At 36.1% G+C, this 576,716-nt stretch overlaps 4 protein-coding genes across 4 annotated transcripts; 1 reads left to right on the top strand and 3 right to left on the bottom strand.

The window, feature by feature from the left end:
- Positions 1–20,979: 20,979 nt before the first annotated feature.
- On the bottom strand, positions 20,980–36,235 carry LOC145671010 (uncharacterized). The gene is made up of 3 exons (XM_081739652.1): positions 35,866–36,235; positions 28,094–28,388; positions 20,980–22,024 (listed from the first exon to the last, which is right to left on the bottom strand). Exons 1-3 carry the CDS (start codon positions 36,047–36,049, stop codon positions 21,916–21,918), a joined length of 588 nt encoding a protein of 195 aa, XP_081595778.1. The 5' UTR covers positions 36,050–36,235; the 3' UTR covers positions 20,980–21,915.
- A 28,103-nt stretch (positions 36,236–64,338) lies between these two features.
- Positions 64,339–65,091, bottom strand: LOC145671474 (uncharacterized). The gene has a single exon (XM_081740668.1). It carries the CDS (start codon positions 65,089–65,091, stop codon positions 64,339–64,341), a length of 753 nt encoding a protein of 250 aa, XP_081596794.1.
- Positions 65,092–104,138: 39,047 nt separating this feature from the next.
- LOC145671473 (uncharacterized) lies at positions 104,139–104,891 on the bottom strand. Its single transcript, XM_081740667.1, has one exon. The coding sequence runs from the start codon at positions 104,889–104,891 to the stop codon at positions 104,139–104,141; it is 753 nt and encodes a 250-aa protein (XP_081596793.1).
- Positions 104,892–455,865: 350,974 nt separating this feature from the next.
- Positions 455,866–456,342, top strand: LOC145671472 (uncharacterized). The gene has a single exon (XM_081740665.1). It carries the CDS (start codon positions 455,866–455,868, stop codon positions 456,340–456,342), a length of 477 nt encoding a protein of 158 aa, XP_081596791.1.
- Positions 456,343–576,716: the final 120,374 nt, after the last annotated feature.

Raw genomic sequence — 576,716 nt, 5'->3', positions numbered from 1 at the left:
AGATCGACCACAGTTGATAGCGGCGGAAGCAGATGTGTGGTAATACAACAACTTGGTTAAATTGATAATTGGTTCTTTATTCTGTAGTAGATCGTATCACAACTTTACAGGAGAGCAAAGAAAGACTTACTAACGCTGTCATATTATAAGCTTTAGTAACACGATCATATAGACACAAATGGATGTAACTGTGAGTACTACAACTTGGATTTAACGAAAGCCGTTTAGATATTCAGTGGTTTGCAGGGTTGTATAAGACACAAAAAGATAAGACACAATACAATTCTTCATACCTCAGCTTCCAGTAACTATATACATACAATTTCTGGATAGATACTGAAACTGCTGTCGGATTTTAATACATGACGTATTGCAGGATACAAAATGCTTTGCATTACTTGTTTGTTTGTAGACAGCTACTAGCTTAGTGTTCTGAAAGGTTGTGTATAAACTAGAGATAGCCAATTCCGAAATTATTACTTTTCGGACTCCCGAAGATAAAACCGGACAAATTCCGGAATTCGGAAAATTCCGATTTTGGAATAATTCCGGAATTCGGAAAAATTCGGAATTTAGAAATTTCTGATTTCGTTAACATTCCGGAATTCAGAACAATCCGATTTTTTCGAAATCCAGAGCTTTTCTCAATTCCGGAATTTTCTGAATTCCGGATACTTCCCGAGTTCTTCTAAATTAGGGAGTTTAACTGAATTCCATAATTTTCCGAAATCCGGAAAGTGAAAGTTCCGTTTCCAAAAAATGAATTTATTTTGGTTAATATGAATCGTGGCGGAAATAAGTCTTTAACCAGGTAATGGCGACTGCTTTGAAAGAAATGGGGTGTATGAGAATTCAATGTCATATTTGTAGTTTCGTGTGGAGAAAAAACAAACTTGTGAACCATGTTTTAAGAAAAACTCAAGTTATTAATGTAAACTTTGCCGACATCATAAAAGAAATACGAAAGACATTTTGAATCGAAGAAATATAACATACAAGTTTGCAAGCGAAGACAAAGAAACCTAACGTAACCAGACTAAAGACGAATCGTTTACCGCGTAACGATCAATGTCAAGCTGTTTTCGAGGGCGAGTTTCGAGTTGAGTCGAGTTTCATAACAGCTCGCTCGCTCGTTCAGCTCGTTTTAACTCGTTTTGACATAATGGCCTGATTAGACTGGAAAGCGAAAGCCATGAGAAATGTAAGCATTAATGTGGAATGCTTTTAGTGTTACTCACGACAGCGGTGCGTCTCGTCTCGTAATTTTAGTGCATCTCGTGGGGCAATTTTAGTGTATCTCGTCTCGTCTAGATAACGAGAAGACAAGATTTTTTTTATTATTACGAGACAGCCTCAAATGTCGTAATCACCAATAGAAGTATATACTGTAGTTCTTAAAATCAAGGCTGAGACCTGCACTGTCGAATTCTTGAGCCCAAGCAGAAGACCAACTCGGGTAGTGATATCAACCGGCTCGGCTCGTATCAACTGAGCGAACAGCTCGAGTCAGCTCGGTTGGGATGAGCCGATGACCCGAGCCGGCTCAGTTGGAACGAGCCATCGACTCAGCTCAATTGAGCCGATGGTTCGAGCTTTCTCGGTTGGGATGGGTCCCCTACTCGGCTCATGTGAACCGGTTCAAGCCAGCTAAGTTGAAACTAGTCCATTGGCACGTTTCGATTCAGCTCAACTAAGCCGATGGCTCAAATCGGCTCGGTTGGGTGAGCTGTTGGCTCGGCTCAGTTATCGGTTCGGTTCGATAGTGAATGAGCTGTAAGCCGAGCCGCTCGAGCCGTTGAGAAGCCTAAACCCGGTCCCAGCTGTTTTGAACATGTTTGGCTGAAGCCTATATGGCTCAAGCCCAAATACTTGTCCCTTCGGAACTCAAACCAAGAACGTGAAAGATGTCTTTCCCTCCTGAAGACTTCTCGACGACCGAGATCGACAGTCAATTAGCTTTTACTATTCAGATACAAACCGTATATCTTTTAAAGATTATACACGGTGTTGATATAATAATAATAATAATAATAATAATAATAATAATAATAATAATAATAATAATAATAAAAGTTTTAACCTTGCCGTTGAAATTTGGCAAAACTTACTTAAAAGTAGAGATTTCGGGGAAAGGGTTCCGTACCTTCAAGACACACCTCTGCAACTACCAAAATTTTAAACTAGAGCGTTCGAATGAAGTTTCATGTAGAAAGTATTCTACTGTATGTTTTAACGAATATAACTGTTATAAAAATAACTGAATATCACGCAACAGTAAGGCATATAATAAACTAATTTGTAGGATATGCAGAGGTAAATATAAAAGCTTTGCTACAAAATACCCACACAGAGCATAATTCAATGAGCTATGAAATATAATGTAAGGAAATAGCCTATGAGATTCAGTCTACAGAGCAATTGTTACTTAAAGAATGGACATACACTATTTCGAGAATCGAGAGAAGACGGGAAATGTTTACCATACTTTTCGTCTCGTCTCGATTCTCATCTCCAAAGAGAGACGAAAATTTTGAGTTAGCCTTGAACCGTCTCGAAATTAAAATGTTAATTCTCATGTTATTTTATTTGTTTTAGAAACGAGATGAGAAACTCCTCTTCACGTGAGCAACATTAAACCAAACCTAGATATTCTTTCCAAATGTCACGTTTCTGCTTGTAATAGTATGACCTGAGCGATAATTAGCTTCTAGCTTTTAATCTTCTACGAGATAATAATTATTATTATTAGTTTATTATTATTACTATTATTATTCCTGAAGATTTGATAGTTTAAGTATTGAAACATCCGAGTACTCAAATATCTGAATATAATAAAACGTATGTTATCGCCGATCAATCGCCATCAAAAATCCTAAAGTAAAAAAAAAAAAAAAAAAAAAAATTACAATATGCATTCGCACAAGCACCTTCACCACTGAACCGCGATCGCTACGCGGTAAAAGATTCGTTTTTAGTCTGGTTACGTTGGGTTTCTTTGTGTCCGTTTGCAAACTTGTATATTTCTTCGATTCAAAATGTCTTTCGTATTTCTTTTATGAAGTCGGAAAAGTTTACATTGATAACTTGAGTTTTTCTTAAAACATGGTTCACAAGTTTGTTTTTTCTCCACACGAAACTACAAATATGATAGATTGAATTCTCATACACCCCATTTCTTTCAAAGCAGTCGCCAATGCCTGATCAAAGACTTATTTCCGCCACGATTCATATTAACCAAAATAAAATCATTTTTCGGAAGCGGAACTTTCACTTTCCGGATTTCGGAAAATTATGGAATTCAGTTAAACTCCGGAATTCAGAAGAATTTCGGAACTCGGAAACAATCCGGAATTTAGAAAATTCCAGAATTGAGAAAAACTCCGGATTTCGAAAAAAATCGGATTTTTTCGAATTCCGGAATGTTAACGAGATCGGAAATTTTTAAATTCCGGATTTTTCCGAATTCCGGAATTCTTCAAAAATCGGAATTTTCCGAATTCCGGAATTTGTCCACTTTTACTTTCGGGAGTCCGAAAAGTAATAATTCCGGAATTGACTATCCCTAGTTTATACACAACCTTTCAGAACACTAAGCTAGTAGCTGTCTACAAACAAACAAGTAATGCAAAGCATTTTTATCCTGCAATACGTCATGTATTAAAATCCGACAGCAGTTTCAGTGTCTATCCAGAAATTGTATGTATCTAGTTACTGGAAGCTGAGGTATGAAGAATTGTATTGTGTCTTATCTTTTTGTGTCTTATACAACCCTGCAAACCACTGAATATCTAAACGGCTTTCGTTAAATCCAAGTTGTAGTACTCACAGTTACATCCATTTGTGTCTATATGATCGTGTTACTAAAGCTTACAATATGACAGCGTTAATAAGTCTTTCTCTGTTCTCCCGTAAAGTTGTGATACGATCTACTACAGAATAAAGAACCAATTATCAATTTAACCAAGTTGTTGTATTACTACACATCTGTTTCCGCCTCTGTCAACTGTGGTCGATCTCGTTGACGCGACATATTTGCTTTTTTATACCCCTTTCTTCGTTTACTGAACTAAACAGTAACTATTCTGAAATATACTACTGCGCATGCCTCCTAGATAAATATTTCTGATGCCAATAGTTTCCGTTTTGTCCAAGAAATGTTCTTTTTCTTATTCCCAGCATGACCCTTTTATTACATTATATGAAGAGCATGTAGGTCTAAATACCTCATGTATTACATAGAATGTAGGTTAAACTCTTCCAGCAAAGAAGAAACATGTGATCATAGTATACAACCCACAGAAGTGATAGCTGGCAATACAGTGGTCGTAATCCCTATCAACACAGAGAGTGCGCGGTGCCCTCCCGCTGGTCTAGTGGCTAGCCCGTGCGCCTTTGGTGTATGGTGTCCCGGGTTCGATTCCCGGCGGGATAGCATCTATGATTTTTAACTGTCCTCGATATTTCTGCGTTCGTGTCCCTGTTGTTATAAGTTATTAGAAAAAGCAAGTTCAACAGGTAAAGCAAGTAAAATTAGCAATAAGTAAGTTACTAAAACACGTTCGGTGAGTCAGTTTTAAAAAAAAGTGGACAAAGCACTGACTTTTCGCACCGTTCATGCGAGTTCGAATCTATCTAGTCTTTAAAGTAACTGACAATTCTTATTCTTTCTACGAATGATAGATCTTCTCTTTGGCTTCATGTCAAACATGCACACGTAATGAAAAGACGCTGTCGATAATAATAAAACTTAAAATAATAATAATAATAATAATAATAATAATAATAATAATAATAATAATATGAATTATTACTAGCTAACTCGTGTGTGTATTTCGACAATATAATTTTATTTTATTATGAGGAAATAAGTAAGGCTGGCTGGCGCCCGCCCCCCTAATTTTTTCGATGCGCCTTATGGGTCCACGGTGTCCAACGTTGGTCCCATCTCACTAACACCTCCTGTTCTCTCGATATAAGTTATCGACATTTTGCCTAAAGAGGGCTCTGCCGTGGTCCATGACTACCCATGACAATGACTCTTCGTTCATTTTGCATTGAAATCGCTTATTTTTCTGAGTACTATGAGTGCATACTGTGCAACGTTGCTCCCATCACTCAACAGTTTCCCGTTCTTTCGATATAAATTGCTAATATTTTGTTTGTAAGGGAGATATGGCGTTACAATTATTACGTTTGAAGAAGAATTGAGGAAGATATTGCCTTGCCACAAACAACACCTATTATTATTATTATTATTATTATTATTATTATTATTATTATTATTATTATTATTATTATTATTATTATTATTATTATTATTATTATTATTATTTTATTATTATTATTATTATTATTAAGCACTAATGGTGCCTACCTTTATTTGCAATCAATGTGTTACTAAAAGCAAATCAAAAACCACTCCTCGCAATTCACGCTCCCGAACATGAAATACATGATTTACAGTTCTCTGTGTTAGGGGTAAGCACATTTATTATATTATTCTTTCAAATAACACGTTTCACAAGTTACTTCACTTTCAATGTGTAATTTCATATCATTACTAACAATCATCTTGTTCCGATAGGAAAATAACCCCCCTCCTGCAAAAAAAAAAAAAAAAAAAAAAAAAAAAAAAAAACTGACCGTAGCGAAAGGGCGTGAACCTTCTTTATGCGATTAATCGAGTCCAATATTTCAATAAGTCCCTGCACACAAATATTTCAGTAAAAGAGGAAAGTTATTCAAACTTTTTGAATACCTATTTATGGGCGAAATTTGGATCCCTTGGAAGTTTTTAAGAGTTTGAAGGGCTGCCATTTTGAACATTTTCGTCTGATTATTCTGGTTAACGACCTCTTCAAGATATTTCAACTATTAATGTTTGTGCCAAGTTTCGTCTCAATCCGCTGAAAATTAGGGTGGTTATGGCATTCACAAATAGCGTTATATATATACAGATATATAGATAAATAGACACACAGAGGGAGAGAGAAAAAGTGTTTTGCTCCCTTCTCGCATCTGTGGTGCGTCAGAGCTAAACCGGACCCCTTTGCAAAACGTATTGACCAGCCAAACCTAAACACAAACCTTTTACTTGCTAACGTAGAAACGTGGTCGGGAGGTGTAAGGCATGTAGAAATTGTATTTTTAATAACCATGAGTATGGTCCACTTCCATGTTTTTTTTTCTTTTACTTTTTGCACCTACATCGGAACGTTCAATTTTTATTCTTTACTAATTGCAAATGGCGTTTACATTCAAAATATGAGGAATTTTAGTGGCATTTGTTCGGATATTCTCCTCTTTTGAAATGAAGAAAAGAATAAAAGCAATACGCAAAGACAAAAAGTATTATCAGTACTAAACATTACCAATAATAATTGCTACGAAAAAGTAAATACGACCTTTTTTACCATCTCTCATGAGCTGTATGTATTATTAACAAAATTTTTTAAAGACGTCCTTGACGGGGATTCGAACTGGCGTCCTTTGCCTTTGTAAGCCAGCACCTTAACCACTACACCAAGATCATGGCGTGGTGAACGTTTAGATGTCGGCGTATTTGTTGTATTTGTGTTTTATGTTCCCACTTCGACAATTTTTACTGTTTTTTCTAAGTTTAATAGCTGTTTCTGGGTTTCTCTTTCGGTGTCGTCCTTTATTTACACTATGCACTATTCGTATTCAAAGCTTGTGCCCTTCTGCAATGTCTTATTCAGATTAATCTTTTCTCTTTGCCTCTCAGTAAACATTTGATTGATTTAATTCTCATACTCTCCACGGATGGAGCGCAGGAATGCCAGACTCGAAAAATAGGTGTACATTTACTTTCCTGACAGATCATACATACGAAACCGAACCTATGACCTGAACTATAAAGAGAACATATTAGATAAAATATAAACGCAGTACTATTTATTCTGATATCCTTTATAATTTTTATAAATGACGCCTTTATTGTTTATATTCCGCCTTATGCAGAGTCGTTTTGAAGTATGATTAGCGGAGTACTAAAAGCCTGACTACTGTAGGAAACATAAGTTAGTCGAACTCTTTAGTATGGCACTAATCACGCGTCAGAACAACTCTGCATAAGGCCCATTATGTTCTCTTTATAGGTCAGGTCATAGTTTCGGTTTTCTATACACAGAGCGTATTGGTATACAACCTTTCCTCTCATACCTATTCTATCTATCAAAACGAAACTTGGTTCATTCATTTCTTATCCTCTATAATATTTTTCGAGATACATTTGGGTTGTGTGTTTTTACCGAGTTACTTCAGAAGGGGCGAAAGTTGATGAGAGGGAATTTTCCCGACATTATTCCAAATTTCCTGTTCAGGTACGTTAGGGCGCCAATACATAGCACCTCTGGAAAGTTTGTTCAAACCATGACTTTCCAATGAACATTATTGATACAATATATATTTCACTGCGAGTCTAGGTTAATGGACCCCAAGGACTTACCCTGTTGTCCATAGCACCTAATTTTTTGTGCATATATCTTTGTGAATAAATCTTTGTTATGTTTAAAGAATGGACTAGGTTTGATTCGGATGTCCGAATGACACGTTCATGTCTGTTCCTTGTGAGTAAAATGGTCATACATTTGTTGTCTTATCTCATCTAGAATTTCATTGATAGTGCGCTTCACTTTGGCCTGTGTAGTCAGGGGTTCATTCTTTGCTTCTCCAGGCATGCATCTCCTCCTACTGTGTGTACCCAGTTATGTTCCATGCTCTGCAATTTCCTTCAGCTATTATACATATATGATTTCCTTGACCAGCTTATGTCTCCAGGTGTCAATGTGTCAACCAGGCTCTGTAGCGGAATAAGAGTATTGATTTAAACTCATATCCTGAGACTGAAGTCATTTGGATCCGATCAATATACGAGAGAAGTTCAAACTTGAAATACAGTAAAGCGATAAATTTAAATAACTGGATGCTTGCAAGAAAAAGACCAGCATCTCCTTGAGTATCAAGCGTTTCAGTCGGGCTGTCAAGCAGTTGCTCCACCACATCAATTACTTCATCCAATTGAATAGAAAGTGCCTTCACAGCTTCTACTCTCGAACTCCATCTGATGTCACTTTCACGTATCTACCAATCTTTACGTGCTTTTGCAGCACATTCCATCGGTGAGTAGATCTAGAAAAGAATACAAACAAACGTTCCATTGCTCCCAAGAAAGTGACCGCCAGAATGTTAATGTACATCGCAAGATTCAATGGATTTACAAGGAACAAAAATAGCCAAAGGAATTATATTTCGTATCAAAGTTTTAACTGGAAAATATTGCCCGGCCATTGTAGTCTGATTATCATAAGACTGACCTCTGCAATCTTAATATCAAGCCTATCACATTGAAGTTTCTTCAGCAGGAATACTCTCAGCAGTCTTTCCTTCGACAGAGATGAAATCAATAAATATTTCCAGAACTTGAACACATGGGCGTCATTTCAGACTTCGCTTGGGGGGGGGGGGCCAAGAGCACTTCCGACATAAGATTTTCACGTTTTGTAGTAGTATATTATTAGACAATCGATTAAAGTATATGTATTCTTCAAACTCTTGGGGGGGCAATGGCCCCCTCCTGCCCCCCCTAAATGACGCTCCTGCTTGAACAGAATCACGTTGTATCAGGAGTTGAATCAAATATAATGCTGAAGTATTTTGAATATTTAAGTATTTGAAGACTTTTCTTATTGAATAACGTCAAAAAGCAAGAGCAAAATTGGGTAAACCAGCTAAGCCAACTGGATTTGCTCGCTGAAAATTCGACTTCTAAAGGATAAAAGAAAAAAAGACAGAAGGAGAATAAGTGAATCGGAGACAATAGCGTGTGCACCAAAGGGCTTTTAGTTAGCAACAGAATCCTAAAGCATTATGTACGTCGATTCCTTCTCCGTGCCCTTCTCTTGAACTGATAAATAAATAAATAATAATATTTTGGGAAACAGCTTAGCAGACGGGGCCCCATTACTTGCATCATAAGATCTTAGAATGTAAACAACACAATATATTTCGACTTTTCTTTTATTACTTTAATCTACACTCAGTTTTTTACGTTAAATTTCTCTGAGGTTATTGTAGAGAGTGAAACATTTATTTTATTCATATTTAATCCACATACATTTTTTCCTATACACTTCTTTGAGACCCCAAGATAATGAAACTTTTATTTTTCACCTACATTGTTTTTTTCTTTAATTTTGTGGGGGGGGGGGCAAAAGAGTGAAACGTTTGTTTTATTTTTTCACCTACATGCAGCCTTTTCCTTTAAATTTCTTAGGGGGTCCCAAGAGCGTGAAACGTTTACTTTATCTATTTTTCACCTGTATTCGGAGCTCTTTCCTTTAAATTTCTATGGGAGCCCCCAAGATATGAAATTTTTATTTTATTTATTTTTAATCTACATCCAGTTTTTCTCTAAATGTCTTTGCGAGTCCCCAAGAGAGTGAGGTCCGAAGCTATAGCTTGTTTAGCTTATAAAGAAATCCGACACTGATTAGTTTTATTAGACAGATACTTGTTGTTTCATATGATATTTGGTGTAATATTTGCGTTTACTTTTAGGGAAAATGTGAATTATAAACCTTGATAGCCCTTGTACTGCTTATCCTAAGTTATTTTGTATTATCTTTTACCTACCGTTCGGGGGCCCCCGCAAAGTGGGGCTCGGGGCGGCAGCACCGCTTGTCCCGCCCTTACGCCGCCACTGACATAAACAACGCAGCCTTGCGGCTTTCCCGACGAGGCCACATTTCATCTCAATGGAACTGTTAACAGACATAACTATGTATATTGGGCAAGCAGCAACGCTCATGTTTCAGAAGTGATCCATAATCAAGTTGACCCTTGTATAAATGTGTAGTGTGTAATTCACGGTAATGTTCTGGTGGTTACTCTCCTAGATGGGAGATTAACAGGTAAAACTTATCAAAACCTGCTGCAAGCATTACTGGAACCATATTTGGACAACTTACCTCTCGCAAATCTACTTTTTACTGCCAACATGATGGTGCGCCGCCGCACTTCAGTATCAATGTTCGACAATGGCTGGATGCAGCAGTTCGTGGATATCGGATTGGGCATCCTGCTCTGGTGGAATGGCCACCGAGATCGTCTGATTTAACACTGCTTGATCTTTTCTGTAGGGTCACTTAAAATCTGTTGTTTACAGGGATCGCCCACGTACAATTGCTGCTCTACAATACAATAGTCGCGAGGCCTGGGCTGCTATTACCACTGAAAGTCTGCAACGGTTTAGGGCCAGTTTGCGACATTATATGGCAACTTGTGAACAACAAAATGGACATCACTTCGAACATCTATGCAGAGCACACTTGCAACATTGTTTTACCTTTATCAGGATTTTTCAACAGGTAGGTGACTTGAAGTGAATGAGTTACGTTACGTGCGGTATCCCATGCGTGAGTGTCGCAGTCCTTTCTCCTCATGTCATTCATTTGTCAAAGGAACAAAGATGATATATACCATTATCTTCCATCAGACGAATGCTGGGGTGGTATAACTCAAATAGCTAGTTCTATATTTCTAATCCCTTTCCAATGACATAAGCAGTATTGCTCACGAGACCAAAACATTCTTGTGTCTCGACTTATTTCGAACGCATACACGACACTAGACAATCCTTCAGCGAAATGAGATGAGACAAGTTTACGAGCCGAGACGAGAACAGCAAATGAATAATGAAACTCACCAGCCAAGAAACTATTTATTTGTTTGTTCAAGGAAATGACACAAGGAGAGATTGGGCCTCCACTCCAAGGTCACATCGGCACTTTAGGTGATTCTAGGACTGGAGAAGGAAGCGGCCCTGGCCTGAGAGAAGGGACTATCCTGGCATGCACCCGTGAAGGTCTGAGGAAAAATAGGAAAAACCTTAGTTATGATGTCCCATCGAAGCAGGATTCGTGTCCACGCTTCGCCCACCCAAATACCGTGTGGCAGGCAGGCACACTACCCGTACACCAGCGGCTGGATACGAGATAATTAATCTATCTCGTTTGAACTCGTCTGGAAATGTGACGATATTGGCGCTTCTGTTTCTAGATGAGACAACAATTGAATATAAGACAGGATCTAAGTGCTGCAATAAGTAGAATAGAATTGTATGGTTCAAAGTTGTCTTAGCACAAAACAGAATATATTTCTAGGGAGTTTATAGTTTAAAAGTTGTTGCTTGTTTTAAGGCACTTGCGTGGCCACAGTACCCGTTTAACTTGTATTGCGATAACTGATATTTATCGACTCTTCTCTGGTTTTTGAGTTTTGGCACTTAGACCCTTTCTAATTTTATTCAATTGTCTTCTTGTCTCATCTCGTTGACATCACTAACCAATTTTTCGTAGCTGTCCCCTCCTCTTTGATGGTGACGCCACTGCCTTGAATTGACGTTGCATGTAATCCTTCTTCATATCCTTCATTGTTACCGTTCCTTCTATTCAACTTGGTCCAGGATACTTCAAACTACACGCACTTACCTTAATTGTTGTTCAAGGATGACGTGGCAACATTGCATTTTTCTTTACCATTGGGCGCTATACCAGTGTAGAGCCCAAACGGTTGATCCAATCTCAAAAATTCCAACATTTTGGATTGAAAACATACTTTCCAACAACATTGCTCTCTTATCATTTTTTCGTATCTTCAATAGTTACCGAGATGGCCTATGTAAACGGACCCTGTATTTCCCTGGATCTTTTCTTAGATATGACAATAAAACAAACAAACCGGAAGCCCCCTCCCCCCCAGAAAAATATGCACAAATCAGCGCTACTGTTAGTTCTAATAGACTATCTAAGGCTTACAATAACGTTTCCCAGCGGAGAACGAAATATAATACCAAAACAAAAATGTTTTTTGTATCTTTTTCTTGGTTGAGGATATTTTTTCTTGCCTGCCAGTTGGATTTAGTCAACCCGTATAACATATATCTCAAGTTGTATAGCTTTCAGGCACTTGATAAGGTAATTAGGCAACCCAAATTGACATATGTGATATGTCAGGCTGAATAACTTACACTCGCTGGCAACCTAAATATGTTTGAAAGCTAATCAAGATATCCAGTCCCGAACCAAACATACGACTCACAAGTAGTAAATCTTGTGAAAGCACTCTTCTGGTTGTAGAACCCATTACAGTATAATAAAGTCGGTACTGAAGAAGAAAATTAAAAAAAAAAAAAAAAAAAAAAAAGCGAAAATTTAAATTTCTTTTTTAAAAATAGAACTGCTTTTGGGAAACAAAATAAGGAAGTTTTTTTGTATCTTTATTCGTTTATTACTGGTATCTAGACAAACATCTTTCAATAATCTGGCTTTTTGGTTGTATTAATCTTATATCAGATGAATATTAATGGACTTTGCAAGTAAACATTGTTTAATGAAGCCAAAGCCATGAATACTAAGTTCTTCGTGTAGCAGAAAAAAAAAAAGAAAAGCTCCCTGATTTGGGAGGGGGTATAGCTTCGGGTGGGGAGCGTGTCAGCTAAGAGGGATGGTGTACGTGCCATTTTCGGTGGACGGGAGAATATAGTCGTGGCTTTATTATTGATCATCTTTGTTTTTTTAAATTTATTAATTTTCCAAATAAGGGTATTCTTCGTGTCACACACTGTACAAATGTTTACCAAGGAACTTCAAAAATATTTTGAAATAATCGCTTTCATAATTTATCTTTATTCTTAAATAAATTTTATTTCAGATACTACAAATTCTATAGCACAGTAGTAATCCGACTTCTCATTCATTAGTAAGACTATTCATGGCTTTGGATTGATTATTTTAACAAAAGAGACACTGACTAAAGCTTAAAACCCACTTTATTTTAAATTATATTTAAATTATAATGGTCAGTGTCTCTTTTGTTAAAATTCTCATTCATGTCACCATCTAAATCAAAAACCAATGTTATTTCACTCATCATCTATAGAACGTACTCCAAGAGAAAAAAATTGAGAAGGAAATTTAAATTCACGTTCACTTTTATTGTAAATTATGCTCAATTTCTTTTGAAATTTAAATCAGTTACTTTGTAAAACGAGATTTTTTTTTTTAAGTTCAATTTAATATCCATTTAAAAAAATCATGTATGCTATTTTAATGCTGTGTCAGGTTCAACAAGTATGAGTATAAAACAGAATGGGAAGAGCAAAACGAATGATTTGAAACTTATTTTTTAAAAAAATGTCTCGCATGCATATTTTTGCTTTTGTAAAATAGTACACAAAGTGCGTTTGTTGTAAGTACAAAATGAAAGTGAAGAACAAACCTGCATTTTTCACTAACTGGCGAAACAGTAAGGACAGCCATTTCATACTTTACAGAACAGAAATCGACAATGAATGGTTATTGGTTCAATTACGATTCTTGTATAATAGGTAAAACCTTCCACATATTCAGATAAATGTAGATTTTTAATAAATAACGTTTCTAAAAAGTAAGCGTGATTTTAAGATTAAAATCCATTATGATATTTTGAGCGAAACTTTTTTTGTTTTTTGGGGGGAGGGGGGGGGGCACTCACAGATAAGCTTATAAAATCTTGTCATTTTTCATAAAGTTTTTGAGTAAAAATATGTTTTATAAAGATCACACACAACACCGGTTCTAAATATACTACTAATTTAAAAATTACTTATTAAACAAATTTTATAAGGAACTTAATTTTTATCTCAATATAATTGTATATATATATATATATATATATATATACAACTGAACACATTATAAAAAACGGAAGAAAGTTTAACCAGTATCTTTCTACCAAAATATTCCACAATCTATGCACAACGAGTACATTTCTGACAGTAGAAAAGCAAATCGAATTTCAGAAACTGCAAACTTATCTATATATATAAAAGAGAACGCACAAATCCTTTGTGAACTCATCACGCTAATACGGCTGAACCAATTTCTTTCATTTTTGGGGGGTTATTATGATTTGGACCCTAGATGGTTTTTATCATATCACTTTAATTTTTAATTACCAGTGTCTTGAGATAATTGACCATTCAAGTGTCCATACGTACAAATCCTTTGTTATTAGTTCATCATAGGTAAAAATAAACGTATTTATATGCAACCCGCATGACCATGTGACTCGGCGGGTTAACATAAATGACAGGCGCTATAATGTTAACATTTACTGCAATTTGAAAGCGAAAAAGTAAAAATTATCTAAGTAACAAAGTTTATTGCGTTCCGGGGTGACCGCAGCGAAGCGGGGTGAACGCTGCTAGTAGTCAATAAAGAAAAACTGAAACTACTGAAATTACATTGTGAAAATTTCTATTAAATAAAACGTATTTCAAATCGTTTCCATACATTTATGTACTATATTGTATACAACGCCAATCTGACACTTTACATAATTATATCACATTTAGAAGCTAAAAAATCACAGAATTATGCATGATACTTTTTCTCAACTTTCTCACACGAAGTTCAGTAAGGCATCGAACAGGAATTCCGTTTTGATTCACACGCGATAGCATTTTCAAGGTGAATTACACAACAAAATACAATATTTAAAACTATGAAATTTTTTCAGACTGAAATTTACAATATAAATCATATACAACTAAAATATAAACGGGATTTATGATGAACACATATATAAACCATATAAGATATGCATATAATTATTTCAACAACTTTAGTGTATTGATTACTTCTATAATAATATTTCACAACTAAAAATAAAATCGTTAATATGACTAGTTCTACTGGAATGTTAAATATCTGTACTTACATTTACTAATAATACAGCATTATTATGCTAATAATTAGTATTACATTATGCAGAAGCTTGTTAAGGCAACCAAGACGTACACAATTACTGAGACCGATCCGATTCTCAACTTACTGTCAGTCGATCTGACGATACATATCGGAAATCCTACTTTTCCCTTTTGTCAATAAGACGATTCGCGATCATTCGTTCAAAAACAAAAGGAAGGAAACTCTATCTCCAAAGCTCTCAAGAGTTTTACATTCTTCTTCAACTCTTGGTTGCAGAATTAGACTATTTAATACTATAAAAATAAAGAAATAAAATTGTAAAGGTAACTATTTCATGTTGTACACTTCAAACAGAAAAATAAAAGCTATATTTAATTTTCACGTAGTTATTTACAAATAATAACGCATTTATCTCGCACAATGCTTACAGCATTACTGTCTACTTTCAATAATTCACATCTTAATCATCTTACAAAATCATTAAAAACATATTCCCTGGGACCTGTTTCACAAAACTTATAACTTTTCGAAGTGTTTCTTAGAACTCGTAAAATACACTGTGAACTCCAAAAGAATAGCAACAATCATTTGTCTCTACTAGTAACATTTATGTTGTATAAATGTTACAATATACACATTTGTCAAATTTTTATTTTGATTGCTAATAATATACCTAGCATTGCAAGATTTCTACCTCTCATTTGTGAAACAGGCCTTTGGTGAACTTTTCCCTTTTATCAATTAAGTTTCATCACCTTCTGACGAACAACTATGTCACATGCAATATTACAAATACCTGTGTATACTCAATTGCTGGTTTCCAGGAGAGGAGTAGGATAACGTTCCGCAACCGGTGTGCCTCGGCAAAGTGAATAGTTTGACCAAACTTTTACCTATTATAAGAAATTAATTGTTCAGTTTTATATTATGTTTTATTACTTCTACTCCAGGTACAGTTTCATAATGCTTGTACAGTATTTTATACTATGTCCCAGATTTAAAAGCCGGCAGAATATTGAAATTAAAACTTCTGAAAATTTCTCTGGATATATTTTGCTGGAAATATGGATATCCAGCTTTCTTAGAGATGGCAGTTAATGTGTTATTGCCATGTTCAGCTACATATGTGTGAACTGATCTTCTCGACCTTGAGTCGATAATGAAAACTGACTTTCATTGAAAACGACTCCTCCAGGGATTATTATCCCGTGTTCAGTTAAGCAGGCACGAGTATCACATTAAAGATATGAGTAAAATTATTTTCTTTGATAGTACCGGAAAAACGAATTTTTTTACAGTAGGATAACTTCACTTATGAAGTATAAATCCACTTATCTACCATAATATATTTTTAATTCATGATCATAATTACAATTAAATACACGGTTCGGTATGTTCAATGATAATAAAACTAGGTTAATTATAATATGAATTTCGACTAATGGTGTCTGTTCGAGCCCGTATATAGCCAGTTTTTATTATTTATTTATTTTTTTCTCCTTTTGCCGTTGAGTGAGTTTGAGAAAGCTTACTTTTTGTAAACAGTTGGCCCATGCCTGATGTGCGTCCGCTCCCCTTCTTGGGATTGTTAGCGTCCACTATCTGCTGCGTGAGAGGAATAGTGCCCAGAGTCGCGCAAAAAAGTGTTTTGTGTGTTTCTCATTCAGTGCGTGGAGAAATTATTCATTTAAAAACATTAAGAAACTTGCAAAGAGTGAAAAATAGAACATATCAAACCAATTCAGTTTTACATATTCATTTCATATTTTTCTTTAGTTTTATATATTTTCTTCTCTTTAAAATGAAAGACTTTCAAATGACAAACCGTCGTTCGCTGAGAAGTTTCAACAGTGTCCATTAACAGAAACACATTCTGGAACAGTGTAGTAGGATATGGTCAAGCGCTCTAGCTGTGCTTTCTTACCGATTTTCGTGAGATCTATGAAGTGAAGCTGCTCGTTCTTGTCAATACTTTATGACTGATCCTAGGAGAAATCCAAAAGGTGTTGACAGTTGAGTGTTTACACAGTTTCGTGAAGACAACTGGGAGGAAGAAGAAATAGCTAGCGGACTTCCCTTAAGAAACCCCGCCTTAACGAAAAGATAAGCTTATGTGCAGACTACACCACATTATCAAGTCAAAGACCTATCGTTAGGCTCCAGCACTTGTAGGCTGTGGCACAAATTTCAATTTCAAGAGGAAGACACTAATGGGAAGTGAAAAAAAAAAAAAAAAAAAAAAAAAAAAAAAAAAAAACGGAAACAAGGTGCTACTGCCTGACGATTTGTGAAAACAATGAAAATTTTCATCTCATTCTTTGTATCTTTACCCTACTTTTCCTGTAACATAAAAGTAGTCCTCTCCTGGTAGTGAAAAATAATGGACTTACTTTTGCAATATTGTATGTGCTGTTCGTCATAAGTTGCTATAGCCTTTGGCTGTGGATCTACACAAGGCACGATCTTTATCACACTGGACATCATTTCAAGCATGTTATCCTTTCGTAGGTACAGTCCAAATGCTCTACCACCTATAGGCAGCGACAGATAACTTGCTATTTCTTCACGAAACTTTTCTCTTTTAGTTCTACTCCAATAATCAAACAAAAGTAGTTACAAAAATAGCTGATTTATATAACTAACGGTAATGTGAACACAATATATGATATTTGGTATTTGTTGCATAAAACTATGAAAAAAAAAAAAAAAAAAGTTACAGATTACAATTTAAAAACGCTTATGGCTCAGTTTACAATTGACGAAACTTAATCTAGAAACAAACTTCTTTGGTAAACATGAATTACTTCAGTTAGTGTATTTTCCAACACTAATGTATCAGTTAAAATGTCCAGTTAGAATAAGAAGAATTACAGATAACTAATAATAGACAAATTATGCGAGAATAAAACAAATATTAGAATTAATGTTATATAATATTTATATAAAGATTGTCTAGACAAATAGTTATGCCTAGGTATATTTTACCTCTTAGGCCTACTTTAAACGGACGCAGTTAGCATTAATTGTTGAATATATGTTAATACCGTACGCTGTTATGCAAAACAGCAAATGCTATAATCCCATTTGGAAACAGAATATCGATTGCAGTCTTCAACAATGGAGGGGAAAAAGAAACTGAAAGTAAATTAATTAAATCAATGAACAGGAGTACAAAGGAAGTTCAGAAATTCCTTTTCCTTCCTTAAGAATTTTCTTTGTACTATACGATCTCACTCTTTTGAAGTTTCGTGAATAACTGACAATGGACATAATGTAGAGAGTGAATCACGTATTATCTGCAAAATCTACTAAATAAACTTTTTTTTTTTTTTTTTGGTCTTACCGTATACTATAGAATTTGAGCGCCAGCCAATTATGAGCCATGAACTGCGCATTCAGATTTTTGACCTATAATAATTAAAGGACTTGTTTAGCAGTTATTAGTTTAACCCTGGAATATATACCCAATTTGTGCATCTTTTAACCCATATCTGGGGTGCTGGAGAATCCGAAAGAGTTCGTATTTTGAAAACTATATTCACCAGAAATGTCCTTATTTCAATATTAACATGACGTTTGGAAATGTCTGAGACTGTTACTACAGCACAATTGATGACACTATTTAACTAGACTATTATTTTAAAAATGAAATGTAACTACAGAATACTGCATTTATTCTGAACTGAATTTCGAATATTGACGTGATTACCAATATTATTTAGGTCTTCAAAACTGGCAGTCACTTCACGAGTAACATTTAGAATGGCATCTCCGAAGTCACTAGCAGTTGTGGCCAAGCGGTCTACAGTATTTACTTTAAAGAAAAAAATAAACAATTATTGAAGTTACAGAATAAAAAAACACACTCAGCAATATACTGTGTAGCGCCACGGCACATCAAGGCAAATATATGCCTTGAAAACCAAGAAAAATTCAATCAAACAAAAGCAGACCACGCCAGATAATGCAGTGCACCATTTGCAGGTAAACAAAAATTCGGTGGTGTGCCACAGCACCCATGTACTCAAGGGTTAATAGCATTTTGCAGATACTATTATAGCTCACTTTCCACTTTTGATATTCTTCATGTAGTTAATTCATCAAAATATTAAAAAGTACTAACTGACACAACAATCTTTTAAAGAATAATTCATTTCAACGGTCTAAGCAATATCTCGGATATACTTCTATTATTAATCATATTTAATCACTTACTTAATAACGTTCAAAGATTTACTACACGACATTAAAAAAAAAAAAAAAAAAAAAAAAAAAAAATCCTCGGGATGCATGCTAACACAACGCATCCGTGTAAAGCTTCCAGCCTGTTACCTGGGAGAGAATTATCATTTAACATATCTAATATACATATTAAAACCTTCAAAAATTAACCAAGCCAAATTTAGTATACTGCATACAACTAAAAAGTGGCGTTAAACTTATTAATGAACAATAATAATTGAAACGAAGGAAGACATTAAAAATATCACTATTTAATTGTGACCTATAAAATGTCCCTCAAGATTTGGAAGACATCAAGTCAAATACTATTAGGTTTTAATTATAGTCACTTTCTCCTACAATTATCCATATTTAAATTTTTCACCTATCTGTATTTACTTTAACGTGTTTGAGGCAGCAAAGGAACATGCATTTATATAACAATAGTTAGATAATCGAGCGAGTTATCATCCACATACGGAAACCTTAGAAAGTTGAAAAATTAAAAGTTACAAATAAATTGTAACATAAACAAAATACCGGGAAAATTTGCGAATCGCACTTAGCAGATTATAAGTGTTAACAACACTGTTGATTTAATTTTATCCAGATATTAATTCACACATAAGAAATACATCCTGTTAAAAAATAAATAAAAAATTTCTTTGTATCGTATTAAGCAATAGTAATTGTAATGCAATAGAATATTAATATAATACTGAAGCTGCTTACTATTTTATGTAAATTTCAGTTTTCGTAACAAAGTAAGCAATTTGCAATATATTTTCCATATTTACTACGATTTTATCTCACTTGCATGGTTAAAACTTATATAAATCACTGGGTGGCCAAAACCACAGTTTAAAATATTTGTATACCGAATACTCAATAATTACATTAATTTCTATAAACATAAATGTCATATTTGTGACTAGGTTTGCTACTACTATACTACTAGTACTAATTTTAATTTCAACATTTTCATCCATTTTGAAATTTACGTCTTGTGGTAATAAAAAACCACACTTGTACTAATACAATAATAATAATAATTTACATTACTACAAAATATCATAGAGTTAGTTTTGTATAAGATTAATTATCAAAATTACATTATCCTCTGCATCCAAGATAACTGAAGGAAGTGCCCTCACCATTCATTTACTTTTATACTGACAAACATTTGATAATAGGTGAATGTTTGCAAATAGTGCATTCTATATAGACTTGACAAAAAAAAAAAAAAAAAAAAAAAAAAAAAAAAAAAAAAAAAAAAAAAAAAAAACAACACTGCTCATTATAGTACACCTAATTACTATTATCTGGATAATTATTTCGCCAACACGCTATTGCTTTCTTCAGATCCAAATAGTTACACAAACAGAAAGAAATGATTCCTCGTTTTTTGCTCTTAAAAGTGATATGTACACTCGCAGGGGTGCCCACAAGGGGGGGGCTATGACGCAAACTGCGTCATTGAAATATTGGGGGGGGGGGTAAAAATCTATATAAATATGTTTGAGAGGGTGTAAAAATTAATCGAAAAGATTTTTTTTCATGGAAGAACACCTACGGATAGGCAATTGAGGGGGGGTGGGCACCACTGCACTCGTGTCCAAAATTATTGTCGCGTGTCTATAAATATGTTGTTGTCGGAATATAATTTGATAACGAATTCGCCCGGTATTTCTTATAATGTTACTATGTGTATAATCGCCAAAGACAGGTATGTGGCAAATTTCATGTCAAAAGAGCAGTAAATAAGAACAATAAAACGAAAATAAAACTTTCTTGCCCATTTAGCAACATTTTGTTTTACTCATTCTAATCATCGTATTTATAATTCTTTTCCTATGAAATTTACCATAAATATACATTTCCCGATTATACACATAGTATCAGTATTAAAAGTACCCTGCAAAATCGTTATCGAATTATATTCTTATAAGAAGACAGTTATAAATATACGACAATCATTTTGGACATGAGTGTACATTTGATGAACTTCACGACTACTTGTAACTTGTATGTAACTCTGTTGTATGCAATTATTTACGACTTCATCGTACAATGTCGATGGCTCTTGTAAAAGATGAATTATTTTTGTATGCAACAGTTTTAGTGTACGATTTGTACATGTTGCTATCAACGGGCCCCAACAAGGTTATATACAAATCACAAGTGATCGGAAAGTCCATTAAATTTAACATTATGTTTAACACGTAACGCGAAATCCACTTCTGTTCAGCAATTATTTAATCTAAAGAAAGCAACACACAGTGCTACTGTTAAATACCCATCCAGGTAACAATTACTAGGTTTAGTGGTGAGTACTGTTTTCATTTTTAAGAAATATTTCATAGTTGTATTAGACAAATAAGAAAAATTTAAGTTAGTTGTAACGTAATGATCTCAGAAGGACATCTTAAAAGAACCGTACTTTCATTACTACTATTATTTTTGTCTTTCCCTCTAACGATCCTTATAAAAACGATCTTCAGTTTCCCATGAATGTATGCCAATCTCGTGGTAATACAAAACAATTTTCAGCCGACTAAGTAAAATTACTTAACTGAAAGTAATACCGTACAACGGACTACCTCCTTTTCTACTTTTATCATTAATTCACAGCCATTTTATTCTAATAAGTTATTTGCAGAAAATTCAAAGGTAATGGGCACTCCTTCAAGAATCTTGTTGGTTTTAACCGTAAGGAAACTCAGTCTTATGGGGAAGCTTTAATCTTAGCCTCTAATAGTCAATATACAATTGAATAATACAGTGCACTCTATATTTGAAGTATCTTTCTTTTCAGTTAAATCTTGTCTCCTGTTTTCAAAGCAGCAAAACGTCCATGGAAGCGTCATTAATGAAGATTACGCAAATTTTAACTGGAAGAACATTCAATGAGGATAATTCCTTATCAATTCAGGAGAATGTCATTCCAATTTATCATCAAAAGGAGGAACACCAGAAGGCCATTAACAATCGCTAATATATACCCTGAGTGATATGTATGACCAGACTGAGACCTGAAACAACAACGAAAACAATTATATATAGCACTTTTAAACTTATCTTGTCATTACACACAGAGAGAGAGAGAGAGAGAGATTAAATGTAACACGTCAATGATTTATTTCGATTCAAAAATTAAGATTACACTGTACACACATAGTTTCCCTTTGTGGCTAACTTTCTGCATATGGTCTCTATATTTTCAGCTCTACGGTTTACCTCCAGTGATTGCTATATAGCTCACAGTGGATTGATCTTTACTGTTGAGAACCTAAAGGGTACCTAAATGGACTGCATTGGATTTTCGAGAAGACATACTGCGGTTATGCTACGTGTTATTTATGATTTACAAAAAATGGGACGTCCGCGAGAGGATTATAGCGATAACCAATGCTTTTAGAGATTTAGACATTGATAATTTTGTACACCAATATTTCATGAAAACTTATTTTTTTTATTGAAATGAAAGAATAGGATTTCGTGGGGGAATGTTTTAAATGTGTGTGGTGGTTAGTTTACTTGTGTCTATTTGAAATTTCCCATGCACTGACTCATGACTAGGCACTGACAAATATGAAACAGGTACATACCTTTAGATTATTGATGATTGATGTAATACTTTACTAGTAATAATTAGCTTTGATAAGATTTTTTTTTATATTAAGTTTTTGTTGCTACTACTATGACTGGAAAAGCCAAGTGGTTTTGATCTTTGACTTGAGTTAAGATTATGGAACTATTTGTATTTGTGGTGAAATTGTCACCTTTGAGTTTATTTCCTTTATCATATGTGTCAATGCATGATCTTACACTTTGACTTGTGAAAGTTAGCTGACTTCAATGTTTAACGATTTTAAAGTGGGAATTACATAGCAGTTTTACAGATAAAAAATTCATTAATTAATTACAATTTAGTTTTGACCTTTTTTCTGTTTGTTCAACTTTTTTTTGAAGAATAATGAACTAAAAGTATAATCACGGACAAAAGTTCAACAATGATATTGATGAGCGTCGGTAACAATACTTCGCTGAACTTTTTTTTCTTCTTATTTTTCTTGTTCCGAAAATTATTCACTTCAGTAACAATTCAATTTATCGCATTTTGATATCCAAGTTTTTATTGGCATCGATCTGTTTCAAGTATATTAATTAACTCTCTGCAAATATGACAACAACGGAACGGCTAGACGATGGTTATTTCAGGTTCACAGACTCTTGAAATTTCGCATTTGTATCTTTTTGGAGCAATCTCAGTAACAGTCGAAATATTCATAATGGACGCATTCCTGTTTCTCCATACGAAAGAGAAATTAGCAGAAATTTACATAGGAAATTGTGAATAACTGAAAATGGGGAATTTGGGACTTGTTTCACTTTTTCCACATTTCACTTTTAAACTAATAGATAATTATGTGAAAATTTGTACCATGCAAATATCGACTGGGACACACTGTTTGACATGCTACGCAATACCACCCGATTAATAGTGTTGCCAATCCAAACAACACCGACAACGTTTGGGAGGTGATTCCTGACGCCAAGATAAGACGAAAGACCAACCTGGGTGCACAAATGATGCCTTTCGGAGTTATAGGCTGCCGAAAACTTAAAAAAAAAAAAAAAAGAAAAATAAATAAATAAATAAAAAAAAAATAAAAGGTTTAAGACTCCATAGCTTCAATATTATGGGACCTACCGTAGTCGGGTCAAGACTTTATTTAGGAACTAGTATGTGCCCTATCCAAATATCCATGTTTCAGAATCCTGCAGTACTTTCGCAGCAATTTTTATAGAAGTAATTGGTGAGTACTTCAAATTATATGCCAGTAGCCAAACTGCCTCTATAAAAATTGTTGCGGAAGTACTGCAGGATTCTGAAACATGGATATTTGGATAGGGCACATACTAGTTCCTAAGTGAAGTCTTGACTACGGTTGGTCATATAGTATTGGAGCTATGGGCCTTTAAAGTTTTTTATTTATTTATTTTTATGTTTACAGCAGGCTGTAACTCTGAAAGGAAACATTTGTGCACCCAAGTTGGTCTATTATTTTCGTCTTATCTTGGTGTCAGGAATCACCTCCCAAACGTTGTCGGTATTGTTTTGAAACACCCTATATATATATATATATATAACTACGGACGCTACATTATCACAAATATTCGTAAAATTCCAAGACTTGGGGGCCTCTACAACAGTGTTAACGCAAATAAGACAAACGTCTACATGCACGTCGGAAGTATCTTAGTGTCAAATACTATGACCATGATATGATGTACTTCTAACAAGTAGGAACAAAATTCAACGGACTGAAAAATTGTATTTTCTTCAATACATTTTATTTTGAAGAAATACTTAGATGAATATCACATCTAATCACAGATGGTTTACAATACATGTAAAGATAATCACGCTGTGAACATTGTTAAAGTCTGTTACTTTGCTTAAATTTACGGAACTGCAAGAATTACGGAATTTGTAATTACACCTATCAGAAAATATTGTTGTAATGTTACAGAAACAGAAGAAAGGAAAAATTTTTAAAACAATTTCCCACAACTACGTCATTCTAAGCAGTATCTCTAACTATGTTCCTCGTATCTCCAGAACGGGCTGAGATATCGACGGTGTTAAGGTAAAACATCGTAAGCCTCATTTCCAACTTTTCTTCACGAGAGTAAAAAACTTCCATTTACACCTTGCAAGATACAAGTATAAAAAATGGTTTATTTGCCTTAATAATACACACAAGCTTAACACTATTTTTCTCACCTATGGCCTGACCTATAGTGAGCTGAATAAGATAAAGATCCACATTTTCAATTTTTTGAGGGTTACGACCTTTTGCCTTAACACCGTCGAATCAAACTGCTGCAAACGGCATTAGCACCTTTACGTTTATTAGAAACCATCTGTGTGATTAAATGTGAAAGTCATCTAACAAGGAACCCTAGGTAACAATCAGAGCCCGATGTTTATGAAACTTTGTATATAGAGAGAGTACCTCGGGAAACTCCCACAGTCAAAATTGTAGCTGCAGTGTCCAAGACGTTGGAGCACTAGAGATCGAGAAATATCAAAAGTGGAACGTCAGCACATTAAGGACATGGTGAGAAAATTAACGTTTTTCTTTTAAACTGGTCATTGAAACGACACGAAATAAGCATTTATGGATACTAGATGGCAGATATGATCTGTTAGAAGTGATAAAAAGAATATCCGCCATCTTGAAAGAGGCCATGTTGAAGCTGGTTCGATTGGTGCAAATGAGAAGAGGGTCATGTGATGCATCAATTTGAACGTAAATAGACGAAAAAACCTGCTGGTAAAATCTATTGTGGGATTACATTATTCCTGTGCTTCTGGTAGAGTGGTTTAGGTACAAGATGAGCAAAGTATATCTCATGACGCTCAAGCAGATGAAGGGTATGGAGTGCCATAAGTGGGATCTGTGTAACTAGAAAAACAGCGAAACAGCACTACGTGATTTGTGTCAGAGACAACATGTAATTGGTGTGTATGTATGTATACGTGTTCAATCTTCACAATAATACCATGGTTGGCATACACTTGTAACTATTTATTATATTTCCATTAATTCGAACCGAAATCAGAAACAGAATTGTTTTACAAGAAAATACAAGAGAATGTTCTTTACAAAATATATTTGCTAATGACAAATTTATACTTCAAATATATACATTATAGTATGAGAAGTATATAGGAAAACTGAAAGGTGATGAGTCTAGTTTATTAAGGAATTACAATTGTTCTCATATTGATTACCCAAAGATATTCCCCTTCAAGGGAGCACTCATTACTAGAGAAGGTTTAATGATTGAACATCACATCACAAAATGTTTATGATGCACCTGAAGTGCCTGCAACTTCTTCGTCCTGTTCTTTTTTGTGATAATGGTATGCAACAAAAAATGTTCAAAACATAAGTCATTGAACAATAACTGCACCTGATAAAGTGTCACATCCCATTACTACATTGCACAATTCCATCTTCTGTCGAAAACATTCCATCTTCTATTTAAAAATCTCTCTCTTGACAACGGTATAAAAATCATACTGGTACTTTTGAAGAGTTACACGAATGGACATAATACGAATAGTTGTTTTTTTACGTCCGATCAACGATCTTTTGTTCCAAAGTGTGGATGTCTTTGCTTTATCCCCAGCAACTCCTTTGCGACCTGCCACATGTTGTCTTAAGGATGAAGTGCGACGTTGCCAAATGTATCAGTGTCAGAGATTAATCTTTCACACCGAAACGTACTCGCTTCATTCATTCGATATTCTACGTTTTCCTCCCGCCATATTATTGTGATTTACGAATACAATTCACTTCACTGTCAGTTCATTGACCAATCAAAACCAATTCGACCCAGGCACGTGGTACAAATGAAATGTTTGAGATTAACAGTAGCAAAGCAATAATTTCACGTTCGCAAAGCACAACTACCTGTAGTAACAATGTAGTTTGGTTATACCGGTTTATTAGATTTGTATATACATACTATCCATTATATCAACCATGGTATTATTATGAAGATTGAATACGTCATATCGCCCCATACACACCAATTACAAGTTGTGTCTGACACAAATCACGTAGTGCTACAATTTATTTCGCTGTTTTTCTAGTTACATTGATCCCACACATGGCTTCCATACCCTCCGCCTGCTCGAGCGTCATGAGATATACTTATCTCATCTTGTACCTAAACCACTCTACCAGAAGCACAGGAATAATGTAATCCCACAACAGACTTTACCAGCAGGTTTTTGCGTCTAATTACGTTTCAAATTGATGCATCACATGACCCTCTTCTCATTTGCACCAATCGAACCAGCTTCAACATGGCGGACATTCTTTTTATCACTTTTAACAGATCATATCTACCATCTCGTATCCATATATGCTCATTTCGTGTCGTTACAATGACCAATTTTAAAGAAAAACGTTAATTTTCTCACCGTATTCTTAATATACTGACGTTCCACTTTTGATCTTTCTCGAGCTCTTGTGCCCCAACGACTTGGACACTGCAGCTACAATTCTGACTGTGGGAGTTTCCCGAGGTACTCTCTCAATATACAAAGTTTCATTAACATCAGGCTCTGATAGATATCTAGGGTTCCTTGTAAGCACATTTTTGAAATAACACACCTTTTAGGTAACTCCAATTTTCAATATCAATTAACTTTGTTTTTAATTGTTAGAAGTATGCCATATTACAGTCAAAGTATTTGACTAAGGTTCTTTTGATGTGCATTGACGTTATTTACGAATATCTGTGTTACTGTAGCGTTCTTAGTTTGTAACACTGTATACTAAACACGAAGCTGCAGTGGTGTTTCTAGCCACGAAACAGGTCATAAATGGTAACACACTCTTCGCCAGCAGGACAAACTATAAGGTAATATTAAACCTTTCTCTTGATCTAGTGGCTAACGCGTGCCTTTGGTGCACGTGGTCCTGGGTTCGATTCCCAGGTGAAGAACACAGAAAATTTAATCTGAAACTATATAATATATAGGCCTATTATAGTCAACTCACAAAAATGTTAGAATAACATGAGTAGCTATTTCCACTTTCTTTCTTACTTATTTTCTTGCCAAATATTTGCATATCTTTAAGTAATAAACACAAAATAACGAAGACTTGTTAGTCTCACAATTGGATTCCATCATACCTCAATATTACATACAGAAAGGTGGGGCAACAGGTGTCTCATAAATTAACCTTTTGGAGGGAAATTATGAGACAGCGCAAATTTGACATTTTCTCATCAACTTATGAGATGACAAGAAATTTCTTGGCAGCAAATTGTTACTCTATTTGCACCATAAACTGCTGCCTAGGTTAACTGCTTTCAAAACTAATGTAAGCTGAGTAACGTGGAAAAGTTGTGAAATCTATCCCATAATTACCCTCACTGGCCCTACCTTTCTTTCACACTGTACTTATAACATGAAAACTCCTTAAATATGCTTTCTTATAAATGTATAGACTGTTACTATAACACTACTTCTAACACTGCTTTCTCATAAATCTATAGACAGTTGTTACCTTATTTTCGACGGTGAAAATGGAGTTGGAGGTCGAACGCCTGGAACACTGCTATCAATATATATAATCATCCAAGTAAACCATGTCATACCAGACCCTGCCAACAGAGGTATCAATAACCAACTAAACTCCTGTATTTTAGCTGAAGTTGTGTTGTACACAGAGTACAAATTTTTATTCATTGTTTCCAAGGAAAGTTGTTGTGAACTCCCGTTGTACTTGGACCATTCATGTTCCGTTAACAGCGACGGAATGGAAAAATTCATAATAGGAATCTTGCTGGTAATGACCTCCCCTAAAAGAAGAGAAAAAACCCAATGATTGAGAATCACATAAATGTAGTAAGAGTTAAAAATAATAATGTAGTAGTAGTAGGAGGATGATTTGTTGGGGCTGGTCGCTATCGTTATCGTGTTTTATCGTCCAAACTTTGTTACACACATACACAACTTCTCAGGACTTTTTTTTTTTTTTTTTTTTTTTTTTTTTTTTTTTTAACAAATGAAGGAAACTAATGAACGTCTAACGTTCACCACTAGTTGTGCGGCAAATGTCAAAATGGTATTCCGCCTCAATCCAAATGTTTTGAAGCATCTGTGGAGTGATCTTGCTTATTGGCATTTAGTTGAATCGCCACCATGGATTTTGCATAGAATAAAAATAATAATAATATCTATTTAAAAAAAACGATCATGGGAGTGGAATAAATATGCTTCTGCATTATTGTTAAATTACTGCTTTGTTTGTTTGTTTCGGAAATTGTGGTATTGAAAAAGAGAAAGATTTTGAAACCTTTGGACAGAAAGCAGATAAATCCAATGCACCCAAATACATTGACGTGTTCTCTGGCAACTGAACCATACGAAATTACAATTCAAACAGATTTTGGATTTGTCAGGTTTCAAGTAGACTTACTTGTGATTATTACCATAGTTATTCCTTATGATGTTATATCTTTGGTACGCCCTTTCTTCGATCTTATAAGGCCATTATGGATTTATGTCGAAATCGTTTATACTTCAAGAACTGTGACAAGCAAATTCTGTTAAGAGATACTTCGACTTTAGAAGAAAAACTATTGAACAAAAATTTAACCACACATGGTGAGGAACCCACATGATGCTTCGATCCAATTTACTTGTATTTATTCGAAGGACTTTGAATATGAGAGAGTAAACTTAAAAATTTAATTCCAAAGATTGTCCAGATGTGGCAGTTTAATGTTATGGTTTCACTGAAGAACTTAGTTCTACGGAAGTTTTAGAAAAGAAAGAAAAAAAAGTGGATAACGAAAGGGTAATGTATTAATGATGACAATAGCTTATCTTTCTAATCCCTTTTCGAAAGAAGGAAACTTACAAACATCAACTATTTATAAAATAATTACAATATTTGAAGAGTTTGAATTTGATAAATTTGTTTTTAACTATTAAAGTAAAGTAAATTTGAAATAGTGTTGCCAATCATTCCAGATCAGTCAATCGGAACTAGAAATTTTCAGTCATAATTTTTGAATTGTAAACTTACCTAAGAAAGCTATTAAAAGCTCTCTTTTGGAAATACAAATAAATAAAATTAATTAAAAAACTTTTTTGATTTACCAGCCCGAAATCTATTATACTAAAAGTAGTTCGAATGCCAGTGTTGAAAATATTTTCTATTGCTTTTTTTTTCTCTGGGACGGTTTTCAGGATCGCACATACTTTTGTCACTGATGGCTCATCACCTGCTTACTTAAATAGTATAAGCTTGCCCTTTCCAAAGTATGTGCCATGCGTTAATGGTCAACCTAAGTTACGGTACTAAGATAAGTTTGACACGAGTCAACGCAGGGCGAAGCTAATGTGTGCTTCCGTAGGGAGCAGGCGCATCAGCGACGGTATCAAACTTAGAATAGAGCACATAGAATAGAGGAAACACTGTATTCCTCATGTTACTAGATGCCTTATCTGTAGGAGAGCTTTCTAGTTACGAAGCATTAGAAACTGTACTGACATACGAATTCAGTTCCACATGGCTTCCTACGTGATTAAAAGCACAAAGCTGTTTTTTTTTTTTTTTTTTTTTTTTTTTTTTTTTTTTTTTTTTTTTTTTTTTTTTTTTAAAGCATTATTAGGGAAGTCACAGGTAAAATTCTCACATTTTGATTACTTATATTACTCGTTTGAGATAACATTTTACATGTCTTCAATAAACTGCACAAATCTGTGGATATCTAAAATAAGATAGCATTTTTATATACAGGATATATAAAAAAATCTGCGGTTAATAGGTCAAGTCAGTTATATAACGATAAAACGAGAAATTGCTGGACATAAGTGGTTTTTAATCTAAAATGACGGAGTTTGGGCTGCACACTGGTAAGCACCTAATGTCAAATGAAAAAGCAAAACTGTCAGTTCAGTAGGCTATTCCCTTAGGCGCTTACCATACTAAAAATACTGTATTCTTGAGAAACCACTTGAAGTGTTCGTTTTCTCACACAAGGTTCCCAGTGTTAACTTTTCGTACCTTTACGTTCCATTCACACAGCTTTCTAAACTGGAAACGTAACATTTTTTATTTAACATAGGGCGGTTTACCAGTGTGCAACTGAAAAAAAAAAAAAAAAAAAAAGGTTGAAAACCATGGTAATCCTGCACTTTAGCGTCGTGAATTAAAATATACTGATTTCAGAGTTGTTACATACTGCACACATTTATAATGAAACTCGCGAAACCATCTAAGTTACAACAACTTGATACCGAAAAAGATGTTGCCAGTGTTCAAAACTAAAAATTCAATCTGTGGTCATCGTGCTTGAATATATAAGTACACGTCATTGAGGTTACCCACAATTTATCTTGAACGTGGCCAGTAGCGACTTTTCTGCAAGAGTTGTCCAAAAGCCAGTGAAGACACTAGAGAGGGACGAGGGAACTGGGTGCCTACTTGCAGTACCGTTCGTCTCCCACTGCACCCCCTGACATTGCACTGTCTAGTAATGTAAAACTATTGTTTTTGGTATACGAAAAACTAGCTGTTTTTCAAAAAGAATTCTCTGCCTATCCTCTTCCCCCCTCCCCTTCTCCAAGAAGTTAAAGCTTGTGTCATTACCATAGACGGCCATCTTGCACTGGACTCGTGCTTACTTCTCTCTAATGGGTTTGCACTCACTCGGTCTCGCACTCACCTGTCTCAACTGGACTCGCGCTCATTTCTCTCAACTCGGCTTGCGCTCGCTTGGGCTCATTTCTCTCAATTGGGCTCGCGCTGTTCCCTCAATTGGGTTCGCCCCAATTATTGAGCCCGAACCCGGTTGAGCGCGAGTGCCTAGCTCGCGAGCATCGGGCTAGGGGTTTGGATACCTATGGTCATTACTGCCAAAAATGCTACTAGAATGCAAAGTGAGATTTTTCGTGGTTGATACCCACAGACAATCTTACATCCTTCAAGATTCCAGATAATAATGACTCAATTCCTCGTCCAGTAGACATGACAGTCTTAATTGATACGCTCCGCAGTTTGGTTGCCATTGATATATTAAAATTCGGAATGTGTTTGAAATAGGACGAATAAAAAATGTTTGGTCACTGAGACCTAGAGAAATATTCGCATCATTATACATTCATACTTTATTTAACTTATCTAGTAGGCATGCCTTGATCTCAAATGATACCCTTCTGCTAACTTATGAGTGAATTTAAGGCCATACTAATTGTTAAATTTCTCTTCCAGCTCTTCAATAAATTCCCATTTCAGAGAAAACAAAAGACCTTAACGCATTAAAAAAAAAAAAAAAAGTCTGGTAATGAGTATTTGTGAACATGATAGAACAAGAATTTTAAGAAAACTAAAAATGGATCAAAAGATTGCGATCTTGGCCAATAATTAGCTTTTGGATTAGGGGCCGCAAAAATTTTGAACGACCCCTAAATCGAGTTTTCGTATTTTCTACGGAACAAGCACATCATACTGAGTTAACTGATAGTCTGGGTATGGCTACACTATATGTAGTTCTCCAGATAGAAGGCCTACAAGAAAATTTTTGATTGAAATATACTGGATCTCTTGATTTAAACAGAAAAGAAAATTGAGTTTAATATGGACAATATTGTCTTCCTTCCGAATTACATTAAGCAGTGTATTACCGATTGATTTGGATAAGTATTTATGATTAAGAACTGGTTGATGTAAACTTCCTAATAAGCAGAAAAGTATGTACGTCGACTAAAGTCCATCAGTTAAGTGACAGAGTTAATTATATGACGCTAGCTGATGTTTCCATTTACGTCAATCCTCTATTGTAGCAGAATGAGTAGTATGGTTGGTTTCAAGTTCTCGTGTTTTTAACTAAAGTCTCGTCTGAGAACGGAATTATCTTTGATGCGCAGATAAGAGAATACCTGATACTTATTTATGAACGTCTGAAAAAGGAACAATAAGGACCGAAATGTGGGTATGATCAGAATATATGTTTCATAACAGATAACATATTGATTTACTATTATCAGGGTTGGCTGGTTTAAATCAGCTGTTCTTTTTTTTTAGAAAAAAAAAAAGTTTAAACAAAAACACAAAAAACCGAAAAATACTCTAAATCGTGACGTTTTCACATATTAAACCATCTGCATTAGTTTTATCTCCTCTTCACCTTTTAATCAAGGCGTCCCATATTCAATTCTCGGTCGAACCACAACCTTTCTTTCAAGTGTAAACCAAGTAGCAGTTCGGATGTCATTTTAAGCAAAAGTTTGCTTGATAACGTCGGTGTTATATAAGGATGTTAAGCCTAAACACAAGAAACGAATCCAAATTGTACGCCTGAATACCTGTTTTCTTATCAAGAAGCTATAATGGGTTCATTTGTGTAACGGTTTATCTTTTTGTCCTTCTGAAATAACTCTTAACAATTATATTAACAAGTATATAAAGATCAGTACAACGTATTTTTATCAGGAGTCCTTCGTAAGTGAGTCGGCAGATTCATCGCAATTGTGGCCAATTAGTCTTGGTTTCGAGACCAAATGGAGGGCAATTTCTCTCGGATGTAAGCCGAGAACCGGTTTGAATTTCGCTTTAAGCTTATGTGAACCCCTTCTAGTATAATAACACTAATGCGAAACAAATTTATTTCCTTACATATGTAACAGGAATACACAAAGCAAATTATTTAAACCCAAAAAAACCTGGTTTAAACAAAAAAAATTTTTTTGAAAAAAAATTGTTTTTGCCAACCCTGATTATTATTGTTTAGATAAATTTTCGAGTGTTACGCCCTTTCCACTAAACGAAACGAATGGGTAATGAAAATGAATTGGAGTGAAACGTGGTAACATAACAAACATTTTTCACAATTATTATAGATTTCGATGAGAGAGGAACACAATGCTACTGTAGAAATTTTGTAATCCGACTTCCGGAACTTCAGATAATTGCAATTCTTTGGTACTTCCACGGTCACTTATGAAGCGTTGTAGAACCAAAAATGTTTTTTTACAATTACCGTACTACAGATCTTGATAAGACGAACACGATCTTTCAGTAATTTCCTTCGTATTGTTGCTCAAAACATTTGCACTGGGCGACATGACAATATTCGGCTTGAGACAGATGAACTTCAGAAGGACACTATAAGTAATTGTTGGAAGATTACAACTCGTGCACAATTTGAGTATAAATACAGCGTCCAGATATTATGAGATAACACCACAGTGCGTAAAAATAAACCAACATTTGCTAGGTTCACACTAAAAGCACGAATGCTATCTAACCGAGTCACGACAGAGCGAGGCTGGTGGACCTGTATGTTATCGCGGGGGTGCGTCCGAGGAAGCAGGCGCGTCAGCGAAGGAAGGTATCCGCGTAAGCGAGGGTAACGAAAACACATGGGTTTTCAGTGATACGAGTATCCAGTAGCACTTGCAATGGTCTGAGTTTAGTTACGCTACACTTGTAAACATAAAATATAGCTTCTAGATGAGAGAAACACCACGATACAGAAAAAAAAAAAAAAAAAAAAAGAAATCCGATCCGACCATCGGAACTTCAGATACTTGCAATTTTTGAGTGCTTTCACTTGAGAAGCATTGTAGCATCAAAAATGTATTCCACAGTTATCATACATTTCGATCAGAGGAAACACAAATTGGTTGAAAAAAATCTTTTAAAACTTGAAATAATCACAATTTCACTGACACTTCAGAAGCGATTACCTCAAGGTCTGAAAGCCGGGGCGCAGACTTTTGTCCCGTAGTCTTCCCTCATTGAGTGCTCACTGAATTGCGACTATCCCTTCATACAAGCTGTGGAAACCAGCAAGTTCTAAAATCTATGCCACATTGTGTTTAGCCCGTTCTTCTAGCGAAAGATGAACCAACACAATATTAGGTAGGCGCTCGTAGTTCAGCGGGCACTCAAGTGTTCAATAATTGTGCAAAGCAATTATGCTACAACGCTTCATCCTAATCTGAAAGTAAATGATGATGACGTTTCGTTTTATGTGCTCTTCCATTGAGAATCGAACCCGGGATCACGTACACCAAAGAAGCATGCGCTAGCCATTAGACCAACAGGAAGAGTATATTGCTTATTAAATTAAAATAGATAGTATATTTTAGACCTGTCTTCCCAGGCATTCAAAGTAACAAGATGATTTACAATACATAGCCGCCATCGATTCGAACACGATGACTGCAGATTAAATATTTAGTCTTGAGCTCTGGAAAAAGCATTTTTATAAGATGCTGGTAACAGAGTGAATCCGCGACTTTATTAGTACACAGTGTGACAGCCCTGAATTCACTAGATTTTAATGCACGACGCTAATGTACACTCATGTCCAAAATTATTGTCGCATGTCTATAAATACGTTGTTGTTGGAATATAATTTGATAACATATTCGCCCGGTATTTCTTATAATATTAGTACGTGCATAATCGGGAAAGGCATGCATATGGCAAATTTCATGTCAAAAGAGCAGTAAATAAGAACAATAAAACGAAAATAAAATTTTCTTGTCCACTTAGTAACATTTTGGTTTACTCATTCTAATTTTAGTATTTACATTATTTTTTCTATGAAATTTTCCACAAGATATATTTCCGGATTATACATATAAGTTAGTATCAATATTAAAAGTACCCTGCAAAAACATTATCAAATTATATTCTTATAGAAGATAGTTATAGATAAGACGACAATCATTTTGGACATAAGTGTACATATTTACCGAAAACCATCTACTATCAATAACTTTCCTCTTTCAGATTTTTCACATTGCTCATAGTAACGGAGCTGGCCTGTGGCTCCGGGCTCTCCATATACTCCGTACAGACATACTGTAAATCTGAATTCAAAACTGTTATCTAACAATATTCTATTCTATATATAAGCGACGGTAAAATCATCTATTTATTATAAATTTCTAGTACACCTACTATGGATCTCCTAAATTCGGGGGAAGGTACTAGACCACAGGTCCCCTCATAAAGGTTAATAGCTAGTTTGGTTTTTATCTTTGCCAAGGTTTAATATTTGACATAGTATGCCGAGCGAGCGTCAGCGAGTCAAGGTGCGTTACAGTTCCCTGGGGCTCGTTGTTTTCTCTTTTTTTACAGCTAAATGGGAAAGGGGACCTGTATCCTAGAACTAAATTTGGTGTATACATTCATCGTAACGTTTGTCATTTCAATTATTGTTACCGGCATTATTGTTTAGCAAGGAATCACAGTAAACCGGCATTTTATACTTAAATGAACCTTCATATACAACAAATCAAGAAGATACTAACTGTTTGCAAACATTAACTTTCCACCAACAACGGAAAGCGATAACAAAAGCAGTAATAAACTAGCTCTTCTTCCTTTTCTCAGGAGATTTGATTCATCATTAGTACGGCTATCCTCTTCACCACAATCACTGTATTCCAATCGTTTCCTCACTTGGCTAAGTCGATTTCTACTTGGTTTATACATTTTTATCGATATTTTCGTCGCACGCAATACACAAAACACAGTTTACTTCACTGAAGTCTTTATTCAGGTACTTCTTAGCTGTATCATGTTTGTGTTCATAACGCATGGCGTCACTTCTTTAAAAAGTCTTATTTTGTATCCCATCCAAACTCCTCCCACAACTTTCACTTTCCAATACCGAATGGGATACGAATGGAAAGACAGCTGATATCATGGTAGCCAACCTCTGGAACTTTTATTGTGGTGTCAGGTGACTCATGGTCAGTGAAAGCTCATAGTAGGAAATTTATTAACATTGGTTAATATTAAAAATCAACAACATTTTGAGTTAATATAACGCGAAAGATATATTCGAGATATTAAGCTTGGCAATTATTATTTATTTTAGCATTTCTTGCGTTGTGTAATGCTCCGCAATTTTTGCGAAGCCTGGTACAGAATGAGTCCTATAGGCTGGATCCTGATGAGGCATATTTCGCTCCCTCTGGACTTTCTAAATATTATAAAGAAAGCTTGACGTAATTATGCAAGAATTTCCCTATGTGGTTATTCCTGCATTGAGAATTATGATATGCGTTTTCCTTTTCAAGTGATCATACCCAGCAGCGCAAATCTGTCTTCAACATTGGGGGGGGGGGATGGGTAAGAGAGTATTTTTTAAAGCGATGTTCAAAATATTTATTAAGTTGGAAAACAATGCTGTGGAGGATCAGGGGAACAGAGTTGTCTTCAACATTCGGAGACGGGCAGGTTTAAGGCTTATTCTGGGAGACATCAATTTCATCTCACTGTTCTTTGTGGCAATCGGACACAAATAATTACGTTTCTCCCCCAAAAAACACATTTCAAATCAGATTATTGAGGGGGAGAGTCCCCCAACTCCAAGATTGAAGGGGACACGTCCCCCTCATCCCCCCGGGATTTGCGCCAGTGATCATACCGTAAAAACGTGTATTGAACACTGAGATTTTATGTAGCCTCTAGTGAGTATTGCATTATAGTTGGTGTAGTTTATATTATATATATATATATAATTGTGTCTGATAATTTTGTATTGGTTGGCTATACTGACGCTTAAACTGTAACTGATTCTATAAATGGAACAGGACGTTGTGAGAACAGGATATTAGCAACATTATTTCTTGCATTCTATAAAAGAACTTTCCGCCAAGATGGTGAATTCCTAAAATGATCACAAGCTACAAATGATTTATATTAAGTTATATTAAAATGAATGCCACTAGACGTTTGAAAACGCTTGGAAAATTTAGGAATAAAGAAACGGAAGATACAGTTCTATAAGATTCTAGTATTTGGTTCTTCTCATTGATTCTGATTCAGTCACGGCGCGAGTAATAAATAAACAAACCTTCATCAAAATGCGTGGGAATGTTTACCGTAAAATTGCTTGTGGGTGGGATGACCTACATCAGCCAAGGCTATTGCAATCTGTTTTTACGTAAGGCTCGTCACGATAGGAAGAATAATCAAGCATTGGTGTCGGATGCGTTAAAACAACCCACACGGAGCCACGGTAAGGCCGCAAGACGGATATTGAGGATGAGATTCTTGGAAATTATTAAATTTGCACAGAATAAAATGAAAGTTTAAATGATTTTAAATATTCAATTAAAAATATTCTTGTTTTCTTAGTTTCTTTTTTTAAAAAAGAAAGGAGAAATATAATAAACTTCCCCTTTGCTCCGATTTTACAATGGGTGTGACGGTTAGGGTTACGAGTTGTTGCTGTTAGGAGAAAGAACACAATGATTCATGCTTCGTTGGAGAGCTTATGGATCACAGATTCCAGAAACAAGAATTGTTCTTCTAGACCAATTCAGTTAAAAGATGTCTTATATGGAACCGTCCAAAAAATAAATGTAATTTACGTCAAAAAACTGATACTCAAAAAATTGGCCAACTTTGCCCCTCGCCTACTCCCCCATATAAGCATAAACACTTTTGCAGGATATTAGTGTGTAGTTGACTACTTCATTCTTTCATATACCAATTTTTTATGACTGTATCCCCAAGGGAAGAATGCCTCTAAAAAAAAGAAAAAACTTATTAAAAACAAAAAACAGAAACTTTACCTCCCCCTCTCCGCCATGTACTCCCACATATATAAAATGCATATTGGCGGCAAGTTCCATCCTTCAGAAATACATTGATACCAAAATTATCTTCCTATCTTAATTAGGAGCGGAGCTATTGAAGTTTAAAGCCTTAACACAGTTACGTCAATAGTCGTTTAAAAGTTAAATAACCACTAACATTTCTGAGCCAGTAACAATTTTGTTCTACTGTTTATTCAATTAATTAAACAACTTACTGCACCTTATTGGCATTATAATGAAAAACTTGTGAATCACTTTCATCTTAATAAGTGATTTTGTTATCATACATAACTTCTTTCTTTCGTTTAGTTAGCCATGGATGGTTAGCACTCTGTTAGAGGGTTACGCCCTCTCTTAGGGAAGAGTAGTTAATATACTGATGTAATGAGGGAGTGACAGAAGGTCTACGGGATGTTTATTGTACTTTATTGTTATAAATTGGCAAGACTTAAGGACATTTGCGATCCTTAAGATTAGATATGATAAATGTTAGATGTATTGAGTACATTACGCCAATATAGTAACACTCACCTATATAATACAGTGCGAAAGATACGACGTAAATATACATGAATACGTACGTCAATGATGAAGATAGAGAATAAGGTGAGATGCACATACAGCACTAATTTTAAGATATATATAGAAGTAAAATCATTTCGACTTTTTACGCTCGAGGATTTATATTCACCCACTCATTTTGTTCAGGTTAATGAGGTCTATCGACTGACATTTGGGACATCTTGGGACATTTTCTTTCTTGAATACAAATAAAGCTGGATAATTTTATTTCTATTTTGATACAGCCTTGAGCTCAGTGGCGTATTTAGAGGGGGGCTTCCGGGTTTAAGCCCCCCCCAAATCTTACTTACTATAGTAAAGTATATGAAATATCTTGCAGAATTTTCACATTTTTAGGCAAAGCCCTCCCCGAAAGTTAGCAAAGCCTTCCCCGAAACAAAATCGTAAATACGCAACTGCTTGAGCTATACACGTAGGTCTTGTTCATTGGACGACCACAAATCCCTGAACTTGAACTCAGTTTGTTTCTTATTGATATTTAACGTTTCTGCTCAACGCCATCAAGGTTATCGAAGATTTGATAGTCATCTCACTCTCTAGCGATCTACGTGTCTTCCTGTAGAGTGCACAAACGTCCACTGAATTGTAAATGAACATCAACCCACTTGGAAGGTAGTATAGTTCAATAAATGTTTTATGTTACGTAGATCCAAAGAAATTAATGTAAATGAGAACATATAACTTATATGACATTTCTGGGATCTATATTAAGTTCATACAATGTCCATGTGACATTCTCGTTGAATATTTTACGGACTTACAGAAACTGATCTAGGGACCTCATTCTGTAACGCTCTTCGCAGATACGCTTTAAGAGTGTGGAGTGGACACTATATATATATAGGGTGTCTCAAAAGACCCCTGACATATGGTAACTGTTATTATCAGTTACAACAAAATGTAACAGGGGAAACCGTCTCCAAATATGACGTTTTCAATCTAAAGTGAAGCAATTTTTTTTTTAAATCGGGTGAGCCATTTGGGCTGTACACTCTTTATGCTCCCAATGTTCAATGAAAATGCAAAGTTGCCACTTACTTAAACCCAGGACCGGTTTCAGACATTTCTTAAGTGTAAGCAAACAATATTTAGGTGCTCCTACCTAAATCATAATAAAAGAGTAGAAAGTTGTAAGGACGAAATTTTTTAAGTAATTGTTACAATTGGAAATTTCTTCAATAGCTGTAGTCTCTTTGTGAATATTAACGAAAAATGGCGAAATTATAATTAATTGATTTTGTTAAATAATTATTTAACAAAGTTCCAATAAGTACAATTGTAACATTAAACTTGAAACAATAAAACTCTTGAACTTAAGCCTAACATTAATATAGGTTTGATTTTGACAAAGAGGTATGTTCTTATGTTTCAATAAAAGCATATTTACATAGTATTTTCTAATGATACGATTATGGTAATTAGCTTAATTTCTCGTTTTCTCTGTTACTGGAAACTTCATATTATAAAGACACTTTTCAATTTGACAGAATTTCTTGTTGTTGCATCCGTAACCATTTTATTGAGTATGTCATTCTCAATGGCCATCAAAGCTGGTCCATTTAATTCTTCTTGAGATAAAGTTAATCTCAATTAATTCTTTATAAATTTTAGCTGAGCTTGCTTAATACAGAACAAATGACAGAAGTGTGTGCCTTAATCGATATTTAATTTCTCTTCGATCCAGTGGCGAAACTTCAAAATTAAGTCTGCTCCCGCAAAAACTCTTTTCAGCGCCCCTTAGGCCTATAAAACAATTCAGTCCTTTCATGTCTCTTTCCAACATAGACGTTCAAAATCAGGCAATGAGTAACACAATGTAAACACAAGCAGGGCGCACACAAGATTTCTCTTTTGAGTCTAAAGATTTTTCGGAGTAGCCTAGAAAATGGAAATAATTTTGTATATTTGCCCCCTGAAATTATGCTGATTTTTTGAAAAATTAAAAGTTCTTGGGGATCCAGGCTCTCGGTCTGCCTCCGTCGGTGCTTTCCCGAACACAAATAACTAATAATCAAATCTCTACTTTGCATTAAGACTCTTACTAAATGTTTAAAAATATTGCTTCATCTAAATTTAATACTAGAGAATAGATTAATAATGATTGTTACATTGTTATAATACAACGAGCATATATATACGCTGCTGTGATTGACAGTGAGAGTTCTGAAACAAATGTGTTACTTATAATCCTAATGATCTTTCTATTACAGTTTCAATTTCGATTACAATTGCTCTTTCGAGTTATATACGCATATATACAACTGAATGTGAAAACTAATTGTTTTATAATAAATTTTGAAATATATTAAATTTAACTCAGACCCGTAACCGAAGAGGCCATATTAATTCCATTTTAATTTAACAAATTAAATTACTGCAATCAAGTAAAATAAACTTACACTTTCAAAAATTTGCCGACTTGCAAATACTTCGTTAACAGAACTGGTATGGATAACTCCCCTATCTCAACATTTGTATGGTTATCACTTTCGAAATTGCTTGCCTCTCACTTAGCCTTTGCTTGCCTCTCATCTTCTTTCAAGTTTCGTAGCTTTCTTTTCCGATACAATGGTTACTTGGTTTGTAATCGTTGGCCATTATTATTACATGAAATACAAAGTACAATTGAAAACACACACCATTATTAATAAAAGAAAAACGAAACTCAAGATAAAAAAAAACGTTGATGAATGACAAATACACTAATAGATATTAATAAAGTTTGCATTAAGCAGTGGGCACTGATTGTGATTGTGAAATATTAGAAACTTAAGTTAAAATTTCCCTCAGAAACGATCAAAAATTCCGCCCGTTTTAGTATTCGCTCCCTCATCTCTGGATCAATGGACAACAAAAGCGTAGACGCTCGAACTTCGATAATGTGCATTTCACTTATGCTTACTTTTCTCAACCCTTAACTGTGATCACTGAACCGGAACATTATGGGGGAACACTGTTTATGACAAGGTGGAGCACCCCTGAACACATTTCTTTCTACTATAATAATGCCACGCAATCCATGAGCAACATGTGCAGTTGACTTTCTTTTGTTTGTTGATCCATTCCCATTTCAAAGACATATTTGGCAATGATATTCTCTAGCAAAGGTCGCAGAAGAATTGTTGGAAGAATCTGTTATATTTGTATTCGTGCATATGGTGAGATTGTGGAAAGAATGCCGCTGTCTGGCATTGGCGCCAATTGATATACGAGTCCATCTTAATTGCAAAGAGGCGTTTTACAGCCAACCACGGAAATATTCAACTTTATTGTCTTTTTTATGTATTTTATCTGCATCTCAGTTTGTACAATATTTATTGAAGTTATTTGGAAAAAATTTCATCATAACATTTTCTCTAATAAATATTCACATTTAAAACAAAATTCATTTTCCAGTTTGACGCCCTCTTCACCTGGCGCCTCTTGCAAACTTCTAGTTTCAGGATTCAAGATCCAGCCCTGCTTAAACCTGCAAAATAATTGAATTAAGTTTCTGTCTTTTACGCTAACGTGTGGATGGCCAGCCCCCATTTCAAACAGTCATTTCATTCACTTATGTTGTGGATCTATGTAAATGGCAACGTTACATTTTCATTTAACATTAGTTGCATAAAGAGTGTACAGCCCAAAGGGTTCGTCCGAATTAAAAATATTAGTTCACTTTAGATTGAAAATATCGTTTTCGGAGACGGTTTCCCCTTTTACATTTTGTTGTAACTCTGATAATAGCAATGTTACCCTATGTCAGAGGACTTTTGAGACACTCTGGATATATATTTCATTTTTCCACATTTATGTCCTTTAGCCTAACGATGATGGATGATTAACGCAAGTGAATGATGATGGAAGAATTAGTGGAATCATAATATGGAAAGAGACGGGAACATATATACAGGGACCCGAAATGAGAACCTCATCCTGTTTTGAAGTCATTTAAAAAGATAGAACAAACGGGTTTTCATAAAATTGAAACATGTTTAATTTTAGCTTTTCGTTTGTTGTTTCCCTTTTAATTTTGTTTCCTATTTTATTTATTGTGCAAAATTTTTGCTTTTCATATGTCATATACATAGTCTTCGTGCCTAGAGTTAGGCCTAATTCTTATTGGTTTACGTGAGCCACTTCCTCTTTCACCTGTAGGCACGGTGGCTCAGTGGTAGAGCGCTTACCTCTGGTGCATGGTGTCCCGGAGTCGATTTCCGGCCAAGTAAGTTTGTGGTGCACAACGTAAGTTCTCTCGGGGTATTCCCGTTTCCTCCTACATTCACATTCCATCAACTTTTCCATTATCATTCACTTGGCTTAATCATTTGTCTCCCTTAGGGTAAAGGGAATAAACGCGGGACGTTAAACTACAAGATGAATGTCAGTTTTATATATATATATATATATATATATATATATATATATATATGTGTGTGTGTGTGTGTGTGTGTGTGTGTGTGTGTGTGTTTAACTGAAGGAAAAAGATCGAAGTAAGTGGAATGTAAGATTGAGTGGAGTTGACGCAATGTTTGTTGTATGTGTGGTCCAGGATTCGATTTTGCGAGCATGCTTCCGTTAAGCAGTAGATTCGTTCTCGCATAGCATCAAGTGTGAATACTCATCGGTATAGCACAACACTTTACCTCAGTAACTTTAAACCAAACTTTATAAGGAAAATAGCTTTGGCAAGATTTGTCACTGCCTTTCTTCTGGTCAGATGCGCGCGGTTTGGAAAGTTGACTATTAATACTAAAGGTCATAAAACCTAAATAAACAAAGATATCGACCTGCAATTTGTTTAAAAATAACTTCAATCCTTTCTCAATATTTTTTTCGCTTTGCACCCCATCTAAGCTGAAAAATAAAAAAGTTTCTCACTAGTCAACTTTTTAGATATTGCATTGCAATAGTATATGCACTTTCTCTTATATTTTATTATTTTTATTTTAAAATTCTAGAAGCTTTTTTTGAATGTCAACTTTTCCAACATTGGCACCAGATATGGTGTTAATAGCTGTATAAGTTTCAACGTTGTATCTCTTATAGTTACGAACTTATGACGCGGTATGTTTAACGCGACGTTAGAATTTGATATTAGCAAGATTTCACTATTTCAATTTATTACAATACTTGAAAATTATTCTTGATATGAAAAAAAAACACATTATTTGATATAGAATACAATGTTCTACAAAAATCTATCCATATCTAGTAAATAAAACTATTTCTAAAATTCAGGCTAAGGGTAACAATGGGCAAGAATGGGAATAAGGAAAAGCATTGCCATTTACTCCTATACTGCAATCTAAGGGTGAGACGCTCTATAGTTCCTATCACGATCCCCATTTTATCACATCCTCTTGCCAGCGATCCCCTTTTTCTGGTTTGTAATAACCTTTATGTGGGATTTTTAATATATCTATTGCGGAGATCTTACGATATGCATCTATTTCTATAATTGTAGAAACCATTTCTTCTATATAGTGGATACAGTAACTTCTCTAAGAGCGAACGGATTGAAACCAAATTTGGCCAGTTCACTCATATTTCAAATATCGAATCCGATCAGCTTTCATTTAAATTGATTCTTAAACAACTCTGCAGCTGTTGAAGATGTTTAGTAGACCTATTTTTGTTGCTCTAAACAGTATGTACAAAAATAAAAATATGCCTATCAGAACAAAATTCAAAATTATTTTCCGGTTTTATATTCTATTTACATTTATTTCCTCCGCTTATCTCCGCGACTCCCATGAAACCCTCTCCAAAGTAATCTTAATACAGAAAACTTATATTTACATACTAAAACATTTCACAATTTATGATAATTTTACAAGGCTTTTAAAAAGCACAGTACCACATCAATCGTGCAAAGTAAGTGAAATGTCCTTTCAATATTAGTCAAAATGATAAAGGCATTAATCACATACATTTTTTAAAGAAAAAAAAACTTAAGACATGATATTTACACGTTATTTTTAACATCATGATTAAGAAATAAAAATGGAATATCAGGGATGCTGCACAACTGCTGAAACAATTTCAAAATAAAGTTATTGTAATGGGTTCAGATATTCAAACATGCAAAGTACCTTACAGTACAACAAAAATTTAAAGCTGTTTCAGAAAGCTTTATCATCAACAAAATCTGAAACAATCTTGTCTATGTTTAATCTCGAAGTTTGTTTTCGTTCTATTTTTAATATAGCAGCATTTGTTAACCTTTTTGTAAGGTATTACTTCTCAAGTAGTTCTTTATGAACTTTAATTTCGAGATCGAGCATTCAACAGAAGTCACACTTACTGGATTTGTTAAAAAAAAATTACACACAGGCCCGTATGTAAATAAGTGCTATTCTGTGCTCGAGCACAGGGCGGGAGAATTTTGGCGGACGGCAAAATTTCGGATTTTTTTAAAATTCCATATTTTATTATTACAGTGATAAGGGTAAATATTTAAGAAAAGCAACTATAATGCAAGTGAAATTATAAAACATAAAAATGACTTAACGGTTAATTAAGAATTAATTGAATTTATATTCTTCAGACAGTAAATTAAAACCTACATGAATAAATTACATGCCAGTGTTGAGAGAATGTGTCCCCAATGAATGAGTGGTTACGTTCGTTGTCTTGCAATCAATGGGTACCGAGTTCTATTCCCGGTGGGGACACAAGTGGTTCGGATATCAAATTAAGCTCTAGGTCCCGTCCTTAGTGCATCATCATTATCCCATAGAAGGCAATGGTAAACTACCATAGGTTAACCTTCTCCAGGGACTTTTGAGTCAAACACCTACCTTCGGGCAGAACACGAATTCATAATCATCATTGAGAGATTTAGGCCATTTAAAATTACGTTGTAACTTTGTAAGTTGTAATACCTAAACTGCTACTCAACAAGAGCTGGTATGTTTGCAAAATCACGGCTTGTTTCCTTTTTTGAGACATAAGTTTGTTTGAGGAGGGGGAAGAACAAATTATTTAGAGCACATGAGCGCACAATATATAGATACGGGCTTGATTACACATGCGGTAAGCACAACAGGAAGAGGTGTAGAATACCCATTCTCCACCAAGAACAAAGCTATTTTCTAAGATTACCTATTTTAGCCCTATTATAATCTCTGAATAACAGTATTTCCCATGGAAGACCTGAGCTTACATCACTACTGTACTTTGTAGCAGTCATATCCAGATTTCTGAAGGTCTTCCTTAGAAACAGACATTAATGTTGTTGGGGTGAGAAAAGAAAAGCTATTGAGCACTTCAGTTATTCCGTGGAAACGGGTGCTAAGTTGTGACACAATACATCCAGAACAGGCTAAAACAGTGACACGAAATATATCTTCAGATACATCTAGTCTACTATCCGTAGCCAGTTCATCAAAATATTTCTTTGCAAACATTTTGCGTTTCTCTTGAAATGTTTCTGAAATACTCAATTCCGAGCACAGGTCTTTTGTGGATTTTACAAGCTCGCCATACTTCCCCCGCGTATCTTTCATTTGCTGAAGTGATTTCTTCAGATTTCTCTGCAGAGCAATACTAGAAGACTGCAAACTTTTGGAAGTTACATACGTGGACATTAGTATCTTTTTCGAAATGACCAGCATCAACACAAATTCAAATGTTTCTGTCATCTTTAATGTCTCACCTGCTCTCAACTTTTTTTTTTTTTTTAATTGTCAGACAAATTGCGGAAAGGGATTTTTACACTTCAGCAATTCTATCTTCCATGCAGATGACAGGTTTTGTTTCCCACATTGTTTCTCACATTGTTTTTTCAGAGTTTTCTTCTTTAATTTTGAAGCCATTTCATCACCAAGAGCTAAAAGTGACCACATTGGAGCACTACACCTACAAAAAGAAAATATATTAAAGAGCATTAAAAAAAAAAAAAATGGAAACGTATGTGGAAACTTCTGCAGCATCGGCAATAACAAGATTCGGATTATGCGCACAGCAGTGAACGTACGGAGCGTTTGGAGTAGTATTACTAATTCTTCATTGTAAACCACTATAAACTCCTCTCATTACTGATTGTCCATCAAATCTCTACCTTTTTAACCGTTGTATGTCGGTTTGATTGCTGAGTAAATTTCACGAACGAGATCTTCATACATCTCCACAGAGGAAACAAATAACATAATATATGTATTCAGTAATAAACCGGTTAATATTGGCTACTGGGGGTTCTCCCGTTTCCTCCCACTTTCTCCACCATTTAATTCATTACTCATTATCACCGTCTCCTTTAGCCTAACCGGCATAACCGTGGGACGTAAAACTTAAAAGATTTTGTTTCATTTTTTCTATATTGAGTAATAAACGGGTTCAGTGGGTCCCTAGGTTTGGAGCCCCAAAACAGAAAACATGTTACGAAAATACATAATAATTTAAATTTCACAATGATTACTTCTTTCACATAAGAAATAAATAACAGAATATAAGTATTCAGTGCCGAGTAATAAACGAGTTTAGCGAGCACCCCTGGGCTTGGGTACCCAAAAAACGAAAAAACAAAAGTTACGAAAGTTGTAAGTAATCTAGAATTTCACCACAATGATTACTTATTACACATAAGAAATGGTCCTATAGGCTTGGGGCAGGGACGGCACTAAGGGGCGACCGCCCACCCGATGAATGGCCTTGCCCACCCAACCGCCCACCCCAACAGAAGTAGAATAATGAAGGTGATATCCTGTACTTCAAAAGCAATAAGTATTACTATTGATTGTAATGTAATAGGTTCTAGGACCGTGTTTAACTCTGCAATGAAAAATGATTTTCTTTGCAAACATAATTCCAGATAGAAAAGAATGGGGGAATGGCGGTCACATAAGCAAAAATCGTTATAATCTAGCTCGTAAAGCACGAAAAGTTTCCGCGATAAGTCGATCCTATAGGTAATTCTGTTTAGTTTATTGTGACCAATTTCAAAATACATCTCTTATTTCATTGCCAGGCTAAAAACGAAAATAGGAGCATACTCAATTGACCGTTATTTCCCACACGGTTGGGTAATGGGAGTCAGGGATTACCCCATGCTTTACATATGTAAAAAAAAAAAAACTTCAACATCATTAAGATTTCAAATGTATTCATTAATTTAAAAAAAGTTGTGTTTCTACAGGGACAGATAATAAACCGCAGTTTTATGTAAAGAAGATTTTAGAAACTACTTATACATTGAAGTTACATATATTTTTCGTCAACACCTTAATATATTTGAAATATAAATCTATTTGTAGTGGCAAAAAATCATCAAATGAATATATACGTCTCGATCCAGTGGAAATTCTTAGTTCAACTTTATCTCTGGCCTCTGAGTTAGATTACACTTGATGAGCTTTGTTTAGGGGTTGGCTGTCAAGATTTATTTATTATCATTATTTTAATGTCGGGAAGCCCCGGTTCGCATTTTTGCCGATCCCAAACGTTTCAGCATTCTTGCCAATTTGACGTCGAGAACAGAACCTAAACAACCCCTGCGGGTCTTCTAACCCGTTCCTACTACTACTACTACATTAGCTGTGGATCTATATAGTACAAGAGCAAACTTACTACTACTACTACTACATTTGCTGTGGATCTATATAGTACAAGGGCAAACTTATTTTAATGAAAATTAAAAAAAAAATCGTTAGATCACTTCTTGAATATTATTTTTAATCTTATTTTAACGAATGAAGTGTTATAAAAATGTTTAAAAGTAGTAAAAAACTGTCCGTAGGCAGGATTTGAACCCACGCCAAAAACATTTTCTTTACTAGCATGTTGCGCTAGCCCACTCGGCTACCAGAGGCGACAGCGTTTCCCCTTTCCTTTGTGCTATATGTACATCATGTCTTGTGATATCGTATCTGTATCGACCAATCACATCAGAGGATATCTGAAACTTTTGGGATCCGCAAATATGCGCCCCGGTCACTGACTGCCATTACCCTATCCGTTTGACCGGGGCTACCCAAAATGCATGTTTTGAGTTAAACACGGTCAACACCAACATACAAACAAATGAATGCATTAATTTATTGATTCCTTTAGAACTATATAAGCATAGTGTCTAACTAAAAAGTCACTTAATAAAAATATCAAATGGAATAGTACTTACAGTGTAGAATATTTTTCCTAATATTACATTACGCAGCGAGAAATACAACACGCCTTCATTTAATGCCTATCACTCCTACAATGGCGTCGCTCTCAAAATTACTTTATCTGACAGCTGCCAGTAAGGCGCCATCATCTGCTTCTATTTACTACAAGTTTTTCACGCTATATCGAACTGACCGGGGTTACCTCCTGACCGGGGCTACCCCTCTCTCCCCTACAGCTGAACGCCAATTTACACTGGAATAAACAGTCTTCACCCTAAAAGTGAACATTTCCTCTCATTTGAGAAAATTGAACAACTTGCACGTCATTATGGATGTGATGTCGATAGTCTAGAGGTGGAAATGAAACTTCTCCCGAAAGTTTCGAAACGTTATGAGGAGAAAAAGCAATGCAAAATTACCTCCGTTTCTCAGTTTACTGAAGTGATGGATCGTTTCAAAATTGCTTTTCATGAAATTCACAAATTAGCCGTAATTGCTGTCACCATTCCTGTATCTAGTTCACCATGTGAACGTTCTTTCTCTTGTCTTAAACGGGTTAAAACTTATCTAAGAAACCGAATGGCAAACTGTCGCCTAAGCGATCTTTGTTTCCTTTCAGTAGAAAGAAACCTTGTAATGAATATTGCTGTAGAGAATGTGGTAAAATTATTGGATGTTGTACATAACAATCAACGCAACGTACTCCATTAAAGTGCAGTTATAAAAGTTTATTGAAGCTTGTTTGTACCATGTGATCAGCCCTTCATAGTTTAAAATACATTGTTGTTTTAGTGGATCATGATGAAGTTTTGTTAATTGGTATTTACTTCTTTATCCAATTTATAATTGTTTTATTTTCTTCAACTTTAGTTTGAATTTCAAAGATTTCTGTGTAAGGTATGTTCAAACAATTATGCTGTCGAATTTCCCTATTCTTTTAGTAACATAGATCTTTGCTCTTGCATATAGGGATCACGTCAAAAAACATAATGTGCACAAATTAAGGATATACTAGAGAAAATATAAATGACTTATTTTTTGTCTCTTGCTTTTTTTGTAATAAATACTTCAAAGATAAACATATTTACAATAGCCTATTTTATTCTTGTTTTACTTTACTTACTTATTGTATATTGTATGATATTAACGAAAGGTAGAGTATTATCTGTTAGTCTGTGTTGTTTGAACCTTCTTTTATTTCTATGCATTCATGTGCATTCTTGGAGGGAGAGAAGGTAAAGCTGTCTTGAACTTCATCGACTACACAGTAGGGGTGTTCGATAAGGCTGAGGACCTATCGAACTTCGGGAGTGAAAATTTATCGAGTTGTCATCGGTTACTCGAAACCGTTCGAGTATTTGAAATTATCGAAATTTCGAGTATTATCGAGGTTTCGGGTATTATCGATATTTCGAGTATTATCGAAGTTTCGGGTATTATCGAAATTTCGAGCATTATCGAAGTTTCGGGTATTATCGACATTTCGAGTATTATCGACATTTCGAGTATTATCGAAGTTTCGGGTATTATCGACATTTCGAGTATTATCGAAGTTTCGGGTATTATCAAAAGTAGTGATGGACAGTTCGGTTCCTTCACCTCTCCAATGATACCTTCTTGCAGCCAAACTAGTCAAACGACTTTTTTCATCTGATAAGTTATTGCAAAGTTATATTTGTCGAAATCATATGTAAAATTATTTTTCTGCCTGTCCCGTTATTGGCGCAATCGGCAAAGTGACTATTAGTAGACTAATGGTGTCTTGGGTTCCAATTCCATTCGGGTGATGCATGTTTTCTCTTCCTCTTTCTCTCTTCTGACAGACTGCTTAAACCTTGTACTACCATGAGCAAAATAAATGACGCGTCTCTTTATTCTGAAGTTTTTTTGAAAATATCTCTGTTTTCTTTATATGTTCGAAATTTCGGAAGGTTTCCCCAGCAGGACAGGTTAATAACAAACCCGTTTTTAATATTTGTGTTAGATATTAGCTTAAAATAAATAAATTAGAAGCAAAAAACATTAAATCGACAGAAATCTCGAGAATTACCAACTCTGCTAAAGTGGGAAATTTTCAAGAACGCGAGGGAATTCTGCAGTTCAAAACGAAGCAGCGACATCTATGTCATTGAGAGAGACGTGGATTAGATCTACAAACGAAACTTTTAACGAAACATTTCTAATGTGTCTTATTACATGCATTATCAGCGAACTCCAAATATATGAATCTATGCTAAGTATTAACGTATAGATAGAGCAAATAGTGGAAATTACCTATGGAAAAAGACGAATTCTTAGCACAATCGTAATGAAAAATCGTCTTTACCGTAGAACAGGTTCAGTTCACGTAAGAAAACAAGTAGCTCAGTTAGTTAAAGCAACTAGTCTGTATGCCGAAGGTATTGGATTCGAACCCCATGGAAGTGCAGTTGTAATTTTTATTACTGTGGTTATTTTATTTATTTTTTATGTGGGAAAAAATCAAATTGTAACATATGTGTAAAACTCATGACGATACCAAAAAAAAAAAAAATGCCGTTCTCGCACTTGCATTAGTGTCTCTAATTTTTGTTTGCAAACAGTTTCGTAATAATTTCCCCTGTACTCACTACTCACTACATGCTCACTGGTGTATAACGAATGTTTTCCAGTAAATGTTAATTCTAATTTGGAGAATTTTATAAAGTTTCACAATGTTTCTCGCTTGATAGTCTTCTATCTCCTTTTTTGGACACTTTGATAACAGATTTCCCTATTAAATGTTTAATTTCCCCTATATATATTTAATTACAGAAAAGTTTTACATGTATTTGTCTTAAATTGAAATTGTTTTGAATTTACCACATGAGGTAAGTAGCCTGAAGAAGGAGAACTGAAGTAACTGATATTCTACGTAAACGCAACCTATTGTAGAATTATTATGCTTCTTAACTTCAGCACATAATCTTTACGTTGGTCAGACAGAGAAAAACCCTGTTTTTTCCTCTCCTATGACCACTCATCTTAAAGCTCTACATGTAATGATTCGTGTCACATAATTTCGGCTCTCCAAAGACATTTATTATTATTATTATTATTATTATTATTATTATTATTATTATTATTCCTGAATATGCCACCCTTACATAATGTAACTTTAGATATCTTGGTTTAAAGTGCTTTCTTTAGTAATAATTTGAGCAACCATGTAACAAAATTTAAAATGTATGAGGGGACAGGAAGTTTTATTTCCCCCCCTTCTCTTTTCAGTACCGTCCCAACAGAAAGTATATAATTTCTGACAAGCAGAGTAGACAAAATGAATAAGAAATATATTTAAAGTAACCTTTCCTCCTTCGTGAATGGAATATCACGTAACATTTTTTATTCTACTGAAGACGACCCTAGGCCGTTATGGTTAGGTAACAAAAGTTGCTGTGACCAACTGAGTTTCGATTTCTTACGCGAAAGAAGTCTGTTATATTACGAGGCATGCTTTTCATTAGCAAAACTGTTCGAAGTAATACGAACATGGCTCAAGAACAGAGACGGAACTGAATTACCACTCGATTGACCTTGAGGCCAAATCACCAAAGAGTAGCTATAAACGTTAGTTCAGCATGCATTTCTGTGAAGTTCTGTTCAGTATTCCTATCTGCCAATCACGCTTGTTTGTAAGAGTAATATTTTACAAACCTAACCTTTCGATAGAGCACAATAGCAAAAGAATGAAAAGGAAGGAATTCTTGCCCTTGTGAACGTTGGATACCACCATATGCAATAAAACCGTCGCGTCTCCTTGAAGTGATATTTTATCGAAAATAACTCTTTTCCCTTTATATATCCGAAGTTTTTGAGGGTTTGAAAATGAGGAAACGTTACTGACAAACAAGGACGCATTTAGGGGTGGGTACAGGGGGTCCGGGCCCCTTCTGAAATCCCAACTTTTCTGTAAATTTAGCCTAATTTTTGGGATTATCTTTTAAAATTTTATTATAATTTATCCTAATATTGAAGTCGGGCCCCTTCTGAAATAAATTACTGTATACGTGCCTGCTGACAATTTTCAATATATTCGTTAAATAATAAAGTAAAATAATTAAATTAGGAGCAAAAAGCTTCAACACGGGCTAACTTTTGTCCACTGCCAATATTGTTAGAAGGGATATTAATAGCAAAAACTGCTAGTCAATGCTGAACCTTGAAACTTCACCCCGAACAGCAAGCCTATTATTGAGAACTACATATGAAACATTTTATCAAAACTTATCTAGCTTTTATCTGGCATGAAATTATTATATACACTAAAATGCACTATCCTAAAATGTGTATCTAAAAATTGCTCTACGTATCTACGAAGCAATGAAAATTTGTTATCGAAATATTTAGGTAGGAAACTCTAACAGCCAGCCATTTTATTTAAATCGTAATAAACCCTGTAACCGTGCGTTAACGTGAAGACAAAGCTTGGTCCATTGGTAATGTGTTGGAAGAATGAAAACTCAATGTTCGTAGGTTCGAATTTATCCACTCACCAGAACATTTTATTCTTATGTGTAACGATGAAATAAGAAAGAAGAAATGTATAACCGTTAAGACAAAACTTCAACCAAGTCTGAAGAGAACAATACTAAAATAGTAACACAATGACGTCAATCAAAAATTATTTCATGTAGCGTTTGGACGAAATTACAACTGTCAACAATTGCAGAAGTAAAAACAGGCTGATAGGCGTAATGTAGTTTAGACTTTTGAATAAATAAATATTTCATTAATAACTTAACAATATGGCATAAATAACTCGTTTGTCCTAAAAAAATGCGAGGGGTAGTTTATTCTTGGTGGAGTGTGTTGTCTGGGTGATTTTCTCAAAAATGACTCAAAAGAGTTTATTCTTATTTCAAAAATACATATTTCGTTAATAACCGAACAATATAGTAAAACTCGTTTGTCCTGAAAAAAATATACGAGGGGTAGTTTACTCTTGGGGGTGTTTTTCCTCCACGGTTTTCTCTAAAATGAATCAAGCAATTTTGTTCGTACTCAGAAATAAATATTTCATTAAAAACCTAATAATATGGAATAACTCGCTTGCCCTGAAAGAATCCTCAAGAGATAGTTTACTCGGGGAGTTATTTTTCCCTCACGATTTTCTCAAAACTTACGTGGACAATTTTATTGATAATTCATAAATAAATATTTCATTAATAACCCTATATTTTAGTATGTCATTTCTATGAAAAACTATTACGACGGATAGATTATTTTGGGGGTCAAGTTTTTCCCAACAATTTTCTCGAACGACAGGCGATTTTGTTCAAATTTCGCAAATAAATATTTCATTAATAAGCAAAAGTATATCTTAACTCATTGTTCGAAACAATTCACAAGAGGTAGGTTACTTCGGACGTGTTCTTTTTGAACGACTTTCTCGAAAATGACTCATTTGATTTTTTCATATTTCATAAACAATTATTGCATTAATTGCTCTATTATATGTCTAATGAAAATGTGCTCAAAGTGTGAGTTAGTTTTGTAGTGTGGATTTTCTTCAATCGAAGTTTTTTATTCGATAATCTGACATTCGATGTATTTGAATAATACGATATTTTTTTTCGTATTATCCAAATACACACTTCAGTAATAACTGCGGCCTAACACAGTTAAGAAATTGAATTGAAAAAGTTAAGTGCGGTGGCCCTGTAATTGAATATTTTTTGGTAAACACCCTAGCTTTTTGTGGTAAACTCAGGCTTTTCTTTTTCGAGTGACAAAAGAGAGAAGAAAATATGGTGATTGGGAAAATAGTATATCAAATTCAGATTTCAACGGATTTACAAACTTCATGGCGTCTACATACCGGAAATGTGATTTTTCGATACCCGTCCTTCCGGTCCGTCCGTTCGGTACACTTTTCTGTGCACTCGCCTAGAGGCCATACCGTTCAACGTATCTACACCAAATTTTAAACTTAGGGTTTACATAGTATTCCTACAGGAGATTTTCCCATTTTTTTCCTACCGCCTAAAATAAGTGTGGTTTACTAACAACCGAAAATCGAAAAAAGCTATTTTCTCCAAAATGGTTTTAACAATTTTGTTTATTTTTCATTAATCAATATTTAATTAACAACCCTATATTGCAGTTTCAGATATTTCTGTTAGAAAAATTTACGAGGGGTAGTTTATTCTTGAAGGTGACTTTTTCTCGACTATGTTCTCAGAAAGGACACTGGCAAATTTTGTACACACTTCATAAACTAATATTTAACCTTGCAGCATGGTATAAGTCAATTGACCTGTAGTAGCTTATTCTTGGAGTTGAATTTATTTCCAGTGAGTTTCTCAAACACGACCAGTTGGCAATCCTGTATCTCGACAACGAAGCTGAACTCGAAAACTGCAAGAGGGCTATTTGTCTCCTTTTGATGTCACGAATCATCTCCCGAAGTTTGTGGACATCTTTCAGGTTCACCCTTAATGAAGCTTCTTTTCGAAAAGTTAACTATTAACTTTAGACATTGTTTATTTTTTAAAAAAATCACAAATGCCGTTATTAATTTTAAGGCAAAGAGCTACTTTTGAGAGTATAGATCTTTAAAAATAATTTTAAAACTTAGACTTTTGTTTTCGAGACATTCCAGACAAGACGAGACATTTTAAAAGCTATCTCGTGTCCAAAACATTTGTTACGTCTTCTTTTGGATGTCACAAAGCGCGTCTCGTCTCTTTCTTGAGACATGTCTTATCTCGTGCGCATTCGTTAACACTTGAGAAGGATTATCTTTCTACTCAAAGCATTGTTTTTATAATGGTTGCATATTTATGATAATTGCCGTCAACATAAATTACAGTTCTTTCAGTTGAATTAATTGTTTATTATTATTATTGAAATTAAAATTAAATGGAATATCTAGTTTAACGTTGCACGATTATGCACCTAGGCTAAGGGAGAATGATGATGAATGAAATGATGAAATGAAGAAAGTGGGAGGAAAATGGAAAATTCCAAGAAAACCCATACCCATGCACACGGTATTTGTCTACCTCAAATTTCACTTGGCGCGAAGTGGAGTCGAGCCACGGACCCCATGAATGCTCTATTATTATTATTATTATTATTATTATTATTATTATTATTATTAATAATAATAATAATATAATAATAATTGAATTGAGCTTAACGAGTTTCAACCGTCCGACTCAAACAATGTTTGGGTGCCTGTTCGTTCGTCTACTCCATGAAAACTTTTCATAAAAGACATTTCCTTTTAATGAAACTAGTAAGTGCCTTTTAGCTTTGAGAAGTAACTATGCTTGGAATTTGAAATCTGCAAAATATAAGAGGTAAAATTAACCAAATGGTGCAAGTTTACACTAATGTATACAAAACAGTTTTGCAATATCAATTACGTGAATCTTGTCCCATAAAGAAGCCGAAACCCCTACACCAAAGAGCCCTCCGAGATTTGATAATTGTCCACAAGGACTGAAATTGTCATTTGAAGCCAAGACTTTAATATGAAGCCGATAATTTCTTTAAAATAGACGAAAAATTCGAAAGTTATAAGCATTTTCATATTTTTGCCTTTTCCCATAATGGAGCCGTAGCACACTATACTGATGAGCCCCCCCCCCGTCTCCAGGATTTGATCATTCTCCATCGGACTGAAATTGCCATTTGGAACCAACACTTTAATACGAAGCCCAACAATTCTTTAAAATAGACGAAAAATTCGAACGTTAGAAACATTTTAATATTTTTGCCTTTTCTCATAAGGGGCTCGTATTAGCCTACACTGAAGAGCCCCACGAGATTTGATCCTTGACCACTGGGACTGAAATTTTCATTTGAAACCAAAACTTTAATATGAAGCCAAAAATTAAACTTTTACATCAATTTAAACTGACTGGGTTCCAGTTCACCCCACTATTATGTTTAGTTTAGTTAAGTGGTAATTTGTGACAGCTTCACATCATCAAAAGAATCTTTCACTACCCCCCTCCCAGAAGTTTGTGCTGGATCCGCCACTGGATTCAATAGACATTTTTCCTATTCTTTTTATCACCTTGTTGGGGCTCCCTCGTACAAATAAAGAAGCAGTAATATTACAATCAAGGGGCGCTATATATTAGGTATTTCTTTAGTTACCTACCCCTAACCGCACAGGGCCATCTTTGGTAGAATAAAAAAATGCTACGTGATATTCCAATCATAAAAGGGGAGAGGATGCTGTAAATATATTTCTTATTCATTTTGTCTACCCTGCTTATGAGAAATTACTTTCTGTTGGAAGGGTACTGAAATGAGAGGGGCAAAATAAAACGCCGCACCCCCTCCTACATGGTTGTTCAAATAATTACTAAAGAAAGCACTTTAGACTAAGATATCTAAGATTTAAACTAAGAAACTAAGATATCCTTACATTATGTAAGGATGGCATATTCAGGATTATTATTATTATTATTATTATTATATGAATGCTTTTGGAGCACCGAAATTTTGTGAGACGAGCAATGGAATGTAGAGGTTTAAGATGGGTGGTCATAGGGAGGAAAAACCAGAATTTTTTTCTGTCTGACTCTCTAACGTGAAGATTATGTGCTGATGGTAAGAAGTATCATAATTCTACAATAGGTAGCTTTTACGTAGAATATCAATTACTTGAGTTTTCCTCCTTTGAGCTACTTATCTCATGTGGTAAATTCAAAACAATTTCAATTTAATACAAATAAATTGTAAAACTTTTCCGTAATTAAACATCTAGGGAAAATTAAACATTTAATAGGGAAATCTGTTATCAAAATATCCAAACAAGTAGATAGAAGACTATCTAGTGAGAAATATTGTGAAACTTTATAAAATTCTCCAAATTAGGATTAACATTTACTGGGAAACAACGCGACAGCGAGCATTACGTATAGTGAGCAGTGAGCACAGGGGAAATAATTACTAAACTTTTTGCAAACAAAATTAGGGATGCTAATGCAAGTGCGGCATCGACATTTTTTCTTTTTTGGTATCGTCATGAATTTTACACATATGTTACAATTTGATTCTTTCCCACATAAAAAAAATAAATAAAATAACCATAATAATAAAAACGTCACTTCCATCTGGATTCGAACCCACTACCTTCGGCATACAGACTAGTTGCTTTAACTAACTGAGCTATTTGTTTCCTTATGTGAACTGACCCTGTTCTACGGTAAAGACGATTTTTCATTACGGTCGCGCTACCAATTCGTCTTTTTCCATAGACAATTTCCACTTTTTGCTCTATCTTTACGTTAATACTTGGCATATATTCATATATTTGGAGTTGGCAGATAATGCACGAAATAAGACATACTAGAAATATTTCGTTAAAAGTTTCGTTTGTAGATTTTATTCACATTTCTCTCAGTGACATAGATGTCGCTGCTTCGTGTTGAACTGCAGAATTCCCTCGCGTTCTTGAAAATTTCCCACTTTAGCAGAGTTGGTAATTCTCAAGATTTCTGTCGATTTAATGTTTTTTGCTTCTAATTTATTAATTTTAAGCTAATATCTAACACAAATATTAAAAACGGGTTTGTTAGTAACCTGTCCTGCTGGGGAAACCTTCCGAAATTTCGAACATATAAAGAAAACAGAGATATTTTCAAAAAATTTCAAAATAAAGAGACGCGTCATTTATTTTGCTCATGGTAGTACATATCTGTGGGGTAAAAACTTTTCCTTCACTTCATTGCTAAGGAGAGAAGTTTTAATATGAACACCCTGCATATATGTAATACATATTATATACAAATATAATAACCTCGAATGCATTGTTTCTTCCGATAATCCCGAACTTTTCAAAATATTCAAGCGACTCGACAAATGCGATCATATTGATATATTTCTGTATTTGCTGCTTTCAAATAATTCGAGACTCTCGAACAGTTCGAGTGTCTCGAAGTTGTCTAATGTTTCTTATATTTCGAGTGCCTCAAACACTTCGAGAGTCCCGGAAATTTCGGAAGTCTCGAACATTTCGGGAGTCTCGATCATTTCGAGAGTCTCAAACATTTCGGGAGTCTCGAAAGTTTGATAATTCGATAAAATTAAAATTCTTTATCGATGAAACGGTTTTGAAATTTTATCGAATTGTTATCAATTACTCGATTATCGGAACAGCTCTACTACACAGTACACACCATTATTATTGTTTAAAGAAAAACTGGAAGTAGAGGTAGTGTGTCTGGTACGCGGAATTCGGTAGGTCGAGCATATAGCCACGAACTCCCACAGCTCATCCTAAGTCCTGCATTTCTTCAGTCCCACCAGGCGAATGGCGGAATTGTACCTTCTATAAGGCCAAGACAGCTGTTTTCCACATCCTTGTTCCTCCCCTTTTTCGGTCTGAGCCTCAGCTAACTAAAGAGTTTAAAGATTGAAACTTAATTATTGTCCAAAAAAATGTCTACATTGCCCAGTTCTTATTTTCATTGTCTACCCACCCAGCAACTAGTTTCGCCTCTTTCCGCCCACCCCATCAAACGTTTCTGGCGCCGCCCCTGGCTTGGGGGGCCCCAAAACAAACAAAAAAATAAAAATAAAATAAATGTTACTAAAATTGTTGGCAATTTTAACAGTGACAATGATTTTTTCCCAAAAAGATGGAGTAATAACAATATAGGAAGTGAATGACAATATAAGTATTTAGTACTGAATAATAAAAGGATTCAGCGAGGACTCTAGGCTTGGCCCCCCCCCCAAAAAAAAGGGGAAAAATTACTAAAATTGTTGGCATTTTTAAAATTGACAATTATTTTCTCTCGCACATAAGAAGTGGATACTAAAAGACAAGTATACAGTAGGCTACTGAGTAATTAACGGACTTTACGGGGCCCCTAGGCTTGGAGGCTCCGGTGCGTTGCACCGCCCATTGTTACGGCCCTGCTAAGAAAGGAGTTAAAAGGTGGGGGGGGGACTAGGAATCACATAATTTAAAACAGATTTTAGATGTTATCAATTCACTACAGCTCTTCACATAGTTGTAATTCTGCTTCATAGATGGCAGAAGTGTACACTAGATATGCACTTAGAGAGCATTCTAATCATTTTCTCACAATATAAAAGTCGTACGGAACTCAGTGGCTACGTTATGAAAGACATTGAATAGTTTAAAAGTATTTAAAATATACAGTACAAATTAAACTATTTTAATTTTTAACTAAAATAGCCACAGTAGGTACTTTAACACTCCTAAATAACAGCTGACTATAGGTCGTCGACGAAATACTACGAGACAACCAACAAGATTGATTTATATTTTTTTGGAGGATATTGGTAGTAGTTACAATTGTAATTCCCAATATTCAAGCTAGATAATACTGAGGTTATTTGGAATTCGAAAAACTTTCATTCATTATGTGAAAAAGAATTTAAATTTGGCAACATAAGCGACAAAATTACTCAAAACATTACAAAAGCGACCAAAGTATAGAGAAGGAAATAATGGAGGCAAATTAAAGTTAGTGGGCTAATAATTTAAATATTTTTATTTTACACTGTTAAGGAGATTTTTACGTTTATCGTAGTCTAAAATCATAAAACCAACTTATATGCTTATACATGTTTATTATCACGAAATAATTGGTTAATCGGATCATTGTGTAGTAACATGATTCCATCTATAATCAAACTGGGGACCTCGACCAGGTACACAGGAAACCTAACAAGAAGGGGTAATTACTAGTAGCAACTTCATGTAGAAGTTTTCACAAGTAAAGATATAAAGTATTGAAGAAAAATCAGATTTTTTTTCCGATAGGCTGGTAAAGAATTAAGCTTCAATCTTGTTTCCTATTCAGATTGTTGAATATAGTTTTAGCTGTAAACGTTCATTTTAGTTTCCCCTTAATAATAATAATAATAATAATAATAATAATAATAATAATAATAATAATAATAATAATAATAAAACTTGATATCAAGAATAGAAACAAAAGATATGATAATTTTACGACTAAAACGATAATTTTAAGTGCTATGTACGATAACATTCTCTGATCAGCTTGTCAACGCTGGTTCGAACTCATATGTTTTTGTTGCGGTATTGACATTTATATAATAGTGTGAAGTATCTGTGTATCACTTTCGGTCGCTAGCAATTTTGTTAGCGATAACCGCAATAGCTTGGTTTTTGCGATTAGTGATGAGCGTAAGAGACTTGGTCTTGCAGTTTTTGCAAGAGTCTTGCATGCAAGACCAAGACCAAGACCAGGAATCCCGATGCAAGACCAAGACCAAGACCAAGGGGTGCAAGACCAAGACCAAGACCAAGACCATACCTGCAAGACCAAAACCAAGACCAAGACTCTTGCGCAAGAGTCTTGCACAAGTACCGACACTACTTGATTTTTTTTATATTGAATGTAAAAAAGAAGGAGATGGATATCTTGGCTTCAGTAAAAATGCTGCTGGAGTGAATGTGTTCCCAGTAGTTTATGCAATCCGTGTGAGTAAATCTGCCCCTGTAACATATAGCTACAATATGTCGTTTTCTGAATTGGTTCTTCGCGTTTTCTGTAGCTATTGATCGTTTTCAAGCCCCACAGGTGTCATATTGCACCATGTGGGTTTTTTTGGTGGACCAACACCGTGTGCGTGGAATTCCTCGACGTTTTTTCGTTTCCTCCTACTTTCTTCATTCCACCATTTCAGTCATTTCTCATCATCACCATCTCCCTTTGCCTTTGTGCATAATCGTGGGACGTTAAACTAGATACTTCATTTCATTTCAAAGGATATCACACGTGTTCTTCTTCCAAAACTAAGGAGAAATGCAGTATTGAACATCGGTAATACCGTACACCATAGGTGTCGATTACATGGGTATGGTCTTGGCTCCGAGACTCAAGCATCCGTTGGAAATTTTTAATGTTTTCTCATAAAATTAATATTGAAATAACATTTTCATGACATTGACAAAAACTTAGTACATGTTATCGCAAGTTTGATTTCATGGACGGATGCTTGTACGTTGAATAATTGTTTACTAATATAACTTTTAGCCTCCTCAGGTATACGGCACATTGAGGATTGAGTGATATAATATTATACTAGAACAAATATATATTATAAAATTGAAAGTGACTATTTTGTGTCTACTAATCTCTTGAACCACCCTATCGATCTCGATCAAATTTTCAACATATATAAGGTTTGGGAGAAGGGGGAGCTATAAAATAATAAAACTTAATAACTCTTGAACCGATCTATATCAAATTTTTAACATGTATCAGGTTCGGTCCTGGAAAGTTTTTTACAGTTTGTCTCACTTCGATGGTGGAACGTAGGAGAAGAGGATGTGAGGAGGATATATATCTATATATATATCGGGTGTTGCAAAATAAGTGTTACAATGCTTGGGAGGTGACTCCTGCCACTGAGACAAGAAAAAAAGTTCTCTTCAACTTTCTGCTATCGGACATAGTTTCAGATCTACAAGGTGCCGAAAGCGTGGGAAAATGACTTTCGGACGCCAATAGTTCGGAAACTATCCAACATAAAGAGGGCGGGTAAAAAATTCACTAAAGAAGTCATACCTGCTCTATTGAATTTTGTATGTTTCAGAATCCTACCATGCACGCGCAAGGGATTCCCGAAAGGAACGTAGGGAGTCCCGGATAATCTGCCAAATGAAACTTGTGTAAATAGATATGAATTGATAGGCTTTCTGCCAGGTAACAATAATTCGTTTGTATTAAGTCGATATCTGGATCAAATACAAAATGGCGGACACCTTCATGCCCGTTGTGTGTGGTTGCATAATCGCCAGGTACGGATGCTGGCCAACAGAGATGTCCTGAGTATTAATTGTAGCGAATTTGTACTCAAATGCTCTAGAAAGACATCTGGAGTGTCAATAGAGCATAACAGATGAAGCAGGGTGATTCACATGTATGGAAACACTTAACGAAAAATGCCCAGAAATGCACTCATACTCAGTAAACGTGAGTTCAAAGCGTCGGAAATGTAAGGATTAGCGTCATGAACATGAAAGCCATTGCCAATTCACCAATAATATTCCTTCAAACCGATGCAATATGATGTGCACGGTTGTTGATATCAACATGTTGCTAATGGACAAATGTCAACATGTCGCACTATTGCTGGGACACTGTCCCACGTGCGAAAACTAGGAAAATAACGTTGTACATTCTGCTATTACATCTGGTGCACCTTTTGGTAGAACGTAACTAGAACACGATTGTATCAATGTCCCTCTTTCTTTGGGACATTGTCCCACGGTCGACACATAAAAAGAAATCTCTTATTGCATGGTTCAAATTCCGATAGAGCGTGAAAATAACAAACTTGTATCATGTCCCAGGTCTTCTGAGACATATGACGTACTCAAAATATAGGAAAATACCTCCAGAAATTCGTATCTTACACGCAGTGCACATGCCAAAACAAAGACGAAAATGAACCTATTTGGTACATTTAACACTACAGCTGGAGCAACATACATATGGAAAATAAAACGACATGAGAAATAGCAAGAAACATCTTAAAGCTCTGATTGTTTACAACTGTGCAGTAGGAGCAACAAAATGAAACACACAAGTATGTCGGGAGGCTGTACAAGAGGGCTTCCCAAACAAAGTGGGTACTCCTCGAAGAAATAAATACAGAGAAAGTGAGGCTCCTTCGAACCTCAGGGCTAGAGCGCTCGCTTTTGCTCGCGTGGTCGCAGTTTCCAATCCTACTGTGAGCCCAAGGCCTCAGATTCAAGACCCGAGTAGTTATTTTCCTATTTTTCGCACGTGGGACGATGTCCCAGCAGTAGTGCGACATGTTGACATTTGTTCATCAGCTACATGTTGATATCAACACACACATCGGCCACATTTCAATATCGATCATGCGATCCCACTAGTGACATTAATTTAGTTTACCCAGTTTCTTTGTGAGTACAATTGCACAATTTGAACTTGGCCTCAGCTGTTGCATCCTTATTGGTATGTAACAGCTATGAGAGTTCCTGTTCTCTTCGTGAGTCGCGGCACTGGAGAGATATGAAAAGGGCTAGTTTGGAATGGCTGAACAGTCGTTTGTTCTTCTTGTGATGTAGAACAGGAACTTGGAGTTTGATTTGTCCCAAACGTTTCTGGAGCAGAGGTTGTACATTGATGACTGGTGTGAGAAGGTGATGAAGTCGAGGGTTGCATAAATGGCGAGGTATGGCGATCATTGTGATGACAGTCCTGTGTAGTGAAACTGCTCCCACCGTATTCTGCTTCTCTTTCACCCGGCAAGTCGTAATAGGAAGGCTTGTCCTTACTTTGAGCGTTTTCTAAGAAGTCTGCATCAGTGAAGGTATCCTTATTCATTGGGTATATCCCCGTCACTCGAAACCCATTGATGGCTCATTCAGCCGTCTGACATTTGATGTAGGCTTTTCCAAGCAGCTCCATCACATCATATGCATTAACAGGTCTGTTGCTGTGTTTTAACCACTGTCTGATTTCTTCGTTGTAATACACTTTCAATGGACCCATAAAGTCCTATCTAGGGGTTGTATCTTGTGTGTAGAATGGGGTGGAAGGGAAACAATTGTGATGTGATGTTCCCTAGCCAAGTCAATGATATCAATATTGTGGGTGTGGCTATAGTGACCGTCCAAAATCAGAACTACGGGATTCTCTTTCGTAGGTTTCACTGTATCGATGAAATGTTGGAACCATTTCGTGAATAGATCGGTTTGTATCCATCCTGATGGATGTACTGTCACAATTGTTCCTGGCGGAGCACCTCTCTCAAGCTGACTGTTCATATTTTTGCGAGGGAAGATAACCATTGGTGGAACATATGACCCTGCTCCATTCATTGCGATAACAATCGTAATAAGAAGCCCACGCTCTGCGGAGGTAAGAGATGCCACCTGTCTTTTACCGCGTAAGCCAATAACTTTCGGTATCTTAGATTGGACAATTGCTATTCCACTTTCATCGACGTTGTATATTCTGTCCGGCGTATAATGTGCTTTTGCATACGCATCTTCGATAAGTTCATAAAAAAAAATTGTGTTGTTTTTGCTGAAACCCAGTGCCCTAGCATAAGACGTCCCTGTAGGTTTCCTTTCCGAAAGTGTCTTCTTGTGTCGTTTCAGGAAGAGCTTTACCCATTTTCTTCCAGCCATTTCTTTCCCAAAAGGATGTCTCAGGTTATTTCGTTCCGCTAATTGTAGAGCCATACGCGCAAGATCTTCACGGGTAAGCCCAACGTATGCAGCTTCCATGGCTAAACACTATTTTACAAGCTCTTTTTCTATTTCAGGACCAAGAATTGTTGGTCGACCTAGTTTTGTCGCAGCCGCCATCAGTGGATTTCCATATTTTTCTTTGGATAACCTTTGAAGAGTTGCTCTGGGAACTTGAAATGTTTTGCTAGCTTTCTTCCAACCCATAGTTTTCTTTCGTATGGCATCTATGGCCTTAGCCATGTCATTTTGATTCCACATTCTTAGTTTCGTACTTCTTTTGGACATTTTGGTCCCCTTGAAAGCTGCAAATAAATTGCATGAGTCATGAGAATTTGGTACGAAACATATTTTTTACTTGTTGCACAACATAATAGGGGGCTCGCTTTAGGACTGACAAGGGGGCCCACTTTACGACCATACGTGTTTTTACTTTTGCTCCAAATTATTTGTCACCCCTACGTCCAAATTACTAGTTAATTACATAAAAACATACCTCTTACCATTAAGATTAAATAAATAAATAGTTGATTCACTTACCTCTTTACTAGCTTTGGAAAACAACACTTGCTCGCCGGAGCTCCAAAACTTTTAACTACGTGAAAACTAGTCACGTGCTGAATACAGAACAAAGGATTAACTGATCAACACAGGAACCAGCGCTGCATGTGGCAGTAACGATAAACTATATCTCAGCGTATTTCTAACATTCTACGCTAATATCCGGAGCAGTAATCGAGGGAGCCCACTTTATGGACCCGGGCCCGGATTTGGTACAGTTCCTCTATTATTATTATTATTATTATTATTATTATTATTATTATTATTATTATTATTATTATTATTATTATTATTATTATTATTATTATTATTAGTTTAACCCAACGAAGTGGGTAATTGATGCTAGTAATCCATATTAACAAGTGAGACTTCAAATAACTTGGAGTTTGATGCCGTTATTTTGTATTTCTAATACAGGCCGAAAGTATTCATATAAATTGAGTTTATACAAAACATAGACATTTGAGTCATTTTCAGTTTTCACTCAAATTATTCTAAAATATTAAGAGGTTTGATTATAATAATTATTATTTTAATTTTCTCTCTCTTTTTTGGTGAATGTTGCTAAATATGTCATCATCATCATCATCATAAGCTATTCTGCCATTATTGACAGATTACTTACTGCAACTGAGAAGGTTTGACGTTCGGTGCTCCTCAGCTATTCCCTTCGTCTTGACGTATCAATTTTCTGTTTTAATACCTTCCTTCAACTAGTCTCCTTCGCTCCCTTCCTCCCTTTCCTTCCACAATACCTTCTAGCACGTCCCTCATAATACAGTTCCTCCTCAGCCAATATCGTAACCAGTTCCTCTTCCTCCTTTTTAATAGTATCTAAAATTCTTCTTTTTCTCCCCTACTACTAATATTTCTAACACCTTCTCGTTCGTTTTACGTTCTACTCTCCTTTTTTTCTCCATACCCACATTTCGAAAGCCTGCAATTTTTTAAATCGCTTTTGCGTAATGTGAATGTTTCTGTCCCATAGAGTACATATTGGAATCAGTGAAACAAAATCTTAATATTTAATTGTAAGTTTGTTTAATACAAGGATTATCTAATCGTGGTTGAAAAGAAAAATCTGACGCCTTTAGAGTGTAAAAATAATTTTGAAATTCATGGTATTTCAATAATCTGTGCTGTCTTGATTTTCTTTCATGCGTCTCAAGGGTAGCCTCCCCAGTTTGGGAACCAGTGGAGTGTTGGATCTGTTAAAAAATATAAACAGATTACGAAACGTTGTGATTTAGCCATATCTTATAAGTAGTGAAGCGTGGGTACCCAATAAAAGTATAATGGTCATCACCTATGTTGTACACTATCGTCATACTTACACCAAGTTAACCTATATTACATTTAGAAACATACATTGTATTTCCGTTATTATTGGCGCATTATTGAGTTTATTATCCCTTATATCCAGAGTAAAATTTACATATGAAAAGCTTGAGATTTTTTAAATGCAAGACTTGCAAGACTCTTGCATGCAAGACCAAGACCAAGACTGGGTGTGCAAAACCAAGCCCAAGACCAAGACCAAGGATTCCAGTGCAAGAGCAAGACCAAGACCAAGACCACCCCGGTCTTGGTCTTGGTCTTGCATTTGCTCATCACTAATAGCGATTTTTGAGACATCCTTCCTGTTCCTGATCCGTGGCTTTTTTTCTGTGTCATTCCTTTGAACACTATTCTCCAAACTAATCAAGCTAAGGGGGTGTAGTGTCACGGGTTTGTCCAGAGAACTGTTCCAACCTTGGTGGCTATCCAAACGGGTCACCTTACCTACATCTTCTTTCATAATCATCACACACTGCATCTCGTTCGTTCTTCAATCTAGGGGCTTCGGCTCGCTTCCTGCTCTCCATGGGGATCCACATCCATGGGGCTTCGATGGATGGTCGGCATGGCGGACTACCTGCAGTCTTCCTCGCCCCACCGGCTCATGCCACGAAGGTGGAGAAGCGAAAGGATAGCACACGACATCGCAGAGCTTCTGAACGCTCCACTGCCTCCACCGTCTCGAAAGCCTCCAGTCGGTCGCTATCACCAATTCATTCCGAGAACTATGCTGAACGTTTAGTGAACTCACCGCCAGCAAAGAAACATTTAAGTCGAACATCAACTTCAGTTGACATGAGCGCCGAAATCGCTCACTCTTCATCCTCATATCAACGTCAAAACCAAGTCATTCCATCAGTATCAAAACCACAGCTTCATTGCTTTCTCCTTCAAAAGTTTGATCCAAAATTCGACAATGTCAAATACGTAGTTCTTCAAGTTCGTAAATATCTACCAAGTATTAATCTTACTAAAGTTGTCAAATCCCGCAATGGGAAATCTTGAAATATACAGACCCACATTTCGCTACTACTGTACGAAAAAAGGCATCTTTCGAAATCTTTGGGAAAACAGCCAAAATTGACACCCTCAGTTCCTCTCGCCGAAAACAACCACCACCTCCGAAAAAGCCTCCTCTTCTCTCCGTTGTTATCAGGAATCCCACATACACGGATGAGGAAGTTTCTGAAGAGCTGAAACTAGAAGGCTTCACCATCACCAAAGTACTCCGCATCCGGAACGATCAGGGACCCACTTACATGATGCGAGTCTTAACAACATCGCAAGAAACAATTGACATCATGCTCGCACATAGCGCTACGATATATAAAAACGTCATCGTGTAGAACCCTCCCGATTATCACCGCCACTTCCAATTCGTTGCGAAAGGTGCCAAGCATACAATCAGCACACCACTGTCAATTGTCGCAACACTGCCATATGTGGCTACTGAACAGACACCCACCCTACCCGTACTTGTCCGAATTTAGAACTTCCACCCCGTTGTGCTACCTGTAACGAACAACACCCCACTTACATTTACAAGTGCAAAGGAAAACCTTAACCTGAAAGTACTCGATCTGAATTAGTTGCCCCATTTCGCACTCATGATTCTTCTACCAACACGGATTTCCCCATTGATTCCACTCTGTTACTATAAATAAACTTCTCGCTTTTACTACACTTGCCTTGAAAAACATCCACCCTTTTATCCGTCCATACATCCTGCAACAAATCATTCATGCACCCCGTATCATTTTTCACGTCTCTTTGAACGCAACATACTCTAATACCGATGCTCATTTTCATACGTCACATCTTCCGTCTTATTCTTAACAGCCAACTCTTACAGCATATCATCATGGCTTTAGTGTCTCTATTAATATCCGTTCCTTTTTGAAAAACAAACTTCTTTTCGAAACGCTTGTAATCGAGGAAAAAGTAAATGCATTTCTACTCAATGAAATTTTTTTCAAACGATCGGATACTAGCCATATATCATGCTATAACATCCTCCGTTGTGACAACACTCTTCCCGCTCAGCGAGCAAACGGTGGGGCAGCAATTGGCTTTTACCACAACCTTCCATATAGACGTCATTCTAAACCAATCCTCAATCTCCCTGAGTATGTAATAACTACATTATATTTCCCGAATATAGCCATCACACTCATTACCATTTACGTCAGGCCAGGTCATCCGATTCCACTTCATTTTCTACAAGATATATCCAATACATACAAGCATTACATCATCATGGCAGATATCAATCTTCATAGTCGTACAGACAACGAACGTATCATGTTCACGCAATCTGTTGCTTCAAATACAACAGGCATCATTCACGCTTTACCATCCCCATCTCGCCTTATTTCCCAGACAACTCCCGATATAGTCATCACAATACTCTTGTTTCCCGTTGCACCGCTGACGTTCTAGCACTACTTGGCAGCGATCACGCACCTATTAAGCTGACGTATCGTCATACCCAGGCCCCTAAATTTGCTAATCTGCCACCTCCACGGCCAACACTTCGATACGATTAACTGATTAGCAAAAATACCGTGACTACATTTCTCAGTCTTTACAACATCACACACCACCTGCTACAAAAGAGCAATTGTACGACAGCATCACTACCATAAACTCGACTCTCAGACGTGCCTCCGAACTGTATGTTCCAATTACTAACTCTACTCCCTATAAACCACATCTTCCACCTCAATACTTATCCATGATTCGCCGCTCCCGTCAGTTATACCTTGATTACCTCCGTACTAGGAACCCTGAAATCCTCCATCATCACACTCAACTACAGCGCACTGTTCGCAATTACATCAAAGCGTACAAACTATGCAATTGGGTTAAGACCTGCAATGATCTCAACGAAATCAGCCACCCAACCAAATTGTGGAAACGATTCCATGCTCTCTGTGGCAAATACACTAAGCCTTCTTACCCTCTTCTTCATAATAATGTACAACTCCAAACTGACCTGGAGAAAGCTAACGCCTTTGCTGATTACTTGCAAGATATCTTTACACCTGCAGCACCCTCCACTCTCATCACTCTACATCCAACAGATCGCCTGAATCTCGCATCTCCTCACTTACAGCCCGACGTCACTCATTCACTTCCACATCATCCTCTTACCATATCTGTTACTGCCGATGAAATCATGACTGTTGTAAATCGCAAAAGAAATTCCGTCCCAGACTTTGATAATATTACATATCGCCACATTAAAGAAGGTCCATTATTGTTTCTCAATCTGCTTACACTCATCTACACATTCATCCTTCGAACCTGCTTTTTATTCGACAGACTGGAAAACTTCCAAAACACTCATGTTTCTGAAACCTAACAAGCCCCCTACTGCTACATCATCTTACCGCCCTATTCAGTTGACATCCACTTTTACTGAAGTCCTGGAGCACATCATCGTTAAAAGATTACATCCATATCTCGAAACTATACATCTTCTTCCTATTCACCAAGCAGGATTCCGTCCTTCGTATTCAATTAATGATCAGCTTCTTCGCCTCACCAGTCTCATCACGTCACATTATAATTCCATCAAACCTTCCTGCCTTCTGTTGTTTGTTCTGCAAAAACCCTTGGACAAAGTTTGGCACCTCGCACTTCTCTAAGCTCATACATTTCAAACTTCCTGTTGTTTATATTCGTTTCATCTATCACTTTCTGGTGGGTCTCATTTCCTACGTCTCCATTAATGGTCAGTTATCTCATCCTATTTTTCTTTTGTCGGGTGTACTTCAAGGTTTAGCTCTCTCACCTCTTTTGTACATCCTTTTTGTAGCTGATTTTCCTCCGCTTCTTCCTGATATATATCTTTTTCAATATGCCAATGACACTGGATTGCTCGCCTTAGGAAACACTATTCGCCAGATTAATCAGGACCTGCAGGAAGCTATTAATCGTTTCACTCGCTGGTGTACTACGTGGAGTCTCTCTATTAACGCGACCAAAACACAAGCTATCACTTTCATTCCACCACGTAAACGCTCCAAAGTCCACAGAAACCCATCATTGCTTTCTCTTCACGTTCATGATACTCCCGTAGTTCCTATTCGCACAGTTACCTATCTTGGCATAATCTATGACACACATCTTACATGGAAACCATATCTTCAGAAAGTCGCGACCAAAGCCTACCAACGTTTGAACCTTCTCAAGCGCTTCACCGGCACTACTTGGGGCCTCCAACCACATACAGTTCTCAATACGTACAAAGCTTTCTTGCGCACAGTCCCTACGCACGGTTTTCCTGCATGGATTGCCGAACCACCCAACTTCTATGAAAACTACGCATGCTAGAACGTCATGCATTCCGAACAGTATTACATCCCCCCTCCCTCCCAGAAATTCGTCTTGGATTCGCCACTGCTTCAAGCAACGCTGTGAAATTTACAGTAATCGGAAACATGAAACGGATTCTGAATTTCAATGTTTCTTTCAATCGAGATTGTATGAGACACTGATTTAAAAATCTAACATGGATTTCAGATCGCATTTGTCCTCTCCAGGGGCAGCTCTATAGCGTAGTCATAACACCCCATGCCTTCCTCATTAATAAGAACAAGCTCTATACTAAGAACCTCTAAGTTTTGTGATGATTACTTTCTGTCAGAGTAACTAGAGATTTTGCGGCCCGGGGCGAAGTAGAATCCGGCGCAGCCCTATATTCACATTACTATTTTTTTCTATTTCTTTCTTTCTTTTTTCTTTTCTTTTCTTTTTTTTTACATATGGAAGTTAACAACTATTTACGTTTCATATATCGGGAAGAAATGAAATTTGAATATATTGCTTTAAAAATGTTCGAAATGGATGTTATCATTAATTTCCGTGAATAATTGTAAACTTTTAAAATTTTATTCTGTATAGGACCACACAAATGACATTTTAATTTCTATTCCTTTACGGTAAAAAAAAATATATTTTGGAAAATCTAACGGAAATTCAGAGGGAGCATTCTTTGCAAGTTTCTCAATATTGATGGATGAAGCTGAAGAATATGTTTAATGTCTGTACACCCAGCCACAAAAGTAATTCCCCCCTTAAGCGCTCTAATTCTATTACTTGGTTTCCACGTCATTTGCAGTTGTGAGAACGCCTAGACAAATGCAACCCAACTTACACGTACCTTTTCTCGGCACTGACACCAGTTGGTAGGCCTGATCCAGGTGTTTATGCGGGTAAAATAGTAAAGTAGGTGACTAACGAAACAGTTCCCCATTCTAAAAGATCAATCTCTCTGGTTCAGAGCGTGTTGTCCAATGAACATCGTGTGTTAATCTCAATATAGCTGTATTTAATGTATGTAATGTATTTATTTTTGTATGTAATATATTTTTTCATTATATACTGTATAAACAAAGAAATAAAAACACTGATCGCATATGAATCAGAAAATGCTTGTAAGTAGCTGAAAATATCAAATCTAGAACAACTACTGGAAATAACTTTGTAAATGATTGCCTCCATTGACATACCTTCTCCAATTCTATTCATTCGAACATGATTTTCTCTCTGGAGGAGAGAAGATCTTCCTTATCACACTGAGTATGCATTGACATTGAAATTGAAACAAGAAAACTTGAAAAAGCTTCAGTCTGGCCGGGACTCTACTTAATAGAAGTTCAATGCGCTAACCACTCACCCACAGCGCCATTTAAACTTCCACCCAAACTAATACCTAGTTAAAGTCGTCTCGTGAAAAAATATAAACAAGATACTCTAATATAACAAAAACAAACAAAATAAACAAAATATAAATAAAAATATAAATAAGAAAATATAAGCAACTTGTGTGAGTGTCTTAATGACTTACTCGAGATTTCCTTGTTTAACTCAAAAACAAATTTTGTACACGTTGCTCAATGAAGAAAGTACAACGAAATGTTCTTCAAGTTGAGCCTACGTCATCAGCAGAGCCTAACTTGTTGGGGGGGCGGTGGCAACTGCCCCCAGAGATGCTCCCCGCCGTTCGAGGGGCCCAATTTCAGACAAAACTTTCTTACCCCATATACGATACGAACATGAAATTAGAAATTAACTATTATATAGGATAGCTACATTAGATAAACAAAGTGCACACAAAAGGTAAATAGAACAAAAATGAGTCGTAAACCCATTTGGGTAATTTTTATTCGTATGGCTTTGAGGTTTATCAATATTGTCTCCTTAATAATTTTGTCGTGTATGGAATGGGCCCAGGGAGTAACTAACGGAACCGCAGACCTAGCCGTGTGGGAGTCTCCGGTGGGCCCATAAAGATTAAGAGAAAGTTAGAGAGAGAGGAGGCCCAATAATTAGAAATTAACTTTTTCTAGGGGCCTAAATAAGGTTATTAATGCCTGCTCCCCCAGAAAAGAGTTGAGTTGATTTTGAGTTTAACGTCCCGTTCAGCAGCGACGCTATATGAGACGTGGACCTACTGATTAACGTGGAATCCGAAACACATGAGCTCCCACCGCGAACTGAACCCGAGCCTCCCTCGCCAAAGCCCCCCCCCCAGAAAAGAATCTAAGTTACGGCACCTGTCATCAGTTGCAGGTATGGTCTCGATTTACATTACATTTCGTCTTTAATATAAATTCTAATTTCAAAAAAAGAAAAGACGACAGAAATTGTTTTCACATTCCTTAAATTGTAATAACACGTGTAGAAATAGACAGTTCTATGTTTATGTTGCATAACTACTAGTGTAGTTTCTTATATTCATATGAGGAGTTTGTGGCAAATTGAATCGCTGGCACTAACTGAGTGATCCCGGTCGTTCGGCTAGTGATCATGAGTCGCAATTCACTATTGGTTTGAATTCCTTTGAAGAGCAAGATCGGAACTTTAATGGTCCTCAGTAATTCTGTGTTCGTGTTCCTATAGTGTTTGGAATACGGCGAAAGCACATGAGGTGCCAGTGGCGAACAATACGCCGGTTGGGGAGATTTCTTGAAAAAAAAAAATGTGAAAGCAAGAAACTCTCATTGCAGCTACTTGGTTTCAAATCCCGTCGTGGTAATTAGTAATTTTTCTGAATGGGAAGATAATTTCTATGTAATTGGTGTTGTAATTATGTTATTTCTTTATTATTATTATTATTATTATTATTATTATTATTATTATTATTATTATTATTATTATTATTATTATTATATTTATTATTATCATTATATTTCTTCTTCTTCTTCTTCTTATAATTATTTTTATTATTATTACCACAATGGAAACAAAAAGTAACATAGTCGAAAGTATTCATAGTAACAGAAAAAATATAGAGTACGCCAGATGTTTCTTAGGTTTACCATTGAACGCAATAATATTATTACGTTTACGGATTTACAGATAGAATTATCATTTTATAACAAGAAATGGAATATACAGATTTGTTAGCTGATAAAGTAATGCATTTTGTTTCGCAATTCTAAGTAGAAAGGTGAGGTGACATGTTAAACAGGACCATTTTCGTGACTTGTGATGCCAATTGTAAGTTCGATTACTAATAGCAATTTGTGCATAGCTACGAACGTTTCCTTGGAACTCCTTTTTTGTCCATACTACAGCAGTAAGGACGTGTTTAGCCCTTATGTGTTCATCAATTCTTGTCCAGACACGTTACTTGCCAGACGGTTACGAATGAAGTTGATACGGATGACGTAATTTTGTGTTATTGGCGTTTTACCTGTAAAGGAAATTGTCTCAACTCTTAGACACCGAGAAATTGAATATTTTTCATCTTACTATACATCAGAAGTATCAGTTTTGTAGATTGTAAAAATTTACTGAATTGCCATACCGTTAATCGAACTCGCGTCCCCAACATTACGAAACTAACGCTGAAGCCATTACTCAAAGACATCACTGTTCTGGAAGAATGAAAAATGGAGCTTGAGTGAATTCACTAATTACACACTTTTACGATTCTAGTGTAATAATGCTGAAACTTTCTGATTTCAGACGTGATAAAATAGTAAAGTATTATGCAGAAAGAATAGTCCAGAAAAGTCAACTTTAAATTGACAACTCATATGTACGTAGACGCTGCCATATGCTCTCGCCTCGGGCCCTGATTTTTCACGGCACGGCATTGGACAGATACTTTTAATGAATGGAATCTGGTATTTCAGGGCACTGTCTTATTTTTTTAAGTAAATTAATTTAACGAACCTTACTCTCTTATGATCATCAAAACCTTTAGGGTACTTCCTGTAGATATAGAAAGGTGAAATGTAGTATCCAGGCTTCGTGTAGCATGGAAGTAAACAAATAAAAGGCAACAGGATGATATTTCCCTGCGCCAAGTCCCCTTCAATGTAGTGTGTTGTTTGTTCAACAAAAACTCGTGAAATCCAATCAAAAAATTCAAAAAATATAAAATGTGGAGCCAAGTCTCGACTTTGCAACAACAACAACAACAACAACAACAATAATAATAATAATAATAATAATAATAATAATAATAATAATAATAATAATAATAAAGGAACAACAGAATTACAATACCAATTACGTACACAATATCTTCCAATCAAGAAAAAATAATAAATGCCACACCGAGATTCGAACCCGGGTGACTGTAATGGCAGTTTTCTGCTCTCACACTTTGTCATCAATTCCTCAGACAAAGACAAGAAAATAAACTAGTATTTGTGTTAGATAATCATAGCACACACTATTTCTAGACGTGTTGATATAATTCAAAGAATGTTGAAATAATTTCTATCGTCTTTTCTTCTTTGGAAACTAGAAGGTGAAGAAGAATTGTAGGGATGGGCACGAGCGAGTTCGAGCGAGTTTTCATTCAAACTCGACTCGACTCAAAAAAGACATCTTTCAGCTCGACTCGAGAACTCAACTCAAAAAATTTCCTCCAACCTGACTCGAATTTGACTCGAGTTTCGATTCAAGTCGAGTCAAAACGAAGAAAATCGAGCCAAATGCTGTGTGTAGTTTCAAGTACTTTCTTCAAGTATCCTACATAAACAATATAATTATTATCAATGATGCTACTACTACTAAAACTACTATTTCTACTTATTATTATTATTATTATTATTATTATTATTATTATTACTATGGTTCCGTATAGTAAAACTGCAAGCTTATTTTAATGAAAAAATGTTATGAAAATTTAAAAAATCCTTGGGCAAGGTTTGAACCCACGCCAAAATGTGTTTTCATTACTACTATGTTGCCCTAGAACACTCGACCACGAGGGCCGACAGCAGTTTGCCTTAATTCCCGCTATATGTATGTCATGACTCTTGATATCCTATTTGGATCGGCCAATAAGATCAGAGGATATCTGAAATTTTATGGAATGTCCCGCACACTAAGGTCTGCGGGGTCGCTAGTTATACCTCTTGGTCCGTTCCATACACGATAAATTCATTAAGGGGACAATATTGACAAATCTGACAATAATATACGAATATATATTATTTCTAATGCCTCTAATAGTAGACTTTTTTTTACGGAAATGGTCCCACGTCTCATTATTGTTTTATTTACATTTAGTGTGCTGTTCTGTTTATATAATATAGTGAACCTGTTTCATGCTTCACTTACAATTTCATTTTCGTATCGTTTATGGAGTAAAACAATTTTGTCTTAAAATGAGAATCCCTTGAACGGCGGGGAGCTTCCCTGGGGGTGGGGGGCAGTGGCCCTCTGTCCCCACAAGTTACGGCCCGTCGTCGTGGCTATCATTTTTTCTTAATTGGAAGGTATTTTTTACGTAATCAATTTTGTAATTCTGTTATTTCTTTATTATTATTATTATTATTATTATTATTATTATTATTATTATTATTATTATTATTATTATTATTATTGCAAAGTCGAGACTTGGCTACATATGTTATATCTTATGAATTTTCTGATTGGATTTCAAGTCTTTTTGTTGAACAATGAACACATTCCACTTCAGGGGGTTTGGAGGAGGGAAATATTATCCTGTTGCTTTTCATTGGTTTACTTGCACGCTACACCAAGACTGGATACTACATTTCACCTTTCCATATCTACGGGAAGCACCCTAAAGGTTGTGATGACCATAAGAGAATAAGTGAATGAGTGATGAGATCAATGAACTTTGCGTATTAACAACATTTCAAATATCAGGTTGTCAGAAAGGCATGACGTATTTCTGTAAAATATGACAAATGATGGTTTGTGGATATACTAGAGTTATTCGGATCATGCAATAGTTTGTCATGAATAGCTAAGATGTTGAGTGTTTTGTGTAGTAGTATTGCTCTTTGGTTTGGTTTTACAGATTTGACCAGAGATGGCGTAGGTCAATGAAAACTTGACCCACCACCCACCGCGACCTACTCTGACCTATGATCCACCACCCAACTTGGCCCTCTCTGACCCACTACCCACCATGTCCCACTCCGACATACCACCCACAATGAACCACTGACCCACCAAAACACATCGTCATGAACTCTGACACATGATCCACTCCTCTTTTCTACGAAGTAAAGAGTTTATATTTGTAATAAAACCAGGATGTCAAATTCTAACTAATCGGAGTTTGAATTTCTACGGTTAATCCCTCAAGCACCGCTCTGTTACAATAATGATGGATCTGACCTTTACGATATAAAGGGGTAAAGTGTTTGTCATGGGCAAACTTTCGATGAATTTCAATTAAATTATCATGGTCTAATTATTTCCTTGTTGAATTATCGAATTATCGATGAAGCAGATGAAATTTGAAACTCCAAAATCAAGGTACGTAGACCAACATACAGAAGCTTACATTACAAATTTTATGTCTATTTTTCTCACAACTTAATGGGTTCACTGCCCTGTGCTCTAAGCGCTTCGTATAATAAACAAGCTTTCAGCAATTATTATAAGGCGCATGGTAAGCATATATAGATATATGATGCGAAGCACTGTATTTTTTGTTCAGTTGATTTTGAGTTTAACGTCCCTTCAAAGGCGACGCTACATGAAAATGGACCTACTCCATGCCGTAAATGTCACCAACACCTAGAGGCCCACTTGCGGGTAAACGTCGATCCTCAATATAGAGACGAGACGGTGTCCCACTGCCAGCAGGGTTTAATGGAGTCGAAACAGATATCTCGTGTCGGGGTGTTGAAGTTCCTACCGCGTCGCAGCGAGGACTTCGTTTTGGTCCGCGCTCCTTCGATTCGTCGCGGAGCATCGCGAATGGACCAACATGAACTATCGCCAGTCATGTGCATGAGGTTATTATTATATATTATTTTTTCCTGACGAATTATTCCTAAAGTGAGCTCCTGGGGTCAAGAATAACCACTGCCTCAACTTTATGAAGTGTAAAATCTTGAGTGCGATAATTGTATGAATTTAGATGGCAACTGTCCTCGATCATTAGAAAGTGAGTATGGGAGAACTATGAAATAAAGTAAATAGACACGCGTCATTTTGTTATAAAATTACATGGCGAACGCATTTTATCTTATCCCAAACAGTTATCGTCTCATATATACGGTTAAAAGAGCACTCTGATCAAATTAAAACGATCTCAACGATTTATCCCTTTACAAGCGATGTCTCCTTCACCGTCTCCGTGGCGAAGTAGGAAAAACACCCACTCAGTAATCATAAGGTTCGTGGTTTGTACCTCCTCCGGGATAATTTTCTGGTTCTTTTTTTAGTGGTTTTTAGACTCACCTTACTGTAATCAAATCACACATATAGGCGATTTAACAAATTTTGGGGAAGTAATCTTGTGATTCATTGGCGTTTTGTCTCGTCAGAAGATGCTGTCTACAATGCAGTGAGCAGAGAGGTTCGTTACATGAATTAACTTAAAAAATAATCCAGTGATATGAAACACCAGAAACCAATGTCGTGCCGTGAAAAATCATTGCCCGAGGCGAGAGCATATGGCAGCGCCTCCGTACATATGAGTTGCCAATTTAAAGTTGACTTCTTTGGACTATTCTTTCTGCATAATAATTTACTATTTTATTACGACTGAAATCAGAAAGTTTCAGCATTATTACACTAGAATCGTAAAAGTGTGTAGTTACTGAATTCACTACAGCTCCATTTTTCCTTATCCCAGAACAGTGTTGTTTTAGAGTAGTGACTTAAGCGTTAGTTTCGTAATGTTGGGGACGCGAGATCGATTCCGGGTGTGGCAATGCACTAAATTTTTACAATCTACAAAACTGATACTTCTGATGTATACTAACATGAAAAATATTCAATTTCTCGGGGTCTAAGAGTTGAGACAATTTCCTTTACAGGTGAAACGCCAATAACACAAAATTACGTCATCTGTATCAACCTTCGTAACTGTCTGGTAAATAACGTGTTTGGACAAGAATTGGTGAACACATAAGGGCTAAACTCGTACTTACTGCTGTAATATGGTCCAAAATTGAGTTCCAAGGAATTGTTTGTAACTGTGCACAAATTGCTAATAGTGATCGAACTTACAATAGGTATCCCTAGTCACGAGAATGATCCTATTTCAGATGTCACCTCTCCTTTCTACTTAGAAGAAGGGCGAAACTGTCATCAGCTAACAAATTTTTATATTCCATTTTTTGTCATAAAATGATAATTCTGTCTGTAAATCCGTAAACGTAATAATATTATTGCGTTCATGTATAAACCTAAGAAACATCTGAAATACTCTATATCTTTTCTGTTACTATGAATACCTTCGACTATGTTAGCTTTTCTTTTCTTCTGTAATAATAATAATAATAATAATAATAATAATAATAATAATAATAATAATAATAATAATAATAATAATAATAATAATAATAATAATAATAATAATCAAGGAATAACATAATTACAACACCAATTACATAAACATTATCTTCCTATTCAGAAAACTTAATAATTACCACGACGGGATTTGAACCCAAGTAGCTGCAATCGGAGTTTCCTGCTTTAACAATTTCTTTTAAACAAATCGCTCCAACCGGAGTATTGTTCACCACTGGCACCTCATCTCCTTTCGACGTATTTCAAACACTACAGGAACACGAACACAGAAATACTGAGGACAATTAAAATTCCGACCTTGCTCTTCAGAGGAATTCGAAAACCTAGTTGATTGCGCCTCGTGATCAGCAAGCAGCCTCATGGTCATGTGGCCTCAATTTGCCACAAACTTCTTATTTGAACATAAGAAAATAAACTATTAGTTATAGAATATAAACATAGAACTGTCTATTTCTACATGTGTTGATAGAACTTAAAGAATGTGAAAATAATTTATGTCGTCTTTTCTTCTTTGGAAATTAGAAGTTATATTAAAGACGAAATTTAACGTAAGTTGGGACCATCCCTGCAACTGATGACCAGCGCCGTAACTTAGATTCTTTTCTGGGGGGTGTGTTTGGTGTGGGAGACCCGGGTTCAATTCCCGGCGGGAGCTCATGTGGTTAGGATTTCACGTTAATCAGTAGGTCCACGTATCATATAGTCTCGCTGCTTAACGGGACGTTAAACTCAAAATCAACTCAACTCTTATCTGCGGGGGGACGGGGGGAAAGCATTAATAAGCTTATTTGGGCTCCTAGAAAAAGCTGATTTTTAATTATTGGGCCCCTTCCCTCCAACTTTCTCTTAATCTTTATGGGCACACCGAAGCCTGTGGGCCCTTCCGCACGGCAAGGTCTGTGGTTCTGTTAGTTACTCCCTGGGCCCATTACATTCATGGCAAAATTATTAAGGGGATAATCGGATAATATTGATAAATCTCAAAGCCATACGAATAAATATTACTCAATGGGTCCATTACTCATGTTTGTTCTATTTGCCTTTTGTGTGCTGTTTTGTTTATGCAATGTAGCGACCCGATTTGATGCTTCATTTCTAATTTCATGTTCCTATCGTATATGGAGTAAGAAAATTTTGTCTGAAAATGGTCCCCTTCAAACGGCGGGGAGCTTGTCTGGGGAGCAGTTGCCCCCCCACACAAGTTACGGCTCTGCCGATGACGTAGGCTCAACTGAAAAACATTTCGTGATACTTTCTTCATTGAGCAACGTGTATAAAACTTGTTTTTGAGTTAAACAAGGAAATCTCGAGTAAGTCATTAAGACACGCACAAAAGTTGCTTATATTTTCTTGTTTATATATTTATTTATATTTTGTTTGTGTATTTTTTCTTATATTTGAGTATTTTGTTTATATTTTTCCATGAAACGATTTTAATTAGGTGTTAGTTTAGGTGGAAATTTAAATGGCGCTTTGGGTGAATTGTTAGCGTATTGAACTTCTATTTGGTGGACGCAGATTTGTGTCCCGGCCGGGCTGAAGCTTTTTCAAGTTTTCTTGTTTCAATTTCAATATCCATGCATACTCAGTGTGTTAAGTAAGATCTCTCGTCCAGAAAGAAGAAGATGTTATAATGAGGAGTATTGGAGAAGGTCTCTCAATGGAGGCAATCATTTACAAAGTTATTTCCAGCAGTTGTTTTAGATTTGATATTTTCAGCTACTTTCAAGAATTTTCTGAGTCATATGTGATCAATGTTTTTATTTCTTTGATTATACAGTATATAATGAAAAAATACATCACATACACAGCAATATTGAGATTAACATATCATGTTCATTGGACAACACGCTCTGAACCAAAGAGATTGATCTTAGAATGGACAACTGTTTCGTTAGTCACCTACTTTACAATTTTACTCGCATAAACACCTGGATCAGAGCTACCAACTGCTGTCAGTACTGAGAAAATGTACGTGTAAGTTGGGTTGCATTTGTCTAGGCGTTCTCACAACTGCAAATTACCTGGACCCGAAGTAATGGAATTAGAGCTCTTATGGGGGGATTACTTTTGTGGCTGGCTGTACAGTCAACGGGCTTTTCTAACACTAAATTAAGCGTATGGACATGGCAATGGAAAAAATAAATTTCTGTATATCTTTGTTTAACAAGAGCTGCTGCTTCCTACCTCACCAACCATAACCGAAGCTCCATCGTAAGTTTGAGCAACAAATTTTCCATATTGAAAGCTAGTCAGACTGTGAAAGAAAAAAAACGAACAGTCAAAGTACGGTAGGATGAATACAATTGCACAGTTCTTTTGCAACACATCCAACTGCATCAAAGTGTAAATTGAATTAGTAGGGTACAGTCTAGAGCTGGAAATTTGCTGAATCGAAAGTATTCTATACTAAATTAAAAACAAAATATTTTCAACTTAACATAAATTCTAAATAATAATAATAAGTATTCGAATTAGAAGCGCAGGGAAACATATTTACTTCTCTTTAATTATCATTACTATGAAATTGTATACTGTTAAGACAATGAAATAAATAACTTTACGAATACAGAAATTACAGACAGGTTTCCATACTTCGATTATGAAGCAAACGAAACAGTATAGTTGAATCACACTGCCAGCTCGATCCTCTATAGCGAGAGGAGAGCGAGCAGAATAAACATGCTGATGATATTCTAGATTCTCTTTGTTTTGACAGGGAACGTTCCTATTTTTTCCTCTTCCACTCAGCCGAACGGTAACATAAGGGCCATTCCGAACGTCCAAATACGAGAGCGCAGGATGCTTCAGGCTGGCACGTTGAAAGGTGCTTCTGGAGTGAATGACCGCTACCGGGGTTAGCGTTACCTCTGAAATCTGCGGTAGGAACAACAGTATGTATATATTTGGGGCTGGCAGTGTAAATGCCACATGGACCGTCCGAACTTTTTCTTTGTAAAAAAAAGAAAAGGAAAATATATAAACATCTTCCCATGTTGATGATGAAATTTAGACATATGGAAACAACGAAAAACTGTCATATTTTTTATCGTCACCGCCGGTAACAGCGGTAATATGCACTACACGTCCCTGCCTGGTTGTAATTTCCTATATTTTGACAGGGATTTGTAGACGGCCGAGTGCCCTCTCCTTCATCTGTATATCAAAATGCAGATGAGTGCACATTTGCATATCAATATTTAAATATATGGTATTTTGTGATCAAATTAATTGCTTATTAATTAGCATTCTTTTTAATTATTATATAACTTCTATGAATTTATTGGGTAAACACCGAGCGTAATACGAGAGTATTAATATAATTTTGATGTATATTGTATTTCATGTATGTATTTTATTCCTTTATAGGCTATGAACAACATTTAAGTTTTGCGTGCATCTCATTAATAGGACTTTATATTGTACATAGTACATGCGTTATTGGATTTATATAGCCAACATACTATTCTACATATGATTAAATGAAGAAGAAATCAAATCATATGCATTTGATTCATGTATAGAAGTTTGAACTTCGTGGCTACAGAGATAGCTTGGACAGAGATTTTTTTCTTGGCGACATCAGTCTGCTCTGAAACTGCATGTGAGTTCTATGACAACTAATGAGTGGAGAAATCCCTGAATAAATAAGGAAGGATGAAACATTGAGTATAGAAAGTATACTGGTAACTTCCTCTTGTATAGCAATGGCTAGGTGGAAACATTGCTTACAGATGCTCTCCAGGCTTTGTTTCAAAAGCCATAAAATTTTTAGCGTCAACATGATAGATTTCTTATTTCTAAAGGTGTCGATTTCACACCTTTTAAAAGAATCTCGCGAGTCTCAAGCCCTTGGCTTGGCTTCACCCCAAGTTCGTTACCGTCAGCGGACGGACCTAAGTATTTCTCCCATGATGCACTGCACTTTTGAAAATGTATTTTATTTTGACTTATTTTATGTGTAAATTATTAATATTAACGTATTACGCTCACCAGTTCTTGGAAAGACCGTTTAAAATTCATGACTATATTTGTCACCGTGTTTCCCATCGTTCAAGACATTTAGATCTTGTGTTTTGTCAAAAAATAATCATAAAAAAATCATAAAATAATCATACGCGAAAGAAGTCTGTTATATTACGAGGCATGCTTTTCATTAGCAAAACTGTTCGAAGTAATACGAACATGGCTCAAGAACAGAGACGGAACTGAATTACCACTCGATTGACCTTGAGGCCAAATCACCAAAGAGTAGCTATAAACGTTAGTTCAGCATGCATTTCTGTGAAGTTCTGTTCAGTATTCCTATCTGCCAATCACGCTTGTTTGTAAGAGTAATATTTTACAAACCTAACCTTTCGATAGAGCACAATAGCAAAAGAATGAAAAGGAAGGAATTCTTGCCCTTGTGAACGTTGGATACCACCATATGCAATAAAACCGTCGCGTCTCCTTGAAGTGATATTTTATCGAAAATAACTCTTTTCCCTTTATATATCCGAAGTTTTTGAGGGTTTGAAAATGAGGAAACGTTACTGACAAACAAGGACGCATTTAGGGGTGGGTACAGGGGGTCCGGGCCCCTTCTGAAATCCCAACTTTTCTGTAAATTTAGCCTAATTTTTGGGATTATCTTTTAAAATTTTATTATAATTTATCCTAATATTGAAGTCGGGCCCCTTCTGAAATAAATTACTGTATACGTGCCTGCTGACAATTTTCAATATATTCGTTAAATAATAAAGTAAAATAATTAAATTAGGAGCAAAAAGCTTCAACACGGGCTAACTTTTGTCCACTGCCAATATTGTTAGAAGGGATATTAATAGCAAAAACTGCTAGTCAATGCTGAACCTTGAAACTTCACCCCGAACAGCAAGCCTATTATTGAGAACTACATATGAAACATTTTATCAAAACTTATCTAGCTTTTATCTGGCATGAAATTATTATATACACTAAAATGCACTATCCTAAAATGTGTATCTAAAAATTGCTCTACGTATCTACGAAGCAATGAAAATTTGTTATCGAAATATTTAGGTAGGAAACTCTAACAGCCAGCCATTTTATTTAAATCGTAATAAACCCTGTAACCGTGCGTTAACGTGAAGACAAAGCTTGGTCCATTGGTAATGTGTTGGAAGAATGAAAACTCAATGTTCGTAGGTTCGAATTTATCCACTCACCAGAACATTTTATTCTTATGTGTAACGATGAAATAAGAAAGAAGAAATGTATAACCGTTAAGACAAAACTTCAACCAAGTCTGAAGAGAACAATACTAAAATAGTAACACAATGACGTCAATCAAAAATTATTTCATGTAGCGTTTGGACGAAATTACAACTGTCAACAATTGCAGAAGTAAAAACAGGCTGATAGGCGTAATGTAGTTTAGACTTTTGAATAAATAAATATTTCATTAATAACTTAACAATATGGCATAAATAACTCGTTTGTCCTAAAAAAATGCGAGGGGTAGTTTATTCTTGGTGGAGTGTGTTGTCTGGGTGATTTTCTCAAAAATGACTCAAAAGAGTTTATTCTTATTTCAAAAATACATATTTCGTTAATAACCGAACAATATAGTAAAACTCGTTTGTCCTGAAAAAAATATACGAGGGGTAGTTTACTCTTGGGGGTGTTTTTCCTCCACGGTTTTCTCTAAAATGAATCAAGCAATTTTGTTCGTACTCAGAAATAAATATTTCATTAAAAACCTAATAATATGGAATAACTCGCTTGCCCTGAAAGAATCCTCAAGAGATAGTTTACTCGGGGAGTTATTTTTCCCTCACGATTTTCTCAAAACTTACGTGGACAATTTTATTGATAATTCATAAATAAATATTTCATTAATAACCCTATATTTTAGTATGTCATTTCTATGAAAAACTATTACGACGGATAGATTATTTTGGGGGTCAAGTTTTTCCCAACAATTTTCTCGAACGACAGGCGATTTTGTTCAAATTTCGCAAATAAATATTTCATTAATAAGCAAAAGTATATCTTAACTCATTGTTCGAAACAATTCACAAGAGGTAGGTTACTTCGGACGTGTTCTTTTTGAACGACTTTCTCGAAAATGACTCATTTGATTTTTTCATATTTCATAAACAATTATTGCATTAATTGCTCTATTATATGTCTAATGAAAATGTGCTCAAAGTGTGAGTTAGTTTTGTAGTGTGGATTTTCTTCAATCGAAGTTTTTTATTCGATAATCTGACATTCGATGTATTTGAATAATACGATTTTTTTTTTCGTATTATCCAAATACACACTTCAGTAATAACTGCGGCCTAACACAGTTAAGAAATTGAATTGAAAAAGTTAAGTGCGGTGGCCCTGTAATTGAATATTTTTTGGTAAACACCCTAGCTTTTTGTGGTAAACTCAGGCTTTTCTTTTTCGAGTGACAAAAGAGAGAAGAAAATATGGTGATTGGGAAAATAGTATATCAAATTCAGATTTCAACGGATTTACAAACTTCATGGCGTCTACATACCGGAAATGTGATTTTTCGATACCCGTCCTTCCGGTCCGTCCGTTCGGTACACTTTTCTGTGCACTCGCCTAGAGGCCATACCGTTCAACGTATCTACACCAAATTTTAAACTTAGGGTTTACATAGTATTCCTACAGGAGATTTTCCCATTTTTTTCCTACCGCCTAAAATAAGTGTGGTTTACTAACAACCGAAAATCGAAAAAAGCTATTTTCTCCAAAATGGTTTTAACAATTTTGTTTATTTTTCATTAATCAATATTTAATTAACAACCCTATATTGCAGTATCAGATATTTCTGTTAGAAAAATTTACGAGGGGTAGTTTATTCTTGAAGGTGACTTTTTCTCGACTATGTTCTCAGAAAGGACACTGGCAAATTTTGTACACACTTCATAAACTAATATTTAACCTTGCAGCATGGTATAAGTCAATTGACCTGTAGTAGCTTATTCTTGGAGTTGAATTTATTTCCAGTGAGTTTCTCAAACACGACCAGTTGGCAATCCTGTATCTCGACAACGAAGCTGAACTCGAAAACTGCAAGAGGGCTATTTGTCTCCTTTTGATGTCACGAATCATCTCCCGAAGTTTGTGGACATCTTTCAGGTTCACCCTTAATGAAGCTTCTTTTCGAAAAGTTAACTATTAACTTTAGACATTGTTTATTTTTAAAAAAAATCACAAATGCCGTTATTAATTTTAAGGCAAAGAGCTACTTTTGAGAGTATAGATCTTTAAAAATAATTTTAAAACTTAGACTTTTGTTTTCGAGACATTCCAGACAAGACGAGACATTTTAAAAGCTATCTCGTGTCCAAAACATTTGTTACGTCTTCTTTTGGATGTCACAAAGCGCGTCTCGTCTCTTTCTTGAGACATGTCTTATCTCGTGCGCATTCGTTAACACTTGAGAAGGATTATCTTTCTACTCAAAGCATTGTTTTTATAATGGTTGCATATTTATGATAATTGCCGTCAACATAAATTACAGTTCTTTCAGTTGAATTAATTGTTTATTATTATTATTGAAATTAAAATTAAATGGAATATCTAGTTTAACGTTGCACGATTATGCACCTAGGCTAAGGGAGAATGATGATGAATGAAATGATGAAATGAAGAAAGTGGGAGGAAAATGGAAAATTCCAAGAAAACCCATACCCATGCACACGGTATTTGTCTACCTCAAATTTCACTTGGCGCGAAGTGGAGTCGAGCCACGGACCCCATGAATGCTCTATTATTATTATTATTATTATTATTATTATTATTATTATTATTATTATTATTATTATTATTAATAATAATAATATGATAATAATTGAATTCAGCTTAACGAGTTTCAACCGTCCGACTCAAACAATGTTTGGGTGCCTGTTCGTTCGTCTACTCCATGAAAACTTTTCATAAAAGACATTTCCTTTTAATGAAACTAGTAAGTGCCTTTTAGCTTTGAGAAGTAACTATGCTTGGAATTTGAAATCTGCAAAATATAAGAGGTAAAATTAACCAAATGGTGCAAGTTTACACTAATGTATACAAAACAGTTTTGCAATATCAATTACGTGAATCTTGTCCCATAAAGAAGCCGAAACCCCTACACCAAAGAGCCCTCCGAGATTTGATAATTGTCCACAAGGACTGAAATTGTCATTTGAAGCCAAGACTTTAATATGAAGCCGATAATTTCTTTAAAATAGACGAAAAATTCGAAAGTTATAAGCATTTTCATATTTTTGCCTTTTCCCATAATGGAGCCGTAGCACACTATACTGATGAGCCCCCCCCCGTCTCCAGGATTTGATCATTCTCCATCGGACTGAAATTGCCATTTGGAACCAACACTTTAATACGAAGCCCAACAATTCTTTAAAATAGACGAAAAATTCGAACGTTAGAAACATTTTAATATTTTTGCCTTTTCTCATAAGGGGCTCGTATTAGCCTACACTGAAGAGCCCCACGAGATTTGATCCTTGACCACTGGGACTGAAATTTTCATTTGAAACCAAAACTTTAATATGAAGCCAAAAATTAAACTTTTACATCAATTTAAACTGACTGGGTTCCAGTTCATCCCACTATTATGTTTAGTTTAGTTAAGTGGTAATTTGTGACAGCTTCACATCATCAAAAGAATCTTTCACTACCCCCCTCCCAGAAGTTTGTGCTGGATCCGCCACTGGATTCAATAGACATTTTTCCTATTCTTTTTATCACCTTGTTGGGGCTCCCTCGTACAAATAAAGAAGCAGTAATATTACAATCAAGGGGCGCTATATATTAGGTATTTCTTTAGTTACCTACCCCTAACCGCACAGGGCCATCTTTGGTAGAATAAAAAAATGCTACGTGATATTCCAATCATAAAAGGGGAGAGGATGCTGTAAATATATTTCTTATTCATTTTGTCTACCCTGCTTATGAGAAATTACTTTCTGTTGGAAGGGTACTGAAATGAGAGGGGCAAAATAAAACGCCGCACCCCCTCCTACATGGTTGTTCAAATAATTACTAAAGAAAGCACTTTAGACTAAGATATCTAAGATTTAAACTAAGAAACTAAGATATCCTTACATTATGTAAGGATGGCATATTCAGGATTATTATTATTATTATTATTATTATATGAATGCTTTTGGAGCACCGAAATTTTGTGAGACGAGCAATGGAATGTAGAGGTTTAAGATGGGTGGTCATAGGGAGGAAAAACCAGAATTTTTTTCTGTCTGACTCTCTAACGTGAAGATTATGTGCTGATGGTAAGAAGTATCATAATTCTACAATAGGTAGCTTTTACGTAGAATATCAATTACTTGAGTTTTCCTCCTTCGAGCTACTTATCTCATGTGGTAAATTCAAAACAATTTCAATTTAATACAAATAAATTGTAAAACTTTTCCGTAATTAAACATCTAGGGAAAATTAAACATTTAATAGGGAAATCTGTTATCAAAATATCCAAACAAGTAGATAGAAGACTATCTAGTGAGAAATATTGTGAAACTTTATAAAATTCTCCAAATTAGGATTAACATTTACTGGGAAACAACGCGACAGCGAGCATTACGTATAGTGAGCAGTGAGCACAGGGGAAATAATTACTAAACTTTTTGCAAACAAAATTAGGGATGCTAATGCAAGTGCGGCATCGACATTTTTTCTTTTTTGGTATCGTCATGAATTTTACACATATGTTACAATTTGATTCTTTCCCACATAAAAAAAATAAATAAAATAACCATAATAATAAAAACGTCACTTCCATCTGGATTCGAACCCACTACCTTCGGCATACAGACTAGTTGCTTTAACTAACTGAGCTATTTGTTTCCTTATGTGAACTGACCCTGTTCTACGGTAAAGACGATTTTTCATTACGGTCGCGCTACCAATTCGTCTTTTTCCATAGACAATTTCCACTTTTTGCTCTATCTTTACGTTAATACTTGGCATATATTCATATATTTGGAGTTGGCAGATAATGCACGAAATAAGACATACTAGAAATATTTCGTTAAAAGTTTCGTTTGTAGATTTTATTCACATTTCTCTCAGTGACATAGATGTCGCTGCTTCGTGTTGAACTGCAGAATTCCCTCGCGTTCTTGAAAATTTCCCACTTTAGCAGAGTCGGTAATTCTCAAGATTTCTGTCGATTTAATGTTTTTTGCTTCTAATTTATTAATTTTAAGCTAATATCTAACACAAATATTAAAAACGGGTTTGTTAGTAACCTGTCCTGCTGGGGAAACCTTCCGAAATTTCGAACATATAAAGAAAACAGAGATATTTTCAAAAAATTTCAAAATAAAGAGACGCGTCATTTATTTTGCTCATGGTAGTACATATCTGTGGGGTAAAAACTTTTCCTTCACTTCATTGCTAAGGAGAGAAGTTTTAATATGAACACCCTGCATATATGTAATACATATTATATACAAATATAATAACCTCGAATGCATTGTTTCTTCCGATAATCCCGAACTTTTCAAAATATTCAAGCGACTCGACAAATGCGATCATATTGATATATTTCTGTATTTGCTGCTTTCAAATAATTCGAGACTCTCGAACAGTTCGAGTGTCTCGAAGTTGTCTAATGTTTCTTATATTTCGAGTGCCTCAAACACTTCGAGAGTCCCGGAAATTTCGGAAGTCTCGAACATTTCGGGAGTCTCGATCATTTCGAGAGTCTCAAACATTTCGGGAGTCTCGAAAGTTTGATAATTCGATAAAATTAAAATTCTTTATCGATGAAACGGTTTTGAAATTTTATCGAATTGTTATCAATTACTCGATTATCGGAACAGCTCTACTACACAGTACACACCATTATTATTGTTTAAAGGAAAACTGGAAGTAGAGGTAGTGTGTCTGGTACGCGGAATTCGGTAGGTCGAGCATATAGCCACGAACTCCCACAGCTCATCCTAAGTCCTGCATTTCTTCAGTCCCACCAGGCGAATGGCGGAATTGTACCTTCTATAAGGCCAAGACAGCTGTTTTCCACATCCTTGTTCCTCCCCTTTTTCGGTCTGAGCCTTAGCTAACTAAAGAGTTTAAAGATTGAAACTTAATTATTGTCCAAAAAAATGTCTACATTGCCCAGTTCTTATTTTCATTGTCTACCCACCCAGCAACTAGTTTCGCCTCTTTCCGCCCACCCCATCAAACGTTTCTGGCGCCGCCCCTGGCTTGGGGGGCCCCAAAACAAACAAAAAAAAAATAAAAATAAAATAAATGTTACTAAAATTGTTGGCAATTTTAACAGTGACAATGATTTTTTCCCAAAAAGATGGAGTAATAACAATATAGGAAGTGAATGACAATATAAGTATTTAGTACTGAATAATAAAAGGATTCAGCGAGGACTCTAGGCTTGGGCCCCCCCCCCAAAAAAAAAGGGGAAAAATTACTAAAATTGTTGGCATTTTTAAAATTGACAATTATTTTCTCTCGCACATAAGAAGTGGATACTAAAAGACAAGTATACAGTAGGCTACTGAGTAATTAACGGACTTTACGGGGCCCCTAGGCTTGGAGGCTCCGGTGCGTTGCACCGCCCATTGTTACGGCCCTGCTAAGAAAGGAGTTAAAAGGTGGGGGGGGGACTAGGAATCACATAATTTAAAACAGATTTTAGATGTTATCAATTCACTACAGCTCTTCACATAGTTGTAATTCTGCTTCATAGATGGCAGAAGTGTACACTAGATATGCACTTAGAGAGCATTCTAATCATTTTCTCACAATATAAAAGTCGTACGGAACTCAGTGGCTACGTTATGAAAGACATTGAATAGTTTAAAAGTATTTAAAATATACAGTACAAATTAAACTATTTTAATTTTTAACTAAAATAGCCACAGTAGGTACTTTAACACTCCTAAATAACAGCTGACTATAGGTCGTCGACGAACATACTGAATCAAGACGCCTAACCTCTCTTATGTGAGTTAATGTGCGAGCGAGGATCAAGTGTTGCAATACGCATTTGTGAGCAAAGCACACGTACTGCATTTAGAGGGTTGACGAAAGTCTTCACTTTCGGAGGGCAGCTTGCTTTTTGAACCTCATCTTATCATTCTTTCTTTCATCTTCATCTTCATTTGGGCTTCGGCCCTAGACTACGTATCTACGATGGCGGTCTCAGGCAATACCACTGGACAGACGAATCTAGGCAGACATTCTGGTTTACCATCTTTATCTCCAATACCCAGCACTTCAATAGCACAACCATCCACACGCACTCGGCATTTTTCTTGGGGCCATGAACCGATCAGTGCATCTAGAGATAGACATCCATCAAGCGAATCTACGCAATCCGCGAAACGAATCCGGTCTCGCTCACCAATAACATCCATGGATATCGAGGTTGAACGACAAAATTCTGGTGTATCTTCTGTAGTTTCATCAAATCACGCTTCTCTTTTCCATTTCATACTTACTGATTATGACACTAAGTACACAAACCCTAAAATGATATTTCTACAAATTGCTAAGTATGTTCCTCGGGTTCGAGATACCCTAGTACAAATCATTAAAACCAAAAATGGCTACATCTTAAAATCTAATGATCCAAATTTTGGAATTACAATCCGTAATAAAGCTTCTTATGAAATTTTTGGTAAGAACGCGAAACTCACTAAACTCACGGACAAGCGACCCAAACAACAGCCACCCCCTAGAAAACCTCCGTTTCTGTCGGTAGTCATAAGGGGTGTCTCTCCTGATCTAACTGACGCCGAAATTCAAGAGGAATTAGCACAAGAAGGCATTTCAGTGGACAAATGTATTCGCATTCGAAATAACACTGGTCCTACATATATGGTAAGAGTTCTATCGCAGCGGCAAGATACTATCGACTATCTTCTCAGATTTGGAGCACCTATCTATAAGAAAATTCATCGCGTCGAACCATCTAAAACTCAGGGTCCGCTACCAATCCGGTGCGAAAAGTGTCAGCTGTACAACGACCACACTACGGGCAATTGTCGTAATCAACCTAAATGTGGTTACTGCTCCGGCCTTCATGAAACCAAAACTTGCCCCAACTTAAAAGGACCACCTAAATGCAATACATGTGGCAGTGGGCTTCACCCCACATATAGCTATCGGTGTAAGGCTAAACCAGCACCTACGCCTGAGCATCCAGAACTTACTGTTCCATTGAAAACAGCAGACAAAACTACACCACCTACACAATCAGTATTACCCTCGCTCACAGTTGAAGATCTCATACGCTATGTTAGTCTAGTATTGCAAAACATATTTCCGTTTCAGCGAGCTCATGTCATACAACATATCATTTCTGCAGCCAAATCACTTTTTAACATTAATCTTCATGCCACTTATTCTAATAATTATGTTCATTTTCATATTGGATCGCTGGAAACCACGGTTTAAAACCATATACACCGTCTTCTTCATAATGGGGATTAGTTTTTTATTTGTCAATATTCGATCATTTAAGCAACATAAACTATTACTTGAAACTCTGTTATTAGAAGAGCATATTAGTGCTTTTGCTCTAAATGAAACCGCTTTGAAGCCGAATGTATGTGCTCGTATTCCAGGATATCAATTACAACGCTGCGACTTTCAAGATCAAGCTGCTCGTGCCCAAGGGGGAGTTGCAATCGGATATTTTCCAAAATATCCAGTTCGTACATATACTCCGCAAGCTTTAGGGCATCTCCCGGAATACCTGTTAGTCACTTTATACTTTCCATCGATCATAATCAATTTCAGTACGATATACATTCGACCACGACAACCTATACCATTAGAATATTTCCGTTACATAGCCACTAACCATCGGAATATTCTCATCATGGCGGATATTAATATTCATAGTCGTACTGATCGCGAAAAAACAGAGTTTCACGAGTACATAACTAATAATCTTCAGCTTTATCTTCATGTTCTTCCTGCACATACCAGACCTATCAGCCAGACTACACCAGATGTCGTCATCACCTCTATCAATCTTCTTAATGACTGTCAGCTTGCAGTTCTAGATTCCATCGGAAGTGATCACCACCCAGTTAAATTAACATTAACTCGAGGAAAACCCCCACGTCCTATACTTACACCTCGTCGGGTTCCGAGGTATGATAAGGCGAACTGGGCTCATTTTCGGGACGACTTGGAACATTCAGTTTCTAGCATTACGCCTCCAAAAACTGAAACCGAACTTACTACCTGTCTTACAGCTATTACTACGGCAATTCAAACCAGTGCCCATCAGAATATCCCGATGCAACAAGTGCATTCCCACAAACCGGCTTTACCACCGACATACCTTACGCTCATCCAGAAAGCCCGACAGCATCTTCGAGAATATTATCGAACCGGGAATGAAGCATGTCTTCATCAACATCGCCAATGGCAAAGAGCTGTTCATAACTATCTTGTCGCTTACAAACGCCGTAATTGGATCAAGACCTGTAACACTTTATCCGAGGAAGCACACCCTTCTCGCTACTGGAAGCGATTTCATCAACTTACTGGCAAAACCACCACGATAACCTACCCGTTAGTTGCAGATGACATTCCTCTGTTTTCTGACGAAGAAAAAGCCAACGCCTTTGCTACACAACTACAGACCGTTTTTACGCCAACAGCTGCCTCTAAACGCTCTGAACGGACAGATCTGTCTTGTATTCCTGCACTGCAACCTTCCACAGAACATGTGATTGACCCGGAACACCCACTCACTACACCTATTACTACCAACGAAATCCAATTGGCTCTAAAACGGAAAAGGAACACAGCACCTGGGATTGACAACATCTCTTATAGACACATCAAAGAAGCGCCATACTCATTTCTCCTGATACTGACTACAATATATAATTTCATACTCCAAACTGGATTCTATCCTTCAGAGTGGAAAATCTCTAAAATTTGTATGTTTCCAAAACCAAATAAGCCTGCCCATTCTGTTTGCTCTTACAGACCAATCCAACTCACATCAGTATTTAGCAAGATTCTGGAAAAAATTCTTGTCTCTCGACTTCATAAGTATCTTGAAACTACTATTCTACTGCCTATCCACCAAGCAGGTTTTCGGCCCCGTTTTTCCATAAATGACCAGCTTCTTCGTCTCAGCACCATAATTACAAATCAGTTTAACAAAGGGTTTCCATCATGCCTCATTCTTATGGATTTGGAAAAGGCTTTCGATAAGGTATGGCACTATGATCTTATTACAAAACTACAGTCATTCAAACTTCCCACATGCTATCTCAGGTTTATTTACTCGTTCATTACTAATCGCATTGCATATGTCACAGTTGGTAAAGCACTCTCCTGGCCAATATTTCCGCTTACTGGAGTTCCACAGCGGTCGGCTCTAAGTCCATTATTATATATTCTTTATGCTTCTGACATTCCAACAGTACCACGTAATGTATTTACTTTCCAATATGCAGACGACACAGCTTTTCTTGCACTTGGTAACACTATCCATCAAATCAGCGCTGTACTCCAGGCAACTCTGGATAATTTCATCACTTGGTGCAAGAAATGGCATTTAACCATTAACAACGACAAAACGCAAGCACTGGTTTTCATACCACCTCATAGACGTTCCAGAGTCTACCGTAACCCGAAACTGCTACGAATAACAGTTGATGGATACCAAATCCGCACTACCAGCACTGCTACGTACTTGGGCGTTGTTTTTGATTCCAAACTAACTTGGAGTGCCCACCTGCAAAAACTCAAAACTAAGGCGACTACTCGTTTAAATCTTCTACGTCGTCTCACGGGCACTACGTGGGGCCTCAAACCCGATGTTCTACTCCATACTTACAAGATGTTTCTCCGTCCTATTCTCACCTTTGGACATACTGCCTGGTGCAATGCCTCTGTTTCCTTCTACGAAAAACTTTGCATATTGGAGCGTCACGCTATTCGTCTAGCCCACCGACTTAAACTTCCGTATCCTACGTGGCTCACGTATGAATACATCAACTTTCCGAAGATCACAGAGCATATTGCACAACTTCGTAATCGGTACATTACATCTCGCATAGAAACGGGTCATCCACTTTTCTTGGATATTCTTCGAACGGATGCTCTCACTGATGCCGCATATCGTTACAAGCATACCCCTTTGAATATACTCATTTCATTATATGTCCGCCATGCAAACCTCACAGTAGCAGAACGCGACATCTATGCCATTTATATCATCCATGCTCATATTCCTCATGTTTTTCCATCTTAGCACAGACATCCTCACAACTAACTAGGGCTTCCCCTTGTGATCATTAGTCCCGAGTCGCCCCGGGACAGAAGATTTAACCTACATCTGTCTTACTAACTTCTTTGTGTTTGTGATGTGATAGCACTTCATCTCATATTACATCATCATTATCTTTTGTTTTGCTCACCGCCACAATTATCGCACAGTTTTGTCTTATCGCACATTTGCACTTATTTTTCAATTTATATTTCACTCTTTATCATATAACACAGTATTTATCCTTTTCTTATATTATATTTAAAATTCATTATATTTCACTTTTCGCACCTCCATTTCACAGCCTGTTCTTGTGTACTTTATAATAAAGATGTTTAATTAACATAAATTATGGAAAACAAATGATGTTATACCCTTTCTCAATTGATGACATTACCCAAACTTCCCTTAGCCCAACAAATTATTTTCCAAATTGTATTTTTGTTTAGAGAACCACATGCCAAAGAGAGGGCGTAACCCTCTGAGAGGCTGGAGAAGTAATAAAGGTTTTGAAAACCATCATCCTTATAAGAAGCCATTTCTCTCTTCTCCTTTCCCAAAAAAAAAAAAAAAAAAAAAAAAAAAAAAAAAAAAAAAAAAAAAAAAAGTCGACGAAATACTACGAGACAACCAACAAGATTGATTTATATTTTTTTGGAGGATATTGGTAGTAGTTACAATTGTAATTCCCAATATTCAAGCTAGATAATACTGAGGTTATTTGGAATTCGAAAAACTTTCATTCATTATGTGAAAAAGAATTTAAATTTGGCAACATAAGCGACAAAATTACTCAAAACATTACAAAAGCGACCAAAGTATAGAGAAGGAAATAATGGAGGCAAATTAAAGTTAGTGGGCTAATAATTTAAATATTTTTATTTTACACTGTTAAGGAGATTTTTACGTTTATCGTAGTCTAAAATCATAAAACCAACTTATATGCTTATACATGTTTATTATCACGAAATAATTGGTTAATCGGATCATTGTGTAGTAACATGATTCCATCTATAATCAAACTGGGGACCTCGACCAGGTACACAGGAAACCTAACAAGAAGGGGTAATTACTAGTAGCAACTTCATGTAGAAGTTTTCACTAGTAAAGATATAAAGTATTGAAGAAAAATCAGATTTTTTTTCCGATAGGCTGGTAAAGAATTAAGCTTCAATCTTGTTTCCTATTCAGATTGTTGAATATAGTTTTAGCTGTAAACGTTCATTTTAGTTTCCCCTTAATAATAATAATAATAATAATAATAATAATAATAATAATAATAATAATAATAATAATAATAATAAAACTTGATATCAAGAATAGAAACAAAAGATATGATAATTTTACGACTAAAACGATAATTCTAAGTGCTATGTACGATAACATTCTCTGATCAGCTTGTCAACGCTGGTTCGAACTCATATGTTTTTGTTGCGGTATTGACATTTATATAATAGTGTGAAGTATCTGTGTATCACTTTCGGTCGCTAGCAATTTTGTTAGCGATAACCGCAATAGCTTGGTTTTTGCGATTAGTGATGAGCGTAAGAGACTTGGTCTTGCAGTTTTTGCAAGAGTCTTGCATGCAAGACCAAGACCAAGACCAGGAATCCCGATGCAAGACCAAGACCAAGACCAAGGGGTGCAAGACCAAGACCAAGACCAAGACCATACCTGCAAGACCAAAACCAAGACCAAGACCAAGACCATACCTGCAAGACCAAAACCAAGACCAAGACTCTTGCGCAAGAGTCTTGCACAAGTACCGACACTACTTGATTTTTTTTATATTGAATGTAAAAAAGAAGGAGATGGATATCTTGGCTTCAGTAAAAATGCTGCTGGAGTGAATGTGTTCCCAGTAGTTTATGCAATCCGTGTGAGTAAATCTGCCCCTGTAACATATAGCTACAATATGTCGTTTTCTGAATTGGTTCTTCGCGTTTTCTGTAGCTATTGATCGTTTTCAAGCCCCACAGGTGTCATATTGCACCATGTGGGTTTTTTTGGTGGACCAACACCGTGTGCGTGGAATTCCTCGACGTTTTTTCGTTTCCTCCTACTTTCTTCATTCCACCATTTCAGTCATTTCTCATCATCACCATCTCCCTTTGCCTTTGTGCATAATCGTGGGACGTTAAACTAGATACTTCATTTCATTTCAAAGGATATCACACGTGTTCTTCTTCCAAAACTAAGGAGAAATGCAGTATTGAACATCGGTAATACCGTACACCATAGGTGTCGATTACATGGGTATGGTCTTGGCTCCGAGACTCAAGCATCCGTTGGAAATTTTTAATGTTTTCTCATAAAATTAATATTGAAATAACATTTTCATGACATTGACAAAAACTTAGTACATGTTATCGCAAGTTTGATTTCATGGACGGATGCTTGTACGTTGAATAATTGTTTACTAATATAACTTTTAGCCTCCTCAGGTATACGGCACATTGAGGATTGAGTGATATAATATTATACTAGAACAAATATATATTATAAAATTGAAAGTGACTATTTTGTGTCTACTAATCTCTTGAACCACCCTATCGATCTCGATCAAATTTTCAACATATATAAGGTTTGGGAGAAGGGGGAGCTATAAAATAATAAAACTTAATAACTCTTGAACCGATCTATATCAAATTTTTAACATGTATCAGGTTCGGTCCTGGAAAGTTTTTTACAGTTTGTCTCACTTCGATGGTGGAACGTAGGAGAAGAGGATGTGAGGAGGATATATATCTATATATATATCGGGTGTTGCAAAATAAGTGTTACAATGCTTGGGAGGTGACTCCTGCCACTGAGACAAGAAAAAAAGTTCTCTTCAACTTTCTGCTATCGGACATAGTTTCAGATCTACAAGGTGCCGAAAGCGTGGGAAAATGACTTTCGGACGCCAATAGTTCGGAAACTATCCAACATAAAGAGGGCGGGTAAAAAATTCACTAAAGAAGTCATACCTGCTCTATTGAATTTTGTATGTTTCAGAATCCTACCATGCACGCGCAAGGGATTCCCGAAAGGAACGTAGGGAGTCCCGGATAATCTGCCAAATGAAACTTGTCTAAATAGATATGAATTGATAGGCTTTCTACCAGGTAACAATAATTCGTTTGTATTAAGTCGATATCTGGATCAAATACAAAATGGCGGACACCTTCATGCCCGTTGTGTGTGGTTGCATAATCGCCAGGTACGGATGCTGGCCAACAGAGATGTCCTGAGTATTAATTGTAGCGAATTTGTACTCAAATGCTCTAGAAAGACATCTGGAGTGTCGATAGAGCATAACAGATGAAGCAGGGTGATTCACATGTGTGAAAACACTTAACGAAAAATGCCCAGAAATGCACTCATACACAGTAAACGTGAGTTCAAAGCGTCGGAAATGTAAGGATTAGCGTCATGAACATGAAAGCCATTGCCAATTCACCAATAATATTCCTTCAAACCGATGCAATATGATGTGCACGGTTGTTGATATCAACATGTTGCTAATGGACAAATGTCAACATGTCGCACTATTGCTGGGACACTGTCCCACGTGCGAAAACTAGGAAAATAACGTTGTACATTCTGCTATTACATCTGGTGCACCTTTTGGTAGAACGTAACTAGAACACGATTGTATCAATGTCCCTCTTTCTTTGGGACATTGTCCCACGGTCGACACATAAAAAGAAATCTCTTATTGCATGGTTCAAATTCCGATAGAGCGTGAAAATAACAAACTTGTATCATGTCCCAGGTCTTCTGAGACATATGACGTACTCAAAATATAGGAAAATACCTCCAGAAATTCGTATCTTACACGCAGTGCACATGCCAAAACAAAGACGAAAATGAACCTATTTGGTACATTTAACACTACAGCTGGAGCAACATACATATGGAAAATAAAACGACATGAGAAATAGCAAGAAACATCTTAAAGCTCTGATTGTTTACAACTGTGCAGTAGGAGCAACAAAATGAAACACACAAGTATGTCGGGAGGCTGTACAAGAGGGCTTCCCAAACAAAGTGGGTACTCCTCGAAGAAATAAATACAGAGAAAGTGAGGCTCCTTCGAACCTCAGGGCTAGAGCGCTCGCTTTTGCTCGCGTGGTCGCAGTTTCCAATCCTACTGTGAGCCCAAGGCCTCAGATTCAAGACCCGAGTAGTTATTTTCCTATTTTTCGCACGTGGGACGATGTCCCAGCAGTAGTGCGACATGTTGACATTTGTTCATCAGCTACATGTTGATATCAACACACACATCGGCCACATTTCAATATCGATCATGCGATCCCACTAGTGACATTAATTTAGTTTACCCAGTTTCTTTGTGAGTACAATTGCACAATTTGAACTTGGCCTCAGCTGTTGCATCCTTATTAGTATGCAACCGTGCACATCATATTGCATCGGTTTGAAGGAATATTATTGGTGAATTGGCAATGGCTTTCATATTTTTGACGCTAATCTTTATATTTCCGACGCTTTGAACTCACGTTTACTGAGTATGAGTGCATTTCTGGGCATTTTTCGTTAAGTGTTTTCACACATGTGAATCACCCTGCTTCATCTGTTATGCTCTACCGACACTCTAGAGCATTTGACTGCAAATTCGCTACAATTAATACTCAGAACGTCACTGTTGGCCAGGATCCGTACCTGGCGATTATGCAACCACACACAACGGGCATGAAGGTGTCCGCCATTTTGTATTTGATCCAGATATCGACTTAATACAAACGAATTATTGTTACCTGGTAGAAAGCCTATCAATTCATATCTATTTAGACAAGTTTCATTTGGCAGATTATCCGGGACTCCCTACGTTCCTTTCGGGAATCCCTTGCGCGTGCATGGTAGGATTCTGAAACATACAAAATTCAATAGAGCAGGTATGACTTCTTTAGTGAATTTTTTACCCGCCCTCTTTATGTTGGATAGTTTCCGAACTATTGGCGTCCGAAAGTCATTTTCCCACGCTTTCGGCACCTTGTAGATCTGAAACTATGTCCGATAGCAGAAAGTTGAAGAGAACTTTTTTTCTTGTCTCAGTGGCAGGAGTCACCTCCCAAGAGTTGTAACACTTATTTTGCAACACCCGATATATATATCTATCTATCTATCTATCTATCTATATCTATCTATCTATCTATCTATCTATCTATCTATCTATCTATCTATATATATATATATATATATATATATATATATATATATATATATATATATATATATATATATATATATATATATAATGACTTTTGAAACACCCGACCGATCTTGATCAAATGTTCAACATAGATGAAGTTCAGGCCTGGAGCGATTTTTATAATTTTATTTTGATGGTGCAACGTTGGGGAGGGGGAGGAGGGAGATATATGTAAAAAGAAAAAAAAACTAAAAATATAAGTGACTGTCATTGTGACTTCATCACTCTTGATCCAGCCGATCGACCTCAATCAAATTTTCAACATAGATGAAGTTCGGACTTGTGGTGGTTTTTATCAACTCACTTTGACGGTAGAACTTAGGGGAGGGGAAGGGATGGAAAATGTACAAAAATAAATAAAATTTAGTATAGTAACTCTTGAACCACCCGACCGAACTCGACCTCATTTTCAACATTAGATGAGGATCGGACCTGAGATGGTTTCTGTCATATCACTTTGACGGTGCAGTTTAGGGAAGGGGGAGGGTGAAAGATATTTTAAAATGAGTGAAAACGACTTATATTAAAATGGAATCTATAGTTTTGGGGGTCGCTGAGCTAAACAGTGACACTTCCGATGCTGTTTAAATTCAAATTGAGCCCCTTAGCTTAGCGGAGGGAAGGGAAGAGATATAAAAATGATCGAAAATGACGAATATTAGTGTCGGATCCATAGTTTTCGAGGTCGCTGACTTGAATACTGACCTTCCGATACCGTTTACGAGCAAATTCAGCCTCGTAACTTGGAGGAGAGGGAAATACATAATAATGATAAAAAATGATCAAATATTAGTGTCAAATCCATAGTTTTTGGCGTCGCTAAGATGAACAGTGATACTTCCTATCACGTTTAAATGCAAATTTAGCACTGCAACTTGAGTAAGAAAGGAGATATATAAAAGTTATCGAAAATGACAATTATCAATGTCGAACTCATGGTTTTCGACGTCATTGAGATGAACAATGACACTTCCAATGTCGTACCTCGCAACATGGGGGTGAAGGAGCTATCATAAGTTTATTGAAAATGACCGATATTAGTGCCGAATCATTTCTTTGGGGGTCTCTGAGACGAACAGTGACACTTCTGATGCTGTTTCAATTCAAATTTAGCCCAGCAACTTGGGGAGGAGGAGGGGAGAGAAATATAAAAATAATTGAAAATGATCGATATCAGAGAGCGCTTTACTAATAGTAAAAAGTGACTGACTAATCAAATATATCATCATTATTATTATTATTATTATTATTATTATTATTATTATTATTATTATTATTATTATTATTAGAGGAACTGTACCAAAAGTGGGCCCCCATTTTGTTTTTTCCATATATCTAAGAAGATATAAATCAGAGAGAAATGACACTCACGTTGAAAATAATATGATATGTAAGCCCTTTGCTTGTTTCTTCCCGTAACAATCAGGGAAAAAATACTTTGAGAAAAAAAGAATTTTCATATGGACTGCATTTTCGGCATTCGAGAAAAGTGCTCCAAAAGTGGGCCCCTTTAAATTTAGATAAATTACTCAAAGCTAAAACAGTATTGTTTTAAATGAATTACATATTTAAGCTAAAACAACAATATTCTAAACACTGGAGATTCAAATAGAACGAAATACGAATGTGTAAAAGACTTTGTTAGAAGAAATTGAAACAAATTCCTAAAAGTAAAGAACAAACTAAAAGTGAACTCAAAACTTAAATATTCCACATTCTACTGGCGGAAATAGCAAATCTAAAATATTTTTTTTTTTAACTACAGCACAATTTTTCTATTAGACTAAACTTGAAAACAAACTTCTAAACTGAAATATTCTACAGGTAGAAAAAAGGAATCTAATCATTTCTCTTCCTTCGAGATGTTCATTTGTCACAAGAAAGAACTATCAAACTTCAGAACCAGAAATTCCAAATTAAAACGTGATAAATGAAATGTTTCACATAGTTAAGTTTGCTACTGGCAAAAGTCACAAATATAAATGTCTTTGTCTGCCTCAGCACAATCTACATGGGCCCAGTAAGAGCACATGGCACACTGGGCCCAGAGTTCACCTCTCGTATCACTCAAAAAATTTTCCGTGCAGAACATGCAGGTAGCATCATCATCTGTGGACGGTGTTTTTCCAGGTGGAACGTTTACAGTTGACGATATTGTTGATACTTCACTTATATCAGAGATTGAGTCACAATCAGAATCGTCTTCCTTGGTTCCTCCTTTCAACTTCAACGATGTGTTTCCTTTTCCTGGATGGCAAGATGTTGATACTGCCTTAACACTACCATGCCCTCGGCCTCGACATTGTGTTGTTGTTGATTTTTTCTGTTTCATTCGTTGGCGTGTTTCCATCGCTTTCTTTAATTCAGACTTATAAGGTGACGAGGTTAGAACAGCGGCGATGCTTGACTTACGTCCTCTTCTAGATGTTCTCTTCGTGAGTCGCGGCACTGGAGAGATATGAAAAGGGCTAGTTTGGAATGGCTGAACAGTCGTTTGTTCTTCTTGTGATGTAGAACAGGAACTTGGAGTTTGATTTGTCCCAAACGTTTCTGGAGCAGAGGTTGTACATTGATGACTGGTGTGAGAAGGTGATGAAGTCGAGGGTTGCATAAATGGCGAGGTATGGCGATCATTGTGATGACAGTCCTGTGTAGTGAAACTGCTCCCACCGTATTCTGCTTCTCTTTCACCCGGCAAGTCGTAATAGGAAGGCTTGTCCTTACTTTGAGCGTTTTCTAAGAAGTCTGCATCAGTGAAGGTATCCTTATTCATTGGGTATATCCCCGTCACTCGAAACCCATTGATGGCTCATTCAGCCGTCTGACATTTGATGTAGGCTTTTCCAAGCAGCTCCATCACATCATATGCATTAACAGGTCTGTTGCTGTGTTTTAACCACTGTCTGATTTCTTCGTTGTAATACACTTTCAATGGACCCATAAAGTCCTATCTAGGGGTTGTATCTTGTGTGTAGAATGGGGTGGAAGGGAAACAATTGTGATGTGATGTTCCCTAGCCAAGTCAATGATATCAATATTGTGGGTGTGGCTATAGTGACCGTCCAAAATCAGAACTACGGGATTCTCTTTCGTAGGTTTCACTGTATCGATGAAATGTTGGAACCATTTCGTGAATAGATCGGTTTGTATCCATCCTGATGGATGTACTGTCACAATTGTTCCTGGCGGAGCACCTCTCTCAAGCTGACTGTTCATATTTTTGCGAGGGAAGATAACCATTGGTGGAACATATGACCCTGCTCCATTCATTGCGATAACAATCGTAATAAGAAGCCCACGCTCTGCGGAGGTAAGAGATGCCACCTGTCTTTTACCGCGTAAGCCAATAACTTTCGGTATCTTAGATTGGACAATTGCTATTCCACTTTCATCGACGTTGTATATTCTGTCCGGCGTATAATGTGCTTTTGCATACGCATCTTCGATAAGTTCATAAAAAAAAATTGTGTTGTTTTTGCTGAAACCCAGTGCCCTAGCATAAGACGTCCCTGTAGGTTTCCTTTCCGAAAGTGTCTTCTTGTGTCGTTTCAGGAAGAGCTTTACCCATTTTCTTCCAGCCATTTCTTTCCCAAAAGGATGTCTCAGGTTATTTCGTTCCGCTAATTGTAGAGCCATACGCGCAAGATCTTCACGGGTAAGCCCAACGTATGCAGCTTCCATGGCTAAACACTATTTTCCAAGCTCTTTTTCTATTTCAGGACCAAGAATTGTTGGTCGACCTAGTTTTGTCGCAGCCGCCATCAGTGGATTTCCATATTTTTCTTTGGATAACCTTTGAAGAGTTGCTCTGGGAACTTGAAATGTTTTGCTAGCTTTCTTCCAACCCATAGTTTTCTTTCGTATGGCATCTATGGCCTTAGCCATGTCATTTTGATTCCACATTCTTAGTTTCGTACTTCTTTTGGACATTTTGGTCCCCTTGAAAGCTGCAAATAAATTGCATGAGTCATGAGAATTTGGTACGAAACATATTTTTTACTTGTTGCACAACATAATAGGGGGCTCGCTTTAGGACTGACAAGGGGGCCCACTTTACGACCATACGTGTTTTTACTTTTGCTCCAAATTATTTGTCACCCCTACGTCCAAATTACTAGTTAATTACATAAAAACATACCTCTTACCATTAAGATTAAATAAATAAATAGTTGATTCACTTACCTCTTTACTAGCTTTGGAAAACAACACTTGCTCGCCGGAGCTCCAAAACTTTTAACTACGTGAAAACTAGTCACGTGCTGAATACAGAACAAAGGATTAACTGATCAACACAGGAACCAGCGCTGCATGTGGCAGTAACGATAAACTATATCTCAGCGTATTTCTAACATTCTACGCTAATATCCGGAGCAGTAATCGAGGGAGCCCACTTTATGGACCCGGGCCCGGATTTGGTACAGTTCCTCTATTATTATTATTATTATTATTATTATTATTATTATTATTATTATTATTATTATTATTATTATTATTATTATTATTATTATTATTATTATTATGATTATTATTATTAGTTTAACCCAACGAAGTGGGTAATTGATGCTAGTAATCCATATTAACAAGTGAGACTTCAAATAACTTGGAGTTTGATGCCGTTATTTTGTATTTCTAATACAGGCCGAAAGTATTCATATAAATTGAGTTTATACAAAACATAGACATTTGAGTCATTTTCAGTTTTCACTCAAATTATTCTAAAATATTAAGAGGTTTGATTATAATAATTATTATTTTAATTTTCTCTCTCTTTTTTGGTGAATGTTGCTAAATATGTCATCATCATCATCATCATAAGCTATTCTGCCATTATTGACAGATTACTTACTGCAACTGAGAAGGTTTGACGTTCGGTGCTCCTCAGCTATTCCCTTCGTCTTGACGTATCAATTTTCTGTTTTAATACCTTCCTTCAACTAGTCTCCTTCGCTCCCTTCCTCCCTTTCCTTCCACAATACCTTCTAGCACGTCCCTCATAATACAGTTCCTCCTCAGCCAATATCGTAACCAGTTCCTCTTCCTCCTTTTTAATAGTATCTAAAATTCTTCTTTTTCTCCCCTACTACTAATATTTCTAACACCTTCTCGTTCGTTTTACGTTCTACTCTCCTTTTTTTCTCCATACCCACATTTCGAAAGCCTGCAATTTTTTAAATCGCTTTTGCGTAATGTGAATGTTTCTGTCCCATAGAGTACATATTGGAATCAGTGAAACAAAATCTTAATATTTAATTGTAAGTTTGTTTAATACAAGGATTATCTAATCGTGGTTGAAAAGAAAAATCTGACGCCTTTAGAGTGTAAAAATAATTTTGAAATTCATGGTATTTCAATAATCTGTGCTGTCTTGATTTTCTTTCATGCGTCTCAAGGGTAGCCTCCCCAGTTTGGGAACCAGTGGAGTGTTGGATCTGTTAAAAAATATAAACAGATTACGAAACGTTGTGATTTAGCCATATCTTATAAGTAGTGAAGCGTGGGTACCCAATAAAAGTATAATGGTCATCACCTATGTTGTACACTATCGTCATACTTACACCAAGTTAACCTATATTACATTTAGAAACATACATTGTATTTCCGTTATTATTGGCGCATTATTGAGTTTATTATCCCTTATATCCAGAGTAAAATTTACATATGAAAAGCTTGAGATTTTTTAAATGCAAGACTTGCAAGACTCTTGCATGCAAGACCAAGACCAAGACTGGGTGTGCAAAACCAAGCCCAAGACCAAGACCAAGGATTCCAGTGCAAGAGCAAGACCAAGACCAAGACCACCCCGGTCTTGGTCTTGGTCTTGCATTTGCTCATCACTAATAGCGATTTTTGAGACATCCTTCCTGTTCCTGATCCGTGGCTTTTTTTCTGTGTCATTCCTTTGAACACTATTCTCCAAACTAATCAAGCTAAGGGGGTGTAGTGTCACGGGTTTGTCCAGAGAACTGTTCCAACCTTGGTGGCTATCCAAACGGGTCACCTTACCTACATCTTCTTTCATAATCATCACACACTGCATCTCGTTCGTTCTTCAATCTAGGGGCTTCGGCTCGCTTCCTGCTCTCCATGGGGATCCACATCCATGGGGCTTCGATGGATGGTCGGCATGGCGGACTACCTGCAGTCTTCCTCGCCCCACCGGCTCATGCCACGAAGGTGGAGAAGCGAAAGGATAGCACACGACATCGCAGAGCTTCTGAACGCTCCACTGCCTCCACCGTCTCGAAAGCCTCCAGTCGGTCGCTATCACCAATTCATTCCGAGAACTATGCTGAACGTTTAGTGAACTCACCGCCAGCAAAGAAACATTTAAGTCGAACATCAACTTCAGTTGACATGAGCGCCGAAATCGCTCACTCTTCATCCTCATATCAACGTCAAAACCAAGTCATTCCATCAGTATCAAAACCACAGCTTCATTGCTTTCTCCTTCAAAAGTTTGATCCAAAATTCGACAATGTCAAATACGTAGTTCTTCAAGTTCGTAAATATCTACCAAGTATTAATCTTACTAAAGTTGTCAAATCCCGCAATGGGAAATCTTGAAATATACAGACCCACATTTCGCTACTACTGTACGAAAAAAGGCATCTTTCGAAATCTTTGGGAAAACAGCCAAAATTGACACCCTCAGTTCCTCTCGCCGAAAACAACCACCACCTCCGAAAAAGCCTCCTCTTCTCTCCGTTGTTATCAGGAATCCCACATACACGGATGAGGAAGTTTCTGAAGAGCTGAAACTAGAAGGCTTCACCATCACCAAAGTACTCCGCATCCGGAACGATCAGGGACCCACTTACATGATGCGAGTCTTAACAACATCGCAAGAAACAATTGACATCATGCTCGCACATAGCGCTACGATATATAAAAACGTCATCGTGTAGAACCCTCCCGATTATCACCGCCACTTCCAATTCGTTGCGAAAGGTGCCAAGCATACAATCAGCACACCACTGTCAATTGTCGCAACACTGCCATATGTGGCTACTGAACAGACACCCACCCTACCCGTACTTGTCCGAATTTAGAACTTCCACCCCGTTGTGCTACCTGTAACGAACAACACTCCACTTACATTTACAAGTGCAAAGGAAAACCTTAACCTGAAAGTACTCGATCTGAATTAGTTGCCCCATTTCGCACTCATGATTCTTCTACCAACACGGATTTCCCCATTGATTCCACTCTGTTACTATAAATAAACTTCTCGCTTTTACTACACTTGCCTTGAAAAACATCCACCCTTTTATCCGTCCATACATCCTGCAACAAATCATTCATGCACCCCGTATCATTTTTCACGTCTCTTTGAACGCAACATACTCTAATACCGATGCTCATTTTCATACGTCACATCTTCCGTCTTATTCTTAACAGCCAACTCTTACAGCATATCATCATGGCTTTAGTGTCTCTATTAATATCCGTTCCTTTTTGAAAAACAAACTTCTTTTCGAAACGCTTGTAATCGAGGAAAAAGTAAATGCATTTCTACTCAATGAAATTTTTTTCAAACGATCGGATACTAGCCATATATCATGCTATAACATCCTCCGTTGTGACAACACTCTTCCCGCTCAGCGAGCAAACGGTGGGGCAGCAATTGGCTTTTACCACAACCTTCCATATAGACGTCATTCTAAACCAATCCTCAATCTCCCTGAGTATGTAATAACTACATTATATTTCCCGAATATAGCCATCACACTCATTACCATTTACGTCAGGCCAGGTCATCCGATTCCACTTCATTTTCTACAAGATATATCCAATACATACAAGCATTACATCATCATGGCAGATATCAATCTTCATAGTCGTACAGACAACGAACGTATCATGTTCACGCAATCTGTTGCTTCAAATACAACAGGCATCATTCACGCTTTACCATCCCCATCTCGCCTTATTTCCCAGACAACTCCCGATATAGTCATCACAATACTCTTGTTTCCCGTTGCACCGCTGACGTTCTAGCACTACTTGGCAGCGATCACGCACCTATTAAGCTGACGTATCGTCATACCCAGGCCCCTAAATTTGCTAATCTGCCACCTCCACGGCCAACACTTCGATACGATAAACTGATTAGCAAAAATACCGTGACTACATTTCTCAGTCTTTACAACATCACACACCACCTGCTACAAAAGAGCAATTGTACGACAGCATCACTACCATAAACTCGACTCTCAGACGTGCCTCCGAACTGTATGTTCCAATTACTAACTCTACTCCCTATAAACCACATCTTCCACCTCAATACTTATCCATGATTCGCCGCTCCCGTCAGTTATACCTTGATTACCTCCGTACTAGGAACCCTGAAATCCTCCATCATCACACTCAACTACAGCGCACTGTTCGCAATTACATCAAAGCGTACAAACTATGCAATTGGGTTAAGACCTGCAATGATCTCAACGAAATCAGCCACCCAACCAAATTGTGGAAACGATTCCATGCTCTCTGTGGCAAATACACTAAGCCTTCTTACCCTCTTCTTCATAATAATGTACAACTCCAAACTGACCTGGAGAAAGCTAACGCCTTTGCTGATTACTTGCAAGATATCTTTACACCTGCAGCACCCTCCACTCTCATCACTCTACATCCAACAGATCGCCTGAATCTCGCATCTCCTCACTTACAGCCCGACGTCACTCATTCACTTCCACATCATCCTCTTACCATATCTGTTACTGCCGATGAAATCATGACTGTTGTAAATCGCAAAAGAAATTCCGTCCCAGACTTTGATAATATTACATATCGCCACATTAAAGAAGGTCCATTATTGTTTCTCAATCTGCTTACACTCATCTACACATTCATCCTTCGAACCTGCTTTTTATTCGACAGACTGGAAAACTTCCAAAACACTCATGTTTCTGAAACCTAACAAGCCCCCTACTGCTACATCATCTTACCGCCCTATTCAGTTGACATCCACTTTTACTGAAGTCCTGGAGCACATCATCGTTAAAAGATTACATCCATATCTCGAAACTATACATCTTCTTCCTATTCACCAAGCAGGATTCCGTCCTTCGTATTCAATTAATGATCAGCTTCTTCGCCTCACCAGTCTCATCACGTCACATTATAATTCCATCAAACCTTCCTGCCTTCTGTTGTTTGTTCTGCAAAAACCCTTGGACAAAGTTTGGCACCTCGCACTTCTCTAAGCTCATACATTTCAAACTTCCTGTTGTTTATATTCGTTTCATCTATCACTTTCTGGTGGGTCTCATTTCCTACGTCTCCATTAATGGTCAGTTATCTCATCCTATTTTTCTTTTGTCGGGTGTACTTCAAGGTTTAGCTCTCTCACCTCTTTTGTACATCCTTTTTGTAGCTGATTTTCCTCCGCTTCTTCCTGATATATATCTTTTTCAATATGCCAATGACACTGGATTGCTCGCCTTAGGAAACACTATTCGCCAGATTAATCAGGACCTGCAGGAAGCTATTAATCGTTTCACTCGCTGGTGTACTACGTGGAGTCTCTCTATTAACGCGACCAAAACACAAGCTATCACTTTCATTCCACCACGTAAACGCTCCAAAGTCCACAGAAACCCATCATTGCTTTCTCTTCACGTTCATGATACTCCCGTAGTTCCTATTCGCACAGTTACCTATCTTGGCATAATCTATGACACACATCTTACATGGAAACCATATCTTCAGAAAGTCGCGACCAAAGCCTACCAACGTTTGAACCTTCTCAAGCGCTTCACCGGCACTACTTGGGGCCTCCAACCACATACAGTTCTCAATACGTACAAAGCTTTCTTGCGCACAGTCCCTACGCACGGTTTTCCTGCATGGATTGCCGAACCACCCAACTTCTATGAAAACTACGCATGCTAGAACGTCATGCATTCCGAACAGTATTACATCCCCCCTCCCTCCCAGAAATTCGTCTTGGATTCGCCACTGCTTCAAGCAACGCTGTGAAATTTACAGTAATCGGAAACATGAAACGGATTCTGAATTTCAATGTTTCTTTCAATCGAGATTGTATGAGACACTGATTTAAAAATCTAACATGGATTTCAGATCGCATTTGTCCTCTCCAGGGGCAGCTCTATAGCGTAGTCATAACACCCCATGCCTTCCTCATTAATAAGAACAAGCTCTATACTAAGAACCTCTAAGTTTTGTGATGATTACTTTCTGTCAGAGTAACTAGAGATTTTGCGGCCCGGGGCGAAGTAGAATCCGGCGCAGCCCTATATTCACATTACTATTTTTTTCTATTTCTTTCTTTCTTTTTTCTTTTCTTTTCTTTTTTTTTACATATGGAAGTTAACAACTATTTACGTTTCATATATCGGGAAGAAATGAAATTTGAATATATTGCTTTAAAAATGTTCGAAATGGATGTTATCATTAATTTCCGTGAATAATTGTAAACTTTTAAAATTTTATTCTGTATAGGACCACACAAATGACATTTTAATTTCTATTCCTTTACGGTAAAAAAAATATATTTTGGAAAATCTAACGGAAATTCAGAGGGAGCATTCTTTGCAAGTTTCTCAATATTGATGGATGAAGCTGAAGAATATGTTTAATGTCTGTACACCCAGCCACAAAAGTAATTCCCCCCTTAAGCGCTCTAATTCTATTACTTGGTTTCCACGTCATTTGCAGTTGTGAGAACGCCTAGACAAATGCAACCCAACTTACACGTACCTTTTCTCGGCACTGACACCAGTTGGTAGGCCTGATCCAGGTGTTTATGCGGGTAAAATAGTAAAGTAGGTGACTAACGAAACAGTTCCCCATTCTAAAAGATCAATCTCTCTGGTTCAGAGCGTGTTGTCCAATGAACATCGTGTGTTAATCTCAATATAGCTGTATTTAATGTATGTAATGTATTTATTTTTGTATGTAATATATTTTTTCATTATATACTGTATAAACAAAGAAATAAAAACACTGATCGCATATGAATCAGAAAATGCTTGTAAGTAGCTGAAAATATCAAATCTAGAACAACTACTGGAAATAACTTTGTAAATGATTGCCTCCATTGACATACCTTCTCCAATTCTATTCATTCGAACATGATTTTCTCTCTGGAGGAGAGAAGATCTTCCTTATCACACTGAGTATGCATTGACATTGAAATTGAAACAAGAAAACTTGAAAAAGCTTCAGTCTGGCCGGGACTCTACTTAATAGAAGTTCAATGCGCTAACCACTCACCCACAGCGCCATTTAAACTTCCACCCAAACTAATACCTAGTTAAAGTCGTCTCGTGAAAAAATATAAACAAGATACTCTAATATAACAAAAACAAACAAAATAAACAAAATATAAATAAAAATATAAATAAGAAAATATAAGCAACTTGTGTGAGTGTCTTAATGACTTACTCGAGATTTCCTTGTTTAACTCAAAAACAAATTTTGTACACGTTGCTCAATGAAGAAAGTACAACGAAATGTTCTTCAAGTTGAGCCTACGTCATCAGCAGAGCCTAACTTGTTGGGGGGGCGGTGGCAACTGCCCCCAGAGATGCTCCCCGCCGTTCGAGGGGCCCAATTTCAGACAAAACTTTCTTACCCCATATACGATACGAACATGAAATTAGAAATTAACTATTATATAGGATAGCTACATTAGATAAACAAAGTGCACACAAAAGGTAAATAGAACAAAAATGAGTCGTAAACCCATTTGGGTAATTTTTATTCGTATGGCTTTGAGGTTTATCAATATTGTCTCCTTAATAATTTTGTCGTGTATGGAATGGGCCCAGGGAGTAACTAACGGAACCGCAGACCTAGCCGTGTGGGAGTCTCCGGTGGGCCCATAAAGATTAAGAGAAAGTTAGAGAGAGAGGAGGCCCAATAATTAGAAATTAACTTTTTCTAGGGGCCTAAATAAGGTTATTAATGCCTGCTCCCCCAGAAAAGAGTTGAGTTGATTTTGAGTTTAACGTCCCGTTCAGCAGCGACGCTATATGAGACGTGGACCTACTGATTAACGTGGAATCCGAAACACATGAGCTCCCACCGCGAACTGAACCCGAGCCTCCCTCGCCAAAGCCCCCCCCCAGAAAAGAATCTAAGTTACGGCACCTGTCATCAGTTGCAGGTATGGTCTCGATTTACATTACATTTCGTCTTTAATATAAATTCTAATTTCAAAAAAAGAAAAGACGACAGAAATTGTTTTCACATTCCTTAAATTGTAATAACACGTGTAGAAATAGACAGTTCTATGTTTATGTTGCATAACTACTAGTGTAGTTTCTTATATTCATATGAGGAGTTTGTGGCAAATTGAATCGCTGGCACTAACTGAGTGATCCCGGTCGTTCGGCTAGTGATCATGAGTCGCAATTCACTATTGGTTTGAATTCCTTTGAAGAGCAAGATCGGAACTTTAATGGTCCTCAGTAATTCTGTGTTCGTGTTCCTATAGTGTTTGGAATACGGCGAAAGCACATGAGGTGCCAGTGGCGAACAATACGCCGGTTGGGGAGATTTCTTGAAAAAAAAAATGTGAAAGCAAGAAACTCTCATTGCAGCTACTTGGTTTCAAATCCCGTCGTGGTAATTAGTAATTTTTCTGAATGGGAAGATAATTTCTATGTAATTGGTGTTGTAATTATGTTATTTCTTTATTATTATTATTATTATTATTATTATTATTATTATTATTATTATTATTATTATTATTATTATTATATTTATTATTATCATTATATTTCTTCTTCTTCTTCTTCTTCTTATAATTATTTTTATTATTATTACCACAATGGAAACAAAAAGTAACATAGTCGAAAGTATTCATAGTAACAGAAAAAATATAGAGTACGCCAGATGTTTCTTAGGTTTACCATTGAACGCAATAATATTATTACGTTTACGGATTTACAGATAGAATTATCATTTTATAACAAGAAATGGAATATACAGATTTGTTAGCTGATAAAGTAATGCATTTTGTTTCGCAATTCTAAGTAGAAAGGTGAGGTGACATGTTAAACAGGACCATTTTCGTGACTTGTGATGCCAATTGTAAGTTCGATTACTAATAGCAATTTGTGCATAGCTACGAACGTTTCCTTGGAACTCCTTTTTTGTCCATACTACAGCAGTAAGGACGTGTTTAGCCCTTATGTGTTCATCAATTCTTGTCCAGACACGTTACTTGCCAGACGGTTACGAATGAAGTTGATACGGATGACGTAATTTTGTGTTATTGGCGTTTTACCTGTAAAGGAAATTGTCTCAACTCTTAGACACCGAGAAATTGAATATTTTTCATCTTACTATACATCAGAAGTATCAGTTTTGTAGATTGTAAAAATTTACTGAATTGCCATACCGTTAATCGAACTCGCGTCCCCAACATTACGAAACTAACGCTGAAGCCATTACTCAAAGACATCACTGTTCTGGAAGAATGAAAAATGGAGCTTGAGTGAATTCACTAATTACACACTTTTACGATTCTAGTGTAATAATGCTGAAACTTTCTGATTTCAGACGTGATAAAATAGTAAAGTATTATGCAGAAAGAATAGTCCAGAAAAGTCAACTTTAAATTGACAACTCATATGTACGTAGACGCTGCCATATGCTCTCGCCTCGGGCCCTGATTTTTCACGGCACGGCATTGGACAGATACTTTTAATGAATGGAATCTGGTATTTCAGGGCACTGTCTTATTTTTTTAAGTAAATTAATTTAACGAACCTTACTCTCTTATGATCATCAAAACCTTTAGGGTACTTCCTGTAGATATAGAAAGGTGAAATGTAGTATCCAGGCTTCGTGTAGCATGGAAGTAAACAAATAAAAGGCAACAGGATGATATTTCCCTGCGCCAAGTCCCCTTCAATGTAGTGTGTTGTTTGTTCAACAAAAACTCGTGAAATCCAATCAAAAAATTCAAAAAATATAAAATGTGGAGCCAAGTCTCGACTTTGCAACAACAACAACAACAACAACAACAACAACAATAATAATAATAATAATAATAATAATAATAATAATAATAATAATAATAATAATAAAGGAACAACAGAATTACAATACCAATTACGTACACAATATCTTCCAATCAAGAAAAAATAATAAATGCCACACCGAGATTCGAACCCGGGTGACTGTAATGGCAGTTTTCTGCTCTCACACTTTGTCATCAATTCCTCAGACAAAGACAAGAAAATAAACTAGTATTTGTGTTAGATAATCATAGCACACACTATTTCTAGACGTGTTGATATAATTCAAAGAATGTTGAAATAATTTCTATCGTCTTTTCTTCTTTGGAAACTAGAAGGTGAAGAAGAATTGTAGGGATGGGCACGAGCGAGTTCGAGCGAGTTTTCATTCAAACTCGACTCGACTCAAAAAAGACATCTTTCAGCTCGACTCGAGAACTCAACTCAAAAAATTTCCTCCAACCTGACTCGAATTTGACTCGAGTTTCGATTCAAGTCGAGTCAAAACGAAGAAAATCGAGCCAAATGCTGTGTGTAGTTTCAAGTACTTTCTTCAAGTATCCTACATAAACAATATAATTATTATCAATGATGCTACTACTACTAAAACTACTATTTCTACTTATTATTATTATTATTATTATTATTATTATTATTACTATGGTTCCGTATAGTAAAACTGCAAGCTTATTTTAATGAAAAAATGTTATGAAAATTTAAAAAATCCTTGGGCAAGGTTTGAACCCACGCCAAAATGTGTTTTCATTACTACTATGTTGCCCTAGAACACTCGACCACGAGGGCCGACAGCAGTTTGCCTTAATTCCCGCTATATGTATGTCATGACTCTTGATATCCTATTTGGATCGGCCAATAAGATCAGAGGATATCTGAAATTTTATGGAATGTCCCGCACACTAAGGTCTGCGGGGTCGCTAGTTATACCTCTTGGTCCGTTCCATACACGATAAATTCATTAAGGGGACAATATTGACAAATCTGACAATAATATACGAATATATATTATTTCTAATGCCTCTAATAGTAGACTTTTTTTTACGGAAATGGTCCCACGTCTCATTATTGTTTTATTTACATTTAGTGTGCTGTTCTGTTTATATAATATAGTGAACCTGTTTCATGCTTCACTTACAATTTCATTTTCGTATCGTTTATGGAGTAAAACAATTTTGTCTTAAAATGAGAATCCCTTGAACGGCGGGGAGCTTCCCTGGGGGTGGGGGGCAGTGGCCCTCTGTCCCCACAAGTTACGGCCCGTCGTCGTGGCTATCATTTTTTCTTAATTGGAAGGTATTTTTTACGTAATCAATTTTGTAATTCTGTTATTTCTTTATTATTATTATTATTATTATTATTATTATTATTATTATTATTATTATTATTATTATTATTATTATTATTATTATTGCAAAGTCGAGACTTGGCTACATATGTTATATCTTATGAATTTTCTGATTGGATTTCAAGTCTTTTTGTTGAACAATGAACACATTCCACTTCAGGGGGTTTGGAGGAGGGAAATATTATCCTGTTGCTTTTCATTGGTTTACTTGCACGCTACACCAAGACTGGATACTACATTTCACCTTTCCATATCTACGGGAAGCACCCTAAAGGTTGTGATGACCATAAGAGAATAAGTGAATGAGTGATGAGATCAATGAACTTTGCGTATTAACAACATTTCAAATATCAGGTTGTCAGAAAGGCATGACGTATTTCTGTAAAATATGACAAATGATGGTTTGTGGATATACTAGAGTTATTCGGATCATGCAATAGTTTGTCATGAATAGCTAAGATGTTGAGTGTTTTGTGTAGTAGTATTGCTCTTTGGTTTGGTTTTACAGATTTGACCAGAGATGGCGTAGGTCAATGAAAACTTGACCCACCACCCACCGCGACCTACTCTGACCTATGATCCACCACCCAACTTGGCCCTCTCTGACCCACTACCCACCATGTCCCACTCCGACATACCACCCACAATGAACCACTGACCCACCAAAACACATCGTCATGAACTCTGACACATGATCCACTCCTCTTTTCTACGAAGTAAAGAGTTTATATTTGTAATAAAACCAGGATGTCAAATTCTAACTAATCGGAGTTTGAATTTCTACGGTTAATCCCTCAAGCACCGCTCTGTTACAATAATGATGGATCTGACCTTTACGATATAAAGGGGTAAAGTGTTTGTCATGGGCAAACTTTCGATGAATTTCAATTAAATTATCATGGTCTAATTATTTCCTTGTTGAATTATCGAATTATCGATGAAGCAGATGAAATTTGAAACTCCAAAATCAAGGTACGTAGACCAACATACAGAAGCTTACATTACAAATTTTATGTCTATTTTTCTCACAACTTAATGGGTTCACTGCCCTGTGCTCTAAGCGCTTCGTATAATAAACAAGCTTTCAGCAATTATTATAAAGCGCATGGTAAGCATATATAGATATATGATGCGAAGCACTGTATTTTTTGTTCAGTTGATTTTGAGTTTAACGTCCCTTCAAAGGCGACGCTACATGAAAATGGACCTACTCCATGCCGTAAATGTCACCAACACCTAGAGGCCCACTTGCGGGTAAACGTCGATCCTCAATATAGAGACGAGACGGTGTCCCACTGCCAGCAGGGTTTAATGGAGTCGAAACAGATATCTCGTGTCGGGGTGTTGAAGTTCCTACCGCGTCGCAGCGAGGACTTCGTTTTGGTCCGCGCTCCTTCGATTCGTCGCGGAGCATCGCGAATGGACCAACATGAACTATCGCCAGTCATGTGCATGAGGTTATTATTATATATTATTTTTTCCTGACGAATTATTCCTAAAGTGAGCTCCTGGGGTCAAGAATAACCACTGCCTCAACTTTATGAAGTGTAAAATCTTGAGTGCGATAATTGTATGAATTTAGATGGCAACTGTCCTCGATCATTAGAAAGTGAGTATGGGAGAACTATGAAATAAAGTAAATAGACACGCGTCATTTTGTTATAAAATTACATGGCGAACGCATTTTATCTTATCCCAAACAGTTATCGTCTCATATATACGGTTAAAAGAGCACTCTGATCAAATTAAAACGATCTCAACGATTTATCCCTTTACAAGCGATGTCTCCTTCACCGTCTCCGTGGCGAAGTAGGAAAAACACCCACTCAGTAATCATAAGGTTCGTGGTTTGTACCTCCTCCGGGATAATTTTCTGGTTCTTTTTTTAGTGGTTTTTAGACTCACCTTACTGTAATCAAATCACACATATAGGCGATTTAACAAATTTTGGGGAAGTAATCTTGTGATTCATTGGCGTTTTGTCTCGTCAGAAGATGCTGTCTACAATGCAGTGAGCAGAGAGGTTCGTTACATGAATTAACTTAAAAAATAATCCAGTGATATGAAACACCAGAAACCAATGTCGTGCCGTGAAAAATCATTGCCCGAGGCGAGAGCATATGGCAGCGCCTCCGTACATATGAGTTGCCAATTTAAAGTTGACTTCTTTGGACTATTCTTTCTGCATAATAATTTACTATTTTATTACGACTGAAATCAGAAAGTTTCAGCATTATTACACTAGAATCGTAAAAGTGTGTAGTTACTGAATTCACTACAGCTCCATTTTTCCTTATCCCAGAACAGTGTTGTTTCAGAGTAGTGACTTAAGCGTTAGTTTCGTAATGTTGGGGACGCGAGATCGATTCCGGGTGTGGCAATGCACTAAATTTTTACAATCTACAAAACTGATACTTCTGATGTATACTAACATGAAAAATATTCAATTTCTCGGGGTCTAAGAGTTGAGACAATTTCCTTTACAGGTGAAACGCCAATAACACAAAATTACGTCATCTGTATCAACCTTCGTAACTGTCTGGTAAATAACGTGTTTGGACAAGAATTGGTGAACACATAAGGGCTAAACTCGTACTTACTGCTGTAATATGGTCCAAAATTGAGTTCCAAGGAATTGTTTGTAACTGTGCACAAATTGCTAATAGTGATCGAACTTACAATAGGTATCCCTAGTCACGAGAATGATCCTATTTCAGATGTCACCTCTCCTTTCTACTTAGAAGAAGGGCGAAACTGTCATCAGCTAACAAATTTTTATATTCCATTTTTTGTCATAAAATGATAATTCTGTCTGTAAATCCGTAAACGTAATAATATTATTGCGTTCATGTATAAACCTAAGAAACATCTGAAATACTCTATATCTTTTCTGTTACTATGAATACCTTCGACTATGTTAGCTTTTCTTTTCTTCTGTAATAATAATAATAATAATAATAATAATAATAATAATAATAATAATAATAATAATAATAATAATAATAATAATAATAATAATAATAATAATAATCAAGGAATAACATAATTACAACACCAATTACATAAACATTATCTTCCTATTCAGAAAACTTAATAATTACCACGACGGGATTTGAACCCAAGTAGCTGCAATCGGAGTTTCCTGCTTTAACAATTTCTTTTAAACAAATCGCTCCAACCGGAGTATTGTTCACCACTGGCACCTCATCTCCTTTCGACGTATTTCAAACACTACAGGAACACGAACACAGAAATACTGAGGACAATTAAAATTCCGACCTTGCTCTTCAGAGGAATTCGAAAACCTAGTTGATTGCGCCTCGTGATCAGCAAGCAGCCTCATGGTCATGTGGCCTCAATTTGCCACAAACTTCTTATTTGAACATAAGAAAATAAACTATTAGTTATAGAATATAAACATAGAACTGTCTATTTCTACATGTGTTGATAGAACTTAAAGAATGTGAAAATAATTTATGTCGTCTTTTCTTCTTTGGAAATTAGAAGTTATATTAAAGACGAAATTTAACGTAAGTTGGGACCATCCCTGCAACTGATGACCAGCGCCGTAACTTAGATTCTTTTCTGGGGGGTGTGTTTGGTGTGGGAGACCCGGGTTCAATTCCCGGCGGGAGCTCATGTGGTTAGGATTTCACGTTAATCAGTAGGTCCACGTATCATATAGTCTCGCTGCTTAACGGGACGTTAAACTCAAAATCAACTCAACTCTTATCTGCGGGGGGACGGGGGGAAAGCATTAATAAGCTTATTTGGGCTCCTAGAAAAAGCTGATTTTTAATTATTGGGCCCCTTCCCTCCAACTTTCTCTTAATCTTTATGGGCACACCGAAGCCTGTGGGCCCTTCCGCACGGCAAGGTCTGTGGTTCTGTTAGTTACTCCCTGGGCCCATTACATTCATGGCAAAATTATTAAGGGGATAATCGGATAATATTGATAAATCTCAAAGCCATACGAATAAATATTACTCAATGGGTCCATTACTCATGTTTGTTCTATTTGCCTTTTGTGTGCTGTTTTGTTTATGCAATGTAGCGACCCGATTTGATGCTTCATTTCTAATTTCATGTTCCTATCGTATATGGAGTAAGAAAATTTTGTCTGAAAATGGTCCCCTTCAAACGGCGGGGAGCTTGTCTGGGGAGCAGTTGCCCCCCCACACAAGTTACGGCTCTGCCGATGACGTAGGCTCAACTGAAAAACATTTCGTGATACTTTCTTCATTGAGCAACGTGTATAAAACTTGTTTTTGAGTTAAACAAGGAAATCTCGAGTAAGTCATTAAGACACGCACAAAAGTTGCTTATATTTTCTTGTTTATATATTTATTTATATTTTGTTTGTGTATTTTTTCTTATATTTGAGTATTTTGTTTATATTTTTCCATGAAACGATTTTAATTAGGTGTTAGTTTAGGTGGAAATTTAAATGGCGCTTTGGGTGAATTGTTAGCGTATTGAACTTCTATTTGGTGGACGCAGATTTGTGTCCCGGCCGGGCTGAAGCTTTTTCAAGTTTTCTTGTTTCAATTTCAATATCCATGCATACTCAGTGTGTTAAGTAAGATCTCTCGTCCAGAAAGAAGAAGATGTTATAATGAGGAGTATTGGAGAAGGTCTCTCAATGGAGGCAATCATTTACAAAGTTATTTCCAGCAGTTGTTTTAGATTTGATATTTTCAGCTACTTTCAAGAATTTTCTGAGTCATATGTGATCAATGTTTTTATTTCTTTGATTATACAGTATATAATGAAAAAATACATCACATACACAGCAATATTGAGATTAACATATCATGCTCATTGGACAACACGCTCTGAACCAAAGAGATTGATCTTAGAATGGACAACTGTTTCGTTAGTCACCTACTTTACAATTTTACTCGCATAAACACCTGGATCAGAGCTACCAACTGCTGTCAGTACTGAGAAAATGTACGTGTAAGTTGGGTTGCATTTGTCTAGGCGTTCTCACAACTGCAAATTACCTGGACCCGAAGTAATGGAATTAGAGCTCTTATGGGGGGATTACTTTTGTGGCTGGCTGTACAGTCAACGGGCTTTTCTAACACTAAATTAAGCGTATGGACATGGCAATGGAAAAAATAAATTTCTGTATATCTTTGTTTAACAAGAGCTGCTGCTTCCTACCTCACCAACCATAACCGAAGCTCCATCGTAAGTTTGAGCAACAAATTTTCCATATTGAAAGCTAGTCAGACTGTGAAAGAAAAAAAACGAACAGTCAAAGTACGGTAGGATGAATACAATTGCACAGTTCTTTTGCAACACATCCAACTGCATCAAAGTGTAAATTGAATTAGTAGGGTACAGTCTAGAGCTGGAAATTTGCTGAATCGAAAGTATTCTATACTAAATTAAAAACAAAATATTTTCAACTTAACATAAATTCTAAATAATAATAATAAGTATTCGAATTAGAAGCGCAGGGAAACATATTTACTTCTCTTTAATTATCATTACTATGAAATTGTATACTGTTAAGACAATGAAATAAATAACTTTACGAATACAGAAATTACAGACAGGTTTCCATACTTCGATTATGAAGCAAACGAAACAGTATAGTTGAATCACACTGCCAGCTCGATCCTCTATAGCGAGAGGAGAGCGAGCAGAATAAACATGCTGATGATATTCTAGATTCTCTTTGTTTTGACAGGGAACGTTCCTATTTTTTCCTCTTCCACTCAGCCGAACGGTAACATAAGGGCCATTCCGAACGTCCAAATACGAGAGCGCAGGATGCTTCAGGCTGGCACGTTGAAAGGTGCTTCTGGAGTGAATGACCGTGCTTCTGGAGTGAATGACCGCTACCGGGGTTAGCGTTACCTCTGAAATCTGCGGTAGGAACAACAGTATGTATATATTTGGGGCTGGCAGTGTAAATGCCACATGGACCGTCCGAACTTTTTCTTTGTAAAAAAAAAGAAAAGGAAAATATATAAACATCTTCCCATGTTGATGATGAAATTTAGACATATGGAAACAACGAAAAACTGTCATATTTTTTATCGTCACCGCCGGTAACAGCGGTAATATGCACTACACGTCCCTGCCTGGTTGTAATTTCCTATATTTTGACAGGGATTTGTAGACGGCCGAGTGCCCTCTCCTTCATCTGTATATCAAAATGCAGATGAGTGCACATTTGCATATCAATATTTAAATATATGGTATTTTGTGATCAAATTAATTGCTTATTAATTAGCATTCTTTTTAATTATTATATAACTTCTATGAATTTATTGGGTAAACACCGAGCGTAATACGAGAGTATTAATATAATTTTGATGTATATTGTATTTCATGTATGTATTTTATTCCTTTATAGGCTATGAACAACATTTAAGTTTTGCGTGCATCTCATTAATGGGACTTTATATTGTACATAGTACATGCGTTATTGGATTTATATAGCCAACATACTATTCTACATATGATTAAATGAAGAAGAAATCAAATCATATGCATTTGATTCATGTATAGAAGTTTGAACTTCGTGGCTACAGAGATAGCTTGGACAGAGATTTTTTTCTTGGCGACATCAGTCTGCTCTGATACTGCATGTGAGTTCTATGACAACTAATGAGTGGAGAAATCCCTGAATAAATAAGGAAGGATGAAACATTGAGTATAGAAAGTATACTGGTAACTTCCTCTTGTATAGCAATGGCTAGGTGGAAACATTGCTTACAGATGCTCTCCAGGCTTTGTTTCAAAAGCCATAAAATTTTTAGCGTCAACATGATAGATTTCTTATTTCTAAAGGTGTCGATTTCACACCTTTTAAAAGAATCTCGCGAGTCTCAAGCCCTTGGCTTGGCTTCACCCCAAGTTCGTTACCGTCAGCGGACGGACCTAAGTATTTCTCCCATGATGCACTGCACTTTTGAAAATGTATTTTATTTTGACTTATTTTATGTGTAAATTATTAATATTAACGTATTACGCTCACCAGTTCTTGGAAAGACCGTTTAAAATTCATGACTATATTTGTCACCGTGTTTCCCATCGTTCAAGACATTTAGATCTTGTGTTTTGTCAAAAAATAATCATAAAAAAATGTTTCTATCTCTCTCTCTCTTGGAATAATGGCTACTGGGTTGGTAGCAGACAGTTTTGAGGGAAGCCAGTGGAAAAGAGACTTCCTACACATACTCGGAGAGATGACAACTGTATATATTCATAATATTGCATTCTGTATATAATTTACTATATTTATGTATATTTAATCAAGTGTAACTATCCTTTGTAATGTTTATTTCAGTGAAAATAGTAAATGTTTATTGTGTTGTTGTGATGGACTTCTGTTGGGCAGAAGCTTTCGAATCTGCCGCTCTCTACAGTGGTGGCAGCACCTATCAAGCTGTGTATGCTTGTTTGCAAGAGCAAGCGGGTTTTCGGTGTGGTGCTTGGTAAAGGACCACACACCATTATTGCCGGAGGCATCAAAACCTTTTGTGCTGGAATTCTTAGAAGAGCGTGTCGATGCTTTTCCAGGAAAATGTGAAGTTTAATAACCCGTTCGTGATCTTAGTTGAGACTAGTTGTTGCTGAAACGCAGAAGAGTTTGTATCTAAACTACAGTGCGTGAAGTTCCGTCAAACTTCTCAAGAGTTGAGAGGTATCCACCTAGTACAGTGTGAAGAACGCTTCCCATGGGGTTCGCTAACGCTCTCGCCTTCGGTGCGAGCGGTCCCGGGTTCGATTCCCGGTGGGGTCACTCGGTCGAAAATGTGTAACAGCTTTTTCAGGCCAGCCACCCTGAATGAGGTTTTCCTGGGTTTTCCTCATTCACACCAGGCAAATGCCGGGGTGGTACCTAACTTATAGGTCCCAGGCCGCTTCCTTCCTTCCCCAATCCTTTATTCCTTCCCTTTCCCCGGATTGTGTGCTCGCCGAGGGACGTCATCCCTCAAATCGTGAAGGGCTAAATGGCCTTAGATGCCGAAAACCCAGAAATCCAAATCCTAAATCCTAAATCCTTCCCATGGGGTACTGTGAAATACATACATGGACAGTCATGTATCAGGCAACGAAGTTGTTAGTGGACAGTGCTTATAAATATTAAATATATAGTGGAAATACTTCAAGTGCTGCAGAAGAGTGATATTCCCGAAAGTGTTAATCACGTCAAGTTCATTTTTTTTACCTAATCACTCTGCAACCAACATTTTCTGAACTATGGCTATTTTGGCTATGACTCTGTCAGCATTTCTAAGTAGCAGTTATTCTGCGGACAAAGATTATTAACAGTGCAGTGACACTAATCTTCATTCCTGTTATGGAATAGTACAATCGTTGCACCTATCTCTTTTTGAGAGTACTAGGCCTGTCACGCTATATGACAGTGTCTCTCCTTGAACTCTTACTAAGGAGAATAGCAAGACATTTAGCATTGTTACTTAAACTGACATACCTTGGTCAGTTGCATCACCATAGTTGACCTTCATATTTGATTTACTCTTCACGAACAATTTGGCATCCAGTGGAATGGAAATGTGGAAAATTTATACTGTTGTGTGATTGCCATCATAGACATTTTGTCAACCCCTACTTTAGCAGAGACTACCAGTGAAGTGGACATTAGGCACATCGATTCACCATGACACTGCGTTATATCTACGTAAATTTGAATTTTACCATATAAATTTTGTTATTTTATTTTTTTAAATCCTCCTCTCTGAAAAAAAGAACTGTCAGAGACACTGAACTCATTTACATGAGGAGTATATTTTTTTGTTTTGTTTTGTGTATCTGATTTGCCGATCATTTAAGAGGTCAGACAGATCTCTGGTGTCATATATATCAATCTTGAGTATCTTTACGGTGTGAAATGTGTATATATAGCAATTAGTGAAAGTGGTGCACCATTACAAGATAATTTCTATTAAGTGTGTTGTAAATAATGAGAGTGGTGAGTGTTACCTACTATCACCTATTGTATCATGAGGAGGAATAAATATTCATCTTCCAACAGTATAGCAAGGGTGTCTGTTTTCCTGCATGGTGAGTACCCGAATGCTAATCCACATGTTTTTATTTCAGGAGTGAGAGTCAAGGAAACATTTCTTCTTACTCTAGTATATCTGACCACCTTCCTGAATGGGGCCCAGGAAGGAATACGCCCAGAGAACATAAAGACACAGTTATGAGTGTAAAGAGTACATAACAGGCTGCTACCTGTTTGTGTGAAAATATTTTTTTTAACCTTATTACATTTTTTGAAACTCTTTACAAGTAGCTGCAAGACCATAATTGTTGTCAGAAAACCCTGAGATTTTTGTTTTTGTTTTTATTTTGTTATGCTCTACCGACTATCAATTGTGGCAGTGGCGGCTTCAAACGGAGATCACCCTTATCACTCCAAACAGGGATTTACATATGCAAAAGCATTTAATTTACATTTTTAGAAATTTACATAGTAATTTAAATATCCCTAGCCACTCCACCCTATATTATTTAGCATTATGTGCTGGTGTTTTATTTAGTAAGCATAGTTCACATCTATAGCTACTTGCACCTCACAGATTTTGAAATTTTGAAAAGAAGAAAAGGTTTATAACAGCAGTATACATTCCACGTAAGGGCAGACTTCATTAGAACATCTTTCCAAGTAACAGAAATGACGAGAAATATGTTCTTTTCCCTTGCTCCCGTTATTTCATCATTAATCTTCCACAAAAAATGTGTTCAGTGTGAACTAGTTTACATACAGAAAGCTTGCAAAATTAGAATTACGAAGGTGGAATCTGGTATTGTCCATATCGCTTACTCTTCGATATAACTAAATGGCAAACAATCATCATTGCCGTGCGTGACCAGGAATTGCTTGCTCTGTATTTCGGATGAAGAAACTTGTCTGGTGCGAAAGTAAAGGATTTTCGACAGCTTCTTACGTATATTCCACCAGAACTGCTGAGTTGAGTTGATTTTTACTTTAACGTTCCTTTCAGCAGCGAGGCTATATGAGACGGTCCATCATAAGTGCGAGACTACTACGGAAGTCAGCGCAACCAAATATTCACACAGCTTAATAGGAAGCTGAACACCTTTAAAGTAAGTCACAAGTTTCCTTATTACATAAGAGAGATAAATCAACATGTACTTCTAGTTGAGGATGGTCTTTCGATTGAGCTGGTGGAAGAAAAACGATCTTGCATTTTTTTTACCTTCTTGTACAGAAAGCCATGTACAAACTTAGTGAACACATTGTATAATCTTTATAGCTCCATATTTAATATGTTGGATTTAGTTTAAAAATGACTTTTTAACATTTTCTATATTATTGATACTACCATTGTGATTGATACATTAGCAAAATATACACATATTTGGTATAAGTTTAGCGGCAGAAGTTCGTTCTATAGACATTACACTCGTGCCGTTTATGGTTTGTTTGGAGTGTTATTTATGAGCGGTTAGGATAAATGTTCTACTTGAGTGCAAAAGAAACCCGCTGAGAACGATTTGAATGTCACGTATATTCAGAGTATTACTCCACCGCCAAAAAAGTTACACCTTTCTGGAGATCAACATATCGAAAGAGATCTAGACGTAGAAAGCGAAATAGAAACGCTAGCAGAGGAAGAAACTGGTGACAATCGAGACTAGTGTCACCCTCATGTAACATATCAGGTTCATGCACGCTAAGAACTGTCTGTCGAAAGTGCCATTTTCTTTTCAAACAATTGTGTACGTAATATTTTCGCATATAACCAGACAGCGATTTCTGGATATTATGTCATGATCATTTACTAAATACTGAAACCAAAATGTAATGATCAAATCAGTTAATGTAGGTATTATAGCCCGAAAACTTTGCAGCTCTTTATTTCAAAATGCTTTAATTGTAACATATCAGGTTCTTGCGTGCACCCACAGAATTGCTTCACGAGGTAGGTGGTAAGAGAAAATTTGGCGAGTGAGATGCGGCTGGTACAACCCCGCCCATATTTTTAACAAACTGGCTGCATTGAACTTATGCAGTGGTTCTTGAGCATTGGAGCGGAGAAGCTTGCATCTGACTATTTTATTATCTAGTTCCCAATGCAAGTCTTGAAGGGATTGGAAAGAAATATACATAGAATGGTCACGTTGTGTCAGCATTAGCCCAAACCGTGCTCGAGCAATGACGGGCAAACATAAAGGACTGATATACGCATTCAATCGGTTGCTCCGTTAGCGAAATGAACCCACTGTAGTATCCACAGAGAAGTATTACCTTCACATGATATGCAATACAGAATGAAATGTGTTTTGGACGATGCAGTGAAAATTATGAATTATATCAAGTCTCGTCCTCTTAACTCTCGATTAGTCAATGCACTGTGCAATGAAATGAGGAGTGACCAACAACAACATCTCTTGCTATATTCCGAAATTCAATGGTTGTCTCGCGGAAGAGTTGACCCGTCTTTTCGACCTCCGCGATGAAGTGAGGTTTTTTATTTTCTAATCCAAATTTGGATTGAGTTGCCGTCTGAACGATTTCACTTGGCTCTCAATTCTAGTATACAGGTCAGATATTTTCAGCATTTTAAACTCCCTAAATACAAGCCTTCAAAGCAAAATGTTACTATATTTATCGTTCAAGACAAGATTGAAGCAACAATCAAGAAACTAAACGTTTGGTCCCGCCGCCTAGACCAAAAATAATATGATTCTTTCTCTTCTTTTAGCGATTTCTAGTCAACAACTGAAAAAGATCTTCCGTCTGATGTTGTTATGAACATGAAACAACATTTAGAAACCATGGCCTTAAAATTCAGGGAACATTTCCCATTAAACAAAGAAAAACTGGAGTGGATAAAAAAATCCTTTCCTAGAGACGGAAAATGAGTTGCGAAACAACGAAGATCAGTTGTTGAAACTTTCGTGTGACTCCGTTATGAAAATGAAGTATTCATCCTCCTTACTGACTGATTTCTGGTTGCATGCGCGATCATTTTATCCCGAAATCTCGAAAAGGACGCTACGATGCTTAATCCCGTTTGCCACGACATACCTTTGTGAATTAACGTTTTCTGCTCTTTCTTATCGGCAACACTGTATATCAAGACCACAGGTATGGTTTCACCCCTAATTAGATTTTCTAGATGTTATAATTTATGTTCTGTGCCATTTAACAAAACTTCATTTTGTGCTCAGTTGGCAACACTGCAATACATATGATGTTATTGAGCATGTCTGTGGATACAATGTTTGCTTACTATACTGTTGTGTAAATGTCATTTTGATTACTTTAATTGTTTTGAAGTTCTTTCTGTGTCAGTATATCTTTTGCATTGCTATCTTCACATGATTCTAGATCCTTCTTTCCTCTGTATCTCCTGTGTTTGTTGGTGTCGAGCGTTAAAATGTTGGATTTCTCACTTTTCTTCATTCCTCTATCGATTGCGCATTGTTTCATTGGGCAATGCTACTATCAATATAAGAGGTTTCCTTCTGAGGCAGATCTTCGCTTAAAAGTTTCTTCGTTTGATCTTGACATTTCTAAGTTAGTGGCTGAAAGACAACACTAACCATCACATTGACTGAAGTTGTGTACCTCTGTAAGTCATACACTTATTATTACTGTGCCATTTGCAAAATGTTCTGGTGAATACGCTCTCCCTTTTCATTGCTTATAGCAGCTAATTTTTTTTTTTTTTTTTTAAGAGAAATAACTCAAATGGAAATGCAAACAGTGAATGAATTTTAAAATACATATTTTACTCTTGTACCTCGCAATTTTTCAAAATAGTTCTGTACCAGTGTTTCATAGTTTCCTTCTCTTACAAGGAAACCTATTGATGTTGAAATGTAGTTCCTTGACCAAACTTGGCGGAGACGTGTGGAATACCAAGCATAGGCGCCGACAGGAAGAAAACATTGGGGGGCTCAACTACTCTAAATAGGAACAATGAATGTAGGGTTAGTTGGTTGAAAACCACTGGTTTTAACCAGAGTGGATTTAGACACATTGTAGCCTAAGCCCCCTTCCCCCCGCTTCTTTCTGGTTATCCGTTTTCATTCGTTTTCTCCCTATTTACGTTCCCCGTTTCTGTGCGAAAATAATGGACTACTGACAGTTTGCCACAACGCAGTTGCAGCCCTCCCCTCTGGTCTAGTGGTTAGCGCGTGCATTTGGTACACAGAGTCCCGGGTTCGATTCCCGGTGGGAGAGAATTGAACGACAGTGCAATAAGATCAAGATCGAGCACTGCAGAAAGTTCTTGATGACAATTTCAAATTGTTAACGCGTTGAGCCGTTTTTGTCCCATGGTAGATCGTAGATAGGACTTTAGTCGTCTTAAAGAAGAAAAGGATCTCTCCGCTGTGCAAGTAGTGAATGGTAGCATCAAAAATAATTGAAAGAACTTAACGATTTCTGGCAACATGGTTTGAAGTCAAGAACACACGCGAAACTTCGGAAAGGTTGGGAGCTAGTTTGTGTTTTACGAAGATCAAGTAACATATCACGATGTAGCTCGAGCCGTTCGATATCTATATCGTCTTTGTAAAATTCGTCTATAGCACTAACATCGTTTGTTTCACCAATGATAAACCGTTCACAGAGCCCTAGAAAATGTTTTATTTTAGTATGAAAGCGTGATTGTAAACACTGTACTGCTGTGTCAATAATTTCAAAATATTGTTGACGATATAGCTGCTGTGGGTTTTCATATTCATGGGGATTATCATCTTGATTGATCCGTTTTGGAAGTTTTTTTGGTCGCAGGAAAACTGGTTATGAAAGCCAAAGTTGGTTTGCTTTTCCTACTACATCTGCCCAGAACGTGTCAAATTCAGTATCTTTCGGAAATTCTGCAAAGTGAGCTGTAGGCTTGAAATCATATTTACATCATCTTGAATACATAAAGTTTTCTTTTGTAATGCTATATTTGCGCTATCTATGTGACAAAACAGCTTCATTAGCAATGCTAGATGAAAAAAGAAATCGAACGAGTGCATTTGAACCAGGAAGTCATGGCACAAGCATCTGACTTATCTGATAACGATTGCCCTGACATGAAATCCATAAGCTCATGGTAGTTAAGGTAACACGACTGAATAGAGACATGCCGTACTGTCATTTTTGTTGGACAAAACAGTCGTAAATTAATCGACTTACCATTTTCACTTTGCAGTTGATGAAACAAAGCCAGTCTCTTAGGGGAATGTTTTACAAAAACAATTATTTCCCTAACCAGGTTCAGAACATTTCGACAGCCTGTCACATTTCTTATAGTATCTTGAAAAACCAAGCTAAGAGAGTGAGCAAAGCAATGTATATACAAGAAGGATATGTATGCAGACCATGGATAGTTCACTCATTTCCAAGGCTAGGCGAATTCCGTCTGGGAAAGTTCAGTTCCAAAAATTTTAACTGTACGAAGGCTAAATCAAATGTTCAATGTGATATATAACGTTGGTACTATTAAAATCGCCATTGTTTCTTAAGATGTTAATGGATTGAGTCAATTAACGAACTCAGTTAAGATCATTGCTCTTGCCGTCTATTCAAAATCAAAAATGAAAAATTCGCATACATGGATACAAGATGGCCTGAAGATAACGTTGAAGTCACTTTTATCCGTTAATATAATAAAGGATTGACTTCGTTCATGGACTCAGACGAGATCATCTCTCTCTGTATTGCAAAAGAACAGAATTTAAAAAAATGAATTCGATCTAGAGTTATTATGCGGAGTAAAGTACGTACGTACTAACAATCGTAGTATAATCGTTCTCACTGTGCAATCCTAACAAAACATCTCAGATTGGAACGTAGCTCATTCATATATGGATAACAAAGACTGTTGGGAATTACCAAAGGTAACTACGACCAACACTCCTTTACAAAAAAAAAAAAAGGCAAAATGAGGTCGGACCAGTGATGCCAATTCCTTCAACGCCGTTTTCCCTTCACAAGCTTCAGAATTTCCCTTTTCTGGTCAAAATTTCCCTTCATCCAAACCGTTCAAGTACTGTATTTAGTAAACGTATTTTTAATCGTTTTCGCTTCCACCCCCTCACCGCAATCTTATAACCACATCCAAGCAGATACCTGACAGCCTTCCTTTGAGCTTACGCAGAATTTGAACTTGATTTGTTGTTTAGGTATCTAAGGCGTCGCGATAGAGGACTGGAAAGGATATGGAAAGGTGTATGTCGGATTTATGTTAAAGGTGCAATCTCTACATTTGCCTGGTGTGACTGAGGAAAAACCCTATAAATACCTCGGTCAGGACGGACAACCTAAATAATTCATAAAAAATACAAAATAAATATTATGTAAATTTAATTTTTATCCTAGATATCATGATAGATTTTAATATTAATGTAACCTAAGGTACAAAGAAAATATTAAGTATATATTTGATATGTACTTACCTAAGAACAGCACTCCCATATTTACTGAAACGAACACGAACAATTACAAAGGAAACTCTAGCTGCTATGATTGGGACATTGGCTAAGAAGGAACTGTATCATGGGGATTGTGCTAGAGGATATGCTGACAGGTAAAAGAGGGAGGTGACAAAGGAAGCTACAATTACTGGACGATATCAAAGTAGAAAAATCACACGTGAAGACGAAGAGGTTAACGTAAGACCGTGGATCATGGATGCTTCTCAGTGGCAGCAAGTGACCTGCCAAAAATGGCAGAACACCTATGATGATGATGATGATGACTTTAAATCACGTAGAGTGACAAATAAACAAGATACAGATCGTTGGATGAGGAAACAAACCCAAACAGAATTATCAAACCCTCCAAAAATTCATTTTGTTTCTTTCATGCTTCCTAAAGAAACATCGGGTAAAATAACAAAGAGCCTTTTCATTCTGCTTTGTGAGTCCATGAAGTTATTTGTTGTTAACGTTTTTCTCCTCTTCATCTGCGTATTCAAAGAAAATAAAGAAGTGGAATTACAAACGAAACCAACTTTTATTGTCAAAATTGTCAGCATGCCAAACAACATTACGGACAAGGTGCGAACTGTAAATGAATCAATTACAAAAACAAATAAATTTTATCACCAGGAGTGAGGAGTTTTATTATTAACAGATATTTGTCTGCTCTTTCCCCTTCCATAGATATTGATCTTCTGAAGAAACAGTTTGTTTTGTTTGAGAACCAACTGCATTTTTGTGATTAATGTTATTGTCAACTGAATTACTATCCTGATTCAAAGGTTTACTGTACTTACTATTCATCCGCGGTTGAAATTTGACTTCTTTCGAAGAGAGAAAATACGAACTTTACGCTCCCGATGTCTGAATGTCATATATATATATATATATATATATATATATATATATATATATATATATATATATATATATATATATATATATATATATATATATATGTGTGTGTGTGTGTGTGTGTGTGTGTAACTCAAGGAAAAAGATCGAAGAAAGTGGAATGTAAGATTGAGTGGAGTTGACGCAATGTTTCTCTTATGTGTGGTCCAGGATTCTTTTTTGCGATTATGCTTCCGTTAAGCAGTAGATTCGTTCTCGCATAGCATCAACAGTAAATACTCATCGGTATAGCACAACACTTTACATCAGTAACTTTAAACCAAACATTATAAGGAAAATAGCATTGGCAAGATTTGTCACTGCCTTTCTTCTGGGCAGATGCGCGCGCTTTGGAAAGTTGACTCTTAACACTAAAGATCATAAATAGAGATGCAAGGGTTCGGAAAAAAACCGGCTTTTTTGAAAAAAAAAAAAAACTCGGTTTTTTCTGCTTCGCTTTTTTGCTTGGGAAATTTTGGTCTTTTTTCAATATGTTGCTTTAAATTGATAAAGCAGGCTTTGTTTCGCTTCTCTACAGCACAAGAACTCATTTTATTAGTGGTTGATGTAGATAATTATATAGAACTTCTAAAATAAACCATGAATTTCGCAAATATATTTTTTTAAATTTAACATATTTACATTTTGAATTCCATAACTTCTTATACACAGAAATAAATACTCTTTTAAAAAAAGATACACAAATAACTAGCAAAATTGTATGTAGTATTTTTACTTCAAAACATCACACACCCTCTTTTTGAAACAAAAGATAAAACATGAAAGAAATATGATAATCTTAAAAGCTGCACATCAAGAGCTTGGTTTCAGGTGGTTCTGTACATTCTTGAAGTTTTTAAGTTTTAACTTGCATATACATTGCATGAATATCTCGAACAAATTTTTCATTCATTGATCACATGCGTAATAATGTTACCACCTATCAGGTGCTTGGAATCTGCAAAATCGGTAAAATTCCGAATTCTATAATGCACTGACTGTTCCTTAACCTTGTTCAGAATCGGGAAAGTACCAAATTTTCTGTTAATGGATCATATGCGTAATAGACTGTTCATCTGATCGTGCGGTTTCCTAAACTTATAACCACCATCACGGTTTACACAGTCCTGAAGGTTTCTGAATTTTTAATGACAGGAATTCAACATATAATTACGAACCTTTTTTTAAAAAAAATAGAGAAAAACTATGGAATACATTTAAGAAGAGAGAAAAAAATCAATCACTGTTCCAATTCACAAGAAAGACGATAAAACTGAATGTAATAATTATTGAAGCCATTTCATCACCAAGAGCTAAAATTGACCATCTAGGAGCACTACACCTACAAAAGGAAAATATATTGAAGAGCATAAAAAAAAAAAAAAAATGGAAACGTATGTGGAAACTTCTGCAGCATCGGCAATAACAAGATTCGGATTATGCGCACATCAATGAACGTACGGAGCGTTTGGAGTAGTATTACTAATTCTTGATTGTAAACCACTATAAACTCCTCTCATTACTGATTGTCCATCAAATCTCTGCCTTTTTAACCGTTGTATGTCGGTTTGATTGCTGAGTAAATTTCACGAACGAGATGTTCATTCATCTCCACAGAGGAAACAAATAACATAATATAAGTATTCAGTAATAAACCGGTTAATAGGGGCTACTGGGCTTGGAGCCCCCCCCCCCCAAAAAAAAAGTTACCAAAATTGCTAGTAATCTAGAATTTCACAATGATTTTTTCTCACACATAAGAAACGAATAACAGAATATAAGTACTTATTCAATACTGAGTAAAGGGGCCGCGGTGGCTCAGTGGTAGAGCGTTCACTTCTCGAGCTTGGTGTCCCGGGTTCGATCCCAGCACGCGCCAAGTGAATTTTGTGTTGGACAAACACCGTGTGCGTGGGTTTTCTGGGGTTCTCCCGTTTCCTCCCACTTTCTTCATTCCACCATTTAATTCATTTCTCCTTTAGCCTAACCGGCATAACCGTGGGACGTAAAACTTCAAAGATTTTGTTTCATTTTTTTCAATACTGACTAATAAACGGGTTCAGTGGGTCCCTAGGTTTGGAGCCCCAAAACAGAAAACATGTTACGAAAATACATAACTAAAAAAACTAACTCTATGGCCTATGGAACCCGGAGGTTCAATGCCGCGTTCACAAAAGCTCTCCACTGACTTCTATCCTTAGCTAATTGCATCCAGTTTCTACTTTGTATTCCTATCTCTGCGAGATCCATCTTAATATTATCCTCCCATCTGCGCCTAGGTCTTCCTAATGGTCGTTTTCCTATGGGTCTACCAGTCAAGACTTTGAAAGCCTTTCTGCTTTCTTCCATTCTAGCTACATGACCTGCCCACCTAAGCCTCCTAGACTTGACGACCCTAACAATGTTGGGTAAACCGTATAAACTATGTAGTTCCTCGTTATGAAGCTTCCGCCATTCCCCATTCTCGTTCCTCTTGGGTCCGAATATTCTTCTCAGGATCCTGTTCTCAAATACTTTCAGTCTATGTTCTTCCCTCAGAGTAAGCGACCATGTTTCGCAACCATACAGAACAACAGGCATGATTATCGTTTTATATATTTTAAGCTTCAAATTCCTCGACAGAATTCGCGACGACAAGAGATTTTGAACCGAATAGTAACACGAATTCCCTGCTTTTAGTCGACATTTAATTTCTTCGTGAATATGATTTTCGTCTGTTAATATTGATCCTAAATATTTGAAAGTATCCACTTTATCAAAAGTATTATTTAATATTTTAACGCCTCCACAATTTGCCGTATTACGGTCCCGACGCACTTCCACGTATTTAGTTTTCTCTGCATTTACTCCTAAACCCATGTCCCTGCAAGCGTTTAATAAGATCTCTGCATTTCTTTCTACTGTTCTCCTATCATCCCCTATTAAATTTACATCATCAGCATATGCCATAACCTGGTGAATGCCGTTCAACTCTAGGCCCTGGTTGCTATCTTTGATTTTCCTTATGGCGTATTCCAGCACAAAGTTAAATAATAATGGCGACAACGCATCTCCTTGTTTCAGGCCATATGTTACGAAAATACATAATAATTTAAATTTCACAATGATTACTTCTTCCACATAAGAAATCAATAACAGAATATAAGTATTCAGTGTCGAGTAATAAACGAGTTTAGCGAGCACCCCTGGCCTTGGGTACCCAAAAAACGAAAAAACAAAAGTTACGAAAGTTGTAAGTAATCTAGAATTTCACCACAATGATTACTTATTATCTACACATAAGAAATGGTCCTATAGGCTTGGAGGGGGGGGGCCAAAACAAACAAACAAAAAAATAAAAATAAAATAAATGTTACTAAAATTGTTGGCAATTTTAACAGTGACAATGATTTTTTTCCCAAAAAGATGGAGTAATAACAATATAAGAAGTGAATGACAATATAAGTATTCAGTACTGAATAATAAAACGATTCAGCGAGGACTCTAGGCTTCCCCCCCCCCAAAAAAAAGGGGGAAAAATACTAAAATTGTTGGCAATTTTAAAATTGACAATTATTTTCTCTCGCACATAAGAAGTGCGTACTGAAAGACAAGTATACAGTAGCCTACTGAGTAATTAACGTACTTTACGGGGCCCCTAGGCTTGGGGGCTCCGGGAAGAACGCTTGCACCGCCCATTGTTACGGCCCTGCTAAGAAAGGAGTAAAAAAAACTAGGAATCACATAATTTAAAACAGATTTTAGATATTATCAATTCACTACAGCTGTTCACATAGTTGTAATTCTGCCTCATAGATGGCAGAAGTGTACACTAGATACGTACTTGGAGAGCATTCTAACCATTTTCTCACAATATAAAAGTCGTACGAAATTCAGTGGCTAAGTTATGAAAGACAGTGAATAGTTTAAAAGTATTTAAAATATACAGTACAAATTAAACTATTTTAATTTTTAACTACAATAGCCAGAGTAGGTAGCTTAACACTTCTGAATAACAGCTGACTATAGGTCGTCTCCGAGTCTCCATACTCGCAACCCAGAAGCACTCCGACATCACAAACAACTACAACGTACAGTACACAATTACATCAAAGCTTATAAGCTCCGGTGTTGGGTGAAGACATGCAACACTCTGTCTGAAACATCGCATCCTACTAAATACTGGGCTCGCTTCAATGCACTATGTGGCAAATTCTCTACTACACCCTATCCCATTTTATTGGGTGACACACCTGTTAGTACCGATAGCGATAAGGCGAATGCTTTTGCAGATCACCTCCAAGAAATTTTCACACCACCAATTGAGAATGCACCTCATCCCGCAGACAGACTCAATATTTCATCACCACAACTGCAACCACATACTACTCATATTTTACCGCCTAATATTGCTATGTCCGCCCCAATCACCACTCACGAAATATCTCAAGTTCTCCATAATAAAAGAAATACTGCACCTGGCCTAGATAACGTGACGTATCGACACATCAAGGAATGTCCTTTCTCACTATTACTTCTTCTTGCGAATATCTATACATTCATATTGCGCACTGGCTTCTTTCCTTTAGCTTGGAAAACATCAAAGACGCTAATGTTTCCTAAACCACATAAACCTCCTCAGAATGTTGCATCCTATAGGCCTATTCAACTCACTTCCACATTCAGTAAGATTCTGGAACGTATCCTGGTTAAACGACTACACATCTTCATCTCAGATAACGGCCTACTTCCAATCACACAAGCAGGTTTTCGACCAGCTTTCTCTATCAATGATCAACTACTTCGACTCACAACCCTCATTACTCAGCACTATAATTCAGCCAATCCTTCCTGCTTAGTATTATTTGATTTGGAGAAAGCATTCGATAAAGTCTGGCACCATGGGCTCATATACAAACTTCTGCAATTTCAGCTTCCTATCTACTACATTCGTCTTACTTACCATTTCATTACAAATCGTATCACCTATATCTCAGTACGAGGCAGTTTGTCACATCCTATCTTTCTGTTCTCTGGAGTACCACAAGGGTCAGCCCTGTCTCCTTTACTATACCTGCTGTATGTAGCTGATATGCCCCGACTGCCAGATAAGGTCCATCTTTTCCAATATGCGGATGACACGGCGCTTCTAGCACTTGGAACAACTATCCAGCAGCTTAACATTGTCTTACAAACAGCTATCGATCGCTTTTACACCTGGTGCGTTCAGTGGCGGCTTACTATTAACGCAGCTAAAACACAAGCAATCGTATTCTTACCACCTAAAAGAACTTCCAAAGTCCGCCGAAACCCACGCAATCTCTCTCTGTATGTTGATGGGGTGCCTATTCAAATCAGTAACACTGTCACATATCTGGGAATTACCTATGATCACCACCTTACTTGGTCGCAACATCTGAGAACCATTACCATTAAAGCTTATAATAGACTCAATCTTCTGAAACGATTGACTGGTACCACCTGGGGCCTTAAAGCACACACCATCCTCAATACCTACAAGGTTTTCTTACGACCTGTCCTTACATACGGATTTACTGCTTGGATAGCTGCCCCAACTAAGTTCTACAATAAACTTTTAATTCTAGAGCGCCATGCTTTCCGTACAGCATTCCGCATTAAGCTGCCTAGTCCTACACAGGATCTATACCGCAAAATAACTTTTCCGACTTTACAATATTACCTTGAAAAGCTGCGGCTAACATTCATGACCAAACGCTTCGAAACACGACATTCTTTACTACAGGATACAATGCGATATTTAGCACTTCACCCAACACCTCACCGCTATTATCATCCTCCACTTTCGCTTCTTTTCACACTATATCACTACACTCTACCACCGTTAGATCCCGCCTTACTTATCATCACAGATTACGTCATTCATGAACATCTTCCTCTCATTCATCCATCATTTCCAGCACAGTGATTATCATTATTTACTAACATGGGCCTCATTCGTCTTCATCGTTGCCTAGAGCAGCCCCTAGGCTGAAGATAACTTCATTTGTCTAATTAACATCACCCATGTGTTGTCCTGTGAATGCACCTCACCACATCTCTCACGCTCATAACTATACTTGTACAAATCATGAATACTATACCTAAGCACTGCTATCATTTTGTTATAACTTATTTGTTTAAAATATACCGTATTCTATTCTCCTTTGTGTTTATACCTGCACCTAATGTTAAGGATTAATATTCCTTAAGTCTCCACCTTCAAAATTATTTATTTAAATGTTACTGCTAATAAAGATTAAAATCACTTAGCCCACCCAACATACTAATTCCATTGTTAACCGCCAATCTCATTCCTAAAAGAGGGCGTAACCCTCTGAAAGGCAGCTAGTCTTTCAGACTAGCCTGTAAAAAAAAAAATAAAAAAAAAAATAAAAAAAAATAAAATAAAATAAAAAAAAAAAAAAAAACGTCTCCGAGACAAACTACTGACGACCACACAGTTGGTTTATTTTTTGGAGGATATTGGTAGTAGTTACAATTGTAATTCCCAATATTCAAGTTAGATAATACTGAGGTTATTTCGTATTCGAAAAAAGTTTCATTCATTATGTGAAAAAGAATATAAATTTGGCAACATATGTGACAAAATTACTCAAAACATTACAAAAGCGACCAAAGTATAGAGAAGGAAATAATGGAGGCAAATTAAAGTTAATGTGCTAATAATTTAAATATTTTTATTTTACACTGTTAAGGAGATTTTTACGTTTATCGTAGTCTAAAATTATAAAACCAACTTATATGCTTATACATGTTTATTATCACGAAATAATTGGTTAATCGGATCATTGTGCATTCACATGATCCCATCCATAATCAAACTGGGGACCTCGACCAGGTACACAGGAAACCTAACAAGAAGGGGTAATTACTAGTAGCAACTTCATGTAGAGAAGTTTTCGCAAGTAAAGATATAAAGTATTGAAGAAAAATAAGATTCTTTTTCGAGAGGCTGGTAAAGAATTAAGCTTCAACCTTGTTTCCTATTCAGATTGTTGAATATAGTTTTAGCTGTAAACGTTCGTTTTAGTTTCCTCTTAATAATAATAATAATAATAATAATAATAATAATAAAACTTGATATCGAGAGTATAAACAAAAGATACAATAATTTTACGACTAAAACGATAATTTTAAGTGCTATGTACGATAACATCCTCTGATCAGTTTGTCAACGCTGGTTCGAACTCTTTTTTTTTTTTTTTTTTTTTTTTTTTTTGCGGTATTGACATTTATATAATAATGTGAAGTATCTGTGTAATATACTTTCGGTCGCTAGCAATTTTGTTAGCAATAACCACAATAGCTTGGCTATAGCGATTAGTGATGAGCGTAAGAGTCTTGGTCTTGCAGTTTTTGCAAGAGTCTTGCATGCAAGACCAAGACCAAGACCAAGACCAAGACCAAGACTCTTGCGCAAGAGTCTTGCACAAGTACCGACACTTGTTGATTTTTTTTATATATATTGAATGTAAAAAAGAAGGAGATGGATATCTTGGCTTCAGTAAAAATGCTGCTGGAGTGAATGTGTTCCCAGTAGTTTATGCAATCCGTGTGAGTAAATCTGCCCCTGTAACATATAGCTACAATATGTCGTTTTCTGAATTGGTTGTTCGCGTTTTCTGTAGCTATTGATCGTTTTCAAGCCCCACAGGTGTCATATTGCACCATGTGGGGTTTTTGGTGGACCAACACCGTGTGCGTGGAATTCATCGACGTTTTTCCGTTTCCTCCTACTTTCTTAATTCAACCATTTCAGTCATTTCTCATCATCACCATCTCCCTTTGCCTTGGTGTATAATCGTGGGACGTTAAACTAGATACTTCATTTCATTTCAAAGCATATCAGACGTGTTCTTCTTCCAAAACTAAGGAGAAATGCAGTATTGAACATCGGTAATAGCGTACACCATAGGTGTCGACTACATGGGTATGGTTTTGGCTCCGAGACTCAAGCATCCGTTGGAAATTTTTAATGTATTCTCATAAAATTAATATTGAAATAACATTTTCATGACATTGACAAAAACTTAGTACATGTGATCGCAAGTTTGATTTCATGGACGGATGCTTGTACGTTGAATAATTGTTTATTAATATAACTTTTAGCCTCCTCAGGTATACGGCACATTGAGGATTGAGTGATATAATATTATACTAGAACAAATATATATTATAAAATTGAAAGTGACTATTTTGTGACTACTAATCTCTTGAACCACCCTATCGATCTCGATCAAATATATAAGGTTTGGGAGAAGGGGGAGCTATAAAATAATAAAACTTAATAACTCTTGAACCAAACGACCAATCTCGATCAATTTTTTAACATAGGTGATGTTCAAGCCTGGTATGTTATCTGTCAGTTCATTTTGACGGAGCAACGTAGGGGAAGAGGAGGGGGAGATGTATAAAAATCAATATGAACAAAAATAAAAGTGACAAAGTTTGTGACTTAATAACTCTTGAACCGATCTCTATTAAATTTTTAACATGTATCAGGTTCGGTCCTGGAAAGTTTTTTACAGTTTGTTTCATTTCGATGGTGGAACGTAGGAGAAGAGGATGTGAGGGGGGGATATATATATATATATATATATATATATATATATATATAAAACTTAATAACTTTTGAAACACCCGACCGCCTCAGAGAGCGTGTAGCCCTCTAAAAGGAAGCCAGCCTATGACTAGCACTAAAAAAAATAATAATATGTGTAATTATAGCGATATGGCTGCGAAATGACTGCGAACTATTAACTTAATTTGTTAAACCCTATTTTGTTATTTTTACGATTATCTTCGACAGTACGAACTCTTTAAAATCCAAAGGAATAAAAACCTTTTATTGAGATTGTACATTTCCAGAAAGCTTCTATAATCAAATATTTGTTAATAAACACTACAAGTTTCCATCTGGTCTTTCCGGATACCCTCCCGCACAGCCTGATACTTCCCCATTCATTAAACACGAGGCTCATTATTTTGCAACCAAAATAAAACCAGGGAGGGCACATTAACAAGAAGTATTCGACACACGGTTAGGACAGGTGCAGAATCAACGAGAGAAGCGGATCGCACCATTAGAGAACAACCAGATCCATAACCCAAGAAAACCATTGTGTTGGTTCATCACAGAAGATACATCGAGCTTAAGTTAAGACTAGTGGAATGAAGGTGTAGGAGAACATAATCGTAAAGACGCGTTGTCAATAGAGATCTCGACGCTCCTTGCAGATCAACAGGATAGAGATCCAGATGTTGACTGACTGCAGTTTATCCAGGCTCCTCCAGAGAAAGACATTCATCGTTCCAGATGACAAGGACGACGCCAGCCTCGTTGGATCTATCAGGCTAGTGCTGATTCCTTTATCTTAGTTAACACCTTTCTCTTTCTCTCATCTGTCCCACAACTAGTCATTTTCCAAAATAGGAACATTAGAATTTCATTTAAATTCAAACAATTTTACAGTAAAGTACCGTGTTGTGAATCAGTTTCATCCCCATTTCGTTGCGTTCATTTAATGAGTATTCTAAGGTACAACTGATGGCACAGTACCGACACATGATGGAGATGCTGTGAGGCTTACGCCGTTGTACGATTCCAAATTTCTATATATTTTACATATGCCCACCAACACATGGTGGTAAATGCTTTAAAGAAAAGTAAATTTCTTAGTTTCGATAGATAAGTCAGGCATTTTTAAAAGATAAATCCAATTGAGTTAAATATATTGACGATGTATTTTGAGTAACGAGTACAGTGTAATTTATAGTTTTTTTTTTCTGAGAGAAATTGAGTAGAGTTACCTTTAGCCCAATCGCCCACCCTCTCTACGTTTGTTAATTTGCTCAATTAGAGTAATTTTCGTTTTATTGTTTCTTAGTTGAAAGATTAAGTGGGGGAGGACAGAAAATTTTGCCAAGTTATTTTTCTTTCTGTTAGTATATAAGAAGTGTCATTTATATTCTGGTGTTGGATATACATATATATATGCATAGTAATGTAAGATATTTATTTATTAGTGTGATTATTAAGTGTGACTTTCAGAATAGCTATAATGGAGAATACTAGTGTTATTTCATCTGCCTTAGATCGTTTAGTAGAACCCCCCACATTTTCTGATAAATTGAACGAGTCAGTTCAGTCATTTTAAATCATTTTTAGGATTTTTCTATCCTTCATAACCTTCGTGATTTCAACAAACGGCACTTGTTGCCATATTGTTTAGAAAATGGTGTGCGCGCCTTTTTGTTAGGTTTACAATCGACCGCAGAAGATTATAATTTTATGTATGTTCAGATTAAGAATAAATTAATAGAGGCTTATGAGAATAATATAGTTTCGCAAGTTTTTGAGCAAGAAATGAGAAATAGGGAACAGTTAGAATCTGAACCTATCTTACATTATATTTTTCATAAGTGGAAATTAATACTCGAGTACGATCCGAAAATGCCGTTGACCGAATAATTCAACTTGATCATTGACGGGATATTGCCTTCGTTCTATTTTGTAGTCGTTAGAAAACCATTTATGACTGTTACTGTGTTAGCGAAGTTCATAGGTTTAGAAGAAAGAATTAACTTTCTTGTCAGCACGCGTAGTCAGCGATCGAAGTCCTTGGCAATAACAGACGAATATAATATACATCCTGTTGGTAATAATGCTATACAGCAAAAAGAAAATATTTCAGATTTTAATACTCAGAACGTGAATCAATAGTGTAGCGTGATCACATGAGTAGGACGGGCCAATATTTTGAAGAAAAAGATTTTTTTAGAGGATCAAATTCATATGGTCGACTTCATCCCGTTTCTCACTTGAGATCCGAGGGGAGCCACACGCACACACACGCGCGAAAAAAAAATAATTTTTTAAAGATTTATACTGTGAAAGATCGACATCAACGTGCATTTCTCCTATTGAGAGTACAAGGGTGTCACAGGAAGCTTTTATAGAGGGTGATCCATCTCATGAAAAATGGTTTCTCACTCTTAGTGGGAATAGAGTAGAAGTATAACTAACTTACTAAATCTGTTGCCTATGGAACTCGGAGAGTTCAATGCCGCGTTCACAAAAGCTCTCCACTGATTTCTATCTTTAGTCAACTGGATCCAGTTTCTACTTTCTATTTCTATTTCTATTTCTGCAAGATCCATCTTTATATTGTCCTCCCATCAGCGCCTAGGTCTTTCTAATGGTCGCTTCCAGTTACGATTGATCTTCCAGTTAAGACTTTAAAAGCGTTCCTACTTCTTCCATTCTAGCTACATGACCTGCTCCTCTAAGCCTCCTAGATTTGATGACTATAACAATGTTCGGTAAACCCTATAAATTATGTAGTTCCTCGTTATGAAATTTCCACCATTCCACATTCCCGTTCCTCTTCGGTCTGAATATTCGTCTCAGGATCTTGTTCTTTCCACAGAGTAAGCGACCATGTTTCGCAACCATACAGAACAACAGGCTTGATTATCGTTTTATATATTTTAATCTTAAAATTCATCGACAAAATTCGCGATGACAAGAGATTTTGAACTGAACAATAACACGAAATCCCTGGTTTTAATCGACATTTAATTTTTTTGTGAATATGGTTCTCGTCTGTTAATATTAATCCTAGATATTTGAAAGTATCCATTTTATCAAATGTATATCTATTATTTGATATTTTAACGCATCCATAATTTGCTGTATTACCGTCCCGACGCACTTCCATGTATTTAGTTTTCTGAGCATTTACTTCTACACCCATGTCCCTGCAAGCGTTTAATAAGACCTCTGCATTTCTTTCTATTGTAGTAGTACATCAAAAGTATATCAACTAAAACAAAAATGTCTTCACGTTCCAAGACAAATACGCAGAAGCCGACCGGCCCTGCCGTAAAGAAAACCCAACCCATAAAGAACTCGAACATAAAAAAAGAAGGAACAAAACAGAAAATTTCTTTGTATAGCTTCGAAAACAATCTAAAGGTACTCATCCGATTGTTACCTCAAGCCAGGAAGGGGGGGGGGTCGATCGGGGCAGTTGCCCCACCCCAGAAGAGGAAACTTTGTTATTTTATATATAAATAAAACCGATCCCAGAGTTTGGAGCTCTTAAAAGTAGCTCTAAGTAGCAGTATTACATCCCACCTCTCCCTCACAGAAGTTCGTCCTGGATTCGCCACTGCCTCAAGCAACGCTATGGAATTTACAGTAATCTGAAACATAAAACGGATTCCGAATTTCAATGCTTCTTTTAACCGAGATTGTATGAGACACTGATTTAAAAATCTAACATGGATTTCAGATCGCATTTGTCCTCTCCAGGGGCAGCTCTATAGCATAGTCATAACACCCCATGCCTTCCTCATTAATAAGAACAAGCTCTATACTAAAAACCTTTAAGTTTAGTGCTGATTACTTTTTGTCAGAGAAGTAGCTAGAGATTTTGCGGCCCGGGGCGAAGTAGAATCCGGCGCAGCCCTATATTCACATGACCATTTCTTTCTATTTCTTTCTTTCTTTTTTCTTTTCTTTTTTACCTATGGAAGTTTACAACTATTTTTGTTTGATATATCGGTAAGAAATTAAATTTGAATATATTGCTTTAAAAATGTTCGAAATGGATGATATCATTAATTTCCATGAATAATTGTAAACTATTTAAATTTTATTCTGTATAGGACAACACAAATAGCATTTTAATTTCGATTCCGTTACGGTAAAAAAAAAATTGGAAAATCTAACGGAAATTCAGAGGGAGTATTCTTTGCAAGTTTCTCAATATTGATGGATGAAGCTGAAGAATATGTTTAATGTCTGTACACTCAGCCACAAAAGTAATTCCCCTCTTAAGCGCTCTAATTAAATTATTTGGGGTCCACGTCATTTGCAGCTGTGAGAACGCCTAGACAAATGCAACCAAACTTACACGTACATTTTCTCGTCACTGACACCAGTTGGTAGCCCTGATCCAGGTGGTTATGCGGGTAAAATAGTAAAGTAGGTGACTAACGAAACAGTTCCCCATTCTAAAAGATCAATCTCTCTGGTTCAGAGCGTGTTTTCCAATGAACATCATATGTTAATCTCAATATAGCTGTATTTAATGTATGTAATGTATTTATTTTTGTATGTAATATATTTTTTCATCATATACTGTATAAACAAAGAAATAAAAACACTGATCGCATATGAATCAGAAAATGCTTGAAAGTAGCTGAAAATATCAAATCTAGAACAACTGCTGGAAATAACTTTGTAAATGATTGCCTCCATTGACATACCTTCTCCAATTCTATTCATTCCAACATCATTTTCTTTCTGGAGGAGAGAAGATCTTGCTTATCACACTGAGTATGCATTGACATTGAAATTGAAACAAGAAAACTTGAAAAAGCTTCAGTCTGGCGGGGACTCGAACCCGGGTCTACTAAGTAGAAGTTCAATGCGCTAACTACTCACTCAGAACGCCATTTAAACTTCCACCCAAACTAATACCTAGATAAAATCGTCTCGTGGAAAAATATAAACAAGATACTCAAATATAACAAAAACAAACAAAATATAAAATAAATAAAAATATAAATAAGAAAATACAAGCAACTTGTGTGAGTGTCTTAATGACTTACTCGAGATTTCCTTGTTTTACTCAAAAACAAATTTTGTACACGTTGCTCAATGAAGAAAGTATGACGAAATGTTCTTCAAGTTGAGCCTACGTCATCGGCAGAGCCGTAACTTGTCGGGGAAGGAACTGCCTCCAGAGAAGCTCCCCGCTGTTCGAGAGGCCCAATTTCAGACAAAACTTTCTTACTCCATATACGATACGAACATGAAATTAGAAATGAAGTATCAAATAGGATCGCCACATTAGATAACCAAAGTGCACACAAAAGGTAAATAGAACAAAAATGAGTCGTGAACACATTTGAGTAATTTTTATTCGTATGGCTTTGAGGTTTATCAATATTGTCTCCTTAATAATTTTGTCGTGTATGGAATGGGCCCAGGGAGTAACTAACGGAACCGCAGACCTAGCCGTGTGGGTGTGCCCACAGGCTCCGGTGGGCCCATAAAGATTAAGAGAAAGTTGGAGAGAGGAGGCCCAATAATCAGAAATTAACTTTTTCTAGGGGCCTAAATAAGGTTATTAATGCTTGCTCCCCAGAAAAGAGTTGAGTTGATTTTGAGTTTAGCGTCCCGTTCAGCAGCGACGCTATATGAGACGTGGACCTACTGATTAACGTGGAATCCGAAACACATGAGCTCCCACCGCGAACTGAACACGGGTCTCCCTCGCCAGTGGCCCCCCCCAGAAAAGTTACAACACTGGTCATCAGTTGCAGGTATGGTCTCGATTTACCTGTCTTTAATATATATTCTATTTTCAATAAAAGAAAAGACGACAGAAATTATTTTCACATTCCTTAAATTGTATCAACACGTGTAGAAATTCACAGTTCTATGTTTATGTTGCATAACAACTAGTGTAGTTTCTTATATTTATATGAGGAGTTTGTGGCAAATTGAACCGGTGGCACTAGCTGAGTGATCCCGGGCGTTTGGCTTGTGATCATGAGTCGCAATTCACTAGTGGTTTGAATTCCTTTGAAGAGCAAGATCGGAACTTTAATTGTCCTAAGTAATTCTGTGTTCGTGTTCCTATAGTGTTTGGAATACGTCGAAAGCACATGAGGTGCCAGTGGCGAACAATACGCCGGTTGAAGATATTTCTTAAAAAAAAAAAAAAAAAAAATGTGAAAGCAGGAAACTCTCATTGCAGCTACTTCGGTTCAAATCCCGTCGTGGTAATTAGTATTTTTTCTGAATGGGAAGATAATTTCTATGTAATTGGTGTTGTAATTATGTTATTTCTTTATTAATATTATTATTATATTTATTATTATCATTATATTTATTCTTCTTCTTCTTCTTATAATTATTTCTATTATTATTACCACAATGGAAACAAAAAGTAACATAGTCGAAGGTATTCATAGTAACAGAAAAGATATAGAGTACGCCAGATGTTTCTTAGGTTTACACATGAACGCAATAATATTATTACGTTTACGGATTTACAGATAGAATTATAATTTTATAACAAGAAATGGAATATAAAGATTTGTTAGCTGATAAAGTAATGCATTTTGTTTCGCAATTCTAAGTAGAAAGGTGAGGTGACATGTTAAACTGGACCATTTTCGTGACTTGTGATGCCAATTGTAAGTTCGATTACTAACAGCAATTTGTGCATAGCTGCGAACAATTCATTGGAACTCATTCTTGGCCCATACTACAGCAGTAAGGACGTGTTTAGCCCTTATGTGTTTATCAATTTTTGTATAGACACGTTACTTGCCAGGGGGTTACGAATGAAGTTGATACGGATGACGTAATTTTGTGTTATTGGCGTTTTACCTGTAAAGGAAATTGCCTCAACTCTTAGACCCCGAGAAATTGAATATTTTTCATGTTACTATACATCAGAAGTATCAGTTTTGTAGATTGTAAAAATTTACTGAATTGCCATACCGTTAATCGAACTCGCGTCCCCAACATTACGAAACTAACGCTGAAGCAATTACTCTAAGACATCACTGTTCTGGAAGAATGAAAAATGGAGCTTTAGTGAATTCAGTAATTACACACTTTTACGATTCTAGTGTAATAATGCTGAAACTTTCTGATTTCAGACGTGATAAAATAGTAAAGTATTATGCAGAAAGAATAGTCCAGAAAAGTCAACTTTAAATTGACAACTCATATGTACGGAGGCGCTGCCATATGCTCTCGCCTCGGGCAATGATTTTTCACGGCACGGCATTGGACAGATACTTATAATGAATGGAATCTTATGTTTCAGGGCACTGTCTTACTTTCTTAAGTAAATTAATTTAACGAACCTTACTCTCTTATGATCATCAAAACCTTTAGTGTACTTCCTGTAGATATAGAAAGGTGAAATGTAGTATCCAGGCTTCGTGTAGCATGCAAGTAAACAAATAAAAGGCAACAGGATGATATTTCCCTGCGCCAAGTCCCCTTCAATGTAGTGTGTTGTTTATTCAACAAAAACTCGTGAAATCCAATCAAAAAATCCATAAAATATAAAAATGTAGCCAAGTCTCGACTTTGCTATAATAATAATAATAATAATAATAATAATAATAATAATAATAATAATAATAATAATAATAATAATAATAATAATAATAATAATAATAATAAAGGAAAAACAGAATTACAATAATAATTACGTAAACAATATCTTCCAATCAAGAAAAAATAATAAATGCCACAACGGGATTCGAACCCGGGTGACTGTAATGGCAGTTTTCTGCTCTCACACTTTGTCATCAATTCCTCAGACAAAGACAAGAAAATAAACTAGTATTTGTGTTAGATAATCATAACACACTATTTCTAGACGTGTTGATATAATTCAAAGAATGTGAAAATAATTTCTATCGTCTTTTCTTCTTTGGGGGGGCGCGGTGGCTCAGTGGTAGAGCGTTCACCTCTGGTGCTTGGGGTCCCGGGTTCGATCCCAGCCCCCGCCAAGTGAACTTTGTGGTGGACAAACACCGTGCTCGTGGGTTTTCTCGGGGTTCTCCCGTTTCCTCCCACTTTCTTCATTTCACTCATATCTCATCATCACCGTCTCCTTTAGCCTAACCGGCATAACCGTGGGACGTAAAACTCAAAGATTTCATTTTTTTTTCTTCTTTGGAAACTAGAAGGTAAAGAAGAATTGTAGGGATGGGCACGAGCGAGTTCGAGCGAGTTTTCATTCAAACTCGACTCGACTCAAGAAAGACATCTTTGAGCTCGACTCGAGAACTCAACTCAAAAAATTTCCTCCAAACTGACTCGAATTTGACTCGAGTTTCGATTCAAGTCGAGTCAAAACGAAGAAAATCGAGCCAAATGCTGTGTGTAGTTTCAAGTACTTTCTTCAAGTATCCTACATAAACAATATAATTATTATCAATGATGCTACTACTACTACCACTACTATTTCTACTTATTATTATTATTATTATTATTATTATTATCACTATGGATTCGTATAGTAAAAGTGCATGCTTATTTTAATGAAAAAATATTATGAAAATTTAAAAAATCCTTGGGCAAGGTTTGAACCCACGCCAAAATGTGTTTTCATTAGTACTATGTTGCCCTAGACCACTCGACCACGAGGGCCGACAGCAGTTTGTCTTAATTCCCGCTATATGAAGGTCGTGACTCTCGTTATCCTATTTGGATCGTCTAATAAGATCAGAGGATATCTGAAATTTTATGGAATCTCCCGCACACCAATGTCTGCGGGGTCGTTAGTTAAACCTCTTCCATACACGACAAATTCATTAAGAGGACAATATTGACAAATCTGACAATAATATACGGATATATATTATTTCTAGTGCCCCTAATAGTAGACATTTTTTTACGGAAATGGTCCCACGACTCATTATTGTTTTATTTACATTTAGTGTGCTGTTCTGTTTATATAATGTAGTGAACCTGTTTCATGCTTCACTTACAATTTCATTTTCGTATCGTTTATGGAGTAAAACAATTTTGTCTTAAAATGAGAACCCCTTGAACGGCGGGGAGCTTCCCTGCGGGTTGGGGCAGTGGCCCTCTGTCCCCACAAGTTACGGCCCGTCGTCGTGGCTATCATTTTTTCTTAATTGGAAGGTACTTTTTACGTAATTAATTTTGTAATTCTGTTATTTCTTTATAATAATAATAATAATAATAATAATAATAATAATAATAATAATAATAATAATAATAATAATAATAATAATAATAATAATAATAATAATAATAATAATTATTATTATTATTATTATTATTATTATTATTATTATTATTATTATTATTATTATTATTATTATTATTATTATTATTGCAAAGTCGAGACTTGGCTACATATGTTATATCTTAGAATTTTCTGACTGGATTTCAAGTCTTTTTCTTGAACAATGAACACATTCCACTTCAGCGGGTTGGAGGAGGGAAATATTATCCTGTTGCTTTTCATTGGTTTACTTGCACGCTACACCAAGACTGGATACTACATTTCACCTTTCCATATTTACGGGAAGCACCCTAAAGGTTGTGATGATCATAAGAGAATAAGTGAATGAGTGATGAGATCAATGAACTTTGCGTATTAACAACATTTCAAATATCAGGTTGTCAGAAAGGCATGACGTATTTCTGTAAAATATGACAAATGATGGTTTGTGGATATACTAGAGTTATTCGGATCATGCAATAGTTTGTCATGAATAGCTAAGATGTTGAGTGTTTTGTGTAGTAGTATTGCTCTTTGGTTTGGTTTTACAGATTTGACCAGAGATGGCGTAGGTCAATGAAAACTTGACCCACCACCCACCGCGACCTACTCTGACCTATGATCCACCACCCAACTTGGCCCTCTCTGACCCACTACCCACCATGTCCCACTCCGACATACCACCCACAATGAACCACTGACCCACCAAAACACATCGTCATGAACTCTGACACATGATCCACTCCTCTTTTCTACGAAGTAAAGACTTTATATTTGTAATAAAACCAGGATGTCAAATTCTAACTAATCGGAGTTTGAATTTCTACGGTTAATCCCTCAAGCACCGCTCTGTTACAATAATGATGGATCTGACCTTTACGATATAAAGGGGTAAAGTGTTTGTCATGGGCAAACTTTCGATGAATTTCAATTAAATTATCATGGTCTAATTATTTCCTTGTTGAATTATCGAATTATCGATGAAGCAGATGAAATTTGAAACTCCAAAATCAAGGTACGTAGACCAACATACAGAAGCTTACATTACAAATTTTATGTCTATTTTTCTCACAACTTAATGGGTTCACTGCCCTGTGCTCTAAGCGCTTCGTATAATAAACAAGCTTTCAGCAATTATTATAAAGCGCATGGTAAGCATATATAGATATATGATGCGAAGCACTGTATTTTTTGTTCAGTTGATTTTGAGTTTAACGTCCCTTCAAAGGCGACGCTACATGAAAATGGACCTACTCCATGCCGTAAATGTCACCAACACCTAGAGGCCCACTTGCGGGTAAACGTCGATCCTCAATATAGAGACGAGACGGTGTCCCACTGCCAGCAGGGTTTAATGGAGTCGAAACAGATATCTCGTGTCGGGGTGTTGAAGTTCCTACCGCGTCGCAGCGAGGACTTCGTTTTGGTCCGCGCTCCTTCGATTCGTCGCGGAGCATCGCGAATGGACCAACATGAACTATCGCCAGTCATGTGCATGAGGTTATTATTATATATTATTTTTTCCTGACGAATTATTCCTAAAGTGAGCTCCTGGGGTCAAGAATAACCACTGCCTCAACTTTATGAAGTGTAAAATCTTGAGTGCGATAATTGTATGAATTTAGATGGCAACTGTCCTCGATCATTAGAAAGTGAGTATGGGAGAACTATGAAATAAAGTAAATAGACACGCGTCATTTTGTTATAAAATTACATGGCGAACGCATTTTATCTTATCCCAAACAGTTATCGTCTCATATATACGGTTAAAAGAGCACTCTGATCAAATTAAAACGATCTCAACGATTTATCCCTTTACAAGCGATGTCTCCTTCACCGTCTCCGTGGCGAAGTAGGAAAAACACCCACTCAGTAATCATAAGGTTCGTGGTTTGTACCTCCTCCGGGATAATTTTCTGGTTCTTTTTTTAGTGGTTTTTAGACTCACCTTACTGTAATCAAATCACACATATAGGCGATTTAACAAATTTTGGGGAAGTAATCTTGTGATTCATTGGCGTTTTGTCTCGTCAGAAGATGCTGTCTACAATGCAGTGAGCAGAGAGGTTCGTTACATGAATTAACTTAAAAAATAATCCAGTGATATGAAACACCAGAAACCAATGTCGTGCCGTGAAAAATCATTGCCCGAGGCGAGAGCATATGGCAGCGCCTCCGTACATATGAGTTGCCAATTTAAAGTTGACTTCTTTGGACTATTCTTTCTGCATAATAATTTACTATTTTATTACGACTGAAATCAGAAAGTTTCAGCATTATTACACTAGAATCGTAAAAGTGTGTAGTTACTGAATTCACTACAGCTCCATTTTTCCTTATCCCAGAACAGTGTTGTTTTAGAGTAGTGACTTAAGCGTTAGTTTCGTAATGTTGGGGACGCGAGATCGATTCCGGGTGTGGCAATGCACTAAATTTTTACAATCTACAAAACTGATACTTCTGATGTATACTAACATGAAAAATATTCAATTTCTCGGGGTCTAAGAGTTGAGACAATTTCCTTTACAGGTGAAACGCCAATAACACAAAATTACGTCATCTGTATCAACCTTCGTAACTGTCTGGTAAATAACGTGTTTGGACAAGAATTGGTGAACACATAAGGGCTAAACTCGTACTTACTGCTGTAATATGGTCCAAAATTGAGTTCCAAGGAATTGTTTGTAACTGTGCACAAATTGCTAATAGTGATCGAACTTACAATAGGTATCCCTAGTCACGAGAATGATCCTATTTCAGATGTCACCTCTCCTTTCTACTTAGAAGAAGGGCGAAACTGTCATCAGCTAACAAATTTTTATATTCCATTTTTTGTCATAAAATGATAATTCTGTCTGTAAATCCGTAAACGTAATAATATTATTGCGTTCATGTATAAACCTAAGAAACATCTGAAATACTCTATATCTTTTCTGTTACTATGAATACCTTCGACTATGTTAGCTTTTCTTTTCTTCTGTAATAATAATAATAATAATAATAATAATAATAATAATAATAATAATAATAATAATAATAATAATAATCAAGGAATAACATAATTACAACACCAATTACATAAACATTATCTTCCTATTCAGAAAACTTAATAATTACCACGACGGGATTTGAACCCAAGTAGCTGCAATCGGAGTTTCCTGCTTTAACAATTTCTTTTAAACAAATCGCTCCAACCGGAGTATTGTTCACCACTGGCACCTCATCTCCTTTCGACGTATTTCAAACACTACAGGAACACGAACACAGAAATACTGAGGACAATTAAAATTCCGACCTTGCTCTTCAGAGGAATTCGAAAACCTAGTTGATTGCGCCTCGTGATCAGCAAGCAGCCTCATGGTCATGTGGCCTCAATTTGCCACAAACTTCTTATTTGAACATAAGAAAATAAACTATTAGTTATAGAATATAAACATAGAACTGTCTATTTCTACATGTGTTGATAGAACTTAAAGAATGTGAAAATAATTTATGTCGTCTTTTCTTCTTTGGAAATTAGAAGTTATATTAAAGACGAAATTTAACGTAAGTTGGGACCATCCCTGCAACTGATGACCAGCGCCGTAACTTAGATTCTTTTCTGGGGGGTGTGTTTGGTGTGGGAGACCCGGGTTCAATTCCCGGCGGGAGCTCATGTGGTTAGGATTTCACGTTAATCAGTAGGTCCACGTATCATATAGTCTCGCTGCTGAACGGGACGTTAAACTCAAAATCAACTCAACTCTTATCTGCGGGGGGACGGGGGGAAAGCATTAATAAGCTTATTTGGGCTCCTAGAAAAAGCTGATTTTTAATTATTGGGCCCCTTCCCTCCAACTTTCTCTTAATCTTTATGGGCACACCGAAGCCTGTGGGCCCTTCCGCACGGCAAGGTCTGTGGTTCTGTTAGTTACTCCCTGGGCCCATTACATTCATGGCAAAATTATTAAGGGGATAATCGGATAATATTGATAAATCTCAAAGCCATACGAATAAATATTACTCAATGGGTCCATTACTCATGTTTGTTCTATTTGCCTTTTGTGTGCTGTTTTGTTTATGCAATGTAGCGACCCGATTTGATGCTTCATTTCTAATTTCATGTTCCTATCGTATATGGAGTAAGAAAATTTTGTCTGAAAATGGGCCCCTTCAAACGGCGGGGAGCTTGTCTGGGGAGCAGTTGCCCCCCCCACAAGTTACGGCTCTGCCGATGACGTAGGCTCAACTGAAAAACATTTCGTGATACTTTCTTCATTGAGCAACGTGTATAAAACTTGTTTTTGAGTTAAACAAGGAAATCTCGAGTAAGTCATTAAGACACGCACAAAAGTTGCTTATATTTTCTTGTTTATATATTTATTTATATTTTGTTTGTGTATTTTTTCTTATATTTGAGTATTTTGTTTATATTTTTCCATGAAACGATTTTAATTAGGTGTTAGTTTAGGTGGAAATTTAAATGGCGCTGTGGGTGAATTGTTAGCGTATTGAACTTCTATTTGGTGGACGCAGATTTGTGTCCCGGCCGGGCTGAAGCTTTTTCAAGTTTTCTTGTTTCAATTTCAATATCCATGCATACTCAGTGTGTTAAGTAAGATCTCTCGTCCAGAAAGAAGAAGATGTTATAATGAGGAGTATTGGAGAAGGTCTCTCAATGGAGGCAATCATTTACAAAGTTATTTCCAGCAGTTGTTTTAGATTTGATATTTTCAGCTACTTTCAAGAATTTTCTGAGTCATATGTGATCAATGTTTTTATTTCTTTGATTATACAGTATATAATGAAAAAATACATCACATACAATCAGCAATATTGAGATTAACATATCATGTTCATTGGACAACACGCTCTGAACCAAAGAGATTGATCTTAGAATGGACAACTGTTTCGTTAGTCACCTACTTTACAATTTTACTCGCATAAACACCTGGATCAGAGCTACCAACTGCTGTCAGTACTGAGAAAATGTACGTGTAAGTTGGGTTGCATTTGTCTAGGCGTTCTCACAACTGCAAATTACCTGGACCCGAAGTAATGGAATTAGAGCTCTTATGGGGGGATTACTTTTGTGGCTGGCTGTACAGTCAACGGGCTTTTCTAACACTAAATTAAGCGTATGGACATGGCAATGGAAAAAATAAATTTCTGTATATCTTTGTTTAACAAGAGCTGCTGCTTCCTACCTCACCAACCATAACCGAAGCTCCATCGTAAGTTTGAGCAACAAATTTTCCATATTGAAAGCTAGTCAGACTGTGAAAGAAAAAAAACGAACAGTCAAAGTACGGTAGGATGAATACAATTGCACAGTTCTTTTGCAACACATCCAACTGCATCAAAGTGTAAATTGAATTAGTAGGGTACAGTCTAGAGCTGGAAATTTGCTGAATCGAAAGTATTCTATACTAAATTAAAAACAAAATATTTTCAACTTAACATAAATTCTAAATAATAATAATAAGTATTCGAATTAGAAGCGCAGGGAAACATATTTACTTCTCTTTAATTATCATTACTATGAAATTGTATACTGTTAAGACAATGAAATAAATAACTTTACGAATACAGAAATTACAGACAGGTTTCCATACTTCGATTATGAAGCAAACGAAACAGTATAGTTGAATCACACTGCCAGCTCGATCCTCTATAGCGAGAGGAGAGCGAGCAGAATAAACATGCTGATGATATTCTAGATTCTCTTTGTTTTGACAGGGAACGTTCCTATTTTTTCCTCTTCCACTCAGCCGAACGGTAACATAAGGGCCATTCCGAACGTCCAAATACGAGAGCGCAGGATGCTTCAGGCTGGCACGTTGAAAGGTGCTTCTGGAGTGAATGACCGCTACCGGGGTTAGCGTTACCTCTGAAATCTGCGGTAGGAACAACAGTATGTATATATTTGGGGCTGGCAGTGTAAATGCCACATGGACCGTCCGAACTTTTTCTTTGTAAAAAAAAGAAAAGGAAAATATATAAACATCTTCCCATGTTGATGATGAAATTTAGACATATGGAAACAACGAAAAACTGTCATATTTTTTATCGTCACCGCCGGTAACAGCGGTAATATGCACTACACGTCCCTGCCTGGTTGTAATTTCCTATATTTTGACAGGGATTTGTAGACGGCCGAGTGCCCTCTCCTTCATCTGTATATCAAAATGCAGATGAGTGCACATTTGCATATCAATATTTAAATATATGGTATTTTGTGATCAAATTAATTGCTTATTAATTAGCATTCTTTTTAATTATTATATAACTTCTATGAATTTATTGGGTAAACACCGAGCGTAATACGAGAGTATTAATATAATTTTGATGTATATTGTATTTCATGTATGTATTTTATTCCTTTATAGGCTATGAACAACATTTAAGTTTTGCGTGCATCTCATTAATGGGACTTTATATTGTACATAGTACATGCGTTATTGGATTTATATAGCCAACATACTATTCTACATATGATTAAATGAAGAAGAAATCAAATCATATGCATTTGATTCATGTATAGAAGTTTGAACTTCGTGGCTACAGAGATAGCTTGGACAGAGATTTTTTTCTTGGCGACATCAGTCTGCTCTGAAACTGCATGTGAGGTCTATGACAACTAATGAGTGGAGAAATCCCTGAATAAATAAGGAAGGATGAAACATTGAGTATAGAAAGTATACTGGTAACTTCCTCTTGTATAGCAATGGCTAGGTGGAAACATTGCTTACAGATGCTCTCCAGACTTTGTTTCAAAAGCCATAAAATTTTTAGCGTCAACATGATAGATTTCTTATTTCTAAAGGTGTCGATTTCACACCTTTTAAAAGAATCTCGCGAGTCTCAAGCCCTTGGCTTGGCTTCACCCCAAGTTCGTTACCGTCAGCGGACGGACCTAAGTATTTCTCCCATGATGCACTGCACTTTTGAAAATGTATTTTATTTTGACTTATTTTATGTGTAAATTATTAATATTAACGTATTACGCTCACCAGTTCTTGGAAAGACCGTTTAAAATTCATGACTATATTTGTCACCGTGTTTCCCATCGTTCAAGACATTTAGATCTTGTGTTTTGTCAAAAAATAATCATAAAAAAATGTTTCTATCTCTCTCTCTCTTGGAATAATGGCTACTGGGTTGGTAGCAGACAGTTTTGAGGGAAGCCAGTGGAAAAGAGACTTCCTACACATACTCGGAGAGATGACAACTGTATATATTCATAATATTGCATTCTGTATATAATTTACTATATTTATGTATATTTAATCAAGTGTAACTATCCTTTGTAATGTTTATTTCAGTGAAAATAGTAAATGTTTATTGTGTTGTTGTGATGGACTTCTGTTGGGCAGAAGCTTTCGAATCTGCCGCTCTCTACAGTGGTGGCAGCACCTATCAAGCTGTGTATGCTTGTTTGCAAGAGCAAGCGGGTTTTCGGTGTGGTGCTTGGTAAAGGACCACACACCATTATTGCCGGAGGCATCAAAACCTTTTGTGCTGGAATTCTTAGAAGAGCGTGTCGATGCTTTTCCAGGAAAATGTGAAGTTTAATAACCCGTTCGTGATCTTAGTTGAGACTAGTTGTTGCTGAAACGCAGAAGAGTTTGTATCTAAACTACAGTGCGTGAAGTTCCGTCAAACTTCTCAAGAGTTGAGAGGTATCCACCTAGTACAGTGTGAAGAACGCTTCCCATGGGGTTCGCTAACGCTCTCGCCTTCGGTGCGAGCGGTCCCGGGTTCGATTCCCGGTGGGGTCACTCGGTCGAAAATGTGTAACAGCTTTTTCAGGCCAGCCACCCTGAATGAGGTTTTGCTGGGTTTTCCTCATTCACACCAGGCAAATGCCGGGGTGGTACCTAACTTATAGGTCCCAGGCCGCTTCCTTCCTTCCCCAATCCTTTATTCCTTCCCTTTCCCCGGATTGTGTGCTCGCCGAGGGACGTCATCCCTCAAATCGTGAAGGGCTAAATGGCCTTAGATGCCGAAAACCCAGAAATCCAAATCCTAAATCCTAAATCCTTCCCATGGGGTACTGTGAAATACATACATGGACAGTCATGTATCAGGCAACGAAGTTGTTAGTGGACAGTGCTTATAAATATTAAATATATAGTGGAAATACTTCAAGTGCTGCAGAAGAGTGATATTCCCGAAAGTGTTAATCACGTCAAGTTCATTTTTTTTACCTAATCACTCTGCAACCAACATTTTCTGAACTATGGCTATTTTGGCTATGACTCTGTCAGCATTTCTAAGTAGCAGTTATTCTGCGGACAAAGATTATTAACAGTGCAGTGACACTAATCTTCATTCCTGTTATGGAATAGTACAATCGTTGCACCTATCTCTTTTTGAGAGTACTAGGCCTGTCACGCTATATGACAGTGTCTCTCCTTGAACTCTTACTAAGGAGAATAGCAAGACATTTAGCATTGTTACTTAAACTGACATACCTTGGTCAGTTGCATCACCATAGTTGACCTTCAGATTTGATTTACTCTTCACGAACAATTTGGCATCCAGTGGAATGGAAATGTGGAAAATTTATACTGTTGTGTGATTGCCATCATAGACATTTTGTCAACCCCTACTTTAGCAGAGACTACCAGTGAAGTGGACATTAGGCACATCGATTCACCATGACACTGCGTTATATCTACGTAAATTTGAATTTTACCATATAAATTTTGTTATTTTATTTTTTTAAATCCTCCTCTCTGAAAAAAAGAACTGTCAGAGACACTGAACTCATTTACATGAGGAGTATATTTTTTTGTTTTGTTTTGTGTATCTGATTTGCCGATCATTTAAGAGGTCAGACAGATCTCTGGTGTCATATATATCAATCTTGAGTATCTTTACGGTGTGAAATGTGTATATATAGCAATTAGTGAAAGTGGTGCACCATTACAGGATAATTTCTATTAAGTGTGTTGTAAATAATGAGAGTGGTGAGTGTTACCTACTATCACCTATTGTATCATGAGGAGGAATAAATATTCATCTTCCAACAGTATAGCAAGGGTGTCTGTTTTCCTGCATGGTGAGTACCCGAATGCTAATCCACATGTTTTTATTTCAGGAGTGAGAGTCAAGGAAACATTTCTTCTTACTCTAGTATATCTGACCACCTTCCTGAATGGGGCCCAGGAAGGAATACGCCCAGAGAACATAAAGACACAGTTATGAGTGTAAAGAGTACATAACAGGCTGCTACCTGTTTGTGTGAAAATATTTTTTTTAACCTTATTACATTTTTTGAAACTCTTTACAAGTAGCTGCAAGACCATAATTGTTGTCAGAAAACCCTGAGATTTTTGTTTTTGTTTTTATTTTGTTATGCTCTACCGACTATCAATTGTGGCAGTGGCGGCTTCAAACGGAGATCACCCTTATCACTCCAAACAGGGATTTACATATGCAAAAGCATTTAATTTACATTTTTAGAAATTTACATAGTAATTTAAATATCCCTAGCCACTCCACCCTATATTATTTAGCATTATGTGCTGGTGTTTTATTTAGTAAGCATAGTTCACATCTATAGCTACTTGCACCTCACAGATTTTGAAATTTTGAAAAGAAGAAAAGGTTTATAACAGCAGTATACATTCCACGTAAGGGCAGACTTCATTAGAACATCTTTCCAAGTAACAGAAATGACGAGAAATATGTTCTTTTCCCTTGCTCCCGTTATTTCATCATTAATCTTCCACAAAAAATGTGTTCAGTGTGAACTAGTTTACATACAGAAAGCTTGCAAAATTAGAATTACGAAGGTGGAATCTGGTATTGTCCATATCGCTTACTCTTCGATATAACTAAATGGCAAACAATCATCATTGCCGTGCGTGACCAGGAATTGCTTGCTCTGTATTTCGGATGAAGAAACTTGTCTGGTGCGAAAGTAAAGGATTTTCGACAGCTTCTTACGTATATTCCACCAGAACTGCTGAGTTGAGTTGATTTTTACTTTAACGTCCCTTTCAGCAGCGAGGCTATATGAGACGGTCCATCATAAGTGCGAGACTACTACGGAAGTCAGCGCAACCAAATATTCACACAGCTTAATAGGAAGCTGAACACCTTTAAAGTAAGTCACAAGTTTCCTTATTACATAAGAGAGATAAATCAACATGTACTTCTAGTTGAGGATGGTCTTTCGATTGAGCTGGTGGAAGAAAAACGATCTTGCATTTTTTTTACCTTCTTGTACAGAAAGCCATGTACAAACTTAGTGAACACATTGTATAATCTTTATAGCTCCATATTTAATATGTTGGATTTAGTTTAAAAATGACTTTTTAACATTTTCTATATTATTGATACTACCATTGTGATTGATACATTAGCAAAATATACACATATTTGGTATAAGTTTAGCGGCAGAAGTTCGTTCTATAGACATTACACTCGTGCCGTTTATGGTTTGTTTGGAGTGTTATTTATGAGCGGTTAGGATAAATGTTCTACTTGAGTGCAAAAGAAACCCGCTGAGAACGATTTGAATGTCACGTATATTCAGAGTATTACTCCACCGCCAAAAAAAGTTACACCTTTCTGGAGATCAACATATCGAAAGAGATCTAGACGTAGAAAGCGAAATAGAAACGCTAGCAGAGGAAGAAACTGGTGACAATCCAGACTAGTGTCACCCTCATGTAACATATCAGGTTCATGCACGCTAAGAACTGTCTGTCGAAAGTGCCATTTTCTTTTCAAACAATTGTGTACGTAATATTTTCGCATATAACCAGACAGCGATTTCTGGATATTATGTCATGATCATTTACTAAATACTGAAACCAAAATGTAATGATCAAATCAGTTAATGTAGGTATTATAGCCCGAAAACTTTGCAGCTCTTTATTTCAAAATGCTTTAATTGTAACATATCAGGTTCTTGCGTGCACCCACAGAATTGTTTCACGAGGTAGGTGGTAAGAGAAAATTTGGCGAGTGAGATGCGACTGGTACAATCCCGCCCATATTTTTAACAAACTGGCTGCATTGAACTTATGCAGTGATTATTGAGCATTGAAGCGGTGAAGCTTGCATCTGACTATTTTATTATCTAGTTCCGAATGCAAATCTTGAAGGGGTTGGAAAGAAATATACATAGAATGGTCACGTTGTGTCAGCATTAGCACAAACCGTGCTCGAGCAATGACGGGCAAACATAAAGGACTGATAGTACGCATTCAATCGGTTGCTCCGTTAGCGAAATGGACCCACTGTAGTATTCATAGAGAAGTATTAGCTTCACATGATATGCAATACAGAATGAAAAGTGTTTTGGACGATGCAGTGAAAATTATGAATTGCATCAAGTCTCGTTCTCTTAACTCTCGATTAGTCAATGCACTGTGCAATGAAATGAGGAGTGACCAACAACAACATCTCTTGCTATGTTCCGAAATTCAATGGTTGTCTCGTGGAAGAGTCGACCCGTCTTTTCGACCTCCGCGATGAAGTGAGGATTTTTCTTTTCTACTCCAAATTTGGATTGAGTTGCCGTCTGAACGATTTCACTTGGCTCTCAATTCTAGTATACAGGCCAGATATTTTCAGCATTTTAAACTCCCTAAATACAAGCCTTCAAAGCAAAATGTTACATTATTTATCGTTCAAGACAAGATTGAAGCAACAATCAAGAAACTAAACGTTTGGTCCCGCCGCCTAGACCAAAAATAATATGATTCTTTCTCTTCTCTTAGCGATTTCTTGTCAACAACTGAAGATCTTCCGTCTGATGTTGTTATGAACATGAAACAACATTTAGAAACCATGGCGTTAAAATTCAGGGAACATTTCCCATTAAACAAAGAAAAACTGGAGTGGATAAAAAAATCCTTTCCTAGAGACGGAAAATGAGTTGCGAAACAACGAAGATCAGTTGTTGAAACTTTCGTGTGACTCCGTTATGAAAATGAAGTATTCATCCTCCTTACTGACTGATTTCTGGTTGCATGCGCGATCATTTTATCCCGAAATCTTGAAAAGGACGCTACGATGCTTAATCCCGTTCGCCACGACATACCTTTGTGAATTAACGTTTTCTGCTCTTTCTTATCGGCAACACTGTATATCAAGACCACAGGTATGGTTTTACCCCTAATTAGATTTTCTACATGTTATAATTTATGTTCTGTGCCATTTAACAAAACTTCATTTTGTGCTCAGTTGGCAACACTGCAATACATATGATGTTATTGAGCATGTCTGTGGATACAATGTTTGCTTACTGTTGTGTAAATGTCATTTTGATTACTTTAATTGTTTTGAAGTTATTTCTGTGTCAGTATATCTTTTGCATTGCTATCTTCACATGATTCTAGATCCTTCTTTCCTCTGTATCTCCTGTGTTTGTTGGTGTCGAGCGTTAAAATGTTGGATTTCTCACTTTTCTTCATTCCTCTATCGATTGCGCATTGTTTCATTGGGCAATGCTACTATCAATATAAGATGTTTCCTTGTGAGGCGGATCTTCGCTTGAAAGTTTCTTCGTTTGATCCTGACATTTCTAAGTTAGTGGCTGAGAGACAACACTAACCATCACATTGACTGAAGTTGTGTACCTCTGTAAGTCATACACTTATTATTACTGTGCCATTTGCAAAATGTTCTGGTGAATACGCTCTCCCTTTTCATTGCTTATAGCAGCTAATTTTTTTTTAAAGAGAAATAACTCAAATGGAAATGCAAACAGTGAATGAATTTTAAAATACATATTTTACTCTTGTGCCTCGCAATTTTTCAAAATAGTTCTGTACCAGTGTTTCATAGTTTCCTTCTCTTACAAGGAAACCTATTGATGTTGAAATGTAGTTCCTTGACCAAACTTGGCGGAGACGTGTGGAATACCAAGCATAGGCGCCGACAGGAAGAAAACATTGGGGGGCTCAACTACTCTAAATAGGAACAATGAATGTAGGGTTAGTTGGTTGAAAACCACTGGTTTTAATCAGAGTGGATTTAGACAGATTGTAGCCTAAGCCCCCTTCCCCCCGCTTCTTTCTGGTTAACCGTTTTCATTCGTTTTCTCCCTATTTACGTTCCCCGTTTCTGTGCGAAAATAATGGACTACTGACAGTTCGCCACAACGCAGTTGCAGCCCTCCCCTCTGGTCTAGTGGTTAGCGCGTGCATTTGGTACACAGAGTCCCGGGTTAGATTCCCGGTGGGAGCGCATTGAACGACAGTGCAATAAGATCAAGATCGAGCACTGCAGAAAGTTCTTGATGACAATTTCAAATTGTTAACGCGTTGAGCCGTTTTTGTCCCATGGTAGATCGTAGATAGGACTTTAGTCGTCTTAAAGAAGAAAAGGATCTCTCCGCTGTGCAAGTAGTGAATGGTAGCATCAAAAATAATTGAAAGAACTTAACGATTTCTGGCAACATGGTTTGAAGTCAAGAACACACGCGAAACTTCGGAAAGGTTGGGAGCTAGTTTGTGTTTTACGAAGATCAAGTAACATATCACGATGTAGCTCGAGCCGTTCGATATCTATATCGTCTTTGTAAAATTCGTCTATAGCACTAACATCGTTTGTTTCACCAATGATAAACCGTTCACAGAGCCCTAGAAAATGTTTTATTTTAGTATGAAAGCGTGATTGTAAACACTGTACTGCTGTGTCAATAGTTTCAAAATATTGTTGACGATATAGCTGCTGTGGGTTTTCATATTCATGGGGATTATCATCTTGATTGATCCGTTTTGGAAGTTTATTTGGTCGCGGGAAAACTGGTTATGAAAGCCAAAGTTGGTTTGCTTTTCCTACTACATCTGCCCAGAACGTGTCAAATTCAGTATCTTTCGGAAATTCTGCAAAGTGAGCTGTAGGCTTGAAATCATATTTACATCATCTTGAATACATAAAGTTTTCTTTTGTAATGCTATATTTGCGCTATCTATGTGACAAAACAGCTTCATTAGCAATGCTAGATGAGTTGAGTTGAGTTGATTTTAGTTTAGCGTCCCTTTCAGCAGCGAGGCTATATGAGACGTGGACCTACTGATTAACGTGGAATCCGAACCACATGAGCTCCCACCGGGAATTGAACCCGGGTCTCCCACGCCAAAGGCGCGTAGCTAGATGAAAAAAGAAATCGAACGAGTGCATTTGAACCAGGAAGTCATGGCACAAGCATCTGACTTATCTGATAACGATTGCCCTGACATGAAATCCATAAGCTCATGGTAGTTAAGGTAACACGACTGAATAGAGACATGCCGTACTGTCATTTTTGTTGGACAAAACAGTCGTAAATTAATCGACTTACCATTTTCACTTTGCAGTTGATGAAACAAAGCCAGTCTCTTAGGGGAATGTTTTACAAAAACAATTATTTCCCTAACCAGGTTCAGAACATTTCGACAGCCTGTCACATTTCTTATAGTATCTTGAAAAACCAAGCTAAGAGAGTGAGCAAAGCAATGTATATACAAGAAGGATATGTATGCAGACCATGGATAGTTCACTCATTTCCAAGGCTAGGCGAATTCCGTCTGGGAAAGTTCAGTTCCAAAAATTTTAACTGTACGAAGGCTAAATCAAATGTTCAATGTGATATATAACGTTGGTACTATTAAAATCGCCATTGTTTCTTAAGATGTTAATGGATTGAGTCAATTAACGAACTCAGTTAAGATCATTGCTCTTGCCGTCTATTCAAAATCAAAAATGAAAAATTCGCATACATGGATACAAGATGGCCTGAAGATAACGTTGAAGTCACTTTTATCCGTTAATATAATAAAGGATTGACTTCGTTCATGGACTCAGACGAGATCATCTCTCTCTGTATTGCAAAAGAACAGAATTTAAAAAAATGAATTCGATCTAGAGTTATTATGCGGAGTAAAGTACGTACGTACTAACAATCGTAGTATAATCGTTCTCACTGTGCAATCCTAACAAAACATCTCAGATTGGAACGTAGCTCATTCATATATGGATAACAAAGACTGTTGGGAATTACCAAAGGTAACTACGACCAACACTCCTTTACAAAAAAAAAGGCAAAATGAGGTCGGACCAGTGATGCCAATTCCTTCAACGCCGTTTTCCCTTCACAAGCTTCAGAATTTCCCTTTTCTGGTCAAAATTTCCCTTCATCCAAACCGTTCAAGTACTGTATTTAGTAAACGTATTTTTAATCGTTTTCGCTTCCACCCCCTCACCGCAATCTTATAACCACATCCAAGCAGATACCTGACAGCCTTCCTTTGAGCTTACGCAGAATTTGAACTTGATTTGTTGTTTAGGTATCTAAGGCGTCGCGATAGAGGACTGGAAAGGATATGGAAAGGTGTATGTCGGATTTATGTTAAAGGTGCAATCTCTACATTTGCCTGGTGTGACTGAGGAAAAACCCTATAAATACCTCGGTCAGGACGGACAACCTAAATAATTCATAAAAAATACAAAATAAATATTATGTAAATTTAATTTTTATCCTAGATATCATGATAGATTTTAATATTAATGTAACCTAAGGTACAAAGAAAATATTAAGTATATATTTGGTATGTACTTACCTAAGAACAGCACTCCCATATTTACTGAAACGAACACGAACAATTACAAAGGAAACTCTAGCTGCTATGATTGGGACATTGGCTAAGAAGGAACTGTATCATGGGGATTGTGCTAGAGGATATGCTGACAGGTAAAAGAGGGAGGTGACAAAGGAAGCTACAATTACTGGACGATATCAAAGTAGAAAAATCACACGTGAAGACGAAGAGGTTAACGTAAGACCGTGGATCATGGATGCTTCTCAGTGGCAGCAAGTGACCTGCCAAAAATGGCAGAACACCTATGATGATGATGATGATGACTTTAAATCACGTAGAGTGACAAATAAACAAGATACAGATCGTTGGATGAGGAAACAAACCCAAACAGAATTATCAAACCCTCCAAAAATTCATTTTGTTTCTTTCATGCTTCCTAAAGAAACATCGGGTAAAATAACAAAGAGCCTTTTCATTCTGCTTTGTGAGTCCATGAAGTTATTTGTTGTTAACGTTTTTCTCCTCTTCATCTGCGTATTCAAAGAAAATAAAGAAGTGGAATTACAAACGAAACCAACTTTTATTGTCAAAATTGTCAGCATGCCAAACAACTGTAAATGAATCAATTACAAAAACAAATAAATTTTATCACCAGGAGTGAGGAGTTTTATTATTAACAGATATTTGTCTGCTCTTTCCCCTTCCATAGATATTGATCTTCTGAAGAAACAGTTTGTTTTGTTTGAGAACCAACTGCATTTTTGTGATTAATGTTATTGTCAACTGAATTACTATCCTGATTCAAAGGTTTACTGTACTTACTATTCATCCGCGGTTGAAATTTGACTTCTTTCGAAGAGAGAAAATACGAACTTTACGCTCCCGATGTCTGAATGTCATATATATATATATATATATATATATATATATATATATATATATATATATATATATATATATATATATATATATATATATATATATATATATATATATATATATATATATATATATATATGTGTGTGTGTGTGTGTGTGTGAACTCAAGGAAAAAGATCGAAGAAAGTGGAATGTAAGATTGAGTGGAGTTGACGCAATGTTTCTCTTATGTGTGGTCCAGGATTCTTTTTTGCGATTATGCTTCCGTTAAGCAGTAGATTCGTTCTCGCATAGCATCAACAGTAAATACTCATCGGTATAGCACAACACTTTACATCAGTAACTTTAAACCAAACATTATAAGGAAAATAGCATTGGCAAGATTTGTCACTGCCTTTCTTCTGGGCAGATGCGCGCGCTTTGGAAAGTTGACTCTTAACACTAAAGATCATAAATAGAGATGCAAGGGTTCGGAATAAAACCGGCTTTTTTGAAAAAAAAACTCGGTTTTTTCTGCTTCGCTTTTTTGCTTGGGAAATTTTGGTCTTTTTTCAATATGTTGCTTTAAATTGATAAAGCAGGCTTTGTTTCGCTTCTCTACAGCACAAGAACTCATTTTATTAGTGGTTGATGTAGATAATTATATAGAACTTCTAAAATAAACCATGAATTTCGCAAATATATTTTTTTAAATTTAACATATTTACATTATGAATTCCATAACTTCTTATACACAGAAATAAATACTCTTTTAAAAAAAGATACACAAATAACTAGCAAAATTGTATGTAGTATTTTTACTTCAAAACATCACACACCCTCTTTTTGAAACAAAAAATAAAACATGAAAGAAATATGATAATCTTAAAAGCTGCACATCAAGAGCTTGGTTTCAGGTGGTTCTGTACATTCTTGAAGTTTTTAAGTTTTAACTTGCATATACATTGCATGAATATCTCGAACAAATTTTTCATTCATTGATCACATGCGTAATAATGTTACCACCTATCAGGTGCTTGGAATCTGCAAAATCGGTAAAATTCCGAATTCTATAATGCACTGACTGTTCCTTAACCTTGTTCAGAATCGGGAAAGTACCAAATTTTCTGTTAATGGATCATATGCGTAATAGACTGTTCATCTGATCGTGCGGTTTCCTAAACTTATAACCACCATCACGGTTTACACAGTCCTGAAGGTTTCTGAATTTTTAATGACAGGAATTCAACATATCATTACGAACCTTTTTTTTAAAAAAAAAATAGAGAAAAACTATGGAATACATTTAAGAAGAGAGAAAAAAATCAATCACTGTTCCAATTCACAAGAAAGACGATAAAACTGAATGTAATAATTATTGAAGCCATTTCATCACCAAGAGCTAAAAGTGACCATCTAGGAGCACTACACCTACAAAAGGAAAATATATAGAAGAGCATAAAAATAAAATGGAAACGTATGTGGAAACTTCTGCAACATCGGCAATAACAAGATTCAGATTATGCGCACATCAATGAACGTACGGAGCGTTTGGAGTAGTATATTACTAATTCTTGATTGTAAACCACTATAAACTCCTCTCATTACTGATTGTCCATCAAGTCTCTGCCTTTTAACCGTTGTATGTCGGTTTGATTGCTGAGTAAATTTCACGAACGAGATGTTCATACATCTCCACAGAGGAAACAAATAACATAATATAAGTATTCAGTAATAAACCGGTTAATAGGGGCTACTGGGCTTGGAGCCCCCCCCCCAAAAAAAAGTTACCAAAATTGCTAGTAATCTAGAATTTCACAATGATTTTTTCTCACACATAAGAAACGAATAACAGAATATAAGTACTTATTCAATACTGTGTAAAGGGGCCGCGGTGGCTCAGTGGTAGAGCGTTCACTTCTCGAGCTTGGTGTCCCGGGTTCGATCCCAGCCCGCGCCAAGTGAATTTTGTGTTGGACAAACACCGTGTGCGTGGGTTTTCTGGGGGTTCTCCCGTTTCCTCCCACTTTCTTCATTCCACCATTTAATTCATTTCTCATCATCACCGTCTCCTTTAGCTTAACCGGCATAACCATGGGACGTATAACTTCAAAGATTTTGTTTCATTTTTTTCAATACTGACTAATAAACGGGTTCAGTGGGTCCCTAGGTTTGGAGCCCCAAAACAGAAAACATGTTACGAAAATACATAATAATTTAAATTTCACAATGATTACTTCTTCCACATAAGAAATCAATAACAGAATATAAGTATTCAGTGCCGAGTAATAAACGAGTTTAGCGAGCACCCCTGGCCTTGGGTACCCAAAAAACGAAAAAACAAAAGTTACGAAAGTTGTAAGTAATCTAGAATTTCACCACAATGATTACTTATTATCTACACATAAGAAATGGTCCTATAGGCTTGGAGGGGGGGGGGGGGAAAACAAACAAACAAAAAATAAAAATAAAATAAATGTTACTAAAATTGTTGGCAATTTTAACAGTGACAATGATTTTTTCCCAAAAAGATGAAGTAATAACAATATAAGAAGTGAATGACAATATAAGTATTCAGTACTGAATAATAAAAGGATTCAGCGAGGACTCTAGGCTTGCCCCCCCCCCAAAAAAAAAGAAGGGAAAAAAATACTAAAATTGTTGGCAATTTTAAAATTGACAATTATTTTCTCTCGCACATAAGAAGTGCGTACTAAAAGACAAGTATACAGTAGCCTACTGAGTAATTAACGGACTTTACGGGGCCCCTAGGTTTGGGGGCTCCGGGAAGAACGCTTGCACCGCCCATTGTTACGGCCCTGCTAAGAAAGGAGTAAAAAAAACTAGGAATCACATAATTTAAAACAGATTTTAGATGTTATCAATTCACTACAGCTGTTCACATAGTTGTAATTCTGCCTCATAGATGGCAGAAGTGTACACTAGATATGCACTTGGAGAGCATTCTAACCATTTTCTCACAATATAAAAGTCGTACGGAATTCAGTGGCTAAGTTATGAAAGACAATGAATAGTTTAAAAGTATTTAAAATATACAGTACAAATTAAACTATTTTAATTTTTAACTACAATAGCCAGAGTAGGTAGCTTAACACTTCTGAATAACAGCTGACTATAGGTCGTCTTCGGGATAGGACAACGTCCACGCCAAGAAATCGCCCCTCGTCATGTTCCGAGATATGATAAGGCTAACTGGTCTCTTTTCCGGCAGGATCTTGAACGCATTCTTCATTGTGAAACGCCTCCAACTAATGAAACTGAGTTGCTTTCATGTGTTTCAACTATCACTAAAGCCATACATATTAGTGCTCAGGACCATATTCCAACAGAACAAGTGCATCCGCACAGGCCCAAATTACCGCCAACCTACATTCCACTTATACAGCAAGCTCGAAAACATCTTCGAGAATATTATAGAACCGGAAATGATGCATATTTACGCCTACATCATCAATGGCAAAGAGCGGTTCGTAACTATCTTGTTGCTTATAAACGTAGAAACTGGATAAGAACTTGTAACAACTTATCCGAGGAAGCTCATCCTTCTCGCTATTGGAAGCGGTTTCATCAGCTTGTTGGCAAAAGCACTACAATAACCTATCCTCTCATAGCTGACGGTACTCCTCTCAATTCTGACGCAGAAAAGGCAAATGCATTTGCTGCCCAGTTACAGGCCGTTTTCACACCATCAGCTGCTTCCAAACGTTGTGAACGGACAGATATATCTTGTCTTCCTGCCTTACAACCTTCCACGGAGCACGTCATTGACCCAAATCATCCTCTTACTTCACCCATCACAGTCAATGAACTCCATACGGCACTAGCACGGAAAAGAAATACAGCACCTGGGATCGATTCGATATCTTACAGACACATCAAAGAAGCCCCGCCATCACTCCTGCTACTCCTAGTAACAATATACAATTTCATCCTTAAATCTGGTTTCTACCCTTCAGATTGGAAAGTCTCCAAAGTTTGCATGTTTCACAAACCTAATAAACCTATACATTCAGTATCCTCTTACAGACCCATTCAGCTCACTTCAGTATTCAGTAAATTACTGGAAAAAATTCTCGTTTGCCGACTCCATAAGTACCTTGACACAACTTGTCGGTTACCTATCCATCAGGCGGGCTTTCGTCCTGGATTTTCCATAAATGACCAGCTACTTCGTCTCAGCACAATAATTACTAATCAATATAACAAAGCCTTACCATCATGTCTTATTCTTATGGATTTAGAGAAGGCGTTCGATAAGGTTTGGCATTATGGCCTCATTAAAAAACTGCAGTCGTTCAAACTTCCCGTGTGCTATCTCAGGTTAATATATTCTTTCATTTCAAATCGCATAGCTTATGTTACAGTTGGTACAGCATTCTCCTGGCCGATTTTTCCTCTAACTGGTGTACCACAAGGATCAGCTCTCAGTCCTTTATTATATATCCTTTATGCGTCCGATATTCCTTCTGTACCACGCAACGTCTTTATTTTTCAATATGCTGACGACACAGCTTTTCTTGCACTCGGAAAAACTGTACATCAGCTTAACATTGCTTTACAAACAACACTCGATAATTTCGTCAAGTGGTGTAAGAAATGGCACTTAATGATCAACTCCGAGAAAACACAAGCTCTAGTATTTCTACCGCCTAAATGTCGTTCCAAAGTCCATAGAAACCCAACTCTCTTAAGCATAACTGTTGATGGGTATCCTGTACGCCCTTCCACCACTGCTACCTATCTAGGCGTGGTTTTCGATTCAAAGCTCAGCTGGAATGCTCACTTGAAAAAACTAACGGACAAGGCCAATCTTAGATTAAATCTTTTGCGACGCCTCACAGGAACAACTTGGGGACTTAAAGCCGATATTTTGCTTCATACTTACAAAGCATTCTTGCGTCCGATCCTTACTTTTGGGCATACCGCTTGGTGCAATGCTTCTGTTTCTTTTTATGAAAAGCTTAGCATACTGGAACGACATGCTATTCGACTGGCGTATCGAATTAAACTTCCATATCCGACGTGGCTCACGTATGAATATATAGACTTTCCTAAGATCACCGAGCATCTCGCACAACTCCGCCTTAGGTACATAACCTCCCGCATCCAAACAGGCCATCCGCTATTCTTGGATATACTTTACACCGACTCACTTACCGACGCAGCATATCGATACAAACACTCACCTTTAAATATATTCATGTCTATGTATGTGAAACACGAACATCTTCCTGAGGCTGAAAGGGAAATATATGAAGTATATGTCATTGATCATCATCTTCCTCATCTCTTTCCATCTTAGCACAGAGATCCTCATCACTAACAAGGGCTTCCAAATGTGTTCATTAGTCCCGAGCCGCCCCGGGACAGAAGATTTAACCCTGCATCTGTCTTACTAATATTAATCTGTTTGTGATGTGTAAGCACTTCACCTCATTTTTCATAATCATCATTATTCTTTATTCTATTATATTTATTATGTATTGTGATTTCTATTAGTATCTTAGCACCTCAATAATATATCTGCACTTTTCTGTTATATATTTTTTCAGAAACAATTTATTAATTTATTATGCATTTAATAATATTTGTGTTCATGATTACTGCACTTTGCCCATATATCATTACCTTGATCTCAATAGTGATGCTCTAAACTCCATGCCAGAGAGAGGGCGTAACCCTCTAATGGCTGGGAGTAGGAACTTATTTTCTGCATGATGAAACTTAATTGATGAATAAAGATTTCACTATGATACCCTATTCCCGTAACCCTTTAAAAAAAAAAAAAAAAAAAAAAAAAAAAAAAAAAACGTCTTCGGGACAAACTACTGACGACCACACAGTTGGTTTATTTTTTGGAGGATATTGGTAGTAGTTACAATTGTAATTCCCAATATTCAAGTTAGATAATACTGAGGTTATTTCGTATTCGAAAAAAGTTTCATTCATTATGTGAAAAAGAATATAAATTTGGCAACATATGTGACAAAATTACTCAAAACATTACAAAAGCGACCAAAGTATAGAGAAGGAAATAATGGAGGCAAATTAAAGTTAATGTGCTAATAATTTAAATATTTTTATTTTACACTGTTAAGGAGATTTTTACGTTTATCGTAGTCTAAAATTATAAAACCAACTTATATGCTTATACATGTTTATTATCACGAAATAATTGGTTAATCGGATCATTGTGCATTCACATGATCCCATCCATAATCAAACTGGGGACCTCGACCAGGTACACAGGAAACCTAACAAGAAGGGGTAATTACTACTAGCAACTTCATGTAGAGAAGTTTTCACAAGTAAAGATATAAAGTATTGAAGAAAAATAAGATTCTTTTTCGAGAGGCTGGTAAAGAATTAAGCTTCAATCTTGTTTCCTATTCAGATTGTTGAATATAGTTTTAGCTGTAAACGTTCGTTTTAGTTTCCTCTTAATAATAATAATAATAATAATAATAATAATAATAATAATAATAATAATAATAATAATAATAATAATAATAATAAAACTTGATATCGAGAGTATAAACAAAAGATACAATAATTTTACGACTAAAACGATAATTTTAAGTGCTATGTACGATAACATCCTCTGATCAGTTTGTCAACGCTGGTTCGAACTCTTTTTTTTTTTTTTTTTTTTTTTTTTTTTTTTGCGGTATTGACATTTATATAATAATGTGAAGTATCTGTGTAATATACTTTCGGTCGCTAGCAATTTTGTTAGCAATAACCACAATAGCTTGGCTATAGCGATTAGTGATGAGCGTAAGAGTCTTGGTCTTGCAGTTTTTGCAAGAGTCTTGCATGCAAGACCAAGACCAAGACCAAGACCAAGACCAAGACCAAGACTCTTGCGCAAGAGTCTTGCACAAGTACCGACACTTGTTGATTTTTTTTATATATATTGAATGTAAAAAAGAAGGAGATGGATTTCTTGGCTTCAGTAAAAATGCTGCTGGAGTGAATGTGTTCCCAGTAGTTTATGCAGTCCGTGTGAGTAAATCTGCCCCTGTAACATATAGCTACAGTATGTCGTTTTCTGAATTGGTTGTTCGCGTTTTCTGTAGCTATTGATCGTTTTCAAGCCCCACAGGTGTCATATTGCACCATGTGGGGTTTTTGGTGGACCAACACCGTGTGCGTGGAATTCATCGACGTTTTTCCGTTTCCTCCTACTTTCTTAATTCAACCATTTCAGTCATTTCTCATCATCACCATCTCCCTTTGCCTTGGTGTATAATCGTGGGACGTTAAACTAGATACTTCATTTCATTTCAAAGCATATCAGACGTGTTCTTCTTCCAAAACTAAGGAGAAATGCAGTATTGAACATCGGTAATAGCGTACACCATAGGTGTCGACTACATGGGTATGGTTTTGGCTCCGAGACTCAAGCATCCGTTGGAAATTTTTAATGTATTCTCATAAAATTAATATTGAAATAACATTTTCATGACATTGACAAAAACTTAGTACATGTGATCGCAAGTTTGATTTCATGGACGGATGCTTGTACGTTGAATAATTGTTTATTAATATAACTTTTAGCCTCCTCAGGTATACGGCACATTGAGGATTGAGTGATATAATATTATACTACAACAAATCTATATTATAAAATTGAAAGTGACTATTTTGTGACTACTAATCTCTTGAACCACCCTATCGATCTCGATCAAATATATAAGATTTGGGAGAAGGGGGAGCTATAAAATAATAAAACTTAATAACTCTTGAACCAAACGACCAATCTCGATCAATTTTTTAACATAGGTGATGTTCAAGCCTGGTATGTTATCTGTCAGTTCATTTTGACGGAGCAACGTAGGGGAAGAGGAGGGGGAGATGTATAAAAATCAATATGAACAAAAATAAAAGTGACAAAGTTTGTGACTTAATAACTCTTGAACCGATCTCTATTAAATTTTTAACATGTATCAGGTTCGGTCCTGGAAAGTTTTTTACAGTTTGTTTCATTTCGATGGTGGAACGTAGGAGAAGAGGATGTGAGGGGGGGATATATATATATATATATATATATATAAAACTTAATAACTTTTGAAACACCCGACCGCCTCAGAGAGCGTGTAGCCCTCTAAAAGGAAGCCAGCCTATGACTAGCACTAAAAAAATAATAATATGTGTAATTATAGCGATATGGCTGCGAAATGACTGCGAACTATTAACTTAATTTGTTAAACCCTATTTTGTTATTTTTACGATTATCTTCGACAGTACGAACTCTTTAAAATCCAAAGGAATAAAAACCTTTTATTGAGATTGTACATTTCCAGAAAGCTTCTATAATCAAATATTTGTTAATAAACACTACAAGTTTCCATCTGGTCTTTCCGGATACCCTCCCGCACAGCCTGATACTTCCCCATTCATTAAACACGAGGCTCATTATTTTGCAACCAAAATAAAACCAGGGAGGGCACATTAACAAGAAGTATTCGACACACGGTTAGGACAGGTGCAGAATCAACGAGAGAAGCGGATCGCACCATTAGAGAACAACCAGATCCATAACCCAAGAAAACCATTGTGTTGGTTCATCACAGAAGATACATCGAGCTTAAGTTAAGACTAGTGGAATGAAGGTGTAGGAGAACATAATCGTAAAGACGCGTTGTCAATAGAGATCTCGACGCTCCTTGCAGATCAATAGGATAGAGATCCAGATGTTGACTGACTGCAGTTTATCCAGGCTCCTCCAGAGAAAGACATTCATCGTTCCAGATGACAAGGACGACGCCAGCCTCGTTGGATCTATCAGGCTAGTGCTGATTCCTTTATCTTAGTTAACACCTTTCTCTTTCTCTCATCTGTCCCACAACTAGTCATTTTTCCAAAATAGGAACATTAGAATTTCATTTAAATTCAAACAATTTTACAGTAAAGTACCGTGTTGTGAATCAGTTTCATCCCCATTTCGTTGCGTTCATTTAATGAGTATTCTAAGGTACAACTGGTGGCACAGTACCGGCACATGATGGAGATGCTGTGAGGCTTACGCCGTTGTACGATTCCAAATTTCTATTTATTTTACATATGCCCACAAGCACATGGTGGTAGATGCTTTAAAGAAAAGTAAATTTCTTAGTTTCGATAGATAAGTCAGGCATTTTTAAAAGATAAATCCTATTGAGTTAAATATATTGACGATGTATTTTGAGTAACGAGTACAGTGTAATTTATAGTTTTTTATTCTGAGAGAAATTGAGTAGAGTTACCTTTAGACCACCCGCCCACCCTCTCTACGTTTGTTCATTTGCTCAATTAGAGTAATTTTTGTTTTATTGTTTCTTAGTTGAATGATTAAGTGGGGGAGGACAGAAAATTTTGCCAAGTTATTTTTCTTTCTGTTAGTATATAAGAAGTGTCATTTATATTCTGGTGTTGGATATACATATATATATGCATAGTAATGTAAGATATTTATTTATTAGTGTGATTATTAAGTGTGACTTTCAGAATAGCTATAATGGAGAATACTAGTGTTATTTCATCTGCCTTAGATCGTTTAGTAGAACCCCCCACATTTTCTGATAAATTGAACGAGTCAGTTCAGTCATTTAAAATCATTTTTAGGATTTTTCTATCCTTCATAACCTTCGTGATTTCAACAAACGGCACTTGTTGCCATATTGTTTAGAAAATGGGGTGCGCGCCTTTTTGTTAGCTTTACAATCGACCGCAGAATATTAAATTTTATGTATGTTCAGATTAAGAAGAAATTAATAGAGGCTTATGAGGATAATATAGTTTCGCAGGTTTTGGAGCAAGAAATGAGAAATAGAGAACAGTTAGATTCTGAACCTGTCTTAGATTATATTTTTCATAAGTGGAAACTAATACTCGAGTACGATCCGAAAATGCCGTTGACCGAATAAATCAACTTGATCATTGACGGGCTATTGCCTTCGTTCTATTCTGTAGTCGTTAGAAAACCATTTATGACTGTTACTGAGTTAGCGAAGTTCATAGGTTTAGAAGAAACAATTAATTTTCTTGTCAGCATGTGTAGTCAGCGATCGAAGTCCTTGGCAATAACAGACGAATATAATATACATCCTGTTGGTAATAATGCTATACAGCAAAAAGAAAATATATCAGATTTTAATACTCAGAACGTGAATCAATTGTGTAGCGTGATCACATGTCTCCGTGAGTAGGACGGGCCAATATTTTGAAGAAAAAGATTTTTTTTAGAGGATCAAATTCATATGGTCGACTTCATGCCGTTTCTCGCTTGAGATGCCCGGGAAGCCACAAACACACGCACAAAAAAAAAAAAATAATATATATATATATATTGATTTGTTTAAAGATTTATACTGTGAAAGATCGACATCAACGTGCATTTCTCCTATTGAGAGTACAAGGGAATCACAGGAAGCTTTTATAGAGGGTGATCCATCTCATGAAAAATGGTTTCTCACTCTTAGTGGGAATAGAGTAGAAGTATAACTAACTTACTAAATCTGTTGCCTATGGAACTCGGAGAGTTCAATGCCGCGTTCACAAAAGCTCTCCACTGATTTCTATCTTTAGTCAACTGGATCCAGTTTCTACTTTCTATTTCTATTTCTATTTCTATTTCTATTTCTGCAAGATCAATCTTTATATTGTCCTCCCATCAGCGCCTAGGTCTTTCTAATGGTCGCTTCCCGATTGATCTTCCAGTTAAGACTTTAAAAGCGTTCCTACTTCTTCCATTCTAGCTACATGACCTGCTCATCTAAGCCTCCTAGATTTGATGACTATAACAATGTTCGGTAAACCCTATAAATTATGTAGTTCCTCGTTATGAAATTTCCACCATTCCACATTCCCGTTCCTCTTCGGTCTGAATATTCGTCTCAGGATCTTGTTCTTTCCACAGAGTAAGCGACCATGTTTCGCAACCATACAGAACAACAGGCTTGATTATCGTTTTATATATTTTAATCTTAAAATTCATCGACAGAATTCGCGATGACAAGAGATTTTGAACTGAATAATAACACGAAATCCCTGGTTTTAATCGACATTTAATTTTTTTGTGAATATGGTTTTCGTCTGTTAATATTAATCCTAGATATTTGAAAGTATCCATTTTATCAAATGTATATCTATTATTTGATATTTTAACGCATCCATAATTTGCTGTATTACCGTCCCGACGCACTTCCATGTATTTAGTTTTCTGAGCATTTACTTGTTAACCCATGTCCCTGCAAGCGTTTAATAAGACCTCTGCATTTCTTTCTATTGTAGTAGTATATCAAAAGTATATCAACAACTAAAACAAAAATATCTTCACGTTCCAAGACAAATACGCAGAAGCCGACGGGCCCTGCCGTAAAGAAAACCCAACCCATAAAGAACTCGAACATAAAAAGGAAGGAACAAAACAGAAAATTTCTTTGTATAGCTTCGAAAACAATCTAGAGGTACTCATCCGATTGTTACAAGCCAGGAAGGAGAGGTCGATCGGGGCAGTTGCCCCACCCCAAAAGAGGAAACTTTGTTATTTTATATATAAATAAAACCGATCCCAGAGTTTGGAGCTCTTAAAAGTAGCTCTAAGTAGCAGTATTACATCCCACCTCTCCCTCACAGACGTTCGTCCTGGATTCGCCACTGCTTCAAGGAACGCTATGGAATTTACAGTAATCGGAAACATGAAACGGATTCCGAATTTCAATGTTTCTTTTAACGGAGATTGTATGAGACACGGATTTAAAAATCTAACATGGATTTCAGATCGCCTTTGTCCTACCCAGGGGCAGCTCTATAACGTAGTCACAATTCCCCATGCCTTCCTCATTAATAAGGACAAGCTCTATACTAAGAACCTCTGAGTTTTGTGCTGTTTACTTTCTGTCAGAGAAGTAGCTAGAGATTTTGGGGCCCGGGGCGAAGTAGAATCCGGCACAGCCCTATATTCACATTGCCATTTTTTCTATTTCTTTCTTTCTTTCTTTCTTCCCTTTTTTTTATATATGGAAGTTTACAACTATTTACGTTTCATATATCGGTAAGAAATGAAATTCGAATATATTGCTTTAAAAATGTTCAAAATGGATGATATCATTAATTTCCATGAATAATTGTAAACTTTTAAATTTTATTCTGTATGTGACCACACAAATGGCACTTTAATTTCAATTCCTTTACGGTAAAAAGATATTTTGGAAAATCTAATGGAAATTCAGAGGGAGCATCTTTGCAAGTTTCTCAATATTGATGGATGAAGCTGAAGAATATGTTTAATTCCCCCCTTAAGCCACAAAAGTAATTCCCCCCTTAAGCGCTCTAATTCCATTATTTGGGGTCCACGTCATTTGCAGCTGTGAGAACGCCTAAACAAATGCAACCCAACTTACACGTACCTTTTCTCGGCACTGACACCAGTTGTAGCCCTGATCCAGGTGTTTATGCGGGTAAAATACTAAAGTAGGTGACTAATGAAACAGTTCTCCGTTCTAAGATCAATCTCTCTGGTTGAGAGCGTGTTGTCCAATGAACATCATATGTTAATCTCAATATAGCTGTATTTAATGTATGTAATGTATTTATTTTTGTATGTAATATATTTTTTCATTATATACTGTATAAACAAAGAAATAAAAACACTGATCGCGTATGAATCAGAAAATGCTTAAAAGTAGCTGAAAATATCAAATCTAGAACAACTACTGGAAATAACTTTGTAAATGATTGCCTCCATTGACATACCTTCTCCAATTCTTCTCATTCCAACATCATTTTCTTTCTGGAGGAGAGAAGATCTTGCTTATCACACTGACTATGAATTGAAATTTAAATTCAAACAAGAAAACTTGAAAAAGTTTCAGTCTGGCCGAGACTCGAACCTGGGTCTACTAAATAGAAGTTCAATGCGCTAACCACTCACCCAAGCGCCATTTAAAGTTCCACCCAAACTAATACCTAGTTAAAATCGTCTCATGGAAAAATATAAACAAGATACTCAAATATAACAAAAACAAACAAAATAAACAAAATATAATTAAAAATATAAATAAGAAAATATAAGCAACTTGTTTGAATGTCTTAATGACTTACTCGAGATTTCCTTGTTTTACTTAAAAACAAATTTTCTGCAAGTTGCTCAATGAAGAAAGTATCACGAAATGTTCTTCAAGTTGAGCCTACGTCATCGGCAGAGCTGCAACTTGTTGGGGGGGGGGGCGGTGGCAACTGCCCCCATAGAAGCTCCCCGCCGTTGAGGGGGTCCAATTTCAGAAAAAACTTTCTTTCCCCATATACTATACGAACATGAAATTAGAAATGAAGTATGAAATAGGATCGCTACATTAGATAAACAAAGTGCACACCAAAAGTAAAGGGAACAAAAATGAGTCATGAACCCATTTGGGTAATTTTTATTCGTATGGCTTTGAGGTTTATCAATATTGTCTCCTTAATAATTTTGTCGTGTATGGAATGGGCCCAGGGAGTAACTAACGGAACCGCAGACCTAACCGTGTGGGAGTGCCCACAGGCTCCGGTGGGCCCATAAAGATTAAGAGAAAGTTGGAGAGAGGAGGCCCAATAATTAGAAATTACCTTTTTCTAGGGGCCTAAATTAGGTTATTAATGCTTGCTCCCCCAGAAAAGAGTTGAGTTGATTTCGAGTTTAACGTCCCGTTCAGCAGCGAGGCTATATGAGACGTGGACCTAGTGATTAACGTGGAATCCGAAATATATGAGCTCCCACCGCGAACTGAACCCGGGTCTCCCTCGCCAAAGGCCCCCTCCAGAAAAGAATCTAAGTTACGGCACTGGTCATCAGTTGCAGGGATGGTCTCGATTTACATTACATTTCGTCTTTAATATAACTTCTAATTTCAATAAAAGAAAAGACGACAGAAATTATTTTCACATTCCTTAAATTGTATCAACACGTGTAGAAATAGACAGTTCTATGTTTATGTTGCATAACTACTAGTGTATTTTCTTATATGCATATGAGGAGTTTGTGGCAAATTGAACCGGTGGCACTAGCTGAGTGATCCCGGGCGTTCGGCTTGTGATCATGAGTCGCAATTCACTAGTGGTTTGAATTCCTTTGAAGAGCAAGATCGGAACTTTAATTGTCCTCTGTAATTCTATGTTCGTGTTCCTATAGTGTTTGGAATACGTCGAAAGCACATGAGGTGCCAGTGGCGAACAATACGCCGGTTGGGGAGATTTCTTGAAAAAAATGTGAAAGCAGGAAACTCTCATTGCAGCTACTTGGGTTCAAATCCCGTCGTGGTAATTAGTAATTTTTCTGAATGGGAAGATAATTTCTATGTAATTGGTGTTGTAATTATGTTATTTCTTTATTATTATTATTATTATTATTATTATTATATTTATTATTATCATTATATTTATTCTTCTTCTTCTTTTTATAATTATTATTATTTTTAATATCACAATGGAAACAAAAAGTAACATAGTCGAAGGTATTCATAGTAACAGAAAAGATATAGAGTACGCCAGATGTTTCTTAGGTTTATACATGAACGCAATAATATTATTACGTTTACGGATTTATAGATAGAATTGTCATTTTATAACAAGAAATGGAATATAAAGATTTCTTAGCTGATAAAGTAATGCATTTTGTTTCGCAATTCTAATCAGAGAGGTGAGGTGACATGTTAAACAGGACCATTTTCGTGACTTGTGATGCCAATTGTTCGATTACTAATAGCAATTTGTGCATAGCTACGAACAATTCCTTGGAACTCATTTTTGGCCCATACTACTGCAGTAAGGACGTATTTAGCCCTTATGTGTTCATCAATTCTTGTCCAGACAAGTTACTTGCCAGGGGGTTACGAATGAAGTTGATACGGATGACGTAATTTTGTGTTATTGGCGTTTTACCTGTAAAAAAATTGTCTCAACTCTTAGACCCCGAGAAATTGAGTATTTTTCATGTTACTATACATCAGAAGTATCAGTTTTGTAGATTGTAAAAATTTACTGAATTGCCACACCGTGAATCGAACTCGCGTCCCCAACATTACGAAACTAACGCTGAAGCTATTACTCTAAGACATGACTGTTCTGGAAGAACGAAAAAATGGAGCTATAGTGAATTCAGTAATTACACACTTTTACGATTCTAGTGTAATAATACTGAAACTTTCTGATTTCAGATGTGATAAAATAGTATAGTATTATGCAGAAAGAATAGTCCAGAAAAGTCAACTTTATATTGGCAACTGATATGTACGGAGGCGCTGGCATATGCTCTCGCCTCGGGCCCTGATTTTTCACGGCACGGCATTGGACAGATACTTATAATGAATTGAATCTGGTGTTTCAGGGCACTGTCTTATTTTTTAAGTAAATTAATTTAACGAACCTTACCCTCTTATTATCTTCAAAACCTTTAGGGTACTTCCAGTAGATATAGAAAGGTGAAATGTAGTATCCAGCAGAGATGGAGTGGGTCAGTGGGTCAAGTTTTCTGAGTGGGTCAGTGGGTTGTGGGACAACAGCATGTGACCACTGTGACCCACCACCCACCGTGACCCACTGCGACCCAACACCCACCATGACCCACTTCGACCCACCACCCACCGTGACCCACTGCGACCCACCGACTCAGTATGGTCTACCGACCCTGTCTGCTAACTGCATTGTAGACAGTATCTTCTGAAGACTGGTAAATTTGTCTCCGTTTTACTTTCAAGAACTTCATTTCCCTTCCTTTTCCACTTGTTTCTGTCTACTTACCTGAGGTGAGTATATCTAACCAAGTGAAAAAAGAACTTCAGGGACTTTTAGATATTGATATTTTTAATAGTAATAATAACAATAGGACTTACACTACAACTTGACTTTCGAGACCTGTAAGTTTTTAGAGCTAACTACTGGAAAAAATACATTTTTGAATCACTGTAATACATAAATTATTATATAAAAAATTGAATGTAACTATGTGTGCCTGATCATCACGGCCAAATTGCAAAGTCAAATGAAATTACTTTTGGTATATAGTTAGGCCTTAATCCAAATTGGGATGTTATATTGCTTTTATTATAATGCATAATATCCTAAGGAGGTAGTGAGGATCCGAATTTTTGCGTAAAAAAATAGTATCTCGCAAGCCGTTAAACTTACGGAGCTGAAATTCAGTGTATTAACTCTTTATTGAAAATAAACAGTGTGTGTCCTAGCATTTTTTTAAATTTTCCTTTATGTGGGGGGGGGGCACTTTCTATATATGGAAAATTGGTAGTGAGTTGGTTTTTAAAAATAATCGAAAACGATCGATGTTATTTAAGAAAAAAATATCAGAAACAAAAAATACAGTGGTTGGCTTCATATACCCATTGCTTTGTACTATAATAATTGCTGAAGCTTATGTTTATTATATGGAGCGCTTACAGCACAGGGCAATCAACCCATAAAGTTCTGAGAAAAATAGACATAAAATTTGTACTGTAAGCTTAATTACACGGAAATTTGAAGTTTGGATTGTACGCATAATTGTATGGAAAATTTTACACTTTTTTTTCCTTTAAGTTGGTCTACTTACTTTGATTTGAAACTTTGAAATTTTATCCTTTTTTCCACTGAAAAGTATTGATCATTCAACAAGGAAATAATTATAGTATGATAATTTAATTGAAATTCATCATAATTTGGCACATGACAAACAGCAGTGTGGTAATTGAAGTTGAAGAAGGAGGGAAATTCCCACTCACCTCTGAACACTTTCCAGGAACCTCGTTCCCTTTCGCTTTCTACACGGGGAAGGGAACTTGGTAATGGTATCAAACCTTCATGTGTAATCACAAAAATTAAATTTATAAACAAATAAGAAATCAGTTTATCAGGCTTTAATTGATAATTTATTCACAAGATTTAATGAAGATAGATGAAGTTTCTGTTCTACATGGGTCGACATTGCCAACTGACATGATCGATATGGAAAAGATGTTGTATGGTGATAGAGAAATGATACTTCTTGCTAAGTATTTCAAACCTGACCAAGAAAAATCGTTATCAGACTTAAGTCTAACAAGTAGATTGTCGATGAGAAGTTGCAGAAATCGGGTAGAAGTATTATAAATTTCCACGACAGAGTGCGAATGGGGATTTCCCCTTATGAATTTAAAGATAACTGATATTAGAAATAAACTAAGTGCTCAAACATTGTCTAACTTGTTGCTCATCAATGTTAATGGCCCACCGCTAGACAAGCTCAAAGTACACGAGCTAGTTATTTCTTGGCTGAATGATGGACATCATTCCACTGCGGATGATTTACCGCCAAAAAGTTACCAACAGGAAATAAATCCGATTTCAGATTTGTTTTAAGGTGGAAAATTACGAGTTACGGAAAATGTATACTTGTATTACTAATGGCTTATTTGTGTTATTCAACTTTGTACCTAATTTTTAGTAAGTCCCTTCTTTGCTATAGGTAAACTACTTTGAATAAATATTCATAATAATTGCAATTATGCATATTTGCAACTTAAATTAACCGTAGTGTTTTAGTGATTGCACAAATTACAATTATGAGCATACTTTATGGAGATGCTCTCACATAGGGTACCCGAGCACCTTTATACCCTATGAACAACTGATTTTTCAAGTCTTTTGTGAGAAAAATACTGTGAACTGAGAAACCATAACATTTTCCATATTGTATAGGGGTATTTTCCTTGCGAATAGAAGTTTCTTGTGGAATGCGTTCAGAAATTAACACTTGCAAGAATACTCTCTTAGTACAAGTATATTTTAGGCACACAATAATTTCCCCCCACCTCGAACTGTTTCAATTTCCTCACTGACAAACACTTTACCATTTTATATCGTAAAGGTCAGATCCACCATTATTGTAACAGAGTGGTGCTTGTGCGGTTGACTAGAAATTCAAATTCCGATTAGTGACAATTTCACAGTCTTGTTTTATTACAAGTGTAAACTCTTTAGTCAGTTCAGAAGAGGCCGTGGATCGTGTTCAGAGTTGATGACGATGGATTTTGGTGAGTCAGAGTAGGTCAAAGTGGATGAGAGTGGTTCATGGTGGGTGGTGGGTCAGAGTGGGTCACCGTGGGTGGTGGGTCATGTTGGGTCATGGTGGGTCGTGGGTCAGAGTGGGTCACGGTGGCTGGTGGGTCATGGTGGGTCGTAGGTCAGAGTGGGTCACGGTGGGTGATGGGTCATGGTGGGTCGTGGGTCAGAGTGGGTCACGGTGGGTGGTGGGTCAGTGGGTCGTGGGTGACGTTTTCATTGACCCACGCCAACTCTGGTATCCAGGCTTCGTGTAGCATGCAAGTAAACAAATATAAGAGAACAGGATGATATTTCCTTTCGCCAAGTCCCCTTCAATGTAGTGTGTTGTTTATTCGACAAAAACTCGTGAAATACAATCAGAAAATTCAAAAAATATAAAATATGTAGCCAAGTCTCGACTTTGCAATAATAATAATAATAATAATAATAATAATAATAATAATAATAATAATAATAATAATAAAGAAACAGTAAACAATATCTTCCAATCAAGAAAAAATAATAAATGCCACACCAGGATTCGAACCCGGGTGACTGTAATGGCAGTTTTCTGCTCTCACACTTTGTCATCAATTCCTCAGACAAAGACAAGAAAATAAACTAGTATTTGTGTTAGATAATCATAGCACACACTATTTCTAGATGTGTTGATATAATTCAAAGAATATGAACATAATTTCTATCGTCTTTTCTTCTTTGGAAACTAGAAGGTAAAGAAGATTTGTAGGGATGGGCACGAGCGAGTTCGAGCTAGTTTTCATTCAAACTCGACTCTACTCAAGAAATACATTTTTGAGCTCGACTCGAGAACTCAACTCAAAAAATTTCCTCCAACCTGACTCGAATTTGACTCGATTTCGATTCAAGTCGAGTCAAAACGAAGAAAATCGAGCCAAATACTCTGTGTAGTTTCAAGTACTTTCTTCAAGTATCATACATAAACAATATAATTATTATCAATGATGCTACTACTACTACCACTACTATTCCTAGTTATTATTATTATTATTATATTTATTATTATTATTATTATTATTATTATTATTATTATTATTATTATTATTATTATTATTATTATTATTATTATTATTATTACTATGGATCCGTATAGTAAAACTGCAAGCTTATTTTAATGAAAAAACGTTATGAAAATTTAAAAAATCATTGGGCAATGTTTGAACCTATGCCAAAATGTGTTTTCATTACTACTATGTTGCCCTAGAACACTCGACCACGAGGGCCGACAGCACTTTGCCGTAATTCCCGCTATATGTAGGTCATGACTCTTGATATCCTATTTACATAGGTCAATAAGATCAGAGGATATCTGAAATTCTTGGAATCTTCCGCACACCAAGGTCTGCGGGGTCGTTAGTTACACCTCTTGGTCCGTTCCATACACGATAAATTCATTAAGGGGACAATATTGACAAATCTGACAATAATATACGAATATATTATTTCTAGTGCCCCTAATAGTAGACATTTTTTTTTTACGGAAATGGTCCCACGACTCATTATTGTTATATTTACATTTAGTGTGCTGTTCTGTTTATATAATATAGTGAACCTGTTTCATGCTTCACTTACAATTTCATTTTCGTATCCTATATATGGAGTAAAACAATTTTGTCTTAAAATGGGAACCCCTTGAACGGCGGGGAGCTTCCCTGGGCAGTGGCCCTCTGTCCCCACAAGTTACGGCCCGTCGTTGTGGCAATTTTTTTCTTAATTGGAAGGTATTTTTTACGTAATTAATTTTGTAATTCTGTTATTTCTTTATTATTATTATTATTATTATTATTATTATTATTATTATTATTATTATTATTATTATTATTATTATTATTACTATTGCAAAGTCGAGACTTGGGTACATATGTTATATCTTATGAATTTTCTGATTGGATTTCAAGTCTTTTTGTTGAACAATGAACACATTCCACTTCAGGGGATTTGGAGGAGGGAAATATTATCCTGTTGCTTTTCATTGGTTAACTTGCACGCTACACCTAGACTGGATACTAGATTTCACCTTTCCATATCTACGGGAAGCACCCTAAAGGTTGTGATGATCATAAGAGAGTAAGTGAATGAGTAATGGGATCAATGAACTTAGCGTATTAACAACATTTCAAGTATCAGGTTGTCAGAAAAGTCATGACGTATTTCGGTAAAATATGATAATTATGATGGTTTGTAGATATACTAGAGTTATTCGGATCATGCAATAGCTTGTCACGAATAGCTAAGATGTTGAGTGTTTTGTGTGGTAGTATTGCTCTTTGTTTGGTTTGGTTTTACAGATTTGATCAGAGATGGCGTAGGTCAATGAAAACTTGACCCACCACCCACCGGGACCCACTCTGACCTATGATCCACCACCCTACTTGCCCCTCTCTGACCCACTACCCACCATGTTCCACTCCGACCTACCACCCACAATGAACCACTGACCCACCAAAACACATCATCATGAACTTTGACACATGATCCACGTCCTCTTTTCTACCAACTAAAGAGTTTATACTTGTAATAAAACCAGGTTGTCAAATTCTAACTAATCGGAGTTTGAATTTCTACGGTTAATCTCTCAAGCACCGCCCTGTTACAATAACGATGGATCTGACCTTTACGATATAAAATGGTAAAGTGTTTGTCATGGGCAAACTTTCGATGAATTTCAATTAAATTATCATGGTCTAATTATTTCCTTGTTGAACTATCGATACTTCTCAGTTTAAAAGCGGATGAAATTTGAAACTCCAAAATCAAGGTACGTAGACCAACATACAGAAGCTTACATTACAAATTTTATGTCTATTTTTCTCACAACTTAATGGGTTCATTGCCCTGTGCTCTAAGCGCTCCATATAATAAACAAGCTTTTAGCAATTATTATAAAGCGCATGGTAAGCATATATGGATATATGATGCGAAGCACTGTATTTTTTGTTGAGTTGATTTTGAGTTTAACGTCCCTTTCAGCAGCGACGCTATATGAAAATGGACCTACTCCATCCCGTAAACGTCACCAACACCTAGTGGCCTAGTGGTAAACGTTGATCGTCAATATAGAGACGAGACGGTGTCCCACTGCCAGCAGGGTTTAATGCAGTCGAAACAGATATCTCGTGTCGGGGTGTTGAAGTTCCTACCGCGTCGCAGAGAGGACTTCGTTTTGGTCCGCGCTCCTTCGATTCGTCGCGGAGCATCGCGAATTGACCAACATGAACTATCGCCAGTCATGTGCATGAGGTTATTATTATATATTATTTTTTCCTGACGAATTGTTCCTAAAGTGAGCTCCTGGGGTCAAGAATAACCACTGCCTCAACTTTATGAAGTGTAAAATCTTGAGTGCGATAATTGTATGAATTTAGATGGCAATTGTCCTGGATCATTAGAAAGTGAGTATGGGAGAACTATGAAATAAAGTAAACAGACACGCGTCATTTTGTTATAAAATTATATGGCGAACGCATTTTATCTTATCCCAAACAGTTATCGTCTCATATATACGGTTAAAAGAGCACTCTGATTGACCAGATTAAAAGGATCTCAACGATTTATCCCTTTATACTACAAGCGATGTGTCCTTCACCGTCTCCGTGGTGAAGTAGGAAAAACACCCACTCAGTAATCATAAGGTTCGTGGTTTGAACCTCCCCGGGATAATTTTCTGGTTCTTTTTTTAGTGGTTTTTAGACTCACCTTAATGTAATCAAATCACACATATAGACGATTTAACAAATTTTGTGGTTCATTGGCGTTTTGTCGCGTCAGAAGATGCTGTCTACAATGCAGTGAGCAGAGAGGTTCGTTAAATAAATTAACTTAAAAAAATAATCCAGTGCCCTGAAACACCAGATTCCAATCAATATAAGTATCTGTCCAATGCCGTGCCGTGAAAAATCTGGGCCCGAGGCGAGAGCATATGGCAGCGCCTCCGTACATATGAGTTGTCAATTTAAAGTTGACTTTTTTGGACTATTCTTTCTGCATAATACTTTACAATTTATTACGACTGAAATCAGAAAGTTTCAGCATCATTACACTGGAATCGTAAAAGTGTGTAATTACTGAAATCACTACAGCTCCATTTTTCCTTATCCCAGAACAGTGTTGTCTTAGAGTAGTGACTTAAGCGTTAGTTTCGTAATGTTGGGGACGCGAGATCGATTCCGGGAGTGGCAATTCACTAAATCTTTACAATCTACAAAACTGATACTTCTGATGTATACTAACATGAAAAATATTCAATTTCTCTGGGTCTAAGAGTTGAGAAAATTTCCTTTACAGGTGAAACGCCAATAACACAAAATTACGTAATCTGTATGAACCTTCGTAACTGTTTGATAAATAACGTGTATGGACAAGAATTGGTGAACACATAAGGGCTAAACTCGTACTTACTGCTGTAATATGGTCCAAAATTGAGTTCCAAGGAATTGTTCGTAGCTGTGCACAAATTGCTAATAGTGATCGAATTTACAATAGGGATCCCTAGTCACGAGAATGATCCTATTTCAGATGTCACCTCTCCTTTCTACTTAGAAGAAGGGCGAAACGAAATGCATGATTGTCATCAGCTAACAAATCTTTATATTCCATTTCTTGTCTTAAAATGGTAATTCTATCTGTAAATCCGTAAACGTAATAATATTATTGCGTTCATGTATAAACTTGAGAAACATCTTACGTACTCTATATCTTTTTTGTTACTATGAATACATTCGACTGTTACTTTTTCTTTCCTTCTGTGGTAATAATAATAGTTATAATAATAATAATAATAATAATAATAATAATAATAATAATAATAATCATCATCATCATCAAGGAAAAACATAATTACAATACCAATTACATAAACATTATCTTTCTATTCAGAAAAAATAATAATTACCACGACGGGATTTGAATCCAAGTAGCTGCAATCAGAGTTTCCTGCTTTAACAATTTCTTTTAAACAAATCGCTCCAACCAGAGTATTGTTCACCACTGGCACCTCATCTCCTTTCGACGTATTCCAAACACTACAGGAACACGGACACAGAAATACTGAGGACAATTAAAATTCCGACCTTGCACTTCAGAGGAATTCGAACCCCTAGTGGATTGCGCCTCCTAATCAGCAAGCAGCCTCATGATCATGTGGCCTCAATTTGCCACAAACTCCTCATTTGAACATAAGAAAATAAACTAGTAGTTATAGAATACAAACATAGAACTGTCTATTTCTACATGTGGTGATAGAACTTAAAAATGTGAAAATAATTTATGTCGTCTTTTCTTCTTTGGAAATTAGAAGTTATATTAAAGACGAAATGTAATGTAAATCGGGACCATCCCTGCAACTGATGACCAGCGCCGTAACTTAGATTCTTTTCTGGGGGGTGCGTTTGGCGTGGGAGACTCGGGTTCAATTCCCGGTGGGAGCTCATGTGGTTAGGATTTCACGTTAATCAGTAGGTCTACGTATCATATAGCCTCGCTGCTGAACGGGTCGTTAAACTCAAAATCAACTCAACTCTTTTCTGGGGGGGCAAGCATTAATAAGCTTATTTGGGCCCCTAGAAAAAGCTGATTTCTAATTATTGGGCCCTTAATCTTTCTCTTAATCTTTGTGGGCCCACCGACGCCTGTGGGCCCTCCCGCACGCCAAGGTCTGCGGTTCTGTTAGTTACTCCCTGGGCCCATTACATACATGGCAAAATTATTAAGGGGATAATATTGATAAATCTCAAAGCCATACGAGTAAATATTTCTCAAATGGGTCCATGACTCATTTTTGTTCTATTTACCTTTTGTGTGCTGTTTTGTTTATGTAATGTAGCGACCCGATTTGATGCTTCATTTCTAATTTCACGTTCCTATCGTATATGGAGTAAGAAAATGTTGTCTGAAAACGGCCCCCTCAAACGTCGGGGAGCTTGTCTGGAGAGCAGTTGTCCCCCCTTCACAAGCTATGGCTCTGCCGATGACGTAGGCTCAACTGAAGAACATTTCGTGATACTTTCTTCATTGAGCAATGTGTATATAACTTGTTTTTGAGTTAAACAAGGAAATCTCGAGTAAGTCATTAAGACACGCACACAAGTTGCTTATATTTTCTTATTTATATTTTTATTTATATTTTGTTTATGTATTTTTTGTTATATTTGAGTATTGTGTTTATATTTTTCCATGAAACGATTTTAATTAGGTGTTAGTTTAGGTGGAAATTTAAATGGCGCGTTGGGTGAATTGTTAGCTTATTGAACTTCTATTTGGTGGACGCAGAATCGTGTCCCGGCCGGGCTGAAGCTTTTTCAAGTTTTCTTGTTTCAATTTCAATATCCATGCATACTCAGTGTGATAAGTAAGATCTCTCGTCCAGAAAGAAGAAGATGTTATAATGAGGAGTGTTGGAGAAGGTCTCTCAATGGAGGCAATCATTTACAAAGTTATTTCCAGCAGTTGTTTTAGATTTGATATTTTCAGCTACTTTCAAGAATTTTCTGAGTCACATGTGATCAATGTTTTTATTTCTTTGATTATATAGTATATAATGAAAAAATACATCACATACACAGCAATATTGAGATTAACATATCATGTTCATTGGACAACACGCTCTGAACCAAAGAGATTGATCTTAGAATGGACAACTGTTTCGTTAGTCACCTACTTTACAATTTTACTCGCATAAACACCTGGATCATAACTACCAACTGCTGTCAGTACCGTGAAAATGTACGTGTAAGTATGGTTGCATTTGTCTAGGCGTTCTCACAACTGCAAATTACCTGGACCCGCAGTAATGGAATTAGAGCTCTTATGGGGGGATTACTTTTGTGGCTGGCTGTACAGTCAACGGGCTTTTCTAACACTAAATTAAGCGTATGGACATGGCAATGGAAAAAATAGATTTCTGTATATCTTTGTTTAACAAGAGCTGCTGCTTCCTACCTCACCAACCATAACCGAAGCTCCATCGTAAGTTTGAGCAACAAATTTTCCATATTGAAAGCTAGTCAGACTGTGAAAGAAAAAAAAGAACAGTCAAAGTACGGTAGGATAAATACAATTGCACAGTTCTTTTGCAACACATCCAACTGCATCAAAGTGTAAATTGAATTAGTAGGCTACAGTCTAGAGCTGGAAATTTGCTGAATCGAAAGTATTCTATACTAAATTAAAAAAAAATATTTTCAACTTAACATAAATTCTAAATAATAATAATAAGTATTCGAATTAGAAGCGCCGGGAAACATATTTACTTCTCTTTAATTATCATTACTATGAAATTGTATACTGTTAAGACAATGAAATAAATAACTTTACGAATACAGAAATTACAGACAGGTTTCCATACTTGGATTAGGAAGCAAACGAAACAGTATAGTTGAATCACACTGCCAGCTGGATTCTCTATCTATAGCGAGAGGAGAGCGAGCAGAATAAACATGCTGATGATATTCTAGATTCTCTTTGTTTTGACAGGGAACGTTCCTATTTTTTCCTCTTCCACTCAGCCGAACGGTAACATAAGGGCCATTCCGAACGTCCAAATACGAGAGCGCAGGATGCTTCAGGCTGGCACGTTGAAAGGTGCTTCTGGGGTGAATGACCGCTACCGGGGTTAGCGTTACCTCTGAAATCTGCGGTAGGAACAACAGTATGTATATATTTGGGGCTGGCAGTGTAAATGCCACATAGGCCGTCCGAACTTTTTTTGTAAATAAAAGAAAAGGAAAATATATAAACATCTTCCCATGTTGATGATGAAATTTAGACATATGGAAACAGCGAAAAACTGTCATATTTTTTATCGTCACCGCCGGTAACAGCGGTAATATGCACTACACGCCCCTGCCTGGTCGTAATTTCCTATATTGTGACAGGGATTTGTAGACGGCCGAGTGCCCTCTCCTTCATCTGCATATCAAAATGCAGATGAGTGCACATTTGCATATCAATATTTAAATATATGGTATTTTGTGATCAAATTAATTGCTTATTAATTAGCATTCTTTTCAATTATTATATAACTTCTATGAATTTATTGCGTAAACACCGAGCGTAATACGAGAGTATTAATATAATTTTGATGTATATTGTATTTCATGTATGTATTTTATTCCTTTATAGGCTACTAGCAGCGTTCACCCCGCTTCGCTGCGGTCACCCCGGAACGCAATAAACTTTGTTACTTAGATAATTTTTACTTTTTCGCTTTCAAGTGATATGATAAAAACCATAGAAGATTGCAGTAAATGTTAACATTATATCGCCTGTCATTTATGTTAACCCGCCCCGCTTCGCTGCGGTCACCCCGGAAGTTTTCGCTTTCAAGTGATATGATAAAAACCATAGTAGATTGCAGTAAATGTTAACATTATATCGCCTGTCATTTATGTTAACCCGCCGAGTGACACGGTCATGCGGGTTGCATATAAATACGTTTATTTTTACCTATGATGAACTAACAAAGGATTTGTACGTTATGGACACTTGAATGGTCAATTATCTCAAGACATTGGTAATTAAAAATTAAAGTGATATGATAAAAACCATCTAGGGTCCAAATCCTAATAACCCCCCAAAAATAAAAGAAATTGGTTCAGCCGTATTAGCGTGATGAGGTAACAAAGGATTTGTGCGTTCTCTTTTATATATATAGATGAACAACATTTAAGTTTTGCGTGCATCTCATTAATGGGACTTTATATTGTACATAGTACATGCGTTATTGGATTTATATAGCCAACATACTATTCTACATATGATTAAATAAAGAAGAAATCAAATCATATGCATTTGATTCATGTATAGAAGTTTGAACTTCGTGGCTACAGAGATAGCTTGGACAGAGATTTTATTTCTTGGCGACATCAGTCTGCTCTGAAACTGCATGTGAGGTCTATGACAACTAATGAGTGGAGAAATCCCTGAATAAATAAGGAAGGATGAAACATTGAGTATAGGAAGTATACTGGTAACTTCCTCTTGTATAGCAATGGCTAGGTGGAAACATTGCTTACAGACGCTCTCCAGGCTTTGTTTCAAAAGCCATAAAATTTTTAGCGTCAACATGATAGATTTCTTATTTCTAAAGGTGTCGATTTCACACCTTTTAAAAGAATCTCGCGAGTCTCAAGCCCTTGGCTTGGCTTCACCCCAAGTTCGTTACCGTCAGCGGACGGACCTAAGTATTTCTCCCATGATGCACTGCACTTTTGAAAACATGTATTTTATTTTGACTTATTTTATGTGTAAATTATTAATATTAACGTATTACGCTCACCAGTTCTTGGAAATACCGTTTAAAATTCATGACTATATTTGTCACCGTGTTTCCCATCGTTCAAGACATTTAGATCTTGTGTTTTGTCAAAAATTAATCATAAAAAAATGTTTCTATCTCTCTCTCTCTTGGAATAATGGCTACTGGGTTGGTAGAAGACAGTTTTGAGGGAAGCCAGTGGAAAAGAGACTTCCTACACATACTCGGAGAGATGACAACTGTATATATTCATAATATTGCATTCTGTATATAATTTACTATATTTATCTATATTTAATCAAGTGTAACTATCCTTTGTAATGTTTGTTTCAGTGAAAATAGTAAATGTTTATTGTGTTGTTGTGATGGACTTCTGTTTGGGCAGAAGCTTTCGAATCTGCCGCTCTCTACAGTGGTGGCAGCACCTATCAAGCTGTGTATGCTTGTTTGCAAGAGCAAGCGGGTTTTCGGTGTGGTGCTTGGTAAAGGACCACACACCATTATTGCCGGAGGCATCAAAACCTTTTGTGCTGGAATTCTTAGAAGAGCGAGTCGATGCTTTTCCAGGAAAATGTGAAGTTTAATAACCCGTTCGTGATCTTAGTTGAGACTAGTTGTTGCTGAAACGCGGAAGAGTTTGTATCTAAACTACAGTGCGTGAAGTTCCGTCAAACTTCTCAAGAGTTGAGAGGTATCCACCTAGTACAGTGTGAAGAACGCTTCCCATGGGGTTCGCTAACGCTCTCGCCTTCGGTGCGAGCGGTCCCGGGTTCGATTCCCGGTGGGGTCACTCGGTCGAAAATGTGTAACAGCTTTTTCAGGCCAGCCACCCTGAATGAGGTTTTCCTGGGTTTTCCTCATTCACACCAGGCAAATGCCGGGGTGGTACCTAACTTATAGGTCCCAGGCCGCTTCCTTCCTTCCCCAATCCTTTATTCCTTCCCTTTCCCCGGATTGTGTGCTCGCCGAGGGACGTCATCCCTCAAATCGTGAAGGGCTAAATGGCCTTAGATGCCGAAAACCCAGAAATCCAAATCCTAAATCCTAAATCCTTCCCATGGGGTACTGTGAAATACATACATGGACAGTCATGTATCAGGCAACGAAGTTGTTAGTGGACAGTGCTTATAAATATTAAATATATAGTGGAAATACTTCAAGTGCTGCAGAAGAGTGATATTCCCGAAAGTGTTAATCACGTCAAGTTCATTTTTTTTACCTAATCACTCTGCAACCAACATTTTCTGAACTATGGCTATTTTGGCTATGACTCTGTCAGCATTTCTAAGTAGCAGTTATTCTGCGGACAAAGATTATTAACAGTGCAGTGACACTAATCTTCATTCCTGTTATGGAATAGTACAATCGTTGCACCTATCTCTTTTTGAGAGTACTAGGCCTGTCACGCTATATGACAGTGTCTCTCCTTGAACTCTTACTAAGGAGAATAGCAAGACATTTAGCATTGTTACTTAAACTGACATACCTTGGTCAGTTGCATCACCATAGTTGACCTTCAGATTTGATTTACTCTTCACGAACAATTTGGCATCCAGTGGAATGGAAATGTGGAAAATTTATATTGTTGTGTGATTGCCATCATAGACATTTTGTCAACCCCTACTTTAGCAGAGACTACCAGTGAAGTGGACATTAGGCACATCGATTCACCATGACACTGCGTTATATCTACGTAAATTTGAATTTTACCATATAAATTTTGTTATTTTATTTTTTTAAATCCTCCTCTCTGAAAAAAAAGAACTGTCAGAGACACTGAACTCATTTACATGAGGAGTATATTTTTTTGTTTTGTTTTGTGTATCTGATTTGCCGATCATTTAAGAGGTCAGACAGATCTCTGGTGTCATATATATCAATCTTGAGTATCTTTACGGTGTGAAATGTGTATATATAGCAATTAGTGAAAGTGGTGCACCATTACAAGATAATTTCTATTAAGTGTGTTGTAAATAATGAGAGTGGTGAGTGTTACCTACTATCACCTATTGTATCATGAGGAGGAATAAATATTCATCATCCAACAGTATAGCAAGGGTGTCTGTTTTCCTGCATGGTGAGTACCCGAATGCTAATCCACATGTTTTTATTTCAGGAGTGAGAGTCAAGGAAACATTTCTTCTTACTCTAGTATATCTGACCACCTTCCTGAATGGGGCCCAGGAAGGAATACGCCCAGAGAACATAAAGACACAGTTATGAGTGTAAAGAGTACATAACAGGCTGCTACCTGTTTGTGTGAAAATATTTTTTTTAACCTTATTACATTTTTTGAAACTCTTTACAAGTAGCTGCAAGACCATAATTGTTGTCAGAAAACCCTGAGATTTTTGTTTTTGTTTTTATTTTGTTATGCTCTACCGACTATCAATTGTGGCAGTGGCGGCTTCAAACGGAGATCACCCTTATCACTCCAAACAGGGATTTACATATGCAAAAGCATTTAATTTACATTTTTAGAAATTTACATAGTAATTTAAATATCCCTAGCCACTCCACCCTATATTATTTAGCATTATGTGCTGGTGTTTTATTTAGTAAGCATAGTTCACATCTATAGCTACTTGCACCTCACAGATTTTGAAATTTTGAAAAGAAGAAAAGGTTTATAACAGCAGTATACATTCCACGTAAGGGCAGACTTCATTAGAACATCTTTCCAAGTAACAGAAATGACGAGAAATATGTTCTTTTCCCTTGCTCCCGTTATTTCATCATTAATCTTCCAAAAAAAATGTGTTCAGTGTGAACTAGTTTACATACAGAAAGCTTGCAAAATTAGAATTACGAAGGTGGAATCTGGTATTGTCCATATCGCTTACTCTTCGATATAACTAAATGGCAAACAATCATCATTGCCGTGCGTGACCAGGAATTGCTTGCTCTGTATTTCGGATGAAGAAACTTGTCTGGTGCGAAAGTAAAGGATTTTCGACAGCTTCTTACGTATATTCCACCAGAACTGCTGAGTTGAGTTGATTTTTACTTTAACGTCCCTTTCAGCAGCGAGGCTATATGAGACGGTCCATCATAAGTGCGAGACTACTACGGAAGTCAGCGCAACCAAATATTCACACAGCTTAATAGGAAGCTGAACACCTTTAAAGTAAGTCACAAGTTTCCTTATTACATAAGAGAGATAAATCAACATGTACTTCTAGTTGAGGATGGTCTTTCGATTGAGCTGGTGGAAGAAAAACGATCTTGCATTTTTTTTACCTTCTTGTACAGAAAGCCATGTACAAACTTAGTGAACACATTGTATAATCTTTATAGCTCCATATTTAATATGTTGGATTTAGTTTAAAAATGACTTTTTAACATTTTCTATATTATTGATACTACCATTGTGATTGATACATTAGCAAAATATACACATATTTGGTATAAGTTTAGCGGCAGAAGTTCGTTCTATAGACATTACACTCGTGCCGTTTATGGTTTGTTTGGAGTGTTATTTATGAGCGGTTAGGATAAATGTTCTACTTGAGTGCAAAAGAAACCCGCTGAGAACGATTTGAATGTCACGTATATTCAGAGTATTACTCCACCGCCAAAAAAAGTTACACCTTTCTGGAGATCAACATATCGAAAGAGATCTAGACGTAGAAAGCGAAATAGAAACGCTAGCAGAGGAAGAAACTGGTGACAATCGAGACTAGTGTCACCATCAAGTAACATATCAGGTTCATGCACGCTAAGAACTGTCTGTCGAAAGTGCCATTTTTCTTTCCAACAATTGTTTACGTAATATTTTCGCATATAACCAGACAGCGATTTCTGGATATTATGTCATGATCATTTACTAAATACTGAAACCAAAATGTAATGATCAAATCAGTTAATGTAGGTATTATAGCCCGAAAACTTTGCAGCTCTTTATTTCAAAATGCTTTAATTGTAACATATCAGGTTCTTGCGTGCACCCACAGAATTGCTTCACGAGGTAGGTGGTAAGAGAAAATTTGGCGAGTGAGATGCGACTGGTACAACCCCGCCCATATTTTTAACAAACTGGCTGCATTGAACTTATGCAGTGGTTCTTGAGGATTGGAGCGGAGAAGCTTGCATCTGACTATTTTATTATCTAGTTCCCAATGCAAGTCTTGAAGGGATTGGAAAGAAATATACATAGAATGGTCACGTTGTGTCAGCATTAGCCCAAACCGTGCTCGAGCAATGACGGGCAAACATAAAGGACTGATATACGCATTCAATCGGTTGCTCCGTTAGCGAAATGAACCCACTGTAGTATCCACAGAGAAGTATTACCTTCACATGATATGCAATACAGAATGAAAAGTGTTTTGGACGATGCAGTGAAAATTATGAATTATATCAAGTCTCGTCCTCTTAACTCTCGATTAGTCAATGCACTGTGCAATGAAATGAGGAGTGACCAACAACAACATCTCTTGCTATGTTCCGAAATTCAATGGTTGTCTCGTGGAAGAGTCGACCCGTCTTTTCGACCTCCGCGATGAAGTGAGGATTTTTCTTTTCTACTCCAAATTTGGATTGAGTTGCCGTCTGAACGATTTCACTTGGCTCTCAATTCTAGTATACAGGCCAGATATTTTCAGCATTTTAAACTCCCTAAATACAAGCCTTCAAAGCAAAATGTTACATTATTTATCGTTCAAGACAAGATTGAAGCAACAATCAAGAAACTAAACGTTTGGTCCCGCCGCCTAGACCAAAAATAATATGATTCTTTCTCTTCTCTTAGCGATTTCTTGTCAACAACTGAAGATCTTCCGTCTGATGTTGTTATGAACATGAAACAACATTTAGAAACCATGGCGTTAAAATTCAGGGAACATTTCCCATTAAACAAAGAAAAACTGGAGTGGATAAAAAAATCCTTTCCTAGAGACGGAAAATGAGTTGCGAAACAACGAAGATCAGTTGTTGAAACTTTCGTGTGACTCCGTTATGAAAATGAAGTATTCATCCTCCTTACTGACTGATTTCTGGTTGCATGCGCGATCATTTTATCCCGAAATCTTGAAAAGGACGCTACGATGCTTAATCCCGTTCGCCACGACATACCTTTGTGAATTAACGTTTTCTGCTCTTTCTTATCGGCAACACTGTATATCAAGACCACAGGTATGGTTTTACCCCTAATTAGATTTTCTACATGTTATAATTTATGTTCTGTGCCATTTAACAAAACTTCATTTTGTGCTCAGTTGGCAACACTGCAATACATATGATGTTATTGAGCATGTCTGTGGATACAATGTTTGCTTACTGTTGTGTAAATGTCATTTTGATTACTTTAATTGTTTTGAAGTTATTTCTGTGTCAGTATATCTTTTGCATTGCTATCTTCACATGATTCTAGATCCTTCTTTCCTCTGTATCTCCTGTGTTTGTTGGTGTCGAGCGTTAAAATGTTGGATTTCTCACTTTTCTTCATTCCTCTATCGATTGCGCATTGTTTCATTGGGCAATGCTACTATCAATATAAGATGTTTCCTTGTGAGGCGGATCTTCGCTTGAAAGTTTCTTCGTTTGATCCTGACATTTCTAAGTTAGTGGCTGAGAGACAACACTAACCATCACATTGACTGAAGTTGTGTACCTCTGTAAGTCATACACTTATTATTACTGTGCCATTTGCAAAATGTTCTGGTGAATACGCTCTCCCTTTTCATTGCTTATAGCAGCTAATTTTTTTTTAAAGAGAAATAACTCAAATGGAAATGCAAACAGTGAATGAATTTTAAAATACATATTTTACTCTTGTGCCTCGCAATTTTTCAAAATAGTTCTGTACCAGTGTTTCATAGTTTCCTTCTCTTACAAGGAAACCTATTGATGTTGAAATGTAGTTCCTTGACCAAACTTGGCGGAGACGTGTGGAATACCAAGCATAGGCGCCGACAGGAAGAAAACATTGGGGGGCTCAACTACTCTAAATAGGAACAATGAATGTAGGGTTAGTTGGTTGAAAACCACTGGTTTTAATCAGAGTGGATTTAGACAGATTGTAGCCTAAGCCCCCTTCCCCCCGCTTCTTTCTGGTTAACCGTTTTCATTCGTTTTCTCCCTATTTACGTTCCCCGTTTCTGTGCGAAAATAATGGACTACTGACAGTTCGCCACAACGCAGTTGCAGCCCTCCCCTCTGGTCTAGTGGTTAGCGCGTGCATTTGGTACACAGAGTCCCGGGTTCGATTCCCGGTGGAAGAGCATTGAACGACAGTGCAATAAGATCAAGATCGAGCACCGCAGAAAGTTCTTGATGACAATTTCAAATTGTTAACGCGTTGAGCCGTTTTTGTCCCATGGTAGATCGTAGATAGGACTTTAGTCGTCTTAAAGAAGAAAAGGATCTCTCCGCTGTGCAAGTAGTGAATGGTAGCATCAAAAATAATTGAAAGAACTTAACGATTTCTGGCAACATGGTTTGAAGTCAAGAACACACGCGAAACTTCGGAAAGGTTGGGAGCTAGTTTGTGTTTTACGAAGATCAAGTAACATATCACGATGTAGCTCGAGCCGTTCGATATCTATATCGTCTTTGTAAAATTCGTCTATAGCACTAACATCATTTGTTTCACCAATGATAAACCGCTCATAGAGCCCTATAAAATGTTTTGTTTTAGTATGAAAGCGTGATTGTAAACACTGTACTGCTGTGTCAATAGTTTCAAAATATTGTTGACGATATAGCTGCTGTGGGTTTTCATATTCCTGGGGATTATTACCTTGATTGATCCGTTTTGGAAGTTTTTTTGGTCGCGGGAAAACTGGTTATGAAAGCCAAAGTTGGTTTGCTTTTCCTACTACATCTGCCCAGAACGTGTCAAATTCAGTATCTTTCGGAAATTCTGCAAAGTGAGCTGTAGGCTTGAAATCATATTTACATCATCTTGAATACATAAAGTTTTCTTTTGTAATGCTATATTTGCGCTATCTATGTGACAAAACAGCTTCATTAGCAATGCTAGATGAAAAAAGAAATCGAACGAGTGCATTTGAACCAGGAAGTCATGGCACCAGCATCTGACTTATCTGATAACGATTGCCCTGACATGAAATCCATAAGCTCATGGTAGTTAAGGTAACACGACTGAATAGAGACATGCCGTACTGTCATTTTTGTTGGACAAAACAGTCGTAAATTAATCGACTTATCATTTTCACTTTGCAGTTGATGAAACAAAGCCAGTCTCTTAGGGGAATGTTTTACAAAAACAATTATTTCCCTAACCAGGTTCAGGACATTTCGACAGCCTGTCACATTTCTTATAGTATCTTGAACAACCAAGCTAAGAGAGTGAGCAAAGCAATGTATATACAAGAAGGATATGTATGCAGACCATGGATAGTTCACTCATTTCCAAGGCTAGGCGAATTCCGTCTGGGAAAAGTTCAGTTCCAAAAATTTTAACTGTACGAAGGCTAAATCAAATGTTCAATGTGATATATAACGTTGGTACTATTAAAATCGCCATTGTCTCTTAAGATGTTAATGGATTGAGTCAATTAACGAACTCAGTTAAGATCATTGCTTTTGCCGTCTATTCAAAATCAAAAATGAAAAATTCGCATACATGGATACAAGATGGCCTGAAGATAACGTTGAAGTCACTTTTATCCGTTAATATAATAAAGGATTGACTTCGTTCATGGACTCAGACGAGATCATCTCTCTCTGTATTGCAAAAGAACAGAATTTTAAAAAATGAGTTCGATCTAGAGTTATTATGCGGAGTAAAGTACGTACGTACTAACAATCGTAGTATAATCGTTCTCACTGTGCAATCCTAACAAAACATCTCAGATTGGAACGTAGCTCATTCATATATGGATAACAAAGACTGTTGGGAATTACCAAAGGTAACTACGACCAACACTCCTTTACAAAAAAAAGGCAAAATGAGGTCGGACCAGTGATGCCAATTTTCCCTTCACAAGCTTCAGAATTTCCCTTTTCTGGACAAAATTTTACTTCATCCAAACCGTTCAGGTACTGTATTTAGTAAACGTATTTTTAATCCTTTTCGCTTCCACCCCCTCACCGCAATCTTATAACCACATCCAAGCAGATACCTGACAGCCTTCCTTTGAGGTTACGCAGAATTTGAACTTGATTTGTTGTTTAGGTATCTAAGGCGTCGCGATAGAGGACTGGAAAGGATATGGAAAGGTGTATGTCGGACCTATGTTAAAGGTGCAATCTCTGCATTTGCCTGGTGTGACTGAGGAAAAACCCTATAAATACCTCGGTCAGGACGGACAACCTAAATAATTCATAAAAAATATAAAATAAATATTATGTAAATTTAATTTTTATCCTAGATATCATGATAGATTTTAATATTAATGTAACCTAAGGTACAAAGAAAATATTAAGTATATATTTGGTATGTACTTACTTAAGAACAGCCCTCCCATATTTACTGAAACGAACACGAACAATTACAAAGGAAACTCTAGCTGCTATGATTGGGACATTGGCTAAGAAGGAACTGTATCATGGGGATTGTGCTAGAGGGTATGCTGACAGGTAAAAGAGGGAGGGGACAAAGGAAGCTACAATTACTGGACGATATCAAAGTAGAAAAATCACACGTGAAGACGAAGAGGTTAACGTAAGACCGTGGATCATGGATGCTTCTCAGTGGCAGCAAGTGACCTGCCAAAAATGGCAGAACACCTATGATGATGATGATGATGACTTTAAATCACGTAGAGTGACAAACAAACAAGGTACAGATCGTTGGATGAGGAAACAAACCCAAACAGAATTATCAAACCCTCCAAAAATTCATTTTGTTTCTTTCATGCTTCCTAAAGAAACATCGGGTAAAATAACAAAGAGCCTTTTCATTCTGCTTTGTGAGTCCATGAAGTTATTTGTTGTTAACGTTTTTCTCCTCTTCATCTGCGTATTCAAAGAAAATAAAGAAGTGGAATTACAAACGAAACCAACTTTTATTGTCAAAATTGTCAGCATGCCAAACAACATTACGGACAAGGTGCGAACTGTAAATGAATCAATTACAAAAACAAATAAATTTTATCACCAGGAGTGAGGAGTTTTATTATTAACAGATATTTGTCTGCTCTTTCCCCTTCCATAGATATTGATCTTCTGAAGAAACAGTTTGTTTTGTTTGAGAACCAACTGCATTTTTGTGATTAATGTTATTGTTAACTGAATTACTATCCTGATTCAAAGGTTTACTGTACTTACTATTCATCCGCGGTTGAAATTTGACTTCTTTGGAAGAGAGAAAATACGAACTTTACGCTCCCGATGTCTGAATGTCAGTCAAATATATATATATATATATATATATATATATATATATATATATACAGACTGTTCCATAATTCGTGTTATTTTCTACGGCGTTGGGAGAAAATGAAGTTTATACACTATTAATGTAAAATTTGGCACTCTTATTGAGAAATATCTGAATTTTCGAATTTCTAAAGAAAATAAGAGAAAATTGCTGTTTAGCCCCCCTTTTAGGGGTGTAAACACGAAAGTTCATTTTCCTTATGGGAGATTCAATGTTAAATTTTAGAAGCAGTTTTCTCCAATAATTATTCGTGAAGATTTTGGAGCAAATGAGTTGTATTTGTTTCAAAATCCAAAAACACTCATTCACAAAGCTAGTAAAGCCGTCTCAAACATTATTTTGCGAAGGTCCCCCTTTTGGGGGGCAAGGGCCGTAAAAAGATGGTGGGTGATATGTTCCCAAAATCCCAAAATTTATTTTCGGAATGCCAGTAAGCGTAAGATTAATCAAAAATGTCACCGAATTAATGCTCCAATGTCCTTACATGTAAGAGTGATGATAATGGGGCTACAGCCCCCTTTCATAAATAAAAAGTATCAAGATAAATATCCTTAGTAGGGACATACGAGAAGAAGGTATTTTTGTTAATTAATGTGAAATTTGGCGTCATTGTATCAAATGAGTATGGGTTTTTCAAATCTGGAATGTTATTTTGATAACGCACCGCCTTAGGGGGGCACAAGGGGCGAAGCACTCGATGATGCATCTTTATCAAAATTCAAAATTTTGTTCCGGAAATGCCAGTGAGCGTCAGATTTTTCACCACTTTCACAGAATTAATATTCTATTGCTCTTTGCATGTGCCAGTGATTGATGTGGTGCTACAGCCACCTTCCACAAATCACCAAAAATCACGATAAATATCCTTAACAGGGACATACCAGAAGAAGCTTTTCTTCTATTGGTCGATCAATGTGAAATTTGGCGTTATTGTAATAAAAAGTTATGTATTTTCCAAATTTGAAATGTTATTTTGTTAACAGGGGACAAAGGGCGAGGTTGGTAATTTTTGGCTTTGGAGGGCACAGGGGCCGAGGTATTAAAATTGCAAATTTTATTTTGGTAGTGCCAATGAGCATGTAATTAATTGCAAGGCGCATAGAATTAATGCTCCTATGCTATTTTCCATGTACAATCCGCAGCAAAGAACCTGCAACATGAGCATGTAAGTTTATTGTGAAACTACGACTAACAGCACAGGGAATCAACATAACGTCTAAGTGGCATGAATCACGCCAGGAGAAACCTCGGCGTCCTCCCCTGCACACTTATTTTGGAGTAAAAGACTTCGTCGTTTCACAATAAACATATATGCTCATGTTGCAGGTTTTTTGCTGCGGACTGTACCAGTGACTGATATTAGGGTACAATCCTCTTTCATAAAACAATAGAAATTCATGATGAATGTCCTTATACGCAAGGACCTACTGGCAGAAGGTAAATATTTTTCATTATTAAAGTGAAATTTGGCATTATTGTCGAAAAATGTTTGTTTAGAGAAAGAGCTAAAGCGACAATATGATAATGGTCATGTGTTGATCTCTCTTAGTGGCGTCAACTCAAAATTTTCTTGGCCTAACTGGAGTTTCAATGTAAAATGCGGAAAGCAGTTTGCTCTATATTTATACGAATTTTGCTGTAAATTAGCAGTTTTAGGTAGAAAATGCGATACCAGTCCTCTTCTTCCTCCTTTTTCATCTATGATGGTACATGCGTTTCTAGTTTTATTACGCCAAACCTCCAAGTTGGGGATGATAGGCAGTAAGAAAAATTCAAACTTTTCGTTATTTCCCGTGAGCGTCAAAATATTTGGAAATATACCAAAATTAATGCTTAGAAGCTACCTCCATGTGCCAGCGACCACTTTAGTGATTCAATTCCCCCTTCCCGGTCCCAAAATCATTTAAAGAACCACCACACCACTTTGTTTTATTATCTTCCATGCTTCTCTCTGGCCTATTCAGAATGCATGCTAAGAGATGTGTGTTTAAGAAGCACTGGAACACGTCCGAATCATTTGTTGGTGTCCCACTATAAGCTGATTTTAAGCAATGTCAACAAACTTTTGTTTATAAAACACCCTCTAATTCCTGACTCAACTTCTTGTTCATGTGTGCTGACAACAGTTTCAGACCTTTTCTTATCGCAATACACCAACGATTTACGAGTCAACGTGTTGACAGTTCAATAGGATTTCGTGTCTGTAATCAACACTTGGGTTAGATTGACTTCTTCGGAAATGGACATTACATAGTAGGTAAATCTCGGGGATAGACTGGCTTAATCATTTGATAATTACTTGTCGTTTCCAGTATACTTTAAGAGTGCATTCATACTGTAGTGTCCTTCGATCATGCAGTCTTTAACTCAGGATCAGCGTGCTAATGTAACTGAATGGTACATTTTATCAGAAAAATCTGCAAGAGCAACAAGATCCTGTATAGTTAAAGAACTCGGATTAAAAGTACACGATATGCAAATTCACCGTTTGTACAAACAGTTCTGCAGCAATTGTTTTCACACTGCCCATCTTGCATCTAGAAAAAGTGCAGGAAGATCTCCAAGTGTATCTACAGAAGAAACAAAAAGACAAGTGTTGTTATCTGTTACTAGTTCACCGCGGAAATCCCTTGCTCGTCGAAGCTTAGGCTTAAATATTGAGAAAACTACGCTACAAAGAATTTTAAGAAACTTGAAGGTAAAACCATACAAGGTCCGAATGGTTTCTGAATTGTGTGCATGCAAGTGATCATGGTGATCGTGTTTATTTCTGTAACTGGTTTATCGATAAGTTAAATGAAAACCCTATGTTCTTATTTCAAGTGATGTTTTCCGATGAAGCAAAATTCTTCTTAAATGGTTCTGTGTCCTCATCACATGCAAGATATTGGTCATCGATACAGCCGAACGTGAGATCAGAAGTGTCAATGGACAAACGAGGAATAATTGTTTGGTGTGGTATAACTGCGACTGAGGTGATAGGACCTTTCTTTTTTGGTGAAAATGTAACAACGTCATCACACCAAAAGCTACTAAGAGAAAAAGTATTTGCTGAACTTGATCGTTTAAATTTAGGTCAAAGTGATGAATTATGGTTTAGGCAAGATGGAGCGCCAGCGCATCGCTCAAATACGACTATAAATCTTTTGAGAGAGAAATTTGGGGAACGGCTTATTTCTATGAGGTCAAGTGTCGAATGGCCACCAAGAAGTCCGGATCTTACACCATGCGATTTTTTCTTGTGGGGATTCCTAAAACAAGTTGTCTACCAAAAATTATGTAACAGTGTAGAGGACTTGAAACAGAGGATTGTCCACAGTATAGAGATGATCACTCCAGATATGTTGGAGAAGGTGTTCACAGTTTCTTTAGTAAATTGCATTAATTTATGTCGTGCTCGTTCAGGAGGGCATGCCAAATAAAAGTTGATTTTACGGGTTTTACACTTAGGTTAATGATCTTTTTAAACAATTAATGATAGTAGAGCCAAAAAGAGTTGTTTTCAACAAAGAATAATTTCCAGCAACTGATTCTTATTCCTCGGGAAACATTTGTATCTATTACAACCGTGTGTCCGTGTGTATTACGTCTGCAGTACATACGAGTAAGTTGTTATATGGAAAGTTGGATAATACGGTTATTGTGTAAGAAATAATGAAAATACATGCTTTTTCTTTTTACGAATAAAGCAAACAATATTGAAACTTAAAGCTCACTTTTAATTTTTCAGATCTTACTTTTCATTAAGTTTTTTTTTTTTTTTTGTTCCTGCTACGTTTTTCATTGTCATTTTGTGTTCTATTTCGAGATGGTTCTGCTTAAGTGTGTAGAAAATACGTAGGTGATTTGTGTGTGAGATTTTCTGCTATAAAAAGAGTCCTAATTGATTTTTAAAAATATAAAATTCTTTGATTATATTCCAGTGACACCATAACAACAAAGCTATATGCATAATCAGTTACACTGACAGAAGTTATTCATTTACAGGTTTATTGTTTTTTTGTTGTTATTGTTGTTTTGCACTAATGACAACTTACATATTAATTATGACATATTTATTGTGAATTTTCGTGATTTTTGGAAGGGGCTATAGCCCATATAAGTCACTGGGACATGCAAAGAGCATCGGAATATTAATTCTGTGACAGTGGTGAAAAATCTGACGCTCACTGGCATTTCCGGAAAAATATTTTGAATTTTTATAAAGACCCATCATCAAGTGCTTCGCCCCCTGTGCCCCCTAAGGTGGTGCGTTATCAAAATAACATTCCAGATTTGAAAAGCGCATACTCTTTTGATACAATGACGCCTAATTTTACATTAATTAAAAAAATACCTTCTTCTCGTATGTCCATACTAAGGATATTTATGGTGATTTTTTTTTATTTTTGAAAGGGGGCTATAGCCCCATATAAGTCACTGGCACATGCAAGGAGCATTAGAATATTAATTCTGTGAAAGTGGTGTAAAATCTGATGCTCGCTGGCATTTCCGGAACAAAATTTTGAATTTTTATAAAGATGTATCATCGAGTGCTTCGCCCCCTGTGCCCCCCTAAGGCGGTGCGTTATCAAAATAACATTCCAGATTTGAAAAACGCATACTCATTTGATACAATGACGCCAAATTTCACATTAATTAACAAAAATACCTTCTTCTCGTATGTCCCTACTAAGGATATTTATCTTGATATTTTTTATTTTTGAAAGGGAGCTGTAGCCCCATAATCAGTCACTCTTACATGCAAGGACATTGGAGCATTAATTCTGTGACATTTTTGATTAATCTCACACTTACTGGTATTCCGAAAATAAATTTTGGGATTTTGGGAACATATCACCCACCACCTTTTTACGCCCCTTGCCCCCCAAAAGGGGGACCTTCGCAAAATAATGTTTGAGACGGCTTTACTAGCTTTGTGAATGAGTGTTTTTGCATTTTGTAACAAATACAACTCATTTGCTCCAAAATCTTCACGAATAATTATTGGAGAAAACTACTTCTAAAATTTAACATTGAATCTCCCATAAGGAAAATGAACTTTCGTGTTTACACCCCTAAAAGGGGGGCTAAACAGCAATTTTCTCTTATTTTCTTTAGAAATTCCAAAAATTCAGATATTTCTCAATAAGAGTGCCAAATTTTACATTAATAGTGTATAAACTTCATCTTCTCCCAATGCTGTAGAAAATAACACGAATTATGGAACAGTCTATATATCAGTGGTGCCCACCCCCCCTTATGTCGATGACGCACCCCCCCAATTGTCTATCCGTAGGTGTTCTTCCATGAAAAAAATCTTCTTTTCGATTAATTTTACCCCCCCCCTCATCAAACATATTTATATAGATTTTTACCCCCCCCCAAATATTTCAATGACGCAGTTTGCGTCATAGCCCCCCCTTGTGGGCACCCCATATATATATATATATATATATATATATATATATATATATTGTTACGGTGTAACATTAGCCTGGTCTTGAAACTAGGGTGAAGCCGCCACTGATTTATTTCGGCCACTATTGACGTGAGGTGAGCCTAATCTTGGGGAGAATCGGTAGAGGATCGTTATTGAAATTTGGTTCTTGTAGGCACCATGCCAACGTGATTATTATTTTTTTATTGTCTTTTTAATTTTCCCACACCTTTGGAAAAGGTAACAGAGCAAGCCACGATGAAAGGATTGACGTAAGTAAGGAGCCGATGATAAACACGTATTAAATTATCAACAAACAATTCCCTGAAATACGTGACGAACAAAAGTCAGAGCGTTTCTGAGATCTCTACTCTACGCAATTAAGAAAATTACGGAATTGAGTTCTCCTGAAGTATGACGCTCATAATTATTCTAAATTCGTCAGTGTCCCTGCACATCCAGATTTCTTGGGTTGCGTTATTTTTCCAAAGGAAGGGAATGACGGTGTCTGATAAAATTGGGCAGTTTTATCTCAAAACCATAAAATAAGAACGGCTTCTGCCGACTCAGTTCCTAAATGGGTGATCTTACGTCAGACGGCGCATATAAAAATTAGAAAAGGAAATTCTCGGGGGTGATTTGGGGGTGAGTCTTGTGTGGTGTTCGCCTTGTGCGGGTCTTGGTTCAACGTCGTCGCACGGAGTGTCAGTCAACACTTAGTGCTGAAGCTTCTTCAGGTACCGTATGTAAGAAATGAATTTTTAATATTTACTACTAAAATACGGCAAAGAAAGTGCAGATATGAAGGTTGGGAGGCTGAAACTTCGGACTTTAACAACTTTCCGTCATTCAGATCATTAACTCTAGCTTAGTAAATTATTTTTGCAATACTTTCCTTTTTGGGACGTAGGTAGACTACCTTACAGTCGTGAGATAGCCAGTGAAATCAAGGATATTCAATTTGGTGTTTAATATTATGAAAATAAACTGCATAAATGATTAAAATATGATATCAAAGACGACTCTTGTAAACCTCAATGAAATGCTGAGTTACTTTGGAATTCTTGTTTTGTAACTTTGTTGTATAAATTATTTTAACTAGTCTTGTAATAAATGTGCTAGCTTAAAAGGATTATTTCATTTTTTATGGATTATTGTTCAAGAGTTAATGACTATTATCAGCTGTTTGGAGGATCAGTCGATAGACATATTATGCTACTCGATCCCGTTAGTGTATTGTAGCTAACGTCCCCGTTTTCTTTATAAGTATCCTGTGAACTTGGCGCTGATGACAGAAGGTTTTCTCGAGGCCGTTTAGATAGCTGACTACTCACTATCTTATCCAAGGGACATGATACTGGGAGTTGCTTAAGCAAGTACTGAATTAGAGTGTGAGACGCCGTCGTGAACGAAAGGTGTGTCGGAATCGAACCTTCTCTATGAGTCTCACTCTCCTTCAATCTTACTCGTCCTACACCTACTCTGTGTGCATTCAGAATAATGTAAGACTTGCTTAAGGAAGATTCGCCTAGAGGAACAATCTGCGACCAACCTCGATAATGGCATCATGGGAATCTAATACCCATATTTGGTAAAGTAAGTATGTTTCTTTTTCAGGATCCGTATAGGAACCACATAACTAGTGTTCTGCATACTTACGTAGTTACTAAATTAGGGTCGCCACTTGACTCTTGCCAACTCCCTCAGATTTTAGTGTAAAATGCAGTGTGTTCATACACACACAAATATATATCGTAATAATATATATATGTGTGTGTATGTATGTGTGTGTGTGTGTGTGTGTGTAACTCAAGGAAAAAGATCGAAGAAAGTGGAATGTAAGATTGAGTGGAGTTGACGCAATGTTTCTCTTATGTGTGGTCCAGGATTCTTTTTTGCGATTATGCTTCCATTAAGTAGTAGATTCGTTCTCGCATAGCATCAACAGTAAATACTCATCGGTATAGCACAACACTTTACATCAGTAACTTTAAACCAAACATTATAAGGAAAATAGCATTGGCAAGATTTGTTACTGCGTTTCTTCTGGTCAGATGCGCGCGCTTTGGAAAGTTGACTCTTAACACTAAAAGTCATAAATAGAGATGCAAGGGCTCGGAAAAAAACCGGCTTTTTTGAAAAAAAAACTCGGTTTTTTCTGCTTAGCTTTTTTGCTTGGGAAATTTTGGTCTTTTTTCAAAATGTTGCTTTAAATTGATAAAGCAGGTTTTGTTTCGCTTCTCTACAGCACAAGAACTCATTTGATTAGTGGTTGATGTAGATAATTATATAGAACTTCTAAAATAAACCATGAATTTCGCAAATATATTTTTTTAAATTCTTAACATATTTACATTATGAATTCCATAACTTCTTATACACAGAAATAAATACTCTTTTAAAAAAAGATACACAAATAACTAGCAAAATTGTATGTAGTATTTTTACTTCAAAACATCACACACCCTCTTTTTGAAACAAAAAATAAAACATGAAAGAAATATGATAATCTTAAAAGCTGCACATCAAGAGCTTGGTTTCAGGTGGTTCTGTACATTCTTGAAGTTTTTAAGTTTTAACTTGCATATACATTGCATGAATATCTCGAACAAATTTTTCATTCATTGATCACATACGTAATAATGTTACCACCTATCAGGTGCTTGGAATCTGCAAAATCGGTAAAATTCCGAATTCTATAATGCACTGACTGTTCCTTAACCTTGTTCAGAATCGGGAAAGTACCAAATTTTCTGTTAATGGATCATATGCGTAATAGACTGTTCATCTGATCGTGCGGTTTCTTAGACTTATAACCACCATCACGGTTTACACAGTCCTGAAGGTTTCTGAATTTTTAATGACAGGAATTCAACATATCATTACGAACCTTTTTTTTTAAAAAAAATAGAGAAAAACTATGGAATACATTTAAGAAGAGAGAAAAAAATCAATCACTGTTCCAATTCACAAGAAAGACGATAAAACTGAATGTAATAATTATTGAAGCCATTTCATCACCAAGAGCTAAAAGTGACCATCTAGGAGCATTACACCTACAAAAGGAAAATATATTGAAGAGCATTAAAAAAAAAGTAAAAAAAAAAAAATGGAAACGTATGTGGAAACTTCTGCAGCATCGGCAATAACAAGATTCAGATTATGCGCACATCAATGAACGTACGGAGCGTTTGGAGTAGTATTACTAATTCTTGATTGTAAACCACTATAAACTCCGCTCATTACTGATTGTCCATCAAATCTCTGCCTTTTTAACCGTTGTATGTCGGTTTGATTGCTGAGTAAATTTCACGAACGAGATGTTCACTCATCTCCACAGAGGAAACAAATAACATAATATAAGTATTCAGTAATAAACCGGTTAATAGGGGCTACTGGGCTTGGAGCCCCCCCCCCCCCAAAAAAAAAAGTTACCAAAATTGCTAGTAATCTAGAATTTCACAATGATTTTTTCTCACACATAAGAAACGAATAACAGAATATAAGTACTTATTCAATACTGTGTAAAGGGGCCGCGGTGGCTCAGTGGTAGAGCGTTCACTTCTCGAGCTTGGTGTCCCGGGTTCGATCCCAGCCCGCGCCAAGTGAATTTTGTGTTGGACAAACACCGTGTGCGTGGGTTTTCTAGGGGTTCTCCCGTTTCCTCCCACTTTCTTCATTCCACCATTTAATTCATTTCTCCTTTAGCCTAACCGGCATAACCGTGGGACGTAAAACTTCAAAGATTTTGTTTCATTTTTTTCAATACTGACTAATAAACGGGTTCAGTGGGTCCCTAGGTTTGGAGCCCCAAAACAGAAAACATGTTACGAAAATACATAATAATTTAAATTTCACAATGATTACTTCTTCCACATAAGAAATCAATAACAGAATATAAGTATTCAGTGCCGAGTAATAAACGAGTTTAGCGAGCACCCCTGGCCTTGGGTACCCAAAAAACGAAAAAACAAAAGTTACGAAAGTTGTAAGTAATCTAGAATTTCACCACAATGATTACTTATTATCTACACATAAGAAATGGTCCTATAGGCTTGGAGGGGGGGGGGGCAAAACAAACAAACAAAAAAAATAAAAATAAATGTTACTAAAATTGTTGGCAATTTTAACAATGACAATGATTTTTTCCCAAAAAGATGGAGTAATAACAATATAAGAAGTGAATGACAATATAAGTATTCAGTACTGAATAATAAAACGATTCAGCGAGGACTCTAGGCTTCCCCCCCCCCCCCAAAAAAAAAAGGAAAAAAATACTAAAATTGTTGGCAATTTTAAAATTGACAATTATTTTCTCTCGCACATAAGAAGTGCGTACTAAAAGACAAGTATACAGTAGCCTACTGAGTAATTAACGGACTTTACGGGGCCCCTAGGTTTGGGGGCTCCGGGAAGAACGCTTTCACCGCCCATTGTTACGGCCCTGCTAAGAAAGGAGTAAAAAAAAACTAGGAATCACATAATTTAAAACAGATTTTAGATGTTATCAATTCACTACAGCTGTTCACATAGTTGTAATTCTGCCTCATAGATGGCAGAAGTGTACACTAGATATGCACTTGGAAAGCATTCTAACCATTTTCTCACAATATAAAAGTCGTACAGAATTCAGTGGCTAAGTTATGAAAGACAATGAATAGTTTAAAAGTATTTAAAATATACAGTACAAATTAAACTATTTTAATTTTTAACTACAATAGCCAGAGTAGGTAGCTTAACACTTCTGAATAACAGCTGACTATAGGTCGTCTCCGGGACACACATACTTCCGATCGATTGTTCAATCAATCGATTACTATCAGCTGTGACGTACCAGACGTCAGGACAGCTGCTTTTTGAATTCCTTCCCGTTCCTCATCCTGGGTGCTTCTCCACGCCATTTCTTCGAGCACTGTAGTCCAGACTTATCAAGCCAAGGGTGTGCAGTGCTACAGATTTGGTAGGGGATTCTACTCCACCTTGACTACTATCCGAACGGGTAGTCAGACCTTTATCATACATTACATCATTATCATCTACATCTGGAACTGTCTGCTACATAGCTCCTGGGCTTTTGCCCACCGATTTGGATATTACGATGGCGGACTCAGGCAAGACATCTGGCTTAAAGAGCAAAGGTCGTCATTCCAGTCTCCCGCGCGTCGTAGCCGGGCCATCCGTGCGTGCCGGAAAGGCAGAACCACGGAAGGACTCTGGTGCTACACATAGACGCCAGCGGCGAACTTCACAGACATCTGTAGGTTCTATTGTCTCTACTGGCTCTGTTCGTTCTCGGTCACCTCCAGAGAAAGAAAGCTATGCCGCCCGCCTCAGCACTTCGCCTCCATCGAAAAAACAACATCTGCACTCCGATTCAGACTCAGATGAAATGGTCATTGCCGATTCTTCAGACGAGAACTCTAAACGTACTCCCCAGCAAACTATTCATTCTATGCTTCTAACCAATTTTGACAGCAAGTTTTCAAATTCCAAATTTGTTGCACTTCAACTTAGAAAGTACTTACCACGCGCGGCCATCTCCGAGATCGTCCATACCCGCAATGGTATCATACTGAAGACTACTGATCAAGCACTATTCCAAACCATCAGAAACAAAGTGCCTATTGACATTTTTGGTAAAAACGCGCAATTAACCTCACTTCAAGATACTCGCCGTAAGCAGATGCCTCCTCCTAGACGCACACCATTACTTTCTGTTGTTATTAGAGGGGTAGATCCCTCATACACCGATGAAGAAGTGCTAGAAGAACTCAAATACGAAGGGCACACCATCACAAAGGCCATTAGGATCAAGAATGATCGAGGCCCCACCTACATGGTTCGGGTGCTGACATCACACCAAGCAACCATCGACGATTTGCTAGCAAATGGTGCTGTCATCTATCAACATAAGCATCGAGTGGAACCATCACGTTCACCACCACCCTTGCCCGTGCGCTGCGAAAAATGCCAGCAATATAACACGCATTCAACTTCTGAATGTCGGAACGCGCACAAGTGTGGTTATTGCTCCGGCCCACATTCTACCCGTGCCTGCACAAACCTAAAGTCTCCTCCGACTTGTCCCACTTGTCAGGAGCAACATCCTGCTTATAGCTATAAATGCAAGGGCAAACCAGACCCACAACGGGACCATCCTGAATTAGTAGTACCTCTTCGTACACCAGAACAACCTATCACACATCATCATTCTACAGACGCTCCGATAACCCTTGACCAGCTTCTGACCTTCTTCACTTTGGCCATGCAGAACATCCAACCATTCCAACGACCTCACATTCTCCAGCAAATCATTCAAGCCGCAAAGTCCACATTCCATGTTAACTTTACTGCTACTTATTCTGGGAACACCGTCCATTTTCACACCTCATTACCAGATTCTCATTCTCATGGCTCTAGTGTTCCTGTTTCTTAATATCCGTTCATTTCGTCAAAACAAAGCTCTCTTTGAAACGCTGCTCCTTGAAGAACACGTTACAGCCTTTCTGTTGAACGAAACTTTCTTAACGCCATCTATGGGTTGTCGAGTACCTGGATATACCTTACTACGTGAGGATTGCACATTACCTGCCCAACGCGCTCATGGTGGTACGGCCGTTGGCTTCCTCCATAAAATTCCGCATCGAAGACATATTTGCAATACTCTTCATCTACCAGAATACGTCCTTACTTCTCTATATTTTCGAAACATCACCATCACCGTCGCAACTATTTACATTCGTCCTGGTCACCCATTACCAACAGCGTTTGTTCAATTTATATCAAACTCATTCAATCACTACATCATTATGGCCGATTTTAATATGCATAGCCGGCCCGATCACGAAAGAACTAACTTCAAAAATTTCCTTACCACCCACACGACTGGTATCATACAAGATCTACCGAAACATACTAGGCCCATTTCAAACACAACGCCGGACATAGTCATTTTATCAACAACTCTAGTCTCCCATAGTCTTGTCGAAATTTTAGACCCACTTGGTAGTGATCATGTGCCAGTAAAGCTTACCATTAACACTCATAGCTCTAACACAACTCAAGCGCAACCAATTCTCTCCACCAGCCTTCGTTTCGATAAAGCAAACTGGAATAACTACAGATCACATCTCACTACCAGCACAGGTCACCTCACTGAACCTACAACGGAAGACGAGCTTTACACTGCAATAGACACTATAACTGTCGCAATCCATGAAGCTAGTACACGTTTCATACCTGCAAGTACGTCCCGCCCATATCAGCCTACTTTGCCGCCAAACTATCTCACCATGGTAACACGTTCTCGACAGCTGTATCGTGAATATACTCGCACGCATAATCCAGATGCCCTTCGCCATCATAAACAGTTACAACGCACAGTACGCAATTATATTCGCGCTTATAAACTTCGATGTTGGATTAAAACATGTAATAAACTCTCAGACACAAGTCATCCTTCAAAGTATTGGAAGCGGTTTAATGCTCTATGTGGCAAATATACAAGGACTCCATATCCTATTTTAATCGACAACTCACCAGCACAGGACGACATAGACAAAGCAAATGCTTTTGCAAACAATCTACAGCGCATCTTCACACCTTTACCTTCCGACGATTCTTCACATCCAGCTGAAAAAGTTAATGTGAATTCTTACTCCTTACAACCCAATACCTGCCATTCCCTTCTACCTGAGACACCGTTAACTTCACCAATTACAGTCGATGAACTCAGAGCTGTTGTCAACCGAAAACGTAATTCCGCCCCAGGTTTGGATCAGGTAACTTACCGCCATATCAAAGAAAGCCCTTTATCATTATTGACTCTTTTAGCAACTATTTATACTTTCATTCTCCGCACTGGATATTTCCCAACAACATGGAAAACTTCGAAAACACTTATGTTTCCTAAACCGAACAAACCGTTAGATGATGTTTCATCATATCGTCCAATTCAGCTTACCTCCACCTTTAGCAAAATCCTCGAACGGATACTGGTCAAACGACTTCATACATACCTTGCTCATCATCACATTCTTCCGGTATATCAAGCCGGCTTCAGACCTGCTTTCTCCATCAACGACCAACTTCTTCGACTTACGAATCTGATCACCACACATTATAATAGCGTCAAACCCTCTTGTCTGGTACTATTTGATTTAGAAAAAGCATTTGACAAAGTCTGGCATCTAGCTCTCATTCACAAACTTATTCGCCTTCATATTCCAATCCCTTATATCAGATTTATTTTCAACTTTCTGACTGGCCGTCTTGCATACGTTTCCATAAACGATCATCTATCACATCCAATCTTTATACTTTCTGGTGTCCCTCAAGGTTCTGCATTATCGCCTCTTTTATATCTCCTCTTTGTTACGGATATGCCTCAACTTTCAGACAAACTGCACATGTTTCAGTACGCTGATGACACTGCATTCCTTGCCCTTTGTAATACAGTCCAGGAAATCAATACACTTTTACAAACAGCCATAGATAATTTCTATCAGTGGTGCAAAAAATGGCATTTATTAATTAACGCTTCTAAAACTCAGGCCATCGTCTTCCTACCGCCGAAAAGGTCAACCAAAGTACGCCGTAATCCAAACCGCTTAACGCTACAGGTAGACGACGTTCCAATACAAGCCAGTAAGATAGCAACATACCTAGGTGTAACCTTCGATCGGCATCTTACGTGGAAGAAACACCTTACTACGATTACTAGTAAAGCTTACAATCGCCTAAATCTTCTGAAGCGTTTAACTGGCACAACCTGGGGCTTAAAACCTGTCACCGTACTCAATACTTACAAAGCCTTCTTGCGTCCGACCCTTACACATGGCCATACAGCTTGGGTATCTGCTCCAGACAGTTTTTACCAGAAACTACTCATACTTGAAAGACATGCCTTCCGAATTGCTTACCGGATTAAATTACCCAGTCCTACACAATACCTATACCGTCTCATTACATTTCCTACCTTACAGTACCACATCGAGAAACTCCGGGTAAATTATATCACTAGACGTTACCAAGATCATCATCCTCTTTTGTTGGATACGATGCATTATTCAGCAGTACACCCCGCACCTTCTCGCTTTCTGCACACACCCCTGTCACTATTATTCACACTATACTGTTACACACTTCCACCGAATCATCCTGATCTTACTCTACTTGATGATTTTCATACTCACCTTCATCACCCTCTCATCTTCCCATCATATAGTGCACAGTGACATTCCCTTTAACTAACATGGGCTTCCCTCTGTCTCCATTATAGCCTAGAGTAGCCCCTAGGCAAGAAGATGATTTCATCTGTGTTCTTACATAACCTGCGTGTTGTGGCGTGATTTGCACCTCATCTCATTCCTCATCTCCATAATCACAAGACTTATACCTATATCAGCCTATATCTTATATATAAACATATGCCGCTAGCCTCACTTTCACATCATCATTACTTTCCTTTCATCGATCACCCTTGCTTCATAATATGATAATACTTTGTTTCTTTTTCAATATGTATATTGTGTAATTTCCTGATTCTGTATATCATATCATATATTGTATTTTATTTGTTTGTTTGTTTGTTTGTTTTCCTGTTCCATCCAATATGTTAAGGCCGCAAATGGCCTTAAGTCCTCTGTTTTGTTGATATGGTTAAATAAATAAAGATTTTCTACTTCATAACACCCCTTAGACCAACCATTATCCTTAATCCAATAATTGTTCCAATTTCCCTTACCTAAAAGAGGGCGTAACCCTCTAACAGGGTGCTAGCCGTTGGCTAGCTAAAAAAAAAAAAAAAAAAAAGTCTCCGGGATACATCTCTGAATCTCATAAATAAGTGCCAGCTTGAAGTGCTTGATTCTATTGGTAGTGACCATCATCCAGTTAAATTAACGTTAACATATGGACTTCCAGCTCGTCCTGTTATTGCGCCTCGCTCTGTCTTGAGATACGATAAGGCTCATTGGCCTGAATTCCGACAAGAAATTGAGGATACTCTTCATAATGTAACACCACCTACGAATGGTATCGACCTCGCTTCTTGTCTCAATACTATAACTACTGCAATACAACATAGCTCTCAACATCACATTCCAATAGAACAAGTTCATTCTTATAAACCGAAATTGCCTCCAAGCTACCTCGCACTTGCACAGAAGGCGCGACAACATCTTCGCGATTATTATCGAACAGGAAACCGTGAATCTCTTCAGCACCACCGTCAATGGCAACGCACAGTTAAGAACTATCTGGATGCATATAAACGCAGGAATTGGATTAAAACCTGTACCAACTTGTCTGAGGATGCACATCCTTCTCGATATTGGAAGCGTTTCAATCAACTTTCTGGAAAGAACACCAAAACTACCTATCCTCTCATTGACCATGGCACACCTCTGTTTTCGGATCAAGATAAAGCAAACGCCTTTGCTACTCAGTTACAGTCAGTATTTACTCCCTCTGCCGCTTCCACACGTTCAGAACGGATAAATATATCTAGCATCCCTGCTCTGCAGCCCTCCACAGAGCATGTCATAGATCCGGAACATCCTCTTACAGCACCTATCACCACTGCTGAACTTCACACCGTACTAAAGAGGAAAAAGAATACAGCACCAGGAATAGATAACATCTCTTACCGTCATATCCAAGAAGCTCCACAATCATTACTGGTCCTCCTTGTTGCAATCTTCAATTTCATCCTACAAACTGGTTACTATCCACTGGAATGGAAAGTATCGAAGGTCTGCATGTTTCACAAACCCAATAAGCCTATACATTCTGTCAGCTCATATAGACCAATCCAACTTACTTCAGTGTTCAGTAAGCTACTAGAGAAAATTCTCGTGTGCCGGCTTCATTCATATCTGGAAGAACGCAACATACTACCTATTCATCAAGCAGGCTTCAGACCACGTTTCTCAATTAATGACCAATTGCTTCGCCTTAGCACTATAATCACAAACCAGTATAACAAAGCATTCCCATCATGTCTTATACTCATGGATTTAGAAAAGGCTTTTGATAAGGTTTGGCATTATGGACTAATTCAAAAACTTCAGTCACTCAACCTTCCTATGTGCTATTTGAGGCTCATTCATTCTTTTCTTACACATCGTATTGCTTACGTCACTGTTGGTAATGTGCTCTCTTGGCCTATATTTCCGTTTACTGGAGTTCCTCAGGGATCAGCTCTTAGCCCCTTACTTTATATACTTTATTCTTCCGACATACCTCCAACTCCGCACAATGTATTTACTTTTCAATATGCGGACGATACGGCTTTCCTTGCTCTTGGCAAAACTGTACATCAACTTAATACTGCTCTTCAAACTACACTTAATAATTTCATCACCTGGTGTAAGAAGTGGCATCTAACTATCAACGAAGAAAAAACACAAGCAATAGTGTTCTTGCCACCTAAAAGACGTTCCAGAATTCACAGGAACCCAACTCTTTTCCGAGTCACCGTAGATGGATATCTTATACATCCTACATCAACTGTTACCTACTTAGGCGTGGTCTTCGATTCCAAGCTCACCTGGAACGCCCACTTGAAGAGACTAACAGATAAGGCTAAAAATAGATTGAATCTCTTACGCCGACTCACTGGAACAACTTGGGGCCTCAAAGCGGATGTCTTGCTTCACACCTATAAGGCGTTTCTCCGCCCCGTCCTCACTTATGGACATACGGCCTGGTGCAATGCTTCTGCTTCATATTACGAAAAGCTCTCCATACTGGAGAGACACGTGATCCGTCTAGCCTATCGCCTTAAACTACCATATCCCACATGGCTCACCTATGAATACATCTCCTTTCCGAAAATTACTGAACATCTGGCAGAACTACGTATTAGATACGTCAACTCTCGCATACACACAGGTCATCCGCTCTTTTTAGACATCCTTCACTCCGACGCTCTCACCGACTCCACCTTTCGGTACAAACTTTCACCATTAAATATATTTATATCTATATATATCAACAACACGCACCTGACACCGGACGAACGAGAAATCTACGACATTTATTTCATTGGTGATCATATTCCTCATCTTTTTCCATTATTGCACAGAGATCCTCACCATTAACAAGGGCTTCCACCTGTGTTCATCAGTCCCGAGTCGCCCCGGGACAGAAGATATAACCCTGCATCTGTCTGATTAACACATTTATGTTTGTGACGTTCTAGCACTTCATCTCATTTCTCATCTTCATTACTTTACAATTTCTCTGGCCACATGTTGCACCTATTCCTTATCTTTGATTCTCTTGCACTATATCATATATATATGTTTTTTGCACTATATCATTATGTACTGTTACAGTTATTCTAGTTATATATATTATGTTTATTAGCATTAATAAAAATAAATGTAAAATGTTGATATGAAATTAAATGATGACGAGTTCACAACCCTCTTAATAGATGTTCCACTTCAGCTGATAATAAAGAATACCTCATAGCCCATCCCCTACCTTTTATTGCACCTATTTTTGTATATAAGAATCACATGCCAAAGAGAGGGCGTAACCCTCTGAGCGGCAGGAGGATAAAATCTATTACCCACAGACTCGAATTCTCTCTAAGAGTAATTATAATGTCTCTTCCTCCTTAACTAACAAAAAAAAAAAGTCTCCGGGACAAACTACTGACGACCACACAGTTGGTTTATTTTTTGGAGGATATTGGTAGTAGTTACAATTGTAATTCCCAATATTCAAGTTAGATAATACTGAGGTTATTTGGTATTCGAAAAAAGTTTCATTCATTATGTGAAAAAGAATATAAATTTGGCAACATATGTGACAAAATTACTCAAAACATTACAAAAGCGACCAAAGTATAGAGAAGGAAATAATGGAGGCAAATTAAAGTTAATGTGCTAATAATTTAAATATTTTTATTTTACACTGTTAAGGAGATTTTTACGTTTATCGTAGTCTAAAATTATAAAACCAACTTATATGCTTATACATGTTTATTATCACGAAATAATTGGTTAATCGGATCATTGTGCATTCACATGATCCCATCCATAATCAAACTGGGGACCTCGACCAGGTACACAGGAAACCTAACAATTACTACTAGCAACTTCATGTAGAGAAGTTTTCACAAGTAAAGATATAAAGTATTGAAGAAAAATCAGATTTTTTTTCCCGATAGGCTGGTAAAGAATTAAGCTTCAATCTTGTTTCCTATTCAGATTGTTGAATATAGTTTTAGCTGTAAACGTTCATTTTAGTTTCCTCTTAATAATAATAATAATAATAATAATAATAATAATAATAATAATAATAATAATAATAATAATAATAATAATAATAATAATAAAACTTGATATCGAGAGTATAAACAAAAGATACAATAATTTTACGACTAAAACGATAATTTTAAGTGCTATGTACGATAACATCCTCTGATCAGTTTGTCAACGCTGGTTCGAACTTTTTTTTTTTTTTTTTTTTTTTTTTTTTTTTTTTTTTTGCGGTATTGACATTTATATAATAATGTGAAGTATCTGTGTAATATACTTTCGGTCGCTAGCAATTTTGTTAGCAATAACCACAATAGCTTGGCTATAGCGATTAGTGATGAGCGTAAGAGTCTTGGTCTTGCAGTTTTTGCAAGAGTCTTGCATGCAAGACCAAGACCAAGACCAAGACCAAGACCAAGACTCTTGCGCAAGAGTCTTGCACAAGTACCGGCACTTGTTGATTTTTTTTTATATATATTGAATGTAAAAAAGAAGGAGATGGATTTCTTGGCTTCAGTAAAAATGCTGCTGGAGTGAATGTGTTCCCAGTAGTTTATGCAGTCCGTGTGAGTAGATCTGCCCCTGTAACATATAGCTACAGTATGTCGTTTTCTGAATTGGTTGTTCGCGTTTTCTGTAGCTATTGATCGTTTTCAAGCCCCACAGGTGTCATATTGCACCATGTGGGGTTTTTGGTGGACCAACACCGTGTGCGTGGAATTCATCGACGTTTTTCCGTTTCCTCCTACTTTCTTAATTCAACCATTTCAGTCATTTCTCATCATCACCATCTCCCTTTGCCTTGGTGTATAATCGTGGGACGTTAAACTAGATACTTCATTTCATTTCAAAGCATATCAGACGTGTTCTTCTTCCAAAACTAAGGAGAAATGCAGTATTGAACATCGGTAATAGCGTACACCATAGGTGTCGACTACATGGGTATGGTTTTTGCTCCGAGACTCAAGCATCCGTTGGAAATTTTTAATGTATTCTCATAAAATTAATATTGAAATAACATTTTCATGACATTGACAAAAACTTAGTACATGTGATCGCAAGTTTGATTTCATGGACGGATGCTTGTACGTTGAATAATTGTTTATTAATATAACTTTTAGCCTCCTCAGGTATACGGCACATTGAGGATTGAGTGATATAATATTATACTACAACAAATCTATATTATAAAATTGAAAGTGACTATTTTGTGACTACTAATCTCTTGAACCACCCTATCGATCTCGATCAAATATATAAGGTTTGGGAGAAGGGGGAGCTATAAAATAATAAAACTTAATAACTCTTGAACCAAACGACCAATCTCGATCAATTTTTTAACATAGGTGATGTTCAAGCCTGGTATGTTATCTGTCAGTTCATTTTGACGGAGCAACGTAGGGGAAGAGGAGGGGGAGATGTATAAAAATCAATATGAACAAAAATAAAAGTGACAAAGTTTGTGACTTAATAACTCTTGAACCGATCTCTATTAAATTTTTAACATGTATCAGGTTCGGTCCTGGAAAGTTTTTAACAGTTTGTTTCATTTCGATGGTGGAACGTAGGAGAAGAGGATGTGAGGGGGATATATATATATATATATATATATATATATATATATATATATATATATATATATATATATATATATATATATATATATATATATAAACTTAATGACTTTTGAAACACCCGACCGCCTCAGAGAGCGTGTAGCCCTCTAAAAGGAAGCCAGCCTATGACTAGCACTAAAAAAAATAATAATATGTGTAATTTGTTACTTAATTTGTTAAACCCTATTTTATTATTTTTATGATTATCTTCGACAGTACGAACTCTTTAAAATCCAAAGGAATAAAAACCTTTTATTGAGATTGTACATTTCCAGAAAGCTTCTATAATCAAATATTTGTTAATAAACACTACAAGTTTCCATCTGGTCTTTCCGGATACCCTCCCGCACAGCCTGATACTTCCCCATTCATTAAACACCAGACTAATTATTTTGCAACTAAAACAAAATCAGGGAGTACACATTAACAAGGGGTATTCGACACACGGTTAGGACAGGTGCAGAATCAACGAGAGAAGCGGATCGCACTATTAGAGAACAACCAGATCCATAACCCAAGAAAACCATTGTGTTGGTTCATCACAGAAGATACATCGAGCTTAAGTTAAGACTAGTGGAATGAAGGTGTAGGAGAACATAATCGTAAAGACGCGTTGTCAATAGAGATCTCGACGCTCCTTGCAGATCAACAGGATAGAGATCCAGATGTTGACTGACTGCAGTTTATCCAGGCTCCTCCAGAGAAAGACATTCATCGTTCCAGATGACAAGGACGACGCCAGCCTCGTTGGATCTATCAGGCTAGTGCTGATTCCTTTATCGTAGTTAACACCTTTCTCTTTCTCTCATCTGTCCCACAACTAGTCATTTTCCAAAATAGGAACATTAGAATTTCATTTAAGTTCAAACAATTTTACAGTAAAGTACCGTGTTGTGAATCAGTTTCATCCCCATTTCGTTGCGTTCATTTAATGAGTATTCTAAGGTACAACTGATGGCACAGTACCGACACATGATGGAGATGCTGTGAGGCTTACGCCGTTGTACGATTCCAAATTTCTATATATTTTACATATGCCCACCAACACATGGTGGTAAATGCTTTAAAGAAAAGTAAATTTCTTAGTTTCGATAGATAAGTCAGGCATTTTTAAAAGATAAATCCAATTGAGTTAAATATATTGACGATGTATTTTGAGTAACGAGTACAGTGTAATTTATAGTTTTTTTTTTCTGAGAGAAATTGAGTCGAGTTACCTTTAGCCCAACCGCCCACCCTCTCTACGTTTGTTAATTTGCTCAATTAGAGTAATTTTCGTTTTATTGTTTCTTAGTTGAAAGATTAAGTGGGGGAGGACAGAAAATTTTGCCAAGTTATTTTTCTTTCTGTTAGTATATAAGAAGTGTCATTTATATTCTGGTGTTGGATATACATATATATATGCATAGTAATGTAAGATATTTATTTATTAGTGTGATTATTAAGTGTGACTTTCAGAATAGCTATAATGGAGAATACTAGTGTTATTTCATCTGCCTTAGATCGTTTAGTAGAACCCCCACATTTTCTGATAAATTGAACGAGTCAGTTCAGTCATTTTAAATCATTTTTAGGATTTTTCTATCCTTCATAACCTTCGTGATGCACAAAAACGGCACTTGTTGCCATATTGTTTAGAAAATGGTGTGCGCGCCTTTTTGTTAGGTTTACAATCGACCGCAGAAGATTATAATTTTATGTATGTTCAGATTAAGAAGAAATTAATAGAGGCTTATGAGAATAATATAGTTTCGCAGGTTTTTGAGCAAGAAATGAGAAATAGGGAACAGTTAGAATCTGAACCTATCTTACATTATATTTTTCATAAGTGGAAATTAATACTCGAGTACGATCCGAAAATGCCGTTGACCGAATAATTCAACTTGATCATTGACGGGATATTGCCTTCGTTCTATTTTGTAGTCGTTAGAAAACCATTTATGACTGTTACTGTGTTAGCAAAGTTCATGGGTTTAGAAGAAAGAATTAACTTTCTTGTCAGCATCGAAGTCCTTGGCAATAACAGACGAATATAATATACATCCTGTTGGTAATAATGCTATACAGCAAAAAGAAAATATATCAGATTTTAATACTCAGAACGTGAATCAATAGTGTAGCGTGATCACATGAGTAGGACGGGCCAATATTTTGAAGAAAAAGATTTTTTTAGAGGATCAAATTCATATGGTCGACTTCATCCCGTTTCTCACTTGAGATCCGAGGGGAGCCACACGCACACACACGCGCGAAAAAAAAAAATAATTTATTAAAGATTTATACTGTGAAAGATCGACATCAACGTGCATTTCTCCTATTGAGAGTACAAGGGAGTCACAGGAAGCTTTTATAGAGGGTGATCCATCTCATGAAAAATGGTTTCTCACTCTTAGTGGGAATAGAGTAGAAGTATAACTAACTTACATAATCTGTTGGCTATGGAACTCGGAGGTTCAATGCCGCGTTCACAAAAGCTCTCCACTGATTTCTATCTTTAGTCAACTGGATCCAGTTTCTACTTTCTATTTCTATTTCTATTTCTGCAAGATCCATCTTTATATTATCCTCCCATCTGCGCCTAGGTCTTCCTTGGTAGCTTCCCGATTGGTCTTCCAGTTAAGACTTTAAAATCGTTCCTACTTCTTCCATTCTAGCTACATGACTTGCTCCTAGATTTGATCACTATACCAATGTTCGGTAAACCCTATAAATTATGTAGTTCCTCGTTATGAAGTTTCCACCATTCCCCATTCCCGTTCCTCTTCGGTCTGAATATTCGTCTCAGGATCTTGTTCTTCCCACACAGTAAGCGACCACGTTTCACAACCATACAGAACAACAGGCTTGATTATCGTTTTATATATTTTAATCTTAAAATTCATCGACAGAATTCGCGACGACAAGAGATTTTGCACTGAATAATAACACGAATTCCCTGGTTTTAATCGACATTTAATTTCTTTGTGAATACGGTTTTCGTCTGTTAATATTAATCCTAGATATTTGAAAGTATCCACTTTATCAAATGTATATCTATTATTTGATATTTTAACGCATCCATAATTTGCTGTATTACCGTCCCGACGCACTACCATGTATTTAGTTTTCTGAGCATTTACTTCTAAATCCATGTCCCTACAAGCGTTTAATAAGATCTCTCCATTTCTTTCTATTGTAATTGTATATCAAAAGTATATCAACCACTAAAACAAAAATATCTTCACGTTCCAAAACCAATATCTTCACGACAAATACGCAGAAGCCGACGGCCTGCCGTAAAGAAAACCCAACCCATAAAGAACTCGAACATAAAAAAGAAGGAACAAACCAGAACATTTCTTTGTATAGCTTCGAAACCAAACTAGAAGTACTCATCTGATTGTTACCTCAAGCGAGGGGCGATTCCAGGAGGGGGGCGATCGGGGTAGCTGCCCCACCCCAGAAGAGGAAACTTTGTTATTTTATATATAAATAAAACCGATCCCAGAGTTTGGATCTTTTAAAAGTAGCTCTAAGTAGCAGTATTACATCCCACCTCTCCCTCACAGAAGTTCGTCCTGGATTCGCCACTGCCTCAAGCAACGCTATGGAATTTACAGTAATCGGAAACATGAAACGGATTCCAAATTTCAATGCTTCTTTTAATCGAGATTGTATGAGACACTGATTTAAAAATCTAACATGGATTTCAGATCGCATTTGTCCTCCCCAGGGGCCGCTCTATAACGTAGTCACAACACCCCATGCCATCCTCATTAATAAGAACAAGCTCTATACTAAGAAGCTCTGAGTTTTGTGCTGATTACTTTCTGTCAGAGAAGTAGCTAGAGATTTTGGGGCCCGGGGCGAAGTAGAATCTGGTGCAGTCTTACATTCACATTACCATTTTTCCTATTTCTTTCTTTCTTTTTTCTGTTCTATTTTTTACATACGGAAGTTTACAACTATTTACGTTTCATATATCGGTAAGAAATGAAATTTGAATATATTGATTTAAAAATGTTCGAAATGGTTGATATAATTAATTTCCATGAATAATTGTAAACTTTTTAAATTTTATTCTGTATAGGACCACGCGAATGGCATTTTAATTTCGATTCTTTTACGGTAAAAAAAATAGTATTTTGGAAAATCTAACGGAAATTCAGAGGAAGCATTCTTTGCGAGTTTCTCAATATTGATGGATGAAGCTGAAGGATATGTTTAATGTCTGTACACCCAGCCACAAAAGTAATTCTCCCCTTAGGCGTTCTAATTCCATTACTTGGGGTCCACGTCATTTCCAGCTGTGAGAACGCCTAGACAAATGCACCCCAACTTACACGTAACTTTTCTCGGCACTGACACCAGTTGGTAGCCATGATCCAGGTGTTTATGCGAGTAAAATAGTAAAGTAGGTGACTAACGAAACAGTTCTCCATTCTAAGATCAATCTTCCTGGTTCAGAGCGTGTTGTCCAATGAACATTATATGGTAATCTCAATGTAGCTGTGTATGTAATGTATACTGTTCAAACAAAAAAATAAAACCACTAACAAAGCAAATATTTCAGTATTCTCGCTGATGAACGGATGTTTCTCAAACATAACAATTCTCTCTGTGTGTGCGATACGTGGATCTCGATGAGTGTGTGCTTAAAGAAGACTTCCTGTGTTTTGTGCCTGTATATGATGTGAAAAGAAAGGACTTATCAACAGTCATAGAAGACAATGGAAATAGTCTCGGCTTGGACATGAACAATTTAAGAGGACAAGGCTACGACGGCGCCGGAGCCATGAGTGGGGAGTTTAGAGGATTTCAGGCACTAATCAAGAAACCCCCCGTTATCCTAAGGCCTTCTACACACATTGTATGTCCCATTGCCTTAATATGTGCCTTTCTGATGCTTCGAAGGTGCAAACTATTCGTAATGCAATGGGGGTTATATCTGAATGCTGCACATTTATTTGTGCAAGTGCAAAACGAACAAGAATTCTGGAAGATAAAATTAAAGAGCTTCTGTCGAATTGTGACAAAAGTAGGCTACAAAAAGTTTGTGAAACTCGATGGTGAGAGAGGCATGAAGATGTGCTAATAGATAGGCAGTGATGAAATGTTAAAGCCTATTATTGCTGCTCTTGAAGAAATAAAATGTAGCACAGGGGTAGGCGAAGCATCATTGAAGGCTTCATTACTTTTGCACAGCATCTATAGCACACCATTTTTAGTGTCTTTGCTTGTGTTGTTTAAGTTACTGATTGTAACATTCACACTCTCAAAACGGCTGCAGAAGAATGACATTGATCTAGTGAATGCTTTCGCTGAGATCAATCTTATCAAAAAATCTTTGCAAGCTATAAGAGAAAAGTCCACATCAGAATTTCAAAATATATTTGAAAATCTAACAGACCTTGCATCCGAACTAGAACTTGAAATATCTATGCCACGAGCGAACAAATTTCAAAAAAACCGGCTGAATATTTCCACTTCGAACCTAGAAACTTACTATCGCGCTTCAATTTTTATTCCGTTCGTTGACGATCTAATTTCTTCACTGGAAGAGCGATTCCTACATCATGGGGAAACCATTTCATGATTGCAGTTTTTCATCCCTCGGTTCTATGATGTTCCATTTGAAAAAGTCAGAGACTGTATTGACGTTTACAAAGATGATCTTGATAATCCATTTGAAGATTTAATGAAGGCGGAGTGGGATTTATGGAGATTGAAGTGGAGAGAGAGTGCAGACCGCCCAGCAACAGCCATTGCCGGACTAGCAGCTTGTTCTCCATCACAGTTTCCAAACATTGTTACAATGCTTCACATTCTAGCTGTCTTACCAGTGAGCACAACAACAGTGGAGAGGAGCTTCTCTACTTTGAGACTCCTGAAAACGTATTTAAGAAATACAACAAACGAGGACAGACTTACTGGTTTAGCGCTCCTGTATATACACCGCCACGTAAACGTAACAAACGATGAAGTAATCACCTTCTTTGCTCAGTCACATTCTCGGCGTCTTCAGCTGACTTTATAGGTGAGTAGGATCTTCGTTTATTTTATTACATTTCTGCATGTTTCTATATGTTATTTCAGCCTTGTGTTTGTGTTGTATAAAGTTGAACCTAGATTTGGGATCCGAACATTTTTCGTTTAATTTACTCATGTTCATACCCCCACCCACAAATGCCACTAACGGCATAGTATTTATGTGTACACACAAACTAATGTCCCAATGACACGCTTAGTTTCATCTATTTAGCTTATTGAATAAAGTGTAGGTATGTTTTAAAAGTATTCTGAGTGTGGTGCTGCCCCCCCCCCCTCAAAAAATCCTGGGTACGGTCCTGATCTGGTAGTCCATCCGGTGTTAACTGTGACTGTGACTGTGCCTTGTGTTAAGCATTGCACTTCATATGGTAGAATAATAGGGGCCTAATAATTAATGTTCACTAATAAATAGATGTTTTAATGCTAACAAATGTAGAAACAATATACTTACAATATGTTTGGCCCCTTAAACAACTAGTAAATTTCAATCTTGTTCCCGTCCTTGCTATGGAAACTGAACACCGCATGTGAAGAACTCATTTCTTATCATTTATATTCTCCTTTCTTTTAGAAAACCGTTGTTAATTATTATGTCTTCTATTATTTGTTATACAAACTCATTGTTAAGAATGTTGGGATTCAATTAAACTATATGTTTCGAAAATAGTAAAACTTTTTAATAAAAACAAACCAAAGAACGAGTATTAATTTCCACTTGCCGAGAGACATGTTCTTTATCAACCACTTAGCATGAAACGCACACTGTCCTGCTTACTTTAGAATTTATTCGCTAGGGTGCAGCACTTACTAGGGGTTTGCGGCAAAATATGTTAGTTTATTAATTAATTAATTATTATTATTATTATTATTATTTTAACACCAACTTTTCATGGAAAATTTTTATTATTTTCTCACTCGTACATTTAAGAACGAGTTTTGAAACGAAACGATAGAATACGTGTGAGCGTGTGTCCTCCCTCATTCCCATTCCATTTGTTTAAATTCCCCAGTCAGCCCCATCTGAAGTGGAATAAGGCTCTATGCACAATACGTTGACACAAACCGTGTAAAATGATGCTGCTCTTTAACATGTTGGCAACACTTTACAGTGATGACTTGCTTACGTGCTCAGCACTGCCTTCTACATCCGTCCGCTCCCTCTAAGCTGCCTGCTCAATCAGCCAAAAAATGCATGTACCGTTCATCACGAATTCGCCACTAGGTGGCAGGTCCTACCATGGCATCCTACCGTTTGACAGTCAATCCTGTTGCGTTGCAGTTTGACATCTGTACCCTGTACGTACACAATACATGCTAATAAAAAGAATGTAAAGAAATCTAAATGGTTTGCGTAAAAGTTATAATATGCGGTAGTCATTGAAGAAGTAGAAAAAAATATTTGTTCAAATAAAAACACATTTGTTGATGTTACGGCTGAGGCACAAAAATGAAAATACGCTCAATCATATATTGCCCTAAATACAATATATGTAATTTTATGCTTTCGTGTGAAGGAACTCCGATGCTATAAGCAAGAGTGCCGATCCTGGGGTGAGGGGGCCCCGGCCCCCCGCATTGTACTTATGAATATGCGATATTCGGTATAATTTGAATGCAATTTGTCTTAAAATCCTCATATATGTCTTCTGCATCTGAATGCCCCCCTCCCAAATTTACTGAGAAATCGGCGCCATTAACTATAAGAGTAATTATACAGGGTGGTTCAAAAGTAGGTACACGCCTACACCCCTACATTGATCAGGTATACCCTCTAACATTCTAGCTTATAGGTTCATTTGTTTCGGTTGTTCCGAGCTTAAGATATAAGTACAAATACATTAAGAATAAATAATAAAGAAACTACCTTATGAATAGCAATAAGAAATGATATAAAAAGCAATGGGTTGATCAGTAAGTTACTGTATACCTACTTTTGGGCCAATCTCTCTCTCTCTCTCTCTCTCTCTCTCTCTATATATATATATATATATATATATATATATATATATATATATATATATATATATTATAGATTGTTTTTACTCTAAGCCAAATTATACATTGTTTTAGTATTAAAATTAGTGTTGCCCACGATACGAGACAGCAGCTAAGAAACGAGATGACAAAGCTGTCTCACAATATAGCAAGAGCTTCTTGAGATGAAGTAGCTTAAATCTTGTCTCGAGAGCAACAATATCCAATATATACAAGTGACTATCGTTTCTGACTGTGAAACCACAGTAGACTTCCAAGCTATGTAAATTGAATAATATATTGAAGACATGGAGTATAGTCTTGGGACTGAATCGATTACTGAGAAACGTTTCGCAAAATCTCATCATTTTTGCTATATGAAAATCAACATTGAAACTGGACGTAGTACTGAATTTCTTCAACTTCCAGTTTTACTGAAATATAGGGATGCAGAGGTTATTTCCCTGAGACCATGAATCAATTTCCGAAAACAGTTTGTGGTTATCTATCACCGTTTTGAGTTATAAGCTTTACTGTTGAAACCGGAAGTGGTCGATTTCAACCACTTCCGGCTTAAGTAGAAGGTAGTCCAAGGAGACGGAAAATATTCCTGGGACACTGAATCGATTCCCGAAAACTGTATGTTGATAGCTCTTGCCGTTTTTGCTCTGATACCTGTCAACCGAAGGACATAGCCGTTCTATAAGACTACCAACACTTATACATAGTATAGTTTGGAAGTCTAATACTGGAGAGATCTTTTTCATTTTATAAATCCTCGTCAATATACCTCATTGTTCAACTCATCAAATGTGGAGTATATAGTTAGTTTATTGACTTAGAGAGTTTCGTATATGCAACTGCCAAAGGCTTGAGGAAAAAAACAGAAAATCTAGTATCATTCATGTATACCCCTATTAATGTTCTTACGTAGTTCATTATCGGATGGTATTTCATGAAATAACACTCCATTATATTCCAACTTGGCTTTTCTTGCTTTGCAGAATGATACCCAACAATATAAGACCATTTTCTTTTCTAAACTATTGGAAAAGCGTGGTCATTCCTATGCAAACCATAAAGATTTACTTACAAAAATGGGCAGTACGTGCTGCACTCTAGCGTCGAAATTAGAAAACAAGCGTTCACGCGGGAGACAATGGTTTTTGAAAAGAATGAACAGGCAGGTAAGTGAATCGAGGAGGCGGTGGTGCTCAGGAAACAAAGGGATGTGAAGTGGATATGATTTTTTTAGAAAAGTAGTTTCGTAAAATTTGTTGTCATCGACATTTATTTTTATTGTTTTTGGTATTTTGATTACTTTATTTAAATGGTAAATAGGTATAAAACTTAATAGTACACATATTATCTACAAATGAATGTTTTCTAATAATATTTTAATATTACTCACTGCCATTAATAGGTGTCGGAAGACGGACACTTTGCGTCGAAGGCGCGAAAGGTTTACATTGCGACGCCATTACCAGAAAAAGGAACAATCATGTAACTCGAGTGTAAAGAAAATCAGTGATTAAACAAGCCATCCTTCACGGTGTTGTAAAATTAACTATATAAATATTTCCTATAGTTAACGCAGTTTCACGACGTAAATATTATGGTGAAAGTTAGTGAATATATGTGAAAATGATACAACTTAGTTAAAACGAAGTGAACACACATCGTGAAATCTATTGCGTACATGTCTGGTCAATAAACAAATTCAATCTTCGCAGTTAATCACGTCAATATTAATGGTAAAATAGTAAAAGTTATGTGGAAAGTCAAATTCATTTGTCGTACTATCAATTTATCGTATATCAAGTAATTTCACCGTAAATTGTATAATGAGAAGGTGCAAGTTGAAGTAACCCGGATGGAGCCTTAAATTTGTCGTCGGAATAAGAACACAAAACTAAAAGGATTTCTTTTCCATGGAATTACACTAAATCCCTCCCAAAACCCCCTGTAATCAATGTGAAAAGTGGTGAAGTGTTCAGTGAACTAACGTGTGCTAAGTGGTCGTGCACCACTAATCTTAATATAGGCCGGCAATAAAAATATAATTCCATTTTAAATTAATTCTTCGTCTTTTTTTATTTTTTATTCTATATTAAATGGGCCAGAAGGTTCAGAAAATATATTGAAATCTATGTATCAATAGAAGTATACTACTAATAGATACACGTAAGTAAGTGTGAAATGTAAATTACCTACTGATCAAGTAAAACATATCCTATGCATATATTTTGTTTTCAGTTATGTTTTCCATGTTTCTTACATAAATCATTACAGGAATTCTTAGCATTTTGTGTTGGTATTCATACATACTCTGTACGTCTCAACGATTCACTCGACAGGGATGATGGGTAGGTACGAGAGCAACCTCCGCATGAGTTCATCTTGGTTTATGATTTGATTAAGAGCTACATTTAACTTTTGTTCTAACCACTGCCACCTACAGAGCTAAGTACTTGTTCTTAATGACCACTGAATCCGTTTTTGGATATAAAAATTAACAGCCCGAACATGGGAAATCGAACATGGCCGGTCATATACATAAGATGACTTGGCACGGCATGCGAACTGTAGAAGTTTCCCCTTACATTAATGAAAATTGTGATAGTTCACTCTTTTTATATATTAGGGTGGTCCAAATTTATATGAGGAAAAATAAATTTAGGAATTTCTTTGAAATCACCGCCTAAAATGGTTCCATATGGGGCCAAATTAAGCCGGGACAAAAATTAGATCCATTGAATAATTTTAAATGGTGTCCCAAACGACCTAGAATTTTGAATTCGTTTACAATACATAGTATATGAGGAAAAGCTAGAATAAACACTTGTAATTTAGAAACGGCTCTAGGGAATGAAAAGATATATTTGATAATAGAACTAGAGGAAGAGGCCAACCTAATCCTGTAAAGCGTTGTCATGGCGGCCATTTGAAATCCGCCATCTTGAATTCAGGTGAAATTTTTTAAATAGGAAGAGGGTCATCTGACATATCCTTTTGAGGTAGCATTTTGTCAGAGCCACTAATCTGGTATTATTTTCAAGTTACCTATATTCATGTAAGTGTTATTACATGTGAAAAACAAAATGCTTCATGTAATGTTATTTTATTGCAGTTATAGAACACAGATTTGTAAGAATTTTGGAAGTCTTTTACATAAACTGAAAACTACTTGTTTCGGTTTGAACTACGAATAAGTTTTTCCATCAAGATAATTCATAGATCATTATGAGGAAAAAGAAAAATGATAACTTGGAAGAAATTGAAATATCCCTTATTTAGGTAGTATCTTTTTGGTATGTTATGAATCTTATTTGTTACATAGTTCACTTTGTCGCATATAGGAAAAGATTGTCTGTGGGCCTTTACTATCTGCAAAAGAAACTGTTTGTGCTTCTCATTTTTCGTTAAGAACGTTGTTGTAATCTTCTATTAGTTACACTCCCCTTTCTTCTGCACCGTTTGTTACGTGGATGAATCTAACTATTCACTTTCCTTGAAGATAGTCATTGTTATTTGCCCATGAAGTCGGATCACACTCACGAAACCCTTTGGGTATTTTAAATAGCTCGAGAAGAATCTGTATGTTTGTCGTAACAAAATCACTGATTTCTCTTTTCACAAGAATTTTTATAGTATCATCTCTTGCATCAAGCCTCTTTGCTGCTTCATGGTTTCCCGTTATAGTTTTAATTCTTTTAACCATTTTTTGTTTTTCATTACGGTAACCTCATCATCAAAAAACCCCAACGCTACGTGTTCCTCCGTCAAGTACCAGAGTTGGCGTGAAAATTTAGAAAGGGCCACTTAAGGTAATTCAGCATCTATTGGTTTTTAACTGTACAAACCTTTCAAAAATTGTAGGTCTTGTAATGATGAATGGGATGCTTGATCACATGTAAGCCAAGTGTGAACATATAGTCGTATCAGGAAGTGCATACTCTCCGATGACCCGTTTCTATTTGCTTCGTTAAACAAAATTGTTGGCAAAAGAGAAATACTTTTAAATAGTAGATTGCTTTCCCATCCGCCTTACATGGTGAATTGCTCCAGGCAAAAGAAAGAAAACTCCTCAAGGAGGTATGCCACCTAAGAATATGATGGTCAGTTCTAAGAATTCCCTGTAATCTTCTCTGCAGTGTCTTGCTTCTACAAGTTTGATAACAAAATTCAATACTTCATTTCCTACATCGGAAATATTGTTCCTTACATCATCATCAATTCCTGTAATAAAGTTAGTGCAATATATTCAAAACCACTCATTCTGAAAACACTTCAATAGGAGAACGTCCGGTCCACATGCAAACGAAACATAACACTTATCAAATACACATTTTAAAACTAATTCATAACTGTGGTGTCTACAAGAAAGGTATAGAAGGTTATTTTGGAGCTACTGCTCTAGCAGAATGCAAGCACCGATGACATGACCCATATTGCAGGGAGTAGTGTTACAATAAACTGCCTGCACGAATTTTATCAAGTTCTATTCTTCAACCGAATGTACCATAGTAGAAGCAGTATGTTCTGATCTTGATGACGACAAAATGGGAACACCAATTATCCTCTCATGTAATAATTATTGATAACCTGTCGGCAGTCTCTCTGCCAGTCAAATTCGGCAGTAGTTATCCGTTCCAATGCACAACTAACGCACTTGATGCACTCTGAAATCGTTTATTTAGGTTCTGTGCAACTTCGCTACGGGTTTTGTCTCAGCATCGGTGAATCGAAGACGCCTTTACATTATGGCGTAATGCACCTCTCGTAGCTGTCACAATATGTGTTGCTGCTCTATCAGTGACCTTTTATCGATTAAGAGCAACACCAGTCTTTGAGTAATAAAATTACTTTTTCCCCGTTAACATCTCTTGGACGGTCCGGGCACACACGCGTCCGTATTTACATTTTCTCTAACATTCTCAACTGGGTTTTCCTCTTCATTATTTGAACTGCTTCATGTCTTTTGGTGTATAAAGTTCGTACAAATCATCTTCAGAAGTTCATTTTCTTTCGCGTTCCTCTTTCTTTTGAAACCGTGCATGTCCCTTTCGTACTTTTTACGCCAATCTCCAGTCTGTACTTTAAGTCGCGTAAGAATTATTACCTCTGAAAAGGAGAAACCTTCTCACAGGTAATAATTCTTACACCATTAAAGCTCTATTTAAAATAGTGTCAGATTTGAGCTTCAGGTAAAACGATATGTCACATGACCGTCTTTCTATTTGAAAATTTTGACCTCAATCCAAGATGGCGGATTTCAAGATGGCCACAGTGACAGTACTATATAAAATTAGGTATGTTTCTTCCTCTATTTCAATTTCCACGGTATCTTTGCATTACCTTCAGCAGTTTCTAAATTACATGAATTTATTCCAGATTTTTCCCACATAATATGTACTATAACCGGATTCAAAATTTTAGCTCGCTTGGGGCACCATTTAATATTATTCAATGAAGCTAATTTTTCTCCTGATTTAATTTAGTCCCATATGGAATTATATTAGGGGGTGAGACCAGCACGATCTGAAAATTGATATTTATGGACCACCCGAATATATATATATATATATATATATATATATATATATATATATATATATATATATATATATATAGGAAAATCGTACATATGATGGTTGAGCACTTGTGTTGTATTGTTATTAGGTAAGTTTGTATTAATTAGTATTATAAATATAACAGTTTTTGTAGGACGTTTGGTTGAATCAATTCTAAGATTATTTTTTCGTTTAGTATTGTGGCTATATCTTGTAGATTTTGAGGAAAAACTTTGTTCGTGAAAAAAATTATGAGCATTTGAGTTTGTGCAAGACAGTGTCTTGTTTGCGAATTATAGATGTAGGCACTAAGATTGCCATATATATTTTATACTTTTTTCTTTCTTGGGAGTAATTTAGCATAGTTTGCAGTTTAATGTAATGTTTATTAACGATAACGATGTTATATACAGCATACGTTTACTAATAATAATATAAGTTTTAGCTAAGACTACGTTGAACTGATTACAGTTTAGCACCGAAAGTATTTTAAATTCTCCGTAAAAAATAATGCATTCTAATTGAACATGTCATATAGATTTTACGAATATTAGCTACGAAGGAGCTAGAATTTATTCCCCGCCAAAATTTAATGCCGGGAATTGAAGTCGGGTCTTTCAGCAAAGGAGTGCATGCTAACCGCTCAGCCAAAAATTTCCTGACTATACTTTATATTTATGCAGTTATTAAAAAACTTTATAAAACATAACAATTTTCAACGTTGTAGCATTTATTAGCGTCACGCGGTAGGGCCGATATCTATTAGCGTAATTGTGGTTTAACGTCCCGTTCAGCAGCGAGGGTATATAAGACATGAACCTATTAACGTGATGTTTGGAACATATAGACGGTCATTGGAAAACGAACTCCGTGAACAAAGACATGTACGCTAATTGCTTACCAATGGAGAAGTTTGAATTGTGTTAAGAATATTGTTAAATGATTTTGAGTTTACCGTCCCGTTCAGCAACGATGCTTTATGAGACGTGGAACAAAATAACTTGAACAGAAAAAAATTAAACCAAAGATTCCGTATACTAGTAAAACTTTCTTATAGCTGCAAGATAACTATATATTATGTATATTAAAAGAATAATTATAATAGATACCATTTGGTAAAATAAGTTGAACTAATAACGCATTTTATTTTTTATTTTAGAAAAATGGGCCAACAACCATCAACATCAAATAATTTAGAACATGATGAAGCCGTAGAGGAGATATCATTCATCCTAGAAAGAAAGAGAAGACGGGGTGAAGAAGAACACGACTTTGAAGATTACGATATCAGAAGATACTATTATGATCAGCGCGAATTTAAAAAAAAATTAAATTAATCCCACATTTTTCATATGAATGACCCGAAAAAAGTAGAAAAAACAGATGGCATGTATGTGATATTTGCGTGAACTTGGAAATAGCAAGTTTAATTTTAAAATGTGAAAAAGAAGAAGACATGAGAGTAAAGTATATTTTAGGAATACCATGAGACTTGGAGGGGAGAGAGTAAAAAGAAAAAGAGGGAGCGGAACAAGAAGAAAAGCAAGATGAAGTGAAGGAAGATTGAGTGATGGAAGAGGAAGAGGGGGTGAAGTAATTCTGGGTCTGTAAATATTTGTAAATATGTTTTGTATATATCGTAAAATAAATGTGTTTTCTGTTGTGCTGACGGGTCCAGAAAAATTTGAGTTTTCTTTCTTTTGAATTTTTAAACCTTTCTAACAGTGTTGCAGTATTTTGATAATAGAGTAATAAAAGGGTATTTTATATTCTCCGAATAACATTCGTCGTTAGAATTAAAAAGAAGCGGAAAAAACTTCCTGCATTTCCATTATGAAAGGCTGGTGCACTATTTAGATAACATTCAGTAAGCAAGACTTTTTTAAAACTGTACTCAAGTTTTCAGGAATAACTAGCGTGTTTCCCCATGTAGTTTCTTGACTAATATATAGTTGTAGCTTGTAACTAAATGATTGAACATTTCATTATATTTTAGTTAACCAGAGTTTGAAAATATTTTATTACTGTTCTTGTCAGATTCAATTTTATTAAGCTTTTATTGGTTAGTAAAGTGAACTCAAAATTTCTGTTTTCACAGTAGAAATCATGTTATGATTTTTTAATAAAACGGGGTTATTTTAAATTCTTCGTGAGAAATAATACAATTCATATAAGCTTTTAGTTGAAATTCTATAGCAATTGGGTTACAGATTCATAATGGAACATTATTAGAAATTACCCACTTTTCACGGTTTGTTTTCCTATGGAAGCTCCTAAAATCAGCTACTCTGTGTTTAAGTTTAACGTCCCACATATTCCAGTTTTAGACTATTTCATATAAGATTACTTCACTTTTAAGATAAATAATAATAATGGAAAATTGATTGACCAGATATTCTTTGAATCAGAATTAAAACAAGGTTTCCGATTACTAATTATTTTGTTGAATTTTTACTATACAGAGTATTTGGTATATATATTTGAAAATTTGATTTCTAATACGTACAATATACTTAAAAGAAAAATGAAATTGAATCTGTAAGTTTAACGTTCCCGGTAAAGATGAGAAATTAATGATTTTATATTGTTTCGGTTTATAAAAACAAAGCTCTGAATTATTTACAAGTTGACAGCGTAGCTGTTCTATGGTGGAATGAGAAAGTGGGAGAAAATCTACGAACACGGTGTTTGTCCGGTACAATTTATAAAAGAATCGAAACTTGATGCTTGTTATGAAACCGTTCAAATAATTGGCCGGACCGCACGCGCCAGAGCGCTCTACTCCTGAGCCACCGCATCCGGAATGCGTTAAATATTCAGAATAATACGGGGGAAGGCGTTATTTATGCAAGTAGAAAAGTACGTCACGTCGCCGGTGGAACGATCATACGACATGATTGAGGTTAGCGTCCATTTTCAGAACAAAGACTATACGAAACTTTGCTGTATAGTTTACGGCAGGTTCTACTTCAATACTCAGTTAGTGGAACTCGAACTCGGTACCATCATATAATCTGAAATAGACTGATCAATCTGTATTTACGCCATCAGTGGGGTTATATAGTTTACGAGCTAGTTTTAAAGTAGAAACTGAGGCATTCCAATGGGTTCAATATAGTGATTTTTGAATATATGAAATGAAATCTGACTTTAACGTTCCACAATTATGTCTTCTAAGCTATTTTATATCACATCACTTTAAAAAGTTCCCTTTTAAGATGAAAGAAATGGGTGAGTGGGAAAGTGGGAGGAAAACCCACGAGTACGATGTTCACTACAATTTATAAAAAAATCGAAACCGGATGTATGTCATGAAAATGTTCAAATATTTAGTGCGAGATGGGATCGAACGAGAGACCCTACGCACCACAGGTAAGCGCTCTAGCACTGAACCCAAACTCCCCCTTTTCAACATACGTAGGGGCGCTAATTTGAAGACTAGAAATTAATGGAAGTTGCACGAATTTCACAGCAATCATCTTGGGATATTATGAAAGTACTTCGGACATCTTGATTAACTGATTGTTATTCTTTCATCATTTCATTCTCAATTTGAGATTGAGTCGTCATTACTCGTCATTACCCCTTATAGATTAGTAACCATGTTAGTACCATAGCTCAATACTTAATTCACACAGTATTCCCGAACTACCGACTGCGAGTGAACCGTGTCCAGTTCTCGTCCATTTAGAAAGAATTAACAGTACATTAAGCATATCAGTCTTCATAACGATATTGATATGCATTGATGCAATAAATGCTTGTGATGCCACTGGATTTGAACACTATGTGTGTGAACAGACATAAATTTCATTGGTACAAGAAGTTCATGGCTTAGTGTAACGGAAGTTTAGGCTCAATGCTACTAATATTGATGTCCAAAACTTTAACGTTAACAACTGGTCACGGAGAACTGGTTCCTCGGGAAGAGTTTTACTTTTAACGAGATCTTTTTATTATCTTTATTATTTATTCAAACTGTAAACATTGCTACTCCCAATAGAATCCAAGACTACACCAAGAGAATCGTTCCTAGTGAAAAAAAGTAGACATTCTAACTCTCCTTCCATACATTTATAAGAAATATACTATCGCATGATCACTTAATACCATAGCTTTCTCTGGTGTGATTATACTTTAGCTCAACGATAGTCACCTCATTTTCTAAAAATCATTTATCTATACTGCTCATGCTGAAATACTAGTGATGGAATGAGAGTTTAGTGTCTTTCAGCGCCGAGGCTATAACGGGCTTAACTCGGGATCCAAACATGTTCCCACCGGGAACCGAACTCGAGGTACAGCATGGGTACCGTACGACTTTGCGTTGAAATGTTCAGTCGTTTACTGAAAGAGAGTCCTTGTAAAATTTATAGTCTTCTGGTAGACTCCTGAAGGCCAGTACATTTTAATCTGTGAGGAAACTTATTTTACATCTTACACAAACACACCCACACATATACACATCCACAATGTGTAGTTATTTGCAATAGGAATTCCTATCAATTCGTACCGTACTCAATATTGCACTTCAAGTTCGAAGCATAAATTACACTCACATTGAAAATGTCCAAATTTTAATTTTACTGAATAGTGTTTTTTTATCATAATAATACAATTTAAAAAGTCTACTTTGCAATGGTATCCATCTTCTGTGCAGGGACCCTACAATTTAATTCACCGTGCGTGCAAATGTCTATATGGCATCAAATGTTCTCTTGTTACTAACATGCCCCAATATGTGGGGTACATTGAGTCAACTGGAAAAGGAGATTGACTAGTTATTTAAATTCAATTTCTTAAAATCTACACGGTTGGTCCCATAACTTAAAGAGGTGAATCATTATGCTTTACAACTGTCCTACTAGGAAAATATCTTAATGTTGTCCTATTGGTGAGTGGAAGTAAGACGACGGGTATTCTTGTTTGCCTATTTCCGTTTCGCCTACGGATCTTTCACCAACTTCTATCATCATATTTGTAAGGAAGGTGGGTATTTCTGTTTTGCTTATTTCCGGTTCGCCTATGCATATTCGACGAGGGAATTTTAATATTTTGCAATATAATTCGTCTATTAACTTTAATTTTACAGAATTGACACTGCATACTACTACTTAATGAATGCTATAGTAAGTTTGGCTTCTCTACAGTTTTCATGCTTAAATTTCTCAACTTTATTTTTAAAATACGTTTTAGCAACGTTTAAATCTCATTCTTGTTTACTATCACTGTATGCCTTGACTATTCCATTCCATCAAATGTATAAAATTAATTCTTCATTATGAAAAATTTGCTATAGAAATAAGTTTAAATAAATTTAGATTTAGAAAGTAATTATCACCCTTTTGAGTTATTACTAAAGAGCAGCCTTAAATACCATTAAAGCAAAACAACCTCCATATCATTCCATTCAGAGAAACTCATACTCAGACAAGAAAAATGAGGAAAAGAACTGAGTTCACCTGTGTTCCCTATGGGTCGATGCTTGTGCACTACTCTGGACATGGATCAGGAATTAAAAATTCAATTTAATAGTCAGCATTCTATCTCCCTCTGCAGCTCTCAATTTTACTCTACTTGCAATGTTACTAGTATTTCGGCATTCATACAGAAAAAAGTACAAAGTTACTTCCACTCACCAATAGGACAGCATTAAGATATTTTCCTAGAAGGATAGTTGTAAAGCATAATGATTCACCTCTTTAAATTATGGGACCAACCGTGTCGATTTTAAGAAATTGATTTTAAATAACTAGTCAATCTCCTTTTCCAGTTGAGTCAATGTACCCCACATATTGGAGCATGTTAGTAACAAGAGAACATTTGATGCCATATAGACATTTGCACGCACGGTGAATTAAATTGTAGGGTCCCTGCACAGAAGATGGATACCATTGCAAAGTGTAACGCCCCTATCCAGGCCCGATCACTACAACCCGGGAAATAAGTCGAACGATCTAGCCAACAGAAAGGGCTTTGCGCGGACCAGATACATGCTCAATAATTACTGGTGGAATGAAAATCCAGAGGTTTGGCAATATGGCAAAATCACAATAAAGTAGTATAAATTCAATAAGAAACACAACAAATCAGATTTATAATTTTATTTACAATTAATAATACAGATTCAAAAAAAATCTTCTTCTTCCTGGTAAACTTTAGTCAAAAAATTTATTATGAAAAAAATTAATTGTATAGAAATAATTATGTCAATTCCTTCTTGGATGAAATTTCAATTATCATTGGACACAATGCACACAAAGGCCAATCCAGGACCTCTCTCATTAAAGATAACAAAATTCCAGATTCAGTTTACAGACGTCGGAGGCCAGTCTAGGACCTCTTCCATTAAATGCAACAAATCCAGATTATCCACTAATGTTTGAGGCCAATCCAGGACCTCACCTTCTTCAGACCTAAAATTTACCTATTAAACCTTCTGAACTATCAAGTTTAATTTATTTATACCTTTTTTAGTAAAGATTTCCTTCCTGTATTTGTACTCTCTGATCAAGTCAAGAAATTATTAAAGCAGCTAATATTCCAACAAATAAATTAATAACTTCCTTAAATCCAGAAAAAAATATCGTTTTCAATAATTATATTACTTATATTCCGATGCCTGAGACTCGGTTATTAATTTCCAAGCAAGTTATTTCCTCTCTATTTTTAATCAAAAAAATATTAATGTTTTTCTTTAACTTCACGCGTAATAATTCCAATAAAATAATTTTTGAAATCGCAGATTCTGGTGACCAAACCTGAAAAAGACAACATTCATATAACTGAGGTTTTGGGTCCAAACCCTCCACCTCGCTTCCCCTGGATTTTCAGTTGGAACAGGGACAACCGTAATGAATCCTTATTCTTTGAGAATTAAGCAAGCCAATTACTCTCAATTTTGGAGGCAATAACACAACCCACACAAGACGTCACAAACATTGGACTTAAACAGGAACTAACTTAGTACAAAGTTTTAACACTCACCTCATTTTTTCCTTAGTAATATATTACCTCTCTGGAATAATTCCTGGCTTCAACTGGCTTTGGACTACTCCATGCAAACAAGAATAATTTTTCATTTGTGAGGAGAAAATAGCATAAAGAGAAATCACCGGGCCTGGGGACCACCGGAGTCCGAAATCAGATCCACTTAATATCCCAAGAGGGAAAAGAATTAGTTACCTCTCATGCATACAGTTCCGTTACTAATTAAAAAAATTAATATTTTTACACATCACTCAAAAAAAAATATATTTCGTCAAACCACTCTAGGGCAACAGCTGCTATAACAAACCAACAGCAATTAACATAAGCACACGAAAAATTGCTTACTTCTCACAATTCCAATACGTAATATATTAACTCGAACAACACTTCACTCCTCATAGCGCAAATTATTCTTGTTTTGCACTGTTCTTCAAATAATAACAATATTTCGTCGAAAAATCGAATAATCTTTATCAACTGACTGGATTCCTATTTCACTGCAACTCCATTTTGACAAGCATGGAAAGCGAGACCACATAGAAACATACAAGCACACAAAGCGAGGTCACAAGCAATCCAACAAGTACAAAATCGTAACGAGTACAGCAATCCCCAGCCATGATCCGATCCACAGGGCAGCTTCCTTCCAAGTTACCGTACAAAGGTGGGAACTTGGAGAAGTCAGCTGCGGTCATGCGCAAAGAAAAAAAGGTCACCACTAGTAATCCTAACTCGACCGTAAGGTCGCACGGGAGAAAAAAACCTCGACCGTAAGGTCGCACGGGAGAAAGGAAATCGTTTTACATTTTATTTTTTTTTGTAAGTCTTGATAATGTAAATTAACAGTAGTTAATTTCCTTAGTGTTTTAAATACATAATACAAAAAGCAACAAAGAATATTACTTTTTTTTGAAAAGTGTAACGGTACGTTACAAACTCGGCGGCCAGGAAAAAGAAAAATTCTGACTCAGGAATTTTTCGTCAAATCACCCCTCCTCTGGCAAGCTACGAAACATAAGAGAAACATAATTATACATATTTACATATTGACATACATATCTTAAAATATATAACTCATTCAAGTTTTAATTATACACAATTTATGATTCAATTAATTTTAACAATATTAAATTCATTTTAAATCTGACTTTCACTAGGAATAACTAGCTATAACTAACATATATAATTTGATTAATATGAATGACTTTCACTCAATTAAATAAATAAAATTTTGATTACTATGGCCATAGTAATTAAAATAATCATTTAATCAGATATATTTACAATTGACACTTAGTAACAATAAAATATGACAAAATAACAATTATCAAACATGGAAAATTTACAAATAACACAAATATCTGATTAAGACTATCAATATCTATTTTCTTCAAAGGATAAGCAAGGAGTCAACCTAGACAATTTAATTTAAAAAATTTTAAGATCTTCGAGATCTATAGATCTTAATTTCCGAAACGTGAGATCTACGGTAGGTATCTGCTGCATCTGCTTCATCCGATAACAAAATGGTATTGGGAGTCAAAAATCTTCTAATAACAAAGGTATCTACCCATTTTCAGCCAGAGATTTTGTAAATTTATCCTTTAGGGATGATTTCGCATGGGACTTCACCAGAACCTTGTCTCCAATATTCAACGTGACCGGATTTCTCCGACGCATCATTAGCATTCGACGTTTTTGCCAACTCTTCTCTAAATTTTCCATTGCCTGTTTCCACATTTCTGCTGAACTTTTACCACCAAAATCAGAAACTACAATGTCCCATCGATTTTCTAACGGTGTTGTGTACGGACGTCCATAAAATATTTCGAATGGCGACATCTTCAATCCTTCATGCTCACTGATGTTTAGGGTGAATTGCAATCGTGGAATGAAATTTGACCAGAGTTTTTGATTTCCAGATATATAAGAGCGTAACGCAGCCTTCAAGGTTTTGATGAAGCGCTCCGCTACATTTCCCCCAGGGTGATACGGGCTCAAACGAATGTGTTTGATTCCTAGCCCAAATAAAAATCTCTTGAAGGTCTCAGACACAAAAATGGATGCGTTATCAGTCGAAATGGCTTCCGGAACCCCAATTCGGCTGAATATGTCCATCAATTTATTGGCTACCAAATTTGAAGAGATATTTCGTAATTTTTCAATTACAACATATCTACTAGCATTGTCTACACCAATTAATATGTATTGAAACCATTTGAATTGGGAAGAGCTCCTACTATATCATACATCCAGTGTGCATTTACACGATTACTATATTCAGAAGCTAAATAACCCATCTTACGCCTGTTTGATTCCTTCATCTGGCAAACGTCACATGTTGAAACAAACTCTTTAACTTCTTCCTTCATCTTCTCCCACGTGAATTTTCGCATCAGTTTTCTTAACGTTCTGTATGTTCCAGAATGTCCACCCACCAGATTATCATTGTGGTGATATTCTATGAGAACTCTTCGTAATCTTTTCGGAATTACTATTTTAAATGGATTAAGAGCAGATTTTGTCCTTTTCATAAGAATCTTATTATTCAAATGATACCCTACTACTTGTTCTCCTTTTTCGATCTTCTCAATAATCATCTTCAGTTCTTCATCCTCCCTTTGTAGTTTGTCCAACGAATTCTCCACTATTGGTAATTTCCAATAGTTCGCAGCCCTCATATTTCCTTTGAACACAGCCAGGCCAACAGGTCCATCAATAATATTGAATTCGAATGGATCATACATCCTCGTTAAGAAATCTGCTACGGTATTGTCGGCTGATCTAACATGTTTGACTTTAAATGAAAATTGGCATAAGGTTTCAACCAAAGGTCCGTATTTCAACAGTCTCTTACTATTTCCCAGGATCCATGTCAACGCTTTGTTATCGGTCAGGACTTCAAATTCATTTACAAGATAATGCTTGTACCTGGATATCGTTTTCACAAGACTGATGAACTCGATTTCGTAAATGCTTCTATGCCTGTCAGCCTCTGACAGGCGTTTACTGAAATAGGCGACAGGTACCAAGTTCCCTTTATCGTTTTCTTGTGACACGCATCCAGCTACGCTTTTCCCTGATCCGTCGACATTAACAACAAAGCGCTTGTTTAAGTCCGGAATTTTTAAAACATTTTCTATCAAGATGTTCTTCAATTTATCAAGAATTCGCTGATGTTCTTGTTTCCATTCAAATTTTACCTTTGGTGATTTCAATGCACTTAATGGCCCCATCAACTCCTGGAATTCGGACGCGAATTTTGAATAGTAGTTGAATAAACCTAAAATTTTCATCAACCCTCTTCTATTTTTTGGCGGAGGTATGTTACGAATCGCAGAAACTCTACTGGGGTCGATTTCCATTTGATCTCCCTCAATTAGATAACCCAAATAGTTTATCTTTTTACAAAAGAAATGACATTTATCAAGTGACACTGTAATGTTGAATTCTTTAAATCTTTGTAATACCTTTTCCACTAGAATCATGTGTTCTGATAAACTACGTGACGCTATTAAAACATAATCAAAAAATAGTTTTACACCATCATCTATCATGTCACCAAGTACCTTCTCCATAGCCCGAGACAAAATATTACTACCTGTCTTTATCCCAACTGGTAACCGCGTATAACGATAACAGCCTTTAGGAGTAACTATGGTAGTTATATCCCTTGACTTTATCTATCCAGTAAGCACTGGAAATATGCTCGGCGCAAGTCAATTTTTGTGTATACGGTCTTATCTGCAAGCCCCGTGAGACATTCCTCTAAATTAGGTGAAGGAAAAACATCATTAACAATAAGTGAATTCGCCCTAATGTAATTTCCTACAATTCTATGCGTATTGTTCTTGTTTCGCACCAAAAAACAACTACTTTCGAAATTTGAATGATCAACCTCCTCAATTATTCCCTCGTCTAGTAACTCCTGAATTTGTTCATAGAAAATTCGTTCTTTGCCCTTTGGTATCGGAAAAGGTGTATCTTTAAATGGCTTGTGTTCTTTCAAATATAATCTAGCAACAAAATTCTTAATACACCTAATTTTGTCAGTTATTACATCCTTATACCTCTCCTTCAAAGAATCAATGAAAGCCATGATCTCCGGCTCGGTGAATTTCCAAGAATCATTTTCAATAATTTGGTTTTTCACCTGTATATGTTTATGGTCTTTCACCTGTACAGGAGTCTGTTCCTTTACATCACTAGATTGTCTAATATCCTCATCAATGTACTTCTTGTTTCGTTTAATAAGTTTATGGAAGTTCTCAGCTTGATCCAGGTCGATATCCGACGCCACTGAATCACTTTCACTTTTGGATGCACAACTTTGTTTTGTACTAGCGGTTAATCCATCACTCCTCTTAAGATCTTCTGCACAATTCACCAATTTGATATCCGATACATTAATGACCTTCTTCCGGGAATCACGTGGTATCCGACGTTTCTTTCTTGTTTTAGGTTTATTTGCATCTTCAACAGTCTTTCCATCTTCAATCATCTCCTTAGAATTTAAGTTGTTGTCGCAACCCAAAGATTCTTCCTTGTTGTTAACAGCTAAACTATTAGATGATGTCAGTCCAACCACACATGGTAGATTCACACTGTCTGTCGCACTGGACTCCTTAACCTTGGACGGTGTCATAGCCTTTAATTTGGTTTGTTTCTTATTGATCCTTTCCAAGGACATTTCACTTGCACCACCTCCATAATTTCCTGAATTATCAATTACTAATCCACAATCTATTCTTCGGTTTAGTCCATCAGTCTCCGAACATCTTGGTTCTTGAACTCCTAAGTCATCTGTCTTAATAGGTAGCCTTTGATCACCACTACTTCGAAGAGCTCCTTCACATCTCACCTCAATTGAATTCTCAGGTAGATCAGCCTTGACTTCAGAATCAATCAAAGATCTAAGTTCCTTTAACTGCATTACACTCGGTGCACTTATTTCAAGCATCTTTAATTCAATGTCCCGATAGTCCAATTCACATTGAACCGCTGCGTGACTATACCTAGAAACAAACCCATCCTCGCATATAAATATTGACGCCATGAAGCCAGATAAAACTCCTAAATCCGCCTTTTCAGCAGGTGAATTCCCAAAAGATTTTTGGTCCTCAACGTTCTTTATATCTTTTAACTTACCGTTTGGTTGAACCAATCTCTTGTAGTTTAACTTCAATCTTTTTAGTCCACCACGCAAATTCAAGCAATTCCTAAAGTAGTCAATAACCGAGTTCGTCGATCTCAAAAACGGTGTACCCAATAAACACGAACAGGGTAACTCTTTAACCACCTTAAACCATACCCTCTCAAAATGACCTGAGAGATTTACGTTCACTAGAATTTCCATGTTCGTATAAAAATTAAGTCCTGATGGTGCATTAACCAACTTCTCTGGAGTAGATTTAATAAATCTCTCCAACCCACAAGCTTGAACCAAGTCTAAACGTATTATATTAAAGCTTGAGCCACCATCAATACAAATATCGGACAAACGTTCATGAATCCTCCCAACTACAAAAGAAGCCACAGTGTCAGACATCTCACATGGAATGGTTACTGCTGAATTTTTAATTTTCTTTGAATAATCAGACTTTTCAAAACGATCCTTGTATAATCCTCGAGCCTGAGACTTAACTTTCATCTGACTCTGAACATCAAATGAATTAGGTTGATCAAAATGTACATTAGTATTATGTTTTCCAGATTTTTCAAAATTTTTGGAATAACTAACATCAGGATTTTGGTTAAACATTACTAAATTCGATTTCCTTCTAGAAATGCCCATCTCCTTATTATATTCCGTCTGATTTCTAAGTTCTAAATCATGCTTTTCAGCAATTTCCAATAACTCTAACCTAGACACTGGAACATAATTATTTAACATTTTAAATTTATGATTTGGGTTCATCCCACTAATCATTACATTAACCATGTCGGACTCATTTACCCCGAATTGCAAAATATTCATAGCAATAAATACTGATTTGACATACTGATAAACCGATTCTGACAATCGCTGACGCCTATATATTTTCTCAGAAATAAATTGATGTAAACAAACTGGGGTAATAAACAGACGCACAAGCCTGCCTCTTAATTCGCTCCAACTCATTTGATTATTTAAGGCAAATAATATTTCTTTCAAAAAAGCTCCTTGACACTTTCCAATTAACAATGACAGAATCATATTAAGAGAGTAACTAGTGTCTAGTAAAGTCTCTTCAATTTTAGACAAAATATCAAATACAAGTACGCTATCGCTACCATCGGTTAACTTAACATCCTTAAATTTACATTCCAGAAAGTCGTTCGTTCTCTTAAAGGTATATTTCAACAAAAGATTATGTTCGAAATGCGAGTCTTCATTAATATTACCAAGAGTTGGCAACCCTGCATTTACATCACCCCGGAACGGAGGTTCTCTAGTGTAATATAAATGCCTATTATTATGACTTAACCTAGGTGTTAAATTTCTCATCAAAGAAACTCGCCTATAATAATCTCTCAAATTTAGATAACCAGATGGCGATGATAATCTATAAGGCTCTGACGATCTAAATTCAGATGGAACACATCGACCTAATTGTCCTGAATTATAAAAGGGCTCATTAAAATTCACCTGTCTGTGATCACGAGCATCTTCATTTATACTGCCAACATTAGCTAATCTACTAAAATTATTACCAAAATTCTGAGGGCTCACACCAGATTCTAAATCAACATTCAAGGTTGATGAGCGTCTTCTAGCAAAGCTATCATAAATGGGTGGAGTCAAAGACATATTCACCTGACCACAGTCAGACCTAGTCTCAAGGTCCATAAAACCGGTACGGTCAAGGGTTACAAATTCTAAATTCTGTTCAGGAATGTCAATAGATACAAAATCCCTTGGACTACACATGATATTCAATAATAGATAAATAAATATTACTTCAAACATTTAACAACCAATTATCATCACAAATGTACCCACTAACTACTAACACTACAGTCGAACCAAACATAAGATCAAATGGAATCCACCTAACAACCACCTTCCTTGCTTACCTTTGCTAATAATGAAAATTTATTACAAGCTTTTTTTTTTATCAAATCACAAAGTCTGTATTACTTAAACTGATGACGAAAGATACTCAATAACACATTAAAAAATTTCATATATCGAAAAAAGTTAATATTAAATTCAAAATTTATTATGACAACGCTAATAACTATATTAACCACAAATTAGACGCGTAATATAATTAAACTCTATATTTATATAACCAGACTTAAACAACACAAAGCTATTTTTTTAAAACTTGGAACAACACAAAAGTTGTTTTGAGAACTTGGAACAACACAAAGTTGTTTTGGAACTTGGAAGGAAGCCACAGATGTAACGTCCCTATCCAGGCCCAATCACTACAACCCGGGAAATAAGTCGAACGATCTAGCCAATAGAAAGGGCTTTGCGCGGACCAGATACATGCTCAAGAATTACTGGTGGAATGAAAATCCAGAGGTTTGGCAATATGGCAAAATCACAATAAAGTAGTATAAATTCAATAAGAAACACAACAAATCAGATTTATAATTTTATTTACAATTAATAATACAGATTCAAAAAAAATCTTCTTCTTCCTGGTAAACTTTAGTCAAAAAATTTATTATGAAAAAAATTAATTGTATAGAAATAATTATGTCAATTCCTTCTTGGATGAAATTTCAATTATCATTGGACACAATGCACACAAAGGCCAATCCAGGACCTCTCTCATTAAAGATAACAAAATTCCAGATTCAGTTTACAGACGTCGGAGGCCAGTCTAGGACCTCTTCCATTAAATGCAACAAATCCAGATTATCCACTAATGTTTGAGGCCAATCCAGGACCTCACCTTCTTCAGACCTAAAATTTACCTATTAAACCTTCTGAACTATCAAGTTTAATTTATTTATACCTTTTTTAGTAAAGATTTCCTTCCTGTATTTGTACTCTCTGATCAAGTCAAGAAATTATTAAAGCAGCTAATATTCCAACAAATAAATTAATAACTTCCTTAAATCCAGAAAAAAATATCGTTTTCAATAATTATATTACTTATATTCCGATGCCTGAGACTCGGTTATTAATTTCCAAGCAAGTTATTTCCTCTCTAATTATTTTTAATCAAAAAAATATTAATGTTTTTCTTTAACTTCACGCGTAATAATTCCAATAAAATAATTTTTGAAATCGCAGATTCTGGTGACCAAACCTGAAAAAGACAACATTCATATAACTGAGGTTTTGGGTCCAAACCCTCCACCTCGCTTCCCCTGGATTTTCAGTTGGAACAGGGACAACCGTAATGAATCCTTATTCTTTGAGAATTAAGCAAGCCAATTACTCTCAATTTTGGAGGCAATAACACAACCCACACAAGACGTCACAAACATTGGACTTAAACAGGAACTAACTTAGTACAAAGTTTTAACACTCACCTCATTTTTTCCTTAGTAATATATTACCTCTCTGGAATAATTCCTGGCTTCAACTGGCTTTGGACTACTCCATGCAAACAAGAATAATTTTTCATTTGTGAGGAGAAAATAGCATAAAGAGAAATCACCGGGACTGGGGACCACCGGAGTCCGAAATCAGATCCACTTAATATCCCAAGAGGGAAAAGAATTAGTTACCTCTCATGCATACAGTTCCATTACTAATTAAAAAAATTAATATTTTTACACATCACTCAAAAAAAATTATATTTCGTCAAACCACTCTAGGGCAACAGCTGCTATAACAAACCAACAGCAATTAACATAAGCACACGAAAAATTGCTTACTTCTCACAATTCCAATACGTAATATATTAACTCGAACAACACTTCACTCCTCATAGCGCAAATTATTCTTGTTTTGCACTGTTCTTCAAATAATAACAATATTTCGTCGAAAAATCGAATAATCTTTATCAACTGACTGGATTCCTATTTCACTGCAACTCCATTTTGACAAGCATGGAAAGCGACACCACATAGAAACATACAAGCACACAAAGCGAGGTCACAAGCAATCCAACAAGTACAAAATCGTAACGAGTGCAGCAATCCCCAGCCATGATCCGATCCACAGGGCAGCTTCCTTCCAAGTTACCGTACAAAGGTGGGAACTTGGAGAAGTCAGCTGCGGTCATGCGCAAAGAAAAAAAAGGTCACCACTAGTAATCCTAACTCGACCGTAAGGTCGCACGGGAGAAAGGAAATCTTTTTACATTTTATATTTTTTTCTTTTCTTTTTTTTTGTAAGTCTTGAAAATGTAAATAAACAGTAGTTAATTTCCTTAGTGTTTTAAATACATAATACAAAAAGCAACAAAGAATATTAATTTTTTTTGAAAAGTGTAACGGTACGTGACAAAAGTAGACTTTTTAAATTGTATTATTATGATAAAAAAACACTATTCAGTAAAATTAAAATTTGGACATTTTCAATGTGAGTGTAATTTATGCTTCGAACTTAAAGTGCAATATTGAGTACGGTACGAATTGATAGGAATTCCTATTGCAAATAACTACACATTGTGGATGTGTATGTGTGTGGGTGTGTTTGTGTAAGATGTAAAATAAGTTTCCTCACAGATTAAAATGTACTGGCCTTCAGGAGTCTACCAGAAGACTATAAATTTTACAAGGACTCTCTTTCAATAAACGATTGAACATTTCAACGCAAAGTCGTACGGTACCTATGCTGTACCTCGAGTTCGGTTCCCGGTGGGAACATGTTTGGATCCCGAGTTAAGCCCGTTATAGCCTCGGCGCTGAAAGACACTAAACTCTCATTCCATCACTAGTATTTCAGCATGAGCAGTATAGATAAATGATTTTTAGAAAATGAAGTGACTATCGTTGAGCTAAAGTATAATCATACCAGAGAAAGCTATGGTATTAAGTGATCATGCGATAGTATATTTCTTATAAATGTATGGAAGGAGAGTTAGAATGTCTACTTTTTTTCACTAGGAACGATTCTCTTGGTGCAGTCTTAAATTCTATTGGGAGTAGCAATGTTTACAGTTTGAATAAATAATAAAGATAATAAAAAAATCTCGTTAAAAGTAAAACTCTTCCCGAGGAACCAGTTCTCCGTGACCAGTTGTTAACGTTAAAGTTTTGGACATCAATATTAGTAGCATTGAGCCTAAACTTCCGTTACACTAAGCCATGAACTTCTTGTACCAATGAAATTTATGTCTGTTCACACACATAGTGTTCAAATCCAGTGGCATCACAAGCATTTATTGCATCAATGAATATCAATATCGTTATGAAGACTGATATGCTTAATGTACTGTTGATTTTTTCTAAATGATACGGATACTGGACACGGTTCTAGAACAGTAGTACCCGCCTTCACTCGCTGTCGCTTGTTCGGGAATACTGTTTGAATTAAGTATTGAGCTATGGTACTAACATGGTTACTAATCTCTAAGGAGGACCTGCCTTTGCAGGTATAGTGGCTTACTGTTGCTCATTTGTTATGTAGCTTTTGCTGTCTTGCGTAGCACAAATAGGTTATACGAGTAATGACAACTCAATCTCAAATTGAGAATGGAATGATGAAAGAATAACAATCAGTTAATCAAGATGTCCGAAGTACTTTCATAATATCCCAAGATGATTGCTGTGAAATTCGTGCAACTTCCATTAATTTCTAGTCTTCAAATTAGCGCTCCTACGTATGTTGAAAAGGGGGAGTTTGGGTTCAGTGCTAGAGCGCTTACCTGTGGTGCGTAGGGTCTCTCGTTCGATCCCATCTCGCACTAAATATTTGAACATTTTCATGACATACATCCGGTTTCGATTTTTTTATAAATTGTAGTGAACATCGTACTCGTGGGTTTTCCTCCCACTTTCTCACTCACCCATTTCTTTCATCCTTAAAGGGAACTTTTTAAAGTGATGTGATATAAAATAGCTTAGAAGACATAATTGTGGAACGTTAAAGTCAGATTTCATTTCATATATTCAAAAATCACTATATTGAACCCATTGGAATGCCTCAGTTTCTACTTTAAAACTAGCTCGTAAACTATATAACCCCACTGATGGCGTAAATACAGATTGATCAGTCTATTTCAGATTATATGATGGTACCGAGTTCGAGTTCCACTAACTGAGTATTGAAGTAGAACCTGCCGTAAACTATACAGCAAAGTTTCGTATAGTCTTTGTTCTGAAAATGGACGCTAACCTCAATCATGTCGTATGATCGTTCCACCGGCGACGTGACGTACTTTTCTACTTGCATAAATAACGCCTTCCCCCGTATTATTCTGAATATTTAACGCATTCCGGATGCGGTGGCTCAGGAGTAGAGCGCTCTGGCGCGTGCGGTCCGGCCAATTATTTGAACGGTTTCATAACAAGCATCAAGTTTCGATTCTTTTATAAATTGTACCGGACAAACACCGTGTTCGTAGATTTTCTCCCACTTTCTCATTCCACCATAGAACAGCTACGCTGTCAACTTGTAAATAATTCAGAGCTTTGTTTTTATAAACCGAAACAATATAAAATCATTAATTTCTCATCTTTACCGGGAACGTTAAACTTACAGATTCAATTTCATTTTTCTTTTAAGTATATTGTACGTATTAGAAATCAAATTTTCAAATATATATACCAAATACTCTGTATAGTAAAAATTCAACAAAATAATTAGTAATCGGAAACCTTGTTTTAATTCTGATTCAAAGAATATCTGGTCAATCAATTTTCCATTATTATTATTTATCTTAAAAGTGAAGTAATCTTATATGAAATAGTCTAAAACTGGAATATGTGGGACGTTAAACTTAAACACAGAGTAGCTGATTTTAGGAGCTTCCATAGGAAAACAAACCGTGAAAGATGGGTAATTTTTAATAATGTTCCATTATAAATCTGTAACCCCATTGCTATAGTATTTCAACTAAAAGCTTATATGAATTGTATTATTTCTCACGAAGAATTTAAAATAACCCCGTTTTATTAAAAAATCAAAATATGATTTCTACTGTGAAAACAGAAATTTTGAGTTCACTTTACTAACCAATAAAAGCTTAATAAAATTGAATCTGACAAGAACAGTAATAAAATATTTTCAAACTCTGGTTAACTAAAATATAATGAAATGTTCAATCATTTAGTTACAAGCTACAACTATATATTAGTCAAGAAACTACATGGGGAAACACGCTAGTTATTCCTGAAAACTTGAGTACAGTTTTAAAAAAGTCTTGCTTACTGAATGTTATCTAAATAGTGCACCAGCCTTTCATAATGGAAATGCAGGAAGTTTTTTCCGCTTCTTTTTAATTCTAACGACGAATGTTATTCGGAGAATATAAAATACCCTTTTATTACTCTATTATCAAAATACTGCAACACTGTTAGAAAGGTTTAAAAATTCAAAAGAAAGAAAACTCAAATTTTTCTGGACCCGTGAGCACCACAAAAAACACATTTATTTTACGATATATACAAAACATATTTACAAATATTTACAGACCCAGAATTACTTCACCCCCTCTTCCTCTTCCATCACTCAATCTTCCTTCACTTCGTCTTGCTTTTCTTCTTCTTCTTCTGCTCCTCCTTTTTTTATACCCCCCCTCCTCCAAGTCCCATGGTAGTCCTAAAATATACTCTACTCTCATGTCTACTTCTTTTTCACATTTTAAAATTTATCTTGCTATTTCCAAGTTCACGCAAATATCACATACATGCCATCTATCTTTTTTACTTTTTTCGGGACACTCATATGAAAAATGTGGGATTAATTTATTTTTTTTCAATTCGCGCTGATCATAATAGTATCTTCTGATATAGTAATCTTCAAACTTCTGTTCTTCTTCACCCCGTCTTCTCTTTTCTTCTATGATGAATGATATCTCCTCTACGGCTTCATCATGTTCTAATTTATTTGATGTTGACGGTTGTTGGCCCATTTTTCTAAAATAAAAAATAAAAAGTGTTATTAGTACTACTTATTTTACCGAAATGGTATCTATTATAATTATTCTTTTAATATACACAATATATAGTTATCTTGCAATACCTATATATAGCTCTGAGTTAAACTGCTATAAGAAAGTTTTACTAGTATACGGAACCTTTGGTTTAATTTTTTTCTGTGCAAGTTATTTTATTCCACGTCTCATATAGCATCGTTGCTGAACGGGACGGTAAACTCAAAATCATTTAACAATATTCTTAACACAATTCAAACTTCTCCATTGGTAAGCAATTAGCGTACATGTCTTTGTTCACGGAGTTCGTTTTCCAATGACCGTCTATATGTTCCAAACTTCACGTTAATAGGTTCATGTCTTATATACCCTCGCTGCTGAACGGGACGTTAAACCACAATCACGCTAATAGATATTGGCCCTACCGCGTGACGCTAATAAATGCTACAACGTTGAAAATTGTTGTTTTAAAAGTTTTTTAATAACTGCATAAATATAAAATATAGTCAGGAAATTTGTGGCTGAGCGGTTAGCATGCACTCCTTTGCTGAAAGACCCGGCTTCAATTCTCGGCATTAATTTTTGACGGGGAATAAATTCTAGCTTCTTCGAGGCTAATATTCCTAATATCTATATGACATGTTCAATTAGAATGCAGTATTTTTTGACGAAGAATTTAAAATACTTTCGGTGCTAAACTGTAATCAGTTCAACGCAGTCTTAGCTAAAACTTATATTGTTATTAGTAAACGTATGCTGTATATAACATCGTTATCGTTAATAAACATTACATTAAACTGCAAACTATGCTAAATTAGTCCCAGGAAAGAAAAAAAAGTATAAAATGTATATGGCAATGTTAGTGCCTACATCTATAATTCAGTTTAGAAAAAGTCAGGCAATAACCCAAATTTTTTAGAATACATTTTCGCAAACAAGACACTGTCTTGAAAAGACTCAAATGCTTACGATTTTTTTCACGAACAAAGTTTTTTCTCAGAATCTACAAGATATAGCCACTATACTAAACAAAGGAATAATCTTAGAATTGATTCATCCAAACGTCCTACAAAAACTGTTATATTTATAATACTAATTAATACAAAATTACCTAATAACAATAGAACACAAGTGGTCAACCATCATATGTACGATTTTCCACTTTAGATATCTAGACTTCCCGGGAGAAAGTGTATAAGTCACAAATTGGCCAAAATGAGATAAGTCAAAATTTGAGATATATGAGTCATGCTCCAGCTGCTGTTCACGTGGTATACGTCAAATCTAAACGTGAGCTGAATAATCGCATCTTGGGACTGTTAGTATAAGTCATTCATACTTACGCCTGGTTGGAAAGAAGAGTATATGTTTACTTATTTTGTTTGGACCAACATATAAGCTTGTGACTTAATAGTATAAATCAGCATATACTATAAAGCAAAAGAAGTTATGTGTGTTGAAGGAGTATAAATCATATTTTAATTTTGTTTATTATCAGATAATAGATTCTAATCTCACATGTTTAATAATGTTACTTAAATCTTAAATCACGGCTGCTTAATCGAATCAATAATATGCGTTTTGAAGCTTATTCAGTTTTGTCTAATGCAGTTTTTTTTATCGCATTGTATTCTTCACATTGCTGAAGGTATTGCAACAGTGTTTAACAATCGACAAGCAGTGTGCGATACTTCCCGCCTTCTCCCCTCCCTCCAAAATTTTAATGTGCAAGCATACTTGAGGAATTCCGAATGGTTGGGAAAAGGGGATCAGATAAAGGTGTAGCCAGAAAAATAAAAAGGGTGTTCTCTAAAAATGAAACTTACACAGGTGTTTCGCGAGGTCGATTGTTCGAAGAACCTTTGTACTTAATAGAAGGCAAAAAGTCGTTGGATTCCCGCCTTTGCGTCTGCTGTCACGTACGGAGTGTGGTGTTGGGTAGCCATTCACTACTGTTGACAGTTGCCTAACTTACTTGAATTTAACCACCAAAAACTATAGACAAGTTGTGCAGCCTCACAACGAAGCAATGCAATCGTTTGTAACTGAGCTTCATAAAAGTTTACCCCTTGGATGCATAAGCAGGGCCTCCGAGGCCCTATGTAGTTTTGTTTCCTTAGCCTTTGAAATATTTTATTGTGTAAAAGGCTGTGGCTTTGCGTAATCTTCTGATTGAGGATGTACATTGTGTATTGTCTTTCTGTACCCATTAGCTGTAAACGCTTTTTAGTAATTTGCATTTTTTCATTTATACCCTATCAATGCATATGCAGGGCCTGCGAGGCCCTTGACCAAATTGCGTTCGCATTGCATTATTTTCAAACTTTTTAACGTAAAATATATCTTTCCATAATATTTTCAGAACTGGCATTGAATAACTGGGTGTTTTTATACATTTTAAGACTGTCAATATATGGCACTACGCACGTTGATAGTGATTTTCTTGTGGATTTGTTCCGCAAAGCATTTTATATTGTAAATTCGCAAAGAAATAAAATGTGTTTAGTAAATTGTATCCAACTTATATCAATTTTGGAGAATGTAATAGATATTGATGTAATTATGAGTTTTGTTTTTATATTTGGCACTTATAAATTACCGAAGGTTTTGCTATTTTAGGAATGCATTTGTGTTGCCGTTGTAAGTTGAAGATTAGTGTGTTTCGTAATACATTTGGTGCTACAATGGCCTCTACTCAGAAAAGAAAAGCATCAGACGAAGACTGCAGAAGTTTTGTGCGTATGTGTCTTAACGAAGAGACAGTGATATCTGATAGTAGTGCGACCGACTCTGAAGTTGAGGATTGTTCTAGTACTGCTCGGCCATTTAGTGCTCGTGAGGAAAGTGATCAGGACTATTCTTCATCAGGTTCAGAGTATTGTAGTGACAGTGAGTGCATACAACAAACACAGAAAGATGATACCTTCATTAGCTTAAATGGAACAGTATGGAAGAAGAACGCTCCGTCTACTTCACGTACCCAATAATATTGTAAAGTGTACCCCCGGTGTTTCAAGGGAAGTGAAAACATCGTGTACCAAAGACGCATGGGATTGTTTCATAACCCATTCAATAATAGAAGAAATTATACATTGCACTAATTTGGAAGGGAGAAGATTAGCAACGGAAAAGGGGAAGCAGTGGAAGAACGTTTGCGTTGAAGAAATGAATGCGTTTTCGGTATTCTGTTACATGCAGGAGTTGAAAAGAGTTGGGATGTGCTTATTCGTGAGCTATTCCTGAACGAGAGGTCTAATCCTCTTTACAAAGCAACAATGTCTGTCAACCGGTTTGAAGATATCCATAAAGCACTATGATTTGACGACAAGCGTACCCGAAGTGTTCTTCTGCAAACGGACAAGCTTGCACTAATTAGTTATGTGTGGAATCTTTTTCTTGATAATTGCAGAAAAGTAATTATTCCCAGTGAGTTTGTAACGATTGATGAACAATTAGTGGCATTTCGCGGAAAGTGTAGTTTCATCCAATATATGCCGAAAAAACCTTCCAAATATGGCATAAAGATCTTTTGGTTGTGAGATGCCAAATCATCATACGCTGTTGATGGGTGTGTATATACAGGCAGGAAACCAAATGAGACAGTTCAAAGAAATTTGGGAGCAAATATTGTCAAAGAACTCAATCAAACCGTGAAAAACTCTTCAAGAAACGTTACAATGAATAATTATTTTACCAGTGATAGTCTTGCAGAGGATATACTTCAGCAAGGAATCACAATAGTGGGAACAATAAAACAAAACAAACCTGGTATCCCGAAGGAGCTGAAAGCATCCCCCGCAAGAGAAGTAAGATCTTCAATTTTCGCCTTCAAAAACGACGTCACTCTTGTAAGTTACGTACCCAAAAGGAACAAATCCGTAATTATGCTTAGTACAATGCATCATGACAAATCCATTGTTGAAGACCATCCGAACAAGAAACCGGAAACAATAAGTTTCTATAACTCAACAAAGGGAGGTGTCGACGGAATGGACCAGAAAGTTCGTTGCTATACTTCCAAAAGACAAAATCGAAGGTGGCCTTTTGTATTATGGACGAATATGATGGATGTTGCAGCTTTGAACAGTTATGTTGTTTTCTCCACTCAACATCCAGGCTATTTTCCTAACAGAACAGACAAACGTCGTCTATTTCTTATATAACTCGCAGAAGAATTAGTGAAACCTCAGATGATCATGAGATTTCCAATACCTAATGTCCCAAAGTCAGTTCAAAATGCCTTGAAAAGATGTGGAGTTTCCAAGCCAACCGAAGCAGAAGTCAGAGCTCAAGAACCAAAAAGGAGGAGATGCGGATTCTGTCCTTACGATCTTCACAGAAAAAGCACCTTGACATGCTCCAAGTGTGGAAAAAACGTTTGTAAGCAACACAGTAAGTTAGTTTGTAACTCATGCTTCTCATAAGTGAACAGTGTTTCCTGAACTACTGAACTTTGCAAACTAGACGGCACATGCTTAGAAAAGTTTATGTATTGTGATATAGGAACTAATGTTACTTAAGTCATTGTAGTGATAATATAAATGTCATAATAGGCTTATAATCCCAATAATAATCAAATCACTAAAGCATTTGGTATACATGCTGCATAGTTAGAGTTCAAAAGCTTTATATATATATATTATAGACTATAGTTCTAATAAAATACCTTATTACAAACGCCATAGCATGTTATTTAGGTGAAATTATTTAAAAGCGTATTTTTTCCATTGAAAAAACTACAGGGCCTCGGAGGCCCTGCATATGCATTTATGTATAATTTTTATACCATGAATCTAAGGGTTAAACTTGTTTTTCTTATGTGAAACTAATAAAAAAAAAAACAGTCGTGTGGTAACACAGCTCAAAGGTCACCGCAAACAAGAGGCGGGAAACGAAGGACGTTATACCTTCTCAGGTATAGATAGTGTGTTGTCAACACATAGATATAAATATATCTATTCTTCTTGCATTTTTCCAGGATTCGATCAGGAAGTTGACTCACTTCAAAACGATGAAGTATGTGAAGGGTCCATCCATGAAAGCAGTAAACAAGTCGATGGTAAGGACAGAAGCTTGTCTCCGTCTGCAGATCTCAACGCTGATCACAGCATGGTCAAAATAGAAAACAAAGTTCGAGTGGCTCCTCTAAAGATGTTTTAGAAAATGTTAATATTGCTACTACTAGGCAAGTGCCGAAGAAAGCAAAGCTTGTGTGCTACAGTGAAAGTGAATCTTCTGACCTTAGCAGCTATGACTCAATCGAGGACAAACTCTATGTACTTCATAATGATAGTGAAAGTAATAGTAATAGTGTAATATTCCAATAGAATATTGCTGATAAACGTCCCACGAAATCCAGACTAATTCAAGGATATTCCATAAATTCAAGAAAGAACAGACAGAAGACGAAAGTGAAAAGAAACACCGGAAAATAATACATCAACTCGCACGGAAAAGTCGTCAAATCCAGATGTTCAAAACCATTAAAAATGTGCAGCGTGAAGTGTAAGGATCTTCTAGAGAAAATTGATAATGATGGACGGTGTATAAGGGAAAAGCTGTTTGAAGAATACTGGTCGTTGGGGGACAAAAATAAAAGGGTTGCGTACGTTGCATCCCTCGTTGAATCCAAAGAACCTGCCGTTCGCAGAAACAGAACAAATGATCCTGAGAAAGCGAAAAACAGAACAAAGACAAACCCTTTCCATTTCAAAATTGACGGTAAACGCGTACGTGTGTGTAGAAGTTGTTTTATGTTAACATTGGATGAAACTCAAATATTTGTTACACGGACTGTTGCCGATGGAACCACTTCTGTTTCTGGAACTACATCAGACGATAAAAGAGGCCGCAGTGCACCGGGAAACAAACACTCCGACGAAAAACTTGATGAAGTAAAGCGCCATATTTCTTCATTCCCAGCATATGAATCGCATTACACAAGACGTAGTAGCAGTCGTTTGTTTTTGCCACATTTGAATTTACAGAATATGTACCAGCTTTACACCAAGCATAATTTGAATCCGGTATCTCGTAACCTATACGAAAGAGAATTTCATAAGATGAATCTAAAATTTAAGCAGCTTAAAGTTTATACCTGCCACAAGTGTGATGTTTTACATATGCGAAAGTCTATCGCTGTGAATGAAGAAGTGAACATTGCTCAGGAAGAATTGAATCAACATCATTTAGAAGCTGAACTTGCATACCGTGCAAAGGACAAGAACAAACAAGTATCAAAACAGACTTCGTCAATGAGATGCTACACTTACGACCTTCAACAATTTTTACCAACCCTTTATCTGAATATGTCCGTGACGTTTTACAAACGTCAGTTATGGGCGTTTAATTTAACAATGCACGAAACGAGTGCTGAAAGTGTGAACTGTTACATGTAGAACGAAACTGAGAGTACTCGGGGAGGAAACCAGATCGCCACATGCATATACAAAGAACTGACGTATCTTCCTCATGATGTGAAACATGTTGTTTGTTATATTCAGATACTTGCGCCGGCCAAAACAAAAACTTGCATGTAGCTGCTATGTTTTTTCTTGTTATGCAAGATAACGAACACCTTGAATGCATTAAGCACAAATTTTTGGTTAGTGGTCACAGCCACATGGAATGCGATGCCGAACATGTATTGATAGAGAAACAGAAGAAGAGACTAAGCATATTAATTTCCCACCCTCATGATTGGTATCAATTGGTACGTTCGGTAGGCAAAAAGACCAAATTCAATGTTACAAAACTCAAATACAGTGATTTCATCGACTTCGATGATTTCAACAAAATTGTCTTTGTTCTTCGCAAAAAAGATGAAGACGGGGCTCAATTTAGTTGGCATAGTGCAAAATGGTTCCGATATGACAAGCAACTTGAAAAACTGTACTATAAAAACACAATAGATGAAAACGAACCAGTAGCGTAGCTAGAATTTTTTCCAGGAGGGGTCAATGAAGGGCCCAAGAAAATTTTGAGGGGGCCATCTCTAATGAATGAAAAATTGTATTCACTTTAATATATATCTATCTATCTATCTATCTATCTATCTATCTATCTATCTATATATATATATATATATATATATATATATATATATATATATATATATATATATATATATATATATATATATATATAATGTGTGTGTGTGTTCAAGATTTTACTCTTTTACAGTGAAAAGGTAAGAATTTACTACCTCAAACAACTAGGGTACATTAATACAATTGATTTCTAATATAAGTAAGTAGTTATTTAATCACGGCGGTTAAAACAAGTGTGGCTTGTTAATTTAAGTGGAAACAGAGAAATGCACTTTTACAGGTAAAGAAAATAACTTATAGGTTCATGCCTCTACTTAAAAGAGGATCTTTCTATTCTTGTGGGCAGCAGCAAACTTATCAACAACTTCATCAAGATCTAACGATTTAAATTCATCAAGAAATCAACTTTGGGTTTCTCTCGTCTTCATACAACTTAATTGTTTTGGGGAGATTTTGTGTTCACATTTGAATATTTGCAGACCATTTCCATAATGCTGGTCCATAGGCTCGACAAGGTTGTAATTTAGGAAGTTTTCCCTTTTTGGATGTGGAGCGGTGATTGATCTAATGATTTTGCTACGTGATCCAAAGCGTTTTTTCGTCTCAGTGATTGCCTTATCAATAGTAGGCCAAAAAAAAAAAAAAAGCCTCTTAGTACATTGTCTTTAGAAAATTCTGCTATTATCCTGTAGTCGATACTAAATTAATATTTTAGTTTTCAGATTAGATTTGAAGGAGGGCTATTAGTTAGAATATCCTATTAAAAATTCGTCACCACTGATTTACTGTTCTGCATAATTCCTACAATGTAACTTTCTCAGAAATGCTGAATGCTTAATTTTCTTAGAAATTCATATTTTGACAAAGAACAAATATAAATCTGCGATAAAATTGGGTACTCACTGACTGAATTTACTGTATGGAATATCCGTGGACCAGTCCCACAAACTCTTCATATCTCTCTGATTACTAAGCATTAGAAAACGGGATGAAACAACCTCGTCATGGGACTAACTACCACTTTTATATAAAATAGCATTACTGCCGCGACCAGGTTGTATCATCTCGGTATCTTACCTGATGGTTAGTAATCAGGAGATTGTAGCACTGGCATTGATAAGCTTCGGAATTTCTCTAGTAGTAGTATTTTTGGGATTAGGGTACAGTTAAAATCGTTTAAAACAAAATAGTTCTGAACGATTTATTTTAAAAAATCACTGATTTTTACTACACTTCCCCAGGCTTTAGTTAGTAATATAGGTCCACCAGGGGCGGATCCAGGACCGATTTCTGGGGGGGGGGGCGGTGAGTTGTCATAATGCAACTTTTAAGGGCTCCCAACTCTGGGATAGATTTTATTTATATATATAAAGTAAGAAAGTTTTCTCTTCTGGGGGGTGGGGCGATCGCCCCGATGGCCTCCCACCCTGGATCCGCCCCTGAGGTCCACCAAACGCTGACATCCTTTTCCTTGGAATTCGCTACTATCGCTAGTTAAGTCAGCAGAAGGTTTCTACAGAGCTGCCAACGGCTAAGAGCGTTAGGAAGAAAACATACTAGAGACAAATACAGAAGGTAGTCTAGAGGGAGAATCATTATCGGTAGCAAGTACTAGGTGTAGGTAGTATTAAGTATCTTATTTTTCTCAAGCGATCTGGATACGAACAACAGAGAGAATGACTATTGCAGAAATAGGACCTGATAAAAACTTTTGTTCTCTTCTTTTACTGTATATTAAACAAACAATATTAAGATTCTTTGAAAATAATAATAATAATAAATAATAATAATAATAATAATACCAAATTATTTAATGGATGCTATGCATTTGTTCTGTCGCGATAATCAATGGAAATTAATTACTTCGTGTACGAATTATAATAAGTAGCGTACGAAGACTTCTTTCGTTCAACGCAAATGTCATGTTTTGCTGTAGTGTGTGCTATTTGTAAGCAAGCATCTATATATGACTTTCAACATTCAAGTGAATGACAATGCTGACTGATTTTGCTTTTTTTCTGATTCTTTGTTGAAAACAAAGAAGATAACCAGATAAGGGACAGAGGTTAAAATGAACGTTCAGATGGTGAGGTCAATGCATGTACGATATAGATTTCGATGAATTAGATCTTACTGTACTACAAACAAAAGAGCTGCCTGAAGCTTTTTACTCGGAACGCAGACTACTGCAACATACGGTATTCTGCAGTTGGTAACTCTGCTGTTTCGGTAGTAGTTTCATTTGTGGCGACTATCAACTAGGCGACTTGTGGCGACTCAGTTTGTCGACCTATAGCAGTATCACTCTGTGTGGGGGGCCACTAGGGGGGCCAAGAATTTGAGCAAGGGAGCCTGGCCCCCCTTGGCCCTCCCCTGGCTCCGCCACTGAAACGAACCTTTCAGGACCATCGATTTCTGCCGGAGAGGATGCTCCCAAGCTGCTTTGATGCCTCCAAAATGCTACACTACCTTTTGGCTCTTCTTCCACTGATACCTCAAACATTCCACGCCTTCTAAAAAGACCTGAAAATCCCAGTCCCAGAAATATCCCAGAAGTATATCCAGACATAGAAGAGCATGAAGAAAATGAGTGAAAAAAGATTGCAGTGTCACGTGTACGAATTTTATTTTGAGAACAATGAATGAACATGAAGTTCAGTTATTGATGTTCATTTACAAAGAACTGCTTAATATAAACATTGTATGTTTATTATGCATTTACTTTTCGTGAAATACAGTTATTGTAAACATTTGAGAAACCTAAGTGTAAGCAATTTTATAAAACGAATTGAAATAAAAGGCCTACATGTAGAGTAATGGTGTTTCTGTTTAGTGGCAAGAAATATTCTACTCCCAAAGAAAATAACTTTCTTTTGGAATAGAATACTCCTAGCCATTAAAAGGAAACATCATTCTAAACGTATATTTCAATATTTATTATTCATATTTGCACAACCAGGAACATTTTTAAAAGTACATTTTGACGAAGAATAAAAGTTGAATTTCGTCTATATGACGAATATTACATGTGTATCGCGTAATGTAAAATAGTGCATAATAGAATAAGTCCACATCAAAACGCTGGTTAAAATAGTATAAGTCAAATATTTCAAAGACCGTTTGATATTAGTGAAAGATTCCTCCTTTGTCAACATTCTACTTGCTAGAATAATGTTTCATTACGAGTGTTCGGCAAAATTCTAACATTTCTCAGTAAAATAAAAAAATGGCCTCCTGAAAAACTGTTTTTTTTTTTTTTTTACTTATACTCTTTCTCCCGGGCAGTTTATATATATATATATATATATATATATGGTTTTTTATTACTGATTAAAGTTATAGAGTCAAGGAACGGCCGAGGATCAAATAGTATAAAAACTCAGTAGGTATCTAAGAAAGGAAGAAAAGAAAAGATAGAGAAACCTTGTAACCACACAATTTTAAAAGAATTTCAGCGCTCTACAGATGTTCATGTAGTTCCAGTTCTGCTTCATAGATGGAAGCGGAGTGCAGTAGACATGCAGATGCAGAACATTGGAAGCATTCTTTCCTAATACGCAAATCACAGGGAATTTTATGATTAACTCAAGAAGAAAAATGAAAAGTTTACAAGTATTTAAGTTATACGTCATAATTTTTTTTTAAAATATTTTTTAACTGCAACGATCACGGTAGGTTTAAGAATGCTTTTAAATAATTTCTGATTAAGAAGCAATTTACGACTCATCCCATATTCCTGAGCATTCTCCGCAATGACCGAGACCATGACACTCCCGCTGTATATTATCCCACACCTCTTCAGCATCTGATGACCCTTTATCATCTCAACATCGGCCAAGACAACATTGATCCAGAAGTTTATGACATTTATCATCCTGGCACAGTTTCACCACTCATCTATCCATCTCATGCACAGTAAAACCATCCACTAACAGGGCTGCCTTTGTCTCCATCAGTTCCTGCGTCGCCCCAGGAACAGAAGATAACAGCATTTGTCTAACTAACATCACCCATGTGTTGTGGCGTCGTAGCACTTCACCCTCATACCATCCATCATTACAGATATAATGATTGTCATATACTTAGCTGTTAAAAATCATGCTCTCATAGCTCTTCATGTATTCAACTAACCACTATATGTTTGCTATATCTATTCATTTCAGGCACCGCAGTTCCAGCAAGATCATAACTTGTATGCCAGCCAGCCAGTCTGGACCAGCAACCACCGTAACTGAGGCTTGTCCTCACACAATTGATGACCCTCCCTATGCAATATGAAATATGAATAAAGTTCCAAATGAATTGATTATTAAATAGCACCTAGACCCTCTAATGATACCTCTGACCTCTTATGCTTTTCTCTCTCTTACCGAAGAAAGGGCGCAACCCTTTGAACGGGTAAACGTATATATATAAAAAAAAAATAATAAAATAAAAAAAAAAAGCAATTTACGAAGAACTGGCCACCTGGAATCTCTAACCAGGTAAAAAAAATAGGGTATCCGTAGCTGGCGGAGAAAAATAAGCGAGTCACTGAATTATCCATCCCCATCGCGAACTTCTGAAATACGGTTGGATTACTTGCCTCACTGAGGATTAAGGAAACAACCGTCGAATTGGTTTAAGCCTCTACGGAGGCTAAATTATCTAATTGACTTTACAGTTGACGATCTTGCAATTCTCTTGGGCTAACGATTTGTTTTTGATATTCTCCTCTTCGGAGGACTATATCACCGAACCTAATTGACTACTTTGGCACCTCCACCGGATACCGATTTTATTAGTGCCTCCTCTTCGGCTTTGGCTCTAGAACTCTCATCCCTATGGCGGACTCTGGCAATGCTTCCGGTCCATCGACTCCATTGAACATTGGCCCACATGGTCGCCAAAAAACGCAACCGCGTATTGTTACCGGCACTACACGGCTAGTACCAACTACCACCACTGTTCCTACCACTTATGCAAACTGTGTCACTACCGGACAACGAATTCGATCCAGATCCCTCTCTGACGGCGAACAAACCTTAGATCCCAAGAAACAACGGCTTACACCAATGACAGATCCTACTGCTACTAATGTCAGCAACAATATGGATTGGGCATCCACTTCCACTGGAAATCAATCAACTTTACACCAAGAAACAATTTATAACTTCCTACTAACTGATTTCGATCCAAAATACGACACAGTGCGCGCTGTCTTTCAACAACTAGTAAAGTATGTTCCTCGTCCAGAAATACGAGAAATCATAAAGACGCGCCGGGGTATCATTCTGAAATCGACAAATCCGAACTTCGCTACACATGTCCGCAACAAAGCTACTTTCGAAATTTTTGGGTTAAAAGCAAAAATATCAACATTAAGTTCCAGCGGACGAAAAACACCACCTCCACCACGGCGTCCTCCAATGTTATCTGTCGTCATACGGGGAGTGGAACCTGAATTCACTGATGAGGAAATTTACTCCGAATTACACCAAGAAGGACTACCTGTCAAGCGTTGTATACGTATCAAGAATAACCAGGGTCCAACATACTTAGTCCGCATTCTTACTGATCAACAACAACTGATCGACCAACTGCTTCTCCACGGTGCCTATATATACCGGCGTCGTTACAAGGTGGAACCATCTCGCACACCAGCACCTCTGCCTGTTAGATGCGAGAAATGCCAACAATACAATTCCCATCCGACATCTGAGTGTCCGAACACCATCAAATGTGGCTACTGTTCACTTGACCATCCCACAAAGAGCTGCCCTAATCTTAAGGAGCCACCACATTGCGTTCGATGTTCTGAGGGACACCCTACCTATAGCTACAAGTGTAAAGCTAAACCTAAACCCGATCCAGCTAAGCCAGAACTCGTTGTACCCATACGCTCTGTTGACACTCCAACACCGCCAGCAAATTCGCTGCGCCATCCAATAACTGTTGAAGACCTATTACGCTTCCTCACTATTTCTCTACAAAATATCCATCCTTTTGATCGCAATCATATCCTGAATCAGATCATGTATGCAGCCAAATTACTGTTTAACCTACAACTTCATGCTACATATTCCGGACCTACAGTTCACTTTCAAATTCAACCACTCGAAGTCTACGTTTAATATGGGTACTTCTGCATACGCTAGAATAATACGTATCATTATGGCTTATAACTTACTTTTTCTTAACATTCGATCAGTCTTAACACACCATGTGCTCTTTACACAACTTCTTCAAGAAGAACAAATTGCAGCCTTTGCACTTAACGAAACGTACCTCGCACCACATTTGAACTGTTACTTTCCGAAATATCACTTGCTCCGACATGATGCTCCATCTGGTCAAAGAGTCTACGGAGGTACAGCTATAGGTGTTAGCCAACGCCTTCCTTATAGAGCAGTCACGGTTCCACTTCCGCTCACACTCCACCTTCCTGAGCATAATGTCACGACTATTTATTTTCGAGGCCGCACTGTTACCTTTGCTACCATATATTTTCGACCAGGCAAACCAATCAACTACGACTTTTTTCGATACATCGATTCTACCTTTCGGCACTACATTATCATGGCGGATCTAAACATTCATAGTCGGTCACAGCGGGACAAAACTAACTTTTTAGACTTTCTTCACACTGAAACAGTTGCTGAGTTCCATGTTCTACCGAAACCTACACGCCCCGTCAGCAATACTACTCCTGATGTTGTCATCACATCAACATCTCTTTCGCAGAGTATTCATATCGATGTGCTTGATTCAATTGGTAGTGATCATGTGCCTATCAAACTTACACTTCACTGTTCTCCTCGCTCTCACTCTAACATACCTCCTCAGAAAGTATTCTGCTACAAACGAGCCAATTGGGAACAATATCGCTCCGATCTGGACACTGCTGTTAATAACTTGCTCATACCTACTACACAATACGATCTTGATCACACAATTGCTAATCTTACTGAATCTATTCAAGAAGCAGCACACCGTTCCATTCCAACAGCAGAAGTACAATTACATAAACCAAAATTGCCTCCGCACTATTTACCTTTCATATCCGCTTCTCGTCGAGCACATCGTGAGTACCTCGCTACGGGTAATCTTGAAGCGCTTAGACTTCATCGCCAATACCTTAGAATTACGCACAATTATATTGTTGCCTATAAGAAACGCCATTGGATTCAAACTTGCAACACACTTGCAAGTGAATCACACCCCAGTAAATATTGGCGCAAATTCCATCAACTCACCGGTACAGTATCCCGCACACCATACCCCATTGTTCACAATAATCAGGCAGTGATCACTGATATGGATAAAGCGAATACGTTTGCATCATTTTTTCAAGATATTTTTACACCTCTTCCTGGTTGGCATACACCGCAGCGCCTACAAAATTCAATAAACAGACGTACAGATCCAACATCTGCTTCTCTGCGCCCATCTATCAGCCACTCTTTAGAGCCCAATAATCAACTTACCACTCCGATCCAACCAGATGATATTCGCCAAACATTGCTCCGTAAACGAAACACTGCACCAGGCTTTGATTCTGTTACCTATGTTCTCGTCAGGCAAGCATCACCTGCTTTTCTACTTTTTCTCAGCGCCATATATACTTTCATCCTGCGAACTGGATTTTTTCCAATCGACTGGAAATACTCGAAAGTTCTATTTCCCAAACCTAACAAACCTTCAACTGACGTACAGTCCTATCGCCCTATTCATCTCACCAGTTGCCTTTGCAAAATATTAGAACGCATTCTAGTCCGCCGCTTGCACGCTCATCTTGCAACTCATAATCTACTTCCTATTCATCAAGCCGGTTTTCGACCCCATTTCAGTACAATGGATCAGTTATTACGACTATCTACGGCTATTTATGATCAATACAACACAGGTTTTCCTTCTTGTCTGGTAGCCTTTGATCTAGAAAAAGCTTTCGACAAAGTTTGGCACCCTGGTTTACTGTACAAACTCCATAACTATTTTCTACCATCCTCTTATATCAGATTCATCCATTCTTTCTTACTAGGGCGACTAGCATATATCTCTATTAACGGAACACTTTCTCATCCGATCTTCATCCAATCTGGCGTTCCTCAAGGCTCGTCACTGTCTCCTTTATTATACCTACTGTATGTTGCCGACCTTGTGGTTCCAAACAACATCAACTTATTTCAGTTTGCTGACGGCACCGCCTTTTTTACGACAGCCCGCACAGTACAATCCATTAGTAAAACTATGCAAACGGCAATTGATGCATTCGTTGACTGGTGCAATGTATGGCGATTAAGTATTAATTCTACCAAAACTCAGGCTATTGTTTTCCTACCACGTAGACGCCGTTCACGTATCTACAGGAATCCAAGTCGATTAAACCTCCAAGTAGACCATACACCTGTCGTGCCGTCAAATACTCTTACTTATCTTGGTGTCATATTTGACTCCAAACTTACTTGGACCCCACACCTCACCAAGATCATACGCCAAGCGCAAAATCGGCTCAACCTCCTCAAGCGCCTAGTTGGTACAACCTGGGGTTTAAAACCGTTAACAGTACTTCATACATATAAAGCATTTATGCGCAGTACATTAACATACGGTCACACTGCCTGGACATCTGCACCGCCCAAATTCTATCAGAAGTTAGCTATCCTAGAGCGCCATGCTCTACGCCTAGCACATCGCATCCGCTTACCGCATCCGACACGGTTACTTTACGAGCTGATTGACTTTCCACCTTTATTGCACCATCTCGAACAGCTTCGTACACGGTACGTTAGCAAGCGAATTGACCAGCAGCATCCCATGTTACTTGATATCCTACGGTACGATCGGGATCACGACGCACCCTCAGCTTACGTTGATACTCCCCTACAGCACTTCATGACTCTTTATCATTTGCAACTCGATGATGGTGTAGTGGATCCCGAAATCTTTCACATCTACGAACCACGTGAGCTTTCATCATTCATATATCCATCACACGCACCGTAACCACCTATTAACATGGGCTTCCTCTGTCTCCATCAGTTCCTGAATCGCCCCAGGAACAGAACATAACTCGCATTCGTCTGTACTAACAAATACCTTGTGATGTGGCGTATTCACAGAGCACTTCATTTCATCTTCATCTGCTTCTCTCCATATTGCCTCCTGTACCATATTCATTCCAGTTTTGCACTCGTCTTAACTCCGCACTACATGGTAATAAACTTATTATTTTCAACAATATTGCTGTCTCATGCTTATAGTATGCTTGTACTTCATTAGATGTTATTGTCACCCTTCCATCTCCTCTCTGTTTATATGTATTTAATAAATAAATAAATATTATATACTTGTGCACCTCTTAGACCGACCACATTAAATTGCAACCTACATTTTATATAAAGCACTTACCCGAAGAAAGGGCAAAACCCTTTAGCGGGACGACGGACAAAAAAAAAAAAAATTTACGAAATTATCTAATGAACAACCAGAAATACATATTTGCTTATTAATTTTTGGAGAATATTGGTAGTAGTTACTGTTGTAATTCCCAATATTCAAAGTTATTTTTTGTCGGTGATGCTAGTTGGGAAATGTTAAGCACTGCCGAGAATGCGGGAATTTTTCTTTAAAATAGGCAGAAAACGAGAAATTCTGACATTCGCAACTTTTCTGGTATGTTTTATCATTCATTCATTTTTCCTTCTTTTGCTCATTATCTCAGATAAACAATTCCTTCACTGACTTATCTCAATGTTGACCAACTAAGCAGGCATATAGCCAGTAACTACATGACAGAAGAAAGCGACTAGATAAAGACAAAAAGAAACAAAAAAGAGGGCCTGGTACCATGGACTCCTGCTGCGAACTGACCGTGTGTAAATACCTGATCTTTCCGCTGTGCTACCTTTCCTCTCGCACACGTGAGATTGGTTTATTGTTTCCAAAACAAATGGGGGTACAGTTGTCTGGTGGTTTTGTGTTTTGGCACGGACTGCTATATTTTGATAATGAAAGGAATGATCAAACCCATCCGATACATATGATAGGAAAAAGCGAACAGAGGGAGACAAAAATTGTAACACGCCAAGTTTCCCGCGTGGGGCCATTGTGGGGAGTAAATCTTTTGATAATGTCACGTAGATGTGCTTAGACCGTTCCTACCTGTTCTTATTACTTTTCAACAGGAGAATATGTAGGATGTCTCAAATGATGAGTAAACTCCTTGAGACATCAACTGATATCAATAAACAAGAAAGAAACAATACTTCGCACTGTTATCATTTGTTGTAGGCCTACATCTTTATGAAGTTGTCTTCCATAGAAGCATAGCCCTCTTTTCGAAATAGCTCCTTCATGTCACAGAAGTGTCTTAATTTAATCTTGTTTCGTGCTAGGATGAAAGAGAGAAATGCGGCATTTGTTTCGCGGTATTTTTGTTATTATTTTTTATTTTATTTTTTAAAGATGAGCAAGAGTAAGAAGCGAGAAAAAATTAAGAGATCTAACAAGGAGTGACTTTCGGATCCACAATTTATAGGCGTTACAGTCCGTATCGGGAATCGATACCAGAGCTAAGTAGGCCTATAAGGCCTGTAACGTCGAGCTCTTTGTGGTAAAAGAGAACTTCAGTATCACACAAAAAACTTCAAGCATCTAGTTAATGTAATGCAATAGCAAAATATATTACGTCCGAGAAGTTGCCCCCCCATTGAAGCACTAATGATCTCTTCTAGTGCAATCGTTAGTGCTTCGTTAGTGCTTCCTACAAAACAAACTCCCAACATTAGTGCTTCAATAGTCTGGACGCTAGAAGCAAAAAACTTTGGGGGGCAACTTCACGTTAACCCCCCCAGAAAGCACTATCGATTAAACCTAGTGCAATCATTAGTGCATCGATAGTGCTTCCAGAAAACACTAATAGTTTCGTTAGTGCTTCAATATCAGTGTAGATATGGCCAATTACATGTCACGAAAAGCCCATGAGGAATACATGGGGAATTTTTCATTGGGTCAAATTCCCGCCAAATTCAAAAGCGCTAATGATATCTTCTAGTGTAATCGTTAGTGCTTCTTAGAACACCAACTCCCAACATTAGTGCTTAAATAGTTTGGACGCTAGAAGCAAAAAACTTTGGGGGGGGCAACTTCACGTTAGCTTCAAGTAAGGGACGTGAAGATGGGTGCCATACTCCGAAAAATAATTGCATCCTACTATACGTAGTTTTATATTTTCCTCTTTCGAAATTTTCTTTTTTCTGTCTAATAAAGTGACTATCAAAGCTTACGGTATGAACTTATGACGATTTTCTGTTGTTTTTTTTTTTTTCTCTTTTATTTGAGTAGTGCCTAAAAACAATCTGTTGTATAATCTTTCCAGATTCGGACGATGAAGAACAGTATGAATATATGCAGTGGTTACAAAACAGTGTTGAACCATGGCATACAGTTTGCAAACTTTGGGAACTAACGTCTCGAAAAAGGCAAAGTGAACTAAACAATACTAATAAAACAATCAACCAATACTACATTGAATATCCAGCATTGAAGCAGTCACTAGGATATACGCTAGTAAATATGGTATAACACTTTAGATAAGCCACGGCTAAAAGCAGGTCGGAAACTTTTTTTATATATATATATATATAGCGGTAACAGTTTAAATGTAAATAGAGATTTGTTCTTTCTTATATTTTGTGCAAATTTAAATAGGGTTGTTTGTGTAAACCATGCTTGGTGCAAATTGCATCTCGTAAAGGGAATATTGGGAATAGGTCATGCTCACAGCTTCTGTACGGCAGCGTATGATATGCAAATACTTAAGGGTCTTCACTACAGCGAAATTAAACTACCGCTAATTTTAGAGTTTTTCTGTAATATCTTCAAAACAAATAAAAATATTCGAAAAGCAGAAACGTAGTGAATTAGAGAATACGATTTTGCATGTGATATCTTTACCACAATTCACGTATCTGCTTTTGGTATGCTGTTATTTACAAAACCCCTAAAAAATGCTAAATCTATCTACAGTTGAATAATCGAAAGCAGATACATGAGTTGTCATAACGATATCACATGAAAAATCGTATTGTCTAGTTCACTACGTTTCTGCTTTTCGAATATTTTTATTTGTTTTGAAGATATTACAGAAAAACTCTAAAATTAGCGGTAGTTTAATTTCGCTGTAGTGAAGACCCTTAAGATGTCAAAAGAATAGCGCATGCGTAAACCCAGAGCGCGAACTTGAAAACTTTTACTGCTGTTAAAATAACGTTATATACATAATGGCCGTTAGTGGCTTTTACTTTGAGTAATAAACTTATATTAGAATTTAATAGAGTATCTGAAACTGATAATAAAGTACTTCTTGATTGAAGATGATGCTTTTTTGTCTGTGTTTGAATTTCTTGAATCCGTACTTACTATACATGACAAGATTTTCAGGAACGCGATATGGGTTAGGCAACCAATATTGAACAACTTGCACATGCTGGCCACTATACTGTAGCCGCAGTATCTCTGGCTCTGACAACCAGTGTTGCCACAGTTCTAGGTCTGGAGTGGGCTGAAAAATAGTACCAAATTGAAACAAAAAGGGCTGAAATCATTATTTTATACCAGTATAATACATGGCTCAATAACATGAAGCTAAAAGAGTTAAAGTTCTAAGTCATTCTCCCCCCCCCCCTCCTCTTCCAACAGTCCAAATCAAGAACGTGCTGTTTTTAAAAACGTCCAAATAGGACGACCCCGAACAACCGTGGAAGTAGATGATTTTTTTTTCGCACGTTGGAAGTATAACAGAGGCCGCAAATTAAAAGGCAAAACAGTTATCTTTCGGTATGTATTGTAGGGAAACCAAAAGCGCCTCTATTTCAAAGTGAACAATAAACCAAAACAGTATTATGGTCATATAAGAAAAAATAAATAAAACAAGCAATAAATCAATCATCTCCGAGTTCGTGTGTAAACAATATGTTATAATAAAACATTAAAATATAAATTATTACAATGTATTCTCGCTTATTTCAAGACCGAAGGAGGATAATAGACTGTAAGAAGAATATAAACTAAGTAAACTGAAATTTGTAAAAAGAAATGTAAAACTGGTCCAGCGTCCTAGAACCTTCCCTGAAAGACATCACAACACATTATTAATAATTTTAAGTCACAATTATATCTATGGTGCTGAATTGTGTAGAATTGTACCAACTTTTTCGCAAAAGGGGCTGAAAATGCCAGCGTGGTACCAACTTTTAAGCCGATGAATGACAAAAAGGGCTGAATTTGATACAATTGTACCAAGTGTGGCAACAGTGCTGACAGCTATGCGAAAAAGAAAGCGAGGGTTGATACTACACTGACACCCCCCCCCCCCACAAGGCCCAATGAGTGACCGAGCTGTCACCGTGTTGACATGGAAAGCAGACGTTGTTCCCGCTCCGCTTTCTTCTTTTTCTTTGTGCATAGTTGAGTGAAAAGTACGTTGAGATTGTATTAGATTATTGCAACTTTGAGTTGTTTTCTTTCCTTTTTGGGCGTTTGGGTGTGCTGTTAAGAATATTGTTGTAATTAATTGGTGACAATGGTTAGTTCTTCAGAACCGAAGCCAAAGAAAATAGGAGTGTATAAAGGACAAAGCCGAGAATTTATATACAGATTTCGTGAATATTTCGAGAACGAGCACGATAATGGTGGTCCTCTTCTTCCTGTGACCAGGGTGGTGAACAGAGTTGCTGATGTCTTGCGTGTGGGAACATCCACTGTTAAGAACATAACAAAAGAAAAATGTTCCAAAGAACTTAATTCTCCTTCTGCAGTTTTGGTTACTCCAGGCAAAAAAAAAATCGCTATTTTTATATTGTTTTCTTACACGGAAAGTTTAAAAAATCCATGAAAATTCAGTATTTATTAAGCAATTCATTTCAATTGAATTTGCTTGTTTTTTTCTGTTTATTCTTAGCGTATACGGTTAAACCCACGACAAATTGGCAACATTGTTTTATCCACGTGCAGAACTGTCAGAGCCAGAGACGTAGCGGCCCTAGTATAGTAAGATACCGGTTCAATAGCCAATAAAGGGAACCAGCGACAGACGGAATAGAATTCAAAAGTAGTGTATGTTGTAAAGATACTAAGGATTCAAAAGTAGTGTATGTTGTAAAGGTACTTCTTTCATTGGACAATTCAGTACAGGAAAATGAAGGTCGTACTTGAACAAGGAAATCATAGAATTGTCAAAAAAGCTAACACTTCCGTTTTCCCCCAAAATCCGGTTTCTTTACATCTATATGCGTGATAGAATGCAAAATTAGAAAGATTGTATAATATTTTTAAACTGTAAAGGCGCAGAGCAGGGATATTGAAAGAAAAGATGTGGAAAAATGTTAGATTGGTAATAGATAATACAAAATGTTTTATTACAAGGCTTCAGGTAGTCATGCATTAAAAACCTCAAAATATGCATGTAAAAATACCCTCTTTTCTGCTGATATGCCAAACTGCAATCAGACGGAGATAGCACATAACTAGCTTACTTATCTCTTCAAAAGTGTTATCATCAATAGATAAAGGTGACTCCTGTTTCAACTGCATTCCATTGCAAGGAGTTTGATCAACGACATTTCGTGGCAGATTTCTGATCATTCAACAAGATAGAAAATCTGTGCAAAAATAGAATATCCTTTCCAGCAGGGGCGATTTGATGAGAAAAATCATTGATAAATGAGTCATATTTCCATGTTAGCTTACAAATTATGGTCTTCTTTGCAGCAGATACCATTGAATGTGCATTAGAATGCATTAATGCATTAGAATGAATTAAGTAAAATTGATGTCTTGTGTATATCGGAGCACTGGCTGAATAAAGAAGAAATAGAAACAATTTCACTCACAGGTTTTAAACTATCTGCCTACTATTGTAGGAAAAATATATCCCATGGCGGTATTGCCATATTCGTCAAAGAGGACTTTCGTATCAAAATTCTAAGGAATACCCTTACATTGAACGTTGAGAAAACTTTCGAATCTGTAGCACTTGAATTTTGCGATCATAATTTAATACTTATCTGTCTCTATCGCACGCCAGACAGTAATGTCAATGACTTTTTGAATAAATTAGAAAGGCTTATATCGGAATTCTCGTCCTCTAAAAAGTCGTTAGTAATTTGTGGTGATATTAATATTGATTTTTTACTAAATAATAGCAAAGAAAAAGAAGATCTCATTTCGCTCTGCACATCATTTAATCTGAAACCTATCGTCAATACTCCTACCAGAATAGGCAAAACAAGAATCTCTGCTCTTGACCAAATTATAATTCCACGTGATGATTTCGTATCTCATGTTGATGTACTAAACCTAGGCTATTCTGATCATAATGCTCAACTTCTCTATTTTTACACAGAAATAATTAATAAGAATACAAACGTGGGCGTGGAATGGTCTGAACGGCGTTCATTTACACCCACTAACGTAGCATATTTCAGATACTTGTTGAAAACTGAGTTGTGGGAGGATGTTTATATTGAATGTAATGTTAACGACCAATTTAATTCCTTTTTATGTATATTTACTCATTATTTTAATATTGCTTTTCCTAAACAAAAATTTAAGATAAATAAATCGGCAAATGTCAGTTCGAAGTGGAAGACTTTTGGAATAAAAGTTTCTCTAGAAAAAATGCGCTATTTACATCAACTATCCCGACGGTGCCGTACTCCAGTGTTTAAACGATACCACAAAATGTACAGACGAGTTTTACATAAGGTCATAAAACAGGCAAAAATGTTAGAGAATGATACTTACATTGGGAAAGCTTCCAATAAAATGAAAGCTACATGGCAAATTATTCGGAAAGAATCTGGGGAACGAAAACCCTCCTCTAAGATAACTAGCGTTTCTTGTCAAAATAAAATTATTAAAAATCCGACTGAAATTTCAAATGCTTTTAACGATTACTTCACGAATGAAGTGGAAAAGCTTATCACTAATAACGTGAACAATAAACTACCTAGCAAACAATACGTTAGTAGACATAACGATATTTTCGAAAAATCATTGTTCTTGCACCCAGTAACTAGTCAGGAAATCTTAAATACTACACTGAAAATGAAAAATAAGAGTTCTTCAGGATATGATGAAGTTCCTGATAAAATTCTAAAGCAATGCTCCTATGAAATTGCTGATATCTTATGCTTTATAGTAAATAACTCTTTTAGTAGTGGCGTTTTTCCTGAGGCATTGAAGCTAGCAGTTGTTAAGCCCTTATATAAAAGTGGCAAGAAAGATCTTACATCGAACTATAGACCAATATCATGTCTGTCTACCTTCTCTAAACTTTTTGAAAAACTTATGTATATAAGACTAGTTAGCTTTCTAAATAATTTTAACTTAATATCTCCTGCTCAAAATGGCTTTAGATCAAATAAGTCTACTGAAACTGCTCTTTACTCCTTTCTCTATTCTGCTTTAAATTCAATAAACGCTAAGAAATATACAACCGGCATATTTCTTGATCTTAGCAAAGCTTTCGATACAATTGATCATCAAATTTTACTTAAAAAATTGCAAGATTATGGTATTAGGGGAAATGCTTATGACTGGTTTAAATCGTATATTTCCAACAGAAGGCAAACTGTTGAAATTAACTGTCAAACTCAGGGAGTAAGCAAATGTTATTCAGATACAAAAGAGTTAAAATTTGGAGTTCCTCAAGGTTCCATCTTAGGCCCTATTCTATTTTTAATATATATAAATGATTTGCCACAATGCTTAGACTCTGCTAAAATTGTTCTGTATGCTGACGATACAAATATTTTAGTAACTGGAGAAACTTACGTTGAGTTATGTAATGCAGTAGATTCCACCATGTCTGCCGTCAGTGACTGGATGGATAGAAATAAACTAATACTAAACACAACAAAGTCTTCGTGCATGTGCTTTCACGTAGTAAAAAACGAGATAAGAAAACGCCCTTGTGTAACAATTAACGGCAAAACGTTGAATTACGTCTCGGATGTAAAATTTCTTGGTCTTTGGGTGTCAGATACATTAGATTGGAAAATTCACATTCAAAAATTATCTAGTAAATTGGCTCAAACCTGTTACATGTTAAAGCTTTTACGAAATAGTGTCAGTCAGCATGTTCTGCTCAAAACTTATTTTGGACTTTTTCATTCTAAATTGAAATATGGTATTATATTCTGGGGATCTACTGCACTGCTAAATTCCATATTCGTTTTACAAAAGAGAGCTTTAAGGTTTATGACCGGAAGTAACCTCGAACTTCTTGTAAACCTCTATTTAAATTTCTTGAAATCTTACCTCTTCCATGTTTATATATATATGAACTTCTAAAATTTGTAAGAAAAGATATACAGACAGATACAAGCAGCTTCCGGTTGAACTCAGATATTCATATGCATAATACAAGACAAGCCTCTGATCTTCATGTAGAGTCCTCACGTTTAAAAGTACATAAGAATAGTACATTTCCTATGGCAGTGAATATTTATAACAAGCTTCCTTCCACTTTAAAAAACAAAACATCTGGTTTCAATAAAGCAGTCAAGTCCTACCTACTCGAGTACTGTTTCTATTCTGTAGAAGAATATCTTGCCTGTAGTAAATAAGGTTTAATGTATATATATTTTGTATATCTATAATGTAAGGTTTTATTAACTGTTTTGTTGTTTTATATCGATGTATGTAAATTAGAATAATGAAAAATTGTACCTTTTTTTGTACATAAATTCACACTATTTTAATATTGCATGTAGATCTAAATGTATACATATGTACACATTCAGTGTTCTTATGACGTGTCCAACTCATACGTTCACGTTGTGAACAATTTGTATGAAAAAGGATGAAAATAAATACAATACAATACAATACAATACAAAGAAAAAAAAATGCTGTAAAATATGCTGTGTCTCGTAAAATACGATAAATATGCATTTGCATAAGAAATATGGACAATGCATAACTATTCGAAGCCTATTTGTTACCTAGCTCACTGAAATTTATAAAATTTGCTATGAAAAACAATGGTTCATGAAATAACCATATTTATTTACTCCTTCATTTTCCTGATTGAGATTGTATTCACACATAAATACAAAGTATTACGTCTCTTAGAGAAATGGCCAAACCTGAGCACAAAACTGGAGGAGATTTTGGTAAAGAAACCAAGAAGTCTGCCAGAGACACTATATTTAACAACAGTACTGAAAAGAGAAAATCTTAATTCTGGTTAGTGTTGATATTTTTTCCCCATAAGGAGAATGTGTTTACCTTTGCTTCGTTTACAGCAAATAAATGTAATATATTGTTGTAATAGCAGAATTGCAGGAATACAAATGGATTTATTTCAGTGTGTATGATACTATAGTGTTAATTACTATTATTAATATTATATTGTGTGCTGCGTCATTTGAGTAAGTCGAAGTGTAGAGTATATAGAATATTCACTGACTGTACAGAAGATACCATTCCGGCATTTGTACGGTTGTGACTGAAATATTCAACATTAATCTTTAGATATCCATATCATCACAATAGTGCAAGAGGGATTTAAAACTCCAGTGGCGGTTCTTGAGGGAAATAACATCGGAAAGAATTACCATTTTATCACTACCGTCTAATAGAAGAAAACTCAATGTACCTTACTAATCTTTGTATAATACGCCAACAATGAAGTGTCGATCAACTTCCTTTGCTTATACCAATAAAACGTTTATTTTTAACGTTGTGACTTCCCTCGAGAACCGTCAATGCTCAATTCTTTCTTTTTGTAGCTTATTTGAATTTAATGTTATTTATCGATGGAAACTTCAATTTCTTCACCTCCTACTCAGAAGCCTAGGAAAAAGTTCGTTTCTCTTTATACTAAGCTGCAGGCAGTGTATCTTCACTGAGAAAAAAAGGACTAGAATTTCTGTGTGGATACATCGTATTTACGCGGGTGCGCTCCTTAAGTAATGTAATTTCATGTATAAAAGTACAGCAGGTGGGAACACCATGCCAAGTCTGGAGTTCGGCGTCGAACTAGACTCGCTGTGATTGGATAATTTTATTCACATGATTGATTTCGTGTTAAAAACTATTACTCTCGTAAGGTAGGGAGTCACAGATTTAGAAAGAACCAAGAGGGGACACTCGTAGGAAGGTGGTAACAACATTATATACGTAAGTTACCACCGTCGGAATGGGTATGGCGTTAATTCTAGATTTGAAATGGTGGTCCCACAATACAAAATTTTCGCTGGACGGTGGTGTAGATCGTACTACTGATGAAACAACATTACTTAATGTGGTGACGCGCGTAACCTGGTAAAAACAGCATTTACATGCCGACTGGATTTTGCATTTTTCTCCGTGTTGAAGGAAGTCACATCAGTTTAGTTTTATTTGAAATTATTTCCACCCTCTGTGGTATCTTCGTAAAAAACTTTCTGTCGCTGCTACTCTTGTTTTTTTTCCTTTCTTGTTAAAGGACATTCTTAAAATATCAAAAAGAGACTACGGTTGATCAGTATTAGAGCGTTCATCTGTGATGCGTGGGGCCCTTGTCCGATACCAGTACGCGCCTATTGAACTTTGTGGTGGACTAACAATGTGTGTGGAGGTTTTCTCGGGGTTATTCTGTTTCCCTCCACTTTCTTCATTCCTCCCCTTCATTCATTTTCATAATCGATGTCTGCTTTAGCCAGCGGTGAAGCCAACGGGGGGCCACCGGGGCCAGGCCCCCCCAAATGGTTTTCTGTCCCCCCCAAATAACTAGCTTTGAAAACATCATAGTAAAATTATCTCGCTTCATTCATTTACAAGTAACGAAGTTTATTGACAATTAATAATTTATGGTAAAATACTATAGACAAATATTATTTTTCCATACCGGTCGAAAAATGTATAGTATTTAAATATTTCTTCCTTATACCGATCGAAAAATAGGATATTTTTTGACAGCAGATTACACAATTTACTGCGATTTATATTTGACAATTTGAAGACAAACGTTTTAACAAGGTACTACAAATACAGCCATAAAACAAAGGTACTAAACTGATTTGTAAGTACAGTATATTTTTATATGCTTTAACAAGTGATTTAAAAGACATAGAGGATAGAAAATTTGGTGAGAAACAATGAATGCTTTTATTCAATTTGGATTTCATTCGCTCTCACTTTTATTTCTACTCAGTGTAATAAAATAATTATGTTTTTTTTTTTTTTTTAGTCACGAATAATAAATAAATATTTTTGTCAGGAAACCGTAAAGAAATTAAGTGAAATTTCAAAGAAAATCAATCTTGTGTAGATAGATTCTGTATATAAGGTCTTAAATTTAAATATAAAGGTAACCAAGAAAAGTTTTGTTGCTTTTTCACCCACCACCTTCGAACATCGATATGTCACCTAACCTGGAAAATCAAAAATAGTCCCCATCAGCATCGACGACCTTCTGAAAAGGTTCTGGAAGGCCATGGAATCCATCGCGGTAGAACTTGGTGGGTCGTGAAACGAAGAAAGTATCAGGTGCATTTTGGACTTTAACTAGGGATTTGAACTGGCGTCCTCTAAGGTGATTGTCCAAAGAATGGAACAGATGATAATCGGACGGTGCAATACCCGGGGAATATAGTGGTTGCAATATTGTTTCCCATCCAAGGCGAAAAATGGTGTCCTGAGTCATTCTAGCTACGTGGGACTTAGCGTTGTCCCGTGAACGAGGACCCATTTGCAATTCAGAAGTGATGGCTCCAGAGTTTTGAGTTTTTGTTGAGCACAGCTCAACTGCTGACACTACACAGTTGCATTGATACTCTGACCAGCTGGTAGCAGTTCCCGATGCACGATGCACCAAACACACAGAAGGACCTTCTTCTGGTACAGTGCTGGTTTCGGCTGTTTTGAAATCGGTTCATGGGATGCTAACCAATGATGACGGCACCGTGGAGCTTCGTATAGGACACACTTTTTATCATATGTCAACGCCCTGTCCAGAAATGGCTCCGAAACAGTAAATAAACCCATGCGACTGCCGCGTTGCCTTCTGGCCCGAAGTCAAAATATGAGAGACCCATCGACCCAACTTGTAGTGCTTCACAAGTTGATGGATGTGCTGCCGAATGGTTTCTCCGTACACTGAATTGTAGTCCCAGTTTCTCTTTGTACATGTGTTGGTCTTCTGGCACGTGGTGTTTTCGGGTGTTTCGTCATCGTCCTTAAACTTGTTAAACCATCGCTGCAATGTCCGCGTCGTCACGACACCCTCACCAAAGGCCTGGCATATCTTCTGTTCCGCTACAGCGGCGTTTGACCTCCTTTTGAACTCGTTCAGCATACATGCTCTTATGACGCTCTGTGGATGTCCCATGTTCCGTCTGTCTTTACGCAAGTTCACGGTGTGTCTGAATTGCCACAACCAGGTAGTATGTTTTATATACCCACACCAACAACTGACGTTCGCCTTATCTCCACTCGCATTCAACACACGCTGTGAGGTCCAATTGAACACAGACCTCCACGAAAAGGGACAGAACTTTCTTGGTTACCTTTATAGTTATGCACAAAAGTATAGCGTTTGGTTCCGGGCAGTAGTTCTTGATTAAGCATAATAAAAACTATCTTGAATATAATTTATGGATAATAATAATAATAATAAGAAGAAGAAGCTAAAATAGTGTTTTTAGTTTCCCAGAAGGAAACCAAAATTTTCCTTTCTTTCAGGTCTCAAAAACACTAGCAGCAACACATTTTTTTTTGGCTTTGTACATTGTAGCTACCCCCCCCCCCTCAAAAACGACAGGCCCCCTACACAAACCTGCTGGCTACACCTCTGGCTTTAGCCTATATGCATATCCATGGAACGTAAAACTCATATTTCATTTCTTTTGAAATATCAAAATAATTTAAAATAAAACTACACTTTGCGCCATCAAGAACAGTATCTCTATCCTTTATGATTCTGGAACTCACTAAAGGAATAATTAACACTTCTGACCAGAGTATATACACTTATTTACTAAGACTAAAATACAGTGTAACGGTTTCTATAATATAAATGTCTATGCTCTGAAGATCTCTTTCAGTTAGTGTTTGATGAAGACAACGTTAAGTTAATTTAGATTTTAATAAATAAGTGTATATACACTGGTCAGAAACGTTTATTATTCCAAGAGCATTATATAATTTTTATTTAGAATGTATCTAATAGCGTGGATTAGCAAGCATGTACTTTTTTTTGGTATAGAGTGTGCTACTTCCCGCCATAGTTTCTCTAGGTACTACCTTCAGTGGGAGAAGCTCAGTTACAGTAGTTCAAAGTAGCACTTTTCTAATGGTAATCCAACTGCTAAGAAAGTAAATACAAGACCTCAGGACATGCTTTATAGGTCATTGACTTATTATTGATTACAAAACAGGTTACGAATCAATCTTTTTTAGCTGAGCCGTGCTAAACTGTAATAGTTCTAGTTTAAAATGGAAAATAACAGGGTCTTTTAGTGTCAGAAGAGCATGCTTTGTCTTGGAAGTGGAGCAAGCAATCGTGACATTGCTTCAGTGACTTGACCCAGGTGTTTTTTATGTAGTTACCATGCTTTGTACCCCTGGAACAATTGCCCTGACGAGCATGGTGACATATGTTCAAAAGATATATTTACAGTGTCTTACTACTGTGTGAATATGCCTTGGAAATAGTTTATTCGTGGCAAATCTTCCCTTCATTTTTTTTTTATCAGCATGGTAACATACTACCGAGTAATTTATGCTTTTAAATAGTGACACAGTGACGGTAAATTTGATTATGTAACGTAACAAGTATTTCCAAGGGTATGCCTTAAACTAAAAGAGAACGATAATGAATGTTTCACAGTTTATTTTCTTAAGTTGTAAAGGGATGCTGAATACTTACTCTTTTCTTCCAGATACAAGAAACACAGTCCTTTTTATTTTAATGGGAAAACATTTTCCTGTAGTGACGTCAACTGCGAAGAAGAAAGACACAGCTGGAACGTGGAGACGTACAAAATACGAAAGCCAACAAAGATTCTCCTTTTTTCACGTAAAGGTGAAAACAACAACATTTACTTTCATATACCGTATGAAATTACAAATTTGTATAGTAAACGAGTTTCCAGGCCTTGAAAAGTAAGAAGGGGGAGCTAGACACCTTAGAATTGTGAAATTGCTCCAATATATTCTTGTCTTGTCATGTTAAGGTTTTTGTGGGTAAAATCACTCTTCGTGACATATACGGGGTATTGTGCTTGTGTGCAGCAACGTATATATATATATGTAGGACTAAAATAAACGTTAGAAGTAGGTAGAAGGAACCTCTTAGGAAATTACGTGAGGGCAAAGAGGCTATTTCGGATTTCTCAAGACACCAGTAAAAAACACATCACCACGTACAAAAAGTGAAAGTATTGCACGAAACAATCACGAACATGGAAACGAATGTATTTCAGCCCTGCTTCATCTGAACAAAAAATTCTAGGTTGAATACGGATAAAGGGAATTTGGATAAGGACTGGGATGATATCATCTAATTTTATCAATAAGAAATAGTCTAAGTAATGAGTTAATATTTTTATTTCAATAAATGTACATAGTTATATTACTGGCGTGTACAAACCAATTATTCACTCCTTATTTGATATAAAACTTGGGAAAAACTTTTATTTTACTGTTCTAAAAAAATGGATGGACCATGTGGTCTTATATTCATAATAACGAGACACAGAGCCCCGTTGAGGAAATCCTGAGAGTGATTCCGAAATATCGGTGAAGTTAGGAACACTAGGAGGTGGGTACTTTAATAACTAAAATATAACATCCTTAACTGTACTTCCTTACTATAACCGAAGGTGGGAAAAATTTACTACTTCCGGTTTCAATATTGATCTACGTAGAGCAAACACTGTTAGGTATGTCGAGAAGCAGCTTTACTCAATCGATTTAGTATTGCACGAATAAGAACCCATTGTTTATCTTGAAACCGTATTCAAACCGGAAGTTGCAAAGATCAATCACTTCCGGTTTTAACGTTGATCGCTATAGAATTGAAACGGTAATAGATGGCAGGAAGCGGTTTTCTGCAATCAATTCAGCGTCTCATTAGTATTTTCTATTTCTAATCTATACGGAAACTAGGGGAGGTAGAAATCTACAATAACTTCCGATTGTAATATTGAAAAGAAGTATTACGGCATACAAACCAAACTCCTTCACTTGGTGTACACGTGGCACTACTACTTGTTTGTACATACAATAGATCCCATTAATAGGTAATTTAAGAAATTATAAGACACTATTCAAAAATTGTATACAGTTTGTCACGAATTATAAATAACAGCAAGAACAAATCTAATATGACTAATTGCAATTGCACAGTTACTTTTTTAATTAACTAGTTTATATTATACTATATTATACTGTGAGTCATTTATAATATTCAACCTTGAAACGGAAAACCAAAAGAGTGAGAGAAGCGAAACTATACAGGAAGCAACTAGAAGATAAGGGTACACACACATATTAAGCATCGACACCCACAGAACAGTCTTGCTAGTGTAATATAAAGTTAGGTTTTTCAGAAAGCAAATTTCATACCATCTTTTTATAAATTGCAAATCTACGTTTAAAGAGAAAACAAACAATACCACAATTGATGTTCAGTTGGAAACTAACGACCCTAGTTTCCCAAACATGAAAAGAAAAAAGGGGGCGCGGTGGCTCAGTGGTAGGTCGTTCACCTCCGGTGCTTGGAGTCCTTGGTTTGATCCCACCTCGCGCCGTGTGAATTTTGTGGTGGACAAACATTGTGCTCGTGGGTTTTCTCGGGGTTCTTCCGTTTCCTCCCACTTTCTTTATTCCACCATTTCATTCATTTCTCATCATCACAGTCTCCTTTAGCCTAACCGGCATAAACGTAGGAGTGAAACTTGAAGATTTCATTTTCATGAAAAAAGAAAAAAACTTGGAACGCTTCTACAATATAAATAATACGGGGCAAGCTTATCGAATGTACCTTAGTGTCAAATAGTACCATCAATACTTGACATATTGCACCTAGATACGTACAAAATTGTAAGAAATCGAAAATTGAACTTTTTCAAAATGCTTTTCTAAAAAATTATCTCTCGAACGGTTTGAGATATCAAAGAACAGTAAAGGCATTATGGTTTTAAGGTTTATCGAAAGCAATCTACGTAATTAAATGTGATAATTATATATTTAACTTTCGAAAGTAAAGCCTTTGAAAAGTCAAATTTTCAGTTGGTTATATTTTTGTTCCTATCTTTTCGAAATAGGTCAAATCTTGATGGTAGTATTTGACCAAAAGGTACATTCGATATGCCTTGCCCCGTCTGTCTTACTTGCGTTATTACTATTGTAAAAGCCTTCAAATTTAGTTACTTTTTCATGTTTGCTATATATATAATAAACTAGACCACAAACTGTAACAAGTGATTCCTCACATTAAAATAAAATAAAAAACTAAATGAATCTGCGGTTAAAAGTGCATAGTTTCGGAGTTATAGGCTGCCGAAGAAGTGACAAAATTAACTTTAAAGATCCATAGCTCCACTAGTGCGTGCTCTATCCAAATATCTATGTTTCAGAATTCTCCAGTTGTTGCATAACGGTTTTTAGACAGGCAGTTTGAGAGTACTCATAAAATTTTAACTAGTCTCAAACTGCTTCTCGAAAAATTATCGCACAAGTACCGAAGGATTCTGAAACAGATATTCGGCTAGGGTACATACTAGTCACTAAGTAATGTCTGGATTCGATTGAAATATGCTCCATAGGAGTGTAGAGCTGTGGAATTTGAAGTTATTTTTTTTCGCGTTTTCGGTAGCTTATACCTCCGAAACTATGCTCTTTCGACCACAAGTCCATATGAACTTTTTACTTATTTTAATGTGAGGAATCGCCTGTTCATTAACACTTTATATATATATAGGGTGTCTCAAAAGAACCCTGACATAGGTAACTTTGTTATTATCAGAGTTACAACAAAACGTAAGAGTAAACACCATCTACAAATATGATGTTCTCAATCTAAAGTGAAGGAATTTTTTAAATCGGACGATCCGTTTGGGCTGTACACTCTTTATGCGCCCAATGTTAAACGAAAATGCAACGTTGCCATTAACCTGGACCCATAACATAAGTGAATGAATTTACTGTTTGAAAGGGGAGCTCTTCGTCGACATGTTAGCGTAAAATACAGTAACTTCATTCACTTATGTTGTGGATCAGGTAAATGGCAACGTTGCATTTTCGTTTAACATTGGGCGCATAAAGAGTGTACAGCCCAAACGGATCGTCCGATTTAGAAAATCTTTACACTGTAGATTGAAAATATCATATTTGGAGTTGGTTTCCCCTCTTACGTTTTGTTGTAACTCTGATAATAACAGAGTTACCCTATGTCAGAGAACTTTCGAGACACCTTGTATATATATATATATATATATATATATATATATATATATATATATATATATATATATATATATATATGTGTGTGTGTGTGTGTGTGTGTGTGTGTGTGTGTGAGTTTATAGCTTTAAGATGGGTTTTGACTTCTATTACAATATCGATAATTTCTTATTGAGTATATTTGGTTTCAGGCTATAGATGAGTTGCTGCCTGAGTTGGAAAGACATAGAGAGAAGATGAAAATATTTGCAAAGAGTAAATGTAAAGGCTACAGTTTTTGTAATACATTTTTCTTCATAGTATCCATCTATCCACAACCAAAAAGTTCCTTATGTAATCAACAATTTTCTGAACATGCACTCTCGTACATCTGGCCTCCTATTAAAGTTTGATTTTTAAAAAAAATGCATGACGTCTTTTGCAACTGTTCGTTCATAAACTTCTACATCAAAATCTGGGAGAGGCTAATCATTGATTGATCCTTCATAAGTTTCTACCTTCAAATTTGGAACAACGTCTACACCAATTCATAAGTCACAGCTGAAGCAACGGGTTTTAGAACATTTTCAACGAGGTTATGGTGAGAAACATTTGGCAGTAAACACCTGTTAGGCTGTTCGTGATTCTGGAGAAGTTTTCTAAACGACTTAATATTTAGAAAATCACGAAAGCAGTATTTTTCTCCGTCGATATTTGCTATAGGTTAAAACTTGTGAAAAAAAAAAAAAAAACGAAAGTGGAGAAGAAGAGATTTAGGTGATTTGAGAGCTAATTTGCACAAGAGTGGTGATATTATTAATATAGGGATGGTGTTATTACTAGTATAACGTGTTAAAGAAAACTACATCTATCATAAATACTGGTCATTTAGGACATCAATGCATTAACGGCAGTGAAATGTTTGTCCAATACAGTTTCAATTTCGTACACGAATTTCTGCAAAAACATCCAGATCTGTTCGCTTTCCTTTGAGTACATTGCATTGAAAACGTGAACAGCCTTGAAACGCGTATAATATATGCATACCAGTTCTGTTTATAAATGGTAGTTGCAGTTATTTCAACGTTCTGTTCAATGGGTTGCTTCAAATGTTAATTTGGCTCTGAACATTATATTTAATTACATTTCGTTGTACTTGCTGTAACTATCCTGTCTGTGAATGTAAAACGTAAGCAAAGTTCTGTTATTTATTTTTGTACTTCAATAAGTGTGTGTGTTTAGACGTATTCTTAAGATCAACCTCCATATCTAATTTTGAGATAATGTATCATGAAGATTTAGTTTAGCACCTTGTGCTTATTAAAATTATGGAACAAAGATTATTTTAAATGAAACAAGGGAATAATGAATTATACAGGATGTAATGTATTCACAGGTATAAATGTAAGGAAGTGGTTTCTCATATCAGAATTGAAAACAAATTTCATATGAACCTCTGGTCAAAAGTTCATAGTTTCAGAGATATAGGCTGCCAAAAACACGAAACAATTAAATTTGAAGGTCCATCGCTCAACTACTATGGGAGCGATCGTAGTCGGTCAAGACATCACTTAGAAACTAATATGCACCTTATCCAAATATCCATATATCAGATTCCTGCAGCACTTGCGTATCAAATTTTATAGAGACAGTTAGTGTATACTTCAAATTTTCTTTGTATTCCCAAACTGCTTCTATAAAAATAGATGTCCAAGTTCCGCAAGACTCTCAAAAATGGATGTTTGGATAGACCACATACTTGTTCTTAAATGATGTCTTGACACAACTACTATCGGTCCCATAGTAGTGGAGGTATTAACCTTTAAAGTTCCTTTCTTAACGTTTTCGGCAGGCTATAATTACAAAACTATGCACTTTAGACCACAGGTCGATATGGGCTTTTATTTTAATGTGAAAAATTATCTCACAAATTTATATCCCTGAATTCATTGCACCCTGTATAAAGATAATTGTGTATAAATCCTTATTACAAAGATTACTTTGTTTCAAGACAAATAAAATTTGGATATACAATGTATACATTACAGTAGAGCGTCGATTATCCGAACGTCGGTCAACCGAACGACCGCTTAACCGAACTGTGTACTCGCTAACACCTGTTACTCTCCCACCCTACCGTCCATCATCCCCCTCACTCCCAAACCAAGTTTCCCACAGTAGTCGCCGCACTGAGCCACCGCTGGCGGAACATTGCTTCTAATGGGGCCTTCATAAGGCGCTGCTGACCGGCCAAGCCACCAGTCGCTGTGTTTCAACAATCAGCACACTTCTGTCGGTTTGGCACTGGCTGTAGAAGTAGCGGCAGTATCAAAGCTGTTCACTTAAAGAGATGCCTGTTTTTATGAATAAATTTACTGTGCAGTACTTCTTTTTGGCAAATGAACATGTACAGTTCGATTATGCGAAACAAACCAGTTTTCCGAACACCCATGTCCCCCAATTTCTTCGGATAATCGACGCTCTACTGTACTTACATTGTATATTAAGTTGTAATTTAATATAAAATATATTGTGTTGGTTATGAAGGAATAAATACAATTAAATGAATTCTGATAAAGTCTGCTTTGTGCGTTCATTAGCCATTACTTACTATTGGGAAAGAACTAGGAATTACGATACATAATAAATTATTGTTTGTCAAGTTGATGTATACTGAATGCAAACTTTTCTCATGATATTTTGTTTAATAACTTCTGATGAATTGTAGTAATTTTCATTCAAAGTATCTTAACAATTTCATATTTGCGTACTTTTACGTATAATATATATATATATATATATATATATATATATATATATATATATATATATATATATATATATATTATACGTAAAAGTACGCAGTATTTATATATATATATATATATATATGAGACGATTTTTTTAAAAAAATTTCGTTACTAAGAGATTTCTGTTCACTTCTTCTGGGGGTTCCTGTTTACTTAATCTGAGTTATCTTACAACATATTATGACAGGAATCTAAACTGGATCTCTGACTTACCATGCAGAGTGCGAATTCCATCATATTCAAAGAGTGAAAAATATAAAATAACTGGTTCAAGACTCAAACCTAGGTCTCCGAGAACAACCAAGTCTCCCGGTCTAGTCGTCTACTTTTCTTATCCCTCGAATGTACTTGAATTCGTACCTATAGAGGGATTGGTCTGTTCTAAAGTAAGTTAGTTTTTCCATTATTATCTAAAAGCTCTATTATACTTATCTACAATCACTATAATAATACTCAATAATTTAAAGGGTTTGTTCTTTCAATGTAACAATACAGGAAAGGAAAAAGAATTATATCAGCATGTGGACATTTATATTTATACGAGAATAGATATACTTCACATCAACTTTCGTAGAAGTTTTCCAGTGTACAGTCATGTACAAAAGATCTTGAACATTCATCCCCTTTGTAACGCCCTATATTATTAGTATTGGTATTGCACTAAACGAAGTCTACATTACTATAGTCCGCGTCACCCGAATTGGCGTGTGAAATCAGCCAATAAGCTCGCCGTGTGCTGTTACTAAGCCTTCAAGGAGGAATCATTCATAATTGATTTTATTCATATTTGTGGAGAATTATGAATGATTAGATTCCTCCCTGAAGGCTTAGTAACAGCACACTGTGAGCTCATTGGCTGATGCCACACGCCAGTTCGGATGACGCGGACTATAGGTAGTATGGGTCTTTTAATGGGCTATTAACCAAAAATAAAACGCATGAGTGCAAAAAAGAAAAAAAAATGAAGATAAGGTAAATGTAACTTGACTATATAGCTTATAATAAAACGATAACTTTGAATTTCAATTATGCACGTTTTGTATTAATTTAATCATATACATTTTGACAAGTTCTTATCGTCAGTAAGTGTTAAGGTCTCTCACAATGGTACTTTTTCACTTTTTTGGTAAGAAAGAAATACTGATTTTAAAAGTTCAGTAAAGAATTTGAATGATCGATGAAGTTCCGCGTTTGTGGCCCTCTGTTCACATTTACAGCAAAATAATTCGTAGGTGAAGAATCAATTCTTTTAAATGCTGAGTCCATATTCTAAACGCCTTCTGAGTTCGAATTACTATAATAGCAGTTGCTCCCACTTTTAAATTTTTAAATTTTCAGTGTGTTGTTCGATTATATTATTGTTCAGTGATTTTCTTGCTTAAAAGTCGCTGTTGCACTTTCAACTTTAATATTTGCTGGTAAGCCATGTAATTTTACATAAAGCTTAGGAGTGTATACACTATATACAAGGACATAAACAGAAAGTCACGGATTTTGTGACGTTGAAGTTGTACACTTCAAGCGGTTCATTCAAGTTATAAATTCTTAGCTGTGGTTTTTGTTAATGAAATATAATAGTATTTCTTGTTTCTAACGACTGAAAAATTTACCATTATGTGAGTTCGTGAATATAAATATTCATTAAAAATCACTTTTTTGTTTAACGTCACACAATTATGCTTTGAGGCAAATGGAAACTATGATGATGATAATGAACGACATGGTGGAATGAATCAGGTTTGAGGAAATGGTGAAATCACGAGAAAGGACACGTACATAGTGTTTGTCCAATAAAAGACCACTTCATTTGAGCTGGGATCAAACCAGAAACCTCTCGCTCTAGAAGTGAGCGCTCTACCAGTGAGCCACGGATGATGATAAAGAAATCATCGAAACGTATAGGATTAAATTAATAAAACGGTTGCTTAAGTGACGTTAGAAGGTTCATAAGATTATTAAATACGCATTCTGTCAACTTATTTAGTCTGCACATTATTCTTACAGGCGCTGCTGTATAGTTTTACTACTGCTGTTCGTTATACCAATTCCAGTGCTGTTATAGTGACTGTTGCCGTACTGTGGACTTTACCTATATTGCACTGCATTGCTATTATGTAACACCTTTAAGATGCAGACGACACATACCATCATGGATCGTTACTATTTCAGATACAATCTACCTATATGCAATATTGGTGCCGTTGTAGTCTGAGAGCTGCTGTACAAAATTGCATCTAAAATGTTATAATTAAACTAGTCTAATACTTGTGCATAGTTGTGTGTGTGTCAACATTCTTCCTTAAAACATGTTACATAATAACAATCCCATGCAATATAAACCCGTCGAAAAAAAAAAAAACTTTCGGGCCTCATGCAATTTTGACTGAGAAAATTATCTGGCTTGGTAGACAGCGTTGTTCGGTTTTGTCTTTACTGCTGGGAAGCGATCCAACAGTAAATATCAGAACCCACATATGCCCATGCGTAAATATTTCCGTCTTCAAAATTAAACAACACTGTCTACCAAGTCAGATAATTTTCCTAGCCAAAATTGCATGAAGTTCGTAGGTTTTTTCAGTGGGTGTAACACTCACAGTATGGCAGCATTCACTATACCCGTATTGCTAAGACAACATAACAGTATCATTAGGGCAACTATACCAGTATTGTTAGGGCAACAATAATAGTATGGCCCTAACCATACCAGTATTGTTGCCTTAACAATACTGGTATAGTTATTAACATGATATACATAGTACAGACAGCATAAAACTATGGCTGTAATAACAATACTACAGTTGTTGGACAACAATATTTATGGTAAGCGCAGCACAACAATATAGTTTTACTAACAACGCAGATATTTATACTGACCATAAAGAATACTCGTGAAAGCATCAGGACACGTCACATCAACTATTTTCGCACTTCGAGTATGGTTACAACAACTATACAAGTCAGTGTCACAACATGTATTGTATATTAGGGACAAGTAAAATACATTTTTGGATAGTTCCGATGACCATACTATATAGTATTTCCAACTATATAGCAGCTGTAACCACACACACAAAAAAGAAATATCATCGTACCCTACCTGGGATTGATAATAAACTAAATATCTCGAGAAATACATGTGCAATTATAAAGCACGAAATACGTGTCCATTATTTTAAAAAGGGTTAGCATTAAAAAGATTGCTTTCATTTACATGTCAATGCAACCATGGTAGACCATTACAATATGTGAAGGAAAGTTTTTGTGTTTTGCAACAAAAAACATCTTCCTTAGAATTGTAAAGGTCAAGTAGACCAATATGTTTGTTAAATATCACTTGACACGAACAAATTAAGTAAAATCATTATTTCACACTAGTACGAGAAAGCAAAAATGACAAAAGAGTTTTTACAGAAGAACAAATTTAGAAAACCGGATAAAACGCAGAGAAACTTAATTGGTATACAGGACTATTGTAAATGATCTTCACGATTTCAAAGGTTAATAACTCACGTGTGTTTAGTCACAATGACATGATGCTTATGTTAAATGACAGAAAACTCAAAATTATTTTTTGTTTATAAATACATGCGTGTTACGTTCCTTGTCAAAGTTGCTCAAGATGAGTGCCGTTCGTAATTCAACATACATCAGTTTGATAGTCTAATTCTTGGTACACTCTCTTTTACATTCCACAGTCAGGAGATCAATCTGCTTCTTAAATGCATTCTCAAAGTTCAGTTTAATTGTTAGGGATGGGTGACTCATACACTTGGATTTAACATAACCCTAACTTCGTTGAAAATTCCGTTTCACATGAAAGTAGAGAATAAAAAATATTTTGCTTTCTTCGCTTCCTGATATCTAGATTTACTGTTACCCTAGTTACGGAATGCGTAAGTGTACGTCAACTTTACTAACTAGAACTTTACTTGTGTCTTCCCCCCGCTCCCCCCCCCCCCCCGAAGAACTTGATTATCATTAGTCTCCTTGCCTCTCACAACTTGGTTGTCTAAAATTGGCAGGTGAACAAAGTGTAACTGATGTTTCACAACATGTGATCAAACTGCGCACCTTTCTTGGTATGGCAATGATCAATTCGATGGTAAAAAAACAAATACTGCATTTCTGATAACGTCCAGTTCAGTAAGAGCAAAATCATCAATAATCCTTTGACGAAGATTATCCGAAGTGTTTGGCATTGTTTGATATACTCGGATTTTTAGATAAACCCAGAAAAAGTAGTCTTGTGGCGATAAATCAGGGGAACAGAGAACCAGCGGGCCACTCAATCTCACCTTCTCTGCCAATCTGTTATTTAGGAAATTCCGTGTTAAGAAATTGCAGCATATTTACACGGTTGCGCGGTCCTGTCCTGCACATCTTGCTGAAACCATCTTTCGGCAGAATTGTCTTCTGTAGTGTCTCTTATTGCTGGAATTACTTGATTTCGAAGCATCTCCTCGCACAGTTCAGAAGTCAAATCGTTATTAATAATAATAATAAAGGAGGCAATTATTTTATATTTAGCACTACCGGCCAGATATTCAACGTTTCAGGATGTAGAACGTGTATGAAAGGACCAATGAGATTGCTGTCAAATCAAAACCTGCAATGACTTCTGTTAATGTAAGGTGGAACATGACTTCATCAGAGAACACATTGCTGGTAAGCAAAGTAGGATCATCATTGATTTATTTCATCATATCTTCACAAAATTCTACACGCCGGTCAGACATATTCATTTAGCTGGTGTGTCAGATCAACTTTGTATGTGTGGAACTTTATTTTGTTCATTCTTTCCGCAGAAATGTGACTAATGTCATGTTGCTCATCGATAGGGCCGTACCCTGAAAAATCAGCGCCCGGGGCGACAGTATACGACGGCTCCCCCATACATATATTCCAAGAAATTTTCCCATCTTTTTTCCTTTTTCTCCCGAATTTTTCGCCTTCCTTATTTTGTTGCCCGGGGCCGTTGCTCCGCTCACCCCCCTCCCATGGCACAGCCTTGTTCAGCAGGTTTGTGAATGCTAAGTTCAGTTTTTTCAACAAATGACTGCAACATCAAGCTGTCGCCGATTTCGGTCAACCAGGAATGTTACAATCCTTTATAGTTACCGTTTCCTCGACGCGTCTTACGATGCACTCAACAGTAGATTTCGAAATGGAATTGTATGGATTTTTTTTCGTTAAATATTACCTTTACTTCAGCACATGACCTTTGGTTATTGCCCATCCTCGTATCATCGAGAGCGTTAGAACGTTACTTTGAGAGCTGTAATATAAACCAGTTGAAATACAGCTTGAATGTTCAGAGGTTCTCTGTAATAATGCTTACTGCTACCAATATCTAATGACTTCTACGTTGCTGGACCGTAATTTACAATCAACCATAAGAGTTTACAGAACATGTATGTATTATTGGTGACACATATGTATCTTCTGATCAAATGTTATTCGTAGCACTAATTTTATAAGAGCACATTTGCTCTATTAGATCTAGAATACGGATCAACTTTACATGTTCATATTTACTTTCACTTCTTAGATGGAATTACATGCAGTTTCAAATCAAATCATAATTTTACACATCTACATAACCATAACAACAAAATGATGATCTCCTTTTAAACTTTAATAGATCCACCGATCAACCTTACGTGTTCACTTTCACTTTTACCTCTCAGATTTATACATATCTACATAAACATGACAAAAATTAATAACTTAATTCTCTTTTGACACTATGTCCGATTATCAATTGAAACTTCATGTCACAACGGAGAGCTAGACTTAATCAACTTTCATAGTGTCTACAAGCTCACAGAAAAATCTCAGTTCTTGAAGAATATTATTACAAACATGTTCATAACTTTATTTGTTTCCAAGTCTTAGCACCAACATCACACAGCATGTCCAGTTCTTGAACCGGGTTTTCATTTATCAACCTCAGGTGACATACAATGATTATATTATTTTTGCGGTTTATGTTTTATCTAGGAGGACAACGAAAAAATACATAAACTAAAAGTTGCGTATTTTCGGTCACAGTATCCGAGCCTGCATTAATGTAGAGTGTTTCTATTTGGAATTTTAGGAAGATGTAGGTAACTTTATTTTATGTTAGTTGAATAGATGTTTTAAAATGATTGGACACGATCTTAAATTGCTAGTCATTTCTCGAGGTATTTAGTTTATCATCAGCCTTAGGTGGGTGACGTGATATCCATTTTTTGTTATTACAGCTCCATCTTCAAATATTTGTTCACTTTCGATCGCAGAATCAGAATTTGCAATAAAAATTGGATGTTTCCATTTAAAACTTTCAAGTTTTCTCCCGATGTCCTATGATAGACCTCTGGGAGGACTTGTAGTTTATAGAATTTTATAACCCCTTGACATGGGTACATTCTTACGTTAGTATATTTGTTATATCTTCCGTCATTTCGGAAATATTTGAAGACGTAAAGTTAGGATACGTACGTACGATTTTCATTTTTTCGCGATTACAACGCCATCTATTAGAACAGAGAAAAAGTGCTTTAAGTAAAAGTGGCTTAGTTTTGATCGCAAAATCAGAATCTGCATTAAAAATAGGAGGTTTACTTTTGAAATTTTCAAGTTGGTCCCTGGAGCCCTATGATGCTACCCCTGGGGACACTTGTTTTTTTACAGAATTTTAATAGGCTCCTGACATGGGTACATTCTTATGTAACTACATTTCTCACTTTTTTTTTTTTTTTTTTTTTGTCATTGCGGAAATATTTGGGGTCGCAAAGTTAGACGTACGTACGATGATATTCATTATTTGCTATTACAGCGCAATCTATTAGAATAACGAAAAAGTGCTTTAAGTAAAAGTTGTTTAGCTTTGATCGCAGAATCAGAATCTGCATTAAATAGGGGGTTTCTATTTGAAATTTTCAAGTTGGTCCCTGGAGCCCTATGATGGGACCCCTGGGGGCACTTGTTATTTACAGAATTTTATAGGCCCCTGATACTGGTCTGGTACATTCTTGCGTAACTAGATTTGTCACTTTTTTTTTGTCATTTCGTAAATATTTCCGGTCGCAAAGTTAGGTGGGACACCCTGTATATATATATATATATATATATATTAGGGATGGCCAATTCCAGAATTTTTACTTTCCGGAATCCGGAAAGTAAAATCGGAAAATTCCGGAATTCGGAAAAAATCCGGATTTCGGAAAAATTCCGGAATTCGGAAAAAATCCGGAATTCAGAAAAATTCCGGAATTCGGAAAAATTCCGGATTTCGAAAAAAAATCCGGAATTCAGAAAAATTCCGGAATTCGGAAAAATTACGGATTTCGGAAAAAATCCGGAATTCAGAAAAATTCTGGAACTCGGAAAAAATCCGAAATTCGGAAAAATTATTTTTTCTTTTTGTAATCCTAAGAATTTTGTTCAAATGCAAACGAACAAATTTCCTTTTTGTAATCCTAAGAATGTATGATGCAAGTTAAGCTGAAACTTACATCCTAAAGTATACACTACTCAATCTTCCCATGGTTAATGAGATGTAGTCCAAAAGTACGATGTACTCCTAATATTTAATTTTTGTTTTACTGTGATATTGTCCAGAGGTAATACATATATCACACTGAGATAAACAACTTGACATAATGAAGATGTTATCATACGTAGTTTTCCAGAAAATCGTGAGAAACGATTTTTTATGAAGTTAAAATATGCATCGCTTGTTGCCAGTGTGATGCAATTGATAACTTTTATGCTGGAATAGTCTTATTATTATTATTATTATTATTATTATTATTATTATTATTATTATTATTATTATTATTATTATTATTATTATTGTTATTATTAATCGTTTATGTACTGTAAAAGAAAAATATGAACCATTAAGTAGTAGATTTTATCTGTTGTTTTTTGATATCTTCTAACAGTAATAACAAATTGCTTGTAAATACGCAATGATTATCAAGGACAATGGCATATTAATGTAAGGACTACTCTGCAGACCAGCAATAAACAATAAACAATAACAGATAAACAATAGTCCCCCCCCAAAAAAAAAGTAACTAACTTGGGCACGTCAGAATGTTCGCGAGAATATAGGGACGCATTGAGACTAGCAAAAAACGTGGTGTTACTATTACTCAAGGGGCCGTACGATGGAGGCTTTAACGTTAATGTTAATGGCACCAATGAGCACTTACTTGCTCTAACGGTTAACCTCATTTTTGAGATGATTCTTGAAGTGAGCGTGTTGGCATGCAGTTGGAGTACTAACGATTTGCGTCACTATCGAACACTAACGTAGCACTAGCGACGTTTAAAGTCGAAATTGGAGTCTGACATAAGTGGCTTGTCAACTTCACGGACATTATATTTTCCTTGAATGCGAGAATTTTGCGCCCTACCACAAAAATAGGAAAAAATGCGCTCGCAATATATTTGCACTGGGATGTTTGCGCCCTACCCCAAAAAGAGGGGAAAATGCGCCGGCTATATATTTGCACTGGGATGTTAGCGCCCTACAATTCAACTTATTATTGTATTGTGTAAAGTAACTTCCACTCGCACTTGAACTAGGCTTGCCTCTCATCGTCTCAGTGAGTTACTCCATCCGTTATAATATTCCGAACAAATGAAAAAAAAAAAAAATACAATTTTAGTTCACTAAAGGGCAATCCATACAAATACAATTTTTCATTATACTACAAAATTTACAATAAACGTATAAATGACTGATATATAATTATTTATTAATATAATCAAAGAGTATAATTTAATCTACAAAAGGCTGTTTGGCTCTACCCAGATATCTCTGTTCACAATCCTTGCGAGTTGTTTGGCTTTTCAGGACACAAAATATAGAAAAGAAAATGTAAAGTGAATGTAAAATCAGTTCAGTAATATTATCAAGAAAACTATGTACAGTGTGTTTACTTGCTGGAATTACACTTCAAACACACAATTGCGTTCAGTCGTTCTTTCAGGAAAAATGTTCCGGGGGGCACATTTAGTATTTCGGAGGGGGGTCACTGTTGGTACTATTCTATTTATTATTATATTATAGACGTATTATTTTGGTCTCCTCCGAGGGGGCACTCTGAGAGCTCTGGGGAGGCCAGTGTTCCCCCAAAATCATCTCTGGAAGAAGCAGTGATTGCGTTGATCCGTTGTGTTCTTTTGGCTTATATTGAAGTTTATTCTCCCCTTATATAGCCACAATGAAAATAAATCACAAATGGCATGGTTGTGGGGGGAGGATTGTTTATGCTGTAATGTCAGCCCCTCCGAGGAAATGCGTAAGCTCCAATAGTTTCTTTTATTTCGCAGGGCTCAAACTTCCCGGTGGAGGTACATCGCAGGCGCAATTTTCCCTGTTCTTGAGGTAGGGCCAAATTTCCCAGACGCAAAATTCTCGACACCGTTCGAATGACCTCGGAAGACGATATCTTTTTCAATACTTTTTTTTATATTCTTTTACTCGAGATTTCTTCATAGCTTCTTATTAAAATACTTACTAATATATCCTCATTTTATTGTCCTAACCAATCAATATGGGTATGTTGTCAGTAAAATATTTAGATTGATCGAGCCTCTGGTGTGTAACCACAGTGTTTCATATCATGCCCCCATTAGAAATCTTGGCTAAACGAACCAATATATGTTGCCAATAAAATAGTTTAGAATGATTGAGCCCCTGGTAAATAACCACAGTATTTCGTGACAGATCCCCCCCCCTTCCTATTACCATATTCTAGCTACGTGCCTGACTCAGCTAATTCTCTACATTCTTTACCAAGCACACATTTTCTAAAGCGTAAAATGCTCTCTAAATACCTAAGCTCATTATTTTCAGCAGATACACAAACTGGGTAACATTCTATCTACATGAATGTTATATATGTCGATTACTGGAAACCGCTTCTCGCTATCTATTACCATATTTACTATATAATGATTAACGTTAAAACCGGAAATGGTTGATTTGTACCGCTTCCGGTTTGAATATTACATTCATCAGGGAACTCGATTCTTAACTATTGACTCTGTACATCATGGCCAAAATTGATTGGTAATCCATCAGATAGTTCTTGAGACTGTTTGTTTCACTGACGGACAGAATGAATATATGGCTATAGAGTTTTGATAAACTAAATTCGTTAATGAGTGATGATGGAACAAATATAAGAAAGGGAACCAAGAGTACCACCGGGAAAATTTTCGAACACAAAATTAGCCATCGAAAACCCACATGTCCTGGGTTAGAATACCATAGATGAAAACTCTACCACTGAGTCATCAATCACCCGCTTATTAGTTTTGTTAACTATTATATTAATATAAATTAATGAATGCCTGCTTATGTTAATTATTGAACAATTACATTGTATACTTCGTAAAGTCAAAAATTATGAATTTGTATTTACTGTACATACAGTGAGCGCAGAAAGTGTTCGTACACCTATGCTATTGAAACGAGAATGCCTGCGAAAAAGAAACAGAAAATTTAAGAAGTGTAATAACACACACAATATGAATAATGAAAACTAAGCTTTATGAATATATCAATAAAGAACCACAAAGACAAGTTTAATGGTCAGAAAGTAAATAAATTCCGTAGAAAATGTATAGAGTAGACGCAAAAAGTGATCGTACACCTGACGTACGAATACGAAACAAAGATACCACAACTGGGGTTCACTAGTATTCACCTGAGTATACACCTCTGTATAGCATGACGAGTAACAGAATGAGTTTAGTTGTGAATAGGAGTGAAAAAACTGCACGGTGGGCTGTCGAAATGGGAAGCAACCGAACAGAAACAAATGAGGAGACAAGAAAAGTAATTATTAAAGTGCATAAGAAGGGTAAGTCTTTGAGAAAGATAGCAAACCTCAGGGGCAGATCCAGAGGGGGCGATCGGGGCCATCGCCCCTTCCCCCACAAGAGGAAACTTTCTTATTTTATATATAAATAAACCCATCCATAACAAGTTTGGAGCTCTTAAAAGTAGCAGTATTACTGCCGACCGCCCCTTCCCCAGAAGTCCGTCCTGGATCCGCCCCTGTATAGAGTAGCCACAACCGAGAATTTTCCGCTGTATGTTTGGAGTCGTTGTCTTGCTGAACAATAAATTGTTTTCAAGAACCATCTTCTGGCACTAGTATGGAGATATTCCTTTAATATGTTAATATACACTTTGTGGATCATCACTCCATCGATAAGGTGGAGACGACCCACTCCTGAGGCACTCATACAACCCCAGACGAGCACGGACCCTCCTCCGTGTCTTACTTTAGGGACGAGATTTTGAGGATTCATCTCTGTATTCACCTTGCGCCATACCATACGCCTCCCATTGGACTCGATAAAATTAAATTTATTTTCGTCCGAAAATATGGCCCTATTCCAGAAAGAAGCCTGATCCCTTATCTTTATACTCTTTTTCAAACTTTAGTCTCTTTATACGATTTGTCTTGTTCACCCAGAACATTTTCCTGGCTATCCGACCATGATACCCTGCAAATATTCCGCACTGTACTGGCTGATACTTTAACACCGCGTGTTTCCAGATCCGTTGCCAATTGCACAGCACTACTTTTTGGAACCTTTTTTCTTTCCCTAATAATGTAACGTTTAACTTGTTCACTCAACACTCTTGGTCTTTCAGTTCTTTTTATTATTATTATTATTATTTTTATGGTTTCGCACAGTGATAGAAACATTATACATCGCAATTATTGTTTGTACTGTTGAACAAGGTCTGTCTGCAAGGTTTGCCAGGGGCGGATCCAGGACGGACTTCTGGGGGGTGGGGCGGTCGGCGGTAATACTGCTACTTTTAAGAGCTCCAAACTTGTTATGGATGGGTTTATTTATATATAAAATAAGAGTTTCCTCTTGTGGGGGGTGGGGTGATCGCCCCCCTCTGGATCCGCCCCTGACTCTATAATACCTTGAAACAGCTTGGCACACCTCCCCAATCCCCAGACATGAACCCCATAGAACATCTATGATCTGTTCTGGAGACAAGAATCAGAAGGCACAGCTTGTCTACTAAAGAAGGCCTAAGAAAAGCTATTCAAGAAGAATGGGACATAATCAGTCCCGAAGCTACAGAACTACGAACTACTACAGGTGAAATCAATGCCACGAAGACTACAGACAATCATTAACGCACAGGGTAATCTCACAAAATATTAAATAACGTAATATACTTTATAAGCATTAATTCAAGCATAAGTGTACGGTGACTTTTTGCGTTTACAAAAAAGGAATTCTCTCTTTTCTTCTGAACAAAACAGTGATTGTGTTTGTTTGGCCTTTCTCTTGTATATAGAAATAAAATGTATGAATGTGTAGTCTTAATTCTGGTTATATATATATTTTCCACCTCCCGTTCTCATGCTAGCTGTTTTCAATATAAAGTATGCACGGTGTACGAACACTTTCTGCGCTCACTGTAGGTATGTTGACAATAAGCGAATGTTATTAGAATATTTGTTGAGATTTATTTTCCTTCACTGCCTTTCGTCTAGTTAAAAAGTAGTTTGCAGTGCTTTGGAGCAGCTGCAGGTGGGAACGCGATAATGTTTGAGACATACCGGCGACTTTTTTGTGTGTGAAAATAAGACCTTTCTCATAAAGTAGTAAATAACTGCAGTAGCAATTGCCTACGTAAATGATAAAGACATATCCAACTACAAGAAATTAATACAGTATATATAGCCTATTCATTATTGTGTTTCTCTTTTAACAGCTACTAGCTAAGGACGGCCAATTCCAGAATTTTTACTTTCCGGAATCCGGAAAGTAAAATCGGAAAAATTCCGGATCTCGGAAAAATTCCGATTTTTTCTAAATTCCGGATTTTTTCCGAATGTCGGAATTTTTCCGAAATCCGGAATTTTTCCGAATTCTGGATTTTTTCTGAATTCCGGAATTTTTCCGAAATCCGGAATTTTTCTGAATTCCAGATTTTTTCCGAATTCCGGATTTTTTCCGAATTCCGGATTTTTTCTGAATTCCGGAATTTTTCCAAAATCCGGAATTTTTCCGAATTCAGGAATTTTTCTGAATTCCGGAATTTTTCCGAATTCTGGAATATTTCCGAAATCCGGAATTTTTCCGGATTCCGGAAAAATTTGGCCATCCCTAATATATATATATATATATATATATATATATATATATATATATATATATATATATATATATATAATATGGCATGGCAAAACAAAACATATGGTTAAATAATACTGATATTAATAGCAATGACTGATACGTTTAACAATGGATGGCAACAATAAACTAAGAGTATAGAATACATTCTCAAGTTAAAAACTAGACTGATTTAAAAATATACAATTTCCACGCGTCAACATGATGCATGAATGATGAGTTAGTTGTTACTGGTGCCTTTCCACATTATATCAAGAATAACTTTTCTTCGGCCTAACTTTAAAAAGGACAAGCAAGCCAAAATTAAAGTATAACGTAACATAAAAATTCAAGTCCGTGCCACACATAACAATAGCATTTGGCGTTCCTAGGCAAAATCCGTAATGTTGCCCCCATACCCCCTAATATACCCAAGCACACTGCACCCCTAGGCAATGCCTACCCTATTATTATGCCACTGCCAGTGCACTGATTCAAGTCCTAATTATATTGTGCTAATAGACACCTATTTGTAACTGACACTGCATTTGTAACCCCTATACACATCCCTCATACAAGGACGAGAATAGAGAATGCGCTAATGTGCGAGAGAGATTAAGTAAAACAAGTGAAAAGTTATATTGTTGATTATTTCTTATGAATCAGAAAGGGAGCCTACTTTACAAATAAGTCTTTAAAAGCTTATAAGCTTTTTAAAGACATCACAAGTAAGGAGCATATTGAAACATTAATCTATTTTGATACAATATCGAAAGGCAAGTGATCCGCAATTAACCACAAACCTTTGTGAGGGTGTATAAAGACGTTAGGGGGCTAACTATGGGATGATTTGTTTTGTTTCTCTACAGTAACCATAATGATATATTACACAATAAGACCGCCAAGGATTGTTTCGGGGGTTGGGTACCTCCTTACGTACTTGTACTAAAACCATACTTAATGCGTACATTGTTTTATTAATTACATCAACTGTATTATCTTCGGTCATATCTAGTTTATTTTCATAATGGTTCACTTCAACTTTATCTGAGACGATTCGTCTCCGATCACCATGTTACACTTGTACCGGTTCAACGGTCAGTGATAAATACAATGATTTCTCATAATTACATTAAGTCAAAGTTTCAAACACAATATCCACGTTGTCAAAGAAAGAACGTAGATTACACACACCCAGAGTATTTGTTTACAGGAAACTCATATCTATCAAGAGAAAATAAAAACAACCCAGTTAAAAATTTACTTCCCTCTGTCAAAATCACATTTCCCGTTGTCCAGTCTTCCGCACTTTACTAACGACACTCCTTTTTTTATTCCCACATACTCCTTGCATGAGTGACTCCAATGACAAGTCAAACGATATTTTGATACTCAGTTCTAAAAGTAATGGCCAATGGCCAATGTTACAATTGTCTCCGGTCTTCCCTAAGCATTAATAGAACAGCCTGTATGTATAAAGGGATCAAAATGAGAATTTCATTCTCTTTTGAAGTCGTTTGAAAAACACATTGACATTCTACTTCGGATAAAAATGAAGCATGTTTGATTTTAGCTTTTCGTTTGTTGTTTTCTTTTTTTCTTTTGTTTCCTATTTTATTAACTGTGCATTTTTTTCCATAACTTATATCAATTAGTGTTTGTGCCCAGGGGCGTCATTTCAGACTTCGCTTGGGGGGGGGCAAGAGCACCACCGACATAAGACTTTCATGTTTTGTACTAGTATATTAGTATACAATTGATTAAAGTATATGTGTTCCTCAAACTCTTGGGGGGGGGGCAAATGCCCCCTCCTGCCCCCCTAAATGACGCCCCTGTTTGTGCCTCGGGGAGTTATACTTATTAGTTTAAGTGAGCCAGTCCCACTTTCACCTGCAGGCACGTTGGCTCAGTAATAGAGCGCTTACATCTGGTGCATTGTGGCTCTGAGTCGATTTCCGGCCAAGTAAGTTTGTGCTGCACAACGTGGGTTCTCTCGAAGTACTCCCGTTTCCTCCTACATTCACATTGCATTAAGTCCTCCATTATCATTCACTTGGCTTAATTTGTCTCCCTTAGCGTAAGGGAAATAATCGTGGGACGTTAAACTGCAAAATGTCACTTCATTTCATTTCTCACTTTCACCTTCTGTTCCTGATCGTTGTTACTGGAAGTCAAAAAAGGCATCACTGTCCGCCGGTCCTCACTGATACAACGTCGCGAGGAACTACAACGTCGGCATTCATTTGTGTTTCAGTTTTTTATTGTTTTTATTACTGATTGAAGTTATAGTCAAGGAATTGCAGAGGATCAAATAGTAGAATAAACTGAAAGAAGTAAAAAGATGTGGGGACTAGGAAGAGGAACCACATAATTCCAAACGATTTTAGATCTTTTCAGTTCACTACAGGTGCTCCTGTAGTTGTAATTCTGCCTCCTAGATGGCAGCAGAGTGAACTAAACATGTACTTCGACAGCATTCCAACCATTTTGTCACAATATAAAAGTCATACGGAATTTGGAGGCTAAGTTGTGAAAGAAAATAAATAGTTTACAAGTATTTAAAATATCCAGTACAAATTAAAGAATTTTAATTTTTAACTACAACAGCCACAGTAGGGTCCTGATTCATTCTAAATAACCGCTGACTATAGGTCATTTCAAGAGGAGACAATAAGACAACCCACAAACATTTTGTTTATTTTTTGGAGAATATTGGTAGTAGTTACATTTGTAATTCCCAATATTCAAAATGCTATCTGCTAAATGATTTTAACGGGTAGTTGAAACGGCATCGAAGCTGGAAACCAGGGGCTGCTAAATATGCGATTTGAACTGGGATTGGTCGCTGGAAGTGTGACGTCACGCGGAGGAGAGGAAATCGCGTCTTCTGCTTTTAGCATGTAATTTTTGTATACTCCGAGCATATTCTAACTTTATTTGATTGTTGAAACTACATAGACAGAAATATTACTAATTCTAACACTACAAATACGCAGGGCAAATTGCTATATTACTTGTATAATAAATTTATATTAATGTTATCATAAACTCATTGTTATTGTTTTATGAATATTGATAGGAAATGTTAAGTGATAATTCTAATTGCAGCCCTCAGAGTCACAGAACCCGGAACGCATTAATTGTTTTTCCTTGCACTGTGTTTCTTCATTGTTTAGGATTTATTTTTTTAGGTTGAGATTGCTCAAATAAATGTTTTTGTTTTTACATGTGTTTCTACTATATTTTGGGTTTAGTTCGCGGAAAATGTGACCAAACAAAATTCGTACAATAACTTCACTGCAAGTCTCATTAAAGTATCTGAGCCAGAACCTGACTAAGCACGAGCCTGAATGAAGGATGTGAGCCCAAGCAAAAATGAGTACAAGCCCTATTAACGCCAGTGAGCTCGAGTCCCACTGAGTGTTGAAGTCTGAGCCCAAGTAAGCGCTTGCCAGAAAGAGATCAGAAAGCACGAGCTCCAAGGAACCTAGTTAGTGCAAGCCTCATTGAAAGATATGAGCCCGGGGCCGGGGCACGAGCTTCAACGAGAATAATGAGCACGAGCCCACTAAAGGTAATGAACTCGAGTCCACATTAGTGAAAACCGCGCTGGTATCAGTGAGCTCGAGTTATATTGATGATAGTGAGATCGAGCCTAGCTGACGGAAGTGAGCCAATACAAATGAGCACGATTCCAATCCAAATTAGTGTGCCCGAATCCAAGCAAGGGCGTGACCGAAGGAGACTAGAGAGCACGAGTTGCAAGGAGCCTAGTGAGTTTGAACCTCATTAAAGAATGTGAGTCCTATACCAAGAAAGTGCAAGCTTCAACGAGAATAAATAGCGCAAACCCCACTGAAAATATGGAACTCGAGCTCACACTAATACACTCTGGTGTCAGTGAGTTTGAGCTCCATTGATGAGTGAGCTCGATCCCAGTTGACGGGAGATAGTACGCGCGAATGAGCAAGAGTCTAATTAAGATTAGTGACCCCGAACCTAACTAATCGCGTGCTCGCTCGAAATAGATTGGGGTGCGCGATCTCCAAGGAGAGCGAGCCCCACTGAAGGATGTGAGACCGAGACCGAGTGAACTCGAGCCTCATTGAAGGATATGAGCACGAGCTTGAGTAAGATTGAGCCTTAACAAGAATAGTGAACGCTTTTTCCACTGAAAGTAATAAACTCATTGCAGACCCCACTGACGTCATTGAGCACGAGCTCATTAATGGTAGTGACCCTTACTCTAGTTCAGATTTGTAAGCCCGAGCTTTATTGAGTGTAGTGAACCCAAACAAAATAAACGTGTACCCCAATGAAATTAAATAAAAATGAAATGAAATGAAATCTTTAAGTTTTACGTCACGCGTTTATGCTGGTTAGGCTAAAGGAGACGGTGATATATGAGAAATGAATAAAATGGTGGAATGAAGAAAGTGAGAGGAACCGGGAGAGCCCCAAGAAACCTACGAGCACGGTGTTTGTCCACCACAAAGTCCACACGGCGCGAGCTGCTATCGAACCAGGGACCCCAAGCACCGGAGATGAACGATCTACCACTGAGCCACCGCGCCTCCACCCCCAATGAAATTAGTGAGCACGAGCTCCCAGCTGTCTAGTGAGTGTGATCAGGGCCGGATTTAGGGGGTGCACCCATTCGGTGTAAATATACACTATTTAAAATGAGAAGCTAGCAGTGAAAATAGCAACACTTTCCGAAACTTTCTGCCATTATTTTTCCGTTTGGGGCTTAAGAGAAAGCAGAGCTTCGCAAAAGCAATACAATAACTCGATTTTCTGAAGGTTGAAGAGAAACGATTCACCAAACAAAACAATATAACATTTGTCAAATAGGACAGAAAACATGCTACTTTCTTTAAAATGCCCCTCCCCCCCGTTCTATGTGTCAGTGTTGTCAAGGGTAAAAAATATTGTCACATGTCACTTTGAAGAGTTTCAGGGTGATTGGTTAGTTTGGTAATTATTGGTGCACTCCCGCTCAGAAAATCGTGGATCCCACCCTGAGTGTGACCCTTATTCAAGGATGAGTCCTAGCCCAAGTGAGCACGAGCCTCAACGGAAATAAAAACGCAAGCTCCATTGAAGGTAACGAGCACGAATCTATAAGCTGCACATGTAACCATTTTAAACGTTAAAGTGAATATTTAAATAAGAATAAACGCAATGAACACTACATGTTGGCATACCGAAAACCTAGGCCGTGTCCAAAAGTGCATAGTGCACACTTCGAGGATGCACACTCGAAGTCTACAAATGAAGTGCACACTAAATAGTGTACACTTCGTCAAATTAGCTTTTGATCCACACTTGTTTACAGCGCCTCATCGTGGTGGAATATGGAACATTGATAACAAAATAAGGGAGAATTTCGGGTACTAGAAAATATTAACATGCTCTTTTTTTTTTTTTTTAGATGAATGACTTTCCAGTTATATTAAAGATAAATATATCGTACAGATTGACAATATGGGGTAAGCATAAGAGTTTTTCATGTATGCCTACAGCTTCAGCTTTGCCGTATCTGCATATATTTATCAGCATAAAAACAACTAAACTATTCGCGATGTTCTATTTTATTAGGCATGCTTGCACGAGGGAATATTTATTAATCCCCCGGAAGAAAAATAGCACTGCTGGTTAGGGCGCTGATGACATTGTTGCGAAGTAGCTTAGGAATTTTATTGCAGGTGAAAATAGGCAATTTGCAAGAGCGTTAGGACACCGAAGGTACCGAGGGGAGCGCTATTCGCAATATTGTGGTTCAAAACTACTTTGGGAGAGAGTTTATAACGAGTATAGGGGAGAAGGGGGTACATTTGAACAGGGGGTACCTTTGAACATTTAAGATAACAGGCTAGAAATAATGGCATATCTGGTGGTTTCAAAATTTTTAGTTTGGCAAAACTGCGTTGCATGACGGTCAACTGTTATCTGCCATTCTAGTGTGACTGTTGATGAACAGCAGTACTTTGTTACATTTGTGGGTTGGAAAGTTGGAATTTTTCTGAAGTTTTGTAAGATTTTTGCCAGAAGCCTGTGTTTTGATATTATCTGCCATTCATTGCAGAAGCAAGTACATTAATTTACTTATCTAATGTTGCCCTTTGTATTTCACAATAGTTTGTATTATCTGGGTATTACCAAATTCCGATTGGTCATGCCGGTTGGGGCAGCTTTGAACAAAAATTAGGGGGCACATTAGAACATTGTTCTACCTATACTTTTCTGAAACTTATAAGTACCAGCAACATATTTGTGGTAGACAAATGTTCAGTACCAACTGCTGATATTGTGTGTAGACTTTCTAATCCCACAACTTCTGGAGAGACAAAGCGTACTGCAAAAATTCTCACATTTCATGTCGATTTGCAGAATTTTAGGGTAGAATAAATTTCGTGTCTAGTACCCGGTCAGTAGTGAAAAAATGTAATTTCTTAGATCTCTTAGATTGCTGGTAGTAATAGGTTTTCCATTAAGCCTATCAGGCATGACGAGCTAAATTAAAAAGTGAATCATAATCATATTTTCACAGATATGCTTCGATATATATATATATATATATATATATATATATATATATATATATATATATATATAAATTAAATTTCCTTCAGATCACACCTACGCCTATAGATATGTTATCCACATATCCTTTTTATGTGTGTGTGTGTTTAACGTATAACGTACAACATATATGCAGGCCCGTATTTAGGTAACTGCTATTCTGTGCTCGAGCACAGGACGTCACAAGTTAGGGGGCGGCAAAATTTTTGATTTTTTAAAAAAAGATTCACAATACAGTTATATTTAACACTACCACACTCAGAGTTCCGCACAAAAGCAAGAAAGTGTTTAATTCGCTCTAATTACAGTATTTACTAATTAGCTAGCTTATCTGATTATTTTTTAAAAAGTCATCCTCTCCTACTCCCACCCCAAGGGGTGAGGATGAACTTGAACATCATGAAAACTGATACCGTTAAACTCAGCAACCTCGAAAACAATGAAATCAACACTAATATCTGTCGTGTTCGATTACTTTTAAGCTCTCGCCCGCCTCACTCGGGAGTTGAGTATGATCTTGAAGTTGAATTGGATTAAAACTGTCACTATTCATATCAGCGACCCCAAAAACTATGAATTCAACTCAATTCAGATGTGTTTCCGAAGGGGGAGGCAAATTATTTAGAGCACAAAGGCGCACAATATACAAATACGGGCCTGCATATATGTTTTAGCAATTATTACTATTATTATTATTTCCTTGTCATACGCGATTGGTTAATTTTTGTGCCTTAAACCGTTAATGCTGCTTTGTTACATTAGCCTTGTTGTTCGTAAACGAATTCATCCTGAAAATAACGATTATGTAGTAAAATAATGGTTTGTTCAAAACTGCCCCACGTATGTTCAAATCTACCCCATGCTTGTTTCAATCTACCCCCCAAGGGGGTACATTTGAACGACACCCCCTGCGCCCTTGCATATAATGACAAGATCATACAAAGTACTCTATTTTATGGCAAATATAATGTATATTATATTTAGCTTTTGCTACAGTTCTATAAGGAAATTTACTGAGTGTTTGGAAGCAAAAACGAATATTCGGAAACAGATGTTCAAATGTACCCCCCTCTCCCCTAATTCCTTTATGTACGGTAGATACGCAACAATGACACTATGATTGTCGTCGTTCTACTGTATTGCTTCAGTTACAGGCATACTGATTACACTATTTCTACCATATTGTACTATTGTACTATTGAACATCATGAGGACCAAAATTTACAGGAAAAAGCTATTATGTCACTATGAAATAACAATTTATAAGGATCGCGTGTACTCAAGATGGATAACCCTAATTGAAGTAATGTTTTATATATATATATAAGATTACTATCTTCAACATTTGCGTGCAATTCACTATGCTTTTGGCGCCTTACATCTTTCTTGAAATATACCCGCTGTCTCTGATACATGCTTCCCACTACGGAAATGGTTACTCATTAACGAAACAAATCCCCTTGTCGAAATATAACCATAAAAAGCTACTATTACTCTAATAATAATTTTATGAAAATTAAGAGACGGTTTTGTGAAAAATACAGCATGCAATGTAGTGGCTCTCATTGTTCAACTATACGGAAGGAATTATTTGTTCATAATCAATTCACAGTGGGTACCGTAATGGGATTATATGAATTAAAAGGAAGGAAATATTTAATTGAGTCATTTCATTCAATGAACCGATTCGTAACTAAGACTGAAAAGAACGTGCCCTGCGAGCCTCTAACCTGCCATCACTCGCTAACGCTCGCTCGGCAATACTATGTGAATTAAATATTAAACTTTGTTACAGAAAGGAACCAACCTAATTACTAACTTACATATATATGAGCGAACAGGCAAGTTCTCAAAACCGGAACCGAAAGATCAAATCGCTGAATCGAATAATTAATAATAAAAAAAGAATGAAATGAAATGGCCAAAGTAAAATCTTTGATAAACGTGTGGAAAGAAATTTTTGATCTGTATTTCACTTTTGGGCAGTTGTCAAAAATGCAAAATGTACGGTAATTAGTAAATTACAGTCTCTCAAGTGCAAGAAAATATGGTAGCAGTGAAAGGAATTTGTTTAGAATCAAAACTAGAAAATTAGACCTATCTACCTACGAATTAACATTTGCAGCTGTATCTGTAGCTGTAGCTACAGAGAAATGAATAATCTAGGTATTCATTATTCTATGCTAGAGCTTAACATTCTAGTTCATATGCCATTAAAATTTGTCATTTACGTGCAAATAGCTCCATTGCCGATAGTGTAATTATTTCAATTAATCTACATAAAACATGTAATATTTAAACACAAATGCCTTTATAGCATTATTAAAGAAACTATTTGGTTGCTTTTCCTATATTATTTTAAATTCCATTGCATACTCAAAGAAGACAACGTAAATACGTTTGTTATTTGCGTAAGATTTTTATATTCCACTTGTAAAACCACTAATTTGTATAGAAGTAAATTATTATTAGATCAGCCCACAAAGTATATTCACCTAAAAAAATATTAAAAATACGTCTTTTAAAATTTTATTAAGTCACTTTGCCATTATTGTGTTTCTACTACGAAGAACTCCCATCTTAAGTACGCAAGTGTGCTAACATAGTGTACATCCTCGCACACTACGTACTACGCACTCGCAGACTTGTGAACTTGGACCTTTTGACGCACACTAGGTGAAGTCAGTTCCGGAAATAAGCGTACTTCGAATGCACACTTGTATCTTTTGGACACGGCCCTAGTGTTGAGCGAGCATTACTGGCGGAAAAGAGAGCAGCCAATCAGGTTTGTCTCGATTATTATTTTGGCTTTACCGAGTTATGGGACAAAATGGACAAATCCTCTTTTCTAACCTTTTTGCTCGTCCTACAGGATCGGCATCCATCACTCTAGTTATTCAAATTTCTTTAAAGTTCTTAAACTTCATATGTTTGAAAAATAAATTATTTCTCTTAACCTTTAGTTCTGTTCGTTCTTAACAATTCCATGCCAATTCGATATATGCAGAGAAGAAATTGCATGAGGGTGGAACTTTTTTTCTTACAGGTGAAGTTCGTGTTGTAAGTCTGTCTCATAATATTTCGGTAAGAAATGAATAGAATAAATATTAGCATTGTTTACATTGATTCTGTCTGCGCGTTTATACCGAGAAACTCACTGTCGTTGTGCCAACAACATTTTAGAAAAGGGGTGCTATGTTATACATGTGGTCTTCCTTTCTCAATTCGGACATTGAGAACAACAAAGTTATTTTTATTCATTTTTGTCTCAACAATTATCCATTCTTTATAAATTTCACGCATCGACACCGCTTATCCTGCAATGTATTTGTTTCATGCTCCCTTCCACGTGACGTCACGTCGCACAAGAATTCTGGGTATTTTTTTCTCTCGACAGCAGAAAATGTGCTACCTGTAATACTCTATATACATTGGCTCGAAACAGCGTTGCTAACATGTACGATAATTATCGAATAATACGATGATTAGGACGCCCGTACAGTAATAGGAAAGCATACAATAATTTAACAATTCCTGACAAGATGTAAAGATAATTGTGAAGGTATTTGATATTCGAAAGAAGTTTCGTCATTACGTGAAAAAATATATAACTTTCGGAACATATATGACAAAATTACTCAAAACATCACAAAAACGACCAACGTCTAGAGAAGAAAGTAATGGAGGCAAATTAAAGTTAATAGGCTACTAATTTAAATATTTTATTTTACACTGTTAAGCAGATTTTATGTTTATCGTAGTCTAAAATCATAAAACCAACTCATATGCAATAAACTTACACGTGTTTATTATCATGATATAATTGGTTAATCGGATCATTGTGCACTCACATAATCCCATATAATCAAACTAGAGACCACAGCCAGGTACAAAGGAAACCTAACAAGAACGGGTAATTACTACTACTGCATTTACAATCCTACTGCATTTACAAATCTTCCAGAACATCTCGTATTCTCTATATACTACCCTTCTCTTACAGTTTATATAGCAACCAGATATATACACCCTGGTCATCCAATACCTTTTACCTTTTTCGAATATATCGCTCAAAACTTTAAAAACATAATCATCATGGCTGACAAAAACAGCCATAGCAGAAGTGCAAGGGAGAAACAACGCTTTACAGACTTTATTTCAACTACACTACAACTCCACATTCATAATCTTCCTGGTCCCACTCGACCAGCTAGTCAAACAACCCCAGATGTAGTAATCACATCTCTCTCGCTTATAACTGACTCTGAGGTGAAAGTTCTTCACACGATTGGAAGCGATCACTGTCCTATCAAACTAACCATCAAAAAGATTCGGCCATCTCTACAAAAGTTAGAGCCACATAATATCCAGCGTTACGATAAGGCTGACTGGACTGAATTTCGACAGACCGTAAATATCCGTGTCTCCAATCTTCAACCACCAAATTCAGAGACTGACATGTACAATGTTGTCAACCACATCACGGACGCTTTACATACTGGTGCTCAACAATATATACCTGTGGAGAAAATTTATCTGTCTAAGCCAAAATTGCCTCCAACCTATCTTTCTTTAATACAGAAATCACGACAGCATTTTCTAGAATATAGACGAACCGGCAATGAAGAATGTCTCCGTCAACACAGACAATTGCACCGAACTGTTACAAATTATCTCACAGCATACAAACGTCGCACTTGGATTAGCGCGTGTAAGAAATCAAACGACGAAGCCTCACCAAGCCGATATTGGAAAATCTCCCATAGACTCACAGGCACATACAACGATGACTAAAATATAATATCCTCTATTGGACAATAGTGTCCCTCTCTTTACAGATCATGATAAGGCAAACGCTTTTGCAACACAATTACAAACAGTTTTCACGCCTGCAATATCATATAATTCACATAACCGCAGAGACCAGCTGGAGTCCACTATTCCAGCTTTACAACCATCACCATCACACGTAATAGATATCGAACATCCTCTTTCAGCACCAATCACTACACATGAACTTCAATGCGCACTTCATAAGAAACGTAATACTGCACCAGGCATCGATCATATTTCCTACCGGCTAATAAAAGAAGCTCCATTCTCTTTACTTACACTACTCGTTACAATCTGCAACTTTATTCTCCTCACTGGCTTTTACCCTGCGGATTGAAAAGTATCCAAAATCTGCATGTTTCTTAAGCCTAATAAACCAGCACATTCTGGTACTTCTTACCGCCCAATACAACTGACAACAGTTTTCAGTAAATTGTCTGAGAACATTCTTGTCCAGCGGCTTCATTTAATATCCAGGAGCATAACTTATTGCTCATACATCAAGCAGGTTTTCGACCAGAATTTTCTGTTAACGATCAGTTACTTCGGCTCTCTACAATAATAACAAATCAATATAACAAGGACTTTCCATCTTGAATCGTCTTAATGGACCTTGAAAAAGCTTTCGATAAAGTATGGCACTATGGACTTATTCAAAAATTACAGAAGCTAAACCTCCCGATCTGCTACTTACGTATCATATATTTCCTTTTAGTAAATCGAGTCGGATATGTCTATATAGGTACTGCTATCTTACACCCTATTTATCCGTATTGTGGCGTTCCACAGGGTTCTGCCCTCAGCCCGCTCTTATATATACTATATGCCTCTGATATACCAAAACCTACGGAAAACGTATTCTTATTTCAATATGCCGATGACACAGCCTTTCTAGCTCTTGGCAAGACCATGCATCAAATCAGCACGACATTACAATCCACTATGAATGGATTTATGCAATGGTGCAAAACTTGGAAACTTACTGTCAATAGTGACAAAACTCAAGGCAAAGCGTCTTTTTACCCCCGAAACGCCGCTCCAAGGTTCATCGCAATCCGCGAAACCTTAAAGTCACACTTAACGATCATTCTCTACAACCAACTACTACGGCTACATATCTCGGGGTTGTATTCGACTCCAAACTTAACTGGAAGGCTCATCTTGAGAAAATCTCTCAAAAGGCTAATATCCGGCACAATCTTCTTCGCCGTCTAACTGGCACTAATTGGGGCCTAAACGCCACCTTGCTCCTAAATACATATAAAATGTTCCTCCGGCCTATCTTAACTTTTGGCCATATCGCTTGGTGCAACGCTCCCACGAAGTTCTACGACCGTTTGTCAATACATGAGCGTCATGCCATTCGATTTGCACATCGTATCCGGTTGCCATATCCCAACTTTCTGACTTATGAGCACATTGACTTTCCTCAACTGACTCAACATCTCGCCATCTCCGCTTGAAATATATACTCTCTCATCTACCAGTCTCACACCCATTTCTTCTCGATACCCTACAAGAAGATGCTAAAACTGACGCCCCGTATAAGTATTTGCACACACCATTAAATATACTTATTACGATGTATCTTAATACTGAACATCCTACCGCCGACAAGCGCGATATCTTCCATATCTATCATATTCGTGATCATCTCCCTCATGTGTTTCGCTCTATGCACCATGTATAATTTGAACACTTACACTGGGCTTTCCCCATGTCGCCATCAGTCTCGAGCCGCCCCGAGACAGAAGAACTAATCTGCATTTGTCTTCTTAACAATGTGTTTGTGATTGTGGCGTGTACGCACTGCATCTCATCTTTCACCGTCATCATATTTATTTCATAATGCACCTCAATCTCTATATACACTTTCTTAAACATTAATAAAAAAAAGGTTTCCTAGTTGCACCACCTTTATGTGTGTTCTTTTCTGCACTCATATTTAAATTTTGCACTAATCTTGTGTTTAGATTTTTTAAATTTTGTTTTTGAAAATTGCAGATAGAACATCATGAAATTCTTTAAACAATAGTGTACTAAAATCTGTGCCAAAGAGAGAGCGTAACCCTCTAATGGCCAGGGTTAGAAATGGTCTTTAAATTAAATGATGAATAAAGAACTCCCTAATCCCTAACCCTTTACTATTAAAAAAGATCGAGAAACATCTTTCTTCGAACCTAACTCCTCTTGTAGTCAGTTACTGTACTATGCTGTGATCAAGTATGGCAAACGTACTTGGGAGATCAGTACAGATACCCTAGTTAGGAGTTTGACAGAAGATTTTAATCTTCTGGACTGTATTACTATTTTGAAGGTCATTGTTTTCATACTCTGACCAACTCTTTGTCGCTTTGCGACACGGGTTGCTCTTTTGGATTTCGAACTTCGCATACGACTTAGGCCATGCACAACGGACTTCCTCGCACAGTTTCACGACGTCCATCCACAACTGCCAAATCTTCTAAAAATGTCTCTTCACCTCCATCTCGTTCTCGCTTCCCAAAACGATCTCGAACATCTAGTACCATAGAGACTGCTACTTCTAAACCTGCACGTTCTCGCTCACGCTCGCCAGTACGAATTCTATCTGAAACTAATATTCATGGCACATTTATGGATTACACTTCAACAGAAACTTCTGCTATGAACCCACTCCCTCTGTCAATTCTCAACAGCCAACTCTTTACAATTTTCTACTAATTTCGACACTAACTTTAAGACTCCAGAACACATCTTTCAGCAACTTAATGAAATATGTTCCGCGTGTCGAAATCAGTGAAATTATCTTCCGAAATAACGGAGTTATTTTGAAGTCCTTTAACCCGGATTTCCACCGGAACAAAGCAACTTTTGAGATTTTTGGTAAAAAATGTCAGTATAACAGAACTCCAACCCAGACAAAACAAACAACTTCCGCCTCCTCGAAAGCCACCTATGTTATCAGTAGTCATCAATGGCGTTGACCCTGAACATACAGACACTGAAATCGAGGAAGAACTGAAAGCGGAACAAGTTGAAGTACGTAAGTGCATTCGAATCCGGAATAACCATGGACCTACCTATTTAGTACGTGTATTAACTCCTGAACAATCTGTAGTCGATCACCTACTTCTTCATCACAGGGTATGCATACATTTACATACGGAGACACAAGGTTGAACCTTCAAGAACTCCAGCATCGCAGCGTATACGCTGTGAACGGTGCCAAGCATATAATCAACATGTCACCAAAGATTGTAAAAATTCTTTGATTTGTGGCTACTGTACCCAAGCTCATGCTACTCGGAATTGTCCTAATGGAAATACAAATCCTAAATGCAAAACATGCTCTGATAAGCATCCTACTTACAGTTCTAAATGTAAGGCCAAACCATCGGTTGATCCTACTCAGCCACAGCTTACTGTTTTAATCAGAACGTCTGACCGTCCAACGCCATCACATAATTCTTTAACTCATCCTGGTACAATTGAAGACATGAGTCGTTTGTTTACAGTCACTACCCAAAACATTCATCCATTTCTGCGTACTCATATTCTTAACAAAGTCATGTTTACAGTTAAGCAACTACATAACATTCAACTTTATGCTACATAACCTCGTCAACATGTTCACTTTCAACTTCATCCTGTTTCAACACCTGTATAAAATTATATGTATAATCATGGATTTATCATTTCTGTTTTTAAATATCCGCTCCTTCAATGCTCGAAAGGTACTACTCCACACTTTACTACTGGAAGAAAATATTCACGCCTTTGCGTTGAACGAAACATATCTTTTGCCACACCAATATGTACATTATCAGCCATATACTATTTCTCGTTGTGATGGTCCACCTGGGGATCGAGCAAATGACGGAACTCTTATAGGAGTACGAAGCAGACTACCTCAACGCATGATCACGCATCACTTTCAGACCCCTCTTCCAGAGCACAACATCACCCTGATCTATTTTTCTTCAAGTACTATTGCCTTTGCTACTATGTATGTTAGACCTTAATGTTCAAATTTCCTTGACATTCTTCCAATGCATGGACACCACGTTTTGTCATATTATTATGACTGATCTCAATTTATCCAGTCGCACTCTTACGCAACAACGGAACTTCCATCAATTTCTAATGCTCCATTCAAATGCTGAACTATGTGCATTACCAAGACATACCCGACCTTCCTCGAATACAACACCTGGCGCAGTCATTGTCTCATCTATATTACAACCATTCGCAAACTGTCATGTTCTATCTTCCATCGGCAGTGACGACGACCCTGTTAAAGTGACTTTACATTTTCCAAACCACCGTCAAGCTCCTGACACACCACCACGTACCGTTCTCTGTTATGACCGTGCTAACTGGAACAAATATCGAGAAGATTTGTCTACTACCTTATCTAATGTGTCTACTCCAGTACATCACTCTGACTTACATACCACGCTTGATACGCTCACTACTGCTATACAACATAGTAGCCATCAGCATATACCCACGATTAGATCTAATTATCCTCGACCCGCACTTGCTCCTCAATATCGCACACTAGTTGCTCTTGCACGGCAGGCATACCATGAATATCTTCGCGCATGTGATACTGGTCTTTTACAACTACAGCGCCAATATTTACGACAAGTTCGCCATTATATCATTGCCTATAAAAGACGTAAGTGGATCCAAACAGTTAACCATCTTGATCAGGAACATAATCCTACCAAATTCTGGAATGCCTTTCACAGGCTCTGCGGGGCACGCTCGTCTCTCTCTTACCTGCGCATCGTCAATCAGACCTCACCACAAACTGACACAGAGAAGGCTAATGTATTTGCTCAATCACTTCAAAGCATTTTTACGCCACCAGAAATTTCCTATACCCTTGAACGTTTACAAATAGAATCAGCAACGTAACAGATCCATATCAAACTTCGTATTAGTGCTAGTCATGACTTGGATTCGGATCATCTTCTTACTCATCCGGTTACACCTTTGGAGATCACCATCGTCTTAGCTAATAAGAAGAATACAGCTCCTGGTTTTGATGGTATAACTTACCGACATATTAAAGAGGCTCCGCCGGTGGTTCTGCTCCTACTCTCTGCTATTTATAATCTTATACTTCGAACTGTTGATTATCCGGCTTCTTGGAAAAGCTCATAGGTTTTAATGTTTTTGAAACCGCATAAGGATAACACCAAGGCATAGTCTTACCGACCAATACAACTTACGTCTACACTGGGAAAGATACTTGAACGCATCTTAGTTCGTCGCCTACATACTTCTTCCACAATCACATTCCTCTGCACCAAACTGGTTTCGCCCTAACTACAGTCTCCATGATAATCTACTCAAACTTACCACTATTCTTACCAATCACTTCAATAGCATCCAACCTCTCTGTCTATTATTATTTGACTTGGAAAAAGCTTTTGATTTAGTTTGGCACGATGGATTAATTTACAATCTTCATCTTCTACGACTACCATTCGCATATATCAGACTGATTTAACACTATCTTACCAATCGCATAACATATGTCTGCATTAATTCATCTTTATCTTTTCCTATTTTTCCACTTACTGGTGTACCCCAAGGGTCAGTGCTATCGCCACTCTTATATATATTATATGTTCGAGATTTGCCTGTTCCTCCTGACCCAACCCACACCTTTACCTTTGCAGATGATACTGCTTACCTTGCCTGTGGGAAATTATTCAGCATATCAATACTATATTTCAAGAGGCAATAAATAAGTTCTATGACTGGTGTAATACTTGGCGATTCCGAATCTACTCCACTAAAACACAGGCACTTGTCAACACACCCCTCAGGACGTACCAGTCGGGTCCGACGCAATAGATCTCTTTTACATCTTACCATAGCCGGCACACGCATTTCCGTCACACGTACAGCGAAGTAGTTGGGTGTTATCTTTGATGACCATCTTTCATGGCGTGGACATCTTCAGCATCTCATATCTCTGGCGCAAATAAACTAAATCTTCTGAAGAGATTAGTCGGTACTTCATGGGGTCTTCATCAAGATACTGTGTTACATACTTACAAAGTATTCTTACGACCATCTATACTTCATGAACAAATCGCATGGCTTAATTCCAGTAACAAATTCTACACCCGCCTCCAGATAATTGAAAGAAATGCATTACACCTGGCATATCGCATCAAACTGCCTAGTCCTATCCGGCTACTATATGATCGCATTCCATTTCCACATCTTCTTCTTCATTTAGAAAAACTGCGTACCAGATACATCAGTACTCGTTGGAGGCAAGGCCATCCCATCCTTCGCAGCAGTATACGTATAGATGCTGACCAAGACGTCCACAATATAACTGTCTTGTGGCGTCTGATTTGCACTGCATCTTTTCATAGATACATCATGACAAATAGTGAACATACGATGAATGACGTTTATTAATCAATTGATGCATAAATATTCCCATCTAATGGATGAATAAAGTTATCAAATAAATGAAATAAAACCTCTTTTTCCTTCCACTTTGTCCTTAATTCCCCTATACACTTAGATTCACACCCAAGGGAAGGTATTCTCTTCTACGGGTTTTGCACGATAAATAAAGAAAGATCGACATCAACGTGCATTTTTCCTATTGAGAGTACAAGGGAGTCAGAGGAAGCTTTTATTGAGGGTGATCCACTTCAGAAAAAATGATTTCTCATTCTTAGTGGGGGGGGGGCGCGGTGGCTCAGTGGTAGAGCGTTCACCTCTGGTGCTTGGGGTCGCGGGTTCGATCCCAGCCCCCGCCAAGTGAACTTTGTGGTGGACAAACACCGCGCTCGTGGGTTTTCTCGGGGTTCTCCCGTTTCCTCCCACTTTCTTCATTCCACCATTTCACTCATCTCTCATTATCACCGTCTCCTTTAGTCTAACCGGCATAACCGTGGGACGTAAAACTTAAAGATTTCATTTCATTTCATTCTTAGTGGGAATAGAGTAGAAGAATAACTAACTAACTCTTTTGCCTATGAAAACCGGAGATTCAATGCCGAGTTCACAAACGCTCCAGTCAACTTCTATCTTTAGTCAACTTAATCCAGTTTCTATTTTCTATTCCTATTTCTGCAAGATCCAACTTAATATTGTTCTCCCATCTGCGCCTAGACCTTCCTAATGGTCGTTTTCCGATTGTTCTTCCAGTTAAGACTTTGAAAGCGTTCCTACTTTCTTCCTTTCTAGCTACATGACCTACTCACCTAAGCCTCCTAGATTTGATGACCCTAATAATGTAAATAGGTAATGACCCTAACAATGACCCCAAGGTATACCGTATAAATTATGTAGTTCCTCGTTATGAGGTTTCCGCCATTCCCCATTCCCGTTCCTCTTGGGTCTGAATATTCGTCTCAGGATCTTGTTGTCAAATACTTTCAGTTACGTTCTTCCCTCAGAGTAAGAGACCATGTTTCGCAACCATACAGAACAGGCATGATTATCGTTTTATATATTTTAAGCTTCAAATTAATCGACAGAATTCGCGACGACAAGAGATTTTGAACAGAATAATAAGACGAATTCCCTGCTTTTAATCGACATCTAAATTTCTTTGTGAATATGATTTTCGTCTGTTAATATTGATCCTAGATATTTGAAAGTATCCACTTTATCAAAAATATTATTTGATATTTTAATGCATCCATAATTAGCCGTATTACGGTCCCAACGCACTTCCATGTATTTAGTTTTTTCAGGATTTTCTTCTAAACCCCTGCAAGCATTTAATAAGATCTCTGCATTTCTTTCTATTGTAGTAGTATATCAAAAGTATATCAACAACTAAAACAGAACTATCTTCAAGTTCCAAGACAAATACGCAGAAGGCGACGGGCCGTGCCGTAAAGAAAACCCAACTCATAAAGAACTCGAACATAAAAGAGTAGGTACAAACTAGAACATTTCCTTGCATAGCTTCGAAACCAAACTAGAAGTACTCATCTTTTTCACTTTTTCAGAAGCACCAACACCACTAAAAGTAACTGTGAAATTTTGAGTGTATAGTTTACTAACAGTTAACACCACCAAATGTTCGAATATTTTCAAGAAAGACGAAGGTGCAATTTGCGCCACCTAACTCTTTTGGTAAAAATCTTTTGTTAACAGTATAATAGAGCCATTTTATAAAAAAGTTTGCTTGGGCAGCTTCAAAAGAGAGAAGTTGATACTTTTGTACAAGAGGCGATTTCGAACTTTCAAAGAAAAGGAGAGCAAACAGATGATGATGAAAGCATGGAAGTAGAATTTATAAGAATAAGAAAAGGTGAAAGTGATAACACAGCGTAGAATTGATAAACAAGGGAAATGTGTGATATAAAATTTGAAAACCTAAAACTTGGTTTAAATTCACAGAACATCTTAAATCAGCAAGAATGTTTGCTCCAGTTATGTTTCCCCAATATGTCTTAAATGTTCTTAGAAGAAAGTCTACTCCATTTATTTTATTTTTTATTCGTTTTTTGGACAACATTAAGTTCTGTACAAACTGTGTTCAGTCAAGGCTTCAGAGGAATTTCGATCATTCTCAGAAGCAATGGTTTTGCTAGAATTCATTATTCAATAATCTAGAAAAATATTCAAAACTTCATAAATCCACATTAATTGAATAGTACCCATGGCATCAACAGAAGAAGAAAAGTGTTTTTCTACATTGAAATCAATAAGGGTAAGTTCTCAAGCATTACTTTGAAAAAGAAATTTTAAAAAAATTAATGACTGAAATTTGATGCAGCCTCTTATAAATATTAAGGTACATGTGCAGATTATGATTTTAAAATTTTGAATTAATTAGCAAAAGTTAAAAGTAAGATACTTATATTTTATTACAAAGTTGCAATCTTTCATTTTTCGTGAAGATTGAAGGAGATTTAATGAGATTTAAGGAAAACAAAAATTTGAGAAGACCATGCATTAATCTAATATTTAGCTACATTTAAATCATATTTTATTGCGTAAATTTGTACAAAATAGTGACATTTCCAAACATATAGATTCATTTTAACTAAACACTCATCTACAACAGGCTCTCAAAAAGTTAATTTACTGGCGAGAGTTAACTTACAAATAAAGGAATGCCACGGTTTTGGTCAGTATCTGCAAATAGTTAGTGTAAATTTCATCTTTGTATAATTCTTAACAATATGATTGAGAGACATTGACGAATTTGGAAGCTTTGAATAATATCAATTTTATCCGCTGATTGAAGCAACAGCGTAGACATAGCATCAGCATTCCACTTTGTGAGTAGTTTCTGCCAATACGTAATAACGAAAAATAATCTAAGCAAAAGGTTCCATAATATAGGATATTCGATATTTAGATCCCCTGCATTATCCAATATTTGTTAAGGTAGTCTTCTGAAAATTTTGAATAGTGAATAAATAATGTTCCTACCAGAGTCTCATCTAATTTAAAACTACTCTATGATTATAACGTGAATTTAGTTATATTATCGTTCCCGATTAAACGATGGGAAAACAGATCTAAGTAGTTTTTCTATTCTAAATATTTACTAAGGATAGGGTCACCATATTTCAAAGATGGAAATCCGGGACGCTACTACATTACGAGAATCTTTGAAATGCTTAAGATGAAAAGAAGTGTTACATACTAATTTACTTTCTGGCATTAGATAGAGTTGTTCAACTATTACGTGATCACATTTAGTCATTTAGTAGACCTTCTCCTACCTGGTTTAGCAAACGTAAGCAGATTATTTAAAATTATTTCTCAGAATCTGTTATGTTTCGTGGTTTTCAGAGTCCGATCTAGGCTAAAACAATATATTTCTCTTCTTGAATGGTCAACGGAAATTGCTAAAAAACATTGGTCAGGGATTATTGATTAAAATATTTCAGAAGCAAGATGCAGATTGAAACAGACTACTAAAGATAATAAGACTGAGCAGTAAAACCTTTTGTCTCTGGCCCAATGAAACGAATGCTTCGTCAATGTCAAAGTAATCGTAAACTTAATTAAATCCATGTTTTATGTATTCAAGTTTTTTGTTTTCAACTTTTGAATTGCCATACTCAGAAGTTTAAGAGAATAATGCTGTGAAAATACCTAATGCCTAATGCTGAAGAAAAAGCAAACTATAATATTCCCATCCTTTCTTCACTGAAATCCGAAACATTTAAGTGTCCCGAGTAATATCTTCTGCACGCAGATCTCGATTCCGTGTCGGTCCCGGATTGTCCGGGACGAATGGCAATCCTAACCAAAGGCAAAATTGCAAAAATGCTTTACCAGACCAAGAAACCTACTGTATATCAAAAGACGAAAGAAATTTGAGTTCTTAAGGCGGTTGGTACCTCTTCGCTGAGTCGAGTTTTCCCCTATCTAATAACATTGGAACTTTTTTGCGTTTTTCTCAGCAAGCAATGAACATATCCTTACAAAAATTTGCATGCAGTCAGGTTGATAATAAAGGATACATTATATGAGCTTATGATTTTACCAGGGCCGGCGCTAGCAATTTTGCCGCCCTGGGCGGTACTTTCAAATGCCGCCCCTTTAATGTGCAAACCTTACTTTGAGAGGAGATGTTCAAGTGTCAGAAAAAGTAAGATCCCGCATTTAAAAATATGTATGAAATGGAAATGTAGTTAAAAAATTGAACTACCTCTCTCAAATGCTTACGCAATATTTAAGTGACTCCACATATGACACAATATTCAGTATGCTCGATTTCGCTGTATATCTGTTACATACAGCAGCGCGTGCAGAAAATAAAATTAAAAAAAAGGCTTTACTCACGACTAAAAATTTTAATTTTTAAGCTTATTTTATGTCAAAAGGTGTTTCCAATAGAGTATGGAGCATGAAGATAATATAGTGAATCAGATATTAGGGCAAAACTAAGTGATTAGCCTAAGCCTTACAATGTACTAAAACACAATAGAGATACATAGATTTAACACACCTTAAAAAATTTTTTCTTGCTCTTATATGATCAAATTCTTTTATCAGATTCGCATAGTCCAATGTTTCAGCCAATTGATGTCCTATTGATATCATTGCTGGACCTCTCAAACGTGTTTTAGACATGGAAGAACGTAGATAGGTTTTAATAAGCTAGAGTTAATAAGCCAAACTTCTTTCTCCACTTGTCATTGTTACTGGTAAGGCTAACAAAATCCTAACTGCAACACCGACATTGGGAGCAAAGTAACGTTCCTTAATTAATTTTAATGTCTCTTTCGGTGAACTTTCACAGGCTTAATTATAGTGGATAACATTTTCAGCTCGTCTTTAAAATCACTGGAGTTAATATCTTTCGATTCTTCGTATGTTAAAATGCTGGCAAGCTTAGTACACTTTTCAGACAAAAAGTTCAGGAGGTATATCTTTACGATTACTTATATCGTAAAGAAAGTCGAAATACTCGCTGTGATGTTTAAGTTGCCCAAATCTTTCTCTTAAAGCTAACACAATCATGTCTAAAACTTTGTAATAAAAATCGATTTTGTATCTTATTTAGCTTCATCCTCTACCTTGTACTGAAATTATCTCTTCTTTTGACTTCGAGCTTACACTGTATTACCTATCCGTGGTTTATCCATATCTAATGCTGATGCCAACTCCATCGCATCAACCAAGTAAGATTGTAACTTTCCATCATTTCTGCTCTCTCAAAGTACGCATATATACATTCAAGAAACCCGACTGCATCCAACACATGAGAATCAATGCTTTGGAGACTTTTGCTTACTATGTTTATGTGGAGTAAAAAGTCATACCAGGTATAACGAGTAAGCAAAGGAAAGTAAAGTCACGCAGCTGGTTTTCTACTATACGCGGATTATCATGGGCGACCATTCTATCTGTTCTATTGTCGTTACTTATTTGGAGTAAGGTTATCATAAACCTCCCTATTTGATATCTAAATGGAGTCAGAGCCCATTGTACTGATTAATGGTTTTAAGAGTGAGACTGCTAATATGTTCCTTTAATATGCCCCAACGTTGAACTAACGCAGAAAAACGTCATAAACTTTTTTAACTATGCCCCAACGTTGAACTAACGCAGAAAAAGGTCATAAACATTTTTAACTATAGAAAAAATTAAACTGCGTACCAAGATTCTGTAGTTGCATTGCTAACGACAAGGTTTTGAATGACTACTGCAAGAAACATAGAAGAATCGGGAAATTATTTCTAAAATTATCTTCTCAGTACCTGAATGTTTGCCTTTCATATTGGAACCATTGTCATATCCTTGGCCTCTCATGTTTTCTACCAGTTTCAGAGAATTACCGTTATTACTTGTTTAAAATTTATCTGATGTTTTGCGTAACGGTAGACATTTTCACCTAAAATCTTTACCATTGCAACTAGTCGTTCTATTACGTTCTTTCAATGTTGTGCTTCGACATTTAACATTTTCTGGTGTTTTGCGTCAATTGTAAGACCACTCTTCAGTCTTATTGAAAGCTTCGTCCATCTTTCCGACACAAGGTGAAGAGGAGACCTATCATGACTAGCCAAAGCTTCAGAAATGTGGCACCAATGGTTATAGCCATCAATTGTGAAATATATTTTACTTGTGGAAAATAATTTGCAACAAAAATAGAAAACAGCATTTTTACTTTCTGAATAAACTAACCACTTTCTGTACACAGATTCGCCATTGCATAACGTGTACTTGAAACATTTACCTGTGAACCGATGGTTGAAATTATCTCTGCGACAGTCGTCAAACTTGGTTAATTGCTCTGGAGGACCTCTTTTGACTAGGAAGTTCTAATATTCGGAATAATCAATTTGTAAATTGGTTAAAAACTCGCTGTTAGAACCTAAAAGTCTAAATGGTGTAGGCTAGAAAGACCTGTCTCAAGTGGGAGTGTACCTTTTGCATACTTGGAGTGGAGCGTTAGAACATTGCTGAATAGAAAAAAATATAAAAGATAGCTTGGTAATCTTATCCTCTCTAGCAGGAAATCTTATCTACGCCGCTGCAAGGGAAATATTGAATGAGATACCTGTGGCTAGTAGTTTGATAATTGAAAATAAGAGGGAATGCTCTGAATTTCCTGAGTGAGTATTTTCCTGAATGTGAGTGAAGTTCAATTACATTCTCAGGTAAACACAATTTTATTTTTCCATGTGGGTCTGTTACGAAGCATTGAGAGTATTCTTTTCTTTCCCAAAGTTTGCCGCCCATTAGACTTGCCGCCCTGGGCGGTGGCACGGCTCGAGCCCCCCTCGCGCCGGCCCTGGATTTTACTAAAAGGCTCCAATTAAGTTATTCATTCCCCCCTTTTTTTCATGTGAAGATTTGCAACAGTGCGATCTCTGTTTCTCCCTGTTTGTGTTAGCAGCGTGCGGGAAATTTGGGCTAGCCATTTAAAACAGGTTTGTAAACTCTGTCCATATCACATCTGTAGAATGAAATTTTCTAGCCCTCTCGTCTTTCTCGAGGACAGATTTATGGCACTGAGAAGGAGTGGGCGCTCTTTATTTTCTTTGCTGAATCTATTGCTTTTTGTATATTTGTCCAGTCTCATTCGGAGTTTTTGTGGTTACTTTCAAACCTAGCAAGGTGCCCCTTGAATCTCACGTATTTCAGTCTTACACCTGATGATTGGTCATACAAATATAAATTAGCAGACGATTGTGATACCGGATAAGTTTCGTGTATGGGGGCCGCGGTGGCTCAGTGGTAGAGCATTCACCTATGGTGCTTCGATCGAGCCAAGTGAACTTCGTGGTGGACAAACACCGTCTGCATGAGTTTTCTCGAGGTTTTCTCGTTTCCTATAATAATAATAATAATAATAATAATAATAATAATAATAATAATAATAATAATAATAATAATAATAATAATAATAATAATAATAATAATAGCAGGCTGCACCATACTAATCAAGATACAACTAAGTTACAAGTATTATCCAGAACACACAAGACAAAAAATGTCACGGCAGCTACATCGTGAAGCTTTCACCTCTGGTGTATGTGGTACTCGGTTCGATCTCGGTTAATGCCATGTGAGCTTTGTGATGGACAAACATTGAATGTGTGTGGAGACCGCGGTGGCTCAGTGGTAGAGCGTTCACCTCTGGTCCTTGGGATCTCGGGTTCGATCCCAGCCCCCGCCAAGTGAACTTTGTGGAGGACAAACACCATGTGCGTGGGTTTTATCTTGGTTCTCCCGTTTCTTCCAACTTTCTTCATTCCACCATTTCATTCATTACTCATCATCACTGTCTCCTAACCGGCATAACCGTGGGACGTAAAACTCAAAGATTTCATTTCATTTTTCGAATGTGTGTGTTTTCTCGAAGTTGTCTAGTGTCCTTCCACTTTCTTCATTCCACTAATTTTCCCATCATCATCCATTCGGCCAAAGTTGCCTAAAGGTCTTAAAAATAAATTCGAATAAGCTCACAAGGCAAGGACAAATAGTTTACAAGATAATATATCTCTGCTGTTAGTTGTCTGAGAGTTCTCGACCCTGGCTTTTTTTTTTTTTTAACATTCTGAAACATTGAAGTTTGTTTCACCAGTTTCAATACACGAATATACAGTAAATTGCTCATAGGTACGTCGAAGATGAAGACACTAATGTCAAATAATGTTTACACGACAAGCAAAGTTCGATGTAAAGGTGTCACCATCCCCGACACTATCGTATACTATCAGCCCACTTGCTTTATAGTGTCTGTATATATATATATATATATATATATATATATATATATATATATATATATATATATATATCGAGGGAGAGAGAGAGAGAGAGAGATGGAAAGATATACAGATAAATAGAGAGATATGTGTGTACACCTTGATTTCATATATTCCAGTCTTTAGGTTTCACAGTGTTAACCCATACCAATCCAAAAACTACTTTCCATTTTAGCATGTTTAGATTTGTTGCAATTATTATTTTTTTTTAAAAAAAGCTCGGAACCAAATAATTTTATTATGTAATGGAAAGTATTTAATTGAAATTTTATGTTACTGCACAGTAAGCTCTACTTAAAGTGCCATAGTAATGGGAGCTGAACGACACATCGGACGAAAGAATGCTTGGGGCCAGTCTTCACCTCCATGGTTAAAATCTGTTCCCATAACCGCGGGGTGTCTGCTGCTATGTGGTGGTTGCCCCGTTTGTGCAGTGATTTATTTGTGGATTTTGTAGAAGGGGGGAATATTTATGCAAGATTGTGTTCCGTATAACAGAACAACTTTAAAGTGGGGTTGGGACAACGTTATTTTTAAACCTACCTACTTTGAAATTATGGTACTGGTTTGATAGGAGACCCCCAAGTTCATCATTTTTTAAACTTTTTTTTAAAAAACAATTTTATGATAAATACAGATAGGTACGTTAGATAAGATTTGGTTAGGTAAATTAGATTGCATGCGTTAGTTTCCTTACTACTTTTTGTCCTACTGCTGAGGACAAGTGTAGAGCATCCAGTAAAAGCCCTATAGTTGCATTGCAATCTGCACACCTCGTCATAACAAGTGTCACACTCCTACGTAAAAGGGTTTTGCTATGACAAGTAATTCTTTAGTATGTTCTAATTTGGTCCTTAAAGACCAAATTCCCCGCCCGAACAATAAATGCAACAAGGTAAGAATTTACTTTGGGCAGAACAGTAATAGGTGCACATATATTTGAGCCTAATTTTATTAAATAGAAGGGGAAAGACGCTACTAAATGTCATTCCTCATTACCAAAAGTAAGTTTTAGTACCATTTTGCTTTTTGTACTTAATAAAATTAGATTCCGGGGTGTGTGCACCTATCAATGTTCTGCTAAAAGTAAACTTTTGGCCAACAAAACATACTGGCATTAAAATGAATCCAGAATTGAACAAAGACAGGGTTAAGCTGAAGCATGATTTACAACATGTTATCTAACACTGTCTTTAGAAATTAACAATACTTTCACACCGTACCTCACTTTAGCAATATGTAGGATAGTGTAGCAATACGAGGTTGTTTTACATCGGATACCGTCTTTTTCCCAGTTAGTTTGTTGGTAGTAGCATGATGTCATGATGTACATTTTTTATCCAGCTGATGGCATACTTTTCTGCATTGAACGAGGTAATATCTGGTCCATTAACGTTTATGAAAATAATAAATTCGAGGGTTTTTACAGATAAATGGTTTCTAGTATCAGTATGTTGGAAGTTTAAGCTGGAAAACCTCTCTCACACTCTGTAGAAGAAACTGGAAGAACATTGATTTCCATGTTAAGATTTTGTAGATTTGGGCCAATAATAGGTTTCATCTTATGCTCTCGAAACTCCTGTAGAATTTTGGCTGAATCATCAGAGGAAAATTTTTCTTTATTTTTTATGTTTATTTTTTATTTTATTTTATTTTTGAAATTTGCATTACTTCTTTGTCGCCGTTTAACTTTCTTGCAGACAATTCTTCTCGCCAGTTAGGTTGTAGCAAAACCTCGGCCCCACTGAACGTTTCGAGCGTATGTTATCTGCTAGCAATCTTATTTTCTGGTACTTCTCAAGGAATTGTCTAAGGATGTTGCCAGTGAGACTTTTCAAAACTGACCAGTTTCTTCAAAATAACGTAATTGTTCTCTTTTTCTTTCAACGCTTCCAGAACATTACAGTTTTTCAATTTTGCTTATTACCTGTACAAGGGATACAGACCTTTCTTGTAGAAACAGGCTAAGGATATGTAGAGGTTCCAGTGCATCTCGGATCATGGGCATTTCATAAACAAAATTCCACTTAGTGAGTTTTACGTACAGATCTGAAAATATACACGCTGCTGAAAGCTTTTCTGCAAATTTGTAGACGCTTCTCGAAAGTGTTCCACTAGCGCAGGGTAGGACATCCGCAATGCTTCTACTGAACGGTATGAAGAGCCTAACCACCGTACATCAAGAACTTTAGTTATTATAGAAGCGAATACTTAGTTCTCGTGATATTAATTCGATTTCTCTTCTGTTTTCGGGGACATTGAGTAAACACCGTGCAATCGCTTTACAAGGCTTTGAAAGTGAACCATATCTGAAATCGTATTTACAACGGTGTGAACAGCGAGTTCCAGCTTATGACTCATGCAGTGAAACACAATAAATTGGTGTCTAATTCTCGCTGGAGTAAAGAAACAGTTCCATTTATTTCGCCTTGCATGTTATTTGCGCCATCAATACAAACTGCTATAAGTCTTCCCCGTAATATCACTTTGAAAAGATTCATACTTTCACATATTTTAACTATGGAATCACAAACCTCTCTGCCTACTGTTGCCTATAACTCAAATAAACCTAAGAATATATTGCTACACACCTGATTAACTACAGTACGAATATACACAATGAGAACAGATTTATGAGACACAGTAGAGGATTCGTCCATCATTAGCGCGAAGGGTTCATCGGAATTCTCAAGATACTGGGTCATTTTTCGTTCATTTCTGTAGCTTCAAAGTCAATAATATTTGAACTTGTTCGAGGTTCATTCCATTAATTTCTTACTACTTAATTAGATAAACGAGAGATGATTTTGCGCAATAACACAGACAGTTCTAAATATCACAGTTGTCTTTTTAACACGAATTTCATTCACAATTAACACGAAAGCCTCTTACTTTCTTACTTTGTGTACCGGAATTACTTGCCTTTTAATCGTAAGGAGCTTTTCCTTTATTAAAACATAGTCTAATATCCATTTCCTTATGTTCTTCTTAAGGTGCTTGTCAACGAAGAAACTTCCCATTCACAACTGCAGTAACTGCTCACTAATAACTGAAAATGTTCTATTATTATTATTATTATTATTATTATTATTATTATTATTACTGTGCTACTCAGATGAAGTATGATAATCAGTGGTATCAGCTGCAAGATTTTTCTTCGGGAAACAATTCGATAAACAAGACCAACATAGCTCGCGACAATAAACATACTAAAAAAGTAAAGAATTGTTACTAAAATATGGAGTTGAATTATTGTATTTTAAAACAGATTGTGTATCCTAAGAAAGGTGGAAAATATCTTCCCAGGCTGGGAAGATAGAATTAAACCTAGAGACAGGGAAACCGAAACTTAGAAGGGGGGAAATTCCCAGGCTTCCCTGGCTACAAATAAATCCCTGCGTTTGTGTAACAAACTCATGACAGTACACCCAGATTAGCTAGTGGTCTAAAAAAAAGTTGATTTTTGGGTGGCCATTTTGGATTAAAGTTTCTTATATTGTCGTGATCTATTCGCAATCATACAACGTATTCGCAATCATATCAAGCCGAGCGGTCTGCGGCGATAGACCATCGGCTTGAAAGCCCCGGGTTGAGTCCCGAAAGGGTCATGTGTATGGATTTTAACAGCATTTGTTTTTTCGTATTGTGTCAGGGGGAGAAATAGTACGGAATAAAAGGATTTCAGTCTGAAAAAATTGGAGAGAACATCCTCCCCAGGATACTTTCATAGGAGTAAGGAATTAGTAAAAATACAGATGGTGATCAAAAAAATGGAAACACCTGTAGTGGCAACACGTCAGATGTATGGGTTGGCAGTGGTGTCGTGGCGCCCGCAGCGCCGGATCGCTGGTGGTGGTGTGTTAGGTCGGTCTCCATATTACGTCAGGCGCAGTGGAACAGCAGTGTCCAGTGGCTGCAGCAGACGGAGGTAGTGTAAAATGGGAGACCTCTCAGATTTTCAAAGAGGGCAAATTGTTGGTGCGCGGTTATGTGGAGTGAGGGTGACGGCATGGCTACTGTGTTAGGTGTGTCGCGTGGGACAGTGTCGAAGGTGATGACGGCCTACACAACACACGGGAAAACCACATCGGGGAAGCGGAACAGTGGGCGGAAGAAAATCATGAGTGACAGGTCACGCCGGGTATTAAAGCGCATTGTCACGCACAATCGTCGTGCCACTGCGGAGCAAGTGACGGAGGAACTCAATCAGCACCTTCCCCACCCTGTTTCTGTGGTCCGTCTTGGAAACACGACTCCGGCGACGATTTCCACCTCCATCCTCTCTCACAGAACTGGCCGATGCCCTACACGAGGAATGGTGTAAAATTCCACTTGCTACCATTCACGACCTCTATGCCTCCATCCCATGTCGCATCAAGGCTGTTCTGAAGGCGAAAGGTGGCCCGACACCATATTAATCTGGTAAGTTGCAATTTCGTGTAGGTGTTTCCATTTTTCTGATCACCATCTGTATAGGATATACATTTTATAGCAGGTTTAAAATAATGGTTTGGGTATCCTATTTCTTTCCTGTTAATTATGTTCTTCAATGTTCGAATTTTGGTCATTCTCATGATAGTTTCTGCTTTCAACGGAGTTCCATGAATATTATACCAAATGTTCTTTACACTCTGCAAGAAACCATTTCTGAAGATAATTCAGGTCCTAATGAATATTATTCACTAGGAAAGGGAAGTATTCCCCTCCTCTCAACATGGAAGCAGAGGGCAATTTCGCACTCTGGTCAGATCAAACATTTCCGCGTAACAAAACGAAGGTTCCCCTGTAAAACCTCTTCACCTAAAGTGTTATTATTAGTATCATAAATTTGCTGAAAGCAAACAATTTGAAGGGTTTGTCGATAATATATTTCCTTTCTTTGTCTTCCGCCCGCCTTCCAAACGAAGAGGTGAATTTTACAACATGACTGCTGTATAATAAGAGGGCGATTGGTAAAATGGTAAAAGTGTGTTTTTATGTGTATGTGTGTGTGTGTGTGTGAGAGAGAGAGAGAGAGAGAGAGAGAGAGAAAGAGAGAAGACAAAATTTTAGTAGCAAGATGACATACTTCAATTGGTTTTCGGTTCATATAGCAAAAAGAATACCGCCACCAGAGAATAAAGACAAGTGTAGTCTGTTCTGTTCTCTTCCGCCATCTCAGCCAGAACTTTCAACTACAGCCTGCAGTGAGTGTAAACCTTACCCAGTTTTCAAATTGAATAGATGGTGGTGGTAGTTCGGTTTCTTGACCTTGTAAAAATCTTCCCCGTCTTTGATTTTGTTTGTCATCATTCCAGCCAGAAATGAAAAAAAAGAGAATTCCTCACTTTACAGCAAGGGGAATTGGGGACAAGACATTAAGGATGATATTCCTGGAAGCTCACGTATCACGATTGTTTCATTCAATAGACAGAGGACACTTTTCTATGAAGGCTTTTCAACATGTTTTCTCACAAAGAGGATTTTCCGTTTGCAATCTATATGACCACTGCCAATTTCAATCTTTGCCATTCCCGCCAGCGTTTTGATTTTCGAGTCACGAGACGAGACGAGACATTTCAGGAGACGTCCCGTCTCGTCTCGTCTCGTTTTCGAGACGGTACAAGTAGTCTGTCTCGTCTCGCGCCTCGTCTAAAAGGGTTCTGTCTCGTCTCGTGGCAACACTACTCTTCGGTCTGAATATTCGTTTCAGGATCTTGTCCTCAAATACTTTCAGTTATGTTCTTGCGTCAGAGTAAGCGACCATGCTTAGCAAACATACAGAACAACAGGCATGATTATCGTTTTATATATTTTAATCATATATCGACGACAGAATTCGCGACGACAAGAGATTTTGAACAGAATAATAACACGAATTCTCTGTTTTTATCGACATTTAATTTCTTGGTGAATATAATTTTCGTCTGTTAATATTGATCCTAGATATTTGAAAGTATCCACTTTATCAAAAGTATTATTTGGTATTTTAACGCATCCATAATTTGCCGTATTACGGTCCCGACGCCCTTCCTTGTATTTAGTTTTCTCAGCATTTACTTCTAAACCCATGTCCCTGCAAGCATTTAATAAGATCTCTTCATTTCTTTGTATTGTAGTAGTATATCAAAAGTATATCAACAACTAAAACAAAAATATCTTCACATTCAAGGACAAATACATAGAAGCTGAAGGCCCTGTCGTAAAGAAAACCCAACCCACAAAGAACTCGAACATAAAAGTGAAGGAACGAACAAGAACATTTCCTTGTATAGCTTCGAAACCAAACTAGAAGTACTCATCCGATTGTTACTTCAAGCCAGGGGCGAATCCACGGGGGAGGGGGGGCGATCGGGGCATTCGACCCACCAGAAGAGAAACTTTCTTATTTTATATATAAATAAAACACATCCCGGAGTTTAAAGCTCTTAAAAGTAGCTCTAACTGAGCCTTCATATACAGTCACTGAGTGACGCAAATACTCGGTGACACAACTGCTTGTGAAGCATTGCTTTAAATTGTTGCGTTCGTACGAGGTAACTGCAGTTGCCGTCACTCGAGGAAAAGCGTTGCTTTAAATTGTAGCCCTCGCACGGGGACACTGCAGTGACGGTCACCGTACAATGTTGCCAGTGTATCTCGATGCCAATGTATGTATATCTTATATATATATAAAGAAAAGTGCTGATCAGACGAGACATGCACACTTGATCTTTCCGTACCTGCCATAGTCGCGTGTTTACTACCCCTCTCCCATGTGGGAAATTTTAAACACAATAGAAAATGATAATGAAAAACTTATTTTATTCATACCTTTATTTCGTTTTAGTATAAATTTTAATGAATTTTCATTTGACATGTGTTGTGAAGAAAGACTTTAATTACTACAAATTCATGATCTTTTCTTGTTGTTTGAAATAGTTACAGAGAATGATGAGTTTGAGTTTTACAATATGCGTTGGCGCAATAATGAAATAAATTCGTTTTGAATTTTCGTCCGTACTAGTTTGAATATTCCAATATTAAGAATTACATTAAAAGGAATAAAATAATCGGATTGTTGAAATTTATCTAGATTTATATTGTGGCAAGGTGTTGAGGAGCACATGCACAGGAGGGTTCCGAGGGAAGTGCAGTACACCATAATTACCCTCAGGAAGTGCAGTAAGCATATATAGGATATTTTCAATTATTTTTTCCTCTCAACCTCCCATTGTCAACTCCATGTCAACCAAGGCTTCATTTGGACTTACGCAGCATCCACAGTGTCACTATTCATCTTTGCACATGAATTCGACACTAATATCGTTCGTATTTGACTACTTTTACATGCCACCTTCATCTCTTGGTAGGTATGGTCTCAGTGTCTCGCCCCCACAAATATAGAGGAATTTCAACCACATAAATATAATTATAAATTACCATCTGAAAAACAACTGTACGAGTGATCTTTTTCGGAGAGAAATTCGTTAATTACTTTTTTTAATATCAATGTATTTCCTTTTTTTTTTCATGCTGAAGATTGCGAAAGGGCTAAACTACAACTGTACTATTGTGATATGAATATAGGTTTTAGTGGTTTAATTAACTGAATACTCGCTTAGATGTTGACGGAAATGTGAGATACAGTTATAAAAGAAAAATGAAATGTATTATTTATGTTTTACATCCCACGTTTATGCCGACTACGCCAATGGAGACAGTGATGGTGAGAAATAAATGGTCATGAAAAGTGAGAGGAAACGGGAAAACCCGAGAAAACTCATGCACACCGTGTTTGTCCATAATAAAGTTTATTCGGCGCGAGCTGGGATCGAACCAAGGACCCATGCATCATAGGCAAAGTTATAAAAAAATAGGCGTCTAAACAAATACAGAATACTACTACCAATGAGAGTTATATAAGATTAGATTTTTAGTTATTTCATTGTAAGTTAAAATTTCAATCAATCTTGTTCTTCATTACTGTTCAGAAACTTGAAGTTGTTGCTGCAAGTACGTGATAAATCTTTTCAGTAGACTTCTCAGTCTATAACTCCTTTACAACTTCTTTTTCATCTAAGGCTAAAGTAGTTGCATTTTAGACATCGAGGAAAAAGTGTTAAATTATATAAAAACTTCCAAAGTGGACTTACGAAACTTCAATAGACCCCTTTTTGCTGTGGGCCTCCCTCACCGCACTCCCGTTAGTTACGCCACCGTTCAGGGTGCATGATGCAGTTTCCCTCTTTTAGGAATATTTTCTAAGGCAGTAAGAGTATTTTCTTTTACTGCTGTGTGAATTGAGTTGTACTTGCTAGAACTGTCGGTTAAAGGAAACAAAAGATCCTACACTCAAGCACAAATCATCTCTTTCGAAGCTCTAATAGAAAGCAAAACGAATCGTCGTAAACATGTTACGTTTTTGAAGACAAGAATAGCAAAACATTGATAGCAGAAACGTATAATGGAATCATTTGCATGCAAATTTACAACTTAAAAAAGGTGATGGCTTGTTAGATGAGGGGTTAGTGAACGGGATTCTTCTGCTGGTGCTCCTAGGTTCGAATCTCGTCCATTCTTGTTGCTTTGTTTTCTTTTAGCTACACTGAGTTTGTGCATTCCAGATCTTCAAGCTTGAATCAAATCTAATACCAGTTAGTGAATTAAAAGTAGCTGACATTATTTTCAAATACGAAACGTTATTACATGCTTGCCATTAGCTCACAATACTCAACTTTGATATCAACTCTTGCAGCCTTCATTTAACTCATTTTTTGACGTGTTTTGTTACAAAATTCATGAATCATAGCGGACAAAATTGCTTTACGAGTTAATAGTGACTGCTTTGAAACGAAATGCAAAGTATGAGAATTAAATTTATCATATCTGTAGTTTGGTATGGAGAAGAAACAAAATTGCGAACGAAAGGTTTAAGAACAACCACGTTATTAATATAAACTATGCCAAAGATTATTGACTTACATCATCATAAAAGAATTACGAAAGAAATTTTGAAATAAAAAAAAAATATTAACAGACATTTGTAAGTGGAGGCAAAGAAATCTAATATAAACATACTGAAGACGAACCATTTAGCGCATAGAGATCATTGATCTGTGGTCAAGGCGCTCGCTATTAATCTGGAGTTCTCAGGTCAGAACCATAGGTGGACAATTTTTCTTAATTTAGAATTTTTGGCTCCGATTGCTCGGCGATGACACACGTTTGATTGTCTTAAGGTATTTGAATATTTGGATCTTTCAATATTTGAATGATCAACTCTTCAATAATAATAATAATAATAATAATAATAATAATAATAATAATAATAATAATAATAATAATAATAATAATAATAATAATAATAATCTATATATTAATAGCGGCGTCTGTTAAAAAAAACTTTAGATCCAAATTTAATGCGACTAGGTTTGTGACTTAATCTCTTGAACCACCCAATCGATCTCGATCAAATTTTTGACGTAGATCCAGTTCTGGGCTAGGAGTGTTTTTAACTATTCACTTTGACGGTAGAACTTCGGGCAGGGGAAGGAGTTATAAAAAAAGATAAATAAAACTTAATAACACTTGAACCAAATGAAAATCTCGATCAAATTTTCAACATAGATGACGTTCGTGCCTGGGAAGGATTTTAGGAGTATGAGTAGGGGGATTAATGCGGACGTGAGCACGAGGCTATATGTTCCCGTCTCGATTAACGCGAGAGATTGATTTTACCATTTTACCATTAAGAAATTGTTTGAATTTTTTTTTAAACTTTTTGTCCTTTTTCGATCACTGTAATGGCATCGCACTTAATTGAGACTTTGTCTGGATCATTCCAAGTCATCACTGAGGTAATAGTTCAGGCTTTTTATAGATCATCAGAATTTATTGGATGGCCATTTTAAGTAAACTTAAAATTTGTGTGTTTCGTAATCGTAATTTCCATTTCAGATTACTTCGATTTAAGAAAACGGACGAGTAAGGGGGGGCTCATTTTACTATTCCAGAGAGCTTTTTGGATCAAAATAATAAAAAACCAGCCAGGAAAACCTTTTATTCTTCATTTAATTAATGTGAACCACAAACATCATCAAATCATTGCATTTTTATTGTTTCCAGTGTTACTAACTGTGATATCAAAGTTAACTAAACTTTTCTAACTTCAAAAGGCTGTAGTTAATTCATGAAGCATTGGTCGAGAATGGTATTTGGTGTGTTTATTATTCATGTAAAGCTAAACCATCTGACAAAATTTCAGAATTTTAAAAGATGGTGTTTTCGAGAAAATGGCGCCCAAAAATGGCGATTTTTGAGAATTTTACAATTTCTCGAATTTTTTGCGACAAAACGGTTGCACACAGAAGCGATACAAAATTTGTTTCGGAAAGCGGGTAACTAGGTCTTACCAACCGTAAAAACAGAATTTTAAAATTCGAACCGGAAGTGCTTGAAAAAATTCGCAAACTTCGACTTTTCAGATAAATTAACGTTCATTTGTTAATTTATGTACAAAAAGGTACGCATGCGCAAACCGAAGTACAATAAAATATAGTTTACTTACATCCCTATGTACATACCACAACAAGAATTATATCTCTACCTGTCTCCATAGCTGAATGGTGGGGCTCCGAAGTTGACCATTTTTCAAGTCTTTTACAATTCATAAATTGTACTCCCCGTCTTTGATGACCCACTACTTGGCGGGAAAATTTTTTCAACAAAACAAAAAAAATATTTGTCTCTTAAAAACATGTCTAGTTGCTATAAAAAAGTTTCAACAATACCTGAGATGGTGATGGTACATGCTCTGCCTGAATTGAGATGGAAGGCACCTATAATATCTGGGGAAGGGGTTCAATTTTGGGAAGTGAAAAATTAGTCTGTTTGTCCCTGCATAATCTAATGACTGTTACAAGTCGCGGCGCAAATATGTCTTCAACTTTGGGGGGCAGGGTAAGACAGTTCCCATCAGTGGCGTATTTCAGAGGGAGCTTCTGAGCTTAAGCCCCCGAAACTTTACTTACTAATTGAAGGTAAATGAAATATCTTGCGGAATTTTCACATTTCCAGCAAAAAGTTAGCAAAGCCCCTCCCCGAAACAAAATCGTAAATACGTCACTGGTTCCCAGTTATATATATATATATATATATATATATATATATATATATATATATATATATATATATATATATATATATATATATATATATATATATATATATATATATATATATTCTGAGAAGTGAGCTGACAGGGACTTACTCTGGGAAGGGAAGAGATGAAACTCATACAGTGGATGAATCTGATTTCTAGGTGAAAATATTCCTAAAAGAGGGAAACTGCATCACGCACCCTGAACGGTGACGTATCTAACGGGAAGGCAAAAAAAGCCCCCATAATTCCTCTATAGTTGTGGGGGCGAGACATTGAAACCATCCTTACCAAGAGATGAAGGTGACATATAAAAGTAATCAAATACGAACGATATTAGTGTCGAATGCATGTGCAAAAATGAATAGTGACACTGTGGATGCTGGGTAAGTTGAAATTAAGCCTTGGTTGGCATGGAGTTGACAATGGGAGGGTGACAGGAAAAAAAGAATCGAAAATATCCTATATTTGTGGCGAATGGATAGTTTTCGGGATCACTGACATAAAAGGTTATATTTCGGATGTGGATATGTCGAAGGTTGGCCCTATTGGCATGGGGTCATAGGGAGAACCAGTGAAGACTTCAGAACAGTTCATTTTGGTGCGTTTCAATACACTGAGAGTGAAAAGTGATAATGCACGAATACTGACATCACATTCGTAATTATCGAAGATATGACTTCTGGGGAAGTGTCGTTGCTCTAGAGAGGCATTACTAACTGACCACTCAATAAAAACGTCACCGCTTTGCAGGGGCGTAAACAGGAATTTATTTCAGCGATTGAGAGCATATTTTTACTAAAATGTCTATCATCATCTCTAAAATTAGATATAATTTACAGAAAAATAGTGATTTCGTTTTGGCAGGAGCTCTGGATTGCCAAGGCCTGCATCCTATGCATGACCCTGCTGCTCTGAAATGTCATAAGCTCCTCTTTAAATGTAAGACATAAAATGTAAATAATAAACGTATGACATAGAATACAATATAAATAGAAAATATGTTATTATAACTAAGAAATCTATATTATAAAATTGAAAGTGACCATGTTTGTGACTCTTAATCTCTTGAACCGCCCGACCGATCTCGATCAAATTGTCAACGTACATGCGGTTCTGGCCTGGGAGTGTTTTTAGCTATTTATTTTGACTGTACAATTTAGGGGAGAGAGAGGGGGGACAGAAAAAAATAAAAATTAATAACTCTTGAACCACTCGACCGATCTTGATCAAATATTCAACAGAGATAAAGTTCGGGACTGGGATGTTTTTATTATTTCTCTTTGACGGAGCAACGTAAGGGAGGGGGTGGAGGGGGAGATATACAAAAATCAATAAATATAAAAATAAAAGTGTCTATGTTCGTGAATTAATTACTTTTGAACCACCTGATCGATCAAAATCAAATTTTCAACATATTTGAAGTTCAAACCTGTCAAGTTTTTTATCATTTCATTTTGAGAGTAGATGTTAGGAAAGGGGTAGGGGTGGAGCGGAAATATATGAAAATGAATAAAACTTAACTCTTGAACCACAAAAACGATTTCGATCAAACTTTCAACATAGGTAAGGTTCGGGCCTTGGATGTTTCCTTCATTTCACTTTTACAGTGCAACGAAGAGGAGAAATAGGGGGAGATATATGTAAAAAAAAAAAGTAAAAATAAAAGTGACTGTCTTTGTGACTTCATTCCGCTTAAACCACCCGAGCGATCTTTAAACAAAATCAACATAGATGAGGTTCGGACCTGAGGTGGTTTTTATCATATCACGTTAACGGTAGAACTAAGGTGGGGGGAATCTATAAATATAAATAAAACTTAATAACTCTTGTACCACCAGACCTATCTTGTTCAAACTATCATCCAGCCTGGGATGTTTTCGTTATTTCACTTTTACGGTGTAACCGGGATAAGGGGAGAGGGAGATTTATATGTAAAAAGAATGAAAATAAAAGTGACTGTCTTTCTGACTTCATCACGCTTTAACCACAGGAACCATCTTAATCATATTTTCAATAAGGATGAAATTCGGACCTGGGGTGATTATTATCATATCATTTTGACGGTAGACCTTAGGGGAGGGGGAGGGGAGGGGACAGATATATAAAAATAAATAAAACTTAATAAATCTCGAACCACCCAACCGATCTCGATCAAATTTTCAACATAGATGATGTTCGGGCTTGGGATAAATTTTATCATTTAACATTGACGGTGCAACGTAGGGGAGGGGGAGAGGGAGATATATGTAAAAAAATAAATAAAAGTAAAAGTGATTGTGACTTCACTCTTGAACCACCTCACCGATCTCGATCAAATTTTCAACATAGATGAGGTTCGGACCTGGGATAATCTATTCACCTTTACAATAGAACTTAGGAGAGGAAGTAGGAGGGGGGTATATAAAAATAAATAAAACTTAATAACTCTTCAACCACCGCACCGATCTCGATCAAATTTTCAACGTACATGAAGTTCGAACAAGAGAAGTTTTTTTTCATGACTTTGACGATGTAACTTAAAGGAGGGGAAAAACATTTACAAGTGATCGAAAATGACCGATATTAGTGTTGAATCTATAGTTTTCAAGGTCGGTGAGATGAACAGCGACGCTTTTGATGCTGTGGCTCGCAACATGGGGAAGAGAGGGGATATATAAAAATCATCGAAAATGATCAATATCAAGGAGCGCTTTAGTAATAATAAAAAGTGACTGACTAACGAAACATATCACTATATTTTCTTAATTTAACCCGGCGAAGCGTGTAATTGATGCTAGTAGAAAATAATTATAAATTAAAGTTGAAGGACAAGTTTCTTAAACAATCATACTTGAAAGTAAAATATACTTTTAAAACAACTTTGCACTTACGCAGGGCTACAAACAAGTGAGGAGTGCCATGTAATAACAAATATCATATTTGAAAATAATTTCGAATTAAACTAGCTGTGAGTACATTACTTCAAAGTTGAACTTGTGGAATGCACAGTATGAGCGTAGCTCAAAGAAAATTATCAATAAGAATGGTCTTGATTCGAAGCTCGGACCATACAAGTAGGAGTAACTTACATTAACCATTCACCTAACAGACGATGACGCACAGGGTTTGGCACTACTTTATCAGATGGTTCTATCAAATGTAACTTAATTAACACAATACAGTGAAACCTCTACTAACGGACACCTCTATAAAGCGGACACCTCCCTTAACGGACATATTTTGTAATCCCTAAACACTATAATAGCAAAAAAAAAACATATTTCCAAAATTCTCTAAAGCGGATACTCTCTAGTACGGACACGGACAGTCTTTTCTGTCTTTAATAGGTACTATTTACCTCCGTATTACGGACACTTTCTCTAGAAACAAGTTGAAAAGTACTGTAAAATACATTTTTAGTAATTCATACATGTGTCACCAGGGAATTTTGACAACATTTTGCTTCCTCAATTGTCTGCTCAGCAACCCACACAAAGCTTCTCTGTTGAACAACACTCTCACGTCCTTTACTTGTATTCCATTCCCACCCAACCTGTTTTAGATACAAATGTGATTGACAGTTGTCCCCTATTTGGGATGGCACATTATTCTGCTGTCCCGCTGAAATCTCTAATCAAGCAGAAGACAAGTTCGGTAGTTCTTGCCTCGCGGGTACACATATTGTCTCAAACAAGAGACATTACAGGACTGCAAATAATTCGCAAATTAAAGAATATACTTAAAACGTAGTAAGTAATGATAAATGTAAAATGCAGAGAACTATAACATCTTATTTCCATGTTGTGCCTCGAACATAGAGTATTGGATGGCTGAGGATAATGCAGGTACAGTAGCATGTTGGTAATAATCGTAAATACATGATTCATGCAAAAATATTTTTTTCTATTACAATCTTTACTGATTTGCATAAGAAAATATTGAAACCTCTTTAAAGCGGAATCAAGTCAAAGAAACGATAGGTACACTGCATTTTCCGAGTGGTTACGGAAAACAAGACTTGGTGAAAGGGTTATTAAACAGTTTTTAAATTAGAAGGAATCAGTTTCAATTGAGACATAATTTATTATAACAAATAATTTAAAGAAAAACATATAAATATAATAACAACTAACAAACCGATTCCTGGGTGAAATTGCCTCGCAATCACGGCTTAATGTCGGAAGGCGAAAATTAGCTATTCTTCCACAACTCATTTAATTTATAATAATTTGATTTAAATTTGAAGTTTTCATTTAGTCTCAAAATCGAAAGTAGAAATCAATTACCAAACCAATATTAATAAGTACATACACAGATGATCTAATAGGAATCGGGGCCATTCCTAAGTGGGTGACCAATACTCACCTGGTCGTTTGATCGAAAATGGAAAATAAAAAAAAAAGGTTATAAATTTAGAATCAGGGAATATTAACCACACACTCGCAATGCTCCCGTTTCCTTATACAAACCACAATACACTATACACTTTTAACTTCTCATCTTCCCGACACAATTTCGAAACAATTTCACTCTCAAAATTATAACATGTTGACTCTTGTTATTACCTTGCGAAACTACAAGGTTCGATAGGTCAATTTATCAAACGTAAGTTTATAGATGGCAGCACATTAACTATTCATAGCAATGTTCAATGTTTCCAACTCTGATAATCACAATCTCGTTTGACTTTTTTTTTCATTATGCTTCATATTAAGTTCCTCCCCTCTGGGAAGTTTCGCTTCTTTACAATGGTTATCGAAATGAAAAAGGAAAAAAAAAATATAATTCACTGTTGAAGTCAAATCACTGCATGCAGAGATAAGGATAGTTCGACTCACCAAGAGTAATCCAACAACTTCCAGATATTACACGATTACCAATGTCCGGACGTCCTATCTTAAGTCCCAGAAGTAGATATTCACAACAAGATGAAATCTTCCTCCGTATCTACCACAGATTGACTGGAAGCACCCATGAGATGAAAAGAGTGGGAAACATATCTAGCCTTCGGGTTGACAAAATCGCCTTTCCTCGACCAAGCAGTAGATTCAAGGTAATCAGTTGTCTCAGACGCAAACACAAACATAGTGGATCCACATAATTCTGTACCTGCAGAATTGTAAAAATACACAACAGTACATTTCTTACAGAAACATTACATAAACTACACACAAATATATATATATAATTTACATTATCTTGGAAATGAACAATTTCTTTTTTTTCTTTCTTAGTTTAGTCATTATTATTATTAATATGTGCAACACTGTTTACATTTCTTGGTGGCAAGTACTTCTTTATAAATTGAACATGACGTTTTAACTTTACATCAGGATTACTAATTAACTCAACCCACACAGTATTGGGTGTTACATAATTCAAAAGTTTGAATGGACCGGAATATTTAGTATCAAACTTGGCATAATATTTCTTATCCAAGGATGATTTTAACATTTTCTTTACAAGTACTAATTCTCCCACAGGCAAATTACTAGGTACATGTTTTTTATTATAAGCTTGTTGTCTCCTTTTCCAAGCTTTCTCGATGTTATCAACTATAATATCATTAATCTCTTCTTTATTTTGTGATTTCTCTATTATACCCAAATCTAAAATCCAGTTAACATCTAATGGATTGAACATTTTACGCCCAAGATACAACTCACTTGGACTTTTCTGAGTTTCACAATTTTCAGTTATATTCAAAGTATATTGGATTTGATAAAGATAGTTAGCCCATTTGGTATGATTCTTATTAATATAAGATCTGAGTATCCCTTTAATCGTTTTATTCATACGCTCTGTTCTGTTCGAGGACATAGAATAAGGTGAAGTACAGATGTTTTTAATTCCTAGACTAAACAAATACTGTTTGAAGTACTCACTACTGAGGTATGACGCATTATCATGCAAAATAGAAAATGGATACCCGTAAGTTAGAAAGATCTTAGTTAATTTAGAACAAATTAATTTAGAATTCAAAGATCTTAAAGGTTCTATTATAACAAATCGACTATAACTATCTGTCAAAACCATAATGTATTTAAATCCATTACTAGTAGGCAAAGCTCCCATACAATCTAAGTGTAGGACATTATTTGGGTATCGAGGCTCCTTAGAATAATAAGTACCATACGGTTTCCTATTAAGTTCTTGGCTCTCTTGACAAATTTTACATCGTCTCACGAAATCACTAATTTCAGCATACATTTTATCCCAAGTAAACCTAGATGCAACCTTAGAGATAGTTTTCTGGATCCCACCATGACATCCCCCCACTAATTCTTCGTGCCAATACTTTATAACAGAATAGCGCAAAGAATGGGGAATTACTGCACGTAAACCACCATATTTTCTACCATTAGTTCTTTTTAATAGCACACCTTCTTTCAATATGTACGGATCCTTATTTTCCTTTCTCTCTAAAGCTAAAATTATCTCTTTCAACTGAGGATCTTCTCTTTGATGTTCAACTAGTGGTTTATTAAAGATGGAATGACTCCAGAAATTTACAAAAGAAAGATGGACCTTCTGTTCATTAATAGTATTAATCTCTTCTATATCACTGTTGGGTGGAGTAAAGTCTACATAATTATACATACGACTGATGTAATCTGCAAGATGGTTTTTGAAAGAGCGCAGGTGAATTATATCAAAAGAATACTTGCTTATTTTCTCTATTAAAGAACCATACTTCTTTTGCCTTTTATGATTTCTTAATATCCAAGATAAACTAACATTGTCAGTATAAATAGTAAATTTCTTTTGCAAGTAAATATCGAACTTATCTAAAGCATAGACTAAACTTTTCATTTCAAGATCGAAAAAACTTTTAGACCAATCACTAGATGGAATCATTTTCGAAAAGAAATATACAGGACGAAGACGTCCTTCATCATCATATTGACTTAAGATCGCACTATAAGCCCTACTACTACTATCTATGTGTATTACAAAAGGACTAGAGAAGTCCGGGACTTTCAATACAATATGATTTATAATGGCCTCTTTTATTTGATCTAGTATCTCATCTTCTTCTTTTCCCCAACGAAATGGTATTTTATTTGATTTTAAAGCATGTAAAGGACCCATTAGTTCACCATAATCTTTCACAAATTTTAAATAATATGACAAGAAACCAATCATCTTACTCAACGCTCTACGATTCTTAGGACGAGGTAGATTTTTAATTACCTGGACTCGGTCATCATCAATCATCATATATCCACCTGAAAATATATAACCTAAAAATTTTATTTTATTTTTACATAGTTTAGTTTTTCTTTTAGAAATAGTAATACCCCATTTTCGTAATCTCTGTAAAACTAGCTCTAATATTTCTTTATACTTTTCAATAGTATCAGTATGGATAATAATATCGTCACAAAATATATCTAAATAATCTCCTAAGAGATCCCTAAAGATTTTATTCATGATACTAGAGAGAATAAATGGTGAGTTTATGAAACCCATCGGCATTTTCAAATATCTTAACAACCTAGTTGGAGTAGCAAAAGTAGTATATTGCCTCGAGTTTTCATCTAACAATAATTGGTGGAAAGCCCCCTTGGCATCGAGAACGCTGTAAATCTTATGTTTACCTATATTAGCAATAGTAGCTTCAGCATTAGAAGCTGGAAATCCAGTTACAAGCACTTTTGAATTAATATTAAAATAATTTACCACTAGCCGCTTGGTTCCATCGCGATTATTAACTAGGAAGCACGGAGAAATGTAGGCAGAACTGGAAACTTCCTCAATTACCTTTTTCTTAATTAATTCATCCAAGTATTCATCTAATTCACGCAACTTATGACGTGGCATAGGGTATGGTTGAGCTATACTCGGACTTAAATCATTCATTTTAATTTCATAAACAAAATCTTTAACTGTTCCTAATTCTTCATTTATAACGTCCTTATATTTGTCTAAAACGTTCTCAACATATGGTATTAAATCGTCAGAAAAAATATTTTCATGAAGGTTTACTGTACCTGTATTTTCTTCCTCCGGATAAATATCATGGATGGTAGGATTGGAAATTGGTACTCCAGCTGGAATGTCTTGATATTGTTCACCTCCCCTAACATCATGATCCTGAAGTACTGTGGAAGATCGCTGGCTGGTCCCTGTTTTCGGTTGCCGAACTCTGGACTCCTCCCTACAAAAATTCCCCTTGGCTTTTTTGCGTTGTGTATGGAAACACTGCTGGGCTGTCTGGCCGCTGTTCCTGGAATCAGCTGATCGAGGTTGACAAGTGGTTGACGGCTGTATCGTTCGCTGACTAGGTCTGGGTTTCCCCGCTCCCCCTGCGTCAAGGTCGTGCGGCGACACAGAGTTCTCAGGACCAGACCTAAAACGAGAAATTTGTGGGCACAGATCACTGGATTCACAACGAGTTTGATTCCATTCAGTTAATTTTACGGTTAAATTTAGTTCCGTAAAGTTCAACTCACGATTTCGAATGTTTATATTAACGTTATATTTTTGTAGGAAATCAAGTCCCACTAGCAGTTTTAAAGATGAATGTTGAACCACCGAAAACCAGTTTACAAACTTAACACCATTTATAAAGTATATTAGTTCCACTTGTTTAGAGATTTTAATAGGTTCAGAATTCATGACTGAGAGGGTAAAGTTCACTACTCTAGTTTTTGGACGGCACCTACGTTCAATCCTGGCCAACACTCGTTCTTCAATTAAGGACAGGCTACTTCCAGAGTCAATGATACAGGGATACAGATCTCGACAAATCGAAACAGGCATTTGTAATAAGGAGGGAGGTTGTTCCTCACTAACATAGTATGTTTTTTCTCCACGAATATTTCTTTTATTATAAGGACACATTTTCCAAAAATGATTATTAAGACCACATAAATTACATTTACTAAAATTATTCCTCTGCCTATTTTTCTCGTTAACATAACCAAGGGGCTTTACATTCTGATTTTGTTTTTGTGTAATAAATTTATAATCCAACCGGTAACGCCGATTCATTTCGTAACTTTCTGCAAATGCAACTAATTCCTTCTCAGTATGGGGAACTTGAGTAATTATCATTAAATCCCTTATTTCAGGTGGTACAAGGTTAGCAATAGTTTTAGTTAATTCATCCTCCGACATTTTCATATCAAAAATGGATAATACACTTAATTTTTCCTTAATAAAATCTACCAGAGATTCATCTACTTGCATTATTCTATACAACGTTATTTTCAAGAATTCCATTTTTACTAGCGGAGTAACAAATCTTTCTAAAAATGCTGTTATAATTCTTTCCCAGTCAGTAGTGATATTCAATAACCTTTGCATTTCCTCGAATGCTGGGCCTGTACATTTACTCAGAGAAGCCACTAACAAAGCTTCTACACAATTTTCAAGTTGGGCTTGTAACAAGTCAAATTTTAATAGAAATTTACATACTTCAAAGCCATTACTTCAATCTATTTCAGGTAACTGACTAACCTGCTTTTCTATAGCTTTATACATGTTATCACCCAAAAGCTTATTAAAATTACATCTTATAGCTGGTCTAACAGCTGGCTTTAACACGCGATGTGGAGGAAGAACCACACCTGCGAAATCAAGCGAGGAATCGTCATCGTTTACTCGCCCGTGTCCGCAAGCACTCGCTCTTTCCCCTTCGCCAAGGTCAACTAGGAGAGAATTCCCCTGGCCATTCTCACCCGTTGAAAAACACTCAAGAAGGTTCTGTGACATTTTTTTTCCCAGGTTTAAATCCTAAAACTATAATTTCTAATATTACGCCTAAATTCCTTCTCGCTATTTTCACTTATTATTACACTTTCAATTAATGTCTGGTCTTTAATTCGTAATTTTCGTACTCAGGTTCAATTCCAAAATAATATAAATCCCTTTCTTTCTAACCAAAGTCTTAATATTTCCGGTAGTTTCGCAAGGTAACTAAATTACTTATGCAGCAATCAAGTCAAAGAAACGACAGGTACACTGCATTTTCCGAGTGGTTACGGAAAACAAGACTTGGTGAAAGGGTTATTAAACAGTTTTTAAATTAGAAGGAATCAGTTTCAATTGAGACATAATTTATTATAACAAATAATTTAAAGAAAAACATATAAATATAATAACAACTAACAAACCGATTCCTGGGTGAAATTGCCTCGCAATCACGGCTTAATGTCGGAAGGCGAAAATTAGCTATTCTTCCACAACTCATTTAATTTATAATAATTTGATTTAAATTTGAAGTTTTCATTTAGTCTCAAAATCGAAAGTAGAAATCAATTACCAAACCAATATTAATAAGTACATACACAGATGATCTAATAGGAATCGGGGCCATTCCTAAGTGGGTGACCAATACTCACCTGGTCGTTTGATCGAAAATGGAAAATAAAAAAAAAAGGTTATAAATTTAGAATCAGGGAATATTAACCACACACTCGCAATGCTCCCGTTTCCTTATACAAACCACAATACACTATACACTTTTAACTTCTCATCTTCCCGACACAATTTCGAAACAATTTCACTCTCAAAATTATAACATGTTGACTCTTGTTATTACCTTGCGAAACTACAAGGTTCGATAGGTCAATTTATCAAACGTAAGTTTATAGATGGCAGCACATTAACTATTCATAGCAATGTTCAATGTTTCCAACTCTGATAATCACAATCTCGTTTGACTTTTTTTTTTTCATTATGCTTCACTGTCCGCTTTAGAGAGGTTTCACTGTAGTAAGAAATTTTACTACTTTAAAAAGTGTCCTGAACAAGGGGAAGTTCTATAATGCACATTGTAACTAAGTTACAAGAGGTTTACGTCCTATCGGAACGGCGCATCCACTGAGTCAATATTTGGAATATCCCACCAAGTTAGCTTTCAAGGTAGGTAAAGAAAACGTATGTGAAGGAGTACATACAGTTCTCCGTAGCAGTATGGATAAAGTTTTGGTTCTATAACTAGAAGATTCGTAGTTCGAAACCCGTCTCGGAAGCTGCAGTTTTTTAAATTCCTAATTCCTCAGTTCTCAAGATCTTTCTCTCCCTTTGTAATCATCTGATGCTCTAAGAACAGTTCACGTTAATTCTACAACTGCCTAATGTGATCTCGCAGTTCGAAACCTTCCCTTCTTCTGTTTCCGAAAAACACAATTTTCGTCATAATGTGAATGCTGTCTGATCATTTTTTCCCAATTATAAAACTGTGTATATAAATCATCCCTCTCTGTCTCTATAGTTGAATCTCTCTATTTCTCTCAATGTCACCCAGGAACTCGTATGGCTTGGGATCAAACCTTCAACTCTTGAAACGAAATGTAAGCTCTCTAGCAATGTGCAATCGAAACTCTATAGGTTTGTTGCTAAAAGCAGTCTTTTAGATTTTATTCGGTGGGGTGGGGTGATTCTCCGCTGACATAAGATATTCACTTTTAATTAGTGTATTACTATACATGCGACCAAACAATACGTATTTATGAAGCTCATGGGAGGGGGAATTAGACCCTCTTGTCCTGCCCAAATGACGCCCCTGGAATATTTGCTTGCAATTACTGACAAGAAATGAAATTAATCATTGAATAACACTCATTTCTGACAGTAGATATTTTAGAGCTCTGCGTGTGCATTACAGACTTTAGGAAGCACAAAACCTACTGCCGTTATTGACAATTTCCATTAGCATCTTACTAGCTTGCAGTGTTTAAAGAAGGGAAACAATAAAACTAAAAGTATTTATGAAGCTCTGGGAACATTGTGTTTAATTTTCTTTTTAAATTTAGGCTCTTAAAAATATTTCAGAACAAAAGAATGGAAAAGATTGTTTTAAAACTATAACGTTATAAACTTGATTCCTGTTTCATTTTCACCTGAGTGGAAAAAGTGTACTACGTCACACACACTGCTTTAGACAAGAAGAGGTGGAGGAGGAGGAGGAGGAGGATTGAATACTAGAAGCAACTAATCGATTGAGACATTTATTTCTGGATGCATAAGAAAACGGGGCAAGAGTTTGTTATTAATTTGGACTTAGAATTTGTGTGAAGATTTCTATGCCGCGAACTGTACCTCTTGTCGGTTGCCTGTATTTTCATAACCAGTGACGCAAATAAGTCATGTCACTCAGTGACCGAGATCGAAGCTAAGGTAGGTAGCAGTATTACATCCCACCACTCCCACCCACCCAAAAGTCAGTCCTGGATCCGCCTCTGCTACAAGCAACGCTATGGAATGTACAGTAATCGGAAACATGGAACGGATTCCGAATTTCACTGTTTGTTTTAAATCGAGATTGTATGAGACACTGATTTGAAAATCTAACATGGATTTTAGATCGCATTTGTCCTCTCCAGTGGCAGTTCTATAATGTAGTCACAACGCCCCATGCTATCCTCATTAATACGAAGAACCTCTATACTAAGAACCTCTGAGTTTTGTGATGCTTACTGTCAGAGAAATAGCTAGTTTTTGGCGCCCAGGGCGAAGTAGAATCCGACGCAGCACTATATTCGCATTACCAATTTTTTCTTTTCTTTTTCTTTCTTTCTTTCTTTCTTTCTAGCTTTCTTGTTTTTCTTCTTTCTTTACATATGGAAGTTTACAATTATTTACGTTTCATATATCGGTAGGAAATGAAATTCTAATGCATTGCTTTAAAAATGTTCGAAATGGATGAGACCATTAATTTCCAGTAATAATTGTAAATTTTTAAAATTTTATTCCGTATAGGACCACATAAATGGCGTTTTAATTTCGATTCCTTTGTGGGGAAAAAATTGAAAATCAAAGTGAAATTCAGAGAAAGCCTTCTTTGCGAGTTTCTCAATATTGATGGATGAAGCTGACGAATATGGTTAATGTTTGTAGGCCTATTTAAAATCCAAAATATAGTTTAGCTACCAGGCTACATATCTTTGAAATTACAATTATAGCTTAATTTCTTAATGGATGAAAATTCTGAATTTAAAGTTATATATATAAATATGCAAGACTGGATTGAGGGGGAGTGAGAAGCCAGCAGTGAAAAGGCAACACTTAAATACGGATTCTGTACGATAGAAATACCCACAACAATAGTTTAAACAATCCTGGTCTAAAGCAGCAAGTTAATTGAATCACTGATTGGAAAAAGGGAATAAGTGCATCAGACCTAAGTTTTCAAAAACGCTAAAAAAACTTCCCGAAGCGTTGTTTCTATTTGTTGCAAAAAGTGTATAATTGATTACTTGTAGCAAAATAACTAACAAACACTAAGACAAGAAGAAAAATCTTGTATTGCAGCAGTGCAATTAGTTAGATGAGCTTAAAAACGGAAAAAATATTCCCTTTTTCCAATCAATTAGAGTTGGACGCAATTGTAATTGTGTGTAGGGTATGTAATATGCAGTTTATGATAGAAAGCTATGAAAATGTACATGCTGAATACAATGTTGTATATTAATCTTGGATATATGTATCCGAACTATCACGAATCTTGGGCTTCTAACACTTTTATTGTCACCGTTCGTTTTTTTTTTTTTTTGTACAATACATGTTATTCGTACAGCAAGAAAAGTAATACAATAGACAGCTGAACAAAATGCGTAGCAAAATACGTTGTCCCAATAGAATGGCTTTACATAGGGTCCTATCCGTGTGCATCTTCGTCTTCTACAGTTTCTTGGTCAGTGGCTTTCCATGAACAAATCATCCTATAAAACTGTTTGTATTGGTCAGGTATGTATTTGATGATTTGTGAAGAATCGTTGATCTTTTTCTGATTGAACGAGACTTGCCAATCGTATGCCTTTGACGTTGGCAGTGGAACGTCTGTGACATTACTTTTGAGTAATCGAAAAATATCAGTTCTTAGTCCATTGATAAACTTATGATCTTGCACATAACCTGGAGATTCTGCTTTGTAAACAGTGTCTCTATTTACTTGGAATTTCACTGTTTTGTCCACAATGCTACTTGAAGATTTCTTGTAAAACGGTTACCACCAATGTTTAAAATCTAAGATTTCTTCATTGACAACTTCGTAAACCTGAAATGGAGAATTAGTATTTCTTGCATTCGCAATCATGTGGTTATACTGTGCTGGTAAATAAATACGATTGTGTCGTTTGAGTTCTGGTTTGATTACAGCAAAATTTCGGTCACATGGTAAAAACTGTGACCTCTGACAGGCAAATATTGCTGTATAGTGCTGAACCGTTATGATACGATCAGGCTGAAAAGCATTCATGTCATTGAATGATTGCAGTTTTGACCACCACTTGTGTCACTGAAAACATGTAAATCTGTAACTGATTGGGGCAAAAAGTTCTCTATAGATTGTGCAATGCGAAAAGAAGGCGAAGTATCGTAATGCCAGCAGAGGGCTCTGGTGGTTGTTTACTTACACAGTCTCACAGTTGTGGTGGTGTCCTGTAGGGACTGGAAGAAGGAAATAAGAAACGTAGTTATTCCCTTTTTCTAATCAGCGAGAGATTTTGTCTTCTACATTGGTCATATAGAGTTGCCCAAACATTCCTATTTTCTACTCAACGATGTAACTATCTTAAAGGAACGATGTAGCTATCTCAGGTTAAAATCGCAAAAAAATGTACTTATTCCCTTTTTCCAATCAGAGGTTCAATTATATACTGAAAATTATATCTATAAAAGAAGGTGTGGCTCAATTGCTAAACCGTTGCGTTTGCATTTCGAAAGTGGTGGGTTCGAATCCCGAGACCAGGCACTGAGCATTTCCAGAGGAATTCCTCACTCATACTACAGATGCGTAAATGCATTAAAAAGTTCAAATTTAATTCAAATGTACTGGTGAGGGCCGGATTAAGGGAGAGGCTTAGGGGAGGTTGTAGCCCCGGGCGTCCAGATGGACGGACGCGTCCACTTTGAACAAAATGTCGACTGGCTGTCTAAAAAGAACAAAATCATCGTCATAAGATAAAATGTGAACAACAATATAAAACATATTAACTTACTTATGTACTTTCACAGAAATGTATTAGGCGAAGTGAGCTACGGGCCACATATTGGTGCACATCTGTCAAAAAATACGGCCGAATATATAAACTGTGTGTATGTTTTGTATGTATGTAGTAAATGAGAGAAATTTTCCTGTTTCTCGCGGGAGACTTACTTAGTGGCATATGCAAAGAGGATTTCTGGATTTTAACTCCTCCCTTCAACAAAATATTAGTCGAAACTAAACGCTTAGCATAACAATATATATAAATCAACTGTGAATCTGAGAAGATATAAGTTGAGTGTTTGAACTCGTATTACCCCACTGGACTTTCTCATATTGTTTCAAAAGTGGGGAGAACACCGTAATAGATTTTCCAAGCATTGTGTTTGCTTTGCGATACATATATATAAACTCTTATGAAAGAATTGTGAACTACTTTCTTAATATATTTTTCAGTTTTGCAATTTAAAAAAACTTAATGTATGTTTATTTATTTATTATTGGTATTATTATTATTTGTAAGCACGAGAATAAATAAGTACTCTTGAACTACATTATAAATTGATTTAATTGAATTAAAATTTAGTGTCTTTCAGCAGCGAGGCTATATTACGCGTGGACTGCAAAGTGAAATCCGGAGATATAAGGTGCCGAAAGCGTAGGAAAATGAACTTTAGAGATCTATATCTTCACTATCCTAAATAATAGAGCAAAGGCAGTATGGTCAAGTCAAAGACATTGAATGTACTCTATCCAACAATGCTTACGCCAGTAGTATGGGCGTCACATGACCTCACTTTGTGATGAATTTTCCACTTTTCCCAGGTCCCGCCTGATCCGAAGGACTCGATTTTCCAGTGTCGCACGATACGCTATGACCCACGTACACTCATGTTCAAAATGATTGTCGCATATCTATAGCTGTTTTCATGTAACAATATAATTTGATAATGATTTTGCAGGGTACTTTTAATACTGATACTATGTGTATAATCGGGAAATGTATATTTGTGGTAAATTTCATACAAAAACAATTATAAATATGAAAATTATAATGAGTAAAATAAACTATTGCTAAATGACAAGAAAGTTTTATTATTGTTTAATTGTTCCTATTTACTGCTCTTTTGACATGAAATTTGGCACATACATGTCTTTACCGATTATACAAATACTAACATTATAAGAAGGGGTTAATTCGTAATCAAATTATATTCCTACAACAACATATTTATAGACATGCGACCATCATTTTGGACATGAGTGTACCATCCAACCATGGAAAATTGAACACCCTGAAAACTAGTTCCCTTTTATGAGGGTGTGTTCGTTCCCGTTTACTACACTTTTTTGGGGGTGTATTCGTTTCCTTTTATTAGCACTTTTTAGGGGTGTACTCGTTCTCTTTTAAGACCACTTTTTCAATCTCTATTCTAACATAGCAGAGAATACATAGGATTACGAATATAGCATAGCTAATAAAACACTATAAAAACATTTTTCAACACCTATGTAACATAGCAAAGGCTACTAACATAAGAGGGGTATATTCGTTCTCTTTTATAACAACTTTTTTCAACTCTTATTTTAACATAGCAAAATTACACAGAGACTTCGAACATAGCAGATCTGATAAAAGACAATGAACACATTTTTCAATCTCCTATTTAACAGCAGAAATTACATAAGACTATATAACATAGCAGAGCTAATAAAAGAGTATGGCTTATTTTTCAACCCCTATTTAACATAGCAGAGATTTGACCGAATAGAGTAAACTTTTTCAACCCCTATATAATATAGCAGAGATTATTATTCTTTTACGAGGGTATAAGAAAGGTCACGACCACCTTTTTAACCCTTATGTAACATAGCCTAGGAATATGTTCGTTCCCTTATATGTGCACATTTTTCAACCCCTATTTTAAAATAGCAGTAAATACTTAATACAAAGAACACATAATCCAATCAGAAATTACACATAGACTACGAACACGTAGCAGAGCTAATAAAAGACAACGAACACATTTCCTAACCCCTATCTAAACTTAGCAGAAATTACATAAGAGTACGAACACGTAGCAGAGCTAATAAAAGAGTTTGGCTTATTTTTCCACCCCTATTTTAACATAGCAAGAGTTACGTATGTCTATGAGCAGAGACTACGAACGCATCTTTTAGCAGCTCTCCTTTGTAGATTACCAAAGACTACAAACATAACAGAGAGTAATGGTGAGTGTATTCGAGGATACTTACATTTGGACACATAGCCTGGTGTTCAACGCCTCCGAAATTTTACAATAGACTTGAAATTCTAGAGACATATGCCATTCGTCTTGCGTTTAGGATCAAACTTCCGTACCTTTCCTCCGCTTGTTCACAGTCTCCATGGTCGTAAAGTTATCTTTTTGACACCATATTTACTGATTTACAACAAGAATCTCAATCTAAGTACGGCTATACATTACTCAGAGTTTTGCTTTCCATATACATCCGCATCCTTAAAGCAGATTACCACCATGCCATCTTTTTCCGTCACCAGCTCATCCGTCAACATCTTCCACATCTTTTTCCATCATAGCACTTGTCTCTCTACAACACTAATCGGGGCTTACCCCATGTTTCTCATCAGTCCTGAGACGCCCCAGGACAGAAGATTAATCTGCATTTGTTTGTACTAACATCTATATGTTGTGGCGTTACAAGCACCTCACTCATCATCATTTATCCATTTATGCATTTTCTACGTTATTCATTAGTTTCAGTTTTTTCCGCACCTTTTGTTATCTTTTTCTATGTGCACCTTTCATTACTAGTTTGTTGTTATTGATATATTATTAATGTTATTGTTGTTTAATATCCTTATTTTTTGATTTTTTGTTAGTGTATAATAACAATGATTGTTCACAGCTTCTTAATCAACTATGAGTTTAATAAAGAATAATTGATGCTCCCAAACCCCTGGCCAAGAGAGATGACAAAACCCTCTAGTGGCCGTTTCTTTACACCCATTGATGGCAAGTTCTTCAGCAATCAACAAATGTTTTACTTAAATTGATGTCCATCACTTTCCAATTCAATAAGTAAAGTACTGATACTACTCACCACTCTAAAAGAAAAAGGTGTATTCGTTCTCTTTTTTCAACACCTATTTTAACATACCAGAAATTACACAAACTACGAAAACCTATTTTCGCAACCCCTATGTATAAAAGAGTATGGCCTATTTTAAACCCCTATTTAATACAGAAGAGAATATGAACCAATAGCGGGAGTGTACTCGTTCCCTTTTATCAACCCCTATGTAACAGCAGAAATTACACAATCATTCGTCAAGTACTATATGTCCCAAAAGTATAACATATATTGAACTGCTGTTTCCACATTTAGTAATAGGTCATCAACTACGACATGTTCCAAAAGTAATGACCATCGAGGTCAAAGCTCAAATATTTAAACTCGAATAACTCCTAAACGGATCTACATATTGAGGTGCTGTTTCCACATTTAGTAATGTCTTAAAAACCATCGAGGTCAAAGGTCAAATACTCAAACCGGAAAAACTCGCAAACGAAGGCACATATTAAGGTGCTGTTTCCACATTTAGTAATGGGTCTTAAAGTAGTGATCATCGAGGTCAATGGTCAACTCTTTAACCCTTAATAAGTTTTAAACAGAGCGACGCATAAATATGTGACCTATTGAGTTCTGTACCAAGCAGAAAAGAGCGAAGAATGAATAAATTTGGGTGTTCTATTTACTTCTGTACCAAACAAAAAAAAGCAAACAAATGCCATTTTAAGTGGCTTAGTATTTTATACCATTCTGTACTTTTTAAATAAACAAAAGAATAAATTTGTATCGGCCAGAGAAAAGGGAAAGTTATGCTATTTTAACTACCTGAGAATTTTATATCATATTGTACTATTTAAACAAATGAACGGATAAATTTGAGTGACGTATTTATTTTGTACCAACAAGAAATGCCATTTTAACTAGGTCAGAATGTTTTTTTACAATTTTCTACTATTTAAATAAACAAAGAAATATATTTGTACTAATCAGAAAAAGCGGAAAAGGACCATTTTAACTAGCTCAGAATTAATGTACCTTTTGTGTTTTTCAAATAAACGAAAGAACAAATTTGGGTATTCTACCTTTTGTGCGAACCATAAACAAACGAAGAAGGACCATTTTCACTAGCTCAGAAGTTCTATACCATTTTGCACTATTTACACAAAGGAAGGGATAACTTTTGAGTGAAGTATTCAATTTTGTAGCAAGAAGGACCATTTTAACTAATTCAGAATTTTATATCATTTTTACTACTCAAATAAACGAAGAAACAAATTTGGATAGTGTATTTAGTTTTGTACCGACCAGGAAAAAGTGAAGAATATATAAAATTTAGGTGGACTATTTCCTCTTCTACCAACGAGATAAAAGTGAAGAAACACCATTCTAACTAGCTCAAAAATTGTATACCTTCTGTACTACTACAATAAACGAAAGAATAAATTTGGGTGTTCTATTTTTATACCATTTTGTACTGTTTAGATAAACAAAGGAATAAATTTGTACTGACCAAAGAGAGCGAAAAAAGACTATTTTAACTAGCTTTGTACGTACTTCATACCTTTTTCTACCATTTAAATAAGCGAAAGAATAAATTTGTACTAAACAGAAAAGGCGAAGAAGGATCATTTTAACTAGTTCAGCATTTTGTACCTTTTTGTGCTATTCAAATAAACGAAGGATAAATTTGAGTAGTCTAGTTTATTTTTGTACCAATCAGAAGAAAGGCGAAGGTCCATTTAACTAGCTCAGCATTTTATACCATTTTGTGCCATTTATGGAAATAAATAAATTCGGGTGTGTTATTTTCTTTTGTGCCAACGAGAAGAAAAAGCGAAGAAAGACCTTTTTTGACTGGCTTAGATTTTTATAACTTTTGTAATATTTAAACAAACGAAAGGATAAATTTGTGACGTATTTAGTTTTGTACCAAAGAGAAAAATAGTATAAAATATATAAATGATATAAATGGTATAAAATACTCACCTAGCTGAAATGGACCTTCTTAGTTTTTATGGTTGGTACAAAAAGTAGAACACCCAAATTTGTTCTCTCGGTTATTAGAGAAGTACAAGAGGTGCATTAATTCTGAGCTAGTTAAAATGGTCCTTTTACGTTTTTCTGTTTACTACAAATATATTCCTTTGTTTAAATGGTATAAAATGGTTTAAAAATTCTGAGCTAGTTAAAATGGCATTTCTCGTTGGTACAAAATTATATAAATCACTCAAATTTATTCGTTCATTTGTTTAAATAGTACAAAATGATATAAAATTCTTAGATAGTTAAATGGCATAACTTTCCCTTTTCTCTGGCAGATACAAATTTATTCTTTTGTTCATTTAAATAGTACTAAATGGTATAAAATACTCAGTTAAAATGGCATTTGTTTTCTTTTCCTGTTTGGTACAGAAGTAAATATGACACCCAAATTTATTCATTCTTCGCTTTTTTCTGCTTAGTACAGAACGCAATAGGTCACAAATTTATCCGTCGCTCTGTTTACAACTTATTAAGTGTTAAATAGTTGACCATTGATCTCGGTGGTCAGTACTTTATGACCCATTACTAAATATAGAAACAGCTCCTCGATATGTACCTTCGTTTACGAGTTTTTCGGGTTTAAATATTTGACCTTTGACCTCGATGGTCAGTATTTTTGGGACATGTAGTAGTTGATGACCTATTACTAAATGTGGAAACAGCACCTCAATATGTTGCTCCGTTTACGAGTTTTTGAGTTTAAATATTTGACCTTTGATCTCGATGGTAAGTACTTTTGGTCCATGTAGTAGTTGATGACCTATTACTAAATATGGAAACAGCAGCACAATATGTTGCTCTGTTCGCGAGTGTTTCGAGTTTAAATTTTTGACTTAGGTGAAAAAGGTGGTCGTAACCTTTCTTATACCCTCGTAAAAGAATGATAATCTCTGCTATGCTATATAGCTGTTGAAAAAATTTACTATGCCTGGTCAAATCTCTGCCATGTTAAATAGGGGTTGAAAAATAAGCCATACTCTTTTATTAGCTCTACTATGTTATATAATCTTATGTAATTTCTGCTATGTTAAATAGGCGGTTGGAAAATGTGTTCATTGCGTTTTATCAGATCTGCTATGTTCGAAGTCTCTGTGTAATTTCTGTTATGTTAAAATAGGAGTTGAAAAAAGTGGTCATGAAACAGAACGAATACACCTCTTTTATATTAGTAGCCTTTGCTATGTTACATAGGTGTTGAATAATGTGTTAATAGTCTTTTATTAGCTCTGCTATATTCGTAATCCTATGTATTCTCTGCTATGTTAGAATTGGGGTTGAAAAAGTGGTCATAAAAGGGAACGAGTACACCCCTAAAAAGTGCTCATAAAATGAAAGAGTACACCCCCAACAAAGGGTTGTAAACGGGAACGTACACACCCTCATGAAAGAGAGCGAGTTTTCAGGGTGTTCAATTTTCCATGGTTGGATGGTACGTGGATCATAGCACATCGTGCGACACTAGAAAATCGAGTCCTTCGGATCAGGCGGGACCTGGGAAAAGTGGAAAATTCAAAACAAAGTGACGTCAAGTAACGTCCATAGTACTTACGTCGCAATCTTGAAACCTGTGCGCACGGGAGTCCCCAAAGGAAGTCGGGAATCCTTGTCAATTCTCTTGGGAAAGAGAGGTCTAAGTTAGCGTGGTTTGAAGACTATAAAAACAGTAAACAGTAATTCGTTGTCGACAATGTGATACCTTCAAAAATTCAACATGGCCCATTAGGGGGCGAGGTGGCTCAGTGGTGTAGTTCGCTACGATCCTTCATACAACTCCATAATGAGGAATATTGTATATATGTGAAAATAGGTGATGTGCATAAGTTTAACGTATTTATGTTGAATAACCCAGGAACATTGAATTTCCGCCACAGTGATGGACTGATAAGTGAAGTACGAATTACAGACGCCGCCTCTGCTTTGACTCGCGTACGCGTTTTGGATTTGCCTATGGAATTGCCGGATGAGAGGGTAGTGAATGTATTAAATGAATATGGAACTGTACATAACGTTACTCATGAAAAATGGCTTGCATATCTCCCATACCCTATTTATAATGAAGTGCGTATTATTTCCATGGAACTGAAAAAACCCATTCCCTCTAAAGTGTTTTTTGACAACCAGAAAGCCAGGGTGATGTACCAGGGGCAACAAACAACGTGTTGGATATGTGCCTCCCCCGGACACGTCCAGTCCTTTTGCCCAAAGAAGAGAAATGTAAAACCACCCGCATCGCAACATGCTGAGGAACTCCGGATGACGGAAATATTTAAAGGAACACTTCCATCTACCAAGCGATATGCGAATGCGCAAGTTGCTGAGACTCTACCGCCAATGAGAACCCCGCCAAATGAACTGCCGAGAAGTGATAATAGTGATGATGAAGTTGCATTTCAGGCTTTATTCAAACCCGTTGATGCATCTCATTCGCCCCTAGCATCTCCAGCGATAGCAAGTGAAGTGACGCCTTTTGCCATCTCTGGGCCTACTCAAGAACTACCTTCGCCAGTGCGCGCTTCTGAAACAAGTGAAATGTGTGAGTCGTCTTCCCAGCGAGTAAATAGTAAAACCCACGAACAGCAATTAAGTGCCACGCATATATTGGACGAGGAAGCTGATTCGCTGCCTTTAGGTAAGAAACGAAAGCCGAATCTTGCTGATTCCCCCCATTCGAGTGATGTGTGTGAAACTGTAACCGAAACTTTTAGTTATGATTTAGATACTTCCTCCATAACATCAAATGACAAAGTAGAAACAATATCATCAGTGGAAACAGTAGAAAAACATGTCAATCAGTTGCCTGTTGAATTTGCCTACTCGACAAAATAGTCTGGGTCCAGAGTCAGTTCCATAGCATATTTCTAAGTATTGTGCATCGATATGTTGATTGGCCTTATACTTTCTTTCCCTCAGACAATTGTCTGCCTTTATCTTTTTATCTACAATTGTACTATTATTGTTTCCATCAGTAATATGCCTCTACCTAATGCGCGGTCATTTTGTACACTCAATTTAAATGCTATATCAAACTTCTCTAATCAGTGCTTACTGCAACAATTTGTAACACAAATTGATGCCGATTTTCTTCTGTTTCAAGAAGTGGCATTCTCCTCATTTTCCTTTTTACCGGCATATACTGCTATTATTAATCAAGGTGAACATCAACGGGGAACTGCTATTTTGTACAAGAAAGGTATACAAGTGGACGATGTAAGCTGTTTACATTCCGGGCGGGCAATTCGTTGCCGCTCAGAGGGGTTCACAATTATTAACATTTATTCACCATCTGGGACGCAAAACCGATTACGCAGGGAACAGTTTTATAATGAAGGCATAGTGCCGTTGTTACCAGTAGTACCAGACAAACTTATCATGGCAGGAGACTGGAATGCGGTGGAATCACCATTAGACACGTCAGGACATTATATATCATTTAAGGCTATGCAAACTCTTATCTCACAGCTTCACCTACGCGACGTTTGGTTATTATGTCATGCAGAACAAAAAATGACGTACCGCTCCGCCCGAGTACAATCACGTTTAGATAGGATCTATATATCAGACGTATGCCGGCAACATATTACAGAAGCGGCCTTGCGCATCCCCTCTTTTTCTGATCATGTATCCGTCTACATTACCTGCAAGTTTCCACAAGCTGTGAGTCGATCTGTTGGTCGCTCATATTGGAAATTGCCATCTCGACTTTTAAACCGCGCTGATATTAAAAACTTGTTCCTTCGTAAGTGGCAGTATTGGTGTAAACAACAGCGCTATTACCACAGCCTTAATCAGTGGTGGGTAGCTTACGCAAAACATAAAATTCGTCCATTCTTTCAATGGCAAGCTCGCGAAACAAAGACCGATCTTCTCCATACCGAGGAATATATTACAAAATTCTGAAATGACATATGGTCACAACCGAGCACACCGGAAAATTTTACTCTCATGAGCTACATTAAAGCAAAATTACGTCAAGTGGAACATCAATTTTTTTCTAAGTTGTACAGCCGCACACATCTTGGTGAACAACTGGAAAATGAAAAGACCACCTTCTATCATTATATGGGAAATGTGTACCGTAATACCTCCAAATATATAGATTGCCTTAATGTAGGTGGGGAACAAACCCTCTACAATTTTGATGATATTCAAAATGAGTTTGTTCGTTATTATCAGCAAATGTATGCCACACCTCAGGATACGTTGATGGACATACAAAACTTTATAGATTTTCCTTTACCGCATGCCCCTCCCGACGCCTTGGATTCCCTCATGCACCCCTTTTCGATCGAGGAATTCATGAGTGTTTTGAAGAAATCTCATAATATCTCCAGCCCTGGGCCTGATGGCCTCCCGTACCTATTCTATAAGCAATATTGGGATATTGTGGGTCAGACAGTACTTGAAATAATGAATGAATTATTGCCGGTCTCTGATATTCCACAGAATGATGGTATCTTGATACTCCTTAATAAACAATCCGGATGATTTTCTCTTGAGGACTTTCGTCCTATTACGCTTCTGAATACCGATCTTAAAATATTGACAAAAATGATTGCTAGCCGCTTAAAACCCATCTGTAGTCAGCTCATCAGCCTCTATCAAGCTGTACTCAATCCTACGTATAATATGCAAGCAGCACTATCCAAGCTGCGAGATATTATTTCATATTACCAGTTTAAACGTCTCCCAGCCTGTGTAGTCTCACTTGACTTTCGGAAAGCATTTGACAGTATGACCCATCAACATATCTACGCGGTACTTAAGGCATATGCATTTCCTCCATCCTTCATCAGCCTCATTACTACGTTATACAACAATGCATCCTCCAAAATTCATTTAAATGATCATTTGTCACCTGCTATAGACCTTAAACGTGGTATCAGACAAGGCTGCGCACTTTCGGTATATTTATTCAGTCTTGGACTTGACCCTCTACTACAAAAAATTGCGAGGGATCAAGATACACTATTATATGATTTTCACAAGCTTAATGTCCAAGCATACGCAGATGATGTTACACTACTCTGTACTGAATTTTCTCATCTTCAGAAAGCAATGCAACATATTGAGCGGTATTCCTTGCTCAGTGGACAAATGCTCAATACACATAAATCTAAGCAATTATTGTTTCATAACTGGCAATATCCGGATTCCCCGCCGAACCCTTGGAACGTGCAGTCGGTCTCCGTTCTTAAAATTCTTGGTACTACATTCACTAATGATGTCAAAAATCAACAGCAGCATATATGGAACCCGATCATAACCCAAATGCGTATACAAAGTCAAGCAGATAAACCACGAACACTTCCCTTGTATCAACGGGTATGGTATGCTAACGCTTACCTTTGCTACAAACTTTGGTATGTGGCACAAATTTTTCCTTTAACAGAAATGTATGCCAAGAAAATAAACTCCCTCATTGGGTGGTTTCTATGGAAAGGATGCCTTTTCCGAGTACGACGGTCGGTTCTGTCCCTCCCATATGCTCACGGTGGTCTCAATTTGATTGATATTCGACCGAAAGCTAAAGCACTACTGTTAAAAAACATACATGTACAGTCTTTAAATGCACATTCACACACTGCACAGTGGTTAACGTGCTGGACAGCCAGCCTTCATGGAAATAATCCCCCTAACTTACGCCATGAAAATCTTTGTCCATCCTATCTTCGTGACCTCATCTTAAACTGGGCATATTTGCCCACCTTGTCCCCGGGATAGGCCGGTAATACACGCATTTTATACACCATACTTCAACAACAGCACGACAATTCTGAAACTGCTTCTATCATCATGCACTATCCACACCACAACTGGCCCGCGATTTGGCAGAATTTGAATCATCCTCTCCTCACCAGTGAAGTGAAAAGTCTGTGGTACCAAGCAATTCACAATCTGATTCCCACCAATGAACACTTATACGCTATTCATCGGAGTCATACTGACTTATGCCTTATTTGTGGACACAGAGATACCTTACGCCATCGCCTTTCGGAATGTTTAGATGCTAGACCAATTTGGAACCAACTTATTGCTTGGCTGGCACTCATCTGCCGTAAACCTAAACAGTATTTTACGCCGAACATTTTTCTTTTCCCTGACTATCAATGGTTTCCGCCAACTCGGAACACAACGGTTACCTGGCTCCTCGGCACTACTCTCTATTACTTGCTTCACACTAGACCTCACTGTACAGCAATTGAATATTTTGATTATTTGCAACGTTCAGGGTGGAAACTAAGGCGTCGTGTGGAGGAAAACAAATATTTCGCGAATTTTTTACATGTCATATTTAATTAGTAGACTTTTTTCCCCTAATAGTGTGAACTTACAAGTACAATGTCTTGACTCTTTGTATTTATATATATTTCTCATGTATAGATTCCAGTTTCATAATTATGTACTGTTTTATCACCCATGGTTCTTATGTAGTGTTGTAACCTGGACTTTGTATTTCAGAACATCATGAAATAAATAAAAAAAAGTGGTAGAGCGTTCACCTCCGGTGCTTGGGGTCCCTGGTTCGATCCCAGCTCGCGCCGTGTGGACTTTGTAGTTGACAAACACAGTGATCGTAGATTTTCTCGGGGTTCTTCCGTTTCCTCCCACTTTCTTCATTCCACAATTTCACTTATCTCTCATCATCACCGTTTCGTTTAGCCGAATCGGTATAATCGTTGGACGTAGAAATTAAAAATTTCATTTCATTTCTTTTCAGCATGGCGCGGGAATTTTGTAATTAGCTATGTGATGTTGCGTAACAGGTTAAAACATGTTACCATAAATGAGAGAGGCGGGCCATTGGAGATGAATGGCAGAAGCGCAGTGTGTGTATACCTGCAATTGGAATTGGCGTGGGAACATGAATGAAAAGAGGGTGCAGTAACCAAAAACAATGGGAATATGAGAAACTAGTAAAAAGAACATGCACGTGAGAAAAAGTGCATAATAATCAGCATGCAAGTTGTACAGCAGGGGTGTGCAACTCGGAACAGTGGGCGCGTCAATCACAGACAACTAAATGGCGTCGCGAGCCTCACTGTAGGCATATTATTTTTGCGACAATTAAACAGTATATTGTTAAATAATGGAACGTGTTCATCGTAATTTACATCACAATAACCCAAAACAGCTGTTATACTGGTAACCAAAGTACTGTACTTACTCACTAAAAAGGAGCAGAATAATGTATTTAGAACTTTGTCTGTACATCTAGCAATTCTTATACCGAAGGAAATTTTCCCAAAGTACCTGCACTTGCCAAGTGCTTGTCTTCAGGGCGTTACTACGTTTCGCACTGTACGACCGATGGAAAATTTCTAGTTCACTCTTAAAAGGTTTTGTAAGTATGAAAAATTATAATAATTAATTTTTCAATAACTGACCACCGGGCAAGAAGACAGGGTTAGGCGGGACGCATGGGGAAGTGTGTTGCACACGGCTGTTGTATAGATGAACCAAAATAACGCTAAACTGTGGTTGATGTAACTAATGCTTGGATGAAAATAAAACGGAAGTTTGCTTTCTTTGTATGCAGAGAGAGAAATCGTCCAGGCAACCCAGATGATAGTGGCACCAAAATACCAATTGAATTCATTCGAAGAAAACAAGGGAAAGAAAGCAAGCATTGATATGGGAACACCTTTCTTAAAACACTCTTGCTTGGAATGTAGTTATAGGTGGTACTGAAAAAAACTTGATGGGAAAGACAACGAAACTAATCAAATTTGACATAATAATAATAATAATAATAATAATAATAATAATAATAATAATAATAATAATAATAATAATAATAATAATAATAATAATATCAATAATAATAGTAATAATAATAATAATAGTAATAATAATAATAATAGTAATAATAATATTAATAATCACAGCTTCTTTTTGCTTACTACCATTACACACAACCTTATACACACATACAGAGCTTTTGTTCCAGGCAAGATTCGAATACGGGCTCTGTGATTGGAAGTCTAGTAACGTAAAACTTCCAATCACATAGACTAATACTGAACCACGCGGGAGTCTCACAAATGTGCAGTTGTGTTTAATTGGGGTAGTGTCATAGACCTCTTTTCACTTTGTTGGATTCAAGTACACAAGAAGTTAACCTGTGACGTGCAACTTACAAGAACCCCGAGGTGGCAGAATTTGTTCTGAAAGACACAGATGACAATCGTCCTATACTGTTGTTACACGCACCTAGAACAGAAGCTCTGTATGTCTGTAAACATTAGTAAAACAGGTTATCTTTAACGACAGGAAACACAAAATGTGTATGTCACTAACTGAATCATGTGTTTCTATAATAAGTAACATTTTGGCCCGATTAGAGTGCTGTTCTGTGGTTTTCGTTGTGTGAGTGGTGTACTATTTAGATTTTGTGATTCGAACGAAAGCGTACTGACGTATTCAGTGCTACAAGATGAATGAGTACTCGTTTAGTTAGCTAGCCGATATGCACCTAATTTATGGACATGCTGAAGGTAACTCTTTGGCAGCACAACCGTGTTTATAACCGTGAGACGTTCCTAAACCGTCGGGTTCCAAATGATCGGACATTGTTTCAATTGATAGAAGTAGTAATCGCCCCACTTGAGGCAAATTTGGACTTTGACCCCGACCTTTGTGACGTCATAGGTCAAAGGTCAATGACCTTAGCCCAGGGTCAATGACCTAGGGGTACTTAGGACCACCCCCTTTAAATTTTGGCAGGGGTACCTTGGCCCACCCCCTAAATTTTGGCAGGGGTACATAGGACCACCCCCCTTAAATTTTGGAAATTGCCAAATCTAAAAATTTGGCATGGTAGCCTAGGACCACAGTGTGTACCTCTATCAGTATTGGGGGTCTATGTCGTTCCCTTTTATGGGTAAAAAATTGCCAAAAATTGAATTTTCGGAGGTTTTTGACCTAATTTATCCCCTTGGATGAGGTGTTTTTTACCCTATATGGTTATATGGGCGTATACAGGGGTCCATTAGCTTTCATAACATATGGGTATATTAATGCACCCCTTGAAAAATTTGGGAGGGGTACCTTAGCCCACCCCTTAAATTTTGGAAATTGCCCAATTTAAACATTGGGTATTATAGTACAGGACCCTAATATGTATCATGATAAATTTGGGTGGTCCACCTCGTCCCCTTTTAGGGGTACAAAATTGCCAAAAATATAAACGTAAGCAATACGTTATACCACGTGTTTGGTTTTCGGCCTAATTTATCTCCTTGGATGAGGTCCTATTACCTTATATATAGTTATATGGGCGTATACAGGGGTCCATTCCCTTTCATAAGACATAGGTATATTAATGCACCCCTTGAAAAATTTGGGAGGGCTACCTTGGCCCACCCCTTAAATTTTGGAAATGGCCAAATCTAGATTTGGGTGTGGTAGCCTAGGACAATAGTATGTACCTCTATCAGTATTGGGGGTCTATGTCGTTCCCTTTCATGTGTAAAAAAATTGCCAAAAATTCAAATTTCGGGGGTTTTTGACCTAATTTATCCCCTTCGATGAGGTGTTATTACCTTATACGGTTATATGGGCGTATACAGGGGTCCATTCCCTTTCATAACATATGGGTATATTAATGCACCCCTTGAAAAATTTGGGAGGGGTACCTTGGCCCACCCCTTAAATTTTGGAAATTGCCCATTTTCAACATTGGGTATTATAGTACAGGACTCTAATATGTATCATGATAAATTTGGGTGCTCCACCTCGTTCCCTTCTAGGGGTACAAAATTGCCAAAATATAAACGTAAGCAATACGTTATACCACGTGTTTGGTTTTTGGTCGATTTTATCCCCTTTGATGAGGTGTTATTATTCTATATAGTTATATGGTCATGTATAGGGGTCCATTACCTTTCATAAGATATGGGTATATTTGTGCACTCCTTTAAAAATTTGGGAGGGGTACCTTGGCCCACCCCTTAAATTTTGGAAATTGCCCAATTTAAAACATTTGGTATTATAGTACCGGACCCTAACATGTATTATGATAAATTTGGGTGGTCCACCTCGTTCCCTTTTAGGGGTACAAAATTGTCAAAATATAAACGTAAGCAATACGTTGTACCACGTGTTTGGTCTTTTGGCCCAATTTATCCTCTTGGATGAGGTTCTATTACCTTATATGGTTATATGGTTATGTATAGGGGTCTATTCCCTATCATAAGACATAGGTACATTTGTGCACTCCTTTAAAAATTTGGGAGGGGTACTTTGGCCCACCCCTTAAATTTTAGAAATTGCTCATTTTATATATTTGGTATTATAGTACTGGACCCTAACATGTATTATTATGATAAATTTGAGTGGTTCACCTCGTTCCCTTTTAGGGGTACGAAATTGCCAAATTTTACTACAACCACGTGTTTGGTATTTTGGTTCAATTTATCCTCTTGGATGAGGTCCTATTACCTTATATGATTATATGGTTATGTATAGGGTCCATTTTCTATCATAAGACATAGGTACATTGATGCACCACTTTAAATTTTTGGGAGGTGTACCACAGCCAATTCCTTAAGTTTTGGAAATTTTTCAATTTAAGCATTCGCTGTCATAGTGCATGACCTTAATATGTATCGTGATAAATTTGGGTGGTCCACCTTGTTCCCTTTCATGAGTAAAAAAAAAAATTGCCAAAATATAAAGATAAGCAATATGTTGTATCACGTGTTTGGTTTTTGGCCCAATTTATCCCGTTTGATGCGGTCTTGTTACCGTATATGTTTATATGGTCATGTATATAGGTTCATTTCATAAGACATGAGTACATTGATGCACCCTTTAAAAATTTGGGAGGGGTATCTTGACTCATCCACTCAGTTTTAGAAATTGTTTAATATAAGCATTTGGTATCTTCGTACAGGTCTTCAATATGTACCACTATAAATTTGGATGGTCCACATCGTTCCCTTTCATGGGTAAAGAACTACCAAAAATCAAATTTCGGAGGTTATTGACCCCTATTTAATACGTTATATGGTTTATTACCTCTATATGTTTATGTTCTCTTTTAAATTTGGGAATTATCAAATAACAAAATTCGGTAAACGTTTTCTAGGACCCATTGGTATTCCTCTTATGGCCAAATATTCAAAATTTAAAGGTTATTGACCGGCTTTATTATTGAATAAGTACAGGATTTATTACTTTTTCATAAGACACAGGTGTATTTGTGTACCAATCTTAAATTTTGGGAGGGGTACATTTCTTATTGTCATATCAATAATTGGTAATTGTTCTTTGGGTAAATCATTGTGAAATATGAGTATGATCACGTGATCAGTTATTGACCTATGATGGGATTAGGAGTCCAGGACATTGGTACATTTAAACTTTGTAGGATAATTTGAGAATGCGTCATTGGTATTGATTATTACAGCCAAATATTAACGTAAGCAATACGATGTACCACGTGATTGACCTTGATGAGGTAGTGTACAGGGATACATAGCTAACCTTATTGAATCTTATGACTCATAGTCTTAAGGGAATATATGCTACAACACTGGCAAAGTTATTGTTGATGCAATTTGATTGGTTGATCACTATCTTTCGTGCAATCTGATTGGCTGATCACTATCTTTCGTGCAATTTGATTGGTTGCTGATTTTCAAATCTTTGCTGTATTCAGTTTTAAGTTTTGTTTAACACTTATTTGAAAATTTTTTGTTTGAAAGTTTTTGTTTGAAAACTCTTGTTTCAAATTTGTTTTTGAATTTTTTTGTTTCAGAATTTTGTTTGAAATTTGTTTCAAACTTTTGTTTGAAATTTTTTGTTGCAAAATTTTGTTTGAATATTTTTTGTTTAAAATTTTTTTGTTCGAAATTTTTGTTTTGAAATTTTTCGTTTCCAATTTTTTTTTTCGATTTTTTTCAAAATTTTGTTTGAAAATTTGTTTTGTTTCAAAATTTTGTTTGGATTTTTCGTTTCCAAAATTTTAAGTTTGTGCACTCATTAGTAAAGAACCGGAACTGTTTAGAATAAAAACCTCTGGCAACATTGTGGTGCAATAGTACACGTCAGAACACGATAATGCAACGTCATCAGTTTTGCATCATATATAAGTATCGTTCGAGTTAGTATTCATGATAACGTCATCATGGCTACTTGTCTGCAGTTTCTAAACACACGTGATGTGATGAAATCATTTACCAAGATTACTGATTTACAACAGAATGTACCTCATAGAATCTTAGCTAGCCAAATGATACCTACAAAGTTTGGATTAAGAATCGTAGTGAAGCTTGAAAATGATAAGAATATAATTTTACCAGCAAGATATTTTCCCATGGAGGCATCAAAACAAGAAGAACTGCTGCGTTTCTTAAATACTGGATCTGTATCTTTATGTTACAAAGGATTCTTGGGTCGAAGTCATCAATTTGAATTTAGTACATAGCCAGATTCGTCAGCAATTGTGATAAAATCATGAATTCAAACGTCAGCACATTAGACATAGTTGTATGAATTTGGTTGGTCAGCATGACGTCAGCAACTGTGATGAAACCATGAATTCAAACGTCAGCACATTCCTTTCCAATGACGTGAGCCGTAGTTCTATAAATTAACCAATACACTGTCATCCCACGAAATCATTTGAGCAAGTGCTTTTCAGGAGGAAAGATGTGTACTTCTAACGATAAAGAGTTCATCTTCGCAAGCTATTATCCAATAAATATATTTCAAACAAAACATGTGATGATTGGTATCAGTGCTAGAACATTTGAACCAGTGATTCGATTGGGCAAAGCAGAACAATTTGGTGTACAACTGACCTGTGAAGAATGGCAAATATTATGTTCACGAATCGACCAAATGAACGATTATTTTCATGATGAGCTAAATGTGACCATAGTCAAATCATTAGGCTCAAATCATGAAGTGGTGCTGCGTACAGTCCTCGAAGAGAAGATGGTGCTGTTACGTAAAAAGAGTACATTTCATGTCCCTCGCAACATGGTGTATCTAACACAAACGGAATGGAACAAATTCATCAGCGTATTTCAGTGTGTGAAACATGCAGTGGAAGTGTGCAACAAAACAAGTATATTCCTGAAAAAGTACTATTTTGAAAAATGTGTTATGCATATTGTACAACATGTATCTAGATATTGTGATGGTTGTCAACATCGTTCGTGGGTGCATACCTGTATTGATAAACAGTTTATTTGTGATCAAATGGACATTGAGTTTCCACCAATTGATATTGCAATAGACCTTAAAAGACTTCAACTGGAATTAAAATTATATGCTAAAGACAAACTAGTGCAAGAAGTTCAAAATACATTGTATCGACAATATCCAGAACCACTATCTGGTATGGATGTATGTGGAGTGTAATAAAATGATCCATTTCAATGAATTGTGTTTTTTTCATTTCAAGTACAACCCCAGGTTCTGACGTGTACTATTGCACCACAATGTTGCCAGAGGTTTTAGTTCTAACAGTTCCGGTTCTTTACTAATGAGTGCACAAACTTTTAAAAATGTCAAACCAAACTTTGAAACAAAAAAATTCAAACAAAACTTTCGAAACAAAAAAAATTTAAACAAAAAAATTTGGAAACGAAAAATTTCGAAACAAATTTTCAAAGAAAAAAAATTCAAACCAAATTTTCTTCTAAGCAGTTCCGGTTCTTCACTAATGAGTGCATAAACTTAAAAATTTGAAACAAAAATTTCGAAACAAAAATGTTCAAACAAAAAATTTTAAACAGAAAAAAATTCGAACATTTTTAAAACTAAAATTTCAAACAAAATTTTGAAACAAAAAATTTCAAAACAAAAAATCTTTAAACAAAAAAATTTGAAACAAAAATTTCAAACAAAAATTTTTTTTAAACAAAACTAGAAACAAAATTTTCAAACTAAAAATTTCAAACGAAAAAATTTCAAACCAAAGTTTCAAACAAAAAATTTCGAAACAGAAAAATTTCAAACAACAAAACTTAAAACTGAATACAGCAAAGATTTGAAAATCAGCAACCAATCAGATTGCACGAAAGATAGTGATCAACCAATCAGATTGCACGAAAGATAGTGATCAACCAATCAAATTGCATTAACAATAACTTTGCCAGTGTTGTAGCATGTATTCCCTTAAGACTATGAGTCATAAGATTCAATAAGGATAGCTATGTATCCCTGTACACTACCTCATCAAGGTCAATCACGTGGTACATCGTATTGCTTACGTTTATATTTGGCGGGGAATAATCAATACCAATGACGCATTCTCAAATTATCCTACAAAGTTTAAATGTACCAATGTCCTGGACTCCTAATCCCATCATAGGTCAATAACTGATCACGTGATCATACTCATATTTCACAATGATTTACCCAAAGAACAATTACCAATTATTGATATGACAATAAGAAATGTACCCCTCCCAAAATTTAAGATTGGTACACAAATACACCTGTGTCTTATGAAAAAGTAATAAATCCTGTACTTATTCAATAATAAAGCCGGTCAATAACCTTTAAATTTTGAATATTTGGCCATAAGAGGAATACCAATGGGTCCTAGAAAACGTTTACCGAATTTTGTTATTTGATAATTCCCAAATTTAAAAGAGAACATAAACATATAGAGGTAATAAACCATATAACGTATTAAATAGGGGTCAATAACCTCCGAAATTTGATTTTTGGTAGTTCTTTACCCATGAAAGGGAACGATGTGGACCATCCAAATTTATAGTGGTACATATTGAAGACCTGTACGAAGATACCAAATGCTTATATTAATCAATTTCTAAAACTGAGTGGTAGAGTCGATACCCCTCCCAAATTTTTTAAAGGGTGCATCAATATACCCATGTCTTATAATAGGGAATAGACCAATATACATAACCATATAATCATATAAAACTGGAAAAAGGGGCTGTTGCCACAGCAACCACTGTTGCCATAACAACGAATCCTGTCACCGCTCGTCAATCTAAAACTGATTGAAAAAAAAAATCTGCAACAAAAGTGATGCACAGAATAAGTCGTGAGTGGGAACCCTTCACCCCTGGTGGGGATGTTCATGAAGCTATCAGCTTATGCCTAATTATATTGGAATATAATTTCCATTTCTTAATTTCTTAATTTCGAACATACTAGGTTCGATCGAAAAGAGAAAACCTTTTATCGGACTTCTAAAGAAAATAAAATCAAATAAATAAATACATGACCGTGTTTATTACATATAGAATTCCCAGTCACGACCCCCCTTTCAGTTTTATTAAAAATAAATTAGAAGGAGAAGAAGATGAAGAAAAGAAAAAGAAGATAGAAGAGGAAAGATGTAAAGTAAGAAGGTGATAAAGGGGAAGCTGTTACTAAATATTTTGAGGAATATGGTAAAGGAAAGTGAATAATTATCTAATTGTGATCATTTCCTTTAGCTATTGGGTGAATGTCTGGTATTAGGGTGATCAAAGATAGACACATGTTAACCCATACATCCCCGATCTAGATCCATTTGACCCCAACTACCGAATTATCCCAATCTAGCTCGGAGATAGATGAGAAAGTTTAATTTTACCGTTTATTCAATATTTCCAGAAGGTTTAGACTAATATTCAATATTTGAAAAATGAACGACGAAGTTGATGGCATGTTAGAAACGACCACAGGAAAAAAAAAATCAGAGTATCACATATGTGTCGAAGATTTTGACTTTCACAGTTCTCTCATGATGATCATTCGTTCAGGCTACTTCAGTCCTTTTTTCTTCCTTCATAGAGCCAACTTAAGTTAGTATTAACATTCAATGAGTTCAATTGATAACTACCAATAATTATAATAAGTCACATATGTATGACAAGATAATTGGTGCACTTAATACTAAACCTACATTTCACTCACACACACATTCATACAGGACAATGTATACTTCGGGTTGTATTTGGTTGAATTAAACTAACCTAACTACAATGCTATAGACATTTATTACATTTCAATAGAAGAAGATGTAGTTTGACATAACAGAGAAAAAATTTAATACATGAAAAGAATGTTTCATAAACATGCACAGAAATTCGCTACTTTCAACAAGATCAAATAACACATTTCTCTTTTTATATATATATATTAAAAGTTGGATTACATGAAAGAGAATTAAACCAAAGACGAGACAAGAAAAAAAAATTCAAGGGTCAATATATATTTAAAACTCAGTGCAATGAATACATATCATTGCAGGAAAAGAAAAAAAATAATTGGTTAATCATTAAAAAAAAACTTTAGTAATATTTTATTGAGTCTTTGTCTCAATAGGAGACGTATCGACTGTTTTATGAGTCTTTGTTCTCACGTCGATAATAGCTCCTTTTTTTTTTCTCAACTCTCTTTACGCACTGTGGTTTGTGTCCGTGAGAGTATTCAATTGTTTTTGTCTTAACTATAGACAACTAATTGCTTCATATCACATACATGTATATCTATATTTCTCATTTCGTCACTCGACGCACTTTATCTAAAATTTCAAAGTTTGTCAATATTAAGGAAAACTTATCAAATCCAGTCACAGATATTGGGAACATATTTCCATATTCCGGGATTCACATTAACTTATTAAACAGATTTCAGTTTGTTGAATTTAAGATCACTAATTTTTTCCTAGTATAGATCTTGTAGTCAAAAATTCTAGATACTGAATAGTTTGGTGTCCGATCGTAGGGGAGGGATTTGTTCCATGTTTTACTGATGGAAAAAGTCGTTGGAGGGGCGCACTGTTTCGTAGATTGCTAATTTCACTCGCAAAGTAAATTTGGGTAAGGATTAGGGTTATTCTTATTTATCTTACGACCCGCTACTTGTTTTATTCACATGCAGTAGTTAACATTATATTCCACTTTAATAGTTACAGAAATTAATAACAACTCAACAAAAGTAATTTATGACAATTTACGCGGGAATACTATATATCACAAATAGTTAATTAATACCGAGTGTCAAAAATCTATGGCAACCTAACAAGACCAGGGTAAATATCGAGCCCATTACATACATACTCGCATATATATATATGTATTCATATTAATCCATACAATAAATTTCACTTTAATATTTCGTCGACGTTTAAATTCTACATAACCGTTCATATTCGACAAGTATTCATATTTTATAAATATTTATATTTATTTGGCTCAAAGACAAAACAAAAACCCTGACTATCAAAATTCACCTTTTTTCCTTCATAAGGTTGCAACATTGTATTTCATATGAATAAACCCGATAATCAATAATCATTTTCAATTTACTAAAGATCCGCGTATATACACAAAAAAAATAGCTGGTGTTATTTAATGAGTTGATATAAGAGGTGGAAAATGCAACAAATAGAGCAGGCACGTAACTCTTAAAACTATGTAAGTACATATATATATGTATATAAAAAAAATCAATGTTATTCAAAACTAGTGGGCCCAAACTATTAATACATACACACTATATGACCAATCAATAGAAATAAAAACCAGAAATCAGTTGTCAATGGATATAATTTGTATGATCCATGAATAACGAATGTTTCTAGGAATCTGAAAGCATAGTGTACCTTCCCGTCAATTTCTCCCGTGGTGGATTGAATATCGCGAAAATGGTCCTGAGTTGTGCTGCAATACCTCCACGAATCGCATCCCTCGATGTCTCAGTTAGTACATACGATCGAAATAAGTGATATGAATATTGTACGTTTTCATGAGTTTCAGAAACCAGGGGGGGGGGCAAGGTTGAAAAATTTGAAAAAAAAAATCTCTAAGTAATGAAGACAGAGAGAGAGATAGAGAAGAAGGAAGACGAAGAATAGGGGCGCCAAAGACTTAAGTGGGAAATAACTAACGCTACAAAGATAAAAGTCGAATTTCTATCTCGACAAATCCATAGCCAAAATATTCTTAACATGCCAAAAGGGTGGTCTACTCAAATACGTAGACTCAAGGAACGCCCTGCTGCCAAGGATGCAAGTTCTGTGTCCATCAGATCCCAATCCCACAAGAGTTTGGTTGTAAGATTGAAATCCGATCCCCGTATCCGGCCCAAACCAGCAGGTTCCCGGAAATCGTCCGGAAGGTTAGAGAAGGCGCTAATTTAGAATTTCAAGAAAAAAAAAATCATCCGACCTCTTGGAAACTAGAAGATTCCAGAATAGTAAGGAAATTAGAGTAATAGCTAAGATATCCCTAATTAGTGATTTGCCAAAATTAAAAAAAAATTAAATAAACTGAATTTTGGATCGGTGATTTCAATAACCAAAACATCACCGATGGCTACCCCGCGCAGACACGCCACAGTCTGGGATGTCGTTAATTTCCCTCATCTAATTAAACTAAGAAAAGAAACGAAAATACTTAAGGGGACTAGGGGTCGACATCCGGGTACGCTACATTTAGTAGCAGTTAATTTAATCGGATAGTCCGAACTGAGTTATATGAACACTGCACAATAAATAAATAAGGTAAGCAAGAAAACAAAAAAAAAAATCTCGGAGAGGCTATGAATGTTAAAGGTACAACTGACCGAAACCTGTACTTTTCGATGATCACAGGAAATAGCAGTTGGTTTTCTTAATTATCATTTCTGTCAACCTTTAGAAGTAATTCCCATATGATACTACTCTATCTATTGAAAGGCTTAAGATCTGGGGCTGTTATTATGAGGTACATAAATGCAAAGTGACACACAATTCCCAACTATAATTTACTATCCAAGTAGCAAACTCGGTTGGATGAATGCACCGGTGTAGAAGTCTAAACGCGAGAGATATTTTTTTTTTCTTCGTAAACACATTCGTATTTTCACTATATAAAATTCACTAGGCCTATTCATTTAACTATAGGGGTCATCATCTCGTTCACATTATATATCATATTATTAACATTTCATTACATTCATTCATTATATACTAATTTTCGCACGAAATAATATTTTATAAACACCCTATTTCGTACATTTTCACGCAGGCCATACACATATTTACATTACGCAGTAATAAATATATATATATATAATTATCACAATCTATCACGCTCAAACCACCACACGATCACATTCATCGAACCACGTACTCTTTATTTCGATGCACCCAAATTGTATTTACTTTGCAGGTTTAAAAAAAAATCATACATGTATTTACGGAAAGTTAAATTGTCAACGATTAATCTATTTCTGATTTGTTGATAAAACTGAAGCAACAATGGAATTTTCTACAGCCACGGGAAAGAAAAAGAATTTAATACTACATTTTTAAACAAACAGTAACAGCATATGGGTTTTACTTCTATTAAGAAAATAGGTGTTCTTTATTTCAGCGGATTATTCATTTTCTATTGGACCTAGCAAACTGAAATTTTCAGTACAGTAAGATCTCATGCTATCTTATATGAAGGTATACTCATCCGAACCGAAAACCATGTCCACGGGAAGTAATTTGAGAATAACTGTCCAAAATCAAACAATCTAAATCACTAAGTCATGCGATGTCGTACTGTCAACAAACAATTGACTACCGAAAACTGACGCTATGGCGCTGTAGTGGAGGCATAATTTACCGTGTACTGAAATGTATACTTGTACTCATTAATCAGAAATTTAATATTTACTCTGGTTTATTTATGTTAGAAAAATGGTACTAAATTAAAGCATATTTATACACTGTCCAAATCGAAAATTCACACACTCACACAAAACTACTAACTACATACACCACTGTTAGTACTATACATAAAGACAACTAACTAAACTAAACATGCACCATTTAGTTACATGCACGTTGACGAAAATAACCTAACACATTAGATTTAGAATACATTACTCCCTCGTCGATATATACATAGTCGGCTCTATTTAATTTAAAGGGGGTCAAAAATGAAAAAGGTAACACTAGGTCTAATTGACCTGACCAATTGTTTACATGATGATTGCCAAAAATTGATGCCCGGGGGGCACCTTAACGAGGTTTATGGAGGGACCCTTCCCCTGAAAGGGGAAAAGGCCCTAAAACGAACAATAACTAACCCATTCCCCCGCTAGAACTGGTTCAATTTGGAAAAGGGGATAGGAGCCCTTTTAAGCTAACTTAAGCTGCCATTATTATTATTCACTTTACAACCATCAAACCTACGTACATGCGATTACTGAATAAATAATAGAAAGTCACATTTAATTAATACACGAACAACATGCACCAAACAGGTCGTAATTTCCCTAATCCCTACTTGAGTTTGAAATAAAAAAAAAGTAAAGTCACTCTTTCACTGTTGTCTATTCTCGATAGGCAGCAAACATGGCTTCCGAGCAAACAGAACTGGAATTTATTTCACTGAATTGCAGCTTCTTTACCAAAATTTGCGGATTTTTCGGGCTCCTATTCTGTTGTAAATCTTTAACTATTGGATTACATTATATGTTACCTTAGTTGTCCTTGGAAATTGGAATTCTTCCCGAAAAATATGTAGCACAAAATTCACAAGCTGCTCCTTGTAGGGTTTCTTCGATTGTTCTGATAACATTGCGCCGAAAAAGCCAGAGGTAAGAGAATTCCTCCAATCAGAACGAAACTTTAGCCGCGGAAATTACAAAGCAAATAGAAATTTGGCAAATCCAGATATAACCGGATCTGAAAGTGACTATGGACTAGTGAGAGGGGGTGAGGGAAAGATTAGGTACCTGGCCAAAATCTACATTGGTCTGAAATTAAGGAAATTTATATCCAATAACGGAACTATGTTCCGGTATGACGTCAGAATGGTAAACCTTGTAACTATTCAAGTTATATATCCGTAAATAGGATTTACACTTAATCAAAATATAAATAAATATATTATACAGTGGGAATATGGTTACTAACAAAACCTTTGGGTTTATTATATTTAATTCGAAGTAAAGAGAGTAAGTAAATTGTGTAACTAAACCGAAATTGAATTAAAAAAAATTACTAGGTACAGGGTGCGTAAAAAAAATTGCCATTACTTTCAACTGTAATGGTATATTACAGTTTTCCCCGGCCCATTAACAAAATTTTGTTAGAATAACAAAATTTTGCTAATTGGGAATACTAACTAATGATGCTTGTTAAGTTAACACACTCATTCATCCCATTCAAACGTTACCAGTCACTCTAGGACAGTATATTATATCTACTTGGGGTATTGCGCAAGTAATTCACTACGTTTATCTTCTGTACAATTGAAAATCTTTAAATTTCGAAAATTGTGAGTTCCGATACTTTTTTTTTTTTTTTTCAATAGTGTTCATATAGCAATAGAACGGACAGAAGTTCTAACTGAGAAATCGACAGAGACAATTCGTAAGGCTTCAGCCGTCGACTAGTATATCAAATGACATTAGGATGCAGTTTCCCGTCTATCACTGCCATTTAATATTGTTCTAGGCTCACCGTTACCACGCACTTGCGAAGGGACTGAATTCTGGGGTAGATTTACATTATTGTTACTATTATTCTGACTATTACCGTTCTCCCTTCTTCCGTACGCCCTGTTAAAATTCCTCCTGGTGTTATCGCCCCTATCCGGGTTCGATGCCATGTTGGTACGGTCATAGGGACGATAACTCCGGCGATTGTTGAACATGGGCCGATTCCTAAATAGTCGCCGGCCATTATTGTTGTTTTCTGAGCCATACCCACTAGGATAACGAGATCCAGCTTGGGTATAACTCAGGAAATCTGTCTGGCAACTTGCCGTTACCTTTGTCTTCGTCGGTTTTAGAATTTTTGCCTGTCGGGCGAAGTATCGTTTTGGTGGACCACCAACTTCCTTGCCGCACAAGGCAGCTAAACGTGAGGTGACTTCTCGCACCGTTTGGCACAAGTGGGACGCTATGGCCCGGGACTCATCGGGTGGAAGAGCGTTAACTATAATATCTACAAGTTCAGCCTGAGAGGGATGTTCAGCTATCTGATAATATAGTTCGATAATTTTCCAAGCATAGTCCAAGAGGGACCCATACTTGGAGCGATCATACCGGAGTGATTGTAAGTTTCTCTTTTGGAGCCGTTCGATGTGCTCATTACAATATTCTTCTTTAAAAAGAATCAAAAAATCACTAAACGTCCGGATTTGGTATTTAACCGAAGCAAACCATGCGCCCGAAGCGGCGATCAAACATTTTTCAACTATCTGCAGGCGTTCCCCATCAGTAAGTTTATACATGTCTAAATATTGCTGCAGTCTCCGCAGGAAAACTCGAGGTAACCCGTTAGTAATGTTCCCATCGAAAGTGGGAAAACGTTCAATATCCCGGAGGGAAACTTTAGAGCTCATACTATACGGGGCAGGAAAATAATCCAGTGGAATCAACGCGTTATCCTGAGCAGTTGGGGTTGTAACCGGATTTGCCACCGACGGAGTGGTCACTGAACTGAACGCTCCCATATGACCAAGAGAGGTTTTGTAATTTGTGTTGACCATGTAAGGTTCAAACTTAGGACCCACCACGGTAGTAACCGACGGTCCGGCACATCTCCTTTCCCCTCCTGGCAGCACGCTGTACGATTGTACCATTCCAAAGGTAGAGTGAGCATTTACGCTAGTGACTGTTGTAGTCACAACACTCGACTGCATCGGTACATCAAAATTACTCAACCATGATTTTGAGGTTGGCTGATGCGGGGGGCAATACATTGCTGTGTCCCGTGCATCAGGCAACACTTGACTCTTACCCGGGAGGACGTTACTTCTTTCTGGGAGAATTTTCCCTGGAGAATCGCCATCAGGAAAAGGATAGGAGATATCAGGCTTGGCGATTTGCAATTTAGTAATATTCCCCTTAATACTGTCTACTTCGGTTTGAATTCGACTAATTCTTTGGTCAACCGACTCTAGTTTAGATTCTATTGATAGGTCGGATATTACAACATTCAATCTACTTATTTCAGCCTGCTGCTGTTCAACTTTTTGTTCGATGTCACCAAATCTTTTGTTTGTACTCTCAAACCTTATATCTATTTCGTTGAATTTCTCATTTGTTTCGTCTCTGAGCTGCTCGGTGGACTGTTGGGCCCGGTATCTAACCTGCTCCAGTTCAGTAGATGTTTGATCTTTCAATTTGCTCATCGAAGAAGCAAAGTCCAAACAGATCTGGTCAATTTTATTGTTTAATACCTCGAATCGAGCGTCGGTCTCTCGTTTCGAGGTATCAAACTTCTCATTTATTTCACGTCTCATTTCTGCATTCTCACGCCTCATTTCTGTATTATTTTGTTCCATGTTAGTGAATCTTTCGTTCATCATCTCCATCATCTGGCGAATTAATGCAGACGTGTCAGACCCTCCAGATGACATTCCTTCCTTCGGGTTTGCCGTCTGATCCCGAGAATCACTTTGATTTCCACTCTTTTCCTCATCGTCGAGGTCAGATATCTCCGCTGGAGATATTTGGCCTCGGTCCTTTTCACAGTCCTCACAATATTTTTCTATTTCGCCGGTTTGAACTTTTTCTGCATTTTCCGCAGTATCATCTAAATTGGAACAAGCAAAGTGGATCCATTTTTGTCCACAACCGGTGCATCTAATTAATCTTCGCGGGGCGCGAGATCTTTTCTCTTTTTCATTTAATGTGCATTGAGTGCACGTGATTTCACACTCGCCCTGTGACACCACAACCTTTTTTGTTGCCATAGCTTTGAGACACTTTACACTTTACAAAAGACAAGATATATATAGCAAAAATACACATATACTATAAAATACTTATTTGCTATCCAGACAAGTATTATTCATGACTTAAAGGACTCCCATTCTCTTTCCTTCCTTGAAACCCTTCTAGCGTTTAATTCTAATTTTAGAAAAATTTGGACACTCCTTCTCTTTCTCCCCCTTAGAAAAGGAAACAAAAATGACAAAGTAGCCAACGACTCTACTTATTTCATTTGACTATAAAATTTCTCTTATTAATTTCAATGTTGTAATCAATTCAACATGCCTTCAACCTCACTCTTTGACATTCTTAAAAAAAATTTCAAATCTATCGGTCGCCATTTAAACTGAGATCCGTTGCCATGGGAACAAGCGTTGCCATGACAACCATTCTTGTCGCGGTTCACCAATTCAAACTGATTGGCATGATAACTGGTATTATTCAATAAGCATTTTCAGATCCGTTACCACAGTAAACATGCGTTACCATGGCAACAGTCTTGTCACGTGTCGCCACTTTAAAACTGGAAAAAGGGGCTGTTGCCACAGCAACCACTGTTGCCATAACAACGAATCCTGTCACCGCTCGTCAATCTAAAACTGATTGAAAAAAAAAATCTGCAACAAAAGTGATGCACAGAATAAGTCGTGAGTGGGAACCCTTCACCCCTGGTGGGGATGTTCATGAAGCTATCAGCTTATGCCTAATTATATTGGAATATAATTTCCATTTCTTAATTTCTTAATTTCGAACATACTAGGTTCGATCGAAAAGAGAAAACCTTTTATCGGACTTCTAAAGAAAATAAAATCAAATAAATAAATACATGACCGTGTTTATTACATATAGAATTCCCAGTCACGACCCCCCTTTCAGTTTTATTAAAAATAAATTAGAAGGAGAAGAAGATGAAGAAAAGAAAAAGAAGATAGAAGAGGAAAGATGTAAAGTAAGAAGGTGATAAAGGGGAAGCTGTTACTAAATATTTTGAGGAATATGGTAAAGGAAAGTGAATAATTATCTAATTGTGATCATTTCCTTTAGCTATTGGGTGAATGTCTGGTATTAGGGTGATCAAAGATAGACACATGTTAACCCATACATCCCCGATCTAGATCCATTTGACCCCAACTACCGAATTATCCCAATCTAGCTCGGAGATAGATGAGAAAGTTTAATTTTACCGTTTATTCAATATTTCCAGAAGGTTTAGACTAATATTCAATATTTGAAAAATGAACGACGAAGTTGATGGCATGTTAGAAACGACCACAGGAAAAAAAAATCAGAGTATCACATATGTGTCGAAGATTTTGACTTTCACAGTTCTCTCATGATGATCATTCGTTCAGGCTACTTCAGTCCTTTTTTCTTCCTTCATAGAGCCAACTTAAGTTAGTATTAACATTCAATGAGTTCAATTGATAACTACCAATAATTATAATAAGTCACATATGTATGACAAGATAATTGGTGCACTTAATACTAAACCTACATTTCACTCACACACACATTCATACAGGACAATGTATACTTCGGGTTGTATTTGGTTGAATTAAACTAACCTAACTACAATGCTATAGACATTTATTACATTTCAATAGAAGAAGATGTAGTTTGACATAACAGAGAAAAAATTTAATACATGAAAAGAATGTTTCATAAACATGCACAGAAATTCGCTACTTTCAACAAGATCAAATAACACATTTCTCTTTTTATATATATATTAAAAGTTGGATTACATGAAAGAGAATTAAACCAAAGACGAGACAAGAAAAAAAAATTCAAGGGTCAATATATATTTAAAACTCAGTGCAATGAATACATATCATTGCAGGAAAAGAAAAAAAATAATTGGTTAATCATTAAAAAAAAAAAACTTTAGTAATATTTTATTGAGTCTTTGTCTCAATAGGAGACGTATCGACTGTTTTATGAGTCTTTGTTCTCACGTCGATAATAGCTCCTTTTTTTTTTCTCAACTCTCTTTACGCACTGTGGTTTGTGTCCGTGAGAGTATTCAATTGTTTTTGTCTTAACTATAGACAACTAATTGCTTCATATCACATACATGTATATCTATATTTCTCATTTCGTCACTCGACGCACTTTATCTAAAATTTCAAAGTTTGTCAATATTAAGGAAAACTTATCAAATCCAGTCACAGATATTGGGAACATATTTCCATATTCCGGGATTCACATTAACTTATTAAACAGATTTCAGTTTGTTGAATTTAAGATCACTAATTTTTTCCTAGTATAGATCTTGTAGTCAAAAATTCTAGATACTGAATAGTTTGGTGTCCGATCGTAGGGGAGGGATTTGTTCCATGTTTTACTGATGGAAAAAGTCGTTGGAGGGGCGCACTGTTTCGTAGATTGCTAATTTCACTCGCAAAGTAAATTTGGGTAAGGATTAGGGTTATTCTTATTTATCTTACGACCCGCTACTTGTTTTATTCACATGCAGTAGTTAACATTATATTCCACTTTAATAGTTACAGAAATTAATAACAACTCAACAAAAGTAATTTATGACAATTTACGCGGGAATACTATATATCACAAATAGTTAATTAATACCGAGTGTCAAAAATCTATGGCAACCTAACAAGACCAGGGTAAATATCGAGCCCATTACATACATACTCGCATATATATATATGTATTCATATTAATCCATACAATAAATTTCACTTTAATATTTCGTCGACGTTTAAATTCTACATAACCGTTCATATTCGACAAGTATTCATATTTTATAAATATTTATATTTATTTGGCTCAAAGACAAAACAAAAACCCTGACTATCAAAATTCACCTTTTTTCCTTCATAAGGTTGCAACATTGTATTTCATATGAATAAACCCGATAATCAATAATCATTTTCAATTTACTAAAGATCCGCGTATATACACAAAAAAATAGCTGGTGTTATTTAATGAGTTGATATAAGAGGTGGAAAATGCAACAAATAGAGCAGGCACGTAACTCTTAAAACTATGTAAGTACATATATATATGTATATAAAAAAAATCAATGTTATTCAAAACTAGTGGGCCCAAACTATTAATACATACACACTATATGACCAATCAATAGAAATAAAAACCAGAAATCAGTTGTCAATGGATATAATTTGTATGATCCATGAATAACGAATGTTTCTAGGAATCTGAAAGCATAGTGTACCTTCCCGTCAATTTCTCCCGTGGTGGATTGAATATCGCGAAAATGGTCCTGAGTTGTGCTGCAATACCTCCACGAATCGCATCCCTCGATGTCTCAGTTAGTACATACGATCGAAATAAGTGATATGAATATTGTACGTTTTCATGAGTTTCAGAAACCAGGGGGGGGGGCAAGGTTGAAAAATTTGAAAAAAAAAATCTCTAAGTAATGAAGACAGAGAGAGAGATAGAGAAGAAGGAAGACGAAGAATAGGGGCGCCAAAGACTTAAGTGGGAAATAACTAACGCTACAAAGATAAAAGTCGAATTTCTATCTCGACAAATCCATAGCCAAAATATTCTTAACATGCCAAAAGGGTGGTCTACTCAAATACGTAGACTCAAGGAACGCCCTGCTGCCAAGGATGCAAGTTCTGTGTCCATCAGATCCCAATCCCACAAGAGTTTGGTTGTAAGATTGAAATCCGATCCCCGTATCCGGCCCAAACCAGCAGGTTCCCGGAAATCGTCCGGAAGGTTAGAGAAGGCGCTAATTTAGAATTTCAAGAAAAAAAAAATCATCCGACCTCTTGGAAACTAGAAGATTCCAGAATAGTAAGGAAATTAGAGTAATAGCTAAGATATCCCTAATTAGTGATTTGCCAAAATTAAAAAAAAATTAAATAAACTGAATTTTGGATCGGTGATTTCAATAACCAAAACATCACCGATGGCTACCCCGCGCAGACACGCCACAGTCTGGGATGTCGTTAATTTCCCTCATCTAATTAAACTAAGAAAAGAAACGAAAATACTTAAGGGGACTAGGGGTCGACATCCGGGTACGCTACATTTAGTAGCAGTTAATTTAATCGGATAGTCCGAACTGAGTTATATGAACACTGCACAATAAATAAATAAGGTAAGCAACAAAACAAAAAAAAATCTCGGAGAGGCTATGAATGTTAAAGGTACAACTGACCGAAACCTGTACTTTTCGATGATCACAGGAAATAGCAGTTGGTTTTCTTAATTATCATTTCTGTCAACCTTTAGAAGTAATTCCCATATGATACTACTCTATCTATTGAAAGGCTTAAGATCTGGGGCTGTTATTATGAGGTACATAAATGCAAAGTGACACACAATTCCCAACTATAATTTACTATCCAAGTAGCAAACTCGGTTGGATGAATGCACCGGTGTAGAAGTCTAAACGCGAGATATATATTTTTTTTTCTTCGTAAACACATTCGTATTTTCACTATATAAAATTCACTAGGCCTATTCATTTAACTATAGGGGTCATCATCTCGTTCACATTATATATCATATTATTAACATTTCATTACATTCATTCATTATATACTAATTTTCGCACGAAATAATATTTTATAAACACCCTATTTCGTACATTTTCACGCAGGCCATACACATATTTACATTACGCAGTAATAAATATATATATATATAATTATCACAATCTATCACGCTCAAACCACCACACGATCACATTCATCGAACCACGTACTCTTTATTTCGATGCACCCAAATTGTATTTACTTTGCAGGTTTAAAAAAAAATCATACATGTATTTATGGAAAGTTAAATTGTCAACGATTAATCTATTTCTGATTTGTTGATAAAACTGAAGCAACAATGGAATTTTCTACAGCCACGGGAAAGAAAAAGAATTTAATACTACATTTTTAAACAAACAGTAACAGCATATGGGTTTTACTTCTATTAAGAAAATAGGTGTTCTTTATTTCAGCGGATTATTCATTTTCTATTGGACCTAGCAAACTGAAATTTTCAGTACAGTAAGATCTCATGCTATCTTATATGAAGGTATACTCATCCGAACCGAAAACCATGTCCACGGGAAGTAATTTGAGAATAACTGTCCAAAATCAAACAATCTAAATCACTAAGTCATGCGATGTCGTACTGTCAACAAACAATTGACTACCGAAAACTGACGCTATGGCGCTGTAGTGGAGGCATAATTTACCGTGTACTGAAATGTATACTTGTACTCATTAATCAGAAATTTAATATTTACTCTGGTTTATTTATGTTAGAAAAATGGTACTAAATTAAAGCATATTTATACACTGTCCAAATCGAAAATTCACACACTCACACAAAACTACTAACTACATACACCACTGTTAGTACTATACATAAAGACAACTAACTAAACTAAACATGCACCATTTAGTTACATGCACGTTGACGAAAATAACCTAACACATTAGATTTAGAATACATTACTCCCTCGTCGATATATACATAGTCGGCTCTATTTAATTTAAAGGGGGTCAAAAATGAAAAAGGTAACACTAGGTCTAATTGACCTGACCAATTGTTTACATGATGATTGCCAAAAATTGATGCCCGGGGGGCACCTTAACGAGGTTTATGGAGGGACCCTTCCCCTGAAAGGGGAAAAGGCCCTAAAACGAACAATAACTAACCCATTCCCCCGCTAGAACTGGTTCAATTTGGAAAAGGGGATAGGAGCCCTTTTAAGCTAACTTAAGCTGCCATTATTATTATTCACTTTACAACCATCAAACCTACGTACATGCGATTACTGAATAAATAATAGAAAGTCACATTTAATTAATACACGAACAACATGCACCAAACAGGTCGTAATTTCCCTAATCCCTACTTGAGTTTGAAATAAAAAAAAAGTAAAGTCACTCTTTCACTGTTGTCTATTCTCGATAGGCAGCAAACATGGCTTCCGAGCAAACAGAACTGGAATTTATTTCACTGAATTGCAGCTTCTTTACCAAAATTTGCGGATTTTTCGGGCTCCTATTCTGTTGTAAATCTTTAACTATTGGATTACATTATATGTTACCTTAGTTGTCCTTGGAAATTGGAATTCTTCCCGAAAAATATGTAGCACAAAATTCACAAGCTGCTCCTTGTAGGGTTTCTTCGATTGTTCTGATAACATTGCGCCGAAAAAGCCAGAGGTAAGAGAATTCCTCCAATCAGAACGAAACTTTAGCCGCGGAAATTACAAAGCAAATAGAAATTTGGCAAATCCAGATATAACCGGATCTGAAAGTGACTATGGACTAGTGAGAGGGGGTGAGGGAAAGATTAGGTACCTGGCCAAAATCTACATTGGTCTGAAATTAAGGAAATTTATATCCAATAACGGAACTATGTTCCGGTATGACGTCAGAATGGTAAACCTTGTAACTATTCAAGTTATATATCCGTAAATAGGATTTACACTTAATCAAAATATAAATAAATATATTATACAGTGGGAATATGGTTACTAACAAAACCTTTGGGTTTATTATATTTAATTCGAAGTAAAGAGAGTAAGTAAATTGTGTAACTAAACCGAAATTGAATTAAAAAAAATTACTAGGTACAGGGTGCGTAAAAAAAAATTGCCATTACTTTCAACTGTAATGGTATATTACACATATAAGGTAATAGGACCTCATCCAAGGGGTGAACCAAAATACCAAACACGTGGTTGTAGTAAAATTTGGCAATTTTTTTTACGCATGAAAGGGGACAAGGTGAACTACCCAAATTTATCATAATACATGTTAGGGTCCAGTACTATAATACCAAATATATAAAATGAGCAATTTCCAAAATTTAAGGGGTGGGCCAAAGTACCCCTCCCAAAAAAATTTAAAGAGTGCACAAATGTACCTATGTCTTATGATAGGTAATGGACCCCTATACATGACCATATAACCATATAAGGTAATAGGACCTCATCCAAGAGGATAAATTGGGCCAAAAGACCAAACACGTGGTTGTACTAAAATTTGGCAATTTCGTACCCCTAAAAGGGAACGAGGTGGAACACCCAAATTTATCATAATAATACATATTAAGGTCCGGTACTATAATACCAAATATATAAAATGAGCAATTTCCAAAATTTAAGGGGTGGGCCAAAGTACCCCTCCCAAATTTTTAAAGGAGTGCACAAATGTACCTATGTCTTATGATAGGGAATAGACCCCTATACATAACCATATAACCATATAAGGTAATAGAACCTCATCCAAGACGATAAATTGGGCCAAAAGACCAAACACGTGGTACAACGTATTGCTTACGTTTATATTTTGACAATTTTGTACCCCTAAAAGGGAACGAGGTGGAACACCCAAATTTATCATAATAATACATGTTAAGGTCCGGTACTATAATACCAAATGTTTAAATTGGGCAATTTCCAAAATTTAAGGGGTGGGCCAAAGTACCCCTCCCAAATTATTAAAGGAGTGCACAAATGTACCTATGTCTTATGATAGGGAATAGACCCCTATACATAACCATATAACCATATAAGGTAATAGAACCTCATCCAAGAGGATAAATTGGGCCAAAAGACCAAACACGTGGTACAACGTATTGCTTACGTTTATATTTTGACAATTTTGTACCCCTAAAAGGGAACGAGGTGGAACACCCAAATTTATCATAATACATGTTAAGGTCCGGTACTGTAATACCAAATGTTTAAATTAGGCAATTTCCAAAATTTAAGGGGTGGGCCAAAGTACCCCTCCCAAATTTTTAAAGGAGTGTACAAATATACCGATATCTTATGAAAGGTAATGGACCCCTATACATGACCATATAACCATATAAGGTAATAACATCTCATCAAAGGGGATAAAATCGACCAAAAATCAAACACGTGGTATAACGTATTGCTTACGTTTATATTTTGGCAATTTTGTGCCCCTGGAAGGAAACGAGGTGGACCGCCCAAATTTATCATGATACATATTAGGGTCCTGTACTATAATACCCAATGTTTAAATTGGTCAATTTCCAAAATTTAAGGGGTGGGCCAAGGTACCCCTCCCAAATTTTTCAAGGGGTGCATTAATATACCCATATGTTATGAAAAGTAATGGACCCCTGTATACGTCCATATAACTATATAGGGTAATAATACCTCATCAAAGGGGATAAATTAGGTCAAAAAACCCCGAAATTTAAATTTTTGGCAATTTTTTACCCATGAAAGGGAACGACATAGACACCCAATACTGATAGAGTACATACTATGGTCCTAGGCTACCACACCAAATTTTTAGATTTGGCAATTTCCAAAATTTAAGGGGGGTGGTCCTATGTACCCCTAAAAGGGAATGAGGTGGACCACCCAAATTTATCATAATACATATTAGGGTCCTGTACTATAATACCCAATGTTGAAATTGGGCAATTTCCAAAATTGAAGGGGTGGGCCAAGGTACCCCTCCCAAATTTTTCAAGGGGTGCATTAATATACCCATGTCTTATGAAAGGTAATGGACCCCTGTATACGTCCATATAACGATATAGGGTAATAATACCTCATCCAAGGGGATAAATTAGGTCAAAAACCTCCGAAATTTGAATTTTTGGCAATTTTTTACTCATGAAAGGGAACGACATAGACACCCAATACTAATAGAGGTACATACTATGGTCCTAGGCTACTATACCAAATTTTTAGATTTGGCAATTTCCAAAATTTAAGGGTGTGGTCCTATGTACCCCTGCCAAAATTTAGGGGGTGGGCCATGGTACCCCTACCAAAATTTAGAGGGGGTGGTCCTATGTACCCCTAGGTCATTGACCCCGGCCAGGGACCATGGGTCCTGAGGCAGGGACCCAGGGGCCAAAAAGTTTCCTGAAGTGCAGCCAATACTACTATAGACGTCTCAGAGAAAAAGACGTCAATTGATAGACCACGTGAATTGCTTCGACCTGCCGACGAGGAAAGTATTCTTAACCAAGTAGCCAGAAATTAGCACACGTCAAGCAGCTACAACAGAAGTAGTATCAAACAATATTATTTGACGTTTGTTTCGTGAACAGCTGTTATATCCATGGCACTTACAACGTGTACATGCTCTTGAAATGAGAGACTATTCCCCACGACGAAGATTTTGTCGGTGGATACTGAGGAAGTGCACGCGCAACCCAATGTTTCCATCCTTCATTTTTTTCACAGATGAAGCTGTCTTTACCAGAGATGGCGTCGTAAACTTACACAATCGCCATTTCTGGACCGAGGAAAATCCGCTTCACATTGCCGTAAGCCGCAACAAGAGATAATTTAGCGTAAACGTGTGGGCAGGCATAATGGAATACCAACTTTTAGGGCCATATTTCTTCCCAGGGCGCTTAAGTGACGAGCTGTATCTCAGTTTCCACAGCATGAACTTCCACAAGATTTAGAGGATGTACCTCTGGAAGTAAGACGTTCCATGTGGTTCATGCACGATGGAACTCCCCCTGATTTTCATAGGCAAGTTCGCAAACATCTTAATGATGCGTTTCCAAACAGATGGAGAGGAAGGGATGGTCGATATGCATGGCCTGCACGTTCTCCCGATATAATTCCACTGAACTTATATTTGTGGGGAAATGTTGAGGAAGTAGTTTACGCAAGGGAAATTCATGACACACGATGATCTCAAACAACGTATCCAGGCTACTTTCCAGTCGATTCGTGATACACATGAAGTACTCGATAATGTTCGTCAGTTATTGCTGCGTCGTGCCCATGCGTGTGAGCGAGTTGGTGGAGAACATATTGAGAACATACCACGAGTACACAGGAACGACTAAGGCGGATATTGGAAACATCGAACAGCAATTTGGTAAATAGAACCTGCTTATGGTGAGTACAATGAAGCTATAGTCTATGCCTGTTTATTTCGTTTAGTTTTTCACATACTGGATACACATTTCTTTTCATTTTTGTATTTATTACGGTGTGTATGTGCATGTTCTTTTTAGTAGTTTCTAATATTCCCTATGTTTTTGGTTACTGTGCCCTCTTTTCATTCATGTTCGCAAACAATTCCTGTTGCAGGTATACGCATACTGTGCGGCTGCTATTCACTTCGAATGGCCCGCCCCTATCATTTATGGTAAGTAAAGCATATGTTTTTACCTCTTACTGATGTTGAAGCTATGCAACCTCACATAATAAATTACAAAATTCCAGCGCCATGTTAAATTCGTTGAAGATATCACATTGCCGACAACGAATTATTGTTTGCTGTTTTCATGGTCTTCGAACCACGCTAATTTAGACCTCTCTTTCTCAAAAGAATTCACGAGGATTCCCCATTTCCTTTGGGGAATCCCTTGGGCACGGGTTTCACGATTGCGGCGTAAGCATTGCTGGATAGAGCACATTCGATGTCTTTGACTTGACCATAACGCCTTTGGTCTATCGTTTAGGATAATGAAAATATAGACCTCTAAATTTCATTTTCCCACCCCTTCGGTACCCCATATCTCCGAAATTACCCATGCCGTAAACGTCGCTAGCACCTTGTAGCCCACTTGTTGATAAATGTCGATTGTCGATATAGCGACGCGTCGGAGGACTGTCGCTAGTGTGACACTGGCGGCAGGGTCTTATCGAGCCGAAAGAGATATATCGAGTTGGGTTGTTGAAGTTACCACCGCGTAGTAGCGAAGGCTTCACTTTTCTGCGCTCCTTCGATTAGTCGCGGTGAATCGTGAAATGACCAACACGAACTATCACTAGTCCTGTGCATGCAGTTATTATTATATATTATTTTTTCCTGACGAATTGTTCCTAAAGTGAACTACGGGAGTCAAGAGTAAACCCTGCTTCAACATCATGAAGTGAAAAATTTTGAGATGAGTGCATATAATTGTATGAAATTAGATGGTAATGTCCCCGATTATTTGAAAGTTAATATGTAAGAACTACGAAATAAACTCGTGTCATTTTTGTTATAAAATTACATGGTGAGCGGATTTTAACTAATCCCAATTGTTCCAACCCAACATGTGCAAACGATATTTCAAAACTCACTTCTAAAAGTAATGGCCAATGGCCAATGTTACAATTGTCTCCGTTCTCCCCTACGTATTAATAGGACAGCCTGTATGGATCGAAATGAGAAGGGGGCGCGGTGGCTCAGTGGTCAGTTCGCGTTGAGACACGGGGCGCATAACATCGCCTATCTGTCCGTACCTGTACTATCGTTTCTGCTTTGTTTGTCGAATAGTGCAGTTTGATTTTTTTTTTTTTATTTCTGTGACAGTGAGTTGGTGAAGTGTGTACTATAAGTACTATATATATTCTGTAGTTGACGTGCAACGTCGAGTGTAAGCAATATGAGTTGTATGAGGTCTAATACGCTCAGAATTAATTTCGTAACTGTGCGTCAAAAGCCTACGTCTATTCATATTCATGAATGGATTTGAAGTGTTTTCAAGTTAACAATTGACCAAGTGTTAAGTATAGAACTGGACTTTATTCGTAAACTTTTATACATCAAACTAGTTAGTAAAGTGCTATGTGAACGTATTCTTACCGGTACCAACGGCACCGTGTTTTATACCAATATTGATGGAGATCATGTGTTACCCATTGATTTGGCAGACAACTCTGTTGTTGTTGTAAAAGTCTCTTTATGTCCAATGGAACTTAGTGATACCCAGTTAAGTCGTGTACTCTCCCAGTATGGAGATATTCAGAATATTGCTGATGAACAGTACTCTACTGATCAAATTTATCTTACCCGCACGGGTCGCAAACTAGTCAAAATGACTGTTAAACGTAACATTCCATCATTTGTTACTGTTTGTGGTTTACGTCTTTTTGTCAGTTACGCCGGTCAAATCCAGACTTGCGCCGTCTGCAATTCTCAGGAACATTTTGTACAGGATTGTCCTAAAAAGAGAACTCCACCTTTACCCAGGTCTACTTCTTTGTCTCCAAGTGTCCGCATGCCGTGCAACCTTCCAGTGGAAACATCAGCTCCCAATACCGGTTGTTACAGTGCATTTCCTGTTCTACAGAAGGATACCCACACACCCACGCCGTCTCCGATTTTGCCACTTGAAAGTGCTGCATCTAGTGCTCCCGACATTCATCCCGTCCACCCTTCCATTGCTGACAGCTCACATAGTATGGAAGTGACACCTACTCCCGATGCTGACGAGACAAATGTTCCATCTCCAGTTCCTGTGACTAATCAGCCAGTTCTACTAAACTCTGAGGTAGGTGATAGAAATATAATAGAGAGGCCCGGTGCTACCCCTTCAAGCGTTCCTCTCGCAGTTGGTTCCATGATACCACTGGTTTTGAAGATGCTACTAGTGATACCATAAGTGATTCCGATCTGAGCGTAGCATCCTGCGAAAAGCGCAAGTTAATTCAACTTCAGTTTAACAGTAGTGCAGTGTCTAAAAATTCTAAAGGTAACCGCAGTGATGAAACAACAAGTGGTCACAATGTTAGGAAAACACGAGCTTCGATAAAAAGTTGAAATCTATTGTTCAATCAGACGGCGAATAATGCATTGCCCACCGTTGGTATCAATAATTTATATTGTTTATATATTTCTTCCTTGTTTCTACTTTACACATGTTCTTGTTCCCGCATTGCTTTACATTCATGTATTTACTTTATATAATTTTTGTAATGTTAAGTTTTCGTTTTGCCACAGTTAATTTAAATCGTCTTACTTCTCCGGTCAAATTACAAGCACTACGATATTTTATATATCAGGAAGAAGTTGATATTCTGTTTGTTCAAGAGGTGCCAGTATCCGATTTTCAAGACATTCCTAATTATTCATGTGTTTCACGCTTCACTGAAAATGGTTTAGGAACTGCTATTCTATACCGCAGTGATATTGACTTTCAAGCGCTTCTCCAAATATCTACTGAACGTATCACCTTAGGAACACTAAAAATATACGCCTGTGTACAGCCTATGCTCCGAGTGGTTCGAATCATGCACGAAAGCGCAATAGTTTCTTTAATACTGAGCTTGCTCAAGCGTTACCTAATGGTTCTTCTCCTTGTATATTAGCCGGAGACTTTAATGCTATTTTGGCACCAATAGATATGACTCCAAATTATAACTTCTCAGCCAGTCTGTCCAATTTAATTGCTACCTATGATCTAGTAGACGTGTGGCGACACTTATTTCCAACTACGCCTGGCCATACTTTCTTTACAGGGACGAGTTCCTCAACATTGGATAAATTCTATATCAGTCGCACTCTTATACATCATCTCCAACCCTATTTAGGTAGGGGGGTGGGCTATTTTTATAACCTGAGTTCTTGCATGCTAACTCAGGTCTGATTTTCTTCTTTGAATTTTATTTTCTTCCTGGAATAAAAATACAGATTATATTAGTACATACATTCATGATACAATTACAAGACAAACACATTACACATATACATATAAGAGGTTAGAAACATAATTATTTATCAGTTACTAAAACAAAGATATTGCACCTGTATGTCATTAATTAAAATTAATTTGTAATTTAGTTAAAATTACTTCTATAGGTTTTCACCTGCTTACACAAAACACACTAACATACTAAACACACTGATACATTATTAAGATTGGTTTTCACCTATATTGTGCTTTATAATAGTCGGTCCTCCGAATTTCGAATATATTTTGTTAATTGTGCCTCTCATAACGGTCCTCCGCATAACATAATTCTAATATGATTTAATTCATGCAACATTTACTTCCTGGCATCACTACCATGCACACTACGCGCACAACACAAAAACACAAAAATACTTGATAGTAGATAGTTATGTTAGGTTTATAGAGTTTGATTATTCCGATTTACACCAGGTTCAACACATGGCTGTGGTCCCAGTCTGTTTTAGTGATCATCATGCTGTACTCATGACCATCAAACTACCAGTCCACAAATTTCTCAAACGTAGCCCATTGTGGTACTTTAATACGTCAATTTTACGTGAGCCCGAATATGAAGCTCTGATACATGCAGAATGGAAAGGCATCCTTCATATGAAACAACGCTACAAAGGTTCTCTCATGCAATTTTGGGAAAACCGTGTTAAACGAACTTTTTGCTCTGTGACAAAACAATATTGTCGAACTCGAAACGCCGATTATTATCAGCAATATCACTACTATACTGGTCTATTGAGGGATTACATGATAGAACAACAACGTGGGGGTCAAGTATGACCTCAAATTCAGCAGATCAAAGCTCATTTATTAACGCTGCATAAACGACGTATGCAAGGTTTTATGATTCGTAGCAAAACACATCAATATGATGACAATGAACAGGCAAGCATCCTCCAAATACGCAAGGAGCGCACACGGGGCAGACAAAAATCGATTTCTAAAATTAAGGGTGACGATGGCCGTGTGTATGAGGGCGTAAACGTTATGACTTGTTTTATTGATTATTATAAACAATTATATGCTCAACCTTCTACTTGTTGTACTGATTATTCTATACTAGAGTATATTCCCTCTGTTTTAACGGATGATGATCGAGAGTGTCTATCGGGTCCGTTCGGTCACAATAGACGAGGTCAAACAGTCCATCCGATTAGGCAAACTAGGAAAGTCCACAGGTATTGATTCTCTACCACTAGAATTCTATGTTACATTTATAGATATTTTAGCTCCCTTTTTCACCGACCTTTTTAATGAATACCGCACACATTTTGTTTTAGGCCAGTCTCTCAGAACGGACATTAGTGTTTTGGTCCCCAAACATTCATCAGCATCTAGTATTATAAATTTCAGGCCACTAAGACTCTTGTGCACGGACCTAAAACTATTAACTCGTTGTCTGACCTTGAGAAGCTGTTAAGTCCATGCCAATACGGTCTTGGCCACAATAACCCTATTTATAAGGCCTTATCAAATCTCAGAGATTTTATTTCCTTTCATGAGTCCGCCGATCCTTCTTCGGTAGCATTTTTATCCACCGATTATTCCAAGGCCTTTGACAGAATTAATCACAATTATCTCTTCCAAGTTTTAGCTAAATATGGATTTGATGACCTTTTCATTTCTCTTATCAAAGGAATGTATACGAAATGAATTACCAGGTTAAAGCTAAATGGAGGTTTAAGTGCTCCCATCTCTGTAATGGTATTCTACAAGGGGACATAATGTCTAGTATTTTATTTAGTTTATTTTTAGCGCCTCTTGTATATGCGGCACACCGCCTACTCCCTGGTGTTCCTGTGTATAACAACAGTCTAGCGGTGCAATCATACATTGATGACACACACCATATATTACGCAATGACGCAGATCTGGAATGTATACAGAAGCTACTAAGCCTTTATCAACACGCCTCAGGCGCGCAACTTAATAAAGCAAAAACAAAAATATTGTGTTTACATAAACAATATCAGTCTCTGTATAGTAGAACGTTTGAAACTGTTCCATCAATCAAAATGCTTGGTATTGTATGGTATCCTACTTTACAACAGACTATCACGAAAACATATGAAGTCATAGCCTCAAAGATCCGAAGTCTTTTAATAACGCATGAATCACGTAATCTTAGTCTTTTCAGTAGAAATTTGTTTCTTAAAACTACCGTGTTTAGCTTACTATGGCATTCTGCACAGATTTTCCCGTTACCAAAGCCTATCTATAAGTCTTTAAACAGTCAGGCGTTGTTTTTTCTCTGTTATAATAAAGCTTTAAGAGTAGCTCAAACACAACTACTTTTGCCTGCAGCAAAAGGAGGAATAGAGTTTATGGATATTGGAATTCAGTCACGTGCTCTGCTTGTGATAAGAAGTTGTCGTATGGTTTGTTCCCACCCCGATTCGATTACTGCTACGGTTTTCAATGTCTGTTTTCAGTGTATTGACCTTGTGCTTCCGATTCCTATCTTTCCTTGGGCGATTAAATTCCCTCACCTTCGCGATGTAGTACTTGATATGCTGTACGCAAGAGTCGCTCGACAGCAGATCGAAATTAGGTGTCAAAGACATATACTGGCACTATCAGAGCACGTGCGTACCTGTTACGCCACACGTAATGCTTCACGTGCCATGCAAAAACTGGAGTAACATTTGGAAAAACATAACTGCCAAGTTTTTAACTCACAAACAGAAAGAAATATGGTATTTTATTGTTAATAATGTATATGAAACGTCTGCTAGGCTCTTTAATCTAGGAATCACCTCTACAAATGTTATTGCAATCAGATAGACACTCTTGAACATCGATTCCATAACTGTTTTGACATACCATCCATTTGGCAGGGTTTTAGCTCTATACTTAGTAGAATATGTCGTACCTCACAAACTGATTTTAGCGTACATAATGTAATATTATTTCCAGATTTTCATTACTTTCCTAGCTATAAACATAATGCTGTGATCTGGTTTACTGTACAAACTATCATGTTTATTCTTGTAACAGCACGACCATTGTGTCTTGAAATGTATGAAATGTATTTAACATACCAGACTATGAAGCTCTCTCCTGTATGTAAACGAAAGTATTTTGCCAACTACTTATCTGCAATAGCCCCCACACTTTCTCATGACCTAACCAACAAACAAAAATGAACTGAACCAGTGAGTTTTTCTTGAATACTGTTTTACACTTTCAGTGAGGCTGTGAAAAGTAAATATCCTTGTAAATTTCTCTGTATTTCAATGGCAATAAAGTTAAAAAAAGTGGTAGAGCGTTCACCTCCGGTGCTTGGGGTCCCTGGTTTGATCCCAGCTGGCGCCGTGTGGACTTTGTGGTGGACAAACACCATGATCGTGGGTTTTCTCGGGGTTCTCCCGTTTCCTACAACTTTCTTCATTCCATCATTTCACTCATTTCTCATTATCACCGTCCCCTTTAGTCTAAGAGGCATAACCGTGGGACGTTAAACTTAAAGGTTTCATTTCATTTTTTCGAAATGAGAATTTAATCCTGTTTTGAAGTCGTTAGAAAAAAAGAACACACGGACATTCTACATTAGTGATGAGCGCAAGAGTCTTGGTCTTGCAGTTTTTGCAAGAGTCCTGCATGCAAGACCAAGACCATACCTGCAAGCCCAAGACTCTTGCGCAAGAGTCTTGCACAAGTATAGACACTACTTGATTTTTTATAGAATGTAAAAAGGAAGGGGAAAAATCATTACATCTTTCACGTGAACTTCTTGGCTCCAGTAAAAATACAGCCGGAGTGAATGTATTCCCAGTAGTTTATGCAATCCATGTAAGTCGATCTGTTCCTGTAACATATAGCTACAGTATGTCGTTTTTTGAATCGGTTGTTCACGAGACGACTGACAGCATAATTCTATGAATTGTTACAAGCTATAATAACTTCAGTGTCTGATTTACTTTGGTCATCATTTGATCATTCACGACGGCCCATGATTGGATTTTGGGAAATCATACGAAGAATAGTTGTCCATAAGAAGTAGATAAGCAAAAATAAACTAGAGTATGTTATGGACACGGTAGCTCAGTGGCAGAGCGTTCACCTCTGGTACATGGGGCCCTGGTTCGATTGCAGCTTGCGCTATGTGAGTTTCTTTGGTGAACAAACACCTTGTGCGTGGGTTTTCCCGTTTCCTCGTACTTTCTTCATTCCACCATTTCTCATCATCACTGTTTCCCTTAGCCTCAGTATAATAATCGTGGGACGTTAAAGTAGATATTTCATTTCATTTCAAAACATATTAGTGGTGTTCTTCTTCCAAAACTAAAGAAATGTAGTATTGAACATCGGCAATTCCGTACACCATAGGTGCCGACTACATGAGTATGACCTTGGCTCTGAGGTTCAAGCATCCGTTGGAAATTTTTTATGTGTACTTATAAAATTAATATTGAAATAACATTTTCATGACATTGACAAAAACTTAGCGCATGTGACCGCAAGTTTGATTTCATAGATGGATGCTTATACGTTGAATAATTGTTTATCAATATAACTTATAGTCCCCTTAGGTATACGGCATATCTAGGATTCAACGATGTAACATTATACAACAATAAATAATCTATATTCACAACTGAGAGTAATTTCGTACTTATTTCAAATAACTTGAAGTTTGATGCCGTTATTATGTATTTCTAATGTAGGTCAAAAGTATTTATATACATTGAGTTTACACAAAAGACAAACAGTTGAGTCGTTTTCAGTTTTTACTCAAATTATTCTAAAATATTGGGGCCGCGGTGGCTCAGTGGTGGAGCGTTCAGCTCTGGTTTTTGGGGTCCCGCGTTCGATCCCAGCACCCGCCAAGTGAACTTTGTGGTGGACAAACACCGTGTGCGTGGGTTTCCTCGGGGTTCTCCCGTTTTCTCCCACTTTCCTCTTTCCACCATTTTCATTCATTTTTCATCATCACCGTCTCCTTTAGCCTAGGTGGCATAATCGTGGGACGTAAAACTCACAAATTTAATTTAATTTCATATTCTAAAATATTAAGAGGTTTAATTATTATTATTTTAATTTTTTCTCTCTTTTTTGGTCAATATTGCTAAACATATCATCATCGTCATAATAATAGCTATTCTGCCATTATTGGCAGGTCATTTGCTGCAGCTGAGAAGCTTCGATGACTGTGGTCCTCAGCTAGTTTCTTCGTCTTAACGTAGCAATTTTCTGTCTTAATTTCTTTCTTCAACTATAATCTCCTTCGCCCCCTCGTTCTACCACGTTCCTCATAATACAGTTTCTCCTCAGCCAATGTCCTCCTCTTAATTACATCTAAAATTCTTCTTTTCTCCCCTACTGCTACTATTTCTAAAACCTTCGCATTCGATTTCCGTTCAACCCAACATTTAGAAATATACATTGTATTTCCCTCACTATTGACGGAATGTAGGATTTATTATCCCTTATATCCAGAGTAAAATTTACTTATGAAAATCATAGATTTCTTAAAAGCAAAACTTGCAAGACTCTTGCAAGCAAGACCAAGACTGGGTGTGCAAGACCAAGAGCAAGACCAAGACTAAGTGTGCAAGACCAAGACCAAGACCACCCGAGTCTTGGTCTTGGTCTTCGATTTGCTCATCACTATTCTACATTGGATAAAAATGAAACATGTTTAGTTTTAGGTTTTCGTTTGTTGTTTTCGTTTCTCTTTTGTTTCCTATTTTATTTACTGTGAAAATTTTTGTTTTCTATAACTTATGTCATATCAATTAGTGTTTGTGCCTCGGGGAGTTATATTGGTTTAAGTGAGCCACTCCCACTTTCACCTGGAGGCACGGTGGCTCAGTGGTAGGGGGCTTAACTCTGGTATATGGTGTCCCTGAGTCGATTTCCGGCCAAGTAAGTTTGTGGTGCACAACGTGAGTTCTCCCGGTGTACTCCCGTTTCCTCCAACATTCACATTCCATCAACTGTTCCATTATAATTCACATGGCTTAATCATTTGTCTCCCTTAATGTAAACGGTATAAACGTTTGATATTAAACTGCAAAATGTCATTTCATTTCATTTCTCACTTTCACCTTCTGTTCCTGATCGTTGTTACTGGAAGTCAAGAAAAGGCATCACTGTCCACCGGTTCTCATTGACACAACGTCGAAAGGAACTTCAAGTGATTACCTGGCATTCCACTTGAATGTTTCAATTTTTTATTGTTTCTATTACTGATTGAAGTTATACTCAAGGAATTGCCGAGGATCAAATAGTATAATAAACTCAAACGGTATCTAAAAAAGGAGTAAAAAGATGGAGAGACTAGGAACCACATAATTTCAAAACGATTTTAGATCTTGTCAATTCCTACAGTTGTTCACGTAGTTGGAATTCTGTCTCATAGATGACAGCATAGTACATTAAGCATGCACTTGGAGAGTGTTCCAACTATTCTCTTATAATATAAAAGTTATATGGAATTTTGTGGCTAAATTGTGAAAGACAGCGAATTGTTTACAAGTATTTAAAATATATGGTACAAATTAAAGAATTTTAATTTTTAACTACAACAACCACAGTAGGCTACTGAACCCTTCTAAATTACAGCTGACTACAGGATTTGCAATAACTTCCCCTACAGAGGGCGTAACCCTCTTCGGGTAGTTGCTAGCAATTGCTAGCAGGCAAAAAAAAAAAAAAAAAATTGCAATAACATGAACGAACGAAAAGCCGTTTGGTTATTTATTTTTTGGAGAATATTGGTAGTAGTTACAGTTGTAATTCCCAATATTCAAGTTTTTATTCTTCTAAGTGTTTTTCGCGGTTAGTTGAAAGGACACCGGGGTTCGAACCAGAGTTGCCATGTTGCTAACATGTACGATAATTATTTTAATCATACGATAATTTTGAGGTCTGTACGAGAGCTGCTATATTGTAATAGGATAGCACACGATAATTTAACAATTCCTGCCAAGAAGCAAAGATGATTCTGAAGGTATTTTGTATTCGAAAGAAGTTTCATTCATTACGTGAAAAAGAGTATAAATTTGGCAACATATGTGACAAAATTACTAAAAACATTACATAAACTACCAACGTCTAGAGAAGGAAGTAATGGATGCAAATTAAAGTTAATAGGCTAATAATTTAAATATTTTTATTTTACATTGTTAAGGAGATTTTACGTTTATCGTAGTCTAAAATCATAAAACCAACTCATATGCTTACATGTTTATTATCATGAAATAATTGGTTAATCGGATCATTGTGCACTCACATGATCCCATCTATAATCAAACTAGGGACCATGGTCAGGTACGCAGGAAACCTAACAAGAAGGGGTAATTACTACTATAGAGCGTCTCACCCTTAGATTGCAGTACAGGTTAAATGGCAATGCTTTTCCTTATGCCCATTTTTGCCAAACTTAGCCTGAATTTTAGAAATAGTTTTTTTTTTTTTTTTTTTTGTTTTACTAGATATGGATAGATTGTTGTCGAACATTGTATTCTCTATCAAATAATCTGTTTTTCCCATATCAAGAAGAATTTTCAAGTACTGAAATAAATTGAAACAGTGAAACCTTACTAATGGCAAATTCTAATGTCGCGTTAAATATATCACGTCATAAGTTCGGAATTATAAGGGATACAAAGTTGAAACTTAAACAGGTATTAACACCGTATTTGGTGTCAATGTTGGAAAAGTTTGCATTCAAAAAACTTTTCGAATTTTAAAATAAAAAATAAAATGTAAGAGAAAGTGCGTACACTATTGCAATGCAATATGTAAAAAGTTGACTAGTGAGAAACTTTTTTTATTTTTCAGGTTATATGGGGGGTGCAAAGCGAGAAAAATGTTGAGAAATGATTAAAGTTATTTTTTTTAAAAAAATGCAGGTCGATATCTTTTTTTATTTAGGTTTTATGAATTTTACTGTTAAGAGTCAACTTTTCTAAGCGCGCGCATCTGACCAGAAGAAAGGCAGTGACAAATCTTGCTAATGTTATTTTCCTTATAATGTTTGCTTTAAAGTCATTGATATAGAGTTTCTTGCTATACCGATGAGTATTTACTGTTGATACTATGCGAGCACGAATCTACTGCTTAACAGAAGCATGATCGCAAAATCGAATCCTGGATCACATCTACGAGAAACATTGCGTCAACTCCACTCAATCTTATGTTTCACTTACTTCGCTCGTTTCCCTTTATATATATATATATAAGACTAACATTCAGAGGTATAGTTTTTATTTTCTTTCTTCCAAAAAAGACAAATTTCAATCGCGGTGGAATAGTAAGTACTGAACACGAATCAGGATAATTCAGTTAGCAATAACATAAATCACAAAAATGCAGTTGGCACTCAAAGAAAACCAACTCTTTCTTCAGAAGATCAATATCTATGGAAGAGGAAAAAGCAGGCCAATATCTGTTAATAATAAAACTCCTCACTCATTTGTGATGAAAAGTTATTAGCTTTTGTAATTGATTCGTTTACAGTTCGCACGTGGTTTCTAATGTCCTTTCGAATGCTGAAAATTTTGACAGCAAAAGTTTTTTTTTTCTTGTAATTCCATTTTTCTTATTTACTGTGGATACGCAGATAAAAATAAAAAAAAGTTCATAAATAACTTCATGAGCTTAATAAACAGAATGAAAAGACTCTTTGTTCTTTTCCCTCTATGTTTCTTTAGGAATCACGAAAGAAACAAAATATATTTTCGGAGGGTTTGATTATTCTATGTGGTTTTGTTTCTTCGCCCAACTATCTGTATTATCTGTCAGGAAAGTAAATGTACACCTATTTTTCGAGTCTGGCATTCCTGCGCTCCATCCGTGGAGAGTATGAGAATTAAATCAATCAAATATTTACTGAGGGGCAAAAAGAAAAGTTTAATCTGAATAAGACCTTGCAGAGGGGCTCAAGCTGTGAATACGAATAGTGCATAGTGTAAATAAAGGACGACACCGAAAGAGAAAGCCAGAAACAGCTGTTAAACTTAGAAAAAAAGAGTAAAAATTGTTGAAGTGGGAACATAAAACACAAATACAACAAATACGCCGACAACTAAACGTTCACCATCCCATGATCTTGGTGTAGTAGTTAAGGTGCTGGCTTACAAATGCAAAGGACGGAAGTTCGAATCCTCGGATGGGACATTTTAAAAAAATTTTGTTAATAATACATACAGCTCATGAGAGATGGTAAAAGAGGTCGTATTTAGTTTTTCGTAGCAATTATTATTGGTAATGTTTAGTACTGATAATACTTTTTGTCTTTGCGTATTAATTTTGTTCTTGTCTTCATTTCGAAAGAGAAAAATATCCGAACAAATGCCACTAAAATTCCTCTTATTTTGAATGTAAACGCCATTTGCAATTAGTGAAGAATAAAAATTGAATGTTCCGAAGTAGCTGCAAAAAGTAAAAGGAAAAAAATGGAAGTCGACCATACTCATGGTTACTAAAAATACAATTTCTACATACCTTACACCTCCCGACCACGTTTCTACGTTAGCAAGTAAGAGGCTTGTGTTTAGGTTAGGCTCGTCAATACGTTTTGCAAAGGGGCCCGGTTTAGCTCTGACGCACCACAGTTGCGAGAAGGGAGAAAAACACTTTTTCTCTTTCCTTCTGTGTGCTTATTTATCTATCTATCTGTATATATATATATATATATATATATATATATATATATATATATATATATATATATATATATAACGCTATTTGTGAATGCCATAACCACCGTAATTTTTAGCGGATTGAGAAGAACCTTGGCACAAACATTAATTGTTGAAATATCTTGATGAGTTCGTTAACCAGAATAATCAGATGAAAATGTTCAAAATGGTGGCCCTTCAAACTCTTAAAAAGTTCCAAGGGAACCAAATTTCGCCCATAAATAGGTATTCAGAAAGTTTGAATAAATTTTCCTTTTTACTGAAATATTTGTGTGCAGGGACTTATTGAAATATTGGGCTCGATTAATCGCCTAAAGAAGGTTCACGCCCTTTTGCTACGGTCAGGCTTTTTTTTTTTTTTTTTTTTGCAGGAGGGGGTTATTTTCCTATCGGAACAAGATGATTGTTAGTGCTGATATGAAATTACACATTGAAAGTGAAGTAACTTGTAAAACGTGTTATTTGAAAGAATAATATAATAAATGTGCTTTCCTCTAACACAGAGAACTGTAAATAATGTATTTCGAGTTCGGGAGCCTGAATGGCGAGGAGTGTTATTTGATTGATTTGCTTTTTAGTAACACATTGCATTGCAAATAAAGGTAGGCAACATTAGTGGTAAGTAAAACAATAATAATAATAATAATAATAATAATAATAATAATAATAATAATAATAATAATAATAATAATAATAGGTGTTTGTGGCAAGGCAATATCTTCCTCAGTTCTTCTTCAAACGTAGTGATTGTAACGCCATATCTCCCTTACAAACAAAATATTAGCAATTTATATCGAGAGAACGGGAAACTGTAGAGCGATGGGAGCAACGTTGGACAGTATGCACTCATAGTACTCAGAAAAGTAAGCGATTTCAATGCAAAATGAACGAAGAGTCATTGTCATGGGCAGTCATGGAGCCACGGCAGAGCCCTCTTTAGGCAAAATGTCGATAGCTTATATCGAGAAAACAGGAGGTGTTAGTTGGATGGGACCAACGTTGGACATCGTGGACCCATAAGGCGCATTGAAAAAATTAGAGAGGCGGGCGCCAGCCAGCCTTACTTATTTCCACATAATAATATAAAATTATATTGTCGAAATACACACACGAGTTAGCTACTAATATTTCATATTATTATTATTATTATTATTATTATTATTATTATTATTATTATTATTATTATTATTATTATTATCATCATCATCATCTACAGCGTTTTCCATTACGTGAGCATGTTTGACATGAAACCAAAGAGATAATCCATCCTGTAGCGAAAAGAAACAATAGTTTCTCTCAAATGGATAAAAAATCAAGCCGAGATTGATTCGAACTCGCATGGACGGCGCGAAAAGCCAGTGCTTTGTCCACTATTTTTTTAACTGACTCACCGAACGCGTTTCAGTAACTTACTTATTGCTAATTTTACTTGCTTCACTCGTTTAACTTGCTTTTTCTAATAACTTATAACGACAGGGACACGAACACAGAAACATCGAGAACAGTTAAAAATGATAGATGCTCTCCCGCCGAGAATCGAACCCGGGACTCCATACACCCCAGGCTCACGTGCTAGCCTCTAGACCAGCGGGGATGGCAACGCTCACTTCCTGTGTCGTTAGGGATTACGACCACTGTATTGCCAGCTATCACTTCTGTGGGTTGTATACTATGATCACATGTTTCTTCTTTGCTGGAAGAGTAAAACCTACATTATATGTAATACATGAGGTATTTAGACCTACATGCTCTTCATATAATGTAATAAAAGGGTCATGCTGTCGGATTTTAATACATGACGTATTGCAGGATACAACATGCTTTGCATTACTTGTTTGTTTGTAGACAGCTACTAGCTTAGTGTTCTGAAAGGTTGTGTTTAAACTAGGGATAGCCCGTTCCGGAATTATTAGTTTTCGGACTCCCGAAAGTGAAGCCGGACAAATTCCGTAATTCGGAAAATTCCAATTTTGTAATAATTTCGGAATTCGGAAAAATCCGGAATTTAGAAATTTCTGATTTCGTTAACATTCCGGAATTCGGAAAATCCGGATTTTTCAAAATTCGGAGTTTCTCTCAATTCCGGAATTTTCTAAATTCCGAGTTCCGAAATTCTTCTGAATTCCGGAGTTTAACTGAATTCCATAATTTTGCGAAATCCGGAAAGTGAAAGTTCCGCTTCCGAAAAATGAATTTATTTTGGTTAATATGAATCGTGGCGGAAATAAGTCTTTCACCAGGTAATGGCGACTGCTTTGAAAGAAATGGGGAGTATGAGAATTCAATCTGTCATATTTGTAGTTTCGTGTGGAGAAAAAACGAACTTGTGAACCAGTGGTTTAAGAAAAACTCAAGTTATTAATGTAAACTTTGCCGACTTCATAAAAGAAATACGAAATACATTTTGAATCGAAAAATATAACATACAAGTTTGCAAGCGGAGACAAAAAAAACCTAACGTAACCAGACTAAAGACGAATCGTTTACCTCGTACCAATCGCCGTCCAGTGGTCAAGGTGGTTGTGCGAATGCACAAGGCAATTTTTTTCTTTTTTTTTCTTTTTTTTTACTTTAGGATTTTTGATGGCGATTGATCATCGATAACATACGTTTTATTATATTCAGATATTTGAATACTCGGATGTTTCAATACTTGAACTATCAAATCTTCAGGAATAATAATAGTAATAATAATAATTATTATTATCTCGTAGAAGATTAAAAGCTAGAAGCTAAATTATCGCTCAGGTCATACCATTACAAGCAGAAACGTGACATTTGAAAGAATATTTCGGTTTGGTTTGTAACGTGCCTCGACGGACGCCGTTCTGGGCCGCTGGATATTAGATCCAGGACAACTATATAAAGTATTTGAGGGGTTAGAGTTGTTATACCTATTTTCTCTATCAAAAGAAATTAACTGGTGTATTATCAAATCTATGGCTAAAGATTATGAATCTGAATAAATTTAGCATTAAATTCAAATATATTAATAATGCTCTTACGAACTGCATTAGAATTATACCGTTTTCTAGGTAATTCAATATCAGGTTCTTTTTAATGCAAAATCAGTAAATTATCTTTTCTTATTTTATTTAGAAAAAAATAACAAAAAATGAACTATCAAAAATGTATCGAAAATACAGATTAAATATTGAAACAACTGAAGATTATTAACAGCTATGAAATATCTTTGAGTATATTATCCTTTTATACGAGTCAACACGTGTTCAAGTAGGTCAGAAAGATGCATTAACTGACACTATTTGATTACTACAATAATACAATAAATCGTGGATAACTAATAGATTTTGAATTCCTCCTTAAATTCAATAAGAATTTAGAACAATTAATTATATCTCACAATGTGATATAAATTGAATAAATTACTAGTATTTAAATTGAAAAAGTATAACACTCACCATTAGACTATATCACTATTATGCCTTGTTAAATACCAGCCAGGAGGAGTATTTCACAATATTGCCTCTGAATTCCATCAAATAATTACACAATTCGACACTAATTACAGATTTATATAAATTATAATATTATATAACATTTGATTAACTTCATGAGAACTTTAACACTTTTTGCCAACTCGAATATTAAATCACTTGAAACTTTTGAAGAATTACCGTATTCCGATTAAATTTAAATATATGTTATAGAACCAGTATAATTTCGAGGTGCCCAGTACTACATTTCGTTCCGAATGGCCGCTTAGGTAACCCGCAGCTCATTCGAAACTCAGTAGTTCTATAGTTTTCCTCTAGAGGCGCTGCATATGCCGAGTGTTCGGAAGTTTAACATAACCTCTAGGATAACATGATTTCTTTTTTTTCTTTTTTTTTATATAACCAAAATAAAGTGTGATAAAAGTTATCACACGCAACAAATATCGCCCTCCCGGCATATAAAAAGTTGAGGCAACTTTTTATTTAATTAATTTAACCATATTTAGATATTCCATTTCAACCTTAATTATGAATAGATAGCGTAAGTTATTAGTAGTAGGTTAAGTTTATAACTACTTCTACACTACACTACTAACTACTAACTAACTAACCCTCACACTCAATAAAATTCATTACATACAAAATAAAAATTTAAACGAAATTTAAGAAAATAAAATTTCCCCCCAAAAATTCTAACACACCACTAACAATCTATCAACCACTCTAAGTTAGTTAAAATTAAATAGCTATTACTAATGTTGTCTATCTATTCATAAATTTACATTATATACTTTTTAGATGTTCTTAAAATACTCATATATACCTTATATTCTAATATGAATATCAGGAGGTAACAATATTCTATTAATCTTACATATATTTAATTTACAAAAAAATTTATTATCCATTGTACTCATCTGATATAGCACCATTATTTTCCATCAATCATTGGAACAATCTCTAGAACTATTTTTCGAACAAGCTTTGGAATAATATTTGGAATAAAATTTGGTACCATCTTTGGAATAATCTTTGGAATAACCCTTGGAAGCTTCCATATATCTGTTATTCTCGGTTTCCATTAAAATATCCATGTAGGACATTGGACAATGACAATTCATACAAACAATTCTCAATACATAGACATAAGGACATCCAGATCTGGAATACTGATAAAAACATGCATTAGAAAACACATTAAAAACCTTTATATATATATATATATATATATATATAATTAATTTTATATAACACTACATTTGTCTAAATAGCTGACTAGATGGAATTTATTGAATAAGTTCTTATAAACTGACTAGATTTTTTTTCTATAGGCTGACTAGATTATTACCTATTTCCAATTAAGCCAATAATTTACGATGCATTATTTCTAGGCTCTCTGTATTTTTTAGTTAAACTAACGTGGCTTTTTCGTATGTCCCTAGGATTATTAACGTTTACAACTCTAATAGTATTTCTACCTAAGAAACTCTCTATCTGATAGGGCCCAAGCCATTTTGCACATAATGATTTAGTTCTCTTTTCTTTCAACGAAGACAATATTTGAGACTTAATTAATACTTTATCTCCTACCTTATAATCTGTTTCTATTCGTCTCCGATCATACAATTTCTTTTTACGTTTCCAGGCTTTATCTAGATTTTCCAAAGCTCTATTCCACAAATTCGGATCCTTTTGATTTAAATTCATAGTACTTATTTTCCATTTTACATCTAGAGGATTGCAAACGTTATAATTGAAAACTAAGTCCATGGTACTACATTTAGTTTCTTCGTGGACCGCATTATTAACGGAAAATTCTATTTCTCATAGTCCTTTGTCCCACGAACTCTGTTTATTACCAAAATATATTCTTAAGGAATTTTTAATTGTAGCCACGTATCTTTCACTGGGATTAGATGCCGCGTGATATGGTGAGATACTAATATCTTTAATCCCGTTAGCATATACAAAATCTTTAAACTTCGCTGAGGTGAAGATTGAGTGATTGTCATGACATATACTGAATATAAAACCATTTCTACACATCAATTTGTACAATTTATTAATTACACTCTGTGTAGATAAGACCTTTATCGGTTCTAAGAATACTTACTCTTTTTGAAAAAGAGTCTACTACAATTAGACAGTATCGTCCCGACTTACTCTCTACCAAAGGACCTAGCAAGTCTGCAGCCCAGAGTCCGTTTACAGTGTTCTCATACTGAGAGATTAATGTACCAGATTGTTTTCTGTTATCACTTTTGTTTAATTGACAATCTACACAAGTAGATACGTATTCTCTTATGTCATCTAGGATACCTCTCCAAGTAAATCTAGCACAGATCTTAGCTATTGTCTTATTAATGCTAGCATGAGAACCTGGTAAAATTTGTGTATGAAAGAATTCAATAATGCTGGGAACTAACTCCTTCGGTAAACAAACCTTATAGGGATTTCTAATTGCTTTGGTCTTTTTACAAAGAATTCCTTGAATTATTTTATAACCTTCAACCTCTTTCCTAGCTCTTATATCTTTTATAATATTAGCTAACTCTGGATCTTTGAGTTGATGTTCTTTTATGGAAATATTAGCATAAGGCATGTTCCAGATGTTTATTAAGCAATAATTATTAACCTGTTCCGCATGGGATGGTTCGGTTTCCATTTCTTCAAAATTGTTATGATCATATAATCTAGATATGAAATCGGCTGAAATATTCATATTTGAGGCTATAGATTTCACTTCAAAGTTAAAGGCAAAGAGTCTATACAATAGCGATCCATATCGCTTGACCCTCCTCATATTTCTCATAGCATATACTAAACCAGAATGATCCATCCTAAGTTCGAAAGGATTATGTAAGTAGGTACTGAAACGTTCCATTGTTTCAATTGCAGCTAACATTTCCAATAAATAAATAAATAGGTTTGTTAAAGTCGTGTTTCTTTAAACGCCGACTGTAAAATGCAACGGGAACTAAGTTATTATTCTCATCGTACTGTTGGAGGACCCCGCCTAAACTTTTGAGAGAGCTGTCAGTATTGACTATAAATTTCTTACTTAAATCTGGAAGTTTCAACATAACATGGTTGGCAAATAAGTCTTTTACATCATCGAGAGCTTTCTGTTGTTCCGCTCCCCAGACAAATTCTGCTGAAGTCCCACGTAAACGTTCAAGTGGTTCCATGACTTCATGCAATTGCGGTACAAACTTAGCATAATATTGTAAGAAACAACACAAATATATTAAACCCTTTTTAGTTTTTGGTGCAGGTAGTTTTCTTATGATCTCTAATCTTGAAGGATCCATATACATTTTCCCATTTTCTATAATATAACCTAAGTAAGAAATCTTATTGGAAAAGAAAGTACATTTCTTAGTTGACAAAGTTAAACCTTTTTCTTCAAGTAATCTTAACACTTTTTCCAATAATTCCTTATGGGATTCAACATCTGGACTTTTACATATGAGGTCATCCATGTACCATTGAACCCCTTCGTCCTTCAATGGATATAACAATTCAGTCAAGATTTTAGACAAAACATGGCTACCTGCAGCCAAACCAAAAGGTAAGACCTTATATTCATACAATCCCCTATGCGTAAGAAAGGCAGTAAGGTGTCTACTTTCTTTTGTTAAAGGAATTGTTAAATAAGCCTTTAAAATATCCAGATGACTAAATACTTTTCCATCTGATAATTCTGCCAATATATCTTCAATCCTAGGAGTGAACTGTGTGTTCAAATACAAATGACGATTAAGATCCGAATAATTAACAATTAACCTCTTGGATCCGTCATTATTATTCACTAGGAAGCATGGAAAAGCATAGTCGCTATTGCTGGGCTGAATTAAATCTGCTTTTAACATTTCATCTAAAATTTTTCCATTTCTCTTTGCGAACTCCGAGATAATGGATAAGCTTTCTTACGTATAGGAGTGTAGTCGTTAAGCTGTATTTTATACTCAAAATCTTTTATTTTTCCAACCTGCGATGTAAAAACATTAGGATATTTATTATAAATCTCATCAACGTACCCTTGTAAGTCTGGGTTTGCCTCAAGTACATCTGGATCCACCCTCAACGGACAAGCCATTTGCTCCATACGGGTATTAGAACTGCTTTCAATAGAAGGATCAACTGCACTGGCAACACTGCAAATCCCATGAACTGGACCACTGAGAAGCCCCTCTCTCCGATACCATTATCTGACTGGTTGACTGTCCATCAGTGTCCGACTCACGCAAGAATAGCTTGGATGTGTTTCCGACCGCTTCACTGCAAAATAAATCACCCGGACGAGTTTCTGTTTTCAAATTAGGGGGGAGGGTGTTTAAAGTAAAGTTTAATGGTACATAAGCCCCTTCCAAAGGGAGAAACAACTTATTGTTCACTAAGTCGATGTTCGCTTTTAGAGTTTTAAGTTCATTTATCCCAACTATGAAGACTGGTTCTAAGTCACTCACTATGAAAAACTTCATTCTGTAAACACGGTATCTGAACTTAATTGGAATGATCACACACTGATCTAACGTCAACTTTTGTTTATCAACCCCAACACCTACGAATTTTTCATTATTTATCTTAATTGGGTATTTTAACTGCTTATTCCAATTAATAAACCTTTGTTTGTTTATTAGTGACGCCGTAGAACATGTGTCCAAACCACCTCTTATATTTTGTCCCAACACAAAAGCATCCACCAATGCTGCAGTCAAAGTTCCACAATAATTGGCCTTCTCATTTTCTATTTTATTCTTATTATCACTATCTTTAGTTTCAGAATACGAAAATCTTCTGTCTCCTTTCTCTCGTTGTTGCGAATCATGGCAAAATCTATTTTCATTTCTTTTAAATAGGTGTTTTTTACTTTTATAGCTGTTCCCTCCAGAACCGCCACTGAAACCAAAGTCTCCGCGCTGTTGGTCACGGTTATAAGTATCTTTCACTTTCGCATTAACTGGTATTGCTGTTGGGACCACTTCGTGTTGTTCTAATTGTACTCCCTTACGTCCATGACTTCTACCTCCCCCATGGGATCGAATCCTGGACCTCTTCATAAGAGTCAACACTTCATCATTACTTTCACTTTTTTGTTTCTCGGACCACCCCAACCTTGACCGATTACCTGCAAAGCGTCTTTCATTATTATTCAAAGTAAAGGGTAATTGTTCATTGGAGGCACTAACACCACTATGAATGCTCCGGGTTTGATCTTCCGACCCCCTCATCTGAGTAGTTCCCTCTAACAGGTCACTAAGATCTGCAAAGCGTCCGTCCGAGTTTAAGTTCATATTCATTTTCACTAACTGCTTATTCACTAGATATTGTTTGTGAGCCCTACAGTTAGTGTTGTAAATAGAAAAAAAACGGTTCGTATTTTTTCAGAAATGTACGTTTTTTTAGAAAAAAAAACATTGCCTCTCGTTTTTTTTTCTAAATTTAGTTTTTTTTCAAATAGTCATTTGTAATGCATCTTACGTCTATTTAAGTATGAAATATTTTTATGTAGGTGTAATCACCGTAAAATGCAACAAAAATTAAACGCTAGATACTGATACGCTACAAATATTTTACAATTTACATGAATACCATACCTATTAACAATTCGGGTTTCAGCAGTTTTCATCAATATCAACTAAGAAATAAAAGTAGAAATGAAATTTTGTTTTTTCGTGAATGCAGGCCTTTAATAAGTACGAAAATAATGTCACGAACAGTGTAAAATTCCAATAACTTGTCTAAAGGTAAAAACTAATACTAATTTGCCTAATAGTATTTTTCTAAATGTCATATGTAAATTTGTCGACTAGATATATATGATATGCAGAGCCGGCTCTACCATATATGCAGTGGCGTATTTACGATTTTGTTTCGGGAGGGGCTTTGCTACCTTTCGGGGGGATTTGCCTGAAAATGTGAAAATTCTGCAATATATTTCATATACTTTACTATAGTAAGTAAGATTTCGGGGGGGGGGGGGTTAAGCCCGGAAGCCCACCTAAATACGCCATTGTATATATGCAACACGTGCATTTGCGTGGAACGGCAAGCTTGGATGGTCCGACAAAATCTGTCATAAGTATATGATTTAAATTAAATATTTCTTGTTGGAAACAGACTTCATGATGATGGTAGTTACATTTACTAGGCTGACCTTCTATTTGAATACAACATTCATAAATTATGTTTAGGTTGCATTAGTTTAAGGCCACATGGACAATGCTAAAGCAAATGGTCGAATAAATCAGAGCACAAATTGCTTGATTCTTGTCAAATGCAAGAATTCAATTCTCGAATAGTAGTGAATATCTGTTCCATTTAGTAAGTTATCTCAGTTTTGATATGAAAGTAGTCTTGTTTTTGTCAGAAGCAAGTTCCTTATCATTGAAGATAGAAACAAGTTTTTTTTTAAATGTTAGAAGATGTAGAAGAAAAATCAAGAAATAAAGATAAAAGAGCTAGTTGCACTGGAATTGCAAACTGATACATTGAGATTGAAGCTCGATAGTGAATTCTATAAAAAGGATTACCATCTTTCCTCTGCAGGTGTGTCTGCTTTATCTTTCACTATCATAATAGATTAACATTTAAAGAAAAAAAAACAGACACAACGGAATTGAATTTTTATTAAGTATTTAAACCTTTCTGAGTGCGACTGCACTTACCCTCACCTTTGTTGTTCATGCTGGAGTAGCATACTTAAAATCTTGACTTCTAAGATTTGTTCTTTCTGGAGAAAGGGGGAGGCGGCAAATTATGCCATTGCACGAGGCGACAAATTGACTAGGACCTGAATATAGAATGACTCAATTTGAAGTAATGCAGGGTGTTTCAAAATTAATATTAGGGTTTGAAACTTTGTAGTATCTATTACAATTAACTTACAATTATAAATATTAGATCAAATGAAAGAGCAACTCAAACGGTTTTGTACGCACGCATGTACATGCATTGTTTCTTCTGTCTGCCGTTAGAAAGAGCAAGTAGCAAAGATGGAGAGTAGGGAGCAGAAAGCTTTTTGTGTTTTAATAAAGACTGAACCTGTACAGTGCAACCGTCTGTGTGAAGAATATTAAGGAGACGCTTGCAACCCCGTCTTTATTGTTTGCAGTTGCTACAGGTCTAAAGCCTACAGACTACGGTTTACGTGCCAATTTCGCAAGTGAAATATTCCTGCATAACAATGAAGATTTTCTGGATCGTGTCGTCTTCAGTGATAAATCGACTTTTCACCTAAGAGCTAATGTGAACACTCATAATGTTTGCATCTGACCGCCAGCAAATCCTCAGGAGATGGTACAATTGAAACGAAACTCCCCTAAATTGAATGTGTTTTGTGCCATATGGCGGAAAGTTTATGGGCCTTTCTCGCCTATCGACTAGATGTGCCGTGTGACGAATGAATCTCACATTGAACACTTGTAGCAAAGACTGTTTGAAGTGCTCTTTACTTGATGCATTGCTTATAATTGTACGTAAAATGTAATAGGTACTACGAAGACTTAAAACCCCAAAATTTATTTTGAAACACCCTACATTTCTCACCAACAGTGTTGGAACTAAGATGTAAAAAGGAGATAAAATTTTCCTTATAAAGTTATTGTTTACAACATCGATATTATTATTAGTCGAGACTATAACTACAACAACACCACGAGTTAGTAGTCAAAAAATGTAATCAAATGTATACTCGGTGGCCCAGGTGGCCAAAGTGGCACACACAGGTGTGTCACTTGTTTAATTCGCTCCAGTGTGGAAACTAATTAAGATATCGGGATATTATTCTTGCAAAATGTGGTTGGACTATAGTTTATCATATTAATTTCTTTTTCTTCTGGTGTCGAATTTCCTTCTCAAATTTCACCCCAGTCAAAAATTCGAGAATTTTCTAATTTCGAATTTCCTTTACTTTTTTTCCCTTGTAGCTTCCTTCGTTGTAGAAAGACCTCCTTAAGACTTGCCAGGTAGATACCTCGGACGAATACCTAACTCTTGACATCAATTGGACGGGCCTGCGCGCAGTGTTGCCAATTAGGGAAATTAAAATTCTCCTATATTTGGGCAAAAAATTAGAAATTTTTGTTTATAAATCCGTACGTATACGTCCGAGTGCAAGTCAACTTACGTCAATCGAACATTTGTCCTTACTTAACAAACGAAAGTACAGATCGTTACAATGGGGTAATTAGGGGGCGCACGTAGCCCTTGATTTTTCTAGTTTTCCCTTACTTTTCTGTTTACCGTAATATATTTTTGGTAATTAGAAGCTTTGTTCCTTAAATATCGCCATAATACTTGTAGGATATATTAGTGGTGTACCAATGTTTAATTTAAGATAGTTTGCGTCTGTTTGGTAGCAGTGTTGCCAGCTACAGAATATTTTAATTCCAGATTTTAGGGGAAATTTTGCAAAAATTATATGTTTTGTCTCTATTATTTCCCTCTTGTTGGCTATATCGGAACAAACGTACCAGTATCTGGAAGTCTTGTCTTTGCTCTATACAACGCACTATAGAAAGTTTCAATAGGATAATTGGGGGAAGTACAGTTAAGGTTTACAGTGGACCTTGTTCTCTAATTGGAAAGATAACTGTGATTTTTTTAAAGATAGAATGAGATATTTTTTATTGACATGCTTATTTTATTAGATATCGTCACAATACTTGTAGGATATATTAGAGGGATACCAAAGCTTATTTTAAGATAGTGTGTGTGTCTGATAGTAGTGTTGCTAGCTACAAAAAATTTTAATTCCAGATTTTAGGGGCAAATTTTGGGAAAAAAATCCCTTTTTTATTTCTATTATTTCCTTCTTGTTGGCTACATTCGGACAAATGTACCAGTGTCTAACAGCCACATCCTTAGCCTACACAGCGCACCATAGAAAGTTTTACTAGAATAATTAGGGGAAGTACAGTTGAGGTTTATAATAAACCATGTTCTGGAAATGGTAAGAAAATGGTGAATTTCTGAGGTAGAATGATTTTTTTTTTTTTAAATTTCATGCTTACTTTGTTATATATCGCTATGATACTTGTAGGATATATCCTTGGAGCACTACGATTTATTTTCAGATAGTTTCCGTCTGTCTGATGGCAGAGTTTCCAGCCATAAAATTAATTCCCGCTATTAGGTGAAAAATTCGGAAAATTTCCCTTTTCGCTTCTATTATTACCCTCTTACTGGCTACATTGAAACAAACGTACCACTACCTGAAAGCTTCCTCTTTGCCCTACAGAACGCACCATAAAAAGTTTCAATAGGATAATTAGAGAAGCTGTACCCAGCATATTTGATTTTTGCTTCTGAGGCGTAAAAAGTGTCAAAATTTCATGTGTATAACATATTTTTTTCTTTCCCTCTTTGAATGGAAGCCAGCGATTTCAGGATTTCACTGTACCTTGTCAACACACCAAAGATTTGTTTGGGTGGCTTGAACCCATATAGCAGCAGTGGTGCTAGATACAAAAAAATTTTGAAATTAGGTTAGGTAATTTTTGTAAATTTTCACCCCTACATTTCCCTCAATAATTTCCCACCCGTTGGCAACACTGCAATACAACTTGCACCAAAAAATAGCCACATCCATTTTCTTAGAAACAAGGCCTTAACCATATCAATCGAATGAATAGTTTTTGAGCAATAAGTCACTAACTGGAAATGTAGGAAAACGCCAAAAATGACCTGCGGCCGAAAGGAATAATCACACAATTTTGCTCGTATAGGTTCAAAGAAACAAACGATTTGTAAGTTACGAGGGCTTCGACTCAAGTTCTGTTGATTCTTTCAATAATCTGCAACATAAATCAATAAATAATAGTTGCCAGAAAAAAAACAGACTTTTGAAAAAAAACATGAAAAAGAACGATGTTTTTTATTGAAAAAAAACTTCACAGAAAAAAACCGTTTTTTTACAACACTACCTACAGTTAGCAACACGATGCTGTCCGCCACAAAAATAGCACTCAATTTTCTTTTTCCGTGTTTCACTTGTATCGGAGTTTCTCACCAGTGCATTATACGATTCTAAGTTCCGCTGATGTTTCTCATACTCAATAATGTCTCCCATAAGATCTTCCATAGACATTGGGTATCGGTACTTATAAATATCAAACCTAATTTGCGGCTGCATCCCTTCCATTATTAAACTAATTAATTCACTAGAGTTATTCCCATTTACAGTTCCATAACATACTTCATATGCATCGCATATATTGTTTACAAAATCTAGTATATTTTCTCTAGGCTTCTGTATTAATCTTACATACCGATTTAAGAGTTCTCGCGGTAAGTCTTTACTTTGAGTCAAACTGTGACTTTAATCGGTTCTTATAGGTTCAGTCACTTCTTGGAATTGTTTCTGCGTGAGTCACTTGTTGGAACTGTTCTTGCCTTTGGTGTGACGTCTTAGTTAATATTTTTCCCACTAGGTGTCTACAGTCATATGGTAGTTTGTTAGTGTGATGTCACATGTTCTGTGTGCTTGTATGTGTGTACTATTGCTGATGGCATGCGGGGAGCGCGTAATTGAATTTTCGTTTCATGGCGACGATCGAGTTAGGAAATCCGATTGAGAAACCGTTTTATGAATTTAATAGAAAGAATTTGAACTTGTTTTTAAATAAGTTTGTATTAGATTCGGATATTAACTCATATCGCTTTGCAGCAGAGTGTGGTTTAATTGAGTTACAGAAAACCTATCATGGTTGTGGTCTAAGGCTGAAGATATTTCCGACGTATGGTAAAAGTGGGTAAAAGCAATTATGAGTTAATTATTCATGAGTGTTCTCCTATGGCGAAATGGTGAGTGTTTTCTTTTTTTAATTCATATTATTTTAATTCTTGATTTGTTTTGCATTTGAGTATTAGGCAAAGTATTTGGTTTGCTGCTGCTTGTCCTATTGTCTTGTTGAGATGTAAGTTTTTTTTTTTTTTTTTTTTTTTTGTCATGCACTGATTTATGATTAGAGACGAGTGTTTTTTTTTTTTTTAATTTTCCCTTCTTATCTTAGCTTTATAGTAGTGGTGTGATTATTTATTATTATTTTGGATGTTTTTATGGTACTTGAGCGGAGGGTTTGGGGGCGGTAGCCCCCCATTTAGATCTCAAAATTGATAGTCACCGCTTCACCTGAATTGATTAGTAACATTGTGGCCCTTGTACTTATAGTATAATTCTTAACATCGTACATTACTTTCAGTGTGTTAGTAATTGTAATCGATTCATCTGATCCGGTTCCGGGAGCAGTTTAGGAATGATTCCTAAACTGCTCCGGGAACCAGATCAGATGAATCGGTTGAAGTCACTGTTTGGCTCAAAGTAAAAATTTGCCATTCTCGCTTTCCTAAAGATGTAACTAATTTAGTAAACAAATAATTAGAAATAAACCTCCAGTCATGTGACATTTCATACAAAGCAAGCAACTCCTGATTCAACCTCCCTTGCGCTTTACTTAACGCAGCAACTAAAACTGACTCGACTGGAAAAATTTTTAATTTCATAATTTTATGTACTGCTAATAGAAATTGAAATAAATTAAAATCATTAGTTCCATCGGTACTGGGTATTGATTGAATTTTCTCTTTAAATAAGTTACCAGTAATACTACTATTTAATTTATCTGTCCTAATATGGAAAGGCATAAAACTGTTTATTAAGGTATTTCTCCCAGTATTTAAATTGGTAGCTTCATACAAATTGTCAACTACAAAAGGATTCTTACTTTCATTTTCGTCGTTACCTTTTCTATTAGCTGCAAACCACCAGGTCAATAAACGGATTGGTATCAAGACTTCCTCCACTATCACTTTCTACAGACAAAAGCTGTTGTGAGCATTCACGTGACATACCTATTGCAGCTAGCTTGCTTGTTATGTCACTAGCGTTCGAACATAATTCACGTGTCTCGCTGTTTTCCTCAACAGACAAGGAATGCCTTGACCTTGACTCACTTTCAGTTTCTAAATAAGAAAGATCCCATCGTCGCCTAGCATTGGGAGAAATGACTACCCCTGAATTTCCATTTTCAAATCCATTTAATACCAACTGCGACTGATTTCTTTCCCCCATATTTTCCGAGAAAATAACAAGGCTAAAAAAAATTATTATTCTTAAACCAAAGTAATGTCTGTATGAACTACCTTTCTTTAGGATAAGCGATAGACTCTTTACATTCATTAACCTTAAATTTTAGATTTGCTATTTCCCTAATAAATATATACAGGGTGTTCACAAAAGTTTTACAAAAATGACACAACCTACTAATATTCTTTCCACCTAATTCAGCGTTGAACATACTAACCCCTCTATTTTATCTCCTAATTTTCTTCCTATAGAAGTATTATTCATTCGGAACGAAATGCTTGTAACGTGCCTCGATGGACGCCGTTCTGGGCCGCTGGATATTAGATCCAGGACAACTATATAAAGTATTTGAGGGGTTAGAGTTGTTATACCTATTTTCTCTATCAAAAGAAATTAACTGGTGTATTATCAAATCTATGGCTAAAGATTATGAATCTGAATAAATTTAGCATTAAATTCAAATATATTAATAATGCTCTTACGAACTGCATTAGAATTATACCGTTTTCTAGGTAATTCAATATCAGGTTCTTTTTAATGCAAAATCAGTAAATTATCTTTTCTTATTTTATTTAGAAAAAAATAACAAAAAATGAACTATCAAAAATGTATCGAAAATATAGATTAAATATTGAAACAACTGAAGATTATTAACAGCTATGAAATATCTTTGAGTATATTATCCTTTTATACGAGTCAACACGTGTTCAAGTAGGTCAGAAAGATACATTAACTGACACTATTTGATTACTACAATAATACAATAAATCGTGGATAACTAATAGATTTTGAATTCCTCCTTAAATTCAATAAGAATTTAGAACAATTAATTATATCTCACAATGTGATATAAATTGAATAAATTACTAGTATTTAAATTGAAAAAGTATAACACTCACCATTAGACTATATCAATATTATGCCTTGTTAAATACCAGCCAGGAGGAGTATTTCACAATATTGCCTCTGAATTCCATCAAATAATTACACAATTCGACACTAATTACAGATTTATATAAATTATAATATTATATAACACTTGATTAACTTCATGAGAACTTTAACACTTTTTGCCAACTCGAATATTAAATCACTTGAAACTTTTGAAGAATTACCGTATTCCGATTAAATTTAAATATATGTTATAGAACCAGTATAATTTCGAGGTGCCCAGTTCTACATTTCGTTCCGAATGGCCGCTTAGGTAACCCGCAGCTCATTCGAAACTCAGTAGTTCTATAGTTTTCCTCTAGAGGCGCTGCATATGCCGAGTGTTCGGAAGTTTAACATAGCCTCTAGGATAACATGATTTCTTTCTTTTTCTTTTTTTTTTATATAACCAAAATAAAGTGTGATAAAAGTTATCACACGCAACAGGTTTGATGTTGCTCACGAGAAGAGGAGTTTCTCATCTCGTTTCTAAAACAAATAAAATAACATGAGAATTTACATTTTACATTCGAGACGGGTCAGGGCTAAATCAAAATTTTCGTCTCTCTCTGGAGATGAGAATCGAGACGAGACGAAAAGTATCATAAACATTTCTCGTCTTGTCTCGATTCTCGAAATAGTGTATGTCCATTCTTTAAGTAACAATTGCTCTGTAGACTGAATCTCATAGGCTATTTCGTTACATTATATTTCAGAGCTCATTGAATTATGCTCTGTGTAGGTATTTTGTACAAAGCTTTTATATTTACCTCTGCATATTCTAAAAATTAATTTATTATATGCCTTACTGTCGCGTGATATTCAGTTATTTTTATTACAGTTATTTTCCTTAAAACGTACAGTAGAATACTTTCTACATGAAACTTCAATGAAACGTTCTAGTTTAAAATGTTGGTAGTTGCAGAGGTGTGTCTTGAAGGTACGGAACCCTTTCCCCGAAATCTCTACTTTTAATTAGGTTTGGCCAAATTTCAGGGCAAGTATAAAACTTTTATTATTATTATTATTATTATTATTATTATTATTATTATTATTATTATTATTATTATTATTATTATTACTATTATATCAACACCATGTATAATTTTTAAAAGATATACGGTTTGTATCTGAATAGTAAAAGCTAATTGACTGTCGATCTCGGTCGTCTGGAAGTCTTCAGGAGGCAAGGACATCGGTCACGTTCTGGGTTTAAATTCCGAAGGGGCAAGTATTCGGGCTCGAGCCAAAAATTGTTAAAAGTTATAGGCTTCAGCCAAACATATTCAAAACAGCTGGGACCAGGTTTGGGCTTCTCAACGGCTCGAGCGGCTCGGCTTACAGCTCATTCAATATCGAACCGAATCGAGAAGTGAGCCGAGCCAACAGCTCACCCAATCGAGCCGATTTGAGCCATCGGCTTAGTTGAGCTGAGTCGAAACGTGCTGATGAACTAGTTTCAACTTAGCTGGCTCGAACCGGTTCGCATGAGCCGAGTAAGTGACTCATCCCAACCGAGAAAGCTCGAGCCATCGGCTCAATTGAGCTGAGTCGATGGCTTGTTCCTACTAAGCCGGCTCGGGTCATCGGCTCATCCCAATCGAGCCGACTCGAGCTGTTCGCTCAGTTGATATGAGCCAAGCCGGTTGGTATCACTACCCTAGTTGGTCTTCTACTTGGGCTCAAGAATTCGACCGTGCAGATCTCAGCCTTGATTTTAAGAACTACAGTATATACTTATATTGGTGATTACGACATTTGAGGCTGTCTCGTAATAATAATAATAATAAAAACTCTTGTCTTCTCGTTATCTAGACGAGACGAGATACACTAAAATTGCCCCACGAGATGCACTAAAATTACGAGATGAGACGCACCTCTGTCGTGAGCAACACTAAAAGTATTCCACATTACTGCTTACATTTCTCATGGCTTTTGCTTTCCAGTCTAATCAGGCCAATATTTCAAAACGAGTTAAAACCAGCTGAACGAGCGAGCGAGCCATTATAAAACTCAACTCAACTCGGAACTCGACCTCGAAAACAGCGACTTGGCTCGGAACTCAATTCAAGAAAATTACCTTGGACTCGACTCAAATTGTACTCGAGTCGAATTGAATTTTGGCTCGACTCGTGCTCATCCCTATTTGTATTTGTATTTTATGTTTCCACTTCAACAATGTCTACTCTTTTTTCTCCTTTTACCTGCTGTTTCTGGATTTCTCTTTCGGTGTCGTCCTTTATTTACACCGTGCACTATTCTTATTCCTAGCTTGTGGCCCGCTTCAATGTCTTATTCAGTTTAGGCCTTTCTCCTTACCTTGACTCCACATGTGATTGATTTAATTCTCACTTTCCGCGCAGGACCGATGAATTTTTTTTATTTTTATTACTACTACTATTATTATTATTGAGAGAGATCATGGGATGGTGAACGTTTAGTTGTCGGCGTATTTGTTGTATTTGTGTTTTATGTTCCCACTTCAACAATTTTTACTCTTTTTTTCTAAGTTTAACAGCTGTTTCTGGCTTTCTCTTTCGGTGTCGTCCTTTATTTACACTATGCACTATTCGTATTCACAGCTTGTGCCCCTCTGCAATGTCTTATTCAGATTAAGTTTTTCTTTTTGCCCCTCAGTAAATATTTGATTGATTTAATTCTCATACTCTCCACGGATGGAGCGCAGGAATGCCAGACTCGAAAAATAGGTGTACATTTACTTTCCTGACAGATAATACCTTGTTGGCTTTCACTAAACGTGATTTAGTCACAACTTGTGCGTTTGTTTAGAGCAGATATAATAGGATATCTTTTCATTCTTCTTCTGTTTCCAGTTTGATAATGTGTGTCTGAGGTGTCAGAAGTGAGTATAGAAACCAGGGAGGTTCAGTGTCTATTCACCATTACATTTGTAGAATGTTGAAATATTTAAAATATTTGATGTGTCGTGTGCAGTATTGTATTTACTGTATTGTTCGTCATGGAGAGTGAAGTGCGGAAAAGACGTTCAATTGGTAGGCTGCGTGAGAGAGAGGGTCAAATAGTGCCGAAAGTGTTTACGTGGAAGCAGTGAAAGTGATTAAAAGGTATTTAGGATACGTCTTTTCTCCTTTTATTTTATATTTACAAATCTTTCGTTAATATTCACAAATGCATTTATAATTTCTTTTAACAAAAGAAACACTGACCAAAGCTTCAAACATACTGTATTTTAAACAATAATATGTAACGGTTTCGGATATCTAACATACCCTTCCTCAGACACTATAGAACATAAATGAAAATACAAACTCATTATTATGAACAATTTTCTTTTAAAGTTCTTTTAACAGACATATATATAGTCATTGTTATGAAAAAGTTTAAATTCTTTTTAGGGTCTAATATACATATACAGATGGAGATCAGAAAAATGGAAATATCTGTAGTTGGCAACACGTCAGATGTATGGGTTGGCAGTGGTGTCGTGGCGCCCGCAGCGCCGGACCGCTGGTGGTGTTGTGTTAGGTCGGTCTCCATACTACGTCATGCGCAGTGGAACAGCAGTGTCCAGTGGCTGCAGCAGACGGAGGTAGTGTAAAATGGGAGACCTCTCAGATTTTCAAAGAGGGCAAATTGTTGGTGCGCGGTTATGTGGAGTAGTGCTCTCAACGGGTCGGGTCGGGTCGGGTTGAAGACCGACCCGACCCGACCCGTGACCCGAATTGACTGACCCAAGCCGATGACCCGACCCGACCCGACTGACCCGAACCGTGATCCGACCTGATTGACCCGACCCGACAACCCGACCCGATCTGACCCGACTGACCCGACCCGATAACCCGACCCGAGTGACCCGACCCGATAACCCGACCCGAGTTGACCCGATTGACCCGACCCGACAACCCGACCCGAATAACCCGACCCGAGCTGACCCGATTGACCCGACCCGAATAACCCGACCCGACAACCCGACCCGAGATGACCCGACTGACCCGACCCGACAACCCGACCCGAGTTGACCTGACCCGACCCGAACCGTAACCCGACCCGAGCTGACCCGATCCGAGTCGGGTCGGGTCGGGTCAACACGATCCGTTTGAGAGCACTATGGTCACAACACTGGGTGAACACGAAAATGCACTCCCATTGGGAATTCAACCCGGACCACGTGTACCGAAGTCTTACACGTTAACCACTAGCTAGATCAAGCGGGGATTTGTATATGCATCTTAATGAATATTTGGCACTTTTGAGGTTTGGTTATTTCTTTTTATAACTGATACCAATGTCCGACATGGGAGAAATTTATTTTTATTTTATTTATTTATTTATTTATTTTTATTTTATTTTTTTCTTTAGTTCTATGTGACGAAATTTTTCTTCAAGGTCAGTGTTCTCACCTGCTGGGACGGCAGGGCGTCTTCTCGGAAGGCAATAGCAAGAGTCTCTTGGCAGAGACAAAAGGAAATCGTTTAACTACAATGATAAGGGTTGAGGAAACAGGAGAACACCTGTGATTTTTTCCAACCCTTCAACTTTCATTCCAAAATAGGTTCTTATGATTCTGGGACCCGTACCACTTTGATTTTTCTTTCTCGGTAATTAAAACGTATTTTACAGTATATATAGTTGCACGTAAGAAGATACATAATATGAATTTAAAAATACAGGTTGATATTTAATTATAAAGTACTAATTTTATTTCATCACTTTCAGCCCAACAAATGAAATTCAAACAATTCGCTCCCTAGGTCTTGGTCATCAATACTGCGTCTTATTCTTTGTCTTGCAGTCAAGTCTTGGTCCTGCATTTCGTAATCTTGGTGATCTTTCATGCTATACAAGAGCCAAGAATGCTCACCTCATCGGTACAAATGAAGACCAAGTGTGATTTTGATTATGGTATTTCATACTATACGGAAAGCTAGAAAATACGCTCATCGCTACTTGGTGATCACCAAAACAAGGCCAAGAGCAAGATTACTATGCAATTCGTCTTGCATATCCAATCTTTATCTTGTTCTTGTATCGATGTTCTTGGGCTTGGTGAAATAAAATGAAATATTCACTTTAAGCAGGGGTGTAGCCAGCAGGTTCGTGTAGGAAGGGCCCGTCGTTTTTGAGGGGGGGCGGCTACAATGTACAAAGCAAAAAAATGTGTTGCTGCTAGTGTTTTTCAGGCCTAAAAGAAAGGAAAATTTTGGTTTCCTTCTGGAAAACTAAAAACACTATTTTATCTTATTTATTATTACTATTATTATTATTATTATTATTATTATTATTATTATTATTATTATTATTATTATTATTATTATTATTATTATTATTATCCATAAATTATATTCAAGATAGTTTTTATTATGCTTAATCAAGAACTACTGCCCGGGACCAAACGCTATACTTTTGTGCATAACTATAAAAATAACCAGAAAGTTCTGTCCCTTTTCGTGAAGGTCTGTGTTCAATTGGACCTCACACCGTGAGTTGAATGCGAGTGGAGATAAGGCGAACGTCAGTTGTTGGTGTGGGTATATCCAACATACTACCTGGTTGTGGCAATTCAGGTACACAGTGAACTTGCGTAAAGACAGAGGGAACATGGGACATCCACAGAGCGTCATAAGAGCATGTATGCTGAACGAGTTCAAATGGAGGTCAAACGCCGCTGTAGCGGGACAGAAAATATGCCAGGCCTTTGTTGAGGGTGTCGTGACGACGCGGACAGTGCAGCGATGGTTTAACAAGTTTAAGGACGATGACCAAACACCCGAAAACACCACATGCCAGAAGACCAACACATGTACGTACAAAGAGGAACTGGGACTACAATTCAGTGTGTGGAGAAACCATTCGGCAGCACATCCATCAAGTTGGGAAGCACTACAAGTTGGGTCTCACATGTTTTGACTCCGGGCCAGAAGGCAACGCGGCAGTCGCATGGGTTTATTTACTGTTTCGGAGCCATTTCTGGACAGGGCGTTGACATGTGATAAAAAGTGGGTCATATACGAAGCTCCACGGCGCCGTCATCATTGGTTAGCATCCCATGAACCGATTTCAAAACAGCCGAAACCAGCACTGTACCAGAAGAAGGTCCTTCTGTGTGTTTGGTGCATCGTGCATCGGGAACTGCTACCAGCTGGTCAGAGTATCAATGCAACTGTGTAGTGTCAGCAGTTGAGCTGTGCTCAACAAAAACTCAAAACTCTGGAGCCATCACTTCTGAATTGCAAATGGGTCCTCGTTTACGGGACAACGCTAAGTCCCACGTGGCTAGGATGACTCAGGACACCATTCTCCGCCTTGGATGGGAAACAATATTGCAACCACTATATTCCCCGGATATTGCACCGTCCGATTATTACCTGTTCCATTCTTTGGACAATCACCTTAGAGGCCGCCAATTCAAATCCCTAGTAAAAGTCCAAAATGCACCTGATACCTTCTTCGTTTCACGGCCCACCAACTTCTACCGCGATGAATTCCATGGCCTTCAGGAACGTTTTCAGAAGGTCGTCGATGTTGATGGGGACTATTTTTGATCTTCCAGGTTAGGTAACGTATCGATGTTCGAAGGTGGTGGGTGAAAAAGCAACAAAACTTTTCTTGGTTACTTTTTATTTAAATTTAAGACCTTGTATACAGAACCTATGTACACAAGATTGATTTTCTTTAAATTTCACTTAATTTCTTTATAGTTTCCTGACAAAAATATTTATTTATTATTCGTGACTAAAAAAAAAAAAAACAATTATTTTATTACACTGAGTAGAAATAAAAGAGAGCGAATGAAATCCAAATTGAATAAAAACATTGTTTCTCACCAAATTTTCCATTCTCTGTCTTTTAAAATACTTGTTAAAGCATATAAAAATATAATGTACTTACAAATCAGTTTAGTACCTTTGTTTTATGGCTGTATTTATAATATCTTGTTAAAATGTTTGTCTTTAAACTGTCAAATATAAATCGCAGTAAATTGTGTAATCTGCTGTCACAAAAATGTATCCTATTTTTCGATCGGTATGGAAAAACAATACTTCTCCATACTATTTTACCGTATATTATTAATTGTCAATAACTTTGTTACTTTTAAATGAAGGAAGCGAGATAATTTTACTATGATGTTTTTAAAGCTGGTCATTTGGGGGGGGGGCAGGAAACCATTTGGGGTGCCTGGACCCGATGACCCCCCTTAGCTACACCCCTGAGTTTAAGGTCCCTCGATTCTGCTTCGAAGCTAAGGGATATGGTGTCCATGAGAAATGAATGAAATGGTGGAATGAAGAAAGTGGGAGGAAACAGGAGAACCCCGAGAAAACCCACTACACGGCGTTTCTCCACCACAAAGCCTACTTAACACAAGCTGGGATCGAACCATGGACACCATGCACCAGAGATGAATTCTCTACCACTGAGCTACCGCGGCCCTGCTTGGGCTTGGTCGTCCATATCTAATCTTTCTTTTGGCCTTGTTTAAACAACTTCTAGTTTTGTTCTAAATCCAGTCTCCATATTGGCGTAGATATTAATATTACAGTCGATTGGTAAAATCAATCTTCCACATTTAAAAATTAAAGTACACACAAGTACAAAAATAAGCATTTACCATAAAAACACTAGCTGCAAGTGTTCAAAATACATTTATGGCTTCTATAAAATCAATTGAAAATTGCTATTTTTAATTACGCAGGTAGTGTAAAACAGCAGTTTTCGACTCCAGCCGAGTTTAAGCTCAACCTAAACTTAGTTGACCAAAGTGAACTGACCCGACTGACCCGACCCGACAACCCGACCCGACTGACCCGACAACCCGACCCGAGTGACCCGACCCGATAACCCGACCCGAGTTGACCCGAGTGACCCGACCCGACAACCCGACCCGAATAACCCGACCCGACCTGACCCGATTGACCCGACCCGACAACCCGACCCGAGCTGACCCGAGTGACCCGACCCGACAACCCGACCCGTAACCCGACCCGAGCTGACCCGACCCGACTCGGGAGCAGGGAGTAGGGAGCAGCCGTCTTCACAGTATATTTAACGATGTAACTTTTATTTGACAAACGGAATTGGATTTGCGGACATTTTGCGTTTCCGCAATACAGACGAATGAGCGTTTTCATACGTCATATTTTCTCGACACGTATCACTATCACACTACTCCAGTTTTCACTCTTACCCAACTTCAGTAGCAGTATTTTACCCATTGTTATTCCTTAGTTTGCCGCACAATTGTTAGAGGAAATTTCTGTGTGAAACTGTTTAGTCTGTCATTTATTTCAATCAGGGGCGGATCCAGGGCGGACTTCTGAGGGGCGGTGGGTTGTAACACTGCTACTTAGAGTTACTTTTAAGAGCTCCAAGCTCTGGAATGGGTTTTATTTATATATAAAATAAGAAAGTTCCCTCTTGTGGGAGACGATCGCCCCCTGGATCCGCTCCCGATTTCAATCATATATTTTCTATTTGTTTCATATGTTCTTTCGATTTCATATTGTTTAATTTAAAAATATTTGTCTATATATTTTGTTGATTATGAAATTTAGATGCGTATAGTGGTTAGTATCTTATTACTCAAGTTAACAGCTAAATAATAATTTGGTAGTATATTAAAGAAAGGAATTCAATATATATGTTTATTACAAAGGATATCTAATTCATTATTACAAATGTGCAGACGTAATGTTATCAAACATTAAGTATTAAAATGAGCTCAAAAGGTCTGCGAAAACTTTACAATAGTATTCATTAATAAATGTTAAGTTCTTAGCTTTAAGAGCTGTTATACTTGAGACCATAGCAGGAGACTGCCTGAAGAAATTACTTCTTCAAAGAGACTTGAATTATTCAAAAGGTAAAGAACTTACTCTTAACGTTAGGAGATCTCTCTCTCAGCTCGTTGTTGACCATCATCGTTGAAGCTTCAAAGTCCAATTGTAAGTCACAAGATGACGGAGTAGCGAAGACAAAAGAATGATGAAGATTGAGATCAATGGTTCTAAAATTTTAAGCTTTTATACTAGTCTGAGAGTGTGAGTATGTGACAAACAACTTGTACGTAAGCAGTCCTTGTGACTTATTTTCGTTGTGGGTTTTTCTTTAAAAGTTGTTTGTCTTATGACGTCTAACGTTATTTTTTTTTTCGTATAACACTGATGAAATGTTCTTAATTGTACACTCATATACAAAAGTTTCGTTTTTAACATTTCAATAATTAATTAAACATAACATAGCCTCTTCTGCTAAAATTGTTCTCTTATTTGAATGTAGAGTCATCAAATTTTAAAAGAGAGCAATAACATTTTTAATATTTCAATAAATAGTACGAAGTAGCGAGTGTTCACTGTATATAGTTATTGTAACTTGAAACAGAGACACTGATATTGGGTGGATTTAGTATCACTTTCACTTTTGTGAATCACTACACAAGTGTTTGTAAACATAGTAGCGTGGTGGTTTACTGTGTCATGAAACCAAGTTCATTGTCATAGAGAAAGTTAACCTTGACAGTGTAGATACAGCAAGTAGGTCAAAGGAGAAGGAACGTCTTCCTTGGATGATGAACTGCGATGAGCGATGACTTGAGAAGATGGAGCATCTGGTGAGACGAAACCATTGGACAGGAGCGTGCTGATTCTCATGGTCGCGACTCCATAGAATCACGCTGAGCTGGATCAGGCAGGGGCGACGTAACATGGTACATCCTTGAAAGCTGGTCCTCTGGGGTGATCAGTCCCAAAAGCTCGGCGAGGGATGACATGGCGTTGGCTGAAGATGACTGGAAACCCTGGCTGCAAACTGATGTCAAAGATGTCAATACTGCCGCTGGTCATCTAGTGATGCTGGAGAGCGAAGATGAATACAAGATGTAACACAAACGATAGTCGAAGACGATAGTTTGTGGCTTCTTGTAGCGAATGTAATGACTAAAACACTTGGGTGGGGTGGGAATGGAACTGGGGTCCATCAGGTGAGACTGGATCACTGGAGGTGACTGGTTCGTGTCCATGCTGAGTCTACTTCAATGAGGCATCTGCTGGAGAACCACTGGAAACACTTGCTGGAAACTGGAACGTTGACTGCATGGGATGCTGCTGATGACAATTGAAGAATCAAAAATGCTGTGTTGACTGCTGTCTGCGGTTAAACTTGACTGAATGTCCATGTGATGAAGACATCTGTGATCTCTGGAGACGAGATCATCCAGGAGGCTAAAGTCAGCTGAATGCCGCTGGTGACGACATGATGGCGTGGTGCCGTATAGGATGAGGAGAGATGAGAGAGAGATTAATATCTGATATCAAATTATATACATAAACGGGAAGGAAATGGTATATAGGGTGGGAAGAAACGCGAATTTAATGGGATAATGGGAAATGGGTTTGTCTTTTATTACACATACATATATTCAACATATCCCATAGTGGCTGGCTTGAAAATAATAAACTACATACACTTCTTAAAGATATTTTGATATAAGTATGTAGAGAACGGGAAATGCTTTTTTTTTTTAAGTCGAAAAGTGACTTATGACTGATTTGAAAACTTATTTTTGTCGGTTAGAAAGAAATTCTGACAATCTGAATTATGGGTTGTTGAAAATTTTAATATTTAAGTAAATTTTGGAAATTCATAAGAGATTTGAACACTATTATTGTGTTCCGAAATAAACACTGAAATATTGTAAGAAAAGAAAGTAATACCTTTCAAAATTCTTTGTGTCAAGAATATTGTATAAATCCTTGAGCGAAATTCGTTTTCAACTTAACACCCATAAACTTGTCAGTCAAACTCTGTTGCCTGAGTCTTAGCTAGTGAGAATCAGACGCAGAGGGAATGAGTACTATCTCTATATTCGGGTGGTATTATTGACAGAATGTAGAGGGGAAGGGAAAGAATAGGTGGGTGGGTGACATATATTAACTTTAACCAAATAAATAATATTAAAATTTAGGCATTTATATCTATCTATTTACAGATATATATATATTATCTATATACAAATATAATATATATTCTAATAAGTATACACTAAATATAAAAGAAATTATGCTAAATATGAAAGCAAATACTATATATTTATTTATTTATTTATTTTAATTCTCTCATCTCTACCTGAAGGAAATGTAAAACATTTCTATGATAAAGAAAGCAATTACTTTGTATATATATATATATATATATATATATATATATATATATATATATATATATATATATATAAGAACTATTCGTAGTAAATGAGAAATATCTCTAATATATAGATATGATATTATTTTGGAGCATTATTAGCCATATATTTACGATATTTGGCTTGAAAGGCAGGATCTGGTGATGTGTCTGGGATGTAGATCTTTAAACGATCTATTGCTACGGGCTGTAATGTGCCATTGATGTCTATGATATATTCATTATTGTGATATGATTTGGCTTTAACTGTATGTGGGCCAGTATATAACTCAGACATTGATGGCGATTCACCCTTTTTCGTGTATAGTTTCTTTACCATCACCTGACTACCTAACGGATAATCTCTGGGCTTAGTTTGCGCTTTCGATTTCAACTGTTGAAATACTCTGTTCCTATGAAATTGGACCAAGGATCTAAGTTCATCTATTTGCAATAATCTATTATCTTGATCCATTTTCTGTGAAGGAATTTGTAAGATATTGTCTATTGGAAACCTAAATTGTTGCCCATAAAGTAACGTAAATGGAGCTGTACCTGATTGTGTCAGTGGCGTATTATTACAGACGCTTACTGCTTGTGTTACGTATTGGGACCAGGATGAATGATTTAATTTTGAAAGAAAGCGAATAGCCGATTGAATTTTTGAAATGGTTGCTTCAACAGAGCCTATTGAGCGATGTGACGCTGGTAATGCATATTTGGCTTGAATATTAAGGAATTTGAAAAATTCTTGTACTTTGATAGCAGTGTGGTTGGGAGCCTTATCCATATGTATAACTTTCGGTGTGCCATAACGCAAAATGATATTCTCATAAATGAATTGTAGGAAGGTATCTGTGGTCATATCTTTGACAGGTTGTGCTATCGCAAAGGAGGTTACTGCTTCTGTTGCAACGTAAATATAATTATAACCATTAGAAGTTGGTAGCTTGCCTATGGCGTCTACAAACCAAGTATCAAAAAGTGCCAACGGGGGATGGGTTTGTATATGAATTTCATTTGAGCGATAATTACGTTTAAACTTATTACATTCTATGCATCCATTTATCTTTGTCCTTAGCCAATTTTGAAGGTTAGGAATATAATATCTATCTTTAATGAGAAATTTGATTTTATGAAAGCCAGGATGGGTGTCTGAGTGAAACTCTTGAAAGACTGTGTCCTTCAATGAATCGGGAATGCATAAGCGTAATTTGTTTCCTGCTGGTGTATAAATTATCCTATATAACTTATGATTTTGTATGACATATTGTTTGGACCAAAATGCATACTTGGGATGATTAGTGTCTTGATTTTGTAACACCCTGTATATTTTAGAAAATTTGGGATCTAAACGTTGTAATTCCGCTATGTCGGTGGTGCTATCTAAAACCAAAAAAGCATACGGGTGTTCTTCCGGTTCTATCTCTTCATATTCTTCCGGAGATAATTCCAAAGGATGTCTGGAGAGATAATCACAAAGAGAATTTTGTTTTGATTTGATGTGCCTAATAGTAAAATCAAAGATTTGAATATAACTTAACCATCGGACCATTTGTGCAGTAAGATTAGTGGTTTTCTTAAAAGCTACTAATGCTAAATTGTCTGTTAAGATGGTGAAATGTCCTCCTATTAAGTATCTGTAAAATTTACGAAGCGCAAAGAAAACAGCAAATAATTCTGCATAATATATAGGATATGCTTTGACTCTAGGTGGGAGAGTAGCACTAGCAAATTGAACTATAGACCAGTGTTTTTCATTCGGTAATTTTTGTAGGAGCGCAGCCGCACAGCCGACGGAACTAGCATCTGTGACTAACATGTGTTCAGCTGAGGGATTATAAATTTGTAATATTGGAGCAGATGTTACCATTTGTTTTAATTTCTCAAAAGTTTCAGTTAGTTCAGGAGTCCACTGTAAATTTTTGTCTTTCGATGCAGCAAATTTATGTAAAGGAGCAGCAACTATTGATAGTTTATTATAAAACATTCTATTGTATTGTAAAGCTGCTAAGAATGCTTTTAATTGTTTTGGGGTGCGTGGTCGTTCGAGGGAAGTTAAGGCTTTAACTTTGTCAGGGTCCTGTGAGATATGGCCCTGATCCACTATATAGCCTAAGAATTTAAATTTCTGAACACCAAATTGTGTTTTATTGAGACTGAATAAAAGACCAAATTTCTCTGCTGTTTGTAATGCTTTTTCTAGAACTCTAAGCATACCATCAAATGTGCTATTAAAAAATATTAAATCATCTACATACGAAAGAAATTCTTTGGGGGAAAAGTCTCGAAACATATCTTTGACAATTCTATGTAGAATTAGTGTGGATGTACGAAAACCTTGGGGTAGCGTATTCATTTTAAAAAGACTATGTGGAAATCCTAATTGATGAACACTGAAGCTAGTTAATTCTTGATCTGCTTCATCTAATTTTATCTGATGAAAACTTTGCTCCATATCAGATTTAATACTATACTTAGCCTGTGCTAATTGGTCTAATATATCTTGTACACCTGGAGATAATTCACTTACAGGTTTGGAACGAGAAGAAAGTTCTCTAAGATCTAGAACTAATCGGACTTGGTTCGAGTCCCGTTTGGGAATAGCAATCAGATTGTTTCTATAAAAGCTATCCGATTTTGAGATGATACCATTATCAATCATCTCTTGTATTTTTTCTTTGACTCTAGCTCGCAGTCTAAATGGTATTGTGTAGGTGGGAACCGTCCATGGTTCTCTATCAACAACATTGAGTGTAGCTGAATAACAATCTATTATTTGAAAATCTTTGTTGTGCCAAGAAAAACATGTAGGGTGTCGTTTCAATACTGCAAGTAATTTGTCTTTCTGTTCCTGTGTTAAATCTGGGTTTATATTGAATTTACTGTAATCAATATAAGGTTTAATTTTCTCTAGGCGTTTGGCAACCCTATCTCGTGTTTGCTTTTTTGTTGGCTCATAAATTTTACGGATAAGATACATGTGAGCAGATTGTGTATCTTTTGGTAACAGAGCGCCTTGAGCAATGTGAGTACCTTTCTGCAAATAACGTTTGGAATTTCCGGGATTCACTATTGGTAAATACATATTATTTGAGTTTACTGCAGTTTGCATAAAAACACATCCTTGCACATTCTTTATTATAGGATTTTGAATGACAAATTCCGTGTTGGAAACTGGAGTGTCAAGAGTGAGGGGTACATATCTTATTGAATTAGGGGGTATCGCCGTGCCTTGTCTAACATAGAAGTTAAATCTACAATTTCTACTGACTTTAGCGGACAATGAGGTTTCTTTATCACTTTCCCGGGGAAATCTGTGTGTGTCCCCATAATGGGTAAGAGTGATCGTGTTAGCTTGGTACGAAATGTTTGCCTCATGATTAGTTAGGAATTTATTGGAAAGTAGAATGGGAATGTTGGCGATAGGTGAAATACGGAATAAAACCTGAAAAGTTTTACCAGATATAACTATGGGAATATAGGCTGCTTTTGTCAAGTGTAAAGGTGTCGAACTTATGCCATAAACTTTAGTAGCTAATTGAAATATCTTGCAATTTCGTGGTACCAAAGAGTAATGAATTAGTGACGTCATAGCACCTGTATCTAGCAAGAAGTTATATGGCTGGTCTAAAATGGAACCAGTTACATAAGGAAGTTGATTCTTGAATATCAAAGGCACTGTTACTTTAGTATTTGTTTGAGTAGGCGGAACGGTATGGCGAGGAACGGCATGTGATTCATATTGAGTACCAATTGTACGCTTAACATTTTCATAGTTAGTACTATTGGTAATAGAATGAATCTGTAACGGAGAAATGTTATCATGAAACCCTTGACTGGATTTTGACTTGAACGGCAAGTCAAATGAATGCTTAACTTGAAGAGTGTTTGCACTCTTTGCAGATGGTATAAAGGATGGAGCTTCCGGATTTAATTTTGAATTTCCATGCAAGAAATTATTCGGTCTAAAATTCTGAGGTGAATATATTGGTATAGTTTGATTTAATTGCGGGGTTGGAAACCAAAAAGATGCAGGGTGCCCAGCCCCTATTGATCCCCGTTTTTTGGCATTGGTGCATATTCTAATGCTGGAAAGGCGTTGTGGGGATAGAGAGAGCCATAAGGCTGCCCAAATGGTGGCATGTGATACGGAAAGGGAGGAACAGCATAATACTGTTGATAAAATCGTTTAGAATTTTGCTTGCCATTTGAAAACCTATTTTTCTTCTTATTATTACTTTGAGAAGAAGCTTGTCTAGTTTCACCGTTTTGTTTATTATTATACCTGTGAGGGGAAGCACGTCTAGATTTCTTTTGATACTGATTTTGCTTATTTTCTTCAAGTTGCTGTTTTGAAACAGTGGCAATAACCTGTGTTGCTTCATCTCGCATAGTTAAACTTACTTGTAACGCCTCAAGCTGTTTTGAAATCTTGTTTAACTGTTCTTCGGACGAAGGAGAAGGGGAGGGAATGGAGGTAGCAGAATCTTGGAATTTTACATGTTTGTTTTCCTGCTCAGTTCTATATCTTAACAATGCATCAGAATTTTCTATTATTTGTGCTTTTGCTATTAATTGCGAAAAGTTATCAAATTGATGTTGAGCAAATAGCGGTACAAAACGTGGTTGAAGGGATATGATTGTTTGCAGCAAAAACGATTTGAAAGGCATGGGGGGAGAAATGCGCTGAGACAGATCATACTTCTCATATAGAAACGGAAGGAGCTTCTCATCTTTGTTTTGTTGTCGTTTCTGAAATAAGAGTGTAGCCTCGAGGGAAGAGGAGGTGGGAGAAAACTGTTCCAAGAATTTGTCCTTCAATGCGGACCACGACAAACTTAGATACTGTTCATTTCTATTAAGCCAAAGCGCTGGAAACTGTGTCAACGAAAGTTTGAAGACCTGTTTCTGGGTGTCTTCATTCAATTTATGTAATAAGGAAAATCTTTCAAAATTCTGTATGAATGTTTCCGCGTCTTGACCGTCAGAATTTGAAAAGGTATCAATAAACGTAGGGAAAGTAGCAGAAGGAGCACTGGACGATGTATTATTGTTGTGCTGTCTACGAGCCATTTTGTAAATATTTCTTGCACTAAGTTTGTTAAAGCCCAAAATAGAAATGTAAGCCAGAAACCATTAAGACATGCAGAGATACGTATACATGAAGTATTTCAATGCTCATGAAGAAGTATTTTCATAATGTAGGCCTCTTATTATCGGCATAGCAAATGCTAATACGCCTTTTGAATGATTAGTCTCTATTGTTCGCTAGGAAAAGCCATGTTTAATTTAAAAATATTTGTCTATATATTTTGTTGATTATGAAATTTAGATGCGTATAGTGGTTAGTATCTTATTACTCAAGTTAACAGCTAAATAATAATTTGGTAGTATATTAAAGAAAGGAATTCAATATATATGTTTATTACAAAGGATATCTAATTCATTATTACAAATGTGCAGACGTAATGTTATCAAACATTAAGTATTAAAATGAGCTCAAAAGGTCTGCGAAAACTTTACAATAGTATTCATTAATAAATGTTAAGTTCTTAGCTTTAAGAGCTGTTATACTTGAGGCCATAGCAGGAGACTGCCTGAAGAAATTACTTCTTCAAAGAGACTTGAATTATTCAAAAGGTAAAGAACTTACTCTTAACGTTAGGAGATCTCTCTCTCAGCTCGTTGTTGACCGTCATCGTTGAAGCTTCAAAGTCCAATTGTAAGTCGCAAGATGACGGAGTAGCGAAGACAAAAGAATGATGAAGATTGAGATCAATGGTTCTAAAATTTTAAGCTTTTATACTAGTCTGAGAGTGTGAGTATGTGACAAACAACTTGTACGTAAGCAGTCCTTGTGACTTATTTTCGTTGTGGGTTTTTCTTTAAAAGTTGTTTGTCTTATGACGTCTAACGTTATTTTTTTTTCGTATAACACTGATGAAATGTTCTTAATTGTACACTCATATACAAAAGTTTCGTTTTTAACATTTCAATAATTAATTAAACATAACAATATTGCTCTTAGGGGGGCGCGGTGGCTCAGTGGTAGAGCGTTCACCTCCGGTGCTTGGGGTCCCGCGTTCGATCCCAGCCCCCGCCAAGTGAACTTTGTGGTGGACAAACACCGTGATCGTGGGTTTTCTCGGGGTTCTCCCGTTTCCTCCCACTTTCTTCATTCCAACATTTCACTCATCTCTCATCATCACCGTCTCCTTTAGCCTAACCGGCATAACCGTGGGACGTAAAACTCAAAGATTTAATTTCATTTTTTCATATTGCTCTTATCGAAATTTTATTGCAACGATATATAAACCATCATAAAAAGAAATTTCTAACACGCAATTATTAGACTGTTGTTTCATACCCTCCAATTAGCAGTTCCAAGTGAATTTGACTGAATGAAATGAAAAAATGGTTCAAAATATATGAATTTAAGGAAAACTTTATTTACAGACTCTGTCACTCTTTTGGTCTTTTGTGTTCTTTCCTCAGAAGAAAACATAGGCGGAAGAAATGTGGCAACAGCGCGCTCCAATTACTCTGTACTGCAATCTAAGAGTGAGAGGGTCTATAGCAACTTCATGTAGAGAAATTTTCACAAGTAAAGATATACGTGAAGAAAAATCAGATTTTTTTTTCGATAGCCTGGTAAAGACTTAAGCTTCAATCTTGTATCTTGTACAGATTGTTGAATATAGTTTTCGCTGTAAACGTTCGTTTTAGTTTCCCCTTAATAATAATAATAATAATAATAATAATAATAATAATAATAATAATAATAATAATAATAATAATAATAAAGCTTGATATCAAGACTAGAAGCAAAAGAAACGATAATTTTACGACAAAAACGATAATTTAAGTGCTATGTACGATAACATCCTCTGATCCTGTTGGCAACGCTGGTTCGAACTAATATGTTTTTGTTGGGGCATTGACATTTATATAACAGCGTACCGTGATCACATATGTCCCTGAGTAGGACCGGCCAATATTTTGAAGAAAAAGATCTTTTTTTTTAGGGGATCAAATTCATTTTGCCGACTTCATCGCGTTTCTCACTTGAGATCACAGGGAAGCCACACACCCACACGCGAACAAAATGTTGATTTTTCAAGATTTATACTAGTGCTGTCGAATTTTTGTGACATTTGCGGTTTTCGGTTTTTGAGAAAACCGGTTTTATGAAAACCGAAAACCACAAATACGGTTTTCCAAACCGAAACCGAAAAAGTGGTTTTTAAAACCGAAACCGCAAAACGGTTTTCAAAACCGAAACCGCAAAAACGGTTTTCAAAACCGAAGCCGCAAAAACGGTTTTCAAAACCGAAACCACAAATGCGGTTTTCGAAACCGAAACCGCAAAAGCGTATTTCCAAACGGAAACCGCAAAAGCTCTTTTCGAAAGCGAAAGTCGCCCGAAACTGTGTTTGCGGTTTTATAAGCGAAACCATGTTTGTCCTTTTCAAAGCAGAAACCATGTTTGCTGTTTTTAATTACACTGTTTAACAATATTGTGAAAGCATCTATCGATCGAGACGATTGTATTGATTTATATGTGTATTTTAACTTTTTTTTATTTGCTCCAAGACTATTACGGTAATATGTGCAGCACTGCGCGAAAGGGATAGTTCGATGGTTGTAGAAGTCACAGCTAAATTAGGGCTGCCATATTTTAAAATCAGAAAAGTGGCGGGTTCTAAACCGTACGGACTGATGTGAACTTCTGTGTTAAAAATACTGGGATCCTTCGCACTTTTTTTAGTTATTTCTTTGATGACACTTCCAATGTACTTTTCGGCTGCAGGGAAGCAAACTGGACCCCACCTGATTTTCATATATTTTGTAAATTAGACTACGAAGAGCACGAATCTGAAGAAATTTTGACATTTCGAATGTCGAAACTCGAGATATTCGAACATAAAGTGACCGTGGAAACAAACTGGACCCCACCTGATTTTTATATATTTTGTAGACCACGAGAACATGAATCTGAAGGAATTTTGACATTCCGAATTTCGGAACTCCAGATGTTCGAACATAAAGTGACCACGGAAGCAAAAAGGACCCCATTTGATTTTTATATATTTTGTAAACTAGACCAGAATGAGCAATAATCTGAAGGAATTTTGACATTCCGACTTCCCGAACTCGAGATGCTAGAACTTATACAGTAGTTTTATATAGTATGTATAAAAGTAACGGAGAAAGCTCTTTCGCTTTTTGACCTATCACCTTAGAGCATCGATATGTCACCTAAGACGTACCTAGAAGATCAAAAATAGTTCCCATCAGTATCAACGACCTTCTGCTAACGTTCGGGATGGACATGGATTCCTTCGCGGTAGAACTTAGTTTGCCGTGAAGCGAAGAAGGTATCAAGTGCATTTTGCACCTCTACTACGGAGTTGAAGTGAAGTTCTGTAAGGTGAGTGTCCAAGGAATGGAACAGGTGATAATCGGACGGTGCAATGTCCGGGAAGTATGGCGGATGCAATAGTGTTTCCCATCCAAGGCGTAGGATGGTGTCCAGGGTCATTCTATCCATGTGGGGCTTAGCGTTGTCCCGTAATGGAAGAACCCCTTAGCGATTGAGAAGTGCTGGCTCCAGGCTTTTGAGTTTTTCTTGAACACGGCTCAACTGCTGACAGTACACAATCACATTGATGTTCTACTCTGACCAGCCGGTAGCAGTTCCCGATGCACGATGTCGCGAGCAGTCCACCAAACACACAGGAGGACTTTCTGCTGCATTACTGGTTTCAACTGTGTTGTAACCGGTTCATGGGATATTAACCAATGATGACGACGCCGTGGAGCTTCGTACAGGACCCACTTCTCATCATATGTCAACATCTTGTCCAGAAATGGATTCTTTCTCAGACGAGTCAGCAAAGAAACACAGGTGTCTGCTCGCGTGGCCTTCTGGACCGGAGTAAAAATCATGTGGGACCCATAGACTCAACTTGTAGTGCTTCCCAAGTTGATGGAGGTGCTGCTGAATGGTTTCTCCACTCACATTGAATGTTAGCCCCAGTTACTCACATGTCTCTCCACTGTTCGCCTCAATTGCTACCTGAAGATCTTAATTTTGTATATGTGTTGGTCTTCCGGCACGTGGTGCGTCTTTCGTGAGTGTTTTGTCACCGTTCTTAAACTTTCTAAACCACCCTTGCACTGTCTGCGTAATCACGACACCCTCACGAAAGGCCTGAGATATCTTCCGCCCCGCTGCAGTGGCGTTTGACCTCGTACAGCATACACGCCCTTATGACGCTCTGTGGAGGTTCCATATTCACTTTGTTCTTACACAAGTTCACGTTGTAACTGAACTGCCACAAGTAGGTAGAATGTTGGATATACCCACACCAACATCTGACCTTCGCCTTTTCTCCATTCGCATTCAACTCACGATGTGAGGACCAATTGAACACAGACCACCACAAAAAGCGACAGAACTTTCTTGGTTACCTTTATATATCTCACAGGACATAATATGTTTCGTGTAGAGAATATAGTGTTTTTTTTTTATATAAATACATAGCGTATATATCATGCTAGCCCGCAGGATTTTTTCCAAGGAGGGGCAAGACACACACACACACACACACATATATATATATATACATACATATTATATAAATATATATATATATATTCTCACATCAAAAGACGTATGCACGTAATCCTTCATGGCGAACTGATCAGTTATTTTAGCACATAGTATATCTTCACTAACTAGCCTATATAGTAAACATATGTAAAAATCAACAGATTAGAATTAGGATAGCACTGACAGGAAAAAGACACAACACAAATAATCTACTTAGCCTACATTTCATTCATTGGTGTTCGTTGAACAGAAATTCTAGTCCACAAGGACCCTCCTTAGCGAATCTTATAATTGCTTGATGTATGAACATTTACTTGTTTACAAGCACATACTGTATTTTCGGTGGACACAATATACACAGTCCACTGGTTTTTTTCTAGGGATGCGCACGAGACAAGATTTGTGGCTGTCTCGTCTCGAAATTGTGCTGTAAAAATGATGTCTCGACTCGAAAAATGTATATTTCTCCATTGGAAGAGCCGTGTCTCGACTCGAATTTTGTCAGGAAAATCCTGTCTCGACTCGTCTCGTGCGCATCCCTAGTTTTTTCTCCTCCATTAAGCGTAACCAAGCTTTTACTCTCATTAAAGTACTAAATGAACGTTCTACTGTGCAAGTAGTCGCTGGGAGGGGAAGGAATATTTCTGTTACACTCCCAACAGCAACAGCCGAGGCTTCGATAGCTGTGTACAGTTGGTGAAAGCAAATGAAATGAAATCTTTAAGTTTTATGTCCCATAATTATGCCGGAGAGGCTAAAGGAGACGGTGATGATGAGTAATGAATGAAAATGGTGGAATAAAGAAAGTGGGAGAAACCGGGAGAATCCCGATAAAACCCACGCACACGGTATTTGTCCAAAACAAAGTTCACTTGGCGCGAGTTGGGATCGAACCGAGGTCCCCATGTACCAGATGTGAAAGTTGGTGAAAGCAGTTGGTAACATCTGGATAATTTTCAAACATGTTCAAAATAATTTCAATGTATTCTTGTACCTTGGAAAGATCTACCTTGTACCTTGTACCAGATGACGCTGAAGAATGTACCGTATTTATCCGTGTATGCCGCGCACCTTTCTGCACAAAAACGAAGTCAAAAAACAGGGTGCGCGGCATACACGAGGAAATGTCGAATTGACTGAGCCACAAAGCATTTAAAATCACGGGAGCTTTTATTAACCTAATACTGGAATATTGTGAGTAATTTTACAAGAGTAGAAAAGTTTTAATATAAAATGACAAGTTACAGCTCATCTTTCCTCTTTGCATCAATCGGCCTTTCAAGAACCACTTGCGGCGACTGTACACTGAATGGATGGCGACTGCAGTACACGAAACTACGCCAACTGACCGAATTAAGAAACCTGCACTTCGCCTTTTGTGCGAATGGGTTATTGAAGCATGGAATTCAATTCCAGAGGATCTTGTCCGCAGCTTTAAAAAATGCTGCATTTCCAATGCTAGCGATGGGAGCGAAGACTTTGTTTAGTCCGATAGTGATACGTGCTCCAGCTCCTCGGCGACGAAGAAAGCTAGGCACGGGAGTGATTTCTGTTAATAATCACAGTATTGTTGGATTGTCTCTTTGTATAACAATTTTAATGATTAAAAGTAGGATGAAAAATACATTGTACCTTTTTTTTCTTTCAGAAAATTGATGTGCGCTGCTTACACGTTTTTTTTTTTTTCAATTTTAACGTTCCAGAAATTGGGTGTGCGCGGCTTACACGGGAGCGCGGCATACACGCGTAAATACGGTAAGTACGTAATGAGTTCTTTGTTGCGAGCTTCTATTTCCACCAGGAGACAGCTGTTTTAGGCAATTCACTATTTCTGAGACTTTTCCAAAAATATTGTGATGTTTTTGTTCTTTGCAAACCACCATGTTTCTCAGAAGAGAGGCACATTATGAACAAGAGCAAGGTGACCAGATGTCCCGTATTAGCCGGGACAGTCCCTTTTTTCAACCGCTGTCCCGTTTTTTTCTGATTCTCAAACGGGACGCCTAAATGTTCCGTTTTTAAGCAAAAGTGACCCAGGTGCCCCGTAATTATTATTCAAAATATAAATGGTCAATGCAGATTCTACACTCTTCCGTACCAACACTCATTGGGAAGGTTCAGCTGTGTCTGGAACTTGTGAATGTTCCAAGCATGGCTTTACTTCATCAGCCATCAACTTCCATTCCGCAGTAGAAAAGATACAAGGTCAAACATTTACAGTTTTTGAGGTAATTTCTGTTTTATATGATTTAAAGAAAAATTTAGCTTCAAAATCTCCAGATTGTTTCATTTCAGTAGCTGCGAGGAAAACTCTTGAGCATTTGGATAGAGGGAGTTTTATTTCTGAAGAAGCTAAGATTCGCCAGTATCTTCATACTTTCTATCAAATTGAAGTTGAATATTTAGATAAGTGAATAAAAGTCCTTGAAACTTTTGAAACAATTTAGTTAGATTACGCTTGAGGACCATGTTGGCAGGATATGCAAAAACTGTAGACTCTATTCAGGAAAATAGTCCTTTCGTTCAGATTGATGCTACTGCTCTTTACGACGACTGTGTGTATTTAAAAGAATACTTGACACCAGAAATATTGACTAAGTAGAACTCAAATAGAGTATCTCTTGACAAGTTCTGGCTAGAAGTATTTTCCCATTTCTGTTCTAACGTACCGTACTCAAATCTTCTAAAAGGGGGCGCGGTGGCTCAGTGGTAGAGCGTTCACCTCTGGTGCTTGGGGTCCCGGGTTCGATCCCAGCCCCCGCCAAGTGAACTTTGTGGTGGACAAACACCGTGCTCGTGGGTTTTCTCGGGGTTCTCCCGTTTCCTCCCACTTTCTTCATTCCACCATTTCACTCATCTCTCATTATCACCGTCTCCTTTAGCCTAACCGGCATAACCGTGGGACGTAAAACTTACAGATTTCATTTCATTTTCATTTCATTTTCAAATCTTCTAAAAGTTCCTTCTCTGTTTACTCGGGACTAATGATCCAACTGAACGTGTATTCTCGTACATGAATGTTTCGTGCACAAGTGAGAAAACCCAACCGTCTATAGATACTTTAAAAGCTGTACTGATCAGTAAGATTAATTTTGATCAGTCCTGTATTAATTTCTACAAATTGTTGAATGCAAACAAAGAACTGTTAAAGAGGATCCAGTCATCCCAAAAATACCAGTGAAAGTTACGCTAGATGATATCGTAAAGAATAACGGATGTTCAATAATGAGGTAAGTAGTTTATTAGTAGTTAAAGGTACTGCTGGATAGTACTTAAGTTAGAAATGATGCTCTTACTTGTGTATTTTATAATTAAAAACACTAGTGAGTCCCAAAATGCAACCTGGAAGTCAGATATTTACCCCCATCGCCGATTCGTATGCGTCCCGTTTTTGCAAGTAAAAATTCTGGTCACCTTGAATAAGACAGACCTGACAGACCTTTCACAAAAAAATATATATATATTTTGCATAGTTGCAACTGAATTTCGAATGTGTTTAACTTCATTATTGTCATTAATAACCAAATTTAATTTATGACTAGTACAGTGAAGAAATAACGCCTTAGGATATTGTTTTCGTATTATTCTGTTCACACCACCTTCCGCTCCTACTATTGTATAGCATCCGTTATAACTCTGTCCACATAATTTCGACATATCAAGGTCACATTTTGACAAAAAGGATAAAACTTCAGTTACAATTACCTTTGCATTAAGTTCCTGTAGAGCCACAAAACCAAGGAATTCTATTTTCGGTTGATTTAGAGTTGAGTCTAAATATCTAATTCCTACTGACAACTGTTCTACACCAGAAATGTCCACACTTTCATCAGCAATTACTCAGAATGATTTTCTTTATGTGCTTCCTTAAGTAAAGCAATTCCTTTTCACAAACTGAAATCAATTCATTTTGAATTCATTGTGAAGTATATTTCACATTGCCGATCGTCCTTTAATGTGTTTTTTGAACACAGTGAACTCAGTGAAGATTTCAACTAACATTTCCTGTAGCAGTGAGGCGTTTAGTATGACGCTAATCTTACGTCAAAACTACTCTGCACAAGGGGAAGTGTCTCTAGGCTAGAGAAGAAAGTCGAACACATCAAGGAACACACCCGAATTTGATTTATCACCTCGAAGAGATATATCATGTGTTGTGCAGAAAATGATGGAAGATAATATAGGACCTAGCTTTCTTTCTGTTACTTTCAACTTGCTTAATTCCGGAATTTGGACAACGCTATTCTGACCTTTTTGCCTCTTAGTTAAAAAAAAAAAAAAGTCATATCCATTCTGAACACTACACCATTAACAGAAATTAAAAAAAAAAAAAAAAGCATCTTCGGCTTCCGAAAGCAATTAAACAAACTTTTGTCACTAGAAGAGCCTATAAAAGTTAACCATTTTCGAAAATCCAAGGGGGCAATTGCCCCCTCTTGCCCCGCTCTGTGGGCGCCCATGGTCTATATTAAACTTTAAGTTTTAATATCTCGAGTTTCGGAAGTCGGAATGTCAAAACTCCTTCAGATTCGTGTTCCTCGTGATCTAGTTTACAAAATATATAAAATCAGATGGGGGCCGGTTTACTTCCGTCGTCACTTTATGTTCGAATATCTCGAGTTCCGAAATTCGGAATGTCAAAATTCCTTCAGATTCGTGTTTCTCGTGGTCTAATTTACAAAATATATAAATATCAGGTGGGGTCCAGTTTGTTTCCTTGGTCACTTTGTGTTCGAACACCTCGAGTTCCGAAATTCGGAATGTCAAAATTCCTTCAGATTCGTGTTCCTTGTGGTCTAATTTACAAAATACATAAAAATCAGGTGTGGTCCATTTTGCTTCCCTGCAGCCTACTTTTCAAACGAAACAGTTTTCCAGAGTGTACATTTTGCTTCAAACTGAGTTCTGTCCTAGCTAACATATGTAAATTCGCATCTATAAGAGTCTTTAAAGTTACACTTCAAATTGTCGTTCGGCATTCTTGTAACTTATGAAGGCATCAATAATTTAAGTATGTTTGTCACAACATCTACATTCATGTAGAACTTCCAATACATTACATTAAAAACACATGAACTACACGAAGAAAACCATTGTGCATTAGAGCAGATCTCTTATTAATAAATGTACCTGCACACGCGCACTGCTCCGATAGCCAACAGCCTGAGCCTGAACGTGAGTCCAAATTTAACTCAATCGCGATTGAGATTGTCAGAGGTGTGGCGGTTTACGTTGAATATACCACCACTTTATCAACTAAGTCGTCTTAGATTTTTGTCCAATCCCAAAAATCAGGTGGTTTTTCGTGATTAAGATATATTTAAGCGGGGTACGAATATAGAACCTGAAAATCGGGTGGTACCCGTTAAAATCGGGTAATGAAAACACTAAGCTAAATAGAAAATAAGGTATATCCCTATTTAAGATCACTCTACATGCAACTCATAAAATTCAATTTGAAATTTCACTTAGACTGAGATCTTTTATATTATCATTACTCTTTCACCTTGTTTTTAAAAATAGTACTGTCACTCTTTCTTTTCTTAACAAAAAAACACCACTTCCCTTTAAAAAAAAAGAAAAGAAAAGAAAGAAAGAAAATTTAGATCGCAATACACAATTTTATTGTTGACTTGTTGCCACTCCGATAAATGTAAATGTTGTGGTTTTGCATGTATTGACTGGTTTCTTATCGCAAGTCCCAGATACCTGCAATAGTTCATACGTGACGGAAACACCGATCATGTTTTATTCTGTCTTTGTTTACTTCCCAATAATGATAGCCGTGCCTCTTTGTGAGAAACTGCAACTTATTTTTTTATTCTGCCAATTGTAAAAGTATACTCAACGAGAATTTATCTACACTTTAAGACATTTTAACCCTCCATAAGTGAGGCCCGGTCTCAGATTCCGGGTCACAGTGTTTTTTTCTTTTTTGTTTTTGTTTTTGTTTTTGTTTCACAATAGATGGCGGAAGTTGATCCTCTTAGTACCTTTCCTTCCCGCAATGAGTTTCAAGTTCGTGTTTACGTCAGTGAGCTTCTCGTTATTGTTTACTCTGCAGGTCAACTTAAGGTCTCTGCTTCCGGGCTCACTGTTTGCGTCTCATGTCTGTGACACCGGCCTCACTGTAGGTGTGTTGTTACTTTTCCAATGTATTAATTCTAGTTACTCGTCTGTGTTTTGGTATAAGTTTATTTTATTGGGTATGTACACTATTTTGAAGAAACGTAGTTAAAGTGTAACGACGTGAACTAATGCACAATGTATACCGGTTTTTGAGGCGTAGAGAATAAAATAAAGGGTTAGTAGAGGGTAGGTTAGTTTACGTTTGGCTAAAGAAATGTAGCACACATATTGATCTTAGCTTTTAGCTCAAATTTAACCAAACAACTCAATTACTTAGGTTGACAAATGCAACACAAAAGTCAATCCATTTGTGGTCAGCCTGAGCCCACAGGAAGGGGGGGGGGATAAGTTAGGCACTCTCTAGGTGAAGGAGAAAGGCGTGTGTGGTTAGCATTTCATTAGGTACCCAATAAAATAAACTTGTTCCGTGTTTTTACCGTGGTTTTCAAAATAACACAGTCCAAGCAATAATAATAATAATAATAATAATAATAATAATAATAATAATAATAATAATAATAATAATAATAATAATAATAATAATAATATAATAATAATAATAATTTTGAATTTTCATTTCAAATTGTGTATGAGTTTTTCGCCAGAAATAGGCGCATCATGTGACATTTTAGGCGAGCATATATTGTAAGGAATATAGTGACCTAACTTGATTTGCCGCCATGGAAATGTGTCTAATTGAAGATGGGATTAACATGATAACATTAATTCTGCCCGATAAGTAATCTCTATGAGAATTCGTAGGTTAAACATTTTTTTGTGTGTGGCGTTTATTGTAAGTAAGTTACAGTTACACAGCCGGGAGAGGAAATGATATAGAAAAGATTTGACTCAGACCTTATTAAATGTACAAAGTAGCATTTGCTTGGTGTGAACGAGGTAAAAGTGCCAAACTCTCAGCCAGCATGGATGGTACCGGCAATGGTGTCAAAAAGTCTAATCTACTAAGTGGTGTCAAAAAGTCTAATCGACTCAACTCTCAAGAGTGGTTTAGTGTGGATGGAAACTCACCCGAGATCTTTCGGCTCGTAATGTCTCATCAACGGTTTGCTTTCCTTCTTTCACATTTGCGTTTTGATGACTCCAAGACTAGGGAAGCCAGAAGAAATGTCGATAAGCTGGCACCTATTCGAGACTTTATCTAACTCTTTGTCAGGAATTGTAAAGCAAATTTCAGTATTGGTGAATACACTACGGTAGACGAAATGCTATTTGCATTCCGTGGAAAATGCAGTTTCCGACAGTACATTTCGTCAAAACCTGCTAAATATGGAATTAAAACATCCGCTCTAGCCGATGCAAAACTTTTCTACACTACAAACATTGGAAGTTTATGTTGGCAAACAACCTGAGGGATCTCCATATGAGGTCAGCGACAGGCCCTTAGACGTTGTTCAGAGACTTGTTGAACCAATATCAGGAACCAAGAGAAATGTGACAACAGATAATTGGTTTTCTAGTATTGAACTATCCGAAGCACTTTTCGAGCAACACCAGTTGACACATTTAGGAACGATACGAAAGAATAAGAAGCAATTGCCACAGATTTTTATTCAGCAAATGGACAGAGCTGTGCCATCAAGTGTCTTTGGATTCAGGGACAATTGTACTCTTGTTTCCTATATACCGATCACAAAGAAAAATATGTTGCTGATATCGTCCATGCATGACGATGATGCTATTGACGAGGAAACGGGTAAACCACAAATTATATTGGATTACAACAAATCCAAGATTGGTGTCGATATGGTTGATCAGCTTTGCTCACACTAGAACGTATCAAGGAACACAAGACGGTGGACAATGGTAATATTTTACCATATCATAAACATTGCTGGAATAAACATCCAAGTAGTCGTAGTTTGTAATATGATTCGCCGCAAATTCCTCACAAATATTGGAATGGGACTGGTTCAAAATCACTTGGCAGCAAGAGCACAGATGCTTAATCTTCCTCGACTCCTGCGAGAGAGAATTGCTGAAGTGTGTATGAAGGGATCTCCATCACAGTCACAAGCTTCTTCACTACCAGCTGTATATGGTAGATGTCAGATTTGTGGATGGAAGAAGAATAGGAAAACTAAATACCGCTGCTGAAATTGCAATAAATTCATGTCTTGAACACATTGAAGTTTTGTGTAGAGACTGTCAAACTGTGTGAAAAGAGAAGGGAAACCAGTGAATAGGTTTTTAGTACTATTATTACGGAAGCTTTTTACTTTTGTCAATACTAGTAACATTTATTTGAATTGGTTGTTCCATTTTAGAAGGTAATAATACAAGAATACTAAGTAGGCTATAATAATACATATAGCCTATACTAATAATGACATATTTCACAAATATTAAGCATGGTATTTTCTTAATATTATAAATATATTTTGTATCAATAATTTCAATTTTCAAGGTATAAGCTGTAGCCGTAATCAAACTCTCTTCACATAAATTACCTAATACTTGGTAGAATTTTGAATTTAAATATTTACATATTCTGTGGAGCAGAAATTACAAATATTTCAATATGTTTATATGAATGTGAACAATCAGATCAATGTGAAAACATCAAATAATATAATTGTTCTATTATAATTATTATTGTTTGTTCTACTACTATCCAAAATTTTATTTTATTTAAATGTACATTTCATATAAGGCTCAAAAAGTATTCTGATGCTCCATAATTGCAATGATCATAGTTAAATGTTAACAAAGGTGTTAATAATATAATACAACCGCATTTAGTTTCAAATAACGAGATATGAATCACAAGAGAGACACACAAAAAACGGTCTCTGAGACCAGCCTCACTAAAGAAGTTCCAGAAATTCACCTCACTAACGGAGGGTTAAGAAAAAAATATATTATTTCCCCTCTGCAAATTTTGAGCATTTTTTTTTCTAACGCCAAGGAAAGTTTCCCTCCATCTGGCAACTGTGAGACGAAGTGGGGAAAGATTTTTAGCTGTTTTCTCGTCGTCACTTGATATTGGTGCTGTCGAATTATTATGACATTTGCGGTTTTCGGTTTTCAAGAAAACCGGTTTTCTGAAAACTGAAAACCGCAAATGCAGTTTTCGAAACCGAAACCGCGAAACGGTTTTCAAAACCGAAACCACAAAAACGGTTTTGAAAACCGACATTTCGGTTTTATGAAATTTCACTTTTGTCAAAAACCGGTTTTCGATTTTTTCAAAAACCGATTTCGACAGCACTAATTTATACTGTGAAAGATCGACATCAACGTGCATTTCTCCTATTGAGAGTACAAATCAGTCACAGGAAGCTTTTATTGAGGGTGATCCACTTTTAAAAAATGTTTTCTCACTCTTAGTTAGTGTTGCCACGAGACGAGACTTTAGGCTGTCTCGTCTCGTCTCGTGTAAAGCTTGTTTCGTCTCATGTCTCGTCCCGAAAAATGTGCTCGTCCCGTCTCGTGTCTCGTCTCGAGAGGTTCTGTCCCGTCTCGTCTCATCTCGTTTGTCTCGTGTTGTCTCGTCTTGTCTCGTAAAAAATACGAGGGCTATCCAGAAAGTAGATTACGTTTTCGTCTGTGTCCGCTAGGGGCGGGGCTAGCGCGGCCATCTTGGGGTCAGAGCGTTGCGCAGCTCAGTCGGCATCTAGCCGTGCTAGTGAGAGGTTCGTGCTGTGCTCCGTTAAGATACTGTGACGGTTTGAAATGTCTGCGTTAATTGAAAATCCCGCGAGCTGCGAGGTGCGTGCAGTAATAAGGTTTCTGACAGCAAAAAACTGTAAACCGAAAGAAATCTATCGGCAGCTGTGTGAAGTGTATGGGAACAACATTATCACTGAAGGTGGAGTGCGACAGTGGGTCATAAGATTTAAAAATGGCCGAACCAATGTTCACGACGAAGATCGAAGTGGGAGACCCAGCAAAGTGACTGCCGAACTTGTCGAAAAAGTCGATGTTAAAGTCCGTGAAAATCGAAAGTTCACAATAACGGAACTTTCTTTGAGTTTTCCACAAATTTCGCGAAGTTTGTTGCACGAAATCATCAGCGAAAAGCTTGGTTACCACAAGTTTTGTGCAAGATGGATTCCAAAAATCTTGACAGAGGACCACAAAAATCAGCGAATGGCTGCAGCGTTGCACTTTTTGGACGCCTACAATAAGGATGGTGACTCTTTACTCGATCGCATCGTTACTGGTGACGAAACATGGGTGAAACACGTAAACTGTGAAACGAAATTGCAATCAATGCAGTGGGGGCACACAGGTTCTCCCCAAAAACCCAAGAAATGCATGCAAACAATGTCGGCAAGGAAGATGATGGCGACTGTTTTTTGGGACAGAAAAGGTGTGATTTTGGTGGACTTCCTGGAAAGAGGCACTACAATAAACGCTCAAAGGTATTGCCAAACTCTGCAAAACCTCAGAAGAGCAATTCAAAACAAGCGCAGAGGAATGTTGAGCTCTAAGATCTTGTTGATTCACGACAACGCCCGGCCCCACACGGCAAATGTCACGCGTGAAGTTCTTGAATCTTTTCAGTGGGAGTTGTTTCCTCATCCGCCGTACAGTCCCGACCTGGCACCGAGCGACTTCCACCTATTCCCAGCAATGAAGAAGTGGCTGGCTATGCAGCGTTTTGATGACGACGAACAGCTGCAAGAAGAGGTAACGAAGTGGTTGAAGTCGCAGGCGGCCGAATTTTTCGACGAAGGAATTTCCAAGCTCGTACATCGCTACGATAAATGCCTTAATTTGAATGGTGACTATGTCGAAAAGTAGTATTTGTGTGTGGCCTTCATCTGTATATAATAAAATTTGTTTCCTATACTTTGTTGATTTTTTATTCCAAAACGTAATCTACTTTCTGGATAGCCCTCGTATAGCAGCATACCATGGGAACGAAAGTAAAATGTAGCAGACTGCACCATGCTAATCAAGATACAACTAAGTTACAAGTATTACCCAGAACACACAAGACAAGAAATGTCACGGTAGCTACACCGTGAAGCCTTCACCTCTGGTGTATGTGGTAGTCGGTTCGATCTCGGTTAGTGCCATGTGAGCTTTGTGGTGGACAAACGTCGAATGTGTGTGGGATCCGCGGTATGTCAGTGGTAGAGCGTTCACCTCTGGTGCTTGGAGTCTCGGGTTCGATCCCAGCCCCCGCCAAGTGAACTTTGTGGTGAACAAACATCGTGTGCGTGGGTTTTCTCCGGGTTCTCCCGTTTCCTCCCACTTTCTTCATTCCACCATTTCATTCATTACTCATCATCACCGTCTCCTTTAGCCTAACCGGCATAACCGTGGGACGTAAAACTCAAAGATTTCATTTCATTTCATTTCATTTTTCGTATGTGTGTGTTTTCTCGAAGTTGTCTAGTATCCTACCACTTTCTTCATTCCACTAATTTTCCCATCAACATCTATTCGGGGTGGGCCAAAGTTGCCTAAAGGTCTTAAAAATAAATTCAAATAAGCTCACGAGGCAAGGAAAAATAGTTTACAAGATAATATATCTCTGCTGTTAGTTGTCTGAGGCTTCTCGACCCTGGCTTTTTTTTTTTAACATTCTGAAACATTGTAATTTGTCTCACCAGTTTCAATACACGAATATACAGTAAATTGCTCATAGGTACGTCGAAGATGAAGACACTAATGTCAATTAATGTTTACACGACAAGCAAAGTTCGATGTAAAGGTGTCACCATCCCCGACATTATCGTATACTACACTGGTATACAAAATTTTGCTTATTATTATTTCTTGATGAATTTTTATGTATTTTGACCCCCTGAACACGAATCTGGCACTTGTTTTTATGTAGTGTCAATATTTGCAATGATATAAGCATGTTTTATTTTTCTCCTATACTGATTTATGCAGAGTAATTTGCGTCCTTTTACTTCGATACTCGCTAGGTGGTATCGCATTTGTTATTAAAGATAATTATTCGGAGTACGAAACAGAGAATATAGATTCTAAAGATACATAGCAGAATTGTAAATTGATTAAATACAGTTATTCAAGTGTGAAGCTGATTTTGGAGAAAACAAAATATAAGGAACATCAATGGGACGTGTGTGGGGATTTCAAAATTATTGGTTTTCTTCTTGGGTTGCAAAGTGGTTATACTAAATATTCCTGCTTTCTATGTCTGTGGGACAGTCTGACAACTAACCAGCATTATGATCAAACCACGTGGTCTGAAAGAACGTAGGTTATTCCAGGAACTCATAATGTGATAAATGAAGCATTAGTACCCAGGGAGAAGATTCTCATGCCAACATTACATATTAAGCTGGGATTGGCAAAACAATTTGTGAAAGCTCTGGGTCGCAATTCACCTGTCCTACAATGTATCAAACAAATGTTTCCAGCTTTATCAGAGGCAAAAGTTCTGGCTGGCATTTTCACAGGGCCTCAGATTCATTTCATGCTTAATAGTGGTCCACTTAAACAAAAAATGACGGAGTTAGAAAGAAAGGCTTGGGGGGCCTTTCATAAATTGGTGACGGGATTTCTTGTGCAGAACCGAAGTGAAGCGTTTGAACACCAAGTTAAGACACTCATTGATCAATATCGAGCATTGGGATGTAGAATGTCTTTAAAATTACATATGCTACATTCGTACTTGGATTTCTTTAGGGAGAATTAAGGAGATGTTAGCGAAGAGCAGGAGAACGTTTCCATAGGGGCATTGAGGTAATGGAAAGCAGATACCAAGAAGGGTGGGACTGTGCAATGATGGGTGATTATATTTGGGGGTTAGTAAATGACGAAGTGACAAAGTAACAAACTCATGACAGTACACCCAGATTAGCTAGTGGTCTAAAAAAATGTTGATTTTTGGTTGGCCATTTTGGATTAAAGTTTCTTATATTGTCGTGATCTATTCGCAATCATACAACGTACATCTTCATACCAAGCCGAGCGGTCTGCGGCGATAGACCATCGGCTTGAAGGCCCCGGGTTGAGTCCCGGAAGGGTCATGTGTATGGATTTTAACAGCATTTGTTTTTTCGTATTGTGTCAGGGGGCGAAATCGTACGGGATAAAAGGATTTCAGTCTGAAAAAATTGGAGAGAATATCCTCCCCAGGATACTTTCATGGGAGTAAGAAATTAGTAAAAATATAGGATATACATTTTATAGCAGGTTTAAAATTATGGTTTGGATATCCTATTTCTTTTCTGTTAATTATGTTCTTCAATGTTCGAATTTTGATCATTCTCATGATATTTTCTGCTTTCAACGGAGTTACAAACGTTCTTTACACTCTGTAAGAAACCATTTCTGAAGATAATTTAGGTCCTAATGAATATTATTCACTAGGAAAGGGAAGTATTCCCTTCCTCTCAACATGGAAGCAGAGGGCAATTTCGCACTCTGGTCAGATCAAACATTTCCGCGTAACAAAACGAAGGTCCCCCTGTAAAACCTCTTCACTTAAAGTGTTATTGTTAGTATCATAAATTTGCTGAAAGCAAACAATTTGAAGGGTTCGTCGATAATATCTTTGCTTTTTTTGTCCTTCGACCGCCTTCCAAACAAAGAGGTGAATTTTACAAGCGAGCGATTGGTAAAATGGTAAAAGTGTGTTTTTATGTGTATGTGTGTGTGAGAGAGAGAGAGAGAAGACAAAATTTTAGTTGCAAGATGACATACTTCAATTGCCGTTTTCGGTCCATATAGCAAAAAGAATACCGCCACCAGAGAATAAAGACAAGTGTAGTGTGTTCTGTTCTCTTCCTCAGCCAGAACTTTCAACTACAGCCTGTAATGAGTGTAGACCTTATCCAGTTTTCAAATTGAATAGATGGTCGTGGTAGTTTGGTTTCTTGACCTTGTAAAAATTTTCCCTGTCTTTGATTTTGTTTGTTATCATTCCAGCCAGAAATGAAAAAAATGAGAATTCCTCAGTTTACAGCAAGGGGAATTGGGTAGGGATGCGCACGAGTCAAGTCGAGTCGAGATTTAAGCCTGTCTCGACTCGTCTCGAGAAAATGTTGTCTCGACTCGTGTCTCGACTCGAAAATATGTTCCTGTCTCGACTCGTGTCTCGACTCGACAGTCTCTGTCTCGACTCGACTCGAATTCGAGTCGAGACGTCTCGAAATTCGAGTCGAGACAAAATATACGAGTTAAAATATACGCACACATCAGCCAGAACTTTATGACTACCTACCTAATTGTCAGTATGTGGACCTTTGGCACGGATAACAACGGCGACACGTCTTGGCATGGACGCAATGATCCTTGGTAGGTCGCTGGAGAGAGTTGACACCACATATGCACACACAGGTCACCTAATTCTCGTAAATTCCGGGGAGAGGACGATGCGCCCTGACGTCACGTTCAATCACATCCCAGATATTTTCGATTGGGATCAGATCCGGCGAGTTGGGGGGCCAGCACATCACTTAGAACTCGCATCTCCATTCCTCGAACCACTCTATCACACTCATGGCTTTGTGACATGGTGCATTATCTTGTCAAAATGCCACTACCGTTGGGAAACATGGTCGTCATGAAGGGGTGTGCGTAGTGTGCAAGCAGTGTGCGACACACCTCTTCCGTCATGGTACCTTGCTCGAGCTCTACTAGACACATGGATGCTCACCTGAATGTTCCCCGGATAATAATTAAGCCGCAGCCAGCTGGTCTCCGTCCCGCAGTACAGGTGTCAAGGAGCTGTTCCCTTGGAATACGACGGATTCGCACCCTCCCATCGTTATGATGAAGAAGGTATCGGGATTCATCAGACAATGCAATGCTCTGCCACTATGCCAAGGTCCAGTGGCGATGGTCACGTGTTCATTTCAGTTGTAGTTGCTGATATCGTGGTCTAAACATTCGCACATGAATGGGTCGTCGGCTGCGGAGCCCCATTGTTAGAAGTGTTCGGTGCACTATGTGTTCAGACTAGTGTTGTGAAGGCCTGGGAAGAAACGGAAATTTTGGGTAAAAAAACATTTTTTACGGTTTTCCCGAACTTGGAGAAAAACGGAAAAATTGGGTAAAATTGAAATTTTCGAATATTTTATTATATTATGCTTTCAAAATTAAAACTATTTTGTATTTACTAGTTTAGAGTTAAGATAATTGAGTACTTATGTTTCTTGGATTAGAATAGGGAAATTTTGTGCACAACTCATCGAAACACTTCAAAGTTAGCACCATGATAGAATGGAGTTATGGCTACAAAAGAAACTGAAATATAATCCTAGTTAGCTTAATTAGTATAGACGCATTAAAATTACCTTGAGCAATCTTATGAAGTTCCCCCTTGATGGCAGGGAAGTGTTAAAATAACGGGGACAGAATCATTTTAGTTAATATGTTAAATCAAACATATATTTTGGGGCCGCGGTGGCTCAGTGGTAGAGCGTTCACCTCTGGTGCGTGGGGTCCCGGGTTCGATTCCAGCCCCCGCCAAATGAACTTTGTGGTGGACAAACACCGTGTGCGTGGGTTTTCTCGGGGTTCTCCCGTTTCCTCCCACTTTCTTCATTCCACCATTTCATTCATTACTCATCATCACCGTCTCCTTTAGCCTAACCGGCATAGCCGTGGGACGTAAAACTCAAAGATTTCATTTCATTTTTAAACATATATTTTATAGAGATGTCTTCCTTGTTCTATGTAAAATTTCCGGAAATTTTGAATCCATTAGAAAAAAATCATTTCTTTGGAAATATTGGCAAAAACAGGAAAATAAGGTTTAAAAACTTTTTTTGGCCTGATGCTAATCATCTTACTTGCTGTAACATGTCTGCAACATATACAGTAGGAAGTCGAAAATCCGAACTAATTGGGACCACATATAGTTCGGATTTTCAAATTGTTCGGATTTCCGAAAATGACCAGGAAAATGCAATTTAGGCTTAGGCCCTACATATACTGTACGGTATGTTCTTCTATCGATACAGTGGTTATTCAGTATATACAGGAATTACAATACCGTACGTAAGGCTACTTACATTTAATGTTTCTGAAGAACCTGCTCGTATACAAAATACACTGATCTTGTTAAGTCACACTTAAAACTTATAGGCCTAAGAGAAAATAAAAAATAAAAATATGTATGACCAACAATTACGTATGAATGAACTTCTGTAAAAACACTGACTTCACACAACGTCGACGGACACACTATTGTTTGTTTATCGCTAGCGTTATATTAAGACAAAATGTAAAATGCTTCTAGGGACCGCGTTCGGATTTTTGACGTTCGGATTATCGACTTCCTATTGTATATACAATGTATTTCGCTAACGGAAAAATACTTAAAGCAACAGGTTTTAATTCTACTTTTTAATTTTTTGATTTCTGGTAAAATCCCTCTTTATTCTTTGTATATTTTTCGAATAACTCAAAAAGAGAGATTATTTTATTTACACATACACACATATACCACACAAGTGAGTAAATTTGAGCAGCAAGAAATATATTAAAGGGCTGAGTATGTGAAACTTCCGTTCGTTATTATTACAGACTAGCAGAATACCCGTTCTTCGCACGGGGAGAACAGTTTCATTCTGGGCACAAAAGGCACCAAAACTGTCACCAATGAACTTATTGGGGACCAAAACTATGAATTCGACATTAATATCGGTAATTTTCAGTTAATTTTACATGTCACTATCCCCCCTTAGAGTACTAATGGGACTGAATTTGGATTTAAACGACCGGATGTGTCACTGTTCATCTCAGCAACCCCAAAACTATCGATTCGACACTAATAACGGTCATTTTCAATAATATTTATGTATCTTCTCCCTCCTTTAAGTTGTGGGGCCGAATTTGGATTTAAACGGCATCGGAAGTGTCACTGTTTATTTCTGCGACCCCGAAAACTATGGATTCGCCACTAATATCTGTCATTTTCCCCTCTCCCCTTCCCTCAAGTTGCACCTTCAAAGTGAAATGATAAAAACTATCCGGAACCTCACCTATGTTGAAAATTTTATCGAGGTCGGTCTGATGATTCAAGAGTTATTAAGATACAAACATAGGCACTTTCATTTTGATATATAATAGATAATCTGTCGCACTAGAAAACATGTATTTGTTTACATACAGGATTTTGTGCATAAAATTTATATAAGTGTATATATTAAAATATTAAATAATAGTAATTATATGTTTTATTGCATGAGTATTAGTGAAATTTGCCTACTGCTCTTTCTCTTAAGAAGTAATTTGGTTAAAATTAACAAAACTTCACCGGACCAAAGAGCATGTTGAGAACGCAGTTTCATTCAAGAGACCTATTTCTTGCAACAGAGCACTTTATGTTGGTAGGCTTGTATGTAGCTGTAATTAATGTATGTAACTGTAACTGTAAGTTCTGTAATTAACGCACATCCACGAATAAACGACATAACAGAAATAAGTGCAGACTATTCATTTTCAACTAGCTGAACCTGCGCTCTCTACGCAGCGCATCATTCACATATAAGCATGAATCTCCTTGTCATTCCTCAGATCTGTACATGTCCCTTTGCATATACAAGTGAAGGACGCCTTCATAAAAATCGGCAAGCGGTGTCATAAAGGGGATTTTTTTTCGATTATTTTTTTCGATATCTCGCACTGTTTGCAAGATTTGAGCCCACTTGTGGTTGGAATTTCTAATTCATAGATGACCAGTGTTTTCTTTCTTTCTACATTATGTAATAAGTAAATAAATTACATACACAATTAATTATGTCAGTGATATACGGTGTTCATTGGGGGGAAAAAAAAACTCTCCAAAGAATGAAGATCCATCTTAGATTGGAGAAATGGTTATCCTTCGTTTTCTCATCATTTGGCCATGCAGCAAACACCTGATAGATATACAACCTCTATATACAACAATGTGATGTTGGGATATATAACTCGTAGGGTATGATGGTTTACTTTTTCAAAAATTTCAGTACTTCCAGTAAAATTTAATAAAGAACCAATGACTATGTTTTTTAAATATTCATTAGAATTGGACAATTTACACAAAATTTGGAATTGACCAATGAAAACGGCATGTTTCTAGCACTTGTGGGTTCAAGATCTCATTGTCGAAAGAACTGGAGATAAACATATAAACTTTTCTGTGGAGACAAACAAACATATACCCGTAAATTTAGCATTTTAATACAGATAATAATTGGAATAGTTTTATTTTCGAGTGCTATTTTTTAATATTCACAATATTGAAATTTTTGAACTTATATTTTTCACGCGTTTGAAAAAAAAGGATATCATTACTAATAAAATTAACCTAATACAAACATTTTTCAGTGTTTCAAATTTTTCCGGAAAGAAATCGAAAAAAAAACTTCTTTTTTTTACCAACAGGGTCAAAATTTCCGGAAATTTTTCAACACTAATTCAGACACACTTGTAATATGCCCAGCATTAAACTCTGATGTTAGTTATGACGCAGTTCGCTGCCTGTCCTGTTTTACCAGTCTGCCCAGCCTACGACGTCCGACATATGTAATGAGGTGGGGGGCGCCCAACCCCTCAACGTTTGGACGTCGTTTCTCCTTGGTTTTGCCACTTGTTGCAGACACTCACCACAGCACTCTTCGAACACTTGACAATTCCTGCAGTTTCGAAATTCTCGTGCCGAGTGTTTCTGAGTGAGTACTTTCTTCAAAATAATAGTAAAAATTATAAAAAGATTTTCGAGACATTCGAGTCGAGTCGAGATTTCTACGAGCTGTCTCGACTCGAGTCGTGTCTCGACTCGAAAATTCGAGTCGAGAAATACGTTTGTCTCGACTCGTCTCGAAGTTTACAAAGTGTGTCTCGACTCGAATCTCGAGTCGAGTCGAGTCGAGATTCGAGACATGTCTCGACTCGTGCGCATCTCTAGAATTGGGGACAAGACATTAAGGATGATATTCCTGGAAGCTCATGTATCACGATTGTTTCATTCAATAGACAGAGGACATTTTTCTATGAAGGCTTTGAACATGTTTTGACACAAACTTGTCATCTCCTTTTGCAATCTATATGCCTATTGGCAATTTCAATCTTGGCCATTTCCGCCAGCGTTTTCATTTTCGAGACACGAGACGAGACGAGACATTTCAAGAGATGTCCCGTCTCGTCTCGTCTCGTTTTCGAGACGGGACAAGTAGTCTGTCTCGTCTCGTCTAAAAGGTTCTGTCTCGTCTCGTGGCAACACTACTCTTAGTGGGTATAAAGTAAAAGTATAAATAACTAACTGTGTTGCCTATGGAACACGGAGGTTCAATGCAGCGTTCACAAAAGCTCTCCACTGACTTCTATCTTTAGTCAACTGGATCCAGTTTCTACTTTGTATTCCTATTTCTGCAATATCCATCCTAGGGTCCTCCATCTGCGCCTAGGTCTTCCTAATGGTCGTTTTCCGATTGTTCTTCCAGTTAAGACTTTGAAAGCGTTCCTACTTTCTTCCATTCTAGCTACATGACCAGATCATCAAAGCCTCCTAGATTTGATTACCCTAACAATGTTCGGTAAACCCTATAAATTATGTAGTTCCTCGTTATGAAGTTTTCGCCATTCCCTATTCTCGTTCCTCTTCGGTCTGAATATTCGTCTCAGGATCTTGTTCTCAAATACTTTCAGTTATGTTCTTCCCTCAGAGTAAGGGACCATGTTTCGCAACCATACAGAACAACAGGCTTGTTTATCGTTTTATATATTTTAATCATATACCAACGACAGAATTCGCGACGACAAGAGATTTTGAACATAATAATAGCACGAATTCCCTGCTTTTAATCGACATTTAATTTCTTTGTGAATATGTTTTTCGTCTGTTAATATTGATCCTAGATATTTGAAAGTATCCACTTTATCAAAAGTATTATTTGATATTTTAACGCATCCATAATTTACCGTATTACGGTCCCGACGCACTTCCATGTATTTAGTTTTCTCAGCATTTACTTCTAAACCCATGTCCCTGCCAAGGTTTCATAAGACCTCCGCATTTTTCTATTCTAGTAGTATATCAAAAGTATATCAACAACTAAAACAAAAATATCTTCAAGTTCCAAGACAAATACGCAGAAGCCGACGGGCCCTACCGTAAAGTAACCCAACCCTAGGGATGCGCACGAGACAAGATTTGAGGCTGTCTCGTCTCGAAAATGTACTGTAAAAGTGATGTCTCGACTCGAAAAACGTATATTTTTATATTGGAAGAGCTGTGTCTTGACTCGAATTTTCTCAGGAAAATTCTGTCTCGACTCGACTCGTGCGCATCACTACCCAACCCATAAAAAACTCGAACATAAAAGAGAAGGTACAAACTAGAACAAACTAGAAGTACTCATCCGATTGTTATTTCAAACCAGGGGCGAATCCAAGGGGGGAGATCGGGGCAGTGGCCCCCAAGAAGAGGAAACTTCCTCTTTTTATAATTAAATAAAACACACCCCAGAGTATAGAGCTCTTAAAAGTAGATCTAACTGAGCCTTCAGATGCAGTCACTGAGTGACGCAACTCGGTGACGCAACTGCTTGTGAAGCATTGCTTGAAATTGTTGCGTTCGTATACGAGGTAACTGCAGTTGCCATCACTAAAACGGTTGCCGCCACCGATCGCTCTTGCGCAACTGTTTCGAGCAACTCTCAGTGTCCGTCACTCGATTAAAAGCATTGCTTTAAATTGTAGCCTTCGTACGGGGACACTGCAGTGACGGTCACCGCTCAATGTTGCCAGTGTATCTCGATGCCAATGTATGTATATTTTATATATAAAAAAGTGCTGATCAGACGAAACATGCACACTTGATCTTTCCGTACCTGCTCTAGTCGCGGATTTACTACCCCTCCCCGAAGGTGGAATTTTTAACACAATAGAAAATAATAATGAAAAACTTATTTTATGCATACCTTTATTCCGTTTTAGAGTAAATTTTAATGAATTTTCATTTTACATATGTTGTGAAGAAAGACTTTAATTACTACAAATTCACGATCTTTTCTTGTTGTTTGAAATAGTTACAGAGAATGATGAGTTAGAGTTTTACAATATGCGTAGGCGCAATAATGAAATAAATTCGTTTTGAATTTTCGGCCGTAATACTAACGATTTCATTAAAGGGAATAAAATAATGGAATTGTTTAAATTTATGTAGATTTACATTGTGACAAAGTGTTGAGGAGCACATGCATAGAGGGTTGCGGGAGAACTGCAGTACACCATAATTACCCACCCCTTCGCTACTGTCTACTGCAAGTACAACGTTAAAATTCTATTTACCTTCGACGACTAATGATTCAAGCCAATAAACTTGCTAAATCAATTATTATTTGGAGACTGTATAATTTGACTTCTATTATTATTATTATTATTATTATTATTATTATTATTATTATTATTATTATTATTATTATTATTATTATTATTATTATTATACTTTGCACTTTTCTTCGTCTTGCTAATTAAATTTTTTATTCAAAGTGCTCCCCTCAAAACGTTGCACCCCTAGACTCGGGCCTAGTGGTAAATTCAAATCTGCCTAGTCGTCTATTATGTTTTGTTCTTTGGGTATTAGTCATTTATATTAATCACGAGATTTGCAGCCACCCCATATGCCAAATGAATCATTTCCGGATACGTTTGTAACTATTATTATTATAACATAACGAGACTCATAATATTGTACTTTTAGTCCGTCCGTCCGTTACTCCTACAATAACTCTTGGACAAATGCCAAATTGTTATTTTTTGTTTTTGCAATAGATATGTGGAGCGATTATGGTATCTTGTCCGAGTTCGTTAATGGAGACGATTAATCAACCTGACGTGGTAAAAATCAACCATTTCCGGTTTTAGTGTTGCCACTATAAAGCGAAAGCCATAATAGATAGCGAGAAGGAGTTTTATCAGATGGACTAAGTGTTCCAGGAATAACTTCCATGTCCATTCTTAATACTGCATTAAAACCGGAAGTGGTAGAAATCCAGTACGACTTCCGGTTTCAATATTAATCTATATAGAGAAAAATTGATAAAAGAGCAAGTTCGATTTCCTTGGAATCGACTTAGCGTTCTAAGAATAGTTCACATCTCCTCTTTTAACACTTTATTCAAATCGGTAGTGGCAGAAATCAACTATTTCCTGTTTCAGTGTTGATCGCCATAGAATAAAAACGGTAATAGATAGCGAAAAGTGTTTTTGTAATCAAATTAGCACTTCAAAAATATGTACTATCTCCTCTCTTAACACTCCATTTAAACCAGAAATGGTATAAATCAACTACTTCCGGTTTAAACGTTGATTACTATAAGGTAAAAACAGTAATACGGAGGGAGAATCGATTTTCTCTAATCAATTGTGTCCCAAGAATAATATTCCATCTCGACTATAATCTGTTAACTAAAAAAAAACCTGGTACACATGTACAATTTTGGTTTCCAGACTAATTTTTAAAAAAATATTGGCGCACTCCTTTTTATCGTCTTTACAGAATTATGTATTATTATTATTATTATTATTATTATTATTATTATTATTATTATTATTATTATTATTATTATTATTATTATTAAGTCATTAAGGAAAGAAGTAAAGGACGGAAATATGTTGACAAAACCAAATACATATTTATGGGATTCTTTGTGGCTAAGAGCTTAGAACTTTGCCGCCCGTACAGAAGTCGGGTTCGATTTCCGGTTGCATGGACTGTGGTTTGTAGATCTACGTCCCATGTAGCCTAGTAGCCTAGGTGTTGAAATGAAGTTGAACTCTAAGTAATAAAAATCAAAAATGAAATCTTTAAGTTTTACGTCCCACAGTTATGCCGGTTAGGCTAAAGGAGATGGTGATGATGAGAAATGAATGAAATGGTGGAATGAAGAAAGTGGGAGGAAACGGGAGAACCCCGAGAAAACCCACGAGCACGATGTTTGTCCACCACAAAGTGCAAACGTCGCGAGTTGAGATCGAGCCAGGGACCAGTTTGTAGCTGGGGTCGAACCAGTTTACAATCTCGTTGATAGCATAGGATGCACGGACATTCTTTTTTTCCCCTCTATGTTTCTTCTTTTTGAGCAGCAAAATAAGAAAAAGTGCTTGCTTACTATTACAACGATAACGTTGTATATAGTACAGCGAAACCTGTCTATGTTGGCCACCATTGGTTCCATCGAAAAGTGGCCAACTTAGACAGGTGGCCAACTTACAGAAAATAAGTGTGATTTGTGTATTTTTAGAATAGGATTTCTAGTATTATTTGATTATAAAATTTTAATAAGCAGTGGCACGACAGCTACTTATAAATAATGTATATAGAGTAATCATAAAAATATACTGTACTAGAAAATATTACTACAGTATGTTTAATATATGTGCATACCTTTCTCTTCCTGAAAACTAGTCTGGTACATTGGATTATTCGGATTGAAAACACAATAACACAAACAACCATGAAATAGAAGCGTATGTACGCAGTTTATTGAAATTAATATTATAGTACACTGAGTAATTCAGATTGAAAACATGAAAATCTAAGTTATAAATTGAAAAATTCATATGCAATTTATATGACTTCTTTTCAGTTGTTACTGAATGGTGGTTCATTATAGACGTTTTGTTTTATACTTTTTGTGAGATACGCACATTCTAACATTGAATATACATTCACTACCTCTTGTTAATGAGCTAAAAGTGTTTCCCTCGGAGCAAAAGATGTTTTGAGAAAATCTTGAGGGAATTAGTATCTCAAAAACTCCGCTATCTTTTGACAAGCCGACAGGTGCCAATAGTTGACAATTGAGATGGTTAGTTTAAACCTTGAGAATTTTCCGGAATTACTAAAGCTCACCACCGATGAGAGGAGCTGATATAGCTAATGGTTTTACCAAAACAGACAGGGTAAACAAATACGTACAACCATTTCCTGAATTCCTGTACGTGCTTTTTCTTATTCACATCTTCCTCCATCACCCCTTTATCAGGGTAGTCTTCTGGCCATTGACCTCCAAGAGCAAATCGCGCGAAACCTTGCTTCTTTTCTCCAGTCACAAATACAGAACATCTGCCTCTCATATGGGAATACGAAAGAGTTAAGAAAAAAAAACAACTGTATTTTGCGTGGCCAAGATACGCAGGTAAATTTATCATTATCATCATAGGATAAACATTGCTTCAGTGTGGCCAACTTCCAAGATAGACAGGTGGCCAACTTATAGAGTAGTAAGTAACGAATGTCTTATGGGAAAATGCAGGTTCCAGACGAACTAGGCCAAGATAAGCAGGTGGCCAACTTAGAGAGGTGGCCAAGTTGACAGGTTTCACTGTATTAGCAATCTGTACCAGCTTATAAAAAGGATCAGAGGCGAATTATTTGAACAGTAAAATATATAAAGAAAAGAAAGATACACAGAGATATCGACGGGGATAGTTGCTATGGAAACATAATAAAAAATATATGTAGGTGGACATCTTGTTAAGAATGTAAACAGTGGATCATTTACGCTTCTCATGATTGAATATTAAAATCAGTTAAGAAAATGGTAAAACGTGTGAATTATTTGAAGATTAGTTAATTAAGAACCAGGGTACAATCTGAATGAACGTAGTAAAATAAGTGGTGCCTCAACACCAGCAGATATAAAAGTGTCGTTTCGAAGGATAGTAAAAACGGCCAACTTTCAACGTGACATTAGTGTTACCATTTTGAGAAGCGGTAAGGTGATACACCGAAATATGGCAATGAGTACAACAGATAGAGACATAACTGGTGATCCGAGTGTGTATCCGGAAATGAATGCTAACGAAAATTTAACCATCTTAAGAGACTTAGCTCAGCAAATTAGGAACCAATCTGAGCAAATTAGGAACCAATCTGAGCAAATTAAGGACCAAATTCGAAAAGGTGATGAAATAGCTCAGCAAATCAGGAACCAATCTGAACAAATTAGGGAACAAGCCCAACATTTCGATGAAAAATTAGACCAGAAGATAAACCAGCAGACTAAGGATTTCGATGAAAAACTAAGGAGATTAGAACAATGTAATGAAAACAAATGGGACCTTATCCAGCGTGAACTGAATCAGATGAATCAACATATAGTGGTTAAATTTGAACAGTACGACGAAAAAAATGGAAAGGGTAGCACGATGATTCACGGAAGTTCAAAATTCTGTAGATGTCATAGAATCAACGATAAATGCTCATGCTAATCACATCAAATCATTGCAGGATGAAGTGAATTTTATTAAAGAGAAATGTATTTCCGAAAGTGCATTTCAAGATGATGGATACATGAATGTGGTCGGTTGTGAACCTAGTCGCCATCCCAGATCAATTTTGGAAGTTAATGAATCTTCGAGCTGTGGAGAGAGTACTGACAGAGAAAGAAGAATGAGGCGATCATCCCGGCGGAAACATAACTCCAACAGATGTATGAAGACTAATACAGGTAAACCTTTACGATTCAGCGAAGTTAAGTCGCTTACTAAATTTAGTGGTGTACCAGAAGATATACCCGCTAGGGGATTTCTTGAAAAATTTGAGGATGAATGTGAACTCATGGGTATAGATGAGTCTCAATTTTTAAAATTATTACCACATGTATTATTACCACCCTGTTTAACATGGTTCAAAGCTATGAGGGATAGTCTTCGTACATATTCTCATTTCAAGAATGCTCTACTATCGAATTATGAAAATGATTTTATGATAGCGAATAGAGATGCCGTCTTGCGAACAAAACATTTCAATCCAAAATTACACAGGAGCATTACGGAATTTGTAGTATCTACATATAACGAAGTAAGATCACTAAATCCAAATCATTCGGAATCCCGAATTATAGCTTCCATTAGAATCTTATTGCCATTCCGATTACAACAATTGTTAATGTCGGCGCAGTGCATCAATTTTAACCACCTAATTATCCTTGTCCAGAATTATGAAAGTCAGTCAGCAGTACAGAATAACAATAGAATACAGGATAGAGGTCAGGGTAATTTTGGACGTAATCAGACACAATATGCTTCTGTTCGTAATGTAAATGTACAATCTGAAAATAATTCTAATGTTCATAGTTTTAATAATAGAATGAATGGTTATAATGGTACTGGTAATCGAACGCAACCTAATCACAGAAACGGAACTAGGAATTTTAGAAATAGCAACAGAAATTTCAGTAGGAACAATAACCATCGCCGATTTTCATAAAATCGGTTTGCAGATGGAAGGAATTTTGTAAATAGGAATCAAAATATGGTAACATCCTGTGAAAGACAAAGAAGTACTATAGATTGTGCTATACAATGTTGCTTAAATGCGCCCTTTGAACGTATAACTTGAACTGTTAAAAAGGCGTCCGACGGATTTCTATTAGATTGACCTTTGCTTACGTCTATGGTTAATGTGTTCTTTGTTCAATTTATTATTAAAATGTACGTTAAAAACGCATGCAATTGTGAAATATTACGAAATATTGATGAAACTAAGTTATGGCAGCTTACTGAAAATACTATTGAATTTGTTCCTTATAAATTTGTTGCAATTTCCTTTTATAGCATTAATTGAGGAAATGTTAATTTGTGTTTCATGCCAAAAAATTATCTAAAAGCTTTATTGTAATACGAGAATATATTGAATTTAACAATTTATGTTTTCTCTAGGAAACATGTATCTATTTAAGCTATTCTTGTTTTCGTGTTTTTGTGTTCTATTTGAATTTCATGCAAATGTTATAAATATTTAAGAATAAAAGATCATAATTTTAATGTAAACGTATGAAGATTACGACAGATATATAAAATAGATGCGACTTATTATATAGAAAGAATAAGAATAATGAGCATCGAATTTCTTAATTTTTCAGAGCTTACTAATGTATTAAATAATAATCATCAATGTGTTTATATGTTATAATTTTGTTGCCTTCTGATCCTCCCAATATTTAGTACTATAAAGATCTTTGTTTGTAAATAGTTTCTACATGAAGGAATAGTTAGTTAGTACCCTTAAAGAAACTATCAGTTAGATTTAATTTTTGAATAGTCTCATCGACAATAATTGTAAATCGACGTTTTTAGTATATTGATAAATATTTTAAAAAATGTAATGTTATAATATGTTATATATAAATGGAAGAGTAAGATATTTGTGTTAAAGTGATATTACGTTTGTACGAGGGCTATTCAAAAGGTATGTGTTTTATAATCTTCAACCCAGGGTTCTTTCCTTCATAGCAAAACTATTACGGAAGTCCCGTCCGGATGACATATACAACGATAACGTTGTATATAGTATTAGCAATCTGTACCAGCTTATAAAAAGGATCAGAGGCGAATTATTTGAACAGTAAAATATATAAAGAAAAGAAACATACACAGAGATATCGACGAGGATAGTTGCTATGGAAACATAATAAAAAATATATGTAGGTGGACATCTTGTTAAGAATGTAAAAAGTGGATCATTTACGCTTCTCATGATAGAATATTAAAATCAGTTAAGAAAATGGTAAAACGTGTGAATTATTTGATGATTAGTTAATTAAGAACCAGGGTACAATCTGAATGAACGTAGTACTATTAACAGCCATTTCTCAAATTGGAATAACTTGAGACTTCAAAAATGCTTCTACGAACTGTATGAACGGATAGTCGCAGAATGGGCTCTAAAATTACGAACCATGAACGGCTATATGTGTGTTTCTGCGTGTTCCAAGTATTTCTATGTGTTCTGGCAACACCATTCATAACTTGGGCAATGACAGGGGGGACAGAAAAGAACAAGAAGCCTTTGTAGAGTTCGCGGCATAGAAATCGTTACACAAATTAATAACAAACTCTTGCCCCGTTTCTTTATGCATCCAGAAATAAATGTCTCAATCGATTAGTTGTTTCTAGTATTCAATCCAACTCCTTCCCCTCCTCCACCTCTTCTTCTCTAAAGCAGTGTGTGTGACGTAGTACACTCTTTCCATTCAGGTGAAAAAGGAACAGGAATCAAGTTTATATATAACGTTATAGCTTTAAAACAATCTTTTCCATTCGTTTGTTCTGAAATATTTTTAAGAGCCTAATTTAAATAGAAAATTAAACACAATGTTCCCAGAGCTTCATAAGTATATTTAGTTTCTTTATTCCCCTTCTTTAAAGACTGCAAGCTAGTAAGATGCTCCCTAAGAAATCAATGGAAATTGTGAATAACGGCAGTAGGTTTTGTGCTTCCTAAAGTCTGTAATGCACACGCAGAGCTCTAAAATATCTACAGGCAGAAATGAGTGTTATTCAATTATTCATTTCATTTCTTCTCAGTAAGTGCAAGCAAATGTTCCCCGGAGCGTCATTTGGGCAGGACAAGAGGGTGTAATTCCCCCTCCCATGAGCTTCATAAATACGTATTGTTTGATCAAAAGTATAGAAATACACTAATTAAAAGTGAAAATCTTATGTCAGCGGAGAATCACCCCACACCACCGAATAAATTCTAAAAGACTCTGCTTTTAGCAACAAACCTAAGGAGTTACAATTGCACATTGCTAGAGAGCTTACATTTCGTTTCAAGAGTCGAAGGTTTGATCTCAAACCATATGAGTTCCTTGGCGACTTGAGAGAGAGAGAGAGAGAGAGAGAGAGAGAGAGAGAGAGAGATTCAAGTATGGAGACAGAGAGGGTTGATTTATATACATAGGTTTAGAATTAGGGAAAAAATAATCAGACAGCATTTATATTATGACGAAAATTGTGATTTAGGGCAACACAAGAAGGGAAGGTTTCGAACTGCGAGGATCACATTTGGCAGTTGTCGAATTAACGTGAACTGTTTTTAAAGCATCAGATGATTACGAAGGGAAAGATCTTGAGAACTGAGGAATTAAGTATTTAAAAAACTGCAGCTTCCGAGACGGGTTTCGAACCATAAATCTTGTAGTTATCGAACCAAATCATTATCCATTCTGCTACGGAGAACTCTATGTACTCCTTCACATATGTTTCCTTTACCTACGTTGAAAGCTAACTTAATGAGACATTCCAAAAGTTGACTCAGAGGATGCACCGTTCTGATAGGACGTAAACCTCATGTAACTTAGTTACAATGTGCATAATGAAATTCCCCTTGTTCAGGACACTTTTTAAAGCAGTAAAATTTGTCATTATTTTGTTAATTAAGTTACATTTGACAGAACCATCTGATAAAGTAGTGCCAAACATAGTGCATTATTGTCTGTTAGCTGAATGGTTAATGTGAGTTACTACTACGTGGATGGTCCGAGCTTTGAATCAAGACCATTCTTATTGACAATTTTCTTTGAGCTACGCCCATACTGTGCATTCCACTAGTTCATTTTTGAAGTAATGTAGTCACAGCTAGTTTAATTTGAAATTATTTTCAAATATATTTGTTTTCACATGGCACTCCATACTTGCTTGTAGCTCTGCATAAATGCAAAATTGTTTTAAAAGTATATTTTACTTACAAGTATGATTGTTTAAAAAAAAAACTTGTCCTTCAACTTTAATCTATAATTATTTTATATTTCTTAGAAAAAATGGGATATTTTCTATTTATATTCTATTCTGTATTGTACGTTCATTATTTACATTTTATGCTTTACATTTGAAGAGGAGCTTATGACAATTCAGAACAGCACGGACACACAGGATGCATCCTTGGCAATCCAGAGCCCCTGCCCCCACGAAATCACTACTTTTCTGTAAATTATGTCAAATTTTAGAGATGATGGTAGACGTTTTAGTAAAATATATCCTCAATCGCTGACATAAATTCCTCTCAAGCTTTCCATCGCTGAAATAAATTCCTGTGTATGCCCCTACAAAGCAGTGACGATTTTAGGGAGTGATCAGTTAGTAACTCCTCCCTGGAGCGACGACACTTCCACAGAAGTCATATTGCCGATAATTCCGAATGTGATACCAGTATTTGTGCATTATCACTTTACACTCTCAGTGTATTGAAACAGTAGATAGTATCCCTTTCGTAACCTCCCTGAGGCGATATTTTAATTGAGGCTTTTTCACGTTGTTTTATGACCTTTCAATGGTGCGGTGTTGCCAAATTATGCGTTAAAAGGGTTGAAATTCCCTATACTTTAGTTCTTTATAGTGCAAATTAAACATTTTCTTATAATTTATTGGATTTTGATATCAAACTCAGTAGAAGAAAATGGATCGATCTGGGACAACATAGAACAACATTAGCCAACTCAGGAGCCCCTGGGAAATGGACCACCGTACACCGTGAGCCCACGGTCTTTTACGACCTCCATTTTAGGGGTGAATTTATTCCCTTTTATGAGCACTTTTAGGGGGTGTATTCGTTCTCTTTTATGACTACTTTTTAGGGGTTGAACTCGTTCCCTTTTATGAGCATATTTTTCAACCCCTATTTTAACATAGCAGAAATTACACTGAGACTATGAACACACAGCAGAACACATAATACATAGCACAGCTAATAAAAGAGCATGGCTTATTTTCCAACCCCTATTCGAACATAGCAGAAATTACACTGAGACTATGAACATACAGCAGAACAGATAATACATAAGAATACGTAACACACAAGGTTGTACTAGTTCTCTTTTATGACCACTTTTTAAGGGGTGTACTCGTTCCCTTTTATGAACACATTTTCCAACCCTTATTTTAACATAGCGCATCAGACAGAGACTACGAAACATAGTGAAGATTATATAACACATAAGAGTACATAACATAACAAGGGTGTACTCGTTCTATTTTATACAAACACCGTGCTCGTGGGTTTTCTCGGGGTTCTCCCGTTTCCTCCCACTTTCTTCATTCCACCATTTCACTCATCTCTCATTATCACCGTCTCCTTTAGCCTAATCGGCATAACCGTGGGACGTAAAACTCAAAGATTTCATTTTTTCGTTCTCTTTTATGACCACATTTTAAGGGGTGAACTCGTTCTCTTTTATGAGCACATTTTCCAACCCTTATTTTAACATAGCAGAGAATAGGGGTGTATTCGTTTTGGATTCCACCCTTAATTGAACATAGCAGAGAGTACGTTCCCTTTTAAGGGTGTATTCATTCTCTTTTATAACCACTTTTTAGGGGGTGAACTCGTTCCCTTTCAACCCTTATTTTAACATAGCAGAACTAGTAAAAGAGTACGACTTTTTTTCCAACCCTTAATTGAAGATAGCAAACGGGGGTTATTCCACCCCTATTTGAACATAATGAACATAGCAGAGAATAGGGGTGTATTCGTTTTGGATTCCACCCTTAATTAAACATAGCAGAGAGTACGTTCCCTTTTAAGGGTGTATTCATTCTCTTTTATAACCATTTTTAGGGGGTGAACTCGTTCCCTTTCAACCCTTATTTTAACATAGCAGAACTAGTAAAAGAGTATGACTTATTTTCCCACCCTTAATTGAAGATAGCAAACGGGGGTGTATTCCACCCCTATTTGAACATAATGAACATAGCAGAGAATAGGGGTGTATTCGTTTTGGATTCCACCCTTAATTGAACATAGCAGAGAGTACGTTCCCTTTTAAGGATGTACTCGTTCTAATGTAACATAGCAGTTGGTCTATTTTTCAACCCCTATTTAAGCATAGTCCATTTTTAAGGGGTAAACTCGTTCTAACCCTCTATAGTAAATATAATCATTTAAGGAGTGAACTTGTTCTAACCTATATTTGAACATAACAAAGATTATTTAAAGATTGCAGAGGAATGCGAAACTTCCGTGTTTTGTTATCAGTTACATAATAACTTCCGCCATATGTGGATAATTCTCATTACGTCATTCATCCGGATTTTAAAAACATTGAACTAGTTTTGTCTTTAACAGACAATAACTTGTCATTCAACGATAGGAATCCCTGAACGTAATGTAATCAATCACAAAGGTATAAAAAAAGAGGGGAATCCCCGAGCATGACTCATACCTATTGCGCAATATGACGTAATGCGGTCAGACAGGTATAAAAGACTGACCGACATGTTTTTTTGTAATCACTTCCTGTTTGCTGTTTGAAGCGTAAAGTTCAGATATTTTTTGTGTGTGCGCGTTTATATTATTAGTGTGGTTTATTATTAGTGTGGTTTTGTTAACTTTTGTAAGTAAGACATTTTATAATAATAATATTATATTATAAAAACTCAGTTCAGAATTATTATAGTAACTTTGAGTTAGTTTTAAAAAAATGGCAATAAAAAAGGTTAAATCAAATACTATCAATTCACCAACTGATACTCTATTTAATAATAATTTTAAAAAAATCGTTTTAAAATGTGATACTGATTTAAATGAGGATAGTGGATGTTTTTTAAATAATAAAAGAAAAGACTGTTTAGATATATTAAAACAGGAACAAGATAATTCATCTTTTAAAGTAAATTTTTCTTTGACTACAACTTTTGTAAAACCAGTAGATTTAGAAACATGTAGATTCTTTGTAAATAGTGGTAACGAAATTATTTTACCGAGTACAGATGTGAATTCTATAATAGAAAAACTATTTAATAAAATTTTAGTTGAACAAGAAAATAGAGCAATTAAGAAATCAGGGTGGTCTTTATGTTCTGAACCAAACCATCACTTAGAAATTAAAATCAGTAAATATGATCCTCTGTCAGCTTCTTCTTTTATAAAATTACCTCAATGGATTTTATCCAAAAAGAATTGTGTTTTAAATATTCAAAATAACGATAATAGAAGTTTTATGTATAGCATTCTAGCTGCTTTGTATCCCGCAAAAGATAATCCATATCGTGTGAATAATTACATACAATATATTAATACTTTATTACATACTTTATTACATACCATTATTTGAAAAAAACAATATAAAATTCCCCGTCGAAGTAGAACACATAAGCAAATTTGAACATATGTATAATTCCGTATTTACTAAGGAACAAATTTCCATTAATATATATGGCCTTGATTATGATAATGAAACTATTTTTCCGTTACGTATAAGCGAAAATACAGGTGTATTTAAACGTATAGATTTACTGTATTGTGAAGAAAATTGTAACAGTCATTATTGTCTTATAAAAAATATCAATGCGTTATTGAAAAGTCATAAAGAGAAAACTTATGTAAAATTACCTCAATGGATTTTATCCACAAAATGTGTTATAAATATTCAAAATAACGATAATAGATGTTTTATGTATAGTATTCTAGCTGCGTTGCATCCCGCAAAAGAACAACCAAATCGTGTAAATAACTACATACAATATATTAATACTTTATTACCATTATTTGAAAAAACCAATATAAAATTCCCCGTCGAAGTAGAACACATAAGCAAATTTGAACATATGTATAATTCCGTATTTCCTAAGGAACAAATTTCTATTAATATATATGGCATTGATTATGATAATGAAACTATTTTCCCGTTACGTATAAGCGAAAACACAGCTGTAGGTAAACATATAGATTTATTATATTTAAACTCTCATTATTGTTTAATTACAAATTTAAATGGTTTAGTTAGACATCAGTTAGGTACTCACCAAACATTTATTTGTAGACGATGTTTAGTATATTTTTATAACAAATCAAAATTAGATGAACATGACAAACTATGTAAAGAACACACTCCAACCAAAATTAACATACCGAAACAAGGAGAAGTTTTAAAATTTCGAAGTTTGAAATTGTTATTACAGAATGATGTGATAATAATTGCAGATATGGAAAGTTTATTAAAACTTATAAATAAACAAAGTGGATCTCATACAATACAAATTCACCAACATATACCATGCAGTTTTGGTTATATTGTATGTTGGAGTAACAACTATATGAAATCAGATTTAGTTATTTATCGGGGAGAAAATGTATCGATGAAGTTTATGTCTGCTATGGAGAATGAATTAAGAAAAATCATAAACATATTAGATCAACAAAAAACCAATAATACCATTAAATAGTTCTCAGTTACAGGAGTTTAACCTATCCACTGAATGCTCGGTTTGCGATAGTAAATATACGAGTAACAATAGAAAAGTTAAACATCATAACCATTTAACTGGTCAATTTATTGCCACGGTGTGCAACAATTGTAATTTACAAATTAAACGTCAAAGTAATTTTATCCCTGTATTTTTTCATAATTTGTCTGGGTATGATGCACATTTATTTGTGAAAGAATTAGGTTGCAACCCTGGAAATATTTCTGTAATTGCTGAAAGCACTGAGAAATACATAACATTCTCTAAGCACTTTAATTTTAATGGTAGACCTATCGAGTTACGTTTTGTAGACTTATTTAAATTCCTGCCGTACAGTCTCGAAAATTTGGTGTCAAAATTAAAACCTGAGCAATTTGTCTATACAAAGCAATATTTTTCTGATGATAAGTTTCCTTTAATTCTCCGTAAGGGAATTTATTTTTATGAATACATAACAAATTTAGATACATTTAAAGAAACTGAATTTCCTGGAAGAGAGGCGTTTAGTAGCAAATTGAATGGAACACAAATTTCCGAGACTGATTATCAATATGCAAAACTGATTTGGCATGTGTTTAAATGTGAAAATTTAGGGGACTACCACGATCTATATTTAAAATGTGATGTACTTCTCACAGCAGATGTGTTGGAGAATTTTAGAAAGACATGATTAAATGCTTTTTGTATTGATCCGATTAATTGTTTTACTACACCTGGGTTGGCATGGCAAGCCATGTTATATTGAACAAAAATTGAACTTCAACTTTTATCAGATATCAATATGTATATGTTTGTAGAAAAATCGATTCGCGGAGGTATTACTCAAGCTGTGTTAAGATATGCCAAAGCTAATAATCCTTACGTACATGATTTTGATGCGGAAAAAGAAAAATCTTATTTACTGTATATTGACATGAACAATCTGTACGGACTATCAATGATTGACTATTTACCATATGGTGGTTTTCGGTGGGAGGATAAAATTGACAATTGGCAAGACAAAAAGAAAATTATCAATTGGCCCACGGATAGTGAATGGTTTTTTTTCTAGAAGTGGACTTAGAGTATCCAAATTATTTACACGAATACCATTCTGATTTTCCGTGTGCTCCCACTAATGAAGTTCCACCGAATGGTAAATACTCAAAATTACTATTGACACTTAAATCGAAATCGAATTATATCTTGCATTAGAGAGTATTACAATTTTATCTAAAACAAGGTTTAATATTGGTAAAAGTACATAAAATATTATGGTTTCGTCAATCTAAATGGCTTGCATCTTATATACAAGAAAATACTCAACGCCGTGCAAATGCTACAATTGAATTTGAAAAAGATTTCTATAAGTTATTAAATAATTCTGTATACGGAAAGACAATGGAGAATGTACGAAAACGAATTGATATAAAATTAATTAACAATGAAGAAAAGTGTAAAAAATTAGTAGCGCAAAATCAGTTTCAAAATTGGGTAAAATTGGCTGATAATTTGGCATTATTTCATATGGTAAAAAAATCTGTAACCCTTAATAAACCAATTTACGTAGGAACGACAGTTTTAGAATTATCAAAATTAGCTATATATAACTTTCATTATAATATAATGAAACCGCGATATAGAGATAATATTAGAATTGCGTATACGGATACTGACTCTTTCATTTACCATATTAAAACTAACAATATTTAAAACGATATAAAAGATATGATTGAGTATTTTGACACCTCAAATTTTCCTGAAAATAATTATTTATATAGCATAAAAAAATAAACGTTTTAGGTAAAATGAAAGACGAATTAGGTGGAGTTCCCATTATTGAATATGTTGGGTTACGAGCAAAAACTTATGCAATTCGCACTAAATCTGATAAAAAAATAAAAAAATTAAGGGTATAAGACAAAATGTAACTAGTATGATCTCGATCGAAGATTTTAAGGATTGTTTAAACAATAATCGAACTATTAGAAAGACGCAAACACAGTTGCAATCTAAAAAACATGAAATCTTTACAGTATCTGTTAATAAAATTGCTTTAGATCCTCATGATGACAAGCGATGTATTCTTAATTGTAACATTCATACATTGCCATGGGGACATTATCAGTTACCATTGAAATATTGTAATAAGTGTAAAATGTAAAATAATTCTTTTTTTAAAGAAAGTTTTTCAATCGAAAACAGCATAATGATAATCAATGTAAAATATGTAAATAATATTTTAGGAAAAATATATAGAAATGATGTCACAATCAGTTCGAGAACAAATAGTTGCAGAATTACATAAAAGTGCAAGACGAAACTATCCTCGAATACCCGTTATAACGAAAGGGATTCATGATTTATGGCAAGCTGATTTAGTTGAAATGAATAGTGGAAAATTGAAAGGTCTAGCAAAAATTAATCGAAATTACAAATATTTATTAACTGTGATAGATACATTCTCTAAATATGCTTGGGCTATTCCTGTGAAAAATAAAACTGGGAAAGAAATTACACAAGCATTTATAACAGTACTGAGAAAAGCAAAAAAAGCCCTAAATTTTTACAAACTGACAGAGGTCGAGAATTTTATAACTCAGAGTTTCAGAAGGCGATGAACCAAAATAACATTAAACATTATTCCACGTACAGTGATGTGAAAGCAAGTATTATTGAAAGATTTAATAGATCATTACGTAATTTAATGTGGAGAAAATTTACACTGCAGGGAAATTATAAATGGATTGGCATTCTGCCGGAATTACTACATAAATATAATACTATTCATTCCACTATTAAAATGAAACCTATCGACGCTATTAAAAAAGAAAATGAAAAACATCTATTGACAAACATCTATTGCAAAAAGTTTTCTGTGATAAAAAGAAAAAGTAAATTTAAGATAGGTGAATATGTAAGAATTAGTAAACTTAAGCGTTCTGGTTTTGATAGAGGTTTTACACGCAATTGGAGTACAGAAATTTTTCGAATTGCTAAAGTTTTCTTCACTAATCCTCCGACATATCACTTAGTAGACTCAAATAATAAACCTATTGAAGGAAGATTTTATGGACACGAATTACAATTAACGAAATTTCCAAAAACATATTTAATTGAAAAAGTGTTGCGAAAGAAAAATAATAAGGCCTATGTGAAATGGTTAGGTCTGCCAAAAAGTGAAAATTCTTGGATCGATTTAAAACATACTATATTGTAAAAAAAGACAAGTCAAGAATTTATAGGTGAAGCATGTCGTCACAAGTATTTCTTGTAGATTTTATAATTTCAAAAGGTGAATTTTATATTTTAAATTCTAGCAACACTGTAAATTTTCGTTGCTTAGTTAAATTGTCATCATCATCATCACGAGGTCTGTCAGTATCACAAGTAAAAAGTATATTAAACCAAATTTGTTCTTCCACAAACGCTATTTTTTATGTAAAGGAGAAAAGAAAGCAAAATATTTAAAAACGCTATTTAAAATAAATTCAATATATCTGTAATAGAGATGGAATGGAAAATTCCTTTTACATGTATGGTAGCAGGTCCTACAGGTTGTGGAAAATCATATTTTGTTAAAACATTTCTTGACCATTATAGTAAGTTATTTAAAAATATTGTATGGTGTTATGGTGAATGTTAGCCGTTGTATGATACTCTTTCAAACTGTACGTTTAAAGAAGGTTTACCTCAAAATAATGAATTTCAAGCACACGAAGGTCCACATCTTGTTATTATTGATGATTTAATGCGTGAGTGTGACCATCGGATTGTAGATATTTTTACTAAGGGTAGCCATCATAGAAATATAAGTGTAATATTTATCACACAGAATATTTTCCATCAACAAAAAGGAATACGGGATATTTCGTTAAATTGTCATTATATTGTTTGTTTTAAAAATCCTAGAGACCAAGCTCAAATTAATTATCTCGCACGACAATTGTATCCAGGTAATACGAAATTTATTCAAGAAGCATATCAAGATGCAACTCGAATTGCACATGGTTATTTACTCTTTGATTTAAAACAAAATACTCCTGATGAGCAGCGAGTTCGAACAAATATCTTTCCAACAGATTCTTTTAATTATGTTTATGTGCCTGTAAAAAAATAATAATTGTAATATGGTTTATATTCTAACAACTATTTGTGCTTTAATAGCCGTAAAAAATTATTAGTAAGGAAAATGCACATTTGTTAAAACTTTCAGCAAAGTCAAAACTGAAAGCACGTAAGGCAATTTTACAAAATGCAGATCCTGATTTAATTCGCTCTATTTGTGAATGTTCCTATAACGTATTACAGGGAAATGTTCCATTAAATAAAACAGAGATAAATAAGCTAAAAAATATAAAAAGGAACTGAGATATTTGGTGAAAAAAGATCCGTCATTAAAACAAAAGAAAAAACGAATAATTATACAAAAAAGGTGGTTTTCTTACTGCTTTGCTTGCACCTATTATTGGAGGTATACTATCTAGTTTAATTAAATAATTATGCAAAACGCACAAAAACTTATTTTAATCTCACCAGAAAAATTACATCATTATCAAACGATATCTAATCTTGATGATGAAATGAAAGAAATTTTAAATAATAAAAGTTTAAATGCAGAAGAAAAATGGACAAAATATAGAGAAGTCTTACAAAAATATTTAAATATAATTCAAAAACTGGCAGCAGTTACAGCAACAGCAACAACTACTACTACTACTACGGAGGAAGAAGAAGAAGAGGAGGAGGAGGAGGAGGAGGAGGATGAAATAATATCTACTCTCCCTGAAATTTGTAAACGTAAAGCGAGACCTTTATTACGTAAATTGAAACAAAATCCAAATATTCAATGGGACGATAATGGAAATGAGAATATTAATAATAAATTAATTCCAGGTGCAAATATAGTGGATTTGATATACGATTTTGTTAGATGTCGTAAGAAAAATATTTCAGTTGCTGGCTGGAAACCTTTTGCTACATTATTAGCAAAAGCCAATATACCCTTAGAGTACATTGGTAATCCTCAACGAATAGATTATATTAGAAAACTAACAGAAGACGAAGAGGACGAAGAAGATGGTCCTCCACCCCGTAAACGCAAATGGTGTACTTATAAGCAATAATACTAATATTCTATTGTAATCTATTGATATTTTTAAGTATATAGAAAGAAAGAAAGAAAGATGAATGAGACCTACCTTAATTATTACATACATCAAGCAGGAGGTAATTATAACGTGTATAGAGGTACAGCATATCAAGAAGGTTATGGCATTGGTAGTTTTCTAGGAGGTTTATTTCGTACTGTATTTCCTTTATTAAAACAAGGTGCAAAAACTGTTGGTAAAGAATTGATACGTACATGAATTAATGTAGCAGGAGATGTACTAGATAATAATAGACCTATTGAAGAGTCTTTGCATGATCGATGGCAAGAAGCTAAAACAAATTTAAAAAATAAAGCTCAAAATAAATTAAATCAGGTGTTGGAAGGATCTGGAAGAAGAAAAAGAAAGAAAGTTCATTTTAGTGGTGGTGGTGTGAAACGCATAAAAAGATCCAAAGATATTTTTGATTGATTAATTATGGAGCAAAGTGATAGTTTTTATCTCACACTTCCTAGCAATAGTTCTATGAAATATTTTCCTCAAAATACTCTTGCTTGTTATACTACTAAATTATATCAACCTATTGTACTGGAGAAGGGAGTGTGGAAAACAGCTGTTGTTGAAGTACATTATACAAGTTCATTTCAGAATGTCTCCAAATATACAAATAATATTTATTATCGTCTCATGAATACAAAAAACTGGAACATAACTCAAATCTTACCAGGCCACTATTATCATGTTGATGATATTCTATCTCAAATTAATCATAAAAGTGATATATTAAATTTACAATTAAAAGTCAAAGCATCAGTGAAACGAATTGAAGTTAATAGAGTAATAAAAGATCAAGAGAAGCATATACAAGTACGCCTATCTCCTGAACTAGCCAGAATACTAGGTTTTGATCATATTCAGCAAGAAGATATTGCAGTTGTTCATCATGCTCGTTATCCACCTGATTTACAAAAAGCGCTACCTACACTTATGTATATTTACAGTGATATTGTAGAACCACAAATGGTGGGTGACACCGTAGCTCCATTGTTACGTATTATAAATACAAATATTACAGATCATGGTATTAATAATGTACATATTTTTGATAATCCTCATTAGGTCACTGTGCAACGTAAACAATTTGATCAAATTATTATTGATTTAAGAGATAGTACAGGTAATCCACTTCCTTTCCAATATGGCAGTGTATGTATAAAATTACATTTTCGTAGACGTAATATGGTATTGTAAATTTTACCATGTGTGAATATTAATAGTAAGAAACGAAAATGCAGTGTGAGTGTATGAAATCAGAATTAGATTTATTTGCTGGTTTACCCACTCAAACCAGTATTATAGGTAATAAAATAGTTCCATAGAAGCCTGTGGCTTCAATATCTGATAATGCACCAATAGAATTTGTAGTCCCCGGTCATGGGGATGACTATATTGACTTACCGCAAACAATGTTATATGTTAAAGGTAAAATTACTAAATCAGATGGTTCTAATTTAACTTCTGCCGATAAGAAAATTGGTCCTGTAAATGATTTTCTCAATGCAATGTTCAGTGAAGTGCAATTATATTTAAATAATCAAATTATTTCCTACTCTTCACATACATATCCATATCGATCGTATATTGAAAAACTACTAAATTATAATGCTGAAGCTAAAACAACGCATCTTCAAACATCAATGTGGTTTAAAGATACTGCAGGGCATATGGACAGTGTGGCCGATGCTAATGTAGGATTTAAACAACGTTTTCTTCTCACTGCTTTAAGTCAGTCATTTGAATTATTGGGTTATATTCATGCTGATATTTTCAATCAGGAGAAATTTTTACTGAATGGTGTACAATTGCGTATTAAACTAATTCCAGCTAAACCTACATTTTGTCTAATGGGTGACGCAGATGCTGATGGAAAAGTTGTAATTACAGTTGCAACATTGCTTGTGAAAAAGGTTGATGTATCACCAGCAGTTAAAATAGCACAAAATAAAGTATTACAAAATCCTAAATTTAGAATAAAATATCCAATAACAAAAGTGCAGGTGAAGACAGAAACTCTGCCACAAGGAATTATGGATAGTACACTTCCAGATCTGTTTTCAGGCATAGTGCCTAAACGTATTATTATTGGTTTTGTTACTAATGCTGCTTTCAATGGTACTTATCAAATCCATTCAATTTTCAACATTTTAGTGTGTCATTCTTTACACTGTATGTTGATGGAACTCCAATGCCCTTCAAACCTTTACAACCAGATTTTGATAATAAGCTATATGTACAAGCATATTCTACGTTATTTACAGGTTCAGGTATTTATTATTCTAATCAAGGTAATAATATTTCACTCGCTGAATATCCTAATGGTTATACTCTACTGGTGTTTGATTTAACTCCTGATTCAAGCGCAAGTGCTGCATTTCATACTAGTCCACAACGGCAAGGAAGTGTACGTTTAGAGGTTCATTTTAAAGAAGCACTGCCATCTCCTGTAATTACAATTATTTATGGTGAATTCTCTTCAGAATTAGAAATTGATTTCCAGAGAAAAATATACATTAATTAAAAATGTTAAATACAATTGAGCTTTATGAAGCATTACAACAAAATTTGCCTAAAGATCATTTTATTGGTGTGTATGCTGCTGATGAGTTACCTTTGTTTATTCATACATTTCCAGCCGCCATAATTATAAATACTGAATCTAGTGATAAGCCTGGTGAACATTGGGTTGCTGTTTATATATCTAATATGTGTGTGGGAGAGTATTTCGATAGCTATGGTATACCTCCCTATATACAACATCATATAAGGTTTTTAAAACGAAACTGTCTGTATTATACATGGAATAATAGACGTATTCAAGGTGATTTATCTCAATTTTGTGGACATTACTGTTTCCTATATCTAGCATGTCGTGCATCTGGTTATTCACTGCACGATTTTTTAAACAAATTCTCACTTACCACTATTGATGCTAATGATATTATGCTATATTCATTTATGAGAGTATGATGATGTTATTTTTTTAAACTCCGCCATTGCCGGTCCCAAACCCTGGATGAGAAAGGAGGAGGGTTGGGGGTGTTGCTACCCCCCGTAAAAGAAAATAATCTCTGCTGTGTTAAAATAGGGGTGGAATACACCCCCCGTAGTCTTATGTAATTTCTGCTATGTTAAAATAAGGGTTGGAAACGAGTCCACCCTATCTGCTATGTTTCGTAGTATCTGTCTGATGCGCTATGTTCAAATAGGGGTTGAAAAACGAATACTCCCTTGCTGTGTGATCATAATCTTATATGCTCTGCTATGTTCGTTATGTTAAAATAAGGGTTGAAAACGAGTCCACCCTTTAAAAAGTGGTCATAATTGACCATGGGTTGGAAAATATACCATACTCTAAATAAGGGTGGAACGAGTCTTATGTATCTGCTGTGTGTTCATAGTCTCAGTGTAATTTCTGCTATGTTAAAATAAGGGTTGAAAAATATGCTCATAAAAGGGAATGAATACACCCTTGTTATGTTATGTTATGTACTCTTATGTGTTATCTAATCTTCACTATGTTTCGTAGTCTCTGCCTGATGTGCTATGTTCAAATAGGGGTTGAAAAATATGCTCATAAAAGGGCACGAGTTCACCCCCTAAAAAGTAGTCATAAAAGAGAACGAATACACCCCCTAAAAAGTGCTCATAAAAGGGAATAAATTCACCCCTAAGATGGAGGTCGTAAAAGACCGTGGGCTCACGGTGTACGATGCTCTATGTGTTATCTGTTATGTTAAAATAAGGGTTGGAAAATATGTTCATAAAAGGGAACGAGTACACCCTTGTTATGTTACGTACTCTTATGTGTTATCTGTTCTGCTGTGTGTTCATAGTCTCAGTGTAATTTCTGCTATGTTAAAATAGGGGTTGAAAAATATGCTCATAAAAGGGAACGAGTTCACCCCCTAAAAAGTAGTCATAAAAGAGAACGAATACACCCCCTAAAAAGTGCTCATAAAAGGGAATAAATTCACCCCTAAAATGGAGGTCGTAAAAGACCGTGGGCTCACGGTGTACGGTGGTCCATTTTCCATTGGCTCCTGAGTTGGCTAATGTTGTTCTATGTTGTTCCAGATCGATCCATTTTCTACTACTAACTCTCATCATTTTAATTAATCTCTAATCAAACTGGATGACATGTGTAAGATGTTTCCGTTGGCGCCATTACTGTCTGGCCTCATTGTGACTTTTTCCTTTATAGACTTCCGCCTTCGCTTTGTATGGCCGCCGGTAGTTTTAGTGTATTGCTTCAGTTACAGGCATACTGATTGCACTATTTCTACCATATTGCGCTAGTAATGAAATTCGTTAGATTTTACTCTTTCTTTGTGAATCTATAGATTTTACTCGTAAATCTTCGAAATAGTGTCTTCATATTCTTAGTCTACACCAAAAGTTAACACTTGCAAGAATGACAAGAAAAGAAGAGGTGGAGTTGAACAACACGAGGACAAAAATTTACAGGAAATAGCTATTATGTCACTATGACATACAAATTTATAAGGATCACACATACTCAAGGTGGGTAACCCTAATTAAAGTAATATGGTAAAAATAACAAAAAATGGAAGATTACTATCTTATCTTATAAGCCCGCTTAAATGAAGTCCTGTACATTGTATGCACTCACTACGCTTTCGGTACCCTAAATCTCTCTATTGTTATACACCCGCTGTCTCTCCTACATGCTTCCCACTGAGAAAATGGTTACTCAGTAACGAAACAAATCCCCCCCGTCCAAGTATAACCATAAAAAACCACTACTTATATAATAAGAATTTTATGAAAATTAAGAGACGGTTTTATGAAAAAATACAGTATGTCTTATGTAATCGCTCTCATTGTTCAATTATACGGAAGTAATTATTTATTCATAATCGTTTCATAGTGGGTATAGTAACGGGATTATATGAATTAAGAGGAAGGCAAGTCTTTACTTTGGCCATTTCATTCAATGAATCTTTCAATGAACCGATTCGTAACGAAGGCGGAAAACAACGTGCCCTGTGGGGCTCTAACCCGCATTCACTCGCTAACGCTCGGTCGGCAATATTATGTGAATTAAATATTAAACTTTGGTACAGAAAGGAACCAAGCTAGCTACTAACCTACATGTATGGGTCAACAGGCAAGTTCTCAAAACCGGTACCTAAAGATCAAATCACTGAATCGAAAAAATGAATGAAATGGCCAAAGTAAAAACTTACCAAGAGGAATTTGTGAAATCTTTGATAAACATATGGAAAGAAATTTTTGATTTGTATTTCACTTTTGGGCAGCTGTCAAAAATGCAAAATGTACGATAATTGGCATATTAGTCTCTCACAAGTGCAAGGAAATATGGTAGCTTTGAATGGAATTTGTTTAGAATCAAAACTATAAAATTAGGCCTATCTACCTACTAATTAACATTTGCAGCTGCAGCTGTAACTGTAGCTATAGAGAAATGAATAATATAATATTAATTATTCTATACTAGATATTAATATTTTAATTCATACATTAATATTTCTCATTTACGTGCAAATAGTCGTATTACCGATAATCTAATTATCTCATTTAAGCTACATAAATCATGTAATATCTAAACACAAATGTCTTTATGGCATTATTAAAGAAATTATTTGGTTGCTTTTCCTTTGCATGCTGAGAACAACGTAAATAGGTTTGTGATTTTTGTAACATTTTTATATTTCACTTCTAATATCACTAAATTGTATATTTATCAAGTAAATTATTATTAGATCGGCTCACAAATAAATTCACCTCAACAAAAATATTAAATATATGGCTTTTAAAATTTTATTAGGTTCTTTTATTAGAAATCGCCATCTTAAGCACACAAGTATACTAACATGGTGTACATCCTCGCACACTACGCACTATGCACTCGCAGACTTGTGAACTTGGACCTTTTGGCGCATACTAGGTGTCGTCAGTTCCGGAAATAAGCGTACTTCAAATGTGCACTTGTATCTTTTGGACACGGCCTGTATTTCTCTTTCATCACATTTGCATCTCTCGTTCTCTAATATCGTCAGCTATGACATAAGATGGCTTGGGAGCAAAACTTCAAATCATAAAAGCGCTATACCAATGGGCTCACTCTCACTAAGCATTTGATTAAAAGTAAATGTTTTCATACTGAAGGAGGGGGGCATTCGCTCTTCCAACCCCTCTGAAGTGACAGAATATTTAATCAGGTTCTGCAAGGGCATTTCAGATCAAACTACTGAAAGGGTGATCATTCCAACAGCAACAGGATTGGGCTTTCACTTGTTGTTGCACTTTATCTTCACAGATAGGACGAATAACAAGTAGTATATTTGGCATAAGAACTAAACGTCTAAGATTCATCTTATTTTGGAGAAATGATGCTGTAGACGGCAGTGGGAATTTCAATCAAGTGTACGGGAATTTTTACTGCCTTGCGATTATGCCACCCACTTTCCATTAAAGCTAATTCGGTTGCATTACTTCCCGGAAAATACTTTGGACTCAACTGGTGGAGCACTCTTGCCGTAAATCTGCATATGAGTGTACCATCCAGAAGTGTCCCTTACTGTACAAGTGATTACCCTGGCATTGCATCTGCATGTTTCAATTTTTTTATATATTGTTTTTATTAGTGATTAAAGTTATAGAGTCAAGGAACGGCCGAGGATCAAATACTATAATAAACTCAGAAGGTATCTAAGAAAGGAAGAAAAGAAAAGATAGAGAAACCTTGTAACCACACAATTTTAAAAGAACTTCGGCGCTCTACAGATGTTCACGTAGTTTAAGTTCTGCTTCATAGATGGCAGCGGAGTACAGTAAACATGCAGATGCAGAACATTGGAAGCATTCTTTCCTAATACGCAAATCACAGGGAATTTTACGATTAACTCAAAAAGAGAAATGAAAGGTTTACAAGTATTTAAGCTATACGTCATAAGTTTTTTAAAAATATTTTTTAACTGCAACGATCACTGTAGGTTTAAAAACGCTTTCAAATAATTTTCGAACTTGGAGGAATTAACTATTAGACGACCACACAAACATTAATGTTTGTATTTTTTGGAGGATATTGGTTGTAGTTACTGTTGTAATTCCCAATATTCAAAGTTATTTTCTGCTGTCTTATTCGCAGTTAGCGATGATCACCTCAGTTGTAACGTATGTTCCTGTTGACATTTATACGTATAATGGTGTCACGTGATCCACATACGTCCCGGAGTGGGATCAGCCAATATTTTGAAAAACAAGACTTTGGAGAATCAAATTCATTTGGTTGACATCACAATGTTTCTCTCTTGAGATCACAGGGGAGCCACAATAAAAAGCACAATTTTTTAAAAGCTTAAACTGTAAAGGATCGAAAGGCAGTGGCGGATTACCAAATTGGCCCACTAGGCACGTGCCTGGGGGCAGCAAATCTTTTCTCCAGAATATAAAACAATGTCTTATATACACAGTAACAGTTTAGACCTTTGTTAAACACGATCCAAACAGTGGCGGAGCTAAGGGAGGGCCAAGGGGGGCCAGGCGCCCTTGCTCAAATTCTTGGCCCCCCTAGTGCCCCCCCCCCAACACACACAGAGTGATACTACTATAGATCGACAAACGGTGAATTGGTAGTGGCCACAAGTGAAACTACTACCGAAACATCTCTCGACAACCGAGTTACCAACTGCAGAATACCGTATGTTGCAATAGTCTGCGTTCCAACTCAAATAGCTTCAGGCTCGTTTTTGATTGTAGTATAGCAAGGTCTTATTCATCGAAATCTGTAAGGTGCAGGCATTGACCTCACTACTTAAATGTTTTTTTTTTTTAATCTCTGTCCCTTATCTGGTTACCTCCTTTGTTTCCGACAAAGAACCAGAAAAAAAAAGCAAAATAGTCGGCATTCGCTTGAATATTAAAAGTCATACTAAAACATGAGATGCTTTACAAATAGCATACACTGCAGTAAAATGATATGCTGGACTAAAGAAGTACAGAAGTCTCCGTACACTAAGTAATTAATTTCCATTGATTATGGCGACAGAACAAATGCATACCCTAACAGCACAATTACATAGCAGGAATATGTCTATCATGTTCCCTCAAGTATTATCTGTCAAGAAAGTAAATGTACACCTATTTTTCGAGTCTGGCATTCCTTCGCTCCATCCGTGGAGAGTACGAGAATTAAATCAATCAAATGTTTACTGAGGGGCAAAAAGAAAAGTTTAATCTGAATAAGACATTGCAGAGGAGCACAAGCTGTGAATACGAATAGTGCATAGTGTAAATAAAGGACGACACCGAAAGAGAAAGCCAGAAACAGCTGTTAAACTTAGAAAAAAGAGTAAAAATTGTCGAAGTGGGAACATAAAACACAATTACAACAAATACGCCGACAACTAAACGTTCACCACGCCAGGATCTTGGTGTAGTGGTTAAGGTGCTGGCTTACAAATGAAAAGGACGCGAGTTCGAATCCACGTCAAGGACGTTTTTAAAAATTTTGTTAATAATACATACAGCTCATGAGAGATGGTAAAAGAGGTCGTATTTAGTCTTTCGTAGCAATTATTATTGGAATGTTTAGTACTGATAATACTTTTTGTATTTGCGTATTGCTTATTCTCTTCTTAATTTTGAAAGAGAAGAATATCCGAACAAATGCCACCAAAATTCCTCATATTTTCAATGTAAACGCCATTTGCAATTAGTAAAGAATAAAAATTGAACGTTCCGATGTAGCTGCAAAAAGTAAAAAGGAAAAACATGGAAGTGGAGTGTTCGAATCCATACTCATGGTTATTAAAATACAATTTCTACATGCTTTACACCTCCCGACCATGTTTCTACGTTAGCAATTAAGAGGTTTGTGTTTAGGTTAGGCTGGTCAATACGTTTTGCAAAGGGGCCCGGTTTAGCTCTGACGCACCACAGGTGCGAGAAGGCAGCAAAACACTTTTTCTCTCTCTCTCTGTGTCTGTCTATTTATCTATCTATCTGTATATATATATAACGCTATTTTTAAATGCCATAACCACCCTAATTCTCAGCGGATTGAGACGAAACTTGGCACAAACATTAATTGTTGAAATATCTTGATGAGTTCGTTAACCAGAATAATCAGATGAAAATGTTCAAAATGGCGGCCCTTCAAACTCTTAAAAACTTCCAAGGGAACCAAATTTCGCCCATAAATAGGTATTCAGAAAGTTTGAATAACTTTTCGTCTTTTACTGAAATATTTGTGTGCAGGGACTTATTGAAATATTGGACCCGATTAATCGCATAAAGAAGGTTCACGCCCTTTCGCTACGGTCAGGCTTTTTTTTGTTTGTTTGCAGGAGGGGGGTTATTTTTCTATCGGAACAAGATGATTATTAGTGACGATATGGAATTACACATTAAAAGTGAAGTAACTTGTGAAACGTGTTATTTGAAAGAATAATATAATAAATGTGCTTTCCCCTAACACAGAGAACTGTAAATCATGTATTTCAAGTTCGGGAGCGTGAATGCCGAGGAGAGTTATTTGATTTGCTTTTTAGTAACACATTGCATTGCAAATAAAGGTAGGCAACATTAGTGGTAAGTAAAATATTATTATTATTCATAATAATAATAATAATAATAATAATAATAATAATAATAATAATAATAATAATAATAATAATGATAATAATAATAATAATAGTAGGTTTTGTTTGTGGCAAGGCAATATCTTCCTCAATTCTTCTTCAAACGTAATAATTGTAAAGCCATATCTCCCTTACAAACAAAATATTAGCAATTTATATCGAGAGAACGGGAAATTGTAGAGTGATGGGAGCAACGTTGGACACTATGCACTCATAGTAATCAGAAAAATAAGCGATTTCAATGCAAAATGAACGGAGAGTCATTGTCATGGGTAGTCATGGAGCCACGGCAGAGCCCTCTTTAGGCAAAATGTCGATAACTTATATCGAGAGAACAGGATGTGATAGTGAGATGGGACCAACGTTGGACACTGTGGACCCATAAGGCTCATCGAAATAAATTAGTGGGGGGGGGCGCCAGCCAGCCTTACTTATTTCCACATAATAATATAAAATTATATTGTCGAAATACACACACGAGTTAGCTAGTAATATTTGATATTATTATTATTATTATTGTTATTATTATTATTATTATTATTATTATTATTATTAATAATAATAATAATAATAATAATAATAATATTATTATTATTATCGACAGCGTCTTTTCATTATGTGTGTCTGTTTGACATGAAGCCAAAGAAAAGATCCATCGTTCGTAGAAAGAATAAGAATAGTCAGTTACTTTAACTGTGAACGACAGCGAAAAATACCAAAAGAGTGATTAGCTGTGGCGAAAAGAAACAATACTTTCTCTCAAATGGATGAAAAAACCAAGCCGAGATTGATTCGAACTCGCATGGACGGCGTGAAAAGTCAGTGCTTTGTCCACTTTTTTAAAACTGACTCACCGAACGTGTTTCAGTAACTTACTTATTGCTAATTTTACTTGCTTCACTCGTTCAACTTGCTTTTCCTAATAACTTATAACGACAGAGACACGAACACAGAAACATAAGGAACAGTTAAAAATCATAGATGCTCTCCCACCGGGAATTGAATCCGGGACACCAGACACCAAAGTCGCACGTGCTAGCCACTAGGCCAGAAGGAGGGCACTGCTCACTCTCTGTGTCGTTAGGGATTTCGACCACTGTATTGCCAGCTATCACTTCTGTGGGTTGTATACTATGATCATATGTATCTTCTTTGCTGGAAGAGTTAAACCTACATTCTATGTAATACATGAGGTATTTAGACCTACATGCTCTTCATATAATTTAATAAAAGGGTCCTGCTGGGAATAAGAAAAAGAACATTCCTTGGACAAAACGGAAACTATTGGCATCAGAAACATTTATCTACGAGCCATGCGCAGTAGTATATTTCAGAATAGTTACTGTTTAGTTCAGTAAACGAAGAAAGGGGTGTAAAAAAGCAAATATGTCGCGTCAACGAGATCGATCAGAGTTGACAGAGGCGGAAGCAGATGTGTAGTAATACAACAACCTGGTCAAATTGATAATTGGTTCTTTATTCTGTAGTAGATCGTATCACAACTTTACAGGAGAGCAGAGAAAGACTTACTAACGCTGTCATATAGTAAGCTTTAGTAACACGATCATATAGACACAAATGGATGTAACTGTGAGTACTACAACTTAGATTTAACGAAAGCCGTTTAGATATTCAGTGGTTTGCAGGGTTGTATAAGACACAAAAAGATAAGACAATACAATTCTTCATACCTCAGCTTCCAGTAACTAGATACATGCAATTTCTGGTTAGATACTGAAACTGATGTCGGATTTTAATACATGACGTATTGCAGGATACAAAATGCTGCATTACTTGTTTGTTTGTAGACAGCTACTAGCTTAGTGTTCTGAAAGGTTGTGTATAAACTAGGGATAGCCAATTCCGGAATTCTTACTTTCCGGACTCCCGAAGGTAAAAAAAAACAAATTCCGGAATTCGGAAAATTCCCATTTTGGAATAATTCCTAAATTCGGAAAAATTAGGAATTTAGAAATTTCTGATTTCGTTAACATTCCGGAATTCGGAACAATCCGGATTTTTTCGAAATCCAGGGTTTTTCTCAATTCCGGAATTTTCTAAATTCCGGATTCTTCCCGAGATCCGGAATTTTTCTGAATTAGGGAGTTTAACTGAATTCCATAATTTTCCGAAATCCGGAAAGTGAAAGTTCCGCTTGCAAAAAATGAATTTATTTTGGTTAATATGAATCGTGGCGGAAATAAGTCTTTGACCAGGTAATGGCGACTGCTTTGAAAGAAATGGGGTGTATGAGAATTCAATCTGTCATATTTGTAGTTTCGTGTGGAGAAAAAACAAACTTGTGAACCAGCGGTTTAAGAAAAACTCAAGTTATTAATGTAAACTTTGCCGACATCATAAAAGAAATACGAAAGACATTTTGAATCGAAGAAATATAACATACAAGTTTGCAAGCAGAGACAAAGAAACCTAACGTAACCAGAGTAAAGACGAATCGTTTACAGCGTAGCGATCAAGGTCAAGCTGTTTTGGAGGGCAAGTTTCGAGTTGAGTCGAGTTTGATAATGGCTCGCTCGCTCGTTCAGTTCTTTTTAACTGGTTTTGAAATAATGGCCTGATTAGACTGGAAAGCGAAAGCCATGAGAAATGTAAGCACTAATGTGGAATACTTTAGTGTTGCTCACGACAGGGGTGCGTCTCGTCTCGTAATTTTAGTGCATCTCGTGGGGCAATTTTAGTGTATCTCGTCTCGTCTAGATAACGAGAAGACAAGAGTTTTTTTTTTACGAGACAGTCTCGAATGTCGTAATCACCAATATAAGTATATACTGTAGTTCTTAAAATCAAGGCTGAGACCTGCACTGTCGAATTCTTGAGCCCAAGCAGAAGACCAACTCGGGTAGTGATATCAACCGGCTCGGCTCGTATCAACTGAGCGAACAGCTCGACTCGGCTCGGTTGGGATGAGCCGATGACCCGAGCCGGCTCAGTTTGAACGAACCATCGACTCAGCTCAATTGAGCCGATGCCTCGAGCTTTCTCGGTTGGGATGGGTCCCCTACTCGGCTCATGTGAACCGGTTCAAGCCAGCTAAGTTGAAACTAGTCCATCGGCACGTTTTGATTCAGCTGAACTAAGCCGATGGCTCAAATCGGCTCGGTTGGGTGAGCTGTTGGCTCGGTTCACTTCTCGGTTCGGTTCGATAGTGAATGAGCTGTAAGCTGAGCCGCTCGAGCCATTGAGAAGCCTAAACCCGGTCCCAGCAGTTTTGAACATGTTTGGCTGAACCCGATAACTTTTAACAATTTTTGGCTCGAGCCCGAATACTTGCCCCTTCGGAACTCAAACCCAGAACGTGACCGATGTCCTTCCCTCCTGAAGACTTCTCGACGACCGAGATTGACAGTCAATTGGCTTTTACTATTCAGATACAAACCGTATATCTTTTAAAAATTATACACGGTGTTGATATAATAATAATAATAATAATAATAATAATAATAATAATAATAATAATAATAATAATAATAATAATAAAAGTTTTAAACTAGCCCTGATTTTTGGCAAAATTTACTTAAAAGTAGAGATTTCGGGGAAAGGGTTCCGTACCTTCAAGACACACCTCTGCAACTACCAACATTTTAAACTACAACGTTCCGTTGAAGTTTCATGTAGAAAGTATTCTACTGTATGTTTTAAGGAAAATAACTGTAATAAATATAACTGAATATCACGCAACAGTAAGGCATATAATAAACTAATTTTTAGGATATGTAGAGGTAAATATAAAAGCTTTGCTACAAAATACCTACACAGAGCATAATTCAATGAGCTCTGAAATATAATGTAACGAAATAGCCTATGAGATTCAGTCTACAGAGCAATTTTTACTTAAAGAATGGGCATACACTATTTCGAGAATCGAGACAAGACGGAAAATGTTTACCATACTTTTCGTCTCGTCTCGATTCTCATCTCCAAAGAGAGACGAAAATTTTGAGTTAGCCTTGACCCGTCTCGAGTGTAAAATGTTAATTCTCATGTTATTTTATTTGTTTTAGAAACGAGATGAGAAACTCCTCTTCTCGTGAGCAACATTAAACCAAACCGAAATATTCTTTCCAAATGTCAAGTTTCTGCTTGTAATGGTATGACCTGAGCGATAATTAGTTCATAGCATTTAATCTTCTACGAGATAATAATAATTATTATCAGTTTATTATTATTCCTGAAGATTTGATAGTTCAAGTATTGAAACATCCGAGTATTCAAATATCTGAATATAATAAAACGTATGTTATCGCCGATCAATCGCCATCAAAAATCCTAAAGTAAAAAAAAAATGTGCATTCGCACAAGCACCTAAACCACTGAACCGCGATCGCTACGCGGTAAACGATTCGTCTTTAGTCTGGTTACGTTAGGTTCCTTTGTCTCCGCTTGCAAACTTATATATTATATTTCTTCGATTCAAAATGTCTTTCGTATTTCTTTTATGATGTCGGAAAAGTTTACATTAATAACTTGAGTTTTTCTTAAACCGCTAGTTCACAAGTTTGTTTCTTCTCCACACGAAACTACGAATGTGACAGATTGAATTCTCATACACGCCATTTCTCTCAAAGCAGTCGCCATTACCTGGTCAAAGACTTATTTCCGCCACGATTCATATTAACCAAAATAAATTCATTTTTTGGAAGCGGAACTTTCACTTTCCGGATTTCGGAAAATTATGGAATTCAGTTAATCTTCCTAATTCAGAAAAATTACGGAACTCGGGAAGAATCCGGAATTTAGAAAATTCCGGAATTGAGAAAAAATCTGGATTTCGAAAAAATTCGGATTGCTCCGAATTCCGGAATTATTCCAAAATGGGAATTTTCCGAATTCCGGAATTTGTTTGGTTTTACCTTCGGGAGTCCGGAAAGTAATAATTCCGGAATTGGCTATCCCTAGTTTATACACAACCTTTCAGAACACTAAGCTAGTAGCTGTCTACAAACAAACAAGTAATGCAAAGCATTTTGTATCCTGCAATACGTCATGTATTAAAATCCGACAGCAGTTTCAGTATCTAACCAGAAATTGCATGTATCTAGTTACTGGAAGCTGAGGTATGAAGAATTGTATTGTCTTATCTTTTTGTGTCTTATACAACCCTGCAAACCACTGAATATCTAAACGGCTTTCGTTAAATCTAAGTTGTAGTACTCACAGTTACATCCATTTGTGTCTATATAATCGTGTTACTAAAGCTTACTATATGACAGCGTTAGTAAGTCTTTCTCTGCTCTCCTGTAAAGTTGTGATACGATCTACTACAGAATAAAGAACCAATTATCAATTTGACCAGGTTGTTGTATTACTACACATCTGCTTCCGCCTCTGTCAACTCTGATCGATCTCGTTGACGCGACATATTTGCTTTTTTACACCCCTTTCTTCGTTTACTAAACTAAACAGTAACTATTCTGAAATATACTACTGCGCATGGCTCGTAGATAAATGTTTCTGATGCCAATAGTTTCCGTTTTGTCCAAGGAATGTTCTTTTTCTTATTCCCAGCAGGACCCTTTTATTAAATTATATGAAGAGCATGTAGGTCTAAATACCTCATGTATTACATAGAATGTAGGTTTAACTCTTCCAGCAAAGAAGATACATATGATCATAGTATACAACCCACAGAAGTGATAGCTGGCAATACAGTGGTCGAAATCCCTAACGACACAGAGAGTGAGCAGTGCCCTCCTTCTGGCCTAGTGGCTAGCACGTGCGACTTTGGTGTCTGGTGTCCCGGATTCAATTCCCGGTGGGAGAGCATCTATGATTTTTAACTGTTCCTTATGTTTCTGTGTTCGTGTCTCTGTCGTTATAAGTTATTAGGAAAAGCAAGTTGAACGAGTGAAGCAAGTAAAATTAGCAATAAGTAAGTTACTGAAACACGTTCGGTGAGTCAGTTTTAAAAAAGTGGACAAAGCACTGACTTTTCACGCCGTCCATGCGAGTTCGAATCAATCTCGGCTTGGTTTTTTCATCCATTTGAGAGAAAGTATTGTTTCTTTTCGCCACAGCTAATCACTCTTTTGGTATTTTTCGCTGTCGTTCACAGTTAAAGTAACTGACTATTCTTATTCTTTCTACGAACGATGGATCTTTTCTTTGGCTTCATGTCAAACAGACACACATAATGAAAAGACGCTGTCGATAATAATAATAATATTATTATTATTATTATTATTAATAATAATAATAATAATAATAATAATAACAATAATAATAATAATAATATCAAATATTACTAGCTAACTCGTGTGTGTATTTCGACAATATAATTTTATATTATTATGTGGAAATAAGTAAGGCTGGCTGGCGCCCCCCCCCACTAATTTATTTCGATGAGCCTTATGGGTCCACAGTGTCCAACGTTGGTCCCATCTCACTATCACCTCCTGTTCTCTCGATATAAGTTATCGACATTTTGCCTAAAGAGGGCTCTGCCGTGGCTCCATGACTACCCATGACAATGACTCTCCGTTCATTTTGCATTGAAATCGCTTATTTTTCTGATTACTATGAGTGCATAGTGTCCAACGTTGCTCCCATCACTCTACAATTTCCCGTTCTCTCGATATAAATTGCTAATATTTTGTTTGTAAGGGAGATATGGCTTTACAATTATTACGTTTGAAGAAGAATTGAGGAAGATATTGCCTTGCCACAAACACCTACTATTATTATTATTATTATTATTATTATTATTATTATTATTATTATTATTATTATTATTATTATTATTATTATTGTTTTACTTACCACTAATGTTGCCTACCTTTATTTGCAATGCAATGTGTTACTAAAAAGCAAATCAATCAAATAACACTCCTCGCCATTCAGGCTCCCGAACTTGAAATACATGATTTACAGTTCTCTGTGTTAGGGGAAAGCACATTTATTATATTATTCTTTCAAATAACACGTTTCACAAGTTACTTCACTTTTAATATGTAATTCCATATCGTCACTAATAATCATCTTGTTCCGATAGAAAAATAACCCCCCTCCTGCAAACAAACAAAAAAAAAAAGCCTGACCGTAGCGAAAGGGCGTGAACCTTCTTTATGCGATTAATCGGGTCCAATATTTCAATAAGTCCCTGCACACAAATATTTCAGTAAAAGACGAAAAGTTATTCAAACTTTCTGAATACCTATTTATGGGCGAAATTTGGTTCCCTTGGAAGTTTTTAAGAGTTTGAAGGGCCGCCATTTTGAACATTTTCATCTGATTATTCTGGTTAATGAACTCATGAAGATATTTCAACAATTAATGTTTGTGCCAAGTTTCGTCTCAATCCGCTGAAAATTAGGGTGGTTATGGCATTTAAAAATAGCGTTATATATATACAGGTAGATAGATAAATAGACAGACACAGAGAGAGAGAGAAAAAGTGTTTTGCTGCCTTCTCGCACCTGTGGTGCGTCAGAGCTAAACCGGGCCCCTTTGCAAAACGTATTGACCTGCCTAACCTAAACACAAACCTCTTAATTGCTAACGTAGAAACGTGGTCGGGAGGTGTAAAGCATGTAGAAATTGTATTTTTAATAACCATGAGTATGGATTCGAACACTCCACTTCCATGTTTTTCTTTTTACTTTTTGCAGCTACATCGGAACGTTCAATTTTTATTCTTTACTAATTGCAAATGGCGTTTACATTCAAAATATGAGGAATTTTGGTGGCATTTGTTCGGATATTCTTCTCTTTCAAAATTAAGAAGAGAATAAAAGCAATACGCAAATACAAAAAGTATTATCAGTACTAAACATTCCAATAATAATTGCTACGAAAGACTAAATACGACCTCTTTTACCATCTCTCATGAGCTGTATGTATTATTAACAAAATTTTAAAAAACGTCCTTGACGTGGATTCGAACTCGCGTCCTTTTCATTTGTAAGCCAGCACCTTAACCACTACACCAAGATCATGGCATGGTGAACGTTTAGTTGTCGGCGTATTTGTTGTAATTGTGTTTTATGTTCCCACTTCGACAATTTTTACTCTTTTTTCTAAGTTTAACAGCTGTTTCTGGCTTTCTCTTTCGGTGTCGTCCTTTATTTACACTATGCACTATTCGTATTCACAGCTTGTGCTCCTCTGCAATGTCTTATTCAGATTAAACTTTTCTTTTTGCCCCTCAGTAAACATTTGATTGATTTAATTCTCATACTCTCCACGGATGGAGCGCAGGAATGCCAGACTCGAAAAATAGGTGTACATTTACTTTCCTGACAGATAATACATTGGAATGTGCCCAGTATGTGCCTTATGTACCTCCAAGAGAGAAATCACATGGATGGCAAGTGATAGTCACAGTCTATGTCCGCCCCTAGGTACATGCCTGACATGTACCTGAGGAACTTGTAGTGTTGTAAAAAAACGTTTTTTTTGTGAAGTTTCTTTCAATAAAAAACATCGTTCTTTTTCATGTTTTTTTCAAATGTCTGTTTTTTTCTGACAACTATTATTTATTGATTTATGTTACAGATTATTGAAATAATCAACACAACTTGAGTCGAAGCCTTCGTAACTTACAAATCATATGTTTCTTTGTAGCTGTACGATCAAAATTGTGTGATTATTCCTTTCGGACCCAGGTCATTTTTGGCGTTTTCCCAGATTTTCAGTTAGTGATTTATTGCTCAAAAACCATTCATTCGATTCATATGGTTAAGGCCTTGTTCTCAAGAAAATGAATGTGGGTATTTTTTGGTGTAAGTTGCATTGCAGTGTTGCCAACGGGTAGGAAATTATTGAGGGAATGTATGGGTGAAAATTTACAAAAAATTCCCTAACCGAATTTCAAATTTTTTTGTATCTAGCACCACTGCTGCTATATGGGTTCAAGTCACCTAAAAAAATCTTTGGTGTGTTTACAAGGTACAGTGAAATCCTGAAGTCGCTGGCTTCCATTCAAAGTGGGAAAGAAAAATTCTCTGTCATCATACACGTGAAATTTTGACACTTTTTACGCCTCAGAGGCAAAAATCAACAGATATGATGGGGCTACAGCTTCTCTAATTATCCTATTGAAACTCCTTATGGTGCGTTGTGTAGAGCAAAGATGGGACTTTCAGGTAGTGGTACGTTTGTTTCAATGTAGCCAGCAAGAGGATAATAATAAAGGGGAAAAGGGAAACTTTCCGAATTTTTCACCTAAAATCGGGAATTGATTGTTTTGGGTTGAAGCACTGCCATCAGACAGACGAAAACTATTTGAAGATAAACCTTTGTACTTCAAGAATATATCCTACAAGTATCATGGCGATATCTAACAAAGTAAGCATGAAATTAAAAAAGAAATCTCATTCTACCTCGGAAATTCATCATTTTCTTACCATTTCCAGAACATGGTTTATTGTAAACCTCAACTGTACTTCCCCTAATTATTCTAGTGAAATTTTTATGGTGCGCTGTGTAGGTTAAGGACGAGGCTTTTAGACACCGGTACGTTTATTCGAGTATAGCCAACCAGAGGGAAATAATACAAACAAAAAAAGGGATTTTTTTCCAAAATTTCCCCCTAAAATCTGGAATTAAAACTTTCTGTAACTGGCAATACTGCTATCAGATACACACAGACTATCTTAAAATAAGCTTCGGTATTCCTCTAATATATTCTTCAAGTATTGTGAGGATATCTAATAAAGTAAGCATGTCAATAAAAAATATCTCATTCTACCTTTAAAAATCATAGTTATCTTTCCAATTAGAGAACAAGGTCTACTGTGAACCTCAACTGTACTTCCCCTAATTATCCTATTGAAACTTTCTAAAATACGGTGTGTAAGGCAAGAACGAGACTTCCAGATATTAGTACGTTTGTTCCGATGTAGCCAACAAGAGGGAAATAATAGAGACAAAACAGATAATTTTCCCAAAATTTCGCCCTAAAATCTGGAATTAAAATTTTCTGTAGCTGGTAACACTGCTACCAAACAGACGCAAACTATCTTAAAATTAAACACTGGAACACCACTAATATATCCTGCAAGTTTTATGGCGATATTTAAGGAACAAAGCTTCTAATTATCAAAAATATATTACGCTAAACATAAAACTAGGGAGAAACTAGAAAAATCAAGGGTTAGAACCTAAATACGAATTTTTCGTGCGCCCCCTAATTACCCCATTGTAACGATCTGTACTTGCGTTTGTTAAGTAAGGACAAATGTTCGATTGGCGTAAGTTGAATGCACTCGGACGTATAGGTACGGATTTATAAACAAAAATTTCGAATTTTTTGCCCAAATTTAGCGAAATTTTAATTTCTCTAATTGGCAACACTGCGCGCAGGCCCGTCCAACTGATGTCAACAGTTAGGTATCCATCCGAGGTGTCTACCTGGTAAGTCTTAAGGAGGTCTTTCTACAACGAAAGAAGCTACAGGGAAAAGAGAAGTAAAGGAAATTCGAAATTAGAAAATTCTCGAATTTTTGACTGGGGTGAAATTTGAGAATGAAATTCGACACCAGAAGAAAAAGAAATTAATATGATAAACTATGGTCCAACCATATTTGGCAAGAATAATATCCCAATATCTTAAATTAGTGTCCACACAGGAGCGAATTAAAAAAATGACACACCCGTGTGTGCCACTTTGGCCACCTGGGCCACCGAGTGTACATTTCATTACATTTTTTGACTACTAACCCGTGTTATTGTACTTATAGTCTCGACTAATAATAATATCGTTGTTGTAAAAATAACTTTATAAGGAAAATTTTCTCTGCTTTTTACATCTTAGTTCCAACACTATTGGTAAGAAATGCAGGATGTTTCAAAATGAATATCAGGATATTAAGTCTTCGTAGTACTTATTACATTTTACGTACAACTATAAACAATACATCAAGTAAAAGAACACCTCAAACAGTCTTTGCTACAAGTGTTCGATGTGAGATTCATTCGTCACACGGCACACATCTAGTCGATAGGTGAGAAAGGCTCATAAACCTTCCGCCATATGGCACAAACACATTCAATTTCGTGGAGTCTCGTTTCAACTGTACCATGTCCTGAGGATTTGCTGACGGCCAGATGCAAAAATTGAGTGTTCACATTAGCTCTTAGGTGAAATGTCGATTTATCACTGAAGACGACACGATCCAGAAAATCTTCATTGTTATGCAGCAACATTTCACTTCACTAAACCGTAGTCTGTAGGCTTTAGACCTCTAGCAACTGCAAACGATAAGGACGTATTTGCAAGCGTCTCCTTAATATTCTTCACACAGACGGTTGCACTGTAACTACAGATTCAGTCTTTATTAGAACACAAAAAGCTTTCTGCTCTCTAGTCTCGCTACTTGCTCTTTCTAACGGCAGACAGAAGAAACAATGCATGTGCATGCGTGCGTACAAAACTGTTTGAGTTGCTCTTTCATTTGATATAACATTTATAATTGTAAGTTAATTGTAATAGATACTACAACCTTTCAAAACCCTAAAATTAATTTTGAAACACCCTGCATTACCTCAAATTGTGTCATCCTATATTCATGTCTTGTATATACATATCATCAGGGCCGGCCCTAGGCAATTTATCGCCCCGTGCAATTTCATAATTTGCCGCCTCCTCCTTTCTCCAGAAAGAACATATCTTAAAAGTCATGATTTTAAGTGTGCTTCTCCAGCATGAACAACGAAGGGGAGGGTAAGTGCAATCGCACTCAGAAAGGGTTAAATACTTACTAAGAATACAATTCCTTTGTGTGTTTTTTTAAAATATTAATCTATTATATTTGTGAAAGATAAAGCAAACACACGTGTAGAGGAAAGATGGTAATGCTTTTTATAGAATTCAATGTCGTGCTTCAATCTTAATGTATCAATTTACAATTCCAGTGCAACTAGCTCTTTCATCTTTATTTCTTGATTTTTCTTCTACATCTGTTAACATTAAAAAAAAACTTGTTTCTATCTTCAATGATAAGGAACTTGTTTCTGATAAAAACAAGACTATTTGTCATATCAAAACTGTGACAACTTACTAAATGGAACAGATATTCTCTACTATTCGAGAATTGAGTTCTTGCATCTGACAACAATCAAGCATTGTGCTCGGATTTATTTGACCTTTTGCTTTAGCATTGTCCATGTGGCCTTAAACTAATGCAACCTAAACATAATTTTTGAATATAGTATTCAAATAGGTCAGCTTAGTAAATGAAATTACCATCCAACAAGAAATATTTAATTTAAATAATATACTTATGACAGATTTTGCCGGACCCTCCAAACTTGCCGCTCCATGCAAATGCACGTGTTGCATATATGGTAGAGCCGGCTCTGCATATCATATATAGTATATCTACTCGACAAATTATTTATATATGATATTTAGAAAAATACTATTAGGCAAATTAGTATTAGTTTTTACTTTTAGACAAGTTATTTGAATTTTATACTGTTCGTGACATTATTTCGTACTTATTAGAGGCCTGCTTTCACGAAAAAATAAAATTTCATTTCTACTTTTATTTCTTAGTTGATATTGATGAAAACTGATGAAACCCGAATTGCTAATAGGTATGGTATTAATGTAAATTGTAAAATATTTGTGGCGTATCAGTATCTAGAGTAGGGGATAAATGTATGTTCTAGCGCACTTTCACCCCCAGCCCTCAATAACATAGCACACCCCTGCTTCCAAATATCTTCTAATCTACCCCCTAATAATTTTTAACACTTTTTATCCCCCAAATAACTTCTATCACATCTCAAATAACTTCTATCTTACACATAATAACTTCTAATGCATTCTATTACTAAATCTAGTTACAAAAAATCGCTAAATCTGGTTAAAAAAATCACTAAATCTAGTTATAAAAATCACTAAATTTAGTAAAATTAAATTACAAAACACTTTTATGATTTTACCATAAAAGTTAACTAAATTCTACATAATTACATAATACTTACAAATTAGTATATTGATTGTTACAAGTTCGGATACTGATAATGGAATCGTCTGCTAACCTCGTTCTCTATAGGAAACAATGACTTCTTAAACTCTGTCCACTGATCATAATTCAAACTGAATAGACAGCCGTTAATATCAAAAACAACTTGAACTTCGGTTTGCACATTTTTCACAATTACATTGAAATTATTAGTAAGTATAAATTTCTTTTGAGGATCCATTCTATCCACTCCATTTTTTACTTCTGACAATATATTTTTGGTCATTTTTATTATCTTTTGGATTCATCATTTGAAATTACATACAGAACTCAACAGTTGGATAATTATCTTTTAAACCAGTGTATTTGATTTTTATTCCATCTTTAACGATCTCATCAATCATTTTATCTGTTAAGTGTTTTGTAAATCTAGGTGGAAGAAATACCTTAAACTCTTCACATTCAACTAAAATACTCTTTCCAAACTTAGTTTTAATCTTTTCCATTTTCACAATCTTATATTCTGTATTTAATTCTAATTCTCTTAATCCAATAACCTGTTTTTGTTCAAGACTTCCAAGTTTATTTAAAAGTTCAATATGACTCGCCATCGTATTTATTATATTAAATTTTTTAAAAATCAGTTTCTAATAGCCTCGAATTTCGTTAAGTATGTCATTGATTCTGTTAACAATATCTCTTACATTTTCATCTGTTAATTCACCATTCATGAGCTTAATTACATTAAGCTCATCTTTAAACAGCCGAATTCGATTCACCATATTTTTATAATATTCTTTCTTTGAAGCTATATTAAACCGTGTTGATAGGCCAGTGATAACAGCAGAAGCCGAAGCAAATGCAGTTGTAATAATTGAATACACTGTAACAGGAATAAATACATTGATGAACCCTGTAGAAGCTGATAATAGAATTGATAACGTAATAAGAGTAATATAAACACATTTTATTCTCTTAAACTTCCTTTTGTTTTTCATTAATAACTTCTCAAGATTTAATATAGTATCTTCAATTAACACAATTAAATTCTCACGTGGAATGTTATCTGGAATAGTCATTTTATTAAATAAGTTTTTATGATATTATCATAAAAACACTTACAAACTAAACTAATCTAATAAACATATAATTGGTTTATATCTTCTCAATTATTTTTTCTTTCTCAACATCATACTCTAAATTTTTCTTACCAATCATAACAACATAGCAAATTGTTTTATCTGGTACATCGCTTTCAAAATTAACAGTCAGTTTCAAATTAGTTCTATCACTTACAGTTACTGATTTATGCTTGCTTGTGTTAATTACGAACATCGGCCTATTTTCTAAAAATTCCTTAGGATAATAAAACATCTCAGTATTTCCAATTGTAGCTCGCTTATATACCGTATACATTTCATAAACTTTCAAATACTTATGTTTTGCAAAATCTAAGTTTAAAGATTCTAATGGGAAAGATTCATTTCTAGAATTACGAAAATGGATATTCTGAACTTTACAATGATCAAAATAGCTTGAATCTCTTTCTTGATTATCATTTCTATCAGTTTGGAAAAAGGCAATTACAAAATTAGGCATATCAAATTCACTTGAGTTAAATTGTGTGGTTAAATCGAATTCTAAATATTTACCACTAACTGATTTCTGTAAACATTGATACGTGTTAAATGAAATAGGAATCTTACCTTCTTTTAACATATTAGATCTTAACAAGGTGGCATAGTTAGGTTCATAATTAACAATAGGCATTCTTAACTCCATATTTGTAATCTTAATTTTACCTGGATGCGGTTGATCATTCTCATATGTTCCATCCTGCTTTTTTGTTTTCCAAATAGCAAATGCATTATCATCAGAACCACTTCTTTTAAATGTATATTTCAAACCTCCTTTCCACATAATATCTTTAAAATCTGAACAAAATCCTGGCAAAAGTCTTAGCAAAAACACTATTTCTTCATCTGTTCTTGCCCGCGTAATTCCTTCCCATCCACATTCATCATAGTGATTTGCCTCTGGTTTTGAAATCGTACATGTGTTTACAGCTGTTGAAGTTAAACCAGGATAATCTATAATATCTAATATCTGTCCATGCTTACTAACTTGAATTTGAGAAAACAAATGTGGGAAGAAATTATTAATAAGTCTAATATTTTGACCAGTAGTATATTCTCCATCACCATCTCTACCTCTAATTTCAAAAGTTACATAAATATCAGCATAATAAGGATGTATGAAACCATCACCCACGTCAATATCTAATTCAATAGACCTGTTTGGCTTATTTAAATTCTCGATTGTTTTTTGATTAGGTTTAAAGGATTGTAATTCATATGATTCTATCTTATCCATATTTATTATAAAAATATTTATAATCGTTTTATGAATTAAGCCCATAAATTAAACCCATAAAACTTAAATATAACTTCTCCAAATATCCTTCTTCCTATTCACCTGACTAATAATTTCTGAAAAACTATACCCATCTGTAAACATTTTTAACACTGTAATGCATAAATGTCCACAAATTACCTCGCTAAAATGTTGTATACGGCTGCTATTGCACTCTATATTATGACCAAGATATTTTACGAGTGTTTTTGGCGGATTACCTCCAAAGGAATCAAACACATACTTTCTATTTCCTTTTTTCCAATAACAAATCCAATGCGTTCCTATATTTTTAGACGTATCAAAATTAACAATACCACACTCATTCTTCCTTGGTTGTTTAGGCAATTCATCAATCATAAATACACCTCTAAAGTTTCTTATCTTAAGTTTCTTAACAAGTTGTATTAGGTCTAAATTACTTAAAGGTTTAATTTCTTCTTATTCTTTACTGTTTTGGAGTTTACGTTTTTTGAAAGCTTACCACCTTGTTTTTCTTCCATTGCTAAGTTATGTCGCTTTTGTTCCTCTAATTCCATTTTATTCTTTTTTGCATCATCTACAGTCTTAGCAATAGCAGCCGCACCTCCAGCAACAGAACCTAGAGCACCTATTAAAGCTAAAATCGTTGGAATAGTAAATATAAAACCACCATAATGAACTTTATTATCATTTGCCTTCATTTCTTTGTTTATTTTCTTAAGTTGTGGTATAGAAAGAGATAGAGACATACATTGTCCTTTACTTAGTTTTGCTTCCTTTTGTTTGAGTTGTTTGTTAGTTAAAATGTGATCTATATTTAATTGTTTAAGTTCCTGATTAGGAATCGTAAATGTAAAACCTTTTAACTGCATATTTATTGTATAAATTAAAAGCTTTTTATGAAAAATTTCCATAAAAAGTACATATAAACCTAAATCTAAAAATTACTTATAAACCTAAACCAAATCTTACTTTCATTACTTATAAACCTAAACCAAATCTTACTTTTGTATTCATCACTAAAGCAGTTCCAAGAGCAGGTAGTTTTTCAGTTATTAAATTAGCATCTTTATCAAAAACTCTTTCCCAAGCTTTATTTTCTAATTCCTTATCTGCAATATGTCTTGATTCTGTATCTTTATTATCCCTATAGTATATATCATGTTCTTTACAAACCTCATCTAATTTGTTAATACCTTCATCACCTCTTTCTAATCTTTGTTGAAGTTTTGTACCCGGACCACAATATTGAAATCCTGGAATATGCAACTCAAATGGAAGTTTATTAATCAAATCATTTACTAATCCTTTTCCATACTTTTCACTATTCCAAAATTTTGGTGACAGCGTATTCAATATCTTTATCAAATAACCTATACCTTTTGGATCATTAGGTATAAATTGTGCAAGTTTAGAATTAATCATATCCACTATGCCTACTTTCTCATTATAAAAGTTATCATTTTCCAGATTTTTCTTCCCCATCAATAACAACCAAACGATCAATCAGTTTTCTCACATCATCCATCCATATGTATTCTTTTGATAATTCGTTATATACCTTTATTCCTTCTCCAGATTTTGGTGTCTTTTTTGAAGGTGTTGTTGGTTTTATATATTCATCCCAAATAGGTTTGATAATTTCTTTATATTTTTTACTTTTACTAGATTTTTGTTTTCTTGTACTTGGATCATTATTATGAAATGCAACACTAGAATCAATTACTATTTGTTTATATTTTTCTAGATCATCATCATTATAATTTGTTGGATTATGTTTTGTCAATAATTCCCATAAACCTTCTGTTCCTGTATAATTTCGATTATTAATAACTAAATCATCACCATGAATTTTAACTTCCGCATTTCCTATCATATGTACAATTTTCCCATCTTCATCATATGGTTGTATTCCAAAACTTTTATCATCTCTAGTTGCATAATATCTTGAGGCAATATTACCAAAATGAGTTGTTGCTAAAGATTCTATTCCTTCTACTTTATATTTAATTTGTTTTTTCATGTGTTTTATTTCTTCTGTTATAGGCGTATCACTTTCATTTATAGAACTATCATACATAGGCGGTGTTTCTAATAAGCTTGAATCCACTCTAGCACTTTTATGTACAACTGGAACTAACTCTTGAATTAGATTTTTATTTTCTTCTGCTACTTTTGATATATCTTGCCCTAAATCTTTAATTGCATCAATAACAGGCTGATCTTGTTCTTTAAATTTTTCATACTTACTTCGATTACTTTGTTTAATTTCCTTAAATCTTTTAATAAGTTCTTCTTTTAACTTAATATACTTCTTAGCTTTATTAACATCCATTTATTATATAAAGAAAAAAAATAAAAACATAACATAACATAACATAACATAATATATACGTTCACCTGCATTCATATACGTTTAGTTTACACTTTTAGAAATTCTTTAATTTTATTTCTATATTTAACATTATTCACCTTCCTAGTCATATCTATTGTTAAGAAACCATGTTCTTCACTCCAACACTTGCTACATAATAATTGTAATTTTTCAAACGACATATCAGATGCAACAAATTCATCATATATATGTTTTAAATTTACATTGTCCTGTCTAAATATACAAAGAAAGTTTAAGTTGTCCCTAATTAATTGTTTTGGCACTTTAGAATATGTTTGACCAAGATAGAAACAGTTCAAACCCTTATGACGACCTCGAGTAAAATATTCTCTAACGTAGTTTTGTTCTTCTAATATGAAATCATCAAATACTACCACAGAATAGTCCTCACATTCATCTAATGGAATAATCTCTTCATTGTTTCCTTTTATTATTGCTATTGTGTCTTTAATATTACGTTCTATATCTCGAAAAAGTTGTATTAAGTGTTGGTATTTAGGTTGATTTAAACTTTTAGAATATATATAAACATTTGCATATTTTAACCATTTAGGTGCCAACAAAAAATTATCAATCATTAACGTCGTTTTACCACAACCACTAGGCCCAACTATTAAACATCTTATATCATCAGGTAACAACTCTCCATTCCTCTTACTCTTCGCCGTTTCTTCTGTTAACCTTACTTTAATATCCCAATTATCCATATTAGTTATTTATTATATAATAAATGAAGGTATTTAATTTAAATGGTTATTCATCTGTATTAAACATGTCATTGCATTACCCATTTGAAAACGATTTAGAAGTAGCTGTTGCAGGATTTTACACAACATACTTAACTCCAAACATTACAGAAAAGAACAACAAATTAACGATTTGTAACTTTCCTGGCTATTCTAATATTGCAAAACAACTTATAGTTCAACCTGGTCAATATAATTTAAAAGAGTTAGAAGAATATATTAAATCAAATATTCCATACACTGGTGATACTTTTAAAAATATTAAATTTACTGAGGACAGAGAGAAAAACAGAGTTAAAATATTTAGCGAACCGTGTAATATAACCTTAGACACCATTAACACTGTATTAGGTTTTAGTGATGAAAGCTTGGTTAGAAACACAGAACATGTTGGAGATAAGGTGCCAAGGTTTCATCCGTTTGATACTATAAATATTCACCGTGATTTAGCAGAAGGTATGATTTTAAAACACAATGATACAACACACAACGAAACAGACTTAATTGCAACATTTAGAACAAATGCAGAGTTTAGAGAATCAATTATATATGAACCTAATGAAAAGATATTTTTCCCAATACATCACAATAAATTTAATAATTTCAAAGTTTCAATTAAAGATGAGAATGGTGATTTGATTGATTTTGGTGGAGCTCGTATAACTGTTTTACTTGCTGTTAAATAATTTGAATTGTTATATAATAAATATGGACATCTTTGGTAATACTAAAAGGAGGACTACAAACCTCAATCATGTAAGTGAAGTTTTTACATCAAATATAACATGGGTTGATTTCAAAAACAAAAGACTTGTTAATGTAAGTGATGCAATTGACCCACAAGATGTAGTAACTTTACAACAGCTAGATTTAATAAATAGTAACGTTAATAGTCAATTGGAAGGTGATAGAAACAAATTTGAAGATGTATTAAAAACATTACAAGACACATATATAAAGAAAGATGATTTTCAAAAGATTAGGATGGATACTACTAAATTGATTATGCAGAAAGAAACTATACCCCTAATATGTCGATTGAGAGTTAAAAATGTTAAGGAACCAATCTTTAGAATATTTAATCTCTCTAATGGTTACAAATTTCTCTATAATGGGAAAATAATGCACATGGAATTGAGTTTGGATAAATACTTTCTAGAGATATATTTAGGTGATACTTTGATTGAAAATTTACCTGTAAACATTAAAAAGGGTGATATAATTACGTTTCAAGCAAATAAGAATTCAGCTATGGAAGAAGGACAGCCATTGCAAGTTATTATGTATATAGAAAGAGAACTTAAATGATTTTCTATACAATAAATAGGATGTATTGTGTTAAGTGTAAGAAATCAACGGATACAGAGAAATATAACATTAGAATAGAACAGACAAAGAATGGGAGATATGTTAAGAAAGGTATATGTGTTGTATGTGGTACTAATAAATCCCAATTAATTAAAAAGCGCGATTGACTATATGAAGGTGAAGGTATTAGAGAAGATATTATAGAAGAAATTCATAAACCATCTAGAAAAAATTATCCTAGGTTAAGTGTTATTGTTAAAGGTATAGATGATTTATGGCAAGCGGATCTTGTGGAAATGGATAGTGGTGTGTTAAAAGGTGTTTCAAAATTAAATAAAGGGTATAAGTATTTGCTACCGATTATAGATGTGTTTTCAAAATATGCATTTGCTGTTCCTGTTAAAGATAAGAGTGGTAAGAATGTTACAGAAGCATTTGAATCAGTGTTAAAAGTAAGAAAACTATAACGAAATACTTTGGATAGTTTAATAATTACCTGCACCTTAGGCAGAAAGTGCTCATACACAGGCACTATACCTAATATAATGTTAATGTAAAAATAAAAAAAGAAGAATGTTTTTAATATATGTAAAAAGAATATATTATGGGATAGTATTATCTAATGAGTTGCTATGTAGTTGTTTATGGATACCTAATCATCATGTCTGTGTGCATGATAGTTTGAATGAAAATATATTATAAAGTGTATCAACTAATAAACCATTTTAGTACCGTTCATCGACTTTATAATTCTTATAGAAAAGGTGAGAATAATAGTATATATAATTATTAAAGATATTTTTACATGCAAACAATTACTACCACTTGAGATTCATATATCATCGATCGAACCAGGTTAACGGCTACCTTGTCGTTGTAAAAATTTTGGTTTACCTCACCCGGGACCTTGCTGTAAATTCACATCCCGAAGCAAAGTAAGAGTGAATTTATTTTTGTAATAAAGTTGATGAATACAAATTTCACAATACTTAGGAGTGGTAGGATAATTATAAGAAAAATGAACGGTGAAGCAATGGAGAATGAATCCAATAATAGTGACAACGGTGAACATAGTGTAGCACCAGGTATGACATCAGAAGACCGAATCTTGCTAGCCTTACAGCGACAATTGATTCAGATGTCTACCGAGTTAAAGCAGACGATAGAGTATAAGTCCGAAGAATCCAACAAGCAGTACGAGGAGTTAAAGCGGACGATAGAGCATAAGTCCGAAGAATCTAACAAGCAATATGAGGAATTAAGTAGACGAATGGAATAAAAGTCAGATGAAACGAAACAGTCAATTGTCCAGGCGATGAATGACATCACCTCGCAGTTCGAGGAAAAGTTAAAAAGAATATCCGAGGATTGTCAAGATAAACACAACCACCAAATCCAAGAAATCAGTGGTGTAAAAAAGGATTTAGAAGTAATAGAATCTTCTGTTCAACAGCAAAAGATTCAGGTCATCAATAATTCTAACAACATACGTGCAAATACGCAATTGATAGCTACTCTACAGGAAGAAATTAGGACGCTACAGGTTAAGGATAACACATACCACAATAATATGGGTAGTGTTCGCTTGGAGTTTCCCCAATCACCAAAGACGACTTCGCCTTCACCTGTGTCTGATGAGGATATTATCTTGGAAGAAATTCATCCGAAGAGTACAGATGGGCGGAAAATGGATGGTGCAACGACACATCACGGCATGGATAGGAATTGTCACCCAATAAGTACACGGAATGATAAAAGAAAGGTAAAGTTAAGTGTTAAGATGAGTGAAATACGGGCTATGAGTAAATTCAGTGGTAAATGTAATGAAAACGCTACTTCTTTCCTGGAGAAATTTCAGGACGAATGCAATATAATGTGTATAGATAGATCACAATATATGAAATTAATCCCTCATGTATTACTCCCACCATGTTCTTTATGGTTTAAAGCAGTACGTGATCACATCAATACATATGAGGAATTCAAAGCGGCATTGATCGCGAATTATGAAAATGACTTTTTGCTTGCAAATCGAGATGCCACCATTAGAAATCAACATTTCAATCCTCGTTTGCACAAGTCTGTTGTAGAGTTTGTTGTAAATACATACAACGAATTAAAAGTTGTAAATCCCTTGCAATCGGAATCTAGAATAATAGCATCGATTCGAAATTTGCTCCCATTTAAGTTACAACAGATCTTGTTTTCTACACAGTGTATGAGTTTCAACCATTTATTAATGCTTGTCCAATGCTATGAAACCCAATACCATGCTTTGAATCAACAAGTAGGAGTGGGTAAGAATAAGAATAATTCAGATCATTTTGTACCTGTTCGGAATCTAAATATCAGAAGTGTGAACGATACGGAACACAACCTAAGCCGAGTAAATTCTAACAATCAAAACGAGCAAAATAGACAAAGTTATGTAGGGAATCAGCCTAACCTAATTAATCGTGGTAATCATGATGTCAGATCACCCAACAGAAGTAGACATAAAAACAATCGGAATATAGGGCGAAATTACAGAAATACAACAAGCTACATGGATAGACGTAATTGGAGGTCAAGAGAGGGCACTTCTTATCAAAATCAGAATCACGATGAAATACGTGTACAACATATTGTGGAACCTAATCATGATTGTGCTGTACAATGTACTTTATTAGAATCATACGCAAGTATGAATGTAAGCTGATTACCGTTAATGAAATTAGGTTAAACTAATATCAGTTATAGATTCTTGTGAACTTTTATTTTTAAGTTTATGTGTTAATATCAATAATGAAAGCAATTCTTATAACTTCGCTATACAGACAATATGAGGAATTATAATTCGATTCATAATTGATTAAAAACAAAGATTATTTATATTAGATTGACTTGTGTTGAAAACTTAACTGCCAAAGATTATGTTAAGTGTAAGATTCATTCTATTAAGTTAATTATTCAACGACTATCTTGAATGAGATTCTTCTATGTTTTGATGCCTTATTGATCCAATGTTTATTTTAAAATATCACCTAATATAATTATTGTATAATGCGCCCTAGATAATGGTAACTCATGTTTGTTTCTTACGATTTTGACTTCGCACCCTTCAAAGATTAAATAAATGGGCGACGACATTTTAATAATAAAATATAATAATAATGTAATGAATGATAATGAAATAAATATAATTAATGTAATGAAAGATAAGTATTGATGAAGTGAAAGATTTGTTATAAATGTATCTATATCTATGATATGTAATCAAGATACATGCGAGGGGCGATCAATATGTGATGGACATATGTAATGTAAGACCATTATTGTAAACGGACCAGTGGTTTTTGAAGATAAAAGCCAAGCTCGCTTATGACTTTTATATTCAGTCCAATTGTCGGGCGACATTTTATATAACGAAATACTTTGGATAGTTTAATAATTACCTGCAGCTTAGGCAGAAAGTGCTCATACACAGGCACTATACCTAATATAATGTTAATATAAAAATAAAAAAAGAAGAATGTTTTTAATATATGTAAAAAGAATATATTATGGGATAGTATTATCTACTGAGTTGCTATGTAGTTGTTTATGGATACCTAATCATCATGTCTGTGTGCATGATAGTTTGAATGAAAATATATTATAAAGTGTATCAACTAATAAACCATTTTAGTACCGTTCATCGACTTTATAATTCTTATAGAAAATGTGAGAATAATAGTATATATAATTATTAAAGATATTTTTACATGCAAACAATTACTACCACTTGAGATTCATATATCATCGATCGAACCAGGTTAACGGCTACCTTGTCGTTGTAAAACCTAATAATTTACAAACTGATCAAGGTAAAGAGTTTTACAATAAAGAATTTGAAGATTTGATGGGAAAAAACAATATCAATCATTACTCAACATATAGTGGTAAAAAAGCTTCTGTTGTTGAAAGGTTTAACAAAACACTTAAACAAAATATGTGGAAAAAATTTACTGTTCAAGGTAATTATAAGTGGTTAAAAATATTGCAAGGTTTGGTTGATGAATATAATAACAAAGTACATAGAACAATTGACATGAAACCTGTAGAAGTGAATAAGAAAAATGAGCATGTGATATTGAAAAAAAGTATATAAGAAAGAATATAAGTCTGTTAAGTTAAAGTATAAGATTGGTGATTATGTTCGTATAAGTAAAATTAAAGGTTTGTTTGAGAAAGGTTATACACCAAATTGGTCAACAGAAGTGTTTGTTATTAATGAGGTTATACCATCTAATCCACCAACATATAAAATTAAAGATTTAAACAATGAAGAAGTTAGAGGAAGATTTTATGAACCAGAATTATTGAAAACTAAATATAAGGATGAGTATTTGGTTGAAAAAATATTGAGAAAGAGAGGTAATAAAGTGTTTGTTAAATGGTTAGGGTTTGATGATTCACATAATAGTTGGATAGATAAGAGTAATGTAATATTATAAATGTTATATTTTATGATTATTTCATAAAAGGTATAAAGAGTTTATTAAATGGTTAGGGTTTAATAATTTGCATAATAATTAAATAAATAAAAGTAATATAATATTATAAATGTTATAATTATAGTATAATAATTCACATAATAATTAAATAATATACTATTATAAATGTTATATTTTATGGTTTAATAATTCACATAATAATTTGGTAAGATAAGGAAAATGTTGTAGTGTAAATTTAATGTGTTTAACTTTTATGAATATTTTCATAAAAGGTAATAAAGTGTTTGTTAAATGGTTAGGGTTTAATAAATTGCATAATAATTAAATAAATAAAAATAATATAATATTATAAATGTTATTTCATTAAAGGTAATAAAGTGTTTATTAAATAATTAGGGTTTATTAAATGGTTAGGATTTAATAATTTGTATAATAATTAAATAAATAAAAGTAATATATTATAAATGTTATTTCATAAAAGGTAATAAAGTGTTTATTAAATAATTAGGGTTTATTAAATGGTTAGGATTTAATAATTTGTATAATAATTAAATAAATAAAAGTAATATAATATTATAAATGTTATTTCATTAAAGGTAATAAAGTGTTTATTAAATAATTAGGGTTTATTAAATGGTTAGGATTTAATAATTTGTATAATAATTAAATAAATAAAAGTAATATATTATTATAAATGTTATTTCATTAAAGGTAATAAAGTGTTTATTAAATAATTAGGGTTTATTAAATGGTTAGGATTTAATAATTTGTATGATAATTAAATAAATAAAAGTAATATTATATTATAAATGTTATCTTTTATAGTTATTTAATTAAAGGTAAATAGGATAAGAAGGTAAATGATAATTATGATGATGAGTGAGTTTATGAAAATGATTCAGTTTTTATCATATTAATAATGACTTTGATGAGGTAATCTCATAAAAGCCCTATACTAACACAACACACTAATATATGTAGACAATTGCAGGAGTGTACAAGTATTAGCAGTTGTGTTAGGAAAAATAAGTATGCTAATGTTGGTATATATAACATGAGAAAAATATTATGAAAATGAACTAACAAATTTGGTAAATATATAAATAAACGATACAGTATTTTTTCATATAAGATGAGTATAAATAATGTTATTTTTACTGGTGAGGAGATGAAGGAGATGTCGATTACAAAACTAAAACTAATATGTAAAGTCAAGAAAATCCGTAACTATAGTTCTTTAAATAAGAGTGAATTAATCAAAAAAATCGAACAATATCAAAATGAACCAGATGAATTGAAAGTTATATACACAATGAAAGTTGATGAATTAAAAAAACATTGTAAAAGGAAAGGAATAAAAGGTTATTCTAAATTAAGAAAGGCTGAACTTATTGACCGTATTAAAAAATATGAAGATGAACAAAACAGATCACAAATTAGAAACATATTTCCATTTAAACAAGATGTTTTTGAAGAATCTAAACCACAACGAATACCAATTAAAGTAGAAACAAAGGAAACAGCAATACAGAAACGATTACAAACTATCACAATTGAAAACATAGGAGGATATAAAAATCCAGTGAAATTTTTAAATATAAGTGGGAAAGTAGTTATTAACAAAATCAAGGAAGAATTAAAGCACCATCCATTAAAAGTCAACCTTGTATTCATTTGTGATTATATTAAAGATAAAGAAGTACAAGAACGTAATTTTAAAACTATGAATGAAAGAATATTACAATCAACTGACTTAGATGAATATATAACCTATGCTAAACAAAAACTATGTAGAGAGATGGAGGAATTTCAAGGTAGAGGATCAGGATGGACATTACATCAAATTAAACATTTAGAAATCAGACTAAATAAATATGTACCATTACGAGCTTCTTCATATATTGACCTTCCTAAACCAATTAAAGATAAGAAAGCAGTAATTAATGTTCAAAATAAAGATAATAAATGTTTCTTATATTCTATTGCAAGTTATTTAAAACCAGCAGAAAAAGATCCTCAACGACCTTCACACTATACAGAAATTGTGGATGAATTACAAAATAAATATTTTAATGGTATTGAATTTCCTGTACAATTAAAAGATATAGTAAAGTTTGAAAAGAGAAGTAACATATCCATTAACGTGTATAGTTATGATGATGAATATAATATATACCCACTTCAAATTACAAAAAATAAGCAGGTCAAACACGTTAATTTATTATATGTAAAAGATGAAAATAACGATCATTTTTGTTGGATAAAGGATTTATCGAGATCAATAAGAAGTCAAGTAACAAAACACACTGAAAAATTATACTTCTGTGATAGGTGTTTAACAAGACGTTTTAGAAATGAGATGCAATTACAAGAACATGAGCTATATTGTAAGGAGCATGAATCTGTTAGAATAGAACTTCCAAAACCATATGACAATCAAATACAGTTCCAAAATTATAATAGATCATTTAGAGTACCATTTGCGATATATGCCGATTTTGAATGTTTGTTATGTAAAATGGAAGTAGACCATAATTGTTCTAAAACTGTGAAGTATCAAAAGCATTTACCAATGAGTTTCTGTTATTGTATTAAATACTCAAATGGTGTGTATAAAAGTCCTGTTAGTTATATTGGTTTAGATGCTGCAAAGGTGTTTGTGGAGAAGGTAAAACAAGAAGCAATAGAAATAAAGAAAATATATAACAAAAGAGTTGAAATGAATGGTCTAACTAAAGATGAAGAAAATAGATATAATAATTCCAATAGTTGTCATATATGTGAGAGAAACTTGAATGATTTACCACCAGCAATTGAAAAACAAAAAAATATGTTAAATAAGAAAATACAATTCGCTAAAGATAATGATAGCATGATTGAAAAGTTAGAAGAATGGAAACATGAATTAGGAAAATGTTTAAAGGATATAAATAAAAATAGAGCAAAAGTAAGAGATCATGATCATTTAACTGGGAAGTTTAGAGGTGCAGCTCACAGTTATTGTAACTTAAGCTATCGAAATCCTAATTTTATTCCAGTAATTATTCACAATTTAAGTGGTTATGATAAGAATGAAATAAAACTAATTGCAAATAATGAGGAAAAATATATAACATACTCAAAATATGTGAAGGTTGATAAAAAGAATGGAATTAATTTACGATTTCTAGATTCATTTAGGTTTATGCCAAGGAGTTTAGCAGAACTAGCAAATAACCTTACAAAAGAACAATATAGAGAAACGTCAAAGTACTTCCCTAATGATTTGTTAGATTTAGTAATTAAAAAAGGTGTGTACCCATATGATTATATTGACTCAATTGAAAGATTAGAAGAAACAAAACTACCTTCAAAAGAAATGTTCTTTAATAAACTTACTAAAACCCACATCAGTGATGAAGATTATGAGCATGCGGAAAATGTTTGGAAGTCATTCAATATTAAAAATCTAGGTGAATATACAGAACTTTATAACAAGACAGATGTATTAATATTAGCTGATGTATTTGAAAGTTTTAGAAATGTATGTTTAAAAGCATATGGTTTAGATCCTGCTTGGTATTTCACTGCTCCTGGTTTATCGTGGGATTCAATGTTAAAGATGACTAAGATCAAACTAGAAATGTTAAATGACTATGACAAAATATTAATGATAGAAAAAGGTATAAGAGGTGGAATTTCACAATGTAGTAAGAGATATGTAAAAGCAAATAATAAGTATATGGGAAATTATAACAAAGACGAACCTTCAAAGTATTTAGCTTATCTAGATGCAAATAATTTATATGGATGGGCTATGAGTCAGTACATGCCTTACAAAGACTTTAAATGGGTGCAACCTTACATAAACATAATGAATGTTCCAGATGATTCAGAAACTGGCTACATATTAGAAGTTGATTTAGAATATCCAGAATACTTACATGATAAACATACAGATCTGCCATTAGCTCCAGAAAATATGTGTCCACCAGGATCGAAACATTCAAAATTATTAACAACGCTTTACAATAAAGAAAGATATGTTATTCACTACAGAAACTTAAAACTATATATGTCACTTGGGATGATATTAAAGAAAATTCATATAGTATTAGAGTTCAAGCAATCAAATTGGTTAAAGGAATATATTGATCTAAATACAAATATGAGAACAAAAGCTAAGAATGATTTCGAGAAAGATTTTTACAAGTTAATGAACAATAGCGTATTTGGTAAAACAATGGAAAACATTAGAAAGAGGCCATCTATTACCTTAGAATGTGATCCAATGAGGGTGGAAAAGTTAATAGCGAAACCGACCTTCGATTATAGAACAATATTTACTGAAGATTTGTGTGCGATACATATGAAAAAAGAAAAATTGACCTTCAACAAACCTATATATGTTGGTATGAGTGTGCTAGATTTGTCAAAACTATTAATGTATGACTTCCATTACAACATTATGAAACCTAAATATGATATTGATATAGGCTTATGTTATATGGATACTGATAGTTTTATATATGAAATTAATACAGATGATTTCTACAAAGACTTAAAAGAAATGGTTGATCTATTTGACACAAGTGAATATGGAAAGGATAATCAATATGGAATACCATTAGTAAACAAAAAAGTATTAGGAAAGATGAAGGATGAAAACAATGGTAAAATAATGACAGAATTTATTGGGTTAAGATCAAAGATGTATGCCTTTAAAGTTGAAAATAAAGAGAAGAAAAAAGCAAAAGGAATAACAAAATGTGTAGTATCAAAAGAGTTACAATTTGATGATTATAAGCAAACCCTATTCAATTATGTGAAAACATACAAAAATATAAATCTAATTCGAAGTTGTAAGCATGATGTATATACCATAGCTGTAAATAAGTTAGCATTAGATTCGAATGATGATAAAAGATATATACTAGAGGGTGGTATAAGTACATTAGCTTGGGGGCATTATAAGATATAGTTAAAATGTATTTATGTGTAGTTTAGTTTTAGGTCATATTTAATTAACTTTTATGTATAGTTTAGTTTTAGGTCATATTTAATTAACTTTTATGTATAGTTTAGTTTTAGGTAAATTTAATTAACTTTTATGTATAGTTTAGTTTTAGATAAAATTTAATTAACTTTTATGTGTAGTGTAGTTTAGTTTTAGGTCATATTTAATTAACTTTTATGTATAGTTTAGTTTAGTTTTAGGTCATATTTAATTAACTTTTATGTATAGTTTAGTTTAGTTTTAGGTCATATTTAATTAACTTTTATGTATAGTTTAGTTTTAGGTAAAAGGTGTAGTTGATAGGTGGTAGTGAGTAATTATGTATAGTTTAGTTTTAGGTAAAATTGATATTTTTAAGTCATAAAAGTTGTTTTTGTAATTTTATCCTTTGACATAGGCAACCAGTAACGTTAGAAAAAAATTATAAGAAAATAGAAACCATTTACCGTTTGAATTTTGAAAATCGGTTAACATTTGACGATGTTGTAGTCAATTCAAAATTTCGGGAATATTTTTACGGGTTTATTTTTGAGTTTTCGGGAAAATGTTATTCTTTTAAAAAGTCTTAAAATTTTATTTGACTTATGGTAGTATTTTTATTTTTTCGATTTGTTGAAATTTTGTGGAGATATTGAAAAAGGGAAAGTATCCTTTGGGTTATGCAACCATTTATGCATTTTTAAAAATCGGTTATGTTATTAGTATTCATTTGCCGTTTGAATTTTTGAAATCGGTTAATTAGGGACCGAGGTATAAAATAATAACGTTATTTGGGGGTGTGACTTCCAGTGTTGCCAACTCATTTTTAACAATTATCATATTTATTAGTAATGGGGTGAATTCATCCCGATATGTTTTAAAGCGATATCTTGAAAAATTAAAATTCTGGAAAGTTCCGAAAAAATATATGGAGTTGGATACACTGACTTTCTCTTTTTTGAACATTAATGTTTTAGCTATATTTACCACCTAGGTGACTATGATCAATAAGTTACTCACCTACTCAATAGATGGTGTGGCATGCGGCAATTTTCAGAATTATAAAAGCTAGAGATTTGCGGACAGATTTTGTATCAAGAATTTTCTTCAAAGTGATGACCGTGAATCGAAAAAAGCGGGACTGACAAGAAGCCGTGACACCTAGGACAGACAGCCTGGACAGACAGCCAGGACGGACAGTTTTGGTGTTGTTATTATTACATACTCAGAAGAAAGAGAGAAGGAAACTGAATTGTAAATGTGTGCGTGTGTGTTGTGTTGGGTTGTATAAATACAGGCGGCAAAATGCTAAATTCGTTATTTTTTATCCGATTTTGATAATTCAAACGGCATTTAAAAGAGTATGTATCAGAGTTTAAAACGCAATTGTTCATTCTTGTTAAATGTTGTTAGATTTAGTGATTTTTTTGTTTTTGTAACTAGATTTAATGATTTTTTGTAACCAAATTTAGTGATTTTTTGAAGTCAAAACCGGTTATAACCAGATTTTGTAACTAGATTTAGTGATTTTTGAAGTCAAAACCGGTTATAAATAGATTTTGTAACTAGATTTAGTGATTTTGTAACTAGATTTAGTGATTTTGTAACTAGATTTAGTGACTTTTTTGTAACTAGATTTAGTGACTTTTTTGTAACTAGATTTAGTAATAGAATGCATTAGAAGTTATTATGAGTAAGATAGAAGTTATTTGAGATGTGATAGAAGTTATTTGGGGGATAAAAAGTGTTAAAAATTATTAGGGGGTAGATTAGAAGATATTTGGAAGCAGGGGTGTGCTATGTTATTGAGGGGTGGGGGTGAAAGTGCGCTAGAACATACATTTATCCCCTACTATCTAGCGTTTAATTTATGTTCCATTTTACGGTGATTACACCCACATAAAAATATTTCATACTTAAATAGACGTAAGATGCATTACAAATGACTATTTGAAAAAAAACGAAATTTAGAAAAAAAACGAGAGGCAATGTTTTTTTTTCTAAAAAACGAACATTTCTGAAAAATACGAACGTTTTTTTTTTCTATTTACAACACTAGGAACGTGTCTAGTATGTTCTAGGTATATTCCCCATGCCGTAAGCGTTATTGAACCACAAAATTACTCCCCAAAAGTATGTTAAATCGCTATATGAGTAATGTGTTTACATCAGGCGAGTCTAAAAAATACTTGAAACAAGTAAAAAAAATGTAGCCCCAGGTGGGCGCGAACCACCAACCTTTGGATTACTAGCCGCGTGTTCTTCCGACTTGGCCACGGAGGCGATGAAGAAAATCGCTTGTAGAGGGATAAATTGTTGAGATCTGAATTTGGCTAATCAGATTACTCCTCTAACCGTGTATACTCGACGATAACCGTTTGGGATCAGATAAAATCTGCTCGCCATGTAATTTTGTAACAAAATGACGAATGTCTACGTTATTTCAATCACTGAAATGGAAAAACACTTTGGATCATGTAGCAAAATCATTAGATCAATCGCTGCTGTAATCCAAAATGTGATTTATTTATTTTTTAAAAATTACAGCAATGTTGAGTATGGCCCAGCATTATGGAAGTGATCTGGAAATATTCAAATGTGAACTCAAAATTCTCCTGGGGTCGCGGTGGCTCAGTAGTAGAGCGTTCACCTCTGGTGCTAGGGGTCCTTGGTTCGATCCCAACCCCCGCCAAGTGAACTTTGTGGTGGACAAACACCGTGTGCGTGGGGTTTCTCGGGGTTCTCCCGTTTCCTCCCACTTTCTTCATTCCACCATTTCATTCATTACTCATCATCACCGTCTCCTTTAGCCTAACCGGCATAACCGTGGGACGTAAAACTCAAAAGATTTCCAAATCCTCCCGAACAAGTTGTATGAAGACGAGAGAAAACCAAAGTTGATTCCTTGATGAATTTCATTGATCTTTTTTGTGTCTACAAAACCTTATTCCTAGAAACTTACAAGCTAGGTATCTACTCTGTGACTATACCAGTTTCTAGTGCTACGTGTGAAAGGTCATTCACATGTTTGAAAAGATTAAAGACACGCAATTCAATAACAGATATGCAATTCGATGATTGATGATAGGTTGAAAAACTTAGGATTACTTTACATTGGGAAGAAAATTGCTGAATCGTTAGACCTTGAAGAAGTTATTGATAAATGTGCTGCTGCTTACAAGAATAGAAAGATCATTCTCTTCTAAGTAGAGGCATGAGCCTATAAAAGTTATTTTCTTTACACGTGGAAGTGTATTTTTCCACTTCCACTTAAACTAACTAAAGCGTTTTTCACAGTCCTTTGTACCTTTCAAAAACAAACCGCGTAACTTGATGTTGTATCACTGCGCGCACGTCTATTTGCTGATTGGTGAAGAGGAAATTGTTTCGTCTGTTTCCCGCAATATTTCTGCTGCAGCACGTGCATGTGTTTCTGCTACTGCGATCTGCATTATTCGTCTCACTCTCACACCATTGCCGTGATATAGGGCAAAATACCCAATACTATATAATCCCATCTCCTTTAAGAGCAACTGAACATTGTTATTTTTCTCCAAACTGTAATTATAGATGAAATTACAATGAGTTATGACAAATTATCAACTGAACGATAAAGAGATGGCGCAGGTATGTAACAGCAAGCACATTTATCATTATGGGAAATTATTTCTTTTTCATCTATTACCTAAATCATTAAGCATATCTATGAAAAACAGATGGTGCTTTTCCCCCTTTAATTTAATTTATTGATGTGCTTTCTTAGCATGCAAATGTACAAATACTAACTTCACTGCTACGAAGTAAGTAAATAAATATTCTATGAGAACATGAAAATTAGCTATTATAGGTCTTAATTTCTTCAAGTGAATTGAACAACGTTGATATCGTTTGATAAAGTATTTGCTTTTCTTCTGCACTTATGGGTTTGCCTTGTTTATGTTTAACAGAATAACTCGGAGCAGCAGGTAACCTGCTGACTTCCTTGGGCGACATCTTTAAATTGTGGTGCGCACTTCTTGTGTTTTGTCATTTGTTGTAACAGTTTTCCCTTACAAATTCGATTTTGGTTCAAGATTTCGATCCCATATGGATACATGCTTTGAGTCGAAACCTAAATGTTCTTACTGTGCTTTAACAATACATTAATTACCATAATACATTGCATTTGTTGTGTTCTATTTGCTCATGGAAGAATAAACTGTTATTAGTCTCTTTTTCAATGTTGCTAACTCATAGCCATTTTTCAGTTTTTCACTAAGAATGGTTGTCATTTCATGAAAATGGGCAAAGAAAATGATAAAGAGAAATCAAGTGAACTCGCTGTTCTTATTGAAGATAATAAGATCCTTATAGTATTTCAGATCTTTGTTTGACCTTTCATTAGAGATGAGGAAATAGTCAATTAGAAAAGAGAGAGAGAGAGAGTGAGGGGGATAGAGAGAAGTAAAAGAGGATAAAACCTGTTTTAGTGATTCATTACGAAGTAATATTAGGCTAATTTTTTCAGTTATAATTTGTATATCACCTTTTTAAAATGCGATCAGAATAAATGACCATTTAAAAGATGCAAAAACCGAATATTCAGTGCCAGAAATGAAATAATGTGCAAAGGAATCATCGACATTTAAGAATTTTTATAATATTGGATAGGAATGTTCATAACTTTTGAGTCTTATTTTTTTCTGGCTGCAGTGAAATTAGGAGGAGGTACTATGTGCATGTTAAATAATGTGTCTTTATTACTATGTAGAATCAAAAAAGTTTCTTATAATTTGTTGAATAAGATGTCGATAGAGTCTTCATACTCTCATGACTGATATTAGTTTATGGCGTAAATTTTCTGTTAGATATCAAATGAATGGATAAGTCGCGAGGATTCAAAATATATTTTATAGGTATTTTATTACATATAACAAAGGAAATAAAATAATAAATTCTCTATTCAATAAATAAGTAAACTCAGTAGTTTTCAAGTTCTTGCAGAATGAACAATTGCTTGTTCCAAACACTCGCTCGCCTATAATGGAAACGTACAAGGAGCTCAATTTTGAATGAAATGAAATGAAAATTTTCGAGTTTTACGTCCCACGATTATGCAGGCTAGTCTAAAGGAGACGGTGATGATGAAAACATGATTGAAATGTTGGAATGAAGAAAGTGGGAGGAAACTGAAGGACCCAGAGGAAACCCACGCACACGGTGTTTGTCTACCACAAGGTTCACTTAGCGCGAACTGGGATCGAACTAGGAACCCCATGTGCCAGAGGTGAACGCTCTACCACTGAGCCACTGCGGCTCCTCAAGAGCTCAATTTTGAATAGAAGTAGTGAGTACAACTGCACATGTTTCTAGATCTGATAATTAACTCCTTTGTGGCTATATGATCCGCGTATTGTTACATACTTGTGGCTATATGATTTGATTAAAGAGGGGTTACATGAGACACATCCTGTATAGGCCTATATCCATCTAAGAATATCCCGGCAACCCTGTTATTTTTCTGTTCTGGGGTTAGCAGTTATCTGAATCACCGCGGTGATCGGTCCGGGTTTAGGGTTGTCAACGCATCGAGTGCCTCGGCTCACAGCACATCTACCGTTGAGCCATACCGAGAAGTGAGCCGAGTCAACACCTCACCTAACCGAGACGGCAAAAACCGACGGCTAACCTGAGCCGAACCGAACCGATTCGCTGGCTCATTCCGAACGAGCTGGCTCAGGCCATCGGCTCAATTGAGCCGAGCCGGTTCGAACTCTTCGTTCAGTTTAACCGAGCCGAGCCCGTTGACATTACTACCCCGGTTGGGCTTGAGTGAAATGAGTGACTCAAGCGAGCTCAAGTGAGCGCGAGCCCAGTTGAGGGAAGTGAGCACGAGCCCGAGTAAGTGCAAGCTCAGTTCAGAGAAGTGAGAGTGAGCCCGAGCGAGCGTGAGTTAAATTGAGTACGAGCCCGCGCTCACTTCACAGTCACCTGGACTCATTTGCTTTAGAGTCAAAAAAAAAAATAGGAAGCTCATTCCATGTGCAGAGTTATAAAGGAAAAGTGGAACAACTCTACAAAAAGAAAAAGTACACTCTTGAGGTCTGAGCTGTCATTTTATTGTCCAGAGGACTTCAAACACCTTTCGATAGAGAACCGACTTTTTTATGGTTATTATGAGAGAATGGTGTTTGTTTTTGTTGTTTTAGTAACAATTTCCATGACCCAAGCTTTCGTTTTGTGAGATCATAGAGTAAGGAAACTACTTGACCCTGCAAAGTAGGAAATTTATTTACTAGCAACTAATGAAGCTGTGCATTCATAGAAAAGTCGAGCGAAATAATTATGTATTATTTAATTCTAGCTTCTTTAAATCCCAATAAACAGGAGTAGCTCTTAAGAATGTTGATAACTTGCACCATAATGGTTATTCAGCCCATTAATTTATATGAGGAAACATTGTTTTAATTTTTTGAAATAAAAGAATTTTAGCCTCTTAATTTTACTGACTACTTCTTCTTGAGAGTCAAGAAGATTCTTTAAATGTATTCTATGCGAAATTTAACTACGGTATTATGTAATCTTAATATACACCGTATATAAATGAAAACAAAAATTTTTATGTATATTCTTTAATATATGGATTGGATCAAAAATTAAATCAAGCAACCAAGCAATATTACATTGAATAATTTTAAAGCAAGGAACTCTTAAATAGGCCAGAAAAAGAAATTAGTAAAATTGAATGATTAAAATCTCGTCTATTTAAAAGAAAAATACTTCCTCATATAAGTCAATGGGCTATTAAAAAATAGCAATTCAACATCCAGAAAAATAAGACATACACCTCCTTTCATTAAAATCTTTTTTCGAAAGCTACCATGAAACGATGGCGTTTGTTACAACCAGTGTTAAAAGTGAGGGAAAACACGGGGGACGTCATCCCCCACTTCCAAGAAAATATAGTGGGCAAAGATAGACAAAGGGGACGGCATAACGTCATGCGTTCCCTAACCTTTTCAGATCCATTCTTACCCTTGGTTACAACTCGATTTTGATGTTGTTTGACACAATATTTTCATTGCGGATTTATCAAATCTTATTACCGTGAAGATTAGCACATACCTGACGAAATAGCTAAGGATTGCCAGGCACTTATTCATATTGATTCACTGTGAATAAGTGGTAAGTATTCTCATCTTCCAGACGAGCGAGATCTCATATAACCTCACTGATGAAAAAGAATATTAAACTCCAAACAAACAAACACAAAACATTCTAAATTTCACGATAGCTTCTTAAAGTGACATAATTACATTTCCTCTCTTAACGCAGTCCTTAATATTACCTCATTTTATATATGTACTATTTTTCTGTTATGTTACGCCATTAAAGAACCGGCTTTTAATATACATAAGGAAATGTAAAGATGAATTGAAAACTAGAACCACAATATGCTTACCATTTTCGAAAGTATTACACATAACTTCTCGACTCAAACTGATGTTATGACGTAAATTTCATTCATAAACATCTTTATTGAGCTTTCATTAACTTCTAATTTTATTTCGTGTGTTTTAACAAAATAAGGCTATAATCAACGCATACTTTCAAATTTTCAGTTTTAATACTCTTAAACTTAGCCTAAATTACGAAATATTCATATTTAATGTATTTTAGCAGGACAATATGCTTCAAATACATAATTAAAAGTAGAGGTTGATTCTGAGGGAAGTCACAAAGTTTAAAAATTAAAGTATTCTTGCTTCAAAGTATAGGGTAAAAATAACCTAATTGACTTAAATGATGCAGACCCGAATGGGAACACTATTGTGGGGCTCCAGGTTCCAGAAAAACATATAAAGAAATCGCATTAAGACTATATCATTCCAGTATTCACGGAGGTGTCAGGGATGGTATCGAGACGAGATGAGACTTTTTGCAGTCTCGGTCTCGTCTCGGTTGATAAATAGCGGTCTCGGTCTCGCCTCGACTTAAAAATCGCCGTCTCGGTCTCGGTCTCGTTTCAGTCAACAGATGTTTGTCTCGATATTGGGTCTCGGTCTCGAGGGCCAAGTCTCGGTCTCGTCTCGAATGTCTCGAAATAAATAGTGTGAAATTAAATTTGTGAAAGTATTATTGTCGTACAGTCTGTTGTTTCCGCTTCTTATTTTTTGCCTTCATTCTTGACAATTATGGTACGCTGTACCTCTTCATAGCTAATTTGCTAGCGCTAATGCTTTCTTTTCACGTGTTCAAGGTTGAATCATTAGTGGGTATATTATACCTGGGATAAAACGCTAATAGTAACCCATATTTCACTTTCACAGATTTCCCACTAAACTGGGGAAATCTATTTACCCAACTTCTCCCTGATCTTCCCTGACCTCTGGCAGGAAATTCCCTGACTTTCCTGACAGGTGTCGAATGACGTTTCATACAAATAAGGAATGAATAACGGTGAATATTTATATATCTATATGAAAACACTTACCTCCCATAAAAATCTGAGCAACGTCCCATACGGTGATCATTTATGGTTTGCTAAGCTGAAATTGGTGTACAATTATTGTTAATATATATATATATATATATATATATATATATATATATATATATATTGTTACACAGTTGTGCCTCGAAGTCCTAAGCCGGACTCAAATCATAGGGCGAGACGCCCGCGCTTTTCAAATTGTGTGTGCAGTAAGGAAAAGAGAGATAGGGAGGACGGAGTCAGGTGAGGTCCAGATTGAATTATCAACCTGATGCCTCATTGACACCAAACCACACGCATGTATTAGTGGTATGACCCTAGCTTTGATTTACTCAGATCACAGGGCTGGGTCCTAAATGCAATATTTAGGGAATGCCACGAAAGCAATGAATACATGAAATCTATTAGGTAGTTAGAACTAGGTGTAAAATATAAACGGTAAAAATAAATGTAAAATAGGAATTTCCATCCCGGCGTGATAGAGAAAAAATCATAGAAAACCTAGAAGTCTTAACCACTAATGAGCATGCGCGTGAAGAAGTCTCTCCCATGCTCGATGAGGCTCGTGACGTTGCCTTCGAGCTACGTCAGAACTGGCAGAAATGCGTGGGACGTAACGTCTTTATAAGCGAGGCCTGCTCGCCGCTCCGGTTGATTCTGAAGTCGACGATCATCGAGTGTGTGTGCTCCCTAGATCCGGACGCTCAGTAGAACAACAGGTATGTGATTATTTTTTCTAAGTTCCCCCTTCAACTAGAGATGAGCACTTTGAGATTCGTAGTAGCACTTTGAGAATGTTTAATAACGAATACGAAGTCCCTCCAATCTGAGACCCAAATTCCCTCTTCGAGACTTAACAGTTTTCCCTTCGGGCCAATGCAAGTTGCGATGCACGAAGTTCATGTTTCACTATTTTCAATAAATCGCGGTTTAGCATAAATCCTTCTAGCACCCATTGAGTATTATAGGGGTTGTGCTCCCACTTAAGTAATGTAGTCTAACTTCCAAGTTGTCATTCCAAGTAACCGATTGTGTAAAATTCATCTGTATTCTTATTTTTATTTCTTTTTTTTTAATAAACAGTCAAATATAATGGTCTCTTTGATTTAGTCAAGCTATCCCACCTAATTAGATTCAACTCACAGTCTTCATGTGTTACCTGGGTTTCGGTGTCCAGTACCAAGCTCTACCACTAATAGTGCACTTTCTCATCATCTTCGAACCAGTAAGCCAAAAACGTTTTCGAGACCGAGGCTAAAAGGGACTTGGACTCCGAACCAACTTTGTAATACTGGGTGGAGAGTGAAGAAGTGAACTCAATTACGATTTCACAAAAGAAAGTGTACACCATTGCTACGCCAATCTCAGAACAACAAAACAACAAAAACATCATATATATAACATTTTATGGTGTTCGGTGTTCGCCGGGTAGCCAACTGTGTGTTCTTGAATCTCTAAACAAATCTCTGGTGCTCATTCACTTTATAGGGGAACCAATTATCTCAGTTGCCTTAAAACGCGAGTTTAGCAAATCGGGAGTGATTTTTTTTTACCGAAGAGCTTTCAATAGATAAAAGTGAAAAGTGTACGCGAAAGTTTTCTTTTGACTAGTCAAGTGGTGTATCGGTACTATGTAAAGTCAGTAAAGTTCGGTGGCGTACTTGGACTAGGCGGTGTTCAGCCTATGACTCTGATATACAAATATAATTTTGTCTGCTCTAAATAGTGCGTTTCACAAGTAGTGAAGTGGCGACGAAAAATTTTTTATTCTCAACTTCTCTCGCTTTAAGTTGTTGTAAGTCAGCGGAATAGTTGCTAGGTTCCGCAGAACAAGACTCAGTTCACCTCACGACGTTTTCTTGTGTAGTGATGGAAATGAAAAATCGGGACGCGAGTGTTAATACAGAATTCAGCTCTTGTCTCATGTACTTGCAAAACCCTAAGTCTGCTTATGCTTCTGCTCGCTTTGGTGGGTCACAGTCAGTTTTATCTCTGGTCAACTGAACCTCCCGTTTTACGGGATAAAAGTTCGACTAGTTTGTCCGGCGATAAGTGGCTAATACCTTTACCACTTATTTGGGGAGGATCACAGGCAGTTTATCTCTAGACAGCAGAACCGCCCGTATTACGGGATGAAAGTTCGACTAGTCTGTCCGGCGATAAGTGTCTAAAATCCTTTCCCATGCAAAGCTTGGGGGTCACAGGTATCTTATTCTCTAGGTCCAGCAGGGCCCCTCTGTAATAGGGGTGCAAGCCCGACGGCTGCCTGGGAATAACTGCCTAAAACTCACCTTTATGCAAATGCAATATCAAAAATCAAAATGCAGGTACATGAACCAATGGTTGGATGATCGAAGTCCCCCTTGTGAATTTAAAAACAAAATAGTAAAAAAAATTGAACTGTTAAAAAAAAAAGAAAACAGATTAAAGAATAGAAGTAAAAAGTAAACTCATCATAAGTGAGCAAATAAGCATTATCTGTTATAAACAGCTGTCTAGTCACTTTCCGTTTCCCGTTCTAAAAAGTAAGGCAAAATTTATAAAGAAAGGGAAGTTGAGTATTTCAAGTTCAAAGGAAGCTAAATAAAGATACTGAAATAATAATAAGTCGCCTAATACGTAAAACAATTTGACGTAGCATTTCCGAGGGAAGTAGCTATCAGTGATTAAATTTTTACCATATCAGAGGAAATAGGTTGATTACCCACTGCCCTGGTTTAAGAGGCCACTGACTTGAAAGAAAAACAGATTTATTGTCAAAATGAGTTTCGCGCAGAAAATAAAAGAAAAGCTATTAGATTTAGGGCAATCTCATTGTCCTAAGACGCCCACGGGCAAGCACCGTTATATTTTAGATCGGTGGAATAATTACTATTGTATTGAGTGCAATAAAATAAAAGTACACGGGCATTCTCCTCCTGAATTTGGCCGTTGGAAAAAGAATCCATTACCGAGATACTTGGATACCTGGAGTCAGCCCAGATATCGTGAACCAACGACCGCTAGTCCGCAAACTCCAGAAGCTCCGGCGAGTGGCTGCGATCTAACGCCGCTGGCCGCGTCTAGCCCTATCCCGACTAGAAATGATATAGAAATACAAAGTGCTGGTTCAAGTGAAAAACCAATGCCAGCTCCTAGGACGATATATGTAAATTCAGATACGGACGAGACCCCACCGGGGGTAGATCCGAAAACTCTAGTGAATGATGTAAATTTAAAAGATGAACTAGAGATAGCCGAACTAATAACTGCAGGTCAGGAATGGCCTCAAGCAACAATTGAGATAGAAACAACAGCAGGTGTAATACCTGATGTCCCCTCGAACCAAAGTCCCCTAGATAATAATAAGTTAGCTGATAAGGAAAATAGAATAAGTGACTTAGTGTTAAGTTCAGAAAATAAAGATATTGGTGTATCGAAGGGACCAGATAGCCCAGTAGCGCTATATTTTCCTATAAAATACGAACTGTCAGAACCTAGAACGCCGTTAGAAATGCAAAGACCCACCTTTCAATCTTTTTATGATGTAGTAGTGATGAAACGGTTTATGCCGAGATCGGTCCTAGAACCATGTATGCTAACTTAGATACTGAATCACGAACATCAATGAATAAAGAGCCAATTTATGAAAATATTGGTCTCGAACCCAAGACTCCAACGAATAAAGAGCCAATTTATGCAAATATAGGAAACGAACCAAGGGAAACGAAAAGTGAGAATCCTGACGAGAATAATGAAAATAAATTGCGCTCTCTGACACAATCTAACGATGAAGCGTTAATAGACCAGATTAGGCATTCATTACAAACAGAACTGTCCCCGGCAGTAGAAAATTTAATTCGACCCCTAACTAGACAACTACGAAACAAGAAAGTGCATGTCACAGTTGTTCGTCGCCACGGTGACGACGAAGAGAAATTAGGTATTTTATTTCAAGCTGATCCCTCAGCCCCCTTTGAAGATTTATTACCTGAGGAAAATGTAGTTGGCAATTTTGATATGGAAATACAGACCGACGATTTTCAAAGGAAAGATGTTAGCGTCCAGACCGAATATAAGTTTCCTAAAATGATCCGTATTGACACAGATCGTGAACTTAAGGTTATTCGGACAACCGCTACTCAAACCAATCCTGTCATGTTTGAAGATAGCCTTACCCTCCAAGAGAAACTGCATTATTTGGACAGTATAGATAACATACTCAGTGTAGTTAGTAAAGTTAGGTGGTCAAACGGAGATATTAGTAGTGCAGACTCAGATGGGGGTGAATCTTTGAAAGACGATTGGTTAGGTTACGAACTACAGAAATTACAAAACGAAGAAATAGCGAAATCACAAGACGACAACCCGGAGTCTTCTCCTGAGTCATCCCTGGAGGATGAGTCAAAACCTTCATGGAACTCCGAAGAAGAACTCCGATATGACCATTGGGATCCTCCCACGGTCTCTACTCCCCGAACAGCGAACCAAGACCCTCCCACAGAGTACGCTGACCAGAGAAATGACCTCGTCGCCCCTGCTTCAATTGAAAGTAGGTTGGGCGAAGAGAAGAAAAGTGATGATGCTTTTCCCTCAGTTTGCTCTGACCACCAGAAGCAAATTGAGAAAGAAGAAAAAGAAAATAACGATTCCTGGTCTGAGAGTAGAATAAACGAAAATATTGGTAAAATATTTGATTACGCGGAGTTTGGTGCGTCTGTAATTTGTTTAGATGAAGTAGAAAATAGAAACGATCCCTCAACCTCTCCAACCCAAAGTGAATCTAACAAACAAACTGATAGTGTTAAGAATATTGGTTTACAACCTTCAGCTAGTACTAGTTCTAAATTTAGTTCTTATAATGAAACTGGTGAATCACCTGCGACTAAAGAAATGAAAAAGTACCAACAAGAGGAAAAGTTAAATCCCTTACAGATAGTGTTCATTTCGCCACCTAGTAGCGTAGTTACACCCATGGCCCCCATGGAGAAATTAGAGTTTAGCGAAGGGGAAAAGACAGAAAAATCAGCATTCAGCGAACAAGATAGATCTTATACATCAGAATATAGTTCAGAACAACCCTCCGAGTTAGAAAATAGAAGTGTAACTGATACCGACTATAGGTCCGTCTCTGAAAATTTCGACACCTCGGCTTCTTTAGACAGGTCCTTAGATCTGATAGATGAGCCCGTCTCCCACTCATCAAGTGACGATAAGACCTCTGATAAGCAAAAATCCAATTTTTCGTCCTTTTTAAAAGTAGATCCTGAGGATAAGCCTCGTATAAATTTAAAATCTGAGCAAGAAATTAAGACTAGTCCGGTTACAGAGCCATCATTACCATATAGTTTTGAGAAACCTAAATTTACGGATACAGTAGTAACAGGCAAAGTTAGCAACCCTCCTCCCGAGGGTGACAATCAAAATTCTACTATTGGTGCTAAACCACAAGCATTCAAGATCTATCCAAATGTTGAAATTCCCTCCTTTTCTGGTAATAGACATGAGTGTGTGGAACTTTTCCTGCAAGAATATGAATTAGTGGCTAGCATATACGAATGGTCAACCCTAGAGATAGTAAATTACCTTCCTTACTGTCTGAAAGGGGAAGCTTTCTCCTTCTATTTAGTAGACCTAGCAAACACTTTACCTTTAAACTATAACGAAGTGAAGGAAAAACTTAAAAAGGCTTTCCCTAGTATTGAGTATACTGCGAGATTAGAATATGACGTAGATACAAGAAAACAACAACCCCATGAAAGTACTTTAGCGTTCATTTATAAGTTAATAAAGGATTTGAAATTCTTACGAGGTTGGGTTAATGAAAGTGAATTGATGAGTAAACTTAAAATGAGTTTGTTGCCGGACATCCTAAATAAGCTGATGCTTGGAGTGGACGATTGCGATAATCTCGAACAGTGCCTACAATATCTTAGAAAATTTCACACAGCGCAACGATTAGTTAGTCAGAGATTTAGCCATGACGTATTATGGGAAAATGACCACTCGGACTGGTCATGCATTAAAGAACAACACCAACCTGGATTTGTACAGATTAGTTCTTGTTACACAGACGAAGTAGTAGCAGAACCGGGTTACAAAACGTATAGGAACAATCACCAAAATACCTATGGCCTTGGCCATGGGCAGGCGCAGCTTTGTACAGTCAAGATAAAAATAGGAGACCGCTGGGCGCAAGCTCTTATAGATTCTGGCTCTGAAATTTCGATAGCTTCGAAAACCCTCTTACCTCCAAAATTTCCACTAACGGAAAGACTGAAGGGTTATGTTAAGCTTCGTGGTGTTGGTGCTCAGCCCACAGATTACATTCCTGTGGTGAGAATAGCGTGTTGTTTCAAGGATCACTTGAAAACAACCAAACGAAGATTTCTAGACGTAGCTATAGTTGACCCACAGTTTTGCGCCTATGACGTTATTTTGGGGATAGACTTTTTGCACAAGTATGTCACAACCATTCATTCCAAATATATGGAACTAGCAGATAAAGACGGGAATCATGTTGAAGACCTATGGTTCACAGTTCCAAAAAGTACATATGGGCATCGTCACGGTGTGATTCATACCCTAAATTTAAAGCATGTTAAACGATACCCACCATCAGTAGGAAAAAGATCGTTTAGTGACCCCCAATCAAGACAGCACGATAATGCTAGACAAACGGCTTTCTCTATCCCCCCTCAAACAAACAAATCAATTTATAGGAAACGGAACCTCCCACTTAGGAGTAAGGATCCGTATCCAAAATTGGTCACCGGAAATCACATAAATCCCGTTGTTAGTGTACCTGAAAAGAGACAAAAACTCCCTATTAAGGAAATTACATCTCGTGTATTCGTGTGTTCCCGGGAAACTACAAAAGTTCCCTCGGAACCTACGAATCAAACAAATAGAAAAGTCGATAGACGTAGAAAGGCAAGACATAAACGAACTAAGAAAAGCAAGGTATCGACCAGTGCTCCTGAGCTGGAACTTACCAAATCGCCTGACTTAGAGAGAGAGGAAAAGAATCTATGCAGTCTTGACCCTCAACCAGGCCCTAGTGGAACTTTGGTAGCTAGTTCTACAGAAAGTTCGAGTACCGAGATTATTCCGAGAAAGAAAAAGAATGCGTCTTATGCGACAAGATATAACAAAAAGAACCAACCCTCTGTAAAGCCACCCCTGGCCTCACAGGCGCCAGATGAGCCTGTAGAGGACCAATCAAATAGCGGACATTTAAAAACATTAGAAAAATAATTAATAACGCAAGGAAGTGTAAATGATCCCGCAACCCTCCCTGATCTAGAGAGTTCTGCTCAGGATCATAGTAAGAAAGAGGTGGTGCCCGACCCCTTGAAATTCAGCGACGAACTTTTTGATATCTATCCGGACACTACCTATAAAGTACACCTTCCAACAAATGTCCGCGTGCCGTCCAAAGCTTCGTATGACATAGAAATTACCGCACCAACCGGGAACGTGCATATTTGGGAATTCTTACCGTCTAAAGGAATTCGATATTGGCACTCCTGTTTGATCCCAAGAGGTCCAGTTTTTAGTGACAATGGAAATATTACTCTGACCATTTTTAATAGTTCAGATCGCACCAGATCTTTGTCTAAAAATCTTTATTTAGGGAAACTTGTACCCCAGGCCGAGTCCTTAAATGATGAAACGGAGAATAACGTACAGGCCGTTAATCAGATCATACACCTCACTAACAAAGATGAAACAGATGACGTGGAAGTCCCTGAACAACCCCAGAAAGTCCCCCAAACCAAGGAAGAATTAGCTCAAGTACTAAATATTGGTCCAAACTTAAACCCCGAAGAAAGAAACCAATTACTGGACTTATTGATGGAATTTAGGGACGTTGTAGCCTGGGACAAGTCTCGTCTGACTGCGGCTACCGATAAATTTATGTGTCCCCTAGAGGTCATTACAGATATACCTGTTTCTCATCCACCCTATAGAGAAACACCAAAACAGAGAGAGATAGTCGCGGCAGAGATTCAGAGAATGTTAGACAGCAATATTATCCGAGAAAGTCAAAGCCCATATTCTGCACCAATTGTGATCGTAACTAAAAAAGATGGCTCCCCGTGTATATGTGTCGACTTCAGAAAACTGAACTTAATATTAAGGCCCAATTATACGCCAGTGCCGCGTATAGATGATATATTAGCGTTTCTGAATGGTACCAAATACATAAATACGCTGGATATGCAAAATGGATATAACCAATTATTAATCCGTCCGTGTGATATAGAGAAGACTGCATTCATCTGCAGCCGTGGAAAATTCGAATTTTTGAGACTACCATTCGGACTAAGCACGGCCCCGGCCCTTTTTCAAAATATGATGAATGTTATATTTGGTGACATTATGTGGAAATATGTAATCTGTTATTTAGACGATTTGGTTTGTCCTAGTCCTTCTTTCCCAGACTTAATAGAAAGAACGAGAATTATTTTATCTCGACTCCGGGAGGCCAACTTAAAACTCAACCCTAAGAAATGTTACTTTGGTTACGAAGAAGCCTCTGTGCTTGGTCACATCGTCGGTAGACGAGGAATTTGTGTAGATCCCGCAAAAACGGAAGCTATAGCAAAGGTAGCATACCCTACTACAGTCAAAGAAATACGTAGTTTTATTGGACTTTGTTCATTCTACAGAGCTTTTGTCCAAGGGTTTTCTACTATTGCCAAACCACTCATTTCGTTGACTAAAAAGAACGCCAAGTTCGAATTTGGAGAACCTGAGAAACAAGCATGGGATACCTTGAAATCTTGTCTTACCTCTGCTCCGGTCCTTGCCCACTTTGACCCGAATCAGGACGCCATAGTCTATTCGGATGCCTGTCGAGACGGAATAGGCGGATACGTTGCACAAATTAAAGAAGATAACAATTATTAATAGCCTATTTTTCAAAATCTTTGTCCCCAGCGGAGCTCAACTACTCCACGGTTGAGCTTGAAGCGCTAGGAGCTACTAAGACAATTTTGCATTTCCACTTTCTATTGGCAGACCGTCCCTTTATTGTGCGGACTGATGCTCACGGTATATGTTACCTAAGAAACAATAAGATGCTAAATTCTCGTTTTATGCGTTGGGCAATTCGTTTACAACCCTATCAGTTCACAATCGAACACATCAAGGGCCGCAATAACGTGACCGCCGACTTTTTGTCAAGATGTCCGCTAAAGGATGAGTTACCCTCCAAATTTGGTCAAGAAGAAGATTGTGCAGAAGTGTGCAACCTAGTGTTATGTCCCAAAATAGATATCAAAACAATGCAAAAAGAGGACGATAAAATTAGAGAACTAATACAAAAGAAAACAGATAACCCTACTGATCGTGCTCTAAAACCCTATGTTGTGGTTGACGATGTGTTATATCGAGTCATGAACAAAGATAAGAAACTAGTGATACCAGAAAAGGCGATCCCCGACATTTTACAAGAGGCCCATTCGTCTCCGCTGTGCGGAGGCCATACGGGATTTTCTCGCACTTACTCTAAAGTAAATGAACGTTACTATTTTCCGAACATGGGGAAAATAGTTAAGGAATACGTGCGCTCTTGTGACGAATGTCAGAGGGTGAACATCCCTCGAGAAAAGAAACGAGGTTTTCTTCATCCCTTACCTGTAAAAGAGGAATTATTTTCCCGTTGGAGTTTGGATATTTTTGGTCCGCTACATAGTAGCGCAGGCTACAGCTATATCCTAGTTATGATAGAATATCTCAGCCATTTCGCAATATTAGTACCGCTACGAAATATTAAAGCCCCGACAGTGGCTAGGGCCATGTTGGACGAGTTAATCACGCGTTTTGGCCCCCCTAAAGAGGTACTGACGGATAGAGGAAGTAATTTTTTATCAACGATAATGGCCGAACTAAATGACTTATTTGACATTAAGCATGTTCGAACTACAGCATTTAAACCGTCAACGAACGGACTGTGTGAGCAATTCAACTCTGTCATTGCAAATTTCCTAACTAAGTACACGGCTAAGCAGCCTACTAAGTGGGCGGAATATGTCCGCTTGTGCGCATATGCTTATAATGTATCACCCTCACCTATTAGAAAATACTCCCCATACGAGATTGTCTTTGGTCAAAAGGCCAGGTTTCCCACTCAGTTGGACACCCAGTATCAATTCACGAAAATACAGGAACATCAGAAACAATTAAAGTTAATCCGTAAACTAGCCCAGAAGGCTATGACACATACACAGCAGCAGACTAAATTACGCGTTGATCGCACTAGACAACCAATTAAATTAAAGGTTGGTGACTTAGTATTGTGTAGAGATTATTTACCTAAGAAGGATATTTCTCCAAAGTTGACACCTAAGTATATGGGACCGTATTACCTAAGGAGTATTTCTCCCACAAATGCTTGTAAAATTGAACTCGTAGCAAACCCTAATCACACTCAGATTGTAACTATTGAAAGGTTAAAGAAGTATTTCCCCCGAGATAACTCACGCGAGCCGGAAGATTCTAGCGATAGTGAGGACGAGGAATGTTAAGCGTAACATATAGGTCGCTCATGAGACTTAGTCGCATCAACTTTAAAAAAAAAGTTATAATATACTCTTCATCAGTCTGAAAACAGAATGTTACTTCCTGGGATCCATCCTCCTCTCCCTTCGATGCTGTAGACACCCATGGTCTACCATGAGTAATAGGCAGTCATCTTAGTTGGCGGCGTTAAAAAAAATGATTTGAGGAGCAAATACGTCGTTTTTAGAATCAGGGAAAAGTTAGACGCGTCACCGAAAAAAATTATGTCGACTTGATCCGAAATGAATGTTTTGCCACCATATTGGGATAAGTATTTTTTTTTTGCTCTTTGTGTGAATGTGGCCGGCCACGAATGAGTTACCCTTCTTCTTCTCCTATAAGACTCCCAATATGCTGCCAAACACAGAGAACTAAGTGTTGACATAGCTGAAAAGTAAAATATTATTAGTAGCTACTAACATTAATACGTACAGATGTCACTTTTTCTTGTATACTTAACTCCAACTTTAAGTATACGTCGTTGCAGCTGCAGGTTCCTCATTCCCAGTATAGGATTCCATCCGTTGCCGCCGCCTGATTATTTCATTTCTCTCTTACGAGAAATCCGCCGCTCTCCCTCTTCGTGTTTAGGAAAGCATTAACCTGGAAATTAAAGCAAAGTCAATATTGCCCGTTCTGGGTTGTTCCGCTACACACTTATGCCTACTTAGGATACACGCGTGCTTACGGGTTGCTTTCTTTAAAAAAGAAAGGGAAAAGGAAAGCTGGGATCCCCCCCCACTAGATAGTTACATAGGTTACTCCACACAATGCTTACCCCATTTGTTTTTCCTTGAGCAATTATTATTTTTATTTTATTTTATTTTATTTTCCGCGTAGTTCGGGCGGGAAGCATATTGGTTAAATTTTAAAAAAAATAAAATAAAAATATACTAAAATGAAATAAAGTAGAAAACGAAATATGGAGAAACGCCTTAGTCTCTGACATGTTGCTCTCTGCTGCTGCTGCTGCTGCTGCTCCATAGATAAGAGTGAAATTTTTCTGCGACCCCTTCTGGGTGAACACAAGTGACCTTATGCTGTTGTAAAAATGGCCAATCTCTTAGCGAGGACCAATCTATTGACAAACTACGGCAATGTACTAGCATACTGCGCATATTGTACATAATGAGTTTACAATTTTATATGTATCGGCTATTCGTTTTCTTGAAAGAATGTAAATAGCTACTTGTGTAATATACTGCGCTACCTTTAGTTAGTAAGATTACATTACCTTAGTTATGTTCAGTTCATGTGGAATAATGTCTTCAGTATAATAACATTAATGATGTTTATCAAATTACTAGATAGGATTATATTGTATCATTATTTCATTGTGGCAAGCTAAACTTAAGTTAGTGTTAAGGCTACCATATGTATTTCGTAAGAATATTGGGGTAGATCGAGCCCCCTCCATTTTTTTTCTGTCCCCCCATCATTGGGTAATGGGCTATAACCCGCTCATTGTACCTACCTTGATTATATTACTATCACCATGTTATGTAAAGTCACGGTTACAAAATGGACATCATTGTGGGCTATAGTAACATTCAAGATGTTGTCCTACCACTACACCACTATACTCGTGTTTCTCAATCATCCCTGTGTAACTGCCTTCATTCAAGTTAAAATCTTCCTATAATCATGAGACTTTCAAAATTTGTTGGCCCCCTCCATAAGCGGCCCTGTTTAATAGGTGGAAAACATTACTTCACACCAGCGCATGGCGCACACGAACTTTAGGATATAAATATATGAACGTGACAGTATTTAAAATTTTAAGTGAAATAAAATGTCAAAATAAACAAACAAAAGGGTAATCTTTAAAAAATTAAAAGTTAATCGAATAGCATTTTGTTTTGATGCAAATATTTATAATGTTCACAGATACTTCCTCAACACTCGTCTTTCATTCTGCCTTAAAACTAAAAGCAAATCAGCTCTTATCGGGTGACGGAAGTGAGTCCAGCTGTTAACAAGGACTCAGGATGTTGTTGTGTGTAGCTTCTATACACACCAACGTTTATAATGGGAAAATAGATAAATAAGAAAATAGGGAAATGACGTCACAACGAAATGAATAATAATAATAAGGTTGCCTCATAAATCATCACGATTGGGATAAACCATAGTCTCAGATAAACAATTGATTCTTAGCGATCCCTGGTTCGAGCCCCTAATGGATCATTTCTTTTATCCTATATCTAAATTATCGCTCCTCACGAGCGCAAGTTTGTATTTGAATTGGTTATGTAAACGTGGGTTAGAATCAAATACTTTCAATGGACACTTAGTGGATCACATATCATCACTACCTACACTAGAGGTCCTGAGTTCGGGCCCCGAAATATTTAATTCAAACTTAATATCGTTGTAAACATGGTCTCAATTACCGGAAATTATTGGCAGTTACGCAACTGTATCTCACGTTGAAAGGAAACAGTCGGAGATCGAGTCCCGACTCACGCACTTTCTGTATGAGTGACACCCACTAAACAACGTTTTTGTTTCACTTTAGGGAATCACTTACTAAAATCACAAGTAAAGCAACACGCACTTCTGATAATCACTGTTACATTGTAACTTTGGTCACTCTCTTTCATTATGATTTTTTGTTTTTCTCAAATAATTCAGTAGTAATAAAAATTAGTATGGGATGCTCCCAGGATATGAACTGTGATTTCGTTGCACTCGGGTTAGCACTCAACTAAGTTAACATTCACTAGTAAAATGAATTGATAATTTGACGTGAAGACATTGGAAACACATGCTTCAAAAATAATACACTAACAATTCAGGGAGATAGTACCTACCACGCAACAGAAGACCTCCCTTCATTGTCTTGGAGACGTAAGTCTTCCCTTCTCCTCCCTGGGCGCTCTTCAAGCAAAGGATGATACGTATACTCCAACAAGCTGAAAAATATGGACCACAAAGTAAGATCTTATTTAAACTCGTTGGTTATCATACTTAATAATTAACACAGTGCAATAATTAGCATCATACTTAATATTTAGAAATTAAAAAAAAGGGGGTTACTATTTAAAACCCAGCCCCGCCTTAACTACCCAGTTTCGTCAAATTCGACTAATAAGTACCCGGGACACTGCACTCAACTTCAAGTCCCCTCGTCCAACCTATAATGCTATGTGTGTGTGTGAGCATTTTTCGTTTCAGGTTTTTCCTTACAGAAGCCGAAGTAGCAGAATCTGCCCAGGTAAAAGCAGTGAAAGGATCTACGCCTTGGAAATAACTGAGTATTCATTTTCCTTTTTATATTTTGTTTGGTTAAAAGATAGTTATTTTAATCACTTGATTGTCAATTCACATTGACAAGGGAAATTGACATTTTTCTGTATTATTCTTACTAAGCTACCTACAAAGGGTTGCAAATATAATGAACAAATCACATTGTGCGCAAGATAAGACTGCCTCCTCTGAGGGCCTTAGTTATATCAAGTAACTTTATAGAGCTCAAAACCCTCCAATATTATTCCAAGAAAGCTATAACAATTGAGATAACATGCACGTTAACCGAGAATTTCTCAAGTGCTGGATTGCCCCATTGTGAGATACGTCTTATCTTGAACACTATGGGTACACACAGTTGTAATAATGTGTAAAAATACAAATGAGTCAGTCATAGCAGTCTGATTAATCTAATTGAAAATTTTCAATAAAGTACTAAAAAGAGGTATAAAGTGTAAAACGCGATGAATTTCAAGTATGAAACAACTATAAAAATTGATACTCGTTTGCTTGAGTTAGGGTTAAATTTTTAGTTAAGATTGATTGATATAAAATTTGAAGATACTTTGGAACTAATTATTTTAACTGGCATATTTGCAAAAGTATAATTAGATTTAATTAAATCTTGTTGAATTTCAACTCTGTTTAATAGTTCTATGGTTTACGAAGTAACCTAAATTCAAATCTCACAATCTTTGTTAAAGTTTTATTTTTAAAAAAAAGGGTAGATAATATTAACATTTTAAGGTATAAAAGATTGTATACAATAGACCGGTCTCTTGTACTCATGTATAGTAATCCGAACGACTGACCACTTCTTATTCTCTAAATTAGGAAAACAATGCAAAAATACTTATCTGACAATGTTAAGAAGTCCATGGTCGGAAGCCGGCGTCTATAACAGTATACTAGATGTATTCTCTCAGTTGCGATGAAAAACCCCCGTTTTCCCCCTCTCTCTCCGAACATTCGTCAGCTGAGCTGATAATTTACAAGCCACTTATCATTATACCAAGCTGTATAATTAGCTCATTTCCGCCACGCTGGCCAAATCCAAACTTCCTTTTAACACTCTAGTCTTCAACCTGACTACATCTGAAAACAAAATGCACGGCAAATGTATGTTAATATGGCAATTACGTCCTGACGTTTTCACAACAAACCAGGTATTGCCCACCTTGTAAAGTACCTTGGATTTACTCACCATATGTTTCATCGCCCATTAATCATTACAGTAAGTGGAAAGAATACTTAATAATTCAGTTTCCTCCATCATTATCATTCCACTCAAAAAGAAACAAGCCGAGTTAGGTACATCAATCAATTTGAGAAGAACTTGTCTTACCAGAACGTTGTTCGATCTTCATCCACAGTCACAGCTTGAACACAAGAGGCATCCTAACAATAATGTGTGGTCAGCGCACCTACACTTAATTCTAGGCTTCCGGTTTATTTGTTCAATGATACAAAATTGATTCTTGTGATATTACTTCAATCACATACAATATTTAAACAGGTTTCTATGCCTAGATGCTGACGATGTGTGGTCAGCACATTCAGGACATCTGGAGGAAAAACATTCTGTATTCGAATCTCATCTTCGAATAGCCTCATTTTTGGGTAACCCCTGTAGGTTCCATTGATTACTATAGCTTTCTTAGATTTGATGTGTGGTCAGCCCCGTTGAATAAATATATATAATAACCAATTAAAAAAAAGGAATTCGGTGGACTTCCTATATAAACAAGTACTTCGCATAATCCAAAGGTTATTCTGTAACGCATTAATGATTATGTAGTCTAATAGTCTTTTTGATTGCAGATATATATCCATTGCCTATCCAGTGTGATGTCTAGAGTAAGGCCCCCCCCCCCGGTATCTGGAGGTACCCAAGGATCCAGATTGCAGCCTGTCAGCCCCCTCCAGGGCTGATCCAGAGGGACGATGTGGAAAGTGATTTTTACTATTGTCAATCCATCACTGTTTACTAGTGGGCAACAGTGACCCAAAACCTAAACTTCCATCCGGATACAGAACTTTCTCTGTGCCGTAAGAATTATAAACTTCTACGGTGACAAGAAAATCTCTTTTATCTACGGACAGACTCCCATTAATTTACCTCAGTTCATTTCTTACAGGTGAAAAACTCTTCTCGTATCAGTACAAACAAAAAAAAAAAAAGAAAAAAAATGCACAAGTGAAAAGACTCAAAATAAAAGAAATACAAACTCCTTTCAAATCAGCGTTATGAAAAATCATAAGAAGATTATAGATTGTCAAGAGACTTTAAACATTTCTCAATATATGAAACAACTCAATTTCATTGTAATATCCACGATCTAACGGACCTAAAACAAAAAAAAAAACCAAGGAAAGTTATTGTCTAAATGTAAAAATTCAAGTTCTATGGTTTGGTCAAGTAAAAGCACAAGTTTGTTTTTAGACATTTAAAGAAGTCTATATGTGAGTATGGTAATCGAGTTTACACATTTTCATTCCACCATGTTAAAGACCGTAAGTTTTGGAACCCTCTGTATAGCTATCTTTTGGCAAACACTGAAGTGAAAAAGACAAGGAAGTAATTTATTAAATTCTCCATTGCACATTGTCTTTAACTGTGCTCAACAACAGTTCACCGTGACGTCACCATATAGAATTATTCTCCGCATAACTAAATCACCTTACACTATGTATTTAAGATTAAAAAAAAAAACAGAAAAGTTCATCACAACGGAAATCTATGGTTGTTATCAGTCAAGAATAGTTGACGTAAAAGAAAGAACGGAACATACTTCCGGTGTGCTTTAAAAACATATCAACCATGGCTTATGTTGTGGTTAACTTTTGCGTTTAAAATCTATCCTATAAATCAACAAGATTCACTAACATGATGAAACATGATGTAATTTTACTTCGTAAACTTTCCTTTGTAACCGCAAAGAAATCCCTCTCGATTTCGGTGTGTATATTAAAAAAGAAAAGGAGACATAAAATATGTTAATATTATTAAAAATAATAAGAATAGGAATACTAACAATACTAACCTATAAACCCCCCGTAACATTCCCCCATTATTATAAAGAAATGTTATGTAGTCCCCTGTAAAAAACATGTACTCTGGTATAGCAAATGTAACTGCATCCCTGATTATTAGACTTTGTATCTGTTATTACCATAGGCCATTAGGGCATAAGCTAACACACTAACCATAGGGTCAGTATTTTAACCATTCAGACTCCCCCCTCTGCTAACAGAACCACTCATGAAAAAAAAAAAGAAATCTAAAGTAATGGTATATAAATCTCTAGGTGCGCTAAATCGCACCAATCGGTTGTAATGTCTATATATTGTCAGTATACGTAAAAATAATCAATGTGTATAGTGTATTGCATACCACACAGGATGAGAGAAACCAAATCGAGGTCGAAATAGCAATCAAGCTGAGTAGAAGTTTAGAAACACACATGTACATACTATGATTACCCTGTATAGAACAGAGCTATACAGTAAGTTTGAAATATATTACATTTGTATTGCATTATCAATATAAAGAGCAATAACTAATAATGTGAGATTCATTCTTCGATAACATTAAAATGATTTTTAATATATTATGCGTATAGACGCACTTATAACATTTATTAAGCGTTCAGCAAATGTTTTAATCGCTAGTTGTTAATTACTCAAGTTATTTTACATATGCGATTTATTCATTTAATATGCAATCGCTTCTAGGTTACAAATAAATATATTACCAGATATGTCATGGAGTACTCAAATACTTTAAATACATTACAGGTTATAAAATATTCACTTGATTCTGGAAAGTAAAGTATAGCCTATGATTTATAAAGTATAACTGGTATATAGAAACAACATAAGAAATGTGGTTCACAAACTGTAAAGCACAACCCCGCAATAATTTAAAAAAAAAATCAGGCAACACAATTGAGTGTCCTAGTCTATATCATTGCATGTTTTTCCCATTTGACTTATACTATAACCAATGGAAACTTTTCTTGTAATTTATCGTTCTTCTCAGTCAAACTTTAAAAGCGCTTCACGCTATTTTTTTTTTTTTGTTTGAGTGTATATAATGTTAAAAATTCTTTCATTTCTAGTTGAATAAACTTAGTAGCCTGCGACAAGCACATTTAACACGTATAACTATACTTGTACTCAGTACCGTAAATACAATTGTAATTAGCAAATCATTGGATTCACAAAATCTTACTTCGAAGTCATGCTTAATAATATGGTTAGGAATTGGTTTAAAAAAAAATAAAATATATATATTATTGTGAGTTGATAACTATAAGCTAGAAGGATTCCAAGATTGTAAGGTTTCATCTTACATATTTTAATCTACTATTTTGCTAATGGAATTAAGTAACATTTAAACGTACTATAGTTAGTTATGACACATGAAATCTTACAATCACGCTCTCTTGCAGTTTAGTCGTGCATAATCTCTCAATCCCTCAAGAAAGTTTGTTTTTAGTTTCCTAGCGCCTGACGTAAGGCCAATTCTATAAAAACCCTTTAACTCCCAGCAACTTGCCTTGGACAGCCGTTTCTGTACTTGAATAAAAATGCCAGAAAGATAACTTTCGACATTTTTTTTGTTTATTTTTTTACCGAGGTCGGCGGATAACTGTTACACAGTTGTGCCTCGAAGTCCTAAGCCGGACTCAAATCATAGGGCGAGACGCCCGCGCTTTTCAAATTGTGTGTGCAGTAAGGAAAAGAGAGATAGGGAGGACGGAGTCAGGTGAGGTCCAGATTGAATTATCAACCTGATGCCTCATTGACACCAAACCACACGCATGTATTAGTGGTATGACCCTAGCTTTGATTTACTCAGATCACAGGGCTGGGTCCTAAATGCAATATTTAGGGAATGCCACGAAAGCAATGAATACATGAAATCTATTAGGTAGTTAGAACTAGGTGTAAAATATAAACGGTAAAAATAAATGTAAAATAGGAATTTCCATCCCGGCGTGATAGAGAAAAAATCATAGAAAACCTAGAAGTCTTAACCACTAATGAGCATGCGCGTGAAGAAGTCTCTCCCATGCTCGATGAGGCTCGTGACGTTGCCTTCGAGCTACGTCAGAACTGGCAGAAATGCGTGGGACGTAACGTCTTTATAAGCGAGGCCTGCTCGCCGCTCCGGTTGATTCTGAAGTCGACGATCATCGAGTGTGTGTGCTCCCTAGATCCGGACGCTCAGTAGAACAACAGGTATGTGATTATTTTTTCTAAGTTCCCCCTTCAACTAGAGATGAGCACTTTGAGATTCGTAGTAGCACTTTGAGAATGTTTAATAACGAATACGAAGTCCCTCCAATCTGAGACCCAAATTCCCTCTTCGAGACTTAACAGTTTTCCCTTCGGGCCAATGCAAGTTGCGATGCACGAAGTTCATGTTTCACTATTTTCAATAAATCGCGGTTTAGCATAAATCCTTCTAGCACCCATTGAGTATTATAGGGGTTGTGCTCCCACTTAAGTAATGTAGTCTAACTTCCAAGTTGTCATTCCAAGTAACCGATTGTGTAAAATTCATCTGTATTCTTATTTTTATTTCTTTTTTTTTTAATAAACAGTCAAATATAATGGTCTCTTTGATTTAGTCAAGCTATCTCACCTAATTAGATTCAACTCACAGTCTTCATGTGTTACCTGGGTTTCGGTGTCCAGTACCAAGCTCTACCACTAATAGTGCACTTTCTCATCATCTTCGAACCAGTAAGCCAAAAACGTTTTCGAGACCGAGGCTAAAAGGGACTTGGACTCCGAACCAACTTTGTAATACTGGGTGGAGAGTGAAGAAGTGAACTCAATTACGATTTCACAAAAGAAAGTGTACACCATTGCTACGCCAATCTCAGAACAACAAAACAACAAAAACATCATATATATAACAATATATATATAATACAATTTCCTTGACTTTCCCTGATTTCCAGTCTTTTTCCCTGAGTTTCCCTGACTTCTCTCACTTCCCTGAAGTAAAGGTCCCGGCGTTGATCCCCGTGAGAAAATTTTGACCCTAAAACCGTTATCAGGGGGCCCTAAAACGGTCTAAACCAGTATGTTGCTATGCTAGATTAAGGAAGTATACTCTTGGACGCCTATCGGCTGTAGAACCAAGATGAAACATAAGTATTCTTGTCGTGTATAGGCTAGTTATTTGAACCCCCGCCCGCTCCTCCTGGAAAGCCGAAGAGCATAAGCGATTAGGCCCTTGGTCCTATTCCCACGAAATGCTGTAGGTTATGAACTGAAGGCGTGATATTGATGATCGAAGCTTCTCAGCAGATTGTATGAAATTGGTCTTAGTTGCTAAGGTAAATATTGTATTTCATGTCTTTTTGTAAATGTGGGATGAGAAACAATATATGAGTCTCATAACGAAACACATACCCATACAAAATCGTATTGCTAAGTGTTAGGATAACGTGTGAGAAAATTTTGCCCTGGGAACGTTCCCTGGGTTGCTAAGATGAATATGATTGTTTTAAAACGTATTGGATTCCATTGGTTGAACATAAACTAATAACGGAAGTTTCCCATATCATTTGATAATGTTTTCACAACGTAGGATGAAATCTGTATACTCATACTCGACAGGGGATACTTGTATTGCATGTAAAAATATGAAGAATCACATGGACAAAATGACATAATTAAAATCGCTTATCTCAATGAATTTGCTGCTTATGTTGAACCCGTGATGAGATATTGCTTTGAAACACATTCTCATAGAGATACCTGTATAAACAAAATGAAACACGACTTTCCCAAGTCTTGATGTGAAAAGTATTATCTTATGTCTGTATTGAAACCGTGACGAGATATGTTTTCGATTACTAGTACGCAACCCCGATTATTGAAGACGTGTGTGAACGTGTTATGACATGTTTGTCAAAGGTAATCAGGTATGTATGTATGTGTGTGTGTTTGTGTGTAGACCTGAAAAAAGAATAGTTGTAAGTTAGAGTTAGCAGAGAGAAGCTGTAATTAGTCTTCATTGTTTTTCACTTCTTACTTGTAATAGTGTGTGTGTGTGTGTTTGTGTGTGCTTGATTTGTTGGATGTCTAGAGCTGTGAATAAGTGTTATCATCAGACGTTTTTATTATAATAGATAAGTAAAAAATATATTATTAAGATATTACGGTTTATGATTATCCCTGAAAGAATAAATCAGTATGTTATGTCTTCATTTAACTATAAATGCTCCAGACCGTGTATTTACTTTGCAATTCCGTATTTGATAATGAGATGGAATTCTAACGTTAAAAAACACATACATATAAGCGAACCTGAACTGTATGATGCTTCTGCTCGTTGCACGTTGAATTCTGAGAAAATGATAAGATGAAATTCTTGAATGTTTTCTGACTCGCATCGCAAGTAGATTACAGCTTACGTAAGAAATGTCTGCAGACTTGTATAAAGCAGATAGTAGCGTAAAGTCGCATCACTTATAATTTAACGTTAAAATAATATTATAAAAAGAAGAGGTATATTATGTGTTTTAATTTTGATAATATCATGCCAGCTGTCTATCTATCTGTCTGTAGTATGTGCTCGGGGCCAGCAAACATTAAAAGCGCGATCAATGAAATTAAATCTTTCAGTTTTACGTCCCACGCTTATGTCAGCTAGGCTAATGGGAAATCTTTGAGTTTTACTTCCCACGGTTGGAAATCTTTGAGTCTTACGTCCCAGAGCTATGCCTCCTAGTTTAATGAAGACGGTGATGATGAGAAATGAATGAAATGTTTGAATGAAGAAAGTGGAAAGTAGTAGAAAATGGATCGATCTGGGCCATCATCGGCCAACTCAGAAGCCCCTGGGAAATCGAGCACCTTAAACCGTCCACCCACGGTCTTTTACGACTTCCATTTTAGGGGTGTATTTGTTCCCTTTTATGAGCACTTTTTAGGGGGTGTACTCGTTCTCTTTTATGAACACTTTTTAGGGGTGCACTCGTTCCCTTTTATGATCACTTTTTCAACCCCTATTTTAACATAGCAGAAATTACATAAGATTACGAACACATAGCAGTTCCAACCCTTATTTTACCATAGCAGAGAATACGAACACATAGCAAAGCACAAGACTACGTAACATAGCAGGGTGTATTCGTTCCAACCCTTATTTTACCATAGCAGAGACTACGAACACATAGCAAAGCATAAGACTACGTAACATAGCAGGGATATATTCGTTCTAACTCCTATTTGAACATAGCAGATAATACATAAGATTCATTCCCTTTTATGAGCATTTTTAGGGGTGTATTCGTTTTCAACCCTTATTTGAACATGACAGATAATATATAAGACTACGTAACATAGCAGGGATGTATTCATTCCAACCCCTATTTTAACGAACACATAGATGAGCAGAGAATACATAAGATTCATTCCCTTTTATGACCACTTTTTCCACCCCTTATTTTACCATAGCAGAGAATACATAAGATTCATTCCCTTTTTCAACCCCTATTTTAGCAGACAATGAATACCTATGTAACATAACAAAGGGGGTGTATTCGTTTCAACCCTTATTTTTATGAGTACATTTTATGGGATGTATTCATTTCCTTTTATGAGCATATTTTCCAACCCCTATTTTAACGAACACATAGAAGAGCAGAGAATACATAAGATTCATTCCCTTTTATGAATACTTTTTCCACCTCTTATTTTACCATAGCAGAGAATACATGGAGAAGAGTATGGCTTATTTTCCAACCCCTATTTTAACATAGCACATATTACATAAGACTACGTAACATAGTAGGGGTGGACTCGTTTCAACCTCTATTTTAACATAGCAGAAATTACGAACACATAGCAGAGCAGATGACTACGAACACATAGCTGTATTCGTTCTGTTCTCGTTTTCAACATAGCAGAAAAGACTATAGGGGTGTACTCGTTCCAAACCGACCACCCACGGTCTACAGGGGGTGTATTCATTTTTCCACCCCTAATTGAACATAGCAGAGATTATTTTCTTTTACGGGGGTAGCAACCCCCAACCCTCCTCCTTTCTCATCCAGGGTTTGGGACCGGCAATGGCGGAGTTTAAAAAAATAACATCATACTCTCATAAATGAATAAAGCATAATATCATTAGCATCAATAGTGGTAAGTGAGAATTTGTTTAAAAAATCGTGCAGTGAATAACCAGATGCACGACATGCTAGATATAGGAAACAGTAATGTCCACAAATTTGAGATAAATCACCTTGAATACGTGTATTATTGCATGTATAATACAGACAGTTTCGTTTTAAAAACCTTATATGATGTTGTAGGTATATAGGGAGGTATACCATAGCTATCGAAATACTCTCCCACACACATATTAGATATATATCAGCAACCCAATGTTCACCAGGCTTATCACTAGAATCAGTGTTTATAATTATGGCGGCTGGAAATGTATGAATAAACAGCGGTAGCTCATCTGCAGCATACACATCAATAAAATGATTTTTAGGTAAATTTTGTTGTAGTGCCTCATAAAGTTCAATTGTATTTAACATTTTTTAATTAATTAATACATATTTTTCTCTGGAAATCAATTTCTAATTCTGAGGAGAATTCACCATAAATAATTGCTGTTACAGGAGATGGCAGTGCTTCTTTAAAATGAACTTCTAAACGTACACTTCCTTGCCGCTATGGACTAGTATGAAATGCAACACTTCCGCTAGTATCGGGAGTTAAATCAAACACCAGTAGAGTATAACCATTAGAATATTCGGCAAGTGAAATATCATTACCTTGATTAGAATAATAAATACCTGAACCTGTAAGTAACGTATAATATGCTTGTATATATAGCTTATTATCAAAATCAGGTTGTAATGGTTTTGATGGTACAGGCGATCCATCAACATACAGTGTAAAAAACGACATACTAAAATGATGAAAATTGAACGGATTTGTTTGCTAAGTACCATTGAAAGCAGCATTAGTAACAAAACGAATAATAATACGTTTAGGCACTATGCCTGAAAACAGACTTGGAAGTGTACTATTCATAATTCCTTGTGGCAGAGTTTCTGTCTTCACCTGCACTTTTGTTAGGGGATATTTTATTTTAAATTTAGGATTTTGTAATACTTTATTTTGTGCTATTTTAACTGGTGATACATCAACCTTTTTCACAAGCAATGTTGCATCTGTAATTACAACTTTTCCATCAGCATCTGCGTCATCCATTAGACAAAATGTAGGTTTAGCTGGAATTAGTTTAATACGCAGTTGTACACCATTCAATAAAAATTTCTCCTGATTAAATATATCAGCATGAATATAACCCAATAATTCAAATGACTGACTTAAAGTAGTGAGAAGAATACGTTGTTTAAATCCGAAATTACAATCGGCCACACTGTCTATATGCCCTGCAGTATCTTTAAACCACATTGATGTTTGAAGATGCGTTGATTTAGCATTAGCATTATGATTTAGTAGTTTTTCAACATACGATAGATATGGATATGTATGTGAAGAGTAGGAAATAAGTTGATTAATCAAATATAATTGCACTTCACTGAATATTGCATTGAAAAAATCATTTACAGGACCAATTTTCTTATCGGCAGAAGTTAAATTAGAACCATCTGATTTAGTAATTTTACCTCTAACACTACGCTGGTAACGTAGGGCCTGTGAGACCCAAGCCTTTACAAAAAATAATATAACTTTATTTGACAACACTCGAACTGCTACATCCTCCCCCTACCTTCCGCTCCTAAGTTGTAGTTTAATTATACGTAGCCTGTTTTAGTTTTCGCTTGGTCATTGTTGTGTGCCGCGTGCTTTTTCATAGAGTGGGCCAGACAGACCCAACGTTACCAGTGATGTTATTTTTACTAAGCACGATTAAATAATATTAAGTAGCGATTTTAGAAGAGAAAACTTCATATTTCCGTGTGTTGATTTCCATGTTTTTTAAGCACTTGTCGTATAGTTTTTGTTATATATTCAAGTGAAGCATGGCCGAAAGCTATGAGGCATATGTTCAAAGAATAAGGGACATGTTAGAGCAAGAACTATGTGATGTAGCTTGCAAAGAAGATGATGAAGATTGTGATCCTGACTTGTGTTTGCCTAGTGATCATTATACTAGTGATGAAGGAGGAAACAGTGATGGAAGTTCTGATTTTGAAGAAACTGTGCACAAATATTTTGTAGGTAGAGACAAGGACACGAAATGGAGGAAGAAAAAAGGAAATGTGAATATTCGTTCTCGTTCTAGTAACATCGTGACTGCTCGTATACCGATGTCTAAAGAATTGATACAGAGTCAGTTGATGTAGAGAGCACAAAATAAACGCAATCCTACTGATCTTCGAAAATCAGCTGCAAGATTATGTGGATTAACCCTTGAAGAGCATGCTCCTATGCAGTGAGAATTGAAACGAGGACGTTGCAACATGTGTAAAGACAGCAAAACCAGGTACTTTTGCAAAAATTGGGGTAAGTGGATTTGCCTGGGTCACGCAAGAATGTTGTGTGGTGAATGTTCAGATCATTACATGTAAAGATGCCAATAAGGGTGGCTGCAGTTTTTCCTAAATTCGACGGAAATTAGTGCAAAGAAAAATTGAAACAAAATTTAAAAGACATATTTTCCTTCAGTTTCAAGTAATATCGTCATTACCTAACACTTTTCATTTTTTTATCATGGCTGGAATATTGTTTTACGTATTGAATACTGTGTTTAAACCAAACCTAACTAAATAATAGCTGAATGAAAAATGTTCGTTAAATACTTTCATAACAATAAAAGACATATATTAATTTTGAATTTGACATTGAAAATAAATTACTGTACTCTTTCGTTTAATGTAACTAAAGATAATTTCGTCAATGTAAGCTCGAAGTAATAAAATATTCTTCTTTAATTGATTTCAGTGCGTAAAAACTTGAATGGGTCCCGTAGACCCAACGTTACCATTTATGAAAGTTTCCTGAACGTTACCACTGTAGTGTTAATATATAACATTGTGTGCGGTAAGTCCATATTGTCATCCCCATGACCGGAGACAACAAATTATATTGGTGCATTATCAGATATTGAAGCCACAGGCTTATATGGAATTATTTTATTACCTATAATACTAGTTTGCCAGCAGATAAACTGAGAACCAGCAAATAAATCTAATTCTGATTTCATACACTCACACTGCATTTTTGTTTCTTACTATTAATATTCACACATGTTAAAATTTACAATACCGTATTACGTCTGCGAAAATGTAATTTTACACATACACTGCCATATTGGAAAGGAAGTGGATTACCTGTACTATCTCTTAAATCAATAATAATTTGATCAAATTGTTTACGTTGCACAGTGACATAATGAGGATTATCAAAAATATGTACATTATTAATACCATGCTCTGTAATATTTGTATTTATAATACGTAACAATGGAGCTATGGTGTCAGCTACCATTTGTGGTTCTACAATATCACTGTAAATATACATAAGTGTAGGTAGCGATTTTTGTAAATCAGGTGGATAACGAGCATGATGCACAACTGCAATATCTTCCTGTTGTATATGATCAAACCCTAGTATTCTGGCTAGTTCAGGAGATAGGCGTACTTGTATATGCTTCTCTTGATCTTTTATTACTCTATTAACCTCAATTCGTTTCACTGATGCTTTAACTTTTAATTGTAAATTTAATATATCACTTTTATGATTAATTTGAGATAGAATATCATCAACATGATAATAGTGTCCTGGTAAGATTTTAGTTATGTTCCAGCTTTTTGTATTCATGATACGGTAATAAATATTATTAGTATATTTGGAAATATTCTGAAATGAACTTGTATAATGTATTTCAACAACAGCTGTTTCCCACACTCCCTTCTCCAGTACAATAGGATGATACAATTTAGTAGTATAACAAGCAAGAGTATTTTGAAGAAAATATTCCATAGAACTATTGCTAGGAAGTGTGAGATAAAAACTATCACTTTGCTCCATAATCAATCAATCAACCAAAAATATCTTTGGATCTTTTTATCCGCTTCACACCACTAAAATGCACTTTCTTTCTTTTCTTCCAGATCCTACCAACACCTGATTTAATTTATTTTGAGCTTTGTTTTAGCTTCTTACCACCGATCTTGTAAAGACTCTTCAATAGGTCTATTATTATCTAGTACGTCTCCTGCTACATTAATTCCTGTACGTATCAACTCTTTACCAACAGTTTTTGCACCTTGTTTTAATAAAGGAAATACAGTGCGGAATAAACCTCCTAGAAAACTACCAATGCCATAACCTTGTTGATATGCTGTACCTTTATATACATTGTAACCACCTCCTGCTTGATTAGTGTAATAATGAAAGTAAGGGTTATTCATATTTCTTTCTATATACTCAAATATATCAATAGATTACAATAGAATATTAGTATTATTGCTTATAAGTACGCCATTTACGTTTACATGGTGGAGGACCATCCTCTTCGTTCTCATCATCATCATTGTCCTCTGTGAGTTTTCTAATATATTCTATTCGTTGAGGATTACCGATGTACTCTATGAATATATTGGCTTTTGCTAATAATGTAGCAAATAGTTTCCAACCGGCAACTGAAATATTTTCTTACGACATCTAACAAAATCGGATACCAAATCCACTATATTTGCACCTGGAATTAATTTATTATTAATATTCACATTTCCATTATCATTGAATATTAGGATTTTGTTTCAATTTACGTAATAAAGGTCTTGCTTTACGTTTACAAATCTCAGGGAGAGTAGATATTATTTCATCATCCTCCTCCTCCTCTTCTTCTTCCTCCTCCTCTTTATCAATAGTAGTAGTTGTTGTTGTTGTTGTAATAGCTGCCGGTTTTTGAATTATATTTAAATCTTTTTGTAAGACCTCTCTATATCGTACCCATTTTCCTTCTGCATTTAAAGTTTTATTATTTAAAATTTCTTTCATTTCATCATCAAGATTAGATATTGTTTGATAATGATGTAATTTTTCTGGTGAGATTAAAATAAGTTTTTGTGCGTTTTGCATAATTACTTAATTAAACTTGATAATATACCTCCTAAAATAGGTGCAAGCAATGCAGTAACAAAACCACCTTTTTGTATAATTATTCGTTTTTTCTTTTGTTTTAATGACGGACCTTTTTTTGCCAAATATCTCAGTTCGTTTTTATATTTTTCTAAATTTATTTATCGCTGTTTTATTTAACGGAACATTTCCCTGTAATACGTTATAGGAACATTCGCAAATAGAGCGAATTAAATCAGGATCTGCATTTTGTAAAATTGCCTTATGTGCTTTCGGTTTTGACTTTGCTAAAAGTTTTAACAAATGTGTGGATTTTCCTTACTAATCATTTTTTACGGCTATTATAGCACAACTAGTTGTTAGAATATAAAACAAATTTGAACATATGTATATTTCCGCATTTACTAAGGAACAAATTTCTATTAATATATATGGTATTAATTATGATAATGAAACAATTTTCCCGTTACGTATAAGCGAAAACACATCTGTAGGTAAACATATTGATTTATTGTATTAAACTCTCATTATTGTTTAATTACAAATTTGAATGGTTTAGTTAAACATCAATTAGGTACTCTTCAAGCATTTATTTGTAGACTATGTTTAGTATCTTTTTATAACAAATCGAAATTAGATGAACATGAGAAATTATGTAAAGAACACACTACAACCAAAATTAACATGCCGAAACAAGGAAAGGTTTTAAAATTTCGTAAACTAAAATTATTATTAGAAAATGATGTTACAATTGTTGCAGAAATCGAAAGTTTATTAAAACCTATAAATAAACAAATTGGATCCAATACAAAACAAATTCAGGAACATATACCATGCAGTTTTAGTTATATTGTGTATTGGAGTAACAAATATATAAAATCAGACCTAGTTATTTATCGTGGTGAAAATGTATCGATTAATTTTATGTCTGCTATGGAGAAGGAATTAAAAAAATAATAAATATATTAGATAAACAAAAACCAATAATATCATTAAATAGTTCTCAGTTACAGGAGTATAATCTATCCACTGAATGCTCTGTTTGTGATAGTAAATATATGAGTAACAATAGAAAAGTTAAACATCATAATCATTTAACTGCAAAATATATTGCTACGGTGTGCCATAATTGTAATTTGCAAATTAAACGTCAGAGTAATTTTATCTCTGTATTCTTTCATAATTTATCTGCCTATGATGCACATTTATTCATGAAAGAACTAGGTTGCACACCTGGCAATATATCTGTAATTGCTGAAAGCACTGAGAAGTACATCACATTCTGCAAACATTTTAATTTTAACGGTAGACCTATTGAGTTACGTTTTGTGGACTTACATAAATTTTTTCCGTACAGTCTCGAAAATTTGGTGTCAAAATTAAAACCTGAGCAATTCGTATATACAAAGCAAAATTTTTCACACGATAAGTTTCCTTTAATTCTCCGTAAGGGAATTTATCCTTATGAACACAACAAATTTAGATACATTTAAAGAAACTGATTTACCTGTAAAAGAGGCGTTTAATAGCAAATTGAACGGAACACAAATTTCCGAGACCGACTATCAATATGCACAACAGATTTGGCATACGTTTAATTGTCAAAATTTAGGGGACAACCATGATCTGTATTCAAAATGTGATGTACTTCTCACAGCAGATGTATTGGAAAATTTTCGAAAGACGTGTTTAAATGCTTTTAGTATTGACCCAATTAATTGTTTTACTGCACCTGGTTTGGCATGGCAAGCTATGTTATATAAAACAAAAGTTGAACTTGAACTTTTATCAGATGACTATAATATGTTCAAAAGTGTTTTTTAATAGCACAACGTTACTATAATACGTTCAGAGTGAGTTTTTATAATATGATATTATCGTTATAAGATGTCTTACCTATAGACAACTAAGGAAAGCACACAAAAAAATCAGAGCTTCACCGATACGAAGTTTACTCTTTAAAGACCAACAAGCAACTGATTAAAAAAGAACTTCTCGGCCAGTCTTTTATACCTTTGTAATTGCATTGCGCAATATTGTGCAATGGGGATGATGTCATCGAGTCACGGTTGGGGGTTCCCCTTTTTTAAATCCTATCGTTGAATGAAAAGACAGATCGCGAGCGATCAACACAAAACCTTTGTGATTGCATTGCGTAATATTGCGCAATAGGGATGATGTCATCGAGTCACGGTCGGGGTTTCCCCTTTTTTAAATCCTATCGATGAATGACAAGACAGATACACCCCTAAAATGGAGGTCGTAAAAGACCGTGGGTGGACGGTTCAAGGTGCTCGATTTCCCAGGGGATCCTGAGCTGGCCGATGATGGCCCAGATCGATCCATTTTCTACTACTGTGGAAGGAAACGGGAGAACTCCGAGGAAATCCACGCACATGGTGTTTGTCCACAACGTTCACTTGGTGGAAACAGGATTTTGAACATGGGACCCCATGCACCATAGGTGAACGCCCTATCACTGAGTCACCGAGGCCCCCTGCCGAAAAGGTATCAAAATTTGGCCATGGTCTCAGAACAAGAAGCGAAGATATGTGTGTATTAGCCATTGATAATATCACATGGTAGTTTTAAATAATCTATATATCTGTCTGTCTGTCTGTGATCTGGGGGGCAAGACAAGGGAGCCAAAATTTATCAAAATTTGGTCATGATATTAGACAAAGACGAAGCGTTTTGGGGAGTTCAACCCAGGACCTATGCACCATAGGTGAACGCTCTACCACTGAGCTACCGACACCCCTGATGAAAAGGTATCAAAATATGAGCAGAAACGCGGCCCCCGAGCTAAGATCGAACGAGAGAAACAATGAAATGAAATCCTTGAGTTTTACGTCCCACGATTATGACGATTAGGCTAATGGGAAATCTTTAAGTTTTATGTCCCACAGTTATGCCGGCTAGGCTAATGGAGACGCTGATGATGAGAAATGAATGAATTGTATGAATGAAGAAAGTGGGAGGAAACGGGAGAACCTAGAGAAAATCCACGTACACGGTGTTTGTCCACCACGTACACGGCCCAGACAGCAATCTAAACTTGCAGCAAGTTTGCTGTTGCCGGTCAATTAGCTTGCCGCAAGCTCTACTATGCAAGCCAATTAGCTTGCTGCAAGCTTGTGGCAAGCTAGTTACATCAGGGCAAGGGGCAGACTTGGGGCAAGCTTGTCTTCACAAGTGGAACACAAGCCAAATTATCTTAATCGCAATCCAAGTATAAGCGTAACTCATTAATGGCAAGCTTTATTAAGCTTATTGCAAGCGAAAGACACGCCAAACAAGCCATATGGAAGCTTGCGGTAAGCGAATTTAGATAAAACAAAGCAGTAAGAAATCCTATATATCGACCGTCTGACTAAATTTATGCTACAATATATGTTTCTCTCGCTTTCCAAATTATTGAAGCAAATACACAGCCGTGAAAACATCCACGGCTCCAATCTCCTTGTACAAAACATTAAAATAAACATATTGTAACGGTTTTATTGTGATAAGCAATGCGTTTTTTTAGGGAGACAGGATTGATTGAAATCTTTATTGTCGCATAATATTTGGAAATATGAAAAACTGCCACTAGAAGGTTTCGCCCTCTCTCTTGGCCTGGGATGTGGAAGCATCAATTAACTTTTATTGCATTTTTTGCTGGGCAATGTGCTGTTAAGGAAAATATTGGTATAAGTAACGCGCTTTTTTTTAGTATGTTTAACCCGCAGACGATAACGTCGTCTCTTCGGGAGTGATTCAGATAGACATTGGTTTTGATTTATTACATATATGGGCTATGAGGTTTAACAACAATAATAAAGTAAGTCACTTTATTCATACACAGATGAATTATTATTGTTGTTGTAAAACATAGATGGTACAATCTAGAAACACAGGAATAGTAACATGTAGTATTTAGGACAGACAGATAGCAGATAACAGTGATCAGATGTAAGGATCGTAAATTTTAGAAAGAGATGTTTATTTAATGAGCGGAGCGAATGATGAGATGAAGTGCTTAGACGCCACAGTACACAGGGAAGAGTTAGTATTCACAAATGAGCTTATCTTCTGTGTTGGGGTTACTCAACACTGATGATAGACACGGGGGAAACCCTTGTTAGGTGGAGTCACTGTGCAGACGATGGGTAGATGTGCGGATTGAATTCTGATGGATGATAAGTAGGGAAGAAATGATGGTCAGGATGTTCTGGATGCGTCCGGCTGTAGATGGAGAGGAGATGTCGCAGTGGAGGATAGTGATAAGTAGGTGAGGCGAAAAGGTGACTATCAATGTGTATGGTGTCCATAAGCGTATGGTGCTGTGTTCTCCATTTCTTGTCTATGTAGTGAGAGCGAAGGTCTTCCAGATGTCTAGTGATGTGTGGGAATGTTAGTCGTCCGTATAAGAGACGTGTCGGGCTAGGTAATCTGATTCGAAATGCAAGACGCAAAGAATGGCGTTCTGTAATACGTAGACGCTCGTAAAAATCATCACTCGCACTAACTCAGGCAGTGTGACCGTGAGACATGGGCGAAGAAATGCCTTGTACGTGTTTAGAACAGTATCGGTATGCAAACTCCAAGTAGTACCGACGAGCCGCTTCAGGAGATTTAAACGATTTTGCGCTTTCTCCTTGATGGAAAGAAGGTGAGGATTCCAAGATAACTTGGTGTCAAAGGTTACTCTCAGATATTTAGCAGTAGTGCTAGGGTAGATGGGTACACCGTCTACATTAATGTTAAGTAATGATAGATTGCGGCGTACTCGACTGCGTCTCTTGTGTGGAATGATGACGAGAGCCTGGGTCTTAGTACAATTTCATTTCAACTTCCATCTACTGCACCAGTTGGTAAAAGCGTCTATGGCTTTTTGCAGAGAGATGTTGATTTGGTGCATAGTTTTGCCACAAGCCAGCAGTGCGGTATCGTCTGCAAATGTCAAGCTATAAATAGGCTCAGGCATTACAGGCAGGTCACTGACGTACAACATATATAATAGTGGCGATAAGGCTGAACCTTGCGAGACACCGGTGTAAGGAAAAATAGGGAAAGATAAACTGTCGTTGATGGAGATGTATGCAAGACGATTCGTAAGAAAGTGGTACACCATACGTATATATGCGGCAGGAAGATTGAAGGAGTGTAACTTATACACAAGACCATTATGCCACACACGATCAAAGGCCTTTTCAAGATCGAATAAAAGTAGGCATGAGGTTATAATGCTCCACTATAATTGGCATTACAGTACTCGTAATTGTTTGTTAGTTTCTTGTTTATTGTTGTATAAATTAAAATATTTCTTTTACATCTTCATGAATGTTTAATAATGTTATGTATGTATCATAATTAACCTGCACGAATACACAGTATATGGACGTATATAGTCAACTTGGAAGTTTGGTCTGGACCGTAAAGATTTTAAATTTATTCTGAAACAGAAAAATAACGAAATCATAAAAAAATATTCCCTGAATCGATGAACAACGAGTTTGCTGTTTAGTGATATTATCTGTGTGAATATGTTGAATTTGGATTCCAATTTGGTAAATTAGTAAAACAAACCTCAAAACCAATTTTATTAAATAATATTTTATCTGAAAATTACACTACGTAAGTTAACAGGCTAAGAAATTACGACAAGGTAAAGTTATATTTACTTCTTCTTAAGCCTAATGGTACTTTTGTGTTTTAAGAAGTTCTTGAATAATGGAACAATGAAATTCTAAATAAACCAAGTCAGGGGTTGATCCCCTGTAACAATTCAGCGAACATGTGTTGCACCGTAATTTAAACTAACCTAAATTATCTTCAAAATTCTAGTTCTTACTGCTCGAAATTATGTTGGAAAAGCGTTTGTGTCCATATTATTCCACAGCTATAACCTTCATAATATGAACGTGTCAGATAACATTAATCCTTAGCAGATCATGCATAATTTTCTCAGCAATCAATCTTACGTAAAAGAAGAAAATTCAAACTATAACCATTCCATGCATGTACTTTAACCCTGATCAATGTTCTATATAAGCTGAATATAGTAACTCCTTTTTACGTGAATACAATCAATTAGCTAAAGCAAATCTTCGAAATGAATTCATCATCAATTATGGATGAAAATGAAATGTTATGAATAAATGAAGGAAAAGATATATAGAATTACGAATAAATATAGATATTATGAGTTACGAAATAAATAATTATAATTAAACAAATAAGTGGAGGATAAATAAGTAGAAACGTGAGTGACAAATAATAAATATAATATTTAATTACAAAACTTAAGCTAATAATAAACTTTATATATACATATATATTCACGTACTATTTATGCTGCTTATACTTAGAACACCGCTTACGGCGAATAATAGATTGACTTGTGGCATACCAAGTATTTACCAAACGAAACCTAATCTACTTTATTTACAAATGTTCAAATGCATGCTGAGCTTACTTCTATCACATATACTTGAAGTTACTGATTTATATTTCCAATTTCACGTTCATTATGCTGGATTAGCACGTGCATGTACATCTAGATGCCTGGATAAATTTATAAGCTTCGTTTAATGTTGGATAATATGGATCTACAGTAAAGATATATAATATATATACATTTCGAATTTAATAGATTGTGTTAACTTGGGTTCGTTTATGTACCTGTTGTGTTTTATAATATAAATGATTAACTTAAATTATCCTACTGTTATTTATTGGCAAACATTGTAATTATTACAGATGTTTAAGGTACATTGGATTTACTATGTCTATATTCTTAATAAGGGATCAACTAGATCGCGTCTTCTTACGCTTGCATTCACTCGTTCTCACGAACCAGATGCGTTTTTCACTCTAGAAGATTTTTCCGGAATATCTCCGGTGGCGACCCTCATTTAAGAAGTACATCGTTGCGCAATTCTACACTGTCGTCCTCCATACTAGTTCGGAGTCACACGTCTCGAAGATGAACTCATCGAGGACTGACGGGGCGTGACCGGCTCACGAGGTGACGAGGCGTGACAGAGATGGCGAAACCCAAAGCCAGGATCATGGTTGGCTGTTTATGGAATGTGAAATGTTCTTCGCCACTGAAGTCAACTAAAGAGGATTGAGTGCGAACTGCAAGTTCGGAAGACGACGATAAATTTTCAATATCAGGTGAGAATTACAGGAAGTTTTTTTTTTAATATTAACGATATGGATATGTGCAAATATGACCGCAGCTGAATATGTTACTTGGGGTGAAACTTACTGAGTGTTCTTTATTGGAAAATAATATAATGTTGAAAGTCAATAATTCTATAGGCACTGACATTAATAACAGTGCGTATGAAAAGTTCCCTGCGAATAGTACGAAGAATGGACAAGTACTACATTTAGTTCAATTTATGAGGGAGTTTATACGACTTAAAACTGAATTTCTATCTGATTTGGATAAGATTATGACAGATACAGAAACAGCCCTAAATAAGGAAGAAAGTTTTCATTATAGAAACAATGTAGAGGACAGAAATGATGCCGCAAACAGTTCTGTGATGGAAAAGCAAATTATTGAAGAATGTGAGAAAGATGAATCATCCAGCGAGTCTTTAAAGAACTCTTCTTACCCTGCAGATGAAATAACTTCTGTTTCGGGAAATGGAAATTGTGAAGCTCAAAAGGAAACAGAAAACAATATATCTGTAGACGAAACGTCACAAGATATTGAAGAAGGAACTACTTTAGATGCGAAATTAAATGACACTGAAATTGGTTCGTAAGTTTTGGAAGGGGAAGAAAAGAAGAAGGATATGGAACATCATATAGCTGATCTGACATCCGAGGATCAATCGGAAAAGGAAACTATTCATTGGCCTCAGCACGTTGGTAACCGGGAACACATACGTCGATCGATGATAGTGATTCAAAAACAAAAAACAGCTCAGGTGGAAATGGAAGTATGTCAGTTAAGAAACTCTCTTAGTGTGTCTGTGAGTTATGACGTAGTAAGTACTAGATGTCTAACGGAGTGTACCAATAAATTTGACAGACACTTCTTTTCGTGTCTTCAGGAAGATGTTCACGACAATACATATGGTGAAATCTCAAATCATCAAAGCGGTGAAACGAAGAGAATTGATGAAGAGAAGCCACAAACAATTAGAGGCAACGAAGATAAAGAAATCAAGAGAAGATATCAGACTCTTTCTGAGAAGAAATTGAATGAGAAAAGAACTGATATGACAGAGGTCTGTCATTATGTATGTAAGAAAAGAATTGTTTTATCTGACAAAAGAATTGTAAAACGAAAACGAAAATTCAAAGTAGTAAGAATGGTGCGACCTGTAAAGAAGAGACGACGGAAAGAGAAACCAAGCAGTACATCTATGATTAAAGGAAAGACAAAGAAAAACATGATGACACCGGAAGTAGAGAAGAGGAAGAAAGGGAAAAATGAAACGAAACCTGATAAACTTTTGCAGCAATGGAGAAGGAAGAAAACCATTGCGGAGAAAAGTATAAAAGAAAACCTGTTGAGACAACAGAGCATGCAATTCGATAACGGATAGTTGGAAATTCGAGGACAAAAACTGTAATTCCATGTTTCGGATTATGATATTGTTATGGTGTTATGATTTGTTATTGGATTTGTTATTTATTATCTTTCTTTTTACTCGTATTTATTTTCTTATTATATGCATACTGCTGAAGAACTGAACACAAAATAAAAGTGACACCTTGAGATGTTAACTCATACCTTTGCCAAATATTCATATAATTGAATACAACAACTTTATAGCCGATATTCTCAATTGGACTAAGGTAAACAAATATACGAAACATCGTTTACTCACTGTCGCTGACATAAAAAAATCCATATATACGAGGGACGCTTAATTTCTAAAGCACATGATTCTGTAAAATTTTACCATCCGCTAAAATTTTAATCAGAGGAGGAGGAGAACTGTAATGCTCCACTATAATTGGCATTACAGTACTCGTAATTGTTTGTTAGTTTCTTGTTTATTGTTGTATAAATTAAAATATTTCTTTTACATCTTCATGAATGTTTAATAATGTTATGTATGTATCATAATTAACCTGCACGAATACACAGTATATGGACGTATTACAACGAGATACTTTGTATTGGTTGATAATTACCTGTATCTTGGGCAGAAAGTGCTTCTACACAAGCACTATACCTGATTTAATGCTAATTAAAAATAACAAAAGAAGAATGTTTTAATATATTTGTAAGAAACATACATTATTGTATAGTGGGTTGCTATGTAGTTGTTTATAGATACCTAATTAACATGTATGCTTGCAAGACAGTTTGTGTGAATATACGTTAAAAGATAATCAACGAATAAATTATTTAATACTCATCATCGACTTGTAATTTCGATAGAAAAGGTGAGAATACTAGTGGATATAATTACTGAAGATATTTTAATGTGTAAACAATTACTGCCACTAAAGATTTACTTATATTATTAGCCGAACCAGGTTGACGACTACCTTTGGTGAGTCGTTGTAAAATTTTTGGTTTACCTCACCCGGGATTCTTGTAAATTCATATCCTGAAGTCTAAAGTAAGGGTGAATTTACCTCAGTAAGAAGGTTTATGAATACGAACACAACTACACTTAGAAGTGGCAGAGTAATCACAAGAACAAGTATGATTGGTGAGGCAGTGGAGAAAGAAATCGTTGACAGTGTTAACAACGAGCAAAATACAGCTCCTCTTGCTCCAGGAATGACATTAGAAGATAGAATCCTACTAGCCTTACAGCGACAAGAACAACGACTGGAGCAAAATTTGGCTCAGATGTCCAACGAATTAAAACAGACGGTGGAACAGAAATCCGAAGAATCCAGTAGACAGTATGAGGAATTAGGTAGACGATTGGAGCAACTAGACCAAAAATCAGAAGAGACGAAACAATCTGTTATCCAGGCGGTGAGAGACATCACATTACAGTTTGATGAAAAGCTAAAAAGAGTATCTGAATATTGCCAGGATAATTACAACCATGTAATCCAAGAAGTCAATTGTGTAAAAAAGGATTTGGAAGTAATAGAATCTTCAGTTCGTCAGCAAAAGATTCAGGTCACAGATAATTCTAACCAAATACGGACAAATACTCAATTGATATCTACCTTACAAGAGGAAATTAGGACGTTACAGATTAAGGACAACGCATACCACAACAACATGGTTAATGATCGTTTGGAGTTCACTTGTTCACAAGAGATGACCTCGCATTCACCCGCAGCAGATCAACGTGGACCTTACATTATCTCTTCTTCAAGTAATCCATCCGATGAGGACATTATTTTGGAAGGAATTCATCCAAGGAATACAGATGGGCGGAAAAGAGATGGTGGAACTACACATCACGCAGTAGGTAGGAATTTTCACTCAACACGAACACGAAATGGTGAAAGGAAGGTAAAGTTAAGTGTAAAGATGAGCGAAATACGTGCTATGAGTAAGTTTAGTGGTAAATGTAATGAAAATGCTACCTCTTTCCTAGAAAAATTTCAGGATGAGTGCAATATAATGTGTATAGATAAATCCCAATATATGAAACTAATCCCTCATTTATTACTCCCACCATGTTCTTTATGGTTTAAAGCAGTACGAGATCACGTCAATACATATGAGGAATTCAAAGCAGCGCTGATTGCAAATTACGAAAATGACTTTTTACTTGCAAACAGAGATGCCACGATTAGAAACCAACCTTTTAATCCTCGTCTGCACAAATCTGTTGTTGATTTTGTTGTAAATACGTATAACGAATTAAAAGTCGTAAATCCACTGCAATCGGAATCTAGAGTAATTGCATCAATTCGAAATTTACTACCGTTTAAACTACAACAGATCCTGTTTTCTGCCCAGTGTATGAGTTTTAATCACCTATTAATGCTTGTCCAATGTTATGAAACTCAATACCATGCTCAGAATCATCAAGCGGGATTAGGCAAAATTAAAAACAATTCAGATCACCTTGTACCTGTTCGGAATCTAAATATCCGTAATGCAGACAATACGGAACATAACTTAATTCGATCAAATTCAAACAATCAGAACGAGCAAAATAGGCAAAGATATGTTGGGAATCCACCTACCTAATTAATCGTGGCAATCCTTATGTCAGACCATATAATCAAAGTAGATTCAAAAATAGACGAAATATATGGCGAAATTCCAGGAATACAGTAAACTACATGGATAGACGTAATCGTAATTCAAGAGATGGCACTTTGTACCAAAATCAAAATCATGACGCAATTCATGTACAAAATAATGTGGAACATAATCACGATTGTGCAGTACAATGTACTTTACTAGAATCATATGCAAATACGAATTTAAACTGACTACAGTGATGAAGTAAGGGTTAAGCCCATATCAGCTATAGATTCTCATGAACATTTATCTTCAAATTCAAGCGATAATATCAAACCCATATCAGCTATAGAATTCCTTGACTACCAAATTGATGCGTCTAGTGAAAAGATTAGTTGCGCCTGACATTCTTGTCAAATTAATAAGAATGAAGGAGACTAAAAGAAAAAAAGAAGAAAGTGTCTTCTGTTGGTGTAAAAATAGATTTATTTTCTTCCTTTTGTTTGTCCGAACGTAGGTTACGTTTAATTTTTGATTTCTACTCAATTTAATTTTCTTTAATTCTCATTAACCAATGATAATTTTCAAATGATTTTAATTCTTCCTTGTTAATGTGAAGAATTATAATTCAATTCATAATTGATTAAAAGCAAAGGTTATTGATATTATATTGATCTGTGTTGAAAATTTGTTGTCAAAGATTATGTTAAGTATAAGGTTCATTCTATTAAGTTAATTATGCGACGACTGTCTTCATGAGCTACCTTAAATGTTACTCGAATAAGATTCTTCTGTATTCTGACGCCTTATTGATACGATGTATACATTAAAAATATAATCTAACGTAGTTATTATATAATGCGCCCTGGAAAGATCAAACATTTTTTTCCCTTAACATCACCGTTTTTAATAATGATTGAAACTGTTGATCATTGTGATTTATGTTTTAAAATGTAATTGTCTCTTACGATTTTGACTTCGCACCCTTTGTTGATTATATTAGTAAGCGACGACGTTTTTATAATAAAAGATAAATATTAATGGAATAAAAGACTTATTATAAATGTATCTATATGTATGAAACTTAATGCAGTTATATACGAGGGGCGATCAAAATGTAAAGGACATAATTAATAGAATACCATTATTATAAACGGACCAGTGGTTCTTAAATATAAAATCCAAGCTCGCTTGTAACTTTTATATTCAGTCCCATCATCGGGCGACATTTTATACAACGAGATACTTTGTATTGGTTGATAATTACCTGTATCTTGGGCAGAAAGTGCTTCTACACAAGCACTATACCTGATTTAATGCTAATTAAAAAAACAAAAGAAGAATGTTTTAATATATATGTAAGAAACATACATTATTGTATAGTGGGTTGCTATGTAGTTGTTTATAGATACCTAATTAACATGTATGCTTGCAAGACAGTTTGTGTGAATATACGTTAAAAGATAATCAACGAATAAATTATTTAATACTCATCATCGACTTGTAATTTCGATAGAAAAGGTGAGAATACTAGTGGATATAATTACTGAAGATATTTTAATGTGTAAACAATTACTGCCACTAAAGATTTACTTATATTATTAGCCGAACCAGGTTGACGACTACCTTTGGTGAGTCGTTGTAGTATATAGTCAACTTGGAAGTTTGGTCTGGACCGTAAAGATTTTAAATTTATTCTGAAACAGAAAAATAACGAAATCATAAAAAAAAAATATTCCCAGAATCGATGAACAACGAGTTTGCTGTTTAGTGATATTATCTGTGTGAATATGTTGAATTTGGATTTCAATTTGGTAAATTAGTAAAACAAACCTCAAAACCAATTTTATTAAATAATATTTTATCTGAAAATTACACTACGTAAGTTAACAGGCTAAGAAATTACGACAAGGTAAAGTTATATTTACTTCTTCTTAAGCCTAATGGTACTTTTGTGTTTTAAGAAGTTCTTAAATAATGGAACAATGAAATTCTAAATAAACCAAGTCAGGGATTGATCCCCTGTAACAATTCAGCGAACATGTGTTGCACCGTAATTTAAACTAACCTAAATTATCTTCAAAATTCTAGTTCTTACTGCTCGAAATTATGTTGGAAAAGCGTTTGTGTCCATATTATTCCACAGCTATAACCTTCATAATATGAACGTGTCAGATAACATTAATCCTTAGCAGATCATGCATAATTTTCTCAGCAATCAATCTTACGTAAAAGAAGAAAATTCAAACTATAACCATTCCATGCATGTACTTTAACCCTGATCAATGTTCTATATAAGCTGAATATAGTAACTCCTTTTTACGTGAATACAATCAATTAGCTAAAGCAAATCTTCGAAATGAATTCATCATCAATTATGGATGAAAATGAAATGTTATGAATAAATGAAGGAAAATATATATAGAATTACGAATAAATATAGATATTATGAGTTACGAAGTAAATAATTATAATTAAACAAATAAGTGGAGGATAAATAAGTAGAAACGTGAGTGACAAATAATAAATATAATATTTAATTACAAAACTTAAGCTAATAATAAACTTTATATATACATATATATTCACGTACTATTTATGCTGCTTATACTTAGAACACCGCTTACGGCGAATAATAGATTGACTTGTGGCATACCAAGTATTTACCAAACGAAACCTAATCTACTTTATTTACAAATGTTCAAATGCATGCTGAGCTTACTTCTATCACATATACTTGAAGTTACTGATTTA

Source organism: Thermobia domestica, chromosome 15, assembly GCF_964235325.1.
Source record: "Thermobia domestica chromosome 15, izTheDome1.hap1.1, whole genome shotgun sequence".
In the NCBI taxonomy this organism is placed as follows: domain Eukaryota; kingdom Metazoa; phylum Arthropoda; class Insecta; order Zygentoma; family Lepismatidae; genus Thermobia; species Thermobia domestica.
The sequence above is the reverse complement of the archived record's forward strand: the minus strand, read 5'-3'. Positions and strand labels throughout refer to the sequence as shown.

What these genes read in the sequence shown, in the direction of transcription:
- LOC145671472 (XM_081740665.1), top strand. Translation starts at nt 455,866, where the DNA reads ATGCAAAACTTTTCTACACTACAAACATTGGAAGTTTATGTTGGCAAA.
- LOC145671010 (XM_081739652.1), bottom strand. Translation starts at nt 36,049, where the DNA reads ATGTATAAACCAAGTAGAAATCGACTTAGCCAAGTGAGGAAACGATTG. An exon ending in AAAGTTAATGTTTGCAAACA is followed by an intron (nt 28,389 to 35,865) that starts GTTAGTATCTTC and finishes CTCTTCTTTTAG; the next exon opens with GGGAGGTCATTACCAGCAAG. An exon ending in TTTTCACCGTCGAAAATAAG is followed by an intron (nt 22,025 to 28,093) that starts GTAACAACTGTC and finishes TTGTTGTTTCAG; the next exon opens with GTCTCAGTCTGGTCATACAT.
- LOC145671473 (XM_081740667.1), bottom strand. Translation starts at nt 104,891, where the DNA reads ATGGAAGCTGCATACGTTGGGCTTACCCGTGAAGATCTTGCGCGTATG.
- LOC145671474 (XM_081740668.1), bottom strand. Translation starts at nt 65,091, where the DNA reads ATGGAAGCTGCATACGTTGGGCTTACCCGTGAAGATCTTGCGCGTATG.